Source organism: Carcharodon carcharias, chromosome 11 (assembly GCF_017639515.1).
Source record: "Carcharodon carcharias isolate sCarCar2 chromosome 11, sCarCar2.pri, whole genome shotgun sequence".
In the NCBI taxonomy this organism is placed as follows: domain Eukaryota; kingdom Metazoa; phylum Chordata; class Chondrichthyes; order Lamniformes; family Lamnidae; genus Carcharodon; species Carcharodon carcharias.
In genome coordinates this window covers 149,839,469-150,416,184 of record NC_054477.1, presented here as the reverse complement: position 1 = coordinate 150,416,184, position 576,716 = coordinate 149,839,469, and the positions used below count along the sequence as shown (strand labels likewise).

Here is a 576,716-nt window from a genome sequence, read left to right as displayed (position 1 = left end):
ATGTGACGCCCCTGTTCAAGAAGGGAGGGAGGCAAAAAGCAGGAAACTATAGGCCTAACAACTGTTGTTGGGAAAATGCTAGAGTCCATTTTTAAGGAAGAAGTAGCAGGACATTTAGAAAAGCTTAACGCAATCAAACAGAGTCAGCATGGTTTTGTGAAAGGGAAATCATGTTTGACAAATTTGCTAGAGTTCTTTGAATATATAACAAGCATAGTTGATAAAGGGGAACTGGTAGATGTAGTGGATTTGGATTTCCAGAAGGCATTCAATATGGTGCCACATAAAAGGTTATTGCACAAGATAGGAGCTCACGGTATTGGGGGTAATGTGTTAGCGTGGATTGAGGATTGGTCAACATACAGAAGACAGAGAGTCGGAATTAATGGGTCTTTTTCAGGTTTTTTTTTAAATTCATTCTCAGGATGTGGGATTTATTGCAGCATTTATTGCCCATCCCTAGTTGCCTTTGAGAAGGTGATGGTGAGCTGCCTTCTTGAGCAGCTGGTTGGAAAGACGTAATTAGTGGAGTGCCACAAGGATCAGTCCTAGGGCCTCAATTATTTACTATCTATATTAATGACACGGAGGAGGGGGCAGAGTGTGATGTATCCAAATTTACTGATGATACAAAAATAGGTGGGAAGGCATGTTGTGATGAAAACATAAGGAATCTGCAAGGGGATATAGACATGTTGAGTGATAGGGCAAAATCTTGGTAGATGGAGATTAATGTAGGAAAGTGTGAGGTCATGCACTTTGGTAGGAAAAATCAAAAGGCAGGCTATTATTTAAATAGAGAGAGACTCCAAAAAGTGCAGCACACAGAGATCTGGGTGTTCTTGTGCATGAAGCACAAAATGTTAGCATGCAGGTGCAGCTGGTAAATAGGAAGGCAAATGGAATTTTGGCCTGTATTATTAGTGGGTTGGAGTTTAAAAATAGGGAAGTCTTGATACAGAAGTGTTGGTGAGGCTGCACCGTATTTAAGAAAGGATATACTGGCATTGGAGGCAGTTCAAAAGAGAGTCATTAGGCTGATCCTGGGATGAAGGGGTTAACTCATCAAGAACGGCTAAACAGGTTAGGCTTTTACTTTACTAAGTTAGAGTTTAGAGGAATGAGGGGTGATCTTATTGAAACGTACAAGATCCTGAGGGCACTTGACAGGGTAGATGTTGTGGAGATGTTTCCACTAGTGGGGGAATCTCAAACTAGGGGACATAGTTACAGAATATGGGGACACTCATTTCAAACTGAGATGCGAAGGAATTTGTTCTCTCAGAGGGCAGTGAATGTCTGGAATTCTCTACCTCAGAGAGTTTTGGAGGCTAGATCAATGAAAGTATTTAAAGAGGAGGTAGATAGATTTTTAAAATATCGGGGAGTTGACGGCTGTGAGGAGCTGGCACGAAAGAGGAGATGAGGCCTGGGGCAGATCAGCCAAGACCTTATTGAATGGCGGGGCAGGCTTGAGGGGCCCAATGGCCTACTCCTGCTCCTATTTCTTATGTTCTTAACACCAGCCTCTGGAGAACTCCACTATAAACCTTTCTCCAGTCTGAGAAACAGTCATTCACCTCGACTTTTTGTTTCCTGTCACTCAGCCAATTTCCTAACCATGTTGCTAAGTGTCCCTCTTATTACATGAGCTCTAACTTTTCTCAGAAGTCTGTTTTATCAAACGGCTTTTTGGAAGTTCATGTATTCTATATCAACGGCATTATCCTCATCAATGCCCTATTATCTCATCAAGTTAGTTAAACACAATTTGCCCTCTACAAATCCATTCAGCCTTTCCTTTACTAACGTACATTTGTCGAAGTGAGTATTACGTTTGGCCCAAATTATCATTTTTAAAAGCTTCTCCACCACCAAGGTTAAACTAGCTAATGTAGCTGACTGGCCTGTTATTGCTGGGCTTACCTTTACATCCTTTTTTGAACAAGTGTGTAACATTTACAGCTCTCCAGTCTTCTGGCACCACTCCCTGAGTCTAAGGAAAACTGAAAAATTATGGCCAGTGCCTCCCCAATTTCCATTCACTTCTTCTGTATCCATGGATGCATCTGGTCCATATGTCCCGGTGACTTGTCGAGTACAGATAGCCAATCTAATGCCTCCACCTTATCAATTTTAGCCCTTCAAATGTCTGAACTACCTCCTCTTCTACCATGACCTGGGCAGCCTTGTCTTCCTTGGTAAAGACACATGCAAAATATCCATTTAATACCTCAGTCATGCCCCGTGCCTCAATGCGTTAAGTCCCTTTTTGGTGCACTGCGCACAACTTTTTCTGCTATACAGTGGGACCTATTAATTTCCAAACGTCTCTCTGCAGAACCCTAGGAAAGTGATGGCTCAAGCATTTTGATGTCATTCGCATAAGTTTCAGGTAGGATCTTCCTGTCCACACAGCCGATTGCCTAAATATTGTGCTCAAGCACAAAGGGAACAACGATCCAGTACAACAGCTCTCCACATTTTCTCTTCTGCCTATTACCATAGAATCAGGAGCAGTGTGACCCTAAGCAATATCCAGGCCAGCATCTGCAAATCATGTTTTTAGTATATTTGTGAGGCTTTATAATATTATTGTGAAGTACTGTACAACAAAAGCAGCAAAACCTTGCATTTGTATAGAACCTTCAGCATAATAAAACATCCCAAAGTGTTTCACAAGAGCATTAACAAATAGAATATGACACCAAGCCGCACTTGGAGATATTTTGACAGGTCAAAGTCTGCATGGTCAAAGAGGTAGGTTTTAAAGAGTGTCTTAAAGGAGAGAGGTAAAGAGGTGAAAAGGTTTAGGAGGGGAATTCTGGAGTTTAAAGCCCAGGCAGTCAATGGCGAAGGAATTAAAATCAGTGAGGTCAAAATTGGAGGACGCAGAGTTCTCGAAGGGTTGTGATGCTGAAGGGGATGACACAGTAAGGGAGGGGCAAGGCCGAGGTAGGATTTAGAAACAAGGATGAAAATATTAATACCAAGGCATTGCCAGACTGGGAGTCAGCATAAGACAGCAAACACAGGGGTGATGGGTGAACGGGACTTGGTGCAAGTCAGAATATGGACTGCAGAATTTTGGATGTGCATGAGATATTTGAGCCACTAAAGAAAATTTCAGTTCATGAGACTTTTTTTAAAGTAAGAAATTGGAATAAATGTCACTGTAGCTCTCAAAGTGTTAATGATAATCAGTCCATAAAGAACAAAATCATAGTTGAGATTAATGGATTATTCATAGAGCCTAATGCCACACAGTTGAATCCATTACATTAAAAGGGAATTTTACAATGCACGTTAAGAACTAATTAATAAAATAGACACATGTAACACATTAGTATGCATTGTTGAATCATAAATAACAGTTGTGTTTCATTCTTGACATGTTTGTCACCAAGAACATTGTTATCAACAGTAATTTAATTCAAAGGTTAATGAATAGGCAAATCTATGAATGATAATGTTCCTTTTTATTTGATTCCCAACATATGGAAGCATAGCATTTGGATCATCAATGAGTACGCCAGCAACCTTTGTGCTACTGTTTCCTTCTCAATCTGGCTTTACTCTCAGACAATAAAGGATGCATTACAAGGCCCCCACAGATCTTGCCTTCAATAGAAGGATGAGAAAAAGCATATTTATCTTTAGAACTTGGACTATGAAACTCCGACTGTTAACAATACATAGGGATGGGTAGCTAGAACAGCCCATAAAAGAAATCCCATTCATCAGCCTGGGACTGCACTATGAACATACGAACAATGACTGACAGGAGTAGACTGTCCTACACAATTGTGATGTTTTCTGCATTGTACTACGTATAATCCCTACCCTACCCGTCCTTCTGCCTAAAATCAAGAGGGTTTCAAGGTGCCTGTTACTTTTTGGATGGGACCTTATCCACAGTGGTTACATAAATTTAGGAATTTAGGGTCTCTTCCCAGAACGGAATCCAGTATTTTATCCTAGTTTTTCCAATCAGTGTTACCTCAGTGTTGGTGGTAATTCATTTCAAATAGATGGGGTGGTGCTGAGACAAAACTCTCGTCTTTTAAATTGACCACAGAAGGACTTAATTCAATGTAATGGGGCTAGCTCACAATGCTTCTAGTCAATGAAACACGTCAGAGCTACTTTACCTGATTTGTCAACTCTGTCAGCACCACCACTGCAGCTTGTTAAGCCTCTCATGAGGTTCTTATTGAAATAGAAAGAAAGAGCGATTGTTTGCTTAGGTAACTTGCCTGTCAGTCCGAGGTGAACTATTATTCCACCAACTAACAATAGCAGTCAGGGTCATAGAGCAACATAGCTCATTCACGTGATAATAAGGTTGTCTATGTAAAAAAATAGCATATCAGGCCAAGGATGCAATCATTTGGATTTCAGTTGCAAATTAAAATTGATTACAAAGCTGTAAGTACTTACTCAATATCTTTTCTCTTCATTTTCTAATTTTCTCCCCTCTCCTGCTGAAACCTGCAGGCATCTATTGTCCTTTATTATCTTGCGTAAGTGATTGCTCTTCAATATTACTGAAAAAAGAGACATGTTACTAAAGCTTTACGTCTTGCACTCATCGGGACAAATGCAAAAATACCAAATTTCAAACTATCACAACAATTTATACTACATGAGAAAAGGGTGCTGATTGTTTGGTAAGTCGACTCTGATTGGCCAAAGCTTTGCTATATAGAAAGCAATGGGGAAATAAATGTATCCCTAAGCTCCCAGGTAATTCAAGAAACGTACAAGGCTTGAAGGTATTTGTTTTGCCTGCAGACAACATGCCTCTATGTATGAGTGTATGACACTTGTAGCAAGCGTAAATGAGCCACATTGAGTTCGACTGGTTATCTTAAATTGGTTGTTAGTATAGCTATTAGCACACTCAGGATTGTTCGGCAAGTGCTGCCCAACCACAGAATCACATCTAACAACAGACATTTTGTTTTGAATTTTGGATTTTGCAAGTTTGTGCTGATTGAGCACTGTCTGAACTCTGCTTATTACAAACAACCAAAGGAAAATGCTGCTCTGTACTACCAAGCGAATAATTGCTCTTCATGTGTGAGCCCAGCATCAGCAGGCTTTCAGCAGCATTACTGCCAGCCCTGATTAGGTCCTCATACAATTCCTGTCTGTAAAGGCTATTGGGCAGCTATTAAGGGCAGAATCTCGGCAAACGTTTCTCCTTCCCAGCCTGCGAAATGAAAGCCAATTTCCCTCAACCTGACTGCCATACCAACTGAGATCAAGCAAGTTAATTCAGTTATTCAGGACTCTACAACAGTATTGCCAGTCACTGTGACCTGAATCTGCTTGAATTTTCCTAAAGTTCCCAATGTTGAGCTACAATGAGAGGTCCTATGAGAGTCACACCTCACCAGTTTTATCCAGATGAGGCTCGATTTGCAGTAAGCCTCAGGGAAAAATATTTGGGCTCGGGTTCCATTTGCAACGCCAATCTTGTGTCCATCTCATGCACATCTGATGACCATTTCACGCCCATCTCAAGCCTGCCTCGTGTTCCACATGCAACATACAGTTCACACCCATGTCACACCCATCTCGCATCCATCCTATGGCCATCCCTTGTTCCATGCTCAGTGCCCATTTTCCAATTTTCTCATGCCCAACTCACACCAATTTTCTGCCCATCTCACACCCAATGTGAACCCATCTCACATCCTTCTCATGCTCATTCCACATCCATCTAGTGCCCACATTGTGGTCCATGCAGAATGCCCACCTCATGTTCCATTGAGAGTATTCATCGCAGTATATATATGCTACAGAATTTTCTACAACATTGCTTCAGTGCCAGGATCTGGAAGCTGGGAGTGGGTAATTTTGGAGTGTTTGTGCAGGCTTTTACAGTGTGAGCATTATATCAAGTTATGGTTGCATAAAATAACAGCCACATGTCATATTGGTTTACATGATATGAATGGTAAAAGACAATTGGTGGAAATGTCCAAATACACACAGGCAGCGGAATCTTGCTTGTTGGGAGCATGATATCAAAACAATGCTGGTAAAAACACGGGTAGTGTGCAGTCAACAATGTGTTCTCTTCCAAAGGTTCTTCAGACACCTCCTGGTCTCCTTGTTTTGACTGGGTGACCTCCACAATGACATACCTTCATAGGGAAATGTTGTGGAATATGGACCTTTGCCACCTTTGCCAGGATGTATTGCAGGGTGCTCCAGGTAAATAAATTAAATGTTGCCTCATCGTACCAGCCGTGCGCTGTAATGTTGCCCAGGCTGTTACTTGTATTTCAATTTATCTGTTTTCAGCTAGCGGCTTCGGTTAGCGCTGAGCATACATGAATCAGGGTTCCAGAGTTCAGCTTTGATTGCCTAGGAACCCTGTGACACTTTGTTTTGTGGACCAAGTATTGCTGGCATCGTGGATTGGCTTAAAATGAAAGCATCATGACAGCTGCCTGGAAACAAGCATTGACCTGCATAATGTGCTGCTGATAATTGCAAACAAGCTGCACATTTATAAAGTAGAAGGCTTTCCAGTTCATACAGATAGTGGCACTGTGCAAAGGGAAGCATTAGGCTAGTTAGGTACAATCTATCACCACCTGGACCTTTGGGAATCCTGCCACTCCAATAAAATGCACAGCCTGCTCCTGCTGCTGCCAGTTTCACCATGGGGAAGGAGAAGAAATGTTTTGTTGAGCGAACAATACATCTATCAGCAGCAGATTGGCTTACACTGCTTATCTTCCCAGTTGCAGCTTGGAATGAGCCCGAAGCGTAAAAGCTAAGGGCATTTGTGACCTTGACAACTGCAGCAATGTTGTGTTGTAGAGAAATTTGCCCTCAAGTCACCTTGGAGCATTCAGCCCAACTCTGCTATGACACTACTTGCGATTCAGAATCTCCAGAGGCACTGGCCCTCTAACAATGATCTATCTACAGATGAGGGCACATATTGGCAGGTAGGTGCAGAGCCATTCAGATCTCGCCTGTTCTGCCTAGCATTCTAATTCCCTGTCTTCTTGCTTCAAAAGGATAATTACATGGGACAGCCCTGGAGGAATCCATTGCAAGGCTTCCATTATTATGGTTGTAGGTGTAAAAAGGCCCCTCACGCAGTGATAGATCCCTTGTGAATGCTAGCACTATTACAATGGAAGCCTTTATTCCAATCCTCATGAGGCTCTCTCCTCCACCTTCAACATGACAGGGAGCATATGGAGAGAACCCTTGAGCAAGACTTCACAGCCCTCATTGCCGAGGAGTTCAGATCAGTGTTTATGGTGAGGGAATGTCCTACAGCAAAGATATAGCTAAAGTAACCAGCAACAAAGCTGCTGCCTCTTCAGGATAACAGTGTTGCTGAAATGATAACACATTTAACTGGACAATCCATACAAATACTTGGCTACAAGAGCAGGTCAGAGGCTGGGAACTCTGAGGTGAGTAACTCATTTAAATGCACACTATGGTCTCCAGGGAGTTTCTTTCTACTAATGCAGAGTAAGATGGCAACAAAGACAAGATTGGACTCAGTGAAAGCTGACATACTAGCAGAAGAAACATTGGGGATGACACCAGGTGGAATTTAAAGCACCCCCCACCCCCAGAGAGGCAAGTTCAGAGGTGTGATCAGGCAGGAGGGTGTGGGGTGGAGATCTCACTGCCTTCATGCCTCCCTCTGATTAAATCAGGGGTGGGAAAGCTTGCAGGCGGCCTTCGCACCTGGAGGTGAATTGAGGCCCTTAAGTATCCACTTCAGGGCCTCATTCCGCTGCTGCTGTTATGCAAGGCACTCAGGCCCTCTGTGACCAATCAAGAGACCCAGTATGGGTAAGGGAGGTGCCTGCAGGAAGCGATCCCTCATCACCACTTGGTCAGCACCTTCCTCCCTGAAAAGTCCATCCTGTCCCACTTACCTCCCTCCGGTGGATCCATGACGAATCTCTGGATTGGCCCCAATGCAATACCAGCAGTGACCACCGGTCCCTGTGGCGCTGGCAGTGCTGAAGAGCTGCTAGCTTCTGATTGGCTGGCAGCTCTCGGGGGTGGGATATCCAGCCCAGACACAGCAGCCCAACAATTAAATGACCCCAGGGGAGACGAGTGCACTGGCGGCAGGATTCCCGCTGCCAATTTGGAACTTTACTCCATCAGGGCTCCCAGAGATCGAGTCAGCTGGGGTTGCCACCAGATTGGATAATGGGCCCCCTTAGCACCAACATTAAATTCTGCCCATTGAGCTTTTGCATAGTTCATCTGCAACACTAACAAACAATGTGTATTTTTATAGTGTCTTTCACGTAGCAAAATATCCCAGGGTGATTTCACAGAAGCATTTTCAGATGGAATTTGACACTGAGCCACATTAGGAGATATTAGGACAATGACCAAAAGCTTGTTAGAAGAGGTAAGTTTTAAGGGGTGTCTTAATGAAGGAGAGAGGAGTATAAAGGTGGTGAGATTTAGGGAAGGGAATTATAGCCTAGGTAGCTGAAAGCTTGGCTATCACTGGTTTGTTAGGGAGGCTCAAACACTTATAGGAATGTCTTACCAGTGCCTACTTTTCCTGACTGCAAAGGTGTTTCTGTGGTAAATGCTCAGGGTTGTTGCCAAGTGTTGTATTTCAATCCAGCCAGCAGATTGGCCTTCTGTTGCATTTACGCTGTGGTAACACATTTGTGGATGGTAAAGTGGTGAAGCATTGCATAGCATTGAGCTCAGAGAGCCAAGTGGAGCTGTACTGCAAGGTGCTTCTGAACTTTGAGACATTTATTTCAAGATATTAAGAATTTTCTCTATTGATTTGCCTGGTAGTCACATGCATCTCATACCTTCATTCCAAGGCAGCATTAGTTAGGGTGGTAGAGGGTAGAATTGGTCACCTTTTGAGACTTAAGTCTGGCTTCATTTTTGAATAGTCCAGACACAGATATTAATTAATAAGTGTAAAAGTCTCTTTGTCTTTTCAATTTCTCCTCCCCCTCTATTTCTATCAACCGACCTTTCCTTGTTTCACTGGTAACTGCTAACTAAAGATTATTGACTGATTTATGAGAAAGGGCACATGATAACTTCCAATCTACTATTAAGTTGTACTGTTTATGTACATTAAGGTGACATGGCCATTGAGAGTTGAAGATTATGCTGTTCAAGTACCTCTCTTATCTCTCTCTCATACACACACACACACACACACACACACATACACACACACACACACACACACTCACACACACAGAGTTAAGCACAGGTATCAACCTGATGTAGTTAAAACAATTACTTTTAATCAGCCACATCAGTGATTTCCTTGAGGTCAACCACAATATAAAATCAGCAAAGTGTCACAGTCAAATAAAATTCACATTTATCTCCTTTGTATTACAGAAGGACAGAAACCGGGACAATGTGGGAGCAAGGCTTGAATTTTACCCTTGGCAGCAGCACGCAATCGGTGAGCTCAGGAATGGTCGGGAAATGGACTGCCGACCACGATCGGCCCCTGACTACGATTTCACGCTGGTTGGCCAAATAACAGCCAACCAGCGTGAAACATGCACTGAAAAGCTCAGCACTGCCAGGGTCGTGGGGGGGGCGGGCGAGAAGAGGGCGGGTTATTGACGTCACTGTGGGCACGGTTGAACGCTGCGAGAGAGCTTCCTGAAGGCAGACAGCTGCCTCAGGGAGCGGCAGAGCTTCAAATGATGAAATAAAGGTTTAAAAAGCTGCCAAAAAATGTCCATGCATCACAATCAAGTGCCTGAAAAGATAGCCCATTAAAAATGCTGTCCACAGACATTTCTTTTTATTTTATTTCATAACAGAGTTTTTGAACTTCTAGAAAACTGCAAGACATAACAGTTCCCCCCATGATTAGATGTATAAAATGAAACGTTTTGAGCAAAAGTAATATAAATTCCTTTCTTCTTCAGAGCTGATTTGATTGAAGTATATAAGGTCCTGAGTGGTCTTGACAAGGTGGATGTGGAGAGGATGTTTCCTCTTGTGGGTGAGTCCAGAACCGGGGCGGGGGCACTGTTTTAAAATTAGGGGTCGCCCTTTTAGGACAGAAATGAGGAGAATGTTTTCTTCTCTCAGCGGGTTGTGCGACTTTGGAACTCTCTGCCTCAGAAGGTGGTGGAGGCGGAGTCACTGAGTACTTTTATAGTGGAGGTAGATAGATTTCTTGTAAGGCAAGGGAGTCAAAGGTTATCGGGGATAGATGGGAATTTGGGGGAAGAATTTTCGGCTCGTGTGAGGCGTAAAATGACGCGGGGCGACCTCGGGCGGGCATCACGATGTCACCGCACGTCATTTAGAGTTTCAGTTCAGCGGGCGTGCAGCCAAGTCATCTGCGCGCCCGCCGAACTGTCAAAGGCCTGTTCAGGTCATTCATTAACTAATTAAGCCCATTGAGAAAGCTGCCCACCCAACCTTAAGGCTGTCGGGCAGGCGAAGAGCCCAGGCGGCCTTCGGGCTTTTCATGGAACCTCATCCACGGCCCCCACCCGCACAGGGAGCGCTCAGCACTTCCGGGCGCGTGCCACGCTGAGTGGGCCTTAATTAGCCCACCCACGCAAAATGGAAGCGCGGACCCGATTGGGGGCACCAATCCGGTCTGTGCCCACCCATACCCACCCACACACAACACCCCAACCACTAGCCATGCTCCACACACCCCCACCCCCCCAACTCCCGCCCCCCCGATGGGGGGAAAATTCTATCCTTTGGGTTCAAATCACAAGCAGATAAGCCATGATCTTATTGAATGCCTGAGCAGGCTCAAGTGGTCGAATGGCCTACTCCTGCTCCTATATCATATGTTCGTATATATGAAAGGAGGGATGGGACTTGTGTACACCAAGTCTGGAATACTTTATGACTAGCCAGTTTTGTTGTCACTCATAACAAAACATCTTGGAGTTTTAGATGCAAATGCACACTGGGAGTTGTTCAATCTCTTCATCTGACAATAATGCCCAATGAACTCAAGCCTTAGGCTTCTCAGAAAGGCATAGCCTTCAATGTAAGGTTTTTCAACATATTAGAGGTCCAAGATAATGGCAATGTGGACTTTCAAAAAAAACTTTTAGGCTTCCATTCACCTTATGGAGCTTTTCCGACTAGCACTGTCAGATTCAGGTGTCCCCATTATACAGAATCTATTGATCCCAGGGTTTCAGACCCTATTCCACTCCCTTCCAAGGCTTTTTTTAATTATTTCACTGGACATGGCTTCACTGGCTAGGCCAGCATATTTATTGCCCATTCTGAATTGCCCTTGCGAAAGTGGTGGTGAGCCACCTTCTTGAACCGCTGCTGTCCATATGGCATAGGTACATCCACAATGCTGTTAGGTGTGTGCTTTGGAGGGGAGCTTGCAGGTGGTGGTGTTTCCATGCATCTGTTACCCTTGTCTTTCTAGGTGGTGGAGGTCACAGGTTTGGGAGGTGCTATCAAAGGAGCCTTGGTGATTTGCTACAATGCATCTTGTAGATGGTTCACACTGCTACCACTGTGCATCAGTGGTGGAGGGAGTGAGTGTTGAAGGTGGTGGATGGGGTGCTTTGTCATGGATGGCGTCAAGCTTCTTGAGTGTTTTTGGAACTGCACTCATCCAGGCAAGTGGAGAGTTCAGACAAGCTTTGCCCCCGAAATATCCTGCCAGCTCCCAGATTTAGGAACACCATCTATCAACGCTCCCCAATCCTCTTTGAACTCTTTTACCTTGCTATTTTGGTGTTGTCTTTGGCTCAGTGGTATTCTCACTGCTCAGTCAGAGCATCATGGCTTCAAGCACCACTTTGGTGAGTTTAGCTCATAATCTAGGCTAACACTCTAGTGCAGTAATGAGGGAGTGCTGCACTGTTGGAGGTGCTGACTTAAGGCATTAAATTGAGGATGAGGCATTAAATCGAAGCCCTGTCTGTTCAAGTTGGTGTAAAAGGTCCCATGACAGTTTTTGAAGGAGAGCAAGGGAGATCTCCCGGTGTCCTGGACAACAATGCAAAAGGCGTGCCCAGTGAATTTGTTCTTGAGAGAGGAGAGAAGGAGTTCATCCATTCAATAGAAGCTATGAGGGTAGTTGACTTTGGATTAAAAACCTGCACAAAGCATATGCGCTGCTCATCATGGGAACAATAACTGCCAGGAGTAGAAAGAGGAAGACGGCCAAGATAGAAAATAAATTGATTTCAGTTTATGAGTAGATTAAAGAAGAAAGCCATTAACTGATAATGAACCACAATAGTAGGAATTTACAAAAAAAAAGGGACAGACAATTAGAATTTATCAAATGACTCATGGATTGAGTTCAAAGAAAATACAGCCCATAAATGGAGGAGAGTTTCATAATTTCCACAATTGTGGACTATCAAATTTCAGCCAACATGCTAAGAATAAATTCTCAGACTCAGATCTGACAACATGCATCTCTTAACTGGTTTAATCATTTGGTTTCTTAAAAATGAAGTGAGAAATTCCAGCCAGAGACATCTGTCTGAAATACAACACTCAGACTGGATTTGAGAAAACTCAAGTCATAATACACCGAGGGTTTCTGTAATAGTGAAGAAAAGTTCCAGGCCTTCAGGTACCAATTATACTTCCCTCCTGCTCCCGCCCCAACCCAATTCCTACCCGGCATATGCTCCAGAAATGCACCCAAAGGAAATACACCTGAGCCTTCTCGCCTGGGTTTGTGTGATTTGCCTGAGGCGCGTTTCCCATCGGTCGGCAGGGAGCTAATTGTAATACATTAGCATATAATTAAAGGGCCATCCCGCCAGGCTCTTGGAACCCTGCCATATTGTCCATCCATGTCAGGGGGAAAGCACCCCAATATGTTTCACAACAGCACGCAGGCGACAGGCACTTGGCGACCTTCACTTTGGGGGAACTGAGGTGAGTGAGCAGCAGCGTTCTCCATAGCTTGACCATTGTTTACAGGCCTCAGTGGTGCCGGGGAGCGGGGGAAATTGATGCCTGGCCCTGCATGCAGCTGCTGAGGGGTTGGGGGTGTCATGGGTCAAGTGCTGGCCAGCCTCGGAGGCGAATGCTGGGGGGTGGGGGGGAGGGTGCCAAGCGCTGCCCTGGCACAGCATCCCATGTACAGGCAATCGAGGTGGGGGGCAGGGTAAGTGAGGGAAATGGCCAGCATTAGGGACACCCTGTATAAACTGACCACGCCTCTGCAACTGAGACAGATCAGGCGCAGCCACAGTGATATGATTGGGGTCGGGCTCCTAGCCTGCCCGTCCATGCAAGCATCGCGGAGGCACCAAAGGGCCACCAAGTGCTCCATAGCTTACCCCCGCCCCAACCACCCCCATCCCCCCAACCCAGCCACCCCCCCCAGCACAGATTGCGAGTCCTGCAACAATTTATTGGACCGTGGAGCAGTTGGACTGCACACGTTGTACAATCTCCTCGCCAACGTTGGCCATGTAGCAGTGACTGCTGGAAGCGCTCACAGCTCCTTACAATCTCAGAATCCTGGTTTAGACCAGTGTCCCCCATGTCACAGGCTGACAGGGCATCCATGCAGCGCATTCAGCTCTGGCCATCCTGGGGGTGACCAGCACTCTCCAAGGAGCATTAAGGGGTGGTCACACAGGGTCAGGAAAGGTGCTAAGTACAGTCATGATAACCATGTCTCTCTCTCTCTTTCATGCTGCAGGAGGACCATGTCAGGATCATGGATCCTGGTGACCTAGCTGTATGCCTGATGGCCTACAGAGACCATAGAAGATGGAGAAGAGAGTGACTGAGGCTCCTGGCTGCACAAAGGCAGGAGCAGCAACCTCATGAAGAAGGGGCAGCAGGGGCTCCTGCACACACTGCCCAGGAGTGACAGCGAGCTCTACCTGGTCAGCATCTAGCAACACCCAGGGTCTATAGACACAGCCTGCCATTCCTACAGATGACTGAGGACCAGTGTCACCAATGACTGCACATGTCTAAGAACCTGGTGGCTCACATCTGCCACTTACTGCAGGACTGGGACCAAGGGGACATGGAGGGCACCCACTGCCAGTGGCTGTGAAAGTGATCATGGCGCTCAATTTCTATGCCAGTGGCTCCTTTCAGGGCTCCACAGGTGACCTCTGTAGGATTTCACAATCCGCCACTCGCAAATGAGGTCACGGATGCCACCTTCTCCATGGCACACAACTTTGTGCATTTCGCCTGGGACTGGGACAGCCAGGATGCAAGGGCCATTGGATTCGCCCTGATCTCAGGATTCCCACAGGTGCAGGGTGCGATTGACTGCACTCATGTGGTGCTCAGGTCTCCATCGCTGCACTCGGTGGACTTCATCAACCGCAAAGGTTTCCACTCACTGAATGTGCAGCTGGTATGTGACCACCAGAAACACATCCTGCAGGTATGCGCACAATTTCTAGGCAGTGTAGATGATGCCTACATCCTGAGTCGCTTGCAGATCCCTACAGTTTTCCAGGGTCAACAGAGGCTGCAGTGTTGTCTCCTTGGGGACAAGGGCTACCCACCGAGGCCGTGGCTGATGACACCCGTGCAGCAGCCTCAGACTGCAGCAGAGCAACAAGAAAATGAGGCTCATTCAGCAGCTCGCAACTTGGTGCAGACCATCGGGATGCTGAAGATGTGGTTCCGGTGCCTGGAGCGGTCTGGTGGAGCCCTGCAATACAGTCCACAGAGGGTGTCACGCATCGTCATCTGCTGTGCCCTTTACAACCTGGCGCTGCAATGGGGTGAGGAGCTGGCTGAGGAGGAGATGGAGGAGCTCCACGTCTCCTCCGATGAGGAGGACATCGACAGGAATGAGGGTGAGGGGGTCCTCAGTGGTGATGATGGTGGGGTTGAGGCTCTCGCACTGGTTAGATGAGGTAGGCACACTCAGGAGGCCCACATAGCTGCCAGATTTGTGGAGGATGATGATGACATGCAGTGAGGTGCCCCCGTAGATCCTCACATCGCAGCTGTGAACGTTTGACTCCAGCCTAGCTTATGGCAGCGCCAAAACCCTCTGTGAGAATGCTCCTATCATGGAGATGCAGTGGACGCCCTAATAGTCACTCGATCACAGCAGGATGATGACAACATGCAGTGAGGATAATCCACAGATCTTCACACGGCGTCTGAGAACATTTGATTCGTGTCTGGCTGAGGGCAGCTCACTTGCACTCCATGACCAGGGCCATTTCAGAGACACAGCCATAAAACTTTAGATGCACCTGATGTTGTGTCAGCCTTCAGCACCTCAGCCCTTCAAGAGCTGGTGCACAGCATCACTGGTCACAGATGCTGGTGTGATAGGGGCCAGCCCCACCTTAGAAGTGCTGAGAGCACACAGAGAGTATGAGAGAACTCTCTGGCACCTGCTCACTACATTCTGGCGGCAATGACCAGCACTGCCGAGGTACAGGCATCAGTAATGTTTCCAGGGAGTGTGAGGCCGGACCATCACTTTGGTCTGAAGGCTGCACAGAGCACAGGGAAGAGGCCCTGGACTGAGACACCTGCCTTTTATCTTGTGCAGAAAGGTTTCACATCTGAGTGACAAGAACACTGTTCATCAGAACAAGGAGCAATAGGCAGGGAAATATTCTTGGGAATTTATTGATAATAGTAAAAATTATGTACAAGTGATTAACACCCATGACCAGGTTGTGCAACTAATTCTCCATAACAGTTCTTGGTGCTCCACGGACATCCACAGCAGAGGTGGAAGCAGCCTGCTGACTGTGACACCCTCTCTGTGATGACTTTGGCAAGCATCCTCTGTGGGCCCTGGCCTGCTTTCATGGTCCTGCTGAGTGGCAGTTGCTCCCTCTTTGGCCTGTGAAGCTGGATCTGTGGAGGTCACAGGATGCGGGGAGTCAGATGGGCCAGTCACTCCCAAAGTCACCTGGGTGAATGGCCCAAGAGCATGATCCACCTCCCTATGGATGCCCCAGGGCCCCTGGCTGACACTGTGATTGGAAGAGGTAGCTGGAGTGAGATCAAGCTGCCCACCACCCCTTTCACTTACAAACTGTTGGAGGCCAACTATGGCATCAGCGATGGAGTTCAGCCTGCGCTGCAGTGCAGTAGCGATATCCTGGACCAAGGTCTCCATGGCGGCCGCCATCGTGCTAGTGTTGACCTTGATGCATTGGCATACCGGCGCTATCACCTCAGACGGAAGACAGGCGGACTCCTCCATCATGCCTTGCAATCTGAGGAGTGCAGTGGACATCCCTTCCTGATGTTCCCAAGCTTGCCTTTGCAGCTCCAGCAACTGTGACATGACTGACTTCAGAGGCTCATCATTTGACTTGGATTCAGCAATGTTCTGGCCTCCAGCAGTCCTCTGAATGCTGGGGACCTGAGCACTCCCTGCCTCCAGCTGCTGTGAATCAGACAGTGCGATTTGCTCACAAGATTGTGATCCCAATGCTACTCTAAAGCTAGGTCCCACTGAGATATGTGTCTCTGTGCTGGTGGAGGGTGTGAGTGAACGCTGTGACTGGTCTTCAGGGAGGGTGCCTTCAGATTCATCTTCAGAGGTTTCTTCGGAGCTTGCTTGGAGGCCCTGGGTCATGGACTCTGTCAGCTGTTTCCCAGATGTGCCTGCGAAAGCAAGGGGAGATAATCAGTGCATGGCAGTGGCCTGTGAAAAAGGACACATCACTCAAGCCATGACTATCTGATGGATGTTGCATTGCTGGATCCTCACTTGGTAGAGCAGCGCCGACCCCACCATCAGCACAGGACTGGTCCCGGTCATCGCTGGCCAGCTGGATGGCTCTGTTTCCAAATTCTGTGAGAACTTTGAATCCTGGTATCCCTCCACCTGTCTGCGACCTTTCCCTCCAGTTGTGAGCCAGTTTGTCCAGTATAGGTAGAGATGGGCAGAGTGCATCAGGACCCCTGCCGGGCCAGGTGATGAGTGTGCCTGGCCTGTGTGAGTGGTCCCATGGACGGGATGAGGACAATGACGGTGAGTGTGAAAGAGTGAATGGTGATGTCTCTTGCACTGGCAGTGAGTGAAGGCCCCGTGGCTGTGTGATGGGTTTGCGAATGTGGTGAGTTGGGAGTGATGAAAAGAGTGACTTACCCTGGCAGAACGGAGGAGATCATTCATCCTTCTGTGGCACTGGGTGGCTGTGTTCTTCTGCAAGGCATTGGCGCTGATCACCGCTGCCACCGCCTCTCAAGCCGGGTTGTTGACATTGCCGCCCATCCTGGGGCAGAGCAGGGACAGAGCACATCCAGGTAGGCCTCCATGGCATCCAGCAGTCACTCGAGGGACCCGTCGTTGAGGTGGGGAGGGGCTGCAATCTTTTTACCTTTGCTGGCCATGTCTCCTGGACAGAGGTGGTGAGCTGGTGACAATGAGCGCTTTGCTGGCGACTGCCTTTTACAGATGGCGGCCGGCGTGATGCAACAGCGGGGTGATGGCGAACAGGCGAATGAGAGCCCATATTTTGTGGGTGTGAATATATATGACGCGGGCTCGGAAAGATACGGTGTGAAAACCCGCCAATTTTCATTGGCGGGCAGGACTCCATTTTGCCCGCCCGCTATCGCACTTAGTGCAATTCTGGAAAAATTCGACCCATGTTGTGGAACATGCTCAGATCTCAAGCACTGGCATAAAGCACAGTAGAGTGATTAAAAAAGGGTTGTGCATTCAGGGCTTGCTACCATTTTTGCTCTTCCTGCATCTGAAAGAAAGGAGGATTCTCAGAACAGGGCTTTACCCAACAGCTCACCTAGCCCACTGACACTCAGGGGTGGATTTTCAAACGCTGGCAGGGTTAGGACCTGGTGCACAAACAATTTGAAAATTGTGGTCAAGGTGTTAGTGTGGCGGAAGGGAACAGGGAAACCCACTTGCCACAAAATTAACAGCCCATGATGCTCCCTTAGAAACTTGTTAACAGGCCGAGGAGGGCAGGATTTTCAAAGAGCAAATCAAAGAAGCTGAACACCTTTCTGCCCAGTTGTCAGGTTCACTGCATTTTTTCATCAAAAAGTTTCTTCTTATTAGGGGAATGGCTTTGTTTCATCACCCGACTTGCACTGGGTGGAATGCTGTACCTTTATGCATCCTGCTCGTGAACTCAGTTGACCTTCTAAGGAGCTCTCTGCTCTATTTGGCAAAGCAGCAGCAGGCCCCAACATGGCTACTGCCCACCTTTGTTGCTGGCACCAAGCAGGTAGCTCCCACCTCCTTGAGATACTTGCCACCAATTTAGCCCCTGCCCAGTTAGGACATTTATATTTAAACGTAGCATCGCAAGAGCGACGCAGTTGAGCTGTGGAGCCAGGACCCAGAATTCATCCGGGTGTTGGGCTCGTGCTTTGAAAATCCGGCCCTCGATTTCACCTTTTGTAGCGGTGTGTTGGACATCCTGGAGAGGTGTATGTTGAACATCTTGGGCAGTTAAGGGTTAATATTTGATCGACTTTGCATTGTACCAACAAATTTCCGAAATAAATAAGATGAGTGCTATTTATGAAAAGTACTTGTGCACAAAATAAGTGAGAGCCATGGGCAATTAAGGTCTAACTTTAGGCACTAGAGTAATAAACATAGTTCGCAGGATCCAGGAACCACAACGTAGAAAGATAACCGTTATTAAAGTCTATTCTTTGAAGAGTTTAAAAACAGTTAAGTCAGGAAATATTGTTTGAGAGACGTAGCTTTAGAGTAAACTGTTACAATTATTTATATAAACAATCTGTCTTCAAAGGATTCAGGAATAGATATATCACAATAAATAAAGGAACATGGTTTTCAATAGATCTTCAGGGGACTTAAAAGATCAAACTAGAAGCCAATATTCCATTATCGGTATCCAGTCGATCATTGATAATAGGGATTAGTAAAGTCTCACATGGAAGTACCGCACACTCCAGCATAAATAGTCTCCTCACCCAAAACGTGTATAGAAGTAACATAGCACAGATCTTTTCACCTCAGGCTATTTAGAAAATTAGTTTGAATGCAGCAGACTGGGTGATCCATGGAGCACAAGTGAGCAGGAGTGGATGAGGGTGATTCTGGAGGAGCAGGAAGTGTGTGGCTAAATGGTGAAGTCATCTCCAGCCACAGGCGGTGAGGGTAAACATCCTGATTTCTGCAGGCCATCTTTGGAACGTATACTTTTGGGGCACAAGAGACCGTTAGGGCAAAATTTTACAGCAGCAGGATTTTACAGCCAAAGCCAATGGGATTTATAATTTTTTTTTTGAAAAGTATACTTTATTCATAAAATATCTGGAAGAACATTCCAAACCATTTCAAAATCACCATCACAAAAGTACAATCACGTTCAACTTGTACAACATGTATCACAAGTTGCATCAATACAATCAATGAATATTACAATCATTTGCAGACATTCATTTTGAGCTGTACAGCCCAAGGGGTTCTCAACAGTTCCCAATCCCTCGGTGCCCTACGGCAGAAAGTCTTAGGTAGCAACCCTTCCCCATTGCGCCTTTGCAGCAGCTGCCCCAAGCTTTAGTGCGTCCCTCAGCATGTAGTCCTGGACCTTGGAATGTGCCAGTCTGCAACACTCAGTCGGGGACAACTCTTTGCGCTGGAAGACCAACAAGTTTTGGGCAGATCAAAGAGCGTTCTTCACTGAGATGATGACCCTCAAGCTGCAGTTGATGTTTGTCTCGGTGTGTGTCCCTGGGAACAGCCCGTAGAGCACAGAGTCCTGTGTCACAGAACTGCTCAGGATAAACCTCAACAGAAACCATTGCATCTCTCTCCAGACCTTCTTTGCAAAGGCACAATCCACAAGGAGGTGAACAACGGTCTCGTCCCCACCACAGCCACCTCGAGGGCAACGTGCCAAGGGGGTGAGACTCCTGGCGTACTGGAAGGATCTGACAAGGAGGGCCTTTCTCACCACCAGCCAAGTTACACCTTGGTGCTTGTTGGAAAGTTCTGGCGATGAGGCATTCTGCCAAATGACTTTGACAGTCTGCTCAGGGAACCATCCCACAGGATCCACCCTCTCCTTTTTCCCAAGGCTTCTAAGATGTTACATGCTGACCAATGGGGTTTATAATGTCTTGCCGCATTTTACAGCACTGTCCCCACCGAAACGGGGCTGTAAAATTCTGTCCTTGGAGTCTGTGTGCCCAGCTAGCTTTTAACACATGGTGACTAAGTGTGGAGCATTCAGCCTTGGAACGAGTGGTAATTACAAGAGCATTGTGCAACTCTCTCGAACACCTGAACTTTTGCCAAACAATCCTTTGGCTACAATGTCATCTTTTCCTTGGACAAGAAAACTGATTAACATCTAAATAGTGAGCCCAATTAATTGGGGCTTTTAGTGATGTCTTTGTTGCAATGGACTTTACTCACTCACAGATCAATGGGCAAGGTGACACAGAGATTGTGGTAAAGGACAGGCCCAATCTGATAATGGATAATGTTGACTCCTCTCCAGACTACAGCATATTTACACCAGTCTGACACACCCCCTCCTTAACACTTAACGTGCTGAAAACTGGACAAGGCCAGACTGCCCCTGCAGTTTTGGAATGGTAGCAGGTCCATCTTGGGAACCACCTTGACCTTGGGAGACCCTTACAGACCTTAAGCCATCTCACTGGTTTATGCTAAAAAGAAGTAACAGTTTAGATTGTCGAGCCCACCATACATGAATTGATAAGGGAAGCATCAGGATAAGAGGCACTAGCTTGTACTTACATTTGTATGGCCCAAGAAACCTACTTAAATGAATGGTACAATTTCTGTTCTAATATATTTCTGTTTTGGCAATTAGCCCAGCTATTTCTATGACCTTAATATTTTAAAACTCACATTCTATCTCTAGTAATAAAAAATCCAAATGAAAAATTTAATACAGATGAAAATTTCATTTTACAGGCAGAGACATGATCTGGTACTAATGACTTGCTCTGTGTGTGTGTCTGGTGCTGTGTAATGCTGCCAACTGAACTGTGCTATGATATTGCAGAATACAGAGAGATTATCAACAACAACCCCAACCAAAGTAGCCAACTAAAAGGTCAAAAGCATATCTGCTTGGCTTCACTGAGGATGACTACATTAACAAGAATTAATGAATTGTTGCTGTAGACAATGGAAAATTTGAGGTAAGGATATACTCCACACATAGCTATGTGGTGAAGACACAAAGCTTGAACAGTAAATGTGTATGAAATGATGCCATTGCTAAAGTCCATCTTAGTGTCTGTGATTCTTGTGCTCATTGAAATAAAAGAGCTAAATGAAATCTGTATTCACATTAGCACTAGATGATTTTAGCGAGTACATCATATATTTGAAAGTCCTGACTTTACACTGACAAAACATGCATGCTTCACACCAAGGACTATTTCCATTACTGAGCTCTCTTCTTACAAACTGACATCTTGCACATTGGCACATGGGCTTTCCACAGAGGTTCTTCCCATCAAAACTTTGATGCAAAGTTGGGAAATATGTATTGTAGCTGGTTATGACAAAAGTGATAAGATAGTTATGAGCGAGGAAGACCAGTTGGCCCATCATAACCCGTTTATCCAGAAAGACCTTATGTTACCCCATTTGTTGCTAATTGTTTCTGAAATGATTTCAGGATTTTCCCTTTCCAACTCTATCTCAAAGTCTGTTCCATGGCCTGAATCTTCCGGTTGGCGTGCGAAGGTGGGCCCCACTCACCGACACGTAAAACGATGCACGGTGATGTCGGGCGTGCGTCCCGATGTCACCATGTGTCATCCTGATCTTCAGTTCAGTGGGCGCACACCGGGGCTGACTGCGCACCCGCCAAACTGTCAAAGGCCTATTAAGGCTATTTAAATATCAATTAAAAGAATTAACAGAGCTGCCTGTCCAACCTTAAGGTTGGCGGACAGGCAAAGAGCCCAGGCGGCCTTCGCATTTATCATGAAACCTCATCCACGGGCAGGATGAGGTTTCATGAAGGTTTTTAAACTTCAATAAAAAATTTTAATAAACTTCATAGACATGTCCCAGCTCATGTGACACTGTCACATGAGGGGACATGTCTTAAAATTTTTTTTTTCTTTATTTAAATCTTTCAAAGTCAAACTAATCTCCCTGAGGCAGCTCCGTGACTCAGGGAGATTTCTGTGCTCTTTCATGCACATGTGCGAAATTGCACAGGCCCCAACTCAGCCTCCTCCCCCCACCCGCATGGGGAGTGCTCAGCTCTTCTGGGTGCGTGTCACGCTGTCATGCTAAAATGGCGGCATGCAGCCAATCACGATTGGCGACCGGCTACATGCTCACTCCTGCTCAGACCCCCCCCCCCCCCCTAACAGGGAAAAAAATTCTCCCCCATGCGTTTATTACACCATACATGAAGAATTAAAAAGAAAAGAAAGACTTGCATTTATATAGTGCTTTTCAAGGCCACTGGATGTCTCAAATGCTTTACAGCCAATGGAGTAATTTTGAAGTGTAGCCAATGTTGTAATGTAGGAAACTCGGCATCCAATTTGTGCACAGCAAGCTCCCCCAAACAGCAATGTGATAATGACCAGATAATCTGATTTATTGTAATGTTGGCTGAATATTAAATATTGACCAGAACACCGGGGATAACGCTTTTCTTCAAAATAGTGCCATCGAATCTTTTACATCCACCCGAGCACACGGGTAGGGCTTCAGTTTAATGGCCCCTCCGAAATATGGCATCTCAGACAGTGTCTGTACTGCATTGGAGTATCTTCCTATTGGCAGTTCTAAAATGACCTTTTCCAAACTTCTTCCCAAATTCTTTTGCTTGACACCTCAGGTCCAATTGCAAATATGCCACAAGAAATTCTAGATGATTAATCACTGATGCCGTTCTTTACAAGGTTACAGGGATTTACTTAAAATTCAAAATACTTAAAACAAATAATAAAAGTTTTCCATCCTTTACATCTTCTAATGCCAGAAACGCAAATTCAATCAGTTCTTCAAGATTACAAAGTAATTGAAAGCTCCATGTTTAATAAACCAGTAAATTATTCCCCAGGAACATGTTACTTTGATGTATTAGCAAGAGCATTATTGTTACATTGCAATGTGCTTCATTGTTTTTCTACTCTAGCTTTACGTTGTAGCAGTCCATGTGCAAGTGTAGCAGCAAAAGAAAAATGTTGCTATACTTGTGACTGCTCCGGGTCAGAACCACACTCGTTCTCTACAACAGGCCTTTGACAGGATTTTCAGTCATGAATAGGTCCTTAAGCTTTGTTTCATACTCCATGTCACTTTTACGGATTCTGTGATCATGTATTTCATGAATAGATTTGGAAAGAGGCGGGATTTAAAGCAGGATTTTCAACTGTGATTAAATGTATTCTTGGAGCTTTCATCACATGACTTGCTCCCACACTTCAGCTATTGGTCGGCCAACACACTTCAGCTATTGGTCGGCCAACACACTCCAGCTATTGGTCGGCCAACACACTCCAGCTATTGGTCAGCCAACACACTTCAGCTATTGGTCGGCCAACACGCTCCAGCTATTGGTCGGCCAACACACTCCAGCTATTGGTTGGCCAACACACCCCAGCTATTGGTCGGCCAACACACCACAGCTATTGGTCGGCCAACACACCCCAGCTATTGGTTGGCCAACACACTCCAGCTATTGGTCGGCCAACTCACTCCAGCTATTGGTCGGCCAACACACCCATCCTTGTGATGCATTGCATTCCTATGCCAATTGGAAAGCAAAAAGACTCATTGCCCATTTGGATGATACTTGACTGTCAGCCAAACACCCTTTTTCCCCATTTTCAATATTTTTATGTCTGGCAAAGAGAAATCTTCAAAGAAAATGACAAAAGGAAAATCAATATTTTTCATGTGCTGATGCTTTTTCTCCAGGTTTGCACATAGCAGTGTCCTGGAGACCGACCTTCGATTCTTGGTGACTCCAGGCCAATCCTGGACGATTGGCAACTCTAGTTTAAAGTGTTAAGGGCAGAAGTTTGTCTGAAAGGAAGTAGTTTCCCAAAACAGCCCCATGCTGGGTCACCTGTTCATAGGCAAAAAAAGGTTATTTAAATGTGGAATGGCCAGTTGTTTTGCATTGATCTCAAACAATGGCCGATTCTTTGAGAGTGTCTGGTTAATCAGGGAGCACGGGTTTGCTGACAAATTTCTTTGACCTCTGCCAGCCTTTGAAGGTCAGCTTTTGAAGAACAATACAGACTCCCAAGATCGATCAGTAGGGTAACAGAAAGACTTCAGAAGCAGTGAGGCAGAAAACACTCCAAGAAAAGAAATGAGCTGTGCAGCAGGACAGATAGTCTGGTGAAGCTATTCTGGTAAGAATCCTCCCAGACTAATGCACATGAGTTCCTCACATTTATAACGGTGTGCGGAACCAGGCTGAACTGATGCGTCAAAGGACTTTCATCACGCTGAAGTATTCTGCATACTTAACATCTCTATTTGTGGCTGAGTCCAAAACTAGAAGAGAGACACAGCCGGCCGGACACACCTTGCCGCTCCGTCCTACCATCTGAAGGTGGCAGGGGCTCCCAGTGGAGTGCTCTCTTCTCCCATTGGGGATCTGGCGTAGAGGGTGCTGTATGCAGCATCCTGTGCAATAGAAATGGGTGGTTGCGGAAGCGTGGTGTGGTGGACGGAGTATCTCCTCATTAGCTTGCTCCTGGGCCTGGCCAAGGTGGCCATTAACAGGCGCAGGGAGCTGGCATTTGAGGGGGTCGTTCGACCTGAGTGTCAACCCCCTTTCTGCACCTGGGTGTCCTTGGAGAGGGAGCACATGGTGTTCACGAGTACACTTGAGGCCTTCTGTGACCATGAGCACCACAGGAGCTGGAGTGCATCATCCCCACCCAAAATGATATTTTAATCTAACTTGATAAGTTTCCTATAAAGTTTTGTATTTTTTTGTTAGTGTCCCTTTACGGGCTTGTTAATTAGTAAATAAGTTTATTTGTTTATTTGATTTACTCAAAAGACAACCACTAATAAATCAAATAAGGAATTTGGGAGAACATTCTTTACTCACAGGGTTGTGAGAATATAGAACTCACTATCACACTGGGTAGTTGATACAAACAGCAAAGGTGCAATTAAGGAAAAGCTGGATAAAATGAAACCATAGAGAAAGAAATAGAAGGATATATTGATATGATGAGATGAAGTAAGGTTAGAAGGGACTCTTGTGGAACAAAAACATCAAACAGAATTGTTGGGTCGAATGGCCTGTTTCTGTGTTGTAGAATACTTTGTACTATATAATTCTACGTAATAATGGAAGAAAATTCAATTACTGTTTTTGCATATTAGCTCTACTTTCCAACACCAAAAGTAAAACAGATCCACTTCTGAAAGGTATATTTTGCTATTTTTCTCTCCTTTTCTCTTGTAGACACCAGCACCTGCTCCCCAGTTCCCATCAACTCTCGAAAAACAATGAAACTTGATTAACTGTTCAAATGCCAGGTCCTTACAACCCAGTCCAATCATGTTCCTTGCCATTTCCAAATTTCCAAACAGAGGTCTCTGGATAGCAATCAGAGGTAGTGACCTGAGCTAATTTTCCACTAGTGGGAGTGAATTTTAACCTATATCACTCAGCATGGGTTTTAGCGAATTGGCAGCCCAGTTTACACTTGATATGATTTCCCAAGTGGGTAACAAAGTTGGGGACGGAATGAAAGAGACTGCTAACTCTCCATCAGCCATCTTTGCCTAGCAGTAGTGTTAAAATTAACTCCTTCCCTGCCCCCTAGGCCCTAACTCCAGAATATCTGAAACCCACTTTGAAGTCCCTATTGTGGGTACAGCTGATATCAGCTGACCAGACTTCATATTATCGATCTTCTCAATCTTCATGGTTTGATGCCACACTGGGCCACACAGTCACCCACTAACCAAGGCGGGTGGGGGGGGGGGGGGGGGGGGGGGGGGGGGGGGGGGGGGGTGGTGGGGGGCGGGGGTGGCGCTGGCTACTATTCTGATTATTATTTTATTCATAATATTATTATTATTAATGTGTACCAAAAGAATAGAACATTTTAAGTTACCCGTCTTATTTGCAATTTCTACTCACATAAATGTCAAATCTCTCAATTCGATTAATCTTATGCCACTCAAAAGTAAAGAAAATCATGTTGCCAAGTGCTGAATTGCTCTTGCTGTTTCCTGTTCTATATTTCGGAATATCAGGCAGTTCTTGATGGTATAAACACGTTGAGGCATCCTTGGGATTTACAAATGCCACATTTTTATCAGTTGATCTAGCCTCCATTGTTTGTCGAGATTTCGCCTGTTAGTCGCTCCACTGCAGGTTATGTTTCAAACAAAAAAAGATTTTTGCTAAACGTCATCGTAGTGGACTTGAACTTCTTGCAAACCTCCTAAGTTTCATGGAAAATCGCTCTCTGGAGTTCACTACAGAAGCAAAATCTTCCACCAGATAAAGCGACAGTTCTTTTGAAGATGTGCATGTCATTCAATAATCCAAACAATAATACAATTTCTGTATGAGAAATGTATTGATTATAAAACAAAGAGTGAGAATGCAATAAGCCTTTGTCTGTCAGAAGTGCATATTAAGAAATTGCCCACATGCTGCCCCCTATTTTCTGTCCATTAATTTTTAATATTACAAGGTATATCTCATTAGCTGGTAATGAGTAAATAATATATAGTGAGGCTAATGCCTTTGTTAAGATGGTAAAGAAGGATTTTATACAGATGCAAGCAAGTGCTTATTACTAATGCTGCCAAACTCAAATTAAGCACTATTAACCTTACATTCAGCTGGTTTTAAACTTTTAATCGGAGAATTAAACGCCTGCACTGATACCTATACAACTGCATTCAAATGCTTACTCAGTTGGGTGTTATTTACAATGCTCTCTGTGCTCTCAGAAAGGTAATGAGTAAGGTTATGCATCAATTAGATCTTAAGAGAAAATTTGATTACACTGAGAGTAATGACATGTGCATCATTTTAATTTTTGTCACGTTTCATTGATTTTAGAAAAATGGACCTAAGGTACACATGTTCTTCCTTTAGATTTACATTATTGCATGTGAGATCTTTGCCAGGGTTATGTCAGAAATGAATGTGCCAGGGGTATGCCAGTCTTGGCTATGGCTACTTTGCTGAGGTATGATTTGGATGACTCTAGCCTGTCAATGAGTTGACGATGAAACATGTGACAGTATATCTACGGTAATGGAGCTTATTGTTCAGTGTTCAATGTTGTTAAGGAAGTATTGGTCAGACCTTGCAGTCTCAATAGCAGCAAACGCTCAAAAGCACCCCTCTATTGAGGGTTGCCATGGTACCGCAACCTCCAGCAGTCTCACGCTGAAAGCTGGAAGTTATAATATGCCTGAATGGGCTCCAGAAGAGCCCACACAGAACATGTCATTCGGCAACATGACTTTTTACATAGACATTTTTTTAGGGCTGCTTTTAGCAGGAGCAGAGACTGCTAAAAGTAAATGCCTTTAAATCAACAAAGGTGCCAAAACACTTGCACTTCTCCAGCTAATCTCCCCTTAATGCACCTTTCCACCCATAACCCTCTCTTGGGCTCTGCTCCCTAGGTCCCCTGACCCCCTAATTGTCCCCGAACATTGTGATCGCTGTATAAACTGACTACTGTATACGAGGAGGCGATTGGTTGGGGCAGGGTGTGGGGCACAGGGAAAAAAAAACAATGTCACCAGAAGTTTTCAAAAGCATTGGTCATTGGTATGGTCTTGCTAGGCTTCCCTTGCCATGGTGCCAATCAGTGTTATGATCCCCAGCTGAGGTTACCACTGGACAAGCCTGATCCCAGGGCGGAACACAGCTAATTGATCCTAACTTTTATTTGTTTGTTTAAATATGTGGGGAGGAGCTACTGAACAGAGTCACAGGAGTCAGTTGATGAACTTTTAACAAAAGAATAAGAAATTTATTAAACAAGAAAAGATTAACTATATCACAATACTCTTTCACTCACAACTACCTTTACAGTTATATACAGATTTGTAAGGATAACACAAGTTACAAAAGCTATCTTATATTCTAATGTCCACAGTAAGTACACAGTCCATGTATCAATAAGCGCCCTGTGGTCAGACACACCACACTCTGAAGCCAAGTGACAGATGCCACCTCAGCCAGATGCTATGGATCTCTCCTCAACTCCCCCCAGAGGTTTGTCACACCGTGAGCCAATCAGTCTCACTGCACTCAATCTTTCACACAAGGGTTTCCAATCTCCACTCTCCAAGACCTCACCCAAACCGATGCTTTCTCACAGCCACATGGATTCAAGCTGTCTTCTCTCATTGACTCAGCCACCAGCAGTACCACTGCTTCACATGCCCATAGCTAAGAGTTACAGACCTTCAGCCATCTCTTTGGATCTTCTTGCCTCTTGCAAGCTGTTTTCACTTTAATCCTGTTTTATACAGCTTTTGCCTCTCTAAATCTGAAGCTTGGAGCCTTTTTCTCTGCCCCTCACTCTTAATTTCACTTAACAGGACCTTTTCCAGGTACCTGTCCTTCCTTTGACTAGAAGGTCTTCTTGGAGCTTTCTCTTGTTCCACTCCACTGGATTTTGGGGTCTTTTCTTTAGCTTGGCGCTGGCTACCTGCCCCCTTTCTAGGTTTCTGTTTGGCAGCTAACTTCCAAAACCAGCTGAACTCCAACTGCTTCCAAAAAAAACTGCTGTTTCTAGCTTTTCTGTGTGTCTGTGGGAGCGACCTGCCTCTCTGGACCCCCGTTGCTAGGCAACAGCCCAATTTCTCTACCCTTGTTTGTTTAACTTCTTAAGTCGTAAACTCTCATGAGAAATGGAATCGCCTTTTTAAAGTGAAACTAAAACTCCATTTGACCTTTCTTAACAGATACAGAAATACAAATCAAATTTAAACTTTAAAGCTAAACTCATTCCTAACACCCACGAATACCAATATAATTTACTTAAACTGTCTCTATTTCCTTATAAAGAGTTGGTGATGGGGTTAGATGATGAGGGCTAGGAGGAGGCTCATGTGGAGCATAAACACCAGCTGAATTTGGGGCTGGATTTTCTGTTTCTGTGCTGTAGGTACTTTGTAATTCTTTGTGGCTCCATTGCCTTTCACAATTAAGGTCAGTGGGGTTTTCTTTCTTAAAAGTGTTGCCAGATATCATAATAATTGTGTTGGGATATGAGAACTGAATGCCTGCCATGCCTTTTTGAAATGGTACTACTGTTAACTGATATGGTTAAATTATCTGGGTAACGTCTACTAATGCTGTGTTGCCAGCCTTGAATTGCAATTTTTCTGGCCAACCTGAGGGTCCCGATAACTGCTGAGGTAACAATGGGGAAGACAGTCAATGTGGAGAATTCGATGAAATATCATCAAACCTCTGGTTGGTGGTGATCACTTCCCTGAAGCCCACTTTCCGGAACACAGATGTTATGCAGAATGCAATCGCATCATGTACAGTTATCTAACTCTGGGGCTGCAGGCACTGGAAAATCCCACTTGCAACCAGGCTCAACTGGGTACTTTGCTCTGGCAATCGAGAGAATTGCCCTTGAACTGAGTGGCCATTTCACAGGGCAGTTAAGTGTCTGGAGTCACATGTAGGCCAGGTAAGGATTGCAGATTTCTTTTCCTGAAAGGGCAGTGTTCAGATGGATTTTTATGACAATCGATGAAAGTTTCATGGTCATCATTACTGAAACAAGCTTTCAATTCCAGGTTTTTAATTAGTTGAATTTATATCCTACCAGCTACCATGGTGGGATTTGAACCCATGCCCCCAGAGCATTAGCGCTAAACCTAGGGATTAATAGTCTAGTGACATTACCGCTATCTCCCCTCAAGTAAGGGTAGCAGAAAATAAATTGGGAAAGGAACAATGGGCAGAATGGTGCATTTCCAACCTATAAAAATGAGTGGGGTATGAAGCTACCATCAGACACTTGAGGCTGAAAGGAATAAGAGATGAAGTTGGAGGGAATGGCTAATACACACACACACTCTAGTATACTTCATTCAGATCTCCAATTTGTAATCACAAAGGGCAAATTGAAGAAACATTTGGGTGGACCTGAATTGGCTTAACCGCTAGAATAATTATTTCATAAGCTTCATGTGTGGACATCAATTGGATCAACTTCTGTAAAAGAGAAAAACATCAAAGAAGGCCTGAGGCTTTTATCAATGAATTTCTATTAGACTACAGGAAATATGTAGAACCAGCAAACCAGCAATAGGTTTCTGCAACTGAAACTACTCAACTCAATAATTGCTAAGCATTAAGATCAATGTTCTCCCATCAATCACTCAATATTATGACCCATACCATGAGCCAGTTTTATACAATTAATCACCATTAACTTCAACAAGAAGATATAGAATGGGCAACACTTAACCAAATTAATATCTTTGACATATTGGCACTTGTTATAAAAAATGAATTCTTTATTTGATATCATTTTTGTCAAATATTAATGTGTGTAATATATCTGGGAAGACCAAAGTGATGATACTATGAACAAGAAGTTTACATAGTTTGTAAAAGATGGGAAAATGTGAAATTGTGCATTTGGCAGGAAGAATAAAAGTGTATTGTCTAAAAGGTGAGAGATTGCAGAGCTCTGAGCTGCAGAGGGATCTGGATGTCCTAGTGTATGAATCACAAAAGGCTAGTATGCAAATACAGCAAGCTAATAGAATGTTATCATTTATTGAGAGGGGAATTGAATAAAAGAGTAGGGAGGTGATGCTTCAGATATACAGAGCACTAGTGGGATCACATTTGGAGTACTGTGTACAGTATTGGCCACCTTATTTAAGGAAGGATGTAAATGCATTGGAAGCAGTTTTTTTTTAAATTCAGTCACAGGATGTGGGCTTCACTGGCTGGGTCAGCATTTATTGTCAATCCCTAGTTGCCCTTGAGAAGGTGATGGTGATCTGCCTTCTTGAACCGCTGCAGTCCATGTGCTATAGGTACACCCACAGTGCTGGTAGGAAGGGAGTTCCAGGATTTTGACCCAGTGACAGTGAAGGAGTGGCAATATATTTCCAAGTCAGAATGCTGAGTGACTTGGAGGGGAACTTACAGTTGGTGCTATTCCCATCGATCTGCTGCCCTTGTCCTTCTAGATGGTAGTGGTCATGGGTTTGGAATGTGCTGTCTAGGGAGCAGTGGTGAATTCGTGCGGTGCATCTTGTAGATGGTACACACTGCTGCTACTGTGTGTCGGTGGTGGAGGGAGTGAATGTTTTTGGATGTCGTGCTAATCAAGCGAGATGCTTTGTCCTGGATGGTGTCAAGATTCTTGAGTGTTGTTGGAGCTGCAAGTGGAGAGTATTCCATCATTGTGCATTGTGGACGGTGAACAGGCTGTAGGGAGTCAGGAGGTGAGTTACTCAGCGCACGATTCCTAGCCTCTGACCTGCTCTTGTAGCCACAGTATTTATATGGCTTGCCCAGTTCAGTTTCTGGTCAATGGTAATCCCCAGGATGTTGATAGTCGGGGATTCAATGATAGCAATGCCATTGAACATCAAGGGGCAATGTTGGATTCTCTCTTGTTTGAGATGGTCATTGTCTGACACTTCTGTGGCATGAATGTTACTTGCCACTTGTCAGCCCAAGCCTAGATATTGTCCAGGTCTTGCTACATTTGGACATGGACTGCTTCAGTATCTAAGGAGTCGCAGATGGCGCTGAACATTGTGCAATCATCAGCGAACATCCCCACTTCTGACCTTACAATGGAAGGAAGGTCATTGATGAAGCAGCTGAAGATGGTTGGGCTGAGGACACTACCCTGAGGAACTCCTGCAGTGATGCCCTGGAGCTGAGATGACTGACCTCCAACAACCACAATCTTTGTGCTCGGTATGACTCCAACTAATTCAGAGTTTTCTCCCTGATTCCCATTGACTCCAGTTTTGCTAGGACTTCTTGATGCCACACTCGGTCAAATATGGCCTTGATGTCAGAGGCAGTCACTCTCAACTCACCTTGGAAGCTCAGGTCTTTTGTCCATTTTTGAACCAAGACTGTAATGAGGTCAGGAGCTTAGTGTCCCTAGCAAAACTCAAACTGGGCGTCAGTAAGTTATTGCAAAGCTAGTGCCATTTGATAGCACTGTTGATGACACCTTCCATTACTTTACTGATGATGGAGAGTAGACTGATGGAGCGATAATTGGCCGGGCTGGATTTGTCCTGCTTTTTGTGTACAGGACAGACCCGGGTAGATACCAGTGTTGTAGCTGTACTGGAACAGCTTGGCTAGGGGTGCAGCAAGTTCTGGAGCACAACTCTTCAGTACTATTGCTGGAATATTGTCAGGGCCCACAGCCTTTCTGTATTCAGTGCCTTCAGCCATTTCTTAATATCACATGGACTGCATCAAATTGGCTGAAGGCTGGCATCTGTGATGCTGGGGATCTCCGGAGGAGGCCGAGATGGATCACTCACTCGGCACTTCCGGCTGAAGATTGTAGCAAATGCTTCAACCTTATCATTTGCACTGATGTGCTGGCCTCCTCCATCATTGAGGATGGGGATATTTGTGGAACCTGCTCCTCCAGTGAGACGTTTAATTGTCCACTGCCATTCACGACTGGATGTGCCAGGACTGCAGAACTTAGATCTGCTCCTTGGCTGAGGGGTTGCTTAGCTCTGTCTATCAATTGCTGCTGTTTGACATGCAAGTAGTCCTGTGTTGTAGCTTCACCTGGTTGACACCTCATTTTTAGGTATGCCTGGTGCTGCTCCTGGCATGTCCTCCTGCACTCTTCATTGAACCAGGGTTGGTGGTCATGGTGGAGTGGGGGATATGCCAGGCCATGAGGTTACAAATTGTGTTCGAGTACAGTTCTGCTACTGCTGCTGGCCCACAGCGCCTCATGGATGCCCAGTCCTGAGTTGCTAAATCTGTTCGAAATCTATCCCATTTAGCACAGAGGTAGTGCCACACAATACAATGGAGGGTATCCACGATGTGAAGGTGGGACTTCATTTCCACAATGACTGTGTGGTGGTCACTCCTACCAATGCTGTCATGGACAGATGCAAATACAGCAGGCAGGTTGGTGAGGATGAGGTCAAGTATGTATTTCCCTCCTGTTGGTTCCCTCATTGCCAACCGCAGACCCAGTTTAGCAGCTATGTCATTTAGTACTCGGCCAGCTCAGTCAGTGGTGGCGCTACCGAGCCATCTTGGTGATGGACATTAGAGTCTCCCACCCAGAGTACATTCTGCACAAAAAATAGAAAATGCTGGAAAAACTCTGCAGGTCTGACAGCATCTGTGGAGAGAGAAAAAAACAAAGTTAATGTTTTGAGTCCTTATGAGCCCTTCTTCAGAGCTGAGGAGAAGTGGAAATGTGATAAAATTTAAGGGGGGGCGTGGGGCAGGTGGAGCTGGATAGAAGGCCAGTGATAGGTGAGGACAAGGGGGGGATTGACAAAGGTGTCATGAACAAGAGGACAAAGGGATTGTTAATGGTAATGGTTAGTGCTAAAAAAGGTGCTAATAGTGGCGTAAAGGTAAGGAAGCAAAATGTGATTATAGCAGAACAAAGACAGCATTGTGTGAAAGAACAACATGGGATAAGTGACAAATGGCCCTATAGGTGATGAGGTGGGGGGGAGGGGCCGGTGGTGTTGGTGGGGGGTGAAACAAAGGGTAGAAAATGGGGGAAAAGGGGATAAACGAATAAAAATAAAACAAGAGGGTTAAAAATGAATGTTGAAGAAAGAGGATGAATATAAGGGGGTGAGGATGGAGGAGAGAGTTCACGGTTTCAAGTTGTTGAACTCAATATTCAGTCCAGAAGGCTGTAAAGTGCCTAATCGGAAGATGAGGCGCTTTGCCTCCAGTTTGCGTTGGGCTTCACTGGAACAATGAAGCAGGCCAAGGATGGACATGTGGGCATGAGAGCAGGGTGGTGTGTTGAAATGGCAAGCAACAGGGAGGTCTGGGTCATGCTTGCGGATAGACCAAAGGTGTTCTGCAAAGCGGTCACCCAGTCTGCGTTTGGCCTCTCCAATGTAGAGGAGACTGCATTGGGAGCAGCGAATGCAGTAGACTAAATTGAAGGAGGTGCAAGTGAAGCGCTGCTTTACCTGAAAGGAGTGTTTGGGCCCTTAGGTGGTGAGGAAGGAAAGGGGCAGGCATTGCACCTGCTGCGATTGCATGGGAAGGTGCCGTGGGAAGGGGATGATGGAGGAGTGAACCAGGGTATCCCGGAGGGAATGGTCCCTATGGAATGCTGATGGCGGGGAGGATTAGAATATGTGTTTGGTGGTGGCATCATGCTGGGGTTGGTAGATTTGGTGCACGATGTTGTGGTGAAAGTGAGGACAAGGGGGACCCTATCGTGTTTCTGGGAGAGAGGGGAAGGTATGAGGGCAGAGGCGTGGGAGATGGGTCAGGCACGGCTGAGAGCCCTGTCAATTACAGCAGGGGTTTAGCACCCTTGTCATCCTCATTGCTTCCTCTAAGTGGTGTTCAACATGATTCAGTGCTGATTCAGATACATAGTAACCAGCAGGAGGTTTTCTTGCCCTTATTTGACCTGATGCCATGATGTCCAGAGTCAATGTTGAGGACTCCCAGGGCAACTCCCTCCTGACTGCATACCACTGTGCTGCCAGTGGGACATGACATCCCCAAGGGATGGTGATGGTGGTCTGTGAGACAACTCTCCCAATTTTGGCATGAGCCCCAGATGTTAGTAAGGAGGACTTTGTAGGGTTGATATTGCCATTGCTGGTGCCGGGTGGTCTGTCCAGTTTCATTCATTGTAGCGGTTTGATACAACTAAGTGGCTTTTTAGGCCACTGCTGTGGATCTGGAGGCCCAGACCCGGTAAGGGCAGCAAATTTCCTAAAGAGTATTAGAGAGTGAGATGGTTTTTTTTTTTTTACAACTATCGTTTCAATGTCATCTTTAGACTTTTAAGTCCAGATCTTTTTATTGAATTCAAATTCCACCATCTGCCATGGGATTCGAACACAGGTCCCCAGGGCATTACTCTGGGTCACTGGATTACTAGCTCTGGTGACAATACCACTATGCCATTGCCTTCCCTGCAGAGAAGGCTTACCAGACTAATACCTGGAATGGGTGGGTTGGTTTATGAGGAAAGGTTGGACAGAATGGCTTGAATCTGGTGGAGTTTAGAAGAGTAAGAGGCAGCTTGAATGAAACATATAAGATCCTGAGGGGCCTTGACATGGTGGACATGGAGAGGATGTTTCCTCTTGTGGGAGAACCTAGAACTGTTTAAATATAAGGGGTCGCCCATTTAAAACAGAGATGAGGTGAAATTTTTTCATTCAGAGGGTGGTGAGTCTTTGGATCACTCTTCCTGAAAAGGTGGTGGAAGCAGGGTCTTTGAATATTTCTAAGGTAGAAGTGGATAGATCCTTGGTAAGCAAGGGGGTGATAGGTTATCGGCAGTAGGTGAGATGCAGATTTCAGGTGACTATCATATCAGCCATGGTCTTATTAAATGGTGGAGCAGGCTGGATGGGCTGAATGGCCTACTCCTGCTCCTTGTTCATATGTTTGTGCAGTTATTTATTTTGTCATGCTAACATAGCAACAATGAAAAAGCTTCTTTAAATTCCTAAATTAGGAGATTAATTAACATTCCATAAGGCATGCTATTGAGATCTTCGTTTTTTTTTAAACTTTAACAATGGGCAGGATGGTTAGCTCAGCAGGTGGGCGTGTGCCTGATCTGACTGAGTGAGAAATGACGCGCCATGATGTCGGCCAAGAATGCCGACGTCAATGTGCAGTCGTGCGATAGTTTGGTCGGTGGGCGTGTCCCCGAGCCAGCAGCACACCCGCCAACAACGAAAAGACCTACTAAGGCCATTAAGTCAACAATTGTGCTTAAGTTTTCACTTTGCATTTTTTTGGAAACCTCATCCACCGGCGGGTTGAGGTTTCCAAAGTCAAATACAAATGAAATAAAAATTTTAAATTTTATTAAAAACATATCCCTGCTCATGTGACAGAGTCACGAGAGGACATGTTTGATTATAGTTTTCCACTCTATTTTTTTGAATATCTCTTCGTCTCCCTGAGGCAGCTCCGTGCTTCAGGGAGATTATTCTGCCCTCTCTCGTGCACATGGGTGAAGTTCACATCAGGCCTGCTTGCACTTCCCTCCAAACCCCGGCCTGCACAGGCAGCGCTGACACTCGCGTATCATTCTGGGAGGGCCTTAATTGGCTCGCCTGCATAAAACCACGGAGTGCTGCCAATCGCAGGTAGCGGTTGGCTTCCTGGCCCACCCACCCCACTGATTCCGCATGCCAAGGGCAAAATTCTGCCCATTGTGTTTGAGATACTCATCATCCCGACTTGGAAATATATCGACGTTCCTTCACTGTGGCTGGGTCAATATCCTGGAACTCCCTCCCTAACAGCACAGTGGGTGAACCTACACCACATGGACTGGAGCACTTCAAGAAGGCAGCTCACCACCACCTTCTCAAGGGCAATTTGAAATGGGCGATAAATGCCAGCGGAGCCAGCAATGCCTACATCCCATGAGAGAATCAAAAAGTCTTTCCTGAGTTGTGATGAAACTTGCTGCTTAAATTTTAAGTTAAATTTCCTTTCTCCACCTCTAGAATGACATAAAACTTTCAGCCAAGGCTCAGTTGGGAGCATTCTCACCACTGAGTCGGAACTTTGTGGATTGAAGTTCCACTCCAGGATTTCAACAAACAACACATCAAAGCCGACAGCCTAGTGCTTCATTGTAGGGGTTGCTGTCTTTCAGGTGAAATTTTAACTGAGGCCCTGTCTGCCCTCTCAGGCGTATATAAAAAATCCCATGACACTGTTTCAAAGAGGAGCAGGAGAGTTGTCCCTCAATCAATTTTACAAATGCAGATTATTTGGTCATTATCATACTCCTGTTCATGGGACCTTGCTGTGTGGAAATTCACTGAAACATTTCCTACATTACAAGAGCATCTACACTACAAAAGTACTTCATTGGCTATAAAGTGCTTTGGAACATTCTGTGGTCATGAAAGGCTCTATATAAATGCAAGTCTTTCTTTTGTCTTTATATCTAAACTGAGAATTTCATAATATGCTGTAAAGCAAATGTCAAGTATTGGATGTGTTTTAGTACGTAACAAATGCTGAGTTCATTTCTAATCCATGTATTTAAAGCTTCTAAATTTCCCTCACAGGTCATTTATTCCCACCCATTTAATCCATTTGTGATATGGAGAAAATATTGGACACACATGTAAATTTGTTCGAATTTGATCACGTGTCTCTCCTTTGAAACAAGCTTGATGTCCCCTGGTATCTATCTCAACCCAAGGTCTCAAACTCAAAGCAATTCAAAGCCAAATGTAAGGGATACAATCATGGTCCAAACCATATCCAAATCTCAGGCAGAAAACACACGCATTACTGTTGTGTGGAATGAGTAGAAGGTTTTATAAACAGGGCAGTTTCACAATGGAAAATGAGTTGCGATAATCGACAGATATGATCTGCATTAAAAATGCAATAGAGGTGAAAACAGGCCTGAGCTATTTTGATGCACATCTGCGGTTTGAAGTGAAAGAAGAAACTGAAATGTACAGTCAAGATGAAGCAAAAGAACGCTGAAGCAGAGGATGCAACATTAGAAAGACTGTACAGAGTGGGATGCTTTCCTCTAGAATAGAGGAGATTGAGAGGTGTTCGGTGGGCTAGATATCGATGAATTGTGGGGAGTCCAAAGCTGGAAGCCATAAATAGAAGATAATCACTAATAAATCCAATAGGGAATACAAGTGAGATTTCTTCACCCACAGAATGATTTAAACACAGAATTCACTACCACATGGGGCAAATGGTAGAGATGCATCTGAGGGGAACCTAGGTAAGTATGTGAGGGAAAAAGAATAGAAGGATATGCTAATAGTGTAAGATAAAGTAAATAGTGTGGGAGGAGGCTTAAGTGGATCAAAAGTAGACCATTTGGGTCAAATAATTTGGTTTTTGCACTTAAAAGGGAAGGTTGGATAAGCACATGAGGGTGAAAGGAGGGTGAGAGGGCACTCGTGTGGGCCATAAACACTGGCAGGAATCTGACCTGTTCCTATGCAGTAAATACTTTGAATTGCATTGTAATTGTATTTTCCCTCATCTATTAGGGTTTTGTTTTGCAGATATTACATTTAATATTCAACTTCAGCTCAAAACAGGTGCAAAATTGGTGGGTGTCTGTGATGCCTGTCGAAAGTCACTAATAGGAAGCCTGAATCAGTTTAAATTTAACTGGCGAGCTGCAGGTATCAAACGTACCCTCTACCACAATTCACAATTTGGAAGGCCTGAAAATTGGTCATTTTTGTGTGGCAGGCTAAGCTTGTTGTGGGCAGCTGATCAGTAGTGAGGGAGGGAGGTGAGAAAATGGGTGAGACAAACAGGAAGTGGGACGTGATAGTTTTGTAGAGACAGATTTACAGTTTGTCGCAGTGTGCATTGTAATAGTGCTGGACTAGCAATCTAGAGGCCCAGACTAATGCCCCAGAGACAGGTTCAAATTCCATCACAGCAGCTGGAGGAATTTAAATTCAATCGATTGCTTTTTTTTATTCTTTCACGGGCTGTGGGTGTCGCTGGCTAGGCCAGGATTAATTGCCCACACCTAATTGCCCTTGGGAAGGTGGTGGTGAGTCGCCTTTTGAACCACAACAGTCCATGTGGTGTAGGTACACCCACAGTGCTGTTAGAGAGGGAGTTCCAGGGTTTTGACCCAGCGACAGTGAAGGAATGTGATATATTTCAAATCAGTGTGGCTTTATGGGGTACTTGCAGATCGTGGTGTTTCCATGCACCTGCTCATCTTGTCCTTCTAGATGGGGGAGGTTGTGCGTTTGGAAGGTGCTGTCAAAGGAGCCTTGGTGAGTTAGCGCAGCGCATCTTGCAGATGGTGCACACACTGCTGACACTTTGTGATGGTGGTAGAGGGAGTGGATGTTGAAGATGGCGGATGGGGTGCCATTCAAGTGGGTTGCTTTGCCCTGGATGGTATCAAGCTGCTTGAGTGTTGTTGGAGCTGCACTCATCCAGGCAAGTGGAGAGTAATCCATCACACTCCTGACTTGTAGGTGGTGGACCGGCATTGGGGAGTCAGAAGGTGAGATACTCTCTGCAGAATTCCCAGCCTCTGACCTGCTCTTATAGCCACAGTCTTTACATGGCTGGTCTAGCTCAGCTTCTAGTCAGGATGTTGATGGTGGGGGATTCAGAGATGGTAATGCCATTGAATGTCAAGGGGAGATTGTTGGGCTTTTTTGTGCTTTGACCACCTGGCAGATGTTGTTCAGAGACTTTTTGAATTAAGCAGGTTTTGTGGAGTTAAGACTGCTTACCCAGCCTGGCTGCTGAAGTTCTGGCCATTTGATGTTAAAATAGCAACCTGGCTGTGAAGACCAGAGATGTAATATTAAACTGGGTGCCCCCTTGCCAGTGTCAGATTCTGGACAGCACAGCATGCAACCACTATCAGTGACACAAAATCTGGGAGGTACTGGAGTGCGCCCCCTGAGCGGTCCAGGCATCGGAAGCGCATCTTGAGAAGACTGATGGTTCTCCACCACAGCCCTTGTGGAGGCTCCTATTGTACCGCTGCTCAGCTTCTGTTCTTGGATGGCGGAGAGGCGTCATGAGCCACCTTCTGAGGGGATAGCCCTTGTCACCCAGCAGCCATCCATCCAGCCGGACTGCAGCACTGAAGAGCCTCAGCACCTGGGAGTGTCTGAGGATGTAGGCATCGTGGGAGCTGCCTGGGTACCTTGCACAGACTTGTAGAATCTGCATCCTGTGGTCACACACTATCTGCATGTTCATGGAGTGGAAGCTCTTCCTGTTGACGAAGACACCGGGCTCACCTGCTGGCGCCTTGATGGCCACATGTGTACAGTCTATAGCACCCTGGACACGGGGGATCCCAGCAATTGCTACAAAGCCTCCAGCTCACTTCTGCCCGGCTGGCCTCATCTGTGTGATAATGAATGAAAGTCAATGCACGTCTGAACAGAGCGTCTGTCACCAGCTTGACACAACTGTGGACAGCCGATTGTGAGACTCCACACAGATCCCCCACTGAGCCCTGGAAAGAGCCGGAGGCATAGGAGTTGAGGGCCACTGTGACCTTCAGCGCCACTGGCATGGGGTGTCCACCCACACAGTTGGAGCTGATCTCAGGCCCGATCCTCTGACAGATGGAGGTCACAGTCTCCCTTGAGAGGCAGAGCCTCCTTCGGCATTGCACCTCGGACATATTGAGGTAGCTGCATCGCCATCTGTAAACCCTGGTAGAGTGATAGTGGCATCTTCTGCGGTCCTTTCTGCCTTGGACTCCCTGCTGGCCCTGCACCCCTTATGCCTGCACCTCTCCTCCCACAGGTCCCTCCCCTGGAAGCTGCATTGGGACACGTGGCCTCCTCTCCCTTCTGCCCCTCCCTACCCGCTCAGAGCCTCCAGCGGACACCACAATCCCCATTACCACAGTAAGGGAAGGCTGTCTGATACCTGGAAGGGCCCACACAATCTGAATCCTCTAGGGGCCTGGAAGACACCAATGAGTCCTGAAATGAAGCCTAGAAATGCTCAGAATGCAGCTCTGAAGCGAGATGACGCTGTCCAGTTCACAGAAGCAACCAGCAGCAAGTTATATCCAAAACCCCTCACTACTCGCATTGAAAATGCCACTGACCCTTCTTATCGCACCTGCGGATGAGTCCTCGCTAATTGCTTCCTGCCCATCTGCCCGTTTTGTCCGTGCAGTGGCTGAAAAAAAATCGCACAGGCTACATAAACCCGGAGACAATTGGTGTGTCAAGGGCCTCAAATGTCCTCTTAATTAATGGAGGGCGCGCCTCCATCTCCATCACGCTCCCGCCTCGCGAAATAGCACCAGAGTGCGCCTTGAAGTCATCCGATATCATCGCACATTATTTCACGCTCGAGCAGGTCGGGTGCGCACCCGCCCACCGAGCAAAAAACTCTGCCCAACAGGACATAATTATTTCTTTCTTTTCTTTGCATAAAAATGTTCATTGACGTATTTAAGAGCAATAACCCAGTGCAGTCGTATAATAAGCTAAAAATAAGTTTATCCTGAAAAAAATAAGCATCTTAAATAAGGGTCTTCCAAATGGGTGTAGACTGATTTGAAATCACTGAAAATTATTTACAAACTGAACCATTTACTAGTTTCATCGTTTCGTTTTTGAATAAATTTAATATTATTTAACATGGGAAGGCTTTTAAAGTATGCCACTAGTGTCTGTGTGCCTCGGAGAACAAGCTCAATTTGAACGCATTTATCTAGCAGCAGAAACTCACCGTCCTTGTTAATAAAACCTGAGGGTGTGGCTAGTTTTGTTGTTCAGACCAGCTTTGTACAAACCAATCTTTAAACCAATGTTAAAGATCACAGTATCTTGATTTATGCTCACAGAACTTACGTTTATAATTCCCCAATCTTTTGCAACTGGGTCAGACTATTTCACCAAGATTGTGCTGATAAAACGAGCAGAAACCCTAACCCGCATTGCCTAGATTTTTTCCTCTCTTGATTTCCCAAAAAACAAAGCTGCTTGCCGAGGATTTTAATCCAAAAACATTCAATGGGACGATGTTCAATTGCTGCCCAAATATGTGTTTCATCTGAAAAAGTGGCAACCAACAGCAGAAAATGAACTCAGCACCTTGGAGAACCCTTTGACAGTCAAGGGCCTGCCTGAATCAGGTTTGGAGTTGGTGACTAATGTAGGAGAATGTGTGTATCATGGTATGGAGATAAAGACACAGGGGTGGGAGGGGATGTAGAGTAAAGGGTTAACTTTAATGATAACTACTGAGCATGTGCATAAGGAGGTATATCACGGTGATGTCACTCACTGAGAGGAGATGAGTGTGAAGCACCTCAGAGAGAAGCTCTAGCTATGTCTTGGTCTTAATTTAACCTTTGTAGATAGTTAGCAGGTAAGTAAATGTTTCTGAATAAAAGGCCGTTGCCTCCAACAAGATCTCTCCTCGAGCAAGAAGCTAACAAATCCCGACATAAACCCACAACAACTGAACTAGCACTTCATCCCAAAATAGGCTGTTTAAATGTGCAAATCAGGATACTTTTTTCCATTATAGAACTCCAAACACACAAATCCTTATTTGGAACTATATTTCCATTCACTGCTGTTGGGCCAAATGCTTGGAACTCCATCCCTAACTGCACTGTGAATGTACCTACACCACACAAGCAGTTCAAAGCCTTCCCAGGGGCAATTAGGGATGGACAAGAAATGTTGGCTTAGCCAGTGACGCCCACATCCATGAATGAATAAAAGAAAAGGCAGAGAGAGCACCATACATGCTCGGCTCTGTTGTACCCTAAACACATCACTGCAGGCCGTACCGAAACCTAGCCTGGGAACATTTTCTTCGGTGAACCTTGCTCCAAACTGCAGGCTGCTGCAGGATTTCGCAAGCCCTTCTGACATTAGCTCCCCAACTCCCAAACACCCCAACCTCCACGCCCATCATCCAGCCTGACTTTTTAACCATTGCCCTGCAGAGCTCCACTGAGATTAAATCATTTAACAAAGATTGGAATCCTACTTGGTCATTCTATACACAGTATTACTCACTGAGCCATCAAGAGAGTTACAACTTTTACAACATATTACTTCAATATTTCACTGATTTTCCTTGATGTAAGTAAAATATTTGAACAGTTTTTCTGACACAAGCAGACACGGTGAGATAGATTGCTGTGAGACCATTCAATTCTAACTACAAAAAAGTAATAGGAATATGGAACACAAAAATTGATCTAACAATTTCAAGATGAGGGAAACTCCAAAGAGAAGTACTTCCAATGTAAGTCATTTCCCCGTATGTCTCAAGGACATAACTCACCAGAAGACTGCTCTTTATTAGGAGGTATTATTTACAGCCTAGCACCACGTCCCCAGGGATACAACTCAGGTCAAACAGAGGCTGTTTCACCTTCAGATGACAGTCTTGGACACAGCCAGTGAGTTTTCACTGAAAGAATGAAGATTGTTAATTATTTTCGTTTATCGATGGCAATCATTTTCAAAATACATTGATTGGTGTTATGTACCTGGATGGTAGTAATTTAATGATTAATAGTTTCAGATAGGAATGGGAAGGAGGTTAATCCCTACTGTTTCAGGAGTTAGCTGTTGCTGATCTTCACTGGGTCTGAATCATGACCTCTCAATGACCTGATCTCTCAGGCCTCATTTGCAGTACTGTTTTAACATGCTTCTGAAGAGACTTTTGATAAATTGGAACAAAAAAAAGGAAGTTTACATGAACTACATTTCCCCATAGAATATCCTACCCCTTAAAATAACAAATCTTAGCAGTTAATTTAAGGTGTAAATAGCCATATATAGGCCTCTTTGTATTACTTCTTTATGGAAAAGAGCACTGACTTACATTTCACAATGAGTCATTAATACTCTACAGCTACACCCAATTAGCTGCTGCTGTGATGACAGAATATTAGAGTTATTCAAAATGGATTGTCCTACACTTGCATATTTCTACCTTCATAAGGTTTCAGGTAGACCTAACCGTTATCAAATCTGATGAATAAAATGTTTAGTTTGAAGGGTTGAACCAATTCCTTCATACTGTTTCAACAAGTATGAAACAAAGTGCCTGCAAAGCAACATGTTTTACGTATTGCTCCTATTTAAAGCTTGTTATAATGGCATTTACTATTGCACATCATCTCCCGCTTTGTTAAGAATAATTCCAACAGGCATGGATATATAACAATCTCCCTACCAGTGGTGTTTTGACACTGAGGTCCATCTGGGAGAATGATGTTGACATTCAATTCATCCAGCATCAGTGGAGAGGCATCTTGGGGTCTCACTAATTCAGAAAAGTAATCACTCAATATGATTGACGTTGCTTAATGTATCCCACAGGTTACCCAGGTAATGAACCAGACGGCAAGGAGACTATTGTTGAGGGGATGCATACTCACAGTGAGTTAGAGATGGCACTTCGGGCATAAACGGGAATTTGCGCCCAAAATGAGCTTTAAATTGCACTGGTTGTTTCACAGTTTGAGTTTCTGCTAAATTAATTTATATAATCACAAATGTAAAATCTTCCATAAAGCAGCACCATCAGGGGGCAGAACAGAAAAACAATCATTTTTTAAAAGTTTGGTTTAACAAATAATCATTATTGTATCAAAGAGTGGTAACCTGGTGCAGTTTTACCAGTATAGCTGAAAGTAAGTTTATCACCAAAAATAAGCCTTTTTAGTAAGGGCGACCAGTCTTCCCCCTATGAATTAACTGATTTAAGAGTACTGAAAATGACTTTAAAATAGCAAACCTAACAGCCTCATTGGCGTACACCAAATTAAATATTCCTTGATATGGAAATTCTTAGAAATGTGCCTATTCGTGCATTTAAGAAAATAAAGCAATTTAAAGAGCATTCCCAAGCCAGCAGTATCAATCGAATCTTGCAATTTCAATTGGGGGCGCACCCAGTTTTGTGAGCGGGAGGAGGGTGGGATGCGAGGCCTGGTACAGGTGACTTGGACCTTGAACTTGTGTAAAAGATCATGGGAAATAGGAACATAAGGGGTGTTGGTCATAAGTCATGTTGAAAATTCCTCAAACTCTTGCATTGGTTTGGCTGGTTACACTTGGATTGATGTGATATTACTAGCTCAAATGAGTGGAAACTCCAAATCTGAATATATATATATGTAATTATATATAATATATATAAAAACAAACATCTGAAATTGAGAATTGTTTCATTCACAAATTCAATTTATTGGCATCATTTGCTAAAATATGCAGCTTGATATTTTATTACCAATTGTGTGTGGTCATTAAGATGACATGGAGATGGCCAAATTGTTTTGCAGACTGTGAAACCAATCACTTCATTGATCGTAAAGCATTTGGGACATCCTGTGGTCATTGAAGGTGTTATATGAAGGCAAGTTCAAATCTTCTTTCTTTGCCTAGTCAAAAGAATAGGGTTTCACTAATGAATATGCCACTAATAAAACAATAAATTTCACAAGCACTTCAGCCAGGCATCCGTCAGATAATCCTACCAATGCTCACAGGGGAAATCCAATATATTAACAAATTGCAGCCTCTGATTGACTGTTTTCAAAAATAAACCACAGAAGCAGGACTCAATGGTTTATCATTCCCAATAAGGTGAGAGGTTGGGCTGGATGCTTTAATTTGATTTCTGGCATAAAGTCAATTGCACAATTAGTTTCCACTCAACAGGAAAACAGAATTGTCATTGCGAAACAAATAAATGATACAGATTGAAAATGACTGTTAGTTAAGATTTTTCATTGCTGACTTCATAATATGAACTATGGTTCAGATTGTAACATTGACTTATTTGGTTAAATATATTAGGCTTCCTACCATAACCATGATGTCTAGAAAGGGTTTGGCTATGTGCCCTGGTTCATAGGATTTGGGTTGAAATGTATGGCTTTCAGGCAAATCTAGATTAGAAATATATTGAATGAATATAAGTGCTTCTGTTCCATGTGGGAAGAATAATTTACACCCAAAAATTGCACACTGTTAGTGCTGAAGATGTCAACTGCTCACCTTGTGTGTTATCAGAAATTGTAAACTCAAAGGGGGTCAATGTGGCTACCAATGAGAAATACCAAGTAATTTATCAGGTGACTATCCCCCAGCTCAGGAGAATGCTCCCTGATATTAGTTTGGCAACAGAATTACAACAGCCACAATTAACTACATAGGGCTTCTACACCATCCCTGCATTGTCCATCCTCTGGACATCTGCTGATGCATAACTCACGACCATTCCTCCCTCAGTCAGAAACATTTCAAACACCAGCTCCAGCCACTCTTCCATTCCTATCGGAGATTGACCATAATTCAAATGGCTTGTTGCTCTTGCAAGTAGTAGTTGCATGTGCAACATGGAATCCTGATCATTTCCTTCAGGCTTTCTGCTTATATTGACTTGTATTTTTACCCTGATGTGAGCTAACATCAGCATTTATACGCCTCAGTCATTTTCCCCTTCACAACATATACATGACTAAATTTAGCCAAATTTTGGATGCATCCCTTGATTTTGGTTTTCCTGTTGCCACATCCAGCAAAACATCCAGGATTGTAATCCCTCCATCACAGTGACTTCAATCTCAAAGTTAGCCGAAGCTCACTCGATACATCTTCTCCCTATTTCTGCATTGTTGCTGCTGCAGATAAATTTCAAGCTGCATCAGGTTTTGAGACTTCTGATGTGAATCCCCTTCCCCTTTATTCCACCATGTCACTAATAAACACAATAATCTCAGTTTTCTATCAATTGTATTTTACACAGAAATAGCTATATAATTTTCATTAAGTCATTGTACAGAATATCAGAATTTCAATCCCATACATATCTAAGATCTGTCAACAAAAATTTTCCCCTGCAATGGTGCATTTAAGACCAGAATTTAGCCTGAAAGGCTTAGTGCTGAATTGAGTCTCTCAACTTCAGCGTTTTTAATCTGTTTTCATGACAACAGTCATCCCTGTCACTGCTGAGGATCAGATCAACCTCCTTCCTAAACCTCCTGTGTAGAAAGACACTAGGACTGCCACATCCCACCCTCTGCTGTCACCGTGATGTAAACAGGATAGATGAATCACCCAATTTTGACGTAAGCAGCAATTAAGTTTCTCTTCGTGTTAATCCTTGGAAGGCTTTCTTTCTGACAGATTTCATTCAGACACTTCATTAATATAATTGAGCTAGTGTGTTAACTGACATATTCTGATGTTTTTATTGGTTTCTTTTCAATGGTCCTAGAATAAACATGTGCTCATATACTCTATTAGCTCTACAAGCAAAGTAATTCTGCTCGCTAATGTAGTCAATCATTTCGTAGAGCAAAATTAGATTTGAATCAGTTGCCAACCATCCTGCAAGAACAGCAAAAACACAATACACTAGAGTACAAGAACACAAGAGATAGAAGCAGGATTAGACCATAAAACTCGTCGAGCCTGCTCCGCCATTCAATATGATCATGGCTGATCTTGGGCTCCAACTCCATTTTCCTGCCTGCTCCTCATATCCCTTGATCCCCTGATGAGATTCCAAAAATCTGTCTATCCCAGCCTTAAATATATTCAATGATGGAGTATCCACAACGCTCCAGCCTAGAGAATTCCAAAGATTCACAACTCTTTGATTGCATACGAACATACGAATTAGGAGCAGGAAGAGGCCACTCGGCCCCTCGAGCCTGCTCTCCCATTCAATAAGATCGTGGCTGATCTGCTTGTAATCTCAACCCCACATTCCTGCCTACTCCCAATAACCTTTCACCCCCATGTTAAACAAGCATCTATCTAGCTTTGCCTTAAAAATAATCAAAGAGTCTGCTTCCACTGCCTTTTGAGGAAGAGAATTCCAAAGACTCACAACCCTCTGAGAGAAAAAAATTCACCTCATCCCTGTCTTAAATGAGTGACCCCTTATTTTTAAATAGTGACCCCTAGTTCTTGATTCTCCCACAAGTGGAAACATCCTCTCCACATCCACCCTGTCAAGATCCCTCAAGATTTTAAAGGTTTCAATTAAGTTGCCTCCTACTCTTCTAAATTCCAGTGGATACAAGCCTAACCTGTCCAGCCTTTTCTCATAAGACAACCTGCCCATTCCTGGTATTAGCCTAGTTAATCTTCTCTGAACTGCCTCTAATGCACTTATATCTTTCTTTAGGTAAGGAGACCAGTACTGTACACAATACTCCAGATGTGGTCTCACCAATGCCCTATACAACTGAAGCATAAGCACCCTACTTTTGTAATCAACTCCCCTCACAATAAGTGATAACATTCTATTAGCTTTCCTAATTACCTGCTGTACCTGCATACTAACCTTTTGTGATTCATGTGCTAGGACACCTCTGAATCTCAGAGCTCTGCAACCTCTCACCATTTAAATAATAAACTAATTTTTTATTCTTCCTGCCAAAATGAATGATCTTGTGAAGTAATTTCTCCTCATCTCAGTTCTAAATGAGCAGCCCCTGTCATGAAGCTATTAATGTACATAATATTTTGGAAAATATTTTTCTTTTAAAATAGAGGTTTAGTCTGCGGGTGTGTCTTAATTGAATTAAAGCCAGCTAGTCTGGGTGCTTTGATGGGTACTAGTTTTGATATGTAAGTGAGATAGCATGCATTTGCATTTTTTGGATAGAGTATACAGGAAGTGGCGTGAAAACTGATGCCTTTCTAGCAGATTCCAAGCAATATGTTTATATTACTAATAAAGTTGATACTATGAAAGGGGTTTTATTGTTAGAGAAATTTAGTTCAGAGGTTGTTGATACAATGAGAATTAACATTCAATAGGGCTGGTAGGTATAATTTCAGTAGTTTTCGGATGTATTGAGCAGAGACAGTGTAAGATCAAAAGGCAGCTGCAAGCCTCCAACTGGCTCCATAGGAATCAAAGTAGCAGGAACCTCATTTTGAATTCATAAGGTAAAAATGCTTTGCCTGGTGTTTGGTTAAGTCTACGGGTTGCTGTTGCCTTAATGGAGATTAGTTTAGGAATTTGTTTAAAGTTATGATAGTAGTAATTTGTAGCCATTTGTACATATATTTTAACTTGTGTAAATTAATAAAATGTTTCCTTTAGTTTAATGTAAAACCTCGAGAGCTGGTGGTCTGATTCCTGAATTTAGAGTTGCATCTCAAATATAACACTTAAAATGATTGATTCTGACAGTTGTTTAAAGTTTCCCTCTGGGAATGTTAAATAATTCCACTTTACCAACTGCATCAGTCATAACTGGCCCCTTATCCTGAGACTGTGCTCCTGTGTTTTAGATTCGCTGACCAATGGAAACAACCCCTCAGCATCTATCCAGATTGCAAGTTTAATGAGATCTTCTGAATGCAGAGAATATAGGCCCAATTTACTCAGCCTCTCATTTTAGGACAACCCTCTCATTCCAAGGACCCACCTAGTGAACCTTCACTTAACCACCTCCAACGCAAGTATGGGATTAGCATCTTTACGACAACAAATTATATATTAACTTTTCGTTTCTTGCTTACAGGCAAAAAATGGTAATTATATCTAGTATAGTAGTATATCAAAAATGTGGCTAATGGATTTGAGCATCTGAAATGAACATATCATTATGTGCTAGAATTTTTATGGGAATAGGAGTGTTATGCCAGATTGTGTTATCAAGAACATTGAGGGTTAGCCCAGATAATGACAGTAATAGGTCCAGTTTTGAGATCTGGCAATACTTTTAAGGTCAAAGGGTTTGGAGTCTGGCCCAGTCCATTAGGAAGCCTAATAGAGGGGGTCCTTGGAAATTTGGGAGAATTGATGAGGGAGGCCCCAAAGCATTGGGGCCATCCTATAGGGTTGCCAACTGTGATTAAATTAATTCCTGGAGGTTTCATTGCATGACTTGCGCCCACACTCCAGCCATTAGCCATTTTTTTGATGTACCGTGTTCCTATGCTAGTTGGAAAGCAAAAAGATTAATTACCCAACTGGGTGATGTTTGACTGTCAGCCAAACAGCCTTTTCTTTTCCTATTTTCAATATTTTTTATAGCTGCTAATTGAAAAATTTTCACTAACAAAATGGCAAAAAAAACACCAACCTTTCTTAATGTCCCAATGACTTTTGTCCAGGGTTGCACACAACATTGTCCTGGAGATTGACCTTCAATTCCTGGAGACTCCAAGCCAATCCTGGAGGGTTGGCAAACCTACGTGGGATCATGGAGCACTGGGAATACAGTCCTGACGTTTCTGAGTCGGAAGGATCTGGGAATTGGAAGTCCTGAGGAAGGGGCAGTCCTGAAAAAAGGGGATCATGAGATCCTGTTGCAGCATCTGCAAGTACCACTCCAAGCCACACACCATCCTTACTTGGAACTAATTCACTGTTCCTTCACTGCCGCTGGGTCGAATTCCTGGAACTCCCTTGCTAAGAATACTGTGGGTGTATCTATAAGGACCATAGAGGTTCAAGAAGGCAGCTGACTACCACCTTTTCAAAGCAATTAGGGATGAGTAATAAATGCTGGCTTCGTCAGCGATACCCTCATCCCGTGAACATATTTAAGAAAAGCTAAATTGGCAAGGGGCTTGAAAGCTTTTTTGGGGTGAGGAAAGTATGGCAGAATTGGGGGCTGCTTTATCTGGTAATATTTATGTGGGCAAAGCCTGACAGCGTCATGAGGAGAAGGAGCAAGAAAAAGAGAGTCGAAGACCCTTAGCTCCCACCAGGCCATTCGGCCCAACAATCCCACTTCAGCCATGCCAGTTGGCAAATGCTGCAAAACAATCTCTTGTGCCGCCACCAAACACCTTCCCCACCCAATCTCAGACCCCTTTCCTAATCACTACCATTTCATATCTTTAAAGCAATACGTACCTTATTAGTGAGTTTGCTGACTTTGTCTTTAGTAAGTACAAGTTCCTATTAAAAGATCTTTCATGGGAAGCTCAAAAGATCATTATTTAAGCAGTTTTCTAATTTATATTTTTAATAAGCTTTTCTCTCCAAAAATTTCGAGCAGTTCAATTGAGGCATGCAAGAGGGCATTAGATGATTATTTAAATAGGAACAATGTACAAGGGTACGGGGAAAAGGCAGGGCAATGACACTAGGTCATAATGCTCATTCAGAGAGCTGGTGCAGACACGATGGGCCGAATGGCCTCTTTCTGTGCCGTTAAAAATCTGTGATTCTGTGAAAAGGTTTATGAATCAAATTTTCAATATTTTTAGTGAGGAAAAATAAATCCATTCTTATATTAAAAAATTATTTTGCGGTTAGCTCTGCTAATGCTCTATCTATTGCTGCCTCCAAAATGACTGCAGCTGGAGACCCGCCCATTTTTCTAATGTTACCATGGAGCTTCTGGTGGAGGGAAGTCACCAGGAAGAAGGAGATCCTGTTCCCCAGTGATGTGTTGGAGCCCCGGTGCACTGCTAAATAATGCCACAATAGCGGAAAAAGGTTGATGAGCTCACAGGTTCATATTATACTGAAGATTTTTTTTGCAACAGTGCAGGAAAAAATTCAATGACTTGCCAAGAACTATTTAGGCAAGACTACCATTCACAGCATTATTACTCTGCACAATTCTACTGTATGCATAGCACTAAGAAGCCCATTGTCCCTCACTTCCCATCTCTCTCTTCCATTCATTTGAACGTACCTCCTCCTGCTCACTCTGCACTCGCACAGTTACTGGGCTGTGCGGGTCCACTGTAAAACTGGCAAATAGCATGCTGCAGCAGTTAAAAATGGCACTTTTGTCCTGGAACAGCAGCAGGACACTAATTTATGTATGTTCAATAGGCGGTTGCTAGTTTCAGGCAAGCTTGCTGGAGGCCTAACAAGAGGGCCAGTCCAAAATGGAACCGGACAAACTTCTGGGGATAATCAAGCTAGTCAGCTGGTGGCTAAACTGTAAGGCCTTCAGTTTCAACAGGTGGATGCCCATTGAAAAATCACCCCATAAAACCATTCATTATAAATTGATTGCATTTTGTTATGATCCCCACCTGAGGTTATCACTGGACAAGCTTGATCCCAGAATGGAGCCCAGCTTGATAGATCCTGACTTTTAATTTGTTTGCTTGGGTACGTGGAGAGTAGCTACTGAACAGGAGCCAGCTGATGAACTTTTAACAAAAGCATAAAACATTTATTAAACAAGAAAAGATGAACTATATTACAATACTCCATCACCCACAACTATACCTTTACATATATACAGATTTGTAAGGAAGACACAAGTTACAAAAGCTATCTTATACTCTATTGTCCACAAAAAGTACACAGTCCACGTAACCAGGCACCCTGTAGTCAGACACACCACACTCTGAAACCAAGGGCAGAATCTTCAGGTCAGCGAGCAGGGGCACCAGAGTCGGCTGCTTGCCCGCCGAACTGTCAAAAGCCCATTAAGGGCATTTAAATTCTAAATGAAATACTTAACAGAACTGTCCATCCAACCTTGACATCGGCGGGCAGACAAAGAGCCCAGACAGCCTTTGCATTTATCATGAAACCTCAAACACAGGCGGGATGAGATTTCATGAAGGTTTTAAAACATTAATAGATTTTTTTTAATAAATTACATAGACACGTCCCAGCTCATGTGACACTGTCACATGAGGGGACATGTCTTTAAATTTTTTTTCCCTTTATTAAAATTTTTAAAAATCAAAGTAATCTCCCCAAGGCAGCTCTGTGCCTCAGGGAGATTTCTGCACTGTTTCGCACGCATGCACAAAAGAGCATAGGCCCCGAATCAGCCTACTCCCCCTGCCCTCACAGGGAGCGCTCAGCGCTTCCGGGTGCGCATCACGCCGGGAGGGCCTTAATTGGCCCGTGCACATAAAATAGTGGCGCGCAGCCGATCGCGGGCAGTGATCGGCTACGTACCCACCCCCGCCCGCTCCCACCCAACCCCCCCAACGGGGAGAAAATTCTCCCCCAAGTGGCAGATGCCATCTCAACCAGGTGCTATGGATCTCTCCTCAGCTCCCCCCAGATGCTTGTCAACCAGTCTCACTGCTCCCAAAATCAAACTGCTGTTTCTCTTCTTCTGTGTGTGTACCTATGGGAGGGACCTGCCTCTCTGGGCCCCTGTTGCTCAGCAAAGGAGAGTTTTTTTTTATATACTTTTGGTTGCTTAACTTAGTTTACAGCCATAAAACTCTCATTGGAAATGCAAGCACCTTTTCAAGTGAAACTAAAACTCAATTTGACCTTTCTTAACACACAGATACAGAAATACAAATCAAACAGAAACATTAAAGCTAAAACCCATTCCTAATGCCTACAAATACCAATATAACTTACTTAAACTGTCTCTATTTCCTAACAATTTGTTGGAGGAGTCTTACTGTGCTGGAGATTCTCTTTTGAAGCGTGATGTCACTGACAGAAAGAAAACCATCCATGGTGGCAGTTGTCATCATAACACTTCCTGTAATGTCTGCTTCTACATTTCAACTGTAAAGCCAAAAAGCTAATTTGATAAATTTCTAGGTTTAACTTAATTTCAGCTTGAGGCAGCTTGATAATTCTACTCATGAGGACGCCAACAATGGCCTAGGTTTAGAAATTCTGTTCTAGTTAAAAAGGTCTCTTGTCTTGGCAATGAAGTGTTCAAAAATAGCACACGCATTTAGAGTGCAAATGGCAAAGCTGAATTAATATACAGAAATTCCAGAAGTGGTAACAGCTTATGGCTCTATTGGCTGCCTCTTACCAACATCTACTGGGTGCATCTAGTGCTACAAAATTAGTCAAATAGGCAAATGTGTCCAAGGAATCATCAACTTCTACAAAGCATATAGGACTTTTTCTTCTTATTGAGGCACAGCTCAGTTTGTTACACTTGCAGTTTTGAGTAGTCCTTAAGCCATTGCCAAAGGATTTGTTTATGGTTCACAACTTCATGATGTAATGTTGTTTAAGTATTCTTATCTACTTCCTAATGCTATTGAAATCTGTTTCCTATTGCTATTTGAAAGGTCACTGAGAAGTGAACAGATCCCTTGATGCTGAAACAATTGATTTACGTCTCAAAAAAATACACACTTGGAGGTTCCAGTTACTGTGCCCATTTTTAATCCAGCCAGCGCTGCTGATTTGTGCTGAGCTGGCTGCTCTTCTGGTCATTTCGACAACCCTCTGGTTATACTCTGTGCGGAAGGGAAAATTGTCCTGCAGAAGAAAGAGTTCATCTCCAGGGGGAAATAGAAGTGTAGTTCCACCAAAATGCACTTCTCTTATTGGCAGAGTAACTGAAGGGATTATCGTCATCACCCAGGTCAAAGGCTTTGATGAGTGGGAGGAACAAATGCAATTTAGATTCATTTTTAGGCACCAACAGCCTTGCTGGAAGAGCTCTCTCCTGTTCTCCACGAACATCCTGGTGGTCATAGCTCACCAATTGAATCTCATCCCTTGGCGAGTATGTGGAAAGACAGGGGAGTGGAACTAGGTGAGCTGCTCTTGTGGAGAGGCAGCACGGACATGACAGGCCTGCCTCCTTTCAAATTGTAAACAACTTATTATTCCATGATTTTGTGAATTCTCAGTTTACAGGAAGTGCTCATGAATCACAAGCAGAAGTGGGGAGCTTTTGTCCCTTCCTGAAGTTCTGAGCTGGATAGATTTGTTTGCTGAGGGCGTGGTGGGCGGTGGAATGGTTGGCTGGAGCAGATGTAGCTATCTGTCCAGTTTACTGGAAACTGGGCACATACATGCTTGATGATCACTGGCAGTTTACATAGAGACTGAATGATAGATATCCTTTCTGTCGATAGAGGTTGCTAGCACATGTCGGGTGTCCCCGTGACTGAAATTGTGTGGTTTATGACCCACATGGGAAACTAACTAAATTCCATAGCCTTTGGCAAATTGGTGTAGCTGTTGACTGGCAAAGGAGGCATCAGTGAATTGCCTGATGCATTTGTAGACTGCAAATTGACTTACATAAGACATGTCACCTGCTGCTACCTGGAATGACCCAAAGGCAAAGAAGTTATGAACAGTGGTGGCATTCACTACCACAGATAAAGCATAGTCTCCTTCTCAATGTTCTGAGAGCACAGGAGACCACATAGGTCTTTGACAGCCACTGGCACAAGAATCCCCTCATAGCGTCCTCTTGTAGGTAAAGAAACATGCAAAAAGGAATGGCGTCACAAGGCACTTTTGATGAGTAATCAATTTTTTCCTAAAGGTCAGGCATTTAAGGTAAAGACCTTAAGCAGAGAAGCTGTGAACTCCTGGCCATCTGGTGACCCATTTACTTTTGACACCTGACTCCTCTGGTGTCAAAAGTTCACTTGGTGGTAAAGCTATTTGAGTTAAATGGTTGATCCTAACCTCAGGCTTCTGTGTCTTGATTGTTTTATGTATCAGTAATACCATAGCTCATCAGTAGTTGATTGTCCACCTTATACCTCCTCTTAATTAATCGTATTTTCTCCTGTGGCAAGGTGGCAAGAGCTTGAATTGCAGTGGTCGGAAGTGAATAATTCCAGGGTTTTGCTGGTAGCTGTGAATAAGCTACTAATTAATTAACACTGAATTATGCAATGATAATAATCGACAGCAAATTAATCAATTCATCAACAAACCAGGATACTTGCAATCAGAAAAACTATCTTTCTACTGTGATTAATTGATTCATAATTGTTGGCAATATGAAATGGACAGGATATGTAATTGTGTTTGCATGTCAGCATGGAAAGTTTATATGTCTGATAATCTATTTAAGGGTTCAGTTAAAAGCTGGCTTGTAAATAAAGCATAAATAAAGCAATTTGTGACCATTATCATTTCCTGAAATCCACAAATATAGATCCCAGTTAATTCTAAGACCAAATGATTACAGTAGTAGTTCACCAAATACATAACATTGATAGTGCCTATGACTATTCTCTGTATGAGATTAGTTGTTTTAGTACAAGGGAAAATTAAGTCAGAGCCTAATGTGTATCTTTCACAATATCGCATCATGAGCCACACCGCAGAAGGGAGTCAGTCCCAAGTGGGGATATAAAATTGGGGTATGATCAACAGAAATCCCGATGTAGGTGCTTCAAAATGAGGAATAACTTAGGCCATCACTGTGGTGGGTTTAAATGTTTTCATTGATGTTCAAGGTCTAATGTTTTTGTTACAGCTCATGCAGTTCTGATTCTAAATGTCTCTGCTTGAATATATAACTGTTTCAGTCCCAAGAATTTCACATCAGCCGGTTTTTGTAGCACCCTACCGTTCTTGCTGGGGCTGCTGGCCTGACCTAACGGCAAGCCCTCCAATTGGGCCTGGAGCTTTGGGAGCCCGACCACTGTCCTTAGTAGGGTGGTAAGTGCGGGGGTGGACATTAGGAGGCTGCCTCCCAGAGGGTTGCACCAGAGGGTGCGCTGACAAGACATGCAGGCTCGGGACCCCCATACGGGCCTGACATCAGAATCCCAATGCTCACTGGAAAATTTTGCCAAGTGGCGTTGACAATGCAGCACTCCCTCGTAATTGCCTTGGAGTGTCAGCCTATACTTTTGTGCACAGGTATTTGGAGTGGGACTTGAACTCACAACTTTCTCATCCAGAGTTGAGAGTGCTACTAATTCAGTTTCAATACAAGATTTCTATTCTAATTAATTACACAGTTAATTTCAATATTAAATATTGACATAAAAAGTAACCAAAAGTCTTTTCAACAGAAATGCAGAATTGAGTGCACACACAAGATTTCTTTAGTACATATAACTTTATTGGCAGTTACTCTATGACAAAATGCATGGCGTCAGTTTCAGTGTACTTTTCTGTTAATGCATCTCAAATTTTTGGTAATGCAATAGGTTCCGTAAGATCAAAACATACACAGAGAAGGTTCTAATCAGTGTCAGGAGTTGACGGTCTCCAATCACTTCTCCCTTGTTCTCCAGTCATTCCAGACTGAAGATCTGGCTCAACTTAATTCAGCCTCGAGCAATTCTTGCAGTTGATATTCTCCCACAGCTCTCCTGGTTGGTTCCATGCTTTGTTTTTTTTTCTCTGCACTTGGTGGTTTGCTTCACTGTAGGCAATTACTCTTTTAGTCAAGTTTCCAGCATTGTACTGCCATATAACCTGCTCTCAAGCTTCCCTCTTGGGAGTCCCTCTGGACTGCTGCCAATTCCAGACACTAAGAAAGTCCTGGCCATATCATCTGTAACAATCCAGTCCACTTGGCATTACATTATCCGGTTTCAGACATAGTGCAAATCTAGGATAATTCCGCCCTAAGTGTGGTAGCAGGCGGGAAAAACAATGTTTTACCCGTCGGCCGCAATGGCAGCTTCGCACATCGTATGGTTCCAGTCCTGCAACGTGAATTATGCGTTCCTGAGAAACATGCCACTTCCATGATGTGTGGGCTCTCATTCGCCCGCCGCACCATCACCTCGCTGCTCCATCACGCCAAGCACCATATTTAAACTCCAGCCGCGCGCACACCTCTCAGTGCTTCCAGCCCATGACGGCTGCACAGAAGACATGGCCCCAAAAGGCAAAAAAGACTACAGCCTCCAGGTTTAATGACGCATCCCTTGAGCACCTTTTGGATGCAGTGAAGGCTCACCCTACTGTCCTCTACCCCCCATTCTGGCCGCAGGACGGGCAGCAACATCACCAATCCAGCTTAGTGGTCAGTGCCAATGCCCTACAAAAGAGGACAGCCAGAAATTTGCTGAGTCCGAGTCAGATGACGAGCCTCTGGACTCAGTCATGTCTCAGTTGCTGGAGCTGCAAAGGTCAACTTGGGAACATCAGGAAGGGATGTCCGCTGCACTCCTCAGATTGCAAGACTTGGACTGAGAAGTCCATCCAACTTCAGGCTGAGGTGATAGCGCCAGCATGTCAACACACCGAGGTCAACACTGGGAGGATGGGGGCTGCCCTGGAGATATTGGTCTAGGACACTGCTCCTGCATTGCTGTGTGGGCTCAGCTCCATTGCTGATGCCATAGTTGGCCTTTAGCAGTGTGTACACAAGAGGTCTGCAGGGCAGATCAACCTCACTCCAGCTTCCCCTTTTCCTCAAGGGGTCAGCCGGAGGCTGTTGGGCACTCATAGGGAGGAGGATCAGCAGCTACATGCCCCAGGGCCATCCACCCAGGTGACTCCAGGAGTATCCGGCCATCCGAATCCCCTCTTCCTGTAACCCCAGCAGCTCCAGCTCCACAGGCCGAGGAGGGTGCCACTCCCATACAGCAGGACCCCGAAAGCAGGCCGGGGCCCTCCCAGGCCTTGGCCCTCCATGTGACACTCACCAAAGTCATCAGAGTCAGCAGGCTGCTTCCACCTCCGATGTGGATGTCTGGGGAGCACCAGGATGTACTGGCAGGGTTAGGAAGATTAAGAAGATGTAGTTGCACAGCCTGGGAATGGGTGTTAGCCACTTGTACATAATGTTCACTATTGTCAATAAACTCTCAACAATGTCTCCCTGCCCATGGCTCCTTGTTCTGGTGAGCAGTGTTCTTGTCACTCGGATGTGAAACCTTTCTGCACAAGGTAAAGGCAGGTGTCTCAGTCCAAGGCCTCCTCCCTGTGCTCTGTGCAGCCTTCAGACCAAAGTGATGGTCTGGCCTCATGCTCTCTGATCACGTTACTGATACCTGCACCTCGGCGGTGCTTGTCATTGCTGCCAGAATGTTGTGGGCAGGCATCACAGAGTCCCGTCATTCTCTCTGTGTTCTCTCAACACCTTTAAGGTGGGGCTGGCCCCCATCTCTTCAGCATCTGTGACCAGTGAAGCTGTGCTCCTGAAGGGGTCAGGTGCTGAAGACGGATAAAGGATCAGGTGCTTTTAAGGTTTCATGGCTGCGGCTCTATGATATGACCCTGATCACAGAGCTCAAGTGAGCTGCCCTCGGCCAGACAGGAGTCAGGCATTCTCAGAGGCTATGTGAAGATCTATGGAGTGTCCTCACTGCAGTTCCTCATCATCTTCCTGCAATTGAATGACTATTAAGGCCTCCACTGCATCTCCATGACAGGAGCATTATCACAGAGGGTATGTGCGCTACCATAAGCCAGACTGGAGTCAAGCATTCACAGATGCAATGTGAGGATCTATGGAGTGTCCTCACCACATGTCATCATCATTCTCAACAAATCCAGCAGCTATGAGGTCCTCCCCAGCACAGCTACCTCATCTGGCCATTGCGAGGGCCTCATTGGCGTCATTGTTGCCTTCGAGGACCTCCTCACCCTCATCCCTGTCAACATCTTCCTCATCGGAGGAGAGCTCCAGCTCCTCACCCCGTTGCAGTGCCAGGTTGTAAAGGGCGCAGCCTCTGTGGACTATATTGCAGGCTCCACCAGACCGGTCCGGGCACTGGAACCTCATTTTCAGCATCTTGCAGTTGACATAGTTGGCGGCTTATTGTGATGGAGATCTGAGGGCCACGTGTGTGCAGTCAATGACACCCTGCACCAATAGGAGACCCAAGATCTGGTCAAATCCCAGTGCTTCTGCATCCTGGTTTTCCTGGTCCCAGGCAAAATGCACAGAGTTTTGTCCCCTCGTGAAGATGGCATCCATGATCTCATGGATGCATTTGTGGGTGGAGACTTTTGATATCCCACAGAGATCACCTGTGGAGCCCTGAAAGGTGCCACTGGCGTAGAAATCGAGCGCCGCAGTCACTTTCATGGCCACTGGCAGTGGTTACCCTCCATGTCCCTGTCGCGCCAAATCCTGCAGAAGTGACCGACCAGTTTCCTAGACATGCAGTCTTTGGTGACACTGATTCTCGATCATCTGCAGGAATGAAAGGCAGTGTCTATAGACCCTGGGTCTACCTAGGTGCCAACCAGCAAAAGCTCACTGTGACTCTTCAGTGACGTGTGCGGGGGCCACGGTCACCCCATCTTCCAGAGGGTGCTGCTCCTGCGTCTGGGCAGCCAGGAGCCTCAGTCACTGTCTCCTCTGTCATCTTCACTCTCTGTACGCCGCGAGGCATATAGCTAGTTCACTAGGCTCCATGCTCCTGATGTACTCCTTCTGCAGGATGCGAGAGAGAGATGCGTGGGTTAGTTTGGGTGTTCTAAGAACCTCTCTTGGTTAAGTCTGAAGGCGCATTAATGCATCCCGGAGACTGCTGGCCACCATTTGGATGGCCAGAGGTTAGTGCGCTGCATGGCTGCCCGAAACCCCACCTTCCCACCCCCACCTCACTCCACCTGACCGATTGGTAGCAGCTTTGCCCATTGGACTGCATATTGTGCTCTCAGCTCAGGCACAGGCATTCTCCTAACCCGCACTGGAAGGCTGCACTGTTAGCTTGAACCATGGGGAAGACTGGTCTAAATCAGGATATGACATCACAAGGGGCTGTGAGCACCTCCAGCAGTGACAGCTCCATGGCCAGCTTTAGCAAGGAGATTGTACAACATTCCCAGTCTTCCAACTGTTCTGCTCATTCCACTAAAACGCTCATTAGTTTGCAGTCTGTGCCCAAAGGGTGAACAGCTCTTGAGCACTTGGTGGCACTTTCATGTCTCTGTGTTGCTTGAGTGGGCAGATAAGCTGGAGGCCCGACTCCACGCATATCAATGTGGCTGCACCTGAACTGACTCAGCTGCAGAGGAATGGTCACTTTATACAAGGTTCCCCTAATATGTGGCCGCTTACCTCTTCCCACCCCTCACATGCTTGTGCACTACCTTCAACTGCAGGGCAGCCCTTGCCCCTCCCCCAACAAGTCACCTCAACACCAGGCAGCCCTTGCCACTCCCCCACCCCCCCTCAAAAGCCTCAACCGCAGGGAAGCCATTGCCCCCCCACCCCCCGCCCCAAGTCACCTCAAGCTTGAAGTCCAACAGGCGACCCGAGTGTGTGCTGCACAACGTTACTGTGCACTCACCTAAAGTGCAGCCCACCAAGCGCACGTCTTATACATGCTGCTGTGAAACACGTCGGTGTATTTTCCCGCCGACATGGGTAGACGATCCAGCGAGGGGGTGGATGATTCCAGCGGGCTGGCCTTACAATGATATGCTGATGTATTACAATGCGGTTCCCCACGTCTGATGACAGGGACCGCAGCCCATCATCGACGGGCTGAGCAGGCGAACGCAACCTGGTTTCACAACGTCATGAAATCAACTTTTGGCCTCTCGCCAAGTTGTCCACTCACGCTGCTGAACACACCCGACGCCAGCGGGCACGGAAAATTCCGTCCAACGTTTCTGGATGTTGTTACTGCACATTGACTTACAAGAGACCAAGTAATTCAATTTCCTGTTTCTTTAGGGTATCATCTGTGATCTTGCAATTGCCTGTTAAGTGGATATATTCACATATCAAAGTATATGAGGATAATTTAGTCAAACACATAACCTTAACTAGATGTACTTCGTACAGCAAAGCCGACTAAATTGCTGTGTAACATTTTCCAGTTATGAAAATAGAGCCCCAGTAGATAAGCTTGCAATTCCACAGCAGAGATTTATCCTGCACTATCTTATATTGGGAATTTGAGCATAAAGGACACTGCACCACATTTGACTTTTCATCCGTGATTAGGCCATATTGACCTCTGCATTTCCTCAACGCATTCTCAATACATAAGCTCCACACTAGAGTACAAATGATATCCAATGTCTGTGTTTAGGGATGCACTAGGACCCATGTTATGGTATAGAAGAAACGGGTCTTGCAAATCTGCAGCAATAAGCATGTGTTTCCTCCTCTGCATGTAATTTATGATTTTAAAAAAAATTCATTTAGGGGATTTGAGTCCCCCTGTTAAGACCAGCATTTATTGTCCCCGCCCCTAATTGCCCCTTGAGAAGGCAGTGGTGAGCCATCGTCTTGAATCTCTGCAGTCCGTGTGAAGGCATTCCCATGCTGCTGGGAGGGAGGGGGCTCCAGGCTTTTGACCCAGTGAGGATGAAGACATAGTGATATAGTTCCAAATCAGGAAGGCATGTGGCTTGAAGGTGGCAGTATTCCCTGTTGCCCTAAACCTTTCTAGATGGTAGAAGTCATGGGTTTGGAAGTTGCTGTCTAGGAAACCTCAGTGAATTGCTGCAGTGCATCTTGCTGATGACACACACTCATGTGGAAGATACCTTTTGTCCATTACTTACTTTACAGTAGTTCCATGCAATATGTGTACAGTGCTGATGGGAATAGCATACACATTACATTTCTGACTAAAAGATTTGGAAAAGATTTTGTGAAAGTTCCTTAGAAATAATGGAGTGAGTGTTTTATGGCTAATTCCTGAGAGGCAAATGGTGTTTTTCTTACCCACTGTAGACAGTTAAATAAGTAAATTTATATCTCCCATATGCTAGACTTGATGCATACATCAATCTGTGCACTGTCGTGAAGGAGAACAACTTGGAACCAAATAGTTGCATAATTCCCCTATTCAGTAATATGCTGTAGGGATGCTTTCAATTGTTTATCAGGCTTAGAAAGAATGCAAGGGACCAGGGGCCCCAGTTACCTAAACCCTAGGCCTATACAGAGTAAAAACCAAAGCAGAGCCATATTTCTGAAAGCAAGTGAGGATAATTATTGGAAAAGCGCAAGAAGTTGTTCTGAAAGATTAAGTAAACATATGGCTGTGTTAATACACATAAACTATTTACAGTAGACACATTGGGTGGAATTTAACACTCCCAGGAGCAGGCTTGAGGGCTTCATGCCACGCCTGCTGGTAATCAACCAGTGGCAGGCAGAGGGAAATGCCATGTGGGCAAACCATGCCTGGGGCCTGGTGGTGGGGGGGGGAGGGGGGGTGCGGTGGTTGGGGGGTGGGTTAGGGTTCCCCCCTTCTGGGACACCCTGTAGGCTACCTGCCAGTATCATGGAATGAATCCAAGGGAAGATATCACCCCCCACCTTTCACAATGACCTCCATTGCCTCCCCTCTGACTGGCCTTAGTGATCCCACCCCACTCTTCTTGGCCCCGGGACTGCAGCCATGATCTTCATCATCAGGCCTCCTGCAGTACTAACTTTGGCCACCACTCTTGGTGGCGCTGCCAGTACTGAAAAACTGCCGGCTTCCGATTGGCCAGCTGCTCTTGGAGGCAGGACCTCTGTCCCATGCCAGAAAATGTGGCGGGAAATTTCCCCTGGTGGAGCCAAGAACCCTGATGGCAGCCAGCGGGCTGCCCAATTGGGACATAATCCCAATGGAGCTCCCAGAAATGGCCAGGGTGGGTTTGCAACCAGCTGTCTAGCCAGTGGATGAGCCCACTGCCACAAGCTTTAAATTATAAGCGTCATTTGCAGAATTCAAAAGCCAATACTTTTCATTGTGGTGTTGTTTTTGTACAGAAAATCATAAATAGCCTTCAGTGCTCCAAAATTGACTTGCTACTTCGGTGCTGTCAGTACTCTTTAATCTGGGATATGGGAGAGTTGGGGTTGTCAACACTGGTGGGGACATTTTCTTGGATTCATCAATGACTTCCTATCTCCAGCCTCACCTCCCCATCACTCCTGCCACTGGTCCCCCCACATATTCATTCTCATAGTCTTCCCACGGTTACTGGAAAGTAAATAGAGTCTTCATTAACCAATTGAATGACTGGTCAGTCAAAGACTCTTATCACCATGCCCAGTATTGTTTTTGTACATCCACTAAACAAAAGTATCCAATGTACATTTATTTTAAAACACAGTTTTTTTTATTGCCCATATAATTTTTCTCCTGGCTTGTTCAAAGCAGTGTTCTGGAGATTAAATATTAATTCCCTTGGACTCAGGACATCCTGGTGGGTTGATAACTCTTGACAGAGTGGGAGTGTAGGACTTGCAACCAGCAACTCCTGGCATGCACTGTGAATGACCAGTCTTAAAAGAAATCCTGATGTAATAAACATCCAACCCTCAAAACATGGTACTATTTTTATTCTTTCATGGGATGTGAGCCTTGCAGGCAAGAGCAGCATTTATTGCTCATCCCTAGTTGCCCTTGAGAAGGTGGTGGTGAGCGGCCTTCTTGAACCACTGCAGTCCATTTGATGTAGGTACATCGACAGAGGGAGCTCCAGGGTTTTGACTCAGTGACAGTGAAGGAACGCCAATATATTTCCAAGTCAGGATGGAGTGTGGCTTGGAGGCGATCTCTTGGGTGCTGGTGTTCCAATGCATCTGCTGCCCTTGCCCTTCTATGGGGTAGAGGTTGTGGGTTTGGAAGGTGCTGTGAAGGTGTGCTCTTACAGCCTACTTCCCTGGTTGCTGCCACAATGTACTTTCAGTTTTACACTGAATAGCTTCATTGGGCTGTTCCTGCAGGATTTCTCTCTCACCCCTTACAAAGACTGGATTTTGCCTTTGCTTTTTGGCCTGCCTAGCCAGTTGTAGAGCTTCACTTAGTGTCAAATCTTCCCGAGATTGTAGAAAGTCTGTCAGGGTTTCTTCTAAAACACTGACCACTGCTCTAGCTCTTATCAAGTCATCTTTTAATGTTCCATTCTCACAATTGTCAGCTAAACAGTAGAAATTATTTATGAATGAATCGATTCCTTCACCTGGTCTTTGGTTTTGTCGATTACATTTTCCCCTCGTTATTACAATGTTTTGACGGAGATTAAATTATGAGTCGAAGTGTCCAGTGACATCCTCATAGGAGGCTGTCTCATCATTCACCCCCTGTCTGGCCTGCACATCATCTGCAATGCCACAAACAGAGTATAACGAAGTGCTAACCTGGGCTTTGTTATTCTTGCTTGCAAGACCTGGAGCATTGTGAGATTGAATGAAGTGCTCTCTTCAGCTTTGCCATTACTCAGTCTGGCTGGGGCCCTCTATGTTCTGGAATGATTCTGGGAGAGATAGGGTGGAAGTCCCATTTCCTGTGCTGTTTTCCTTGCTAGTCGCTGGGCTATACTTACGGTTTTCCCCTCTGGTCTCACTAACAGATTGGCCTCAAGGTCCTTTGCCCACTGCTCTCTGCTGCTGCTGGGCTTCTCTTCAGGTTGTGTCCTTCCCCCTGTATTTTTTTAACTGTTTCTCCGTGGGTGTAGTCACTGCTGCCACCATCTGTTATTGTTGGCTTATCTCAGAAGATATTGGGTATCTTACTCTAGTAAGAGATCTGGCTGAAGATAAAGATCTTTCCTTAAAGGTACTTTTATTTGCCTAACTAACTTTATAAAAAATTACAGAATGTCAGGACAGCTATTGCTCCTCTCTTAGGTTCTTCTCACTCGTTATTCTCTGAGTGACATCATTATGACATAGCTCCTTACGAACATGCTCAGTAGCTATTGTGAGAGCAGTGTTAGGGTTAACTCTTTACTCTACAATATGCATGTATGCCACAGATGGGGAGTTATGGTATTATAGTTGTTTTTTAAGGACAATTGCTTGGAAAGCACATGTTTACTAAAAAAAAACTTTTAAAAGGCCTTTGTCCCAGAAAAGGGATGTATGGACAAACCACTTGGCTCTCTCTATTGGTTCCAAAACCTTACCAAACTGTTTATCTCAAGAAGGATCACAAAAGGCATTATTCAATGAGTTAAAAGCAAAAAACTGTGGATGCTGGAAATCCAAAACAAAAATAAAAATACCTGGAAAAACTCAGCAGGTCTGACAGCATCTGCGGAGAGGAACACAGTTAATGTTTCGAGTCCGTTTGACTCTTCAACAGAACTAAGGAAAAATGGAAGAGAGGTGAAATATAAACTGGTTTAACGGGGAAGGGGGGTAGGACAAGTAGAGCTGGATAAAGGGCCAGCGATAGGTGGAGATTGTCAAAAGATGTCATAGACAAAAGGACAAAGAGGTGTTGATGGTGGTGATATTATCTAAGAAATGTGCTAATAGGTGACATTAAGAGTAGAAAGCAGGACGAGCAAGGTACAGATAGCCCTAGTGGGGGTGGGGTGGGGGGAAGGGATCGAAATAGGCTAAAAGTTAGAGATAAAACAATGGATGGAAATACATTTAAAAATAATGGAAATAGGTGGGAAAAGAAAAATCTATTTAAATTATTGGAAAAAAGGGGGATTGGAAAGGGGGTGGGGATGGAGGAGAGAGTTCATGATCTGAAATTGTTGAACTCAATATTCAGTCCAGAAGGCTGTAAAGTGCCGAGTCGGAAGATGAGGTGCTGTTCCTCCAGTTTGCGTTGAGCTTTACTGGAACAATGCGGCAGGCCAAGGACGGACATGTGGGCAAGAGAGCAGGGTGGAGTGGTTATTTTTAAATTGAATCACTCAAATTAAAAGGGGGCTACATACACAGATACAAATTCTTAGCTCATGGACCACTTTAAGGAAATGCCTTCTCCGCGGCTGTGATATGTAGTAAACTAGCAATGACAGCACTATAAAGTCAGTTCTTCTTCCATACAGGTTGGGTAAATAAAGAAAAGGAGTTTTGCATATTTAAAAATAGAAACTAGAGCATGTGGCAGAAACAGAAAGTGCATAGTAACAGCAGGGAGTTGCAACAAATAAACTGGTGACGCCATTAACTCACATGTAGACTTATTATGCCACTCTGAATTGGTGCAAATTATGCCTTTGTTTTCTGTAGCTTACTCTTTCCCAGAAGTATCATCTACATTACCAAACCCAGTGATTGAAGCTCACTGTTGCTTCGTATACGTGGATAATTCCCCATTTAACTCAGCATGGTTATACAGTGAAGAGACTGAGTTACACAGATCTGGAAAGACTTATGTTTGATCCACAGTTTTTGATTGGTTATCAAATCTCAGCCAGAGCTTTACAATAAACCCTAGTGCACTTAATGTGGCCAGGATTCCTGCTCGTTAGAAGGCTCCTGCTGCAATTGTGTGTGCGCTGATAGCTTGTCACCATTAATTGCAACACTCACGCATAAGTAATAGCCACATCACAGTAATAACTGGCAAGAGGCCAGTGCCTGTGAAATGGTATCTCAGCAATTAGTCACATCTTCTAGATTGGAGGAAGAGGACAAGAATGATAAGGCTATTTTTAAATAAAAAGCACACAAAGTAGGTTAAAGAGAGATCTAACAGAGTTGTTGTAAATTATGAAGTGGTTTTGATAGAGGAGGTAGTGAGAGAATGTTTATACTGGCATGAGGTTCAGTAAATCCAGAGGACATCGATTTAAAATAATTGACAAAGTAAAGGAGAGATGGGAAAAGTTTTCTACACAGCGAGTTATTATAATCTGCAATGCACTGCCTGAAACGATAGTGTAAGCAGATTCAATAGTGAGTTGAACAGAGACCTGGGTGTTCTTGTTCATAAGTCACTGAAAGCTAACATGCAGGTGCAGCAAGCTGTTAGGGACGCAAATGGTATGTTAGCCTTTCTTGCAAGGGTTTTATGTACAGGAATAAGGAAGCTGTACTGCAGTTGCACAGGGCCTTGGTGAGACCACACCTGGAGAAGTGTGTGCAGTTTTTGTCTCCTTACCTAAGGAAGGATATACTGGCCATAGAAGGAAGGCAACAAACATCCCCAGACTGACTCCTGAGGTGGTAGGATTGACCTGGAGGAAACATCGAGGAGACTGGGCCTGTATTCTCCAGAGTTAAGAAGGATGAGGGGTGATCTCATTGAAGTGCACAAAACTCTTACAGGGCTCAGCAGGGTAGGTGCAGGAAGGATGTTTCCCCTGGGTGGGGGATTTAGAAACAGGGGAAACAGTCTCAGAATAAGAGGTAGGCCATTTAGGACTGAGGAGGAATTTCTTCAGTCAGAGGATGGTGAATCCCAGAAGGCTGTGGAGGCTAAGCCATTGAGTATGTTCAAAGCAGAGGTTCATAGATGCCAATGGAAACATTTTCTTGATACCTATGGCATTAAGGGATATAGGGACAGTGTGGGAAGATGGTGTTGAGGTAAGATCAGCCATGATCCAGTTAAATGGCGGAGCAGGTTCAAGACGCACAATGGTCTATTTCTGCTCCTATGTTCCTATGAATTTATACTTAAACAGGGATTACCTGCCGGGCTACAGGGAAAAAGCAAACAAGTGAAATCAATTGCATAGATCTATCAAAGAGACAACACAGGTAGGATGGGTCGAATAGCCTCCTTCTGGGCTGTATTATTCCATGATTCAATGATTGCAAAATTCAGCTATGTGACACCCAGTTCTCGGTGCTACAAATGCTGATTTGATCCAAGATGGTGTCTGACCACAAATTTCTGGTGTTCACTGTGCCGGATGCCATTTTGGTAAGGGCATTAGCGCATGTGCAGGGAGCATCGATCAGACATATAAGTTTGCAGATGGGGCAAATACTGGCATCAGGCGGTGCACAATGTTGACTCAGCAGCAATGCCATCGGTTTGGAGCTCAGCCTCTGTCGAACGTCCTCTTTTGAAGTCACATGGCTGAGCATGCATTCCACCACAGTTAAATGCATCACCAACGATTTACAGGTTAGTTGCTGCTTGGTTTCTACAGGCTTTTGCTGTAACTGTAGAAGGACTGTTCAAAGTTGATGAAACCTACAGGGACCTGCTGAAGGACTTCATCCTGATTTCACTGGTTTTGTATAAACCATTTGCTCGTAGGCATGGATGTAGTAACTTGCATTCCCATTGACCTATATGGTGTTTAGGAGGACGAGCAGAGGAGGCACGGAGCCGGACAAGCTGCTGGAAGAAGGAGCAGGAGAAGGGGAAGCTTGAATTCACACTGGCTTTTATGCTCCCTGCTACAGTCACACAGCAGCATGTTTAGCAATGGCTGCGTGCTGCAATCATTTAAATTAGCAGGCAGAACCAAGTCTGTATGCTGGCTACATCAGAATGGGCAGGGATGTAATCCTGCATTGCAATCCTTGCACTTATTTCCAGGCCCTGTCTGATTTCAGGGCTTCTAACCCAAATTCACTGAAAAAAGGGATTGACAACTTAATAAATAAAATGGAATTAGAATAAAGCAACAGTTAGACTGAGATCGTACACCCACACAGGAATCTGTGCACGCAGCTGCTTCAGAAACAGAAGAGTTATGAGACTTCAAGGACGATTGCGTTTCCTGAGCAACATTATGATTATCTGATCGTCACAAGGACATGGCCCTGTTTTAAAAATGAAAGATGATGACACAGTCACTGAGCAGCATTTCCATTTCTAAGACATAATTGATAATCGAGCTCTCAAGACCAAAGGCCCAAAATGAGCTGTTGCATTTATCTAAACCATGTTTTTGTTAAACATTTTATGCCCAACAAGAACAACGGTGTCAATGATGAGAAATGGAGTTCGTTTTCACTTTAAACATTCATGCCGATGTTACCCTACCAGCTGCAATATTTCAAATTCCACCCTGTTCTCCAACACCACTACAGCCCAGCAGAGTGCCATTCCGTGAGGCCTAGTCAGAGCCTGAGGCCTTCATAGTAAGGCAACTCGAAGACCAGAATGGAGGGAGAGGAGGCAGTTGCAATGATCTTCCACTGGGAAACACACATTTCTCAGGCTTACTGCTTCCTTTGTCTATGGCTGCCCTGGAAAGCTATGGTGCTGAGTGGAGCAGGACTGTTCGTCCCCAACCAGCACCATTCTCATGCAACAGGTGGTGACGGAGTGTCTAGCAGAAGCTTGAGGTGGTGATGAGGTAGTTTTTCTCTGTCATTCTCCACAAGCTACACAAATTTGGGAAGGCGAACCCCAGTCCCAGTATTGGCATCAAATGCTATTCGTTCAAATATTTCATGACCAGAGTTCCTATTCTCTATGTCAGCATTGTGCCTAGATCCTAAACTCTAAGAAGCATTATGTACTCCATGTTTCTATTTCCCATCTCTATACCAGACTCTGAGGAGCTTGGAGGCTGCTCAAACGCATTTTACATAGCATTGTTGTGGCTGGAAGGTGGGAACTGGAAATTTTCATCCCATCAGTTTAATTATTTCTGACCCTAGCCTCCATGTGTGGAAAAATGCTGAGTGGACCATTTTTTAAGAGAAAACAAAACTGTAGGATTAGGATTACTTCAGGTTTATCAATACTGTACAGGGCCATTTCTCTCTAACTTCATTGTTCAACATGACAGGTTAAGGGGTGGCCGTTTGAGGCAATTAAGATGATCAAAGGATTTGAGAGGGTCGATGGATAGAAAGTATATTCCAGTGGGGGTGGGAGTCTAGAACAAGGGGGCAAAACCTTAAAATTAGAACTAAACTGTTTAGGGTTCATGGCAGGTAATACTTCTTCACAGAAAGGGTGGTGGAAATTTGGAACACTCTCCCCCCAAAAGCTGCTGAGCTTATCATTCAACTGAAAATCTGAAAACCGAGATTGATAGGTTTTTGTAAGGCAAGGGTATTAATGGGTATGGAAGATACAAATTAGCCATGAACTAATTGAATGGTGGAACAGGCTTGAGGGGCTGAATGGTCTACTCCTGTTCACATATTCCTATTAGGACAGACATTCAGAAAGTCATTACGACACTAAGGAGGCCATTCAGCCCATCGAATCCATGCCAGCTCTCTGTACAACAGTCCTATCAGTCCAATTCTCCCGCTCTATCCTCATAGTCCTGCAAGTTTGTTTCTCTCAAATGCCCATCCAATTTCCTTTTGAAATCCTTGATAGTCTCTGCTTTCATCACCCTAGCAGGCAGTGAGTTCCAGATCATTGCCATAACTGCTGTGTAAAAAAGTTCTTCCTCCTATCCCACCTGTATCTCTAGCCCAAAACCATAAATCTGTGTCCCCCTAGCCCTTGTACCATCAGCTAATGGGAATGGCTTTTATTTATCTACCTTACCTAAATCATAATCTTGTACACCTCTATCAAATCTCCCCTCAACCGCCTTTGCTCCAAGGAGAACAATGCCAAATTCTCCAACCTAACCTTTGTAGCTAAAATTCCTCCATCCCTGGAACCATTCTGGTGAATCTCCCCTGCAGCCTCTCAAGGGCCCTCACATCCTTCCTAAAGGCTGATGTCCAGAACCGAACACAAGGCTTGAATCTGTAGTTCATAATTAGCGTTGTCAGTTCAGTGTATCAGTATTAATAAGTTAAGAAGGAAAAAATGACACTAAAGCCCAATTCTCTTTGATGTATATAAAAGCTTTGACACAATGTGATACTCTTAACTGATTATCTTAAATTGCGTCGATCAGCAGTGGCAACAATATTTCACCCTAGTTTTATACAGTCCAGACCCTACCCTTGTTTGGAAGGGGTGAATCTAAAATTGAGCTCCAAAGTGTTTTTCACAACTCAGCATAGTTACAGATATTTTATGCACCCACCATTATATTTGAGTGAAGTTCTAGTGACAATAACAATGTAACTGATTGTCAAACCTAACTGGACAACAAGGAGATAACACAGAAGGTGAGTGGGTTTTTTTTTGGAATTCATCATCCAGCTGTGCATAAGATGGATTTTTATCCATGAGCAGTCACATTATCTATACAGGTGCATAAATCAAGAAGCGTCTCAGGCTGTGACTATTCAGCTGTTGGCGACTGTGTAGGTGGATAACTGAGTGATAACATAGCTCAACTCAATGGACAGGTTGCTGCTTTATAAATTAAAAAATGTCTGTATCTGACCATTCTAGGGTGAAGTTGGCTGCAACGGAGGTTTTAGTTCAACTCCAGCTCCTTGATTTGTTTCATTACACAATTGCAAATTTGGACACAAATCTGATTCTGGCTGCACTGCAGTGGATACCCACCTTTCCCATTTTACACCAAGCTGGCAACATTGCTGGTTTAATAAATAGGCAAACTGCACATTGTCGTTCATTGAGAAATAGCTGCGGCATTTGTGGGTCGGGATTACATAGGGGCCCAATGGTAACATTTCAGCAAAACAGACAAAGACACACACGTTAGAACAATAGAACCATAGAAAAGTTACAGCACAGAAAGAGGCCATTTGGCCCATCTTGTCCATGCCAGCCCGAGGTCACCCAGGTGCCCTTTCTAATCCCACCTTCCTGCACCCGGCCCAATGATCCAGAGGAATCCCTCCCACCAGGAAGCACAAGGATACAGCCTACTTGGCTGTGTCTCACTCATCTCAGGACTGGTGTTGGCCACTGCAAGGGCCTATGCAGAACTGACGATACAGTCAAACAAATACTGTGACTGCGCAGAGACATCCCAAACAATGAAACATCTCCTAGAATGCCTTCTGCTACCATAAGACCATAAGACCATAAGACATAGGAGCAGAAATTAGGCCATTCGGCCCATCGAGTCTGCTCCGCCATTCAATCATGGCTGATAAGTTTCTCATGTAGAGCCATGTAGCCCAGTAGATCTGAAGGTCTTCAACTCTTAGCCTGAGCTTGTGTGGAACAGTGGTGAGAGAAGCTGTAGTGACATAACAAAAAGGGCAAAAATCAGAAAGAGACATTTGCAATGGCCAACAATAGAATTCTTTTTAAAACCTGTGGGTTAATTTTGTTGAACAGTTCTAAGTGGGTGCCGTGCTGAAAAGACAGGCCTATTTGAAAGCTTGGATTTACTACAAACATTTGGGACAAATTGATGATTACCATGATTTAACCTTCCACGGAGGCACTAAAATGGATACCTGCACTTTGAGCACTCAAGCACTGATTAGAAGCTATTTTAGAGCAATGCATGGAGCCTCCACGCACCCATTTCCATTGAAAGGATGGAGTGTGTAGAGTAAAGGGTCAACTCTCATAATAGCTACTGAGCATGTGCGTAAGGAGCTATGTCATAGTGATGTCACTCACGAAGAGAAGATGACCAAGAAGCACCTTAAAGAGGAGCTGTAGCTATGTCCTGATGTTTTATAACCTTGTAAATAGTTAGTGATGTAAATAAGGGTATTTTGAACAAAAGACCATTGCCTCCAGCAAGATCTTGCCTAGAGTAAGAAACCAAAGAACCCCGAGACAAACCCACAATCACAGAGAGCGCACTGGTTGGCAGATAAGCAAACATACGTATTAATAACATATAATGTATAATATAAAATAAAAACAGAAAATGCTGGAAAAACTCAGCAGCCCTGACAGCCTCTGTAAAGAGAGAAAAACGAAGTTAACGTTTCAAGTCCGTATGACTCTTCTTCAGAGTAAACATTGTAGGATGGCTCAGGGGCTGGGAGAGAGAGTGTGCAGGTTCTCACACATGGTCATGGAGGTCCTGCTGGAGGAGATCCCAAGGGGGAGGGATGTCCTGTACTCGCAGTGGGATGGGTGTGGGGGGTCCGGTGGTTGGAGGCCCCAGAGTCAACTAATATGAGGAAGAGATCAATCCGAAGGTGAAAGGCCAGGATTTCTGCCCATAAAATCCTGGCCTGTGTGGCAAAAGACAGTTAACTGTGATTGTCGGCTGGAATTAACTTGAATTTAAACCCTGATCATGAATTAATAACTTACATCACACAGACATGGTTTCCATTACATCATGTGTTCCAATTGGCATTACAGCACTTTAAACACACATTTAAAATTACTCAAGCCTCCTCTGCTCCTCTCCCTTCTCTCCACCTTCATTCCATCCTCTGCTACCCTTCCCCCTCTCTGCTTCCCCACCCACCCCCTCCTCTCCTCTCCTCTGCTGACTTTATTTTAGTTCTGTCATTTATCTATTTAAAACTTTGGTCTGGGCTTATGCATGGACTAGAACTATTGCCAATGATAGGAATAATTTAACCCATCCAGCTAAATAAACAGAATCGAATATAATCAAAGTGCCACAGGCTGAAGTTCAAAAACACTCTAAATTCAAGACATGCTCTCAGCACACAAAGTCTATTTTTACTGGTGTTCAGCAAAACAAGGATGTTGGTTCAATGCTAAAATCGAATGCTTCCAACTGTGCAGAATTAGGACTTTCATTTTCATTCATGAAGAAACAGGATGTGAATCATAAAGTGCAATTAAAGCAACATAAAGATTAAAAGAGGGGACAAGGGAATAAATCCTCTTGAGTTCTCTGCCCGAAAGGCAGGTCCAACCCACAGCGCCATGACCTCCACAATGGGTGGGGCACGGAGGTAGGTCCCGACTAAACCCCAGTCGGAACCAAGATCGAGCCCTGTGCTGTTCACACCAATCTGATCCACACCTGCCGTCCAGCCAACTGAGTCAACCGGCCTCCCAAGGAGCCCCCAAGCTGCTGCAGCAACACACACTTTTACTTGCATGCTGTAGCCTGGAGCTGTGGATAATGATGGCAAAGGCTTCAATTTCCTTCCATCGCATGTCTGACCAGGAATCTCTCCCCTTCTTACCGCCTGCCATTGGCGTATGTTGGAAGAATGTACAATTTGTTACTCAACTTTGGCCTCATTATGAATGCACCATCCTTGGCTTTCAAGTACTGGAGTGGGATTTCTGGGGCTTCTGGCTCAGAAGCAGGGATGCTACCACTGTACCACAAGAGGAAACATTGCCACTGATAATATGACATCAAATGATTCAAAAACCTGAGTAAGAAAATGGGAGGTACAGGAGAAAAGACGGAAACATATTTGGGAGTTAATCGCAGAGTGGGTGAACTGTTTACCTTTTAGCTAACACTGTAAGGAAGTATTTTACTCTTGACAAATTAGCCAAATGTTCGTTTAGAGAAATGTGCAGATGTTAGAAAGAAAAGACAACAGGGAGCTTCGAATGACTGACAACTAAGTGACTGGCAAGGCAATTCCATCTAAGGGGTTTTAATGATGTCAGAAGAATCTAATGATTATATTACAAAAGAAGTGTAACTGCTTGCATTCCCAGTTTAAAGCTTCCTTGCCCTGTAGGCACATTGAGAATTTGAGTGCAGAGATCGAGAGTGCTACGTTGGATTCACTGATATCCGCAGGTACAGTTGAAAATTCCAGATGGTATAAGTACTAAAATATCAATGTTTAATTTAAGGGAAAACTCCTAAATGGTGTTAACCTCTGTGTTAAAATACCTGCTTTCATTAGCATTGTTCACAATGTGGCATAGCCTGTCTGATGGCTTGTAATAAAGCAGATTTTTAGAAAGAAAATGAAGTTAGACTTGTGTCAAGTAAGAAAGAAATAATTTGGATTTATACCATGCTTTTCATGAGCTCAAGATATCCCAAAGCACTTTACAACCATTGAAGTACTTTTAAAGTGGAGTCATTGTTGTAATGTAGGAAACTAAGTTACATAACATTAGTGGATTAATCAAAAAAAATTTATTTGGCATATGCTACATATTTAGAGCAGTATTTTTCTATTTTCTTCCTCTCGCATACCCCCACATACTGACCCACTCCTACTATGCAGATGTCATCACTGATACTGCCAACAGCATATCTTGGTCAGTCAATCATGAGTTTTGCTTGCTGCAGGATAAGATCAGCCTGTCCACCAGTTTTCCATCTGCCTCTCATAGATAACTCTGGCAAGAAGGAAGATAAATCACTCCTTAATAGAAAGCTGAAGTGCAAACGCTAGCCAAGACAGAGATTTAACTTGATATCCTCAATTGAGAATCCACATCTTTGGGTTTAGTGACTCGGCCTTCCACAAATTCTGCTTTCCTGAAGGAAACAAAAACAAATAAGGAGTGATTTTTTTTTAATATTCAGACCACTAATAAAGTCCAAAACCCAGAAGAGGTAGAATTTTTTATTTCTATTCAGAGTCCAGTGTAATCAACCAAACCAGCACAAAAGGTCAGAGAATTTAAACCATAAATGAGTTGTGACGGGAGATTAAAACCTTGCATTTGTGCTTTGTGCAATCGTTTTGCCCAGTTCAGCCCTCATCTACAAAACCAGTTAAGCCAACCAAGTGGAAATTGCAAGATTTCGTCAATTCTGGATAGCTTTTCAAATGGTGCTCATTATTTTAAAAGTTTCTTTTATATAAAAAAAAACCTTTTGTCACTTTCATTCTCCTCCGCAATCAGCAGCAGTTCTTGGACGGTGTCTGGCAGACTATCCAGAAAATGTTGCCTGCTACTTATAAGAACATATGAACATAAGAAATAGGAACAGGAGTAGACCATTCAGCCCCTCGAGCCTGCTCCACCATCCAATAAGATCATGGCTGATCTTTTTGTGTTTCGATTTCCACATTCCCATCTAACCCCGATAACCTTTGATTCCTTTGCCTAACAAGAATCTGCCTTCAAAATGACCCCACCTCCGCCACCTTCTGAGGCAGAGAAGTCCAAAGTCGCATAACCCTCTGAGAGAAAAAATTTCTCCTCATCTCTGTCCTAAAAAGGTGACCCCTAATTTTAAAACAGTGCCCCCTAGTTCTGGACTCACCCACAAGAGGAAAACATCCTTTCGATGTCCACTGTGTCAAGGCCATTCAGGATCTTGTATACTTCAATCAAATCAGCCCTGGACTATGGTGACTCCACCCAGCGGTTTGTTGAGCTCTTTGTCATTGTGGATGGCAAGCTGAAGGTGGTGGAGGATGATGTGGGCCTTCTTGTTGTCCCAGGCCACATTGTCCGTCAGCTCCTGGATCTCAGCGATCAGGTTGTCTAGAACAGCAGCCAAGTAGGCAGGGGCTGTTAGGAAGGGAGTTTCAGGATTTTGACCCTGTGACAGTGAAGGAACAGCGGTATGGTTCCAAGTCAGCATGCTGTGTGACTTGGAGGGGAACTTGCAGGCTTTGGTGTTTCTGTGCATTTGCTACCCTGGCCCTTCTAAGTGATTGAGGTTGTAGATTTGGAAGGTGCCATTGAGGACCCTTGGTGAGCTGCTGGCTTTCTTATTTCGGTACACACTTTTAAATTTAATTCTGCTGCACTGTTATTTCTCAATGGTGCCACATTTACTTTATTACTTGCATTGTTGACTATTTCTTTACCTCTGCCACCCTCCCCCTGCCTCAGCGAAGGGTCCCTTGTTTTTCCCCTAAAGTTGGTGACCCTGGTGTAATCGCCACAGCAGAAGGAAAGGGTAACATGCCAGCTGAAATAGAACGGATGAGGGAAGTTCTTAGGAAAAAGTTTGAAAATAATTGGTAAGATTTGTTTTTTTTTTCATTTTAATGTGTAGGAAGCTGCACTGCTAACCTCCTGATCACTTTGTTGCCTCTTGATTGCACTTGATGCCTATCATGCCTAATGAGAGCTTTCAAACACGAGTGATCACTTCTACAAATTTAACAAGCCGTGATAGCTTTTGAACACTTTTAAGCTCATTGAAGACTCCTGGAGTATGAAGATCGGGCTATTAATTGAATGCTTAGTTGATGGCAATGAGCACTGTTTTTGCAATCAACACTCTGCCCGAGTTACACAGTTTGATGTGAAATCATACACTGACTATTAAGAGCGCAACTGAATGCAGAATCAATATCGGATTTTCTGGTAGGGCGAATTCAGAACAGGTCACATGACCCTCTACATTCCTCCATTTTACCCTCAATTAAAAACACAGCCCAAAAACATAACAATAATAAAACATTGCATTCGTGACAGTTCTCTCCCAAGCCAACATGACTAACATTGAGGCATTAATCTGTCAAAACTGCTGGGCTGGACATATCACTCGTATGTCCAGCACAAGACTCCTGAAGCAACACCTCTACTGAGAACTCCTAGGCTACTCCGAGGAGGATAGCAGAAATGCTTTAGGGATGTCCTCAAAGCATCCTTGAAGAGGTCAAACATCCCTACTGACTCACGGGAGTCCTTGGCCAATGGCTGACCAAACAGAGAAGGTTCATTCGGGAAGGCATCACCCAGATTGAGACACTTCATTGGGAACCCATCAGGCAGAATTTTTCCGTTGGCATGCGTGCCCGTCATTAATTAGTGAGCCACTTAAGGTCCTTGAGGCTCGAGTTGACCGGGATTTTGCGGTGCCAAGAGGTAGTCCAGGTTGGAAGGGTCCGCAGAAGACGCCACTATCCTGCTGCCAGGGTTTACAGGCGGCGAAGCAGCTACCTCGATATATCTGAGGTGCAGTGCTGAAGGACGCTCCATCTGTCGAGGGAGACGGTCAACACTATCTGCCAGATGATCGGTCCAGAGATCTCAGCTAAATGTGTGGGTGGACACTCCATGCCAGTAGCTCTAAAGGTCACAGTTGCCCTCAACTTCCAAGCCTCTGGCTCCTTCCAGGGCTCGTGGGTGATCTTTGCGGTGTCTCTCAATCAGCTGTCCACACTTGTGTCAAGCAGGTTACAGACGCTCTGTTTAGGTGTGCATTGAGCTTCATCCACTACCGCTGGGACAAGGCCAGACAGAGTGAGCCAGAGGCTTCACGGCCATTGCTGGCTTCCCCCATGTCCAGGGTGCTATAGATTGTACACATGTGGCCATCAAGGTGCCAGCAGGTGAGCCCGGTGCCTTCATCAACAGGAAGGGCTTCCACTCCATGAACGTGCAGATAGTGTGTGATCACAGGATGCTGATTCTACAAGTCTGTGCAAGGTACCCAGGCAGCTCCCATGACGCCTACATCCTCAGACACTCCCAGATGCAGGGGCTCTTCAGTGCTCCAGCCCAGCTTGACGGATGGCTGCTGGGTGACAAGGGCTATCCCCTCAGAAGGTGGCTCATGACGCCTCTCTGTTATCCAAGAACAGAAGCTGAGCAGCTGTACAGTAGGAGCCACAGCACCACAAGGGATGTGGTGGAGAGAGCCATTGGTCTTCTCAAGACATGCTTCCGATGCCTGGACCATTCAGGGGGTACACTGCAGCACCCCCCCAGATCGTGTGTCGCTGATAATGGTTGCATGCTGCAATCTCCACAATCTTGCACTGGAAAGGGGAGACGCAGTGGACGAGGAAGATGTAGACGCAGTGGTTGTGGCTGCACACGATGAGTCCAGCAGTGAGTCCGAGGATGAGCATGCACAGGGAAATGCTGAGGGGGCAGACGCTGACCCAGGCATACTCCAGGAAGGCAGGGACACCCAGGATGCTCTAATCCAAGGAACCTTCAGCTAGCACAGCACATATGGATCGCCAGGACAAGCCTGGGCTGCAGACTCCAGATCGGAGACATTAGTGCCAAATCTTTCAGGATAGGAGCATTGACGATGGGCCCAGTAAATAAATGTCAATGACACATAAATCACTCATAACATCTCAGGAATCCATCCACCTGCCCAAGAAAAGGAGCACCCCCAGCCATGTTAAACGATCTTGATTTAATGCCTTCACAAATGTCTCTTAACATAACACAAATAAAATGGTGTTGCACTGCAAACACAATCAGAAGGAACTCATAGGGGGGCCAATAAAAAACCACCAGTGATGAACCTGGGGTGTGCCTAAGATGCCTTAATTTTACATTTACGAGTGCTACATCTTTGTGGTGCCCCCTCTCTGGGCTTGGCATCTGAGACAGGCTGCTCACTCTGGTGTCCTGTTGGCCTCAATAACCTTGGCGGACGTCCTCTAGCCCGCAGAGCCTGTGCTTGCCCCACCTGGGAGGGAGCTGTCAGCTCCGCAACTGGCATCTCCCCAGCTGTCTCAGCCTCATTGGGTGCCGCGGCCACTGGCAGTGGGGCGGAGGAGCTGCCGGCCTCATCCAGAGCACCCTGAGAGGCACCAGCAGAGATGACAAACAGATGTCCACCGATGTGAGGTCCATTTGGCCCTCCCTGCTCACAGTAGATGGATGAACACCGAGGTGGGAGACCTGGTGCCAAAACCAGCGCCCACACGGGCACTGACCACCTGAGATCAATGCCGCTGTGAGGGATTGCAGGTCTGAGCGCAACCCCAGGAACTTCTGATCCTGTCTCTGGAGATGCTTCACCATGAGAGTCGCCATCTCTCCATGGAGGAAGCTTGGCACTCATGCATAAGGCTCATGCATTGGCTACGGTCCACATAGACTCTACCACTGATACCAAGCCAAGCACAGCCTCATGTACCTCCACCAGATGGTCCCATACACATGGCCGCATCTCATGAGTTGGCTGCATTGCAGACAACTCCAGAGGCTCATCATCAGCCACAGACTGAGCATGTGCCTGGTCCCCTGCAGTCCTCCGACTGCTGGCGCCATGGGCACTCTCTGTCTCCGCCAGCTCCTCTAACGACTGTGAAGTGCCCTCACTGCTGTGCCCCTGGGCACTAGCTGAATATCTGATGCCAACCAAGGTGCCTGTATCTGCACTGGTGCCTGCCTGGCAGAGATGGTATGACGTTGGTAATGTTGACACTTCATGGCCCTCAGGTGTCAGAGGGGGCCCTGCTGCTCTGGGTCCCGACCCTACACCTCTGATGCTGAAAGGAAGAGAAGGAAATTCGATCAGTTAGCCTGCGGCCAATGTCAATGTACATGCCTGTCCCCCGGATCGTCAAGCGCTCATCATTCCACAGGTAATGGGCAAGCCATGTTGGTAACATCAGTCACTGAACAATCAGCACTGCCATGGATGTTGGGAGACTACTGGTGACATGAGTGCTGGCCACACATACCTGCCCGTGGAACACCAACCTCTCCGGCTCCAGTGGACCTGGGCGCATGGCGCCTCTCCAGGTCGAGGGCCTCCTGCTCGAAGCGGCTAAGCAGCACTACCTGGGCTGGCCCACCGCCAGTCCTCACCCACTCGGCAATGTTGTGAGAATTCTTCTCCTGGGAATGAGAAAAGAGCATTGACAAGTGATACTTGTACCGTGAATCTTCTCACGGCCGGCCTACCCCAAGCCCAGTTGGCCATTGCAGGTGTCCAATGCATCCTTACCCCGCTGCTGCTGAGCACTCACACAAATATGCCAGGTGTGTCCTTCCCACCTCCCCCACCCCCCAACCTTGGCCACATGCTGCCTTCATCACACTTGGGAGGACACAGTTTAACCTGCCTTAGCAAGGAAGCACAATGATGTGGATCGCAGAGGGCATCAGATCAATCTGTTCCACGCCACCTTGAAGACCCCCTCCCACCATGTCATCATCCTGACTTCGACATGTCTTGGAGTTCGAGCACTGTGTCTGGGTGCAGATTCTCCAGGTTGCTCCCACCACAGTCATGTGGGTCTCAGTCCACCACATGCTGCGGGTGCAGAACCCATCTCATCACCACCCTCTCAGGCTGACCAACGCACAGGGAATATCTGCTGGCCCACCCAGCTAACGACACATGCCGTCAATGACTTATTGCACTCAGGCCACTCAGACATGGGTGGGGCGCCGGGGTGGGGGAGGGGGGGGCACGATGGTGGAGAAGGTTACATGATGGGTGAAGTGAAGGATGCCAACATGCCACTCACCCTTCCAGTGTGCAGCAGGTCATTGAAGAGCTTGCGGCATTAGGTCCATGAGCGCCGCACCACGTCATGGGAGATCACAACCTCCGCTACCTCCTCCCACACACACTTGGTCAAGGGGGGGTGGTGGGGGGGTGGGTGGGGGGGCCTCACCTCCTCCTCCTGTCCCGGGGGACAAGCATCTCCCGCCGTGCTGCCAACTCCTTGAGGAGGGCAGCAAGGCACTCGTCAGAAAACCTGGATGCACATGGACCACCCGCCCTACCCTCCTGCATGACCAGCCTGGGTATGCCTTGGCCCCAACCTCTGGCCATGTACAGCAGCCTTGGAGCGGCTGCAGCTTGGCCTTTAAACAGGCCACCGGGTCGCCATTGGACCCGGCAGCAATTGCTGCTCCGTCACCGCCCGCCCAGTCCTGCCGTCCCCAAGAGCCGGCAAACACACTGGGCGGGCCTTAATTGGCCCACCCGGTAAAATGGTGGCGCAGTCCAAATCGCCGGCAGCAATCAGGTCCGCGACTACTTGTGGCCACTCCCCCACAGCCCGCCCGATATGGGGAAAACTCTCCCCATAGAGGTGAAGTCAAGAATGCACAAGCCCTCAATCACTTCATCTAGCTAACCCTTCAAGCACCATCTGCCCCACATGCGTCGGAGCCCGCAGAACAAACACTGGACTTATCAGCCATCTTAGAACCCATCGATCCAGAGTGGAAGCTAGTCACCTTTGATCTCGAGGGATGGGCTAAGAAGAAGATTTCCAGCAATCCTGTACATTTTATGCTTCCTTTTGTTTGTTTCAATCTTTGCATACACTCTTTTCCCTTTGGGACAATAGTGGAGGAACGTTAGCAGGCTGATTATGAGCCTGGTTGAGCTACATCATGAAGACTCCTTCCACGGACAACAAGTCCTGGAGTGGGACTTGAATCCAGAGTTTCTGGTTCAAAGGTAGGGATGCTATCTACTGAGCTACAAAACCTTCTACCTTATGTATTATTGGGAACGCAACTGATTTTCTTAAAAATATTAGTCTGTGCAAAAAGAGGTCGTGGAGAAAACAGAGGCCAGTGAATTGTGCACCTTCTCTTCAAATGAAGCAGAGACTGCCTTACCAGAGTGGGGCTGCAGAACTTCACCAAGTGATGCTTAATACAGTTGCAGTGCGGTGGTCAACTCTGCCGTCTTACAGGACAGAAGGCTGCCTTCACCGATGTGAGTGTTGGTCTTTTTGTGATTGTTTGTTTCTGTCACAAAATTGTTGCTGACAATCTCCTTATTAAAGAAATCTCTGATTGAAATAAAAGGCTCCCCTTCTGTGAAAAATGGTGACGATTGCTGCTGGTGCTAATTCAGGCGTCACAATTTATTGTGTGCCCACCAGGGATTTAATGGAGCTTTTGGAGTACCAACTGGTCAGAAGTACTTAATCTCACATTTTGAGAAATCACAGTTTGCATCTTATTATGAAAAATGTCTCCCTCTTGTCAACATTATGCTCAAATCAACATGTTTCTTGTTGTTTTACTTAAAAGAGGCAATAAACCTTTTATATATCTGAACATGTTGGGTTTAGTAACTGTCGAAAATATGCTGCATTGATCATTTACCATCTGTAAGGATAAATGATCTGCCAAATTTGTTTAAATGAAAGAGCAATAGCACTGTAGAAGACATTTCATTTTGGTGAGCCATCATCATTTTTCAGAATGATTGAATATATCACAGAAGCTTTGTTTTACCAATCTTGAATGATTTCTACCTCAAAGACCTAAGAGAATGAAACTGGGAACTTCAATACCATTTCCATTTTGACAGGCATATCTAATTCAGTCCAACAGTGTCACAGTTTACTAACGTTAATGGAAACTAGCCTGACTGAACCAATTGACTGCCTTGCACAAGCTCAGCTTCCCGATTGCGATACATGAAGTTTATCCTACCTCAGCATTTCCATCCCTACTTCATAAACAGAAGCAAAGTGTTTGCCAGTCTACAACTATGGCTGCCAAAATAGGGACTTGGTACTGAAAAACAGTTGGTGCAATATGGTCATTTCTAACAGTTAAAATTGCCCCAATGGCCCTTGAGGAGCTATTGCAATAGTGACATATATTCTGTTAAGAGACTTGTGGAAATTTCTATAACTCAGTGCATGACAGAACATTGCATCTGTTTTTATCTTAAGTATATAGTCACAATTGAGATTCTTCCTCATGTGATCTCTCAAGGTTCCACACCCTCCAACAGTAATAAACTTGTATGAAAATTGCTTATTGTTACTTTAATCCAAAAGAGGCAATGGAAGGCTGCAAAATGATGGGATAATTACAACAGATTGTAGGGGCATTTTATCAGTTAAAACTGGTCAGCCTACGTACAGCACATTGCAGATATGGTGAGCTTCTCTATAATTGCCTCTCTAAATGATGGTGGTGTAGTGGTCATGTCACTAGACTAGTAATCCAGAGGCCCAGGCTAAGATTCTGGGGGATGAGAGTTCAAATTCCAACATGGCAGCTGGTGGAGTTCAAATTCAGTTAGCAATCTAGAATTGAAAAGCTTGTCTCAGCAATGGTGACCATGAAAGCATTGTCAATTGTAGTAAAAACCCGTCTGGTTCACTAGTGCCCATTAGAGAAGGTAAATCTGCCATCCTTACCTGGTCTGGCCTGCATGTGACTCCAGGCCCATGGCAATCTGGTTGACTCTTAATGCCCTTTGAAATGGTTGGCAAGCCACGCAGTTCAAGAGATGGTCAACAAATGCTGGCCTTGTCAGTGACACCCACATCCCAGGAAAGAATAACATTTAAAAATGAAATGAGATCCACCTTACTTAATGTCTGCCAGGAAGCCTATTCATCAGGCATCAGAAATCAATTATTGAAATAACAGCATACCCCATGAAGAAGAGATTAACTCAAACCTCAGCTGAAAATTTCACGAGGAAAACCATGTGCTGTAGAAAGTGTCGGATGATAAAGGGAGCAGATAGGGTGAGGCAAAAAAGAAAAGAAACATTTTGTTGGGTAGGGTGCCCCCAGGTCCCCAGGAATAAGGGAAACCTCCCGAATTCCATAATATACAGGGTTGCAATGGCATCGGCAGAAATTCCGAGACTCCACTGCCGATAGTCTCAGCCTGAATATGGGAGGCAGTATCAAAATGGCAGATACTAATATTGTAATAATAATGCCATCCAACTGTCAGCAATAGCTTTATTGCTGTAATGTTGGCATTCTATTACTAAAATAGACATGATAACGACCTCAGAAATGTTCATTTTTGCTCTGCCTCACTCTGACTTCCATGGTCCATTCTCTTATGTTTGCTGCTTCTTGTTTCCTTTGATTTATTACTTTTTTCTAAGTAAGATGTCTTATTCTAATAACTGTTATATCTCCAATAGTCTAAACACTATAGGGGTGAGTGTTAACCCCCTCCATGCAAGGGAAACCAAGGGGGTTAAATTCAAAGTAATGGACTTTGATGCTTCTGGGTGGCAGTAAAATCACAGAATTACAGGGCTGAGTTTTAGCATCTGATTGGGGTCCCCGATTTTGGGGCACAAAGTAGGCCTCCAGCCTGCACTTGTTGTCATTGGGGCCTGCTTGGCAATTTTACCACAGGCGGCCTCTTAATCAGCTGCCTGTAGGCACATTGTCAAACTAAGGACAGTGGGCAGGCTCCTGATATTGCTAGCCCAATCACAAGGCTGGCAGCCCTGAAGCCCTGAAGCTCCAGTGCCACTGGGAGGGCTGGTCACCGCTGAGGAATGTAGCAGACCTAGCAGATCAGGGACAGATGAGTTAAATTTAAAAAAAAAACTAAAAAAAACAAATCACAGGGCAGAGGATCAGAGGGGAAACACTTCCGGGAAGGTCGTTGGCGCTGAGGGAGCCACATCCCCTCCCCATGGCCCCGACTTTACCCCATGAGGCCTTCGACCCTGGGCTGCCGCTTTGGAGGCCACTCCAATTAGCTGGCGTCCTCCCCAGGCAGCAGGAAGCCACCCCACCATTGGAAAGATTCTGCCAAAAACGTAAAATAGCCCTTGGGGTGGGTAGCCTCTCCGCCTGATGGTGGGACAGTGCCTGGCAGCTAATCTGACCTGACTCCCTGCAATTTTACTGGCTACTGTGCCTCCCAGTCCATCTCCCAAGAGTCAGTAAAATTCAGCCCAAAGGATGGTTGGAACACAGAATGATGCCATTCGGTCCATTATGTCTGTGCTGGCTCTCTGCAAAAGCAACCTATCTAGTCCCTCTCCCCTGCCCTTTCCCTGTAGCCTTGCAAATTTCTTCTCTTCAGATAATTAACCAGTTCTCTTTTGAAGGCATCGATTGAATCTGCCTTCACCACACTCTTAGGCAGTGCATTCCGGATCATAAGAAATAGGAACAGGAGTAGACCCTTGAGCCTGCTCCGCCATTCAATAAGATCATGGCTGATGATCTTGTGTTTCGACTTCCAAATTCCCATCTAACCCCAATAAACCTTTGATTCCCTTGCCTAATAAGAATCAATCTACCTCTGCCTTAAAAATATTCAATGACCCCGCCTAATGATCCTAACCACTCTCTGAGTAAAAATGCTTTTCCTCGTGTCGACGGCTTCTTTTACCAATCACCTTGGACTTGTGACCTTTGGCCCTCAATCCTTCCACCAATGGGAATAATTTCTTCTGACCTACTCTGTCCAGACCCCTCATGGTTTTGGACGTTCAGCAGAAGCCATTTCAGCAAAGTTTAAAACATACTTGCAGAAGTGCCCCCCCCCCCCGAGGCTGACAAGGAAATTCATGCGGCCTGTGGGCCAAACCTCGACCCTGCAAATCCTCCTTTCCGCCAGCAATTTAACTCTGGGCTGCTCAATTTGGACAGGCTTACGAGCAAAGCGGACTGCATCTGGGCGCCAGCTTTGGGCAGGCAAGCCAAGAGATTATTTATGCAGCTGGCCAAGAGTCAAAAGTGAAAGGTTAAGACACTCATGCCACAGACGTAAGTCAATGATCGAAAAATCAGGCGCAGCGAGCACCTGAACTTTGAATTAGCACTTTCGGGAGGATAAGGCTTCCCGCTGGTAACGCAAATCTGGAAAATGACCCTTAATATACTGAGGTTAATCACTCTTAACCTACAACACTGGGAGTTCAACAATTTAAACATTACACAGGAAATCTGAAATATGCCATAACTGGTTCAAAATTAAAAACTATTTTATCCTATCAATTCACATTATAAAATCTTAATAGGAAACGATGGTTTAAATTAATAGAGGCTTACAATGGGTGCATGGACTGGGTGAAAATTTCTCCTCATTCAGAATGTATGGGAAAGAAGGATATCACATCTCACAGCTGCTCGGGCAGTTCAATGGGCTCGGAGAATTACACTGTAAGCTTTCTGTGTACATGGCTACAGCTTCAGTCGCTACTTGGTGCCACACTTTCTTTGGCAGCAGTTATTCCAGAAGTAAAAGGGACCTCTTTCTTATGCAAAATGCTTTTCGGGAGTTGTGTAGGGAGAGGGACCAAACAACAACTCTGTCCCTTCACTTGCTTGTGTGAGGGGAGCAGATTAGCTGTCTGCTAATGCTTCAGTCGTCACTGGTAGGAGTGTCATTTAAAAATATTCTGGTGATTAAACCCTCTCTGTCCAACAGGGCCACCTATATGACAGTTTCAAAATGGTTCACACAAACCAGACCCACCATCTCTAAGTAAACATTAAAATCCAGAAATCAATCAACAGTTCAACTAAAAATCGAATGTGTTCCTCACCCAAGATGGAATGAAAAAGATTGTTTTAAGTCACTCCACATTCTGAGCCTAAGGGTGTAACACAAATTGGCTTAGTGGTCTGGCAGTTAAAACATATTCTATAAATCTAGCTGGCTGCATTACCTCTCAAATTGCTGCATTAATTACCAATGACATTTTTAATAAGGGCCAAATAAAATAACATTTTTCTATACTTAAGTAATGACTATCATTGATTAATATATTGTTCATTAACAATACTTCAAAGTTTTCATAACTCCAAGGTGATGTTCTATATTTTCCCCTCACCACTTGTTTTATCAATGAAATTAATCATTCTTAAATGCAGCTGAAAATGATGAACCTAACAACAGGCCATTTGAGCCAGTTCAGCCTTTGATCAAGATCACAGCTGATCTTCTACCCCTTTCCTGCATTATTCCTGTCTTCCTTAGTTCCCTCAATACCCCAAAATCAATCAACTTCTCTCTTGCATATGCTCAACGACTGAGCATCCACAACTCTCTGGGACTGAGAATGTCAAAGATTCACGATCCTTTGAGTGAAGGAATTTCTCCTCATCTCAGGGAAAAATGGCCAACTCCTTATTCAGAGACTGTGAGCCCATGTTTTAGATTCCCCAGCCAAGGGAAACATTGGCTGGAATATCTTGTGGAGACGGTGTCCCCTGGCCCTCAACTGAAAAGTCGTGGGCAAACCAGCCTGCACAAGGCCAGGAAGCCATGATCTGATTTTATGACTATCAAGCTTTTAAGTGCCTAAGGCCGTGACTTCCACCCCCATCTGGGAGCATGTCCCGCCTCCCAGAGCTGGCCAGCAGCTGTCCAGAACCAACAGCACCATCGGAAGCAGCAGTCACTATTGTGACTGCAGCCAGTCCACTATGAGGAGCAGTGTAGTGATTATAAGCAAAACCTTTCATACTGTTTTGAGGATCATGTGACTGTACAGATGAATCAGCCCTAACCGCAAGTAATCTTAGGGGCGGCGCTTTCTAGCCTTGGTCTTAGTACAAGCATGTAGTTTCATCAGGAGCTCTAAATAAAGTTTACTGTTTCGAACAAGAAACCTGTCCATTACACCAAGTTTATTACAGTTAGCGACAAAGATAAATGGCTGGACCTCATCTTGCGAATGTCAGTATTTCAATTTTTAAGGGGAGAAAGAATATACTTACCAGTCATGCCACTCTTTGGAAGAATTAGCCCCATACGACTCAACCATTGAAGACTGGAGTAAGTACATAGAGCGCCTAGGTTTCTACTTTGTGACGAACGAAATAGCGGCAAAGGAGAAACAAAAAGCAGTTCTTCTAAGTGTCTATGGGAGCAAGATGTATGACCTAATCTGTAGTCTGGCAGCCCTGGACGCACCAAACTCCAGATCCTTTAACAAGCTAGTAGATCTCGTGAAGGCACATTTTCGGCCTAAATCATCGGTGATCGTGCAAAGATTCAAGACCAACTCTAGAGTAAGGGCCCTTGGTGAGTCCATCGCAACATACACCATGAAGTAATGGAGCACTGTGACGTCGGAGATACTCTAAATGACATGTTGCAAGATCGTTTGGTTTATAGCGTACATGATGACACCATTCAGCGCCGTTTACTTGCAGCAGTTAATATGGACCTGAAGCACATCATGGAGATAGCGCTAGCAATAGAGAGTACTGAGAGAGACTTGCAGGCTTTGCAGAGTGTGCAGCATGGTGCTGTTCTTCAGTTGGGACAGGAACCTACCACCAGGAATGGCATGAAAACCAGGGAGATAACCGCAAAGTGGGACACAGGCCCTGCCGCTCAAAAAACAAAAAGAAACACTGGAAGCAGCTCACCAGCGATTCAGAAATTAAGTTGTTACCAATGTGGGGGCAACCATGTATCTGAAACCTGCAGAATTAAAGAGGCAGATTGCCACTACTGTCACAATAAAGGGCGTGTAATAAAGCAATGCAGGGTGAAATCGAGACAGCCAATTAGACAGCAGACCAAGATGATTGAAGCACACAATATAAACGAACCAGAAGCTGCTGATACTGATATCTATTCCCTGTACAATCTTAAGGCAAGGAAAACTGAACCAATCACCATTACCCTTCAAGTAATTGGGAAGGCTCTAGTCATGGAGGTTGACACAGGAGCATCGACCACAGTGGTGGGAGAACACACCTTTAAATACCTAATTGAAGGTACCCAGCCACTGAATCTGGAGCAAACCATGGCTCAGCTGAATACATACACTGGAGAGGCATTACAGGCTAAAGGCACCGCCTCTGTACCTGTATCCTACAGGCAACAGACAGCCCAGCTGCCAGTGATTGTTGTAACAGGTGAAGGACCTAGCCATCTGGGCTGCGATTGGTTAAAAGAAATTAAGCTCAACTGGTCAGAAATTTTTCAAGTTAGAACAGGAGGAATTCCTGCGCTGTTAAAAAGTATGACAGCGTATTCCAAGATGAGTTGAGATAGATAAAGGATACAAGCTAAGATATACGTAGATTCGGAGGTAACACCCCGGTTCTTTAAGGCCAGACCAGTGCCTTACGGCCTAAAGGAGAATGTGGATACAGAATTGTACCATTTAGAGGAGTTAGGAATAATCCAGCCAGTCCAGTTTTCAGAATGGGCAGTATCCACAGTTCCTGCAATGAAACCAGATCTTACCATTTGCATTAGTGGAAGCTACAAATTAACTGTGAACAAGGCTGCTAAATTAGACAAATATCCAATCCCAAGAATTGAAGACCTATGCACTAAACTTGCAAGAGGAAGATCCTACACTAAACAAGACATGTGCCATGCATACCAACAGCTACAGCTGGACAGCACATATAGAGGGTATATAACCATCAGCATGCATAAGGGCCTGTACCAATATACATGCCTACCCTTCAGTGTGTCTTCTGCCTGTGCGATATTTCAAAGAACCATGGAAAGCCTACTGTAAGGACTTCCCCAAGTAGTGGTGTACCTGGATGACATCCTGATCACAGGATCAACGGAAGCCAAGCATTTGGCCAACCTAGAAGAGGTTTTAAGGAGATTTTTGGAGGCTGGTTTACGATTGAAAAAAGAGAAATGTACTTTCCAAGTGGCTGAAGTCACTTATTTGTGCCATCAAGTGGATGCCCAAGGGTTGCATCCAGTAGAGGAGAAAGTCAGGGCAATCAAGGAGGCGTCGTCTCCTACCAGTGTCACTGAACTTAAGGCTTTTTTGGACATGATAAGTTATTACAGTTGCTTCTTGCCTAATGTCTCTACAGTGCTAGCCCCTTTACACTTATCATTGAAGAAGAACCACAGATGGTCTTGGAAGGCACAGCAAGAAGAAGCCTTCATAAAAGTCAAGAAGCTTTTATACTCATTATGTCTGCCAGTAAACTATGATCCATCAAAGGAATTATACTAACTTGTGATGCATCTCCCTACGGAGTGGGAGCAGTATTGTCATACAAAATGGAGAATGGTTCTGAAAGGCCAATAGAATATGTCTCCAGAGTGTTACTCACAACTTGAAAAAGACTTAATATTTGGAGTAAAGAAGTTCCATCAATATTTCATGGTCGGCATTTCACCATAGTGTCAGATCACAAGACACTGTTGTGTTTATTTAGTGAAGACGAAGCAATTCCACTGATAGCCTCTGCTAGAATTCAAAGATGGGCTTTGATTTTGTTGGCATATGAGTACACCTTTATGCACCGTCCAGATGTGCACATTGCCAATGCAGACCCCCTCAGTCATCTTCCTTTGCCAGATAGCATTACACATGCTCCAGTGCCACAAGAAGTTGTACTTGTGTTGAATTTCCTGGACCCCTCAGCGGATTTTGCGAAGCAGATAAAGAATTGGACAAACCGGGAACCAATTTTATCAAGAGTCCAAGAACAGGTATTGCAAGAATGGTCAAGTGCCCAAGTCTCTGAACAGTTAAAACCATTCTATGCCTGTAAATCTGAATTAAGTTGTCAAGATGATATCTTGTTGTGGGGAGCAAGAGTCGCCATTCCTTTTCAAGAGAGAGAACCACTTTTGACAGAGCTTTATAGTGCGTATCCAGGCATTTCAAAAATGAAGATGCTCACATGAAGCTATATCTGATGGCCAGGTACAGACAGTGATATAGAAAAATGGTCAAACATTACCTCCAGTGTCAGCAACAGCAGAAGTTGCCAGCTTCAGCACCACTGAACAGTGGGAGTGGTCTGGTCACCATATGTAGGCCCATTTTTAGGTACCATGTTTTTAGTGATCATTGGCACACGTTCTAAGTGGATGGATGTGTATGAAGTGAGATCACCGACATCATGTGCAACTATTGAAAAACTGTGCCAATGTTTTAATGTGCATGGCCTACCAGAATTCATTGTTTCAGATAATGGTACTGCTTTCCCTGGTACAGAATTCCAGAGATTCATGAACCTAAATGGGATTAAACACGTCAAAACTGCACCGTGTCATCCCTCATCCAATGGGTTAGCGAAAAGAGCAGTACGAACTTTTAAAACAGGCATGCAGAAATTATCTGACGGAACATTAGAAACATTAATTTCAAGATTTCTTCTCAACTCCTCATGCAACTGCAGGTTCAGCACCATCTGAATTACTAATGAAACGGCGTCTTCATACAAGATTGAATCTAGTATTCCCTAACTTAGAGGGAAAGGTGGAGAAGAACCAGAGTAGTAAGAAAGTGAATCGTAATGGTCACAGTAAAGATTGAAAATTTACTGTGGGAGAGATTTTTTGTGTGAAATTTTGGAACTGGAGATGGGTTCCTGGTATAATCATCTCTGAAACAGGACCTTTGTCAGACCAAGTAGAAGTGGAAAACAGGATTGTTAGGAAACACATTGATCATCTAAGAAGTAGAGAGACACTCCAACAATCAGTTACTCCCCCTGAAATTGAGGTCGAACCTTTGATTCCTGAGGTGCCAGATCAACAAAGAATAGACATACCTGATGTCTCTGCTGAAGTGAATAATTCTGTGCTGCCATTGTCTAAGGATGTCCCCGATGCTGCAGTTCCTGGTCAAGTTGATCCAATGGAAGAATCTCAAGCCATAGAGTTGGGTCACTCTACTTGAATCAGAAAACCTCCTCAAAGACTAAATCTATAGTTGCATGAACTGTATATATTTGTATATGTTATGGATTAAGGTAACCTTGTAAATAAAAGATGTAAAATAAAATTAAAGGGGGAGGAATGTAGTGATTGTAAGTAAAACCTTTCATATGGTTTCTATACTGTTTTGGGCATCATGTGACTGTACAGACAAATCAGCCCTAAGCACGGGTAATCTTAGGGGTGGGGCTTTCTAGCCTTGGTCTTCGTACAAGCATGTAGCTTCATCAGGAGCTCTGTAAATAAAGTTTACTGTTTCTAATAAGAAACCTGTCCAGTACATCAAGATTATTACAAGCAGCATGGAGGGTAAATTCAAAGGTGAGTCGTGTCAGCCGGAGTCATTCAGGCAGTAAGGGCCCTGGCTCCGAGCCTACAGCCAGGCTGCCAGGGTTTTCCTGACAGTGTTGGCATGTGGAGTGGGCCCCACTCCCACCACTAGTAAAAATACCAGCGGCGCCAGAAGGAGACTCTTAAATGGCCATTAATTGGCTACTTAAGTGGCTCAATTGACCCAAGAGCAAGTGGGCTGCCTACCACCTGTCCTGCTGCAGATAAACTACCAACAGAGGTCGGTAGGCAATGGGTGCAGTTCTCCCCTCCCCCCCCCAGCTGCCAACAACCATTCCAACCGATATTACATTCCCCCATCAGTAAGCCTGCTCCTGGGGGTGGTGGGGTGGGCAGAGGGGCATAGAGTTCTGGTCCTTTTCTCAGCATTGACACTGTCAAGCCCCTTATGAATTTTATTTGATTCAGTTAGATCAGCTCTCATTCTTTTACACTCCAGGGAATATGGGCCTAGTCTACCAGATATTTGCAGGGTTGGTCATTTTTTAAAAAACAACATTTTGATGTGGTCGCCATCCACTTCTCACTAACTGTAGTCTGAAAACATAAATGCAAACAAAATCTTGCAAAGCTATAAAATAATGGCATTTTCCCATAGCCAAGCTACAGTCAAAATGGCATTCCTTTCCTTTCAAAAATTCTGTTTTCTTTTCCATTTCCCACTAAGTGTGAGCCACAGGGGAGGGACAGACAGATAGTTGGCACTCCACCCAGATCTTGATCTTCGCAGTATGCTACACATTTTTCCTGCATTTCCTGCCAACATTATTCATATGCCCCGACCCTAAGATTTGGGACAAAATCAGACGGAAAGACAATCATCGGATGGGTAGAAGTTCTGCTGAGTCTCAGATTCGCCCCAGATGTCCTCTTCCAGTTTTTAAGCCTCAGAAAGACCAGAGAGAAACACGCGAGAGAAACAATATTGTTTCTACTTTCTTTGAAAACCACAGGACAGAAGTAGTTACCCAGCTGTGCTGTATTACGAGCGGGCACTCCCTTCTCAAATGTAGTCAGCATTAAACAACAATATTAATGTTCATATTCTCTTGAGTCCGGGTCACTTTGCATTGCAATTTAGTGCCAAAGACATCACTCTTTATTTCTCTATCTCAGAGCACCAACCATGACTCAATGGGTGACCCACTTACCCCTGAATCACAAGGTTCCGGGATCAAGTCCTACACCAAGGCTTGAGCACAAAAATCAAGGCTGACACTCCAGCCTAGTACTGAGAGCACTCTGAACTGTTGGAGGTGCCATCTTTTGGCTGAGACATTAAACTGATGCCCCAACTCCTGGCTCAGGTGACTGTAAAATATCACATGATAACATTTCAAAGAAGAACAGTGGACTTATCCCTCATGTTCTGACTAATATTTATCCCTCAATTAACATCACAATAACAGATTATCTTGTTGTTATCACATTGCTGTTTGTGGGAGCTTGCTGTGTGTAAATTAACTGCCCTGTTTCCTCCATTAAAACATTGACTACCCTTCAAAAGTATTTCATTTGCAGTAAAGTGCTTTGAGATGTCCTGCAATCATGAAAAGTGCTATATAAATGCAAGTCTTTCTTTTTTTTTTATTCATTTACAGGATGTAGGCATCGCTGGCTTCAAAGAAGGGTTAGTTAAGCCTGTAAGTGATGTAAATCTTCAGTGGCATTGCTTTCATTCATTTAACTATGGCCTATTTCTTATGATCTTATGACCTAAGCCACAATCTAGTGAATGTTTCTGCTACTGAGTTCTGATGTCAAGATAGTTCATGCCAGGTCATATGATATAACCATTCAGTTAAAATACAGGAGGAGGACTCTCTGGACATTATAAATTATCCTGATGTAGGGGAGATTACAGTGCACTTCAGGCCACAGGCGGGCCAACGAGAGTGATCGGAGCAACTAAACTCAAAGAAACTACTTCAAGTAAAAATCCAAAAGCATATTAAGGCCTTTCAGTAGCTCTATAATATTCAATTTTACCACTTCCTATGGTAGTGAGTTCCACATTCTTGCTGCTCTTTGGCTGAAGGGGTTTCTTCTGAATTCCCTATTGTATTTCTTGCTGACAATCTTATGATGATGGCCTCTAGTTATGCTCTTCCCCACAAAAGGAAACATTCTCACTATATCCACTGTATCAAAGCCTTTCATAATTTTAAAGAGTGCCATTAAGAGAGATGAGGCCTAGCCTATCACTCCTTTCCTGATACATATGCCCAGGCATTTCAGGTATCCTCATTGTAAATCGTCTCTGCAGCCTCTCTAGTGCCTTTATATGTTTTATAATATGGCAACCAGAACTGCAAGCAGTACTCTTAAGTGTGATCTAACCAAGGTTTGATACAGGTAGCATAACTTCCCTACATTTCAAATCTATCTCTAGCAATAAAGCCTAATGCTTGGTTTGCTTTTAATTATGGCATAATAAACTGTGGCAGAACTTTTAGTGATGGAGAAATTGAGAGCTATACTCAACATTGCTGCTCTTGACAGGTCAATGAAACATCTGCTTTGAACAATGATCCTGGAGAGTGGTAAGGATAATGATTCTGGATTTGATGGTCTCAGCTTCCTCTCTCCAAGCCTCATGAAGTGCCATTTTTGGAATCTTCCTATCATTGATAGGAAAGAAGATTTTCCTCTTCAACGCCACAATTTAATCTAGTCTGAAAACTGGCAAGATCACGTGCACCACTGGCTTTACTCTCTGCCTTAATTTTACTCTCCGTTGAAGTCATTGAGTGGGGTGTATAATCAGCATATAACATAATTCCTAACGGTCTTCCTTCCCACCTAGCAAGTTAGGTTAAAATCACTCCCATTGATACTACATTCAGTGATGTGCAGCTTTTGTAACAGAGAGTTTGCCAGACTAAAAATGGTACCATGTGCAATACTCCCTCAACAAGGAGAACACCATTGTTGCAGCCCCTGAATGGTTGATGGCCAACAGGATACTGGCATCCAAGGGTAGTGAAGTGGCAAAACCCTCTGTTGCACCTATCCAGGCCTCGCTGGTTAGGGAATGGCCTCTCCAGAAAAAAAGTAAAGGGTATTCATTATGCAAACAAGCCACAGCACAGGCAATGGAAGAAACAGGTTGTTTCATGTGCTGCTAGGCATGATAGGAAAGAAGAAGAGACGTGAGCTACAGAAACATTTATTCAAATGTCTTCCACAGCTGTATGCAGAGTTGACTTCCTGAAGTGTTTCGGTTATGTATATCACAAAGGCTGCTTCCAACATAGCATATGGTCTGGCTTTACTGATTAATAATCTCCTTGTCTGCATCTCAGTGAACAGCTTTTGATTTATCAAATTGTATCCTGCACTCCACCTGAACTTGGAAACATAATGGAGCGAGAGTCAAGCCAGAGGGCAAAATTGCCTTTGTTAAAGTAGCATCCATGTTAATAATGATTATAAATTTATAACCAGTTTATCTTATTAAGATCAATCAATTGCTGTAGCTGATTCTGAACTAAGTGCTTCTGCCTCCAGTGAGCATTAGCTTGATTGAATAAAAATCATAGCCACTTGAGAAAACGCTCATTTAATCTTAAAAAGTGGTAATTTTGTGGTGCAGTGGCAATGTCACTGGACTAGTAATCCAGACGCCCAAACTAACGCTCTAGGGGCACAGGTTCAAATCCCACCACAGCAGCTGGTAGAATTTAAATTCAATTAATAAAACCTGGAATTAAAAGCTCATCCATGAAACCATTGTCGATTGTCATAAAATCCCATCTGGTTCACTAATGTCCTTCAAGGAAGGAAATTTGCCATCCTTCCCTGGTCTGACCGACATGTGACTCCAGATCCACGAAAATGTGGTTGACTCTGAAATGACCTAGGAAGCCACTCAGCTATCAAACCACTACAAAGTCTATAAAAAGAAATGAAACAGGAATACCTGGCATCAACCAAGGCACTGAAAATGACAATGGCAAACACAGGCTCTGCAAAGTCCTCCTTACTAACACCTGGGGACCTGTGCCAAAATTGGGAGAGCTGTCCCACAAACCAGTGAAGCAACAGCATGACATGTTCATACTCACGGAATCATACCTTACAGACAATGTCCCAGACACCACCATCGTCATCTACCCACCTACAGAAATGGTGGTGCACAATTAAAAAGCTTACTGGAGGAGGAGGTTCCACAAATATATCCATCTTCAATGATGGGGGAGCCCAGCGCATTGGTGCAAAACACAAGGCTGAAGCATTTGCAACCACCCTCAGCCAGAAGTGCCAAGTGGATGATCCATTTCAGCTTCCTCCTGAGGTACCCAGTATCCCAGGTGTCCGTCTTCACTCCATATGATATCAAGAAATAGCTGAAGGCAAAGGCTATGGGCCCTGACAACATTCCAGCAATAGCACTGAAGACTTGTGCTCCAGAACTAGCCACACTCTAAGGCAAGCTGTGCCAGTACAGTAGAATACTGGAATCTACCTGGCAATGTGGAAAATTGTCAAGGTATGTCCTGTCCATAAAAAGCAAGATCAATCCAACCTAGCCAATACCCCCCTCATCAGTTGATCATCAGCAAAGTGATGGAAGGGGTCATCAACAGTGCTATCAAGCAGCACTTGCTCAGCAATAACCTACTCACTGACAAGGTTTTGGTTCCTCCACAGCCACTCAGCTCCTGACTTCATTATAGCCTTGATCCAAACAAGGACAAGAGAGCTGAACTCAAGAGGTGAGAGTGACTGCCCTTGATATCAAGGCAGTGTGGCTTAAATGAGCCCTAGTAAGATTGGAATCAATGGGAATCGGGAGAAAACTCTCCACTGGTTGGAGTCATGCCGAGGACAAAGGAAGATGGCTGCGGTTGTTGGAGGTCAATCATCTCAGTTTCAGGACATCATTGTAGGGGTTCCTCAGGACAGTGTCCTAGACCCAAACATCTTCAGCTGCTTCATTAATGACCTTCCTTTCATCATAAAGTCAGAAGTGGGAATGGGGGGGGTGGTGGTGAGGTGGTTCGCTGATGATTGCACAATGTTCAATACCATCCAAGACTCCTCAAGTATAGGAGCAGTCCATGTCCATATGCAGCAAGACCTGGACAACTTTCAGGCTTGGGCTGATAAGTACAAGTAACATTTGCGCCACACAAGTGCAAGGCAATGACCATCTCCAACCAGAAAGATTCTAACCATTGCCCCTTGACATTCAATTTCATTGCCATCACTGAACCCACCAATATCATCATCCTGGAGGATTACCATTAACTAGAAACTGAACTGGACTAGCCATATAAGTACTATGACTACAAGGGCAGGTCAGATGCTGGGAATTCTGTGGTGAGTAACTCAATTACAGACTCCCCAAAGCTTGTTGACCAAGTGCAAGGCACAAATCAGGAGTGTGATGGAATACTCACCACTTGCCTCGATGAATGCAACTCTAACAACACTCAGGAAGCTTGACACCATTCAGGAAAAAGCAGCCCGCTTGATTGGCACCCCATCCAACCCCTTCAACATTCACTCCCTCCACCACCAATGCACAGTGGCATCAGTGTGTACCATCTAAAGATGCACTGCAGCAACTCACCAAGGTTCCTTCGACAGCACCTTCCAAACCCACAACTTCAACCACCTCGAAGGACAAGGGCAGCAGATGCACTGGAACACCAGCACCTGAGAAATCCCTTCCAAGCCACATTCCATCCTGAATTGGAAATATATCGCTGTTCCTTCACTGTCACTGGATCAAAATCCTGGAACTCCCCCTCCTAACAGCATCGTGGGTGTACCTACACCAAATGGACTACAGCAGTTCAAGAAGGCAGCTCACCACCACCTTCCCAAGGGCAATTAGGGATGGGCAATAAATGCTGGTCTAGCCAGCGACAGCCAGTGAAAGAAGGAAAAAGACTCAGTAATGGAAATGTTCTTTTTTTTAATATTATGCATTCCAAAATAACTCCACAGAAGCTCAGTGATTAAATGTTTATCTGAGCTGATGACACTGGATCATTAACTTCTGAGTATCAGTCCTTAGGAATACCCAGCACATTGGAAAGCAAATTCAGCATTTATGTAGCCTATTTCATGTGGATTTCAGCATTTTGAGACCCAACTAACATAAAGCAGAGGTAGACCCCTCTACACTGAGCTTTCCTCTTCTTGAATCTGCTGAATAAAGCATCCAAACAGGTCCAGGTCTGCTCTCAGTCTAACTCCCAGTGCTAAGGCCAGGGCTGTGAGCTCTGCATACTTCTCATGACCAAAATGTGCATGTCACTAATTTCAGCTAGAGGTGAACAGAGTGGGGTGAAGTGGATGATAACTGAAATGGGAGAGGAAAGAAGGAATGGTCATGGAAGGGATGGAGGAGAATAGATAGCAGAGAAAAGGGAGGGGAGAAAGGAGTGTCTTCAGCATTTTCTGTTTTTATTTCAGTTTTCCAGCATCCACAATGTTTTGTTTTTCTAAGACTGGGGGGCTGACATGATAGAGGTCTCCAAAATTATGTTTGGGAGATGTGGAACTGTTTAAAAATACGGGGTCTCCCATTTAAGATGGGGATGAAGAGAATTTATTTCACTTAGAGGATCATTAGTCTTTAGAATTCTCTTCCCTAGAGTGCAATGGAGGCTGGGTGATTGAACGTTTTAAAGGCTTAGTTAGATAGATTCTTAATTGACAAGAGAGTTAAAGGTTATGCGGGTTAACAGGAAAGTAGAGTTGAGGCCACAATCAGATCAGCCATGATCTTATCAATTGGCAGAGCAGGCTCAATCGGGCTGAATGGCCTACCCCCTGCTCCTAATTCGTATGTCCGTACCCATGTTTCCACTTGCAATCAAGACCAGAGCTAAAACCATAAATATCAAATCGTCACTAATAAATCAAATAGGGAATTTAGGAGAAACTCCTTTATTCAGAGAGTGGTTAGAATGTGGAACTCGCTACCATAAGGAATAATTGTGGCAAATAGATTTGATGATTTTAGGGGAAGCTAGATAAACACATGAGGGAAAAAGGATTGGAAGGATATGTTAATGTGTTTAGATGACTCGTGTGCAGCTGGAACTGTAGCATGGGCCTGTTGAGCCGTAGGCCTGTTTCTCTGTCATAAGTACTTTGTAAGTTTGATTCACTGAAATAGAAATAGAAAATGCGAAAAATACACAGTGGACAGAATTTTCTGCCTGTTGGGCAGGCCGGTCAGGAGCGGGCGTGGAGCCGAGCACCACCCACGATCAGCTGCGCGCCACCATTTTACGTTGGCGGGCCAATGAAGGCCCGCCCAGCATGTCAGCGCTACCTGTGCGGGCGGGGGGAGGAGGGAGAGTTGGGGCCTGCGTGAGAAAGAGCGCAGAAATCTCCCTGAGGCACAGAGCTGCCTCAGGGAGATTAAGTTCATATTGAAAGTTTGAAATAAAGAAAAATTAAAATTATTTAGACATGTCACCTCATGTGACAGTATCACACGAACTGGGACATGTTTATGAACTACGAAAAAATATTTACGTTTTAAATAAAAGCTTCAGGAAACCTCATCCCGCCCATGGATGAGGTTTCCTAAAAAACGCAAAGGCTGCTTGGGCTCTTCATCTGGACCGCCAACCTTAACTGGACAGGCAGCTTCAAGTATTATTTTAATTGGTTTATTAATGGCCTTAACAGGGCTTCGACAGTTTGGGGGGCATGCAGCCGCCTCCAGCGCACGCCTGCCGAACGGAAAATCTGAATGACGTGCGGTGACGCCGGGATGCACGCCCGCTGTCACCATATGGCATTTTATGCATCGGCATGTGGGCCACATGAAAATTCTGGCCAGCATTTCCAGTCGGTCAACACCTGGGAGGCAGACTCGGACATTTTGAGTGTGTGCTTCATATTCACTTGCACCTTCCAAATAATCATCAAAAACAGCTTGCCTTTACACAATGCTCATTGGACACCAACTAGTGGGGCCTATAGCAGGAGCGGACACAGGTTGTAATCCTCCAATATGCCATTCCACTGTGTGTGGCTAGGCTCAATCTGTCACACAAGTTCTCCAAGTTATTCTACTGAGGACCATTTTACAGGGCTGTGGATTGCACATAAACACCAATTAAGGGGCTAAGAGAGGGAAAATGTATGGTCAAAGAGAAGAGCCTAAGGGCTTTATAAAACAAGCAGGAAGGTGGGAAGGCAGAGAGTTCCTGAGGAACAGGCGAGGTAGTTGAAGGAACAATGACTAATGTTGGAGTTGAGGAAGCAGGGAACAAGAAATAAGCAATCCTAGAGGATCCTACGGTTCCTTTGAGTCAATCATCACTGTTTCAACAAGTAATGCAAACACGGACAATCAAATGTTATTTCCTTTGCAATGTAATAGTAATAAAAATCAAATCACATCCAGTACAGCTTGCTAACTCTGAAAAACAGAGCAAATGAATATCAAAGAATAATTTACAAATAGTTGCACAATTCTGTATTTCCAACCCCAAATATATAAATACAATGAATAATTTATATTGGGGAGAATAGGTTGATGATATAGTAACAATATAGGAGTTGACCATTGGGCCATCTAGCCTAACCTTCCAAACAGCCAGATCACTTTGTTTATTATAAATCTGGAACTAATAGCCTTGTATTGCTTTGAGGAATTGAACATAAAAGTAAGGACATTATGCTTCAGCTATACAGGGCATTGGTGAGACTGCATCTCGAATACTGTGTGCAGTTTTGGTTTCCTTATTTAAGGAAGGATGTAAATGCATTGGAGTTGGCTCAGAGGAGGTTTACTAGACTGATACCTGGAATGAGTGGGTTGTCTTATGAGGAAAGGTTGGACAAACTGGAGTTTCAAAGAGTGAGAGAGGCGATTTGATTGAAGTATATAAGATCCTGAATGGTCTTAACAAGGTGGACGTGGAAAAGATGTTTCCTCTTGTGTGTGAGTCCAGAAATAGGAGGGCCCTGTTTTAAAATTAGGGGGAGAATTTTCTCCCCGTCGGGTGAGCCAGTCGGGAGCGGGTGCGGAGCCTATCGCTGCCCGCGATGGGCTGGGCGCCGCCATTTTACATGGGCGGGCTAATTAAGGCCCACCCCAGCGTGACGTGCACCGGTGGCACTAAGCACTTCCTGTGCAGGCGGGGGCAAGAGGGAGAGTTGGGCCCTGCGCTCTTCCACACATGTGGGCGAAAGGGTTCAGAAATCTCCCTGAGGCACGGAGCTGCCTCAGGGAGATTAATTTCATCATGAAAAATTGAAAAAAAGAAATTAAAAAATTATTCAGACATGTCCCCTCATGTGACATTGTCACATGAGCTGAGAATTGTTTATGAATCTTCATGCAACATTTTATTGAATTAACAAACCCTTCATGAAATTTCATCCCGCCGGCGGATGAGGTTCCATGAAAAATGCAAAGGCCACCTGGGCTTTTCACATGCCCACCAACCTTAAGGTCGGACAGGCAGCCCAGGCAAGTACTTTAATTAGTTGATGAACGGCCTTAACATGCCTTTGACAGTTCAGCGGGCGCGCAGCCGACTCCAGTGCGGAATGATGCACGGTGACGTTGAGACATACGCCTGATGTCACCACCCATCATTATACACATCGGCAAGTGGGGGCGGGACCCGCACGCCGAACAGAAGATTCTGCCCTAGGTGTTGCCCTTTTAGGGCAGAGATGAGGAAAATTTTTTTCTCTCAGAGGGTTGTGTGACTTTGCAACTCCCTGCCTCCGAAATCGGTGGAGGCAGGGTCGTGGAATATTTTTAAAGCGGAGGTAGATAGATTCTTGTTAGGCAAGGGAATCAGAGGTTACTGAGGGTAGATGGGAATGTGGAATCCGAAACATAAGCAGATAACCCGTGATCTTATTGAATGGCGGAGCAGCCTGTTCCTATTTCTTATGTTTCTTATGTTATGCTTCCTGATAGGATAATAGGAATTTAACCAGTCACCTTTGAAATATACCATAACTTTCTCTTCCACCACTCCACTGCTACAACCTGGATATCTATTCTGCTCCCTCTTATTAAATTAAAACATTACTTACATTGCCTATATTCTTCTGACATCTTTAATTTTAAATTGTATCTCCCAAGTCGTCAAAACCTGCGCCTGACAGAAGGACCATTCTCAGATCTAAATTTTCCGCATCCGGGACCTCCTTGAATACCTTCAAATCCACATCAATCCTCCTCTTCTCCAGAGAATAATGTCCCAGAGTAAAAAACAATCGTTCCTCATAACGCAACTACGTAAGTTCAGGAACCAGCCTTGTGAACGTCCCTTTACTCTTTCAAATAGTTCCAGAATTTTCCTGTAATAAAGGGGAGCAAAACTGACCACAATCCTCCAAAAGCAGCCACACCAAAGTCAGTTATGATTTCAATGCACGATGTCCAGACTTATAAATTGCACCCTCAGCTATTCAACCAACAGCATTTGCTTTCTTCACCTCCTACGAGATCTGACTAAAGCTAATTTAATTGTTTCTGCCAGGCTTTGTCATCTCTTCATTAGTAAAAGTTTTAACTTTTATAGGGCCATGGGGAAAGCGCAGTGGAGCGGCACTAATTTATTCGCTCTTTCACAGATCGAGCACAGACACCATGTCCTCCGTCCACATGGTCTCATTCTATGATTCTTCAACCTAACTTCATACATTAAAGACTGAATATTTCCTCATGAGCTTTAATTGAGTGCATTTAAAATCTACTGTGAAAGAAGTGTTGAAAACATGGCAAGATTTTGGCAGATTGCAGGTTTGTAACCTCATTGTACTGTTCAGATCCTAAGTGGTAGGAAACACTGAGGTAATTAATCCAGACCAAGTGCATGGACTGCAGCACTGATGTGCTGTGAGTTTTGTGGTGTATCCAAATTAAAAATGGTTTATGCTGCTGAATCTTCAGGGGTCAGCACTTCTGGCCTAGATTAGGCCTCCCCCCACCCCCGCCGGCAACTCACCAATGTGGAATGGAACATCTGGCACAGCTGCAACTCTTAAAGGCCTACAGCTTCATTTAAAGGGGGTATTTTGTCTATAGCAAAAAAAAAAAGAGACGAGAAATAATTGGGAAACAATAGTGCAGTGTTTACAAAGAGCTCAGTTTTTTAGTGATTCAGCAGGGAAGCTTTTTTAACATAAAATATAGGGATACAGGAACAGGAGGAGGCCATTTTGTACCACAAGCCTGTTCTGCTGCCATTCAATTGGGATCATGGTTAATCAGTGATCTAATTCCATATGTCCATCTTTGCCCCATATCCCTTAATATCTTTGGTTAACAAAAGTCCACCAATCTCGGATTTGAAATTAACATATGACCTAGCATTAACTGCCATTTGCAGACAAGAGTTCCAAACTTAGATCTTGTGGGGGGAAGAGTTTTCTAACCACTCCTGAAAGGTTGGCTCAATTCTTTAGGCCATGTCCCTCAGTCCTAGACTTCTGACACAACAGAAATATATTCTCCCCATCTAGTCTATCTGCTCCTGTTATGCAACTTGAAAACATTGAGCAAATCACCCCCTTAACCCTCGGAAATACAAGCACTGAAGAGCACTCTCCCCATTGAGTCATTGTGCCTCAAAAGGGCCTAGTTCTCAGAGGACCCTGAAGAAGTTGCCAGCCTCAGGAACTCTGCCAAGCTAAGGCAAACCATCATTCCCCAATACCAAATAGAGGGAGAAAATATTCATACCATATAGAATAGATTTTCACTTCAGCTGGGCAGCACAATACAGTTAGTGGCAATTGGCTGCCCATCAAGCACTTTGCCAGATTTTCCTTTCAACTGAATTCAGGAAAATGGGACCGGGTGTACAACGGGGAGCTGACCCACTGAAAACGATTTGTCACCACAGGGAAAGGTTAAAATCAACCTTTGAGTTTCCTCTTAATGTGCTCAATTTGACCAAGGCCATATCTCCAAAGCACTCGAGTAACCTTACAGCAGAACTTTCCTGGCTTCACGTGGCCATACAGGCAGCAGAGTAATTTTTACAGCAATAGCTCCCGGAGCTGCTTGTCACACTTACATCCAGAAAGCTGTGGCCAGGAAACAAGCTTCCAACAAAACAAAGGAACTTGATGCATGTTCACTTGCGCACTGGGATGTAGGATGGTACTTGTGTATCACTAGATGCGTTCAGCAAATTTTTAACATTTCCATATTAACACAGCTTCAGCATGCATGGAAGCCTAGTGAATTGCATGGAGGCTGCTGTGTTCCTATCTACTGGATGCAGTGCAGCTACTCGCCATGGCTTCATGGATAGCACCTCCCAAATCAACAACTTCCACCATCAAGAAGTACAAAGGCAGGAGGTGCACATGGGGACACCACCATCTCAAGATGGCCCTCCCTTCCAAGTCACATGCCACTCTGACATGCACCTTTTTTAATTCATTCACAGGATGTGGGCATCGATGGCCAGGCCAGCGTTTATTGGCAATCCCAAATTGCCCATGAGAGGGTAGTGGTGAGCCACCTTCTTGAACCATTGATGACCAGTGTTGTAGGTACATCCACATTGCTGTTAGGAAGAGAGATCTAGGATTTTGACCCAGCGACAGTGAAGGAACGCTTGGAGGGGAACTTGTAGGTGGTGGTGTTCCCATTCTTCTGCTGCCTTCGTCCTTCAAGGTTTAGAGGTCACAAGTTTGGAAGTTGCTGTCAAAAGAACCTTAGCATGTTGATAAAGTGCATCTAGTAGATGGTACACACTGTGCATTGGAGGGAGTGAAGGTTTGAGGTGGTGGATGGGATGCCAATCAAACGGATTGCTTTGTCCTGGATGGTGCTGAGATTCCTGAGCCTTGTTATATCAGCAATCCTTCCTAATCGCTGGATCAAAATCCTGGAAGTCCCCAGGATTTGAGAAGCACCTTCACCACAAGACTGTTGCGGTTCAAGAAAGTGGCTCGGCACCACCTTCTCAAGGGCTATAAATGCTGGCCGCATCCCAAGAATTAATTGTTAAAAACTGACAAAGTTGACCAACAGCTTCAAAAATGCTACACAAGCCCCAAAAGTGCTGACAGATGAAAAACAGCCCTAAAGCCTTGAGAATAAGGAGCTCATTTGTCGTCATCTAAATTACACAACATTCAATCATTTTTACTGCAGCCGGAAAACCTAAAGTAGACAAAAGTGCAATTTACAGCAGTGGTGAGTTAGATATTATTGAAGGGAGTACTGAGTGCTCAAGAAATTACATTTATTTTCTAGTGACCTGGAAACGTCCTGGGAGCTATTTGATTTTGACACTGTATTGGGTACTTGCTGATATTTTGAAGCATTCAAGCCAAAAACAATTCTCCTGGAAGACCTACAAAATTATAAATTAAAAGTGAGAATCATGCAAGGTAGCTTATGTCTCCCAGAAGCTATTTCTTTCATTCTGGCGCCTTCTTCAAACAACACAAGGACAGAAATATACCTTAGTGTAAAGTATTTGTGACTGCTGCCTGGGAAGCAGACGTTCACTAATATGATCCAGTGTTTCTAGTTACAGTTCAGTTAGTCATTGATGCAGTGGAAGCTCTTGCAGTTTATGAATGTTGTATTGCACTGATCACCGAGGCCCACATGGCAGAATGAGTATTATTATAACGCCATGGATTTTTGAAAAATGCTTCAAAGCAAGAGGATAGCAGTGCCCCCTCATTCTGCTCCCAGAAGTGCTCTTGGTAGACAATGGGCGGAATTTTACGTCCCGCGCTCTCGCACGTTATTTCACTCGGCGGACGCACATAAAAGTCGGAAGATCAGCTGCCGACAATTAAGCAGGCAATTAAGCCCATTATTGGTGCAGTTGTCTTCAATTTCTCACGGCCCATCCAACCTTACGGTTGGCGGGTGGGCAAATCGGCTAAGTGGCCTTCACATTTTTCATCAAACCTCAACCAAGGGCGGGATGAAATTTCCGTTAGGAAGTAAAATAAAAATAAATATCTGGGGACACCGTTTTTATGGGGTATGCTTTCAGGTGCTTGACTGGGATGTACGGACATTATTTTGCAGCTTTTTAACGGCTTTATTTCATTAGTTGCAGGTCTGCCGCTCCCTGAGGCAGCTGCCTGCCTTCAGGGAGCTCTCTGGCAGTGCCCACCCGTGCCCGCGGTGACATCGTCCCCCACTGCCTTCCTGCCCCCCCCCCCCCACACTGGTAGCGCTGATCTTTTCAGCACCTGTTTCACACAGGCGTGTTGTTAATTGACCAACCAGCGTAAAATCACAGTCGGGGGCCAATCACGGTCGGGGGTCTGTTTCCCGGCCATTCCCAGTCCTGCCAATTGCACACACCCGATGAAAGAAAAATTCAGATCAATATATTAGTGTCATGTTTAATGCATCTGTATATTATGGATTGACTAATGTTGTAGCCTTCTTCTGATTAGCTTGAAGGACAAAGCAGCATAAAAGTTCTGCACCGTGGCCACCTTTATAGCAACTGGCAAAGTCATCCCTATTATTGACATCGGATGCAGGTTAGATTCCAACAGTTGCATGAGTTATTGCCTATCTGGATGGAGTCGATCCTGTGTCTGAACTTCAGAAGCCTTTTATGTGAATAATCTGGGCAGACTGCAAACCAAGAAAAAAATTTACATAGCGCTTTTCACAACCTTAGGACATTCCAAAGCACTTTACACCCAATGTAGTACTTTTGAAACATTGTAAGGTAGGAAGCAGCAGCCAGTGTACATACAGCAAGGTCCAACAAATAAAAATGGCATAACGATCAAAGAAAAAACGCAGAAAATGCTGGAAATACTCAGCAGGTCAGACAGTACCTATGGATAGAGAAACAAAGTTAACATTTCAGATCATAACCTTTGGTCAGAACTGGAAAATGTTAGAGATGTTAGAGGTTTTAACAAAGTACAGAACTAGGGGAAGGGGAGAAAGGTCTGGGGTAGGGTAAAAGACAGGAGAGATTAAATGACAAAAGAGATTAATTGTTACCAACTGCTGCCGTCCAAATAAACGGGGCACAGATTATGATCTGAAATTGTTGACTTCAAAATTGAGTCTGGAAGGATGTAACATTCCCATTTGAAAGATGAGATGCTGTTCCTCCAGTATATAACGAGGTGACATGAGAACAGAGAGGTCAGTGTGGGACCAGGACGGAGAATCAAAACGGCAAGTGACCAGGCACTCAGCGTCTCGCAAATTAAACAAAGGTTAGCCGCAAAGCGGTCACCCAGTCTACTTATAGTCTCCCCAGTGTACTGGAGGCGACATTGTGAGCAGTGATTGCAGTTAAAAGAAGTATAAGTAAATTGCTATTTCATGTGGTGGGAGTGTTGCCCGGAGAGTGGGAAGGGAGGGGATAAAAGGACAGTGCTCGAGATATTCTCTTCCAGTAATGACCAGTTAATCTGTTTTAGTGACATTGATTCAGAGATAAATATTGGCAGGACACTGGGAGAACACTCCTGCTCTTCTTCGATTAGAATCATGGGATTTTTTTTTAACCCGAGAAGGCAGACCAGACTTTGGTTTAACATCTCATCGGAAAGTTGGCACCTCTGATAGTGCAGAACTCCCTCAGTACTGCATTGCAGCCTGGATTATATGCTCAAATCTTTAGAGTGTGACTTGAACCTTTCTGACAAAAAGTGCTACCACTGAGCCAAGATTGACACCTTGATCCTAATGAGAAAATGCATTGGTCTTTCTTTATTTAAAAGACTACATGGCTTTATGTGAGCACGCAAAGTATGAGAGGGAATTGCAGGCTGCTCTATAAGGAGCATCATACCCTCCAATAATCAGGTAGTGATCCAACAGAAATGTTTTCCCACCTGATTTTGCAACACTTGCATACATTTTCCAAACTTATTATACCAATTCTGCCAGCCTCCCCTCACCATCCAAGTTCAACATTAAGTAAACTTTATTGCAATCTGGCATCATTTTATTGTATAAAATGGATCAGGTAAAGAAAATCAAGATAGCCACCTTAAATTCTCTTTCGTGAAACCAAGATATTTTACGAACCTTTTATGACTTGTAATTTTGGGGGATTTACAGTTGATTGAACTCACTCCAAGTTATTTTTCATTGCACGCTTTGTGGAAAGCAGTTGTTCTGCACAGCTGGTGGCTCCAAAGGAGGTACTTGAAAATACTTTGACTATGACAACACAATATAATTCACAGCCAGGCTAGACAAGCGGTTTCTGTGTTTTTCACAGTCAGGCCAAAGGGGCAAACAACATATGTACACAATGTGCTGCTAAGGAAATGAGGAACAGTATATATATTACTAGAAAATAAAGAAGATTGCAAGAGATTCATAATACAGCAAGTCCTTGCTTTAAGTCGCTCCTTTTTAAATCATTTTGATTTAACATTGTGTTTCTAATGGGACTGATATTCATGCTTAGCTCTGTGAATTCACATTAATGTGATTTCGTGCTGGGTGTGACGCAAGGTCATGTAACCCAATCGGCACCATTTTGGAGTGGCCCCTCTCACTCTCCCACTCTCCCAGTCACACTGACCATCCCACTGTCCACCTCTCCCGCAGGCCGACCCTCCCACTCCTCAATCCTGCTGCTCACTGTTGTGTTATTGTAATGATATGATACCTTGGGCTACTATACAAGACACAAGGCACCAATCGCTCGTAAGGGATTAGGTAAACACGTTGTGGGTTCATTTATTAAGACTAGACCAGTGAGAACAGTGAGACAAAGGTATAAAGCTTGGCAGCATCAGAGCTGTATGTGTATACTCTGCTCAAAGCAAAAGTAAAACTGGGACTGAATCACATGACACATTTTCCTTCTAGTGATGTCATGCTGATGTCCCTTAAAGGCATATTATAACAGTCTCCACCTCTCCAGCTTACGGCTTACCTCTGCGGCCCTGCTACTCGAAGCTGCTCTCACTCCATGGATTGTTTCCTGCATCTTGTCACTCATTTCCTGAGCCCTCGTTGACAGTGAGGGTTCAGGAGAGGGAAGCGGCGAGCAAGAGGGTCAGCCAGCAGGAGGGCCAGGGAGCACAATCGGCGATGAGCCGAAGTGTCAGGGGACCAGAGAGGTGACAAGTGGGAGAGACAGCAAGCTCAGGAAAGTAGAGAGAGTTGGCATATATCTTTTAAATGATTGAATTGATTGTATTTTAAAAGTTATTTTGTTTACAGATCTAGTAATACAGCAATGTACAGTATTTCAGCTTGCAGGGTATAATGTTTCAATGTTTATTTCTGATGGGAAATGTCCTATAGAACCTAATTAAAGCTTTTACATTGGCTATTATTGGAAAACCCTATTTGCTTACGGTTACTTCGTTTAAAGTTGCACTTTTCAGGATCGCAACTACAATGTATAAGTGAGGAATTACTGTATTGCAAAGTATAATGTAGCACAACAGAAATCTTCTTCTTAATTTTCAAATGTGAGGATCCACAGTGGGATCAACATTTTGGAAAAGTGCTTTGGTAAAATTCTTGGAAGATACTAGGGCTCAGAATTTCCTTGCAGCTGCTCCCACTAAGGTGCCATAACTTGGTTAGAAGTGTGGAAGAAACCACATTTAGGCACATCAACAGGAGACCCCGATTTTAACTTCATCTGGGTTTTGGTCAGGTGGATAGGGGGAAGAATTAGAAATTCACCCTTTGCTCCGGATTCCCATATGTGGATCGTACTCCAAACAGGTTATCGGAGCTGGGCTGCTATTTTAACTAGAGGCCTTTGTGATGAGGAAGCTGCTGGAAGTTTTGTCCTGAGGTCAACCAAGCAGCAAGAGCAGGGAACTTCATCACGGCGAGGTAGCCTTTTAATGAGCATGCATGGCTTGCTAACGCATGTAAAAGGGTTTCCCGGCATTCCTGGAATGTCGACCCACCTTTCAAGTCCCGAGAACATAATTGCTAAAGTTCATCCCACCACCGGGAAACCGATTTTTGGCCGCCCGTTAAATTAAGTTTCTCCTGCCCGCCAAGCTTCCCCGTTCATTCCACCAACAATTCCCATCTGTTTTAGAAATGCCAAATAAAATAAGCTTTTCAAATAAATCGATAAACAGCACAATTTCATGTTGGAGAGGCAGAATGTAAAATAACAAAATACTTTGAGGATTTGCCCATTAACTTATTAATCAGTCATGGCTTTCCTGAATCAATGCAAGTGACTGCAACTTTGCATGGAGGAGACTAAAGGGACATTGAAATGTATTGGCACAAATACAGTTTATGCCTAACACAAATGGAAACTGTGGCTGGCACAGACATAAGGAGGTGTTTGGTGCCAGGGTCAGAATTTTCTTCTTCCTTTCAATGACATCATGGCATGTGGGAGCGGGCGGGCCAATCAACAGTGGTTTCAAGTGTCCTGCCATTTGATTCCTCCCTCCTAGCTGGCGGCCAAAACAGCAGTGGAGGTAGGAATGAACAGAGTTGGTATTATCTTTACACAACGATACTAATGTTTACACAACTGCACTGCATTTCAATTTGAGCTGAGGCTCCAGGGAACAAAGAGAAAGATATTTGGATTAATAAATGCAAAAAAGAATCTGATCCAAAGCTTTCCAAGTTATTGTATTTATTTACCAAGATGCAAATGGCACTAATGGGAGGGATTTGTTTGGCAATCAAATTTAGTTTGTAATGTAACTTTTCTAAAGTGTAACATTAACAGAGAGAAAAGCAAAAAAAAAGTACTTTCAGTACACTGCACAAGGAATAGTTATAGAGACTCAGTGAAAGATTGGAACCAAAAAGATTCTCCAATTCAATAATTTATGATACAAGGCTCAGTTTTGCAAACTATATGGTATACTATAAACTTAATACCTGGCTTAATACCCAGAAAACTAGCATGCCAACTTTGTGCTGTCTGCTCATTATCATGAGCTTGTAGCCAGGGGGCCCAATATCTTGGATGGCATTACTTAAAGCTAGCCTGCACCTTTTTTCTTATTCATTCATGGGGTGAGGGTGTTGCTGGCTAAGCCAGCATCTACTGCCCTTCAGAGGGCATTTAAGAGTCAACCACATTGCTGTGGGTCTGGAGTCACATGTAGGCCAGGCCAAGTAAGAACAGCAGATTTCCTTCCCTAAAGGACATTAGTGAACCAGATGGGTTTTTAATGACAATCAGCAATGGTTTCATGGTCATCATCAGACTTTTAATTGTTTGATATTGATATTTATTAAATTCAAATTTCATCATCTGCCACAGGGGGATTCAAACCCAGGTCCCCAGAGCATTACTGTGGGTCTCTAGAATACTAGTCAGTGACAATGCCACTATGCCGCCACCTCCCCCTCTTAAAAGGGAGGTGCATTGTGGCTGGAGCAGGTGTTGACATCATTGTGGAAGCTTCGGCAGTAGAAGAGATCATGCACCAAGGATTTCCGACCCTGCGCTGAAAGTCTTGGTGGAGGAGGTAGAACAGAGAAGAGATGTCCTGCATCCTCAGGTGGGCAGAAGGTTCACCAAATGAGAAAACAGTGGGAACAGATTGACTCAATGTCAATGCCAAGAATGTAACCTAAAGGACTTAGATATAGTGTTGGAAGAAGTTTAATGCCCTCACACAAGTAGTCAAGGTCAGTGAAAACATCTTTAAATCCCATATCCTAAGTGAACTACTAGCCTCAGTTACTGCTTAGTTCACTAAACCCTATCATTTACTGACCAACATTCTATATCAACCCTAACATTCATAACTTCACCTCACCCTTACACATCTAGCACTGTTGCAAGCATCACACACACACACACAACTCAAAGCTTGCATGCACTGGAAACTATTCAACTATGAAAACCACATCACCCAAGCAGATTGCATGTTACCTACTGATACATGTCCCTTTCTCGTGCAGGTGTATGGCAGGCGACCAGAGGCACCGACCAGAGGGGGAGAGGCATGCCTGTGTTCTAGACACCATGGAGGAGGCAGTGCTAGCCATTATGGAAAGGGCACTGTTGAGGCTGTGGCCACTGGCAGGACTGATGCCATGAAGATTATAGTATTCTCTAAGCTAACCTTCCTTCCCACATCCTACTTCTTCCTCAACCCAAATTCTCCTCTAACTTACAAGGTGCAGGTGTGGTAAGTATGCACTTCATACTTTCTCCTTTCCCCTCATCACAAACCCAACCATTGACCTTTTCTCATTTCAGATACTCAAGAACTGTGACCTGTCCAGGCAGGGCGGAACAGCAAGAAGACGGTGAAAGTGAAGACACAACATAACTTCATTTCACTGTGACAGCCACAAGCTTGGGTACTAAAACTGTGCATGTACTAGAGGGTAAAACAGAGGCGGGGTCTGGATGTAGTGAGACATTGGGCAGAAGTGCACTGCAGCCTGGGCAGGAGAAAAGTATCACAGTGCACCAGCTTGCCAGAGGGCAAGGTTGCACATTTGTTCTGCGGCGCAGCACTCAGATGACGACTTTGATGGACCAGGATCCAAGAGAAAGCTAATAGGTGTGCCCACCCTAATGCTTCAGTTGAAGCACTAGGAAGCATGGGCTCAATGTCAAGAAGCATGGAGCAGTCTAGCACCAAGTTGGCACAGGGCTTGGAGCCCACCCTTTCCAAGCTGGGAATGCTGGCTACCTCCATCAGCAAAGTTGTGCATCCAACCATAATGGAGTTGTCTGATGCCAATGTCTCAGTTTCCACTGCAGCACAACCTCATGTAATCACAGTTTGTTGATGTGACGGGTCGACTGTTGCCAATATAGCTCTAGAAACCATGATTCAAAGGGGCTTCTAAAGCGTCAAAGCCATTTGGCAGTGGTTCCATAGAGTACAAATCTATTACCCTTGAGAGTTGCTCAAGGGCCTCCTGAAAGACATCTGTACTCTCTCCCAGTGAAAATCAACATCCTTCCGCCAGCCATACTGTAGCGAGTGGGGGTAGCACTAGGACATTAGACAAAGGTATATAGAGAAGGACAAACAGCAATCAATAGTCTGTTTTTGTGTATATTGTGGCATGATTTAATTTATAAATTTTAGGTGGAATGTGTATTTTTGTTGGCTTTTTTTGCATTGTGGACAAGAGGATTATGTGGTCAGTAACAAAGGTGTACAGAACTGTTGGTAAATGGGGAATTGGAATTGAGGTTATTGGTGTCGCTCATGAATTATTTGCTCATGTAGAGTCTGGGCAAAAAGAGGCTGCCTGGATGACAGTCGCTCTTCCTCTTCCTCTGCCTACCTCTTCTAGCAGCTAATCCTGCTCTGTGTGACCTCTGCTCCTTCTCCCAGTTTTGCTCAATGTTAAGAGGAAGCCCAACAAATCCATTCACAAGTAGAAGCAACTGGTTTGTCCACAATGTTTCCAGGACTGTCACTAATCTCATCTCCTCTGGAGATCTTTCCTCCACAGCCTCCAATCTCATAGCCCCCTACCCCATATGGCCCCCTCCCCCAAATCCACAAACAAAACTGTCCTGATAGAAACATCATTTCAGCCTGTTCCTGCCCCACTGAATGCATTTCTTCCTATCTCTACTCTATTTTTACTCCCCTTGTCTAGTCTCTTCCCATCTATATTTGTGATTCTTTTGATGCCCTACATAACTTCAAAAGTTTCCAGGTTCCTGGCCCCACCTGCCCCCACCATGGATGTCCAAGCCTTCCAACTCCCACCAGGAAAGTTTGAGGGGCTCTCTGCTTCTTCCTCAAATGGAGGCCCAAACAATCCTCATCCACCACCAACCTCCTCCGTCAGGCTGAATTTGTTCTCTCATTGAACAATTTCTCCTTTAACTTGTCTCACGTTCTCCAAATGAAAGGTATGGCCATGGGTTCCCACATGGACCCCTGAAATGCCTGTCTTTTTGTGGGGTATGTGAAACATTCTTTTTTGCAGTCCTACTCAGGCGTTCCCCCCACAACTCTTTTTCCGGTACATCAATAACTGTATCGGTGCCACATCCTGTCTCATCTGGAATTCATCAATTTTGTTTACAATTTCCACCCCTCTCTCACATTCACATGGCCCTTCTCAATTCCCTTCCCTTCCTTGACTTCTCTGTCTCCATTTCTGGGGATAGATTGCCTATTAATATTCTTAACAAGCCCACCAATTTCCATGGGTACCTCATCTACACACCCTGCACATCCTGCTTCCTGTAAGGACTTCATTCCATTCTCCCAGTTTCTCCATTTCTCTCACATCTGTTCTGATGATGCTATCTTCCACAACAACACTTCCAACAGCTCCTCCTTCTTCCTCAGCCAAGAACTCCACCCCCCCCCCAACTATGATTGACAGGGCCCTCAACCATGTCTGACCCATTTCCCACACTTCTCCCCTCACCCTTTCTCCTCTCTCCCAGAACCATGATAGGGTTCCCCTTGTCCTCACTTCCCACCCCACCAGCCTCTGCGTTCAAAGGATCGTCCTCTGCCATTTCCACCAGCTTCAGCATGATGTCACCACCAAACGTATCTTCCCCTCCCTTTCCCGTCAGCATTCCGAAAGGACTGTTCCCTCCGTGTACCCTGGCCCACTCCTCTATAGCCTCTAACACCTCACCCCCGTCTGAGGGCACCTTCCAGTCCAATTGCAGGAGGTTAACACCTGACCCTTTACCTCCTCACTGCCCAAGACCCCAAACATTCCTTCCAAGTGAAGCAGCAATTTACTTGTACTTTTTTCACTTTAGTCTACTGTATTCACTACTCACAATGTAGTGTCCTCTACACTGGGGAGATTAACACAGGCTGGGTGATCGCTTTGCGGAACACCTTCACTCAGTCCGAAAGCATGACCTTCCTGTCGCTTGCCATTTCAGTTCACTATCTTGCTCTCATGCTCACATTTCTATCCTTGGCCTGCTGCAATGTTCCAGTGAAGCCCAACGCAAACTGGTGGAACAACATGTCATCTTCCGATTTGGCAATTTACAGCCTTCTGGACTCAACATTGAGTTCAACAACTTCAGACCATGAACTCTGTCCTCCATTTTGAATTTTTCCCCCAAGTGCCAGTCTGTATCTTGTTCTCTTGTTTTTTGCTTTTGGACAGCATTGACCTTTATTCTGTTATTCACACCTACTCTGAATTCTATCATTACCATTCCTTTTGCCTTTGGTTCCAAGACATCTTTGTCATATGATTTTTCCTGCTCCATCCCTGACCTTCTCTTTTGCTCCACAACAAAAACAGAAATACCTGGAAAAACTCAGCAGATCTGGCAGCATCGGCGGAGAAGAATGAAGTTGACGTTTCGAGTCCTCATGACCCTTCAACAGAACTAAGTAAAAATAGGAGCAGGGTGAAATATAAGCTGGTTTAAGGTGGAGGGGTGGGGGGAGAAGTGGGGGAGGGGGGTGGTTGTAGGGACAAGCAAGCAGTGATTGGAGCAGATAACCAAAAGATGTCACAGACAAAAGAACAAAGAGGTGTTGAAGGTGGTGATATTATCTAAACAAATGTGCTAATTAAGAATGGATAGCAGGACACGCAAGGTACAGATAGCTCTAGTGGGGGTGGGGTGAAATAAGACTAAAAGGGCATACAAGGTATAGTTTTAAAAATAATGGAAATAGGTGGGAAAAAAAATCTATATAAATTATTGGAAAAAACAAAAGGGAGGGGGAAGAAACAGAAGGGGGTGGGGATGGAGGAGGGGGTTCAAGATCTAAAGTTGTTGAACTCAATATTCAGTCGGAAGGCTGTAACGTGCCGAGTCGGAAGATGAGGTGCTGTTCCTCCAGTTTGTGTTGAACTTCACTGGAACAATGCAGCAAGCCGAGGACAGACATGTGGGCAAGAGAGCAGGGTGGAGTGTTAAAATGGCAAGTGACAGGGAGGTCTGGGTAATGCTTGCGGACAGACCGAAGGTGTTCTGCAAAGCGGTCACCCAGTCTGCGTTTGGTCTCTCCAATGTAGAGGAAACCGCATGGGGAGCAACGAATGCAGTAGACTAAGTTGGGGGAAATGCAAGTGAAATGCTGCTTCACCTGAAAGGAGTGTTTGGGCCCTTGGATGGTGAGGAGAGAGGAAGTGACGGGGCAGGTGTTGTATATTTTGCGTATGCATGGGGAGGTGCCTTAGGTGGAGGTTGAGGAGTAGGGGGTGACGGAGGAGTGGACCAGAGTGTCACGGAGGGAACGGTCCCTACGGAATGCCACCAGGGAGGATGAAGGGAAGATGTGTTTGGTGGTGGTATCATGCTGGAGTTGGCGGAAATGGCGGAGGATGATCCTTTGAATGCGGAGGCTGGTGGGGTGATTAGTGAGGACAAGGAGGACCCTGTCATGTTACTGGGAGGGAGGAGAAGGCGTGAGGGTGGATGTGCGGGAGATGGGCCGGACACGGTTGAGGGCCCTGTCAACTACCGTGGGTGGAAAACCTCGGTTAAGAAAAAAGGAGGACATGTCAGAGGAACTGTTTTTGAAGGTAGCAGCATCAGAACAGATGCGACGGAGGGAATGGGATGGAGCCCCCAGTTTCATTTTATTCTTCGTCTCATCCGACTTTCTCAGTGACTTTCTCTTTAGCTCCACCTGACCTCCTCCCTTTCTCAACAGCATAAAACCCATCACATTCCTACCCACTTCAATTCCGAAGAAGCATCATATTGGACTCCAAACATTAACTTTGTTCCTCTCTCCACAGATGCTGCCAGACCTGCTGAGTTTTTCCAGCACTTTCTGATTTTATTTCAGATCTCCAGCATCTGCAGTATTGTACTTTTATTTTAGTTTGTCCACAAGCCTTGATGTAGGCATGAAAGTGCTTTTGCACCTTCCAAACCACAAGTGAAACTTTAAACAACCCTAAAAAATGTGTAAAATTACAGCAACAGCCAGAAGAAAGAAACTAGCAACAAATTAGACAATTTGATGAACGTTTTAAATAGTGCTGATGGGGTGTCTGTCATTCTGCTATGTTCAGCTGTGCAGGGTTAAGAGGCAATGTAGACTGGAGCAATTAGCAGCACTGGTGTTAAATCAGCATTGTACACCCAGTGATATTATGACCTGCCTGCTCCTTCCGCCAGCGGATGTTATGTGCATCAACCTCTTTACCAGTACAGTATCTGGTGAAAAGCACATCAGGATTGTGCACAGGCACAACGGATGTCATTTTGGAACCATAAGTGCCTCCAATGCACCAAAAAAAGGGCACTACCGAACCCAATTTCCCAGTAACACTAGATAACCAGAAACCACATCCGAGCATTCCAAAAGTTACTGGGGGAGAAACCCAAATATGTAAGCTGAGTTACACAGGCTAATGTTAATTCCTGGGGGCAGGCAGGACTGTGGACCATTATCTGTGCCGCCTGCACAGCATTTTGAAGAATACCACTCAGGTCGAGTAGATAGCAGTCTGCAGCGATGTCTGCCCTGAGGATCAATGTGAACCGTATTATGACACAGCTGATGGTAAAGGCTGAGTTTCTCAAATCCCAGAGGGAAACTTGAAACAACTGTTAAAACCCATTTTTGCATTTTGTATGTTTCGAGATTCAGGCTTTGAATTCAGTAGTAATAAGACCACCGAGTCTCCAGAGGTTTTTCATAAAACTAAATTAAACATTTATTAATACAAGAAAAATTGTAAGCACATACATACGTCTACAAAATTACAACTATAATAACTACAATAATCCCATAATTAATCTGACTCTCAGTTACACCCCTGTTAAGGCAAAGCACATTTGACCTTACAAATTCAAATTGAAGCTCCTTGCAAGTTGGTTCCTTGCAGACACAATTGGAGGTGTACAGGCTGGTTAGGTCTTAAATGCCTCTGCCTTACACACACAAATTCCTTTCTGTTTATGCCTAGCTTTCCTTTGAATGTAAATTTTCCATTGTATCACTAGGCTTTAAACATTACATCTTCTAACAGTAATTTCCTTTCTTCTACCAATTTTATTAGTAAGCTGAAAAAATATAAACACATTGCTTGGCGGCTTCTAGCTAAGTGCAAGCTATTACTCATTCTTTTGAATGGTTTATTCAACAAATGCAAATGTACACTTTACCTTTTAATTTCCTTACTGTTTCCCCAATTAACCTCTCAAAACTACTATACATCAAAGCACCCAGACTAGCTGGCTTTAATCCAATTAAGACACACACAGACACATACATAGGCACAGACACCACTAAACTCTATTTTAAAAGATAATTTGCAATAATATTATAGACATTAATCTCTTCATGACATTGGTGTAACTCCCAACAGAGACAGCGCCAAACAAATTCCTCTACCATTAAATAAACTTACGATCCAATGATTCTGAATAATTCGACAAAGAGGGTCCTGGGTTGGACCCCTGTATTTAGTGGGACAGAGGTTGAGGTACTGCAATTGGCTTCAATGTCACTGGGTGAAGCGAGGGAATGGAATCAGTGTGATTCCTCAGCAATCACTGTTCACTCATGCATTTGCTGATATCAGGTGTATGTTAGATCGAGGTTGGCTTTGATGTGCTTCCCAATCAAGTAGCTCATGGCATTTTCCCTCTAGGCTCACATTTAAAGATAGCACTCCGGGAAGATATAACAGGCGGTTTAATCCTTATAAAACAGGACCACAATCTGAGGCGAAAAGCAAGATCTGGACAAAACAATATGCACAGGGAAAGGAATGGTACTGGTTTCCTGTCAAGAGATTCTGCTTCAAAATGAATCACCCAGAGTAAAATATCTTTTGACAAATTTCTCAGAACAACCATCATTATGCCCCATTTTAACAAGCTATGCTGATTTATGGTTAATAAGTTATCTATCTAAATAACTCCCCCAGACATAAAATCAGATTAACTTCCATTGACATTTGAAAATGTAATTTTGTGCAGATCACTCCTTCAAGATCAAAACATGATCATTTTTACCAGTTCATTCTGAATCGGTGACATTCTGAAAACTGCACTGGAACAAATGATAAGCTGAACAAAAAACCTGTATCTGCTGAAATAATGCAGAGGAATTGCTGGAATCACTCAGCTTATCACTTGTCAACTCAGTTTGTCTGTTCCTCTCTCTTTCCCTCATTCTGGGGCGAGTTTTAATATGAGTGCACAGGTTGGATTGGGTGCAGGTGGGGTTCAATGGGCAAAATTCTATGAAGACATTGGAAAACTGGCTCTTACCACCACCGCCAACACCCTAACTTCCATCTTCTATTGAGGCCGGATTGGGGTGAGCGGCCAACCTGCTTCTAGGAGGTTAGTTGGCATTTTAAATATGTTTATGAGGCTAAAGACCCTGGCATTAAGTTACTTTGCAGTTTTAATTGTAGTCTAGCCACGTTTTCTGGTGCATGGGGTATCTGGCAGCTGCAGCGAGGACAGCTTCAGGGAGAAGGCAAGTGGCTTCACAGCACCCACTGTGGGCCAGGAGGAGAAGAAGAGTTTCCTCCCACACCCAATCCCCTGCATTCGCCCCCACCGTCACCCCACCCTGCATCACCCCCCTCACCCATCCCTCCACCATCCCCCCCACACCATCAACTCCCTGTCCCCCAACCACCACCCCCCACACCACCAAACCCTTGTACCGCGACCCCCACCCACTGCCCCACACCACCGCCCCCTCCACCGCCACCTCCCCCACACCAACCCCCTGCCCACCCCCCAGCCCCTCACCCCCACCACCACCGCCCCCCCCAACCCCACCCACGCCCCCCCCACCCCTCCCCCCACAACCACCCATACAAGCTTCCCCTTCTATTAGACTGCTGTACCCCCATGTCACAATTCCCAATTCCCAGGATCGGACATGCCCTGGGATTGGACCATTCACAACCTGGGGTGAGGATTTGGACCCTCCCAGAACCGCCCCTCCAACCCCATCCCCGCCCTATCACTCCCCGGGCTCGGTGATCAGATGGACCCAGTTCTGAGTCCAGCCACGCCTTTTCCCCACACACCGCCCCCCCCTCCCCCAATCCACTTGTACTGGAAACCAAGACAGTCATTCAGGCTAACTTCAAGCCAGGGAATCTTTTGGGGCCAAAAGGCGTGCAGTTGTGAGCTTGAAATCGCACAGCTTGTGAGGAAATCTGGAATTCTGGATTTTCCACGCTAACGGAATCCGCCCCCCAGCCAGCCACTCACCCACACCTTTTCCCAGAGCATCGATAAGTAAAAAGTATCTATACTAGGGCCATCTGTCACTTGTTTGTCCTGCTTTCTACCCTTAATGTCACCATTAGCACATCCTTTAGCTAATATCACCACCATCAACACCCCTTTGACCTTTTGTCTATGACATCTTTGGCAATCTCTTCTTTGCCTCCAACTATCACTGGCCCCCAATCCAGCTCTACCTGTCCCACCCCCCTCAAACAGCTTATATTTCACCTCATTTCTATTTTTCTTTCGTTCTGATGAGGAGTCATACGGACTCGAAATGTTAACTGTCTTCGTCTCCACAGATGCTGTCAGACCTATCTTTTCATGTCTCACTTCTTTGTTCTACAGTGAAAAGTCTCACAGGTAGATCAAAAGCGAGGAAATTATGAATATGAAAGGTATCAGGCCAAACAATTTTACCCCAAAAAATAGTCTCAAGGAATAAATTAACAGGCATCAAAGGTGCAAGCAGTATAAATAGATTGAAGAGCTAGTACTTTTCTGGAAGCAGAAGGGATTGAGTAGCATTACGAGGAGGCAAAAAGGGACAAGCTTACCTGGAACTTTTATCTTCCTAAAACTACTGTGTGTCCATTCTTACATAGCCTCATCATTTTCTTAGCACATTGTCAGCTAAATTTAACAACCCTACACTTCCAGAAGTGTACTCATAAGGTGAAAAAGGAGCACAGGTCAGAGAAAGTTCTGTAACCCAAGTGCACCAAATCTCCAACATTCACTCTCTTCAAACATGGGTCTCAAATGGATCTTTAAATTTAACCTTATTTAAGTTTCCTTGGCATTATGACAGCAGCAGTAATAAATAAGTCAGCTTCTTAAAGGATATTTCAAACTTATTTCCACTTTCTGGCTACAGGTCTAGTGGGAGACATTTGATCACTGGCCGTCAAAATCTGAAAAGGAGTTTATGGTCTGTTGGTGATGATGAGTCTACGTAATTACTAATTGTAAGAAGCAAGAAGGTGCCCTTCATGGTAATTTGCTGCAAACTCAAAATTGTGACATAAAGTAAGAAAGCATGAAATGAGAAAAGGCTATTCAGCCCTTTGAACTTGGTCCTCCCACAAACCCACGTACAATCGACGCTATCAATGTGTTTAGTCTCATGAGGAAAGTTCTGCATGAATATTCTCCAGCAGTCAGAATTAATCAAGTAAAGCTCTAGGAGCTTCATCTTTGCTCAACTCTGCTGTTTTCCATGATTAACCACCACCCAGGGATCACTGTGTCAATAGAATCTTTGATCATCACAAGTAAAGATTGATTCAAACCTACCTCAATTCAAAGGTCATTGTTCCCTGCAGAACATTGATAAATCAGGTGATTCCTGGCTTAATACACCAACACATTCAATCCTAAATTCCCAGCATCTCTCATGCACCAAGGAACTACTGGGCAACTATTGCAGCAGAAGTAGCATTGCCCCTCCAAGGGGACACAAACACCAATATTCTTTTTAACTACATTTTCTCATATCTTTGGTATCATATGGCCATATTTTCTTTCAGCAAAGTTTCTTCTATGTCAAAGAAGGGATTAGCTTAACATCCATGATGGGAAAGATACTGAAATCGATATTGGAACAAATGATAGGACAGCATCTGGAGGCAGAAATTGTAAGTTAGAAATAGTTAGCACGGATTCTGAAAGCTTGAATCATGCTTAAGTAGCCTGATAGAACTCTTTGAAAAGGTAATGAAAATTTACACAAAAGTAATTCAGTAGATGTCAGAAATTGAGATTTGCAAGTGGCCTGAGATAAAGTACCACATGGTAGGCTCAAGGGTTAGGGCAAGAGGACAAAAAGCTGAATGGATAACAAATTGAAAAAAAACAATAGTAACAGAGAAGAGGGTAAAGGGTAGTTATTCAGATTGGAGCAGGTTCGAAAGCAGTGTTCTGCAAGGATCAGTGCTGGGCTCACTGTTACTCGGTTTATATTAATGGTTTGGACTGAAGAACAAGTTACTCAGTATCAAAATTTGCAGATAATACAAAACTGGGGGCGGGTGTAGCTAACACGTTTGAAGAATGCAAAATAATTGAAAAAGACATTAGAAAACTTGTAGACGGTGCAGTTAAGTGGCAAATAGACTTTAACAGATAAACATGAAGTATTTCATAAGAAATATAGAAACTACACCTTAGAAAATAAGAAACTGAATGGAGTATAAGAGCAAAGGGATCTATGAATACAGGATAACAAATCATTAAAAACAGTATCACAGTTCAGTAACGCAATTTTTTAAAATAGCACAGAATTCAAAAGAAGCTACATAAAAATAAAACAGAAAATGCTGAAATTAGTCAATAGGTCAGGCAGCATTTGTGGAGAAAGGAACAGAGTTAACGTTTCCAATCATAGCAATTGGGAAAAGTTAAGAGAAGCAATAGGTTTTGAGACAAGGGCAAAAGTAAGGTCTGTGACAGGAAAACAGGAGAATTGAATGACAGAAGGGTTAATCTTACAGGGCCAAAGGGAATGGGTGATGATCTCCATACTGTAAACAGGACATAGACGCACTAGAGAGTGCAAAAAACTGATCTGGAACTGAGAAATTTCAGCTATCGGGAAAGGTTGAACAAGTTAAGACTGACCTGATAGAGGTCCTTAAAATTATGAACAGGTTGGACAAGTTAGATATGAAATGAAAGTTTCCATTTGTGGGAGAATTGAAAACTAGAGGCTATAATTACAAGATAATTACTAATAAATCCAATAGGACAATAATTTACTCAGTGGTTAGAATGTGGAAATTGCGAACACAGGAAGTCAGTGAGACTTCAAAAGGAAGGCAAATGAGTGCATGAGGGAAAGGAAATGGAAAATTTGCTGGAAGGCGGAAATGAGGTAGATGGAATGGGAGGAGACTCATGCAAAAGAACACACCACCACAGACTAGATGGCCGAATGGCCTGTTTCCATGCCGTATATTCTATGTAAATTTTTCTTAGTGCAAGATGAAATCGGTCTTTACATCACACTATTCTTGGCCTCAAGGTGTCCCAAAGCTCTTCACAGACAATGAAGTACTTTTGTTCACGTTCTACCCTCCATAAACTTGAGGTCATCTGAAACTCTGCTCCCCATGTTCATATGAGAACAAAAGAAATAGGAACAGGAGTAGACCATACAGACCACCGAGTATGCTCTGCCATTCAGTAAGATCATGGCTGATCTTCAGGCTCAAATTCACTTTCCCACCTGCTCCCCATGTCCCTTGATTCCCAAAAATCTGACTATTTCAGCCTTAAATATACTTAACGATGGAGTGTCCACAGTTCTCAAGTGGAGAATTTAAAACATTCACAGCCCTTTGGGTGAGGAAGTTTCTCCTCATATCTGTCCTAAATGATCCCAAGACTGTGGCCAAATATTCTAGATTCCCCAACCAGGGGAACAAGGTCCACCCCACCTCGAGCTCCTCAATGACAATATCTACCTTCAGTTCCTGTCATCCAATTGACTGAAAAAAAACAACTCAGAGCTAGGGTCCAGACTACCAAAGAAATGTTAGGACTGAGGAGCTGCAGTAGTGAAGACGGGTGGTGGTGGAGCCAGGCCAGGGTTGGGCGGGGGACGGTGGGGTTGTGAGCAAACCTGGGGATGCTGTGCTTCTCCGCAGGCTCTGCAGTTGCAGCCCTAAATATATCAACCTAAATACCAATGTAATATATGATCCTATATACCAGTGTATGTCCAGGGCAATCAACCCAAATTTTCACACTGACAGACCATCAGTGAGCGATCTACAGGAGCCCATTCAGATGCACTGCAACATCTGGATCTGAGTTTAAATGGGCTCCGTAGAAGTTATGATGCCATTGTGGCCTCTAACAGTGTCGAACTTCAGTGTTCACTGTTATTGAGACTGCAAAATCCAGTTAATATTCTCTGTCGCTTTGTTTAAGTCGTTAATATAGATCGTAAATAGCTGAGGCCCCAGCTCTGATCATTAGTCACAGCACTCCACAGTTTCGGTCCATTATCCAATCCTCTACCCATGCTAATATATGATCCCCAACTCCATGGGCCCTTATTTTCCCTGTTAATCTTTTGTGTGAAACCCTATAAAATGTTTTTTTGGAAATTCAAGTATACTACATCTATTGGTTCCCTTGATCTATGCTATTAGATACATTCTCAAAAAATTAAAATTTTTCAAACAGAATTTCCCTTGTCTGATCATCCTATGATTTTCTAAATGCATTGTTAAGACTTCCTTATTAACAGATTTCAGCATTTTCCCAAAGACTGATGTCTGACTAACTCGCCTGAAATTCCGTTTTCTCTCTCCCTCCTTTTTTGAATAGTGGAGTTACATTTGCTAATTTCCAATCTGCTGGGATCATTCTAGAATCTAGGGAAGTTTGGAAAATCATAACCAACGCATCCACAATCCTTGTAGAACTCTTAGAACCCTAGGATATCGACCATCAGGTCCTGGAGATTTGATGGATTTTCATCCCTTAAGTTTCTCCAATAAAGTAATTAATATCAGCAGGAAAAAAAATAAGTTCCTCACACTTTTTAGCCCCATGGTTAGCCGCTATTTCTAGTACGCAACTTGTTTCTTCTACTGTGAAGACATACACACAGTATTGTTCAATATCTCTGCCATTTCCTCATTCCCCATAATAGTTTCTCCAGTCTCTGCCCCTATGGGGCCAATGCTTACTTTAACTACTCTCCTCCTTTTTATACACTTGTAAAAGCTCTTACAATCTATTTTTATATTCCTGGCTCGTTTACTCTCATATTCTGTCTTTCCCTTATCAACATTTTGGTGGCCCCTTGCTGGTTAGTAAATCACTCCCAATCCTCAGGTTTACTACTATTCTTTACAAGTATTTTCCTTTAACTTAATAACATCTTTATCTTCCTTAGTAACCCTGGATAGATTGTTCTTGCTGAGTTTTTTTAATGAAATGTACTTTTGTTGAACATTTTGAATTACTTCTTTAAATGCTTCCTACTGTTTATTTACTACCATATCCTTTAGTCTATTTACTCAATCAGCCTTAACCAGTTCTCCCCTCATACCTAGATAATTGGCTTTAAGTTTAAGATTCTAGTTTGGAACTAGGATATGTCACTTTCAAATTTGATACAGAATTCAATTGTAATATGATCACTTTTTCCCCAATGGATCTTTTACTATGAGATTACTACTTAACCCTGCCTCATTGCATTAAATTAGATTAGATTATTAACTAACCCTGCATCATTGCATTATACTAGATCCAAAATAGCTTGCACCAAGTCCTATTTACCCATCATCTGTGTTTGCTGACCTACAATGATTCCCAGACTCGAAAGAGCTACAATGACTTCCAGTCAAAGAACTGAGGATGTGTAAAATTCACATCCTTAATTTCAAATCTATCCATGGCCTCACCCTCCCTCTATCTCTGTAATATCTACCACAGGCCTCAGATACCTGTGCTCATCTAATTCTGGGTTCTTGAACATCCCCTTTTTAATTGCTCCACCATTGATGACCATGTCTTTAGCTGCCTAGGCCCTAAACTCTGGAATTCCTTCCCTACACCTCTCTATCTTGCTTTCCTCCTTTAAGTCACTCCTTAAATCTACCTCTTTGAGCAAGCTTTTGGTCATCTGCACTAATAGCTCCTCATGTGGTTTAGTATGGTGCTTTGTTTTAGAATGGTCCTGCAAAGTGGCTTGGAATGTTTCATTACATTAAAAGGAGTTTTATACATACAAGTTGTAATGTAGGAAACACAGCAACAAAAGGACCTCTCAACAAGAACACTGAGAGAGGGGTTCATTGGCAATTCCACTGGACAATGATTTTGATCCCTCCACAAACCCCCACCCCCGTCAGGATAGATGAGATGAAGGAAGGGCTCATGGCAATGAAGAAAGCGAGTCGAGTGCGTGCACAGTGACAGGGCTATAGTGATAGGAGATTCAATAGTAAGGGGAACAGACAGGCGTTTCTGCGGCCGCAAAAGAGATTCAAGAATGGTATGTTGTCTCCCTGGTGCCAGGGTCAAGGAGGTCTCGGAGAGGCTGCAGGGAATTCTGAAGGGGGAGGGCAAACAGCCAGTGGTCATGGTATATTGGTACCGACATAGGTTAAAAAAAGGGATTAAGTCCTAAAAGCTGAATATAGAATCTTTGATCATCACAGTCCATATCTAGGCCTGTGATATCCAATCTGTGTCTATCTCTCAAAGAAATGGTTCATTCTGCTCCTGCTCAAGCAAAATATGACAAAAGGAAAACTAATTTACAACCTCTAGAACTAGCTCAATTAATACCAAAATGTACACCAACATACACTTTAGTTTGTGTTGGTGATGGCCTCAAATTGAGGGATCTGGATTTAATTTTGCAGCTGACTTTCGGATTCAGCTACAAATAACCTGAATTTCTGATCCATCCACACCAAGTTCAAATCCTGGACTCAAATGTCACCAATTCCCTGTTACATTAAATAATGAGAAAGAAAAGTCTTTAAAATGCTCACCAACCACACCTTTTGATTCCCAGAACCAAGAATAACAGAAGGCGATGAATTTTTGGGGGAACTTCTTCGGTGCACCCGCCCAGCTGGGTGGTGGTGGGTTTGCAGGTGGTGGGGACGATGGGTGCCTAGCCCACTGCCTTTCCGCTCAACCCCATGCTGTCTCCCAGAATAAAGTGGGCAGGAGGCATCAGCCAGCCCGCCCACCTTTAGCCCTATTGAGGCCCTTAACTGGCCAATTAATGGCCAGTTAAGGGCCTGTTTCTGCCCCGCAACAATAATATGGTGCACAGAGGAAGCTGGAACAAAGGAGGCAAGCCCACTTTTTCACCATCTTAGGTGGTAGGGTGGGAAATAAGGGGGAGTGCCTCCTGTGGGTGTTGCTTTGCAGAAGGAAAAACCTGTTAGGACCAGTATTCTTATTTCCCAATTTTACCAATGTTCCATTTTAAGGTATACAAGATCAGTTCAGGCCAGTACTCTTATTTCCCAGTTTTTACTGTTTTTACTTTCTGGGCCATCAGGGGCAAGCCCTCCCCTTCCTGTATTTCTTACTCCCCCCCCCACCCAGGCCTCCAAAGCCCAACCCTCTGACCCCAACACCCTCCACCCAGCCTCCACCCCTCACATGCCCAATCCCAGGACTTACCCAAGTCTGGTCACCGTGTTGTCTTCTCCTCGGGACTCCCTTGTCATGCCAGCAACAGGCACGGCGGTGTTGTGGGACTACTCAGCTTCTGGCCAACCAGATTGGCCTGCAGCTCTCAAGAACAGGGCTTCCTGTCCCTGAGGAGCAGCAGTCCCACAGTTATCTAGTTAAGGCTGCCCCCAGCATATTATCGTTGTGGGGCAGCCTTTTTTAAAGTTGGTCGGCTCGCGAAGGACATTTCTGCCGCCACCGATCGCACCCTGACCTTTGACCCTTAAGGGTCTCCTATTTAAGACTGAGAAAAGGAAATTTACCCTGACCTTTGACCCTAAGACTGAGAAAAGGAGAAAAGGAAATTTTTCTCTCTCAAGGGTTGGTCGTCTGTGGAACTCTCTTCCCCAGAGCAAGGCAGAGGCTGGGTCATTGGATATATTCAAGGTTGAGTGATATTTTTGATCAACAAGGGAGTCAAGGGTTACAGGGGGCAGACAGGAAAGTGGAGTAAAGGCCATAATCAGATCAGCTGTTGTTATGTCGGAGCAAGCTCAATGGGCCCAATAGCTTACTCCTGCTCATGATTCTTACATTCTTGTTCTTCAGTTAATCAGGCTCCACCAAATTTCATACAGACTTAAAGCTGCCAATATTTTCTTCTTTTCAAATGTCAGCACTGCAGTAAAATACTTGGCTCCGAATGGCAACTTAATTTCTTCTGATAAATCTGTAAAACTGCTTAGCTGATCAAAATCTCACTTCCCACCAAAAATGGCTCATTCTTGAATAAAATTTAAGATGGTCACCAATTGCCCTCCGGCAAACTTGAGGTCATCTAAAATTCTACTGCCCGTGTCCCGTTCACCCATTATCCCTGACCTCACTGACCTGCAATTGGCTCCTGATTAGGGCAGCACCTCAATTCTAAAATTCTCATCTTTGAAAAGCCCTCCATGGTCTCGCCCTGCCCCATTTTTGTAATCCCCTCCAGCCCTACAGCCCTCCAAGTTATCAGCCCACACATAAGTCTGGCCTTTTCAGCATCTCTGATTTTCATCTGTCCACCGCTTCCAGCTGCCAAGGCCCTAAGCTCTGTATTCCTTCCCTAAACATTTTGCTTCTCAACCTCTCTTTCCTCCTTTAACAGAATCCTTCTTGCCTATCCTTTTTTTATTCTTTCATGGGATGCGGGCATCGCTGGCTTGGCTAGCATTTATTGTCCGTCCATAATTGCCCTTGAGAAGGCGGTGGTGAGCTGCCTAACCTATCTCTTTGATCTGCCCTAATATCCCTCTATGTGACTCGGTGTCAAATTTTGTTTTACAATGTGCCTGTGAAGCACCTTGGAACGTTACTTAATAAGTTAAAGATGCTATGTAAATACAAGTAGTTACTGGAGCTTCTTGTGACAGAAGAGCAAATCTTATATTGCTGAGCCAGCTTCTTATGTTGTTCAAAATTCCTACATCCTTTTAGAATACATAGCGGACAATCATGTGTTTGTTTTTCTGAAGTCAGTGGAGCGCTGTGCCATTGTGTTTCACATCACACACAAAAAGCAAGACACGATATCCATCTTTTCAGAGTTTTGCGGTAGTTTCTATCCATAATGTAACATTTCACAGCTCCAGACATTTCCAATTAAACCATGATGCAAGTTAAATAGTCTTCTTAGTCTCAGTCAAGTTGGAGAAACCCTGCAGTCAAAACACAGTAGGCTGGAATGTCACTTCCAGTTCAAACTTTCAGTGTGGTTCCTCCCTGCCTATCCTGTTCCAATTAGCAATTTTCCTGCACCACCTCATTCCTTTCCTATGAAGTAGTTCCCATTTACTGGCAAAAAAGAAAACTTCATTGGTTGGCACAGAATTGTGAAGGAGAATGCTCAGGGAAGAAAAGTGAATTAACTCCTTTGATGCTATTTGTCATGAATATATTATACATATCTATATCAAGTGGATCCTCACCACTATATTCATAATTCAAATATAACTCTGATGCATTTTGACAGAATTCTAACGTGCCGAATAAACTTCCTGATCCAAAACACAAAATGTGCATTCTTGACACCCCTGTTTCCAAATCCATTAGTTTAAATGCTCAACAAAGTTCATTCAATCCACTGTCAGATTTCCCATTCATGTTAAATATTTAAGACCTTCAGTACTTTGGGAACTATGTGATACAGTGTGTTGATAAACTGCCCTTTCAGCTTTGAGAGCTGAGTTTACATCCAGCCCAGACTGATGATGGAGAACCTTCCCATTCTCTAATGACAGGAAAGGCCCCAGGTAAAATGAGTTTCTGGTGGGTGTTGTGCCAAAGCACACAATTTCCCATGGTTTTCCACCAAGAGATCACAAGGATAATGTGGAAAATGGAATTAATCCATGGTGATACACTATGTATGCCATTTTGGTCAGACAAATGATCAAGCAGCCTTTGCACACACTTTGCTTCAAATGCGTGTTATCTGTTTGGGTCAGAATATTGAATAATATTAAAATGTTTTACCACAGCATAGAGAAAAACTGGCACTGGCTACCTCATCAACATTACTAAGAAAATGTTGGAGACAATTCTCATTGCCTTCACCTACTATAATGGGAAGGTAACAGCCTCAAATGGGCATCAGTGCTTAACACCGCGATGCAGCTGCTCCATTTTGAAAGGGGCCTATTGCCAGTTGTCCAAAGCTTCTGCCTGTTTTGGCTGATTAAGCCCCTAATAACATCACACGCTGGGTCCTATGATGTCATTAGGACCCTGAATGCCATTTTTGATTGGAAGTGGTTGGAACCTGCATTCTGCGCACTCTGACCAATTTACCAGCGATGAAAGCAAGGACCCCCCATGAAAGGTAAGCGTTGAGGGTAGACTTATTCCTACTGCAGATCATGACAATAGTCTGAAGCCCACCCTCCATGATCACGACCTCCTCCCCTCGCATCTTAAACCTTCAGGAGCAGCCTCGGCCTGATCACCTGATCTCAATCTGGTCTTCTGCTTCGAGGGGTCCTAGTTAGCACACACAACCCGCCTGCCACTTAAATCTGGAGGCCGGGGCCTCAAAGTCACGGGGTCCTCTTCACCCCAAAATTAGCCAAGCAGCACATCCCACCAGTCCATCATCCAAAGTTCAAAATGAGCCGTAGAGTAACCACATAATTCTGGATCACCTCAAATCTAAAGAACGCAGCAGCTTTGAAGTAAGAACAAGGTAATCAAACTGGAGAGACAAACCAAAATATCATGTTCAGACATGATGGCAAGATTTTCTTTTTAAGGGAAGGCAGACTGAATTTATCCATTCTTGTTCTACCTTGTTGTGGACCAATTATAAAGTAACATGAACAAGGTTGCACTACTTGGTCCACCTATTTAGTTTTTTTTTCATTATTTATAGTCGATCGCCCACTAAAAGGGAAAATGGCATACTGTGGGGCAAAGATGTATTTCGTGTAAAAGCCACTGCTCTACATTTCCTGATGATGGTTAACATGGTAGATAGGCTGTCTTCCTGTGACTGTAGACACCAAATAAGGCAGCCAATAGGAGTGAATCACATTTACAGCATAATTGAATTTTTGAAATCATTAATTCCACCCATAATTCTCAATAGAAATTCTAATCTTTGTTTTCAAATCCCTTGCTGTCTCTATAGTCACATCCAGTCCCACAACTGTGGGGGAAGTAATGGCGTAGTGGTATTGTCACTAGACTAGTAATCCAGAGACCCAGGGTAATGGCCTGGGGACCTGGATTCAACATCCCACCACAGCAGATGGTGGAATTTGATTTCAATAAAAATCTGGACTTAAAAGTCTAATGATGACCATGAAACCATTGTTGTAAAAATCCATCAGATTCATTAATGCCCTTTAGGGAAGGAAATCTGTCATCCAGATCCACAGCATTGTGGTAACTCTGAAATGGTCTAGCAAGCCACTCAGTTGTATCAAGCTGCTACAAAGTCACAAAAAAGGAATGAAACCAGACAGACCACCCAGCATCAACCTAGGCATTGGGAAATGACAACAGCAAACTTAGCCCTGTCAATTCTGCAAAGTCCCCCTAACTAACATCTGGGCGCTTGTGCCAAAATTGGGAGAGCTGTCTCACAGGCAAGTCAAGCAATAGTCCGACATAGTCATCGTCATGGAATCATATCTTACAGATAATGTCCCAGACACCACTAGTATCGTCCCTGGATATGTCCTGTCCCACTGGCAGGACAGACCCAGCAGAGGTGGTGGTAGATGGGGGAGGGGGGGATTGGGGATACGAAGTCCCATCTTCACATACAGGATACCCTCCATCATGTCATGTGTCACTACCACTGTGTTAAATGGGATAGATTTTGAACAGATCTAGCAACTCAAGACTAGGCATCCATGAGGTGCCCTGGGTGACCAGCGGCAGCAGAATTGTACTCGAACACAATCTCACAATCTCGAACACAGTCTCATGTCCTGGCATATTCTCCATTCTACGATTACCACCAACCCTAGTTCAGTAAAGAGTGCAGGAGGGCATGCCAGGAGCAGCACCAGGCATACATAAAAGTGAGGTGAAGCTGCAACACAAGACTACTTGCATGTCAAACAGCATAAGCAGCAAGTGATAGACAGAGCTAAGTGATCCCACGGATCAGAACTAAGCTCTGCAGTCCTGCCACATCCAGTCGTGAATGGTGGTGGACAATTAAACAACTCACTGGAGGAGCAGCTCCAAAAAAGTCCCCAGAAGCATTAGTAATCTTTGGCTTCTTGGTGGTGCACATTTCAGGGACTTTTTAAGAATAGCTTCCAAAGGCTTATGATCAGATGCTACCTCTACATCTTTGCCATAGACAAACTGGTGAAAGATGTCCAGGCCAAACACAATTGCTAGCATTTCTTTCTCTATTTGGGCCCACCACTGCTGTGTTTCAGTCATTGCCTTTGAAACGTATGCCACTGGTGCCTCATTTTGCAAGAGGACAGCTCCCAGGCCAGTGCTGGAAGAATCCACTGAGATCTTGACTGGCTGACTGACATCGTAATATACTAACACTGCTGTCTGGATCAGTGTTCTCTTCAGACTGGCCAAAGCTTCCTGGTAACTTTGTTCCCAGTGCCATTCAATATCATTTTGTAGAAGTTCTCTGAGAGGTGCTGTCAGCTCTGACATGTTCGGAATGAATTTCCCAAGATAGGTCACCAGTCCCAAAAACCTCTCCAAGTCCCTTACATTCTGCGGGTGTGGCATGTTCATGACTGCTTCAATTTTACTTGGGTTCGCCTTCAGTCCCGAACTTGTTAGTGTTGTCCCAAGTACTTGATTTCATGGAGACCTATTTTTTACCCTTTTCCTTCTTCAACTCGAGCTCTAGCTAGCACCTGCTTCAGTCAGTGGTCATGTTCTTCTCATGAGGCCCCCCCCTAGACCAGCATATCATCGATATAGGTTTCCACGCCCTCTAACTCTTCAAACAGCTGCTTCAATGTTCTGTGGAACACCTCTAGAACTGAATTAAAACAAACCTGTATCACCCGTACGGTGTGTTGAAGGTACGGAGATAGGAGCTGCGGTCATCCAGCTCGACCTGTCAGAAGCCTGAACTCACAACCTCAACTGAGTAGTATTCAGCACTGGCCAGCTTATACGTGAACTCTTTGACTGTGGGCAGCTGGTAATGCTCTCTTTGTACTGCCTGGTTTAGGTTTCTGGGATCCAGGCAGACTCGCAGATTCCCATCTGATTTTTCTACAATTTCAATTGGATTAATCCACTTTGTCAGTTCTTCAATTTTCTTGATGATGTGAAGTTTCTCCATTCTGTCCAACTCTGCGTTCAGTCACTCTCTCAGTATTTTCCTGGGCTGGTGTATTTTGGATGTCACAGTTTCGTCAAACTTGATGGTGTGTTCTCCTTTTAGGCAGCCAATCGCCTGGAACACATCTTTATACTCGCTCAGGATGTCATCAGTGGCGAAACACATTATCCTCTTGATTAGCTTCAGATTTTCACAAGCTCTGATCCTAAGAATGGGTTTTGCATCAGTTTTCACTGCTATGAATAGAAGTGCTTGAGACTGTCTTTTGTAGTTCATTTTAAGAGTGCACTTGCCTTCTACTGCAATTTTTACACCTGTAGAAGTAGACAGCTTCACTTTTGTTTTGGCTGTTTTTCTTTGCTTATCTTATGGTACAGGCTTAAGGGAATGACATTTGCTTGTGCACCTGTGTCAAGTTTGAAATTCACCATCACGTTGGCAATTTGTAAATCAACCTTCCATTCGTCTTTTTTGGACTTTGTTGTTACTGTACCAATGAAAAGCTCAGTTACAGTGTCTGTGTCAATCGTGTGCACTTTCTTCGATTTACAATCTTAGCAAAGTGATTTCGTTTATCACAGTTCTTACACTGCTTTCCGTAGGCTGGACAACTACATGGTAAATGCTCTGTTCCACATCGGCTGCACTTAAATGTTTTAATAACAGTGTTGTTATTTTTACATTCAGACTGTCTATTTGTTCATTCCCGGGGCTGTTTCTGCTTAACTACATCTAACTGCTTGACCGTGTGCAATTTATTATCTTCTGTCATCTGTTTAATCTGGCATTTTTAAATTTGCCTCTGTCGCTCTGCAGATATTTATTGCTTTCTCCAGCGTGAGATCAACCTTTCTCAAAAGCCATTCTCTCAGAGTGTCATTTGCAATTCCACAAATTAGTCTACCTTGGTTGAGTGATCCTTCAAGATCTCCAAATTCACATGATTTAGCTCGTTTTCTCAACGCAATTATGTACTGACTAATGTTGTCACTGCCTTGTGTGCACATAAAAAGTCAATATCTTTCATACATGATATTTTTCTTAGCGCTGCATTAGGCTTTGAATTTTACCATTATTTCTTTCAAGTCATTTCATTTCTCACCACTTTCAAACGTGAATGTGTTGTAGACTTCTAGGGCTGCTTCCCCTGCTGCATGAAGAAAGATGGAAGGCTGTACTTGAGGGGATTTTTCATCACTGTCCGTCGCTGTGAGGTTCTGCTCAAAGCACTGCCGGAACCTCCTCCAGTTTTCGGAGAGATTTCCCTCCAAACTGTCGATGGTTTCGGAACCTCCATTTTGCATTTAGTTTACTTCTGACACCATGGGGCAGGATTTTTCAGTCGGCATGCGGGGGCGGGCCTAACATGCTGACACGTAAAATGATGTGCGATGACATCGGACGTGCGTCCTGACATCATCGTGCTGTCTCGTAATGTTTCGCTCAGCAGACACACACCAGAGTCAGCTGCGTGCCCGCCGATATTTAAACAGCCTCTAAAGGCCATTAAGGAAGTAATTAATGTAATTGTTAACGTTGCCCGTCCAACCTTAAGGTTGGCAGGCAGGCGAAAAGTCCAAGAGGCCTTCATGTTTTTAGGAAACCTCATCCACGAGCTGGATGAGGTTTCCTAAAGCTTTTATGAATTAAATTTTTAAAATTTCTGAAATATAGCAACATATCCCGAGGGGACATCTTTAAATAAATTTTTAATCCATTTATTTAATAATTTCAATAGTGATTCGATCTCCCTGAGTCAGCTCCATGTGCATCATGTGCATGCGTGAAAAAGGGCTGGCCCGACCCGCTCTCCTCCACGTCCCCCCCACCGCCCGCAAAGGTAGCGCTGAGCACTGCGGCTCGCATCTTATGCTGGGCGGGCCTTAATTGGTCCGCCCACATAAAATGGCAGCGCAGAGCCAATCGTGGGCGGTGATCAGCTCCACGACCGCCCCTGCCCACTCCCGCCGAGCTCGCCCGCTGACTGAAAAATTCAGGCCCATGTCTTGTTTTTTGTTTCAATGATGCACACAGGCCCTCGACATTGTAGCTGAGTTAGCTTTATTGATAACACATTTTCCTAACATTAACACATATCTGCAGTAGCTGAATTCTATCAAGATAGATTCCAACATGTGCAATCTGACCTTCAAACCCCAGATCAGGTGACTCCCTTCCTAGTAACTAGTACAGAGTACCATATAGCATCTAATACTGGAATCCACTATCACAATCAACTATTATCATGAAGGGTCCTCTGGAATTCCCTCTCGCAGTCTCTCTGACTTGATCTCTACCTCACTATCTTCCTTAAAGACACTCTTTAAAACCTGCTTCTTCAACCAAGCTTTTGGCCATCTGCCCTAATATCTCTTTATGTAGCTCAATGTCAGATGTTGTTTTATGATGCCTTGAAACATTTTATTGTGCTGAAGGTGCTATATAAATACAGTTGTAATATATAAATTCAGTGAGCCAGCTCTCCTAGACCACAAACTCTTACCTGCAGATTGGAGCATCAGGCTTTAGTGTTCTAGATTTATCTTAATTCACACTTGTGCCTAGTGAGACTCCACTCTGGGTGTGCAGTTTCACTGAATTTCCTTATTCACCTTTTTTTTTAAACTTTATAATACAACCTTAGTCAAAACACATTTTTGATATTTTGCATTATACATTATTATTAATTATCATACAAGCAAAATGAAGTTTCTCCACATTTCTGCATGGCAGAATAGATATATGTATAATGTGTGTCAGAAACCTATTACTGTTATGATAATAGAAAACATCATTAATCATTACATTGTCATCATCAAGCACTGGGAAGAGTTTTAACACAAAAATATTTCAATTGGTTTGAGCTAAGATACCTTTAACCTGAATACAATAATTGAAGTATGAATAGAAAGGGCACAGAGGAATGTGTGTGCACACTCTAGGATACCATCTCAAAATGGTGATGGACAATCTACATAGAGGGACAGTGGACATCGAAGTGATTAAAACTAGGCAAATTTTTCCATAAAAATTGTTAAAGGTAATTAAGCATGTTTCAAACGTTGTCAAATTAAAGTGCAATTAACTTTAACACAATCCTTCCTCTAAGTAAACTGCAATTTATCAGGTAGTGCAAATAGGCATTAGTGTATATGAGTATACTCAATATTGTACATAAGTATGTACAAATATTAATTATGAAGTATTCCTTTTGAGGAACAGAATGTGTTTTAAAAGTAATTGTTTATTAATACTATTTGAAAGTTACCTATTTATAGCATTTATAAATAATTGCCTCCAAAGCTTTGGAAGGGTCCATTCCTTGATACAGTCTTCACAATTTGGAAGAATTGCCACATTAGCTGCAGTGGAGTCAGATATATGCTGCTAATCAATGAAGCCTAGACTTGAGAGTGTTTGAAAAGGCTTGGAAATCTACACCTTGAAACTGCAAGCAGAAGGCTTGTCAACGAGACAACCTGTTCTGCCATCTCTGCATTATGCAATGCAAAAGCGTCATCAGTGCACAGACGGTTGGAAACAGGCTGCACGGCTTCAGACATTCTGAGTTTTTTAAACAGTAGTCCAGTGCAATTCTTAATCCTGCTCTTAGTATGGAATTATGAAATGAAAAGGCAGGAAATATCCACCATATTCCATCTGTCACCTTATGTTTCTGGGGACTGTCCACCAATTTGTATTGTTATAGAGTGGCCTTGCTCCTTCCAAAAGAGCAATATCATCCCATTATTCAACAGCAAAGGTTCAAAAATTCCCTTTAGAACCATAGAACCATAGAACACTACAGCACAGAAAACAGGCCATTCTGCCCTTCTAGTCTGTGCCAAAATATTATTCCGCTAGTCCCATTGACCTGCACCTAGTCCATAACCCTCCAGATCTCTCCCATCCATGTATCTATCCAATTTATTCTTAAAACTTAAGAGTGAGCCCGCATTTACCACGTCAGATGGTAGCTCATTCCATACTCTCAACACTCTCTGAGTGAAGAAGTTCCCCCTAATGTTCCCCCTAAACCTTTCCCCTTTCACCCTAAAGCCATGTCCTCTCATGTTTATCTTTCCTAATCTAAGTGGAAAGAGCCTACTCACATTTACTCTGTCTATACCCCTCATAATTTTGTAAACTTCTATCATATCTCCCCTCATTCTTCTACGCTCCAAGGAATAAAGTCCTAACTTGTTTAATCTTTCCCTGTAACTCAACTCCTTAAGACTTGGCAGCATCCTAGTAAATCTTCTCTGCACTCTCTCAATCTTACTGATATCCTTCCTGTAGTTAGGCGACCAGAACTGCACACAATACTCCAAAGTTGGCCTCACCAATGTCTTATACAACCTCACCATAACATCCCAACTCCTATACTCAATACTTTGATTTATGAAGGCCAGTTTGCCAAAAGCTTTCTTTACAACGCTATCTACCTGTGACGCCACTTTCAGGGAATTATGTATCTGAACTCCCAGATCCCTTTATTCCTCCGCACTCTTCAGTGCCCTACCATTTACTGTGTATGTCCTACCTTGGTTTGACCTTACAAAATGCAACACCTCACACTTTTCCGCATTAAATTCCATCTGCCATTTTCTGGCCCATTTTTCCAGTTGGTCCAGATCTCTCTTCAAGCTTTGAAAGCCTTCCTCGCTGTCCACAATGCCTCCAATCTTAGTGTCATCAGCAAACTTGCTGAACCAATTCACCACATTATCATCCAAATCATTGATATAGACAACAAACAACAATGGTCCCAGCACAGATCCCTGAGGCACACCACTAGTCACAGACCTCCCATGTGGGACCTTGTCAAAGGCCTTACTAAAGTCCATGTAGACAACGTCCACAGTCTTTCCTTCATCTACTTTCTTGGTAACCTCCTCGAAAATCTCTACAAGATTTGTTAAACACAACCTACCACGCACAAAGCCATGTGGACTATCCTTAATCAGCCCTTGGCTGTCCAAATAATTATATATCCAATCTCCTAGAACACCTTCCAATAATTTACCTACTACTGACGTCAGGCTCACTGGCCTGTAATTACCTGGTTTACTTTTGGAGCCTTTTTTAAACAACGTAACAACATGAGCTACTCTCCAATCCTCCGGCACCTCACTTGTGGCTTAGGACATTTTAAATATTTCTGCCAGGGCCCCTGCAATTTCTACACTAGTCTCCCTCAAGGTCCGAGGGAATATCATGTCAGGCCCGGGGGATTTATCTACCTTTATTCATTGTAAGGCAGCAAGCACCTCTTCCTCTTTAATCTCTATTTATGTTCCATGAAACTACTGCTTGTTTCCTTTCCTTCCTTATACACTGTGCCAGTTTCCAGAGTAAATACTGATGCAAAAAAACTGTTTAAGATCTCTCCCATCTCGTGAGGCTCCAATATAGACGACCACTTTGATCTTCAAGGGGACCAATTGTGTCCCTTACTATCCTTTTACTCTTAATATACTTGTAGAAACCCTTCGGGTTTACCTTCACACTATCTGCCAAAGCAACCTCATGTCTTCTTTTTGCCTTCCTGATTTCCTTTTTTAGTATTTTCTTACATTTTCTATACTCTACAAGTACCTCATTTGCTCCTTGTTGCCTATACCTGCTATACACCTCTCTCTTCCTCTTAACTAGATTGCCAATATCCCTTGAAAACCAAGATTCCCTATGCCTGTTAACTTTGCCTTTAATCCTGACAGGAACATGCAAACTCAGCATTCTCAAAATTTCGCCTTTGAATGCCTTCTACCTATTGAACACATCCTTGCCAGAAAACAATTTTTCCCAATCCACTCTTCCTAGACCCTTTCTCGCTTCCACAAAATTGGCCTTTCTCCAATTTAGAATCTCAACTTGAGGACCAGACCTATCCTTATCCATAGTTAGCTTAAAACTAATGACTTTGTGGTCACTGGACCCAAAACGCTCGCCTACACATACTTCTGTCACCTGACCTGTCTGGTTCTCTAATAGGAGATAAAGTATTGCATCCTCTCTCTCTATATATTGATTTAGAAAACTTTCCTGAACACATTTGACAAAATCCAAGCCATCCAGCCCTTTTACAGTGTGGGAGTGCCAGTCAATATGTGGAAAGTTAAAATCTCCTACTATCACAACTTTCTGTTTCTTACATCGGTCTGCTATCTCTCTACAGATTTGCTCTTCCAATTCTCTCTATTGAGCGGTCTATAATACAACCCTATTAGTGTGGTCACACCTTTCCCTTTCCTCAGCTCCACCCATATGGCCTCTGTAACTCTTTTTGAGTTAAAACAATTAAACTAAATTAACAAAATAAGGGATAAATCAAGCACAGCCCCTAATTCAGGTCAACTGTAAAACCAAGGACAAAGTTTAAAGGAAACTTACAAACATTAAACCAAAATGTGATTAAAGGGGTCAATAAAACACCTCAGTCCCCGCGGTGCCCACTGAGCACGGAAGGCCTCGAGGGCACCGGCAGACACCGCTGCTCCCTCTCCAGGGACACCCGGCCGCGAACGTAGCCACGGAAGAGGGACAAACAATCGGGCGGGACTCCCCCCTCGATCGCCCGCTGCCTGGACTTGTTAATAGCCAACTTGGCCAGGCCCAGGAGCAGGTTCACGAGGAGGTCCTCCTCCTTCCCGACCCCCTTCCGCACCGGGTGTCCGTAGATCAGGAGAGTGGGGCTGAAGTGCAAACAAAACATTAATAAAAGGTTTTTTAAATAACTGAAAAGGGAGTGCAGCCTACCACACCCTATATAAGCGTGGTCCCATATGGCCTCTGTAGACAAACCCTCTGGGCTGTCCTGCTTATGCACAGCTGTGATATTTTCCCTGACTAGTAATTGGATGTTATGACCTGAGATGGCAGGGAGAGGGCATGTTGCCCAGCAGAAAACAGTAAGCCATAGATGAATTATGAAGATATAAGAGTGGTTGAACATTTGGTTTCTTACAATCTGTAGGCATCAAGGAATATTTATGCAGAACTTACACTCAGATGAACAAAATGGAATAGAACTCATGATAGCATAGGTTCTACAGGGTCTGTGCGAAGATGCAGGCCAAGTTGTCTATTCACATACAAAGAGGATGATACAGTTGAACATTGTTCTCTTACATTCTTATGATGCTCTTCTCTTGGGTTTTGTGAGGTATTTCCCCTTCCTGCTATTGTGGTCATTGTCAATGACTTCTTCCTTGGGGAAACTGATGAGATCGTCTGCTAACAAGTTCAATAATGGGAGGCTGATATGTGTTAAAAAATGCAAATGTAAATGACCTGCAAAGAACTCTAAAGTGGTCCTCCTGGGCCTTGTGCTGTTATCCTTTTTTCTATAGATGATATTAACACATTTCACTCTTAACTTGTGGTGCATTCTGGATCTTACCTATCATTAAATGCAGTAAGACATTTTTGGCTGAGTGCTCAATGAAAATTAATTGTTATAGCAAACTTATCAGATTGGTTCCAATATAGTTGAAAGTGTGAAGCTATAAATTGCTCTATCATGAATACAGTGCAGACTGTTGGAAATATTGTAAAATTTCTGATGATTCACTGCAGCTAAGCGACTAAAAATTGATGCTATGTGCAAACCCAGGCCTAGATTTTTGTTTCCAGGTTGGGTGCACAGAGACAGGAGCATTCCTGGCTCTGAGGAGCCAACCTTTAAAAATGGCAGCCCAGACATCGGATTTTCAGTCCAGGGTGGGGGGAGGAGGACAGACTGGATTAGGAGTCTGGACGGGCGACTCGGGAAGAACTGAGTAGGCTGCTGGGTTTGGAGGCAGGCTGGGTGAAGACCTGCCTTGGGGCTCTGGAACTGTGTCCAAAATATTCTTTTAAAACTTGAAATGTTCCTCCAACCCTCACCACACCTCCCCACCCCTCACCCCCCACCCCCCACACCCTCACACACTTACCATACCCCGTCCAAGACAACCCATGCCACTTCATCACCCCAGCCAAAAATGGCCCCAAATAACCTGTGCCCCTTCATGCCCCCAATACAAAATTATGCCCCCACGCAGCCTCTATAGCTTCTCAAGCCCTTCATGTAAACCTATACCCCATCACCCCTCATAACTCTTATACCCCTGATGCCAAACTATGCCCCTCCACTCACACCATGTCCCCTTATAGTCCCTATGCCAACTTAGTGCCAACCCATTCCCCCACCCACCACCTCTGCCCTTACACCTACCATGACAGCTCACCTAGTATCCACCATGGGCAGACTTCAGGACTCATGCAGAGATGAGATGAAATAAAATTATATAAAATAAACCTTTAAGTGTCTATTGCAGGCTTCATTATATTGAAAAAAAACTCATTCATATTTACTATATTTGCCTGACAGATGTCAATGTGTTCACAAGTAAATGTATGAATTTAGATTTCTGACTACATTTTTCAGTTTATCAGGCTACTGGAGTAAAAATTGGCACAAAACTGATTCCAACTTCATCAATATGGACAATAAAAAAATACTAATTATGATAATCAACAACATGTACACATAACTTATTAAGATGTACTGGATCCTATTCCAAAATCATCAGTGCACTATAGTCATTAACTTCTAATTGACTTCACACTCCAACAGACTATAAATACACTGCTTCACAAGGCACCTTTTGTTTCTATTATTACACTGTCTAAAACCTAAAGGCAGCTAATGATCTGTTTTTCTCTCCCTATTGAAGCTGAAATGGAGCAAGAAAATCATAAATGAAGCTATAATAAGAAACTAATGCATCCAAGGACACCACCATTTTGATCAGTTCATCTCTGAACTCTTTAAACACTTGTCCCTTATCAGGTTTATTCTACGCCCAACCATAAGCATGTGTTCCCATCTTTGATTTTAGCCTTGATACACGTTTGACAAGAAGGAACATTTACAAGTAAAACTGGATAATAGATATGAATAGGAATGAAATATTCCAAATGGTATTGATATAATGGGTAGCCCACACCATCAAATCCCACATAGCGATGCATGAATCGAGTTCACTATCAGGAATGATGGAAACCACAGCCATACAAAATTTTAAGCAAAGGTAAATGAACAGCGAGCTATTATCTAGAAAATCTTGACAAAAAAAATATAAAACATGCATTGAAGATCCAAAAAAGAACATGCATTGAAGATCCAGCAATCAGGAAACTTAAGATGTTGTGTTTCTTCTCTGTAACGTCAGAATTAAGTTGCGTTTTTAAATAGTTTAGTTGCCTTGTTAAAAGGATTCCATTCCAATTATTTTTGTACTATTATTGCGCGGCACATTTTTGAGTACAACTGAAAATTTTGCTGAATATTTCTAGTATTATTGTAACTGTAGCATGTGTGGCTTGAAGCAATAATGAAACTGAGGGGAACAGGAGTCTATCTATCTAAAGATAAAGGAAGTGGTATTCACTTTTAAGTAACAGTGAGATTTAGCAGCCCACCCTGGCTTCAAAGAAGATGGTAACTGGAGGGTTGCTTTCAACCTTTCTGTGCAAAATAAGAGGCAGAGATGTTCACTTGCAATTCTTCTTTACTGACCCATTCAAGTTAAAACAAAAAAACATGAATTAACAGGACTAAAAAAAACCCAAATTCAACAAAGGAGTGAACAGTTCATGAAATAATTGCACCATCTTCACTGTGGGGGAAAAGTTAAAGTGCCACAAGATATTCAGTTATGAATATACCATTACACTAGCAACAAAAGTGATTAGATCTCTTCCGGTCCCTTCCTTTTCCCTCCTCACATGGGGGGCACAACTCCGCCATGAATTTTGCTTTAGGTTCGTGATGAGCGAGTGGTGAGAAGTATATGAGTACATATTTGATCTCAATACAATTTTAAGCTACATGGCCTTGTATACAATTTGCGCTTGTACATGTGTTTCTTCTTTTTGTAGTCTGCTGCCCATTAGTTATGCCTCATTAAACTTGGTTTATCTGATTAACTCACAAGAGCTGCGCCTCCAATGACCATATGGGCTGAAAATTGTTTATTTGCCTGGTGATGTATGTTTATGCCTGAAGGAGAATGTGCGTATCCCTCCCTGCTAGGCTTTGTGCACAGTGTAACTGCTCAAATACATCATTCTTAAAGCCGCACTACATGTACAATGCTACGCAGAAACACATCCTGTCTAAGGCATTATTTCTTATGTAGTACTTCTGGTGTAGATGCACAGATGTTGATATTATTTAAAGGAAAGAAAAGGCTTGCATTCATATAGCGCCTTTCATGAGTTCCTGATGCCCTAATGTGCTTTACAGCAAGCTTTTTTTGAACTGTTCCAATATAGCGAACACAACTGCATTGGCAATAATTAAATAAACAACCAGATCATCTTTTTGAGGTGTCGGTGATAGGATAAATGTTGTCCAGGACAACTTTCAGTCTCAGAAGTAGGAGTGCTACCAGTGAACCAAGGCTGATACCTGAATAATGCTTTGTAAGCAATGATGCATTCTCTGGAGAATGAGCTCAGGGCATTCAGAAAATGAAACTGAAATAGTATACTGCATCTCAAAAGATTACATACATGTTATTATTGAAAATGCATGATGTTGCAGAATGCAGTGCATCCCAAAATAATATGATGGGTTTTATTCTGTTTAGATTAGTTTCCTGACCCCACATTCAGAAAACATGGGTTGCTGTCTGCTACAGCTTCCATAACACCTCCCCCACCACCAATTTCCACCTCCCCCAGACCCACTGCTAACCTCTGATAGGATCACTCCCACTTCCCAGTCAACTCCCTCTTGCTGATCATTTTCCTTTCACGCTCCCCTTTAATAACTGATCTGAGGACCACTGTTGCTGACACAGTGGCCTGGTGTGCACTCCCACCTCACCAGGTAATTGCCTGTTACTCAATGGTAATAAGGACAGAGTCTCTAAGATCTGTCTATCGTAATGGACTGCTGAAACCAGCACAGAGAGCTGTCGCGGTTCCAAACTTTTATCAGCAGCTGTATCATCTTGGAGCTACTTTGATCCCAAAAGCCCATTGTCTATCTACCCTTTCTTCCAAAAAGGGTAGTCACCAGTTGTCTAACTGACAACTGACAGCCACAGCTTCACGATCTCATTCGATGAGCAGCGAGTGGCAAATGAAGGATGCTTTAAGTGTTGAAAAAATGATTGAAGGTATGTCATAACATTCAGCTTGCACCAGAGCCAAACAATCCACATTTTCATGCTACCCACCATATTTTGCAGACGGTAACTGTCCTAGCAGGTCCTAAAACTATGCCTGTTGCCATATAAGGATATCAGCTGACCATGTGGTGCAATGGCAGTTGAGGTTTAATTCATTTAAAATTCATTCATAGAGGATGTGGGCGTCACTGGTTAGGCCAGAATTTATTGCCCAGCCCTAAATGCCCTTGCTCAGAGGGCATTTAAGAGTCAATGACATTGTTTTGGGTCTGGAGTCACATGAAGGCCAGACCAGGTAAGGATGGCAGATTTCCTTCCCTAAGAGGCATTATTGAACTAATTTTTTTATGACAACCATTTCATGGTCATCATTAGACTTTTAATTCCAGGTTTTCATTGAATTCAAATTCCACCATCTGCCATGGCAGAATTTGAACGCAGACCCCCAGAGCATTACCCTGGGTCCCTGGATTACTAGTCCAGCAACAATACCACTACACCATCACCTACCCACAAACTGGAGATAGATAGACCCCTTTAAGTCTCACAAGACCCCAGAAGCCCCACCCCAACCCTCCACCCTCACCCAATCTTCCCCCAATTCCTGTCAGCCCCCAGCCTCCTGATGCTTCCATGAATCTAGCATGCTATACTACATTTACATCCAGAGAATCCTAACTGTTTGAGAACATGGAGAAGGAGCCAAGTACAGGGCAGAACACTGACAGTGACCTGAAGATATTTCCATTGAATATCTATCCAGGCAGCGAGGACTGTAGGCATATTATTGCAGATTAGACCTTCACCTAAAGCAGAAACTTTCAATTTTCACCTAACAGCCAATCTGTAGTGTGACTGAATGAAAATAAGCTGACCACACCAAGTTCTATTAGGTTAGCTGTGCACGCTAGTTATGTGGAATGTGTGTGATCACACTGGCACTATAAAAGAACTGTACAATATAATAGCATACTTTTCTCTTTAACTCCAGATCATTGGGCTTTCTTCGAAATGTTGGCAAAACTCTTCATGATTGATCAAGGTAAGTTTTCACAAATATTTTAATTGGTAGAAAATTATGTGGTCTGTGCACCTAGGTGAAACTTAGTGCTAAAATTGAAGGTTTGCCCTATTGTGACTAAGAAGGTGACTAAGAGCTTTCTGAAGACCATACAAGTTTAGTTTACCTACCATGGCCATAGATCCCCACAAAGTAAAGACACCATAGCATGCAAGCATTGTCTATTATAAAACATACAGGTTTGAAATACTCAGCCTTGGTTCCTCTTGTGAGAAGAATCAAAGCATTTGACTTCTTTAGGGAAAGAATGAAGTGGGTTCGATGTGTGTGAGCTCTTAGTTAAACCTTTGTGGGAAAAAGTGCTTTACCTAGTTCCTAAAGAATGAAAGAAAATGAATACCAGGTGGTCAGGAAGATGGAAAAAAGTAATATAAACTTGAAGTTAACCTAATGTGCATATCACCTCGAGGATATGAAGTAAAAATGGACAGAATCTGCTAATGCATTCATTAGAAATATCTTTATCCACTATTATAAGGAAAAGGTTAAGCCATTAATTTTAAATGCCAAGGCCAAGGCTCTGGGGGCACAGGTTCGAATCTCACCATGGCCGCTAATGGAATTTAAATTCAATCAATAAATTCAATTAAATAATCAAAAAAAAAGGAATTGAAAGCTACAGTCTCAGTAATAGTGACTATGAAACTATCATTGACTGTCATAGAAACCCACATGATTCACTAATGTCCTTCAGGGAAGGAAAGCTGCCAACTTTGACCTACATGTGACTCCAGACCCATAGTAATGTGGTTGACTCGTAACTGTCCTCAAAGGGCAGTTAGGGAAGGACAACAATGTTGGCATCTCCAATGACACCCACATGCCATGAAAGAATAATTTTTAAAAACGGATTAATTTCTTTACAAAAATTGTGAGTCAAAGAATTTCATACACACATATTAATTTTCTTTATTAATATGCAATCCAACCCCAATAGAGGTTAACAATATCAATAGAAGTTTATGAGTTGTTTGGCTTATCGAGTATCAAGGCAAGAAAATTACATTTCTTCAATTCTAACATGATCTGCATACAGCAGTCCCCCACAACAGAGTAAGATAATGTCAAGTCCTTAATCATAAACCTCCCTCCTTCACTCTCTATGGGCTCCCTTAACTGCTAGTTTCCTTCCCAAGAAGGCATTAGTCACAGCCCCTCTAACTGGTGTCATTGGTTCCACATGGAAGTTACTCTGTGCCTGCACCCTCTTGATATTTAACACTTATCAGCGTTAGGTCGATTAATAAAAGATGAAATAAGCTGATCACAACATTTGAGCTTGTACTCTGGACTTTGGGATACAAAAACTACTATTTGTATATCACCTTTAGCATAGTAAAACATTTCAAGGCACTTCACAGTAATAGTGTTTAGCAAAATTTGACACTAAACCGTCTGGTCTTATACCACAGACAATGGGAAATCAGTAATGACGTGCTTGAAAAATCATTGTAAGAATATTTGTAGGTGCATCGTCTGTCCCACATTCCAGATTTTTTAATTTAAAATTACCTCCTTCTTCTTGAGTTCTCTGCCCGCAGGTAGGTCCAACCTACGGCACCATGATCTCCCTCACGGGCAGGGCAAAGTAGCGAGCCCAGAATCCATCCCAGTTGAAATGGGAATCAAAACCCTGAATTGATGGCATCACTCTGATTGACACCAGCCATCCAGGCCTCCAAGGAGCTTGAGCCGCTGTGGTAACACACACTTTTACTTGGACAGTGATGGCAAAACCTCCAATTTCTTTCCATCACATGGCTATCCAGGAATCTCTCCTGCTCCTAACACCTGCCATTGGAGTAGGTTGGAAAGATTTACAAGCTGATACTCAGCCTGTTTGACCACATTATGAACACACCTTCCTTGGCCATCAAGTCCTAGAGCAGGACTTGAACCCAGAGCTTCTAGCTCAGAGGCAGGGACGCTACCCACTGCACCACAAGACCTCCTCCATTTTGCTCTCCTCAGAACACACATCAACTTTGAGGAGAGGGAGGAATTTCAGGAGGAGGCACCAGGCAGAATTGTGAGGTGAGGAATGGAGAGGGGTGGGAGAGGGGAGGGGAATATCAGGAAACTTGCTTGCTTGTCTCTGTCAACACCATTTGAGGCTGGTCACGAGGTGATGGATGAGACATTTTTGCCTCCAGATTTCTCTGCTCCCACGGAGTTTGCTTCACTGCTTCCTCCTCTCAAAACTGGCAATTCCTTTATTTACATGGCTCGTGACCAAACCACATGGTGCATTTACTCACGTTTGATGCCATCATTAAATGTTAGCTGAAACCACCATGCACGCATAATATGCTGTGCTAGGCAGTTCAGTAAGTCACCCTAGCAAAGAATGGTGTAAAAGTAACAAGAGAGGCACAAAGAAAGAGACACTGTTGGCAACAGAATTTGATGCAAGTGAACAATTAGTAGGAGCTCAGCTGTAGAACATAAATATGAATATTAACAAGTCTTAAAAATGATGCATGAAGAGATCAGTCATTTGAAATGGTCAAGGTTTGTGACTTGCTACAATAAAATTATGCCTGGTATGTCTTGTGATGTACAAAAATAAAGTGTGCAGGAGAATGTTTTTTTAAAATCGGCAATTAATGGTTTCAGAATTTTTGTCTAAAATGTATTTTTTCAGAGCAAATTATGCTGGTGAATAAATTATTTGAAAAGTTCTTATGGACTGAAGGGTGCTCTTTCAATGCATTTGTGGTCAGGCAGAGTTGCTGTCAGCTGGATAAGATATAGAAGACATAAGGTAGGGGTTTCCCACCCCGCTATCTGTAGAGTAAGTGAGGAACGCAACCAGAAGTTCTGTCGGTCCTAGAAGAACCGGTGGCCAGGACTGGGGCTACAAGCAGTTACCAAATTCTATGTCTCAGAGACCAGGACCTAGGTAAGTGCCGGGTGCTGGGTGGGGAGGGCTTACAGCAGAGAGGGAATTTGAGTCCAGGAACGTGGCGAGAAGGGTTTGGGGATCTTTATGGAGAGGCCGGGGCGGGGGGGTGGATGGTGGTGTTGGAGAGGGATAAGGAAGAACCTGAGGGAGGGGAGGGGAGGGGAGGGGAGGGGTGCCCAATGTGGAAAGGGCCCTTGGGGGAGGCACCCCTCCCTCTCCACCCGCCCTGCATGAGACCCGAGCGGGGTTACATGCCGGGCTTGTCCCCTGCCCCTGAACTCCTCCCGACAGCCTCATAATTAAGGGCAGGAAGCGGCCCTTAAGTGGCCAATAATTAGCCACTTAAGGGCCTCAATTGGGTCAGGGTGGGTGAGCCACTCTAGGCCTCACTTGCCCCATGTAAAGTTGTGGATGGGTTGGAGGCAGTTGGGAGGGCAGTGGGAAGGCGACCAGGGGAATTTTACTGGCCTGCGCACCTGCAAACCTGTTGGTGGGGAAACATAAAATTCTGCCCTTAAGTATCGTGAAGGTGGGAAAGGGCACTAAAGAAAGATCAACTGAGCTTCCCTAATGGGGTAATGGGTAAAAACATTGACAAGTGCAGTTGAGTCATAAAGACCAGAATGATCAAATTACAAATTCTGATTATGTACTGAATTATTTGTTCTCAATTAGCATCTATTGCTTCTGTGGGAGAGAGTTCTACACATAACCACACTTATGTAAAGAAACGTTTCCTTACTTATCTGCGGAATAGTCTGGCTCTGATTTTAAGATTATGCCCTCATGTGCTGGACTGTCTTGTGTTTTATGCTGCAGAGATGATACACCAACTTCTGTGTGTAACAGGAATTTTGTTCAATGGTTTAAAATGTCTGATTTCTAATGCTTATAGCAGTTTACCTCAGCTTTGTTTCTTTTCCTAAGTGAGTACATCCAGGCTTAATTAATCCCACATATTGCAGAGTCAACAGACACACATAATCAAACATCAAACAGCTGAACAGTTGAATACTACAGCTTTACTTTGGCCTGAAGTACTTTTCGAGAAGTACTTACTGCAGAATCAAACATAGACATGTCATCTGTGAACTGCTCACATATTCACTGGCCTTCTCCTCTGAGAGGACATACAAGCATTGCCTACTTGCAGATTACTGCTAAATCTGGACAGTCCATCCCCGGAGCTGGCAAAGAGATCTTAAACCCTGAAATCCAACAATCCCATGGCATGGGTGGATCTCCCAGTGAAGAAAGGAAAGGTACAGGAGCCAGTAAATTTAAACCACTCTCCATCATCCTCATTATCTTTTGTTGTTTTTACTGCCTCAGAAATATGCAGCAATGACACACCAGCTTTTATGTGCGTAGCAGGAGTTTTATTCAATGCTTTAAAATGTCTGCTCTCTCATGCTTAACAGCAACTTACCCCAGTTTTGTTTCTTTTCCTAAGTGACCACACTTAGGCTTAACTAATCACATACAGGCAGGGAACTGTCAACAGACACACATAATCAAACATCGAATAATTGATCAATTGAATACTAAATTCACAACCAGCAGAAAACATTTCTTTCTATCTGCCCTTTCGTTTCTTATTTAAATCCTAAAGACAGCGATAAAATCACAGGTTAACCTTCTATTACACATGAAATACAAGCCTGGTTTATGTAATCTCTCCTCATAATCTAACCCTTCGAGAATTGGTAACATTCTGATGAATCTGCACTAAACTCCATCCCAGACCAATATATATTTTCTAAGATGTGGTGCCCAGAACTATACACAATACTCCAGATGTGGTCCAACCAGGGCTTTATATAACTATATCCAAACTTCCTCGCCTTTATATTCTAGTCCTGTATTTATAAAGTCTGTAATTCCATTAGCCTTTTTGATTATTTTTTGTGCATCTTTTTTGTACTATAGATTAGTAATCTATATAAATGGACCCCTAGGTCTCTTTACCACTGTTCCTAGCTTTTCACTTTTCAAATAATACTCAAATCTATCCTTTTTTTGGTTCAAAATGGATGACCTCACACTTGTCTGAATTGAAATTCATCAGCCACAGATTTACCCATTCATGTAATCCTTGTAATTTTATGCTCCTGTCTAAACTGCTTACCATGTCACCAATCATCAGTAGAAAGTTCTCCAATTTCTGACCGTAACTTCAATGGAACATCAATGGAAGCCCCAGAGAAATGGTATAAGCGGCTGTTATGGGAGGAGTTGGGAAGAAAGTTAATGAACGTTCCAGGTGCATGTCTCTAATTAAAAGGGACCTAAAAATCTTCCCTTTTACTTGGCCACTGAATTATTTCCATAAAACCATAAGACATAGGAGCAGAAATTAGACCATTTGGCCCATCGAGTCTGCTCTGCCATTCAATCATGGCTGATAAGTTTCTCAACCCCGTTCTCCCGCCTTTTCCCCGTAACCTTTGATCCCCTTACCAATCAAGAACCTATCTATCTCGGTCTTAAATACACTCAATGATCTGGCCTCCACAGCCTTCTGTGGCATAGATTCACCACTCTCTGGCTAAAGAAGTTTCTCCTCATCTCTGTTCTAAAAGGTCTTTACTCTGAGGCTGTGCCCTCGGGTCCTAGTCTCTCCTACTAATGGAAACATCTTCCCCACATCCACTCTATCCAGGCCTCTCAGTTTTCTGTAAGTTTCAATTAGATCCTCCCTCATCCTTCTAAACTCCATCGAGTATAGACCCAGAGTCCTCAAACGTTCCTCATATGTTAAGCCTTTCATTCCTGGGATCATTCTCGTGAACCTCCTCTGGACCCTCTCCAGGGCCAGCACATCCTTCTTGAGATATTGCTTACAATATTCTAAATGTGGTCTGACCAGAGCCTTATAAAGCCTCAGCAGCACATCCCTGCTTTTATATTCTAGTCCTCTTGAAATAAATGCCAACATTGCATTTGCCTTCCTAACTACAGACTCAACTTGCAAGTTAATCTTAAGAGAATCCTGGACTAGGACTCCCAAGTCCCTTTGCACTCCAGACATCTGAATTCTCTCCCCATTTAGAAAATAGTCTATGCCTCTATTCTTCCTACCAAAGTGCATGACCTCACACTTCCCCACGTTGTATTCTATTTGCCAATTCTTTGCCCATTCTCCTAACCTGTCCAAATCCTTCTGCAGCCTCCCTGCCTCCTCAATACTACCTGTCCCTCCGCCTATCTTTGTATCATCTGCAAACCCATCAGAAACAAATTAAAAACAACTTCCCACCCCAGATTGAGCAGCCAATAAGCACACTGTAGGGAAAATGACCTGGTTAGAGCCATAATTCTTGCTAACCAACCTGCTGTGAAGTGAGTGCAAAAACCAATTTATTATTGATGAAAAGCAAGAAATGAAAATATAAGGTTGCATCTCACAGGGAATTACCCCAAGAAAAAAGGCCGAGGTTTCCTCTCCTGACATTGAACGAACCTGTGTTAGGAGACCCAGAATGGAGGCATGTGAGGCACAATTTCACACTTACCAGTCAATTCCTAACAGATACCATTTTCTCCAAAGTGGGAAATAATGGTTCGATATCAGGTCAGCCATATTCAAAAATTCTATTGTATTGAGCACTACAAGGCCCATTTATTCAGCTGTGTAATGCAATGTCAAAATGAATGCAAGGCTGTGCTCCAAACCCCATTAATGGATCCAGCTGAGCAGGAGTTGTTTAAACAGCTGTGTGCTTGATTTGATTGACCGTTTTATGAGCATCAAATAGGATTAAATGTTTTGAAGAAGCTTTGAACAGCTGTTTGTTTATTTTAACAGATTGATGACCCCAGAAAATAGTTGAATCATTACTTTAAGTCAACCTGTTAAAGGGATGTGCTAATGTCAATGATTTCTCAGGAATTAAACTGCTTTATAAAAATAATGATTTTCAGAGAAATGGTGAAATGCTATTGAACAAAAAAAAACCTGGGCAAGCATATGATAGATCTTGAGTTCACATCCGCAATTCTGCACATTTTCTGTTTCACACACAAGCTGTGTTACAATGCAGCCAAGCATTTTCCTAACAGAGAAGGAAGGAGATACAGGCAGCCAGTCAACTCGGGCCATAGCTGTGTGCCTCTTAACAGAAACTATAAAACAGCATTAATGGAGGATTGGGAGTAGATCTCTATTCTGCCATCATTACCAGGAAAATTGTGTGACATCGGAGGGTGGAAAAGGCAAATAATTCAAACGAGTTGTCACAGCAAGGGTCATAATAATTTGGGCAGTCTAGTTCATTAATAAGACCCTGTGGTAGTGCGTCCTCTAGATAAATCTGTTTCTGATCAACTATTGATCTCTTTCTCTTTCCCTCTCTTATATAACCATCTTCTCTCTGGGCATTTCTAATGCCCACCAGCATTTTTAAGTGTGTTGCAATGTCTGATTAGTGTGATACGCCCTATTAAATAGCAAGGAAAATCTGGATGAAATCAAATGTTAGGTGCTAAATAATTAACAGCAGCAGACCAGCAGCACTATGTTGTAATCCTTCCTGTAGTGCTGGTACAAAGTCCTGGCTGAGCAGATAGGTGCATCCAAACCTGAATGAGCATAACATGACAGACACTTGAAAATGTGATTTTCAGTTCTGTTCAGTGCAATGCCACTTTAGGGCCGAATATCCAAATACAGTTTGAGCAGGAACCTGGCAAGGAAAAGATAAAGGTTTCACAAATTTAGCCCAACTTGTGCCCATATTGTCGATTGCTCTCAAACAGGAAACTGTACCCTGCCATGCCTAATGTAATGAATAATAAATCCAACACATGAAACTTTAGTTCTTCCTTATTAAAGACTGAAGTTTTTTCTCCCTTCTGAGAACCTTATCTGTATCCATACTGTATACTTGATTGCAAGCTGAGCGGCTGGATTAGAATCCCTGTGCCTTAATTGCATTTCATACACAAGCAAAGTGACTATTGTGAATGTTACATCTGGAATGAAAGGTTATCTCGACAAAGTAAGATATTCTGGTGGGGACCTGGTGATCCCTGTGTAAGTGGTATGGATAATACAAAAGCAACCTCCAAAAACCGGGAAGAGACAAGCAAGTTTAATCGCAAAAAAAAGAGACACCAGACATTAAGATTGTTTATTCCTATCTCATTGTGACTGGCAGCTTTAAAGCAACAAAACTCTCGTTGGAGCAAATTAGATATCACATTCTGCATGGCACTCTCATAACATAACATCTCAGCACAGCCACACCCGTGTGCCACATTACACCCTCGGCAGTCCCCAGGTTACCAAAGCTACAGACATCCCTCCCATTAGCTGCATGAAGTCAGAGTATCCATGGTAACCAGCTTCTGACCCTAGGGAGTGAAGCAGAGGCGCTGAAAAGCTACTTTCTATTTCCACGCACACAACGCCTTGCAAACTGGCAGCTCTTCCCGCAGCTTCGTTAGGGTGGGACACTTAAAGCTGAAAGGAGGCTTATAACTGAAGTGCGGCGGGCGCAATCCAATGAAACCTCCATTCCCCTTTATTAGCAAAATCTTCCATTGTCATTTGCAGCTTTCTAGAGAAGAGAGCGCACAATAAAACCAGGAGAAGATCTGTTGTGTTGCTTTGAATCCCAACGAAGAACCTTAACAGTGTGTAAGAAAATGAATTGGTCCGTATCTAGATATTGTTATTTTAATCCAGAAAGTAATATTAACTTCCTCACACCCTACAATCATTAAACATTGTTTTGAAACATCCGTCCTCTCGATCTTGATCATTGTGTAGAATTGCATAAATTCTGAGCTGGCAAAGGTGGAAAATAATTTTGACGAGCCTTTATTTTCCTCTCAAGTTTTTTTTCCCCCATTCTCCTCCCTGCATTGAAGCGTGATTTTATTTATTTTTGCTGAATTTCAATTTTCCGGTCAGCTGCCAGTAACATGCCAAAGTGGCTATTAATCTTGTGCAGGCTGTTGTGACAGTGAGTGTGGGGTCCGGAGCCCGTCCTACCAAGAACAGGCGGGGGGTGGGGGGCGGGGGGGATCAAGACCCCTGCTGTCCACATCTGACATCCACCGAAGTGCATTTTCAACAGGAGCTGCTCAAAACAAGGAGGGAAGGAGATTCCAGGCAATTCTTTCCTCCCTAAGGTTAATTGTGGCCATCGGGTGAGATCAGCTCACTATATGTGTACACTGGGGGGGGGGGGGGGGGGGTCAAACCGAGGACTGTCCTGATCCATAAACCTTCAGTCGCTGACTGGATCAACCACTTTTTCTTTTAATTATAGGGTATGCATAGGGAAGTATGGTTGCGTTATGCAAAATCCCAAGTTCACTTCAAATGGAACCTGGACCTCACGAAATGTGGCAATGCAGCCGTGCGCAGACAAAGTGATTTCTCCGACGCAAGGCCTGCTGAAACCTAACGTCCCCAGCCTCAAAAGCGGTTAGCCTGTTAGTGGAAGCCGCGGTAGAAATAACGAGGGGCTGTGAAATGGAAGCGAGCCTGGGGGTTGGTAGGAAAGCGCATCAGCTGCGAAGAGATGGATTGAGTGCGCACCGCATGTACCCAACCCTGAACAAACAAGAGCTTTGGAATATCCAGTGTCTGGCTGCATGAGCAGACGGCCATCTGCTGGCTCCAGGCGTGAAACTACAGCGCAGCTTCAGGCCAACCTGAATGCAATGTCAAGCTCAATCTCCGGAGCGGCGTGTGATGTTCTGTTTAAACACCCACCGAGTTTTAACGAGCTTGAAACTCACCATTAACGCCGTTGAATCAAAATCAGAATCTGTATACATGTAACATGTCGTACAATATTTGAACAACCCTGCAAAAAAGTAATTCGTTTTCGGTACCAATGGAAAATGGTTAATCACGTCTGAAGTGTCGATGAGTGTTGTCTTGCTACAAAGTATGTTGTTATCAGATAGAGGGCAAAATAGATCTTTCTTTACAGCATGTTGTGACTTGACTTAATTGCAAAATCATTCTGCTTTTCCAGCTTGATCACCCAATTAGGATAATGGAATAATTTAATAAGCCAGCAGGAAAAAGGACAGTTGGGATCAGTGCTCTTATTTCCGAGTTTTTACTGGTGTTCCATTTTAAGGTGCATAAGACCAGTTCGGATCAATATTCCTATTTCCCAGATTTTACTGGTGTCCCATTTTAAGGTATATACAAGACCAGTTGGGACCAGTACTCCTATTTTCCAGTTTTTACTGTTTTCTTCTTCTGGGAATGTACAGAAGTCCAGCAGTTAAAAAAAAACATAGCTGTTTATTGGGCATACCTTTTACCCATTAAGACAAAGGATTCACATTACAGCAAAGAAAGTGTTCAACCCACCCTAGCAGTACTGGTACCAGCTTCTCAGCTAGAACAATCAAATCTAACCCCATACCTGGGCCTTTCTCCATATCCTTTTGCATTATCCCTTTCATTTACAGATCCAGTTTTGAGTTAGGGCTGGACTTTTCCTCTGGGAGTCAGAAACAGGAGTTGTACCCCAGCCTACCCTGGGGTGAGATGGAGTTTGGAACAGTCGCTCTTTGGGATTTGCACAGAAGTGACACTTTAATTGGCCTGGAGACATGTTCCCTTCCCTGTCCAACTAAGGGCTGAGGGCATACTCAAGAAAGTCAGAGTGGAAGAACATAACAAAACTAGGAGATAAAAGCATTGATCTTTAGTGGCAGGGGTATCAGCATAAAAGACCATTGGCTGGATTTTACACCCCCCCCACCACCCCCACCCTCCGTCACCTACACTGCCCTCCACAGCCCGCACTATTTGGTTTTGGCAGCAGGGGGCATGTATGATGAATGGCAAGCCCACCACCTTCCTGCGCACCCCAACCCAGCCCCCATGGCTCCCAGCCGAGTTCCTGAAATTGGCAGCCCACCCACCAATTTTTAAATAAATAACTAGCAGGCAACTGAGCTTGTTACCAAGCCAATTGACCCTACGCCATAAAAAGACTGGCTTGGGCACGCAGGCGGGAATGAGGAGATCGCTTTTGAAAAAAAAAAGATTTTGCAAAGGCAGAAAGGAAGGTTGGGGCATAGCATTTGGGGGAATGTCCTTTGTGCGTTGGGGGAGCCCTTCCCTCAAGATGTTATCCCCCTTTTGTTCCCCCTTACCTGACCTTCAGATCCCACATCCAACACTCCCCCCTCCCACCCCTCACCACAACCCCCCACCAGCCCCTGGCCCCCTTCCTAGCCTGCTCGATCGTTCCAAAAAGGTTCAATTTATCTGACTCTGGCGTCCATCTTCTCTTCTTCACGGGCCTGCTTGCAGCCCCAGCAGCTCTCTTTGCTGGCTTCTGGCACCTCTGGGACTGCTAGAGTTTCCCAGCCAATCTGATCAGCCGACAGCTCTCGAGGATGGGGCTTCCTCCAACTGAGGGGTGGAAGTTCCACTCTCTGCCTGTTTCCATCCTCAGCAGAATGTTATTGCCACAGGGCGGGCTCCTTCTGGGTCCGCTGGCTGCCGGCCAATTTTTGCAATGGTTGGGGGGTGGGGGGCGGGGGGGGGGGCAAGCAATATGCTGCTCCCCGCCCTGTGAAATTCAGCCCCCCAAAAAAAGCAAAATAGGATTTAGAGTTTTATGTATATAGATATTGACCATAAAAGGATTTTAAGTTTGCACAAAGCCAGGCTTAGGCCGTGGAGGTTTACTAGATTGACACTTGGAATGACCGGATGGTCTTATGAGGATAAGTAGGACAGGCTAGGCGAACTTCCACTGGAGTTTAGAAGAGTGAGAAGTGATATGATTCAATTAAATAAGATTCTGAACGGCATTGACAACTTGGACTTGGAAAGGATGTTTCCACTTGTGGGTGAGGCCAGAACTAGGGGCAGTTTTAAAATTAGGTGTAGTCCTTTTAGGACAGAGATGAGGAGAATTTTTTTCTCTCAGAGGGCCGTGCAACTTTGGAACTCTTTGCCTCAGGAGGCAGTAGAGCCAGGGTCATTGAATATTTTTAGGTAGATTCTTGTTAGGCAAAGGAATCAAAGGTTATCAGGAGTAGATGGGAATGTGGAATTCGAAACATAAACTGATCAGCCATGATCTTATTGAATAGCGGAGCAGGCTTGAGGGGCCAAATGGCCTACTCCTGCTCCTATTTTGCATGTTCGTATTTTTTTTTAATCTGGTCACCCAAATCCAGGAAGGATATTAGAAGCATGGAAAAGGTAAGGAAAGGGCCACTTGAATTATACATGGATCGAGAGGTTATAACAAATGAAAGAATTTGGATTTACAAAGCATCTTTCACGACCTCAGGACATCTCAAAGTGCTTTAGAATGTACAAAATACCTGGCAGTCAATTTACTCACAACAAGATCCCAAAAACAGCAATGTGATAAACAACCAGCTCAACAGCTTGTTTAATGGTGTTGGGTAAGTACTAAATATTGGCCAGAAGCCAGGGAGCACTCCCCTGCTCTTCTTCAAAACTATGCCATGGAATCTTCTCTGTCCAACTGAGGGGGCAGACGTGGCCCCACTTTGATGTCTCACCTGAAGGACTGCGCCTCCAATGGTAGCATTCCCTCAGTACTGCGTCAGAGTGTCAGTCTAGATTTTGTGCACGAGTGCCTGGAGTGGGACTTGAACCCAAAACCTTCTGACTCACAGGAAAAAGTGCTACCCACTGATTCATAGCTAACACCTGTGTCATTAATTATGAAAAAGGATTTTAAAAAATAGAGCTTTTGTCATCAGATCAGAGAAAGTATTGGAATTTGAGGAAGTTATGATAGGTTTTGAGAGACAAATGGTGAAACATTAGGCTGAATTTTACAGCTGGACCCATAAATTAGGGCGCCAGTTGCAGGCATGCCAGACTCCGCACCAGCCATGATTTAATGAGCAGTGGGGGAGCATCAGGTGAGTCGCCTGCCCGTGGCCCAATTAAATGGAAATTAATGCCTAATTAAGGGCCTCAAACCAGTGCAGCTCTGATTTAAAGGGTGGCAGGAGAGACCAGCACTCAATGGGAAGGTAGGGTGGGGGGTGGGGATGCATCTTGCCAGCACCCGGTGCCCATTGGAGGCCCCTCCCCACAGATTTGCCTCCCTACATCCACCCTCCACCCCTACTCACTGGGGCCTGTCAGCTTGGCCCCAGCAAGATTTTGGACTTACCTGAATGTACAGGTTCATTACTGAACACCACTTCCTTGGCTACCTGCAGTACCAGCAGTGGCCACCACTCCTGCTGGTGTGCAGAGCTGCTGGCCGCCAATTGGCTGACAGCTGTAGGAGGTGGGCCTTCTTCCTGGAGATGGACGGAAGTCCTGCCTCATACTAAGGGCCATTGCCCAGAAAATTAAAACAGGGCGAGCTAGGTAAGTAGAGGCGGGCTCGCCTCTGACATTTGGGGTGGGGTCCGGGTAGCCCACCCACAGTTTACAATCCAGCACATTGTTTCCATTGGTTGACAAATTATTAACTAGGAAGTACAAATTCAGAATTATTACTAGGAAATTCAAGGGAAAGTTATAAGTTATATTTCTCAGGAAGGATCATTAGAACGATGAACAATGCTGGCCTAGCCAATGAAGCCCACATCCCTTGAATGAGTTAAAAAAAAATTACCATACATGGCAAATCTAGCCTAGTCAACACATGGTAAATCACTAGTCAAAGACTAGACTAGATTTTCGGGCCCCACCCAAAAAGGCGTTGGCCATTTTAGGGGAGTCGAGTTGGCGGCTGCCAGGGCTACCTTCCTCCAGACAGCAGGTAGCCAATCAGACTCATTAAGAGCCTCGTTAAGACCAACTAAAGGAGGCCAATTATTTCATTGAATATTTTTTTCATTTAAAAATTTCCAGTATTTCCAGCTTCCTAAGAACAACTTGTAGGTTTATGAAATACAAACTGTTCCTTCTTCCCTGAATTAGGGAAATAATTGTGGGGAACTTTGTTTTGCGCGATGGTTTATGGTTTCAAGTGATAAATTCCATCGGGCCATGAAGAATAGAAACTTATTATTATTGTTGTGAATTTTGTTGCAGGAGGTAAAAGCTTAATTATGTACCCAACCCCCCAAAATTTAATTCCTGGCACTAACATTGTCTCAATGGCAAACATTAATGCCAAACGAATCCTAAACTTGCAATAAGAAATCACTTTCCCTATTCTAGACAAATTCTTTGAATGTATTTTTTCTCAGAGCCTTTTAGTTAGAATATGTTATAGATCACACAATAACATCACTCTCATTTTAATCGCTTTACCACTTTGTGGTATATTCATAAAAGTGAGTTTTATCACATAAGTGCAAGAGGGAAGCAGGAATGAGAAAAGACGATGATTTTGGAGCCATTTATAGCCTGAAAATGGATGTAAATGAGACATGATTGATTGTGAAATTGGGTGGAAGTCAGTAACATCTGATTTTCGATCATCATGCTCTCAGCTAGATGTGGGGCAAGGCTATGGTGGTTGATATTCAAAGCAAGTGGAAGCCTAATGATGAAATTCAAAAGAGAGAAACGTGACACAACTTGGACATTGATGTAATTTTATAACACCGGTTTCCATGAATATTCTGAATCCTTGGGACAGTTGAGTCAGGTTACCTTTACAGATAGTAACCACTCAAAGGGGAGAAAGTGATCTATTGATATTTTGAAGGGTGTGGGGCAGTTTTACAGGAGGGAATTTGCTCTGATCAATTTTTCTAACCTGACTAACCCTTTGTAAGACGGGGGGTCCCTCTGGCAATCCCATTTTATTTGGTGGATGACCAGAAGATACTGGATGTCAGGCAAGATTAACTCAGACCTATCCTTACCTACCCAACTGCGTACCCGGGCTAGGGAAAGCATCCTGCATTTAACTGAGGACCAGTGCGTGTGAAGTCTATGCCTCACTAGGGAGACAGTGACAAACTTGGATAACCAGGGCAAGTACAGCAAGATATGATGCAGCAAAGGGCACTGCAATCCTTGAACAATTTTGCTTGTAGCTCATTCCAGGCTGTCACAGTAAGGTCACCAACCAGTCTGCAGTCCATAACCAGCTGAGAAGTACATGTTTGCCAGAATGAGATCTTCACTTTCTCCATAGAGATCCAGGCATGGTCAGAGAGGGCTCATGCACTTTAGCACAGATTTTAGGAATTCATAAAGTCCAAATCTTCATATCTGGTTTACATGTTACCCCCACTCACAATACCGAAGCCTACAATAATTTCCTTCCCATCTTTGTGCAGCTAACCTATGTCTGTCAATAATATAAGTCAATGTTCACATTCCCCTCGCTATCATGGTGCTTCTATCTTATGCCAGTTCTCCATTCTTCCATTGTTTAACCTGGACATCTAGGACAAGGTTGGTTCCTATGGCAAGCCAGGTTTATGATGCTTTTGCATCATCCACATACAGCTGTTGAAGTCAGGTTTTTAATGCAATCTGTGCTTTTATGAAAACCATCAGTGTGATGGGATCAGAATCGGAAAGCGAAGATTCCAATGCTTGGACTGGACACTGGTCTGGAATCTCCTCCACTACAGCTCAGGGCATCATTATGGTTTTTTCAACACTGTACAACCTAGCCTTGCAAGGTGAGGTATGCAGAGCTGTTGGGGAGAGTAACTCTCGGAGCTAATGGGACAGGTCGTGCAACTTATTGAAGAGGAAGACACGTGTAACATTGAGGAAACAGATCGCTCCTGGTGACCAACAGTTGACAGGCTGCCCAGCAAGATCTGATTAATAATTGCTTCACAAAATGATTGTGTGGCCTAGCAAGTACTTACCCCAGTCACTGGAAAGATGTGGTCACCACAATAACAACTAACTCACACATTCCAAGCAGGCCATTCATCTCAACTCGCATTCCCATCTAAAATATTATTACAGGAACACTCTGGAGATACAATGCCAATGAAATGTCATCACATTACATCGTTTTACATTTTTAGTTCCAAATGTTTTGTACCCTGGTGTTTTCTGTCTTATTGCTGTGCTTGAGTGCTTAAACTGTTTACAAGATATTTACTGCCTTCCACACCCACAGGGTGATTTATTGCATTCTACAGCCAATTAAGGATTTTTATAGAAGTGTAGTTACTGTTGTAATGTAGGAGACACAGCAACTAATTGGCACACAGCTAGCTCCCACAAACACCAGAGTAATGATGATCAGATTTTGTTTACGTGATATTAGTTGAGAGTTAAGTATTAGGAGAATTCTCCTACTCTTCCTCAAAATTGCCCTATGTATGTGTTGCCATTCATCTCAGAAGGCACAATGGGCCTCATTTAACATCTTGTCCAAAAGACAGCTCCTCCGACGGTGCAGCACTCTCTCAGTACTGCACTGGAGTGTCAGTCTGGAATTCGTGCTCGAGTCACAAGACTGCGATTGGAACCCACAACCTTCTGATTCAGAAGGGAGAATGCTACCCACTGCTGGCAATTTGCTCTCCCTATGGCTGGAGTGATACTGGTTGGTGGCTGCTCTGCCTGTGCCATAGTGGTAGTCATCAGTCTCTGAGAGTACAGGCTGCAGGTTGCTCCATGTGGAACTAGCAGAGCAGCTTGATCTGGCCACTTTCCATCATCCGTGCAGGCATTGGTTGAAGAGGGCACAAGGGTACACAGGAGTTGTAATCCAAAGAGATATCACCTTTTGGGTCCAAAATTTCCATCCTAACAGTATTGTGGGTGTACGTGTTCCACAAAGACAGCAACAGTTCAAAAAGGCAGTTCAGTACCACCATCTCTGGCCTAGCCAGTGATACCCACATCCTGAGAAAGAATAAAAAACAAGTCAACTGCATATGGGTGCATTTCTGGATGATGTAGTCTGCCCTTGGCCATACTCTTGCCCCTGGTGCAGGTGCCAGGCCACTGAAGGACTACAGAGTTGCTCTCATTTCTAGATGAAAAAGTGGTCCGGGGAACTCAGGAGAAGAGGTGCCTGTGGCAGCAGTAAGGCCCAGGACAGCTGGAGTGGAGTGTTAGACAGGATGGGATAAAGAGAAGCTTGCCGCCTTCACTGTCGTCCTGAACTCCTCTTCAGTGATATTAATCTCTAAACCAACCCCCATCCCGGGCCCAGGGACAGAGGCGGGGTTGGGGGGGGGGGCGCGGGAAGTGAGTGTGCGGAAGTGAATGTGTGTGGGATTGAATGAGTGGGGGAGTGTGAGAGTGAGTGAGGTGGTGTGAGGGAGAGTGAGAGTGAGTGAGGGAGTGAGTGAGTGCATGTGAGTGTGTGACTGTGGGTGAGAATGAGTGACTGAGAGTGTGAGGGGGCGTGAGAATGAATGAGGGAGTGTGAGAGTGAGGGAAGGACTGAGGGAGGAAGTGAGTGTTGAGAGTGAGTAAATGAACCTATGAGAATGAATGAGTATATGAGAGTGAGGGAGTGAGAGAGGGAATGTGAATGTGTGGGAGTGTGTGAGGGTGAGAGGGAACATGAGAGTGAATGTGAGTGAGTGAGTATGAGAGTATGGGAGTGAGGGGGAGTGTGAGAGTGAGGGGTGAGTGGGGGAAGTGTGAGTGGGGCAGTGTGAATGTGAGTGGGGGAGTGTGTGAGTGAGTGTCAGTGGGGGACAGTGAGTGTGGTCCTAGACCCAATCATCTTCAGCTGCTTCATCAATGACCTTCCTTCCATCATAAGGTCAGAAGTGGGGGTGTTCGCTGATGATTGCACAATGTTCAGCACCATTCACGACTCCTCAGCTACTGAAGCAGTCCATGTCCAAATGCAGCAAGACCTGGACAATACCCAGACTTGGGCTGACAAGTCGCAAGTAACATTCGCACCACACAAATGCCAAGGAATGACCGTCTCCAACAAGAGAGAATCTAATCATCACCCCTTGACATTCAATGGCATCACCATCCCTGAATCCCCCACTATCAACATCCTGGAGATTACTATTGACCAGAAACTGAACTGGAACACACACATAAGTACTGTGGTTACAGAAGCAGGTCAGGGGCTAGGAATCCTCCTGACTCCCCAAAGCCTGTCCACCATCTACAAGTCAGAAGTTAGGAGTGTGATGGAATATTCTTCACTTGCCTGATGAGTACAGCTACAAAAACACTCAAGTAGCTTGACACCATCCAGGACAAAGCAACCTGCTTGATTGGCACCCCAACCACAAACATTCAATTCCTCCACCACTGGTACACAGTAGCAGTAGTGTGTACCATCTACAAGATGCACTGTAGGATCTCACCAAGCCTCCTCAGACAGCACCTTCCAAACCCATGACAATAACCATCTAGAAAAACAAGGGCAACACACACATGGGGACACCAACAAAGGGCAATTAGAGATGGGCAATAAGTGCTGGCCAAGCCAGTGATGTCCATATCCAATGAATGAGTTAAGAAATAGTGTGTGAGAGTGAGTGAGCCAGAGAAAGAGTGAGTGGTAGCATGAGAGTGATTGAATGTGAGGGAGTCAGAGAGTCAGTGTATGTGAGAGTGAGTGATTGTGTGTGAGAGTAAGTGTGACAGCGACTGAGAGTTTGTGTGGGAGTAAGTGAGTGTGTGTTAGAGTTAGTGTGTGAGTAAGTGTGACAGCAAGTGTGAGTGAGTGTAAGTGTGACAGTGAGTATGTGTGAGAGTGAGTAAATGTGACAGCAAGTGCATGAGTCTGTGAGAGAGTAAGTGAGTGTGTGTGGGAGTGAGTGAATGTGTGTGAGAGTATGTGAGTGAGTGTATGTGAGTGAATCAGAGAGTGAGTGTGTGTGAGCATGAGAGTGATTGAGTGTGTGAGTGAGTGTGAAGCAGTCAGAGTGAGTGAGTGTGTGAATGTGTGTGACAGTGAGTGATTGAGTGTGAGAGTGAGTAAATGTGACAGCAAATGCATGAGTGTGTGTGAGAGAGTAAATGAGTATATGTGAGTGAGTGAGTGAGTCAGAGTGAGCATGTGTGAGCATGAAAGTGATTAAGTGTCAGAGTGAGTGAGTGTGAGGGAGTCAGAGAGTGAGTGAGTGTGTGTGTGTGTGTGAGTATATGAGCAAGTGTTTGTGAGAGTAAGTGTGACAGTGAGTATGAGAGTAAATGAGTGTGTGTGTGAGAGTTAGTGTATGTGAGTAAGTGTGATAGCAATCATGAGTGAATGTGAGTGAGTTTAAGTGTGACAGTGGTTGAGTGAGTGAGTGTGACAGTGAGTGTGACATAGAGTGTGGGAGTGTGTGTGTGAGAATGAGTTTGAGAGTGAATGTCTGTGTGACAGTGAGTGTGTGTGAGTGAGTGAGTATGTGTCAGTGACTGAGTGTGTATGAGAGTGAGTAAGTGTGACAGCAAATGCATGAGTCTGTGTGAGAGAGTAAGTGAATGTGCATGGGAATGAGTAAGTGTGTGAGACCGAGTAAGTGTCTGAGTGAGTGAACGAGCATAAGAGTGTAAGTAAATGTCAGTGTGTGAGTGTGTGTGAGAGTGAGTGAGCCTGAGAGAGTGTGTATGTGTGAATGAGTGAGTGTGTGTAAGTGTGACAGTGAGAGTGAGTGTGTGTGAGTGAGTGTGTGTAGGAGTAAGTGTGACAGAGAGTGTGGGAGTGTGTATGAGAGTGAGTCCAAGAGTGAGTGTTTGAGTGAGAGTGAGTGCATGTGAGTGAGTGAGTGTACGTGAGTGTGAGAGTGAGTGAGTGTGTGTGAGTAAGTGTGACAGCAAGTGGGTTTGTGCGTGAGTGTGAGTAAGTGTGACAGTGAGTGTGTGAATGAGTGAATGTGTGGGAGAGTAAGTGTGACAATGAGTGTGTGAATGAGTGAGATGTGTGTGAGTGAGTCCGAGGGTGAGTGTGTGTGACAGTGTGTCTGTGTGTGTGATTGTGAGTGATTGTGAGAGTATGAGTGTGTGAGAATGAATAAGTGAGTGTGTGTGAGAGTAAATGTGACAGCAAGTGTGTGTGTGAGTGACTGTGAGAGTGAGTATGTGAGTTAGTGTGTGTGAGTAAGTGTGCCTGCTAGTGTGAGAGCATGTGTGTGAGTGAGATGTGTGTGAGAGTGAGTCCCATAATTTGTGTTTGTAAGGTGTGTGTGTGTGAGTGAGTGTGAGAGTGAGTGAGTGTGTGAGAGTAAGTGTGGCAGCAAGAGTGTGAGCCTGTGTGAGAGTGAGTGAGTATGTGTGGGAGTGAGTGTGAGTGAAAGTAAATGAGTGTGCTTGAGAGTGTGCATGAGAGAGAGTAAGTTGACAGTGTGAGTGTATGTTTGAGTAAGTGTGACAGCTAGTGTGAGAGTATGCGTGTGAGTGAGATGTGTGTGAGAGTGAGTCCCAGAGTTTGTGTGTGCGAGAGTGAGTGTGTGTGTGTGTGAGTGAGAGTGAGTGAGTGAGTGTGACAGGAAGTGTGTGTGTGTGAGAGAGAGAGTGAGTGTGTGTGGGAGTGAGTGAGTGTGTGTGAGAGTGAATGAGTGAGTGTGAGTGAGTGTATGAGAGAGTAAGTGTGACAGCAAGTGTGTGAGCCTGTGTGTGAGAGTGAGAGCATTTGTGAGTGAGCGTGTGAGAGTAAATGTGTAAATGAGTGTGTGTCAGAGTGAGTGAGTGTGAGTAAGTGTGACACAAGCATGTGAGCGTGAATGTGGCCGCAAGTATGTGTGTGTGTAAGTGTGACAATGAGTGTGTGAGTGTGTGTGAGAATAAATGTGACAGTGAGTGAGTGAGTGAGTGTGACAGTAAGTGTGAGAGAGTGTGTGAGTGAAAAAATTGTGTGTGTGTGTGTGTGTGTGTGTGATTGAGTGGGTGAGAGTAAGTGTGACAGCAAGTGCCTGAGTGTGAGTGAATGAGTGTGCGCAAGACTGAGTGTGTATGAGAGTAAGTGTGACAGCGAGTGTGAGTGAATTTGTGTGATGGTGAGTGAGTGTAAGTGTGATAGTATGGGAGTGTGAGTGAGTGAGTGTGTGAAGTAAGTGTGAGAGTGTGCATGTGAGAGTGAGTGAGTGTGTGTGAGACTGTGAGTGTGTGTGATTGTGTGTGGGAGTAAGTGTGACCAGCAAGTTTTTTGTGTGTGTGTGAGTGTGTGTAAGAGTAAATGTGACAGCGAGTGTGAGAGTGTGTATGAGAGTGAGTGAGTGTCAGTCAGAGAATGAGTGAGTATGTGTAAGTGTGACAGTGAGTGTGAGAATGTGTGTGTGAGAGTGAATGTGTGTGAGAGTAAGTGAACGTGCTTGTGAGAGTGATTAAGTGTGTGAGAGTGTGTGTCACCGAGTGTGTGTGTGAGAGGGAGTGAGTTTGTGTGAGTGAGTGTGTGTGTAAGTGACAGTGAGTGTGTGTGAGTGTGTGTGTGAGAGAGAGTAAGTGTGACAGCGAGTGTGTGTGTGTGAGTGAGAGAGTAAGTGTATGTGAAAGTGAGTGAGTGTGTGTGTGTGAGTGAATAATTCAGAGTGAGTGAGTGTGGGTGAGAGAGTGAGTGATTGTGAGTGCGAGTGAGTCTGTGTGAGAGAGAGTGAGTGTGTGTAAGAGAGTGAGTATGTGTGTGAGAGAGAGACAGAGAAGCCTGAGACTTGGGGTGAGTCAGACACACACATACACATACACACACACTCACAGAGGCTTTTTGGTGCAGGAACACACACACACACACACACACAGGCTGCTCGGTACAGGAACAAACATACACCCTTACTCCCCCACCCTAAAAAGCTATGCGCACACCAAGCCGGGAGACAAGGAAAACCCAGACTGAAAGGCAACCTGTTTCTGACTACCACTTTTGTATGAACCCTGCCAAGGCCATCTCGGAATGCACGTCATCAGAGGCGAAAGCAAGGTCAGTGTTAGTTAAACCCAACTTCTTAGCTTGGCCACAGCTCCCTCCCACTTCCCTGGTGGCCAAAACTCGGGGCCTAGTCTGTCTCTCTCCAGGCTCTGTTTCTGAAGCAAAAAGGCAAAAAAAATGTTTTATGAGTGGCACGTTTTATTGGTCATTTTTATTAATTACTCATTTCTAAAATTTCAATTTATTGATTTGACATTGGTGTTTTATTTGCTCAGTAGGTTGTTTATGTTTTCTTCATACCTTAACATCGTTTTGAAATTTATCTTTAATGTTGTGCCAAACCAGATCTCAGGCAGCTGCTGCTGGCCTTCTTGCTGAAGGGGAACGAGAGGCTCTCAAGAGTATGATTGCTTTCAGGGGGTGCTGGTAATAGGAATTCCTTCTGCTCCAATAGAAATGGGAAGTTTTGGAAATGCGCAGCATGCCTGGCAGCATCTGTGCAGAGAGAAACAGAGGTCAGCGGCCCTTCGTCAGAACTAGTGAAAATGGTGGACCTGAAGCGTTGACTCTGTTTCTCTGGCCTGCTGAGCATTTCCAGCATTTTGTGTTTATATTTCAGATTTCAGCACCTTCAGTACTTTGCTCTCCTATTATATGCTCCATGCTGGGCATTTGTAAGCATGCTTAGTTTCAATTTAAAAGGAGAAAATATTTATCACGCAATGCAAAAAGTGTATTTTTTTCTGTTAACAAAGCCCACTTGTGTGGATAGAAATAGCATGTTATTGCAGGTCAATTGGTTGGTGCTGACTTACTGGAAGGTTCTGTCATTTTTAAACTTGGAATTGAAACCAGGAGCATTGTGCCAATAGAATATGTCACTGTTAGCTCAAAATATTTGTATTTGTACATGGGATTGTTGTTTGCCATGCTTGTGAGACTCAAGTCTTTTGGATGTTGCTGTCCGGGTATTGCATAAGGCCAAGTTCAAAGCAGCAGAGCTGGTTGCATAATATGAATGACCAAGTTGTGTGTATTTGTCTGACAAAGCCATGGTTGTGGAGTGTATCATACTGAAACCTGAGCTTTCAATGGGTTTATAAATAGAGGCATGGAGAACAAAAGCCAAGACCTATAGACCTAAATAAAAGAGTTCAATGCCTATGCGACAATGGTTCCCAAATCTAGGCAGCCAAAGGGGAAGAGTTAAAGATGGGGAATAAGGGCCCGGAAACAGGAGAAGCACCATGGCACATGATTTCTCTCCTTTGTCCCGTCCTGCATCCCTACCCATTTCAGCAGAGAAAAAGCACGGGCTGGGCTTCCTCTTTCTTCTTTGCCAATGCCACCTGGGATTGATAGGGTAAAAATAAGTGATGCTGAATCTTCAGGAAGTCCTTTCCCATCCATTGTTCTTGATCCAACTCCAAGCTTTTTGTCAGCCTTAAGGAAAGAGAGCAGGGTATGCTGCTAATTCCAGGTGCTAAGTATACCTGCAACTCAACCCCAATGTGAAAAACTAGCCCAACTGGGAACATTTCAGCCTTTCCGTGACCTTCTGTAAGCTTATCATGACTTCGTACCATGACCACCTGCACGTGGACGGCTAAAATTGGGGATGCGCAAGAGGCCAGAAATGGAGGTGCATAGGAATCTTAAAAAGTTGTGTGCTTGCAGGAGGGTAAACAGAGAGGGAGGGGCAAGGCAACAGATGGATTTGAAAACAGGATGGGAATTTCAAAATCAAGGCATTGCTGGACCAGGGAGCCTAAGTAGATCCGCGAGCTCAGTGATGATGGCTGAACAGGACTTGGTGTGGAGTTGGATGCAGGTAACAGAGTCTCAGATGAGCTCAAGTAGACAAAGGGTGCAAGATTGGAGGCCAGCCCAGAGACCATACTGGGCATTCATGTTACACCACAACAGTAGGCAGTAGGTTTCTATCTTTGAAGCTGTTCAAAAGATTATTATGAAAATTACACCAGGCATATTTATTATCAGTATTGTGCGTGTAAATTCAGTATAAAGTAAAGGAAGCATTTTAACTCTCCCCAATTAAAGGGTGAGGCTGAGGTGTATGTTTAAAATTTTACCAGCTTTCATTTTTGTACAGGTATTTTCAGGTAAATGTTAGTTTGGTCCAAGTGAGGTCAAATTCATTCACTCTTTCAAAACCATCTCAGTGAATGTCAAGAGATGATCATCTGCTGATGGATGAGGTAGTGGCAATCTGGGACAATATCAACATGTAGAGCTCAATGAGATATTTGGTACATTGATAAAAACAAAAACAAAAAACTGCGGATGCTGGAAATACAAAACAAAACAAAAACAGAATTACCCGGAAAAACTCAGCAGGTCTGGCAGCATCGGTGGAGAAGAAAAGAGTTGACGTTTCGAGTCCTCATGACCCTTCAACAGAACTTTTGAACCTAGTTCTGTCGAAGGGTCATGAGGACTCAAAACGTCAATTCTTTTCTTCTCCGCCGATGCTGCCAGACCTGCTGAGTTTTTCCAGGTAATTCTGTTTTTGTTTTGTTTTAATTGGTACATTACCTGTCTCCCAGTAGTCTACTCACCAGCTTTGTCAAGCGCTGTGGAATCAGAGCCATCAATCACACCAAAGGCATTTTTCTCTAAACATCTGCAAGCTGTTGAGGCTGATGATTCCCATTACTCAGCATTTTTCAAAGCTACAAGTTTGTCTTAAGTTTCAAGTTGGCAGGCTTGGCAATCACCTAGAGAATTTAGGCAAATGGCAACCAATGAACTTAACAAAGGTGCCTTTTCATCTGATGATGTTAACAAACACTCTGAGGCCAAGTGCCCTTGTCCCAGCATTGCTGTGTGGGTCATGCCCCTCTGCCTAATATCTGTCATTGTTCACCTCTGAAAGAAATATCCAGCCACTGTTATAATGTTGTCAAAGATGTCACAGGCATCAGAATATCGCAAATCTTTTTATGGTTGTACTGGAATTGACCTTGCCCCGTCACCTGTTGAAGAGAAATAATGCACATCCCGAATAAATAGACTGACACAGCCATCTAATGCATCTTCCATTAGTCAGACTTGTCTCTGCACCTTTCACCTCAAAACATTTCTGCCTACTAAGTTGCTGAAAGTGAGCTGTTAACCAGGCAGCAAGGTAAACAGAGCATCTGGACCCTGAGTGAACAGGGAAACCAAGAGGGGATCTCCTTAATCCATTAGAGTTAATGATTGGGAAATAAACACAGGAAGAACTGATAAGAAGGCAGAATATAAAGGAGGTGAATCCAACATCAAATTAGGTACAGAAGGAAAATGAGGAGAGGGAAACAATCGATTTGAGGGAGATATAACAAAAGACAGAAAGGTTAGTTAACATTTTTAAAACCTTGTTGAAAATTTTAAAACCTGAAGAAATGAAACTCTGCATTTGTAATGTTTGATTTTCAGCGCCAGAGAGGTTGAGTACCAGTCAGTAACACTTAACACATCATTAAAATGATACTTACATTTCCATTGCCAATACTTTACTTTCTGTGACAGGTTTAGTAGGCATTTAGAGACAGTTCTTCAAAAAAGCTGGGAGACTAAGAGCAAGATGCTTTTTGTATGAAGTCAATCACAATGTGGGCAGTGACATTTTGGTAGCAGCAGTAAACCAATTGCCTGATTCTCACCTGAAGTTACTACATCATTTGCCCATAAATAATGCAAGCACAATTAACCTCACTATTTTTTTAGATGACAGCTTCTGTGCAAGATTTTAATAAAATATTCTTTCCAGGTGAAAAATTGTAAAGTTATGTAGGTTTTGTTGGATAATGGCAAACATATCTGCGATTACATATCTAAAGAATACATCATTGAAATAAAGATATGAGGTAGGTCCATCCAGAACATGTATGATAATCTATTGCAAGGTCACCAGCCTGAAACATCAACTCTGTCTCTTGCACCACAGATGCTACTTGACCTGCTGAGTATTTCAGACAGGCAGTGAAATGACAAGTAAGAGATGGAAATAGAGAATATGAGAAGAGACTAGCAGCTAACATAAAAAGTAATCCAGAAGTCTTCTATGGGCATATAAATAGTACAGGGAGGTGAAAGGAGGAGTGAGGCCAATTAGTTGCCTAAAAGGGAATTTACGCCTAGAGGGAGGATGCTGAAGTATTTTTTTTTATTCTTTTATAGGATGTGGGTATCACTGGCTAGGCTAGCATTTGTTGCCCATCCTTAATTTTCCCTGAGAAGGTGGTGGTGAGTTACCTTCTTGAAAGCTGCAGTCCATGTGGTGTAGGTACACCCACAGTGCTGTTAGGAAAGGAGCTCCAGGATTTTGATGCAATGACAGTGAAGGAATGGTGAGTAATTTGCATATGTCTTTACCAAGCAAGAAATGTTTTTTACATTGGATATACAGCACAGAAACAGGCCATTTGAACCAACAAACCCGTTCAGGTGTTTATGCTCTATACGAGTCTCCTCGCTTCCTTCCTCATCTAAATCTATCATCGTAACCCTCTCTTCATTTCTCCCTTAAATGCTTGCCTAGCTTCTCCTTAAATGCACCTATACTATTCACTTCAGCCACTCCCTGTCGTAGGGAGTTTGACATTCTCATCACTCTTTGGGTGAAGTCAGTTCTTTTGAATTCCCTATTGGATTTCTTGGTAACTAACTTATATCGGTGGCCAGTGTTATGCTCTCCCCAAGAGGAAACATTCTCTCTAGATCCACTCTATCAAAACCTTTCATAATTTTAAATACATCTATTAGGCTGCCTCCCAGCCTTATTTATTCAAGAGAAAAGAGATGCAGCCTGTCAATCCTTTCCTAAAATGTACACCCAGGTGTTTCTGGTATCCTCCATGTAAATCTTTTCTGCACCCAGTGCCTCTATATCCCTTTTATAATATGGTGATCAGAGCTGCATGCAGTACTCTAAGTGTGGTCTAACCAAGTTTCAATACAGGTTTCGCATAACTTCCCTACTTTTCAATACTATCCCTCTAGAAATAAAGCTTTGTGCTTGATTCTTTGCTTACCTGTAGTGCAGCTTTTAGCGATTGGTGTATTTGTGTTCTGAGATCCCTTTGTTCCTCTACCCCCACATAAACTTGCAGCTTCCAAGTAATAAGTGACCTCACTATTCTTCCTATCAATATGTCCTACCTCACATTTATCTGTGTTGAACTTCATTTGCCAATTATTTGGCCATTTTGCAAGTTTATTAAGGTCCTCCTGGAATTTGTTGTGGTCCTCCTCAGTATTGATGATTCCCCCAGTTTGGTGTCATCCACAAATTTGGAAATTGCATCTTTGATTCGAAAGTCCAAATCGTTAATGCACGTTGTGAACAGTGAACAGTGAATATACACATTGGGATTCCTACAGCTTCACGTGTGATAAGATTGGTCTCATCTGCAACCTCATAAATGGGGCCTGAGCCATTTGCTCACCATTCAAGCTTAACAATGAAATAAGATGTATCAAAGCTATCCTGTGGGATAATGGCTACCCTGATGAGATCATTCCTTGCTGCATATCGCACAAACTCACAAAGGGCCACCCCTTTCAGACCTGAAGAGCACCCAGTCTACCTCAGATTACCCTGGAAGGGCAAGGTGTCTCAAAAGTTTGAGCAACAGGTGAAGTTGGCCGTTTCACATTACCAGTAGGCAGTAGCAACACGAGTGGTATTTTCCACTAACAGGATGCTGTCATCAAGTTAAAAGTTTTGCCTATGAGTCAAATGAGTAATGTGATATATGAATTTCAGTGCCAGTGTGATGCCAGGTACATAGGCCATATGTCCTAACAATTGGCAGGACGTATCAAACAGCATGTCCCTTCAGCTGTCCACAACAAGCAGACCACTGACTGTTGTTACAGACAGGTTCGGGGGTGAACTGAAACCCTTGTACCCTTTCCCTTACTGTTTGTAATCAATGTGGTATTTAGAGAGGAAGATGTGTGTGTTTCTTAGTGCGTGTGTGTGGTCAATTCAAATAACAGCAGCAAGTTTTGTGGGCTTAAATAAAGAGGATTATGTATTCACGCGTTAACCCTGAATGTCTAAATGCTACATCAATCACTCAGCACTCACACTCATACACACACACACACACACACACACACACACACATACACACACAGTTGAGAAAAAATGCAGTTGGACAGAGTATTTTTACAAGTTGTAACCCAAAGAATAGTTCATAGTTCGTGTGTCTGGCTTGTCGTAGGACAATAGTCACTACAGGCCCGGTAAAGAAGGGAGTTTTTTCCACTCCTGAATTGTAGGTTAGAAGAGTTCAAATAGCTGAAGTTGGAGATGAGGATTATTGCAGGATTCCCTCAAAGAGATGACTGTTTTTGTAACTGGAGGTCCAATTTCTTTACAAGCGGAATTGGATTTAGGAATCAGGCTGGGAGGCTTTTTAAGATATAGCACCCTCTAAGTTTAAAAAGGCTTCAGTGTTACTGCCCTAGTTTGTTGGTTATGTTCCTTACAGACTGACCAGGTCTCTCTGGATCTTCAGATAATAAAGGATTTTTGTGTCAGAAGCCACTTTCACTCACATAATTAACATATTATCCATGCAGAATGGCTTAAAGCTCAAAGCCATTGCCATACAATAGAGATAGATGATGACTCTTCACAATCAGTTGTGGATAATGAGTTTTCTGAAGTTCTCCTTTTGTTGAATTGCAAACCTGGAAACATGGATTCTAGAAGTCCATGATTCTGAGTTTGGAGTAACCTACCAAGAATGACAGGCATGAATTCCCCAGAGGGTGCTGTCTGGGCTTGAATCACGCTGGACAGGGGATTCCCCAGAGGGTGCTGTCTGGGCTTGAATCACGCTGGACAAGGGATTCCCCAGAGGGTGCTGTCTGGGAATCCTCTGTCCAGGATGATTCAATTAGGAATTTTCTGGAAGCTTAATGTAGTCATTATTGAATTTGCAAAAGTCACCTAACCCTTGGCAGCCATCTTAGCTAGCTGGTTAGTGTCCATTTTAAAAATTAAAAGACAGTCCCAGAAGCTTCCATATGAACAAAGTCCATTCTGAAAGTGATGACTAGGACATAATTTCAATAGACATGACACTGTACCCAACCAGACCATGCTTGCAAAATTGAGAAATAATGTCTCATGACAGATGTGATTCTGCCATTGGACAGCACTTGCTGAACAATCCTAAGTGTGCTAAAAATTACACCAAGAACCAATTTAAGATTATTAGTCAGGCTGGCAACATGGCTCACTTATGCATGCTAGAAGCTACATTTGTAGGAACCTGTCCTCTGTAAGGAGAAAGAACATGTCCAGACATTGTGGTTTTTTGAATTAAACAAAACCAGTTGGGACAATAACTCCCTGGTGCATTCTCCAGGTATTGCCTTGACCAAGGAGAGTCTACTTGCCAATAATCAGCACCCTTTTCTCATATGTTCTCTGGCATTCTTGCATCTGTTCTGATGACTGTAAGACTAAAACTTTCAACAACATTTCTCTTTTTTCAGCAACACTCAATTTCTGTACAATCAAGCAATTATTTCTATAAGTTCATCCATTCTCTCCTTTAGTAAGGATTCCATCATTTTTCCTACAATCGTTAAGCTGACTGGTCTATAATTCCCTGGATATGTTCCATCCCCCCTTGTTAATACAAGAGTTACATTAGCTATCCATCAGTCTTCTGGCACAACATCTTTTTCTAATAAGTTATTGAATATGTATAGAATTACCTCTGATAGCTCTCCCATAGATTCTTTTAAAATATGTGGATACAATGCACCTGGACCAGGTGCATTATCCCCTTTGAATTTATTTAGTTTATTCAATACATCTCTTTTTATATGTTAAATGCTCTTATTTCATTACTCATCTCATCATTCAATATCATATCTATCTGTTCTATCTTCTTGGTAAATACTGAAATGAAACAATTATTTAATATTCCTGCCATTTCTCTATCATTACCTGTGGTATTATCCTGTCTATTCCTTAATGGTCCTATTCCTAACACAGCCTTCCTTTTTTAAATTGGTGTGCCTGTAAAATATTTTACTATTTGTTTTATGTTCCTTGATAATTTAATTTTTTGGTTCCTCTTTGTTTTACGTATTGTCTTTTGTGACTTCTCTCATAATCTCTCCGTATTCTCTTATAATGCACTCCTCTGCTCTTTATGTACTTATTGGATGCTTCTTTCCTAACTATCTATTGTTCCCTTATGTCTTTATTCTTCCATGGCGTCTCACTATTTTTAGTTTGTTCTTCCCTAATCATAATGAAAGAAGAGGTAGTTGAGGCATTGGATTGGCTAAAAATTTCTAGAGGATCTATTAGAGAAGCTGCTTGTACTTAAAGTTGATAAGTCACCAGGACTGGATGAGATGCATCTGAGGACTCTTATAGCCAATTAAGTACTTTTTGAAATGTAGTTACTGTTGCAATGTAAAAATTGCAACAACCAACTTAGGCAAAGCAAACTCCCACAAACAACAATTCAATAACAACTAGATAATGTTTGTGTGATGTTGATTGAGAGTTAAATATTGGCTAGGACACCAGGGATAACTCCCCTGCTCTGCTTCAAAATAGTGCCATGAGATCTCTTATATCCACCCGAGCAGGCAGATGGGGTTTCATAACTCATCCGAAAGATGGCACATGCGACAATGCAGCACTCCCTCAATGCTGCATTGGAGTGTCAGCATAATTGTTTGTGATCAAGTCCTTGGTGGGACTTGAACCTGGAATCTTGTGACTCGCTGGATAACAAAATGAAGTACTTGTGGGGCGCAAAGTCAGAATGATACAAAAGATTAGTATGGTGAAAGCAATTACTGTAAGAAACCATTATGACACAAACATGGGGACAAACCTTATTTCCACTGAGAGCTCTTTCGAGTACAAACCCGTTTCCATCTGTTTCAGATGAAGTTACATTGTTCCATAGTTTGCCATTGTGAGATTTGAACTCTTGACCTTACAAACCCAGTACCATAACCACTTGGCTATTAGAGCCTGTAATGTGTCAGTAACATAATTACAGACTTTTGGAAACTGGTAATATTCAGCACTGCAAACAATTTTTTTTTTTCGCATTTGTCTTAAATTATTCTGAAGTGCCAATTATCAGAATATTTATATATTCTGTCTGGAAAAATAGCAACAGAAAAGGCTAAAAGGTACTAAAAAATTCCAAAAAGTTCATCTATCATTAAACTGGCATTTCTAGATCTTCCACTGCTGATCTCCTGATGGAGGCTGTCAGGCGGGTCACAATTGGCCCTTGGCACCGAAAATGATTGACAGTTGCAACCTTGTACTGCATGTAGTGAAAGTGCCATTCTTTAGAGTCTTATTAGCCTTGACTTGTTAAATTAATTCATCTGAGTGGTCACAGGAATTATAAATATTAAGGGTAATGTGCAGAACATGCTACCTCTATTGAAATAAAAGTCAATTAAATGACAAGACATGACAGATTGAATTGATGGCATGCCCACAAGGTCAACGTGTAATTCATTTCCCATGTGTGCGTATCTCATAACTTTTATCCACAAGGAAAATAAGTGGCAGATACAAATTTGAACAGTTTTAAAATTAAGTACATTTCTACATAACGCACCCGTAATATCTTATCACTGAATGTAATGCTGAAATCAACAGTGTATAGATGAATATAGCTCAATTGTGCCTCAAGATAAAACTGATTTTGTTGGACAGCCCTGGCAAATAAAAGCTACTGGTATGAACTTGCCTGTGATGCGTGCTAACCAAAAGCAGACATCTTCAGTGTAACTGTGTATTAACTGTTCACACAAAGGAAAACAATTGCTGCAAAGTCTGTAGGAAAAGTCAGAGCAAATACAACAGCATAAAGTTACCACTGCAAGTCATGAACAGCTTTGTTTGGTATTCAGCCACTGATCATCCATGTTGAGCCTCATGAAGCTGCAATTAACAATGAATTCAATCAGTGTCCTTTGCCTATGTTTGGTTGGTTACTAATGTGTGATTCTACCCAAGAAGGATGTGGCCTGGAACAGCTTTCTCAACAACTACAACACGCAGGGATCTTTGTGAATTTATGCAAATTGAGGTCCTATTATGTTAACAGGATCGTATTTGGGGCCTGAGTGGGGAAGCTACTGCTTCAACCAGCCTAAAGCAGGTTCTGTCAGAAGAGGTTCTCCAAGTGTAAGGCTTTGTTCTGTGAAATCAGATGGAGCAGGAGTAATTCTCTGAGCCTCACAAGGAAAGTTGTGGCCTCCCCTGTAGAGTAATGGGTTAATGGTTGTGTTAATGAGACCATGATGATATGAATGATGTAAGCGTGACATCAAGTGTCAGAGTTAGGCAAAGAATAGTCAGTGTCCTGGAAACCATGTGCTTACCCTGAGGCCTTTGTAAATTGTTCTTAAGAAATAGTTTCAAGAAGAACTATATATCAACTATCTCAAGTATATCATAGAATATGCAAAGTCTCATCAGGGTACAGTAAGACAATAAGACATGGTAACAGTTAAATCTCACCAAAACATGGTGACAACACAAAACACCCATACCCCAGTCTCCTCTTGTCATTCCCGTGAACCCCTCCTGAAACCACCCCCCTCCTCACCATTTAACTCTTTGGAAGCAAGTGGCCAAGAGCTACCCAATCTTTTGTTTCAGGAGACTGCTCTCTGCCCTCTTCCAATCTACCAGGAATGCACCCCTGATTTCTATCACCTCACCGCTAGTGGCTGTGCCTTTGGCTACTCAGATGCTGAGCACTGGAATTCTCTCATGTAACATTGCTGGCTCTTTCTTCCCCACTTATAAGCTGCTCCTTAAAACCTATCTCTTTGACCTCTTTTGGTCACCTGTCCTAATGTCGCTTTATGTGGTTCTGCATCAAACCTGGCCTAATAATGCTCGTGTGAAGCATCCTGGGACATTTTACTACCTTAAAGGTGCTATATAAATGCAAGTTGCTGTTGATGCTCAAAAAAGACCCTAACTGTTCCTTAACATGATTTGTTTAATTTGCAACGAACAGAAGGAGTTTCAACTTTTCAAATAATCAATTCATATTAACTTTGAGAAACTAGTTAGAAATCTATGCCTTACATTTGATAACACATTTTGTTACAACTGCTTATGGATTTTGTGGTGTGGTTGTCTGGCTTTTTAAACTGACATTTATAAGCAAGGTTGACCCAAGTATGTGTGAAAAATATCATTGAAACTTCATCCTGCAATGAAGGTAAAATGATTTATACCAGTGTGGTTACTAGATTACACAAACGCAAGAAAGAGCAGCCTCACAGACCTTATTTGAATCAACAAATTACAATCTCGAAGATATTAGACATTTAATATAAATTAAATTAATCTGAGTCACTTCAAAGATGAATTGACAACCATAATGAATTCCATAATTAGAGCTCAATTAAAATTATTTTTCATTAATGAAATTGTTACAAAGCACCTGCTGGTCTGTAACTAAGTAATAAGTTGAAGCCTATTCTTTACACAACATGCAGCACCTTCTACTGTTTTAAGTGATTCAAACTGCAAGGCCATCTGATTCTATATTCAGGAAGGTGAATAGCTTTCCTGCAGCAAGTGGCATGGGATGGGGAGGGGCGGGGGAGGTGGGGGGGGGGGGGGGGGGGGGGGGGGTGTGGGGGGGGGGCGCGGGGTGGTGGTTTGGCGGGGTAAGTGGAGGAGGAAGCTACGAAGTTTAGGCTAGAGTGGATACAGAGTGAGAGGTTTCCTTTTGTGGGGAAGAGCATTAGTATAGAGGCCATCAATATAAGATAGTGTCCAAGGGATCCAACAGGGAATTCAGAAGAGACTTCCTTATCCAGAGAGTGTTGAGAAGGTGGAGCTTGTGACCATACAGTTGATGCGAGTACTTTGGGTGCATTTGGCTGGACAAGCGTCTGACGGAGAAGGGAATAAAGGGTTATGATGATAAATGAGGAAAGATGGGATGAGGTTTGATTGGAGCGTAAACACTGACATGGACTGATTGGGTCGAATGGCCTGTTTCTGTGCTGTATATCCCATAAGTACTTTAACATGCAATTCAAGGTCCTCTCCCAGTTATACCTTAATTTTCTAGTGCAAATGGGTGGCTGTGCAAGGTCTGCCAATCAGCACGGCTGAACCAACCGCTCTTAAGTCCACCACACAAGGTCACTCAAGAGCAGCCCCCAGGAAACTTGTATGTTTTGTTTTAGCCGCCCCTTGAGGAGTGAGGGAGACCTCTAAAAACACAAGCCCTTTGCTAGCCTGTTTGTCCCCCAGGTTTGAAGAAGGGCCATTGACTTAACGCGTCAGCTCTGCCTTTCTTCTGCAGAAGTTGCCAGACCAGCTGAGCATTTCCAGCATTTTCTTCATTCCAGGTCTAACCTGTTGATCGGCTCAGTGATAGATGCCTCCAGAATTATTTAGATGCAGCAGAGTGCGGGATAGGTGTTAGTGTCATGCTAATGAGATCCGGGCCTCAAATTGGCTTTGACCTCACTCCGGCACCAGTGGGCTTGGGAGAGGCTGCCCCACCGACTTTGCACCTGTTCTGGGCGCAATTTTTAAAATGCAGAAACTTATTAGGCAACAAATATGAACAGCGTGCAATAAGTGCCAATTATGAATTTGAATGGATGAGTACGAGGAAGAGCTGCAAACACCAGAGATGAGAGAGTGGGAACCTGGAATTGTGGGATGAATAAAGGTTAGGAAGGAAATGCGTAAAACCTGTAGCATAATAAAGTGAGGTGGACACTGAATCAGCGAGTATAGTGAAGATAGCTAAAGTGTGACATGGAAAGGGAATGGAACAAACATACATATGAATGTATGAACAAGGAGCAGAAGTCAGCCATTTGGTCCCTCGAGCTTGCTCCGCCATTTAATAAGATCATGGCTGATCTGATAGTAACCTCGAATCTGCCTCTTGCCTGCCCCTAATAAACTATCACCCCCCTTGCTTACCAGGAATCTATCGACTTTTGCCTTAAAAATGTTCAAAGACTCTGCGTACATCACCTTTTCAGGAAGAGAGTTCCAAAGAGCCACGACCCTCTGAGGGAAAATATTTCTCCTCATCTCTGTTTTAAATGGCGATCCCACATTTCTAAACAGTGATCCCTAGTCCTTGGGGGGAATGGCTAAATACAGGGCAGAATAAGGAAACAGGTAAAACTATAATGCAAAAGATAGTCTGAATTCACAGGGACATAAAGATGGAGATTCACTAGGAGTTCAATGGTTGAAGAAAGTAGAGTTGATGGCTGCAATGAGGAAGGAACTATAGAGCTTGCAGAATAGAATGAAGAGATGTCTGAAGAGAAATTTGAAGGAAAACTAAGTAGAGAGTTAATAGGCAATTATAATATAAACCGGCTGGATTGGATATCGGAAATAAATGGAGTGAGATTAATTAATGATTTACAAAGAGAGGTACTTGGGGTTAGTGACTTATTAAGCAATCATTTACTTATTCATTCACTGAGAGAACATAATTCACGTATTAATGATTTATCGACTAATTTAAAGTAGTGTTTAGCACAGCATATTTATTCATTACTCTGTAGTGAGGAGATTGTGCAGAGAAGAATTGATCAATGGGCTAACTTCCTTAATATTTTAAAGAGAGATGAATGGCTGACTCAAAGTATTGATGCATTTATTCTTGAAAAGACGTTAAGGAAAAGTACATGGCCAGGTACCGTAGGGCAGCAAGCATGTTATAAATCATGTAAATATAAAGGTATGAGATGAATGAGCACAGAGCTGGAAAGGCAGCAGTTAAGTGCAAGGAATGGTCCATGTGGCATGAAGTTGAGAGAGTGCCAGTGCTAACCAGGTACAAAATGGACTATTGTGGTAGAACCACGTGTAAGACCCTCCACCTGATCTAAAAGTTCTAGCCTTTACTCTGGGTATCAATGGCACACAACTTGGATATTGTTCCACTAAATGTGATACACCTTTATTAAACCACTAAGCAATAGTAGGGATTCATGATAATACTGGTTGCTTAGATTCTATGAGAGCCAGAGTCCATCTTGGCGGTCAAGCTGCCAAAGAGCACTCTGTGCATAACTTCTGAGTGACTGACCAGGTCACCATAGCCACTGCAGCAGCGATGTCTTTTTGTGCTCTTTCTTTATACTGTTTTTGGCTCTGACCTTGTGCCATATAGGGTAAAACCTGTTTTTAACTCATTCAACTGGTCTGTAATTATCTCACAGCCCTTTCCAATACAAGTCAGTGGGTTCATAGTTACTTCTCCAGATGTCCTCTGTCCTGGACCTCTCACAGGAATCCCAAAGTCATGCCTGAAGTAACAAAGCCAGATTGTCTTGGTTATCTCTAACACTGTTATCAATCTCCAAAGCTGAGAGAAGATGACACGTTTCCCTTAATGAGGGAAATTCTACATCTTTTACCTGATGCAAGCACTTTTGCAGTTTAATTTATTTGCAGAACTTGCTAATTCTTTGTCTTGGCTAAATTAACCATTCTGCCTTGCATCTTCAAGCCCACAATACAGTTCGTTAGATGTCCTCAGTCTCGGGTTCATCTTTCACTCGATGTTCCATCTTAACTCCATGAGGTAAACTCCGCATGCAGGGCTATACCACAACCGGTTTACACACATAATTATAAAGGTAGTTACATAGTTAAAAAGAGAAGTAGTTAATAACGTGTTCTCTGAAACATTGGCTTACACATGGAATTGGAAAGTTCCTCGATGAGGGAAAATCAGTGTCATTAGCAGCCGTTCAGAACTACCATTAAAGGAACGTTTGAGATTCAGAAAGCAAGCAACAACTGACAGAGGCAACACAGTTTATAATGGGCAAGTTGAAATAGATGCACAAGGCCAATGTGAAAAAAACAAGGCAGAATGTCCTGATAGGCAAATGATGCACTCACATTTAATATTTTTAGGAAGGCTAGAGAGGGGTGCCAATGCTAGGAAAGGAGGAAATGCATGCTGTAGGGAGGACTGATGTACATGAGGAAGAAGTTCAGACAGCATCAATATGGTTACAGTTGAAAGATAAAACCAAGGTTTGTTACATTTGTTTGGCTGTAATCCAGAGCCCCTGAGTACTGGAGAGAAATGGATGAGAAAATGTATAGACAGAGCGGAGAGATGAGTAGAAATGACAAAATGACCACTCAAGGGCATTTCAATTTTCCTTTCATTGATTGGGACAGGGAGGGAGTAAACTGAGGCAAAGGAAGTGTTCCTAAAGACCGAGAGACCCATGCCTGCCTGGATGCTGCAAGCTGCCTTGGAGAAGGGTTCCAGCTCCCTTCCCCAGCACAGTGGTGGCCTCGCTGCAAAATAACATTCATTTTAAACTAAAACAGAATTACCTGGAAAAACTCAGCAGGTCTGGCAGCATCGGCGGAGAAGAAAAGAGTTGACGTTTCGAGTCCTCATGACCCTTCGACAGAACTTGCGTTCGAGTCCAAGAAAGAGTTGAAATATAAGCTGGTTTAAGGTGTGTGTGTGGGGGGCAGAGAGATAGAGAGACAAAGAGGTGGGGGGGGGGGGGGGGGGGGGGGGGGGGGGGGGTGGGGGGGTGTGGTTGTAGGGACAAACAAGCAGTGATAGAAGCAGATCATCAAAAGATGTCAACGACAATAGTACAATAGAACACATAGGTGTTAAAATTAAAGTTGGTGATATTATCTAAACGAATGTGCTAATTAAGAATGGATGGTAGGGCACTCAAGGTATAGCTCTAGTGGGTTTTTATCTCTGTTTTTATTCATTTTAAACTACCTTTCATGCTTCAATCGAGCAACCTGCCATCTTTCCTCATCTAAATGGATATCTTATAGCCAGCTATTCCTTTCTGCCTCATGTGCTTACCTAGCTTCCACTTAAGCGCATCCATAATATTCACTTCAACCACTCCCTGTGGCAGCGAGTTCCACATTCTCACCACTCTTTGGGTAAACAAGTTTCTTCTGAATTCCCTATTGGATTTCTTGGTGACCATATAATGTTGATGGCCTCTCGTTATCCTGTTCCCCACAAGAAGAAACATTCTCTCGGTGCACGGTGAGCAGGCCTTTCGGTTTTGCCGGGACAGGTTTTCCATTAAGCGGCCTGCTGTCCTGGGCAATTTGCTCAAGATAGCTCAATCGTGCCACTTTGCAGCTTTTCCCTCGGTAAATGAACCAGGTCAGAGATTTCCGTCAGCACTTCACCTTTTTTCACACGGCATTAACGGCCAGGATTTTCCGTGCCCGCCGGCATCGGGTGTGTTTGGTGGTGCGAGCAGATATGGCGAGAGCACCAAAAATCGTGAAACCAGTTTGCGATCGTCCACTCCACCAGCCAATGGCGCGCCACGTTCCCCACCATCGTCGGTAATCTCATTGTAATACGGTAGGAGTATATCATTATAAGCCCAGCCCGCTGGACTTGTACCGCACACCCCCACCCCCCCCTTACTGGATCGTCCAGCCATGTTGGCAGGAAAACACGCCATGTTTTTTACAACAGCACCTATAAGGTGTGCTCTTGGCATGCTGCACTTTGCTCAATGTTTGTTTGCCCACCTTGCTTCGACCAACACTCACAGCCATCAGCGCCAGGCCTTACAGACAGCACCACATCACTTTTAGGGGGGTTCACGGGCAGATCTCTACCTACCAGATCAGCCATATGTGGGTGGCTTTACAACGGCTGCAGGACAAAAGGGCTTGCTTGGCGAAGGGGGAAAAGTGGCCTCAGGCAGGGGATGAGGCTGCAGGACGAGGGCTGTACTGGGGAAGGAGGGTATCCCAGGGGGTGTGTGGGGTCACATGTTGATCTGTGCAAGTGGCCTCAAGATGGTGAGGGCTGAGGAGGCAGTCTCCAGAGGAGATGAGGCCAGATGGACATGTGCCGGTATGTGTGTGGGAATGGGTGGTGACGTCCCTTGAGCTGGCAGTGAGTGAGATGCCAGTGAATGTGTGATGGGCTTGAGTGTGTGAGTTTAGAGTGATGTGATGGTTGCCTTACCCTGGCTGCATGGATGAGATCATTCATCCTCTTTCTGCATTGGATGGCCGATCTCCTCTGTGCAGCATTGGCACTGATCACTGCTGCCATCGCTTACGAAGTCAGAGTGGTAAAGTAGCTGCCCCTTCTGGGGCCAGAGGACATCACAGCGGGCCTCCACGGCATCTAAAAGGGGTTCGAGGGCAAGAGTTTTCTTGCCTTTTGGGGTCATGTCTTCTTTGCTGCAGTCCTGGGCTGGAAGCACTGAGTGCGGCTGAACATTAAACGTGGTACCTGGCTGATGAAGAGGCGAGATGATGGTGTGGGAGGCAGGTCACCCGCCATCTAAACAGCGTGTTTCCTGGGAACGCATAAGTAATGTAGCGAGCTTGGGATGATGTGGTGTGAAAACCCATCACGGCGGCTGGCAGGTAAAATACCCGCCCGCTACAGCACTAAGTGCAAATCTCGGACGATTCACCCAATGTCTCTTCTCCTCATTTGCTCTCCTATCCTCTTTACCCTGCACTCCATTTACTGTTGGCAAACACCAAAAAAGCCCTCCCACACCCTGCCAATTGGAATACGACCCCGGTCATTGACCATTAAGCGGCAGCGCCAGGATGCTCCTGCATGCACATAAATCCTTCTCACTGGCATCCAGAGCCAGGAATGTTTTTTCCCAAATTGGTCCTCAGTGGCACAGCTGCACTAATAGGCATTCTTCTGGCACTGTCTTCAGCTGAATTAACTTTATTTACACCTCTGCCTCTTATGTCTGCCCCCATAACAAAAAAACAAATTCTCAAATTGTTTCCTCTCCTCCCAAAAACTACGCCCTGCTACCATCACCCCTGGTTCTGATTGGTCAGTTGGAGTCCGCCAGAGCGTCCTGTGTGGCCCTGCGACCTGTCAATCACTCACCAGAAGCAATAGGAGCAGTTGAACGTGTTAATCAAAGTAGGTCTATTGTGGTCTCCTTCCATTCCCATCCAATTTAATAGGCAGTGATGACAGGTCTGGAATGTTTTTTCAGTGCATTAATCAATAGATGCCACATTGTCTCCTCGAGGAGGTGAGTGGCTATGAGGGTGATTGACTGTGTTAACAGCCAATCACAAAGGCCCAAATGGAGCATAGTGCCATTGCAGACATTCAGGCAACCAATGAGATCCAAGACTCAAGAGGCACATTCAACCAATGTCCTAACAGAGTTGCCAACGCTGGCTGGACATATCCCAGAAGATGTCATCACATGATCACCCACCTTCAACTGCCCTTCCCCCAGCTCCTGCCATTTGTTGCCCACCATATGCATCATCATGGAGTCTTGCCTTCCCAGGCTTTTCAATGTTCCCCGGTTTTGACTTTTGAAAATCTGGTCACCCTATCTCTGCATCCAATCTATCAAATCCTTTCAGAATCATAAAACACTCTATTAGGTCAGCACACAGCCTTCTTTTTCCAAGAGAAAAGAGACCCAACCTTTTGGCCTGATATGGATACCCACAGATTTCTGCTATCCTCCTTGCAAATCTTCTCTGTTTTCTCTCCAGTGCCTCTATATCCTTTTAATAACATGGTTAACTGAGCAGCATACAGTACTCGAACTTTGGTCTGCTTGACACAACAGCCATTGAGTTATGTGATGTCAAAGTGGTGAAACCTTGTAGGTCCCACCGTTTAACTTCCTGGCAAGGAACTGACTCCAGCTAAACCCTCAGCACATCAATTATCTCTGAGACCTGGTCCCAAAGTTCTCTGCCTCGTCTTGTAAAGATGACTTCTATGAAAAGAGCAGCTGCACAGGAAGAGCTAGGATGTTTGGTCTGACAGGAGTGTGAAGACTTTGAGCAGCAAGCTGTGATGCTAGTCATGGGGCAAGCACTTGGACATTAGTCCTGCGATTTGATAGCACTTTTCAAAGAAGACTGATACATCAGGGTTCACTAGTTGTTCTCAGAGTGTTTTCAGAACCCCTAGTTGATCCAGACTGGCACCTTCAGCTGGGCTGGATGGCATAAACAGGGTCCAGGGCCATCTGTCATACTGGAAGCAAATAGTCTGCACACTGTGGGATCAGTCCTCCAAGCAGAGTGTAATGGATGGGGAGGAATGCAGCATAATTTCCCCATTTTCTCACTGCAACAAGATCATTTTTTGAGAAGTGTTTTAACCCTTTTGAATAATGTGACATTAAAGAACAGACACAAACAGGCTTTTTTGTAAGTTTAAATAAAAAACAGGATAAATGCTTTTTTTCACAACGCCTGAAACATATGTGACTAACACACATTCCCCAAACATGCAGACACACACACACACACACTTAGATTACTAACAGAATAACAAGAAACAAATCAATTGTTTAACTGGTCCTTAAATGGAGGTTGAAAAAGTGTTGCAGGCCCTGGAGGATTCCCTTTTGATTCCTTGACGACCGATGGGAGGTTGGAAGTTTCTGGCTGTTTCAGATGAAACTATGGCCAAGGTCCTGTTGCGAAGATTTATAATCTTGCAGATAAAACAAATTATCCCCTTTTGACTGCCTGAGCTGACTGCTTTTAGCTGGGTGATCTCTCCATTTGAGGCGTTGGTCCCAGACTGTCTTGCTGGCTCCCTTCAGGATTAAGAAGATATTGATCTCTCTCCAGTCAGTTTCGGTCATGTGATGTCTTACATTGTCCATACATGAGTTGAAGCCGATGTGATTGATGCACAATGGGGAATGACTGATACCCATCAACATTCCAGTTATGATTAGTTCACTGAAAGATTTTATCTGACATCCCACCGTCATGGGGCCAACAGATCTTGCAGACATTGTCCTTTAATTCTCTTTCATTGAAATGGTGAGTGGCAGTCAATTAGCATCTGGGAAACACATTTTCATTTAAAGCAGCTTCCCAGAAATGCCTGTCCAACACAAGTCACTTGGAATCCATTTTGTGAGGGTACAGTGTCCACTATTCCATGTTGCTTTCTTTTTAAAAAATGTACAGTATCTGCTGCCCAATTATCCTTACTGGCATGACATGACCTTCACAAGAGTCCCCTTGATATTTCCAGGGATTCCCTTGCTGACAATATGCTTTGTCGAGTCAACTTCCAGCAACTCTTAAGGTGGTATGTGTAACTCTCTGTCACTCATTGTCTTCACTTGAAGTCAACTCATCTTCTATCTGACAGATGGTTTTTGACTTCCTCAGACTCAGCAATTATTTTCTTCATGGCAGCTAAAAATAAATTCAAAATAGGGTCCAGTATTTCCATCTATTTAAAGGTCGAGCTTATGGATCCTCTGCTAAACTATTCTTAATTTTACTATATATTCTAATACTCTAAATAAATCTTTGAACTAAGTCATTCCTATGGATAATGACATCTCTCCCATGTCTTTCTCTGGATCAGTGTGATCTGTAACGAAAGACATAATCAGACGGTTATGTTTTAAACTGTCTCCTTTGATTCAAGGTAAAATGGAGCAATTTGGAGAAGGCAATGTGATCTTCCTATGGGATCTGCCTGGAGGCAAGCACACATGACCTCACACCAAGTCTGCCCAGAGACAAACCCATGTGACCTGCCTGTTATGGAGAGAGAAACTTAAATTGAAACTTATTCAAAGTCAGGTGCAAATTTTAACAATTTCCAAACTATCTTAAATCTGTGTCCTCTGACTGCTGTACTTCCTGCCAATGGAAACAACTCATCCCCATGTCCTCTAACAAAACAAAAATAATGTTGAATTCAGAGAACAGGATAATCTTTGATCAAAAGACCTGTGAAGCAATGGTTAAAATGGTTTATTTTACAGTGATATGCAGTCCGCACTCCAGTGAAAATGCATCATTCATAGATAGAGGAGTTGTGTTCTTGTTGACCCCTGTGACTTTAGGTTTGATCTTCACTATCTGAACTGAAGCAGCCTGCATTGTGTCCGAGTAATTTCACTCTTTTCCAACATTCTTCGATACTCCGACAAGAGGGTTTTTACACCAAGAGGCATGCTCGCAAATTTATGTGCTGTGCAAATTAGGCATTAAAGAGGTTTCAGCGTATGTGGAAAAAGCTGGTGTGTGCGGCTAAATTGGGCAGCTGTCTCAAAGAGCTGCCACAGGAACCATGGGCCGAATAGCCTCCCTGCTGTAAGATTCTATGATTCTGGAAACTCCAGACTGACTGAGGAAATGTCTAGCTACGAACATGTGTAGTACTGTCCACACTGGTTTATTCAGTTATACCATGAGCACTCATTGCGCAATAAAACATACACCTGTTTTTGGTGTGCACCAAGCTGAAAAACAAAGACCATTCTACGCACGTTCATTCATTGCAATCAGCCATTTGAAGTTCCTTTCATTTTATTTGAACTTGTTTGAGTTAGCCTGTTGGAAGACGTTTCAAAACCAACATCAGAAGCCACAAAGGAGAAAATAGGCTTTTTTTGTTTTATAGAACCTACATCGTATACAGGCATAATTTTATATGATTTGGTAATATGTATAACAAACACACAGACACCGTGCAGAATTAACCACTGTGGAACTCAATGAAGAAACAGCAATTCCAATTGAAGAAATGGCAGTTCCGATTTTTTTGATTTCCTCTCTGAACATTCTCGTTCTTTGGACTTTAGCCAGTTGCGTTCCATAAGGAAGAGGTTCCGATTCACCGGCGCACGGCAGCATCAGCTGACGTGAAAGCGGTGGGATTTGGCACTTTGCAAGTACTGGTGTTTAAAGAGGAGCTGGTTAAATGCCACACCGTCCCATTATTCAACAGCAGGCCACCATTTGTAGACTTGAAGAAATGAACTGCTTTGATTATTTTTAATTCAGCAGAGTTAAAACAGGTTTCATATTAGAAACACACCGTTCCTTGAAGAGAAAATACATTCTTTTTTATTATTTTTACATTTACCACATGATTTTTCGACAAGTTGATTACCATCCTCACCCCAGCAACTAAATATGGCAGGAAAAGAACAATTGTCATAGAACCGTCACCTTGTTCTTTCGTCTTAATGATCAAGTAGCTCCTCTTGCTGAAGTACAACAAAAAGTATTCCACAACATAAGCTGTAGCTGTTGTGCAGTTTCCAACTGTGATGCTAAACGTACTAAACACCGAATAACTCAGCTGAAGGAGTGTTAAAGTTGAGTTTTTTTTTAGGTAAAGGGCATTTTGGGAACAACACTTTCTAAATTCGCCATTCTTACATTACAGAGGCCTCTGAGCCACATGTGTAACGTGGTGACTGAGAAGCCTAGTAAAGCATGCACTTTCTCTCATCAGAATGGCTATTGAGCTCCTATAGCTGCGCTCCCCTTGATATTGTTCTTGACCTCCTCATGGCTTATTATTTCCTATCTTCACTTTGCTACTGTCCAGTTCCTCATCCATCACTTCGGGCTTTCTTGAGGAGAAAAGCCCCGAGTTCTTCCTTGGCAGAAGCTCCCCGTCAGAAAGGGCATCCGGGGGCAAATATTTGCGCATGTGTTCTATAGTCTTTAAGTGTGTCTGCTTCTCCTGCTCCATTGTACGGATCAGGAGCTTCATTTTATTTTCTCGGCTCAAGATGCTTTCAATGCTGGCTTCCAGGTTCTGTATCTTGAAGCGAGTGGCCTGTGGAATGAAGGAGAAAGCACCACTTAGTGATTTATTAATGAGACACCATGGTAACAGAGGAGGCAGTAGAGCAGCAGCCCATTTACCAGTGTATAGAGGCCTGTGGGCCTCCAAGTCAAAGTCCAGTGCTTGCACCTTCTTCACCCATTATTGTTTGTCCTTCAATCTGCATCCATTTCCCTGCTGAAGTGCAGCACCCCTTTGCACCTTCCCTAAGTTGCCATTCTTCAAATGCGGCTTTACCTTGTTGGTTGTCAGGCTTTTTGACCATGGGGGGAATGGCACCACAATCCAACCTGATCCAGTCTTCACCGGATTTCCATATGTCCACTATTTAGCAAGGCACACTGAAGCAGGATCAAAAGATGGAAAACTGACTGATATTACCTCCCTCCCTCCATCTTACCCCACAAGCCCAGGGTCACCTGCAATCAGCCATTATCAGCACAAATCAATGCTCCATATGGGACCTTATTGTATGGAGCACCCAGCAGTGGTCTGAATCATAGAATGACACTGTATAGAAGGATGTCATTCAGCCTATCATGCCTATGCTGGTCCTTTGAAAGAGCTATCCAATTAAGTGTCCCACTTCTATTCTTTCCCAATAACCGAGCAATTTTTTTCCCCTTTATCCCATTTTGAAAGTTATTGCTGAATCTGTTTCTACAATCCTATCAAGCAGCGAATTCCAGATAATAATAGCTTGCTATGTGAAAAAAATCTCCTTTCTCACCTCTGGTTCTTTTGCCAATAACCTTAAATCTTTGCTCTCTGTTTACCCCTCTTCTGCTATTGTAAACAATTTCTCTTTGGGCCAAATCCTCTGGTCCTCAGATTGTGGGACATCGGAACAAAGATATGTCCGCATGATCCTGGCACACTGACCTACTTGGGAACTGCCCAGGAAGTTTGAACTTCCAATGGGCAATGCCCTTGCTTCCCGGAGTCTCCGCAAATGTCTCCAACTCTGAGTTAGAAACTTCGGACAGCTCCGCAATACTTAGCTGGATGGTTAATTAGGAAATGTTAGACAGATTTAAACTTACTCTAATTGCTGGGCAACTCCAGAGCTCACCCCCCAATCACTCACACTGACCTTCTGGCTAACGTGCCCCTCCACCGGCCCTCAACCACACCTCCCAATCACCCAACTGTAAAGTGGGTAGTTTGGATCGGTGGGTGGGTGGGTAGGATGGTAGGTGAGTGAGCGGGGTGGGTAGGTGGGTGGGTGACTGAATTGATAGGTGAATGAGATGGGTAGGTGAGTGAGGTGGGTAGGTGTATAGGTCAGTGAGGTGGGTAGGTGTATAGGTGTTTGAGGTGGATAAGGTGGCTAGATGGGTAGGTGTGTAGATCAGTGAAGTGGGTAGGTGTACAGGTGACTGAGGTGGGCAGGTGGGTAAGGTGGCTAGGTGGGTGAGTGGACAGGTGAGTGAGGTGGGTAGGTGAGTGAGGTGGGTAAATGGGTACTATCACCCAACTAATCCCTGACCTCTACCCCTAATTACCCTCCTGATCCCACGCACCTACCCAAATACCCCCGGACCTGACTATCCCCGGCCTGACTACCCCCCCAACCACGTGAATGTGCCTCCGTCCCAACCTGACTATCCCTCCTGACCTACCCTTCCAACCCAACCCAAGTACCCTCTGACTACCCGACTAAATCCCGGACCCAACCCGACTACCCCCTGACCACCGGACTACCCCCACTGACTAGACCTGCCTAGCCCTGACCTGACCAACACTCCCAATCTGACCTAACTACACCCTGACCCACCTACCCACCTCACCAACCTACCTGCTCTACCCACTTGCCCATTCACTGATCTATTTGGTAACATTCAAAGACTGGACTTTTAAACTTACCATACGGCATCTAGGTGCCAGAAAAAGGGGATTGGTCCTATCATTCCCAGACTCTACTCCACTTTGACAAAGTTCCCTGATGAATGCTGCATCCGCATTTCTGGAAAAGCTGAGGTTGGAAGGTCCCAGGAGAAATGCGGAGTAATGTCGCATCCGGAATTTTCAAGCAGAGCGGCTATCTGACAGTGACTGCCTCTCCAAAGAAGATCTGGCCCTTTATTACTCAAGATTCTCAAAATGTTCAACACCTCTACTGAATCTCCCCAATATCTTCTCTGCTCTCGGGAGAACAATCCTAACTTCTCCAGTATCTCCATGTTACTGACGTCCTGCATCCCTCATACCACAAATTCAGAAAAATCGTTGGGAAGCTGATCTACTTCATAGAAATAATGCAGCAGTGAAATTAAGACGGAGGCAGACCTTGTTTTCCAGCTTCACTTGCTGGCCGCACATATTGGAAATTCACGGGCACACTGCTTTCCATTTTCCCACAGGGGCTGCAGGTGACCAAGCCTCAAAATACATGTGCTTGGAGCTCATTTTAACTTAATCCAAAACACTCATATAAATCAAGCCAGAAGATTTAAATTTCAAGTGCCATTGGGCAAGATCTTTCCCATTGGGCATATGGTTACCACCTCATAGGGTAATTTATACATGTCATTACCCACTTCCAGGACATATCGGATCTCCTGCGATTTCCCAGTCAGCCAAGCTACTTTGCCATTGGCTGTGGACTCAGAAAATCATCCCTCATAATTCTGTTTTTGTTCCTGGTAGCAAACAGTAATTCTAGCCTAAGCTTAGCTTGGTTGGTAGCACCCTCAACTCCTGGGTAGGAAGAATGTACATGAAAATCCCCGTTCTACATCTTAAATGCTTAACCTGAGCTGCCACTTCAGCGCAGTACTGAGAGAGGGCTGCACTATTGGAGCTGCCGTCTTTTGGGTGAGATCTTAAACCAATGTTCCTTCTGCCTTTTCAGACTATTAAAAGGATTCTGCGATGCTATTGATGAAGAGGAAGGAGTTTACCCCATGTCCCCATATTTACCCCATATTTATCTTTTACCCACCATTATCAAAGCAAACTAAGCTGTCATTAAACTCAGTTTTTTTTGTGTGATTTTGCCATGTACAAATTGACTGCTACATTGGTCCACAGAAGGCCCACTACACTTCACAAGGAATTCATTGACTGTGAGGCTTTTTGGATTCCTGAGGGCAAAATGCACTGCAAGTAGGCAAATGCTTTCTTTCCTTCTCTTTCTTTTTTGGAGTTGCCTCCAGCACCTGCCACTGATGGAAACTTAGTGGAGGATTTCTAAAGAGCATTGAGTAATGAGCAGGCTTTTTCAAACAAGGTGCTCAGCATGGAACTGGACATTACTGGCCTAAAACGAATACGTAGGAATATAGGACTTCGGGGCAGAAATAGGCCACACGGCCCTTTGAGCCTGCTCTGCCATTCAGTAAGATCATGGCTGATCTGGTTGCGTCTCAACTCCACTTTGATCTCCGCATAACTCCCTTGTCTATCAAAAATCTGTCTAACTCTGTCTTGAGTAAATTTAATGATCCAGCCTCCATTGCTTTCTGGAGAACAGAATTCCACATACTAACCACCCTTTGAGAGAAAACAATTCTCCTCATCTCCATCTTAAACGGTAAATCCCTTATTATTAAACATTCTATCAATCCCCTATCTACCTTATCACATCCCCTCAAGATCTTATATGTTTCAAGGAGAAATACTAATTGAACTATATGCCACTATAAGTATAATATCTTGTCCTTCCCTAAAAATTAAGGTATAAAAGAAACTATTAAAGAAACATCGATATCACAACCATGGGGAAGGAGTAACTTGATCAGTCACTGGAGAACCACATTTAAGGATAAGTTAACCATTCGCAGGTGATTATAGCTATTTCTCTGGCTTCATATTTTGAACAGTTTATTGCTAGTCCCAAGACACCTATATAGCAGGGTATAGGCATGTTCTGATATATTTTGAGTGAAATTAATAAAGTTGGATAATTAATCCAAAAGTTTGAGTGTACTTCATTATTTCCTGTAATTCTCATGTCTGAACCAGAATAAGTTGGCAAAATGTTCTACTTCTTCTAATATGCGGAAATCAGCCCAGTGATATTAGGCTTGCTGAGGATCAGACTACATTCATGTCTTACAGATTAATCCTCTGTACAAAAAATAACTTTGATAGTACGGATGAATGGGAACCTCAGCCAAACAACTGAATGACAAACAGTAATTGCCACTTTATATTGAGCAGCAACTGCCACAGCAAGATTAATATTTATTTTCATAGAAAAATAAGATATGAAAGTCTGATGGTATGCTACCTGTACAGTAGAAAATATAGCATGACTATCTCACTCTGAGACACCATCATTCCGTCCTTTTTACGTTTACAGTTATACGACTGAAGCCATTGTTACCTGAAGTTTCTCCAGTAGCTCCATGTTCTGTCTCTTGAGCTGACAATTTGCTCTCTCCAGTTTCTCCAGACGGTCCACATCATCACAGGGCGATGAACCCTCCACCATCTCATCTTGTAAGACATGGTATTCTACCTCATAGGCATGGAGCTGTTTGGAAATGTCCATCTCAAATACCTGCAATACACCCAGAAATGATTCATTGAAAACAGTGAATAAGGGAGTCACTTCTTTTAAAATTCCCATTAGGAGAAACGAGTTTTGCCCCAGTTTTAAATCTAAAATGGGATGCGACTTTGCCGCTAGAACTTTGAGACAGCTGATCATAGAATGATCGCTATAGCTGATCAAAAAGTGAAGATTAATTTTGTGCATTCATCACAATGAGGTAATATTGGACAGAATGATGGAAAAATAACAGTGAGCTCATAAAATTCTATCATAATCAGTGTGGGGAGAAAAGCACCAAGTTGTGGTGAAGGAGAGATTTGTCATGAGTCGCAAATCGCCACAAACTGCTGAAGGATTTGTGGCGTTAGCTTGGTGAAAACAGCAGCTCAGTACAAACTTCAGGATCTGCATCATAAATAGGGACTGATCTCTACGCTGACATTTAGGACTGGTGCCTAATATCTTAAGGACCCTGTTAATGATGCGATTTATGGTCCTGACATGAAACTCAAGTTTGAAGTCCCTGACAGGGAACAACTGAAACTGTGGAGTTGCACAGAAGGAAGCCATTCAGCCCAACCTGCTGCACCAGTTGTTGGGGGTTACAGAGATAGGGAAGGGCAGGGCTATGAAAGGATTTGAAAACTGGGATGAGAATTATCAAATTGAGGCATTGCCTGAAACCAGACTGGAGATGGGAGGAACGGCTTTTCTTAACTGCTCTGGAGATCTTGTACAGGCAGATAATGCCTGGAGGGAGATGGGATGGGAAGATGTTGTGATGCACGGAGATGTTTGTGTGTCTCATGCAGGATACAAGTACAGGTTTTGCGGGTATGACATTTCTGGGACATTGGGATTTAGTAACCCTTCCTGGCTAAATTATCTAAGCTATAAAAAAAAACTAATTATAATAGGTTAGGGTAAATGAAAGAGAACATCTTTTTCATACAATGGCTCTTTTGGTTTGGGTTGAATTAGTTAATTTATGGAACACAGTTTGACGTGGTTGCTCACATTCTGTGCCACTGACAATAATGTGCCCTGGGCTGGATTGACAGTCAGGCTCTCCCTTGGGAAATGTGGATCATGAACAACCTGCTCAAATATCAGTCAATTGCAAAATTGTTATAACCCTACAGAATCCTGAATAACAGCTTTGTTTCTAAATGTTAGCTATTAGGCTGGACAGCCGCACCAGGAAAAAGAAGTCTCTCAAGTGGAGCACAGCTGTGGGTATATAAATGTTGTGTAGAAAGCTGAAATTGACATGTATTAAACAAGCAGTAAAACATACTGAGTAAAAATACTAACCACTGTTGAGAACTACTGTGCTAACAGCATTACTTCGAAGTGATCAACAATGTCATAAACCTTAGTCTCTTTCTGTAACTTGAGGTCAAACACTTTAAGACTAGTCTGTAAATTACAAGTAACATTAGCTTTACGGCTCCCTTGGACAAAGACATGACTATTAACGGCCTTGTATTATCCTACAGAATGATTTACAGAAGCGCATACAATAGATCAGGCTGCACTTATGGCCACAGTATCTTTATTATATCAGAGGCAGACAATGTGCTGATAAAACACTAAATTGCTATGAACATTAGGAATGGTATTAAGTTTAAAACTAGTACCCCGCTTGGAGATATTTCAGCAGTTTGGAGTTTGTTGGTTTAAAAAAATCCAAAATATTTTATTTTCATTACATCATAAACTTCGGTATTCTGTTTTGTCTAACGCAAAGGACAGTTTAACTCATTGATTAGTAAATAATTTTTATGTGTCAAATAATATACAGCTAGTGGAAAGAAAGGAAATAAAAAGAATACTTTTTTCAGGTGGAAGGCAGCTGCAATGTGTGACTTGCATAAAACAGGTTGGCAGATAATAGAGATCACAGTGATGGATGTATTTGAACTGGACTAACTATGAAATATCCTCTCTATGCCTGACCCTCTACAAAACCTCAGAAGTGCCTCAAAAATGCAAATCCAAGCAATGGCATTAAAAGTTTCACAGTAATGACTTGAGTACCTGAACAATAGTTTTTTCCATTTGCGTGTGACTCAGATTCGGAATGGTGGATTTGATGAAATCTACAATGGTCTCAAAGCTGTCACACTGCAGAATTAATGCCTCATGACTGCTCAGCAGGCTGAGGGCCACTTTGAATACCACATCAGTCCCTTGGAGAAACATTATATCTTTTTTTTGGAAAAGGAAAGAGAATACATGTTAGTCTGAACATTTCATTTCTCAAGTCAAAATTCTCAGCTATTCGCTGGTAAGCGTAAAGTTTAAAAAGAAACAGTATTGTGCTCTTGGGTCTTTGAAATAATTCAATAATGTATGATATTGTTGTGACACGTTCGGACCCCTGAGAGGCCAGTTCCCCCAAGGAGGTCCCAAAGGAGACACTTCTTCAAGCAGCTTACCTATGGAAAAACTGCATGCTGCACAGTTGTGACGGCTTTCCAACAGTATTATTCATCAACTCTGTCAAGCGCTACAATCCGGTATGCTGTACAGCTCATGGACTGTTCTTAAGAATTCTCCAACACTGCCCCACAGAGGGGTCGGCTATGGGCCTGCGCTCATAATTGTCCATGTGGCGAATTCTGTTTAAATCTGTTCCCTTGGGCAATTGCTAGGCGGAGGCAGGACACATTCTCACACTTCCCAAATACATTCAGGTCTCTGAGTTTATCATAAAGTTTATAATATTCCAGCACTCATTGTATAGAGTGAAGCCTGCCTGATAACTCCAACCAAACTTCATTGCCTAGCCACTCTTGGTGGGAGGAGATACTGCTTCTATTACCATGGTTACCACTGTCCCATTCCCATTTCCCTCCACAAGCCTCCACCATGGCACGGATACATATAAGCAATGCAGGACAGAGTAAAAACCTCAATTATGTGTACATTTTGCTGTTCAGCATGTTATGTTTAGTCTCATTACTGGTATCTGTGAGGAAGAAAAATGTCTGTCATAGCAGTGGTCCTTCCACATTTGTGCTTTAGTCACATTGTTCTGACAAAGTGATGGGACATGGTCCTGGATTGATCAAGAGTTGAGTCAAATTGAATCAAATATTAAAACTGAAATGGACTCTTCTTAAAATTTCGCCCCCCTCCCTTTTTTGTGTACGCTGTGCTTAACAGAGGTTCAGGGTCTAGAACGGCAACAACTTTCATTTTCAGCTCCCACTATCAGATTTCGTGTTGTGAGGTCAAATAAAATAAAGGCCAATCCAGGACAATGTCCCATCACTTTGTCAGAACAATGTGACTAAAGCACAAATCTGGAAGGACCACTGCTATGACAGACATTTTGCTTCCTCACACATACCAGTAATAAGACTAAACATCGGTGTGTCTCAGCAAGAACATTCTCGCCTCGGAGGCTGTGCGTTCAAGTCCCACCCCACAGACTTTTTTTAAACATTTATTTGTGGGATGTGGGTGTCACTGGCTAGGCCAGTATTTACTGCCCATCCCTAATTGCCCTTGAGAAGGTGGTGGTGTGATGCCTACTTGAACCTCTGCAGTCCATGTGTTGTAGAAACACCCATAGTGCTATTAGGGAGGGAGTTCCAGGATTTTGACCAGGTGACAGTGAAGAAACAATGATATAGTTCCAAGTCAGGACGGCATGTAGCTTGGAGGAGAATTTTCAGGTGGTGGGGGTCCCCATTTATCTTTGCCTTTGTTCTTCCAGGTGGTAGAGGTTGCAGGTTTGAAAGGTGTTGTCGAAGGAGCCTTAGTGAGTTGCAGCAGTATATCTTGTAGATGGTACACACTGCTACACCGTGCGTCAGTGATGGCAGCAGTGGATGTTGAAGGTGATGGACAGGGTGCCAATCAAGCAGGCTGCTTTGCTCTGGATGGTGTCGAGCTTCTTGAGTGTTGTTGGAGCTACATTCAACCAAGCAAGTGGAGAATATTCCATCACACTCATGGCATGTGAGTTGTAGATATGAACAGGCTTTGGAGAGTCAGGAGGTGAGTTACTCTGCACAGAATACCCAGCCTCTTACCTGCTCTTGTAGCCACAGTATTTATACAGTTGGTCCAGTTTAGTTTCTGGTCAATGATAATCCCTGTGATGTTGATAGTGGGGAATTCAGTGTTAGTAATGTTCTTGACTATCAAGGGGAGATGGTTAGGTTCTCTTTTATTAGAGATGGTCATTGCCTGGCACTTGTGTGGCGTGAATGTAACTTGCCACTGATCATCCCAAGCCTGAATATTGTCCAGGTTTCGCTGCATATGGACATGGACTGCTTCAGTATTTGAGGAGTCGCAAATGGTGATGAACATTCTGCAATCGCCCGTGAACATACGAAATAGGAGCAGAAGTAGGCCATTAGGCCCTTCGAGTTTGCTCCACCATTCAATAAGATCATGATTGATCTGTCTGTGTTTTCAATTCCACATTCCCACCTACCCCCAATAATCTTTGATTCCCTTGCCTAACAAGAATCTATCCACCTCTATCTTAAAAATATTCATTGACCCCGCCTCTGCTGCCTTCTGAAGCAGACTGTTCCAAAGTCGCACAACTTTCTGAGATAAAAATTTTCTCCTCATGTCTGCCCTAAAGGGGCGACCCCTAACTTTAAAACAGCGCCCCCTAGTTCTGGACTTAACCACAAGACGAAACCTCCTTTCGACGTCCACCTTTCTAGGTTCTTATATACTTCAATCAAATCACCCCTCACTCTTCTAAACTCCACTGGAAACAAGCCCAGTCTGTCCAACTTTCCTCATACGACAACACACTCATTCCAGACATCAATCTAGTAAACCTCCTCTGATCTGCCTCCAATGCATTTGCACCCTTTCTTAAATTAGGGGACCAAAACTGCACACAATATTCAAGATGTGGTCTCACTAATGCCCTATATAACTGAAGCATAACATCATTACTTTTATGTTCAATTCCTCTCGTAATAAAGGATAGCATTCCATTAGCCTTCTTAATTACTTGCTGTGTCTGCATACTAACTTTTTGTGACTCGTACTAGAACACCCAGATCCCTCTGCACCTTGGAATTCTGCAGTCATTGTCCATTTAAATAATACTCTGCTCTTTTATTCTTCCTACCAAAGTGAACAACTTCACATTTTCCCACATTATGCTCCATCTGCCAGTTTTTGACCACTCATTCAACCAATCAATATCTGGGTGTCTGCAACATCCTTATGTCCCCTTCACAACATACTTTCCTACCTATCTTTGTGTCATCTGAACATTTAGCTACCAGGCCTTCACTCCCCTCATCTAAGTCATTGATATGCATTGTAAAATGTTGAGGCCCCAGCACAGACTCCTGCAGGACTCCACTTGTCACATCCTGCCAATCAGAAAAAGACCTATTTATGCATACTCTCTGTTTTCTGCCAGCCAACCAATCTTCCATCCAGGCTAATATGTTATCCTCTACACCATGAGTCTTTATTTTCTGTAATAACCTTTGATATGCCACCTTATTAAATGCCTCCTGGAAATCCAAGTATAGTATAAGCTTCCCTTTATCTGCAACACATGTTACTTCTTCAAAGAACTCCAATAAATTGGTTAAACATGATTTCCCTTTCACAAAACCATGTTGACTCTTCCCAATTACCCCGAGCTTTTCTAAGTGCCCAGCTGTAACCTCCTTAATGATCGATTTTAACAACTTTCCACGACGGACATCAAGCTAACTGGTCTATAGTTCCCTGTTTTCTGCCTCCCTCCCTTCTTGAATGGTGCAAATTATATTTGGTACTTTCCAGTCTGTTGGAACCTTTCCAGAATTTAGCTAATTTTGGAAAATAAACACCGAAGCATCTACCACCTCATTAGCCACCTCCTTTAAGACCATAAGATGAAGTCCATCAGGACCCGGAGACTTGACAGCCCGCAGCTCCATCAGTTTGCTCTGTACCATTTCCCTAGTGATTGTAATTTCACCAACTTCCTCTATCCCTTCCACCTATTAATTTATAGTTATTACTGAAATGTTTTTTGTATCCTGTTTTGTGAAGACAGAAGCAAAATATTTGTTCATTTCATCGGCCTTTTCCTTATTATCTACTATTAACTCCCCATTCTCACTCTCTAAAGGACTGACATTCACTTTACTTGCTCTTTTCCTTTTTAAATATCTGCAGAAATTCTTTCTATCCATTTTTATATTTCTAGCTAGCTTCTTCTAGTACTCTAATTTCTTTCTCCTGATTAAACTTTTAGTCATTCTCTGCCGTTCTTTATATTCTGACCAATCATCTGACCTGCCACTCATCTTTGCGCAGTTGTATGCTTTTTCCTTAAGTTTGATGCTTTCATTAACTTCTTCCATTAACCACGGATGGTGGGTCCTCCCCTTAGAATTTTTCTTTGGAGTAGGAGTATACTTATTCTGAGTATTTTGAAATATTTTAAATATTTGAAGTATTTTAAATGTCTGTCACTGCTTCTCTATTGATCTATCCTCTAGCCTAGTATCCCAGTTCACTTCAGCTAGCTCAGCTTTCATGCCCACATAGTTGTCCTTATTTAAGTTTAAAATACTAGTCTTAGACCCACTCTTCTCCCTTTAAAACTGGATGTAAAATTCAATCATATTGTGGTCACTGCTACCTAGGGGTACCTTTACTCTGAGGTCATTAATGAATCTTGTCACATTACACAATGCCAAGTCTAATATAACTTGCTCTCTGGTTAGCTCCATTATGAGCTATTCTAAGAAACTACCTCGAAAGCATTCTATAAACTCCTCATCCAAGATATTACTGCCAATCTGATTTTCTAGTTTATATGCAGATTAAAATCACCTATGATTATTGCTGTCCCTTGATCACAAGCACCCAATATCTCTTCCTGTATACTTTGTCCTACATTGCGGTTGCTGTTGGGGGCATGTAGACCACTCCCACTGTGACTTATTCCCCCTACTATTCCTCATCTCCACCCAAACTGATTCTACATCCTGATCTCTAGAACCAAGGTCATCTTTAACTATTGCACCAATGCCACACTTTATTAACAATGCTATCCTTCCACCTTTACCTAGCTTCCTATTCTTCATGACTGTCATATACTCATCAATATTCAGGACCCAATCCTTGTCATCCTACAGTCACGTCTCCATAATGGTTATCAGATTATATCTATTTACTTCAAAGTGCGCTATCAATTCATTTACTTTGTTATGAATGCTACATGCATTCAGATACAGAGCCTTCAGTTTTATCTTTTTGCTATCTTTGTAATATCTTGTCTTTGACTGTTGGTGCATTCTTAGAGTTTTTTCTCTCTGTCCCTTCCTGCCATTCTGACCCTCATTTCCCATACTACAATTTTGCTCTCCTGCCTTGACTCTACCCCTTGATTTGCTATATTTACCTAAGCTTGATCCCTCACCACCCCCTCACCTTGATTAATAGTTTAAAGCCCTCTCTACTCTCCTAGTATGCAGCTCACTAAACACAGGTCCTAGCATGGTTCAGTTATAGACCATCCCAACGGCACAGCCCCGACTTTCCCCAGCACTGATGCCAGTGCCCCACGCACTGGAACCCACTTCTCCCACACCAGTCTTTAAGCCATGCATTTGTTTCTCTAAATGTATTTGCCCTATGCCAATATGCATGTGGTTCAGGTAATAATCGAGAGATTATTTTTGAGCTTCTACTTATTAATTTGCTATCTATTGCCTCATACCGACTATGCAGAACCTCTTTCCTTGTCTTGCCTATGTCGTTGGTACCTACATGGACCATGACAACTGGATCCTCCCCTTTCCTCTGCAAGTTCCTCTCCATCCCTGAGCATATGTCCCAAACGCTGGCACCAGGCAGGCAACATAGCCGTCTGGACGCTCGCTCTTTGTCGCAGAGAACAGTGTCAATCCTCCTCACTATACTGTCCCCTGCTACATCTACTTTCCTGTTTGCCCCCCCTGCTTGAATAGCTTCCTGCACCATGGTGCCATTGCCAGTCTGCTCATCCACCTTGCAGGCCTCACTTCTATCCACACAGGTTGTGAACACCTCAAACCTGTTTGACAGTTGCAAAGTCTGAGGCTCCTCCACTACTCTCTGCTCAGTCCCTTTACTGCCTCACTCATGGTCACATCCTCCTGTCCCTCAATGCTGATCACAACGTAGGATCCTAATCTATGGGGTGTGACTGTCTTCTGGAACAAAGTGTCCAGGTATTTCTCACCCTCCCTTATGTTGTGCAGAGTCTGCAGTTCGGCTTCCAGATCAATAACCCTGATCTGGAATTCCTCTAGCTGCTTACACTTTCCGCGAACGTGTTTGTCATGGATCATCTTGGCATCCAAAAGCTTCCACATTCCACAGCTGCAACATAACACCTACCCTGCCATTGTTACTTATGTCATTTAGTTAACTTCTTAACTTCTTAATTAACTTAGAATAACCCCTATGTATCCCATACCTTTTCTCCCCATGCACTGAATTCCCGTGTGAACCTAATTTACTACTCAATTGGTGTCCATCTCACTCAGGCTTAGTCTCCTATCTCCTCGCGTCCACCTTACTGATTGTGTGATTTGAAAAACCTGGATCTTCTATAGACTCTCTGATGAGTAGCTAGCTGGTTTAGCTGCCTGCTATATAGTAATTAACACCAATTAAACCAACTGCTTTCAGTTGATTGATAGAATCAACTACCAGGCACTTCCCTGTTTAACAAGCTATTCTAACTTACTTGAAGGTTGTTAGTTCTATCTCAGCACTTGATTCTTAATCTATATTTAAACCTGAAAAAGACTTACCAGAACTTACCACGTGAACCTAATTCGCTACTCGCTTGGTCTCCGTCTCAATCAGATGTAGTCTCCTGTCTCCTTGTGTGCCCCTTGCTCCCCACATCCCCACACCTGACCTTATAATGGAGGGAAGGTCATTGATGAAACAGCTGAAAATGGTTGGGCCTAGGACACTACCCTGAAGAACTTGAGTACATATTTACAGGCTGACACGCTAGTGCAGAACTGTGGTAGGTGTTGTCTTCCAGATGAAACATTAAACCGAGGCCCTGCTGCTTGCTTAAATAGGTGTAAAAGGGCCCAAGGCACTGTTTTAAAGAGCAGCAGAGGAATACTACCTAGTGCCCTGGTCAATATTTATAATTTAACCAAAATCACTACAGCAGATTATCTGATCACTATCACTTTGCTGATTCTGAGACCTTGCTATGTACAAATCGGCTGCTGCATTATAAAAGTGGTGGAACATCAAAAGTACCACTGATTGTAAAACACTTCAGGAGGGTCTGAGGTTGTGAAAGGTGTTATATAAATTCAAATTCTTTCTTTCTTCGCCAATTTAGTGTAATTTATGTTAAGTTAGGAGCTGTTAGAGATCATTCAAACATTGTTGCCTGTGTTCTAAGTCGCACCAAGTCCTGCTCATCCATCTTTCCTGTGCTCGCTGATCCACAATGGCACCTGCTCAGACAACATCTTGATTTTAAAATTCTCATCCTTGTTTTTAAAGTCCTCCATGGCCTCGCTCCTTCCTATCTCTGTAATCTCCTCCAGCCCCACAACCTTCTGAGATATCTCCACTCTAATTCTGGCCTTTGGAGCCTCCCTGATTTTAAACACTCCTTGGTGATCGTGACTTCAGCTGCCAAGAAGCTTATCTTGGGAACTCCTTCCCTCAACTACTCCACCTCTCTACATCACTTTCCTCTTTCAAGAAGCTCTTTAAAGCCGACGTATTTGACCAAGTTTTTGGCCATTTGTCCTAATATCATCTTATGCAGCTCGGTGTCAAATTTTGCTTTATAATGGTCCTGTGAAGCACCTTGGGATGTTTTATTATGTTAAAGCCACAATATAAATATGAGTTGTTGCTGGAAAGGGTGGGGCTGTTTCACCATTTTCCATTGTGGGAATAGACTGTGTTGCATGCAGGGTTCAGATCCAACCTTTGTACAGTTACAGGTCTGACAGTTTCAAACTGAGCTGTTAGCAAGTTCCACTTGCTACAGGAGGCAAGGAATGGGTATGGAGAAATGGATACATTTTTGTATGGAATTCAGCTAGGTGGGGTAGGAGAATGGGGATTTGAGGAGAATACTTATTCAGTGGTTCGCTATTGGATTAAGGGCATTTATAATAAATTTCCCACAGAAGATTAGGTAGTTGTAATGGAGTCCATGCTTAGAGTGATGGCACACGGCCTCTGGAAAGACTGAGCTCGATGAGCTGACTAGCCTTTTCTTGATCCAAGCCTGCTTGTGCTGAAGGAAAGCATCACCCAAATTCTTGTCCCAATGTCAGCTATAAAATTCTGAGCATGAAGACCATACTTACCAAAGACCCTGGCTACAAATCCCAAGGGGAATTGGGAGGCGAAAAAGGTGAGAAACCATGGGGCTGCATATAGGCTGGGGCTGACCTCATTGTCTTCCAGGTGGTTGTACAAATCCCGGTGATAGTCATGCAGAAGTCTTGACAGCTGGTACATCTGAATCTGCCCAAAGCACAAAGTGTTTTCAGTATGATTTCAGCAGTCAGCACACACATCTTCCTGCAATTCTGTGCTGAGCGGAGTTACAGGCTCACAAAGCTGAACACACCCATAATGTGAACTAAAATACCTCCCGCTGGCATTTCTGTATTTATATGGATATTGATGCATAGAATTTAGAAGTTTTAACTTTTACACCATTACTGGCAAACCAAAGGGATTGGATTGGCTGAAACGTTTCACACTAACATGAAAGAGTGGGTTAATAATTACAATGATCACTATGCACAATATATTCTAGAAATTTCCATTGCTGCCTACGCTTTCGGTATTCACAGTTTTGCTCAGGCATACAAGATCACAGCTGTCCCAGTTTGTTAGTGCCAGCGCTACATTGGCCTCAGTGCCCCCAAGGTCATCCAAACAAGGGATCCCATGGCTGGTCAGCACCCGGTGACCATTGCTGAAAGCGCACAAGGGCAGCATTGGGCTCGGCTCTGGAACCAAACCCTCTCCTTCCCTCCCCCTTCTCCCACTCACCCCTGCCCACCCCAAGGAGTATAATCTACCAACACTCTAAGATGGCTCTACACAGCAAGGATGACCACTCTAGCAGAGTACTGGAGGACAGCCCGTGATAATGATGACTCTACACCAGAAACATATCAACAACCTCAGGAGGGAGAAACACAAATAGTCGAGGAGAAACACCCCCAGGTAAACAGATATGAAGGGTGAACCACAGAGCAGGGCATAGGAGGGCTCATTATGCAAATGAATCAGATTCTTTTGTTAAAAAGTTATTTAAAATGCATTTCAGTTTAAAAGTTTCGGTGGGCTCTATTAACAGTACATCTAATATAGAACGTAAGTACAAATGGCTGTAAGTGAGACTGGAAAATCATGTAGAGGGGTCCAAATCTGGGTTTGGAAAGCCTGAAGATTGTAGGAGCAAGAGGAAGGCTGAGAGGGCTAAAAACTCCCACACTTTCGACATCGTGGGAATGTACTGGTAGGAGACAGGGCACTCAGTCTTCATTTCAGCATAACAGTGATGTACAGAAGAGGTGGCCGCACATCAGGAAATCGAGGCTGCTTTACAGCTGAAGGGGATCTAAGTGCTTCTGGCAAAAAAAAAATGACAAGGCTGCCTTCTACCCAGGCCAAAGCCTTGCCATTGAGTGTGGAACACCTGGAGACAGATGTCTCTGATGGCCATGGTTCCAATGAGGTCTCAGCCGCACTCTTGAATATGATGGTAGCTCCAGTGCTTCCCCGTTGCTCCCACTGTCTGGGGATCAGCATTGCTCCCGCTGTTCACACAGTGAGGTCTGCAGGGTCCTGAGCTCTCGCCTCCAAAACTCCCCTGCCCTCCCTAATTGAACGGCAAACCGCGATCTACTGTAAATTGCAGCACTGACATATGAGAGATTGAGTCGGTTGGGATTATATTCGCTGGAGTTCAGGAGAATGAGGGGGGATCTCATAGAAACCTATAAAATTCTAACAGGACTAGGCAGGGTAGATGCAGGAAGGATGTTCCTGATGGTGGGGGATCTAGAACCAGGGGTCGCAGTCTGAGGATACGGGCAGACCATTTAGGACGGAGATGAGGTGAAATTTCTTCACCCAGAGAGTGGTGAGCCTGTGGAATTCGCTACCACAGAAAGTAGTTGAAGCCAAAACATTGTATGTTTTCAAGAAGGAGTTAGATATAGCCCTTGGGGCGAAAGGGATCAAAGGATATCGGGAGAAAGTGGGAGCAGGCTACTGAGTTGGATGATCAGCCATGATCATAATGAATGGTGGAGCAGGCTCGAAGGGCTGAATGGCCTACTCCTGCTCCTAGTTTCTATGTAAAATTCAGCTGGAAGTGGCGCTGTCACCTCGAGCAGGCTCACAACTCAGAAATGACCCTGACGTAAGGTTCCCGACACTTGTGGCAAAATTCAGTCCTCTCTATCTGTGGCACTGAAGATAAATGAGATATGGGAGAGAGAGGCAGGACAAACACAGAGCAGCTAATCCCTAACAAAAACAAAAATACCTGGAAAAACTCAGCAGGTCTGACAGCATCTGTGGAGAGGAACACAGTTAACGTTTCGAGTCCGTACAACTCTTCACCAGAACTAAGAAAAAATAGAAAAGAGGTGAAATATAAGCTGGTTTAAGGGGGTGGTGGAACAGGTAGAGCTTGATAGAGGGCCAGTGATAGATGGAGATAACCAAAAGATGTCATAGACAAAAGGACAAAGAGATGTTGATGGTGGTGATATTAGCTAAGAAATGTGCTAATGGTGACATTAAGAATAGAAAGCAGGACTAGCAAGGTACAGATAGCCCTAGTGGGGGTGGGGTGGGGGGAAGGGATCAAAATAGGCTAAAAGGTAGAGATAAAACAATTTTTGGAAATACATTTAAAAATAATGGAAATAGGTGGGAAAAGAAAAATATATATAAATTATTGGAAAAAGGGGGAACAGAAAGGGGTGGGGATGGAGGAGAGAGTTCATGATCTAAAGTCGTTGAACTCAATATTCAGTCCGGAAGGCTGTAAAGTGCCGAGTCGGAAGATGAGGTGCTGTTCCTCCAGTTTGCGTTGAGCTTCACTGGAACATTGCAGCAGGCCAAGGACGGACATGTGGGCATGAGAGCAGGGTGGTGTGTTGAAATGGCAAGTGACAGGGAGGTCTGGGTCATGGTTGCGGACAGACTGAAGGTGTTCTGCAAAGCAGTCACCCAGTCTGCGTTTGGTCTCTCCAATGTAGAGCTAATCCCTCTTGTTTTCGGATTCCTGCCCAATGTGAAAGTGCTTTCATGACTAGTAGAAATTAATAATTTTGCTGAGGTTTTCTGGCTGGACAGATGTTTCAAGAGGAATCAAACCACAAAGCATCATTTACAATATAAACCTTTCCTTGGCCACAATAAAAATTGTTCCAAGGCGGAAGGTGACAGTGAAATGTTTTCTAAACTCTGTTTATTGCTTTTGGTAGGTCAGAACAAATAAAGACGCCTGCTAGAATGTTCCTAATCTTACAGTATTATTCTTCTAACACCTGAAAGTCATTGATTCATTCAAAATCGAAAATGTTGAAAATAACAGGATTGGCCGAGGTCTTTTAGATGGGAAGTGTATAAGTAGAAAACCCTCCTACAGTGAAATTTGCCCCAATCTTTAAATTTTAATAAAGTACCCAACATATTTGAAATCTTGTTTTAAGTCAGGCTCCCAAGATTAAAGAAGTCACTTACTCTGTTGCAAAGGCATTAACTATTGCAGCTTTAAACATTATTACTTTCAGTTGAACATATCCCACAGTACCGACGCTGAATTTATTTTTGCCCACTACAGTTACAATGAATTGTGAAGACCCAAGTATAATTCTACTATATATAGAGTATTCTGCCCACCTATGCAGCTCAAGCAAAGCCATTTAGCCTCATGCATACACTTATTGTGACTAAGTTCCTCGCCAGGAAGCATGAGAGGGTCCTTGAGAGGATGCAATGGAGATTCGCTAAAATGGTTCCAGGGATGAGGGACTTAAGCTACAAGGTTGGATTATAGAAGCTGGAGTTGTTTTCCTTGGAGAAAAAGAGGTTAAGGGGAGAATTGATAGAGGTGTAGAAAATAACGACAGGTTTATATTAGGCAGACGTTGGCTGCAAAGCACTTTGGGGCATCCTGAGGCTATGAAAGATGCTATAAAAATACAAGTCTGTCTTTCTTTCTATTGAAGGGACTGTCTCAGATTTTTCTGACGACACTAAATCAGGAAGGGGGGATTAGAGGGGATAATGAATTCTGACAAGTATTGTGACAGGCTGCAGATGGGCATAAATAAGCTAATAGGATGGGTGGTTAGGTGGAAGATGCAGTTCTGTGTAGAGAAGTGTGATAGAGACATTCATGACACAGGAGGTCGACGTTTGGCCCACTGAGTTCATGCCAGCTCCCCATGGGTCAATCCACAGTCAGTCCCACTTCCCCACTTGAGCCCTACCGACCTGTGAGTTTATTTCCTTCAAGAGCCTAACAGCGCTTTCCAGGTCTTTATCACTCACTGCGTAAAATAGTTCTTCCTCACATTCCCTCTGCATAGCTGGCCCAAAATCTTAAATGCGTGTCCCCCTAGCCTTTGTACCATCAGCTTATGGGAAGAGCTTCTCCTTGTCTACTTTATCTAAGCCTGCCATGATCTTGTGTACCTTTACCAAATATTCCCTCAATTTCCTTTGCTCCAAGGAGAACAACCACAGTCTTTCTAACTTAACCTTGTAACTAAGCCACCACCCCCTCCCCCGGAACCATTCTGCAAATTTTTTTTTGAAAACATTTTTGAAGTAAAAATATATCTTAAACGGTAAGACTGAATATGGAATAGTGGAGACCTTGGTATGCAAATACAGAGATTATGAAAGGCAATAAACTAGCATTCATAAAATACAAAGACAAGGAGATAAATTGAATGCATACAGCACTGTACGTTGCAACTATAGCACTGTGTACAGTTTGGGCTCCATTATAGAAAGGATATAAATGCATTATTAAAGGTGCAGTGCAGATTCACCATTATGCTAACAAGGATGAGAGGTCCCAGTTATGAAGGAAAGTTTTGAAAAATTTGTGCTTTTCTGCAGTGAAAGTGGAAAGGGTTACGAAATGACCTGATAGAGGTCCTCATTATTACAAGGGGTTACAATAAGGTCCTGTTCCCAAATCCATGTAAACCAACTACTGTGGATGGTCTGCGAGCCTCAGACACATGCATAAACATCAAGGGGGGGGGGGTACAGTTGGGCAGCCTGTTTCATACTACATCCGAAGTGTCTGGAAAATCTGGGAGGTTTTGATAACGGGCTCCCAAACCACTGCGGAATGGACTCAGACCAATCACACTGTGCCCTTACCGGTATGATATGCAGCAGGGTGAAGTTCTAAAGCACAAGGGTAAATTTGAAAGGCCGAGCTGACAGGATTCCCCGAGGTAGATCTGAAAAGCTGCACTGCAGACAGGCAACAGGCTGGCTGTAAAATCTGCTTCGGCAGCAGCTTCTCTTCAGCCCTTACCCAGCCATCGTTTCAGGAAAATGATGGAAGAGCTGAACCAAAGCCGGCAGCAATAATCAGAGGTAAAAAGATCAGCCTACAGCTGTGAAATTATTTACGCTCATGCAATCCATCAAGAGGAACGGGTCCCAAAATGTAAAATACTGTGGGTCACGGATGGTCCTATTCAAATCTCACACTGGATCTGAAGCACAAACATATGTCTCCTTTATATCTCCAGGCCAGTTAATCCTGTTGAACAGTATTTCACAAAATGTGCCTAATAAATAACCCCATGGCTTCACCTAATGGACTCTGTCTTTTAAAAATGTTAGCCCCATGTATCACCCCGTGGCATTGCTCATCATAAGGCAGACCTTCATTTTAACCCCATCCAGGCAGAGGGCACGTTTAACTACTGGACCTTATTATTCTGGCAAACTGCCGGGAGGTCAGCAGGAAGCAGCTGCTCAGCCATTAAAATCGGGCTGGTCAAGGGAACGTTCTCCAGTTCTAAGTTAAGCAGATACATTAGCCAGTCAGGGTCTGGGAACTTTGTGGCAAGTAACCCACCTCCTGACGACCCAAAGCCTGTCCACCATCTACAAGGCACAAATCAGGAGTGTGATGGGATAACCCCCACTTACCTGGATGAGTGCAGCACCAACAACATTCAAGAAGCTCAACACCATCCAGGATAAAGCAGCCCACTTGATGCCCCACCACCCCAGCCATCCACAACCTGAAAGATTCCACCAGTGACACACAGTGACAACAGTGTGTACCATCTACAAAAGGCACTGCAGCAACTCACCAAGGCTCCTTTGACACCACCTTCCAACCTCCGACCTCTACAACCTAGAAGGGCATAGGGTCCAAACTCATGGGAATACCACCATCTGTAAGTTTCCCTCCAAGCCACTCACCATCCTGAATTGGAAGGACATTGTTATTCCTTCGCTGTTGCTGGGTCAAATCCTGGAACTCCCTTCCTAACAGCACTGTGGGTGTACCTATGGCACATGGACTGCAGCGGTTCATGAAGGCAGCTCACCACCACCTTGTCAAGGGCAAGTAGGATTGGGCAATAAATGCCAGCTTAGCCAACGATGTCTACATCCCAAGAATGAATAAAAGAAAATAATCTGGGGGTAAGGGGTTAGGGGGCAGAGTCGGGATTATTTCTAAACAAGGGCAGGTGCATCGTTTTCAATGTATAATCTAACCAGTTTGAGTGTGTTTTATGTCAATGGACAACAAGCAGGCAAAAGATGAGTGTTACTTGTTTTAAGCTATGCCTTTCGCTGTCTTAACACAAGGTTCATGTGCACTGCCTGAACTTTGATCATAGATATCAGAACTGTTCAATTGGCCATCTGCTCCTGAAGTTAACTTTTGGAAAATAAATGACTAAATTGCAAAACAGTTTGAAAATAAACATGCCATTATAAACCAGGAGCCTTTTGTTTTATATTGTAAACTTTATTGCCAATAAATTGGTGCTCGAGTTTGGGGAGATTTCATCGAGGTGTTCCAAATTATGAGGGATTTTGATAAGGTAGGTGAGTGAGGTGAAGCCACAGGTAAGAGGTCAGTGTCCAGAGGATACAGATTTAAGATAATCAGCAAGATAGTCAGGACGAGGAGAATATTTATTTTACACAACAAACTGCTATGATCTGGATTGCACTGCCTGAAAGGGTGGTGGATTCAATCAATAACTTCCAATAGGGACATTGGATATGTACATGAAAAGGAAACTGTAGGCCAAGGGGTAAGAGCAGTGGGACTAATTGGATAGCTCTTTCAGAGAGCTGGCATAGACACGAAGGGCTGAATGGCCTCCTTCTAAACCAGTACGAACTTCATCATGACTGCAGATGATCACGGCTGAATAGATGATAGAATTTTACTGTGGCTCAGCCTGAGACTGAGTGCTGCCAGTCAGCTTTATACGTCTTGTTCAGACCCCTCTGAGTCTTATAGAAAATGACAGTAATCTTTTTTGAAATCCTTCCATAGTTTTACGTCTCCTATTTCTGTAACTGCTTCCAGCCCTACAACACACCCAAACACCTTGTTCCTTTGACTCCATCCTCTTGTGCATTCCCCTCTTCCTCTACCATTGGCAGTCAGGCCATCAGCTATTCATGTCCTAAAGGCTGGAACTTGGCCTCAATTCTTTCACCTCCCTGTTCTCCATTATGACGCTCCTTAAATCCAAGCCATTTGACCAAGCTTTTTGTTTCTCCATACCCCCTTCTCGATCTCTCAGCCAGAATCCATTTCCCGTGTGCCTTAGTGAAGCACCTTGGGACTTTTTTTAGGTTAAAGGCACTATCTAATTTCGCACTCTGGCTGTAGAAGTGTAAAGGGAATCCATTAAACTGAGAAAAACGCAAGATTCAGTGTTCTTCCACTGACCCGAACAGAGTAAATGTAGCTGCTGAGAATTTCCTCATGGGGGTGGGGGGAGTGGCCATTGAGTTCTTCCAAACGGCCTTCATCACTTGAGTGGAATATTGGCAGAAAGTCGATTTACCCAGTTTATTCATCAGCCACCGAGGCAATTCCAGGAGAGAGAATTCCTGTCAAAGACCTTTAACATATAATCCAGTGAACCTACTCCTCATTAGCCAAAGGCAACCTCAGCAATAGAGTAACCTTCAAACAAATTGCTATTTCCCTCTAAGCTGCAGTGAAATGAGAAACCATAATACGATAGGATTAGTCATGTGGTGCAGCACTGCCACACATGGTTCAGCCAGGGTGTCTGAAATTCAGGAAGTCATTATTAAATTAATCTTCCTGAAACTGAAAACACTCCTGTACATATGCACTACTTAAACCTTCACATCAAAATAACATTGGACCCCTCGCTGCTTATCACCTGAGCAATGAAGCCATTCCTGTATCAGGCTTGTATGCTTCTGATAAAGGCTCCAGATTTGTTGCAAGCTGACATAACACAAATGGAGGAGCTCTCTGCCCAGTGGCACATCAGAAAATCAAGGTGATGCTGATGAACTGCACAAGCTTCACCCTCACAGCTGCCACCTGAACCCTGCAACATGGCAGTCCTTCACATCACACTGCCATCTGGGAGCTATCGTGTTGGTAACATTCTCGGAAAGAGGCAGCCGACGTCTGCTGCCCTCCCTCTGCATCACCCTCTGCTGCAGTAAGTGAAATAGAATCAATTTCACTGGGTTGCCAAGTTCACAATGTGGATTACTCTGAATAATGGATGTCCTCCTTTTATTATCTCGCTCATTTATAATCTCCAGAGCCACAGTGAGCACAGTCACTTTGCTCCTGACAGTCTCATTATGTGCTGCTGCTGATAACCGCATGTGCCTGCCAGGGTGACACTGAGTCACAAGGCTGTGCTCACATTACCAGATCAATTTTTCATCTCATGCTGCTTTTCTCCTTGGCTGAATTTCACGTTAGAGAAAAGAAAGCTGAGGAGCGTCCAAAGGAAACTGCGATTTCGGATTGTCTAAAGGTAATTGAGTTAGTGCAACTGTAGCCCACTGCTTTTGCCATTTTATATATCCTTCCAAAATTCCTGCAGATCATTACTGCCCAGGCTTATTCCAGTAGCTATTTTCTCCTTATTCTTAGGCAGTTCCTAGGGATCAAGGATGACTTGGTTCCGTTCCGGTTCCATGGGTTCTGAGATGGCTCATAAGTCCCCAACGTGTGATCTCCAGACACAGCCACATGTGGGACAGGTGGTGCTTGGAGGGTCCGGTAGTTGAGTTTTTTGGAGTTTTGTGCTTAAGTTTTAACTTTGCCATTTTGGCCAGTGTCTCCCATGAGTTGGGGGGGGGGGCGGATGTTTGATCTCTGCAGGGATGCTTTGAGAACATTCCTGGAGCATTTCCACTGAGATCCAGAGAGTCTCCTGCTATGAGATGAGTTCTGAGTAGAGCAGTTGCTTCAAGAGTCTGGGGTCAGGCATGTGAATGACATGCCCTGCCCGGAGGAGCCAGTTTTGAGTAATTAGTAGCTTGATGCTAGGCAGGTTGGCTTGAGAGGACACTGCTATTGGACCTGCCTTTCTTGCCACAGGATTTGGAGGATCTTGATGGTACTTCACCAAGCTTTGAGGTGCCTGTTGTGGGTTGTCCAAGTCTCTGAAGCATTTTGGAGGGCGGGGATCACTGCTGCCCGGTAAACCATGACCTTAAAAATCAGGTTTGACACCCTGTCCTCAAAATACTCTTTTCCTCAGTCAGCTGAAGGCTGCACTGGTACATTGGAGGCAATGATGAATTGTCTCGTCTGAGTCTGCTTTCATTGAGAGGAGGCTCCCAAGACACAGAAAATGGTCCACATTTCCCAGGATCTCGTCATTGATTTTAATTGGCGGGGGCAGTGTTGTACTGTGGGAGCTGGCTTGAAGAGGACCTTAGTTTTTCTAATGTTTAGTGAAAGGCCCATTATCTCATATACTTCAGAGAAAGAGTCAACAATGATAATGTAACTTCCTTAGTGATGGAGTGTCTGCAGATTTGATCGCTCTTGCCTTTGTGGTGCTTTAGTGCAACATGTATCAGTTTTTTAATAAGTAGTGAACAACAATTCACGTCCAATTCGAACGCAGAGCCACCTCTTTGTACTGACTGAACTGAGAAGCACACTTGCCACATTTTGAATTCATTTTTCTTCCTTTCCTTTTTTCCCCATTGCATCGCTCCTCAGTTAAAGGTGTAGGTGGGTGATTAGATCCTGGGACCGGGTGCAAACTGTTCTGCAGCTGTCAATGGGGGACGAGCTGCAGCAGCATCCAGTTGATGTGCCATCTCTCAAGGCTCTGCTCACTTCCTGCAGCAGAGGGTGATGCAGGATGAGGCTGCCTCTTCCCACGAATGTTACCAACACTTCCTCTGACACAAGATGTCAAGATGTTTAGAGGTCATGGGGCCCAACTTGAACCATTTGTCCAGAGCAACCCAGCACACATTTCACTACGAGAGTTAGCCGTTTCTGAAATGATTCCAGGCTTTTTGGCTCCACCTGAAATGCTGGTGGCTGTCAGTGTGAAGACGCGCATGTTTTGTGAAGAAACGTAGCTATGATTCTGCATTCGCACTTCATCGCTACTCCATTTACATCTCTCTGCCACTACATTCATTCTCCTCTCTATCAAAAAGCTCAAAACGAGTGTCTGTCTTCTGTACATTCATCCAGAGCCGTAAGTTTTCTATTTGCCTCAGTGTACATTCGCTCTTGTTTGATTTTACTTTGGTATCTATTCTGTAATTATCTGACTGATTCAGTCACAAAAATGATGAAGGACATTCCACCGTGAACCAACGTACCCTGTGTCACGGCCGCTGTGAGATTTCCATGCAGCACTGCTGACCTTAACGAAGTTCGGCTATTTTTCAATGCCAAAGTTGTGCCGAACTATTACTTTAAAAAAGACAAACTGCACACGGAAATGAATAGATCTCATTTTTCAACTGGTGTTCTCACCTCACCATTGCCTGGGCTGTGTCCACATGGGACTGGAATCCCACATTGTCCTTCGATGACAAGCCTGTCGCAAGGCCTTGACGAGGGAGCAATGGGGATTCACTGGGATGGTACCAGGGACATGGGGCTTCAGTTATGGGTGAGACTGGAGAAGCTGGGACTGTTCATCTTGGAGCAAAGAGAGTTAAGAGGAAATCTGATAGAGGTGTTCAAAGTCATGAACAATTTTGACAGCGTAAAAGTAAAGCCCTTTCTGACTTGGCTGGAAAACTCTTGAATCCCACCTTCCATTGCCACTATCTCTTGCCACAACCACATGGAAAGTAAATGGGATTTTGGAATTAAGGAGAAAAGACAGACGAGGAAACTCTGTCACTGGAAGAGTTCAAAATTGACAAGGAGGAAGCGTTGAATAGACTTGTCAGTACGTAAAGTTGACAAGGCACTGGAACTGGATGAGATACATCCAAGGATATTGAAGGAAGTGAGAATAGAAATGGCAGGGGCACTGGCCATAATCTTTCAGTCTTCCCTAAACTCTGGGGAGGTACCAGAGGACAGGAGAATTGCAAACATTACGCCCTTGTTCAAAAAAAGTTGTAAAGATAAGCCCAGCAATTACAGAGCAGTCAGTTTAATTTCAGTGGTGGGCAAGATTCTAGAAACAATTATTTGGGATAGAATTAGTAGTCACATGGAAAAATATGGGTTGGTAAGGAAGAGCCAGCATGGATTTCTAAAGGGGAAATCGTGTTTATCTAACTTGCTGAAGTTTTTTGAAGAGGTAACAGAGAAGGCCGATGAGGGTAACACTGTTGATGGTGTACATGGACTTTCAAAAGGCATTTGATACAGTGCAACACAATAGGCTGTGAGAAAAGTTATTGCTCATGGAATAAAAGGGACAATAGCAACATGGATACAAAATTGGCTGAGAAATCGGAAGCAGAGAGTAATGGTCAATGGATATTTTTCAGGCTGCAGGAAGGTTTGTCTGGGATTGGCACTGGGACCCTTGCTTTTCCTGATACATATTTAATGATCTAGATCTTGGTGTGGAGAGGGCAATTTCAAAGTTTGTGGATGATACCCAGCTTGCGAATGTTGTGAACTGCAAGCAGGGTGGTGTGGAACTTCAAGAGGACATAGACAGATTGGTGGAGTGGGCAGATAGATAGTAGATGAAGTTCAATGCAGAGAATTATGAAGTGGTGCATTTTGGTAGGAAGAACACGGACAGACAATATAAAATAAGGGGTGAAATTTTGAAAGGGATTCAGGAGCACAAGGATCTGGTGTATACGTGCATAGATCATTGAAGGTGGCAGGACAGGTAGAGAGAGCAGTTAATAAAACATATAGTATCCTGGGCTTTATTAATCGGGGCATAGTGTGCAAGAGCAGGGAGGTTGAATTTATATAAAACACTTGTTAGACCTCAGCTGGAGTATTGTGTACAGTTCTGGGTACCACATTATAGGAAGGATGTGAACATATTGGAGAGAATGCAGAAGAGGTTTAAAAAATGGTCCCAGGGATGAGAAACTACAGCTCTGAGGTTAGATTAGAGAGACTCAGCTTTCTTCTCTCCAAGGAGAGAACAGCCCAAGAGGAGATTTGATAGAAATGTTCAAAATCATGAGGGGGCTGGACAGAGTAGATAGGGAGAAACTGTTCCCACTCATAAAAGGATCAAAAACGAGAGGGCACACGATTAAAATGATTTGCAAAAGAAGCAAATGTGACGCGAGGAAAAACTGTTTCACACAGAAAGGTGGTTTGGGTCTGGAATGCAGTGCCTGGAAGTGTGGTGGAGGCAAAATTAATCGAGGCATTCAAAAGGGCATTAGATGATTATTTGAATAGAAACAATGTGCAGGGGTACAGGGAAAAGGCAGGGCAATGGCACTAGGTCATAATGCTCATTTGGAGAGCTGGTGTAGACACAATGGGCTGAATGGCCTCCTGTGCCATTAAAATTCTGTGATGCTGTGACACTATTACACAAATAAAAGCTACATAATGAATAGACTGCCCAATGCCCAACTTTATAAAACTCATATCTATATAGTATGCAAATGATTGAGTTTGTAATGAACTCAAGCTGACAACAGGATCTACAAGCTTTAGTAGACCTTCCATTTTTATTCTGTAAATTAAGGAGCCCTGCATTTTGCAATGTATTGCAATTATTTGTGCACTGAAATGTTCATAATTGTGCAATCCTTTTATTATATTGTACTTAATTTTAATGATTGTTATGAATTATGATTACTTGTTTTATTACATCATGATAATTTGGCCCTTGCCCTCAGGGTTGTTTCTCAATAAACAAATCGTCCGCCTGTCCATTCATCCATCCGGCCCTCCATCTATCTATCTATCTATCTATGGAGAAACTGTTTCCTGTGGTAGAGGGGTTGGTAGCTGGAGGACACGGATTGAAGGTGATTGCCAAAAGAGTCAGCGGAGACATGAGAAAACTTGTTTTATCAGGCAGCAATTTGTTGTGATCTGGAATGCAGCAGCTGAAATGGCAGATTTAATATGGACACTTGAAAGATAATGGGATAAATTCTTGAAGAAAAACATTTACAGGGAAGAGGCATGGGAGTGGAATTAATTGGATAGCTCTGTCGCCCCCACAGACGTGATGGACCAAATGGCCTCCTCTGTGCTGAATCGCTCTTTGATTCTAATTTGTCGTTGCTCACCCTCCACTCCCCCGCTGATTCCTCCAGGGCTGCCTCACTGCCCCTTATTAGGGTATTTGTGCTCTCTTGCTGCTGAGCCAGCCACAGAAGGTGTATCATTGTACACTGCTGTGCTGCCCTTCCACTCCCCACACCAACTGTACAATGCAACATCACTGCCAGAGTATTCTCTAGACACACGCAATGCTGCAGGACATTCATCACCACTGAGAATAAATAATAAGCTGTTGATCCAGGTACAACTAGAGAGTGAGAATAGGCCACTGGCAAAAAAATTCATAGGCAGCATCTCGGATTAATTCATCAACGTTAATATAATAAAAACATCAGTGTGTCAAAGCCAATCACATCGTCAGATGGCTAGGAAACATATTTCTGGGGGGGAAAAAAAACTTAAAGGGAGGTAAGTCACATAGGCCCGGATTTTCGGTTGACTCGGGAGCCCTTTAAAAATGACGGGTGGGACCCAGCATTCCCGGCCACATTCCTGCTCTGGTCATTTTTGCCAGCGCAGGATAATTGTGTGGCTATAGCCCACTCCCAGGCAGCATTCCTGCCCTTGTCGGCTCCATTATGGGGGTGGCTCGTTTAAGCACCATCCCTCCCCCCACCACCCTTCCCCTCCCCCACCCCTCCCTTCTCCGACCCCTTCCCCACCGCTGCGACTTTTGTGGATTTGGGCCCCTTCGGTAAGTATTTGTGGTTCATGGCATCTCATGCCCATAGCACGATTGGGTGAGTGGCTATGGAGGATACATGAGGGCATGGTGGGGGCATTGGATCTATGAGGAGGCATAGGGCAATGAGGGGGCATGGGGTATGAGTGGGAATGGGGAATGGTTGGTGTGTGGGGAGGAGCAAAGGTTGAGGATTTGAGGGCTTTACATTCATCACTGAAATCAGGCCGACATCCCAAAAAACAGGTGAGCATTCTACCCTGCCTGCCTTGCCAAACGTCCACCTCCCCTGCCGCCCCAGGCCTGCCTCTGGAGGCAGATCCAACTCTGCCTCGTCCCCTCCCCCAGCTCCTCACAGGAGACACGTTTGCCACATCAGGAATTTTCCCGTCTCAACCTTCCCATCTCTTCCACGAAAATCCAGCCCATTGTCTCTCCAATACACATCTTCCGACAGCACAGGGATATTGTGCTAGTTATTCTTTGGGAGCAACTAGACTGAAGAACAGAAGGAATAGGGGCAGAATTTGGCCACACAGCCCCTGAAGTCTGCTCTGCCATTAAATAGGACCATGGCTAATCTTCCATCTCAGCTACACCTCCCTGCCCGACTCCCATATTCCTTGACTCCCTTAGTGTCCAGAAATCTATCGATCTCAGTCTCGAATATACTCAACAACTGAGAGAATCCACATCTGCAGTAGAGAATTCCAAAGATCCCCAACCCTTTGAGTGAAGAAATTTCTCCTCGTCTTCAGTTCTAAATAGCCAAACCTTTTTTCCGTGGTGTACGTGCTATGTAATTCTCTGTAATCCTTTTCCTGAGGCCATGCTTCCAGCTCGGGAAAATAGTCTCTCAGCATCTAAGACATCCCTCTGTGTAAGGCTGCAATGTGATGCTGCAACGGGGGAGCCCTCCTGAGTGGCTCCATTCCAGGCAATGCACACGACAACTTCCAACAAGACCCTGCAGCTGCTTCAGATCCTGGGAAAGCACACTAATAGCTGGGATGCAGCGTATCCAGCCTCCAGCACAGTTTTCCCAGGGTTCCCATGAGGCAGAATGGTGTTCAGGCCATCGAGAATTCCACTGCTGTCAAAACACCCTTTCAGGAGCGGTCTTAATTGACAACGGAATGCAACAGTTGTATAGATAGATGGAAACTCAAGATTATTTTCTTTGGAGAACAGGAGGCTGAGAGGAGAGTTGATAGAGGTATTAGAAATCCTGATGGACCTGGACAAAGTGGATAGGGAAAAGCGTGAATGGAATGAGAACCAGAGGGCGCAGATTTAAGGTGATTGGCAAAAGGAGTAATGGCCACATGAGAAAAAACTTTTTCACGCAGTGAGTGGTTAGGATCTGGAAGGTACTGCCTGAGAGTGTGGTGGAGACAGGTTCAAAGGGGGCCAACTGGGAATTAGATTGTTATCTGAAAAGGAGGAATTTGCAGGGTTACAGGGAGAAGGTGGGGGAATGGCACGAGGTGAATTGCTCATTCAGAGAGCCAGTGCAGACGCGATAGGCTGAATGGTCTCTTTCTGTGCTGTAACAATTCCGTGGCTCTGTCAGGGACAGTGGGTCAATCTCAAGTGGTTTTCGAAAGCTGAGATAATCAGTGGTTTTCTTTTGAACAAAGCTTTGGTATTTCTATTAGTTTCCCCCCAAAAATTTGACCAGTACAGTAGACCTGTCAGCCCCTTTAAGTTAGTTAAATGAGGATGCATTATTATTATAGCTTTATATAAAACCTCATATATATACTCTGCAGTAAAAAACATTTAATTGAGTACTTCAATTGTTGAAATCACCTCTGGAATAAAATAAATTTTGATTCTCAAACTGTAGACACTAAAGTTGTGTAGGGCAAGGATCAGGTCACTTTGCATAATGATTCATCCGGTGAACGATGACAATTTTGGATAATGTGTAGCAATGGTCTCTCTAAACTGTGCAGCCACCCAGTAACCCAAAAGTCTCCACGTTGACCTGTTTAAGTTACCATGTGTGCACTGCCATGCAACAAGATTTAAAACTGTCGCACACACTTAAATAAATCACTCCCGCACTCCAAAACAAATTAGAGGGAATTTTGCTGTGGAGTAGGTTTTCTGGTTGAAATTCTATGTTGAGCATCCAAGCTGGGAAAAGGTGATTGTTACAGGTCAACAGGTCTTGGGAATAGACTGACTGCATTGTAATTCCAAAAAAAAATACGTTGCTTATTAGAAACTAAACAACTCTCAATACCTGCAATGACATCATGTCGGGCCTGTACTGCTTCCGGAAGCCTAGGTCGTACATCAGGAACTTCAGCATTTCGAAGGCCTGCTCCTCACTCGTGTGCAAAAGGAGGACCCCGGCAACAAAGCTAATGCCCTGGCAGTAGCCCACTTCCTTGTCCAGCAATGAGTAGGCTTTAAGGAGATTAAACAGTGAGAGTTGGCCAGCTCCCAACTGTGCCGAGAAATATGCATGGGTGGGAAATGTTCTTCCTGTAAGAACATAAGAAAGAAGCAGGGTTATTTTTCTTTCCTGCTGTCTGAGCTGCTGAGTTTTACAGCATAATCTGTTCGTATTTTACTCTTGTTGTAATGGGGAAAGAATCAATTGCATGTCATACTTCTCACTGTAAATGGACGGTGATTATTATTGAGTGCCCCCTGGCAGTTGAAGGTGATATTAATTACTGGCAGAAGGTGACTTTTTTGCGTTGCCACAAGCAGAGGGGATTGAACTGGCACCAGGATATCCAAGGAGATAGGTAGCAGCACCCCCCCACCCCCCCCGCCCTTTTAATTAAAGCAGCAGAGTGGTGCCTTTAGGAATGTTCTCTTTGTGGAATTCAGCAGATTCCTGACACTGGAGACTATAATACTGTCAGCTCCCACTGCCTCCGAAACCTCACCCTCTGAAAATTAGGCTGAATGCCTCTTGCTTTATTCAACAGGTAATAGATCCCAATCTCTTGCTCTGATGCCAGAGGATTGTACACAAATGCTGCGGTTGAAGGGGAGTCATCGGAACATTAGGGAGGCTATTCGGCTCCTCGGGCCTGCTCCATTTTTCAATTAGCTCATGGGACGATCTTAACTCCATTTACCCACCTTTCCTCCCTACCCTTCAGTCCCCTCATCTAATGCAAACCTATTGCGCTCAGTCTTGGAAGCTACAAGTATTCACAGCACTCATAGCCTTCTGGGGGAAGAGAATTCCAGATTTCCATTATCTTCTGTGCAAAAATGTGCTTCCTGATTTTGCTCCTGAATTGCCGAATTCAACTTTTACAATAATGTAGCCAAAACTCCCGACAAGTCTGGTGGTGAAAGATAGAATACTAGAGCCCAGTCTACATTCACGTATAAGCTTTTGTTTGCAGAGGCACACATTGTATATGGTGCACACTGCCTACTTCTATGAGCACAGTTGAGTTCCAATTAATACTCACAATCTGAAGGTCCCATGCACAATTGATATATGATGAACAAATGTCCCCCTGTCCTTGATTTCCTTGCCAGAGGAAATTGTATCTCTGTATCTATGCTATTAAATCTTTTTAACATTTTATACCCCTTAATCAGTTCATCCCTCATTCTCATGTAATCGAGAGAATCTAAGCCAAATGCATGAAACCCACCACCAGAACTTAAAGGTCTAAGTCGCTCTGAATCAGCAGTACATGTCCTGGCAGTCTGGCCCACAGCTGCCGAGACCCATCAGAGTAGAACTGGAGGCATCAAACTGGCATAAGATTGATTGTGTGAGCATTTGTTGCGAGCAGTGATTCTTACATGGTACCACTGCCACTATACTGCAACCGTGGATCAGGCTGAAGGCTGTGGGTTCAAGCCCAAAGACCTGAGCACAAAGTCTTAACTGGCACTTCAATGCAGTACTGGGGGAGTGCTGCACTGTCAGAGGTTAAACCAGGGCCCCGCCTTTCCCTCAGGTGATCAGAAAGGGAACTCTTGGCACTACTTCAAAGCAAAGCAAAGCAGGGGAGTTCTTCCCGGTGTCCTGGTCAATAGTCATCCCTCAGCCAACATTGCTAAAACACATTACCTGGTCACGTATCTCACTGCCCTCTGTGGGAGTTTGCTGTGCACAAATTGGTTGACACATTTTCTACATTACAGTAGTGGCTACGCTTCGGACTACACTATGGGATGTAGTACGGTCATGAACAACTTTCTCTCCTTTTTAGTAAAGCAGCGGGGTAGTAAAGGTCCCATGACTGAACTCAAGGATGCACGGCATATGAATATAACTTGCCTTTATATAGTGCCTTCAATGCAGTAAAACAACCCAAGGTGCTTCACAGGGGTGTTATCTTATCAAAATTCGGTACCGAGCCACATAAGGAGTTATTAGGGCAGATGACTAAAAGCTTGGTCAAAGAGTTGAGTTTCAAGGAGTGTTTTAAAGGAGAAGGCAAGGTAGAGAGGAGAGGTTTAGGAAGGGAATTTCAGAGCTTGGGGCCTAGACAATGAAGGCAAGGCTGCCATTGGTGGAGCGGAGATGCTCAAGGGACCAGGATTTGAGGAGCGCAGATATCTCAGGGCTAGAGGGGATTACAGAGGTAGGGAGGGGCAAGGCCATGGAGGGACTTGAAAACAAAGATGAGGGTTTTTTTTCACATGTCCACAAGGGAATGTGCTGGGACAGTCCAGCAGTAAGAAAAGGCAGTAGCAATGAAGAGAATGTTATATATTATCTAGGAAGATGGAATAAGACAAACAAAAGCCAGAAGTGTGAAAATGTACACTTAAAGTGACACAGGAGAAAGAAACTTAAAAGCACATTAGTCTGAGAAAAAGAAATGGGAGACAAAAAATAGCTGGGATAAAAAAGCCAGTATAAAATAATTACACTGGGGAAGAAAGATACAAGAGCCAGAGACAAGATAAGTAAAGTGAAAGCAAGAGGGAACTGAGGGAATTAACCAAGAGGACAAGTTTGCAACTGCAGTTGTTCCAGACTGTTACAAAATTAGAGTAGAATGTGCAACATCACCATCTGCTGGCTACAAAATCCTACTACATAGGGAAAAAAATCTTTGCCTAAATTACGCTTTATTTTACCAAAGAAATAGAGTCAATTAATGAGCAGGGTAAACTAATCGATTATATTTTTTTCAACCTATCTTCTCCTTTAAAACGTTCCTTAAAATCTATCTCTTTGACCAGGTTTCGATCATTAGTCTCATGATTTCCTTGTGACTCGGTGTCAAATATTGATTGATAATGCCCATGAGAAGCACCTTGGGGCATTAATTACTTTAAAAGTGCTGTACAAATGTAAGTTATTGTTGTTCTGATCCCTAAGTGATAAACCTACAAATCCTACCACTACGTAATGCACGGTTAAGGGCCACAGTTCTTTTGACTTTTATATACTCAAAGTAACTTAAAAAGTACTCTTACCAAGATCCACCAGGATAGCGTGTTGCTGAGTGGTTAGCTGTTTCAATAGTTCTTTGTATGAAATGTCGGCCGGTTGCTGTTTCTCCGGTAACCGGTGTCTCAAGCGGTACTGCTCGGCTAGGAATTGCCAGATCTCTCCTCTCCGAGCCTTTGGTACACCTGTCACACATAGGCAACCTCTTTAAAAGCAGATCATAGCACGCACTACAACGTGCTCTTCCAACTCTGCGCCGCCAATTTATCTAATTACAAATAACATGAAGTCTCTTTTTCATGACAGAAGAATTAATAAAAGGGAAACACTTGCATTTATGTAGCACCTTTCATGACCACTGGACATCCCAAACTGCTTTACAGCCAATAAAGCACTTTGGAAGTGCAGTCACTGGTGCAACGTAGAAGACAACTTGCCCACGGCAAGAAATTTGATACTGACCAGATAATTATTTCTTATTTTAATTAAGAGATAAATATTGGCCAGGACACCAGGGTTAACTTCCCTATTCTCCCTTGAGCTAGCACCATGGCATCTTTTATGACCACCTGAGAAGGCAGACAGGGTTTTGGCTTAGCATCTTATCAGAAAGACAGCCCCTCTGACAGCATTGTACACCCTCAGTGCAGAATGGCAGCATTGAGCTTCATACCCAAATCCTGGAGTGGGACTTACCTACAACCTTCTGAATCAAGGACAAGAGGTGCTATCTACTGAGCCACAGCTGGATGCAGCGATAGGGTGGGATGAAGGCTCATATGGAGCATGAACCCTTTAGGCCGAATGGCTTATTTTTGTGCTGCACATTCCTTTTGACATTCTGGATTTCAACATAAAGTTGGGGGGTGATCTTATTGATTCTGAGAGTTCTTGACAGGGTGGATGCTGAAAGGATGTTTGGCCTGTGTGTGAGAGACCAGAACTAGGGGACCGTTTAAAAATAAGGGGTCTCCCGTTTAAGACAGAGATGAGAAGAATTTTTTTTCTCTCAGTGGGTCTTGGATCTTTGGAACTCTTCCCCAGAGAGCAAGAGAGGCAAGGTCAATGAATATTTTTAAGGCAGAGTTATATAGATCCGTAACAAGGGAGTCAAAGGTTAACAGGGGTGGGCGGAATGTGGAGTTGAGGTCACAATCAGATCAGTTATGATCTTATTGAATGGTGCAGCAGGCTCAAGGGGCCAAATGGCCTACTCCAAATTCGAATGTTTGTATAGGAAAAACCTTCCAGGGCTTAATTCTTCAAATTACATTAAATCAATTTTAATTTTTGTTTTCTTTTTTAATTAAGCATTTTTTCCACTAATTTCCTCCCTTTACAATTCCACGAATATTTTCACATTAATGCCGATAGCTGAGGGGAGGCAGGGGAGTTAGGATGAGTCCGATGCTGAGGAGGACCAAGTTAATACTGTAATCAAGCACTAACCTTGACTGAGAGCAGTGTGAACCTTCTCCATGTCAACTTTCACCTTTGCTCGTCCTGGAGTGGTCAGCATCTTATCCCAAACTGCCGAAACTTCCTTTTGGCAAAGCACAAATTCTTCATAGTCCAGTTTCACTTTTCTGGTCTGAAGCTCGTCCCTGCTTGCTGCAAATTTATATCCAGAAAATCCCTCTGGTTAATAATTCTGGGACCATATATCAGCACAATATTCAGACAGGGCGAGGGAGAGAGGGGCAATTCTAACCTCACCCTTTGTCTGGGAAACACGCGCGATCGGATAGGACATTGATGTTCCAACTCGCCCATTATTACTTCCGGACTTCAATGGAGAGTAAAATCAGGTGGCCATAAAGCTGACACTGCACCCAACTCTGTCAGTTTCCCATTTGGCAGCATAGGTTAAATTCTACCCCATTGGGCAGGGTGTAAAATCAGTGTCCTGTCTGATCACATGGGTTTCCCAACAGTACACTGTGGTAAGACTTTTCCCTGATTGTCTCGTCCTCTCTCTCTCTCGTGCAATGACAACAGAGCCAGACCTGATCAGGTATGCTCACTTGGTAAACATAAGGCTCCCACCGCCTGCCTTCTATCCTTTATGCCTGCTTAATCCCAATCGCAGCTCACCACATGGCCAGTCTTCCTGCAAGGACCTGGGCAATGATCGGCAGCCAACTTTTGACCTGTTTTTCTCTCCCTCACTTCTCTTTCTTCTGGCTGGTGTAGATGGGGAACGACAGCCACAACTTCACATTCAGATGGTTAAGCCAGACAATTGGGTCAGGAGTAACGGGGTGGATTAGTGTGCAGCAGTGAAACAAGCATTGAGTTGTTAAAGACTTGCATTTATACAGTGCCTTTCAGGACCACCTGACAGCTCAATGCGTTTTATAGCCAGTGAAGTACTTTTGAAGTGTAGTCACTGTTGTAATGTAGGAAACACAGGAGTCAATTTGTGCACAGCAAACTCCCACAAACAGCAATGGATAATGACCAAAAAACCTATTTTGAGAATAAATATTGGCCAACACACCATGGATAACTCCCTTTCTCTTTGAAATAGTGCCACTGGATCTTTTATGTCCACCTGAAAGGGCAGACGGGGCCTCAGTTCATCTGAAAGACTGTTTTGAATATGAAGTTTATAAAATTGTTATATTTTGGGGCTCCCTTTAATTTGAGACAAAATATGGAGTAGTGAAGGGGATCATGTGACTTGCTCCAAATTCTACCTGACAATAAGTCTGGGTGGCTTGGTTGCTATGGAGGTAAGGGGAGCCCAGGCTGACTTACTAGGAAGGTGCTAGATGTCAATGCCTGTACGCAATGGCAAGAGCAGCTGTGCTCATTGTGGAAGACTGTAGTCTCGAAGGCTCATAGTGAGATGTTAGGAATGTCAGACTTTCTATATGGGTTATACTTTAAAATACCTGCTTAATTCCAAGATAAAATGGAGTTGGGGGTCTAGAAGATAGCTAATTAGCATTTCTACCCAGATACAAGGTTCATGTGATTCACATTGCCATAAAGACAGGCTTCAGGAAGGGAAAAGGCACTGTGGTATTGAGCTGCAGTTTTTCTAGTTGTATCACTATAACTCACAGACATAAATTAGTCTGCAGCCATCTGACAGCGAGCAGGACTTAGAGGCAGCCAGTCCTGCAGCTGAAGCAGAGAAAATGCAGAGTTTATTGTTCACCACATGAAATACAAGTGGAAGCTTGTGCTCAGATTGAAGATTCTGAGTTTCTGAGGATTAAAAGGAGGCTGGAAGATTCGCCTAGCTTGGACTAGAGGGAAGGAATCTCCCAATGTAACCCTCATCATGAAAGTCAGTTTTGGGATTAGAAGTTTTCTGGCTGAGAAAGGCAAAAGGAAGCAAACCATTGGGAGTTGGGAATAATTTAGGATTGTATCCTGGAGAATGAAGTGTCCACTTAAGGACAGAATAAAGTATAGCCAGAGCAGAACTTTTTCAGTTGTGTTAAAAGCTAAATGGGGTATTCCTTGCATTATAGACAGGAGGGGATCCATTCAAACAGCACCCAGAAAGGCATCTTGATTTGTTTCCTTTTTTTAATAAGCAGTCGCATATTTCCCAACCCTTCAGTGTTTTGTGTGATCCAATTCCTACTAATATCCCCGCTGCAAACTCAAAGTTGGATGAAGGCAACACAGTTAGTTTATTGCACACATTCAAAAACCACTAAAAGGAAGATACACAAACTCCCCCTCCACATGCATACATTACAGGGAGGGATAGGGGAAAAAAAGGGTTTACAGTACTGAGAACACAGAAAAAATGAATATTGTTTCAAGTAAGGTCCAGAGTCCAGAGTCAAAGTCCCATAAGGAATTCCTCTATGGAGATTGGCAAGCTGAATACCAGCGACATAAGATTTGTTTTTCTGGTGGTGTTGACTTCAGCAGATGAAATAGGCACTCAAGGATGAATCAGTTTGTCGGTGCTGGTACAGAACTTTCAGCAGAGGCAGGATAGGTGTGCCCACTTGTCCAGTCTGGCCAGAGCTCCTACTGTGTGGCCTGCAAGTCAGATGTTAAAGCAGCAAACTGGCTTGCAGCTCAGAAAGACAATATTAATGTGTTCAACATGCCAGAGTCTTAGGTCATACGACCGTACCTCTCCACAAGGTCTTCAACAAAGGATGTTTACCCAGTTTTTTTTGAAATTCAGCTTGGAATTCAGGATTACTAACGTCCCCGCCATTATGGGTTAAAAGGAACCACTGAGAAGCCATTGTCTTAGTAGACTTTCTGACTCTGCTGGCTAAGCCTAGTCTATCAAATGCCAATGGCCTTCATGTAGCTCCCTTTGGAGTTGGGGTGTGCAGTCCCCAGGTGGTCTGTAAGTAAATCCTCAGAAATAATGAGATGTGACATTTTTGACACTGCATGGTAGCTTCTTTTGTCCTGGTGAGTGACAGACAATAACTCACAGACATAGGGTCAGCCAGCTTATTGGTCTTTGTCAGCCAAAAGGTTGGTGAAAATTAAGAAATAGCCACGAGGATATATTTCATGAAAAAATATACAGTTTTAGGTTCTGTTCCATCACACTTGTTGGTAGTTTACAGCATAAATTACCTAGTGAATAGCGTTTAGAAAGTGTTGCTTTTAGTTTGTTTGTTACAGTAAATGTCTTAAAACTTAAAATCATGTCGAGTGATCCTTTCAGTCAGTCACTGGAAATTCAAATATTGTGGAAGCGTGTCTCGAGAGAGAGGACCTTCCCTTGATTGCCTTGTAACAGTTAACAAAGATTAATTTGAAGGTAATAGCAGAGAAGCTGGAAATAGATTAAAAGTGGGTGCTAGAAAGGCAGAAATTGTTGAAATAATGACTCAACATCTAAACCTTGAGGAAGAAAAGAGTAATCTCAATAGTACACGGGTTGAGTTTGCTACTAGTCAGTTGCAAATAAAACAACTTTAATTGGAAAAAGAAATTAAAAAAAACTTGAACTCGAAAGAGAATAATAAAGAGAAATGTGAAACTTGAATTAGAATTCCGAAGGGATAAAAAGAAACAGGCAGCGAGTTTCAAGGATAAAAGAAAAGGAAAGACATTAATTGCAGAGAAAGAAGCCAGGAAACTTGACAAAGACTTCGATTATGTGAACAGGGAGTAACTGGGAGATTTGATGAATATTCGCAAGGAATATTCGCTTAGTGCCTAAATTGATTGAGGAAGCATTGAGAACGGTATAACAGTCATCAATGCACATGATGCCAGGTTACTTGAGTTTAGGTTACAATAAACCAACATTACGTGATGACAGCCTGAGGAGACATGATTACTTTACTGCTCGGAACAACAAAATCCATGCAGGGGTTATTATATACTTGGATCATGATGGCTTGAACTGTCTACCTGTCCCTCAGGTCCTAGCATAAGAATTAGACAGAGCATCCCATATCATATAAATATAGCATTTATATATTCCAGCAGTCCATTTGCCACACACCAAATCCAGGAAAGGCTATCAGGGCAGATTGAAAGGCTGGGCCTCTTTTGTCTAGGAAAGAGACTGGGGATGACCTGTAGGGGGTCTTGAAAATTATGAAGGAGTTTGATAGGGTTGATGCAGAGAAAATGTTTCTGTTTTTAGGGGATTCCGAAACTAGGGTCTGTATTTCACTAACTTGCTTCGGATCCTCGACATCTGGATGAAACCCACGTCCTGAGCTCGCACTTGCTGGCAGTAGGACTGCTAAGGTGGTTTTACCATCCATGGCCTTCTAATTGGCCACAACTAGGCCTACTGTTCAATTAAAGACATTGGGCCAGCTCCTAATTCTGCCAGTCCAGTCAGAAAGCTAGCAGCTGTGAAACCCCAGCAGTGTCAGTGGGAGAGGTGGGTGCTGCTGAAGCAGGTAGGAGACCTCAGGATGCCACAAAAATAAAGTTCCCTTGGACAGGCACTTACACTTTAAAATCCAGGGGTCTGAGGTTGACAGGATGGAGGGGCAACTCCTATGGGCGGGGCATCGTCAGGGTCGTGGGGGGGCTGCCTTTCATGCCTGTGGGCCACCTCTTTGAGTCATGGAGACTCCAGCTTTGGTGGACTCCGGGCTGCTGCAGGAGGGCCACGTCCATGGTGCTGGCAGTTCCCTCAGGCTGGAGGGTCTGTTTCGCTGTTGGCAAAATGCTGACGGTCCCATAAAATTGTAGCAGCCTGCCTCCTTGGAGCAGGGAGCCACTCTGGCTCAAAGGCTCGACTGGGAAACCTCCCTGGTGATGGGATGCCGGGAGAAGCCTTCCCAACACGGCTCCTGCTATTTTACCACCCCCTCCACCTCTGTTCCCACCTCCATGGAGCCAGTAAAATTCTGCCCTGAGAGTTAGAAATATAAGCTAGCCGCTAATAATTCCACTAAGGAATTCAGGAGAAACGTCTTTAACCAGAGAGTGGTGAGAACGTGGAACTTGCTACCTCAAGGAGTAGTATAGATGCATTTCAGAGGCAGCTGCCTAGGTACATGAAGGAGAAAGGAATAAAGAGTAATGCTGAAAGGGTTAGATGAGGCAAGGTGGGAAGAGATTTGTGTAGAGCATAAAAACCAGCTGTTGGGCTGAAAGGCCTGGTTCTGTGCTGTAAATTCTATGTAAAGTCACATCTTCCCAAAAATGATCAAGCTATCTAAAGTAGAGGGTCATTAACTGCATCATTCTTGACTTCAGTTTGACTTCACAAGTCTGATATTGGATTCCAAAGAGTTAGACCTGGAAATCTGAATGGACTCTTGGTTTCAGAATGCCGATTAACTCGTGTTACTTTTAAAAAACATATTTTCTTTTAAAATTTAGAAGGGTGCTGCATTATCTGACACTTCAAAGCTGGCCTGGTTTTTTTTAAAAAGGTCATAAATTCACCTTTGTACAGGGAGCAACAATGTATTTTCCAGGAAATCATCTGGTCAGCACGGTGCTTGAGGGGGAAGAGCTGTTTGCCTGTTTGTACTTCAATTACTTTAATTGATGCAGAAAGAAACTGGTCTAAAGGCAAAGGCTGGTGGTTGACTGGAAATCACCTGACAGAGGAGCTTTAATTTTTGAACCTGTTGTTTTGGGTAATAAGCCGAGAAGGAAAGCTGCCCTAACTCACTCTCTCTCTGCCTTGCCTGTAATTTGTGTGTGGTTATCAACCTGCAGCCAGAGAATCCTCATCTGAGTACAACGTGTCTGAATTTGGAAACCGGCAAAGCTGAGACAAGGAGAATTGATCCAGCTCTATATTCTCCTCCATGCCAAAGCTCTGTTGGTGAGAGCCTCCAGACATCTACTGGAACCAGTGGCCTGTCTTCACACGAGGGAGCTCCAGATCAACAGCGTCAAATCTCTGCAGAGACCCTATCTGCTTGTCTTTTGTCTGTTTGTGTGGGTGTGGGTATGGGTGTGTGTGCTGGGGTATTTTTAAAAGCGATAGGTAGCTATACTTCCAGATTATACCTGTATATAAACCAGTTCTTGCAACCTGTTTAAAAAAAAGTTTTGTTTTGTAATAAATTGATCATTCTGAGTTTATTGAAAGAAGCCTGGTTAAAATCTCTTTATTCTGGGTCTAGCAGTAGCGAAGGTAAATAAGCGGCCATTTTGGTGAGTGAATTAAACTCATAAACTAATGGTGTGACCTGTGGAACAGTGGGGCTAGATAAACTGCCCATTCCAGTTGTAACACTATTAATGAAGTGTTGTCCAACATACTTTGTATGGGCGATGAAACCTATGCAGAAGAAAAATCTCCACCTTTGTGTCCAGAGAAGCCAAGCTGAGTATATCACTGTCTATTTCCATCAGTTAAAGAGCAAGAGTTTCAATTATTTTCTCCAGATTTCAAAACAGGGCAGGTAGTGACTTAATCCAGGTGTACAATAAAAGGAATGTAACAGCCCCAGTAATGACTCTTCATTGTCAAACTGAGATACATGCACTTGAAAAGCAGGATCGCATGCAAAAGCAGTATACCTGCGTCACTCCATTCTATTATGGAATATTATTGTTGGGGGTCAATCTACGCCAATGCATCAAACAGCTGCATGGGAGCACTTGCTTGCTCACAAAGCTGAATCGTAGCTGTATTCCATGAGACACGATGGACCCCCACCCCCGAGGTTCAAGATGAAATCATATCCTTGATTAAGCCCCAGCTATATATGTCACTGTTGAAATGGTGAATGGCGTGTACTCAAGGTTATATTCTGCACATCATGATTTCTCTGATGGAATCACAGCAGATAGCAGATAGATGAAGTGTCAGCATTGGCTAGGGCATGATAGACAGCATCCATCTGTACTGACATTTCTATCCATCAACAGGAAGGAGCCATGGCCCACTGATTTGTCGCTGTTGACAACAGTAGCAATGTATTCTAATTTTTGCACCGACCATCAGCCTGGGAAATGTATATGTACCCTGTATATATAATGTGGTTTTTGGGTGGTCAAACTGATGGGCAGAATGTAGATGAGACCCAGAGGTTAAAATACCTCAGACCTCACCTGTAAATTGCAAGAACTGGTTAACAGACAATTGTAATCTGGAAGTATAACTATCTATCACATTTAAAATTACCCCAGCACACACACAAACAGACAGACAAAGGATAAGCAGATAGGGTCTCTGCAGTGACTCATATTTGTCCCAATCTGAGATTCCTCCTGAGGTTCCAGCAGGAATATGCCGCAAACACGCCATCTATTTGGTGTTGTGTTTTACCTGCCACAAGAAAACACTTCCCTATTTTTCAGAGACAGCAAACAATGTTGTGCTCAGACCTTGGGAAATACCAGCAGGGTGGCTGTCTCTAGCAGTCGAAAGTGAGTCATTCCATCACCTAGAGTCATTACGACACAGAAGGAGGCCATCCGGCCCATCGAGTTCATGCCGACCCTGTAGAGGAATCTAGCCAGTTCCTTTACCCAACTCTATCCCTGTAGACCTGCTGGTTTACTTCCCTCAAATGCCATTCAAACTCCCTTTTGAAATAATTAATTATCTCCACTTCCACCACTCTCATAGGCAGTGAGTTCCACATCATTATCACTAACTATGTAACATTCTTCCTCATAATCCATTTTAGAGGCAGGCATTTGTAGAGAGACATTTTATTGGGATTCCTCAGATATAATGCCAAGATTATGGCTTAATACATTATTTATGAACTTTATACCCATGTATTACGTTATATCAATTGAACTGGAAAAAGCATTTAGCCTTGGCCACTGAGACTGGAAATCTAATTGGTTGGAAATCTAATTGGTTGGAAATCTAATTGGTTGGCTGTGCAGCACTTAGTAGTTTACCACTGGTAGCTGCAATTGCTGGGGATTGGTGCTGGTTACTTGGTCCTGATTGGTGCTACCTCATGCACAACTGGATCAATTCATTCACTACATCTGGAGTTTGATTAGCTTAGAGAGTCACTACTGGTTACTAATCACAAGCCAAAGTGATGATTCCCTTACAGTGTGAGGATCGCCAAGTCCCACACTCCAAGTTATGATGCCTTCATAAGGACGTGATGTGCATACGATGCTGAAGATGCAAAAGTTTTTAATTACAGATACATTAAGTCCTTAAGACCCAGCCGAGGCCATTACAGCGTGCGCATGCACTGTACGTTTAGTGAACAGCAGCTCAACATCATGCCCACCGACAGCCTGACATGTTTCCAAGGCAACATGCAGTATGGCGATCGACTCGAAAAGGCTTCGGTCACTGCAACCAACTCCGGGCCAGGATGAGGAGGCACAAGATTCCCTAATTGTTCATTTACTTTATAACTCAACACCATTTTAAAAATTATAAAACTGTACCCTTATGAGGACAATCATCACATAAATTTTAGAGAGGATTCACTCCCAACTCAAAGACTCACATCAATAGGAACTTATGATTAGTGTATCTGAATCACAGCATTTTTGACTTTTTTGATGATGGTGGCGTAGTGGTAATGTCACTGGACTAGTAATCTGGTAGGCCCAGGTTAATGCTCGGGGGTCGTAGGTTCAAAGCCCACCTCGGCATCTGGTGGAGTTTAAATGCAATGAATAAAGCCTGGAATTAAAATCTGGTCTCTATAGTATTGACCATGAAACTGTTGTTGATTGTTGTAAAAACCCATCTGGTTTTGAGGAAGGAAATTTGCTGTCCTTACCAGGACTGGCCTACATGTGACTCCAGACCCACAGCAATGTGGATGACTCTTAACCGCCCTCTGAAATGGCTGAGAAAGCCTCTCAGTTCAAGGGCAATTAGAGGTGAGCAACAAATGCTGGTCTTGCCACATCCCATGAAAGAATATTTGAAATCAATTTTCCAACAATGGAGCAGAGGCCTGCAAATTTTACTTTTATACATTGCTTAAAAAACAGAAGGCAAGCAGTACTCTTCATCACAAACACATGTGAAGGGATTCATCAGAATGAGGCTGGGCTGCTGAAATCTATACCAACATGTAAAGTCAGCGGCGTAAAGATTCTTCACTGAATTAAACATTCATTTGGTTTACCATTTCAGGCTTAATAGTTATTTTTAAATTTATTCATGGGATTTGAGCAATACTAACAAGGCTATCATTTATTGCCCATTCCTAATTGCCTTTGAGAAGGTGGTAGTGAGCTACCTTGTTGAACCGCTGCAGTCCATCTGTTGTAAGTGCATCCATAGGGAGGGAGTTCCAGCATTTTGACCCAGCGACAGTGACGCAACGGTGATGTATCTCCAAGTCAGGATGGCGTGTGAGGTGGAGGAGAGCTGGGTGGCAGTGGTAGTGTTCCAACGTGAATGCTGTCCTCGTTCTTCGAGGTGGTAAAGATCGCAGGTTTGGAAGGTGCAGTTGAAGGAGCATCGTCGAGTTGTTGCAGTGCATCTTGTAGATGGTGCATACTGCTGCCACTGTGCACTGGTGGTGAAGGGAGTGAATGTGTGAAGTGGTGGAGGGGGGTGAGGAGCAAGTGGGTGGCTTTGTCCTGGGTGGTGTCAAGCTTCTTGAGTGTTTTTGAAACTTCACTCATTCATCAAGTGATGAGTATTCTATCATAACCACGACTTGTGCCTTGTAAATGATGGAAAGGCTTTGGGGAGTGGGAGGGTGAGTCACTCCGTTCAGAATTCCCAAAGAACTATGGTATGCTTTGTGATTTAACGGTTCTGTCCTCAGATTTAGTTGAAAGAGCAAAATGTGGTGACTAATCATACAAAATTCTGGACAGATCTGCAGATTACTTTGTGGTTAAACACAATGGACAGAATTTTCCGTGCCTGTTTGAGTGGACAATATGGCGAGAAGGCCAAAAATTGGATTCACAAGGTCGTCCACTCAGCCCGTCGATGGTGGGCTGCGTTTTCCGCCATTGGACATCAGGAACCTCATTGTAATGCATCTGCATCCCATTCTAAAGCCACCCCGCCAGACTCATTCCCCCACCCCATGCTGGATCGTCCGCCCACCTCGGGGTGATTGCTTGCCAACGTGTTTCACGTCGTTGTGTTTCACAACTGCACATAAGTGACGTCCACCTGACGAGCTGCCCTTCACTCGGGACTTCGAGGTTTGTTCGCCTATCCTGCTTAGGGCAGTACTCGCAGTCATCAGTGCCAGGCTTCTCAGGCAGCACCACAGCACTTTTAGGCAGGCTCATGGGCAGGTCTCTACCTACCAGGCCAGCCACAAGGCGGGGGTGGCTTTGTATGGTTGCAGGGCTAGGACTTGCTTGGGGAAGGGGGAGAAGTAGCCTCAGGCAGGGGAAGAGGCTGCAGGGCGAGGGCTGTACTGGGGGAGGAGGGTAACCCAGGGTGTGTGTGGGCACAAGTTGATCTGTGCAAGTGGCCTCAAGAGGGTGAGGGCAGAGGAGTAAGTCTCCAGAGGAGATGAGGCCAGATGGAGACATGAGGGTGTGTGTGAGAGAGTGAGTGGTGATGTCCCTTGGGCTGGCAGTGAGTGAGATGCCAGTGAATGTGTGATGGGCTTGATAGTGTGAGTTTAGAGTGATGAATGATTGCCTTACCCTGGCGGCATTGAGATCATTCTTCCTCTATCTGCATTGGATGGCCAATCTCTTCTGTGCAGCATTGGTACTGACCACCACTGCCACCGCCCACCAAGCTGGAGTGGTAATGTTGCTGCCCCTTCTGCAGCCGGAGCGGGGCTAGAGGACATCACGGCAGGTCTCCACAGTGTCCAAAAGGTGCTCGAGGGATGCATCACTAAACCTGGGGGCTGCAGTTTTCATGGGGCCATGTCTTATCTGCAGCACCCTGGGCTGGAAGCACTGAGAGATTGTGCGTGGCTGTACTGTAAATGTGGTGCCCGGTGTGATGAAGCGGTGAGGTGATGGCATCAGGCGAATCAGAGCCACCATCGAAACAACGTGTTTCCTGGGAATACATAATTAATGTGGCAGGTTTGGGATGATACGGTGTGAGAAGCCGCCATTGCGGGCGGCGGGTTTCCGCTATCGCATTTAGTGCAAATCTGGGACGATTCCGCTCAATATCATTCTAGCATTCAGTGCATCCAGAGGTCCCCAGCAACACAGATGCCATTCTTCAGCCAATTTGATTCACTCCTGCAATATCAAGACACAGCTGAAGGCACTGGGTACTGCAAAGGTTATGGGCCCTGACAACATTCCAGCAATAGTGCTGAAGACTTGTGCTCCAGAACTTGTCGCGCCCCTAGCCAAGTTGTTCCAGTACAGCTACAACACTGGCATCCACCAAGCAATGTGGAAAATTGCTCAAGTATGTCCTGTACACAAAAAGGACAAATCCAACCCGACCAATTACTGCCCCATCAGCCTACTCTCGATCATCAGTAAAGTGATGGAAGGGGTCATCAACAGTGCTATCAAGCCACACTTGTTTAGCAACAGCCTGTTCACTGACACTCAGTTTGGGTTCCACCAGGGTCACTCAGCTTCTGGCCTCATTACAGCCATGGTTCAAACATGGACAAAAGAGCTGAATTCCAGAGGTGAGGTGAGCGTGACTGCCCATCAAGGCAGCATTTGACCGAATGTGGCATCAAGGAGCCCGAACAAAACTGGAGTCAATGGGAATCAACAGGAAAACTCTCTACCGGTCAGAGTCATACCTAGTACGAAGGAAGATGGTTGTGGTTGTTGGAGGTTAGTCATTTCAGCTGCAGGACATCATTGTAGGAGTTCCTCAGGGTAGTGTCTTAGGCCCAACCATTTTCAGCTACTTCATCAATGACCGACCTTCCTCCCTCCCTCTCCCCCCCCCCCCCACACACACACACACACACACAGTGGCCTCAAAGTTGGATCGCACCTGAATTCAGCCTGAACCCAGGGCAGATACAATCACCATGTTCAGGCTGATGCAAGACATTCAGGAGAATGGACTGTCAGCAGTCATCAGGATGCAACCAGCTGAGTGAGGGAAGGTCAACTCGCATCTAACAACAGTCCACAGTTTCAACATGGAGTCACAGCAGAATTCCTGTTCACCCTGGCTCCACGTTCTGCTAAGTCCAATTTTTTTAACTATCAACTTATCCTATAGGTGGCAATCCCCAGCAGCTCCTTTAAGGATTGTTAATTCACCTGTGTTAGACCTGAGAAAACGGACAAGATCAATCGGCTCTGATCGATTATTGAAAATGGGCCTCACGCAAGCATTAGGCCCCCTTTCTTATGAAAACCTAGGACCCAACATTGGTGTCAGTCATGTGCCTGAGAGTTCCCCAGCGAATCCTAGTGCAGGTTGAGCACATGCACACCACATTGCACACTGAACCCATCGGCACCTGTTTCTTTACCAGATGTCTTTTGACATCCTCTGATACAATGTTGAAGCTCAAATGTGTTATTATATCCACGGCAGGTATTGTAACAGGCTTTATCAATATATTTCACATTCCTGTGAGAACTAACCTTCCAGTCTTTGATTTTCCTTCTCCATCCGAAGCAAAAGGACCTGCTGACAGATGGCTTTTCTCCACATGATCCGCAGCTCCTCCGAAGAGTGTTTCTTCTTTTCTTCAGCTGGGGTGTCATCTGCCATCAACAGAGAGGCCAAGGGGTCCTCCTCCACAGCTGGGGTGAGCGGAGAAAGAGGTGGCAGCTCAATGCTGTCAAGGTGATCTGCGGAAACAGAAAGCCCAACTTTGTTATGAGAACCATCTGGCTTGAAAGAAGCAGAACACAGAGCCCTGTCTCCAAGATCATCTTTAGACAAGGGCACAAGAAATCGAGAATGCAAACAGGCCATTTTTCAAGCCGGTTTCATATCTTCCACAGTACCAAATGCAACTTACCCTGCCATGGGCTCTGCCCCAGTTATGTCAAATGTGGACAATGATGTACAAAATTCTTCCCTGATCCCCAGAAAGATAATCAAGCAAAACCCTTGGCCCAGATTTTGCAGTTGGCATGACAGTGAAACTAGGAGCATTCGCTGTCATTACTCTGTGTAACTAACAGGGATGTCTCTGGCCACACTTGCTCAGGTAAAGGCAGAAATCCAGAAGTTGCTGTCAGGGAAACCTTGCTCCTCCACAGTGTAGGCTGTTGCATTTCCGCAGATGTAATCAGTACCAAAATCAGGGATTTGACATGAATTTCAACTACTCACGCACAATTCTCACTGTAAACACCATGAAGAACGTTACGTCCTGTTGAGTGAGGTGTAACTAAATTTTAAATGATGTAGTAAGTCCCTCCAAGGCTAATCTGCCCCTCCGAAGATGTGGTGCCCAGCAATGCTCACTAAGTGCACTAAGTCTGGTCTGGCCAGGGCTTTGTATAACTGAAGCATGACTTCTAATCCCTTGCATTTTATTCCTCTAGATATAAAGGTCAACATTCAACAAGCCTTTATGATTAGTTTCTGTACCTGTTCATGATATTTCAAAGATATGTGTACCTGGATCATCCAAGTCTCTTTGGATGGGCAGGTTGTCCTATGGGGAAAGGCTGCGCAGGTTAAGCTTGTATCCACTGGAACTCAGAAGAGTACGAGGTAACTTACTTGAAATCTTTAAGACCCTGAGGAGTCTTTGCAGCATGGATGTGGAAAGGATGTTTCCTCATGTGGGAGAATCTAGAACTAGGCTCACTGTTTAAAAATAAGGGGTCATTCATTTAAAACAGAGATGAGGAGAATTTTTTTTCTCTCAGGGTTGTGAGTCTTTGGAACTCTTTTCCTCAAAAGGCGGTGGAAGCAGAGTATTTGAATATTTTTAAGGCAAAGCTAGATAGATTCCTGATTAACAAGGAGGTGAAAGGTTATCGGGTATAGGCAGGAATGTGGGGTTGGGGTTATATTCAGATCAGCCATGATCTTATTGAATAGCAGAGCAGGCTCGAGGGGCCGAGTGGCCTTCTCTTGCTCCTAATTCGTACGCTCGTATTACCTCCACTGTTTCTAGCTTTTCACCACTTACAAAGTATTCTGTTCTGTCCTTTTTAAATTGAATGTGGATGACTTCACATTTGTCCACATTGAAATCCAATTGCCACAGTTTTGTCCATTCACTTGATCTACCAATATCTCTTTGTAATTTCACATTTCCAGCTACACAGCTTACAATGCCACCTATCTTTGTGTCATCGGCAGATTTGGTTATGTGGCTTTCTATCCCATCATCTAAGTCGTTAATGAATAAATACAGAAAATATTTGAGGCTCCACACAGATCCTTGCGTGACATGGCCAGTTACATTCTGCCATTTAGAATACCTGCCCATTATCCCTTCTCTCTGCCTCTTTCCGTTCAGCCAATTTCTGAACCAGGTCAATAATTTGCCTTTGGTTCCAAGAACTTCAAGTTTGGCTGACAGTCTCTTATGAGGGACTTCATCAAATGCCTTCTGGGAGTCCATATACATGACATCCATTGACATTACCTGTCCATTGCTTTAGTCGCCTCTTGGAAACAATTCGATCAGATTCATCAGGCATGACTTACCATTTACAAATCCATGCTGGCCCTCTCTGATCAGCTGAAAATTGTCAAGGTGTTCAGTCACTCTATCTTTATTTATAGACTCTAGCAATTTCCCAACAACAGATGAAAGACTAACCAGTTAATATTTCCTCTATTTCCCTCTGTCACCTTTCCAAATTTTGTTTTATTGCCCTTCAAACCCATTTCTTATAGTTATCACCAGTTAGTGATAACTCTTCAATGTCAAGTGCTTAATTTGTACTCCACCCATTATTAAAGATCAAGGGATAAATTTCCCCCTTCACCGCCAGTGGTCACCTAGTGGAGCAAATTACCCACTCACGGTGGATCCCACCTGAATTCATGTCCTGTCAGGCTACTACCCCCATGTTTATGTTGGCCGTTTTAGATTGGCGTTATGGTGGCCCTCCTATTACAAACCACGTCTGCTCACAACTCTCGGTGCACTGTACCTTCCAACGCTCCTTTCTGCTGCATGGCTGCAGAGGACTTGTTCATGGGCGAGGCGACGCGTAGGAAGATCCGCTGACGCCACGAGATCCGACGAGGAGTGGGGACAACTCCTCCCCCGCTCACTGACTCCGTGCTGCAGCCAGAGAAGGCCCTCCTCCTGCTTTCACCATCACTAAAGCAGACAAGGGAAAGCATTCACAGAGACAAATACCAAAACTCAAAAATGTTGAACTCTCTCTTGTCTCTCGAGCGTTGGGTGCTTCCGGGTCAAGAAATAAACAATTCAATGGCATTAAATGGTTTAGTAAAAAGTGACCACATGCCATGTGGCATTAAGGTGCGGACAAGAAGGATGCACATTTATCCAACAGTCTGGCGAAGCAGGAAGTTCAGCCTATTTGTGTGAACGCATAGATTAGTGAGCGCAAAGGGTAAACAAAAAGACAAGACAGATTATCTTACAAAGCAACAACCAATGCTTTTTTGGGGGGTAACAGGTACACATGTTAAAGAATAGGTGTGAGCCTACAGCTGAACAGCTGACTTCTTGAAACTATACTTACCAACTCATTGTTTTCAGCACTGCCCTCGCAAACCGATTCACCCTCAAGTATTGTATACATGCTTTTCTTTCAACAGCTGAGGCCACATGGAAGATAAACTATTCATTATTTGTAGAACTATTGTAAATGTGTGAGCATCTAATTTCATTACCAATGGTGAACTGCAGAAATCTTCTTCCAGCAAGTAGTGCAATAAGATTGCACAATCCCACAGCATGAGGTATTTATCTTTCCACTGATCCACTATTGCAAATGATTTACCTAGTTTGTACCATCACGCTTTCCCTTTCTAATACACTGAATCTTTGGGATTTATTTGAAAACAAATTATAGAGTGGTTACAGCGCAGGAGGCCATTCAGCTCGTGTGTCTGTGCTAGCGTTCTGCTACAGCAAATCAGCTAGAACCACTCCCAGTAGTACCTTTCCCTGTAGTCCTGCAAATTTTCTCTCTTCAAGTGCTTATCCAATTTCATTTTGAAAGCCACAAATCAATCTGCCTCCAGCATCCCCTCAGGCCATGCATTCCAGATCCTAACCACTCACTGTGTCAAAGCGTTTTTCCTCTTGTTGCTGTTGGTTCTTTTGCAAGTCACCACAAATCGGTGTCCTCTGGTTCTCCACTATTCCACCAATGTGAATAGGTTTTCCCCTGTCCACTGTAGATTCCTCATGCTTCTGAATACCTTTATCAAATCTCCTCTCAACCTTGTCTTCACCAGGGAGAACAGCCCCAGCATCTCCAATCTATCCTCATAACTGAAGTTCTTTCAAGGGATTTCCAAGTTTCTTTAAAACCTAATCCCACAATTTGTTGCCCCCTAAAAGTGAAACAGAACTACATTGCACTTTTAATTGTACTTCACGGTTACTCATCTTCTACTCTTCTTGATTAAGAGGATACAAACTTACAGTTCATATGTTTGGACAATCAAGGAAGAAAGGAAGTAAATGCTCATTTGAAAGTTCTTTTTCCCTCCCCTGGTTTACTCATTGATGTCACTGTACCTTTTTGTTTTCACTATTTATAAGAGCACATATGGATAAAACAATCTGTCGGCAGATTTGTACCCATCAGCACAGCGGTGTTATATGCCTTGGAACTGCTGTGTCTTGTTTTTGATCTTCAAGCTGTAGACAGATGGGCAATGCTGCAAAGAAACCAAACTACTTCAAATGGGTGTGTCGTTGAGTTGGGCTTAGAGCCCTTGAGACACTGCCAATTCTGGACTCTCTCGCACATTCTCTTTGGCCCCAAGCTCCCTTCTTAGCAGAAGAGCCTGGTGTTAAACAGTAAAGTAAGCAGCTGACTTAAAATACATTGCGATCAAATTATATTATGCATCTTCATATTGTGCTGGATTGAGGGTCAAACAAGATTAGAACGAGTCACTGCCATTGTTCAACTGGTAATAATCTGTCCCTCCACCTGACTGATATGGGAGCATTTTGTGATAAAGCAGCAACTGGCATTTACATAACACCTTTAACATTGTAAAATATCCCAACGCACTTTTAAGGGCTTAATGGAACAAAATATGATACCGAGCTACATAAGGAGATACTTAGCCGGAATACCATAAGCTTTGTCAAAGAGACCTGTTTTAAAGAGCATCTTATGCAAGGAAAGGGAGGGAGAAAGATGGAGAGATTCAAGGAGGAAATTCCAGAGCTTAGGCCCTTGGCAGCTGAAGGCCCTTGCCAAGATGCTCAACAGGCCAGAGTTTGTGAATTTAGATGTGTTGCAGGGTTGAAGGAACGTACAGGAATAGGGAGGAGCAAGGCCATGGAGCGACTTGAAAACAAGGATGAGAATTTCCAAATTAATTGTTTGACTGAGAGCCTGTGTAGATGAGCAAGTACAGGAGTAATGGATGAGCAGGGCTGGTGTGTGTTAGGAACATGGGCAACAGAGTTTTGGATGACCTTAGGCGTATGGAGGTCAGAATGTGAGAAACCAGCCAGGAGTGTGTTGGAATGGTCAAGTCTAGAGATAACGAAGGCATGGATGAGGGTTTCAACAGCAGATGAGCTGAGGCAGGTTCGAAGTCAGATAATGATGTGGAGGTGGAAATGGAATTCTTAGTAATGGTGTGTATATGTGATAAGAAGCTCATCTCAGGGTCGAATTGGAACCTAGATTGTAAGCAGTTTGACTCCACCTCAGGCATTTGGACAGTCAGTGATGAGGGAACAGAGTAGATATATAGATTATATAAGGCAGATGTTTGGAATTGTGCAGTCCAGCAGCATGGACAATACATGGTGAACTTCGCTTCCACACATATTGCAAGACCCCTGCTCTAACCTTCCTATTTAGAGACTTCATTATGGGGCCTTGGTGAACTCCCAGTTCAGATATTCAGCATTATAGCAGCTATTCCAAAGACTGTGGCCCCTTTTGAAAGGAAAGGGAGGCTTTCAGCCAGTGAAGAACAGGATCATTGCAGATAACTCTTTGTCTGATATAATGGAGCAGTACAAAGCAGAGTTGCTGCTACACCAATTGGTAAAAAAGTTGCTCTTTTTTGCACACCAGGAGACCACCCTTTCCCTTACACACAAAAGAGTGTTTTTGACACCAGGCATTAGGAGGTGTAAAGCTAGATGTTATATTGACTTGCCAGGATAAGAGAAACAAGTTTGCATGCTTCAAAAAGAAACTCAGCGGTGACAAGGTTACTCGCCAATACTTTACGCCAAGAAGACTGGGCAAGTGGATCACCAAGTATCTCCTCACACCCTATTGTTCAGGGATTGGTGCCCTGTACAAAGTGGAAGGCTCACCGACAGCTTCTCAAGGGCAACTAGGGATGAGCTGTAAGTCTTGCCAGCAACATGCAGAGAATGAATAAACAAAGGTCAGACTGCCTTATAGCCTTTGGGATGATCCCTTTGCCTGCCTGTTGGGCATCAGGCAGTGATTTCAGCTGCAATTTATAACTGAAACTCTTTCAGTCCCTGTCATCTTAAAAGAGCTTCACCCAAGAGGTTGCTGCCATCAGGCCATGTGCACCCAATGTCTGTTACTCTCCTTGCAATAAAATCATTAATGCTGCAAATCCATCCACGCATATCCATGATGGGCTGACTGACAATTTGGCAACACTTTATGTGGTCTTGACACTAGTTCCCTGCTTGTAAGACAGGGTTACTCACAACAAAAGGGAGCAGATATACACAGTAAAGCAACGCTCCATAACCATAAACCTTCGGACAAAAACAAAATACTGCTGATGCCTGAAATCTGAAATAAAAACATAAAATTCCAGAATTCCAGAAATGGTCGGCAGTTCAATTCAGTCAGAATTTGTGGAGAGAGAAACAGAGTTGACAGTGGGCATCTTCCATTCTGGAGTCTAAGTTCGGTGGCAGGTACAAAATTGGGAGTGATTTCCACTGTGGGTGGTGGGGAGTTCAGCTCGTTACATATGCATCTGTGAGGAGTTCGCCGATTCTCACGGCAGGTTTCCTGCCATTAGCTCATGGGGGTCAAAGGTGCAGGCGCCATATTTAAAGGGCACCCGGACAGCCTGCACTATCCTTTCCACCTTTGCCCGGCCAGTGCTCCACCCTTCCCCGCTAACCCTTCCTCCCTTCCGTGGTCATCCTCCACACAACTTGCACTGGCCCCGAGCACAGGCTGGCATTTACAGACACTCCCCCCAAAGAGGACACTGCAGCAGCAACTCACCGTAATCATGGGAGGCGCCGATCTCGCCAGGTGCCCACCACTTACGTGCAGTCGTGAATGTGAATGTTCTAATTTCTTGATGGCGGGGAACTAAACTTAGAGGGACAACTTCATTCTGGTGACCTTTTAATGAGGAAACATGACATGCTAATGCATGCAAAATGGCTTCCCAACATTGTTCGTCAGGAAGCATGGCCCACCTCTAACCCACCTTTAAAGTCCTGAGAACATAATTGCCAAAGCTCACCCTGCCGTCAGGAAGCTGATTCTTGGCCCTGCACCAAATTAAGTCCCCCGCCTGTCAAGCTTCTGCAGCTGGTGGGACCGAGAGATTCTACCCAAGGTTTCAGGTTGATCATTTCAGGTTGACCTGAGACCTTTCTCTCTTCACAGATGCTGCCTGACCTGTTCAGTACTTCCAGCAATTTATATTTATTAACCTTTGTATCTACCTTGTACAAGGAGGGCAACCATGCTTCAGCTGCCAAGGCCCTCAGCTCCAGAATTCTCTCCCTAAATCTTTTTCTCTCCTTTAAGAGGCTCCTGAAAATCTATCTCACTGATTAAGCTTTTAGTAAACTGTCCCAATATTCCCCAAGCGTGATTGATAATGCATTTGTGAAGGGTCTTGGGACATTTTACTATGTTCAAGGTGCTGTATGAATGCAGGTTGTTGTTGGTATCTGTTAGAAGAGTCCCTCATGGAAACCTTTGTTAAGCCACAATCATGGCACCCTTCCACAAGCACCAACTGCCAACTACACTGTCTGCAAATACAACCTATGCCACGCCAGGGGCCTGTACTCTGGCCCAATCTGTCTCCCCATTAAGCGCCCCACCCTGAAAGAATGGTTTCTGTGGTTAAGGTTAAGGAGAGAGACAGGCTTCAATGGTATTCCAGCTAATGAGTTCCCCTGCAATGCTAAAGCAGATTTTTTTGTTTAAGTGTTTCTTGGAGTTGGAACACACTCTCCTCTGCAAATGTGACATCTCAACGATCAGCTATACAAATAACCCTGGTCAGAAGGAAAGAAAGATTGCACTTACATAGGGCCTTTCACAACCTCAGGCCTTCCAAAGAGCATCACAGTCAAAAGACACTTTTGCAATGTAGACAATGTGAAAGTCACACAGCAGGGCTCCACAAACAGCAATGTGATAATGATCATATCACCTGTCTTTGTGATGTTGTTTGAGGGATAAATATTGACCAGAACACAGGGGATAACTCCCCTGCTCTTCTGAGAAACAGTGCCACAGGATCATTTGCTTCCACCTGAGAGAGCAAAGAGTTTACCATCTCATCAGAAAGAATCAAATCACACAGCACTCCCTTGGTACTGTGCCAGGGTGTCAACTTAGATTGCATGCTCATGGGATGAGGGGTCTGTCCTATGATGAGCAGCTGAACAAGTTAGCTTTATTTCCTCTGGTAGGGTAGCAGCTGAGAGATTGTTTCCGCTGGTTGGGGAATCTAAGACACAAGACACAGTCTCAGGATAAGAGGCCAATCAGTTAGGACTGAGATGAGGAGAAATTATTTCACTCAAAGGTTTGTGAATCTTTGGAATTCTCTGCCCCAGAGGGTTGTGGATGGTCTATCGTTGAGTATATTTAAGGCTGGGATAGGCAGACTTTGGTCTCTCAGGGAATCAAGAGATATAGGGAATGGGCAGGGAAGTAGAGTTGAAGCCCAAGATCAACCACGATCGTACTGAATAGTGGAGAGCGCTCGACAGGCCATACGGTCTACTCCTGCTCCTATTTCTTGTGTTTTGTGTTCTCATCAAGACTAGGCGTGCAACTCATAACCCACAAATTTCTGACTCGGAGATGAGAGTGCCACCAACAGAGCCACAGCTGACCCTGGTGATCACTGTAGCACAGTACAAACCAACAAAGACTATAATTCAAGAAGAGTACTTGAGGTTTAAAATACAGTAGCAATCTTCACATTGCTCATAGTTGGAATCCAGTACTAGCTTGCGCAGGTGATGGTTCATCGCTGTGGTCACCTGTGTCTTATTTTCAAGGTGTGGTCCAGAGTCCCTCTCTGCCTCTCTAATGAAATCATTATTAACTCACTTCTGCACAATCCACTTCAAAACACCCAGGTTTGGTCATAGCAAAGACAGTGAAAGTGTCAGAATTAATTGGCATTACTCCTCTGAAATGGATAGCAAGTCCTGGAGTCCGCACATGCACAGTTAAATGTGGAAATGCAGAAGTTGCTGTCAGCTTTCCCTTGGGTCCGCTGTTAAAGACCCCCCAGACTGTAATCAAGTAGAAATCATTGAACTGATGAGATCTTGCTCCTTTCTACTATTAGTCTTGTTGTAAGGGTTGGTTGGTGTCTCACGAAGAGGTCGGAAGGCTTGTATTAAGTGTTTATTAACAACTCATAACTATATATATCTCCAAGGTACAGCCACGAATGGGTGCTGTGCTGTCTCCATGCTTGCTTCTTCCACGCTCTTCTATTGCATACAGTCTACTATCATGTGACTCTCTTTACATCACTATGTGGGCACTATGTGTTTCCCCAGTCCCAGAATGAATGAATAAAAAATTAACACTTAGTCTACCGAAAACCCTTCTACTACACTATAAAAACCCTTGAGAAAGTCGATGAATGAGGGAAAAAAGTTAACCCTTGGTCTGCCGAACACCATTACATTGCAATGTAAAGCAAAACCCTTGAGAAAGTTGATAAATGAGGTGTAACTAGGTTTTTAAGAATTCATAACTATTGCTGAACAGCCTTACCAAACTCTGCCAATAACACTTGAAATCTTAGCATGTAGCCAATTTCAGCTGAAAGTAGGATTTAAATTCAGGCTCTTAGAATTGGAGAAATAAATCATACTTATTGTGAAGTGGCAATCAGTAGTTTTGCTTTGTTTAAATAAGGCCTTATATTATCCCCCCAAAAATATGAACATAATTTGCAAATAGAAATTCATGTTGACAGTAAGCAAATGCAATCTGCCCTCACTTTGCTTCTACTTCTTTTTTTGCTTCAATTGTGTCAGCATCACAGACTAATATCCATATTCCACCAACATTTATATGGGTAGCGCTGGCTAAACCAGGCATGGCCTGCTGAGTCTCATTTGTTTCCATTAGATTCCATGGAGCAACAGCATTTATCATATGACCTTGGGACTACTTGGGAACACCCCTTCTTCCCACCTGCCACTCTCAATAGGCCTGCTGCTACTCCTGCCTATGGCCAAAATTTAGACCCTGCCATCAGTTTGTGTGAGAGGCAGGGAGAACGTCCAGTGTAAAAGTTTATTTGCTTTATAGTGGGTCTGTGAGGAAGCCCATCAGAAAAGTCTGTGCTCGCAACTGTGGTCCTTAATACCACAGTAGTTGCTTATCCCTGAATAGAATCATAGAAACTGACAATGCAGAAGGAGGTCACTCGGGCTTTGTACTTGTGCTGGTTCTTTGAAGGAACAGTCATGCTTAATCCCACTCTCCCCATATTTTGTCTGTCGCCCTGTAAGTTCCTTGTTCTCTGGTACCCATTCAACTCCCTTTTAAAATTATTTATGGAATCAGCTTGCACCACATGTTCAGGTAGAGCTTTCCAGAACAACAACAAAAACACCTGGAAAAACTCAGCAGGTCTGGCAGCATCTGCGGAGAGGGACACAGTTAACGTTTCGAGTCCGAATGACCATTCAACAGAACTAAGTAAAAATTGAAGAGAGGTGGAATATGAGCTGGTTTAAGGGGAGGGTGGGACAAGTAGAGCTGGATAGAGGGCCAGTGATAGGTGGAGATAAGCAAAAGATGTCACAGACAAAAGGACAAAGGGGTGTTGAAGGTGATGATATTATCTAAAGAATGTGCTAATTAAGGGTAGAAAGCAAGACCAAGCAAGGTATAGGTAGCCCTAGTGGGGGTGGGGTGGGGTGAAGGAATCGGATAAAGGCTAAAAGGTAGAGATAAAACAATGGATGGAAATACATTTAAAAATAATGGAAATAGGTGGGAAAAGAAAAATCTACATAAACTATTGGAAAAAAGGCGGGGGGGAGAATCGGAAAGGAGGTGGGGATGGAGGAGAGAGTTCATGATTTAAAATTGTTGAACTCAATATTCAGTCCAGAAGGCTGTAAAGTGCCTCGTCGGAAGATGAGGTGCAGTTCCTTTTGTGTTGAGCTTCACTGGAACAATGCAGCAGGCCAAGGACGGACATGTGGGCATGAGAACAGGGTGGAGTGTTGAAATGACAAGCGACAAGGAGGTCTAGGTAATGCTTGCGGACAGACCGAAGGTGTTCTGCAAAGCGGTCACCCAGTCTGAGTTTGGTCTCTCCACCTGACAACTCTCCTCATTTATGATCTCTGGTTACAGACCCAGAGGGAACAGTTTTTATCTATTCTTATCAAAACCCTTTGTCATCTTGTGACTCTCACTTAGATCACCTCTTAATTTTCTATGTTTCAAGGAGAATGGTCCTAACTTTTCCAACCACACAACTGAAGATTGTTTTCTCCAGACAAATATGGCCTCTGAAGGTGGGTGGGGCTTTGTCTATATTGGAGAGACCAAACGCAGACTGGGTGACCGCTTTGTAGAACACCTTCGGTCTGTCCGTAAGCATGACCCAGGCCTGCTTGTTGCTTGCCATTTCAACACTCCATCCTGCTCTCATGCCCACATGTCCATCCTTGGCCTGCTGCATTGTTCCAGTGAAGCTCAACGCAAACTGGAGGAACAGCACCTCATCTTCCAACTAGGCACCTTACAGCCTTCTGGACTGAATATTGAGTTCAACAATTTGAGATCATGAACTCTTTCCTCCATCCCCACCCCCTTTCTGATCCCCCTTTTTACCCAATAATTTACATAGATTTTTCTTTTCCCACCTATTTCCATTATTTTTAAATGTATTTCCATCCATTGTTTTATCTCTACCTTTTAGCCTGTTTCGATCCCTTCCCTTCACCCCACCCCCACTAGGGCTATCTGTACCTTGCTTGTTCTGCTTTCTACCCTTAATTAGCACATTCCTTAGATAGCATCACCACCTTCAACACCTCTTCGTCCTTTTGTCTATGACATCTTTTGGCTATCTCCATCTATCACTGGCCCTCTATCCTGCTCTACCCTCCCCCCACCGCCTTAAACCAGCTTATATTTCACCTCTTTTCTATTTTTACTTAGTTCTGTCATACGGACTCGAAACGTTAACTGTGTTCCTCTCCGCAGATGCTGCCAGACCTACTGATTTTTTCCAGGCATTTTTATTTTTGTTCAGTTACGCCCATCCTTGCAGAAGCACACCTGCTATTGGCTGAAATATTTGCATGCGAAGCTCTAGATATGCTCGGTTAACAGTCCTGCTGAACAGTCGCTACACCAAAAGACAACAGATGGGTATGAACCACAGAATTGGCTTAATTACAAAAAGGAATCACTGGTACTTGCTAATTTGAGAACAGCATTGTTTTCTCAAAAAACAAAAACAGAATTACCTGGAAAAACTCAGCAGGTCTGGCAGCATCGGCGGAGAAGAAAAGAGTTGACGTTTCGAGTCCTCATGACCCTTCGACAGAACTGTCTGTCGAAGGGTCATGAGGACTCGAAACATCAACTCTTTTCTTCTCCGCCGATGCTGCCAGACCTGCTGAGTTTTTCCAGGTAATTCTGTTTTTGTATTGTTTTCTCAAAGTTGTAATGCACAGAAACACACCACCTCCCTCAAACTTATAGAAAAATACAAATTCGCTACTCTGTCTCTCATACAGCGAACAACGGAAAGAATTACCTTTAAATGAAAAGTTGGGTACGGCTGTCTGTGTCCAGGTGTCTGCTGCACATTCTTGACAATAGTGAAGCATACCACAGTTTCCACCTTTGCAGGCCCCAGCTGCACACCATACAAATCTCCATTAAATGAGTCACTTCAACTTCCTTTGTGAGCATTAGAAACGCATTCCACAAGATCAGACTGGCCAGACTCTTCGATAGCAGTAATGACAGATCACTGTAATCAGCACGCAGGTTTTCAGTGTCTTTCGTAATCATTCACCCTTTAGAGGGAGAACCCGCAAATCCTTTCAGCCAAGGGCAGAGCAAGCTGAAACTTGCTGCACTTTTCATAGTTCCTTATTACCTTCAGATTGTACTTTGCCTCAAACTGATTGGCACTGGGGAGAATAAACCTACCCAAAATCACCAAATCAATGATCCTTTTCATCTGCAACTGCAGAGACAACCAAAACAACTTGCATTATGTAAACAGGAGAACATCGGGTGTTATGTTAAGTAATATCCAGGCCAGCAACTTCAAAACCTTCTCTTTAGTAGAATTAAATACAATAACTGTATTGAGTTAGCACCTTTAATATAGTAAAATAGTGTGCCACAGGGGCAAAATCAAATTGATGCTAAGCCACGTACTCAAGGAGATAACAGGGCAGGTGTTCAAAAGCATGACCAGAGTTGGTTTTATGGAGCTTCTTGAAAGGAGAAGTAGAGAGCTGGAGAGGTTTAGGGAGGGAATTCCAGAGCTTAGGGCCCAGGCAGCTGAAGGCACAAGAGCCAATGGTTGAGTGATTAAATTTGGGGATGTGCAAGAGGCCATCAAAACCAACCTGGTAGCGAAGAAAAGGTTCTGGAGCATGGTTTTTAGTCATTTGCAAGCTTTTCTTTGCAAAGACACACCTTATATATTGTGTAGCTCCAAACAACAACCCTTCTTTCAAAAACAAAAATACCTGGAAAAACTCAGCAGGTCTGACAGCATCTGCAGAGAGGAAATCTTCGCAGATGCTGTCAGACCTGCTGAGTTTTTCCAGTTATTTTTGTTTTTTTTCTAGATTTTCCAGCATCCACAGTATTTTGCTTTAATCCTTCTTTCAACCTGTCCCTTTATATGTGAGTCCAGGTGAGTTCCCAACTAATACCCACCACCTAAATATAACTGACACCCAACCGATTTAGACTTAACCAAGGCCAGAATTAGAGGAGTGCGGATATCTCAGAGGGTTGTGGGGCTGGAGGAGGTGACAGGAATAGGGAGCAGCGAGACCATGGAGGAATTTGAAAACAAGGATGTGAACGTAAAAATTTGAACTGTCATTGGACAAGGAGAAAACGTGGGTAAGCGAGCACATGGGTGATGGGCGAATGGAGCTTGGTGCAAGTAAGGACACAGGCAACAGAGTTTTGGATGAGCTCAACTTTATGGAGGGTGGAAGATGAGAGGCCAGCCAGGAGCACATTGAAACCAAAACAGAAAATGCAAGAAAAAATCAGCAGGTCTATCATCATCTGTGGAGAGAGAAACAGAGTTAATGTTTCGACTCTGTTTCTCGCTCCACGGATGTTGCTAGACCTGCTGAGTTTTTCCAGCATTTTCTGTTTTTGTTTCAGGTTTCCAGCATCCGCAGTATTTTGCTTTTATTTTATTATATAGGAGTGCACTGAAATGGTCAAGTCTAAAGGTAACTAAGACAACACCGAGATGAAATTACCTCACAGATTCAGAGTGGGAAACAGAATTTGTGCAGTGCAGCTTCAAACATGAGTCTTATCACATCAAATATAGACAAGATGCAAAGGCAATTAAGGTGTGTCAATGGACGCAACATCAGGTAGGTGATCATATGGTCCATCTGCATTATAGTCAGATACAGGGAATTCTACTTGTGTGACACAGGCAAAATATTCTGCTGTCATCAACTGCTGGAGAGCAAACCATGTCAGACTTGAACTTATAAATTTCCTACAAGACAAATAAGGAATATTAAGCGGCTTTCCTTAATTTTATTTTAAAAGGGCTAGAACATCGACAGAAAGGAATTGAAAATGAGAAGAGGGGAAAAACCGTAAGTCAAAGAGTCGGAGATTATAGAGAAGCACTGCAAATATATGTAAGCAAAGATTAAGAGAAAGCTCAAAGGTCAGTGCGAGACATGTGCGAATATACGCAAGTGTGCTTGCTATTAACCTCAGGCTTTCTCACATGACCTCAGAACTTGTGCAAGCATGTTTCTGTGTTTACATCTTACATTCTGTGCAGTTGGAGCTGCTTCAACCTTGAGGAATGTTTAAGCAAGATAAATGATATTAAAATAAGAACACATGCTTCATAAACAGATTGTATGGTGGCCTGGAAATTATACTTTATCAAACAAATATTTAACTTACTTATTTGAAATTCCTGACTGCTGTTGTAACAGAGGTGTGAGATTAAAGGAGTGTGATAAAAGCTCATTAGGTAGTTGTGAAATATTAGTTTAATTTCCAGCTCCATATGGATTACATTGTTGCAAAGATCTACTTTATTTTAAAGAGATAATTAACAAACCAGAACTGAAATGTTCCTGCTGGTTAGTCTCAAAAAGAGTGAAGGGAACAGTTTGGATTGGGACAAACAGAAAGATCATAGAGAATACGTGACAAGACAAGAACAATAGCAAGGAAAGTAGAAACAGAAAGAACTGCGAAAAGTGGAAAAAATCAGAAAGAAGTCAAAAACAGCAGAGAAAAATAGCAAATAGGGAGAGAAAACATGAGGATGAAAACAAGTGCGAGGAAAAATAGATCAGAGAGAAAGAAACAGGACCATGGAACAATGGCAAGATCAGGGAAAAAACGAAGTGCAAAGGGAAGACAAAGTAGGGAAAAAAATGAGCCAAGAAAGATGACAATGACAACTTATTTTTATATAGCAGCTTTAACATAATAACATGTCCCAAGGCACTTCACAGGAGCATTATCAAATAAAATTTGACGCCGAGTCACATAGGGAGATATTAGGGAAGATGGTCACAAACTTGGTCAAAGAGGTAGCTTTTTGAGAGCTTCTTAAAGGAGGAAAATGAGGTCGAGAGGCAGAGAAATGTTGGGAGGGTATTCTAGATATTAAGCTCACGGCAGCTGAAGGCACAACCACCTATGGTGGAGTGATTAAAATTGGGGGGTACTCAAGGGGCCAAATGTGGGGAATTGCAGATATCTTGGAGGGTTGTAGGACTGGAGAAGTTTACAGAGAAAGAGAGGAGCGAGGACATGGAGGGATTTTAAACCAAGGATGGAAATTTTAAAATCATGGGGTTGCTTAACTGGGAGTCATTGTAGGTCAGGGGGCACATGGGTGAACTGTACTTTGTGGAAATGAGGACATGGGCAGCAGAGTTTTGGATGACCTCAAGTTTATCGAGGGTAGAATGTGGGAGACCAGCCAGGAGTGCATGGGAATAGTCAAGTTTAGAGGAAACAAATGCATTGGTGGAGGTTTCAGCAGCAAATGAACTGAGGCAAGGGTGGAATGGACAATGGCACAGAGTCAGAAATAGGTGTTCTCAATGTTGGCACAGATATGTGGTCTGAAGCTTATCTCGAGCACAAATATGACACCAAGGTTGCAAACACTCTGCTTCACTTACAACAGCACTTTCAGAATCCCAACTGTCCAGCTCTCATCTCTCTCCTTTAAGTCCAAGGAAATCCCTTCTTAAACCTCTCCACCCGTCTCCCCTCCTAATGTACTTCCTTGGCCAATCCTTTGGTCACCTGGTCTAATATTTCCTTATCAGACCAGCATCAAGTTTCGTTCTACAAAACTCCTGTAAAGCACCTTGTGATGCTTTATTGTGTTAAAGGCACTATATAAATGCGACGTATTGTTATTGGTCCAATGGTAAATAATACATTTGCGTGCAGTTTCTGCAAAGTGGGAAACTGCCCCAAAATTCAAGTTGCTGCTCAAAGGTATATTACAACTGCAGCTTAATACCCAGCCTTCCCTTTCACCTCCCCATCAACCACTGCCAGTACAGGCAGCTGATGTCTTTCACAGTATAAATAGCTCAGATTGTGGACACTCAGGCAAAAACACCAATGAACGGTAACAAGGAAAGTACAAGCTGATAAGACAGGAACTGCCGCAGATTTTGGAAGGGTAAATACTTATCTTGGCAACATGAGTTTTCTGTAAGATAAGGTCATTGACACAACAAGCTCAGCAAGTGACAGAAGCACCATCTTGTCACAAAATGTTTCCATAGTCACTGCTGAGTAGCTCTGTCTGGAATGATCTAGCTTCAGCTGAGTCAAGCAGCAGCTGGCATAATGTTCTACATCTCATTGGCACAGTGCTGCTGAACATAAAGACAAATCATTCTGAGCAGATGGGTCGGGAGAGGGTTGGGAAAGCATTGTAAATTAACTTGGTGGAGAGTCCTGGGAGCCATGATGGATTATCCATACAGCGAGTACACCATTGCCATGGCCACCTGCCAAGCTTAGCATGGGGTCTGACATGGGCAATTCCTGCCACCTGCTAGCTATGTACCACAAGTCCTTGATATTGTTAAATTGTACACCGTGTGCTAGAAATTCTGTTCAGTTTGAGCATTGCCTGAGAGAGGTTCATCAGCAATACTGGGGTAGTTCAAAGCGATGGGAGTGATAGAATATGTCTGCCTTAATATGGGTATTATTCATGAAACATTTCTTATGATTCATTGGTGCTTATCACAGCTGGATAATGGGCACTGATATCTTCATTACACTGCACAATGCCACATTATCTTTTTTATATTCATTGGATGTGGACGTCGCTGGCTAGGCCAGCATTTATTGCCCATCCCTAATTGCCCTTGTTCAGGGGGCATAAAGAGCATTGCTGTGGGTCTGGAGTCACACATAGGCCAGACCAGGTAAGGACAGCAGAGTTCCTTCCCTAAAGGAAGGAATAAGAACAAAGCGAACAAGATGGGTTTTGGTAATAATTGACAATGGTTTCCACAGTCATCATTGGACTTGTAACTCCAGGTTTTTCCTTGGATTCAAGTTTCACCACCTGCCTTGGGATTGGAACCCGGGTCCCCAGAGCATTACCCTGGGTCTCTGGTCCAGTGACAATACTACTATACCACCTCCGCCTCCCTTTTCTAAAAGGGGAGAAACAGGGGATGGATTGAAAAACAAGGTTCTCTATCCATCCAAGATTGCAGGCCCAAGTCAGAAAGCAGAAGAGGATCTCTGTCAGGAAACCTCAGCAGTGGGCTGCTGTTCCTAGGATCTTCTCTCAGCTGCTGCTTCCCTTTTCAAGGGCACCAATACAACTTTGGCAGAATGAGAGGCAAAATGAAAACAGTGATCGTTGTGTCCAATGTTTCAAGTGGTGCCCTAGAAGGTGCGCGAGTTGCCAGCTGAGTTTCACCCATATTAGATAGGCCCTAGCAAAAAAAGGTGTGCAAATAAAGGACACAGTCACCTTTGTCTTGTTTCTCAAAGGTTCAGTTCCTTGGTTACAGCTGAGTATAAGAGAGTTGGGGGCTCCACTGGCAGGGGCTACAACGTCTATCTAGTTGGCACCTGTACATTTACTGGAAGATGGCATCTTCTACTAGAGGACCTTCAGCGCTTCAGCCTCAAAGGGAGACGTTTTGCTCTCAGCGCCATTCCGAGCAATTTGTTCACTCCCCTGTCTCCACAGGTTTCCAGTTTAAGAGTTGTTTCGGCTCTGGAGTTTGTGATTCCCCGTAAGGAGTTGCTCGCCGACCGATGAACGAGCGGAGCAGGCCAAAGAACTGCCCTAGGCCCACAGGCTGGGGATCAAATCATGAAATCCTGAACATGTAAGCAAAAGGAATCGCTCCAAATAATTCCCATTCAGCCCTGGCCCTCATCATTCAATGCAGCAAGACAGAGTTGGGTGGCAGCCAGTCAATTCTCAACATCATATGTTTTTAACTCCAGCCTCAGAAAAACAGGCTGTATTCTATCAGTGTGACTTTTTTTCAGCATCTGACATAATAAGCAGTCGCTCAGCTTCTCAGAAACAGAAACTGGCCCATTAGTCTTGAATGATGGATGGTGCGGATCCCGTAACCAGGGATGGACAGGCTTACACAGATAATGGTGCATCTGGTAGGTCTACCAGAAGACATGTGCCTCTGGTCCTTCATGGGCTACAGCTCCCTAGCATTACCAGTCCGATCCAAAAATAAAACATTGCTCTCGCACAGCTTTGGACTCTTCTCAAATTTGTTGTGCCTGCACCAATCAAGTCATCACCACCAATAAATAACTAGTCAGTTTTAGTGAAAAATTCTCCAGTCCATGCAGACAACAGAAAACCTTCCATAGTTGTCATTGCAAGGATTGACAAAAGTATGTGAAATTCAAAACACACCCAGAAGACCCAAGCACACCTGCAGAGCACATGTAGCAAGCTGTGGAACGTTCTCATTCAGTTCAAACATAACTATCTTAAGTTACCTTTTACCGTTCTTGGTAATCTAAGCTCACAATCTTCACATTATTTTCGTAGTTATCCTTACATTTTTTTTTCAATCAAGGTGAGGCAAACTCTTATTTATTTTTCTCCCTTGAACCTTCTTAGTCCTCACAGTCTCTGTTGAGGAAGCAGTTTGCCCATAGCCTCCAGCAATGCTCATCATAAACTGACCTTTCAGAAGTGTGCAGCAGTGTGATCCTCCCTCCACTCAGGGAGATGTTTGCATTTAATTTGCCACCAACTTATAATGGCACAGTCAAGACTGTCAAATTTTGAAGACAGTTATCATTGAAAAAAAATTGCCTTTTATGTATGTTCTGCAGTAAAATGCTTCATCTTCCTGACTGAGGGACAGTAAATTAACCTCTCCTGCAAAAGCCCAGTCTACAGCCAGTGGTTAGGACATGGTTGGCTCCATTTCCCTCAGAACAGAGGAGGTGGTTTATCTCCATTCAATGCCTTCCACTGGTTGAGGTTGGGAATTCGCAATGCGTGGATAACCCAAACATCAGTTTGCCCTGTCATGAGGCTTCTGTTTACAAGAAGTTAATTTTTCAGGGGAAAAAAGAAAGCTGTTGATTTGTATATTGCCTTTTAAGAATTCAGATTATCCCAAGTGTTACACAGCTGATGAAATACTTTGAAGTACTATTTTAATGTAGGAAGTGTGGCAGTCAATATACACACAGCAAACTCCTCCAAACAGTAATATTATAATGGCCAGATGATCTGTTTGTGTGATGTTGATTGAGGGATAAATATTGGCCAGGACACTAGGAATAACTCCCCTTCTTTGAAATAATACCAAGGGATCTTTTATGTCCACCTGAGAGGGCAAATGAGGTTTTGCTTTAATGTCTCATTGAAAAGATGGCCCTTTTGCCAGTGCAGGTCTCCCTCTGTTTTGCACTGGAGTGTCAAACCAGATCACAAGAGGCTATTAAAGGATTGGCTTTCTTTGATATGACCACTGAATAGAAGTTTGTTTGTTTTAAAAACTTTGAATGGCTTTTATGAATGGAATCTTTTTCACCATCAAGCGTGTAGGGGTGAGAGTTGTATTAGATTGTTAGAAGTTTATTTTTTCATTTCCACATGGCTCCTGAGGTCCACCCATAATGAATAGTGTGTGATTAGCTATGAGGTTGGCATGCAGGGCATGAGGAGCCGTGGGGAATGGATGGGGAACATGAGTTGGCTTTGAGTTGGTATGGAGGGTAAGAGGGACTATGAGGGGTGGGTGGCAGGTTTAGGGGCTATGAGGGGTGAGGGCTAGAGGGCCTAACAACTTCTAAAACTGGGACTCTCTTGAGGATATACATCATAGGCAAAGTCCCATGGAACACAGGTGGGCCTTCTAACCAGCCCACCTCGGAACTCACCTGCCCCTGTGGCCACCTACACTCTGCTTCTGGGATCGACAGGCCCTGTGAACTTTGGCAGCCAAAATCCAGCCCAGTGTTTCCATTTGTGATGAAGAACAAAACGAGAGGCCTTTGATTGTCACCAAGAAATCCAATCGGAATTCAGAAGAAACTTCATTACCCAGAGAGTGGAATAAATATGGATTTCGCTACCACTGGGAGTGGTTGCGGTGAATCATATAGATGCATTTAAGGAGAAGCTAAGCAAGGCAAAGAGAGACAAGGGAATAGAGGGTTATGATGATAAAGGTAGATGAGGAAAAAAGGGAGGAGGCTTAAGTGGAGCATAAAAGCAGGGCTGAAAGGACTGTTTTTGCGCTATGCAGATGTACTTTATTGTAATTTTGGATGAATGAATTAAGATGGGACAAACACCTTCTTCATTCTAATCATCTTGAGATTGAACAAAATAGGAACAAGAGTAGGCCATTCAGCCCTTTGAGCTTGTTCCACCACTCAGTCAGGTCACAGTAACTCGCCTCCACCTACCTGCTTTGGTTTCCATAACCCTTAATAAGCTTGTCCAACAAAAACCAAACTACAATTCTTTGCAAGTGATTTTTCAAAGGAATTAAACAGTGAAATTTTCTCCTTAAATCATACTGACAGTCTTATTAATATTAAGTCACATTTTCTGACCACTTGTGCTGTGCTCATTAAAGCTAAAGCGAATTACACAGTGTAAGCTGACTGCAAAGATTCAAAATACTTATTCGCTGCAACTCACAGAAAACAAAAGCACCACTGAAACAGTGACAAATATCTGACAGGACCACAGGCACACCAATTAGTCACACAGACCAGACAAAAGGTGCAGTATTAGGGCAGGAGTCGCAAGCAGGCTGCAGGCCGCTCTCACCTCTTGGAGGTTCCACTCTCCGACTGCTGTAGCAGCCTGCTTGTATTGGTGTAAAAGGGCTTCAGGAAAGTCGGGACGGACAGGGATGAGGGGAGGCTGCTGTAAGTAGGTTCGTTCTCTGAGCTACTGCGATTGCATCTCACGATATTGATGGGGCTGAGCAGACGGGACCAAAGGCAAAACACAGGAAAACAAAACAGTCGTCAAATGATAATGTAAGGAGCAACATTCTGCCAAGTGAGAAGTCTTTCTTTATTCGTTCGTGGGATGGGGTCATTGCTGGCTAGGCCAGCATTTATTCCCCATCCCCTTATTGCCCTTGAGAACTGAGTAGCTTGATAGACCATTTCAGAGTCAACCACATTGCTGTGGGCCCAGGGTCACATGTAGACTAGACGAGGTAAGGACAGCAGATTTCCTTCCCTAAAGGACATTAGTGAACCAGATGGGTTTTTACAACAATCGACAATGGCTTCATCGTCATCATTACTTTTAATTCCAGATTTTTAAAAAAATTCAAACTTCATCATCTGCCATGGGTAGGATGTGAACCCAGGTCCCCAAAGCATTACCCTGGCTCTTGGGATTATTAGTTTAGTGAGAACATTATTACTCCACTGCCTCCCACAAAGTATTCCCTCTATAAGTGGAACACTGGAGAAGCTCTGCAAGAGATAGAGTTTTTAAAAATGGAAAATATTGGAAATGCAAACATATCTAGAAAAACAGATTATAATTTTGGGTGAAAGTCCTGAATTCTCATGCGGGCTCTCTATCTGAAACATTAACCTGCCTTTTCTGCTTACAGATGCTGCCACCCTTTAAACAATAGTAACTCAGTGCAGCTTGTAAATTATATTACTGAACATTTGGGAGCAGAGACAACCTAACAATTAGCATGCTACCCGGAACTGATATGTGAAGCTGCTTATATGAAATGTATTTGATGATGCATTTATTGGCATTTATTTTGACAACTTTTAACTTTTCAAATGAAATATGCAGTGTATAATTTATTCAGTGTATTACGATATTTACTCTCTTGAGAATGAATTTCACAGAGAATTCAATCTCACATTTAGGCTTTGATTCCTCACAGTGTTCTCAAACTCAGGAGGAGGAAGCATAGAGAACAGATGATTTAAAAAAAGTTAAGTTTATATGTTTATGTGAAGCAGTGAAGAAGCATTTTGCAATGTTAACATGAAGAGTTATATGACTTTAGATGAAAAGAGATAGGAAACAGTTAATCTCTGGAAAAACTAGAAATATTGTGTGTTTTTTAAAAGGAAGTTGTGATACATTGATTCAAATGTTCCTGTCTGGGAAAATCTTCCATCTTTGCTGCTCCCATGTATTGGAAATTTGCAGTCACCAGCTCCCCTCCCACCTCCCCACCCCCATAATGTTTCAACACAAGTTACAGTTTCACTATGTGCCTGATTCTGGCCCACAAGGCTCTTCACTGGAATCACAAAGGCTAAAAAATTACTTTTAATTCTTTCTCTCCGGGTCTCCCCCATGTGAACAACTTGCTGTCTGAGAGGCCAGGTAACCAAGCTGTTTCGGAAGTTATGTCAATTCAGACACTCAGGTGTCATGCCACGAGATTCCCTTCCTCTAGAAAATCATCTGTTCTCTAGTGTGTGTGTATGTGTCTGTCTGTCTGTGTGTTTGTGTGTATGTATTCAAGGCCTAAATGGAAGACTGAATTATCTGTGATATATATTCTCTAGTCTATGTGTAAACAAAAATTCAAATTTGAAAAAAAATTCAAATTAGGTCATCCAAAATTGGTCATGTACATTTTGTTTTAAGATTTTCGTGTTGAGAACTGAAGAGATTTGGAATTATTTACTGGATCTCTCTTCAGGAAGCACTTAGAAGCTCTCACAACTAAGGGTGGACACCGGGCAACCACACCAGATCATGGTACAAACCTTCACCTCAACTGGCATTCGGATCTGGGCATGAAGTCAAGTTAATTGACCAGCAGAAACGAAAGAAAACTTAAAGTGTGAAGTCTACATACCAGCTTGCACCTCAGAGTCTCCATCCACTCTCAGAATGTGGTACTGACAGAAGCTATGAAATGACCACTCAGCTATCTCTATCCCTTAAACAGAGTCCAAAGTCTGTGGTACAAAGACCACATTGAAAAGAAAAGAGATAATAAAAGTACAAAACAATGGAGACTGTTTAAATGGAAAACATTACTGTACAATTAAACCTAAGATGGACTTAAGAGGTATTTAGCACAACAAACTCCAAAATTCAGTTTTTTTTAACTTGCTGTTTAGTGATTCAGCCCCAATTAAAAGAAAACTATAGTTTATTTAATAAAATGAATGTAGGTGTGAACGTAAAAAAAAACTGAGATTATTTTTAAACTTTCAAAAAAAGAAGGAACTGATAAACGCAATTCAATTTCTAAGAAAAGTCCTGCAATCATAATTCTGCTTAATTCAGGAGTTCCACAAACTTTAGACTAAAAAAAGTTGCCAATCAGTAAATTTATACCTTGTCTGTTAGGCCATGGAGAAAACCACTCTGAACAGGCATGACAGGCAAACAGTTTGAATCAAGTGACAGAATTGCAATATTGCAATTTTTCTTCAGTCTGCTTGTTTACTTAACATTTTTGGCACTTAGCAAACAGTTCAATAAATACTCGCTGATTTCCTGTGGATTCTTAAGCCTGGAGCATTAAGGTTACTCCCTCTAAACAAGCAAATCTAGGTAGCGTCTTCTAAGCTGCTGAGGTCAATCACAGCCTAGTTGTAATTGTTGGTAAAGGTCAGACCCCAGGTCAATGATGGGCTTTCTTTCCCTATTCTCAAATGATCGTTCTGCACCATTGCAAAGTGTGATAGGCATAAGGCTTTTATATAGATATTTATATTATTGATAAATTAAAGGGTTGCTGAATAAAGGTGGATTTTTTGATATTTTCTGAAAGTCGTGCAAGAAAGACTCTGCATAATTAACACAAACAGCGTCAATGAGGATGTGTGAATAAGATTTAGATTGTCAACGAGATCTATGTTTGGATCATTCTGTCTGGAATCAACTATATTGTACCTTACCAGGATTATAACAGTCATTGTAACATCAGAATTTTTTTAAATATAGGTATCGTTCCTATATGATTTGAACCCATTGTTTTCCTCACTAAACAGTTGATTTTTTTCCCTAAAGGTAACTTGATTGTGAATAAAAGATTTGGTTGAATTGAAATGAGATCTTGTGATCCTATGTAGACTGGAAAAAGAATATCATCAGTGAAGCTTTATATTCTCATAGAACGGTGAGCACAGATAGAAGCCATTCAGCCTGTCTTGTTGATGCTGGCTCTCTGCAAGAGCGACTCAGCTAGACCCACTCGCCGCCCTTTCCCGTAATCCTGCAATTTTTTTTTTCTTCAGATAATTATCCAATTCTCATTTGAAGGCCTAGGTTGAATCTGCCTCCATCACACTCTCAGAAAATACATTCCAGAACCTATCCACTTGCTGCGTAAAAAGGTTTTCCTCATGTCACCAGTGGTTCTTTTGCCAATCGCTTTAAATCAGTGCCCCCTGATTCTTGACCTTCCCGCCAATGGGCCACAGGATCTCCCTATCTACTCTGTCCAGACCCATGATTTTGAATACCTCTATCAAATCTCCTCTCAACCATCTCTTTGCCAAGAAGAGCAGCCCCAGCTTCTCTGATCTATCCATGTAACTAAAATCCCTCATCACTGGAACCATTCTCATGAATCTTTTCTGTATCCTCTCTAATGCCTCCGTATCCTTCTTACAATTGGACACATTATTCCAGCCTTTTATAAGGATTCCACTTGCTTTGAAAAGCTTTGCCTCGATGAGACAATCAGCTCCACCATCCAAAGACAGAGAGACATGATTAAAGACTTTGTGTGGAACAGGTATTAAAAACATCCTCATTGTCAGATAATGATGCTCCTCTTTCCCCCACCCCGCATACACAAGCTATTTACCTGCTCCGAAGAATCTCCGACTGCTGGCGAAAGATGGGAGACTTGCCGTGGTGCAGCTTCTCATTGGGAAAACTGATCCTCCGCTTGCTGCTGGACGGTGGGTGGCTGAAAGTGTGAGCCCGTCTCCGGAACTGTGGCGAGTCGGGGTCTTCCTCTGCATAGAGCTGGCCCAGCGAGAAGATGGGGGAGGCCCGGGGGCTGACGGGTGGAGAATTGGGAGGGGACTCCCCTGGAGAACCGTCCTGTGCCAGAACCACCGCAATGGTCAGAAAACCAAAAGCAATGACATTGCTCACTCTAAAAAGCTGACAGCAGAGCGAAAATCCTGCAAATCTGCCAACACACTCTCAGATACCCATTGTATGCTAATTTGTGCTCTCTCACCAACTCCCATATCCTGCTGTGCTTAATCCAGTGAAGACTTACAAATACTACTGCACAGTGCTGATAAGTAAGCCAGATTTCCAAGTTTTCTATGTAAAAAGAAGTGCAGGGGACCAGCCTTTTCACTTCTCTTTTGCTGACGAAACTATATTCGGTGTTTTTAAAGTGCTCCTCAAAGGCTGGAACTGCTATCACAAGCACTTCCTCTGGATTTCACCAGCTGACTTCCTGCTCCATGGAAAGTATCTGAGCAAAACAAGTCTATTAATTGAAAAGTGTCGCTGCTCAACTCAATCAGGTTACTGTCGAGAGAGAGGGAGGTTGCGGGGGGGGGGGGTGCGAGAAGCTAAAAAGGGGCCACTGACCCCAGGACTCACCCTGGATGCATCCGACGCCAGGCTGTTGCAACGTTCAAAGCTGTCCATACTTCCCAACCGACCCCGCATTTTGGCACCCTAAGACAAGACACGGAGACATAAGGAGCAAAGTCAGGTATGATGCTAACAAGGTAGATCAGTTCTCGAATAGAAGGGAGGTGGCGCTGCATCAGGCAGGGAAATAACCAGATAGAGTGCACTGTCATTGTTATCACAACACTGTCACATTTTTGGCAATGAGGATCATACTTTGGTGACGTGGCCAAGTCACCAAGTTGTAAATAGACAAAGGAAGAAAGATTTCAATTTATATAGCGCATTTCACAACCTCAGGACTTCTTTGGGAGGAGATGTGCGTCAGGGAAGTGCTTTTGAAGTATAATCAGTGTATGTAGGAAGCGTAGCAACCAATTTGCACACAGCAAGCTCCCACAAAGAGCAATGTGATAATGACCAGGTAATCTGTTTGAGCGACATCTGAAAAAAGAGGAATAACATATTCTAACAATTGTCATGAGGGAGAACAAATCAACAACAACCTGAATTTACACAGCATCTATAAGGTAGTCACTTCACAGGATTATCAACAAAAACAATTGACATCAAGCTAAATAGGGCAAGAGTAGGACAAGTGATCAAAGGATTTGTTAAAGAGGTAGCTTTTAAGGAACATCTGAGGAGGAAAGGTAGAGAGGCAGAAAGGTTCATGGAGGTAATTCCAGAGCTTAGGGCCTAGGCAGCTGAAAGTATGGCCACCAATGATGAAGGAATAAAAATAGGGAATGTGCAAGAGGCCGGAACGGGATGAGAGATCTCGAGGCTTGTGGGTCTGAGGGAATTGCAGAGATAAGTGGGAGTGAAATCATAGATTTTAACATCAAGGCACTGCCAGACTGGGAGCCAATACAGATCAGTATGCATAGGAGGGGTGATAGGTGAAGGGGACTTGGTGCAAGTTACAGGCAGCTGAGTTCATCTGCAAGAAGGTGACATATTTTCTTCTGTACTGGGTGCAGTCTGTAGCTAACTAAATGGTTTCTTTCCCAGGACAGCCAAACTCTGTTTCATGCAGTGATGCCCATTAGCTGATGTCCCAGCACATGCTCAAATTTCACACCCTTAAACCAGAAACAATGCAACAATTAGAACCATGGGGCTTCTGCAGAAGACAACCAGCTTTGAAACAGCAGTCTACTGCTGCTGAACTGCTATGGAAGTCAAGACTGGTCGGAGGCAGGTTTTCCGCCTGTGTCACCTCCCCCAAGGAGAATGCAGAGTATCAGCCACAAAGTTGGAAGGATGGAAAGTAAAGGCTTTGCACTTTCTTAAAGGGAGCCAGTGTTTGTAAGATGGATAAGTACATAGCGCTGCATGATAGGCAACCTATAGCCAATGTTAAAAAACAGTCTTGTTAGAAACACTCCGCACAACATATCTGGGTGTACGGCAGCCAACAGCGCATATTCACTCTAAACAACATCAACTTATATTTACATGGTGCCTCTAATGCACTAAAACGTCCTATAAACATCCATTATCAAACAAGGTACAACATAGCCACATATGCGACATTAGGTCAGATGACCGAAAGTTTGATCAAAGAGATAGGTGTTAAAGCGTGTCTTAAAGATGGAACGTGAGAAGAATCAGGGAGGAAATTCTAAAGCTTACAGTCTGGCAATTGAAGGCACGGACACCAATGGTAGTGATTAAAATCAGGTTTTCAGCTTGTTCTCACCAAGTTTCTCTCCTTACCTTCTCCCGTCTCCATTTTAATCATCAATTCAATGGACAACGGAATCTTTCCCAAACTCCCTTTCTTTGACATACAATGTATAAACAAGACCAAAGCACATGACTCAGCTGAGCAGTGATCTCTCATCGCTCCCTCACTTAACACTGCAGTCAGAGACTTTGGAGAGGGGAAAAACACTTTCCAATTCCTCAACGAGCCTAATAAGGAGCACAGTGATCGGACACAACGCTTCACAAATTCCTGACTGCATTAGCCGCAAGTTTACAATCCCTTGCAAATTTGCTTCAGCAGCACAGTGTCTGCCAAGTCTGTCACAGGAAGCTGGGGGAGATCCAGACTGATAACTCGGAAGGCTAGAACAACGTGCAACATGGACAAGGAATAAATGACTGCAGGGTCACGGTTCAAGGTGATCCCAGGGTGAAAAACACTCAAGTCTTACAAAATTTCTATTCATAGGTCATTTGTTGGGAGCTAACGCTAAATAATTTTACTGTTGTTGCAATAATTGTCAAAATTGATCAGATTTTCTTGTGATTATCAAACATGGAATGCACGGACAATGATGACAATGTAACAAGCAAAACGATTGGACGGGCAGAGCACAAACACTGGGTATTTTCCCCTTTGCTAAGCATTAGATATGGTAACATTTGAATCAAACACAATGTAACCAACACAACAGATGTGAATAGCCAGAAACTTTACCTTACAGTGAATCATTAGCCAAGGAAACATGATAAGTGAAACCACAAACCCACTCCTGACGCTACAGTGCTGTCAATGTTCAATTTTCCAACTTCCTAATTCAGCCTGACAGGGCACTGAAGAAAACAAACTGGTTAAATGAAGGAATCATTTGCAACACAGGTTTAGAACTGGCCGGGAAAATGTGATTATGGTGATTCATGTGTTTAAGGTGGCTCAGTGTTGCTGTATAATAACCAGGTGTTCAGTTCAACCAAGTGTTTCTAATTGGTTTATATAGATCCAATATCAATAATCATCTGCACTGTGATGAAGACTTATGCTCCAGTCCTAAGTCCCACTTTAACTGACTAAACCTACTCGAATACTGCATCAGAAATTCTGCCTGGTAACACACCTGTGCAATTCCTCGGGACGTTTTGCTGTGCTAAAAGGTCTTGTGACTCAGTAGGTAGCAAGCTGCCTGAGCCAGACGCTCTGGGTACAAATCCCACTCCAGCACTTATTGACCATGGCAACATATGAATTTTTACACAGAATTTACAGCACAGAAACAGATCATTGGGCCCAATTGGTCCATGCTGGTATTTATGCTCCACTAAATCCTCCTCGCATCCTTCTTCATTTCAGCCTATCATCATATCCCTCATGTATTTATCTAGCCTCACTTTAACAGCCCAAAATGTATTGTAACAAATGGTTGCTTCATCTCCGAGAATCTGACAAAGTTTTCATTTTCAAAGTGATGACTTATGCTTATTATTCTCTTCTGTATATTCCTCATAACCATTTCAGTCATTTTATTGTAAAGCATTAGGCAGAATGTTGCCCAACACGCCGACGCGTAAAATGATGCATGATGACATCATCACGCGTCATATCGATATTTCGTTTGGCGGGCATGTGCTGAGTCGGCTGTGCGCCCGCCAAATCATCAACGGCCTATTGAGGCCATTAAAAAAGTAATTTAACTTATTAACAACGCTGCCAGGTTAGAGGGCAGGCAAAGAGTCCACGCAGCCTTGGCGTTTTTCAGGAAGCTTCATCCACAGGCGGGGTGAGATTTCCTGAAGGTTTCATAAAATAATTAAATAAATTTTGTCAACTTCACAAACATGGCCCAGCTCATGTGAAACTGTCACATGAGGGAACCTGATTAAATGATTTTTTTACTTTACTTTTTAAAAGCTTTATTATCTACTCAATCTCCCTGAGGCAGCTCCATGCCTCGGGGAGATTGCTGCACTCTTTCGTGCGCTTGCGCAAAAAGAGCACAGACCCCGACTCTCCATTCCTCCCCCACTGCCCACACAGGTAGTGACCGGGCACACCTTACGTTGGGCGGGCCTTAATTGGCCCGCCTACGCAAAATGGCGGTGATCGCCTCCACCCCCGCCCGCTCCTGCCCAGCCCACCTGCCTGCCATAGTAAAAATTCTCCCCATTGTGTTTTTTCTTCTAACGCCTTTAACACAGCACAAATGTGAATATTTCATACAGAATAAATTACAATTTATTAGTTATTTTTGCCATAAATCTGAACCTTCTATCTTCACTGAGAAGAGTCGGCCATTAACCCACTCCATTTCCATTTTACTTTTTACCACTGCAATCTGCTACAAAAATAAATCTAAATTATAAAAACATGTCCAACTGGTAACATGATGAGTAATAAAGAATCTGTAATAGTTTAAGAAACAAAAATGAAAAATTCCGGCAGGTTTATTAGCATATGTAAATAATAATATGAATCAACTCTGTCAGCACAATTTCCATATCTAAAGAGGATTGAAAAAACATGATAATGGCTTCTGCTATTCCTCCTGGGCTTTCTTCAACAATTTTTTTTGTACTCATTCACGGGATATGGGCTTCACTGGCTGGGCCAGCATTTATTGCCCATCCCTAGTTGCCCTTGAGAAGGTGGTGGTGAGCTGCCTTCTTGAACCGCTGCAGTCCATGTGGTGTAGGTACATCCACATGCTCCACTCAAGCCTCCTCACAACCTACTTCATTTCAGCCTATCATCACATCTTCGTGCCTTTCTCTCTCATGTATTTATCTAGCTTTACTTTAAGAGCCTGACGATACTGCAGCCCGATTCGGTTGAACACTGAGGCAGAACTTTGGATCTCAAAAATTCACCAAGATGACATATCTTTCACGTATGGCATGTAGCAGTGTTTGATCCACTGATCTGCAGCAGGGAGCTGGGAATGGTGTTAACAGGCAAGTCAGAGACAATCTTTGTGTGTCCTGTGACGAAAATGCAGCAAAGATGTTCCGCTGGCATCGCCCATCGCAAAGAAGGTATTGCGTCTGTTATATATTGCTGTATTATCTGTAAAGAGCTAGGAACTAATTAGGTAGGAACTAATTGTTATGTGTAAGCGGATAGGATTTAGGGGATGAGTGGTTCAGAGGTTGGCGGGCTTCACAGGACGGGGTCAGAGGCCAGCGGTTCAGAGGTCAAAGGTCAGATGTCTGAGTGGGGTCTAAGGTCAGGGGATATAGGGTTTTCAGGCAGGATAGAGAGGGGCCTAAAAAAGGTGGGTGTAGCATTATTGGTTAAACAATCAATTATAGCTGTTAGGAGGGATGATATACTAAATGAATTATCAAATGAGGCCATATGGGTTGAGCTCACGAATAAAAAAGTGGCAGCCACACTACGAGGAGTGTACTATAGACCCCCAAATTGTGAGAGGGAGATAGAAGAGCAAATATGTGGGCAAACTCCTGAGTGCATAAACAATAGGACAATTGGGCACTTCAACTACCCTAATATCAATTGGGATACGAATAGTGTAATAGGCACAGAGGGCACAAAATTCTTGAACTGCATTGGGGAGGACCTTTTTAGCCAAGCGCATAACAAGCTCAGCGAGAGGGGGTGCAATTCTAGATTTGTTACTAGAAATGAAGCTGGGCAAATGGATGAAATAGCAGTGGGTGACCATTTTGGAGACAGTGACCATAATACAGTTAGATTTAATTTAATTATGGAAAAGGATAAAGATAGAACAGGAGTAAAAGTTCTAAATTAGGGAAAGGCAAAATTTACGAAGCTGAGAGGTTAGCTGGTGAAAGTGGACTGGTTACAGCTACTTGATGGGAAATCAGTGACAGACCAATGAGAGGCATTCAAAAGCAAAATTCTACAGGCACAGTGTAGACATGTGCCCACAAAGGAAAAGGATGGTAGTACCAAATCTAGAGTCCCCTCGTTATCTAGAAGTATATAAGGTAAGATAAAGCAAAAACAGTGACAAAAAAATTAATACTGGAGAAAGCCTAGAGGAGTATAGGAAGTACAGGGGTGAAGTAAAAAGGTTAACTAGGAAAGCAAAGAGAGGATATGAAAAAATATTGACAGGTAAAATCAAAGAAAACTCAAAGTTGTTTCACCGGTACATTAAGAGCAAAAGAATAAGTAAGGAGAAGGTAGGGCCGAACAGAGATGTGTGTGGTAACTTGTGCGCTGATGCTGAAGATGTGGGCAGGGTTCTCAATGAGTACTTTGTCTCCGTCTTCACTCAGGAGAGGGATGAAGCAGATATTCTAGTTAAAGAGGAGGAGTGTGAAATATTAGATGCAATAAGCATAGTGTACTGCAGGGTGACATCCTTGAAGGTGGATAAGTCACCAAGGCCAGATAGATTGTAGTCCAGGCTGTTAAAGGAAGCCAGGGAGGAAATAGCGGATGCTCTGAGGATCATTTTCAAATCCTCACTAGACACAGGTGAAGCACCAGAGGATTGGAGGTCTGTGAACATTGTATCAATGTTTAAAAGGGGTGCGAGGGATAGACCAAATAATTATAGGCTGGTCAGTCTGACTTTTGTGGTGGTCAAATTATTAAAATCAACTCTAAGAGACAGGATAAACTGTCACTTAAAAAGCAATGGATTAATTAGCGATAGCATGGTTTGTTAGGGGAAGGTCGTGTCTTATTAATTTAAGCAAATTTTTTGAGTAAGTAACAAGGAGGATTGGTGAGGGTAGTGCCGTGGATGTTGTCTACATGGATTTTAGTAAGGCTTTCGACAAAGTCCCACATGGCGGACTGGTCAGAAAATTAAACGCCCATGGGATTCCGGGGAATGTGGTGAGTTGGATTCAAAATTGACTCAGCCACAGGAAACAAAGGGTAATGATTGATAGATGTTTTAACAAATGGAAAATCGTTTCCCGTGGCATTCCACAGAGCTCAGTGTTGGGGCCCTTGCTATTTGTTGTATATTTTCATGATTTGGGAGGTATGATTGGGAAATTTGCAGGTGACACAAAAATTAGCCCTGTAGTTAATGATAAAGAGAATAGGTGTTGTCTCCAGAATGATATCAATGGTTTGGTTGAGTGAATGGAAAAGTAGCAGATGGAATTCAATCCAGAGAAGTGTGAGGTAATGCATTTGGGGAAGTCAAACAAAGCTAGGGAACGCACAATAAATGGGAGGATATTGGGAGGGATAGAGGAAGTGAGAGACCTTGGTGTGCATGTCCACATGCCCCTGAAGGTGGCAAGATAGGTGGATAAGGCGGTAAAGAAAGCATATGAAATGCTCTCCTTTATTGGACGAGGTATAGAATACAAAAGCAGGGGTGTAATGTTGGAACTGTACAAAATGCTGGTTAGGCCACAGCTGGAATTTTGTGTACAGTTCTGGTCGCCACATTACAGGAAGGACATAATTGCTCTGGAGAGAGTACAGAGGAGATTTACAAGAATGTTGCCAGGGCTTGAAAATTGTAGCTATGAGGAAATATTGGATAGGCTGGAGTTGTTTTCCTTAGAACAGAGCAAGCTGAGGGGTGACCTGATTGAAGTATACAAGATTATGAGGGGTCTGGATAGAGTAGACAGGGATACTCTGATTCCCCTAGCAGAGAGGTCAATTACCAGGGGATTTAGGGTATTGTTTGAAGAATTAGAGGGGACATGAGGAAAAACTTCACCCAGAGGGTGGTGGGTGTCTGGAATTCGCTACCTGGTTTAGTAGTGGAGGCAGAAACCCTCAACTCATTTAAAACGTACCTGGAACTGTACCTAAATGCTGGAACCTGCAAGGTACAGACCAGATGCTGGAAGGTGGGATTAAAATGGGCAGCTAGCTTGTTTACTTTTTCTTTTTTGGCTGGCACAGACATGATGGGCTGAATGGCCTCTTTCTGTGCTGTAACAGTCAGGCCCACTGAAGAGAGGGTGAAGGAGTCCCATGTGGTTGGGTGGAATCCAGTTGGGCAGGGGAGAGGTTGTCAGGGATTGGGGGAGATCTCTGGGAATGTGTGGAGGGAGTCCGCTTGGGGGGGTTGCTCTGGGTCTGTACAATAGTTACCCAGAAGTTAGAAGTGATTTTAATTCTTCTAGCCTTTTTTGGGTAACTACTGGGGTAACCCAGTAGGGACCATCCGAATTTGCAATTTAAATCGCATTTTTGGATGGTTCCCAGTGCAGGGCCATTTGCCAAGGGAAGTGAGCACTTCTGGGCAATTGTTGTGCAAACCTTCCCCCCCCCCGCCCTGGCATTGACACTGGGAAGCTCAGAAGCCACGGTCCATGGTGATTTGCAATTCAAGGGTTACCTCTTCCTCAGATGCTCTGTGATTTGGACATTAATAGCCCTGTGTATCAATCAAACTTTTTTTTCAGCAAATTTTGGACCATGTTGTTAAACAAAGGCCCGAATTTTTGAGGAGTGGTTGGAGCTTTCAAAATGGCGAGGGGGACCCGGATGTGCACAACAATAACTAGCAGCAGTCACTGGATAGCGATCAGGAGTGACAGACCTAGCTCTCTTTCCTTTGCCCAGGGATAGTGAGATTTCTAGCTCCTCTACCTCAGCTGAGATCAGCTAACTCAGCGCAAACTCAAGACTTAGCCACCATTTCTGACAGGTCCAATTTCTGCTGGTAGAGGAAAGGGGGGGGGGGGGGGTGTTGAGGCATGACTCACATGTCAGGGAAGCAGGGCCATTTGAACTCAGTGCTGAGATCAACTTGATAGCATTTAGGATGTTGCAAGGCATTAACCCGCAATGTGGAAGTCACGTATAAATGGAGTAGACGTGAATGCTCTTAGGGTGTGGATAAAGTCTGTACAACTGTCATGATGTGAAGGTATTTAAATCCCCAGCCCTTTAAAAATGAAAAACAGGCCACCAGTGTGAGTGAGAGTTTAAAAAAAATACTCTCTTCTGGCAGCTTCCAGAGTTTTTGTTGACATTTCCCTAAGGGGTCTTTTTGAATACATAGCTGATTTCCAAATGCTATAAAAATCTCAGTGGGTCGGTGGGGGAGGAGGGATGTTCTGAGTTCAGTTTGACAGTTCAAAACCTATTAAAGGACCAGCTGCCTTTGATGTGGGGTTATAAATATAAGTTTGTTTTTTTTTATAAGAGATTAAGCACTTGAGGTTTCAAAGGTTTGAATGGGCTTTCATGAATGGGAGTTTTTAAAAAATATAGTGAAGGCCGTAACACATTTTTAGAACTTTATTTTATTTCATCTCAAAATGGCTCCTGCCCATGGTGGATACTGGGTGAGTTGGCATGGAGGGTATAGGTGGTGGCTGGCATCTGGCATTAGTCTGCATGGGATCAAAAGAGTTGGCATGGAGCTGTAAGGGGCCATGGTGGCGGGTGGAGGGCATGAGTTGGCATGGGGACAAGAAGGTGGCATGAGGAAGGGGTGGGGTGTGACAGGGTGTGGGGGTGTGGGGAGAACCAGAGAGCCTAAAAGGTAACCAAACAATTGGAATAAAGTCCCAGAGAATGGAGACCGGCATTTTACCAGCCCAGCTCGGCAGTCGGTCATTCCTGTGCCCGCCCCCAATTTGCTTCTGGGACAGCGGGCCCGACTCTATCTCACAATCCCACCCACACAGGAGAGAAGATCCCACCATTCGGGTGCCTTTCTACCAAAGTAGGTGCGGCAAGCCGGGAAATTTCCCAACTGGAGCTACCTGCTTCGGTAATGAAAATCCAGACTAAAATCATTCCTACTCAGAAGTGTTTGAAAATATTTTTAACTTTAGCTAAGATAATAGTGTTTATTGTGAAAGCACGTCCACCTCTATTTCTCCCAGTTAAAACCTCTCTAAGTAAAAATACCCATTCTCCAATCTAACTGAATTTTTTTCAGGAGCAGGAAATTCATAGGATTCGGTACTGCAGAAAGAGGCCATTTTATCCCAAGATTGGCATTTACTTTCTCAACTTGTTTTCAAATCTCCCCAAAGCATCACCTCTCCCTATCTCTGCAATCTCCTCCAGCCCCACAACTCTGCAAGATATCCATGCTCCTCCAAACCTTGTATCTTGTGCATCCCAATTTCTATCGTCCCATCCATTTGTGCCCTGCCCTTAGCTGCCTAAGCCTTAATCTCTGGAATTCCCTCCCTAAACCTCTCTGCCTCTTTCTCCTCCTTAAAAACGCTCCTGAAAGCCTTCCACTTTGAACAAGCTTTTGATCACCTACCCTTATATCTCCTTATGTGGCTCTTCGTCAGTTTGTTTTGATAACGCTCCTGTGAAACATCTTGGTACACTTTACATTGCTAAAGGGGCTATGTGAATGTAGGTTATTGTTGTTAAGTGTGGGTCGTAGAGTCGGCCCAACCAAATTAAGTTATTTGACTGAGGAGGACAGTATTGCTGGATTTACCCTATAATGCACACAATCTGAACTGGCGGATATTTCATTAAAAATGAGCTAAAAAGTCCGAATGGAAAGATAAAGAGATCAGGAAGTTAGTACTTCCCTCTCCACAACCATAGCTCAAAACTGCAATTCATCAACAATTCTAAAATAACAAACAAAAACAGAAAATTAATTCTATTTGTTCTATTGATGTATTTGAACTTTTTCCAGACTAATGGGTTATTACCTAAACAAGGGTCTGAGCTGGGCCCGTGGAGAGTACATACTTCCAGAAAAGGTTAAAAATTCTCGCGTGTGTCCTGGGTTTTGTTTTTAGCACGGGTCATTGTGATGAGTTGGACAACCATCCCTCTGGCTCCTGGCTTGTGGCCTGTTATTGCTCCCCTACCCATTGTGAACCATACCATGCTACTCCCCTCTCTCTGGTTCCAGTTCCCAGGCCCCTCGCTTATTCACAACATTAATGGTGCACACAGCAGGCAGCCATGTCAAAATCAAATGTCCTGCTTTCCCCGCAACTATGGGATAGTCTTACAGTTTTTTTTATTCTTTCACAGGACATGGACTTTGAGGCCAGCAATTGCTACCCATCCATTGTTGCCCTTGAGAAGTCATTCATTTCACCAGTTTTCTTTAAGTTAAAAAATATTGGAGGCATGTTATACACAGGTACATACACTATGACACAGCAGAGTGCCTCCAGTGAGAGACATTGGCCGGAATCTTCCATTCCGAAATCTAAGTTTAGTGCAGGTATGGAAGTGGGAGTGATTCTGCTGTTGTGTTGGCGGGGGTGGGGGGGAGGAATGTGACCATTGACCATGTGCGATCTTGCGCTGTTCAGCTCATTAAAAATGAATCCAGGAAGAGCTCGCAGTGGGAGTAGGCAGGAAGTTGCTCTCCCCGCCAGTACCTCATGGGGTCGAAGGTCCAGGCACCATATTTAAAGGGCACCCAGACAGCCTGCACTACCCCTTCCACCTTTGCCTAGCCATTGCTCCACCCCTCCCCGCTAACCCTTCCTTGGTCATCCTCCACGCAACTTGCACTGCCACCACCTGGCCTCGGGCACAGGCTGGCATCTGCAGACACCACCCCCCCCACCAAAGAGGACAATGCAGCGGCAACTCACCGTTAATTATGGGAGAAGTCTACCTTGTTAGGTACACACCACTTATGTGCAGTCGGAAAAGTGAACATTCTAATTTCCCACTGGCGGGGAACTAAATTTGGCGGGGAAGCTTAATTCCGGTGAGCTAGCCTTTTAATGAGCATGCATGACTTGCTAAAGCCATGCGAAAAGGGCTTCCCGACATTGTTCGTCAGAAAGCTCGACCCACTGTAGGAATTAGCGAGCTCCTCCTGGATTCATATTGAATGAGCTGAACAGTGCAAGATCACGTGTGGTCAGCCATCACTTCACCCCCAGCACCCCCAACTCCCCCACCAGCAGAAATCACTCCCACTTCCACAACTCCCACTGAACTTAGACTCCAGAATGGAAGAATCCGGCCAACGTCTCTTACTTGAGGCATACTTTAACCCGCCTTTACAGTCCCAAGAACATAATTACTAAAGTTCATCCTATCGTCGAGGAACTGATTTTTGGCCCTGCACCAAATTAAGCTCCCTTGCCAGCCAAGCTTCCCTCCACTGCCCAGAGGTGCCAAAATTATTAATATTAAGGACTTAGTGCATTTGTCTGAAATCTGTTTTGTTTTAGCAGGAACACCTCTGTAAGGATGACAGAGATAGATACACTGAAGCTTCATCAGCTAAGTATTCTACAGTGTAATTTTAAGGCTGGAATGTCACGGCATCTCCAGAGAAGCTTTGTGAACCCAGCAAAGTTCAAGTACTTCTCTCAGAGGCTTGTCTCTCATATCCTGACATCTCGGAGAGGCAGTGATGGCCAGGGAACTGGTCAACAATCTGTCTCTTCCACTGCAATTAGTGTGGGGTCAAGTAGATCAATAAATGGGAAGACAAATTAAAACCCATGAGTCATAGCCCAAAATTACTTTGCACGTTTCCAGTGCACTCTGCTCTAAGTCCAGTTCCAGCCCAGTAACCAAGGTCAGGAATTTCCTGCATATTTGGTGGAAACGCTGCTTACACGCGTACACTTCCATTGAAGTTACGGTGACACGTGAGCAGCTCTCAGAAACTCCCAGGCAAAACTGCAATGGGAGTGTGGATGAATATTTAACGGGTGGTTCGGTATGGCATCTTCTGCTAACAGGTGGGATAACTGAAACATCACTGACAGGTGAGTCAGTGTTAAGCTAAAAAGAAATCGAGTTTGGCTTCAGTTGTGCTAATACCCATTGGGCTTTTCTTCCCACCACACCAAGGAGCAGTCAATTTTCTGACAGATATTTCAGCACCGTTTTCTTTCCTTTCTTCCGTCAACAGGTCCTGCAACATTGCAAAATAATTCCTGTTCCCTTTTTATTGATTGGCACTGCACTGTGAATATTCATTTATATATGACGCTTATCACATCTCCCAGGACAACCAAGCACACTTCACATCTTATGGATTGCTTCTGGAAGAGAAGAAAGAATTTGGATTTATCTAGTCCCTTTCATGTCTTCAGGGTATCCCAAAGTGCTTCATAGCTAATGAATTATTTTCAAAGTACAGTCACTGTTGTTATACAGGCAAACATGGTGGACAAATTGAACAGAGTAAGCAGAAATGAAATGCGGCGATGGTGTGTTACACTTCACTTAAGGAGTCTGAGTTGCTGTGGCAATATGCATTTTTACATTCATGTTGTGATCTGGAGTGATGAATAGTGATGGCAGAAACTCCAACTTTATTCCATCACATGGCTGACCAGGACTTTCTCCGACTCTTACCACCTGCCATTGGTGCATGTTGGAAGGATTTGCAGGTTGATACTCAACCTGTTTGGCCACATTATGAACTCAACTTCCTTGGCCACCAAGTCCAGGGGTGGGACTTGCACCCACAGTTTCTTTCTCAGAGGCAGGGATGCTACCTACTGTTCCACAAGACCAGCATAAATGAAGTGTGGGAGCAGCTAGTTTTGTGGCGCTGGACATTCTCCCTTGCCATGAAATCATTTACATTCACCTGAACTAGCAGGTGGAGGTTTGCCTGAATTTCTAACCTGAAAGTCAGCACGTGAGCCACAGCAGCACAATTAAGTGTCAGGCTGGATTATGTATTTAAGTTCTGGAGTTGGGCTTGAATCCATGAGCTTTTGACTCACATGTGAATGTGTTACTTAAATTGCTGTTGCTATGTGGTACATTTTGCTCAAAACAAGGTCTCACAACCGCAAACGAGATGATCGGTTAATTTGAATCATGGGGAGGTAGGGGTGGGTGGATTTTGACCAGGACACATGTTTGCTTACAGGAAGAAACATCATTTGTCTTTGATTAGTGCCATGGGGTCTTTCTCACCCATCTGAACCATGGGAGAGTGCAGACCCGAGCTCCATTTAGCATTTGGACCCAAGAAGCAGAACCTTCACAAGTGCAGTATTCCCTCAATGACAGTGTTCTGAAGTGTCAACCCAGATCATTATGATGTGGGGCTTCAATGTCTAGCCTTCTGACTCGGAGCAAGGGTATTATCCACAGAGGAGTTTTCAGTTATTACAGGAGTTGAACAATTTCCCTCCATATATTTGAGGTCATCCAAAACTCTGCTGCCTGCCCTAACTCCCATTCACCCATCATCCCTGTGCTCACTAATAATCCATTATGTCCCGGCCTGGCAATGCCTCAATTTTCAAATTTAGATCCTTGTTTTGAAATTCCTCCATGCTCTCGCCCATCCCTATCTCTGTAATCTTCTCTAGCCCTACAACCCTCTGAGATATCTGCCCTCCTCCAATTCTGGCCTCTCGATTATCCGGGATTTTAATCATTCCATCTCTGATAGGCGTGCCTTCAGCTGCCTGGACCCTAAGTTCTGGAATTTCCTCTTTACACCTCTGTACCTTTCTACCACACTTTCCTCCTTTAAGACACTTCTTAAAACCTACCTCTTTGGCCACACTATTGGTCAGCTGCCCTAATATCTCCACATACGGCTTGTTTTTGTTTGGTAAAGCTCCTGTGAAGCATGTTGGAATGTTTTACCATTTTAAAGGTGCTATATAAATGCAATTTGCTGCTGTTGAAAGTGAGTCAAGGTCACTAAACATTTCCAGGTTTTCAGTCTGTTTTTCACTTTGACCCTTGAAGATAATTACCATCTGCTTCACTGTTGTAATATCATTTCATCAGGATTATATTGTGATTAGCATGGTGTACCAGACATTGATTTCATACTGTTGTAGGGTTTCTTAGGCCAGCAGAATGAAGCTCTTCAATAATGCAACATAATGCTAAGACAGTAGGTGGCACTGTCACTAAAGAACTGCAGGTTTTCCTTATGATGCATGTCTCTATTTAGCTGGGAGTCAGTAAGGTCCTTGCTGAGAACTCAGAAATCTCCAAGTTTACATTCCCAATCTGTGTTAAGGGATCTGTTTATAGCCAGTGTCAACTGACCTCAGAGCTAGTGAAGGTGATAGGGCTCGGCACCTGATCACCAGCCAATTGGGAAATGCCTGTATGCAAACATTAATTGAGGACAGGTTAAGGCTCAAATAAGGCTGCTTAAACTACTAGTCTCAGCAATCGGGTGAGGCAACAGTGAGTGTCCGACCGCCAGTGAACTAGAAGCAGTGCCTTCTGAAGAGACGGTGGGGGGGATGGGATATAATGGGAAGACTTTTGTGAAGCCTATGCTTGTTGCACGTGTGTTGTATGTCCAGGATTAATCGTAGTGCCACCAGCAGCTCTGAAAAGTGGTTGTGAATGAGGAAGGTTTTCTTTGTTAACAGAGCTGATCGTTTTAGCTCACAGCAGATGGACACAGGGCTCCTGAGTTTAGAGAGATCCCACATTCTGATTAATGCACACCGCACTTCCCACAAGTAGTGTCCTAGAAATATTCATGAGCCTAATCGCACCAAGAAAAAGTTATGGAATGTTTCCATATCTTTGTCAGTGTGTTTTCCCCTTACCTCTGTACAATTTGTAAAACATGCATGCTGTTTGACTCCTTTAAGCACTGTTTTCTTGGCTCCTCTCTATTTCCTCTTGGTGTTATTTCTGTTTCCATTATCTCGCAACACCCCATTCTTAGTTTTCTTTTTGCTTATCTCGCTTCTCTTGCTGTCCCCCTCCCTCCCACTCCTTTCTGCATTATTTCTCTCTGTCTCTTCCTGCTCACTGTGAAGCATGGAGCTCACAGATTGCCAGCCTGCTGATTCACATCCTTTCTGCTACCTGCCAAGTGCGAGTTATCTGACGTCGCTGCCACATTCAGTCTAGTGAAGCATGTTCTGAAGAACAATCAGCGTTGGGCCTGAATACAGTACAATTTCCCCTTGCTGCCATGTCAAATGCCCAAGTCAAATCCACTAAAATAATGAATGTTGAGAACATCTGCATTTTCATTGAGAATCCCCATATTAAATGTGGAAATCTTCCTCTAAATTACAGGACTCAAAACACAATGCCCTAGCATCTCCTTTACAGTGAGGGTCACTTGCTAAGTTCCAGGAACAAAGGGCAGGATTTTCCCTTAGGACTTAAGGTCCCTTCTTGTCAGAGTCAAATGGAGATCAGAAGCCGGCACTGTGTGGGGATCAAGCTACGATTTTCCCCAAAAGGGCCAATTAATGGCCAGAGGGTGAGCTCGCTGTTCAATTAAAGGTGGAAAGTGGGCTCCTAAGGGTGGAGGGCCAATAGGAAGTCCTGCAGCACTGAAGAAATAGTAGGCTGCCTTTACAGGTAAGAGAGAGGGGGAGAGAGGGCATTCCCAAGATGGAGGCGCCCTATCTTCAACCATTTTAATTTTAAAATTTAAAAAAACACCTTGAGCAGCTGAGCCACCATTGTGCCCTCCACAGGTCAGCCTTTGGCTGCAACTTAATTAAACCAGGCCAGCGGGGAGGGCCTCAAAGAGAGGACTATTGCCCAATGCTTCAGGAGGCCTGGGGTTCCAATCACACTCAGACAATGGGCCTTAATAGACCTTTAACTCGCTCAATTGGCTACAACCCACTTGCGTCCCGCCGCCTCCAAGCTCGTCCCCACCGGGGGCTAAGAATCCTCCCCAAAATATCAGCGCAGGGAGATAGACCAAAACCTCAAAGCCCGCTCATAATTATCACTAACTCGCGTTCAGGACGAGGGTCAGCATTACAAAGCATCTGTTCCCCAAAATGTCTGCCTGTGCGGCAGTCACCCTGTCTCTGCTGTCTTCCTCATTTCATCCAGTGCATCTCTGTCCAAAAATACATTCCATGCTGCATGCTTGACTGCAAGATTAAAGAAGGTTTAGGAATAAAATGGGAGAACACCACAAAAATAGTACAGTTACCACAGTGAGTACAATTTGATTAAATGGAACAAGAGTCTAGTGAGGTCTGAATAATGGCTCTGTGCTTCCCTGCACGTTATGGAGAAAATTTAAACACATCAATAATATATACACTTACTGAGTTACTCTCCCATTTATGCTCCGCTCACTATACAATGATTAATGTATTTTGATGGGCAGTTTAATGGAATGGCAGGCCTTATATGTGACACACAACCAGCAAATGTAACTTCATGTACAAAACTCGCTGAATCAATCTCATATTTCTGCCTCGCGTACAAGTAAAAGAAATGCTGGCAATGACCTATTCTTTTCCAGCAAATGTCCAAGAATTGACAATGATGTGCTGTCCAGCTAGGCCCAAGTTCTTGCTGTCACATAGAAATGCAGGTAACCAGCCTTGCAGCAATGTTGGGGTTTGACATTTGCAGCCGCACATCAATTCAAACTAAACAATCCGCTGCTGCTGCAGGTCATACAGCACCGAGTTAAGGGTTAATTTTGGGGTTAAGCACAGCAATGTAAATAAACTTCATGCTGCTAAATTTCAGCTCAGGCGCTTTTCAATTCATGATAAGCCACCTAGTATTACAGAGCTGATATCTACAGCTTTACGCCAACAGCGTTACATCCCACTAACCCATCTCAATGTGTGAATGCTGATTACAACCTCTGATAGTTGGTAGCACACTGTCCCATTTCCATCTTTCTTCATTTCATCTGCATGTTAGATGCTCAAGTATGATTTATTCAGATGGAATGCCTACAACTATAAGCAAGACACAGGCAGATTGCTTCTGGGCGTTGCGCAAGAAATAGTCCACCTAGTCTTTATTAATAAGAACGATATGATTAAATATGTAGTACTTCTTTTTTCCTGTTCTTACACTTATTCCCTCTTATTTTGGCACTTAGAACACAGCAGAGAAAATGATTGAGAATTCTATGGCACAAGGAACTCAATCTTAATAAGCTGGACAATCTGATCTCTAAACGCTACAGAATAATGATCAGTTAGAGCACTGTACCTAGAGTGATACAAGTGAAATTTTCCTCTACAATTATCCATTGATGATGCATTTCTAATTTCAGTCAGAACATCATAGGAAAGGGTAGAGGAGACATAATTTGAAGGTAGCAATGAGTAAAAGAGGTACGGCAGAGAGGAACTTGCTATATATTTTATATGTCTGATTAGCCTCAAGGCAATGACACTAAGTTCTAAGTGTGCAGGATCTTTATTTATAGAGGGCGGATTTTTCTGTGTGCGCTGATGTTGGGTGTGATCGGTGGCATGAGCGGACAATTCGGCGCAATTGGTTTCACGACGGCATGAAACCAGTTTGCGATAGTCCGCTCAGCCCGCCAGCAGCGGGACATGTTTCCCACCATCGGACATCGGGAACCTCATTGTCATACATCAGCATATCATTATCAGGCCAGCCCACCGGAATCGTCACCCCGCCCTCCCACCCTGCTGGATTGTCCGTCCACCTCGGCAGGAAAGCACTCGGACATATTCCACAACAGCACATAAGCAACATGCACTTGTTACTCTGCACTTTGAGGGGAACTTGGAGGAGAGTGCACAGTAACTTTGCACAGTGCCTCCCAGAGTCGCCTGTTGGACTTCAAGCTTGAGGGGCACCTGGGGTTCGGGGTTAAGGGCAGCCCTGCCATTGAGGTGACTTGTGGGGGGAGTGGTGACGGAAGCAGTCACGCGTTAGGGAAACCTGTATACAGTGACCATTCCTCATAACTGAGACAGTTCAGGCGCAGCCACATTGATGTGATTGGAGTCGGGCCTCTAGCTTATCTGTGCAATCAAGCAACACAGAGGCATCAAAGTGCCACCAAGTGCTCCAAAGCTTTTCACATCCCCGCTCCGGCACAGACTGCAAAGTCATAAGCATTTTAGTTAGCTGCGGAACAGTTGAACGATCGGGTACATTGTACAATCTCCTTGCTAAAGCTGGCCATGGAGCAGTCACTGGTGGAGATGCTCACAGCCCCTTGCAATGTCACCATCCCAGTTTGGACCAGTCTCCCCCATGGTTCAAGCTAACAGTGCAGCCTTGCAATGTGGGTTAGAAGAATGCCTGCTCCTGAGCTGAGAGCACAGCATGCAATCTAATGGGCAAAGCTGCTGCCAATTGGTTGGGTAGAGTGGGGTGAAAGTGGTGGAGTTTAAGGCAACCATGCAGCGCACTAATCTCTGGCCATCCAAATGGTGACAAGCCCTCTCCGGCAATCGTTAAGGCGCCTGCGTACTTAAACAGGACAGGTTCTTAGTACACCCATTCTAAATTTGTGTCTCTCTCTTTCATCCTGCAGGCGTACAACATCAGGATCATGGAGCCTGGAGAACTAGCTGTATGCTTGATGACCTACAGAGCGTGAAGATGATGGAGGAGAGTGACTGAGTGGCTGTGCAGAGGCAGGAGCAGCAATCTCAGGGAGAAGGGGTGACTGGGGCTCTCACACACGCCGCCCAGGAGCCACAGTGAGCCATCGCTGGTCGCTGCCTAGCAACACTCAGAGTCTATAGACGCCGCCTTTCATTCCTGCAGATGACCGAGAACCAGTGTTGCCAGAGACAGCGTATGTCTAGGGAAGTGGTCAATCACATCTGCCACCTGCTGCAGGATTTAGCGCCACGGGGACATGGAGGGCATCCACTGTTAGTGGCTATGAAAGTGACAGCGGCGCTCAATTTCTATGCAAGTGGCTCCTTTCAGGGCTCCACAGGAGACCTCTGTGGGTTCTCACCCACAGATGCATCCATGAGGTCACGGATGCCACTTTGCAAATGCATTTTGCTCGGGACCAGGACAGCCAGGATGCAAGAGCGATTGGATTCACTCAGATCTTGAGTTTCCCACAGGTGCAGGGTGCCATCGACCATATTCACATGGCGCTTAGATCATGTCACAACATATGGTGAACTATATCAATCGCCAGGAGTTCCATTCGCTGAATGTGCAGCTGGTGTGCGACCACCAGAAACGCATCCTGCAGGTCTGTGCACGGTTTCATGGGAATGTGCACGACGTCTACATCCTCAGTCAGTCACAGTTCCCTGGAGTCTTCCAGGATCCACAGAAGCTGCAGGGATGGCTTCTCAAGGACAAAGGATACCATTAGAACCCACGGCTGATGACACCCATGCGGCGGCCTCAGACTCCAACAGAGCGGCACTACAATGAGGCTCATGCTGCATCTCGCAACTTGGTGGAGCAAACCATCGGGATGCTGAAGATAAGGTTCCGGTGCCTGGACCGGTCTGGTGGAGCCCTGCAATACAGTCCGCAGAGGGTGTCATGCATCATCTTCATCTGCTGCATCCTTTACAACTTGGCATTGCAACAGGGAGAGGAGCTGACTGAGGAGGAGATGGAGGAGCTGGAGGCCTCATCTGATGAGGAGGACACCAATGGGGATGAGGGTGAGGAGGTCCTCAGAGGGGATGATGATGGGGATGAGGCGCTTGCACTGGCCAGATGAAGACGGCGCGTTCAGGAGAGAGAATGAGAGAACTCTATCGGGCCTGCCCACAACATTCTGGCAGCAACTACAAGCGCTGCCGAGGTGCAGGCATCAGTAATGCTTCCAGGGAGTGGGAGGCTGGACCATCACTTTGGTCCGGAGGCTGCACAGAGCACAGGGAGGAGGCCCTGGACTGAGACACCTGCCTTTTATCTTGTGCAGAAAGGTTTCATGTCTGAGTGACAAGAACATTGCTCATCAGAACAAGGAGCCATAGACAGGGAGACTTTCTTGGGAGTTTATTGACAATAGTGAACAGTATGTACAAGTTATTAACACCCGTGCTCAGGCTGTGCATCTAATTCTCCTTAACTTTACTAACCCTGCTATGTCTTTGTGCTCCCCAGACATACACAGCAGAGGTGGAGGCAGCCTGCTGACTGCGGCGCCCTGTCTGTGATGACCTTGACGGGTGTACTCTGGAGGACCGAGATTGGAGGGCCCCAGCCTGCTTTCGGGGTCCTGCTGTGTGGCAGTGGCAACCTCCTTGGCCTGTGGAGCTGGAGCTGCTGAGGTCACAGGAAGAGGGGAGTCGGATGAATGGGCCCAGAGTGTGCACCTGCTGATCCTCCTCTCTATGGGTGCCAAGGGGCCCCAGGCTGACTCCTTGAGGAGCAGAGGTAGCTGGCGTGAGATCGAGCTGACTCACCATGGAAACAGCGTGTTTGCCAGAAGTGCATAAATAACGTGGCGGGTTTGGGATGATACGGTATGACAGGTAAGATGTTGTTTTATGCCCCCACTACCGCACATAGTGCAAATCTGGAAAAATTCCACCCAGAGTCTTATACAATGCTTTAAAATATCTACCCTATGCTTCTAGCTTAGCTTCTATGCATCTGTATACTTTACTCAGGCTTGACCAATCAAGTACAGTAGATCAGTTACCAGACTCATAATCAAACACAGAACAATTGAACCATTGAATGCTACAGAAACATGGCATGGAGGAGGCATAGTTCAGAGTAAGCAATGCTCAGAAGAAACACGGCATGCAGGAGGACTATGGGAGGAGGCAAGGTCATGGGTGAAGCATAGTGAAGAGGAATTATAGTTTAAAGGAAGTATGATGTGAAGACTGGCATAGCATAGAGGAGACGCCATTTGGTAGAGACACAGTTAGGATGATACATGAATGGAAGAGACACAGTTTGGAGGAGGTACGGGTGGAGGAGAGACAGCTTGGAGTAGGTATGGATTGAATATGCTTAGATTGGAAGACAAGAGCTTTATGAGTGAGGGGAAAATGGAAACAATTCAATCTATGCTACTCCCAAACAGCTCCTATTCACAGGATCATGCAAATTACAACACAGGAGGTGTGTCTCACTGTTGACTCTTCAACAGGAACTATCTCCTCTAATCCCATTTCATAACTCTTACTCTGTATCCTTTCATATTCCTCCATCTAAAAAATCATAATGGCTTGAGAACAGCAATCAAAGAACCGAAATGAAAGCAAAAAACAGTAGAAATACTCAGCGGCAGAACTGGCGAGAGGTCAGCAAGCGGAAATGTTGACTCTGTTTCTCTCTCTCCACAGACCTGCTGAGCAGTTCCAGCAATTTCTCTTTTGATTTCAGATTTTATTTGCGATTTCCAGCACCCATGGCATTTTGTTCTCGAACCAGAGAATTGCGTGAGCAACTGATTAAAGACGAGCAGAAAAATCTCTAAATGGATTTGGACTGATACATTTGAAGAACAGCAGTTAGATTTTATAAAAGTGTTGTCACGGGGGCACCAGCATTGTTTGTTAGACACTTTCCCTGAGCCTGAAGCACATAGTGGGCATCAGGAATTGAGTCCAAGTTTCAGCACATCAACAGATGCCTCACGAGAAACCGGTCACTAGGAAAGGTTGTCTCTTCAGGTTTGCTGCCTATTTTACTGTACACACATTCTATTCCAGGAACTAACCCCCCTGTCTATTGAGTGCAGCCTCTGTGTGTGGTATTCGGTAGATCAGCAGTCTTTAGAAAATGCTGGCATAGGAAGTGCTGTGAAATGCAGGGGAGCTACATGCTCATCGGGGCTGATCCCAAGGTAAAGCAACAAAAACATTTATTCTCAACTGTGTCGGATGAAACAATGAGGAGCGTTTCCCAGGCTGAAGCAGAGGGGGAACTTCAGGGGTAACCAAAGACAATTTTAACGGAGGGTGCAAGTTAATTGTGCAGTCTTGCAAACTGTCTCAAGAAGGTAGAAGCCACACTAGTATGGTGAAGCTCAACAGGCCATGGGGTAGATGTTCAACTTGCTGCTGAAAGTGGCATTGCAGTTTGGCCTTGCAGTATAATATCTGGCCAATTTTTCACTCCACTCCTTTCAATAATGGGCAGGCAATTCTCAAGTTTGATGACCTGGGCACCAAGATGAAAACTGGCCTCAATATTCAGATTACAGAGTCTGCAGTCAAACCAATAGACAGGCAGTGAGCTGTGGACATTTTTGTTCATTCCTCCTGTCATACCAGTTGTTTAAGATGGTATTGTATAAATGTTAAATATGCCAGCTGTAAGTGGGGATACCTTGCTTAGCATTTGCTTGTATGTTGTGGGACAGGATACATGCGGGCCAGAGACAACATGCGGAGACATGCATTTCAACATTTAAAAAGGTACCACATATTGACCTCTCAAGTAAAGCCTGTCAATGAATCATGCTAATATTCAAAACCCATGCATCTTACCCGGGAGAAGATATTTTCCAGAGAGCTGGTTAAAGACTTCTTGGCCTTGTTTTTCAGTACGTCGAGTTTAAACCTCCCTGTGCTTGCGGAGTGCTCTGGAATCATGTTGTTTGGCACAGGCTTTGAAGAGAAGAGACAAGAATTGTTTTACGGGTGACATGAGGCGGGCAAGACTTTTAGTAGATTCACTGAACGAGGCAATATAAACGAAATCAGACTAATGATTCGAAACACTGTTTGGAAATCCTGGTGAAAATGTTAGAATGTGCTTCTCATCTGTCGTAAGTATGGTAGACATGGAAGAAAAATGTAGCTTGCGTTTATTTAGCAAGCTCATGATCTCACCATTTATGAAGATTTTCTGAGGTCGGGACTGAAAGAGGGTCTCGATCCTGTTGGTGATGTCTGGCCGCCCACTTGCGCAGTCTTACCGGAGACAACCAATTAAGAGGCCGCCTCCGAGAGCACCGTCCAATTAAGGGTGGCACAATGGCAGGGTCTGCAGCAATATCTTGTCGGCAGCCCCACTAGCAAAGGTGGACGCTGCTGCAGCAGGTAGAAGAATGTGAGGGCAATTCAAGAGAGGACCCTCTCCACAGGCCGGCCTACGAGTAGCTGAAGTGGTTCCAGGGCTGAGGGGGAAAGGTGGAGGTAAATAACGGAGGCCTCACTAGTCTCCTGACCTGCCTCCAGAAGCCACTTCCAGGGGCCTGCCGGGCTCTGCCAGAGCATGGGGCCCATCTCAATTGATAATATTTCGACACTGTTCCCAAATGACCCCAAGTGGCCAGTTAGGTGTCAGTAATTGGCTACCAACTGCTGCCAGGCAGGTAGTAGCTTCTGTTGCTCACCTGTCTCTGGCCAGATCATCCAGAGGTGGGAAAATGTCAGCCCACAGGCCATCATTTGGATTTACTTTCCACTCCGGCCTCTAACCTGCCTTTATGGGTCTCATAATACATCATCCCAGGTTTCTCAAGGCATCTCAAAAGGCTTCTAAAACAATCAATTACCTTGAAGCATAGTTATTATGGTGGTGGCAAATGTCCTTGAACTAATTCCCTACATGGTTACATCTGAAATTTAAGCAGCTATGGCATTTGGCTGGTAGAAGCCATCTTATGATCTGAACAGAACATTACATTGAAAAATAATGGGTCACAGCCATCCATGCATAACTCCACTGTCACAAATTCAAGCCCTTTACTTTTCCAAAGTGATTGAAGAAAGTGTTTACCATTGGGGTCTCGCCAATATGAGCATGGGTCTTCTGTTTGGTCTCACATATCTGCCGCAGAATGAGGATCACTAGCTCATTCTCGTCTTGGTCATCAGACGGCTTCATTTTCTGTTGATACAGCTAATTCATTAATATTGCTCATGGATAAGATCCCCAGCTGTTCTGTACTTACTTTCTGGTTATTCTTACACTCTAAAGGATTTCTGCTAATAATTGCGGAAGGTTTTAGTTACAGTGTATTGCCCTATGTTACAATCACAGTGTGCATGCTATGAAAGACATGGCTCATGATGACAATGAGCGAGTTCCAAAGAGTGGCTTCAATAATGGACAACCTTAAAAACAATTCCAGGAAATTAGTAGCTGCTGATATTTTTTTTTTATTCATTCATGGGAAGCGGGCATCACTGGCTAGGCCAGCATTCATTGCCCATCCCTAATTGTCCTTGTTCAGAGGGCATTTAAGAGCCTACCACATTGCTGTGGGTTTGGAGTCACATGTAGGTCAGATGAGGTAAGGACAGCAGATTTTCTTCCCTAAAGGACATTAGTGAACCAGATGGGTTTTTACAACAATCGGCAATAGTTTCATGGTCATCATTAGACTTTTAATTCCAGATTTTTATTAAATTCAAATTCCACCGTGACAGGATTCAAACCCAGGTCCCCAGAACATTGCCCTGGGTCTCTGGATCATTAGTCCAGTGAAAATACTACACCATCGCCTCCCCCAGGAACCTATTGCAATGGGAATATATATCAGAGGATCAAATGCATATTACATAAATGTAAAACAGGTCAGCCCCGTTGTGGTACTCATGAGGAGAAAGTATAGTTCCACTGGGCCTCACCTTCCACTTTGAGAGCCTTCCAACGTTATCTGAATGCATAAATTCTCGTGCTCTATTCATTCAACCATTTGATTCGGACTACCCTCATTTTCCAGGCAGCAAGTGTCACACCACAACCTGGGCTCTGTCTCAGAGCAGTGTGAGGGCAATTGCCAAGTGTGTTCATATTCAGAATAGTCCGTTAGCTTCTCACACAGGTAGAGAAGAAAGCTGCAACCCTGAGAAGGGAGAGGTGTTCAATTGCCAGCAGTGGTGGAATGAAGAATGTCCCTTGTCTCTACTAAGGTCATCTCCAGTTTTGGAATGAAGAACTAACTGATTGTGGAATAGCAAATGTGAAGTCTGAAACAAAAGGTGACATGATGTCTTTTGGGTTTCATCTTTTGGCATAAGACTGGTCCCCTGTTCTTTACATTGTTTTGTGAGAGTCTTCACAATCACACTTAGGGGGAGGTGGTGGTCTAGCGGTAATGTCACTAAATTAACAACTCAGAGGCCCAGGCTAAAGCTTTGGGGTCGTGGGTTCAAATCCCACCATAGCAGCTGCTTGAATTTCAATTCTTAATCTTTGAATAAATAAGTTAATAAATCTGGAATATGAAGCCAGTCTCAGTAAAGGTGACCATGACAGCTATCATTGATTGTTGTAAAAACCCATCCGGTTCACCAGCGTCCTTTAGGGAAAAGAATCTGCCATCTTTACCCGGTCTGGCCTACATGTGACTCCAGGCCCACAGCAATGTGGCTAACTCTGAACTGCCCTGTGAAATGGCCGAGCAAGCCACCCAGTTCAAGGGCAATTAGGGATGGGCAACAAATACTGGCCTTGCCAGTGACACCCACATCTGTGAAAGTTTAAAATAAAATTTGAAGCAATGCTGACATTAGTGTTTATCTGGCTGTGGGCCCAGTACACAATCCCCATTAATAATCATACTAGTGTAAGGCAGAGTTAGGATGGCATCAGAAGGCATCTGTAATGAGGATGTTTACATTAAGAAGAAATACTTCCAAATCCTCAATGAATCTTTACAAGCAAGCAATGGACTTACAAACTGAGGCAAAATTGGAACAAATATTATCATAATTATTTTAGATTATAGTCACAAATTCATGATCACATTGGAAATTTCAGTTTGATCTTTTGTTAAGAATTAAAGTAATTGTAATAACATATAAATAATCTGTAACCCTTATTTACCATGACAGCTTCCAATAATCAATATATAATTTTAGTGAACTCTTTTCGAACAGCCCCTGTATTGTTACCTGAACACGTTCAAAAATATCAGCTTGCTCATTGTCACTCAAAAGAGAAACATGCCTCTGTATGACAAGCTTGGCTCTTGGTGGGTAGAGACCTGGAAAGTCAGAGGAGTGCTGGTCAATGCGTCACTTAATTGTTCTGTTTTCTTAAACAACTGACAATTCTTTCTATTGCAAAATTCAAGCACCTGCTTTATACTGCCAGCAATATTATGATATCAAAGCGATTGTGCAACATCTATCTCTGTTACAGGTGTTTTGAGGTATAACCAGTTATTATGATGCAGTGTGTACCACATACAAGTTGCACTGCAGCAACTCGCCAAGGCTTCTTTGACAGCACCTCTCAGACCTGCAACCTCCCATGCCTAGAAGGACAAGGGCGGCAGGTGCATGGGAACACCATTGCCTCCAAGTTCCCCTTAAGTCTTCCACCATCCTAACATGAATATATATCGCCGTCCCTTCACTGCCACTGGGTCAAAAAGCCTGGAATTTCTCATCCAACAGTAGATTGGGAGTACCTTCACCACACGGACTGACATGGTTCAGGAAGGCACCTCTCCACCACCTACTCAAGGGCAACTAGGGATGGGTAATAAATGCTGCTATTGTCACCGATTCCTGCATCCCAAAAATGAATAATTGTTTTTTTAAAAGATCTTGGAGATACCTTCACAGCGCTTGCAGGTAGTGTAAACCTTGAAATCTTATCTCATCAAAACAACTGATTCTGAAATCAGTTGCAGGTTTCACACCATTTTCACACTTTAGAAGCTCAGAAAATGAAGCACAGATGAAATGCTGAAATATTTCATGTTCAATAGTCTACACTTGTCTTTAGCAATCTCCTCGTAACTTGCATCTCATAAATTTCATGAAGAGTGTCATCTTTTTGCTCCAATTTTCTCTCCTCCTCTGCTGAAGGCTCATTTTAAACTGACTCCAAGGATTGGGAGTAGATAATGCTGGTCCCTCAAGCCAGTTCCGTCATTCTATTAGCTCATGGTTGACCTGTATCCCGATGCCATTTATCTATCCTTGATCTATATCCCTCAATACATTTACCTAATAAAAGTCTATTCGGATGCAATCTAACCAGAGCCTCGTATAACTATAGCATTAATTCCAAAGGTTTATATTCCAGCCCCCTTGTGATAAAGGCTAACATTCTATTATATTTTTAAATTATTTTTGCTAAATTGTGACATTGACAGTAAAGATGTGAGATCTATCCAGAGCCTATATTAATAGCAAACAGCGAGCATTAGGCTAAAAGATAGACAATCAGACATGTTTCAAGTGAAGAGAGGAGTATGATAAGGCTGTGTAATGTCACTAAAACTATTCAATCTGTGCACAGAACAAATATTCAGAGAATTATATGTACTTCCAGGGGTTAAAATTAGAGGCAAGGACATAAAAGATTTACAGTATGCTGGAGATACAGGACTACTTGCAGAACCCAAAAAGGCCCTACAAAATATCGCGAATCAAGTAAAATCTAGAAGTTTAGAAAATGGATTGAGTATGAACACCAAAAAGACAAAAACAATGGTAGTTAGAAGGAATACATTAGAAGAAATTAGAGTGAAGATTGAAGTGGATGGTGTCACACTGGAAATAAGTAGGTTAACGGAAGATGGCAGATATGATGCTGAAGCCAGAAGCAGGATAGAGATAGAGAAGAATAGAGATAGCCAGAAGTAATTTTGTGAAGATGAAGGTTGTGTTAACAACAAGAAAACTCAAGCTTGCAACAAGGAAAAAAAACTCATAAGATGCTGCATTCTATCCACTTTCCTGTATGCCTGAGAAAAAGTGAAAGAAAATAGAGGCCTTTGAAATGTGGATGCTAAGACGTCTGCTTAAAATCCCACAGACAAACTGTAAGATAAATGAAGAGGTGCTTGAAATAGCCAGAGCAAAAAGATCCCTATAGAGTGACAACCAAAAGGAAAATGTCAGTACTTGGCCATTTGATCAGAGGTGAAAAGCTACAGAGATCTCTGCTAGAGGGCAAAGCGAGCTACAATGAATGTATGAGAACAGCACAAAACAGATGAGTGTGACAGCAGATCTCCTGGCAGAAGTAGCTACAAGCAGCAGCCGTATACATGAACTGTTAAATCTCTCTGCACCCCTACGGTTCCTAGCTTTTTTATATTCAGAAAACACTCTCACCTACCTTTCTTAGGTCTAAAGTAGATGACCTAACACTGTTCTGCATTGAACTCTCCCTGCCACAATTTGGCCCACGTCACTTTATCTATCAATGTTCCTTTGCAACTTTTTACTCCCATTTATTTTATTAACTCTGCCACCTAAATCATTTTGATTTGGCAATGGAGTGCACCCTGTCCCAGTGCCCATTCTTTACGTATGAAGCCAGACATTAAGGCTGGGATTTCCTGGTCCCACCCGTGGCGGGAGTAGTGGGCATAAATCCGATGGACCAGCCAAAGGTCCATGGGCTTTGGCTGGGAATTTCTGGTCCCGCAGCGGGCAGGACCTGGCCTAAGTGTTGGCGTACTCTGTTCAAAGGCCTTAAAGAGTGAAAAGTGGCCATCACTGCTCAGCGCTTTCCTGTTGTCAGTCGTGGTGAGCAGGGGCAGAAGCCCTGGCTGATTTTCAGGCATTCCTAGTCTTGGATCACAAGAGACTTCACCAGTGTCTCTGTACGGATCAGCCAATCGAGTGAAGTTCAAGAATCAACAACATGAGCTTTTGAATCTGTAAGGCCTAAATTCATGTATGGTGACTTTATCCAAAAGTCAATAGCAAAGCTCTTTTTTTTTTATTCATTCGTTCACAGGACGTGGGCTTCCCTGGCTGGGCCAGCATTTATTGCCCACCCCTAATTACCCTTGAGAAGGTGGTGATGAGCTGCCTTCTTGAACCGCTGCAGTCCATGTGGTGTAGGTGCACCCTCAGTGCTGTTAGGGAGGGCTTTCCAGGATTTTGACCCAGCGACAGTGAAGGAACAGTGATATATTTCCAAGTCAGGATGGTGAGTGGCTTGGGGGGGGGAGCTTCCAGGTGGTGGTGTTCCTATGCCACTGCTACCTTTGTCTTTCTAGATGGAAGTGGTCGTGAGTTTGGACGGTGCTGCCTAAGGAGGTTTGTTGAGTTCCTGCAGTGCATCTTGTAGATGGTACACACTGCTGCCACTGTGCGTCGGTAGTGGAGGGAGTGAATGTTTAAGATGATGGATGGGGTGCCAATGAAGCAGTAGCTTTATCCTGGATGGTGTTAAACTTTGTGTTCACATTGCATTTTAATATTGTCTATAACCTTTAACAATGAGTATCAGATTTTTGCTTATCCCAAAAAGAATTAGAGTTGATATGGTGCCTTTCACATTCTCAAGACTTCAAAGATATTAATCTGTCAAATCAACTTTACATTTGAATATATAAGCAGCCATTTTATGCCCAACAGGTTTGAACAAATAACAAAGGCATGAAATCACCATCGAGGTGTTGGGAGAGGGAAGAATGTTGGTCAGGACAATGGGCAAATCCATTGCTCTTGTTTGAACAGTAACATGGGAAATATTATGTCCAGTGAAGCAGAGCACCTGAGCTTTTGTTTTACACCCCATTTGAATGATGGCACCAGGGACAATGCAGCACTCCCTCAGTCCTGCACTTCCACCGGCCGACCTCTGCATTGCCGGCTGGGAACATTCAAAGCAATTTGGCCTAGGCGTTCCCTCTTCGGTGGTAATTCTGCAAGGCAGATTTTGTGCTACTTGTGTCCCCTGACACCGACCCAGGTGGAAATCCAGGATTAACTCAAATTGGTAGGATCCGGGTGGGATTATCAGCAACGCCTGGAATCCCTCCTCTGGATCGTGAGGCGGGGAAGGGAGTGGACTATTGCAGCTGCAAGTCTCAGCCGCCTGCAGCAATGGAGGATTGACTGCTTCCAGGGCAGCTGGGGAAGTGTCCAAATATTCTTCAACAGATTGAGAAAGATTCTGCTGGGCCAGTGTGATTGATCCCTCCGTGATTTGCTGCACCCGAGCGGTAGAGGGTGGGGAATAATTTAAAATTTAAACCGCACCTCCTTAGCAATGCTGGATGCCAGAACACATTAGAGGCTTCTTGACAATGACACATTGCCAGGGTTAATGAAGGAAAATAAGCAGGTATCCTATTTAATATCCACCCAGTATATAATGTCTATGATCATTTCTAAAAGGAAATCCAGAAGTGGCAGTGACCAATGGGCAGACGGGAGATTGGCTTCCTAGCTGATTTCCCGCCGCCATTTTGGAACTGACTGAAAATGGGCGGAAAAAGCGTGGAGAACCTCACTCAGTACGACTTGAAAGCAGAGAGAATACTCTACAATGCCTTTTGCAGCGTTCAGAATCCTATGGCTGCAGTGGTCTGATGCCTTATATCGATTTACCTTCAATCCGTTCACAGAGTTTATGCAAGTAATGCATGGGACACGCCTCGCACAGTTTGATCTGAGTCTTAGCGTTCTGTAGGGCAGCAGCAGTGCTAAAGGCCTGCTTCAAGGTCAGCATGACTTCATCCACCTGTCAAAAGTTACAATTCAAATGAGTCACTGCACAAAGCAAGTATATGCTGCTCGAGAAAGAGCAAAAGCAATTCAACAGTCAGAAGAATTATTTTTACTATAACAAGAACTTGCATTAATATAGCACCTTGAACATGGCAAAAGTGTTTCAGAGAAGCAGTGCCAAACAAATCTGACTCAGTGTTGACTCCCAAAAGGCATTTGATTAGATGCCGTACAACAGAATTCTGAGCAAAGTTAGAGCTGGAGAAAGGTATATAGGGATCGGTGTTAGGGTCCCTGCTCCTCCTTACATATTAATAACTTAGACCCTGGTGTACAGGACCACAATTTCAAAATTTGTGGATAGTAGGAAACTTGAAAGGATTGTGAATTGTGAGGAGGATAGTGTAGAAGTCCAGAAGGACATAGACAGGTTGGTGGAATGGGCAGATAAATAGCAGATGAAGATTAACGCAGACAAGGATGAAGTGATTCATTTTGCTGGGAAGAATATGGAGGGCCAATATTCTTTAAAATGGGCACAATTCTAAAGGGGGTGCAGGAGCTGGGTGCATATGTGCAGGAAAGGCTGAGAGGGTGGTTAATAAAGCATACAGCATCCTGAGCTTTATCAATAGGGCATAGAGTACAAAACCAAAGACATTATGAGGGGCCATAGGGGTTGTTTGGGGGGCATACCTTGGCATGGAGGGCTATAGGGTGTGGATGGTGGTATACTGTGGTGTTGGGGTATGAGAAGGACCTTTGAACTTAACTTTTAAAAGGCCCTCTTGTGCAGACAATGGTTCACAACACCTCAGAGGTGCCGTGAATCACGACACATTGAAAGCCTGGCCCAACTCCATGAAAATTGCGGAGGACTAGGATATGCCTACCCCCACAACAGAGCTGACCAGGCTAGGAGCACAGGACACAGGCTTTTGACTCAAACTAGCCGGCACACTTAAAAGGCAATCCTTAAAATCAGAAACCCTGGGAATGGGGTCGGGAGTCCCAGAATCGGGTTCCAGCTGCCATTTTTAAAGGGCCCCTGAGTCATCCCAACATGATGCAAATCCAGCCCTATGTCTGCAAACTTGAATTTAACAAAAGAAAGCTGACGAGACCAGTTAGCTACCAGTTAAGTATGAAAGACCACCATCTATATCCTATTGCATAATGATGTCTTTGGGCTTCCAAACCATTCTGGTTAAACAATACCAGTATTGGGCACGCGAATGAAACCGGCCAGATATGACAAGTTTTGATTTAAAGACCCAGAAAAGACCAGGGTGGTCAGCAAGCAGCAGCTGCAAAAAGCAGCCTCGCCTTTGCCTTTTAGGAAACAAGAGGCAGTGACCTCTTTTAAAAAGCCTCCCAGCCTGAGTCCAACACTCCAAGTCCAGCTGTAAATAAATTGACAATGGTTTCAGGGTCACCGTTACTAAGGTTAGCTTTTCAATTCCAGATTATTCATTGAATTTAAATTCCACCCAGCTATGATGGTGGGATTTTACCCCTAGCTGGGGCCTCCAGATTACGAGTCCAACGACTTTGCCATTATGCCCCCATCTCCCCCCTTCTGCAAAAAGGCAGTTCATTAACTGCACTATTCAACTTGGAATGTTTCATATGTGAGTAACCAAGTGGTAACACAATAACAGAGCTTTCTGAGACAATAGCCCTACATTCGTTAGGCAAAGAAACAAGAAGGATGAGGTAAAACACGCAGGACCCTATGCCTATAAGGGATATTAATTCCGATAGGCCACAGCCTTATTGTTAATATGTTTTTAAAAAAAACACATTCATTTAAATTACAAAAGAAAATGGGAAAATGCCAAATTTGGAGGGAGCTTTTATTTATTTATCATTCAAAATGTGTCATCTGTGAAATATTTCTTCCTGGATAATTATCACACGGTCAGCAAAAAATCCAATAAAGAGTTCTGGAGAAAGCAATTACAATACTGAAGGCGCTACCACAGGGAGTAGTTGAGTAGGGGAATAGCATAAATGCACTCAAAGGGAAACTAGATTGTTACTTGAGGGAGAATGTAACCAAACAATATGAAGAGAGGGTTAGAGGAAGTGGATTAGGAGGAGGCTCATGTGCAGATTGGATACCAACACAGACCTATTGGGCTGAATAGTCTGTTTCGGTGCTGTAAATTTTGTGCAACACATCATGTAAACAAATACCAAATTCATCACTGCTAACTGCATTCTGAGTACAAGTGTATCTTCTGTGGCTTTGCTCATGGCTGGGATCTGGAATGTGTTTTCGATGTTTACTGTAGTCACACTGCAGCTTAAACACAACTGTGGGTCATCTATCATTGCACTACAGCAAGCTTATCAAAACAATATAAAACATGTGACTAAGTAAAACATGACCCTCCCTATTGATATTAAAAGATGCAAACCTAAGCTTTAATGCTTGTTCCACTATTTACTAACCACTTCACAAAGCTTATCTAATCTGCAACATTATTCTCTCCGCCCTTCGATGTACCAGGCAGTTTGCTTAAGATGTAAGTACTTTGTTGGTTTATTCTTCTCCCCACCTTCCACTAAACTTTATTTTCTGTTGCCCCATTCTGTATTACAGGCCTATAAATGTTTGCTACAATTCGCAATTTCCACCTCCGTCCCAGCAAACTTTCTTTCACGGCAGAAGGGCAATTTCCAGCTTGATCCTGTGTGCTGGGTATAAACCCACTTATAAAACCTTTTTTTTGATCATTTGACACACACACAACACAGAGAGGTCATCTTTGCAAGTGGCTGTGGTCCTATGAACCATGACCTTGCTCTTTTCAAGGTCACTATGCCGAACAGTGAGCTTCCATATGACAGGAGGAGTCTGCATGGCTTGTGGGACACTGCCCCAAAGTTGTGGACCAGTCCCGCTTACTTTGGGTGCCTTTTGCTTCCAGGTTATACACTGTAGCCTTCTCAAGCAGCTGCTTTTGCAAAATCTAAACAAATTACCCTAAACAGCCAGACTCTGTCTGAAACTTTGAGCCTTGTGCTAACGTTATATAGGATGGCTTGCCTCAAGACCATCAGTCATCCATTTACCATGGTTACCACAGGTAACACGGCCCACTCCAAAAGATGAAAAAAAATCACAATGTCAGACTGTAGCGTTCAGACAGCTGAACTTACCTGTATTTCTAATTGTTTTGACACAGAAGTACCATTACAAGTACACAAGTACATAAGTAGCATTACAATGCTTAATTGATTCATTAAGTTAAACTGCCTTGAAAATGAGCACAGATTTTGGGCCTCATGCAAATGTCCCAATCAGCAGCTTTTAACATAAAAGCAAAATACTGCGGATGCCCCGAAGAAGAGTCATACCCACTCGAAACGTTAACTCTGTTTATCTCTCTGCCGATGCTGCCAGACCTGCTGAGCTTTTCCAGCAGCTTTTAACAGCTGTGTTTCACAAACATTACATGGGCGCTTTCGTTCTGTCGAGCCTCTCCCGCTACTACAATGTCAAAAGGGGTAGGTTGACAGGAAACTTAACATCCTGGGACCATTGCCCAGAAATCATAACATCCAATTATGGGGCTAACTGGGTAACACTTCAGCACAGAGAAGATGTGCTGAATGGCCTCTTTATGTGCTCTATTACTCTACGATTCCATGACGGATTCTTGCAAGGATTTCTAGCATTAAAGTAATTGTTTTTATTTCAGTACTCCGTATTTTATTAAGTTTGTTATGAACATAATGCTAACAACACTTTGCTTCAGGCATTCAATCTGTCTGAAGAAGGCAGCTTTAAACAGCGCACAGAAATCATTTGATTAGCCAGTTTCATTAAAGCTGGTTCATGAACTTGGCGTTGAAAAAAATATTAACATGGGGGAAGTGATAATTCTGTAATCCTCCGCTGGTTACATGCTCATCTCTTGTAGTTATTTCTTTGGTTTAGGCTTGAAGTTTTGACTGGATTCCTTTATTGACTCCCATATTTGACCAGACTACAGACCCTGGCATCATGCACCTACCCTAAGTCTTGGTGTGGCATCAATGCTGGCAGATGGACAGTTGATATGATTTTTTCATTTTGGCAGTCACAGTGTCATGAACAGTGCAGACCACTCTACATTGCTTTCATAAACCCCACCCAGGCCTTCGACCTTATCAGCAATATGGGCTCTATCAACTGCTGTGGAAATAGGCTGCCTGCCTGGATTCTTAGGCATCATTTCTTCTTTCCACAAGAACATGCACAGTTTCGCAGTTACAATGGAGCATCATCAGAGGCTTTCAAGATCAGCAGCGGGGTAAAGCAGGGCTGTGCCCTGGCGTCAACTCTCTTTGGCATATTCTTCTCCGTGCTGCGATTATACGCTTTCAGTGACTCAAATGAAGGTGTCACTGAGAGTGCCAGCATTCGCGAGCCAATGGCAGGCTGGTCAACTTGGCAAGACTGCACACCTAGACCAAAGCACGTAATGTCCCAGTTCGTGAGCAGCTGTTTGTTGATGGCACCGCACTGGCAGCCCATATTGAAGCTCACTTGCTTCAGCTTGTAGATCTGGGCCTGCAAGGAGTCTGCACTGATATTCAGCGTCAGGAAGACCAAAGGCATGGGCCAGGACATAGAGAACTCTTCCATCGTCATTGATAACCTCACTCTGGAGGTTGTCAACAGCTTCACATACCTTGGGTGAACAATTACCAGCAACCTGTCCCTTGATGCTGAAATCAGCACCAGGATTGCCAAGGCCGCAGCTGTCATATCAAAGTTGAGAAGTCAAGTGTGGACCAACTAATCAAACTAATTAAACCAAAAATACAAAGCTCCATGTATACCAGGCTTGTGTTCTCAGCAGCCTCCTTTATAGTAGCCAGGCATGGATAACTTATGCAAACCCAAGAAAAGTGGCTGAACAGTTTCCACCTCCACTGCCTCAGATGAATATTGGGCATCCCCTGGCAAGACAGAGTGCCAAATATGGAAGTACACCAGTGTGCAGGAATCCCCAGCATGTTTGCCCTTTTGAGTCAGTGCTGACTCCATTGACTTGGTCATGTGAGCCAAGGATCATGTGAGCCAAATAGATGATGGCCACATCCCCAAAGACATGCTCTATGGCGATCTTGCTATTGGCATGAGACCAACAGGTCGCCCACATGTGCAAGCGAGGCGTCAGATTGACCAGGATCACGGTCAATGCATGGGAAGTCCTCTCTGCTGACCGGAGAGCCTGGAGACAAGCAGTCAGGAAGGGCATGAAAAAAACAGAAGACAGAAGAAATGACCTTATGGCAGAAAAGAGAGCCTGCCAGCAGGAGAAAGCATCAGTTGACCCCGGACCAATGCTATTCATCTGTGCCAGCTGTAGAAAGGGCTGCCACTCATGAATCGGCCTCTACAGCCACAACAGATGATGTCCAATTCCAGAAGTGACATAGTGACATCCACACTGGGTGCAGTATCCCGACATGGACGGATGTCAATAAATAATATGATTTCTAATTGAACAAACCATTTGAGACAATCTTTTTTTTTGGAGCATGCACTCCCTCTATACTGTTGACTTTCAATACAAAATGCAGAGTGCAGCAGACTGTAGAATAAGGGTTTCTGGCATAGCAAGGGTTAATGTGGGACTGGGAAACAGTACACTCCACAGTGTAATGTAAAGAGACACATGACCTGAGGCTAGAGTCAATTATGGACCGGACAGAGACCTGTGTAGAAGCAAGCATGGAGTATATATATATATATATATATATAATATATGTACATAGTTATGTGTTATCAATAAATGCTTAATTTTAAACTATACAAGACTCAGAACCTCTTTTTGAGACCTATTGAAAATACAACATATATCACAGACCTTTCATTTTTATTCTGTAAATTAAGGAGACCAGCCTTTTGCAATGTATTGTAATTATGTCTATACTGAAATATTCATAATTGTGCAATCCTTTTATTATTTGAGACTTTATTGTTATTTTAATGATTGACTCTAACTATGTTATGAAGTATGATTACTTATTTAATTTGTATCATCATCACAATTCAGTGCTGCCGCCATGAAGGATTTTCAATAAACCAGTTCTATCTATCTAACTGACATGGTGATCATATTCAACGCAGAAGCCAAATAACTTGCCCCAAGACAATGTTCCCTAGTTCCCAAGTGCAGCACTTCCATTATCACTGCTCTTCGTTTCTCTGAATGACACTGCCCAACCTGTGCAATGGGAACTGAATTCAACGACACTTGTAACTCACCATTTCTGCTGCCTGGCAAGAGCTAGTTTGAAACTGCCCAACCTCTCACTCTACAATCCCTTTGCAAACATCAGAAAAATCTCAATGCAATCTACCAAGGAACAGGGATAAACAGGAGACCCACTCGGGAGGCACAATTCGACTCCAGTGGTTTTAGAGGTTATTTGGACCCCGACATTGACTTTGATTTTCCTACAAAGTCTCGAGCATTAGAAAAGATCTTCAATCATTCCAATAAAAAACCTATCCCTACACTGAACTGTGCATTGGCAATATTCCATCACAATGTTATCGTGATGTGGAATAATGCTGACATGTTTTTTCCCCCAAAATTAATGAAAATATAGTAAAATCACACATTTTAATACTGCATCACATTGGCATGTCACTGAAACTGGAATCTAACATTCCCCATCTTTGCTAAATGAGTAACTTCACCCCATACACTCTTTGTGTACAACATAAATGATCCCTAGCCCAAGTGTTTTTCCATAAGGATCACAATCAGCTTCTTAAAGAAGCACTACGCAGTCACTAAGCAGATTCTATTAAATATGTGCACCTGGTCTGTTTTGTTGCAATACAAAACTGTCGCTACGGTAAGTCGCGATGTATAAGTCAACTTAGCATATATGGAGTCCCCAATTCTCCAGCCCCAAAGATCAAGTTTTTGCACATACTCAGTATATAAGTCGGCCTCCTTTTTTCAGCCATGACATGTTATACGCTAATTAGCAGTGAGCTTCATTTTTTTTACCCTATAAATGCCTGTTCTACTTACCAGTACCTTATAACTGGGCATAAGGGATCAAGCAGAAGACACAGGCTTTGTTATAAAGATGTGGGAGTTTAAGACACATCCACTCCTTCCATCGGATGCTGATGTGACATTTCATAATGGTTACCACCCACACCCACACAGGCAGTTCACTTTTATACTCAGTGTATAAGTTGACTTTGTTTTTTTTGGAGGGATTTTTCGAGGCCATTTATAAGCCAACATCTATGATAAATAAACCAGCTAGTACTGGACATTATTCTTCACTGAGAAGCCTACTGCACTTTATATCAAGTAGTTACCCAGCTCTATCCAGTCCTACATTCAAAATTAAATAAATTTCTCATCAAAACAAATCTCACAGCCTGGCCCATTAGCTGATGTCACCGGGCTCTTGGCTCTCAAAATGAAGGTGAAAGGCCAACTCTCTCACTGAAGTAAAATTCTGTTCATCCGAAATTTTTAACCACTGTTTTGCAGATTATATTCCTCAAGTGAGCCTGTTTGTAATTAAATTTGTTGGTTAATGTTGGCTGACTTAGTGCGATTCTATTGTTAAGTGTGAGTTAGGGGTTTCATTATGTAGTTTTGCCCAGTTTTCCATGAAAAGTGCAGCTTTTATCATCTGTTCCTGTTTTCCAAGTCTGTTTATTTCTGCTGTGCTAGCCACCTCAATGAGGAGAAAGATTTTATCTGCATGCTAGGTATAAACCCACTTATAAAACCTTGCATGACACAGAGAGGACATCTTTGTGAGTGGTTGTGGTGCTATGAACCATGCCCCCTTGATCTTTTCAAGGTCATTGTGCTGAACAGTGAGCTTCCTTAGGACAGGAAGAGTTTGCATGGCTTGCGGGATACTGGCCCAAAATTCAGCTGAACAGGTCCCGCTTATTTTGGGTGCCTTTTGCTTCCAGGTTACACACTGTAGCTTCCTCAAGCAGCTGCTTTTGCAAAATCTAAACAGGTTACCCTAAACAGCCAGAGGAGAGACGAAAATGGCCCAGTAAGTACATTGCGTACAACAGCCTGGGAATTTAGGCATATTCGTGCCAAATTTATTCCACCTCAAAGAGAACCTGATCACAATAGTCCTGATATCAGTTGCCTAATTGGCAAGAGGCCAACAGGCACTTTTATGCCCAACCATGCACTATTTTCATATTGTGGTCTAATTTCTGATAAAGCCTTATTCTGGAAGATTAGATATGCAATTGCCAGAGTACAGAAAGGGACTTACCAGTGATTCATTGGCACACTGAAACACATAGCACACATAATGATTCAGACCTTGTTCAACACTTTCTCGACAAATGAACCCAAAATGGTCCACGTGTTTAATACCCTGGAATGATACAGTTAAAAGACGCCAATTAGATACAAGGGAGTAAAAAGGGCAGAATTAAGCAACTTCACAAATTCTTCCAGTGATCAGCAAGATTAAATTGGCAAAGTAGCAGATTTTCATCTTAAGGTTGCCTCTGGTTAAGCCCCATCATTTGACCAACTAACCAAGGGATGCTATCACTTATAGACTGCCAACCAATCTTGTTGACTTTGGAAAAGCAAACTACTGCAGATGCTGGAGAACCGAAATATGAACAGAAAATGCTGGAAATGCTCAGCAGGTCAGACAGCATCTGGGCAGAGAGAAACAGGATTATGAATATCCCTTCATCAGAACTGCAAAACATTAGCAATATACCAGGTTTTAAGCAAGTACACAGAATAGGAAAGGGGGGCGGGGAGAACAAAAGGGAAGGTCTATGATAGTGTGAAAGGCCAGAGAGATTAAATTTCAAAAGGAATGCTGGTGGAAGGCTAAAGAGGATGCTATTAAGTAAAGAAACAAAAAGTGGGTGTAGAGGGGGTGTACATGGTAAATTTAGCCTTGCACTATTATCTGTTTTGTCACTTAATCTCTTCTGTCTTCCACCTGATCATATGAACATACAAACATATCAATTAGAAATAGGAGTAGGCCATTAGGCCCCTCAAGTCTGCTCTACCATTTGTTGAGCTCATGGCTGATTTGATTGTGGTCTCTACTCCAATTTCCTGTACCCCCAGTACCCTTCGATTCCCTTGTCAAGAATCTATCTAACTCTGCAATAAACATATTCAATGACACTGCCTCTACCACTCTCTGGGGAAGAGAGTTCCACGGACACAGGACCCTTTCGAGAAAAATTTTCTCCTCACTTGCATCTTAAACAGGAGACCCCTTATTTTTAGTTCTGGTCTCTCCCACAAGGGGGAAACATTCTTTCAGCACACCCTGTCAAGTCCCCTCAGACCTTCCACTTTGTTCACCCTCTCATCTCACGCTCCACCTTCCCTGCCTCTGTACTTGCTTAAAACCTAGTGTGTTGCTAATTTTTTCCAGTTCTGATGAAAGGTCATTGACCTGAAACGTTAATTCCGTTGCTCTCTCCACAGTTGCTGACTGACCTGCTGAATATTACCAGCAATTTCTGTTTTGCTTATTAATATTGGATTTGAACAAAATGACTAATTGCAATCCCCTACCAGCACAACTCGCACCTTACTGACTGGCTCAAACAAAGCCAAAGAGCTAAGCAATTTAATATAGGTGAAAAATGTCTTCCAAATGACACCATAAGGGTTAAACCAGTTTATGCTCTGCAGTCATGAACTCAAATTCGCCGACAAATTATTTATAAAATAGCTCGTTGTCAAGTTTGTTTTCAGGTTTTCAAAGGAATTTATTATATTGATTGCAATTGGCCGCAATGAGAGAAGCCAATTTTTAAACAGAATGAGGCAAGCTAGAGTCAAAAGCAGTTTCGAAGCAGAATTTACAGTTGGCCCAGGGAAGGTCTTATGAACAGGGCTGAGGAGATTCAATGCAATTTACATCATCGCGTTATGTGTTTGTGGGATTGCCTGTTCCATTTGATGCATTCCTGGCAGTTTTGATGCATGCGATCCCACTTCCAATCACTCCACCCCGACTTGCATCTACACTCCACACTATCCAAGCCAATTAGAAAATAATAGACTCTTCATTACTTGATGGAATGATTCTTGAGTGCCAAGCAAACAGCATTTTTCCCATCTCCACTATTTTTATAACTAATTAACAAAAGTGTTCAATTTATTTTTCCTGGGTTTCAAACAGCAATGGGAATTCCAGGATAATCCAGAAGGGTTGGCAACCATAGGAGGTTGCAAAGTTTGTCAAATGATCTTTCGCAAACAAAGAGGCTCTTCATTTTGCCATGCCAACCTCATGATCCAGGAAGCCATTTTTCCAAAGGGTAACTGTCCACTCTGGAGGTCACAGCACTTAATTGTTAATTGTATATTAATTGTGTTTAATTATAGGCAGTTGGCCAACATTAACTCGGGAGTTAATTATACCCCTATAAATAGACACAGACTGAAACTGTGGCTGCTGTGTTAGGAGGCGCTTGCTTGTAATCTGTAGCTGCGTAAATAAATGCTTATAAATGTGTGTAAACATTGGTACCAGTTACATCCTTCACCAACTGGCTTTATGGGATATAATATTAACAACCTTTCAGAGATAAGCATCAGACAATACTGGGAACCAGAACTGAGCAATTGACTATCATGAATCTAGACCCATGCCGCAAACAAGATTGCAGCCTTGTCAAGGAGATCGGTGAATTTGAGATGATTTTTTTTTAATGTTTAAATAAAATGTAAAATAACTAACTGGTTATAGCTGAGCTGAAAAACTTAAGACCAACAAGGGAGAGAATACTGGAACATAATATTACTTTAACCACTCCTTGTTGTAAAACAATAAACTGTGGGCAGTGTCCAATTGTACCACTTGCAGTAACAAAATAAAAAGTGACCAGAAAAGCCAGATGAACACAAACCTGAGAACATGAGGAAATATTTTTGAAATTCTTTTCAAGTACAACTGTTTTGGTATCGGGGCTGATGAGGTTAACTTCAAACCGACCAACCTACAAAGGAGAAAAGAAGGCAGAAATGATTCCTTTTGAAAATAAAACAAATAGCCCTGTGTTTCACTCAGTGAAGCCACGGAACCATAGGCTGAATGTTGCTGAGATCCACGTTGTGCTGTGAGCATATGACACTGCCTTGAGCTATGGACATTTACAGCTCTGTTCCGTGACCACCACGTGCTGATGAAAGAATGAAGACTTCTTTGTGACATGAACATACACAGAGACAACTGTAGCTGGCTTTCAGTCCTCTTTCATTTAAAGAGACACCGACAAAATGGGCATAATTATCACCAAATTGTTAAATCCCAGATTTTACTTTTTTTTTTTGCTTTGTTCTTTCTCTTCTTCATGATCCCTTTATCCTCGTGTGAGACCTAATCTATGGCCCAGCAGGCAACGTACTCCCGGAACTTCCATCTACTCAAAGCAGTACAAGAATCCAAAATGAAAACAACTGTTTGTGTTAATAATCACAGCATAAGGCCAAGACAACTTAAAGCACCCAGGGTCAGAAGCGTTGGAGGGTGTCACAAAAGCCAACCTACCTTCTCATTGAGAGCAGAGGTCAGGAACTCAAGTCCCCGCAGACCTCGGAGTTTCCTCGCAGGCGCGGACTGGGTGCGGGCAGCCCATGCGCAAAGCAGCGTTTTAACTTCTTCAGGCCGAGGACGCCCCCCGTGTGCACCTTGCAGAGATGGAAAACGGCGCAAAAAACCATGTTATGTGACTCGGAGCGGCATGCCAGTGAAGATAAGAGTCCCAGGCAGGGCACAGCGAGAGGAGGCAGGGAGGTGTCCCAAAAGAAGCGTCGCAGGCAGGGGACAGAGACCTTGGCCCAGTTAAAAGTTCAGGAAAAAAGGGAGGAGCAGAGAAACAGACTCCAAGCAAGAGAAGGGCTACATCAGCAGACTATAAGTGCTGAGGGCTCAGGAGAAGCCCTGGAGTGCTAAGAAGGAAGCAGAAGGTTGGTGACTCCCTGCTTTTGGGAGCAGTAGCGTTCTGTTTGGTGGCTGAAGAGATGAAGTTTGTGAGCTGGCGCTTGAGTACAGAAATCCAGGAATCCAGGGGAATGGAGTCTTGGGAGGCGAGGGTGAAAAGCTGCGAGGTGGGCCGTATTGAGGCCGTCTGTGTTGGAGCGATTTTTGGAAAGAATTCCCAGGTTAGATCTTCAAAGGTGAAGACTGGAATTGCTCATGACAGAGACAGAGTTTCAGTGAGATTGGCTGACTCACAGTGTTTGCTGATGTCCGGGTGGGTTGTTGAGAAATCCGTGGACTCTTGTCTTGGTCTCATCTGCCACTAATTGTGCAGTTGGTGTGTTCGACCACAGTCTGCTTGTTAATTCACATGTACCTCATATTAACCCTGAGTTTTAGAATATAAGATGGATATTGTAAATTGTTTTATCTTTCTGGCCTTGTATAGTAAAATTTAGTTTGTTTGTTCAAAAGATGTGGAATCTTGAGGCTTTAATCACTGAGCAAGTGCCTTGAATCTCAAACTTTGTCTACTTTAAACAAAATATTATGGGTCCCTAACTGGATCTTACCAAAAACTTAGGGGCCTAGACTAGGATCATAACAAGGAGAAGAGTTAAAATAATCATGCATCTCCTGCACTGCAGTGACACAGTGATGTAAGCAATTATGTTTTTTTCTACCTGATTGGAATGACCACACCAGCTCAATCAGCAAAGAATAGGAAACATTTTCTCTGAATACATTTTGTAACAAGAGTGCTTCAGTGGAGTAGTTAAATCAGGAAGCTAAGCTGTCCGAGCTCTGCTAGGTTAAACAGTGAATGGACCTAATTAGATGCATGACTAATGGATTAATTTGTATTAATGCATTTGCACAGCAATGAATCTGCTGGTTGGGTACATGGTAGGCATGAATGAGCTGCAAAGCTAGCAGCCTGAAATCAATTACTCCTATTAGAAAGATTACCATCAATACTATAAAAATGAAAGCGGGAGAATCCTAAGACTTGTAAAGGGCGCACCTAAAACTGTGTGAAAAGAACGGAAAACAGACTTCCACTTATATAGTACTGTTCACAACCACCTGATGTCTCAAAGCACCTTGCAGCCAGTGAAGTACTTTTGAAAGTGTAACGTAGCAAATGTGGCAGCCAATTTGCTCACAGCAAGCTCCCACAAACAGCAATGTGATAATGACCTGATAATCTCTTTTTACGATATGGATTGAGAGATAATTATTGGCCAGGACAACAGGGAGAACTCCCCTGCTCTTCTTCACAATAGTGCGATGGGCCAGGATTTTACATTCAGCGTGTGGGGGTGGGCCCGACACACCGGAATGTAAAATGATGGGTGAGGACGTCAGGCCCGCTAATAATTAAAAGGCCTACTAAGGCCATTAGCAACCTCACTGACCTGAAATTTATGCACAGTCACATGAGATGGGACACGTTTCATTAAATTTTTAATGTTTTTAATAATTTCTTCAAAAAGCGCTTCGAGCTCTCTAAGGCTGCTCCATGCATCAGGAAGATTGAAGCGCTCTTTCTCGCGTATGCCCGAACTGCCCGCGAGGCCCAGCTCTCCCTCCTCCCACCCACCCGCACAGGTAGCGCTCGCTACCGCTCACAATCCACACTGGGCGGGCCTCAATTGGCCCGCCTGCGTGAAATGGCGGTGCGGAACCGATTGCAGGTAGCGGTTGGCTCCACAACATGCCCCTGCCTGCTCCTGTCGAACCCGTCCGACGTGGGAAAAATTCAGGCCATGGGATCTTTTACATCCACCCGAGAGGGCAGGCAGTGTCTCGGTTTAAACATTTTATCTGAAAGATTGCACCTCTGCCACTGCAGCTCTCCTGTACTGCACTGGAGTTCCAGCCTTGATTTTTGTGCTCAGGTCCTGGGGCAGAATCATCCCAGATTTGCACTAGGTGAGGTAGCAAGCAGGAAAAAGGGCTTTTTACCCATTGGCCACAATGGCGGGTTTTTGCACCGTATCGTCCCAAACCCGCCTCATTAACCATTCATTCCCAGGAAACACGCCGTTTCGATGGTGGGTGGGCTCTCATTCACCCGCCATGCTATTACCTCACTCCTTCCTCACGCCGGGCACCATATTTAAAGTGCAGCCATGCACACACCTCTCAGTGTTCCCAGCCCAGGACTGTAGCACAGAAGACATGGCCCCAATAGGCATGAAGACTGCAGCCCCCCATTCAGTGACGCATCCCTGGGGACGCCACCTGGACACCACTGGATCTGGCCGCAACGGTCTCTACCCCCTCGCTGACCGCAGGAGGCCCAACTGTGTTGCCACTCCGGCTTGGGGGGGGGCGGTGGCAGTGGTGGTCAGTGCCAACGCTGCACAGAAGAGATTCGCCATCCAGTACAGAAAGAGGATGAATGATTTCATCTGTGCCACCAGGGTAAGGCAGCCATCTCATCATTCTAAACTCACACACTCACAATCCCATCGCACATTCACTGGCATCTCATTCACTGCCAGCACAAGGGACATCACCACTTGCTCTCTCACACACACCCTCACATCTCCATCTGGACTCATCTCCTCTGGAGACAGCCTCCTCAGCCCTCACTCTCTTGAGGCCACTGCACAGATCAACATGTGTCCCCACACACACCTTGGGATACCCCCTTTCCCCAGTAATGCCCTAACCCTGCAGCCTCTTCCCTTGCCTGAGTCCATTTCTCCCCCTTCCCCAAATAAGCCATAGCCCTACAGCCGTTGAAAAACCACCCCTGCCTCGTGGCTGGTCTGGTAGGTAGAGACCTGCCCGTGAGCCCCCCCTAAAAGTGATGTGGTGCTGCCTGCGAAGCCTGGAGCTGATGACCACCAGTGCTGCCCAAAGCCAGGTAGGCAGACAAACCTCAAACTCTCGAACAGAGTACTGCTCGCCAACTTACGATCAGTTGTGAAACACGTCAGCCTGCAATCTCGCTGAAGTGCTTGGATGATCCAGTGTGGGGGCAGGGGTATGGTTCCAATGAGCTGAGCTTAGAATAATATGTAGACATACTACAATGAAGTTCTCAATGTGCGGTGACAGAAAACATGGCCCACCACTGACAGGCAGAGCGGGTGTTTGCAAACTGGCTTCACAACAGATATTTAGCCTTCCTGCCATTTTGTCTGCTCACGCCCGCCATGACACCCAATGCCAGCGGGCACAGAAAATTCTGCCCCTGCAGTGGGACTTGAACCCAAAACTTTCCAACTCAGAAGCAACAGTACTGCCAACTGAGCCACAGCTGGCTGTCAGGCTCCTTCCCACAAGGAAGGAAGAACCTGTTTCCACTGCAGGGTCAGTAACCAGAGTTCAGATTTAAGAGAACTGGCAAAAAAAATCCAGGAGAACTTGTTTGAGCTGTTGACCTGGAATGCCCAGCCTGCAAGGGCGGAGGAAGCAGATTCGGCCGTATCTTTCTAAAGGGAATTGGAAAAACTTGGAAAGGAGAAATTCGCAGGTCTACAGGGGAGGAATGGAGGAGTGAGACTAATTGCAGTGGTCTTTCAAATAGCTGATATGAATACAAACACAATGGACTGAATGGCCTTCTGTGCTGTATGACACCTGCAGGATGAGTTAGCAGAAGCCTGAGAGCAGCTTAGAGTGCATGTCTATAAAGCCAGGGGAGTGAGGCGTCGCAGGGGAGGCTGGATAACTAGGGAATGGGCTAAATACACATAAATGCAAGGAGATCTTGTGGTGCAGTGGGGAGAGTCCCTACCTCTGAATGCTATTCTAAAGGGTGTGCAGGAGCAGAGAGACCTGCGTGTATATGTACATAGGTCATTAAAGGTGTCAGGCCAGGTAGAGAGGGTTGTTTCTAAAGCATAAAGTATTCTAGGCTTCATTAATAGGGCCATGGAGTAAATGAGCAGAGAGGTTATGATGAACTTATATAAGACAGTGGTAGGCCTCAGCTGGAGTATCGTGTACAGTTCTGGGTACCACACTATAGGAAGCATGGGAACGCATTGGAGAGAGTGCAGAGGAGGTTTACAAGAATGGTTCCAGGGATGAGACACTTCAGTTATGAGGAAAGATTGGAGAAGATGGGTCTGTTTTCCTTGGAGAGGAGAAGGCTAAGATGAGACTTGATAGAAGTTTTCAAAATCATGAGGGGTCTGGACAGAGTAGGTAGGGAGAAACTTCCTGCTCGTAACCAGATCGAGAACCAGAGGGCGAAGTGTTTCGCAAAAGAAGCAAATGCGAGGTGAGAAAAAAACTTTTTCACGCAGCGAGTAGTTAGGGTTTGGAATGCGCTGCCTGGAAGTGTGGCAGAGGCAGGTTTAACTGAGGCATTCAAGAGGGCATTGGATGATTATTTAAATAGAAACAATGTGCAGGGTTACAGGGAAAAGGCAGGAGATTGGCACTCAGTTAAAATGCTCAGAGAGCCGGTGCAGACACAATGGGCCGAATGGCCTCCTTCTGCACCATAGCAATTCTGGGCAGAATTTTGCCCTTGGCGGTTGGGCTTGGCGAGGGCCGGCGGGGGTGGTCGGGAAGCTGACCGCCATCCACCGTCGGCACCGCACCGAGATTTCACACCGGCGGCTCCTGAGGTTCCATGGGAAGCAGTCACTGGTATTTCTGTTTTCTCACCCTGTGACAGGCTGATCCTTTTCCCTATTGGAAAATCTACCGCCACCCGCACAAGGGAGCTGGATGGGGGAAAAGTGGCATCTCCACCCCGCCCTCGCCCCCCCCGTGAGTCAGCAGCCTTCCCCAGCCCTGCCCCAGCTTGCTGGGAGACATTCCCTCGGCACGTCTCAAAGTGGCTGTGGGAAGCAATGCGGATTCCTGCCTCACCAGCATGTTGAAGATGGACAGCCAGGCACGAGGGGCAGCGAGAGTAATCACGAGAGCAGAGCCTCGTGTTGCACTGTGCTTAGGACCTGTGCCTCTGTAAATGTTCAGGAGCCAGCCACACCACCTGTGGTTAACACTGTAATTCGGCAAGGTTTCCCAGAATCTCCGCACTCCTGTGGTGTGTTAGACTGTTGCAAGTGACGCCTGTCAGTCCTCCTGCTCAGGTTGCAGCCATCTTTTCCAAGCAGGCCTTGTTGCGTTCAAATATCAGGCGCTGGAGGAGGAAGTTTCTGGGGGAAAATACTTAACACAACAACAACGTGCACTTATATAGCACCTGTAGCATAGGGGTTATCTCGAGGTGCTTCAAAGGACTGTTATCTCAAAAACAACATTGGCAAAACATGTCAAGAATTCATCTGAAATACTGGATGCAGCAAGTTTTCATGAGTGTCTTTAAAATATATCAGTATTAACAACCCCAGGATTCCTTAACTAGATGTATAAGGATTCAGAAGTTCCAGCTCTTTTTTTTCAAAAAAGTCTATAGCAACAATAGGAGAAATGAACTAGTTAAGAGCCTTAGTGAAATGTTCATTCAATGTTTGTATGCTACTCAAATCATAGAATGAAACAAAACGCAATAAGGCCTTTCAGCTCATCATGGCTGTGCCGGCTTTTTGGAAGAGTTGTTCAATTCCCCCCCACCCCACCCCACCCCCCTCTTTCTCCATATCCCTGCAATGTTTTCCCCTTCAAGCGTTTTTCCAATTCCCTTTTGAAAGTTACTGTTGAATCTGCTTCTGGCAACCTTTCAGGCAGTGCATTCCAGATCAAAGCAACTTGTGTAATAAAAAAAAGTCTCCTCACCTCTCCCCAATGTACACATCACATGAATAAAGTAGCAACACTGTAAAAGTAACCTCTTAGAGCACATTATCACCGCAAAAGGCAAATTGTCAAATTAGTGTTAAAAAGCTTTAAACTCCAGTGTGCCCAATAATGCCGAAATCAGTTTGAATTGTGTTACGAATCCTCCAAGTCACTGTAAAGTCCAATAAAAACAAAGCAGCAGTTTAAAATCACATGGTAATTCTGTGCATGTGTAGATATGTCAATACGTCAATACACAATGATCCCCACCTCTAGATTTGCTATGCATCAATCTCAGTAGTGGAGGCTTTGATACCTCTTCACCCTGCACCAATTGAGCTCACTATATTTACTGATTCCAGTGTTTTTACCTTTTTTTACTTCAATGGCACGTATTTCTTCACAAAAATTAACAAACATGCATACCTGGAACAACATTGTCCTATTTTTCTCTGTGTCAGAGGGCTGGACGTGACTTGGAGCACTGGCATGACGCCTTCGGGCTGGCAATTTGGTGCCCAGGTCGGGAACCCTCTTGAGCCGGATGCTGGCAACGCTGTTACACCGAGAGCGGAACTCGGCTTGCTCTTCTGCGAGCGGCATGTCCTCTAGACTGGCCTCAGTCAGAGGGGAACGCAAGCCCAAGCCTGGCAGGTCGCTCTGACTGCCGCTGGCCAACGGCATGTTGGTGCTGACTGTTGCCTCATCGGCCACCTCATGGGGCAGTGCTGAATCCCCCCCGGCATCTTCCTCTTCCTGGCCAGCAATGACGTCGGCCAGGGGCTTCTCATTCAGCAGCCGCAGCCTCTCCTTTTCCAGCTGATGCTGGGCAAACTTCTCGATGCAGTCGTCGATAAGGGTGGACGGAGCCTTCTTGTGTGTCACCACCACCTTACCGCAGTACAGCACCTCGTACTTCTGAGAGTTGTAAAAGGCATCCTCACTGATTTGCCAGGATTTTGTGTCCCCCTTTAAGGTGGCCTTGGATACTTGCCGAATGCTACTGATAACATCAGGAACCTGAAAGGACAAAAAGAAAAGCATGAGAGACCAAAGATCTCCTTTTGAAAACATAGAAACATAGAAACTAGGAGCAGGAGTAGGCCATTCGGCCCTTCGAGCCTGCTCTGCCATTCATTATGATCATGGCTGATCATCCAACTCAATAGCCTGCTGCCGCTTTCTCCCCATACCCTTTAATCCCTTTCACCACAAGAGCTATATCTAACACAAAAACAGAATTACCTGGAAAAACTCAGCAGGTCTGGCAGCATCGGCGGAGAAGAAAAGAGTCGATGTTTCGAATCCTCATGACCCTTCAACTCCGTTCTGTCGAAGGGTCATGAGGACTCGAAACGTCAACTCTTTTCTTCTCCACCGATGCTTCCAGACCTGCTGAGTTTTTCCCAGGTAATTCTGTTTTTGTTTTGGATTTCCAGCATCCGCAGTTTTTTGTTTTTATAGCTATATCTAACTCTTCTTGAAAACATACAATGTTTTGGTCTCAACTACTTTCTATGGTAATGAATTCCACAGACTCACCACTCTCTGGGTGAAGAAGTTTCTCCTCATCTCAGTCCTATATGGTCTTCCCCATATCCTCAGACTGTGACCCCTGTTTCTAGACTCCCCACCACTGGGAACATCCTTCCTGCATCTAGCCTGTCTAGTCCTGTTAGAATTTTATAGTTTCCATGAGATCCCCCCTCGTTCTTCTGAACTTCAGCGAACATAATCCTAACCACCTCAATTTCTCCTCATATGTCAGTCCTGCTATCCCAGGACTCAGTCGGGTAAACCTTCGCTGCACTCCCTCTATAGCAAGTACATCCTTCTTCAGATAAGGAGACCAAAACTGCACACAATATTCCAGGTGTGGTCTCACCAAGGCCCAGTACAATTGCAGCAATACATCCCTGTTCCTGTACTCGAATCCTCTGGACATGAAGGCCAACATACCATTTGCCTTCTTTATCCCCTGATGCACCTGCATGCTTACCTTCAGCAACTGGTGAACAAGGACACCCAAGTCTCATTGCACATTCACCTCTCTCAATTTATAGCCATTCAGATAATAATCTGCCTTCCTGTTTTTGCTACCAAAATTGATAACCTCACACTTATCCACATCATACTGCATCTGCTATGCATTTGCCCAATCACTCAGCTTGTCACCTGTAATCTAAAAAAGAAAAAGATGGACTTATTGTGGCTCAAGATGCTCAAACTCGTAGAGGCACACTGAAATCAAACATGTCCAGCTGACCCCAGCACATTACTAACACCTCAAACTCCAAACTACTGCTTACTAACAGACCTGAGAGCCCTGGCTCAGTGGCAACACTCATATTTCTAAATCAGATGGTTGAGAATTCAAATCCCACCAACAGAGGTTTGATCACAAAATCAAAGGCTGATACTTCCAGTGCAGTGCTGAGAGAGTCCTGCACTGTCAAGGGGTACTGTGTCTTGCATGAGACATTAGCCAGAACATTTCCCTCGTCGGGTGGGCTCAACGGGAGCGGGCAGGGGTGGTTGGGAAGCCGGCCGCTGCCCGCAATCGGCTCCGCTCCGCGATTTCACGCAGGCCGGCCAGTTAAGGCACACTCTGCATGGATCACGAGCAGCTGCGCTAAGCATTGCCTGTGCGGCCGGAGGGAGAGATGGCCTGGTGCGCAGTTTGTGCATGCGCGCGAAAGAACGAATTAAAAAAACTAATGAAGACACTAAAAACTTAATAAAACATGTCCCCTCATGTGACTATGTCTCATGGCATGGGGCATGTTTTTAATATCAAAACAAAGTTTTTATTTAATGCGTATTTGCTTTAGGAAACCTCATCCTGCTCGTGGATGAGGCTTCCTAAAAAATGTAAATGCCGCTTGGCCTTTTCGCCTGCCCACCAACCATTAAGTTGGACGGCCAGCATAAATTTCAAGTTAATTACCTTGTTAATGGTCTGAATAGGCCTTTCAATTATCGGCGGCTGCGCAGCCGTCTCTGGCGCACTTCCACTGATGATACCAGGACACATGCCTGACATCATCGCACGTCATGTTCCGCTCAGGCGTGTTGGGTGGGTGCCGGCCGAAGGTAAAGTTCTGGCCATTAATTGGCAAGAAGAGACGGTCACTAACCAGAAAGATGAATAAACAACTCAAAAAGGGACTCATAAAGAGCTTGATTTGGAGTGTTGCTTTGCATGAATGTGAGACTTGGACCTTAGGAAAGAGGAGACCAACCTGCTAAACAGCATTGAAATGAGGGTTTGGCGGAGAATGGCAAGGATCAGCTGAACAGAAAGAGCAACAAATGAAGAACTGCTGCAGAGCATGAACGAACAAAGAAATTTGTTGAACATAATTAGTCAAAGGCTGAGAAATGAATAGGACACATCTTAAGAGGAAGTGGACTTGTATGGAATTTTAAGGAAAAATAAGAAGAGAATATCAGTGTTAGATGGCTTGAAAAGTGAAAAAGGTTATTGGCAAATGAAAAGACTGGCACAGGATTGAGAGACATGGAAAGACTATGAGCCAAGGACCTGCCTTCAGGCACAGCACACATGATGACGATGATGATGATGATGATTAAACTGAGGCCCCTTTCAGGTGGGAGTAAAAGAAGTCACGGCACTATTTTGAAGAAGAGGAGGGGGGGAGTTCTCTCTGCTGTCCTGGACAATATTCATCCCTCAATCAACAGCACAAAAACAGGTTATCAATCATTAGGAGCAGTTCAAAGAAGGTTTACTAGATTAATGCCTAGCAAGGGCAGATTATTTTATGAGGAAAGGCTGGACAGGCTAGGCTTGCATCCGCTGGAGCTTAGAAGAGCAAGAGGCTACTTGACTCAAAAAAGTAAGATTCTAAGGGGATTTGACAGGGTGAATGTGGATAGAGTGTTTCCTCTTGTGGGAGAATCTAGAACTTGGAGTCACAGTTTCAAAATAAGGGGTTGCCCATTTAGGACAGAGACAAACTTTTTCTCTCAGAGGGCTATGAGACTTTGGAATTCTCTTCCTCAAAAGGTGGTTGAGGCAGACTCATTGAATATCCTTAAGGCAGCGGTAGATAGATTCTTGATAAGCAAGGGGGTGAAAGGTTATCAGCGGTAGGCGGGAATACGAGGTTAAAATCAGATCAGCCATGATCTGATTGAATGGCAGAGCAAACTTGAGGGGCCGAGTGGCCTCCTCCTGCTCCTAATTTGTGTGCTCGTATCACACTGCTCTGTGTGGGAGCTTGCTGTGCACAAATTGGCTGCCATATTTCCTACGTTAGAACAGCGTCTACATTTTGAAATAAAGTACTTAATTGGTCGTAAAGCACTGCGAGGCGCCTAGGGCACTTTATGAATACCAGTCTTTCCTTTTTCTTTCTTGTGCACTAACAGCCTCTGAATAAAAAGCGAATGGAGAATTTATGAAAAGGAAAGGATATTAAACTGCCTCCAGACATAACCTGAATAAATATAACTTGTTCATGATTTAAAAGAGAAATTAACAGCAAAAGAAAAACGCGCTAAAATCTTCACATGGCTATTTTGCAAGCTGCACTTATCAAATTAGCTGGTACCTTTTTAATCCAGATTGAGAGAGGGGCCATTAATAACTCCCAGAGGCAGCACCCAGCTGAACCACCATGCAGTGGAATCCCTCGGTGTGAAAACACCGCAACCTCAATCGAAATGATTTGCTCTCTGCAGTTCCCAGGTTGGAAATGCAGTTGTCGGAGGGGTTGTGACAGTTGCAAATTTGAAAAAGGGAAAACATGTTCCAGATGTTATCTGTTTAATTATGATGTCATTCAGCTGTACTTCCAAACCATTACGCTGAATAACATAACTCTGCATGGCCTCAATACTGGAAACCAGTTTAATTGTTCTACTGGTTTCCTGTTCAAGACAGTCAGCCCACATTTCTGGCTCTGTGTATACTTAGAGCAAAATCATGTCTTACTGAGATGCTGCAAAGACATTCAAATCTTTGGCTTAATTTAACGAAAAACCTATCGAGGGTTGCAAAGAACTTGCACTTATAAAGTGACTGTCACAGCTGCAAGACAATCTCAACCACCTCACTACCAATTAGTTACTTTTGAAGCATGGATGTAGCTGTAGATGCAGCAGTCAATTTGCACACAGCAAGATCCCATAATCTATTTAAGTGGTGTTGGTTGGCTGGCCAAGCCAATTAGCACCACAGGGCCGTATATCTATCGGAGAAGGGATACATTCGTAGACGCTTACAGCACAGAAGCAGACCAATCGGCCCATCCAGCTTGACCCTGCTCTTTGAAATGGGAGGTGCCTGCAGCCCAGCTTTCTCCCCATAATCCTATAATTAATCCTCTTCATGTATATAGCCTATTGTGTTTTTCAAGTTTCTTCGTGTCACATTCAATCCTGAGATGAGCTTCTGATCTCATATTCATGCCAACACTAGGATTGCCTATTTCCACTTCCATAACATCACCCAACTTCGCCCCTGCATTTAATACATCTAAACTTGTCTATTCCAACACACTCTTGGCTGGTCTCTCACATTCTATCCTCCATAAACCTAAGGTCCAAATCTCATGTCTTAATTCACAGTAGGTCCCATTTCCTCATCACCTCTGTGGTCATTGACCTACATCGCCTCTCAGTCAAGCAATGTTACGTCTTGCTTTCAAAATTCTCATCCGTGTTTTAAAATCCCTCCATGGCCTCGCCCCACTCTACCTCTGAAATCTCCTCCAACCCTACCACCCTCCAGGATATCTGTGCTCCTCTAATTCTGGCCTCTTGTGCATATGAACATACCAACAATCAAACAAGGAGCAAGAGTAGGTCACCCTCAATTTTAATCCACACTTTCAGTTGCTCAGGCCCTAATCTCTGCAACACCCTCTTTCCACCTCTCTGCCTCTCCACTTTGCTTTTGTCCTTTAAGACATCCCTTTAAAGCTACCTCTTTGACCAAGCTTTTGGTCACTTGGCATGTTATCTCCTTATGTGGCTTGGTGCTATATTTTGTTTTATATGATTCCTGGGAAACACTTTGGGACATTTCATTATGTTAAAAAGGTGCCATTTAAATATAAGTTGTTGTTATTTTGCGGAATCTGATTTCAGATAGTGCATTCTCGATCTTAACAATCCACTGTGCGAAAACATTTCTCCTCAACTTCTTTTGCCAATTATTTTAGACTTTATAACCTCTGGGCCAAATCTTCGGGTCGGCGAGCACACCATTTAGATCTTGACTTCGGCTGAGCGCCCGCCGGACTGTCAAAGGCCTATTAAGGCCATTTATATAGTAATTAAACTAATTAACTGAGCTGTCCATCCAACCTTAAGGCTGTCAAGGCAGGCGAAGAGCCCAGGCGGCCTTAGCAATTTTCATGAAACCTCATCCACGGGCGGGATGAGGGTTCATGAAGGTTTTTAAAGTTTAATAAAAAAAATTTTAATAGAAGTCATAGACATGTCCCAGCTCATGTGTCACTGACACATGAGGGGACATGTCTTAAATTTTTTTTGTTTTATTAAAATTTTGAAAAATCAAACTGATCTCCCTGAGGCAGCTCCGTGCCTCAGGGAGATTTCTGCGCTCTTTCACGCGCAAGCGCAAAAGAGTGCAGGCCCCGACTCAGCCTCCTCCCCTCCCCCCCACCCGCACAGGGAGGGCACAGTGTTTCCGGCTGCACGTCATGCAGGGCGGGCCTTATTGACCCGCCCACATAAAACGGCCAGGGGCGCAGCCGAGTAGGGGCGCCAATCGACTGCGTGTCCACCGGCTCCTGCTCCCGCCCAACACCCCCTCCCCCCCCCGGGCGGGGAGAAAATTCACCCCCTGGTTTCCAACACGTGCCGACTTGCTCTATCAAGCCCCTCAGAATTTTGAATCTCTCTATCCCTCTCCACAACCTTCTCTGCTTTGAGGAGAGCACTCCCAGCTTCTCCAATGTGGCCAACAGGTGAAATACAAATTCTCGTTCTCACTGCAGGGAAGTGAAACATACTACAGATTATCGCTTAAGTGTTTTTGTTTTACTGTTGCTTCGTATTCCCAAACACTGCAGCCAGCAAATAAACTTCACTTTCACAATGTACGATTAGTGCTAGATTTTTGCTGCCCATTGTGTTTACGCATCTTTGGGCACCGAGATTATACTTTTAATTTTGGAAAGCAGTTTACAAGCAAAGATTCTAATCTCCTCACTCTGGTCCACACACGCAACTCATGCAGAGGAAGGAAGAGTGGATTTCAGAAGGCAACCGAACTGCCAGATGCACTTTCAGTGCTAATATGTTGACTCAAGTGTGTAAATTGATTTGACTTCTATCCAGCAGACTGTCCGGTCAGGAAGTCTCAATTTTCAGGCATCAGGCAAGTGCTTCCAATCGGAACATTGCATGAAAATTCATTTTGCCAACTACCCAGCCATTATGCCAATTGTGCGATGTCACGAAGAGATTAATATATATAATGTTACTGGAAATGATGTTTTTTTAAAAATAGAGTTCTAGCGGTGTCTATGTGTGTGCCTGTGTGTGTCATAATTGGATTAAAGCCAGCTGGTCTAGAGGCTTTGATGTATAGAAAGAAGTAGGTTTGAAATGGTATTTAGAGAAACATGGGCAAGTTTAGAAATATAGGTGTCAAGAGGGCAATTTGCATTTTTAAATAAAGCATTCAAAAGAATAGGTAGAATCTTGCACCTAGCTAGAAGACGCCAAGCAATGTGTTTAATTTTTTCAGCTTACTAATGAAATTGGTGGAATGAATGTAACTTGTTTGAATGTAAATTTTCCAATATCACTAGGCTTTAAATGTTACATCTTTTAAGGAAAAGCTAGGCATAAACAGAAAGGAGTTTGTGTGTGTAAGGCAGAGGCATTTAAGATCTAACCAGCCTACAATTTATGTCTGCAAGGAACCTCATTTTGAATTTGTAAGGTCAGGTGTGCTTTGCCTGGGGTCTTTTTAAATTTGAGTTTTATTGTTGCCTGAACAAGGGTATAACTGAGAGTCAGATTAATTAAGGAAGTTTTGTAGTTATTATAGTAGTAATTTTGTGGACATAAGTATGTGCTTACAATTTTTCTTGTATTAATAAACATTTAATTTAGCTTTATAAAAAAAAACTCTTGAGACTTGGCAGTCTTATTATTCCTGAATTTAAAGCCTGCATCTCGAAACATACAAATTGCAAAAAATGGGTTTTGAGAGTTGTTTCAAGTTTCCCTCTGGGATTTGAACAACTCAGCCTTTACCATTGGCTGTGTCATATTAGCGAACATGATTTTAACAGGAAGCACTTACTGAGCGTCACCCGTGGTTCAGCTGGCAGCCCTGGTGCCTCTCAACCAGATGATTGTGGGTTCAAGTCCCACTCTGCAGACTTGAGCATAATCTAGACTGCCATTTGAGTGCAATACTGAAGGAGTGCTGCACTGTCTAAGATGCATCTCCCAAATGGGATATCAAACTGTGGCCCTGTCTACCACAGATTATCTGGTCATTATCACATTGCTGTCTGTGGGAGCTTGCTGGGCACAAATTGGCTGCTGTGTTTCCTACATTATGACAGTGACTACACATCAAAAGTACTTCAACTGCTGACTCATGGTCAGTACAGGTAAGCAGCCTAAACACCACATGTAGATTATATAGTCAAGTTGCTCTATAAAGTGAGGACTGAGTTATTTAATGAGTGAATATTGGATTGACCGCCAGCAAAGTAAAGGATGTTGATTCCCTTTTGCTCATTGTGTGAACCGGCTGAATTATCCGATTGCAGACCGTGGATCAGAATCTCCACCAAGTTACACCTCGTCTGTCCTTTCAATTGGTGCAAATTGTTTCAACAGTACCAGACGTAGCATTCAACATCATATTTATGTTCTAGAAAAGTTAATGTTCCTCCTCCGTTTATAGAATATGAATGATTTTGATTTACTCTCATTAATGCTCTCATGGATGTTGCAAAGACCATCACAACTTTACATCTCCGAGCTCTGTTAGGAAGCTAGCAGAGGTTTAACATTGCCTATTCACACATGCCACTCTCATTATTCTTCCCCCCAGTTTAGGGGTTGCATCACTTTGTCTGTCCTCACATTCCTGTGTCCTCCATCTCTCCTTCAATATCTGCAGTGTGGTTTTCATGATCAATCACCCCAGAAATATGGGCAGCTGAATCAGATCTCATTCTTCATGCGCCGTAGTGTGTGTTAAAAGAAACTTTCCTTCATGTTCAAATCCCTCCATGGCCTCGCCCCTCCCTATCTCTGTCACCTCTTCCAGCCTTACAACCGTCCACGACCTGGGCATTCCTCCAGCTCAGGCCCCTTGCCCATCCCCAATTTCCTTTGCCCCACCAATGACAGCCATGCCTTCAGCTGTCAAGGCCCTGAGCTATGGAGCTCCCTCTCGAAACCTCTCCCTGCTCCCTTAAGAGGCTCCTTAATGCCACCATTTGCTATCAATTCCCATAGGAGGTGCAGTGATCAGCTTTAGGGACATTGTCAGCAGAGATGTAAACATTAGCGAGGCTGTGCGTAAACATTGCATTCAATAATAAAAATGAATTTACCAAAGCACCAAATTATGGGAAATAGTCAACAAACATAAACAGGAGACAAGATTGGATGACACTGAAATAGATCTTTGAGGGTACCGTTAATTTAAGAGTACAGCCATATTACAAAGAGTACGTGGATATTGTTTCGATCCTTGCTTCATTTGAGGATTTATAGTCCTTTGCTGTTGGATTTGCTGAGGACTTCTGCGCATCGAGTAACTTTTAGATCTTCAGATATATTCCCAAGCCACTGATTTCCCCTTAAAACATGAGTACACTTGGCCCTTGCCTTCAGTCTTAATCAGTCTCCAACAAATCAACCTGTCTCCCTACTTTCAACAAACTCCTATAAGCTGATTAAAAGTAAAGGATATGGTGGTGTCATGGTAATGTCACTGGCCTAGTAATCCAGAGGCCCAGGCTAATCTCTGGGGACAGGTTTCAAATGCCACCATGGCAATTAATACAATCTGGATCTGAAAGCTAATCTCAGTAATGGTGACGCCCCCACCCCCCCCACAAATAAACCTATCTGATTCATCAATGCCCCTTTAGGGAAGGAAATCTGCTTTCCTTACCCAGTCCAGCAACCTCTATGTGACTCCAGACCCACAGCAATGTGGTCGATTCTTAACTACGCTTTGAAATGGCCGAGCAAGCCGCTCTGTTCCAGGGCAAGGGATGGGCAACAAATGCTGGGCTCGCCAGCAACGCCCACATCCCATGAAGGAATAATAAAAAGACAGGGGGGTGCTGGAAATCCAAAATAACAATGGTTTGGGCGTGTCCAGTGGTGTGGGTGCAGATTATGGCGCAATCAGTTTCATGATGGCGTGAAATCAGTTTGCGATCGTCTGCTCAGCCTGTTGATGGTGGGCCGCATTTCCCGCCAACAGATGTTGGGAACCTCATTGTAATACATCTGCATATCATTATTAGGCCAGCCCACTGGAATCATTACCCTCCCCACCCCCCGCCCCGCTGGATTGTCCGCCCACATCGGCAGTAAAACAAGCCGACTTGTTTCGCAGCACCACGTAAGTGACTTGCACTTGGCGGCCTGCATCTGGCTCAGGACTTCAAGGTTTGTTTGCCTGCCTTGCTTTGGACAGCACTCACAGTCATCAGTGCCAGGCTTCACAAACAGCACCGCATCACTTTTAGGGGGGTTCACGGGTAGGTCTCTACCGACCAGATCAGCCATATGTGGGTGACTTTTCAATGGCTGCAGGGCTAGGGCTTGCTTGGGGAAAGGGGAGGAGTGGCCTCAGGCAAGGGAAGAGGCTGCAGGCGGGTAACCCGGGATGGGTAGGCGGGGTATATGTTGATCTGTGCAAGTGGCCTCGATGGTGAGGGCTGAGGAGGCAGCCTCCAGAGGAGATGAGTCCAGATGGAGATGTGAAGGTATGTGTGTGGGAATGGGTGGTGATGTCCCTCGAGCTGGCAGTGAGTGAGATGCCAGTGAAAGGGTGATGGGTTTGAGTGTGTGAGTTTAGAGTGATGAGATGGTTGCCATACCCTGGCTGCATGGATGAGATCATTCATCCTCTATCTGCATTGGATGGTCAACCTCTTCTGTGCAGCATTGGCACTGATCACTACTGTCACTATCTTCCAAGCCTGGTTGGTCATGCCGCTGCCTATCCTGCAGCCAGAGCTGGGGTAGAGGACATCACAGCAAGCCTCAATAGCATCCAAAGGCATTCCAGAGCCATGTCACTATGCCTGGGGGCTGCAGTCTCTTTGCCTTTCATGGACATTTAGCCTGCAGTAGTCCTGGGCTGGACGCACTGAGATGCGTGCATGCTTCTGGACTTTAAATATAGCATCCAACATGATGAAGCGGCAAAGTGATGGCATGGCGGGCGAATGAGAGTCCTCCCACCATCTAAACAGTGTGTTTCCTGGGAATGCATAACTAATGCGGTGTGTTTGGGATGATACGGCGTGAAAACCTGCCATTGCAGCCGGCAGGTAAAACGTTGTTTTATCCACCCGCTACTGCACTAAGTGTAAATCTGGGACGATTCTGCCCATCGACTCTGTTTCTCTCTCTCCTCGGAGGCTGGCCTGCTGAGTGTTTCCAGCATTTTCTGTTATTAATCCCACACCTTACTGCTGTTCTGAATATGTACAACTTGTGTCACTTGAGGTCAACATTGTGACCTCAATCACATCACTGCAATTTCCATTTATTGGAACTTTGCCATTAGAATCAGAAAATCCATCCCCTTTAAATCTGACCGGAATGGGAATCTTCCCAGGTTATGGATGGAGAAGCTTAGCCTTGGGCTTAAACTATGACTTAAGGGTAAATTTCCAGGTAAAAGTGTGTGTTATGATGACAGTGTGATTTAGAATAGGGATTAGGATTTGATTTGGAATTAAGTACGGGACTGTTGTTCATCTGAGGTTTAAAGGTGGGTTTAAAGTTTGGAGTTGGTTTTTCTCAATAGGGCAGATTTTCCAGTTCTGCCTTTGCAGCTGAAGAACAAGCAAAGTCGGATAGGATTGTGTAACTCCTCATACAATTTTACTTCTTACACTAACCTGGATGTTTATCTACAGCCAACACAAAAGAGGAAATTCTGTCTTGATATTCAGTAAGTGCATTTATTAGAACTGTGCAAACACACAGAAAGAAGGCCCACAATTTGTTAGTAAATGCATCTGATCTTAACAGGTGTGTTCCATTTACTCATAGCAATGTTTTAATAGAAAGCACCCTCCAGCTCTTCTGAAAGCCAAATGCCAAACTGAAAGCACATTTCAGCACACGATCACTTGCAATCTACCTCAATTCCATGATTCACAATTCCAATTTCTACCATTGTTGTGGTGCCTTCTAAGAATCGACCACAGGAAACTCAGATACAGGTTAATTCTTTTTATTTTAAATCGTTTTATTCAAGCGAACGCAGGGAGAGTCTGCCTTAGACTAGCTAAAATAGGACTCAACCGACTATAGGGAAACCATCTTTTTTGTACATAACTAGTCACGTACACATTGCATTATTCAAATTCTAATCTTGGCAGTACATGATAAGCAGATGTCTCCAGTCTTTGGCACTATTTGTCTTTACCCTTATCTGTTTATCTTCACCCCCCTTTCTGTCTCCTAACCAGTTAATCCTTTATGATCCCCAAGGCCTTTCTGGAGAGTTCTGCTAATATTGGCCCTATGGTGTACAAGGTTCACCTGAGCAATTCTGCTGGCCTTTGGTTTTATTAATAGAAGTCCCTGTTTAACTCTCACACCATCAAATTTCCTCCAGACAATCTAGGTTCCAGACTGTCTAGGCTATGAAAGAATTGCCCAGATTACTCTTTTAAACATTTTTATACATAAACCAGATCTCAGAAGCCTGACTTGCTCTCCATACAGAAATCCACAGGGTTAAAATTGATACACGCCGCTCTAATTAATGGTCTGGGCACAAAATGGGTGTGACCCTCCTACAATAGGAGGGTCTGCATCAAATTTGCTTGTGAGCTTGGGCTCCCTGCTGAGTTCACTGGGCCCATGGTTCAGGCCTGCTTAAAACAGTCACTAAAGCCTTTACATATGTTAATGAGGGGTCTCTCGCTCATTTAAGGACCTCCTGTATATCGTGAATATATTTGAAGAAATATTTCTGTACAGCCAGGAGGCGCAGGCTTGCTCCATCACTCCCTCAACCCTATAGTAAACCGAAGGACCCCACACTATCCCAGGAACCATCTTTGGACCATTGCCAGCAAGGAACGTGCTCCGATATTCATTGTGTTCAAATGGGCAATCTGTTTGTGGAGGTCCAAGCTACTTGCCTAATTAATATTATTTCTGAAAAAAGGCATGAAGCTGAAACTTTTTGTCTTATACTCATCAGGACAAACACAAGGATGCCAAATTTCAAATGATCACAACTTATACTATAAGAGAAAAGGGTGCTGATTGGTTGGCAAGTTAACTCTGATTGGCCGAGGCATTGCCATGAAGAAAGCAACAGGAAACTATAGGCTCCCCAAGCTCCCAGGTAATTCAAAAAAAGTGCACAGCTTGAACATATTCCTTTTGTTGGCAGAGAAAGGCACCCTGCGTATGAATATATATCACTTCTAGAAAGTGAAAATGAGCCACATTAGAAACATAACTGGTGTCTAAAATTGGTTGCTCGTACACAGCGGCCCATTCTGTGCAAGCAAAAGGAATAGGTTCAAGCCTTGTGCCTTTTTTTTAGATTGCCTGGAAGTTTGGGAAGCCTTTAGTTTCCCCATTGCTTTTTCCATGGCGATGCCTTAGGCAATCAGAGTTGACTTGCCAGACAATCAACACCTTTTTTTCCTGTAAAATACATTGTTTTAATCGTTTGAAATTTGGCATTCTTGTATTTGTCCTAATGAGTGCAAGACAAAAAGCTTTGGCAACATGTCTCACTTTTCAGCTAATTAAATATGACCAAGGCCCAATTTCAGGTCATCCTCGGGCCTCCTGGCTCAAGCATGAGCTGTGGCCTTACTCTTTCCCTTGCACCTGAATTAATTTTGTTAGCCTAAAGTGGTTAGAGAATGGAATTTGTTACCACGCAGAGTAATTACAGCAAATTAAAGGGAAGCTAGAGAAATACATGAGGGAGAAAGGGATAGAAGGATACGTTAAAGGGGTTAAATGAGGTAAAACAGGAGGAAGCTCGAGAGAAGCATAAACACCAACACAAACGAGTTGAGCCGAATGGCCTGTTTATTTACTGTAAATGCTATGTGAATTACTGCACCCATGTGTATTATGACATGGAAGTTGTCACTAAGGTTACCCAGCAAATCAAAGCATGATTCTTTCCCCTCCCCCCATGGCTGGTTTCTAGTTTCAGATGTTTCACAACAACAGCTTGCATTTATACGGCACCTTCAACATGGCAAAGCATCCCAAGGCATTTCACAGGATCATCACCAAACAACATTCAACACTGAACCGCGTAAGGAGGTGTGAGGCCAGATGGCCAAAAGCTTGGTCAAAGCAGTAGGTTTTAAGGAGCATCTTAAAGGAGGAGAGAGAAGAGAGGTGGAGAGACTGAGGGAGGGAATTCCAGAACCTGGGGCCTTGACAACAGGGCTGCAAATGGCAGACCGATTAAAATTGGGGATGATCAAGAGGCCAGAATTGGACAAACATTAGCAAACCGATCTTCATTCTTCATTCTTAGTCAGTCAGAGAAGAATCGTAAGTGACTTATTTCTAAGTTATATATTTTTTGAAGTCTATCCTTTTAATAAAGAGCTGCTTATGATGAACACCCAACTAATGATTGCCTTGCTCTCATGCATAACTGCAATTTCCACCATAAACAGATGTTAAAATGCAATGCTAAGAAATGAGGCCATGCCTGTAGCTGCAGAGAGGCAGATCATATTATGCATGGATGTAATAAAGCTTTGCACATTTTGTTTCAGTTTGAAGCATTTTGCAAGGGATATGAAACTCAAACTCACGCCATGCATATGAGTTTAATGATCTAGAATATTCTAATGGCGTGCCAGATGCTGTCAAAATTGGTTTTGCTTATTAGTTGAAGGGATAAGGAATTTTGAAGTGGGTGGGGAATGTTTTTTAGTGGGTTCTGAGGACTGTTGTGACAACAGGGCACACTGTTCCTGGGAACTATGCTGTTGGCAAATCAAAGGACATTTGAGCCAGTTCTCCATTTAAGCTGTTTCGCAAAACAGCGTCACTCAAATTGCAATGAGGCTGGCTGATGAGTTCCCTAAGGTTTCCAGGAATCAGAGTTTCAAATTAGAGGGCCAAAATAAAAGTGGAGAAAAATGAGAGGAGCATTGAAAAAACTTCCCTATTTTCTTTGAATATTTCATATTTTGATTTTTTTTGTTGCTAAAAAGATTGGAAATGGGGACTGACAGGCAGGATTCATCCAATTGGGTATCAAAGACATTGTTGCTTTCCAATCGGTTCAGGAAGACAGGGTAACGGGAGGATGGACCAATGGCAGGAGGGTATGGGGCAGAAGGGTGTCAGACAGGTGGTCATGTGATCAAGCCTCCAGGAATTTACCAAACCAGGGTTGGCAACTCTGCCTGCGGCCTGCATGCATCATTTGACTTTGTGCATATTAGTTGGTCTGCTGTTCCCAGCCAACACTCACTGGAGTCCCACTTTTTATCAGGAGCCAGAGCACTGCACAAGTCTGCGATTTCCATGCCTGAGTATGCTCAAGCAAGGAAGGGGGGGGGACAATAATTCCATCAAATGTTATTTTGCTTCCTCTTTGTTCATGAGTCCCTGTTCACACAGCAGAAGGCAGGACCTAGGAAGTGAAATCCAGTCATTCATACATAGGGTTGCATATTTTACATATCTCAGAGCGCTGCTGAGATGACTCTCATTTCTAAATGTGAAACAGGTTTATTCACAACAGTTCTAAAATATCTCTGCAATCACAAAATATATTGGCACTTCACTTATCCTAGCTCTCGCTTCCAGTACCTTCTGTGATGCCTGTTTACTTTGCTCTGAGTCCACTCCCCAGGCCCAACCAATCAAACAGTGAGCGCAGACCAGTTTCGGGGTTCACATAATAAAACACAGATTAATTAAGACATTGAACACGACACACAAGTCCTCCTCTTACGCCTTTGTTTAACTTTGTTGCAAGCAAGCTCGATGATGCAGGAACCATTTCTGTTTTCAGTACCTCAGAACAGGAGGTAACAATCTGACAGCACATCACAAAAGGCATTAAAATCTGAGTTTGCAATGCAGTTAGAACACTGGAAGTCAAATCATTTATATCTGCTAGCAGCACTGGGAAGCCTGCCATCAATAGCACTCTTTGAAAGTGAAGGGCCTTTTACAGTGCCCTTTAACAATGTAAAATAGTACTGTCGATCCCTCAAAAGCCATGAAATTTCACCAAGTAGGATCACTGTGACTTAAAATGTGCTCTGCTTGCAGCCAGCAATTAGTGCGCGACAGGAATGAAATATTATAGTATGCTGTGCTGCCTAAATAAAAGGCAACATAAACTCCATCTGTCCTTCAAATTCACACTGCTGTGCATTTGGCACTTCAAACAGCACAGCCACGTCAGCTGGTGTGTGTGCGCCTCCTGCAATTACTCTGCTGACCTTCCAGAGGGTGCTGTTGTCTCCCGGACTGGATCACACCTCGGCTGCAGCACTGACGGCAGAGGCAAAAATCATCCTTCGATTCCTTTCACTCCCATTGGCCTGGGAGTGCGCGGCTAGACCAGGGAAGCAGAGGCAGGACAGCGGAGCACCCTCTGTTTTGGAATTAAGGGCTGACAAGGCGCCTGTGTTGGTATTTTAAGGAAACAAACTTCCCAGAGCACGTGGAAGAATTTGCTGCAGATGGAAGATGTGGAAGGCTGAGTGGGGTGATTTGTGTCTCACTACCCAATCCCGTTTTCCAGAGCGAAAGGAGCAGGATGAAAGTATAAACTTGTGTCAAGTTTCCACTCCAGGCCTGCCCGTTGCGATTTTCAAGCAATCCTCAATTTAGGCAGCCAACCCCCAAGCCACACTCCCACCCCTCCAACACCCACCCACCCCCGCCCCCTCCGGCCCTGCCACCCCCCAGCCAGAAACGAACAGGACCCTCACACATATATTTCGATAAGGTTCCTATGGTGTACTTAGGGCTCTGGTGTGATTCTGAGTTTCCACTGGCCGCAGTGCATAGTGCACCAGTCCCGGCGTATCTGAACCTAGAGTGGCCAAACCAGAGTCTACTGGGAACAAACATGACAAGAAGTGTTTATTTTCAAACCAGTTCATGCTGGGGCCAGGAGGAGCATAACCTTGTCCACGGCTGTGTGCTCCATGCATCCACTGACCCTCCCCCCCATTCCCTTTATGGTCGCTCTGCCAGCGCAGCTCCATGAAGAAGCCACCGGATTTCCCTGAGCAAAGAATTGCTCTGTGACTGTCTGTTTAGCGGTAGCTGCTGACCGATTTTATTCAAGTGAGGCCCAATTGCCAAAATCAACCAGGCCACTCCCTGGTGACATGGGATGGGCAGAGGGAGGGAGGTGGGAGAAGAGAACACTCAACTTCAGCTGCCTGACATACCTCAGAAATGAAGAGTGGTCCACACCACACCAACAGGTCCTGTTCCAGACCCTATTATAAGACACGAATAGCGTACAAGGGTGTAAATATAATAGTGATAAAGGCTTGTGAGGGAGGGAGATGTAGAGTAAAGGGTTAACACCAGGAGTACATATGTGTGTCAGATCACATGGCTGAGAAGTGGGAGAGATCTGGAAGGAGGAGAAGCTCCAACCTTGTGTAGAGGTCCAAATGTGTAAATACTTGCTGTAAATAAAGAACCATGGTTTTAAGAAACTACAGGCTCAAGCAGCATACTTTGGGAGAACAAACAATCCCCCAAACCCCTCTCCAGACCCCAGCCACACAACGAAACAGATAGTGAGGGGCTGCAGTGCAAATGTGTGTTTGTGTAACAGGTCCCTACTATCAGTGACATTTTCAACCTGCTGTACGGTTTTCATTAACTGAGTATGAGTTGGCTTCCAATATTTATCCAAGCTTGATTTTTCACACCCAAAGGAGACTTAATTGACTGCAACTCCGAAGGAAGTCCTCATTCTCCCCAGCTTAACTGCAAAAGTCCAATAATTTTCTCTCGCAGGCTTGCGGACTTGATAATTGCTGAATATGAATATGAAACGTGAATCCACGCACATGGTTACAGGCAGCTATTATTAACGCTTTCCAGGTGATTACTCATTTGCGCAGCTCGCACCCTCTGCTCATCCAACTATCTTTCTGCTTTTGTGAGGCACTTACCATACTGCTGGTGGTTATTTCACTGATCTTTCAATGCAAGAGTTTGGAAGGCATTGCTCAAGAGCTGGGCCACTCTCCCAAGCCTAATCGTTTATAACAAACGCCAACAATCCTGGAAGAAAAGTGTGATGCTACAGAAAGCCATTTCCTGATCTGTCCCCTGGCCTTGAGGTGACCCGGAGAGGCTGCTGAGAAAAGGAGGCGTAAATCAGCTATGGGAAATTTCAAAACAGTTAGTCTTTAATTGATGCAAGATCTGTTTTGGGTTCCCACAAGCAATGCCCACACACTGACCTCAAAGGTACAGGTCAGGTTAGTAGCTGCGTTAGAGCAATACTCTAGGATCAGGGCTGCCAACAAACACACTACAGGTTTCATCATGTGGCCTCCCACCTCCAACCTCCCAGCTCTGTCAAGCAGCCATACTCCTCATCTCTGTAACTTTAATAACTAAACAACCAACAGTGTCCAAAGACCATGAAAAAAAACCACCTTTTCTTCAATGCCCCGAGGATTTTTCTTACTGGGCACAGTAGCATAGTGGTAATGTTTTTTTTACTCATTTACGGGATGTGGGCATCCCTAGTTGCCCTTGAGAAGGTGGTGGTGAGCTGCCTTCTTGAACTGCTGCAGTCTATGTGGTGTAGGTACACTCACAGTGCTGTTAGGGAGGGAGTCCCAGGATTTTGACCCAGCGACAGTGAAGGGACTGCGAGATATTTCCAAGTCAGGATAGTGATTGTCTTGGATGGGGACTTCCAGGTGGTGGTGTTCCTATGTATCAGCTGCTCTTGTCCTTCTAGATGGTAGCAGCCATGGGTTTGGAAGATGCTGCCTAAGGAGGACGAGTAATCCAGAAACCTGGACTAATGCACCTGAAACATGCGTTCAAATCCCACCATGGCAACGGGGCGGGAGGGTGGTGGGGGGCGGGGGGGGCCTTTAACTTCAATCATTCAATAATTCTGGAATAAAACATGAGTGGTGAGTCTCATTAATAATGATCATGAAACTACCAGACTGTCATAAAACCTCATCTGGTTCACAGATGTCCTTCAGAGGAGGAAATCTGCCAACCTAACCTGGTCTGACCTACATGTGGCTCCAGTCCCAAAGCAAAGTCATTGACTCCTAGTTGCCCTCTGGTGGGGTCAATATTTCAGTCACTCAGTTGTATCAAACCGCAAGCACTGTGGGTGTGCTGACAGCATATAAGCTGCAGCAGCTCAAGAAGATGGCTCACCACCACCTTCTCAAGCACAACTAAGGATAGGTAATAAGTTCTAAGAATGGGTAAATTAAAAATATCCTGGGGATTACTCCTGAAGTTCTGGAGAATTCAGGAGGGTTAGTACATGCCAGCCATCAACTATTCCAACTGGCCATTAGGATGGCAATTGACTGTCGTCTAAAACAGGAGTTAATGAATACATTTAAGGGAATTTGTTGCATGCGGTTTGAGCATTTGCTGAAAAAAGAGACATGTCGAAGCTTTTCATTTTGCACTCACCAGGACACTTTGCAAGAATACCAATATAAAGAGGAAACAACTATTTTTACTGTATGAGAATTTGAACAATGCTTAGAGGTCACCATCACTGGTGACGCGCCTCCACCAATCAGAGTCCACTTGCCAACCAATGTGCACTCTTCTCATACAGTATAAATTGTTACTCCCCCTTATATTGGCATTCTTGAGAAGTGTCCTGATGAGTGCAAGACAAAAAGGTTCAACATGTCTCTTTTTTCAGCAATACTCAGGTCGCAGCTTCTTTATGGTTAGAAGTGCTACAGCTGAACAGCCAACCACAATGGGCTTGAAGTAATGCAGCTGACTCACACAGTAACGATCCAAATAGACATGGAACTGCTAACAGTATTAACATATGATGCATAAACCAGCTGTGGATTGTGCAAATTTGAATGTTCGAAGAGAGAACTGAGTGGTCCCGTAAAAACTACCGAGGCCCCTTAAAATTCTCGTGATGACAAGACGGTTGCCAAGAGAACAATCAGGGTGGGCCCTGTAGCATGGGGGTGTCCGACTCAATGGCCCAAAATTTGCTGGCAAAATAACTGCGAGTTTAATGATGCTTGCTATTATTTGAGTAAATCGTCCAGTAACTTGTACCCAGGAAGAGATTGCCTGTAACTTGTGGATTATTTGCGCTGCTTTGCCATTAGTCTCATAAAAATGACAGCTCACCCTCACCCTGACCCCCCACCATGTGTTTCAAGAAATTGCTGCATTTTGCGCATGAGTTACAAGTTAAACTTGCCCAAGAAGGTTAGGTGTGAAACTTAATGGCGTAAGGACAAGATTTATGTGCCTGCAATTACACTCAACCTCTCTAGCCCAGAAAAGGAACAACTGAAATTCTGGTGTCTTGTTCCTTGTTCCCATGCTGTTATTCTTTCTTTTGGTCTTTTTATCTCTCTCTCTGTTTCTTAATCAGCAATGATTTGTATGCTATTATATTTCACTATGTATAATATATATATTATATATATATATATATATATATATATATGTATAATAGAGGAGCAAAAAAGCCACTTCCCTTATACAGGCAGAAAAGGCTCTGACATAAAGGTGAGGCATTTTCTTAAACAAGATATCAGGTAATGATTTTTCTTTCTATCCATCATGGCCCGTTTGAGATTAAAATCTATATAAACTGACATAATTTATTTAGATGCAGAAGCCACAGACAAGAGTAGAAACAAAGGAACAGGAGGAAGGGGGCCATTTAGCCCCTGTGACCCATTCTGCTGCCAATCAATGAGATCATGGCTGCTCAGTGAACTAACTGCAGATACCCGCCTTTGGAAAACAAAAAATTAATGACACATTCAAAAACTAATCATTGATCTGGCATCAATTGGTCTTTGCGGAAGAGAGTTCCAAACATCTGTCAGTGTAGAAGTTTTTCCTCATTTCACTCCTGAAAGGCCTGGCTCCAATTTTTAGACGATGCTGTCTGGTTCTAGACTGCCCAACCAGCAGAAATTGTTTCTCTCTACTTACCCTATCAGTTACGCCTAACAACTTGAAACTGTCGATCAAATTGCCCCTTAACCTTCTACATTCCAAGAAATACAACCCCAGTTTGTGGAATCTCGCCTTGTAATTTAACCCACAAGAGTTCAGATGTTATTCTGGTAAACCTATGCTGCATTCCCTCTGAAGGCCAACGTCTCCTTCAGAAGCTTTAGTGTCCAGCACTGGTCTTATGGCTCCAGCAGTGGTCTAACCAGGGCATTGGCTAAAAATTGGAAATGGCCCATTTGCGAAGGCAGGGGCCACACCAAATGATTAGCCCGTGCCCGATCGAGGTGATGCACGCAAGCTTTAAACTGCCTTCTCATCTCGCTGATTGTAGCATACAGCCCAGGACTAAACGCACCCAGGCTCATGCAAGGCCAGCACAAATTAAAGCCAGCCTGTAGTTCTTAAAGGTATGGTGTATTTTGGCTACAGAATGTGTTGAACTATCTCTGTAAATTTTTTCCTTCATTCCTTCATGAGGTGTGGACGTCACTGGCAAACCAGCATATGATGCCCATCCCAAATTGCCCTTGAGAACAATTAAGAGTCAACCACATGAGCCCATTCCCGTTCTCCCGGCGTGTACAGTTTCTCCTTTCAGCTGTCTGTGTTCCATCTCCCTTCCATACCTCCTCATAACTTGGAAGCATCAATCAAATTACTGAAACTAGAGCCCCCAAGACTGTGAGCCAGTGTCTTGCGCCGAGGCCTTTGAAAATCCATTCAACTCCTCATAAAGGTCTGGCACTGTCCCCTGACAACTCCGACAACCTGCGACAATTCCTCCAACAACATTCCAAATGCTTCCGTTAATTCTGCAGCCCCAGAAGTCAAAGGCACCTCATCCGACAGTCCCAAGCTGATTCCCTTTAAACAGTGACCGTGGAGAGGGGGAGGGGGAGGGGGGTCCCTCAGACGTTCAGTTGTGTGCATTTAAGGGAGGGTATGAACACGAGCTGTGAGGTCTAAAATGGTAGGGCAAATCAACATTTGGCATCGAGTGGCATCACTATCTACCCACTTTACATGCTTCCAGTGCCTGTGCGGAGCACTGCACCAGACACTGCAGCACTACAGAGCCAAGGGCAGCGGCCTTCAGCTCCCGAAATCTTGGCGCCTGCTCGCCTGCCAGACTTTGACGTCCTGCCCTGCCACAAAGTGTCCAAGTTTGGAGTTGAGGTTGGGTCAGCGCATGTAAATATTTTCAGCTGGAGTTAGTGTCAGTATTGTTGCATCTTACAGCCTCCCCAGACTGAGAGGCGGTGGAGGATGCAGCCACCCACCCCTCAACCCGCACTCCCACCCGTACCCATACGAGGTACTGTTGGCCGACTGTTCCCCCTCCCCCTCCCCCACCCCACAAAAGTTGCGACCCTCCAGCCCGATGCCCCCTCAGTACGAGGGCTAACGTTAAACGATTTATAAAGAAAATTCTGAAGTGTTCTAAGCTATAAACGTTGCCTGGAGACCCTGGGCGGGCTCTACTTAAACCACACCCAGGGTCTGGCACGCCAGTTGCGCCCGGATACCCAGATCCTGGGCCGCAAAAGAAGATGTGAAGTTCAAGCGAGGGGGACCTCTCCTACCAACTCCACCTTTGCTACGTCATGGGTCACGCATGGATGAGCAGGAACCTCCCTATAACCCAGGTCCCAGTAGCTCCTCTTCTGGGTGGAAATCAGGCACTTTGGTCGTACTCTTCCTCCACTGTACACCCTTAGGCAACTTGTAGCAGGAGCCTGTCTCAAGCCCTGTGGAAATTCAGGGTCTTTATTTCCTTAGGTAACAGGAAGGGTGAGTCAAGCCATTTAATTCAAATGCAAACTCAAAGGCTCTGGCTGTCAATCCTTGATTGACGGCTCTTTTTGGGTTTTAAGGAACACATATTTCAGTTCCGTTACCCCGTCCTCCATTTTTGAAAAGGGTCTCCCAGCCTGGCAATGAATGTGACAATTGCTTTGTCCATCAGAGAGCGATAGGGCTTGGAGAGATTCCGTGGATGGCCAACTGCAGCTGACCATCTCCACGTTACTGCAGGTATTGGAAATGTGAAAGAAAAACAGGGGGTGCTGGCAAACCCTCAGCAGGTCAGGCAGCATCTGCGGAGAGAGAAACAGGGTTAATGCTTCAGACCTGATGACAGGTCACTGACCTCGCCCCCCCCAACATTATGTAAGTGTTACTATTCAAGGAATCAGTATCTAGTCTCCCTGACAAAGCAGCTTAATAAAACAGATGGGAATTATTTTTCTATTTTCCAAGGAGGGATGCAGCGAAACCTGAAGTGCTGTAAATCTACAGCATTATTGCCTCTGTTCACAGCATAAGTCATAAATCTGTTTGGCCTAAAACGCAGCCGACTGCAGCTTTTAATCTCATCAATTTCAAACGGGAGGAAGAAAGGAATAGTTTGAGGAGCTGAATCCGAGAAGGTATCTAGAAAAGGCCTGAGTTTTACTGCGGGTGTCAGGACCCAGACGTTGGGGCAAAAGTTGAGCCCTAATTGGCCACCTGTAGGCCCACAGTCCAGAGGATCCTGAGGCCCTCAGCCAGATCAGAGACTGGGCAACTCTGAAGCCTCAGCCACACCACCGGGAGAGGTAGTCACTGCTGGGGCAGGCAGGAGAACGCAGTAGCTTGGACAAGTAATTTAGAAAAAAAACTTAAAAAATCTGGGGGTGGGGGTGCGTGAGTGTCAGAGGGGAAACCCCTCCATAGGCTGTCTTCTCTGCTCATGACACCCCCCCCTCTTTGGGCCACTGAAACTAGCACACCGACCACCCCCCCCCGCCGCCAAATACCACGTGGGGTCACCCCACCATCGGCCAAATGCCAGCGGCCCTTTAAAAAAGCCTCTAATCGGGCCTTTGATTATGCTGATCGGTTCCCTGGCTCCTTGAAGCGAGCAGTCTCTCCGCAGACGTTCTCACCGTTGGTAAAATGCCCTGGTAGAGGGATCAGGGTGGGGGAGCCCTCCCGACATGACACCCCATGATTTTACCAAGCTCTGCCCCCACCCCACCTGCCACCTTGCCTCTCAGCCTATCATCGGTTGGGCGGGGGGGGGGGGGGGGGGGGGTGCAGGGGGTGTGGTGGGACAGTAAAATTCTGCCCAGAAATCCAAAAATAAGGATTATGGTAAGAGGATACAGCTGTCAGATGTGTGGGATGACACTAGTGGCTGGTGTTAGTGCGAATCAGCCACTCGATTGCCACCTTGCCTAGTTTCCATTTCCATTAACTTCAACAGCTATACAGGTGTGGGGGTCAATCAGGCCTCCAGTTCACCATCGCTTGATTTATGCTACTATTTCACCTCCAATGCCTCGATAGTTCAACCTATTATCCCAAATTTACGCAATTATGAGGCTATTTCATGAGTACAACAACAGGCTATAAAAGGCAAACAGGTAAACTTGAAATAAAGTTGTTCTGAAGAAGAGTCATATTCAACTTGAAACATTAACTCCTTTTCTCCCTCCACAGATGCTGCCAGGCCTGGTTTTATTTTACTTTTCCAGCATCGGCCGCACTTTGTTTTTATTTCAGGTAAAGTTGGAAGTTTTGTGCAAAACATACTTATTAAGACACAGCAGATGGTAAATGCTGAGCTGTTCAAATTCCAGGGGGAAACTTGAAACAACTATCACAACTAATTTTCAATCTGTATGTTTCGAGATGAGGGTGTAAAGTTCAGTAATAATAAGACCGAGTCTTAAGAGGTTTCTATAAAAGTAAATTAAACATTTATTAATAAAAGAAAAGATTATAAGCACATACATATGTCTACAAATTACTTCTATAATAAATCCTCTAATTAATTTAACTCCTAGTTACGCTTTTGTTAAAGCAATAGTAAAACACATAGATTTTAAAAGGCACAGGCAGAGAAACATGAAACCCTGAACCAGTTGAATTCAAAGTGAGTTTTCTTAACTTCAGTCCCTGGAGGCCGCATTTTGGTACACACAGGCTGAAGGCGTTTCACACTAGTTGAATCTTAGACCGCCTACCCTTACACACAGCTCCTTGGTACGTATTTTCGCCTTTGAATGCAAATACCCATTGTGTCACTATGTCTTTGGACTTTACCTTCTTGATAATAAAAATCTCTCACAGCACTAAGTTTTATCAGTAATCTTTGGGAAAAATAAACACACTGTTTCTAAACGTCACCTGGCTAGGTGATACATTTCACCTCTCTTTTGAAAACAATCTAGTCTGGTTCATTGAAAAATGCAAATATCCTTTCACACCTTACATTCTAAACTTCCCTCATATTTAACATGTTTACCTCAAAGCCTTCAGACCAGCTGTCTTTAATCCAATTAAGTATCTCTCTCTCTCTTACGCACACACACACCCACACAGATACCACTATTTTGCAATAAATTCCAATAACATTATGGGAATTATTATATCTTCCTGACATAATGAAATACAAATAGGAAAGCACCGTGCAACTAACATCGTGACAGGACCCAGCAACTCTGAAATAAAATTAAAATCAGAATCCTGTCCTCCTGTTTGCAGGAAGAGCCAGCCTATAGGGTTCCGAGGAGAGAGAAGAAATATCAATGTCTGTCTCATCTGTATTGCTCTGAAAACTGGCTGCGATACTGTTGAGGGGAGCCAATGTTCTTTCTCATTCTCTTCTTGAACCATGACTTATTGCAATGCTATTTTAACCTCTCAGGGAGAGTGCTATGGATTCTGGGAACCACTGCAGGTGATTCAGCAGGGAGGGCATCGGCAGGTCAGCCCCGACATCTGATCCATTGCTTTAACAGACTAAAGCCCTGCTCTATTTCATTTCTGCCTTGGGAACATCCATTGCCACAGGCTCTCCTTATATGACCTGGGATTCTTCAGACCTGTCATCAATCACATAATCATGTCCTTTCAGAGTCAGTCCTGCATTCTGTTCCGACTGCCCCGAATGCTCCATGAATTGTTGGGAATCCCCTCCAGTTACTGCTGACTTGCACGTCTTTATATTTAAAGAGAGGGTATCCCTATGTTGATTAAAAAAGGGGAAACCAGCTACAGGTGCATTAATAGTGAAATGAATGTAATCGATGGCACCCCTATACTCAAGAAACGTCACAGAGCTGAAAGAGCTGGATCTGCCTCTGCAGCTGGCATCAGATGCTGAGCTTGCTCTGTGCAAAGACGTGAAAACAGCATCAGATTCCACTGTGAAACAGCAATGAACTGCAAACAGATCGATTCCACTGATAACCTCCTGCTGAAGACAGGAAAACCCAGTTGATCACTTTACTGCCAATGTGAGTGACGTGTGGAGGCAATGTCTCAAACTGTAAATTCTCTGCTTGTGTTTATATCCCTCCATGGCCTCATTCCTCCCCATCTCTGCAACCTCCTCTGGAAAGCTTTGTATTCCTCTAATTCTGTCCTCTTGCACATCTCCAGTTTCCATTGCCTGTGACGACCTTTGTCCAGGAACTAGTACAGTAAGGAAAATTTGTAATTTCTTTAAAAGGTCTGCGGAATCTGTAATAGTTTTTAAGAATGTTTAAGAAGGACTTGTAAGACTGCATCAATTGCAAAGGGATCAATTGAAATTTTCTTGGATAATAAGAAATACTGGTCCATGTGACCTGGTGACTCTTGACCTGGAAGCAGTACCAACAGGGAGTTATAGAAGCCGTGCAGCCAGTAACAAAGGAGACCTACAAGTAGGGGAGCTGGTGGGTGAAGACACAGGTGAAGAGACAAACAAAAAGCAGACAGAGACAGAAAGGGCAGCACAGAGAAGGCTTGTGAGGGAAAGAAGAAAACAACTCTCAGGAAGAAGTCATTTTTTTTTCTGTCCAGGCAGAAAAAGAGACAGGAGTTCTTAGAGGCAATGTGTGAGCTGGCTAAAAAGGCCGAAAACCCGGACAGCTGTGTGAGTAGCTCAGCGACGCTAAATGGCTGCGTGTTTTCCTCGAAGTGACCAACCCATGAACTGAGATGTTATTGGTTGGTCGGTTGAAAAGGAACTCTGCACAGTTGCACCAAAGGATTGCCATGACTCAAGAGGAGAGTTCATAGAAGTGTGCTTTGCTAATGGTAATCATAGCTGTGGAGCTAAGGGTGAAAGCTTTGTTCAAAAGGAATCCTGACCTACCCTGCATAAATAAAGAACAGCATATTGTGGAACTGTATAACTATGCAGTGCCACATTTGTATGGGGAGTGAAGCAAATGATGTACCTTTGTTGCATCGACTGGTTAAAAGTGAAATTTACCTTTTTATTTGACATATCGTTTGCCTGTTAATTCATATGTAATTTGTATTTGATTCTTGTTAAAAGTAAAAGCTACGAAATCGTACCGGTAATTTCTTCAAAGGGGATCATTCAGTAAACTTGGTTATTTTGGTTTACGGTTCCAAAACTCCATCTCGTAAAATGCTAGGCCTCTTGCTCGCATAAACATCTGACAACTTATTCTCCAACAGAGCTCACAGCGAGCAGATATCACAGAGAGAGGGCCATGTAACGCACCAGACAGTGGTGTCAAATGCACTTTGCCACTGTCCCATAAATAAAATAATCTCTCATAAATCAGTCACTAAAAGCTATTGGCTGCTCTTAAGAGTCACCAGCTCTGGTGGTTGGACATACTCTTACACATTTTATCATGCGGTGTCTGCATGAATAAACAGCCTTTTCTTCCACTGCAGGAGGTTTATATCTAACAGACAAATGAGTCCCAAGTAAATCAAAAAGAACTCACAACTTTTCTTCATGCAGCTATGATTTTTTTTTTGTTCCTGGGTTGCTCACAAGAGTTCCCAGCAGGCGATTTTTGGGCACAATCAACTCTTTAGGGTGAATTTTACAGGGTGGGGGCATTATATTGCACGTTCCACCCAGTAGAAAGGTCATTCAGCAGCCCACCAACTTTAAAACAGGGTGCCCCACAGCGATAATAGGCTGGGGAAGGCCTCAACAACCTGAGAGGGACAGGAAGCCCCACCTTACAGAGCTGCCAGCCAATCAGATTAGCCAGCAGCTGAGTAGTCCCAGCAGTGCTGGAATGCAGTAGTGGCCACTGCTGGGATTACGAGGGAGTCCTAAGAGGAAGACGACATGCTTATCTAATAGGTAAGTTGAGGGTTTTGCTCAGGGAGCGACCAGGGTTCCCAGGGAGGGGGTTCGGTGACAGGTTTTGGAGGCCAGGGGAAGGAGGCACAAAGTGGGGGTACAGATTTGGGGAGGGTGAGGTGGTGCCCCCAATGGGCACAGGGACTCTCCACACCCCACCCCACCCCCACAAAAGGAGGTACCGCCTTTCACAGCCACACATATTATTGCAGTGGAGGCGGAATGAGGCGATTAATTGGCCAGTTAAGGGCTTCAGCGTAGGCCTAAGGGTGGGTAGGCTGGCTGACACCTTACCCGCACCCCCATAAAATGGCAGACAACTCGGGGGTGGGCGAGAAGGTAAGCTAGCCACTCATTCTATTTTACATGCCCCCCCACCCCCCCCACCCCGGCCTGGAAATAGGCTGGTGGGGGCGGGCCGTAATATCCCCCCATTTGTCTGCTACAAAACAAATTAATGATCAACAACAACTTGCAGATATTAAGCACTTTTAACATGTAAAAACATTCCAATTAGACACTTCACCGAAGTGTTATCAAATAAAATTTGACACTGAGACACGTAAGGAGACTTCAGAACATGTGGCCAACAGCTTGGTCAAAGAGATGGGTTTAAAAGGTGAGGTGGGGAGATTGAGGGAGAGAAGCTCACAGCTTAGGGCCTAGGCAGCAGAAGACACAACTGCCAATGATGGGGTGGTTAAAGGTCGGTGGTGGACATGAAGCCAGAATTGGATCAGCACTGAGATTTCAGAGGGTTGTGAGGCTCCAGGAGGTTACAGAGATACAGAGGAGCAAGGCCAGAGAGGAATTTGAAAACAAGGATGAGAATTTGAAAATGGAGGCATTGTCAAGCAAAGAGTTGCCAGTGAGCATAGGGATAATGGGTAAACTGGACTTAGTGCAAGTTAGAACATGGACAACACAAAGTTTTGGATGACTTCAAGTTTATAGAGGATGCAATGGGGAGCCCAGACATGACAGTATCATGTTAGTCTGCCCGAGGGTATCAGACGTCCTGAGTGAGGGGTAGGGACAAGCGATTTTAGCGAGGTGGTGGTTTTAGTGATTGAGGGGATCTGGGGTCTGGAGCTCCTCTCAGCATCAAATAGGACACCATGATCTGCTTCAGCCGCAGATAACGATGAGCGAGAGGGATGATGTTGCTGGATGGGGAACAGAGTTTGTGGTGGGAGACAGAGTTTTTGGCTGGGACAGTCTTCTCTATATTTAAATGGAGGAAATTTCTGCTCATCCAAAACTAGACATCGGGCAAACAGTGCGACAAAGCAGGGGCAGTGGCAAAGCTGAGGGACTTTGTGATAAGGAAGAATTGGGCATTTTCAGCATACATGTGGAGTCCATTGTTTTGTTTTCAGATGATGTCGCTGAGGAGCAGCATGTAGATAAGAAAGAAGAGGGCACCAATTTGGATCTTTGGGTGGCTCAAGACTTAATGGTGCAGGAGCAGGAGGAGAAGCCATTGCAGGTTAAAATGTTTTAAAAATTGGACAGTTCTTCTGAAGACTCTTAGGGTGACAAGTTAGGTTTGGCCACATCCATATTTTGTATCCCTTATGTTTTGCTAAAATGGTGCCTGCGGCACACACACTCACTCCTGATGTGAAGCGAGCTGGATCACCTTGGCAACGGTGTTAGTGCGCATCAACACTGGCCAGAAATACACAGAGCAGGCAGATCATGGCACTCGGTGTGCAACACTGAATTGACATCAACATGGCCACTTTGCAATGGTCAACCCTTCAGCTGATGCCCTCTCCTGAGCTGAACAGGTGTTAAGCATGAGGAAGGGAGCAGTACCTGTGCTGTTTAAAGGGATCATAACCACTTACAGGTTAATTGCTGGTTAATTTATTTTGGTTGTTGCTACAAATGTACACATTCTTGATGTTTTCCATACCTGTTTCAAGTTTCGAAAGTCTACAGGGAGTGGCTTTTGGCAGGGGCTGAAGGAATTTTTGCTGACTTCAATGCTTCTGCATGTACCAGCTGCTCCCAGACATGGGTGCACTGGCATTCCTTTTGGAATAGGGAATAACAGGAGAATGATCAGAGCCACGCAGAGCAGAACAAGCTGCTAAAAGAGGGAAGGGGAGGAGGAGCAGAGCTCTCAGCAGGAGGTCATATCCACTCAGCGTATTTAGCGGGCAATTTTCCTACTCGAAACTCAGCAAGGAACAAGGTGTGAAACACATTACTACAGTAAGAATGTCTTCACTGAAATATACCACCTGCTGCAGCCACAACTGCATCCTCACAGAATTGTACATACTGACTGCCATTGACTATGAAAGTGATTATGGCAATGATCTTTTACGTATCCAACTCCTGCCAGGCTAGCACTGGAGATATTTACAACACCTCGCACTTGGACATCCACGCTTGCATCAGGGAGGTCCCAATTCTGGGAGAAGTAACTTTGTTTCTTTCCCTCTTGCCAGAGAGATCGAAGCAAATGGAGCGATCACAAGGACTGCAGAAGTCCCCATACAGGGTGCCACTGACTGCAAACACATTGCTTTGTGGGTGCAGCATGTCGGCTATTCCACATATGGAAGCGAAAGGGATTCCGCTCCTCCAACATCCAATTAACCTGTGACCATAGACAGCGCACCATACAGATCAATGTCTGGTCACCTGGCAGCAGTCATAATGCCTTCCTTCTGTAACAGTCTGTGGAGCTAGCTGTGTTGGATATTTAATATATCTCAGAGCAATGCAGATGTGACACCAGTTTCTAAGTGTGCAACAGGTTTATTTACAAGAATTTAAAAATATCTCTGCAATCACATAGTGTCTGCACTCATGCTTACAGCTCAGTTTCTAGCAGCTTCTGGAGTGTCTGTTTACTTTGGTCTGAGTCCACGCCCAATCAAGTACAGTGAGCATAGATCAGTTACCAGACTCGCATAATCAAACACAGAAAAACTGAAGACTACAAGTCACTGCATTTAAGTCACCACAGCAAAAAGAGGGTGGAAGCTGGGCAATAGGACTAACAGCATGGCTCATGACTCCAGTTCACAACCAGAGCACACACACATACCAGAGATAGTGACAAGAACAAAGCTGCCTCACCAAGTGCAATGTAGCAGACCATTGGGCACTTAAATAATGATTCCACTGTCTGGACTGTTCTGATAGCAGCCCTGCAGTACTCAGCTGAGTGGGTCTCAGAGTCTGTTGTAGTCTGCTGCATGCTGCACAACCTCAGAGGCAAGCAGCCAAGGAGGAGGGAGAGCCAGGGAGGAGGCAACCTAGACAACCATGTGGAACTAATTTCAGTGTGATAACCACAAGCCCAATCCCTCAGTCACCAACAGTCCCACAATCCTAATCTTCCCTCTGTCACTGACCATCACTTCATACTCTGGGCCATAATGCAAAAATAAAAGCCAACACTAAATAAACATCTGAAACAAAATGTATCAATGCTATAAAGCTGCATTGCATACAAGTTCAAACTAATCACCCTTGTGCATTCCATTAGTGCTTGTCTTCTGTGTTCCTTTGCCTTTTGCAGTGCTAGCCTGTGGCTATAGCATGGCTGGTGGAACGCTATCGTCATTCACTGGGGGAGAAGGCAGATGGGCTTGCAGGATGACCTCAAGTCGCTCTGGTCCAGAAAGCCCAGCTTCAGACTGTACCACCTCGGCATGGGTGACTCTGTTAGCTAATGGACAGCAGCAAAGGACACTGGTCGAATGACAGATATGGGAATATGAACGCTGTCATCCTTCACCTGAGCCATGTTAGGACCAATGTTCTGGTGAGTCATGTAACTAGGGCGGTACAGAGGGCTTTATAGTAAATAGTAAGAGGTAAGGGTACACATGAGGGAAGATGCGATAAGTGAAAAGGAAAGGACAAGGCAATAGAGTAAGATAGCAATAAGGGTAATGATAATCAGAGTGTGGCAGAAAGGAACAGAGCGTACACATTTAAGAATGTGGCAACAGACAAGCCCAGAGTTTGCAAAAATACAAAAAGACAGAACTGAGGGCTCTGTATCTGGATGCAGGTAGCATGTGTAACAAATTAGATGAATTGTCAGCACAACAGAAATAAATATATATGACCTGATAGCCATTACAGAGGTGTGGGTGCAAGGTGATCAAGGCTGGGACCTGAATAATCAATGGTACCTGACATTTCGGAAGGACAGGAGGCTAGGTGATGGGGTTGCTCTGTTAATTAAGGATGTCAATAGCACAATCGTGAGAGAACCTTAATTCTAAATATCAAGTTGTCAAATAAGTTTGGGTAGAGATAAGAAATAGCAAAGGTGAAGGTACACTTGTGGGAGTAACTTATAGGTCCCTAACAGGAATGACACTGTAGGACAGGGTATACAGGAAGAAATAATAGGGGCTTGTAAGAAAGGCATGGTGATATTCATGGGTGTTTTTAATCTACATATAGATTGGATGAATCAGATTGGCAAAGAAAGCCTGGGAGATTAATTCATGGAGTATTTTCAGGACAGTTTCTTAGAGCAGCAGATTCTAGAGCCAACCAGAGAGCAGGTTATTCTAGACAAGATAATATGCATTAAGACAGGATTAATTAATGACATCAAAGTAAAGGGGCCTCTCGGCAGCAATGGTCACAACAAGATTGAATTTCACTTTAAGTTTGAGGGAGAGAAGAATGGGTCTAACACAAATGTTTTAAACTTAAAAGAAAAGCAATTACAAGAGTATAAAGACAGATCTGTCTAAAGTGAACTGGGAAAGTAGGTTAAGGGTTAGTTCAATAGAGATGCAGCGGCAGATATTTAAGGAGATATTTCCTAACACTCAGCAAAGATACATTCCAGTGAGAAAGAGACTCTAGTAGGAGGATGCACTGTCTGTCACTAACTAAGGAAGTTAAAGATAGCATCAAATTGAAAGAAAATGCATACAATTCTGCGAAGACCAGTGGTAGGACAGAAGATTGGACAGAATTTAAAAAGCAGCAAATAATGAGTAAAAAAATGGAAAAAAATAGAGTATGAGAGAAAACTAGCTAGAAATATAAGAACAGGTATAAGTACAAAATAAGACAGAGTTCCTACAATTATTTAAAAAGGAGTGAATCTGGGGAATTAATAATATAAAATAAAGGAAATGGTGAAAGCATTGATCAGATATTTTATGTCTGTCTTCACTGTAGAAGACACAAATAACATCCCAAAAATACCTGTAAATCAAGAGGTGAAAGGGAGGGAGGAGCTTAAAACAATTACAATCACCAGGGAAAGTGTACTGAAAAAACTGTTAGAACTAAAGGCTGACAAGTCCCCAGGATCCAATTGCCTACATCATAAGTTTTAAAAGAAGTGACTGCTGAGATATGAAATGCATTGCATGTAATTTTGCAAAGTTCCCTAGAGATCTCTCAATTCGAGAAAGGAGGGAGACAGAAAGCAGGAAATTACAGGCCAGTTAGCCTAACATCTGTCATAGGGAAAATACTAGAAGCTATTATTAAGGATGATATAGTAGGGTGCTTAGAAAACCTTAATGCAATCAGGCAGAGTCAACATGGTTTTCTGAAAGGGAAATCATGTTTGACTAATTTATTAGCTTTCTGCCTAAAAAAGAGACTTATTTGTCAAAGTTTTATATCCTGCACTCATCAGGACAGTTTATATTGTATGAGAAGAGAGTGTTAATTAGTTGGCTCAGTGGACTCTGGTTGGTAGAGGCATTGCCATGGAGAATGCACCAGATGATGGTGACTGCTAGTTAACTACCAAGCATTGTTTGAAATTTAAACCAGGCAGCTTGACTCTGATTGGTCAAGGCATTGCCCTGAGGGATGAACCAATGAATGGCTGTCACTTATTTTGGTTAGCTGAAACAGGCACAATATATGTTCATGTTCTTTCTGCCTGCAAAAAACAGGACCCTGTGTATAAATATATGTAGCTTATAGTACACATAAATGCACCAGACTGCAAGCTTGACTGACAATCTTAATTTGGTTATCTGCATAATCCTTAGCATACTGAGGATTATTTAGCAAATGTTGTCCAATCGGAGTGTCACATCTAATAATGGAGAGAGATTACAGAATTCTGTGGCAGAAGCAGATCTGGGGTCCGGGTACATGAAACACAAAAATGTACAGCAAGTGATTAGGGAGGCGAATGGAATGTTGTCGCTATTGCAAGGGGAAAGGCATATAAAAGGGAAGTTTTGCTACAGTTGTAAAGGCATTATTGAGACCATATCTGGAGTACTGTATATGGTTTAGTCACCGTATTTAAGAAAGGACATTTTAGAATAAAGGGTTAATGTTAAAAATGTAAATATATAGTCTACATCATCAGTGATATAAGATCATACAACAGAGCATATAGAGAGCATGTAGAGCCTCGTGCTGATCCTGTATTGTACATAGTTAGTATACTATTCAACAAAAGGTAGAGTTTACCAGCATCATGAACAACCCCACCTAAGACCCACAAAGATGATAACAGAGATAGAATTGCATTAAAAGCACTTCAGAGAAGGTCCTCGACTGATTCTTGGGGTGAAGATGTTTTCTTATGAGGAAAGGTTGGATAGTTTTGGCTTATATCCATTGGAGTTTAGAAGAATGAGAGGTGACCTTATTGAAACATATAAGATAGTGAGTCCCCTCACGGAAGAGACCAGAACTAGGGGACACGGTTTGAAAATAAGGGGTCTCCCATTTAAGACAGAGATGAGGAGAATTTTTTTCTCTCAGAAGGTCATTCTCTTCCTCAGGGAGCAGTGGAGGTTGGGTCATTAAATATTTTTAAGACTGAGTTAAATACATTATTATTGACAAGGGAGTCAAAGGGTATAGAGGGGTAGACAGGAAAGTAGAGTTAAGACCACAATCACATCAGCCATGATCTCATAGAATTGCGGAGCAGGCTCAAGGGACTGAATGACCTACTCCTGCTCCTGCTCCTAACTCGTATGTATGTTTAAGTAGTGTGAATGGTGCTTTTTTTTAATCCCACTGCTGACGCATGTGTAGTTAGTGCTTGCTGCACATAGAAATCATGCCAATAAGCAGGCAGAACAAAGATGCCACGCTGTCTGTATTACTTCAAACATGTATGAGGTATTTGCTCACTGCAGTCCCTGCACCTATTTTCAGAGGCTATTCCCCAAAAGATATAAAGTTTTCATGTTTCTTTCTAATTCAACCCATCGAAAGAAGCAACAGACCTAAACTTATGCAGCTCTTACATGAGAAAAGCAACAAATAATATTCAATGTTTCCTGAGTTAATGTGGCAGTTTAGGGAGCCAGCATTAAACCAGGCAGTGTTAGCTTTATAAGAACAAAGATAAGCTATTTGACTTTCCACTGTTTTCATAGTCATCCCTTCACATTTATCACTGTTATAACTTGTGGTAACATCAAGGCACAGTGCCAGCATAATAACATAAGTAACTGAAACGCAAAACTCCCAGGGTTAGCAAAGGCTGGAAAATTAAGAGATTGAACTGATGAACGCTCAGTGCATGGCCTTCATTCAGAGGCAATCAGGCTGCTATGTATGGACAGGGTTTCACTGGACCTCTCAAGACTTCTCAGCTTCAAACCAACTGTGTCACAGTTTAAGATGGATATCACAAGGGCCCACCTGCTCTCTCAACTGAAAGCCAGTTTAAAGTGCAGCTCAACTCGGCTGTAAGGGTATAGGGCAACTATTAAGTTGGATGACCAGCCATGATCATAATGAATGGCGGAGCAGGCTCGAAGAGCCGAATAGCCTACTCCTGCTCCTATTTTCTATGTTTCTATAACTGTAGAGAGATTAGAACAGCACCAGCATGCTGAGGGAGGCAGTTTTTCCTGACGGCTGTGGGTCTTCTTATGACTGGTTTTACAGCTGCAGCATCGACAAAGAACTGATTTTTGCATTCTAATCTTCACCTGTCAAGCCATGTGGGAATGAATGTATGTTAACTTTTATTCCAAAATATTATACTTTTAGTGCTTTTGTTTGGGCTTGACACAATGATGAATATCAGTGGAACAGATTTAAAGAGTCATTCTAACGAGTTTGACTCCCAGCAGAAGAATCAGCATTCCATAGTGCATATCAAATTTTGATGTACAACAGCCTATGACTTTCCAAACATTTTAATTACTTATGGGAAGGGCATAAGCAGCAAGCGTCCAAAATTCTGCTACAAAAGGATAGAACTTGTGTTTATATAGCACCTTTCACAACCTGTTGATGTTCCAAAGTGCTTTACAACCACTTTGGTGCTTTTCAAAAGTCGTCACTGTTGTATTGTAGGAAATACAATGGCCAATTTATAATAGCAAAGAGAAAATGACCAGAGAATCTGTTTCTGTGATGTTGGTTGTTGGATAAATATTGGCCAAGACATCAGAGAGAAGACTCTGCTCTTCTTTGAAGTAATGTCATGGAATCTTTTACATCCACCTGAGAGGGCAAATAAGGCCTCAGTTTTACACTTCACCTGAAAGACAGTACCTCCAACAGCGCAGCATTCTCTTAGTACTGCGCTAGGGTGTGTGCACAAGTCCTTGAAGTAGGACTTGAGCCCAAAATCTTCTGCCCCAGAAGCAGAAGCACTGCCAGTGGAGGAACAGCTGGCAACTAGGAACCAATCTGCAAACTGCAGTTTCCCAGAGGTTATATTTGCCAACTCACCTATGCATGTTTTTAAGTTTCCCAATTTCAATATGAATCCTAATTTTGAGCATCTCACTGCTAGTGGAGCAGGTTTCTCACAATCGGTTGGTCATGCAACAAATTTCTGGAATTCGCCAATTCTAGTGTGATCGATAAAGTGAACAGTGCATTGCAATGCCAATTAGAGTCTGTATTCCTTTGATCCCAATCATTGTCATCAAAATGCAACACAAGGAACAATGCTGGGACATTGCACACTTTCAGGAAACTGAACTACTACATTAGTCTGAACACAATTTGCCACCAAGTTAACGTATTTCATCTTGCTATAGCTCATTCCCAAGGTACTGCATACTACCACTGCCCAGAGAATATACATCAGGATACAGCACACTCTGGGATTATCGAGCTTTATTAAGATCTTACCTTACCAAAATGATTACAAAAGGCTTTCTAAATAAAAAAAATAGCTAAATTATATAAAAGCTGGAATCTTCAGCAAAAGGTTCTGGATTAAAAAATCTAAAAAGTGCTTGGAAAAGGAACTTCATTAATCCATGCTATATCAAAAAAGACAATGATCCCTTGTAGCAGGAACTGAATTTTACCTGCAGCAACTTAAAAGTGATCTTCTTTAATCTATGTTAGGTGAGATTGTCTGTTCCCACATTGTTGATACAACAGCCACAATCAGCATGAATAAAAACCAGAACAGTTTTGTACTCAAATCAATTCTTTAATTTTCAACAAGAGGAATTTCATCCCACCCTCATCAGTTAATAAGCAATTCCTAAGATCACTAAGTTTCTATTTTCAAGAGAAAAGGGAAGGGGAAAACGAAGGCCAGTTGCAAATTGTGGTTTATGTTGCAACCAATAATTAGGAAAAATAAGAAGCAGGTCTTGGAGAAGGAGTTTGGACATGGATTAAAAAGTAGAAACTCACAATTAGCAATTCCAGAACATTAACAGTGCCATCCACTAACCAGCACAGAAGCAGATTAGGAAGGTAAGCTTCCAACACTGGAAGCATAAAGCAAATCGGCCTTAAAAGCAAAAATATGGGAAGGAAATGCAGCTTGGAAGATTTTAAATTGAGTTAAGGAGCGGATAAACAGACTATTTGTAATAGCACCCTCTTGTGGCCATTTGTGTATGTATGTATTTAAACAAACCAGAATAAACCAGTTTTCAGTGGGTACTTGACTTTCCATTTGGCACACTGTCTCTTTTCTGTCCTGCAAAAATTATTGTTAAGGGTTGAAACAAAGGTAGATAAAGTCACAAAAAAGTAATAAAATCTTTTGTATTTTATCAAAAGGCATAGAATACAAAACAAGGAGATAATATTGAATCTGTACCAGACTTTAGTTAGATCTACTCAGAGTAATGTGAGCCCATTATAAGAAGGATATAGAAATATATAAAGCAGGTGCAGCATAGATTCACTGAGATGTTGCCAGAGATGTCGGAGCATAAGAATAGATTTCAGGAGTTAGGAATCAGGCTATTTTTCATTAGAACTGAAAAAGGTTAAGGGATGACCTGATAAAGATCTCCAAGAGTTTAAAGGGTTATAAGAAAAGATACATTGTCATAGATTGCACCCAGTGATCAGTTAGACTGTAACAGGAAGATGCAAATTTATTACAAGAAGAATTGAGGAGGTTAGCATTGGAATTCTATGTCACAAACAATGGTTTAAGGAAAGTCCGTGATTTCTTAAAGAGATTAGGTAGTCCCTTGAAAAGAGGTATAATTAGAGTTTGAGCAACAAGCAGAAAAGTGGGATTAGGCTGGGTGACTCACATGGAGAAAAAGACATAATTAATGGGCTGAATGGCCTTCACTGTGCACTGACATCCTATTGTTCTATGATTGCACAGTGTGCAACGTTTGGGTAATGACTTGAGATGAAACAAAACAAATTGTTGCAAGGGCTTGTATGGAGTTTGAGAAGCTTGTGCTAAGTACAGGCCTTAGATTGGAGGGCAGGAATGTTTCTAATTGACTGGCTTTCCTCTTTTTGTACTTGATCAGTAATGGCCCACATGCAACAAGCCACATACTGCAAACACACATTTCCAAATAGAAAGTGGCTGAAGGCCAGCACCAATCTCCAGTGAGTATGTCCAAGACACGCGAGCAACTTATGTTCAGGCACAGCTTCATAAACAAACTCCTGTTCAACATTCCAACCCATAAGATTCATGCAAGGACAAACGTATTCAGCTGTTGCTTTATGGCTCCTGGTTACTGACTGGTACGGGCAAGCCTTTCCCATGTTACAGAACAGGCTGTTCTTGTACAAGGGTTCAATGAAAGTTAGCATATGAGCTTTAGAATTTAGACAGTACTGTATTTTGTTTCAATGTTTTTTTAACATTCACCATCCTAAGAAGGTATGGGAAGAGGTTAAAATGTTATGATATTTTATGATATTCCAAATTATTTTTGCAGGATTCTTTTATTTTAAATCAGCAATAGATAATGGAATTATTTTATTTTACATACTGGACAACATTGGCCTCTTCTAGGTCAGGCACACCAGCACTGGCCAGGTGCAGGGTATAAGGCTCTCTCCAAAACACAAGAAGGTGTTATTACATCATCTCAGCCTAACTCTCTCTGCTGGACCAGTGTGCATTTTGACCCACATCTTACTCCAGCCATCTTTAAAGCCTCATTAAGGGAGCTGGTTCATTTAGTGCCAATATGGGCTGTGTTATGGGACACTTTGTACAGTGACGCACAGCCATTAGAAAATGGGCCGAGACTAGCCAAATTAATTCTATCGGACCCTTACATGAGACAAAGAGAAACCTCCACCTGCCCACCTCCCCCCACCACCCTCATTTGCTTCAAATGAATGCTTTCAGATGCAGATCCCCCAGGATAAAAAGGAATGCCTAATTAATTCCTGACAAAATTTTTTTTGGACACTAAAGAAATCAAGGGATATGGGGATAGTGTGGGAAAAGGAAGTTGACATAGATGATCAGTCATGATCTTATTGAATGACAGAACAGGCTCGCAAGGCTGTATGGCCTATCCATGCTCCTGATCATATTCTTAATGTGATTTTTATACATGTTATAGCTTCTAGAAGCAAATTGTCATGATCAATCTCTTCAAAAATGATGTAAGTAGTGGTGATGATCCTGACACTTGGCTGAATATAAGCATGCCTGTTGTGTATTTGCCAGTTTTTTGTAAATGTCTCAGGGCAATACAGAGATGACACTAGTTGCTAAGTGTGCAACAGGTTTATTTACAGTGCTTTAAAAATATCTCTGTAATCACAAAATATCTGCACTATGCTTATCCCGGGTCTAGCTTCTCATCGCTTCTGTGGTGTCTGCTTACTTTGCTCTGAATCAACACCCAGGCTCAACAAATCAAGCACAGTGAGCATAAATCAGCTACCAGACCTATATGACCAAACACAGAACAATTGAACACTACAATGCCATTTGTTCACATCAAGATATTTAGCTTGTGCAAACAAAACATTTTCAATGATCCTATGCATATCACTCAAAAGCACGGCACCTCAAACAAAAATACTTTTCTTTCCAAATACTACTTTGTGTTCATCATGGTGCAAGGTGAAAGGGCCAAATTTCCTCAACAGTAAGAATAACCTCATGCTAATTCCTTCACATGGTGATAGGCACAGCTCCAGGTTGTGCTGATAAGGTTAGACGAAGAGGGGTGGGAAGAAGCTCGTGTGTGAAGTACAAACACTTGCATGGACCAGGTGGGCTGAATGGCCTGTTCCTGTGCTGTGAATGCTTTGTAACAGTTGAATTAATTGTATTTGTTACATTTTCTTTCCCTGGTGATGGAAGAATTAGGAAACAGCAGGGACATGCTATTATTTCAGTCACTCCACCATTTATCAATCCCTATCCTGACTTCTGGTTGAAATTTTACCGACAAACTGGAATTAGTTTAAGGCAGGACTGCAAGAAAAAAGCTTCAGTGTTTTAAGACTGAACAAAAGCTGTAGTACACTTTGAAAAAAAATTACTCATGTCCTGACACTAATGCATTTTAACTAGTAACAGAATAATTTATAGGAAAAATTATCCAAAGACTCCCGTGGCTATCCCTGAACTCGAAAAAACTCCGGAGCAATGCTAGTGAACACAGGACTACTGCAGTAGAATTTGGCTCGGCTTTATCAACTTTACGTTAAAGGCAAAACACTGCTATTTTAATTCAGACATCAAGTGCAGCTACCTAAAAAACTTTGTATTAACACAAAACACACTGAAAAAAAAATTGTTCAGGACAACTGTCAGATCTCAGGTTGCTAAGTAACAAAAAATAATCTTTTGATCTTTATTTTTGAGAATGAGAATGCTTGTGAAGGAGGATTATATGTCTTAGGTAAATGCGTTCATTGGTCAGCCGAAATCTAACTGCATGCCTTACTATGTCTTCCTCAATAACGGGGAGAGACTGATGTAAGAATAAACAGTGAAGGTTTATTGAGACATAGGGCAGAGCACCAGATCATACGTGTTCACTCAGAAACCTCCAGAGCTAGACTTACAGTTCCTAGTTGCCTGTGCTGTACAGTGATTCATCAGTGCTGTCACATGATCAGTACACTTGCATTTTCTTAAAGGGACAGGGTACCTCACTTTACCACAGTGGAGCATTGTGATTTTTGGTTTTGCACTACTTTCCCCTGGTTCTAGTTTACTGCAAGAGAAGGGACATATATTTACACTTCAAATTAATGTTTAGCTGCCTCCTGATTGAGCATCCCCCTCTCCCATGTGGCTGACACATTTTGGCACAAGGCTAAAGTTTCCTTGGAAATGCTTAAAAAAAAAAGCAAAATAAAAGCAGTAGGATATCTGCATGATAATTTACCGAGAAGCAACCCAATTCAATTACCACACACTGTATACTTGTACTATTTTTGTGTAAAAAATAAATTGCTTGCTTTGTATTTGTGTCCCTCAAGAAAAGGCTCAAATTTAGATAGGGCAGAATTTTGCCGTCAGCGAACAGGAGGCCCGCTCGCCGACGCGTAAAATGACGCAGGATGACGTTGGGCAGAACCCCCGACATCATCCCACCCCATTTAAATTTTCAGGAAGGCAAAATCAGCTGCGCGCCCGCCAACCTGTCAATGGCCAACTGAGGCCATTGACAGGATCATTTAATCAAGTAAAGGACCTGCCCGTCCAACCTTAAGATTAGTGGGCTGGCCAGGAGCCCCGGCTGCAAATAGAAAAAACAAGAAACCTCATCCAAAGGCGGGATGAGGTTTCATGCAGGGTTTTAAAAACTGTAATAAAGTTATTCTGTAAATTATGAACGTTCCAACTCATGTGACATTGTCACAAGAGGGGACATGTAAAGGATTTTTCTCTTCTCAATGTTTAATAGTTTTAAAAGTGGAAGCGATCACCCTGAGGCTGCACTTAGCCTCAGGGAGATGTTCGCTCTTCCGTGCGCATGCGCAAAAGAGCGCACTCTCGCTTTTGGGGAATCCCCCCCACCCGCACAGGAAGTGCATAGCGCTTCCCGCCGGACGTCACACTGGGTGGGCCTTAATTGGCGCGCCCACATAAAATGGCGGCGGGGCCCGCTTCACTGGTGGCTATCGGCTCCCCACCCGCCGGAGATTGGGTCGGGCCCACCCGCCCGACAGGCAGAAAATTCTGCCCCTAGAGTTTTTCCCAACCTCAGGATATCCCAAACCTCTTTACAAGCAATGAAGTACTTTTTGAAGTGTGGTTACTGTTTGAATGTGGGAAACATGGCAGTTAATTTGCACATTGAAAAGTCTTACTATCAGCAATGTGACATCCTTTTTTAAGTGTTGTATTAGGGATAAATAATGTTCAGGACACCAGGGCAATTCCCTCCTTTTCTTTGAAATAAGAACATAAGAAAGAGAAGCAGGAGTAGACCATTTAGCCCTCTGTACATGCTTCACGATTCACTAAGGTCATGGTTGCTCTTCTACCTCAACTCCACCATTTCGTACTATTCCCATAACCCTCAATTCAGTTCAGTATCCAAAAATGTTCAACCACTGTCTTGAACATTTTCAACGACTGAGCATCCACAGCTCTCTGGGGTAGAGAAATCCAAGGATCCACAGCCCTTTGAGTCAAGAAATTTCTGCTCATCACAGTTCTAAATGGCTGACTTTTTATTCTGAGACAGTAACCCCTAGTTCTAGACTCCCTAACCAGGTGAAACATCTTCCCAGCATCTACCCTGTCAGGTCCCTTAAAAATTTCATATGTTCCCATGAGATTAACTCTCATTCTTCTAAACTCGAGGGAATACAGACCCGTCCGACAGAATTTCTCCTCATATGTTAATCCCCTCATCCAGGAATCAGCCTAGGAAACCTTTGTTACACTCCATCTAGGGCAAGTATGTTCTTTGTTAGTAAGGTAACCAAAACTATAAACAGTACATCAACTGTGGTCTCACCAAGGTCTTACATAATTGTAGCAAGACTTCTTTAGTCTTATATTCTAGTTGCTTTGTAATAAAGGCTAACATACTATTTGCTTTCCTAATTTCTTGCTGTACCTGCACCTTAACTTTCTGTGAATCACATACAAGTGGTAACTGTAAATCAATTGTGTTTATATACAGGCAGGGAGGGCATTAATTGGGATTTTACTTGAGCACGTACAACGAGACACTTACTGAAACTGTGGGACTGGGGAAGGAGGTATATGCTTGTAATGTTTCACTCTGTAAATAAATATAAGTTCTCCATCACCAACTAGATTTCTAGGGTATAACAAAGATATCCAGGTCCCTCTGAATACCAATATCTCCCAGTCTGTCAATATTTTAAAAATATTCTGCTTTATTATTTTCCTTCCAAAGTCGATAGCTTCACATTTCCCCACATTATATTCTACCTGCCAAGTTCCTGTTCACTCGCTTAACCTGCCTTTTATCACTTTTTAGCCTCTTTCCACCCTCCCCATAGCTTACTCTCCCACCTAACTTTGCATCATTGGAAAACTTGGAAACATTCAAATCTATCCCCTCATCTAGCTCATTGATGAAGGTTGTAAGTAGCCGAGGTCCAAACACTAATCCTTGCTCCACTAGTTATGGCATAGCAACACAAAAATAACCTGTTTATTCCTATTCTCTGTTCATTATCTAATCCTTGATTCACCCTAATATATTACCGCCAATACCACAAGCCCTTTGAGCCCTGAGAGGGCAGATGAGGCCTTAGTTTGAAGTCTCATCTAAGAGATGGCACCTCTAACAGAGCAGCATTCCCTCAGTGCTCTACTCAACTGTTGCCAACATTTTGTGCAGAAATCTTCAAAGTGAGACTTGAATCCACAACAATCTGACTTAAAAAGCCACTGAGTCACAGATGACGCCACTGTTCTTCTGTGGTGGAAGTATTGATACAAAGTCTATAGACAAGATAGTCAGGGTTAAGAGTGCCGTAACACACTGTAATTTTTTGATATACTGCAAAACAAATAGCAAATGAACACAATGTGAAGAAATTAATGAGTTGCTTTCGTGCCAAGTACAGTTGCAATCCCCACACCTTTCTCACCCCTGTCTGCCCAACAGGCACATAGCCAAGCCAATCACTAAACAATATAGACATGGAAGCAGATCTTATCAATGTGCTAAACCAAAAGCAGGTCAGCCAGCTCTATGGAGAAATCTTACCTATTGACATCCATCCAGTTTTTATTTCAGAATTCCAGGATTCTGTGGAACTTGCTTTTTCACTTATAAATGTACTTTCATTTTTTTTTTTTAAAAGGCCATTGTATTTAATTAAATTATTTGTTCCTTTATTTCAACAAACACAAGTTTCCAATGTTGACCCTAATGACTGCTGTTTTTGGTTATCTATCCACAGAATGTTCTGAACAATGCTCTCATTTTATGATGAAGGGCTCAACAAGCTTTGATTCTCTTATTCAATCTGTGCAATGGAAAATCAGCACCAAGCTGATGCACTGGCACTGTACTACTCAAACAACAATGAAAAAGGGCCAAGCTTTCAATCCATCTATTTCAGTGCTGCCTATTGTACATATTGACTTTATGTCCCCCCACCAAAAAAATCACACCCAGGCCACAAAGATATATGTGCCTAGTAAACCTCAGTCACAACAGATTACATGACAAGTAATTAAATAAAGCGATGTTTACTTCAGGAGCAAGTCTCTCAGCACAAGTTGATCTACCAAAGAGTATCATTTACTAAGGTTACATTTCAGTTCCAAGAGAGACCACCATAATTCCATGCAAATCCAAATAAAAATTTACAAACACCGATCAGCCTTATGCAGCCTGTCATATATTACCAAGCATAATTGGCCCATAAAAGGACTCTTTCTACCCAACAGAACCTATGGACCCACAAGCTAATAGCAAAGCTATCAAAGGCCTTATCTTTTTGCCAGTTCAGTAATAAAGAGGCAAGGTAGAGTCTACAAACCAAGTAACAATGTTATTCGTCAACAAACTGTCAGCTCATTGGCTGACTCGAGGTGAGTGCCATGCAAGTTTTAGACTGGAGTCACGTATGTTAAATTTTATTTATAATACGCTTCCTGAAAAGACACCCCAGTTTGTTTAGTCACATCTTGCACTATTGCCTAACCAAATGGCAGGTAGCCAGTTCCCAACTATCCCACAGGATCATTCTGATTTTTAAGTATTCTAGTGCACTTTCCAAAGTCGAGCAACAAACTCTCCCAGTGGCCAAGTTAACATTCCTTCCTCAGCCAATTCCAAACAAACAGACTAATGAATCAATCATCTCAGTCCTGCCCACAAGATCTTCCAATGCCTAAAATGGCTGCCATGCTTAAAAGTGATTCACTGTACCGGGAAGCACTTTTTGAGATGTTTCTGTAAGGTATGACAATGAATGGGTGGAAAGTCTAGGTGTGAATGCAAGCATCTCAAGCACTCCTCAATTAACCTATGAGGTATCGGAGTTGCAGTGCAAGTCCACCAACTATTCGATCTTCTCCTGCGAGGCTGAGCCTTGACTCAAGCTTATATTTTGTTGGAACATCCACCACCCAACCCCCATCCCCAAAGATCAGGAATTTGCAGAGTGGAGCACTGTTGTTAGAATCTCATTCTGTGCTCAAACCAACATGGAACTCAGAGATGTAGCTTCCTATTAGTATAAGGGCAGTAAAACTACAGGATAGAGAAACATCTACAAACAAAATGATTTGATTAATTGTTGTGAACAGAGATGTATGACTGAGAAACATATAAAGGAGGTAGAGAAGGAAAGAGAGAGGAGATAAAGGAAGAGGAAAGAGCTATGATGAGAAGTAAGATGCGGTGGAATTATTTGGGAGCTGTGCCGCAGCACACAGGTAGGGATTTGACTGATCCATTAAGTTTGGAATTTTGGAAATAATGTGCCCATATTTACATAGAATTTGCAATTAGCTGAAAACAGCTCTTCTGGGAATACAGTATGCCCTGAATAAAAACAGATGGATTCCAAGAGAACTTTCCCAGCCTTTAACAGAAGTCAGATCAAACTGCTGGGCTTATTAACCCACAGAGCTCTCCATGGTATCATGTTTCAATTAAACTGTCATGTGAAACACAAGGCTTGGGCCACAGTGGTCTATTTCACAGCATTAAAGTGCAGATAAATTAACGAAAATATGCTGAAGTATTCATACACTAAACATTTCACTTCAGATACTGGAAGTCATCCAAGCATCAGTGTAATGTGGCCTTTCAAAGAAAAATGTTAAAGGCTGACTGTTTTCACAAATTCCTAAACAAAAGCCCCAGTGTTTAACAATTGTTGCTGCAACTTGCCTTATATGACCATGGAAAGTAATGAGAAATATTATCCAGGACTCAGGATTATCAACTGCCTTCTTCCTGCCGCGGACATGTTTTGTTTTATTACTGAGAAACAAAGGTTAAGCAGAGAATTTACACTTCTTGCTCAAGCTCGCCCAACATTACAGAGTCTACAAAATGATCTCGCCACGGCCTCCCTATGTCTCTAACCTCCTCCAGCTCTGCAACCCTCTGAGGTCTCTGCACTCTCCCAACTCTGGTTGGTTGAGCAGCCCAACTTTAATCCCTCCAAAATTGGTGGCCGAGCCTTCAGCTGCCATGGCGCTAAGCTCTGGGATTCCCTCCTAGACCTCTCTGCCACTCTCTCCTCCTTTAAGATGGCCCTTAAAACTTGCATCTTCGATCAAGCATTTGGTCACTTGTCCTAGTATCTCCTTGTGTGGCTGGGGGTCAAATTTTGTCTGAATACGCTCCTGTGAAGCGTCGTGGAACATTTTACTATATTAAAGGCTATATAAATGCAATTGTCCTTACAACTAGTTCAAATGTCTGTACTAAGGTAGTGTAGCTAACCTCGATTGCATGCTTTCACTTAATTTGCAACCTACCGATGTTGCTGGGACAGAGGCCTGTCATATAATATATTTATTTTGAAGGATGATTTCCGTGAATGTCAAACAACCTTTAAATTGGAGGCTGGATAGTATTAAGCTGCAACCTATCATCTTTGAAATGTGGGCCTAAATTCAAGCTCCAGCGGATCTGATATGCATCTCTGCGCTTTGGCAACTGCTGATGCACGCTGCATTTGTCGAACTGATATTTTGGAGCAGAGAAATTTCTAATTGAACTTCAATACCTGTCTCTAAAAAAGTGATCTACGTGATTTCAAGAAGATATCAGCCAGCAATCCCGCTACTGATTTTTATGTAGTGACCACTGCCAGGAAGTATGTACCACTGAAATTCGAATAGGCTCAAAGACAATGACCTCTTGGTTATAATCGCAAGTGAAGAATGTCTTTTGGTGCATATGTTGTGGGTGCAGTGCGTACAGTAAATTCCAGCCTTCGTTCCTTCAGAGGAAAATCATTCAAGATTCCCGTTCTTGGCTTTTATTACAAAGTATTTACAGCACAGGTACAGGCCATATATTCTAACAGGTCCAGGCTGATGTTCATGCTCCACACAGCCCTCTTCCCACCTGACTTCATCCAACCCGTTCTGCATACCCTTCTATTCCTTTCTTCCTTAGGTGCTTATCCAACTTCCTTTTAAAAGCATCTATACTATTCGCCACAGCCAATCCTCATGGTAGTGAGTTCCACATTCTAGCCACTCTCTGGTAAAGAAGTTTCCTCTGGATTCTGAATTGGATTTATTAAAGACTATCTTATAGTCATGGGCCTAGTTTTAGTTTAGAGGTCTTGTGGCACAGTCCCTACCTCTAAGCTAGAACAGCTCCAGGTTCAAGTCATACTCCTGGAGTTAATGATCAAGGGAGGTGCAGCCATAACATGTCCAAACAGGTTAAGTATCAACTTGTAAACCATTCCAACACACGTCAATGGCAGCTGGTAAGAGCAGGAGAGATTCCTGGCCATCCATGTGATGGAAAGAAATTGGAGCCTCTAGCATCACTATCCATGGCCCTGTGTAAAAGTGCATGTTGCCACAGCAACTCAAATGGGGTGGGGTGGGGGAAGATCACCATATCAAGCTCCTTTATCATTTTAAACAACGTCATCAGGTCATCTCTCTGTCTTTTCTGGGGAAAAGAGCCCCGACCTGCTCAACATTTCCTGATAGGTAGAACCCCTCAGTTCCAGTCTCATCCTTATTTTTCAGCTTCTTCAGTGCCTCTATGCAATATTTATAATATGGAGACAAGAACTTTCCACAGTATTCCAAGTGTGGTCCAACCAAGGTTCTCTACAGGTTTAACATAACTTCTCTGCTTGCCGATCCTCCACCTCTAGAAATAAACCCCAGTACTGTGTTTGCTTTCTCTATAGCCTTACTAAGCTGCATTGCTTTCTGTAGCCCCCCGACCCCAGATCCCTCTGTTGCTCCATCCCATTTGGATACTTATTTTCCAGGGTCCCATTATTATTTATTCTTCCAACCACAATGTACTGCTTCACACTTGGCCCATGTTGAAGTTCATTTGCCAGAGCACACACCTTTGGCAAGTTTATTAGTTCCTTCCTGTATTTTTGTTTGCAGTCCTCCTCTGTTTTAACTAAAACCACCCTCCTCAATGTAGTGCCATCCACAAATTTTTAACTTGTACTTCCGATTCCCAAGTCCGAATTATTTATGTAAATGTGAACAGTGGTGCCAGCAACAATCCTTGTAGAAAACCACTTCCCAATTTCATGCAGCAACAGCTGGAGAGAGGCATCGGGTGCTTAGTCATGAGTAAATAGTCTGACAACACTATCAAAACTCAAACATGAATATTTCAAATGTAAAGAGTGGAAACCAGGCAGGTTCTATATAAAGAGTGTGCAATTTGTCCCAGCAAATTTCAAACTAGGCAGTGAAAACAAAAATCTTTCCTAGTAAATATCCGATTGAAAGTACATTGTGTGCTGGTTAAAACTAACAGTCAGATTTATTTGGAAGCAAAATAATTACACAGGTCTAGAAGTATACTGCAAATACTTAACAGTGCAATACTAGGTTTACATAATACCAATAAAATACATATTCTGTCCTAACAACCATCTATTCAACCATTCCTTTCAGGCATTATTCAGACAATATTTTTAAATCCCTGCAAATATGTAAACCAAAAGACTTATCTATAGTTGGCATACAGTTCCACCTTGGTCTTTGTTATTTCCAGAAAAAATAATCTACCTTTAGCCATAAAAAAAATACATGTTTTTGAGATTTGACAGTACTTCTTCATACTGAGAAATATGTGACTAAAGGACCACAGTCAATTGTGTCAAACACTTGCCAGCCCCAGATTCACCTTGTGATAAAATAATGTTACTATAGGTAAAGTGTTTCTGCTTCAAAGATTCTCCCAGTACAAGCAGGAATAAATAATCCTACAGTAGCAACTGTAAAGAGCTATGCTGGGCAACCATGTTTCAACAATAGGTAGGCTACTTGTCTCGTGCTTACAAGATAAACAGTGTTGAGAACACAGTCTGTTAACAGTCATTGGGACTTTTACTATTAATCCTTTCTTGGGGTAAATTATTACATTATGCCGACCAGACTGCAATTGAAAAACATTGACATATGGGCTAAGTCAGCATAATGTGCTTGAAAGCATGTTCACAAAGTGCTTCTTACTGCAGTGCCACTCCAAGATAGCTTGCAACATGGGAAAAAAAACTGCCTTCACATCCCTAACTGGCAAAACTTCTGTTTATTGTTTATTTTACACTAAGGTTTTGATACTGGTGCAGTTGGATTCCAGGAAGTGCTCATGTCAGCACTGTAACACTGAATTAAATATGCATTGTTTTCTTTGCTATCAGGAAAGAAATGGTTTTGCAATATGCTGGGCGGCAGAATAGGCACAATTCATGAGTTCAAAAGTCCACGTGCCATCCATCCCAGGGTACCTGCCGGAATGCCCCTTGTGGCAACCATCCCACCAGACCTTGCAGGGTTTGGGGGGAAGGCAATCTCTTTGCACAATCTGGGCAGGTGCCCACATCACTAAGGATGTATGTATGGTACCCAAAGGAGGAAGGATAGCAGATGCATCTCAAAGAAGAGCTGCTCATTTAGGCATGTTTTAATGAGATGATTCTGGGAGCAACAACTCCAGATGTGTTGCTCCAGATGGCCCTGCATTTGTGCTGATCAGATAAATTGGTGCCGTAAGGTCACAGAATGCCAGATGTATTGGTGGCTCATTTGTATTTCCACCACAAGTAACTGAAGTACTTTTACTGGATTTTATATTACTGCTTATTACAGCACTGAAGGAATATCCAGGTTTGGGCTGACAAGTGGCAAGTAACATTCGTACCACACAAATGCCAGGCAATGACCATCTCCAACAAGAGAGAATCTAACCATCACCCCTTGACATTCAATGGCATTACCATTGCTGAATCCCCCACTATCAACATCCTGGGGGGTTACCATTGATCAAAAAGTAAAGTGGACTAGCTACATAAATACTGTGGCTACAAGAGCAGGTCAGAGGCTAGGAATCCTGTGGCAAGTAACTCACCTCCTAACTCCCCAAAAGCCTGTTCACCATCCACAAGGCACAATTCAGGTGTGTGATGGATTACTCTCCGCTAGCCTGGATGAGCGCAGCTCCAACGACACTCAAGAAGCTTGACACCATTCAGGGCAAGGCAGCCCACTTGATTGACACCACACTCACAAACATTCACTCCCTCCACCACTGATGCACAGTGGCAGCAGTGTGTATCATCTACAAGATGCACTGTGGAAACTCACCAAGGCTCCTTAGGCAGCACCTTCCAAACCTACGGCTGGAATCTAGAAGGACAAGGACAGCAAATACATGGGAACACCTCCACTTGAAGGTCCCCGCTAAGTCACTCACCATCCTGACTTGGAAACATATCGGCCGTCCCTTCACTGTCGCTGGGTCAAAATCCTGGAACTCCCTCCCTAACAGCACTGTGGGTGTATCTACACCACAGGGACTGCAGCAGTTCAAGAAGGCAGCTCACCATCACCTTCTCAAGTGCAAGTAGAGATGGGCAATAAATGCTGGCCTAGCCAGCGAAGCTCACATCCTTTAAGTGAATTTTTTAAAAAACATTTTTCCTTTTAAGTATATGTCCAATTTCCTTTTAAAAGTTATTTTTGAAACTGTGGCCACCACCCTTTCTGACAATCCATTCTAGATTATAACAACTTACTGCCTTTTAAAAGTTCTAATCACTTTTCTGGTGCCATTGCCAGTTGTCTTAACTCTATATCCTCTGGTTAGCAAACCTCTCGCCAGTGGAACTAGTTTCTCTACATTTGTTCAATCAAAACCCTTCATAATTCTGAACACCTCAATTAAATCTCTCTTTGACCTTCTTTGCTTAAAGAGGAACAGTCTAGGCTCTCCATATAAATTAAATCCCGCATCCTTTTGTTTATAATGGTGCTTCATGGTCGACAGCGCAGAGTCAGCCAAGCAGCAGTCAAACGATTTGACCACTGTAGGGCTCCCAGGATAAGGTGCAATGCAGCAAAGTGCTCTGCAAGCAATCACACTGCTGCACAGCTAATAGACCACTGTGACCAGCATACTGATTAGTGGCATTGTCAAGAAACCAGGTAATACGAATTCAGATGAAGAACACAAACAAAAACTCATCGACCTTTGCTCCTCTTCTCTCAGAGGCAGTAACCCAGGAAGGAAGGACAGTTATGCAGGTGGCAGGAGGGAGCAGAAATTCCTTGTGCATTGAACAATTCTGTCTGCGTTATCCTACACTCAGGAGGCTACTGCATGGCTGAGTCTAATACCACTCCTTGTCTGGCATTGTATACAGGCAACTCCAATGGGGGTTAAGGTGGGGAGGGGGTTCACTAGTAAGAGATGAGGAGCGGGAACCCCAGGTAATTTAGATTGTCCCTTCCCAAACCAGAGGGCATTGAGGCTAATCATTAGCATCACTATAGGTATAAACTTGGAAAGTCTGACCCTTCTGATCTGTACCACAAAAATGCAACAGAAGCTGCAGTTACCCTCTGATCCGTCAAGAATATAAGGCAACAATTTTAATTGCATATCTTTTTAAATCTGAAAATATGACCCACTATAGTAAATAAAAATAGAATTTACTTAGGAAACTGTGACCAACTATGACAAGCTATCTCTCAACCCGAACCCATTACCCATCCCAGACCATGATGATTGTGAACCGAGTCCTGTCCATCCATCATTCCTGCGCTCGCTGATCTACACTGGCTCCCAGTCCAGCAACATATCAATTTTAAATAAAGGCAAAATACTGCAGATGCTGGAAATATGAAACAAAAACCAAAAAATGTTGGAAAAACTCAGCAGGTCTGACAGCACCTGCGGAGAGAATGACAGAGTTAACGTTTCAAGTACATATGACTCAGATGAAGAACCATACGGACTCGAAATGTTGACTCTGTCTTTCTCTCCACAGATGCTGTCAGACCTACTGAGTTTTTCCAGCATTTTTTGTTTTTATATCAATTTTAGAATTCGCATCATTCAACTCCCTCATAGCTTCACCCCTCCTTATCTCTGTAACCTTCTCCAACCCTATAATTTTTTGAGATCTCTGCGCTCCTCCAGTTCTGGCCTCCTGTGCATCCCCAATTTTCATTGCTCTGATACCCGACCTTTCAGCTGTTTCAGCCCCATGATTTGCAACTCCCTCCATAAACCTCTTTGCCTCTCTACCTCTCTCTCTGTCCTCCCTCAGCGAAATCTCCCAAGGGGATTCACAGAACTGTTGCTGAACAAAATTTGACACCAAGCCACCTAAGGAGGTTTTAGGGAGTTGACCAAAGGTTTGATGAAAGAGAAAGGTTATGAGGAGTGTCTTAAAGGAGAGAGGTGTATTCATAATCCTATTGTTGTTAGTGTAAACCTGCTGTGTGCTAAATGGGTGCCTTGTCTGCCTATATAACAAAGGCAACTGCTTTTCCAAGTAAGACATGGGGCAGATTTTATATGGTTGCAGGCGGGGATAGGAGCATCTGTAAAATTCCCCCAGTGGCCATCCCACCACCTCCCACCTATCCCCAACCTCTCCACAATTTTACAGGGGTTGGGGGGTCGGGGTGAGACCTAGGACAGCCTCCCGTCCCCTCACCTCAACTGAAGGGGTGGGGGGGGGGTGCCCAGCACATCACTCTGCTTGGGCCTTGGATGGGAAAGGGGAGAGGGTGGGGGAACACCTCCACTACTGGTTTCCTTTCTGATACCCGACCCTTTAGCTGCCTAGGCCCCAACGTTTACAATTCCCTCCCTAAACCTCTCTGCCTCTCTCTCTCTCTCTCTCTGTCCTCCCTCAGTGAAATCTCCCAAGGTGATTCACAGAAACATTGTCAGAAAAAATTTCAAACCAAGCCACCTAAGGAAATATTAGGGAATTGACCGAAAGAGATAAGTTATGAGGAGTGTCTTGAAGAAGGAGAGAGATGTTTGTCTGGCCTTGCCATCACCCTCTCCCGACAACTCCAGGGCCTCCCCTCCAATTCCCGAGAGATGCCTCCCCACATACCTCCATCCTGGGCTTCAGGACTTAGAATCTGAGGACTGCTTGTAATCCCAGCAGTGGCCACTGGGGCGCTGTTGGGCCTATGGAGCTGCCAGCCTTTCTGATTGTCTGGCAGATTTCGGAGGCGCGATGTCCTCCCTAATGAGGAGGCAGAAATCCAACCTGCAGCCAACTAACGCTCATCGGAACAGGGCAGCCAATATCAGTGGGGATACGGTGCCTGCCGACTCCTCAGGTGGCAGGACTAGAAACCCCATGACACACAAAATTCCACACCAGATGAGTGTTGAGAGCTTTTCCAGAGATTTGATCACATGCGGTATGAATGCAGCCATCGTGTTGCCAGCTGTCCTGCCCTATGTTCTTCAGTTTTTGTTTTGCTTGGATGGATATCAATAAAACAAGTTTGGAAACCATGAGCATAACCTGAGAGGTTGCTGAATAATAACAATGTATTTGAGGCCCACATCTTTCTGGGGCCTGGAGTGTCAGCGCTCAGTGATACATTACATGATGTGATGCTCAAAAAGTATCTGGCAGATAGTTTTGGATGTCAGAAGAGGTTGTAAAATTGCAAGAAGCGAGCCAAAACCTTTCTCAGTTAAATTCTGAGCCCATTAAAGCAAGTGAAGTTGAAAATGCAATAGTTTTCCATTATGTGCATTCAGGAGATGCAATTCAACTTTGGCAGGGATGCACAACAGGCAGGAGAAAACTGGCTGCCATTCCACACCCCACACAATTAGCCATCGGCTTCAATGAAAAGCAAAATCTAGTGGCAAGTGTTACAGGTCACTCACTGCCACCCGTTTAGTGCATCTGGCGATGTTGAATTTCAGCCACTCAATGTCACCATCAATAGCTCCTGGGCCAGGTATACCAAAGCCAGCTGTGGAGTAAAGTCTTGCGTACTCTCACCTAACAATGAGCCAAAGAATCAGAAAGCACTGAAGGATCTTGTTTGGCCAATTTTGTCTGTGTTGGCTCTTCAAAGTTATCCAATTACTCGCAAAGCCCTCCCTGCTCTTTCCCCATGGCCTTGCAAATTCCTCCTTCTCAAGAATATCCACTCCCTTTTTGGAAGTTACAGCTGCATCTCCTTCCACCAGGTAATGCGCTCCAGATCGTAACACACTGCACTCAAAAAAGTTTCCTCCCCATCCCCTATTTTTATTGCCAGTTAAAATCTGTGTCCTCTTGTTACTGACTCTTTCGTTGGTGGAAGCAGTTCCTCCCTATCTAATCTGAGCGAAACCATAGTTTTGGATAAATCTAGTAAAGCTCCCCTTAACCTTCTCTGCTCTAAGGAGAACAGTCCTAGCTTCTGTAGTCTCTCTGCATTTTTGTGGTCCCTAACCCCTGGTACCATTCTGCTAAATCTCCTCAGCATCCTCTCTGAGGTCACAATCCCAGGTCTCACAACGGTCCCGCCTACTGTGTTTGTAATCCGATGGCTTAAACAAAAAAACACAGAGCCATCAAGCCTGAAGTGAAAAAATGGCTTCAAGAGCCATTTGAACCTTCTGGCCAAGCAAAGGTTTATTTCTGTAAACAAACGAGCACAGTACAATAAACATGCTGGAAATGTTCATGCTCTCTGGAGCTCCAACCCGTCAACACGCAGGAGTCAGTTTAATTATCAAACCCATGCTGAACCGCATATTGTCACTGAAATTCAAAAAAGAAACATGAAATTTGATTTCAACCATCACCCTATGGATCAGCATTAATTCCCTTCATGGTGATGCATCATCACATTTGTAGAGCACTGGCAATCAATCATACAGAATGTTAGACCCTACAAGGACAACTTTGTTTGCAATTGACAGTTGCAATGGACCAGGCACTAGAAAAACCTCTGCATCAGAATTACTGAAATATTAATGCTGGCTTTAAGTAATGCAGAAAAGCCCAGAACAGATGTTGAGTGCACTATGAATGCTTTTAGAGAAAATTAATACTCCAGCCTGCAGGAATGAATAATGACAGAGAACTGAGAACTTTTTCAGATATGTTTCTACTGGATTAGATGCCAAATATTTAAAGGCTGTGAGTCACCATCAATTTAGACAGAAATCCCTTTTCGCTGAATCTCTCTCTCTCTTCAGGTATCATGCCCTCAGAGGGCACTGGCAACCATGGACCTCCATGTTAACCTTGCACTGGAGGCATTAGTGATACATTCATCCAGTTTATGAGGCTCTTTAGAAAGATCGTTCTTTGTCTACCTCAATCTTTAGAGAGAAATCCCTTTTTGCAGAATCTATCTCTCTCTCTCTCTATCTTCAGGTACCATGCCCTCAGAGAGCATTGGTGACCATGGACCTCCATGTTACTCTTGCACTGGTACATTCATCCAGTTTGAGGCTCTTTAGAAAGATTGTTCTTTGTCTACTTCAATCTCTTTTACCATCAATCTTTCCCATCAGCATCAGACTTTCTAAAGCATGATTTCTTATTACGCGCCAAAGAAATTCTCTTCCGTATCTTGGTCAGCAGAGTTCCTCTGGTCTCAGATTTTACTAGGACCTCTTCATTGATAATGTGACTTGCCCAAGATATCTTCATTAGTCTCCTCAAAAACCACAGCTCTCCAGCCTCAACTCTTCTCTGCATTGTTTCACTGATGGTCTAACACATGTTTTGAATGTCAAAACTGGTGTGATGTAGCCTTCCAGGATTCTCAGCTTTGTTTTCATGGCTAATTTTGAGTTGATCATAAACTTTCTTTTTTTTTTTGAAATGCACCTTTGATCACTACAATCCTTTGTCTTACTTCTTGCTTGCACTTTCCATCCGACGTTAACATGCCTCCTAGGTAATGGAATTTGTCTACCTGTGTGACCTTACATTCTGGTGGGACTTTCTTTTAGGACATTACTAGACATTTTTTTTTACAAGTTATGCTCTGCCCTTTCTTCCCACTTTCACTCGCCACTCTATCCAAAATCTTTGCAGAATATACATTTTCATTAACATGCTGAAGGAACAGCAACTCCCACAGCCGCCATCATACAGGATCTTGGATGAGGAAAGGGAATAGAGGAAAAAGCATCTGGCGTGAAACACAATGTCTGACCATCCAAAACCCAGGGCAGCAACAATGAACAGGCCAAAGGTAGGACAATTGCAGGAGCTTCGTCCATATTTACAATACATTTACTCTAAATGTTAGCATAAAAGTCAACCTTTGAAGCCTCGAAAAATCCCTCCAAAATCTGGGGTAGCCTTTTACACTGAGTATAAAAGCGAAACACCGATATGGATGTGAGCAGTTGCTATCTTGAAATGTCATCAATATCCGGCACAAAGGGTGGAATCACCTGGTCCCGTTGGAGGCAGGTGTCATGGCGGGCGGGAGGGGGGGCCAATATGGCAAGAAGGCCAAAAATCGTTTCACGTGGCTGTGAAACCAATTTGCGATCGTCCGCTCCACCCGTCAACGGCGGGCCGCGTTTCCCGCTGCCACAGGTCAGAAACCTGATTTCAACACTTTAGCATCTTATTATAAGCCGTGCTCACCGGAATCACGCCCCCACATCAAAATTGCCGCACACATCGGCATGACTTCAGAACCGCGTGCTTCGTGAGCACTTTAAAAGGCGTGCTCCTGGCGAGCTGAAATTTGAGGGGAACTTGGAGGTGAGCGCACACAACCTTGCGCAGTGCTCACGAGCATCGCCTGTAGGACATCGAGGAAGAGGTGCGTGCATTCCGGGGGGGGTGAGGGGTTTGTGGGGTGGCGGGGGGGAGGGGACAGCAAGTTACTTTCTCCTGACTTTCAGTGCAGTGCCAGGGCAAGGGCTCCAAGGCAAGTCAGGCCAGTGTGGTGGGGGGCAAGGCATGCACAGAATGAAGGAGGCACACAAGCACATGCCGGGGGGGATGCGGGGAAGGGGGATGTGGAAAGCGGCCATGCACTTGGAACTTGTCAAGAGTGAGCATTCTTCCGCAGCTGCAGCTCTATTGACCTGCTTGGAGTTGGGCCTCTGAAACTTTTCTGCCCACTGGAGCAACACAAAAGCTTGAAAGTGCCACCAAATGCTCGAGAACTTTTCAGCCCTCGGGCACAGACTGCAAAGTAATGTACGTTTTAGGGAGCAGCTGAACAATTGGCCGACTGGGCAAGTTGTACAATCCCCTTGCGAAAGGTAGCCATTGCGCGGTCATTGGTGGGGGTGCTCAGAGCCTCTTGCAGTGTCTTTATTAAGGTTTACACCAGTATCCTTTATGGTTCAAGCTAACAGCACAGACTTGTTGTGCGGCTTAGGAGAATGCCTGACCCTGAGCTGAGAGCACAGCATGCAGTCCAATGGTCGAAGCTGCCGCCAATCGGTCAAGTGGAGTGGATGGTGGGTAGGAGGTGTGTGAGGTTTCGGAAAGCCATGAAGTGCACTACACACTCTCCATCCAAGTGGTGGCAAGCACTCTCCGGCATGCATGAAGGGGCCTTCAAGAGAGGTGCTTAGGACACATATGCTAACTTGTGCGTCTCTTTTTTTGATCCTGCAGGAGGAAAACATCAGGATCGTGAAGCCTGGTGACTTGGTGGTGTGCCTCATGGCTTCCAGGGAACAAGAGTAGAAGAAGAATAGTGGGGCAGAGGTGCCTGGCTCAGCAAAGGGAGGAGCACCTCCCTCAAGATGTAGGTGTGGCAGGGTCTGCTGCTCACACAGCTGAAGATCCACAGTGAGCCATCGCTTGTAGACACCTCGCCAGACCCAGGGGCTATACACGGCACTTGTCATTCCTGCAGATGACAGAACTAATGTCGCTGAAGACTGCGCATGTCCAGGGAACTGGTCGGTCACATATGCCACTTGCTGCAGGATTTGGCACCACGGGTACATGGAGGGCATCCACTGCCAGTGGCCGTGAAAATGACCTGGGTGCTCAATTGGTACACCAGTGGCACCTCCCAGGGCTCCACAAGTTATTTGTGGGGGTTCTTTCAAGCCTCCACGCACAAGTGTATGCCATCTTCGCAAAGGCTCAGAGCTTCATGCATTTCAACCGGGATCAGGAAAGCCAAGAAGCAAGAGTGCTGGGATTGGCACAGATCTCTGGTTTCCCACAGGTATAGGGTGCTATCGACTACACTCATGCGGCGCTTAGATCTCCTTGGCAACCAGCAGTTGCCGCAAAGGTTCCCACTCACTGAATGTTCAGCTGGTGCATGACCACCACCACCACAAGTGTGCGCACAATTCCCAGGGAGCATCCATGACTCCTATATCCTTAGCAGGTGTCAGATCCCTAACATCTTCCAGGGTCCAGAGAGGCTGCAGGGTTGTCTTTTTGGGGACAAGGGCTACCCAACAAGGACGTAGCTGATGACACCCATGCGACGGCCTCAGACTGCAGCAGAGTGATAGTATAACGAGGCTCATGTCACAACCCAGACTTTGATGGAGCAAACAATAGGCATCTTAAAAATGAGGTCCTAGTGCCTCAGCATGTCTAGGGAGCACTGCAATACAGTCCACCAAGGGTGTTACACATTATCATTGTTTGCTGTGCACTACACAACCTAATGCTGTAAAGTGGGGAGGACCTGGCTGAGGAGAAGATGGAAGAGCTGCACATCTCCTCCGTTAGGAAGGACGTCAATGGGGATGAAGGTAATGAGGTTCTCGAAGGCGAGCATTTCAGCGATGAGGCCATTGCACTGGCCAAATGAGGCAGGCACTCGGGAGGCCCTCAGCCACAAGATTCATGGAGCGTGATGACGAGATGCAACGAGGACAGTCCTGACATCCTCACCTTGCAGCTGTGAACGTTAGACTCTTGTGTGGCTGATGGCAGCACACATACCCTCAGTGCTCAGGCTCATATCATGGAGTTGCAGCGGAGGCCCTAATAGTCACTAGGTTCCAGGAGGATGATGATAACATGCAGTGAGGACACTAGCCCCTAACCCCAATAACCTATCACCCCCTTGCTTACCAAGAATCTATCTACCTCTGCCTTAAAAATATTCAAAGACTCTGCTACCACCACCTTTGCAAGGAGAGTTCCAAAGACTCATAACCTTCTGAGTGAAACAATTTCACCTCATCTCTTTTTTAAATGGACGACTCCTTATTTTTAAACAGTGACTCCTCCATTGTGCCTTGCAATCTGAGGAGTGCAGCGGACATCCCTTCCTGATGTTCCCGAGCTTGTCTTTGCAGCTGCAGCAACTGAGACATGACCGAGGCCAAAGGTTCTTCATCTGACTCGGACAGGATAGATTTCTGTCTTAAGGCAAGTTTACTTATTTCTTTCTTCTATTGACTATCATTCAATTCCATACCGTGTTAGCTTACACCGTCAATATCAGCACATTAACTATAACAAGTTTCAAGGAAAATCTTCACTATTCTCTCCTAAACACAGACACACAATCTCTACTGGGGTGTCTATTTAATCAGCCACGTAAATCCTTGATGGACTTGCCTTTCCATAATCCAGACGCTATGGTCGATTTTAATATTCCAGTGCCACCTCAGCTGAAATCAGCTACTTTAACACGGAAAACGTATCAAAACTGAGACTTTCTTGATGGCGGAGTACCGTGTCACAAAGTCCATTTAGCTACTGAGACATGAGAGAAGCCTTCAGAACTTATGTATATTAGAAATACATACGTGCATCCCAGATTATTTACTGTCCATTTGCATGCGATACAATTAGAAGTTGAAGTCCAAGATCCTCGAATCTTAATGAATAAAACCACTGCTGGTTTTCGCTACTGTTGCCTTTGAGCATTTCATTAACCTTTTGCTGATTCATTAAAAGTACTGAGTATGATTAATCATCAGAGCAAAACTCTGCTGTTAATGAGAGGTTCTGCACCAAAACTGGAAACAAGCTATTAAAGCGCTGAGGTAAAAGCATAAAGATCGACTGTGTTTCTCTTATTCTTTGGAATTTTAAACAAATTTAATCGGAATTAAAATGAAGTCTCCGCAAATTTCAGTTTAACAAGGGTGAGAGAAAATAAGACTTTTAAAATTTGTGACGAGTAGCTTGCTGTCTTTTGAGTTTCATTTTGAGTTTCTTGTGTCTCACCAACACCACCTCCAGTTGGTTAAGTTCCTCAGCAACTTTCTCCAAGGGCTCTGTCCAAGCTCAGATGAGTTAACTTTCCACACAAAGGAGCATTTCACGCCCCACACTATTGAGGATTTGAAGATGGTGTACATTAAGCAATGCTCTGACATTCGTGATGCACTGTGTTCAGGCTACGTCTTCCATCAACATGACTGAGAAGAATCTGATAGGTACGTGCATATTGTTACCTGAACTCTGAACTCATCCAAAACCTTGCTGCCCACATCCTAACCTGCAACAAATCCTGTTCACCCAGCCCCACCCCTCCTGCTTGCTGACAAACATTGACTCTAATGGCCCCAAATCATAATTCTCATCCTTGTGTTCAAACTCCTTCCCCCGTTCCCCACCCTGCAATCTCTCTAACCTCCTCCAGCCTTAGGGCTCTCTGACAAATTTATGTTCCCATAACTCTGGACTCTTGAGCATTCCCAACTTTCTCCGTCCCATTACTCGCTTCCCACCTTTAGCTGTCTCGGTCCTAAACACTGGAATTTTGTCCATGAAACTTCAATTCTCTTCCTCCCTCTTCTCCATTGAGTCACGTTTTAAAACCTAGTTAAAACCGTTTTACTGCCAGTCCTAGGAATGCCTTCTTTGTCTCGCTGTAAATTTCTTTGTACGATTATACTCCTATAATGCACCTTGGGACATTTTATTACTTGAAGGTTGCTAAATAAATGCAAGTTATTAGTAGATGCTGCTGTTGTTGCACATGTGCGGGTGCTTTGATGGCAGTAAGCACATTGTTGAAATTACTTTTCTCTTCTATTGGTTTCTTACTCTTTTAACAGGAGTGTTTTATAGCAAGCAGGCTTTGTAAACATGAATTGCCATGATGGCCAGTATAAAGAAAGGCTTACATTTATATAGTCCCTTTCATAAGCTCAGAACATCCCAAAGCACCGAGTGAAGTATTTCTGAAGTGCAGTCACTGTTGCAATGTAGGGAACTTTTGACAGCCTTTATGGCAGCTGAGCACAACTTTCAATAAGATTTGCAGAGCATGCTGTCAATTAGCAAAGACATTTCTCTTAATCTTTGATTTCTGATCTTACTGGCTAGGAAGCAAATAACTGTCAGGGCTGGCACAATTTTCGAAACAAAACCTTTTGTTTGCTTTTCCTGGAGAGCATCAGCATCATCCTTGTTTTTCTTGCTAAGCCCAGTCTAAGCAATCGAGGATTCCTCTCATTCAGGATATTTATGGGTTTTGTGTTAGCTTGTGTTGAGTGTTTTGATGTTGGGAACAGATGCTGAACACATCAGGGAAGATCTTTTTGCTGATACAACTTCTTAATTAGTATTACTGCTACAATATGGGGATGTTCGCTTTATTTTAACATTCAGAGGTTTGGACGAGTGAGCACACATATGTTTCTGCTGAAAGTAAATTTACCATCCTATAATTGCAAATTTCAAAATGACATTAATGCAAAGAGATAATGGTGGTCACTTTCATGGGCTATATGAACGATCGCCTGTTTTAAACATGAACGTTTTTGGACTGCGTTTCCAACAATTGGTGTGTTTATTCATACGTAATGGGGCTTATGATTATTTGATGATGAAACACAGTCAGGATTTGCATGTTAACAGAGGAAGCGACATGGACTGCAGCACGGCCCCACAACCTTCAAATTTCTTCAAATTAAAAACAACCTATTTTGGTCAGCTCCTGAAATAGGTAATGTCTGTTACATCTGTTTATCCCTCGCATTAATCAGCCAGATTCCAATCTAGTCCAGCCTGTACGAGTCATGGCAGCACAACTGACGAACAACTCAGAAAGGAAAACAAGTAGAGCAAACTGTAACAACTACCTGGCGTGGGCACTAAGAGCACCACAGTCTTGTTCTATGTAGTAACTCTACCCAGCATTAATCTTATGTGGCTACATTTCAAAAAGTATTTCATTGGCTGGAAAGCGCTTTGGGACCTCCTGTGGTCATGTGAGATATGATCTAAAGGGCAGCAATCGCAGTTCAATATTCCTGGTTACAGGGTTTTCCGGGCCTCAATATTGGTTAAGGAAGCAATCGCATCCGTGAGGAGGGATATTATTCCAGAACAGTCATCAAATGAGGCCACACGTTGGTTGAACTGAGGAATGGAAAAGGGGCAATCACACCGGTGGGAAAATAATATCGACCCCTGAACAGTCAGAGGGAGGTAGAAGAGCAAATAAGTGGGCAAATTACTCAGAAATGCAAAAACAACAAGGTATCTCAATACCTTAATATTAACTGGGATAAATTCAGTGTAAAGGGGATGTAGAACTCTTAAAATGCTTTTGAATACTTTTTAAGCCAGCTTGTAGTGAGCCAAACATGAGAAGAGGCAGTGCTGGACAATGCATCCTCCAATTGGGGCGCACGAGCATATTAAGTGTGTGGCCCCTTTAAATTTTTTGTGCAGCCGCGTTAGAGACGGTAACTTGAAGGGATTGACTTGTGCGCAGCCTTTGAGCAACTTTGATGAGTTGCAGCACAGCCACCCAGCTCAGAGGGATTTTTGGGTTGTGACTTAAGTTTCAGGAAATGAAGCTGGGCGGGTGGACAGGGTATCAGTGGGAGAGCATTTGGGTGGTAATGCTCATAATTTAGTAAGATTTTGAGCAGTTATGGAAAAGGAAGGAGATCTTGTGGTGCAGTGGGTAGCATCCCTGCTTCAAAGCCAGAAGCTCCAGATTCAAGTCCCACTCCAGGACTTGATGGTAAAAGAAGGTGTTCATAACACAGCCAAGCTAGTTGAGTATGAACTTGTGAATACTTTCAACAGAAGTTGTGGGAGAGATTCCTGGTCAGCCATGCGATGGGATGAAAATTGGAGCCTCTACCATCACTACTCATAGCTCTGGGCTACAACATACACATAAAAGCGCTTGTTGCCACAGCAATTAGGTGACCGGCTAGCTCAGTCGGCTGGTGTGGATCAGGTTGGTGTCAACAGCATGAGGTTCAATCCCCATTTGGGCTGGGGTGGATTTAGGACCAGCATCATTGCCCTATCTATGATGGAGATCATGATGCTGTGGGCCAGATCTGCCTTTTGTTCCGAGAACTGAGGATGGAAAAGAACAAAGACGCGCTAAGAGTAAACATTTTAAATTGGGGGAAGGCCTAAGACACGATTTGCCAAACTTGCACTGGAAACAGCTACATAAATGTAAATGAGTGTCAGGGCAGTGGGAAGCATTTCAGGAGAAAGCAGACAGCAGAACAAATATGGTCCCAGCAAGAAAGACAGGGCTCCCTATTCTAGGTCCTGGATAATAAACTGCATACAGAGGAGGTTAAGGCATAAAAAGGAAGCTTATGTCAGATACTGAGAGTTCAATGTTGCAGAATGCCTGGAGGATCATTGAAAATTCAGAGGTGAAATTAAAAAAGAAATTAGGCAACCAAAGAGAGAGCATGAAAAAATATTGGCAAGTAAAATCAAGAAAAGCCCAAAGATGTTCTATCAATACATAAAGAGCAAGACTATAATGAAGGAGAGTCAGGCCAATTAGAGACCAAAAAGGTAACTTGTGTGTGGATGTGGAACTCTTGGACATGGCTGTTTATGAATTCTTTGAGTTTGTCTCTAAAGAAAAGGTGGAACGATGTAGACATTGTATGGAAGGAGGAAATATTGGATGGTATAAGCATTGTGCAAGAGGAAATATTAAGGAGTTTAGCATTTTGATGGATAAATCACAGGCCTGATGAAATATATACCAGGCTGCTACGGCAAGAAATAGCAAAGACTCTGACCATCATTTACCAATCATCTCTGGCTACAGGGATGGTGCCAGAGGACTGGAAGACTATTAACATTGTACTGTTGCGAAAAGAGGAGGAAGGGAAGACTGACTAATTACAGGCCAGTCAGTCTAACCTCAGTGGTGGAAATAATTCTCAGGGGCAGGATAAATCGTCATTTAGAAAAGCAGGAATTAATGAATGAGTCAGCGTGAATTTGTTATGGGAAAGTCACATCTGACTAACTTGATGGAACTTTTTGATGAGCTAACAAGAAGGTCAATGATGGTAGCCCATTTGAAGTAGTCTACCTGGATTTTAGCAAGTCTTTTGACAAGGTTCTGCACAAGGCTTAATGGTCAGAAAAGTGAGAGCCCATGGGATTCAAAGGCAACTGACAAGTTGGATCCAAAATTGGCTCAGTGGCAGGAACCAAGAGTAATGGCTGATGGGTGTTTTTGTGACTGGAAGGCTGTTTCCGGGGTTTCACAATAGGTGCCTTGCTTTTCATAGTATATATATCGATGATGTAGACTTAAATGTAGGGGGCATTTTTAATATGTTTGCAGCGGATACAAAAATTGGCCACTCGGTTGATATTGAGGAAGAAAGCTGTAGACTGCAGGAAGATATCAATGGACTGGTCAGGTGGGCAGAAAAGCAGTAAATGGAATTCAATCTGGAGAAGTGTATTTGGGGAGGGCAAACAAAGCTGTGGAATACACAAGAAATGGTAAGATACTAGAACTGCAGGGGAACAGAGAGACTTTGGTATTCAGAGATCCCTGAAGGTAGCAGGACAGTTCAATAAGGTTATTAAGGTGACACACAGGATACCATTTTTTTATTGCCTAAAGCACTGGGTATGAGGCCATGCACATTATGCTAGATCTGTATAAAACGCTGGTTAGGCCATAGCTAGAGAACTGAGGTCACCACATTACAGGAAGGATGTAAGTGCATTAGAGAGGGTACAGAGGAGATTTAAACGGATGTTGCCAGGAATGGAGGATTTTAACTGTGAGGAAAGATTGGATAGCCTGCGGTTGCTTTCTTTGGAACAGAGGAGGCTTGAGGGAAGATATAATTGAGGTATATAAAATTATGAGCAGTCTAGATAGAACAGGCATATTTCTCTATGCAGGAGAAATCAATAACCATGGGGAATAGATTTAATTTGTCATAGATCACGACGTATAAGTTGACCTTTAAAGTTTTGAAAAATCCTTCCAAAAATGGAAGCCAAATGATACGTCGAGTATAAAGTGTGAACTGTCGGTGTTAGTGTAAGTGGTTGCCATTTTGAAATGTGAAAAAAAACACCAGCAATTCAAATTAAATCTATGTCACGTCTTCTTTCATGAAATAATTTGACAAGGATAATTTGAATCACAATCATAACATCCTAAAAATCACCAAATTCATCACCTTCGGCATCTGGCGCAGAGTTCGTCAAATTCATCGTGACTCACTTTGGCTATGGCATTTTCGTAAGGATCCCACTCTCGATCAGATGTGGCAGTTTTGGTTTCATTATCATCCCTCCACAGCAAACAATCTTCCTCCCCATGCACTGAACTGGAGATCCCGCCTTTTGAACGATCTGAATGTTCGTTTGCCTGGCAAATCGCAATTCAAAGGTTTTTCATTCATATTGCCGATGTGACATAATGGATACTCATGTTTTTGCCGCTGTCTGAATGATGGATCACAGGAAACTGGTAATTTTAGCTGAGATGTTTTGGTAGTCTGTGAGTGCTCTTGATCTTCTGCCACAATACTAGACAGAAAGTGGCTACACCAACTAGTTGTTCCTCTGAAATCTTTGCAGAATTCAGGGTTTGACTTGGCTCACCTAAGGGTTTTATTACAAATGAGAGGTTTTATATGATTATATTTTTGGCTGCCTCTTGTAGTTCCATGTAAAGGAAATTCCTTCGAATTACCTTGTAAAGGTAAAATGGAGCACGTGGTCTCCAACTACTTCTAGCCGGTGATAAGACAATATGACCTGGTTGCCATGGGGACTGGGGCCCAGATCAAGTCCTACTGAAACCCAAGAGGCAGCTTTCACACCTGAACACAAAGAGCAGCTGTTCTTGCTGATTGCAGACTGTCAGAGACCCTGGACAGTAAGAAAGAGTCCTAGAGAGAAAGAGAGAGAGAGAGAGAGAGAGAGGGGGGGGTGGAGGAGGAGTGGGAAATAGCAGCTGCTGTAAACAGAAGGAGAAAAAGTTGTTCTCTATTAGTCACCATTCAGAATGCAGGTGGAAGCACATATTCTGCTCCAAGAGAAATTAAATGTGGACATTGAAGGATACTGGGAGATTCACCCTGGTGTGATCGAGTGAAGGAGTCGCCAGAGGAGCCTTGCTGCTAGAAATCAGTTCCAGGATTCTCAGAAGGCTAAGGGAGACAGCTTTTGCTGGACTCTGGATGTTATGACTCAACAAAACAGGGAGAAGTGAACCAATTGGAAGCTAGGAGTAACTTTGGATTGGCTCCTGTAAAGGCTACAATTCTGCGGAGAGTGTGATATAACGTATAAATGGACATGGGGTTTTCGGGTGTGTTAGGAAGTTAACATAAGGACACAAGAAATAGGAGTAGGACTAGATCAGGTGGCCCGTTGAGCCTGCTCTGCCATTTAATGCCATCATGGCTGATCTTGGGCCTCAGCTCCACTTCCCTGCCTGTTTTCTTCTGACTCTTCATCTAAGTCATTAACATAGATTGTAAATAGCTGAGGCCCCAGCAGTGATCCTTGTGTACTCCACTATTCACTATCTACCAACTTGAAAAAGTCCCCAACTCTCTGCCTTCTGTATGTTAACTAATCCTCTATCCATGATAATATATTACCTCCAACTACATGCACACTTTAGCATTTAATCGATGTTGATTTCCGTTGTTTGTTACAGTAAAGGTCATAAAACTTGACATCTTGTCGTGCAATTCTTTGAGTCGGTCATTGGGAATTCAAATCTCTTTTTCCAAGTTATTGGTCTCTCCGGGCATCGTAACAACGTACATATGTATTACATTTCTGGTGACGATGTAACCACTCTTACTGATTTTTGCGGACCCATTTCAACATATGCTTCTCAGGATCAGGCCAGTAGCTGGTCCCTGTTCTCACGGTGCATTTGGTCTTGGGTATTTTCTTCTGGGCAAATCCCTTCTTCTTCTATTCTCACACACTAGTTTTTCCACCAAAACCGAATTCCCTCACCGCAGCACAGATATTTGAGAAGTTAGCAAATGTCACAACTTTTAGCTTGAAACCAGCTTCATAATTCTTGCAGGACGACCTATTTCTGTTTGTCGGTCTGCTCAGTGAGGGCGCATCTTAAACTACTGGCAATCTCCTTGGCAACTTGGTTCCCATGGGTCAACATAAAAGGCTAGTATAACCCTAAACACGTAATTCTGAGCTGAAAAGTTCACATCAACTCCTAATGCGAGTTTAGAAGTAAACATGCATTTACTAGCTGAAAAATGGGGGGTAGACTTATACAACGAGTATATGCCCAACCATGCAATTTGGTGCCAAAAAATAGGTCATCGTACAAGCCACAATCTATGATAGTTGGCAAAAGGACTAGAGAGGAGTCGAGAAATTTTTTCACCCTGAGGCTGACGGGGTTCAGGTAGTTCCCACTGTCTGAAAGGTGATGGAGGCAGAAACCCTCATCACATTGATAAAAATTATTGAATATGCCTGTGGAGTGCCGTAAACTACTATAGACCTAGAGCGGGAAAAGAGAATCAGGCTGGATAGCTCTTCTGCATCTGGAGCAGACATGATGGACCAAATGGCCTCCTTCTCTGTTATAAATTTTCTATGTTTCAAAATACGAGTCTCTTTCTTTCTTTATTGAAAGTGTTACGAACAGGAGGGGAATTAATTTAAACAATCTTGATTTCTCCTCTCACTACCCGTCCATAAACAGAAAGGTGTTTTTGATTTCTGACTTCCCCCTTTATAAGTGGTGGTGTGTTTCCCCCAGCCCTTCAGTTTAGAGTGATCCAATCCTCTATTAATAACCCCATAGCAAACTCGAGATAAGGTAGAATAAGAGGGTTGGTTTATTTTTACACACATGCAAAATGCGGGAAGGGGTTTCAAACATCCACCCCTGTTTGCACTCATACAATAAAAGAGGGATAAGGAGAAAGGGAAAGAATGGGGTATAGGATGGTTTCATGTGAGTCCAGAATCGAAAGTTAAATGGTGTATTCCTTCAGGGGGTAGCAGGCTGACTGTCACAGGATGATCCATATTTCCCAGAAGTGAGGACAGCCATGATGGGAGAAGGCAGGTAGAGATGAAGTAATCTTGAAGGTACAGACACAGAAGATCCAAAGTTCCAGCAGTTCACAGTGTAGATGAGGGCCAGACACTTTTATGTGGACAGAGCTCTTTCTGCTCCTATTAGATGGTAAAATGATAGACTCTCTGGGTTCAGATCCACACGGCAATATTACAAGTTCTAGCAGCTTGGGGGAGATCATGTGACATTCCTCCCACCACTTCTCCAGGGTGTTGGACAAAGCATGTATTTCCCCAGGTCTGAATTCTTGAGGTATTTAATAAAGGAGTCAGGGTCCCTTTTGTCCTTTGCAAACATGCCGTCTCCATTGGCCACAGCCTTACCTTAGGAATGAAAAGGAGGTTGGTGCATTTCTTTGGAATTTGATTATCGCAGTCACAAAAGACATTGGCACATCTTTAAAGATAACAACGTCCCTGCTGATTTCTGAAGATTAGAAATTCCCCTGACATGAGTCATGGCTAGTCAGGGTAAAGCCATGTCCATTTTTAAAATAAAAATAATAATTTTATAAAGTAGCCAGGTTAACGTCGATATATATATATATATATATAATATATATGTACACATATATAATATATCCCTGTCTTCTGGCTGGGACAAAAGAGAGAATCTTTAAGAGTTCTGGTAACCCCAGAAGGCACATGAATGAAAGTAAGACAGGTGGTATGTTGACAATTTTAGGTTGCAAGGCAAATATAGTAGAAGTATTTTCATAACATAGCCATTAGGTTTCAATGTCTTGTGAAGTCTCAACTAGTAGCACCCTCACCAAAGACAACAGACTCCAGGAGTAGAACACAAGTGTGAACACAAGAATTAGAAGCAGGAGTAGACCATATGGCCCATTGAGCCTGTTCCACCTTTCAACACGATCATGACACGGGCAGGATGTGGTTTCAAAAGCAAATAATGATAATATAAAAACTTTATTTTTTAATTAATAACATGTCCCGGTTGTGTGACAGAATCACATGAGTGAGGATATGTTTTATAACATTTATAAAATCTTAAATTTTTTTTAAAAATTCTGTTCATCTCCCTGAGGCAGCTCTGTGCCTCAGGGAGATTTGCAAATGGCACTCGCACGCATGCACGAAGTTCGTGCTCACTCCACTCACACACCCACGCCCCCCCCACCCCTCACCCGCACAGGCAGTGCTGAGCGCTGCCGCTCGCATTTCACGCTGGGCTGGCCTTAACTGGCCCACCAGCGTGAAATCGCCTTCCAACCCCAATCGTGGGCAGTGGTCAGCCTCCAGATCGCCTCTGCCTGCCTGCGCCGAGCACGCCCAACATGGGTGAAATTCTGCCCATGGCCTCTGCAGACCCTTACATTCATTCAGTCCGTTAAACTGTGTTACTATATACTCAGGTTACTTTGGAACGCCACCTGAAGCAGTTCAGAGAAGGTTCACTCGACTGATACCTGGGATGCAGGGGGGTTGTCATCTTGTGATGCAAGGTTGCACAGGCTGGGACTGTATCCATTGGAGTTTAGAAGAGTGAGAGTAAATCTTATTGAAACATAATAAGGGTACTTGACAGGGTGGACGCTGAAAGGACGTTTCACCTTGTGGGAGAGACTAGAACTAGGGGACACTGTTTAAAAAAAGGCATTTCCCATTTAAGGTTGAGAAGAGTTTTTTTCTCAGAGGGTCGTTAGCCTTTGGAACTCTCTTCTCCATAGAACGAGCGAGAAATATTTTTAAGGTAGAGGTAGATACATTCTTAACTAACAAAGCAGTCAAAGGTTATTGGGGTTAGGCGGAATGAGGAGTTGAGGCCACAGTTAGATCAGCTATGATCTTACTGAATGGCGAAGCAGGCTTCAGGGGCTGAACGTTCGTACGTACATTCTCATGAACAAAGTCTCATTCCTATCACTGTTATCAATGGTTCAGGTTTCATAAAATTGTGAATCATCCTTTTGCCCCTCACTCTCTTCTAAACTGTAAATGTTTTAGCAGAAGGTGAGAGAAACAAGAAACAGAAATTGAAAATCCCTACAAGGAGCAGTGCAGCAGGAGCTGTCAGACCTCGCACAGGCTTTAGGGCTTCTGCACAAACCAGTTGCACCCAGGCCTGCAGTAGCAGTGGACAATGAGCACAGAGACATGCAGAACAGGACAATCTGCTAGAAGAGGGAGGAGTAGGAGGCCATATCAGCCTAGCGTGTTCAGGAAGCCGATCTCCGCCCATGATTGGCTGCACGCCGCCATTTTACATGAGAGGGCCAATTAAGATCCGGCCAGCGTGACGTGCACCCAGAAGCGCTGAACGCTCCCTGTGCGGGCAGGGGGAGGAGGGAGAGTCGGGGTATGCACTCTTTCATGCGTGCATGCAAAAGAGCGCAGAAATCTCCCCGAGGCAAAGCGCTGCCTCAGGGAGATTACTTTGCTTATGAAAATTGAAATAAAGAAAAAAAAATATTCAGGCATGTCCCCTCATGTGACAGTGTTTTAATAAAAAAATTTATTCCATTTATAAACCCTTCATGAAACCTCATCCCGCCTGTGGATGAGGTTCCATGAAAAATGCAAAGGCCGCCTGTGCTCTTCGCCTGCCCCCCAACAACCTTAAGGGCTGAACGGGCAGCCCTGTTAATTATTTCAATTGCTATTTAAATGGCCTTAATAGGCCCCTGGCAGTTCAGCGGGCACACAGCCAACACCGGTGCACGCCCTCTGAAACAAAGGTCGGAATGGCGCACAGTGAGGTCAGGAAGCACGCCCGACGTCACCGCACGTCATTTTACATGTCAGCGAGTCCCCCACGCCGACCAGAAGATTCAGGCCCATGTATCAACTTCACCATCTATCAAGTTGGAGGCAATGCCATCCTTACCCTCTGTCCAGGTTGCAGCATGCTTACCCTCTGTCCTGTCACATGCAGATCCCACTTCTATGCTTGTCTTCTAACATCCAATCTGAGAAGCTTGTCTTAGGCCTGTGCCAGATTTGTGAATGATTAGTGCAGGGTCAAACATGCCAGGACTCTATTATTGAATAGTGAAGTCCTGGCTTAAACTCAATTCCATTTTGCAGCCTCGTTTCCAAATTGATTTTTCTCTTGCTTTTTTTTTTAAGATTCTTTGTAATACTGGATTGAAAATTACTCTTGGGCTTTTCCCAGTGGTGTAGGGTTCTTATTTTAAACTAGTTTTTGGATTCAACAACATCCAGTTTTGGACAAGAAGTGAATTGCACTCTAATGGCTCAGTCATTAATCAGGTGGTCCAGGACAATCAGGGCTGGTTATAGTGAAATCTTTTTAACTCAACTGCTACCTAACTACAGCACCTAATGGTGTTTTCTCTCTCTTCTTCTCCCCCCACCACCTCTTCCCATCCCAAATGAGCCCCTTTACAAGCTGAACAAAATGAGAAAGAACGGCAAGTAACAAGTCATTTTCAGCTGACTCCTACCATAAATAAACTTTAGTGAGTTTAATATTCATGATTCATTTGCTCCCGGTCAAGCAACATTTTGATCTTAAAATTCTCATCCTTGTTTTCAAATCCGACTGTGGCCTTGGTCCTCCCTATACTTCTGTAATCTCCTCCAGCCCAACAACTCTCCGAGATTCTGCACTCTTCTAATTCTGCCCTCTTGCGCATTCGCAATGATAATCGCTCACCCTTAGTGGCTGTGCCTTCAGTTGCCTACACCCCAAAGCTCTGGAATTCCCTCCCTAAACCTCTCCACCTTGAGCGAACTTCTTAATACATGCCTCTTTGACCAAGCTTTCAGTCATCTGGCCCATTATCGCCTTATCTGGCTCAGTGTCACACCTTGTTTTATAATGTTCCTGTGAATTGCCTTGGGACTTTTCATTACATTAATGCTGCTATATAAGTTGTTGTTGACAGTTTAATAGCAACTGAACATTTACGTTAGCACAATCAGGCCTTAATTGCCCTCACCATCTTTCTACTCATTTCTCAATCTAATTTCTCTTCCATTTCTTACATGGACTTTATCCCAGTCTAAGTCCCAGTCTTCTTATCTAAAGTCCTTTGGCTGTTTCACTTGTACGTCATCCAACACTTCACCTCTTTATCGCTTCTTAAAAAATAAGAAATAAAATAAAATAAGCCTACTAGAAAGAAATGCTGCCTCTTGACCATGGCCTGTTGTTTTCCCTCCCCCAAGTAAATCCTTAAAAAGGCTCATCTTTCAATTTCCAGTTCTAACAAAGGGTGCTACATTTGAAATGATCTATTTTTATTTCAGATTTCCAGCAGTTTCAGCTTTTAATTTAATCGCAACAGTGTACTTGGAGCTTAGCAAGACCAGGAGAAGAAAGCTGAGAGCTATCACAGTTTTGGCGAACACAGATGGACAAGGACGGGGAGAAGATGTGAGAGAGGGATCGCCTGTCAGAAGAGAACATATTTTTTTGTACATCCAAGTTGCAGAAGTTTGAGCACTGACTCCCTATACACAGGAAAGATAATGAAAATCTGCTCAGGCTTGAATTTATATCAATTTGAGAAATGCTGTGCTTGGCACAAAAGAGATAATCACATTTCTTGAAGTCTACTTCAGCAATAGAGGGAGTGCTACGAGTTCCCAATGAAGGCGTTCTTCATGGAACATCCATGAAGAAGCACCTAAGGTGCTGCCATCAAAATTAGCAGCTGTAGTTTCAACTTGCAAGGTCCATGAGAGAAACATAATTTTTAGAAGAATTTTAGAAGAATTGAAAGGAGCCAGATTTTTGCTGAAGGGGATGAAGAATGAAGGTGCGGTGATTCAGCCATTGCACTGCAGGGGGACCGGAGGCTGTGCTTGATGAGCGAGTTTCATCTGAGGAAGTTAATGAGCATCTACTAACACATACACCACAGCCAGATGGAAGAGAGGTGGCAAGGAAGATTCCAAAAAGCTACAAGACACAACCTTGGCAAGGAACCATAAACAACAGCTGCTGGAAAGGCAGGAAGGTAAGTTAGTAATTCCTATTATTGATATACAGAAATTAAAAGAAAATGCTAAGCTGCACGTGGATGTCTCTGACTGAACAAGATGGCAGATCCAATCAGTAGAATTTTTATGAGACAGCTGCAAAGTGGCAGGCCAACTGAAGTAAATGGGAAATTGGAAGACGGGAAAATGAAAAAGGTAAAAGTTGAGTAAAGTGAAAAGAAACAGCAAACATGGCAGCTAGGATGTGAATACTTACATTATTTGTGTATTTTGCATAGCATTGATCTGTACAAGAAAAGGATAAAGGGCTGATCGTTCTAATGTATAAGTAGATCCCATGTGGCCTATCAATGGTCTTAAGAGTGACTCCCATATACAAACACATGGGCCAGAATTTTACACTCCCACCCATCGTGTGGGTTCTGGGGCGGGCGGAGCATGAAATTGGACAGGTGGGATTCCCTCCGCGTTCCTACCCGCCTCGACCTCGGAGCGGTTTTACGCTGGGGCAGGCAGGGCCTCAGATAGGAAGCCTGCCCTTGCCCCAGTTAAGTCCCTGAAGTGGCCACTTTATGGCCAGTTAAGGGCCGCTTTCTGCCCAGCCTCAATTTTTAGGCTGGCGCAGATGACAGCTCAAGGAGCGGAAGGCCAGAAATGAATGGAGCTAGATATCTCGGGCTGGAAGGTGAGGGGTCAGGGGGCTGGGAGGGGGCACCTCCATCAGAAGCCCCCTTCTGACTAGGAATGCCCTCCCCTTAAGGTACGGTGAACTGCAGACCTCCCTCCTCCCCTGGCATATCTCCCAAGACCCCGATCGCCCATTCTGTGACCACCCAGGCCTTCCCAACCCTCCTGGACCCCTGACATTTACCTTTGTCTCCGGTTCCCTGGACTTAGGCTTGGGAAGCTTCTTGCAGTGCCTCTTCTGGCCATTGCAGCACTGTTCCCGGAGGGACTGGAGAGATGCCAGCCAATCTGATTGGCCAGCAACTCTCCAAGGCAGGACTTCCTCCCAAGTGAGGGGCAGAGCCCATGCCATCCTAAACTTGCTGGCCATGGTGAAGATATCCATCTGGTCTATGAACTACACCTGCTCCAAGAACACCATCCCAAAGTGAATCCACATGTTCAGGCTCCTCATGATCAGTTGGGTGTGCCATTGGACTACATGTGACCACAATATCCTCCAACGCCTTATATCATAACGAAGTGATAAGCAAGAAAGAAAGCGGAGGGAAGAACAGTGAAACTCAAGGGAACGATCAAAGGAAGAGAGAAAAAGAGAGAAAAAAGGGTCTTTTTGATCTCCTTAGGACATTTTAACACGCTTCTGAAACCTGGAGTTTGTAGAGGTTGTAGCAGTACTATTCCATGTAATCCCAAAATCTCCTACAAAAAATCTGTCCTAAGCAGGCTGCTAAACACCCTTGAGCTCTCTCCTTCAACCTTGCTTAATCACTCAGTTGAACTTCACTGTGTTTTCCCAGCTATTGATTCTTCGATTATTCATCCAGCTTTCTTCCCTGTGCTTCATGGCCAATGTTTTGGAGGCTCAATTTAAAAAACTTTCGTCCTCTTTTTTCCAATCCTTACCCTTCAACGGCCTTAACCGTCTCCCTCCCTCTGTAACCTCCAAAACCCGCTCTGCACCCCTCCAATTCTGGCCTCTCATAAAACCCCAATTTCCTTCGCTCCACTGCTGTGCTCAGCTGCCTCATCCCTGGGCTTTGGAACTTCCTCTCTAAACCTCTCCACTTCTCCACCTCTTTTTCCTCCTTTAAGATGCTCCTTAAAACCATCTGCCTTTGGTTACATTTCCTAATGTCCCTCCTTATGCCGCTTGATGGTGAATTTTGTTTCACAACAGCCCTGTGAGACATTGAAGTGCATTTTACTACATTAAAGGCTCTAGCACTATTATTGTTGCTCCTGTTCAAGGATATTGTAATAAACTGCAGTTTGACAACTGTTCTACGTCAATACATCTCATTCTGTGCAGCAATTAATGTTTGCAACCCTTCAAACACTTTGAGGTGATTACACAATATATTGGCAGGCTGCTAAATTGTTGGGTAGTCAGCAATTCTGTTACAATGAACTTAAAAAACACCTTGAACCTTAATGCCTGGGAACAGTGCATGCAAGTAAAAGGCAGTAGCCTGTGAATTTTGGAGGAACCTATTTCTCAGCAACTTAATCCCGATTCACCTGCGTGGATTTAAGGTGATACAGAATTAGATTATTGTCTTCCAAAATGCATTTTGTTCAGTCACACTGCGTGTGGATTTGTGCTGCTGAAGTAGCCTGTGTGATAAAAGGGAGATTCTGCTTCTTTACATGTATGTTTACACTTGAGAGCGCAGGAGCTACCCATAAAATGTCAAACACACTTAAACATTAATTATGTGACCTTCAGAATGGAATGTTTGATATACTCTAACAACCAAGCAACCAGAAAACTCTTCAACACAGGCTTTTATTCCTTCCAAGTCCTCACATCCACAGTCAGTATTTTTTTTAATTAAAAAGATCTGCTTAGCAGCAGAGCCATCTAATTCAGCTTCAACCTTCAGTTATTACAAACAAACATTGCTATTTGCTTGTCAGGCATCCAAGGGCGACTTCATTTTTTTTAATGGATTCAGAGACGAATAGGCTAGAATGAGTGAGACCGCTATTGAAATTGCTGAGGAGAGAAGGCATCTCTTATTTGCACCATCAATAATCAATGCACATTGTACGTACTATTTTCCCAGCTCAGTCTTGCCCTTTACTCCTGAAAATGAAAAGGCCCCAAAGTCTACATTGTTGAAATAGCTGCTCACCAATGTCAACAAAACACTATTTAAAGCACTGATGTCCATTCAATCAGCAAGAAGAAAAGACATCGAGACATAGCAAATGCAAAGATGTTACTACTTGGGATTCAGGCCTTGGGTTACCACCCCTGTTGTATATATTCCAGAAGGTTTCTGACCATGTGGTGTCTAACCACTTGACACTGGATCACTTAACTTCTACAAATTATTGGATTTCCCTTGTTGGGTCCCCTGTAGTTGAGAATCTTTATTCATGGCACCAAAGCTATTGTGCCACAAGTTTCAAGAACCAGCTGGCCACCCATGAATAGAGGGGAGGGGGAATCAAGGGAGAGGAAACCATTCTCTCCATTTTCCCCCACAAGCCCACGAACCCCCATTCCCCAGTCTCCATCACTCCCTCCCTAAGTCCTCATTTCTCATCACTCCACCAAGACCCCATTCTCTAGTCTTCTTCTCCCCAGTTCTCATCCCCTCCTTTCGGAGCCATACCCTCAATTATTGACTCCATCCCTGATTTCAGAGTGCCACCATCCCAACACCTTTCCCTCCCCACACCCCTGACTCCCCGATTTCAGAGTGCCCCTCATCACCATTCCAACGCCACCCCCTTGCCTGCCCATCAGCCAATCATGGCTCTGGCTCTCTGCAGGTGACAGCTCCAAGCTGTGCCCAGTAAAAAGGCAGGGAAATTATTCTGCTTAAAATGAGTGCACTTTAACCTCATTCTGACTCCCAGTACCAGGCTAACAATTAGGAATTATTGACAGCACCTCACAGAGTGTTTGTTGCTCATGTGAGTGCGATTTGGTAGAAAATTTAAATTGCTTATCTCCAGGGCTGTTGAAGCTACGCTTGGGATAAGAACCTTCATTTCTCTGAAACTACCAGTCATCCCGATAGGTTTGGGAACTCGACGCATGCCTGAAATACTGACTGCAGTGTATCAAAATTCTACAGAGGCAAATCAAAATTTCAGTGTGATTTAAAAATAGTCAGCTATTCTATGACAACTGGTACTGACTGTACTCTTGCTATGAATCTCAACGTTGGGATACATGATTGGACTCAAATTTCATCAGTCTTTATTACTTTAGCTTCTTAGCCCAGTTCAGGCCATTCTATCAATGCTAAGGTCTAGCTTCACATATAATAAGGAGCATTCATTGCACCAGTACAAACAGCAACTGCAATCATCCTTTTCCCTTGCCATAGATGCAACTAGGGAGAGACAGTGGTGCAATGTTAATGTGTACTCCAGAGGACCAGGCCAATGCTCTGGAGACATGAGTTCAAATCCCACCATGGCAGCTGGAGAAAGTTAAATTCAATTAATAAAATCTGGAATTGAAAGCTAGCATCAGCAGTGGTGACCATGTCAGTTGTTATAAAAACCCATCTGGTCCACTAATGCTCTTTAAGGAAGGTAATCTGTCATCCTTACCTGGTCTGGCCTACATGCAACTCCAGATCCACATGTGGTTGACTCTTACTTGTACTTTGAAATAGCACTCACCTCAAGGGCAATTAGGAATGGGCAAAAATGCTGACCTTGCCAGTGATGCCCACATCCCATGAAAGAATAAAGAAAAAAAGCTGCTCTACCAGGTACATTGGCCACAAAGGACTATGTTGAGATAATCCAACTTAGCATGGATTTAGCGCACAGACAAGATCATAAACCAGTGCCCATGGAGGAATAAAGTCAGAGGGAGAAATTACGTTGTTACATTTTGGTTCTGTGAAAGTCATAAAAAGCTCTGAAAATCAAATGACATTGTTATAGTCTGTATTAAGAAAACCTTTTGACAAAAGTGCCAGAATTGGAAAAGCTTTCAGATTCCTTCTTTCAGGTTGATGCCTGTGCAGCACAATAAAATATCACTTCAACTCATGAGATTTATTAAGCCAACTGATGCCTTTGGCAATAGTTCTTCAACATGACACCTGTAAGTACCAGTATGCAATTCTTATTTTCTTCTACCTCATCAATCTAGCAATGGCTATCAGTCTGAGAATAGTATTGTATTATTTCTAAAGGTACAATATCCAAATCTGGAAAGTTATCAAACTTGAGTAAATAGGTTCTGTGGATCAGCGTGCTACACAGAAGAGGTTTATTGCAAAGACTGAAACCTGTGATATTAAAGATAAAGTAGCACTGTGGACAGAGGAAATTAGAAGGATCACAAAGAGAAAGCAGCAGTAAATATATGTTCCTAGGTCTGCTAAGTTGCCATTCGGATGTCCCATGGACTTGTGTTGAAATCGTTCTTACTCTTCTGTTCTCTGCAATGGTAAGTCCTGTCACTGATGCAATAGTCCTTTCAGATCTCATGTTTTAAGTTGTGTTTTTCTTCGTGGTATATTTTTAAAATTAATTTCAGTCTTTACGTCTGTTGTCTGCCCTTTATGCTTTATAGTATAGAACTCTAATACTGCTGACAAGAGAGATATGTCACTGAAGCTTTTCATCTCACACCCAACAGGGCAAATGTAAGAATGCCAAGTTTCAAATGATTTCACTTGTAGGATAAATTGTTGTGATCGTTTGAAATTTGGCATTCTTGCATTTGTCCTGATGAGTGCAAGATGAAAATCTTCAGTGACATATCTCTCTTTTCAGCAATATTCTTTGTGCTTTGTTCTTTGTAATATTTTTCTCTCAAGCCATTCACTCTCCCTGATATGTGACACTGCTTATTCAGCACCCAGTATTGGATGAGCAGAGATTTCTTCCAGCTGAATACTGGGTAAGATTAAAGCCATTGCCTTCAGTCCCCACCACAAACCCTGTTCCCTAACCACCAACTCCATTCTTCTTCCTGATTACTGTCTTGATGCTGAATCAGGATTTTCACAACCGTGGTGTCATATTTGATTTGAGCTGAACTTTCAACACCAAATCGCTAACAACAACTTGCATTTATATAGCATGTCCTCTCCATTACCAAGTCCACCTACTTCCAACCTCTTCAACATAATCCTCCATCTGCCCCCTGCCTCAGCTCATCCACCAGTGAAACCCTCATCCATGCCTTTATTATCTCTGAAATGGACATTTCCAATGCTCTCCTGGCTGGCCTTACACTTTGCACCTTTCATAATCTTAAGCTCTTCCAAAACTCTGCTACCTGTATCGAAACTCACACCAAGTTCCATTCACCAATTACTCCTGTGCTTACTAACCTACACAGGCTCCAGGTTCAGCAATGTCTTGCTTTTCAAATTGTTATCCTGGTTTTCAAAATCCTTCATGGCCTTGTTCTCCTTATCTCTAACTTCCCTCTTAGCCCCTACAACCCTCCAAGGTGTCTGTGCTCTGCCGAATCTGGCCTCTGGTGCATCCACAATGTTAATGGTTCCAACCCATTGGCAGTTGTGCCTTCAACTGTATAGGCTCTAAATTCTGGAACTCCCTCTGTTAACATCTCCACCTCACTTTCTCCATAAAGTGCCTTAACCCCAAGTTCGAGGATCCCAGAGGTAGGAGAACACTGTTCCCAACCACTATGCAACCTCCAGTCTCCTCTTTTCAGCTCTTTATAAGTGACACAAACACAATTCTATGACCAGCAATGTAAGTGTATGGTTGTGTTTCTTCCCACCACCTTTTTCCCAGTGGCTAGGCAGTAAATGAACAAGATGGTACAGCATACAGCCATAAACTAAAGGTTCAATCCCTGGCCTGTACTTGGATTTCCAACTTCAGTTATCGATGCACTCCAATTGCTCATGGCGTCCCTGAGCTTTTGGGAGAGGATCCCGTTCGGATTCCTGCTTTCTGAACCCACCTCGGAGTGCTTGTGCGTAAACAAGAATGGGCTTGCCTGGGTTGCACCTGTGGAAGATTGATTCATTTTCATGGTGGTTGCAAGAATGAGAGAAAGAAGTCAGCATGTGAGTTCAATACATACCACACAGGAGCAGCATTACATATCACAGATCAGAATCTGGCCTAGATACCAAGGAGGAACTCAGCTGTATCTTGTCTGTTAACAATAGAAACGGCTATGCAATTCACCGTAACACCACGGGGTGCTTGCTGTGGATGCAGGCCTGTGGACTTCCTTGCACGCTCCAAAGAAACTCAGCATTCAGCATCACTGGCATCCCCTGAGCAGGCACAATCCCAGCCTATCAGCAAGAACCCCTTCATACTCACACACGGAATAATATAATCAAAGTAAACAACAACAACCTGCATTTATACAGCACATGTAACATAGCAAAGAGCTTCAGCAAACCAAGTTTGTCACCAACCCACATAAAGAGACATTGGGGTAGCAGAGAAAAAACATGGGGCCAGGTTTTTACCATCAGAGACAGGAACTGGAAGGCGGGGACAACGCTGCCTTCATCGCCAGGCTGCAGGGAAATGGGATTTTCCCAGTGGAAGGCCCCACTTTGTGCCGGAGGCAGGACTGACGCTCAATCCTTTTCAAGAGTTCCAATGATCCCTTATAAGTGTTGGCAACAGGTCTGAGCCTCCATGGCCGGCACTTAAAAATGCAAGCATGAGCCTTCCGGACCCCCTGAGAAAGGGATCATCAAAGTCGATGCCCGTCCAAACTTTGGCCCCTCTATGCAGTCATCCCCCTACCTCCTCCCTTACGAACCTCCCCCAACATTAACTTGCCTCCAATGCCACCCTTAGGCCCCTAAAAGATCTGTAGCTTAACTTTCAGGAGGTTTCCTGGCCTTGTGCTCCATCTCCGTGACCACTCCCTCCTCTTCTCACGGCCAGAAAATTCGGCTGCACGTCTCTATTTATAAATCCATCGAAAGCTAAGGCTTCAGTATGATGCACGTTACAAAACCATGGCTTTGTCAGACAATTACACACAATTTGGTCATTTATATTATGCAACCAACTCCACTTTTTTGAACCTGGCCCAATGCAGTGTCCAGATAGCAGCATTCAAAAGACTTGAACCTCACCAGCACGGCAAACAACAACCCTCTACACAAACGAGAATATCTTGAACCAACAGTAACATATCCCACTTCTCCTGGTTTCACTTTCAAGTTTTAAAACGGCCAAATCTTCCAGTAAATTAGTGTCGACCAATTCACCTGCAATAATGTGCTATTTCTATCCACACAAGTAGACATTGTTAACAGAAAAATTACACTTTCCATTGAGCGATAAATAGTTTCTCATCTTAAATTGAAACTAACCACACTTACAAATAGCTAGCATGGGGCATATAGTAGGACAGCAAAGTGCTCCAGATGCTGAAAATCTGAAATATAAACAGAAAATGCGAGAAATACTCAACAGCTCAGGAAGCATCTGTGGAGAGAGAAAAACAGTCAATGTCTGAGGTCCACAATCTGCTTTAGTTCTAATGAAGGATCACTGACCTCGGTTTCTCTCTACGCAGGTGCCACCAGGCATGGTGAGCATTTCCAACACTTGCTATTTCTATTGGAGCAAAGAGAACCCCTTTCGCCAGTCCTCCCAAAATCAATCAGACTCTTGTGAACCTCTCTTTCCCCTTCAGCAAGAAACCCAGCAGCAGCTGCCTGAGATCTGGTTTGGCACAACAATAAACATGAGCTTCAAAAAAAAAAATACGTTATGAAGAAAACATAAACAGCTTGCTGAACAAAAAGAAATTGCCAAAGCAATACACTGATAATTTTTAAAAAAATAATAAAAATGACCATTAAGAAGCGCCAAGTAGTAAATAAAACCTTTTTTACGTTTTCACTTAAGAAGCAGAGATAGAGAGATACAGGCTAGGCCGCAAGTCTTTGTCACCAGGGAAGGGGGAGGGGGACAAGGGGAATGAAAGGTTCCCAAGGGTCTGATTGCTTTTTGGGAGCAAAAGGGGTTCTTTTTGCTCCAATAGAAACAGGAAGTGTTGGAGATGCTCCGCACATCTGGCGGCATCTGTGCAGAGAGAAACAGAGGTCAGTGACCCTTCGTCAGAACTGATGCAGATTGTGGACTTGAAACATTGGAGAGAATTTCCTCCCCCGTCAGGAGGGTTATGCAGGGGCAGACGGGGGTGGGCGCAGACCCGACTGGCACTCCCGATTGGGTCCATGCTGCCATTTTAGGTGGGGCTGGCCAATTAAGGCCTGCCCAGCGTCGCGCCCAGAAGCACTGTCCGTTCCCTGTGCCGGCGGGGGATGGGGTTTCCTGGCACAGAGCTGCCTCAGATAGATAAGTTTTAAGTTTTAAAAATTTTAATAAAGAAAATAAAATTTAAGACATGTCCCCTCTTGTGACAGTGTCACACGAGCTGGGACATGGCAATGAACTTTAATGGAAGCATTTATTTAACTTATAAACCCTTCATGAAACCTCATCCCGCCCGTGGATGAGGTTCCACGAAAAATGCGAAGGCCGCCTTAAGGTTGGGCGGGCAGCTTTCTCAATAGGCTTAATTAGGTCATTATTGACCTTAACGGGTGCTTGACAGTCGGCTGTGTGCCCCTGAGCTGAAAATCTAAATGACGCGCGGTGACATCAGGTCGCAAGCCCACTGTCACCCCATGTCATTTTAGGCCTCAGCGAGCAGACCCCACCCCTGCTCGCCGAAGATTCAGCCCACTGACTGTTTCTCTCTCCACAGATGCTCTCTGGCCTGTTGAGTATTTCTAGCATTTTCTCATTATATCTCAGATTTTAAGCATCTGTAGCATTTTGCCCTACTATTATATGCTCCATGCTAGCTATTTGTAACTATGGTTAGTTTCAATTTAAAATCAGAAAATATTTATCACTCAATGGAAAGTGTAACTTTTCTGTTAACAAAGCCCACTTGTGTGGGTAGAAATAGCACGTTATTGCAGGTGAAAAAGGAGTTGGGTTTAACTAACACCGGCTTTGCATTTACCGTGTGTGTGTGTGTGTGTGTGTGTGTGTATGTATGTATGTGTGTGCGCCCTTGTTCTGTCCAGTCTCTAACTGTGCATGTTGTACCTCCAGCTCACTCCCAGTTTCAAGGTTCACACGGTCTCACACTCACATGCTCTCACACTCTCACTACCTCCATTTTTTCAGAGTGAACTCAAGGACCACAGTTCCTGTGGCCCCAACAAGAGTTTTCTGTAGCTGCAGCTTCCCTCTTTTTTTTTCTGGCCTGTCATTTAAGCACAATGTTTCCGTGTTTCCTTGAAACCATGAAACTGTTTACTGAATTGAGTATCAAACTGATCTCCCCTTGACCATTTTTTACTGGATTGGGAGCAATGGGGGAGGAAGGGAACACATTCTCATGCTGAAGACTACCACCCACCTCACCAATGATGTCTACCTCCAAAAACCTTTCCTCCCTGGTCCTCTGAAAGATAAGTTGGAGATTTTCCAATCAGCATGGCTGTATTACTGCCTATCTGTCTGGGTGACCGTACCCACATTTTCTAAACTGGATCCGGGAGCACACAGCTCAAAACTCATCCACATCACCCGAGGACATGCAGCACGCTCTGGGACATCCACACGCATCAGATCCAATCGCCTGTGTTAATCTTCTTAGTGTTTACGAGCAGCCTCATTACTCGGACATTGTGGCTCCGAGGTCAGTTGTTCTGGACCATCTAGAGATTCAGTAAATGGGGTTGGGGATATGAGGGGTGGGGAGCATGCACACTGTTGAGGGTTGGGGAGGGATGCCAGCAATTGGAGTCAGGGAGGGCCCGACCCAGGGCCATACACCATCGAGTGGGAGAAGGTCGGGAAGGGCTTTCTGGGGGTAAAGGTGAGCATTAAGCACTTTGCTTTACCTAATCTCGTGCTCCACCCATGTCTGAAGTTAAGGCAGCTTCATTTGCAGTCCTCGAATGAGTCCCCACATAGCGTAAGAAAGGAAGGACTGGGGAAACTGGCACGTCCTACTCAGCCAATGATTGCTATTTTTCAGAGAGTTAGCAATCATTGGCCAAGTAACCTGTCAATTGGGATGCTCTACATGCTGAACCGACTGCTTTGTATGCTGAGCATTCTGATTGACAGGCTCCTTGGTCGATGAGCCCGGGTCCCTGGAAGTCACGGGCCCCAGTGATTAGCATTGTCTGCACCCCTCTCTCCCAGGCCCTGCCGACAGGCATTATAAAACATGTACAACACCTTGAAACCTTGCCCTAGGGGGCATCTAAGCTCTTTACAAAATATAAATTATCTGTAAGGAAAAATTTGTTATAAGCAGTTTATACTGTATGTAATGTCACTGTGGCCAGGACCATTATCAGTTTGCGTGCGTGATTTTTATTAACTCGGGTTTACCATGCTTTCTATTATGTGACAACAACGCCTCCATAGCAATAATCTGACACTGCTGCATGTGTGTGTCCCAGTGACTGGAACAATCACCAGCAGATGTGCTTTAAACATACATTCCCTTCACAGGACCTTCAGCTAAGCTTTCAACAGGCAATCATCCCGATCTGACAACAGCTGGAGTTTACTATGCCAGACATGAAAGTGCCCTTGAGACGTGCCAACTGGTCTGTAATGGGCGAAATTTCATCTTAACTTGTTTTGTTTTATGAGATTATTTTCTTCCTGGTCTAATAGAGAAAAAAATTTGACCTGTGAAAATTACTCAGTTAAAAGGGGTTTTCTTGTAGAAATCAATTTTCCAGTAAATGGTTTGGACCCTATTCTGTTTAAATATCAAATATCACTTGTGCTGGAAAGCACTTGTATTATTTTGCCCTTGCCTAGTTCAATTTGGAAGCAGATGTACCTTATGAAAAGACTGCTTTGAAAGAGGAGGTTTAATAGTGGGCTTCATAGTGCAGCATTGTGATGTGCCTGCCTTTCAGATCGTAAACATGCAGTATGCACCAGCACACGCTTGCTCTCCAGCACTACAATTCAGCCCTACAATTAACACTTGGCTGCAATGAGAAGCTGTGTGCAGACCTGAAGCACACATCGCGATCCCTCATTGTGCTGCGCCATCCAACAGTAGCCATGGAAAATGCTTTAACCTTCCAATGACAGACAGAAAGGAGCTCACATCTTTCAAACTACGTGCCTCCTTCATGTTACTTTATCCCCCATGATCTATTACATCACCTCTCACAAACCTTGTGAGGTCTGCAACAATTAAAAACAATATGTCAATCAGTCAAGGTACAGAGTCGTGGAAAATCTGCCACTCTTCTGCTTGAAACTTTGCTCCAAAGCAGAGGATGTAGTTTACTTAACAAGGAATATTTTAAGGCTTGCCAACCATTTGCTTGGTATTTCTGCTCTTTTAATTCTTTCATGGTTGCCCATCCTTAAATTCCCTTGAATTGAATGGCTTAAGTTAAGAGTCAACCACATTGCTGTAGGTCAGGCATCACGTGTAGGCCAGACCAGAAAAGGATAGCAGATCTCCTTCCTTAAAGGGTATTAGTGAAGCAGGTGGGTTTTTTTTACAACAATTGATGATAGTTTCATGGTCACTATTACTATTCAAATTCCACCAGCTGCCATGGTGAGATTTGAACTCATCCCCCAAAACATCAGCCTGAAGTCTCTGGATTACTAGTTCAACAAAATTACCACTACTCCACCATCTCTGTGGGCCATTCCTATACAGTATTCCATCAGATCATCCTTTTTAATATTATTGTTGACTGGAATGGAGAATGGAAATTTAGTTTTTTTTATATATACATAGTCCTCCCTAGAAGAATCTGGTTAAAGAATGATCAACACAGTACAGAAATCAGGAAAGTTTTGTATTTCAAGAAGTATTCCGTTCTAACCAAGGCCCCACCTCCCTCCCAGGCGGATATAAAATGGTTCTATGGCACTATTTTAATATCCTACCCGGAGTGCTCTCTAATACTTTTTGGAGTGTGTGGGCGATTTGTTTAAGTGTCCCCTTAAATCTATTTTGTATGCTGGCACACCTGCAGTGACTTAAAGAGGCCTTCCCTACCCTTCCCGCACTGGATCCCCTTAAACTTACCTTGTCCTTGTGGATAGTATACACTGCTACCATTGTGCGTCATATGGTGGAGGGAGTGAATGTTTGCAGATGTGGTGCCAATCAAGTGGGCTGTTTTGTCCTAGATAGTGACAAGCTTCTTGAGTGTTGTGGGAGCTGCAATCATCCAAGCAAGTGGGGAGTATTCCATCACATTCCTGACTTGTGCCTTGTAGATGGTGGACAGGCTTTGGGGAGTCAGGAGGTGAGTTCGTCATCACACGATTCCTAGCCTCTGACTTGCTCTTGTAGCCACAGTATTTATATGGGCAGTCCAGTTCAGTTTCTGGTCCATGGTAACCCCCAGGATGTTGATAGTGGGGGCTTCAGCGATGGTAATGCCACTGAATGTCAAGGGGATGGTTAGATTCTCTCTTGTTGGAGATGGTCATTGCCGAGCACTTGTGTGGCATGAATGTTACTTGCCACTTGTCCAAGCCTTGCTACATTTGGACATGGGCTTCAGTATCTGAGCAGTTGCAAATGGTCTGAGCATTGAGCAATCATCAGTGAACATCCCCACTTCTGACCTTATGACAGAAGGAAGGTCATTGATGAGCAGCTGAAGATGGTTGATCTGAGGACATTACCTTGAGGAACTCCTGCAGTGATGTCCTGGAGCTGAGATGACTGACCTCCAACAACCACAACCATCTTCCTTTGTGCTAGGTATGACTCCAACCAGTGGAGAGTTTTCCCCCTGAGGGGTGGAAGTCTCACCTCATTTGAGCGTGAAGTGGCTGCGGGGCACTCGGAGTTGACATGGATGTGTTCCCTGCCGACTCTTCAGATGGCAAGGATGGAATACCCCACAATTCGAAAAATTCAGGTCTATGTTTCTATGGAGTGCAGGGAGGGGTTGTGCTTGTTTTCCACTGAGAGAGTCCAGAGGGACAGTAATGGGTGGGGTAAGGAAAAAGGTTAGGCCCCCAGAGGGCACACCAAGTGGGAAGGTCAAGGGACCAGGAGGAGGCAATGACAATAGCCTAGACTGACCTTTCAGAGAAGGCCACAAGAGACTAGAGCATAAGCTGGAGGGTGTCCATTGCTCTCAATGACACAAAACCTTCAGAGTGCAACAGCTACCAGCTCTGTTACCAGCATTCTTAGAATAAGCTTTCTTTTTTAATGAACATCTGTGAGTTTAGGGAACTACTTACATTTAATGTTCTTACCCAGCCCGCCCACCCAAGTTTGGAAACTGCATTATTCTTCACTGCATGTTCAACAAAGAATAAGTGAAGGCCTGTGGAGCATTATATTACATGCACTTGGGCTCTGTTTGGTTAACTTTGATCCAGTCCTGCTGACTAAACCCTACAAAATATAATCAAATGCAATTTATAATTTTTTAAAAATCTAGTGTTGTGGAAGAAGCCCTTTCCAAGTACCTATTTTAATGTCCCTCCTTAACTCCTCGAGTCTGTACTGTTCTCGGTTTCATGCCTCTGGTTTTCACGACTGCCGCAGATGGTTTTCTGAAAACAATGCATGATCCTGAAAGTTGCAAAACACATCGAGCACAAGGATCAAATTACTTTATAAAATATTCAAAGCACTGTTGTGAATGAGACTCACCGTGCTGCCAAGGGGCATCTATGTGGGCGGATGATATCACACACTGAAGTATAAACCCTATCTCTATTTCTAACAAAGGGACCCAGGTGTCTGGGTAACAGAGTTTCAAGGGAAGTTCCCCTTCTGCCCCAATGAAGATACATTCTTCATGGCAAAAATTCCAAAATCTTTATACATAACTTTTTTTGTATTTATCAAGTGCTGGGCGATGGAAGATTGCTCCACCTTGAGCACTTTCAGAGAGGTAAAGGGGAGATTTCTGTTCACTATTGGTGGCAAAATTTTCAAGGGTGCAGACAAAAAATGCTGACTTATCCACAAATAGCCAGTGAAGGAAATCTAAGTGTCAACACTGAACAATCCCAGGTAAAATACAAGTTTCCTCTGCTCTCCTTTGCGGCCCCACTCCCAGCCTCAAAACTAATTTCATCCATTTCCCATTCTGCTGTCCTAATGATTTTTCCGAGTGAAGCTGCCAATTTACTGCAATCCCTGCCAAACGTCAGCCAGTTTTGTCCTGTGAGCTCACATCCACTAGGAATAATGTTTGAATCATCCAAATTCATTTAACTTGGGAAACTTACATCTGCAGGGCAGAGTAGGCTTTCATTATCAGTATTCCCCAGTGAAGGTGTATTCACCGCTCCCCTTAAAACCACTTCCAATCTCTACATTCTCACTAACAGCTGCTCCTCGCCAAGATCATTGAGCATGTTTTTGATCTCAAATTCATACTCATCCTGTAACTCCCTGTCTGAATACCTCCAATGCGATTTGCAACCCTCCCACAGTACTGAAACAATGCTAATCAAAGTTACAGTCTCTGAGACTGTGATGTATTATCACTCCTTGTAATCCTCCTTGAAGCTTTTGACACAGTTTGACTGTGTAGTCCACCTCGCGGACACATCTACTCCACTGTGCAGCTCCAAGGGGCTGCCCTTGCTTCGTTCCACTCTCCTACTGAACTGAAGCCAGGGCGTCTCTAACCAATGGTTTCTCTTCACATGCCCACACCTTCACTTCTGTAATTCTCCAAGTCCTATCCCTTTCTTTTCCTCAAGTACATGCAGCACTTTGACAACATAATCCACAATTAGGACGTCAGCTTCCACAGCTATGCTGATGACCGCATCTCTTTACTCATGCACTTGCTTTGTCTGACCACGTGTCTTGTCTAACAGAGAACTGAACAACCCACAGTTTTCTCTTTATAAACTGTGAAGACCAAATCCATTATTTTCAACCCCCTGCCACAAACTCCATATCCTGTTCAGGAACACCATCCCCCCTCCCTGTCTGCCATTTCAAGCTGAAACAGGCTATCAGCTACTTTGCTGTCCTGTTCCACTTCTGATTCAATAATGATGCTTACTTCCACATCATCCACCGCCATCCCCTACCTCTGCTACTGAAACTGTCATTTCCACCTTTGCCAGATCCAGACACAATTACTCCAATGCTCTCTTGGCCATCGTCCCATGCTGCACATATAACTGTTAGGTCATCCAAAACTCTGCTGTTCTCATCTTTTTCCACACCAAGTCCAGGTCAGCCATAACCTATCCCCCACTAAAATACATTGGCTCCCAGTCCCCAATGCCACATGTTGACAATTCTCAACCATGTCTTCAAATCTCTTCATGGCCTCATCTCTCCCAATATCTGTATCTTCCTCCAGCCCTAAATCACCCCCAGAACAGTCCATTCCTCTGACTCTGGTCTCCTATGCTTTACTTTCCTTAAATTCTATCACATAAAAGTCATGTCTTCAGTGCCTAGGTTCCATTCTCTAGAATTTCCCCCCTCAACCCCTCAACCTGTATCCCTCCCTGTCCTCCTTCAAAACCCTCTTTCAAATCCACCCCCCTGCCAACCTTTAGGTCAGCTCCCTTGGTCTCTCCTTGGCTCGAAGTGCTTTTTTACTCACATCTCTGTAGAACATCTTGAAGTGTCTTTCCTTCTAAAAGGTGCAACATACATTCAAGTTATTGTTGCTACAGAGTGCAAGTTAACTTATAAGGTTGCACTGATGTGCCTATTTGGTTAGATTTTGTATTCATCCTGGAAATGCCATCGGCTTCTTATTTCATCAATAAAATCATCAAAAGCCACCATAAAAATCCTGAGTGGATGACATGTTCTACCAGAGAATGGAAACTTGGAATACTCATAAGATTTTTCTTCAGGTAAAACTTTATGACAGTTCCTGAGGCATTCTGAGAGTAAACCAGTTCACAACCTTGGTCATATTTGACCACAAAATGAGTTTCTGCCCATATACTATGACCGCCCATTTCTACTTCCGTAACATGACCTGACTTTGCCCCTGTGCCGGCTCACCTAATGCAAGGAACTCTCATTCATGCCTTTATTACCTCTAGACTTGGCTCGTCCAAGACACAGCTGGCTGGTCTCCCACATTCTAGCCTTCGTAACCTTGAGATCATCCAAAACACTGCTGCCTTAACTTGCATCAAGTCCCATTCATCGATCACAGCTGTACTTTCTAACTTACAATGGCTGCCAGTCAATGCCCCCACCATTGGTGGCCCTGCCTTCAGATGCCTAGGCCCTAAGCTCTGGAATTCCCTCCCTACACCTCTCCACCTCTCTATCTTGCATTCTGCCTTTAAGGCACTCCTTAAAATGTACCTTTTTAACCGAGCTTTTGGTCACCTGACTTAATATCTCCTAATGTGGCTCGGCATCATACTTATGTTTTATAATGCTCCTGTGAAGTTGCCTTGGAGTGCTTTATTACATTAAAGGTGCTACATAAATACAAGTTGATGTTGCAGCTAATATGCATTCTCATCGAAAAATGTACCTATTATTGTGCAGCTTCATTGCAGGCCAGAAGGTGTCAAGTCAAACAGTCTTACAAGGAATCAAAGCAATGCTAGACAAGCTCTGTGATATTCCGACAGCTGCCATTAGTCTTTACAATTCCAACCTCCTCTGCTCCTCCCTGCTACGACAACAAGTAATGCTGGGAAATTGCCAACAGTGTTTGGTATACAAATAGGCAGGAGTTCTGTGCCCTCGCCTGGTTAAGTTTCTTTTTTGTATTTTATAAGACAGAACTCTTTAAGGATCAGAGCATCATAGGTTTGCATGCCAAACCGAATCGACCTCTTCACAATCTCAACCTAGGCAACAAGTGCTTTGTATGATTCTTTTAAAAATGGCATTTTCTTTGCGAGAAACTCCGGATAGTGACTCTGGAGATCTCCTGTCTACTTTGTAGAATCCTGTTTAACATCCGCAGCAGAAAGGTACAGGCTGCCTGTATCAGATGGCTCTGAATTCTTGGTGCTCTGCCTAATACCCAGAGTATAAGGAAATAGAAGCTGGCTTTTACAGTCCCGACATTTATACCAAACACTACTAGCTCTATTTATATCAAACTTGGAATATTAACAGTTCTGCTGTTAACCTTTACCGTGCCTACCACACATGGACACCATGAGGCTCCTAATATACCTCTAGGTTCCTGGTGCAAGAGGGTGACCGAGCAGCCTCTTGAAAGAAATAGACCATGAGCATATCCGTACTAGGTGGTCTTAAATGTCATTCGAAGACATGACAGCTTTCTCAAGTCTGAACAAGTGGCCCTGTGCAAGGCACCAGTTCCAACCTGTGGAGACCAGCATCAGAATTCACTCTCGCACAAAAGAGAACTGCACCCTACATTTCATGAACTGTAGATTCTGCAACTCAGCAGCCTCATGCATGACCTGACAATGAGGGCTGTGCCCAACAGTGAATTCAAGGAAGTAGGGATCATTTTAAATTCACAGCCAAAAATGGATCAATGCCTTTCCAGCACAATTGAGCTGTGTATCATTTATCAAGGCAAACTAACAAATAGCTTACTTCTTTCGAGAAGGAGGGGGGAATAATCTCTAAATTGCATACGAACCACCTTTGCTCTTTAGCTACTTTTTTAAGTACAAAGCACACATTTAGGTTTAAAAATCCAAACTAACTCTTCTTTTAAATCTTTCCTGTGCAAAAAAAATGGAACATTCACAATTCCTCACTACACCCAATCCAGAAATACAGCACAGGAGTAGATCATTTAGCCCTTCAAGCCAGTTTCGCCATTCACTGAGATGTTTACTGAGTTGTGCAGAAGTTGAGCGCCTCATCAAAGGTTGGAAGGATAAATTAACAGACTCTTATTCACTCCTTCTACATTTTTAAGGCTAGTTACATAGAAAACAGCAAAGCTTGAAAAACAGTGGTGGAAATAAATAGCCACACAAGGCCTGGTTTGAACCATGTTGTACAAGACATTTATTCTGAACTAAAGTCTAATGTATGAAAATGTAGGCTTCCCACAGGCTGGCTGTATTTCAAATAACCTTCTAAAATTGTGACGGATTACTAAGGAACTAGAAAGATGGGTGAGGTGTGAGCAGCGTGGTACTGAATGCTCTTCTGAGGTAGAGATCAGTGAGACACAGTAACCAGGAGGGCTTAGGATTGATCTGGGCCTTAAGCCTTTCTTAATATAGGTGTCCCTTATCACAAGCAAGAAAAAAATGAAAATAGAGACGTCGTAGGAAATAGCAAACAGAGAGATGGGAGTTATTCAGTGACTTAGAGAAACCTAGTAATTATTGAAAGTGTTCTGCTTCCTGAGTGTGCAGTCTTGAGACATCTATGGGCAGAATTTTATGGCCCCATTTGGCGGGGATGTAAAATGTGGCGAGACATTTTAAACCTCATTGGCATCGGCGGGAACATAAAATCCCACTGCCGTAAAAGTTGGCCCTATATGTGTGGAGCCCAACTATGTCAAGACAACCAAGCAGCTGAGAACACTTTGACCAATACATTTCTATTTGACTGAACACATTGCTTAACAAATGAAGTCACACAGCAGGTCAAAGGTTTAACACAATTCCTTGTGCTGTTTCTGATTTCTAATTTGTAGAACGGTGACAGAAGCTGACAAAAGAGTCATGCCAGACTGCACATATACTCCTCCTAAGGGCATTTTTAGACCAGCATTAGCAGTCACTTACCTGCCTTTGCAGTGTAGAAGCGGTTCAAGGCTTGGGGGAGATGAAAAAAGGCGTGGCTGACATACTGTGCTAAACCTATCCAAAGTATGCACACCCAATTCTGTTCTGGCTCCAACAAAATCTACTTAAATCAATTAGATCATAAACTCCAGTACTTGACAGTGGGATACAAATTCAAAAGCATTTTCTAATTGTTGCAATTAGATTTGTTCCTTGAACGCTCTTGGAATTCAATTTGTACCAAGTTAAACGCCTTCAGCTATTCTGAAGATGAACCGCTTCCAGTTGAATCACAGAATCAGGCAGCGTCATAACCTATTTGAGTGCCTGAAGATCTTCCATTATAAAATTACAGAATTCTTAAAGCACAAAAGGAGGACATTCGGCTTGTCATATTTGAGACAGTTCTTTACAAGAGCAATTCAATTAGTCCCACTTGCCTGCCATTTTCCCCATAGCCCTGTAAATCCTTTCTTCAGATAAATATCCAAATCCCTTTAGAAAACACCATTGAATCTGCCTCCACCACATGCTCAGACCATGCAATCCAGATCCTAACCACTCCCTGCATAAAAATGTTTTTCCTCATGTCTCAAGAAAAAACACAAAAATAAAAGACTATCAAGAAGTTAACAGTGTAGCCTGAAACGTAGCGACTGATGGCAGCCTTCAATTGGTGACAAAACAACAACGTAAATGAGGTAACACTAGCATTAGCAGAGGCAGTGCACACAAATAAAAAAGGTGGCGTTAGCCATTGGCACCATGTTTGACAGCAACATAAATGTACAGGGGCTAGTGGCGGACACAGAGGCAGCCACACTTTTTTGCTTTAGCAGGGCAAGCAGTTGAGACGCTCAGGCCTCGTTTTTCAATTATTCATGGGATGTGGGCATCGTTGGCTAAGCCACAGCATTTGCTGGCCGCTCCTAATTGCCCCTGAGAAGGTCTCCTACAAGCCAGTGAAGCACCTCCAATGTCACAAAGAGCCTTTAGAAAGTAATAAAGGAAAGCGGAAAGCTCTAAACAGCAACATTAAAACCATTCAACACGCTTTTGGACCAATGTCCTTCCCCCTTCACTCTCTTTTGCAACACAGTTTGTTGGGCAGCAGCAGCAGATTTCCGGTGTCCTACCAGAAACTGGCCACGAGTCAGCCTGGACAATGATTGTTGCCAGCTTATTCGATTGTGAAGCTGAGTTTGAACCTACCCTCTCCAAGCTCCACACTCACACACTGCCCAGCAGTATACAGGACAAAGATCAGGAATAGGAACTCTGGCTGATATTTAACATTTCCTGGTACCAAGACCAACTGTAATGAACTGGCAAAGGTCAGACAGGATCATAACCAACCTGGGACTTTCAAATGGTTGTATAACTTAATGGTATGCCAGGCAGTGTTTTTTCCCGCTAGGCCTTTATCTACACATTTTTTTTAATATTAGAGCTGAATATGGGTCAGAAAATGGGTCTACAAATTTACAGCATAATCATCAAAATGCATGAGTTAGACAACAAAGGGATTGGTTATGAAGTTGACTAGTTACATTATTCCATTTCATAAAGCCTTTATGTACTTGTCAGACCAACCATCTCAACACATAGCAACTGTGTAATTTCATTGTGCTTTTGGCAGGTGTATAACGAATCAGTGATGGCTCAGTTGGTAGCTCTCTGAGTTAGAAGGACCCAAACACTCCTTTCAAGTGAAGCAGCATTTCACTTGCATTTCCCCCAACTTAGTCTACTGCATTCATTGCTCCCAATGTGGTCTCCTCTACATTAGAGAGACCAAACGTAAACTGGGCGACCGCTTTGCAGAACACCTGCGGTCTGTCCACAAGAATGACCCAAACCTCCCTGTCGCTTGCCATTTCAACACTCCACCCTGCTCTCTTGCCCACATGTCTGTCCTTGGCTTGCTGCATTGTTCCAGTGAAGCCCAACGCAAACTGGAGGAACAACACCTCATCTTCCGACTAGGCACTTTACAGCCTTCCGGACTGAATATTGAATTCAACAACTTCAGGTTGTGAGCTCCCTCCCCCATCCCCACCCCCTTTCTGTTTCCCCCTTCCTTTTTTTTCCAATAAATTATAAAGATTGTCCTTTTCCCACCATTTCCATTAATTAAAAAAAAAACACCCCCACTAGAGCTATACCTTGAGTGCCCTACCATCCATTCTTAATTAGCACATTCGTTTAGATAATATCACCAACTTTAACTTTAACACCTATGTGTTCTTTTGTACTATTGTTGTTGACATCTTTTGATGATCTGCTTCTATCACTGCTTGTTTGTCCCTACAACCACACCCCCCCCCCCACCTCTCTTTCTCTCTCTCTCCGCCCCCCACACACACACACCTTAAACCAGCTTATATTTCAACTCTTTCTTGGACTCGAACTCAAGTTCTGTCGAAGGCTCATGAGGACTCTTTTCTTCTCTGCCGATGCTGCCAGACCTGCTGAGTTTTTCCAGGTAATTCTGTTTTTGTTTTTGTTTTGGATTTCCAGCATCCGCAGTTTTTTTGTTTTTATGCAAGTTCAAGTCCTACTTCAGAGACTTGGACACAAAATCTAAGCTGATGCTTCAGTGCAGTACTGAGAGAGTGCAGCACTGTCAGGCAGATGAGACAATAAAACAAGGCCCCATCTGCCGTCCCTAGTAACTGTACTACTTTGAACAACAGTAGGCGAGTTCTCCCCGGTGTTCTTGCCAACATTTAACCTTCAAACAACCTCACTATAACAGATTATCTGCTCATTAATACATTGCTGTTTGTGGGGCCTTGCTGTGTGCAAATTGGTTGTTGCATTTCCTACATTACAAAGGGGTTACATTTCAAAAAGCACTGTGCTGACTTGTAAAATGTTTTGGGATATCTAGAGATGTGCTTTAGAAATGCTAGTCTTTTTTTCTCTCCATATTTTAGTACAAGAACACACTTTCCTAAAGGAAACACACTCTTAAGCGTGAATACCCAGGATTTTCTCCCTTGCTTCATCCTTCATAGTTTTCGCTTCCTAGACAGTTGCAGCTGTATCATATGGAACTCGTCAATTTCCTTCTTCCAACAATGCCCAAATCATCAAGTTGCTCGTTCTTATTCACTATTTGTAAGATACAAGCACTGCACTTTTTTTTCTGCTTACTCTGTTATATTTGATTTTAAGTGGCGAATCAGACTCTAAGCTCTTGCGATGAACTCACTCAACTCCAGATACCAGATCTGATAATCATTTCAGAAATCTGTGTTCATCTCCCCGTTCAGTTAATAAGTGAAGAAACAATTAACAGGTGAAGTTATTTTCACAGGATAAATAATTACTGTACCCATTCTACAGTTCAAAGAAAAGCAGCACTTTTTTTTTATTTTCAAAGGATAGCAAGGCCAGCATTTGTTGCCCACCCCTAACTGCTACAATGGAGTGCCTTGCTCAGCCATTTCAGAGAGCAATTGAGAGTCAACTACATTGCTATGGATCTGAAGTCACATGTAGGCCAGACTAGGTAAGGTTGGCAGGTTTCCTTCCCTAAAGGGCATTAGTGAACCAGATGGGTTTTTAATGACAAAAAAAAGATAGTTTTGTGGACAGCATTACTGATTTTTAGAAATTAATCAAATGAGTTTGAATTCCACCAGCTGCCATGGTGGGATTTGAACCCATGTCCCCAGAGCATTAGCTTGGACCTCTATATTACTAGCCCAGTGACATTATGTTAACATCTCGTCATGAGCACTACTAATCACTAATTCTGCTTGTGGATAATGTCCCTACCTCTACCAGACATAGCCAGTGTTACGCAATGGTACATAAAACACCAAAAAAACAGAATCCATCACGCAGAGTGTGCTACCATAGAACTTCCCACTATGTAGACTAATAAACTTGCAATTCAGACACAGCTATCATTCAATTTTTGAGTGTGATTGTCATTGTTACATATAGGTGAGCTGAAGGATATGAAAAGAATGAACTTGCACTGATACAGTGCCTTTCACATCCTCGTAACATACCAAAATGTTGTGCATCAATGAATTATTTTGAAATGTAGTCACTGTTGCTATGCAAATAATCATGGCAGCTAGTTTGTCCACACTACGGTCACACAAATTGTAAATGGCCAGTTAAATAGAAGGAAAGCTCGGGATTTATGGTGGATTGATTAACCTAGATGACGTAATTCATGATTGGGGGGCATAGAGTGAGCAGAAGAGAGCAGAGAGCAAGGGGAATCTCAGATATGGAACTGTTAAGGATTTGACTCAGTCTATGAAAGGGTTAAAAATTTAACTCAGCTAAAGGCACAGCTAGAAATCCTTCGCAAAAGAGCAGAGAGAGAGAGTCAGCATTAATTTCACACACATATACACACATGCAAAGGCCCCCAGAACAGGTTTTTCTAGGCAGGGAGTAATGATTAAGATGATAACATTGCACCTACTTTTTAGAGAAACATGTTGTTTTGCTTCTCAAGAATTGCCCAGGACAAAGAGGTCGAACAGTAATATAGACAACAGTCATGTTCTTCAAATGTAACAGAGTTTCTTTATAGCATAAACTTAAGTAAACAAATCAGTCAGATTTTGTGGGAACATCGAGTCGAGACCTTAAGAAAGGTTTCCTCACGGCTAAGACAAAGACAGCACAAACAACACTTTATAATTTTGATTGTAAATATACAACTTGTTTGTTAATTGTTTGAATATCCTACCTACTTTTATTCTTTAAGTGGATTTGGAGTTTGCATTTACTATATTTAGATAAATTAGTTTATCATGTATTTACACACTGTAATATTCAAAACATTATGTAATCCAAGATTTAAACTTATAATAAAGTATATGGTAACAACTATAAAGGGTTGTAGACAGTCTGTAAACCTCATGGGCCCTAACTCTTTAGGTTCTTAATTATAAGATCCTACGTTCGCTAATAGGAGAAATAGTTCTGCTATAAAGTACCTTGTATTTTAAAAATTCTTTCATGGGATGCGTGCTTCGCTGCAAGACTAGCATTTGTTGCCCATCCCTAATTTCACCTGAACTGAGTGTCTGGCTTAGCTATTTCAGGGGGCAGTTAAGAGTCAACCATATTGCTGTGGGTATGGAGTCACATGTAGGCTAGACCAGGTAAGGATGGCAGACCTCCTTCCAGAAAGGGCATTAGTGAACCAGATGGGTTTTTACAACAATCAATGATAGCTTCATGGTCAACATCACTGAGGCTAGCTTTCAATTCCAGATTTATTAATTGAATTAAAATTCCACCAGCTGCCACTGAACCCATGTCTCCAGAGCATTAGCGCAGGCCTCTGAATTACTAGTTCAGCAACAATTACCACAACACCATCATCGCCCCCTACATATATTATATTCTGAGATATCTTTGTTTAGTCTGAATACTCCTTGAAGAAAGGATTTCTTATCTTCGGACCATATTAATAGCTGGTACAGCTGATTAAGTTCTTAGTATGATTTAAAATTTCTTTCAGTTGAGCATTTAAGCTAGCAATAAGTTCAACTGAATGAATTTAACATGCTGAGGGGGCAAATAGAGGGAAAAGTCCCAGGTGCAGGGAAAAGATTTTTCAACATTAAAAAAAAGCGATCAACACTCAGAAGAATAACCAAGAAATTCAGAAAGGAACCAAAAGCATTCCAAGAGAGAAACAAAGTGAAAGAAAAGCAAATCAAAAGTACACAGGGGTGAATTGTCTTGCCTATTGGAATGGGCATCGATGAATCATGTGTAAAACACATACACACAGGCATATGGGAGAAGTGCTAAATAGCTTTCTCAACAATGTTGCCATTGTGCAGTGGTTTTTCAGTCATAGTGTTGCATTTATTCTTACACTGCTTCTCTGATTTACTAATTAATGCCTCTCCGAGTCTCTGATATGCTAATCAATGACTGGAAATTCAGGAGCCCACCGAATCGGATGGACTGATCACCAATCTCTCATCGAATGTGATTCAGTGTTGGAAGCAGAATCTGTGGAAAATTATCTCATAGAGTGGCAAGCAGGGGCAACATCAGAAGTCTGGAGGGAAGAGAAGCTTCAGAACACAGGGTAGATGTTAAAATGGACATTTACCACCTATCAAAATATTTGTTTAAAGTATTCATCAAAATAGGTCACATTGTTAATGACAAACTGGCTGATTTTCATTGTTAATGAGTTTCACTGAGCAGCTTTGGAAGATGGGCTGGCACGTTCCCACAAGGGAAACAAAATAAATTTCTGCCAGCTCGTACTTCTCCTGGTATTTGGCAAAGATTCACAATGGCGCCTTCACCTTGATCTCCGAAGGCCCAGGGCTCAGATGGTGAATTCATGAGGGGAGGAAACAAGAAGAAGAAATTAGATGCGTATCATCTTTGTTTACAATTCTAAAGTGCCTTAGGGTGTATATCCTATGGTAAAGATGTGATGTAAATGCAAGTTATTATTGTATTAATAATGTGCACATTTAGCATAATTATATTTTTGTAACACCATAAACTTTCAAGCACATGAATGATGTATTCACAACAAAATGTTTTGCAACACACGAGATAATGACTTGTAAAAACCCAGCCAGTGAGACTGGGTCCAGTGCATACAGGATGGATCAGGTCTCAACACTGGGATCATACAGGTGAGCTAAATGCATTGTGATACAATAAAAATTAAGCTTTATGTCCAGGTCTTTAATGATCCAACTCCAATGCATATATATAATGGCACAGCTAGTAGCGCTCTTGCCTCTGAGTCAGATGGTTGTGGGTTTAAGTCCCACTCCAGGGCTTGAGTATAACAATCTAGCCTAACACTCCTGTCCAGTACTAGGGGGTGCTCTGCTGTCAAGATAAGATGTTAAACCAAAGTCCCATCTGCCCTCTCAGGTGGAAGTGAAAGATCCCATCCTATTTTGAAGAAGAGTAGGAGAGTTACTCCCAATGTCCTGGCTAATATTTACCCCTTAATCAGCATCACTGTAATAGATTATCTGGTCATTATGAATGGTTATTTGTGGGAGTTTGCTGTGCACAAATTGGCTGCCGCGTTCCCTACATTACAACAGTGAATACACTTCAGTAAAGTACCTCATTGGCTGTGAAGCACTTTGCGATAACCAGCGGTTGAGAAGGGCAATATATAAATGCAAGTCTTTCTTCTTACATGGATATATATATACATATAATATATATATAGCCCCTTTAACAATGGTGAGCAATTGCACAGAGGTTGTTAAGCCTTGTTTCTGAATCTATGACGTACTGCCATTTGTCTATATAGCGTGTAGTCTACAAGCTCTCAGTAAAAAAAGGCAATCCTGCTTGTGCTGTAAGGTATTGATCAAAGAGGCTTGGATATATCCCAACTGACAAAAGCAAGAAGGGCTTGCTGGAATACAGCAGAACACCGGGTTGATTTGTAGCTTTTAAGCATGATGTCACCCGGGTCCCCATGGCTCTCAGGAATCTGTATTAATTTAAAAGTTATTGTACTGTCTCTGACTAATGCCCAGGAAACCTGAGCTTTGATTAACTCTCATACCGGACTAGAAAAACACTCTAAAAATAAGCATGAAATCATCAGCAAGATGACACTGAATACAGCCAGCCCCACAGACCTCCAAATCTTAAACACGGCTGCTGCAAATACTACCACATCTGCACGCCTTCACGTATTTATCCATTGCTGGTGGATTGAATACACAAACTCTTTCCCTAGAGCAAAAGAGGGCAGAGGGTCGACATTTAAAATGTGTACCACTTTTGAACGGTAAAAGGGGATCATAATGCTTTGACCCATTACCCAATTTACAAATGCCTCAATTTACTTTATACGTTCTGGTTAGGTGAAGTTCCAGATAAAGTACGTGATGTTCTGATGTGTGGTGTTAGTGGGGGAGGGGGGTGAGAGGTGGCAGGGAAAGCAGATAAGAAGAACTACAAGGGAATTGGGTGGAGAAGATTCTCTTACCCTCCACTGGGTCAGGCAGTTAGTTGTCCCCCTACCCTGACAAATGAAATATCGGACAGCATTCTTATTCAGTAAGGTGCCTGGATAGTTAGCCTGTCCTCTCTGCTAGTTTCTTGCTGTGACTCCCAAAGACAGGTCTTACGTTAGGTTCAATGCACAATAGTAAATGCTGAACCATCTGCTGCAATTGTTTATAAACAAAACACATTTTAAAATTTCTAATGTATTTTTGCTCAATTTCCACCAGGCAGTGACTAACATTCACTTTGACTTGCTTTGTTTCAAATGTGTTTTCAAAGGATTTAGACTGCAATGATAACAGGTCTTAGCTCCTGTTTCATGGACTTAGACAAATCTGGTGTTTGCACTAAAGGAACAGAGAAGATCAAGGGCAATGATTCCAAGAGAAAGGAGATGATCTATTGCATTGTGCCTACAGCACTGAAAGAGGCCATTTGGTCCATCTGGTCAATAACAATGTTCATGCACCACATGAGCATCCTCCCATCCTACTTGAAATGTTGGCATTTATTGCAGGAGGAAGCAAGTATAAATGTAGGAAAGTGTTTCTGCAGCTGCACAGGGCCTTAGTGAGACTGAATCTGGAGTACTTTGTACTGTTTTTGGCCTCCTTTTTTAAAAAAAAGGATTTTATTGCATTAGAAGGAGCTCCATTCGACTGATTCCTGCAATGAACGGATTATCTTATGAGGAAAGGTTGAATAGATTGGGCCTGTACCTGTGGGAGTTTAGAAGTATGAGAGATGACCTCCCTGAAACATTTAAGGTCCTGAGGGGACTTGACAGGGTGCTGAGAGGATGTTGCCAGTGTGGGGGAGATTAGAACAAGGGGGCATAGTCAAGAAATTAGGGGTCCTCCCATTTATGACTGAGATGAGGAGAATTTTTTTTCTCTCAGCGGGTCTTTAGTCTGTAGAATTCTCTTCCCAAGAGAGACTGGAGGCTAGGTCATTGAATATGTTCAAGGCCGAGTTAGATTTCTGATTGACAAGAGAGTCAAGGGTTATTGGGGACAGACAAGAAAAGGGAGTTGAGACCACAATCAGATCAGTGGTGATCTTATCTAGTAATGGAGCAGGCTTGAGGGGTCGAATGGTCTACTCCTGCTCATAATTCTTGTGTTCTTGCGCTTCATCTAACCTTAGCAACTTAGCCTTCGATTCCTTTATCCATCACAGGTTTATCTATCTCCCCCTTAAATTCATCAATGCTATTCACCTCAACTACTTTTTGTGGTATTGAACCCCATGTTCAAACCACTCTGGGTAAATGTGTTTCTCCTACATTCCACATTGGATTTAGTAATGACTATCTATATCATTATGGCCCCTCCTTTTGGATTCCTCCACAAGTGGAAACATCTCTTCCGATTTCTGTTGGGTGGATTAGGGAAGTTCACAGTCGATAATATGAAAAGAAGGCAGTGAAGTGAAGGCCTTGACACAGAGGAAACTTCAGGTGATTTTAAGAAAAAGTGAGCCCAGATCATAAATAAGTGAAAAGTAAATTTAAAAGGTATACACTAAGAATTTCATAATTCAAAAACTGAAAAATGAGCGGAATAATCCGCCAAGCCGATTACAGGGGTGAAAGGAAACAATTCAAACTTGCGTTGCCATGGCAACTTTAACAAACTCAGGATGTCCCAAAGCGTTTTACAGCCAATGAAATACTTTTTGAAGTGGAGTCACTTTTGAAAGGTGCAAACCGCAGCAGCCAATTTGCACACAGCAAGCTCCCACAAACAGCAGTGAGATAGGTGACCGGATAATCTGTTTTACTGATGTGGTTTGAGGGATAAATATTGGCCAAGCCTTTGGGGGAAAACTCGCCTGATCTTCTCCAGAATATGGAATCGTTTACACTCAACCATGAGTGCCGATGAGAGTCAGTTTACTGTCTTTTCGAAAGGCAGTCCCTCAGACAGTGCAGCACTCCTTCAGTGCTGCATTGAAGTACCAACCTGGATGATGTCACTGAAGCTGTCAAATTCCTGACCCCGAATTAGAATGTAATGCTTATGGCACAAGGCCCTAATTACAAGGGAGAAAAATAGAGTTGACGTTTCGAGTCCATATGACCCTTCTTCAGAGCTACAGAGATGTAGAAATGTGATGAAACTTTGCCCTAATTACAAGAATTACTTCACATAATTGATTTCCTTTTATCTATATTTATTCCCTTGTCTTATAAAGTATTTCTCCTCCCCATCTTTCGATGCCCTCTATGCATCATCACCAATGTCACTACTGAAACAGTTGGCTAGAACCTTACCAAACCACCATCTAGGAGCTGTGGCTCAGTTGGTAGCACTCTTACTGATAAGACACAGGGTTTTAGGTTCACGTCCCACTCCTGGGTTTAAGCACATAATCCAGACTCTCCAATGCAGTACTAAGGGATCTTCCAGGCAAGACATTAGACCACAGCTGTCTGCCCACTTGGGCGGATGCAATAGATCCTATGGCACTGCTTTGCAGGAGAGTTATCCCTGGTGTACTGGCCAATATTTATCCCTCAATCAACATCACAAAACAAAAAAAAAATCTGGTCATTATCACACTGCTGTTTGTGGGAGCTTGCTGTGTGCGAATTGATTTCATTGGCTATAATACCCTTTGAGACACCTGGTGGTCATGAAGGTGCTCTATAAGTGCAAGTCTTTCTTTCTTGGTTACTAATTTTCTCAACTCATTAGTTCATGGCACAGTGCAACACAATACTGCCAGGATACACTGAAAGGCTGGATTCAGAAAATTACTAGCATAACCGCATGGTACATACAAATGACAAAGGTAATTCGCTGTAAGGTCATAGAGAAAGACCTGCCACGGCTACCAGCAACTAATCTCATTAAATGCAGCCTATGTTAACTGAACACAGCCAGAATATATTGGTGTATAATTACTTTTCATCAGGCCAAAACTCCTCTGGAGGCGCAGAATAATGTACAATACAGCTGGAATTCATCTGTGCTCTTTCTACAACCATAATGTGACCATCCAATGGATCTAAATGAGCAACAAAATGGCTTTCACATCATGTCAGTGAATTTCTTCAGCACTATAAATATTTTGAGATAATGTCCCTTTAAAGTCTGCAATTGTATTAATGTGAAAAGTTGACATTTGGGCAGGGCACCTCTCTTTAACTTGCCTATCGCAGGTCTCAGTACCCCGATACAAGGATTGTTGACATATTCTGATCATATTTATATAGCATACCACTCCTAACCAGGATTTTATCTATGGGTAGCAGCCAGAGGCTTGGCTGTTTTTTCTAAAGTCTTTTTGTCTTAGTTTCCTTAATGCAGTTCTTCAAATCCTCCTATTTTGCCACTAAAGTTAGTGATCTTTCCATCAATGAAATTAGAATATGTTCCTTTCAGTTGCTCGTAATAGGTAAAGTAAACTGTACTCAACCAACCCATGCTTGTCAAACCCAAAACATCTACTGTTATATGTGGTTCTGCGATTGGACAGCACTTGCTGATCAACCCTGAGTGTGCTAATAGCTACACTAACAACCAATTTAAGATAATCAGTCAAGTTTGTAATGTGACTCAAATATGCTTGCTAGAAGTGACATGCATTCACATACAGGGGCCCATTCTCTGCAAACAAAAGGAATATGTTGCGCCTTCACTAATTACCCTGGAGGCTTGGGGAGCCTCTAGTTCCCCTTTGCATTCTCCACAGCAACACCTCAGCCAATCGGAGTTGACTTCCCAACCAATCAGCGCTCTTTTCTCCTGCAATATAAATTGTTGTGATCATTTGGAGTTTGGCGTTCTAGTATTTGTCCTGAGTGCAAGATGAAAAGCTTTGGTGACATGTCTCTCTTTTTAGCAATATTCGAATTGGAATATCACAAATACTATAGAACTCTTATTATTGTGAACAGGTGCCCAGCAGTTCTTTCCAGATTGTGCTGACTCTGGTGGGGCAAAATGGTACTAGAAGTCACCACACTTCTTTACACAGTACCCCGTCCGCAGATTAGTCTTCTTTTGGCCAGACAGTTTGACACATTTTGTCACTTTATAATCTTAAAATATATTCACTTTCACTGAATAACGTGTAGTGTTGTCTTTCAGCTTCATTAACAGGCTTCACAAGTCTTCCTCCTGCACTGCACCCTTCCACCACCAACCCCCCCCCCACCCCCCCAGCCCAACTAGCAGCTCAGCTGCACGCATCCTGGACCACAAGAAATTCTGGAGAGAGAAGTGCATGTGTGGCAGGGCCTATTGTAGCCTCACGCAAGCACTCTTTCATCCATCACACTCACCTCACTGTCCTGAGCATTTTCAATGCTGCCTGCTGGGGTTCCCTTTCAGTTGTCCATCTGAGCTAACCTGATCTTTGCCCACCCATTGACTGCACTCCCACACAGCACCTGTGCCCATCCAACACGAGGTTCCACTCAATTTCGATTTGAAAACCATAGCCATCGTAAAGTTTCTTCTCAATTCCCCCGGTCACCCATGTCCTATCCCCCATCACAATGGACTCCCCTGGCATCACCCTCCATGTCCCCACTGTCACCTTGTCATTCCAGGATGTCCAGGTGAGCATACACATTCTCTACCTCCCGGAGCACCCCACCCCAGTCCATGTTGACCTCTCCCTTCCCACACCTAAGGTCCATGTCTGCCTCCGTGTCCCCCCCAACCACCCTCCCCGCCTCTTCTACAATTACCGATGCAACCTCACCCTCCCACCCTACTGGCAGCTTCTGCCCCCTCTCACACTCACCATTCCCTCCTACCACATCCACCCTCATATCGTTCTCCAGGAGGCAGTCATCGATTCCGCAGACCCCTCCCTTGAACATTCACCAGGACATCACTCCTTTACTTCCTCCTCTCCTGGACACATTCCCCTGTCTCTGAACACCCTCCTCATCCCTGACACCTTCCCCTCTGTGAACTCCCTCCTCCCCCCAGACACCTTCCCCTCTCGTAACTCCCTCCTCCCCCCAGACACCTTCCCCTCTCCAAACTCCCTCCTCCTCTTGGACATGTTTCCCCCCACCCTCCGAACTCTCTCCCTTACACCTTCCCTACCTACCATCTTGCAGCATTCTCTCCTGTTACACACTCTTCCCCTAATATGTCCTCCTCCCCCGACACCTTCGCCACCCCCCCAACCTCCCCCCACCCCTCCCCCGACACCTTTGTTCCCCCTCCCAACCTCACCACCACCCCAGCACCCCCCACCCCCCCAAAAATCTTTGTTTTCCCCTCCCAACCTCACTGCCCCCCACCCCCCCACCTCTGCCCGATACACCTTCCTCCCCCACTCACAGCTAGATTTTCATCTCCCCGCCCCTCCTTTGCCGATCATCCCTTGCATCCCATGGCCAAGAGTCAATGTTCCGAGGCAGGCCTGAAGCCTTAACGGAGACCATGGAAGATGGTGCAAGCCCATGGCCAAGACCATGATGTTCTGAAGCAGGCCTAAAGCATCAATGAAAGCTTCCCACTTTCCAAGAGCGGCAGAGCCATGTGCATGAGGATCCACCCAGCATGCAATGTACATGTTCCTCCAAGGTCCGATAGCTGTAAGGCTCCAGCGCCGCCTTCTCCTTGGATGTCCATGATCTGGGCAAGGCCCTAAAGGTAAGTCTCAACTTCTGTACGTCACACTTGTCCAGACGTGCTCCGGGCCGGCGTGTTTTCCCACCAATGTAACGGTAAATCACGCATCGTAGGACTATTCCGTGGGCCTTACTTTGCATGCCATTAGCGGTCTCCATTAGGATTCTGGACACCATCGGGTGATTCCGCTGTGTTTTCATACCGGCATGAAACCGATTTGTAGCCCTCACGCCGAATTGTCACCCCCTGCCCGCCTGACACCCACCGCTAAGGGGACTGGACGATTCCGCCCAAGGTCTCAGCAAGTGATGCACTTCCGCACACTGACGTATTGCGGGGCGGTTGAAACAATTATTGATCTTTAATCGCACCATGGTACGGTTTTGCTGCCATTCACTGCAATGGTAAAAGGCATTGGTACGAAGCTTCAAACATTTTCGGGAAGATTCAATGTATTGTCGTTACTAATCACCCTGCCCAGTGAAGAGTGACTGATCAGCAGCCACTGGTGAAAAAGCAGTGCAGCCCTGATCACTATTTTAGAAAGATCTGTTAGCTGATGTGCCATGTACGCACAGTGTGCAGAAATTGTCCATAGCCAAATGTAAAACCATCTGAGGTAGCAAATCGGCTGAATGTCAGTGTCTTGGTAAACATGCTTAATTTACACAGCGTGACAGCTACACTAAGCAATCGTTTTTTGATCTTGATTACGCTTCTTCTCAAGTACCAGATGTGCTGACTTTCATTTTCTGTAGCCGTTGGCCACGTATCGGGCACAAGAACCCTGCATGCTGCTACTCACAGCCACTCTTTAAACTGTATCTGCCACTTGACTGCCTGCCCCTATCATGTTGTTTTATTTCCCAGTAAAATTTCTGCCTTTCACAAAATGCTTTCCAAATCTTTTTACCTACTTTGCATACTCCTCTTAGACCCCTAGCGCCAAGAGCCACAGGGCCAGGAGTTTTTGTTTTGAAGATAATCGAATTATCGGCTCTTTGAAGACCGAGAGGTCCTTTGCCCATGAAAGAAAGGGGTTAAAATCTGGATCACAAACAGCTGATCTTATTCTTGCTGAACGAAGAGATCCCTGTTCAGTTGGTCCAAGGAACGCTACTTCTGTAAGGGATAGAATTATCTACAAAATGTGCATAAGCAAAGAGTAGAATACAATCAAATGTAACCATCCCACCAAGTATTGTTTTAAGAAAAACATTATATTTATCTAGCAGGATGGGAACTTTCAAGTGTGACACTTTGGGGTCAAATGGACGTGCACTATATAAAGCTTTACATTATGTAGTATAGATACAGCTTTCCCCACCAACACCTTTTCTCTGGGTTCAATGCCATAGTTGCTTTCAGTAGGCCAGGGTCCTTCCGAGCCAAGACATGCATCTTCTTCATCACTGTGTATGGACTAGCAGGCCCAAGTTTAACCATTATCTCCTTAAACACAGTGAATTGTTCACTGGAGAATACCCGTGAGGTTCAACATATTCTCCCATCACTTGAAAGATGGGAGGTAGCAAAATCGCCAAGCCAAAGGGTACACACTTTAGCCACCGAGTCAAATTTATTTACATGTGGAACAATACAAGGGGCACAATGGGACACTAAACATATAATAACTACACAATACCTAGGCAGGGGGTGAGCCCGCATACACTGGGCAGCTTATCAGAAAGTTACCTACGCATTGTTATCTGACAGGCTGCTCATCACCTGGGATCTTTGCCCATACGCTGTTTAAATATGCAAAAAATAAAGAGAACGTATGAAATCCCTGCAGACCATTTGAACAATTTGAGTTCCAAAACATGCTGACAGTTGCCTGGAGGGGGATTCTAATGGTGTCTCACTGCTTCTCTGACATGCAGGTACAAGGTGAAGCAGAGGAACTGACAACCCCATGAAAGCCTACTAACTGTAAAAATTGATTATCCAACGATTTTCCTCTCAATCGCCTAATCATTCAAACCGTGGCAATCTTTAAACAGTTAGACACACTGTTTGTGAAGGCATCCTGGATCTCCAGAAGATTAAATAATCTGTATTTGACATCTGACAAGAACTATCCACACAACCTCATCCGAATCGTTGAAATGGATTCTGCATATTTCAACGACCTCTCGCTCTTCAAAGAGCCGATAATTTAATTATCTTCAAAACAAAAACTCCTGGTCCTGTGACTCATGGTGCCAGGGGTCTAAGTGGAGTATGCAAAGTGGGTAAAAAGATTTGCAAAGCATTTTGCGAAAGACAGGCATAGAGCCAGTGAAGTAAGCGCTGTTTTTCATTTTCTAGAAGATACAAGCCAAGTAGGATTTTTTTTTGCCTAACAGAGACTTCACTGATCCAATCGGCTCATGTCCAATGCAACATTTTTTTGTACGTGTATCTGTATCTATACGTCATAATGTAGAGCTTTGTGTAGTGCACATCCACTTCACCTCAAAGTGTCACACTTGCAAGTGTACATCAAATTTACACCCTATTAGATAAAGATAACATTTTTCTTAGAATACCAAGAAATCATTACTGTCAAGGTATATTATAGAAAGTGTTGACATCTGAATTGAGCTAGATAGAGACAGACATTTTTGGCAGCTCCACTCCCTGAAAATGTACCACATGTAGACAGGGAGATATTCAGTTGCATTGGTATAACAGCATACATTTTACTGTATCAGCCATGGCTCAGTAAGTAGCACTTTCTAATCTCTGCATCAGAAGTTCTTGAGTTCAAATCCCACTCCAAGACTTGAGAACAAAATCAAGGCTGACACTCTGGTACAATGCTGAGGGAGTGCTGCACTGTTGGAGGTACTACATTTCAGAAGATACATTAAACCCAGGCTCTATCAGGTGGATATAAAAGAACCCATAGCACTATTTTAAAGAAGAGCAGGGGAGTTATCCCCAGTGTCCTGGCCAATATTTATCCCTCAATCGACATTACTAGAGCAAATTATCTGATTGTTATCATATCGCTGCTTGTGGGAGCTTTCTGTGCACAAATTGGCTGCCACATTTCCAAGAGTGACAACGCTTCAAGGCTATGGGCCTAGTGCTGGAAAATGGGAATAGAATAGTTAGGTACTTGTTTGACTGGCGCAGACTCGATGGACCGAAGGGCCTTTTTCTGTGCTGTAGACCTCTATAACTAGTATTGGCTGTAAAGCAGTGATCAGGAAAGACACTTATGTAGGTAGAAGTCTTTCTTTAACGGCCGAGTGCAGCAAAGGAAATCTGAAACGAATATAATAGTTAACCCTCAGAGTCACTGGAAAGCCAGAAACACTTGGGAGAAATTACAGAGATATCGCAGACAGTGGATTTGCCACAGCTGCAACAACCTGAGTCCAACAAATAATGATTATCCGCACATTTCTTCCATCCATTTCCCTAGTCATTTAATCACTGTTAATTGAATGCTCTTGTTCTATTTGAATAATCAATACTTAAGGATTTATTTATTTCAAAGGTTTTGCCAAATTCCTGGTAGGGCAACATAGTGAATTTGTTTTGCCTTACTCTGCAGCTGCTTGCTAGAGGATCCAAGCAATTCCTATTTGTCCTGCATCATTTTAAAAACAAGTTCCTGTGAAACAATTTGCTTTTCAAGAACCAGAGATGATGTATAGACTAGAATCTGCATTCCCAAATGCATATTATGGTCCTGAGACTTTGGAATTCATCGAATTCTACAGCACAGTTGGAGGCCATTTGGCCCATCATGCCTCTTACAGCTATTTGAAAGAGCTATCCAATTAGGTCTACTCTTCCCCTGGCACATTCGCGTGTACTGGAGGCTACATATAGTAATACACAGGGCCCTGTTCTTTGCAGACAGAAAGAACGTGCACACACATTGCGTCTGTTTCAGCTAAACAAAATAAGTGACAGCCATTCACTGGTTCATTCCGCAGGGCAATGCCTTGAAAATCAGAGTCAAGCTACCTGGCTTAAATTTCAAACGATACCTGGCAGTTAACTGTCAGTCGCCATTAACTGGTGCATTATCCATGGCAATGCCTCGACCAGTAAGAGTCCACTTGCCAACCAATCAGCACTCTCTTCTCATACAGTATAAAGTTATTGCTTCCCCTGACATTGGAATTCTTGTGATTGTCCTGATGAGTGCAAGACAAAAAGCTTTGACAAATTGTCTTTTTTCAGCAATACACTAGTTCTGTACTACCAAACGACTATTTGTATACTCTAATCTTTATACATTTACAGGGCTTCTGCAAGCCCTGCACCCATTAAGCCAATGAATTTAATGGTCCATGACTCTAATATGTCATTAAACAAAAGGAGGGTGACCCCCAACAGTCTGTCCAAGCATAGGAAAGCAGTACACAGAGAACTATCCAGTCAAGTACAGCTGGAACTGACAGTATCCCAAACATGCAAGTCTTGACATTTAAACGCTGCTATAATTGGACCTTTGTAAAGCTCAAACCAACTTCTGCTGAAGAGAAATCCTTAATAACAACAGTCCTTCACTGAAACATTGTCTGCTCAAATACACAGCTTTGTTCATATAAAAACAAACTCTCACTCTAGGGGCAGGATTTTACATTCTGATTCGGGACCCCGATGTCGGGGTCAAATGCAGTTCCCAAGCATGCACCAGATCGGGAGCGGTCACCCAACATCAATTTTGCCCGGATAGGCCAATTAGTGGCCAGAGTGCGCGCTCACTATTCAATTAATTAATAGGAGGCACACTCCAACACTGAAGCAGCTGCAGCCTGCCATTACAGATAAGGAAGAGAGAATTGGCGCCTCCATCATGAGATGCTCTCTCAGCACCTGTAAAAGTTTTGAAATTAAAAAATGGCTTCAACTGCCAGGGCATCATTGTGCAGGGAAAATAGACTTGACTGGCTTGTTAACTACCTTAACAAGCTACCTGCCACTTGCGTGCTGTTAGCTGTTCCATGCCCAATTTAGCCTTCCTAAATGGCTCTGGCACGGGATCTAAGCCACATAAGTGCCTGCCCACCTTCATTCCTGCCCCCATCAGCCCATGAAAATCCTGCCCCTTTTTTTTGCTGCCAGGAACACTTTTCGTATAGCATGAATGTTACTACAAGTCAATCTGTTGACAACAATTTCCACTTAAAGGGCACCTGTAATGCAGTAAGACATCTGAAGGCATGATCACTCTATGATACCGAGTTACCAAAGGAGATATTAGGGTAGCGACTGAAAGCTTGGTCAAAAAGGTATGTTTTAAGAGGTGTCTTAGTCAGCGGTGGAGCAAAGGGAATCGGCGACACACAAGAGGCCAGAATTGGACGAACACAAAGCTCTCAGAGTGCATTGTAGGGCTGGAGGAGGTTACAGAGGTAGGGGCATCTGAAATAAAATCTGTGGTAACTATGGTTTTATCTAATGCATTGTACACCTTTAAGAAGAATAGTATAAAGGAAGATCACATGATCTTACGTAACCAATAGTGGCGTAGCATTGGCTAACTCTGCGGTTAGTAGTTAGTTTGAAATTAGTAGTCTGCAAGTGAGCAGAAGTATGTAGATAGAGCTTGATGTTGAAGCACACACGTGTAGCTGCTGAGCACCTTGTAAATAAGCAGAATGTGTTCCACCTAAGGAGTGTCTGCAGAACTACTCTGTCTAAAGTGCCAACTCGGTCACGCGCAACAAGCGTGCAATGGTGATTCACGAGTCACCGTAAACAGGCAACTTAGTGACAACAAAGTCAAAAACATTCAAAATGTTGAGAACGCACTAGATGCGAGACTGCGCAAGTTGGTGTAGGAAATGGCTGAGCTCCAAAAGGCTGTACGATCTTTTCTCTTACATTCTTCAGCGGGCACTAATGCCTGTTAAGTTTTATCATGCAGTTTTGCTGTCTTGTCGTACATACGTGGGATGTGGAAACTATCCTGTACCTGTGCAACAACAACCTAACCAAAAAATTGACAGCCAACTGCACACAGCAAAACTGACTTCTACCAACACTGGAGGACATTCACTATAACCTCGGTGACTCTCATTCTCATAGCTGGCTCGCTCTTCATAAAGTACCGAATGAAGAAACTCCTGCTGGCCTTCACGTGGAGCTCACTGAATCAAAATCAAATCAAGTATTATAAACATCCACAGCAACCAGCTGGTGGAGGGGGGGTCACCTCACTGCCAATTTGTGCACACAGCAAGATCCCACAAACAGCACAGCTGACCGAAAGTTCAATAGAAAACGTTGGCATCTGAATTGTGACTGATGCTTCTCAAAGCTTTTTTATGGACAGAAGATAATTTTGATTGCTCCACTCTCTGAATATGTACCATATAAAGACATAGCAAGATGTTAGGTGGTACGAGTAACTTAGTCTCTGCTTTGGCTGCAATCGGCAAAAATTTGAGCCCATTTGGAAAATTGTGTTCTTCCCCTCGCTGAAAATAATTTGCAGATTGCTGAACACAAAACTTTCGCTGAGCCAGTTAATCGGACAATGTTTTAAAACCTAATTCTTTTACAAAATAAGTGGTAACCTGGTGCAGTTTGATTAACGCAATTGAAAATCAGACCAAGAAAAAGGCAGTTTTAATCACAGTGTAATCTGACTTTAAATGACTTTTAAAACAAAATATACAGAGCTATTGGCTTGTTACTGTGGGATGCAACAGCCTCTTCCTCTGTAAATGTTTTCTGAACAATTGCATTTAAATGCTTTTAAAACCCTTTAAATCCTATTTGTGTCCCAGCTTAATTTTTCAAGCCTCTTCAAAGATCCACAAAGAAGCACAATTAGTGGCTACTCCCAATGGTGATTAATTCCACAAACACTTGCACTGTTTTTTGCAATTCTGGCTGAATTATGCCACAAAGCCAGCACTGTCAAGCAAAAACTCTAGGCCAGTAATCTTGGCAAGGAAGGCTTTGGGCTTCTAATGTCTGAACTTCAGGAGTCCAACTTAAGTTTTAATAAGAAAGGTTAACAAAGCTTTGACCCTGGCTGTTGGACTTGTACACATGCAAATGCATCCTGTTGATGGAGAGGTCAGAAGTTTTAAGGCTGTAGTGAAGCATATAAATGGGCAATGTGCCAGTGAAACTGTTCCCCATTACGAGTGTGCATCTAGTAAACCATTAAACCACACAGTCCATAAAGAACCCAGATCCCACGGCTGGTTTGTGTCCAGTTCTCTGGGTGGCAGCAAGAAATGGGTCAGAGGGGAGAAATGTCAACCAGGATGATCATCTTGTTATGCCTGGTAAACATGTCATATTCATGATTTTAAATACGGACTCTGTGTTTATACACAAGTTTCTGGAACTGTCCTTTATTTAAAATGGACACTCATGAACTGCTAAGATGGCTGCCAAGGGTACGGTGGCATTTGCAACTTCAACACAGCTATCTGAAGCTTCCAGAAAGTTCCTAATTGAATCACCCTGGATGGAGACCTCCACCTGGAATGGACAAATCAAGACAAACACTATCTATGAAATTCACACTTGCTATTGCTTGGGAATTTACCCAAAACACAAGTCCAGATTCCAAAACTCCAGTTGGAACCCTAACAACGAGAATTGGGCAGAAACTAATTCATTCTGAGTAAGTGTGAAGGACTCCTCCCTTATCTCCACTGCAGAGTAATGGTTTTCAGCTAAGCCACTCTGGGCGGACAATACAAGTATTGACCATGTGACCGAAACTAGCTAGAGATAATGAGTTTTATCTGAAGACCCAGAGAGACCTGTGCAGCCTACGGAAAACACTGAATGAGTTAGCAGTTGCAGCCAAAGGCTGTGTCAACCTTGCGTTTGAGAACCTGAAAGCTATACATCTTAAAAGAGCCTCCAAGCTTGACTCCAAAACTTCAAGTCCATCTGTAAAGGAATTTGACTCCCTGATACAAAAAAAAACAAGTACCTAGTTTCGTGACCTGCTGGACATTAATCTCTTTGACGGAATCCCATAACAATCTGAATATCTGATTTCAGCTGTTTGCATCTATCTAAATTACAATTCAAGGGTGGAAATAGACCCCTCCCTTTACTGGCCCACAGCAACTGTTCTTCTACTATAAACCCAACATGTAAGCTATGAACTATTCTTTTGATTTACAACTAGTAGCATACCATTTTTTTTAACTGTATCATGTGTGCTGAGTGATTGATGTGGTGTTTAGACTTTCAGGGTGAATGTGTGAATAAATAATCCTCTTTATTTAAACCATTAAAGCTTGCTGCTATTATTCAAATTGACTACTTACTCAAGAGATGCGCATAATATACCTTCCTTTCCAAAACCACACAGATTATGGGCAGTAAGGGTAAGAAATTGGGGGTTTCAGCTTATATCTCCTCCGCTGTTTGAAACACACTTGATGGCAACTCAGTGATCCCTAGCTGCAGCCTGAAGGGAGGATTGTGCCCCTACTCTCAAACAGCCTGTCGACACCTAATTGTTAACGTTCTCTCACAAATAATTACCAGAAAAAACAGGAGGTAAACCAGTGAATAAACAATACCATCAGACTCAACCTCTGTAACAACCCCACAGCGTCAATGTTGTGTTGTCTCAAATACTACTTACCGAGATTTATTCTCAATGCGCTGAAGACATGCCTACTATTTTACCAACCCAGGCTAACATTAGGGAGTCCTTCCACACAATCCCCACTATTTTATCAAAAACTTGAATCACCTGAGAGTACAGATCAATTTATTTCCAAAATTTACCAAAGAGCAACTTGGTTTTGATTGCCTAACATAGAATGATATAGCACGCAGCAGCAAGAAGATGTCAGGTCACGGTAAAACTGGAGACAAAGGGTGCGCCAAGACAAAGACTCGCTCCTCAAACCAGTTCCCTGCTGGCCACATCTGCCGGCTGCTGCACAAGGGTCACTATGCTGAGCGTGTTGGGGCCAGGGCCACTGTCTACCTGGCTGCCATCCTGGAGAGCCTGAGTAGTGAGATCCTGAAGCTGGCCAGTCACATGGCCCAGGACAAGAAGACATCTCCCACCACCTCCGCAATGACAAGGAGCTCAATAAGCTGCTGGGAGGAGTCACCATAGCCCAAGGAGGAGTCCTGCTCAAGATCCAGGCTGTGCTACTGCCCAAGTAAACTAAGCACCCCAGCAAGGTTTAGGCTTGAAGAGGTGAGATGAGAAAAAGATCAAAATGAGGCCGTTTGGCCCGTTGTGTCTGTCCCGGCTCTTAGAAAGAGTAATCCAACGAATCTCACTCTTCTACTGTTCCCCCTTAGTCCTGTAATTTTTCTTCCCCTTTCAACAGTGCCACCCGAAAGGCGGCATCGCCGACAGTGCAGCACTCCCTCAGGACCACACTGGATTGTCAGCCTCGATGTTTGTGCTCAAGTCCTGGAGTGGGATTTGAACCCACCACCTTCTAACTCAGAGATGAGAGGGCTACTAATGGATTACTGAAAGCTGCAGCTTTATTACATTGTGGTCCCCAAAAAGACATGTTGGGTCCTGGGTTCTTAAAAAGTAGACTACGAAAGAGAAAATCCAGGGTGCCAACTGAATGTGCAACATTTTGGCAAGCAAAGTGTAAAACTGGTAAAATATTCAAATGCTTCACCATTGGTAGGTTGTATTGTGAGGAACACTGCAGTTATAATAATGAGGCTGCCTCTGCATCAGGGCAAAACTGAAAATCATACAAAATAGAGCAGAACACTCACCATGGATGCTCCACAGTGTATAGTTTTGAGAATTGCGGTCTCTGCTTTACTTTTTATCCCTTTGTTGGACTCGTCATGGGGGAAAAAAAAAACCTTCAACTGCAAAAAGTCACTCTCCATATTGACTCTGATCAGATCTCGTGAATGTTGGGTCCAGCACTCCGTGTTGTGCATTTACATTTTACTTGAGTACTCAGCATTGATTGTATACATGCAAGCTCAGCATGAACCAGGAAAACACTCAGGAAATCAAATCATTTAGAGGGAGAGAAGGAAAATATTTATCTTCTCAAAATGGGTCTCAAAATTGAAGGAAAAATAAATAACATTTGAAGTGACTGCATAATGCTGTCAGCGATTTTCCCAGGGCTGCTCTGGAGACATTAAAGAGAGAACCTTGCAATTGGAACCTCTTTTTAAATTCACTTTCAACAATTCTTCTTAATATCTTTGTTTTTCTGTGTTTAAAAAAAATTGTCATGGAATTCCTCTCGCCTTAAATAGTGTATGACATCATTAACCTGTATGACAGGATCTCCTAATCCAAAGTATTAAAGGAGAGAGAGACATACTGACGTCAATAGGAGTTAATTCAGTAATTCAGACCACTTCAGCACGTGTATCATTTAAAGTCAGTTTGACTAATGCAGCTCCTTGGCATCAGTCTTACTTATTAACTCCAAGAAATCAGTTATACCAGGCAGTGCTGCTTTCCATTGGGCTTTCAATGTGTTTCAACAGCAAAATAAACAAAAGAGTGTTAATTATGTCTCCTTCAATAGTTTGGTTTCTAAAATACTGGCAAAGGACTTTAACCTTTAAGAACAAGTTGCACTACATCTCAAGTAGCAAGGCAAGTGGACTTGGCTCACATCGACGAGACTCCAGATCTGCCAATGGTTCAGGTTCAGCTCAGTTGTTCTCTCGATCTTTGTATGATCTCTAGAAGGAAGATGAAGGAGATGACCACACAGATACAGACCAAAATGGCCACTCAACTCTTCCAATGCTCTCCTGACCAGCCTCCCACCTTGAACCCTTCATGAAGTTGATCTCATCCAAAACTCTGCTGTAAGTATCCTAACTCTCTCCCTCTCTCTCGTTTCCTCTCTCTCTCTAAGATATTTTTTCAATTCTATCTCTTAGGTCAAGCTTTTGGTTACCTGACCTAAATTCACCCTATGTGACTCAGTGTCAAACATTTATTTGATAATCTATCCTGCGAAATGCCTTAGTGTTTTAGTATGTTAGAGGCACCATATGAATGCAATTGTTATGTAACTCTCTTGCAGAGAGGTGCTATGGGCTATCAATCCTGCCATACAAATCAATGCTGGTGCGGAATGATCTGTCATTTCAATACAGTAGCCATTTTGGGCTGTATCAGTGTTGTCACCCCCTTCACCAAGATGTGGTGTGTTCCTTCCAAGCAGACAAAGATATACAGAACCATTGAACCTTAGACAACACTGGAGTCTAACAGGACTGAGCCATGCATGCTTGCCCTGGCATTCGAGATGAAGTGCGTATGCTCTCCTAAAAGCCTCCCATCTTTAGCCCTACTTGAACCCATCCCAAACTCTGCTGCCCATATCCTAATTCGCACTAAGTTTGACCCGCTTATCACCTCTGAACTCGGTGACCTACAGTAGCTTTCTGTGGGGCAATGCATCAATGTTGAAATTCTGGTCCTCATTTTCAAATCGCTTCATGGTCTTGCCTCTCCCTATCTCTGTAATCTCCTCCAGCCCTACAACCCTTAAAAATTGCCACACTCCTCTAATTCTGGCCTCTTCTGTATCTCCAATTTGAATTGTTCCAAGATTGGCAGCCATGCCTTCAGTTACCTGAGCCCCAAACTCTGGAATTCCCTCTCTCCCCCACTCCGCCTCACTTTCTTACTTGGAGACACTTCTTAAAACCTACCCCATCGACCAAACGTTTCATCATCTGTCCAAATATCTCCTTACATAGCTTAACGTCACATTTTGCTCGATAGTGCCTCTGTGAAGCACCTTGGTATAGTTTAATCCATTAAAGACCCTATATTGTTGCTACCATATTAACTTTTTAATGATCTAATTATCTGGTGTGCATTCACCATTGACGTTCAGACCTTAGGTGGACCATTTGGAAATGGCACCCGAGGACAGCCACAAGTCAGCACCTACAAGAGGAGAGGAGAAAGTAGAGGAAAAGAAGTGTCTGGCTGCATCCCTCCAAAGATCAACTAAATATACGCACAGCAATCCAATGTTGTTCCAGTCTTGTTTACAACGTTGCCATGGTTCCACACAGTGATAACTTAAATAAACTAATCATTCGAGAAGTGAAAAAGATGGGTTTACCACAACCACATAATGTGACACAGCTACGGTATAGAGCTAGAAAATAGCTTTGGCACCAAGTAATTTCAGCATGCACTTTAGACCACCAAATGCCAAATTAAGATCGTATGGCCATTAGACCACAGGACCCACAACTGGAAAATCACTCTTTGGCACGCATCAGAGTCTCTCCAGCTGCACAAGGACAGTGGACACATGTTTGATCACAGTGCCACCAATGCAGTAGTTATACTGCCACGATCGGGTCATACCCACTCAACATGGACCAAACAGCCACTGTCAGTGACATGTTGCTAAGTCTGATGACTAGTTTGCATCTTCCAGGTCAACCATCAGTTCAAGGCCAGATCAATTTGACTGATTTCTGTTGTGTTGATGCTGAGAAGTTCCAATAGCTTATCGATAGGCTGTGCTGGAAACTTCTAGAATATAATTCATTATGGAACAAATTATACATGGTCAGCAGAGGGAATAGTTTAATTTGGTAAATTTATTTTATTTAAATTAATATATTTTATTCTGAGTTTTTCCACCTCTCCAGGGCACAGTAAATACAAACAAGGTCAAAATTTATGTCAACTTCACCTTATCAAAACTGAAGTTTAGTTTAACAATCTTACTGCAAAGATCATTATGGTTAACAGATCCACTCACTAATCATCATGAAAGACTTGCATTTATATAGCATCTTTCAGAATGTCAGAATGTCCCAAAGTGCTCGACAGCTGACTAAGTGCTTTTGTTAAGAGTATTGACTGTTGTAATGTTGGAAATGTGGCAGCCAATTTGTACACAGCAAGCTCCCACAAGCATAATGATAACGACCAGATAAAGCGTCTCTAGTGATGGTGGTTGTCGGATAAATATTGACCAGGACACTGGGGAAAAGAGTAAACCAATTTGCTGTGGGTCTGGAGTCACATGTAGACCAAACCAGATCAGGATGGCAGACTTCCTTCCCTAAAGGATATTAGTAAACCAGATGGGTTTTTACAACAATTGACGATAGTTGTCATGGTTCCTGTTACTAGCTTTGTATTCCAGAATTATTAATTGAAATTAAATTCCACGAGCTACCATGATGGGACTCAACCCATCAACAAATCCTAGAATTAGCCTTGGCCTTTGGATTACCAGGGCAATGACATTTCCTTTATGCCACAATCTCCCCTCTTCCCCAGTCCTGCTGGGGAAGATGCCATTTTAATGCTAAAGAGAGGTGACAGGGATCCCAGAAACAGAAAGGAAAAGCATAGTGTTGGTAGAAAAGCCCTTTATGTGTTTATCATATGATTTCCACCATTTTGACTGTGAGGTTCATTCTCAAAATGAGTATTGAATCCACTTTCATCAATCTCTCCAATAATAGCAAATCATTACGTTTAAAAAAGATTCTCATTTTGTCTCTGGTTCTTTTGACAATTTTTTTCACTATTTGTCCTCTGGTTGCCCACTCTTTGGGAAAAGACAAAAGTCTTTGACAAATGGAGCAGAATTATCCCAGAAAACAACAGGGAGCTATAGGCTCCCCAAGCTCCCAGGTAATTCAAAAAAGGTGCAAGGCTTGAACAATTTCCTTTAGTTTGCGGAGAATGGGTTCCTGTGTATGAATGCATGTCACTTCTAACAAGTGCAAATGAGCCGCGTTACGAGCTCAACTGATTATTTTAAATCGGTGGTTAATGTAGCTATTAGCGCACTCAGGATTGTTCAGTGAGTGCTGTCCAATTGCGCAATCACATCTAACAGTAGACATTTTGTTTTGGATTTTGCAAGCATGGGCTGATTGAGTATACTCTGTACTCGGCTTATGACAAACAGTTCTTGCTTTTTCTTGTCAGTCTCACTCTGAAGGTAACTCTTTCAGAATGATTTTTATATGACTTCTCTTCAGATACTTGAGGCCTGACTGGCTCTGCTCCCAGTGACTTGTCACACATGCCTGTTCACTTTGCTCCAGTGCACTGATTCACAGGAAAACTTGTGTTCGCCAAAATGCAAATGAGTCTGGGGGAGGACTTGACCCCAGTGATTACTTCCGAAAAATAACACAGGTGCAAATGCATTTTGTGCTCTGTTTCCCCGGTTGCACCAAAAACAGAAACTCTACCCCTATGTGTTGTGGTACATGGCAGAGGGCCAAGGGGGACAGTGAATGAGTAGGAAAGGATGAAGAGGGTTGGGAAGGATGGTACTAGAGTCAAGCTGGGGGAGGATTTTAATTTCATCTTCTTTTCCCCTCTCTTTCTACACTCCATGGCAGTCTTTTCATGCTGTCAAACCCTCAACCCTTCTACTGTGTGCTGTCTTTTCCTGCAAGCACAGACACATTGCTGTGGTATCGTGATCAGAGAGAGGCATACAATTGGCTTGCTTTTCCAAAGCCACCTCTTTAACTGAGAACATTTTCCACAAAAATAATGAAGTTATTAATTTAACTCTTGTTTTCTGAAGGTTTCTTTTCCATTGATTACAACAATGGTTTGCATTTATATAGTACCTTTAACTAAAAAAAACCAAGACCCTCCATAAGAGTGAAAAAAAAATGGACGGGGCAAACCAAAGAGGGTGAAATCATGAGGTGTGTCCTAAGCTTGGTCAAAAAGTTGGGCTGCAAAGTGGAGAGAAAGGTGAAAGTAATGGAAGGATTTAAACAGAAAATTTGTGAGTGAGACCAAGATGATTGAAGGTGTGGTCTCCATGATGTGGTCAAGTGAAGGGGTGATACACAAGAGAATGGGTCAGAGGGCTGGGAACCTACGTATCAGCAAGGATGATTATTGTGTGGGGTAGGGTATGGGTGGTAGAGTTTTGGGTGAGTTGATGTTATGGAGGTGGAGGTGAGAGAGCTTTAGAGTAAGTAGAGTCTGGGGTTGACCTAGGAATGAATGAGGGCTTTAGAGGTAGATGGGCTGAAATAGTTTGACAGTACACAATGTTACATGGATGGGAATAGAAGGTGTTTGGAGATGATAATGGAGTTGGAAGCGCAGCTCAAGATCCAACTGGATGCTGAGGCGTGAACAGTCTGGTTCAGAATGTAAATGTTATCCATTTGGCTCTGTATCAATTCTGTTTCGGCTAGTTGATTTTCATCAGCACACACACGATTTACCTACTCATCAAATTTAATAACATCAGTTATGAGATTTGGTAAGCTAATTAGAGTGACAATCCAGAGATTGATCACCAATAAAATGAATAGACATTTTGGTTCTTGTTTCACGTGGTCAACGATTTGAGGCAGGTGTTTACCAGTGACTATCTCTAAACACTCAAGGGACTGGGAATAAATAAAAAGAAAATCAACTGTAATTGAATATTTGACAGATCGAGTTGCCGTACATGAATGAGGTATTCGTGCAAGTTGCCAGACAATTTGACCACTTTGATGGCTGTCATGTTTCTTGACAGAATTATAGCTGCAGAGGTCTGTTCTTATAGGAGTGTATCTATTTCCTCTTTAATACCTTAGGAAAGGAGTGCTTCCTAAACCCACATCCTAGTGAATGGCATCTTTGACTAGGCAGCCAGTTGAGGCACCACGTGGCTCATTTTCCCAGTTCAATCAGTCACGCTGCAGTCAAAGGCTTCTTTCTGTACTTTATCATTGGGGAGTCGATATTTCTCAGTATATGGCATAAATATCTCTCGAGGTTTGAATCATTAAGCACAAGTACATTTTTGACTGTGAGGTTCCATGGAATCCTCTGCTTCTCATTTATATCCAATATCCAAATATGGTACTTGCTGTCCGCTTTTATTCCGCTTATGTGCTTTTTTGGAAAGCAGTTTGGAAAGCCTGTTGTGTGCTTATGTGCAGCACCCACCCTGTGCTTTACATGCATCATGCCCCTTTCGTGCCCTCTGTACCTTTCTGCCACTCACTATGTACACTTGAATCCGGTTGTTGTCATTTGTATGGAAGCGCCACCTTTGACTGCAGTGACTGTATTTTGCACATTTTTAATGCCATTACCCGCCCCTCGTGTTTATTTATTCAGAATTTTGTGCAGTTTCTGGTGTCTGAGGCCAGAGATTTGCTTTTTTCACCCGCTGCCATTTGGACACTGCAAAAGTAACATAGCTTTCATCTTTCAACTTCTCTTGCTGCTGCAAGATTGGTGGGTTCAGTGAGATTTATTTATATGCTTTCCCTTTGGGAGTGCAAATAAGGAACTAAAACGTGAAGAAAATGTTTTAAAAAGCAATATGAACTGCAAATAAAGAGCCTGTCAGAGATAAATCCTACTTAAGGATGTAGGTGGTGTAGAAATAATAATCGGAGACGAAATACAGGAGGGCCTCCATTTTTTTGCTCTAAATATTTTACCAGTCTGGCAGTTCAGTAACTGAAATGCTACAGTTTGTGCATTTATTTTTCTTTTTAAGAAAGAGAGACCAAAATTGTGTTTCTGGGGCCACAATGATATAAAGGCCCTTGGTTCGCAGTTATCAAGCATCCTTTTTAATTTTGTGTGTGGAATTTTCCGTGCCCGCTGAGGTCGGGCGTGGTTGGCAGCGTGAGTGGACAATCTGGCGAGGGGGCCAGAAATCTGTTCCACGACATAGTGAAACCCGTTTGCATTTGTCCGCTCAGGCTGTCGATGGCGGGAAATACAGCCCGCCTTCAGATGTCGGGAGCCTCATTGTTAATACACCTGCACATCATTATAAGGCCAGCCTGCCGGAATCATGCCCACCCACCCCCTTCCCCCCCGCCTCCTCCCCACCCCCACCCACATCGGCACATGGGGGCTGCATTTTGAGGGGAACTCGGAGGTGAGTGCACAGTAATGTTGCGCAGCGCTCGCCTGGGTTGCCCGTTGGACTTCAAGGTCGAGGCACATTGTGGGGTGCGGGGGTGCAAGGGCTGCCTTGCAGTTGAAGGTAGTGCACAAGCACATGCATGGTTGGGGGTGGGGGGAGGGAAGTGGCCATGCATGAGGGAAACCTTGTATAAAATGACCATTCGTTTGCAGCTGAGACAGTTCAGACGCAGCCACATTGATTTGCTTGGAGTCGGGCCTCTGCTTATTTGCCCACTCAAGCAACACAGAGGCATGAAAATGCCACCATGTGTTCCAGAGGTTTTCATCCCTCCAGCACAGACTGAAAACTAATGAGCGTTTTAGTGGACTGCAGAACAGTTGGACGACTGGGCATGTTGTACATTCTCCTTGCTGAAGCTGGCCATGGAGCAGCCAGTGTCGCCGAAGACTGAACGTTTCTAGGGAACTGGTCAGTCACATCTGCCACCTGCTGCAGGATTTGGCACCATGGGGACATGAAGGGCATCCACTGCCAGTGGCCGTGAGTGATCACGGTGCTCAATTTCTACGCCAGTGGCTCCTTTCAGGGCTCCACAGGTGACCTCTGTGGGATATCACAAGTCTCCACCCACAAATGCATCCATGAGGTCACAGATGCCATCTTCACGGGGGCACACAACTTTGTGCATTTCGCCCGGGACCAAGAGAGCCAGGATGCAAGAGTGATTGGATTCACCCAGATCTCAGTTTCCCCACAGATGGAGGATGCCATCAACTGCACTCATGTGGCGCTCAGATCTCCGTCGCAATATGCAGTCAACTATGTCAGCCGCAAGGGATTCCATTCGCTGAATGTGCAGCTGGTGTGCGACCACCACAAACACATCCTGCAGGTCTGTGCACGATTTCCAGGGAGTGTCCTCGACTCCTACATTCTCAGTCAGTCACAGATCCCTGACATCTTCCAGGGTCCACAGAAGCTGGAGGGTTGGCTCCTCGGGGACAAGGGCTACCCACAGAGGACGTGGCTGATGACACCCGTGCGGCGGCCTCAGACTGCAGCAGAGCGAAGGTATCACAAGGGTCATGCAGCAGCTCTCAACTTGGTGGAACAAACCATTGGGATGCTGAAAATAAGGTTCCAGTGCCTGGACCGGTCTGGTGAAGCCCTGCAATATGGTCCACATCATCATCATCATCTGCTGTGCCCTTTACAACCTGGTGCTGCAATGGGGAGAGGAACTGGCTGAGGAGGAGAAGTAGGAGCTGGAGATCTCCTCTGATGAGAAGAACATTGACGGTGATGAGGGTAAGGAGGTCCTCGAAGGCGATGATGATGGCAATGAAGCCATCGCACCGGCCAGATGAGGCAGGCACACTTGACAGGCCCTCATAGTTGCTAGATTTGTCGAGGATGATGACTACATGCAATGAGGAGACCCCATTGATCCTCACATTGCATCTGTAAATGGTTGACTCCAATCTGGCTTATGGCAGTGCAAATACCCTCTGTGATAATATTCCTGTCATGGAGACGCAGTGGAGGCCCTAACAGTCACTTGATTGCAAGAGGATGATGAGGACACGCAGTAAGAACACTCCATAGATCTTCAGATAGCCCCTGAGAATGTCAGACTCCTGTCTGTCTGAGGGCAGCTCGCTCGAGCTCTGTGATCAGGGTCATATAATGGAGACACAGCCATGAAACATTAAAAGCACCTGATCCTTTATCTGCCTTCAGCACCTGACCCCTTCAGGAGCACAGTGTCACTGGTCACAGATGCTGAAGAGATGGGGGCCAGCCCCACCTTAAGAGGTACTGAGAGCACACAGAGAGAATGACGGGACTCTGTGACGCCTGTCCACTACATTCTGGAAGCAATGACAAGCACCGTCAAGATGCAGGCATCAGTAACGTGTCCAGGGAGTGTGAGGCTGGACCATCCCTTTCGTCTGAGGGCTGCACAAAGCACAGGGAAGAGGCCCTGGACTGAGACACCTGCCGTTATCTTGTGCAGAAAGGTTTCACATCTGAGTGACATGAACACTGCTCATCAGAACAAGGAGCTATAGGCAGGGAGACATTCTTAGGAGTTTATTTACAATAGCGAACAGCATGTACAAGTGATTAAAACCCGTGCCCCCCTGTGCAACTACATCTTCTTAATTTTCCTAATCCTGCTACTACGTCTTAGTGCTCCCAAGACATCCAGAGCCTGCTGGACTTCAACGCCCTGTCTGTGATGACCTTGGCGGGTGTCCTCTAAAGGGCCGAGACCTGGAGGGCCCCGGCCTGCTTTCAGGGTCCTGCTGTGTGGCAGTGGCTCCCTCCTCAGCCTGTGGAGCTGGAGCTGATGAGGTGATGAGAAGAGAGGATTCGGATGGGCTGACACTGCCAGAGTCACCTGGGTGGATGGCCCAGGAGGGTACACCTGTTGCTCCTCCTCCCAGTGGGTGCCTTAAGGCCCCTGGCTGACTCCTTCAGAAGAAGGGGTAGCTGGAGTGAGAGCGAGCTGCCCCGCACACCTCTCACGTACACATTGTTGGAGACCAGCTATGGCATCAACGATGGAGTTGAGCCCACGCAGCAGTGCAGGTGCAACATTCTACACCAAGGTCTCCATGACAACCGCCATCCTACCAGTGTTGACCTCAGTGCGTTGGCATGCTGGCGCTATCACCTCAGCCTGAAGGCAGACAGACTCCTCCATCATGCCTTGCAATCTGAGGAGTGCAGCAGACATCCCTTCCTGATGTTCCCTCGCTTGCCTTTGCAGCTCCAGCAACTGTGACATGACCGAATCCCTGTTGCTTTCTCCACAGCTACAACTCAGCCAATCAGAATCCACTTGCCTACAAATCAATTTGCTTCCAAAGAATTCGCCATTCCCCCCAACCCTACCCATCACCATTCCCCCTCCCTGCCACCAAACCCTCACTGGCTCCACCCATTAGAGCATTTAGGGGCAAAAGCAAAATGCTACAGATGTTGGAAATCTGAAATAAAAACAAGAAATGCTGGAATTACTCAGCAGGTTAGTCAGCATCTGATGAAAGGTCATCGACCTGAAACATTGGGACGGAACCTTCCGCACTATAGTGTAAGTTCAGTGGTGGGCGCGGAAGTGCACGTGATTCCCGCTGGCGGGTGGGACAGCTGAACATGCACTAACCTTGCGCTGTTCAGCTCAGTAGTTATGCATCCATATGCAGCACAGCGAATCTCGTGGCGGGGGCGAGCGGGAAGTCGTCCACCCGCCATCACCTCATGGGCTCAGAGGTCAGCACGTCACATTTAAAGGAGACCCGGACAGCCTCCCTACCTTCCCCCATTACGCCGCTCATATACAGTCATAAAAGTGAAGGTTCTAATTGGGAACTTAATTTGGAGGGGGAACTTAATTCCAGCGAGGTGTCCTTTTAATGAGCATGCATGACATGCCAATACACGCTAAAGGGCTTCCCGATATTGTTCGCTGGGAAACTCGACCCGCCCAGAATTCCGACAATTCATTTCGACATTGGGAAACTGATTTTTGTTCTCGTGCCAAATTAGGTTCCCCCACCCGCCAAGCTCCCCAGTGCTGGCGAGACTGGAAGATTCCCCCCGTTAACGCTGTTTCTCTCTCCACAGACGCTGCCTGAGTGTTTCGAGCACTTCCTGTTCTTGTTAGGATGTTCAGGTAGTCAGTTGGAGGATTGCGTACTGAGTGTGAATCACAGGGCATAAGCCAACAGAAACTCCAGCTAATGGCAATGGAACTTAGCAGGTGGAAGACCAACTTGGACCCTTCCGTCAGGTCAGGGGAATCCCAAGGATTTACCCCACAGGGATTTGGTTTTTAATGGGAGATTGTATCTGAGCTTAAGCGTTCATGCTATTAACCTGATGTGTGTGTCATTACTGATGATGTAACAGAACTGCAGCATTATTGAACACACGACAACTCAAGGGAATCATTTTTAGCAGAGCTCCCAGTGTAAAATCAGACAGAGTGAAGCTATTTCTCTAATGGTTCTGCATTTTATTCTCTAATCAGATTCTCTTGTGTGGCTTCAACATGCTGGAAGATCAGATTAAACATAAATTATATTTATTGCTACTGCAGAGAGGGCAGACTCCTATATAAAACTGTTTCACTATAAAACCGATTACAAATTAAATATTAAAGCTTGCTTTAGTGTTGCCGTTATCAGAGGGAACACTTGACAATGGAGATGCATTTGAAAGGATCCAGGAGATTAATAGCGTGGCAACCAGACCTGGAGAGGAAATAATCGTGCAGAGGAAAAGGTAATATTCCAAAGGGGTCGAGTTTCTCCTTTCTTGGATGACTGGTACAGTGCGGTAGAATGAACAGAGCCCTCGTGATTGGCTGTACACCTTAACAAAACAAACCACAGAAAGCGAGGATGTAGCAAAGAATGACAGACTGGCATCAAATTGAATCTCTATCCAGGTGTGCCATGCTGTGCATGGAGTCTCAGACATTGCATCAAGCAAAGTAGCAAGGAAATGTATCCATGGTCAGGAAGATCATTTGAGTGGGTACAGTGAAGTCATTGAACAGCTTAGTGAGAATAAGGATCTTGAAGTCTCTTTGCTTGGAAGCATAAATTCATTGGAACCTGGCAAGGGCAGCTTGATGATAGTATTTAGAAATTTTGATAGTCATAGAAGGAACCCATGCAGCATACTGTGTTCCCGAAAGAGCTATTCAATTAGTCCCATTCCCCTATTCTTACCCCATGGTCCAGAATCTTATTCAATAATTTTTCTAAGTCCCTTTTGAAAGGTACTACTGAATCTGCTTCCTCTACCCTTTCAGGCAGCGCATTCCAGATCATAACCCGCTGTGTAAAAAACTGTCTCCTCATTTCCCCCCTCTGGTTTTTCCACCATTCACCTTAAATGTGTGTCTTCTGGTTACCAACTCTTCCACCCCTGGATACGGTTTCTCATTATGTACTCTATCGAAACCCTTCAGGGTTTTGAACATCACTTTTCAAATCTCCTCTTAACCTTCATTCTTCATTGCTCTAACCGCAGCCCTAGACTCTCCACTTAACTGCAAGTCCCTCATCCCTGGAACCATTCTGGTAAATCTCCCTCAGAAAAGCTTATATGTCCTTCCTAAAGTGTTGTGCCCAGAAATTGGACACAAATGAGGCCTAACCAATGTTTTATAAAACTTAACATAACCTCCTCACTTTTGTACTCTATGCTTATGTCTATAAAGCCAAAGATCCCACGTGATTTTTTAAAAAGCTTTCTCAACTTGTCCTACCATCTTCAAGGACTTGTGTGCGTACACCCCCAGTTCCTGCACCCCCTTTAAAAATTCTACCATTTAGTTTACATTGCCTCTCCTGATTTTTTTCGACCCAAATGAATCACTTCACGCTTCTCCACGTTAAATTCCAGCTGCCACATCTGCCCATTTCACCTGCCTGTCTACATCCTCCTGAAGCCTGTAGCTACCCTCCCTCCCGTCCACTACATTTCTGTCTTCTCTGAGGTCTCCGAATTTTGATGTCACAGTTCCATGTAAATTAGAGCTTGTGAAAGGTGAAAGCAAGAAAGTGATAAGAGAGAGCGCGAGAAAAGTCAACTGTGAGGTAATGAAGAATCAGATTAACCTTTAAACAACAGTGAGAAAAAGAAGGATGAATAAAAAGGTCATGTCCTGGGGATAATCATGCCTCAAGAAACTAGTGATGAAGGGATAAGTACAACCTGATCAAAGTTAAAGTATGTAATGAAGGCATGAACTCAGGCCAACCCCTCAGCCCCACCTACATTCCCCCACCCCCAACACTATTTATAATGGTAAAGGAGCGAGTTTTATATCGTTGTTTCCATTTTTCAGTAATTCCTGACCATTCCTGGATTATTTTCAGGAATCTTGGGAGCCTCGTCTCCACAAAGGCAGACACGGACCACAAAATTCATCATCGCCTCCAATGTGCCAGCTCAGCCTTTGGTTAACTGAGGAAAAGAGTATTTGAGGACCAGGATCTCAAACCCAAGACCGAGTTCACGGTTTACCGGGCAGCAAGTTCCCCACACTCCTATATGCTTTGGAGGCTTGGACAATCTACGGCAGGCACCTCAAAGCATTGGAGACATGTCACCAGCAGTGTCTTCGCAACATCCTCCAAATCCAATGGCAAGAAAGGTGGTCCAACAGCAGTGTCCTCTCACAAACCCGCCTGCCCAGCGTCGAGGCACTGAATTACTGAAAACCAGCTCTGCTGGGCAGGAAATGTCATTCATGTGCCTGACGCCAGGCTCCTAGAGCAACTGCTCTACTCGGAACATGGTGGCAGCAGGAGGCTCCCAGGCGGATAGAGGAAACGCTTTAGGGGTGTCCACAAAACATCCCTGAAGAGATCAAAAGTCCAGGCTGACTCATAGGAATCCCCGGCTCGTGACTGACCAAAATGGAGATGCTTCGCTCAGGAAGTCAGCAAACGTATCGAGAGACTTTGGTTGGAAACACACAGAGGCGAAGTCGAGGCATTGGACAGAGTACACAATCCTCCAAACCCATCTACCCAACCCTTCAAGCATCACCTGCTCCACACACACGGCTTAGTCTGCGGATCACACTTTGGACTAATCGGCCATCTCAGAACCCATCGGACCGGAGTGGAAGCAAGTCACCCTCGGTCCCGAAGGACTGCTTAGGAAGAAGAATTCATTTCTGAGTTTTAAACACTCCGAGAATACCACTGATTATTAAATAAGTTCATTTGTAATCAGGAGCGATACCAAAACATCCCAGAGTCCCAGAAATCAAACACATCTGGGTGAAATTTTCGAAAACGGATGCGTTGGGCCGGTTTACTGACCTTGTTCCTGCCTTGGGCAGCTCTTCCCAAGCACAGGCTGAATGTGATGTTGGGGAACATGCACAGAAGCAGCAGGAAGGCAGTTGAGGACTAATGAGACAAAGGTAAAATACTGCGGATGCTGGAAATCTGAAACAAAAACAAAAAATGCTGGAAAAACTCAGCCGGAAAAGCTCTGAAGATGAGTCATACGGACCCGAAATGTTAACTCTGCCTTTCCCTCCACAGGTGCTGTCAGACCTGCTGAGTCCTAATGAGGTCTTTTTACCAGGCGTTTAGATTTTCCTGAAGGCGGATGGAATCCTTGCAGCTCCCAGGAGGAGAGTGCACAAGAGGGAGGTTCAAGTGGCTAGACAGTTACAGTCAATCTGATCTTTACAAGGGAAAACCGGCAGGGCAGCGATCATCCATGGGCAAGGGTCTGCTCTTGCAGCAGTCCTCCTCATGGAAACTGCTGTCAGTTAGAGTAGTTGGATAAAAGGGAAGCCTTCTGGTGCCATCTCTCTCTCAATGCATCACTCCCTCTTCTGCCCCAAGCTCCTCAGCAGCGCTCTCACTGCCGCCAGAGTGACAGCTGTCAGCCATGACATCACAGGTGCTCCACCTCCTCAGCCCACCCGTCATCCCTAATTGGACAAAGATCCCAGAGGCGGGTTCTTAGTTGGCTGTGAAATTGCACTAGTGCCCTGCCTGCTACTGTGAACAAGGTTGGGATCCGAAAATGGTCCCGCCACCCGAAAACTTTCAGACTCTTTCAAGGTTCAGCCCATGGTGTGAAGTGGTACTGGTTAATATTACTCTGTCGCATTCTCACTACTGTGGGTGCGTGACTTACAGAACATGTACTTCAATGCCTGTTGTGCACCAGAATTTACTTACTGTGTGCAATACAACAGTGCTGACTTTGTAGAATTCAGACCCAAGTGGCCCACGCTGTAAGCTCATGGCACTTAATTTGCCCAGTCAAATTAATTATTAAAAAAAAACTAAGATAAAAAATTTGTGGCTGTGCCCGGTGAACTAAATGTTGTTCACATTTCAAACCCTTGACCTCTACCACCTCAAAGGACAAGGGCAACAGACACGTGTCGACACCACCACCTGGAAGTTCCCCTCCAAGCGGTCTGGACCATTCTGGTCTGGAACTGTATGGCCGTTCCTTCGCTGTCACTGGGTAAAAATCCTGGAACTCCCTCCCTAACAGCAGTGGGTGTACCTACAACGCATGGGCTGCAGCGGTTCAAGAAGGCAATTCGTCACCAACTTCTCAAGGGCAATTAGGGATGGGCAACAATGCTGGCCTAGCCAGCAGCACCCACAACCCTTGAATAAATAAAGAGGAAAATATGTTTCCTGGAATTACACTAAAGCAGATACTGCATGAGGGCTTGACTTGTGTTTTCCAAGAATTAATGTCTAAGTATTGATTGGCTGTAGAAAATTAATTCCGCAAATTGCAGATGAACCCAGACAGACAGCCAAATCTACAAGTCGAGATCCTATTACTTTGTCCATTTGTTTACTCTCATCTTCATGCAATGCTCTCCCCCATCTCCCCCCAACCACCCCACCTTGCCTCATTTGCATTTGTCCTCACCTCATTTGCATTTGTCCTTGGGTAGTGCAACCCCGGGCATGCTGGGTTGCCTGGCCAGATCGGAAACCCAATTGTTGAAGACTGCAAACGCTGAAATTTGTGTAGCTTGCTGGAAGGGGAGATATATACCTCCAAAGCAGGTTTGAAGGCAGGCATTTTTCACCAATCTGTGGTGCAACTAGTTTTTAGCAAGTCTGGCTGTTTACTTGGATCCCACAGCATTGAAGGAGGCCATTCAGCCCACTGTATCTGGTCCAGCTCTCTGTAAGCACTGGCAGATCCAGCACGAAAAGATTCATATCTATACCCTGTTTGGTACTATAAGGCAAGCTGCTACGCAAATTTAATTTAAGCCATGGAGAGAGGAGTAAAGTGGTGAGAACAAATAAAGATTTTATTCTACCCTAGCTAACGATATTAGGAATTGGATAAGTTTATTAATTACAGCCTTTACCACAATAAAGTTTTATTCAGTTAACGAAGGTATAGCTTTGAAGTACCTGCAGATCAATGAGACAATGGGTGCTGTACGCTTTAACTGAGACCTTACCAATGACCCTAGCATTATAGAATTCAGACAGACACAAGGCCCTTCGTTGTTCCGGTACCTCTAAGTCACAAATGGAAACACCAAAGATTTCGGGATAAATTGAGAATAGCACATACCTTATTAACACACATATTATTAACTTTTAATTACTTGGATGTGTGCACAATTTTAATGGTGTTGTTAATCTTAGAGTCATAACGGTACAGAAGGAGGTCAATTGACCTTCCGGGTCTGAATGGAAAAGGATTGACTGGCCAGGCTACCTGATGTAATGCCATAAACCTGGCCAGTAGAAGTACTTTGAGGAGAAGTTTAGGATCTTTTAACTTCAAGGATGAAAGTTGAGCAGGAGAACAAACTAGGAGGGAACAAAAGCAGAAAGAGAGTATTGTAATTATTCTTAAGAATAGTTCTAAGCGTTGAATATTTAAATTGAATGAAAATTTAACAGTGACCTCAAGTATTATTACCTGGAAAAACTCAGCAGGTCTGGCAGCATCGGCGGAGAAGAAAAGAGTTGACGTTTCGAGTCCTCATGACCCTTCGACAGAACTATGTCTTCTCCGCCGATGCTGCCAGACCTGCTGAGTTTTTCCAGGTAATTCTGTTTTTGTTTTGGATTTCCAGCATCCGCAGTTTTTTTGTTTTTACCTCAAGTATTATGTTGAAGCTGGCAGAATAAGGCACGCAATGAACATGAGATGGAGCCAGAGGAATTCTGAGATGTTTATTATTCAGGCTTGAAAAGTCCAACTTTAAGAAGTGCACGCTGTAATTCTCAAAACTGACATGTTCTGCTAGGTTGAATGGAAGATAAAAGAGAGGTACTGTAATCCTGAAAGTGGGTCTGATTAATTAAAGTCCAAAGCACTAAATTTTTTTGCTTTTGAAATTCGGAAATTAAGAAAGCGTCTTCCTCGTGATGATTATGCCGATAATTGTCTTCACTTTAGCTGTGCAGAAGGAGCAAAATTAAGTAGCTGTTAGTAATATATCGCAGGAGAGAAATCAGATTGTGCCAGCCAGTTGACACAAACCGGGCACAGGGAATGATAAGCTTCACCAGAACAGGGAGCAGGAAGCCCATGCAAATTGGGATCCCAGACTTTATTTAAAATTAGGCGGGCGAGACAGTGAAGCTGGCATCAATCTCAAGCCATGGAAACAGCAGGTTGGGGGAGAGTGGCGGGGTCAGGAATGAAAGCAAGCCAAAGTCAGTCAAGCAGAGACCAATGACAGTCTTTGGCACTGCTGCAGAGCTAGGAGGCACACTCAGGTAAAATTTGTTTTGCAAAACTTAACTTTTTTGGTGGCCAACTCCACCATAGAACATGAAAGGGTCATATATGAGGCCACACTGGATATTGATAAGGCGTAGCAGGTTCAACGCAGGCTGCATTCAAGGCAGCCCAATTTTGGAAAGGAATCCCGGAGTTTTTGTAATAGGTAGAGCTCCTGTCTCAGGCACAGGCCCTGGACGCCTGTACTGTACCCTTTATCAATATGGCGGAATCTACCCATGCAAACCACCTGGCAAATTGGTGCTTAGATGCCAGCTTTACATCAGTGAAATGGGTGAAATGCCAATGGCTATTTGACCCTTGTGTTGTGTCCAGTATTTGACATTTTAGAACCATAGCAGAATGTGACTAGAAAGCTGAGACTTGAGACCAGGTGACATGGCTTTGTGGAAGGAAGGTACAATAGAGTGGGACAGGAACTGCAAAAGGTGGCAATTAAGATGAAATAAAAACAGAAAATTCTGGAAAATGTCAGCAGGGTCTGGCAGCATCTGTAGAGAGAACTTTCCAATCCCTCACACGGGCTGGATCTTCCAGTCGCGCCAACTCACTGAGGCTCCTTCGACAGCAACTTCCAAACCCATAACCACGACCATCTAGAAGGACAAGGGCAGCAGCTACATGGGAACACCACCACCTGGAAGTTCCCCTCCAAGCCACTCACCATCCCGATTTGGAAATATATCGCTATTCCTTCACTGTTGCTGGGTCAAAATCCTAGAACTTCCTCCCTAACAGCACTGTGGGCGTACCTACAACACACAGACTGCAGTGGTTTAAGAAGGCAGCTCACCACCACCTTCTTGAGGGCAACTAGGGGTGAGCAGTAAACGCTGGCCCAGCCAGTGAAACCCGTGAATGAATTAGAAAAATGCAAACGGAGATTTCAAAAGCTAGCCGGCCCTGCCACGGGAAATCCACCGCTGGGGAGGGCTATAAAAATTCCGGACAGTGTTTTTTTTTAACTTCAATTCTCAATGCATGTTAAACAGCCCGATGTAGATGAAGTGATCACTCTTCCCTCGGTTAATTTAATTGAATTCTTGGGGTAGCAGAATTATGACAGAGCCTTTCAGAACATGCTATTGGAAATTCAAAGTCCCAGATTGTAATCGCATTTTGTGCCAATTTTTATACTGATATTAAAGAGGAACTTTGCTCTCAATGTATTTGAATTTTGTGCTACTTAGGATATTTTACTATGATAAAGGACCAAAGAAATACACATTGTTGTTGGACTGATTTGTAGTCTGTTCACTGTTGATTTTGTTCCATGAATTGTGAAGAAAATGTTGACATAAACATGAATGCACCAAGTATACGTTGAAATTAGGTAAATTAAAATACACAGCTCAACATTGCAATTATTGCATTTAGGATTATTCACCTAACTGGTACTTAAGGTATTGGGACATATCTTATCATTGTGCCTCACATTTCTGTCCCTCATTTGTACTGTAACCTTACCACAAAATATGTTTAGATTGGTCTTGTTTATTCCCCCATAGACAATACATTTTTTTTTGTTATTCATTCATGGATGTGGGCTTTGCTGGCTGGGCCAGCATTTATTGCCCACCCCTTACCGCCCTTGAGAAGGTGGTGGTGAGCTGCCTTCTTGAACCATTGCAGTCCATGTGGTGTAGATACATCCACAGTGCTAATAGGGAGGGAGTTCCGGGATCTTGACCCAGCGGCAGCAAAGGGACATCTGATATATTTCCAAATCACGATGGTGTGATTGGAGTGGAACATCCAGGTGGTGCTGTTCCCATATGTCTTCTATTTTTGACCTTCTAGATGGTAGTGGTCATCAGTTTGGAAGGTGCTGTCTAAGGAGCCTTGGCGAGTTGCTGCAGAGCATCTTGTAGATGGTACACATTGCTGCTACCGTGCATCGGTGGTGGAGGAAGTGAATGTTTGTGGGTGTGGTGACAATCAAGTGGGCTGCTTTGTCCTGGATGGTGTCCAGCTTCTTGAGTGTTGTTGGAGCTGCACTCATCTAGGCAAGTGGAGATTATTCCATCACACTCCTGACTTGTGCCTTGTAGATGGTGGACAGGCTTTGAGGGGTCAGGAGCTAAGTTACTCACTGCAGGATTCCTCTCCTCTGACCTGCTCTTGAAGCCACAGTATTTATATGGCTAGTCCAGTTCAGTTTCTGGTCAATGGTAACCTCCAGATTAGATCACAGTCATTTAAACAAAGATTTAACGTTGCTTCAATCCTCATTTTAAGTGGCTGGAAACTGGAAGAGTAAAATAATCTTGCAACAACCAAGAAATTGGAACAATAATGACAGTGAGGATTTGCTGGAATTTAGCCAAGAGAAGGCAATATTCTGAAGTGTCCATATTTAACCAATAGCTCTGAGAGCCTATAGCACAGTATATTTCCCACCGTATATACTGTTTAACACAAGAGCTATTAGAATCAGTGGTCTGCAGGTCACTACATTGTCCCCAGCTCCACTGTAAAGTAGCGTAGACTTTCTGGCCTTCAGGAATCAGCATTCCTAATTGAACATTTGGTGGTAACCCCATTTTGCCAAATGTTCCGGCCATTATCCTAATTTTCTAATCAAGATTTTAATTGGAGCAGGAAACGCCAACACAGTGGTGGCTGTGGGTAGCACTCTCCCATCTGTGCCATAATGCCATGGGTTCAAATCCCACCAGAGACTTGAGCATATAACCGAGCCTGACACTTCAGTGCAGTACTGAGGGAACCCTGCATTGTCAGCGGTACCATCCTTTGGATGATACTTTAAAGCCGACACCCTGGCTGCCCTCTCAGGCAGACATAAATGATCCCCTGATATTATTTCAAAGAAAAACAGGGTCATTCTCCCTGGCTTCTTAGCAATATTCAGCTCTCAACCAGAATCAATAAAATTATCTGGCTATTATTACATGGCTGTTTGCGGAAGTTTGCTCCACAACATCACAACAGTGAGTACACATCAAAAGTACTTTGTTGGCTGTAAAGCACTTTTTGACGTCCTGGGGTTGTGAAAGGCGTTATGTAAATGCAAGTTCCTTCTTTTAGAGAGCTCAAGAAATAGGAGCAAGAGTCGGCCATTTGTTACCCACTCTCCGTATCCCTTGATTCCCTGAGAGACCAGGCTGATTCTACCAGTGTCACTCTGAAACCTAAGATCAGCAATGCTGGCTAATCCTTTGACTTCTCCCTCCACATCTGTAGCCCTGCTCAAGGCCTCCTGAGAGCAGCACAGCTAAATGATAGGGCTTGATGATGATGGATTATAAGTATGAACTTGTATCCATACTCTTCATTCCCCTCCAATTCCATTTGCTGCTTATTTTTGTTAAACCATGTGCTTTAGATACGAACCTTACTTATATCTGGGGGTTCCTTTCATTAATCATAAATGATTAATTTAGCTACTCAATAACAACTGAATCCAGTATTTTTTATTTATTTATTCTTTCATGGGATGGCTGGGCCAGCATTTATTGCCAACCCTAACTGCCCTTGGGAAGGTGGTGGTGAGCTGCCTTCTTGAACCTCTGCAGTTCATGTGGTGTAGGTACACCCACAGTGCTGTCAGGGAGAGAGTTCCAGGATTTTTACCCATCGACAGTGAATGAATGGCAATATATTTCCAAGTCAGGATGGTGTGTGACTCGGAGGGGAACTTCCAGGCGGTGGTGTTCCCATGTGTCTGCTGCCCTTGTCCTTCTCGGTGGTAGTGGTCGTGGGTTTGGAAGGTACTGTCGAAGGAGGCTTGATGAGTTGCTGCAGTGCGTCTTGTAGATGGTACACACTGCTGCCACTGTGCATCAGTGGTGGTGGAGGGATGCACCACCAATGCACAATGGAGGTGGATGGTGTGTCAATTAAGCAGGCTGCTTTTTCCTGGATGGCGTTGAGTTTCTTGAGTGTTTTTGGAGCTGCAAGTAAAGAGTATTCCATAACACTCGTGACTTGTGCCTTGTAGATGGTGGACAGGCTTTGGGAAGTCGGGAGGTGATGTGTTACCACACATTAAGTGATACCAATTCACCACGGAATTTGATGGGCAGTGGAATGGAATAATTGCACACCCAACGTGCACTGAACCTCTAACCAGGTTGTTGAACCACTTGATTATTCCAATGCACTCCTGGCTAGCCTCCATCATTCTACCCCCCCATAAACTAGAGGTCATTCAAAACCTCACTACCCGTGCACTCATTCGCACCAAATCCCATTCATTCGTTTTTCCTGTGCTCACTGACCTACATTGCCTGTCGGTCAAGCAACACCTTGATTTTAAAATTCTTATTTCTTGATTCCAGGTCCCTCCACAGCTGGACCCCTCCATATCTCTGTAATCTCCTTCAGTCCCACAACACATGAAGACCACTGCACTCATCTAATTCCGGAGAGTATCCTCGATTTTAATTGTTTCACCAGCGGTGGCTGCACCTTCAGCTGCCTAGACCGCAATCTCTGGAATTCTATCCCTAAATCTCTCCAACTCTTTACTATTCTCTCTTCCATTAAGACCATCCTTGAAGCTGACCTCTTTGACCAAGCTTTTGGCCATCTGTCTTCATGTCTCCATACGTGCATTGACGTCTAACTTCGTTTTAGGATGATCCTGTGAAACACCTTGAGATTTCCAAGACAAGGTCAAAGGAGGGAAAAACCAAAATTCTTAAAACTTGGCTGAATAACAATGCCAACCTAGTGAGCACACACTGGTAAAATAGAGTTTCGCTTCAACCTGACACAGCAGTATAATTATTGGCTGCTGCAAAAGATCCTGTATAATTATACACGAGGACTTTGCTTTTTAGCTAAAAGGACATTTCTGAACAATATGCGGTTTTCCTTTTTTAACCCAATGAATCTTGAACAGCCGTTCTCAAACTGGGGTCCGTGGAGACTTTTCCAGATGCGTGAGATGACGCGTGAGTGCTTAGTGAGCAGGGATGGCGTTGAGGGTGGGTGATCACCCAGGGCCTCGTGGTCAGGTGGTCGGGGGTGGGGGGAGTCTCCATGGTCAAGAGTAAGTGCATGAACGGCAGCAAGAGGCAAGCTAGGTACAACTGCCACATGCAGTGTAGAGGGGGCTGACTGTCTCACCAAGGAGGGAAGAGCACAAAGGTGGATAGACTCTGCACTGAGAAGAGGTACGCCCATTTCAATGATACCTACAAGTGAATAGTTGCTTTTCTAAACAGCATTATAAAACCCTCTTTACATGCAGCATTTTCATATTACGAGTATTGCAATTTATATGGAGGGTGTCCATGATTCCTAATCCAACCAGTAAAGTTTGGGCACTTGATCACAAGAAAGAAAGCAAGGAAGGGCACCAAGCCCATCCAACCATTTATCAAGCCAAGGTTGCAGGCAAAAGGACGAGAAATAGGCTGAAAATCTGAAATAAAAGCAGAAAGCCTACCAACTCTCAACTCCCAACCCCCAGTCTCAACATTGAACAGGCTCAGGAATGAGCCTAAGGATTTCACCTCCAATACTTCCCTGGACAAAATTCTAAATTCTGCTATTGACACAAGGATAATGTTTTTCTTACATCAGTCGTAAATTTACACTTCGCCGTTTGGAACTTACGCCCAGTTTAACCATTTGCCTTGAGGTGGTGCTCAATATTTTAATCTTCGTTAGATGATAAAATAGATGCCCCTCCCTTCTTCAAATAAATTTGAATGAAGATATGCTCCTGCATATTTGTATTGTGTGATATTTATGTGGGAACAGTTTTAATCACTTACAGTATATCCCATAATTGGCATCAATAATTGAAAATAAACATACAGAAGAAGCGGGAATCATGCTGCACATTATGAAGCAGAACACTGCGGATGGAAGGCCACAGATTTGATTCTCCACTCTACTGAGCCCTCGACCTCAGATGTATCACTAAGGAAGTGTTAAGTGGAGCCTAAGAGCTTCTCCACAGGGAAAAGGGAACATTAGAGGGAACATCAATACCAGGCAGCTCTAAGAAACCTCCTGGTAGCCAGATTAAGCACAACGTACATGAAAACCCGAGTCAGGTCTTTCACTCACCCTCTCCGGAACAGGAGCAAGAAGGCCCAGAGAGAATACAAAAAGAGAATTAAAAATTAAAAGGACAACATGGTCGGAAAAATGAACAATACGCAGCCAGTAAATGGACAAAACTCACCAGGGCACAGAGAAATTAACAGTGGGATCAAAATAATAAAAGGTAGAAGCTTCATTCCAAATGCGCTAGGGTGCAACTTTTTCCAAGCACAGTAATTATTCTGTACATTGCTCATGTGGCTATTTCTTTTATTTGCATTTTTGGACAATAAGCGCCAGCAGTGTTTTATTACGAAGAGTATCATATTCAGTCCTGTCATCTTCCAAGATGCGCAAGAATGCATTTTCTTTTTTGTTTACGATAACCCTCCTTACATAACTTCCAAGAAAAGGCAATCGGAGCATTCCCTCACCAACCCAAAAGCACACTACACCATGCAACTCCCATTAAGATTGTCTTGGCACAGAACAGTGGTTTGTCCTGCTGAATCTGGACCAGTATCAGACCACTCACTGCATTTACCTATCAAGGAAGCCCAAAAACTGATGTCTGTCCTTCAACAGTCTTTCACAAAAACAATGAGGTGTATCTTAGAAGGTTCAGGATTGATTCTGGTCTCAAGTTAGGAACTTAAGATGGCGTCCAGGTTTATCAGTCACCCAAAAATCAAGCTGGAGGTTATAGAAAAATACACCTAGCGAAAGATTTCCTCAGTGGCTTGGATGAAACGATGGCAAATTGCACATTTTCTTCCAAAGAGTAAGGATACAGGACACAGAAAACTACTTTGAGACAATCCTTGTTGCAGACAGGATATTGAAAGACGGATGTTTCATCTTTTCACACTTGGATTGTGCTTCATCCTTTCCTCCCTCTGCCCATTGGGACAAGATTAAGCTGTGTGTCAATCTATATTCTATGAGGCTGAGCATTACACCTTTATGGGCTTAGTTAATAAGTAATGACTACTGGGACTGTCCTCCTCAATTGTGTATGGACAGTTACTGATTTCACTGTATAAAATGTTGCTGCACTGCCTAAATTGTATATATGTCAGAATTCAATAAGTCAAACATACAGTAAGCTTAAATGTGAGAATTTCATAGTTATTACAGTGTTGCATGACTGGAACTTTAGTGTCTCAAACATATTATTATTTAATAAGACAGTATCTCGAGGGTAACAAATGTTGGCCTTGACAGTAACGTTCACGTCCCATGAAAGAATTTAAAAAATTATGTCCTGGATTTATTTTTAATGTCAGTGTTATTACAACACCTTTCAACTCTAATTGAAAACATGAATACTGCAGATGCTAGGGAAATCTGAAATAAAAACAGAAAATGCTGGAAATACTCAGCGGGTATTTATTTATCTAATCGGGGAGACTAGAACTAAGGGGCACAGTTAAATGAGAGGTTCCCCCTTTTAAGACGGAGATGAGGAGAAGCTTTGTCTCTCAGAGGGTCACTAGTTCGTGGAATTCTCCTCCCCGGAAATCAATGGAGGCTGGGACATTGAATTTATTCAAGGCAGGTTAGACAGATTTTTGATAGACAAGGGAGTCAAGGCTTTTGGGGGGTGAGGGGGGCATTTCAGACCGGAAAGTGGAGTTGAGAAAACAACCAGATTAGCCATGATCTTATTGAATGGTGGAGCAGGCTTGAAGGGCTGAAGGCCCACTCCTGCTCCTAAGTCCTATATTCCTAGGTCAGTTAGCATCTATGGACAGAGAACTAACTACCATTTTGGGTCAATGACCTGACATTCTGATGAAAGGTCATCGACGTGAAATATTAACACCTTTCAACTCTAGCAATTTTGCACATTTTATTTTTTAAAAACTGTGTATAAACTGTGTCAGGTACTTTGCAATGGACATGCATTTTGATTAGAATGAATGCCTTGCACTGAAGTCCCATTATTAATCTGCTATCAGGAACACTTAGTGGTCTTGATCTGTGTTAATTCCAAACCTTTTGACTACGTCCTCCCAGTAACACTGTATTCCAGATGTAGTCAGCTGAAGCGTGGATCCTTCACACTCACAGAAGAACTCCTGAAGATCACAAACACTGGTGAGATCTTTCTACATTAAAAGGATAAACGTGCTAAGATATTGCATTCAAAATGCACATGACTGAGGAAGGTGCATTAAATGTTCACGGGATACGGATGCGCAAGCAAACTAAGTGAATGCTGATTAAAACATACAATTGCGGAAAGCTTTTTGGCTGCTCCTCAGGCAGTGCTAATGGGATCCAATTCCAAACCTAGATGGGAACTCCAATTTGACACATTGCTGCTACTGATAGATCCTAATTTTAGATACAAAATGAGTCATTAATTAACAGAGCTAAAGTCAAGTAACCTCACTGTGTTCCTTTTACATTAACTGTTATTTGACCCTTCAAAGAAACAAAGGAATTGGCAGCAGACAATGGCTCACAGAGTTGGAATTAGTATTTTTCAAAAATCAATTGTAGACAACACCTCTCTCAAATGTTCCAGGGGAGAAGAATATCTCAGTGTGCATTGCCCCCAAGTGCACCCAGTCTCATCTGAATGTCACACAGCCAGTTATGGTATGCCCATTCACCCTGCTGCTTACTTGCAATAAAGTCAAGTATTATACATTCACACAGAAAGCCAAATGCTTACTGTTCACTTGTTTGTGCACATTAAACAGCGGGTCGAAACCCTAAGTGCCCTGGATAACAGAATTATTTTATCCCAAGTTATTTAGCGGAAATAATTTCAATGCAAAGACTAGTCAGAGAAGCCAAGAAAATCTCTTTACAAAATACCAGATTTTTACTGAGATTTTATACCCACCATGAAACATTTGATCCTGCTTCTTCTAGTGAATGAAAAATATCTATGATTATCAAGATGCAGCCCCAGCAAATCTTAACAGCATTTGCTAAAAGTAATATAGATATGGGCTTTGGCCTGGCTGCTTGCAGAAGACAATTCACAACAACACTGCAGCTACAGATTTTTAAAAACTGTAAACTCCTTTGCTCATTTGACATAGAGTGACAGCATATTATCATAGAAAAGAATCAGTGTTGTTTTAAGTGTAAGATTTGCATATACAAAGCATACACACACTGTACAATTCTTAAAGGGGGCACTGGGTTTCATCTAGAAAAGCTTTACAGAATTTTTTTTAAAAGGATCTATTTGTTTGCTAACATAGCAATGGAGCACAAACAATCCAGTGTTGTAAAAATATGCCTCCGATCTAACAAACGTGATTTACCACTGTTCTTGCTCCCAATCAAGGAGGAAGGCCCTTTAAGATACAAACATGGATCTGCTGTTTGTGTTGACAAGGTAGACAGCCAGGGCAACAGTCAAAATCAAATGAAATGGGTTTTTTTTTGCACCTAGGTCTTCTCAGATATAAAATGTTTCTTTTCTATCACCAACTTCCAGTTCTCATCCCATTTATTATCCTACATAAGCCGGTGATTATTTGATTACACTTATATTTCCATTAAGAGTTACACTGAAACCTTTGCTTCAGCTTACGTGCCCAAAACAGGTTTCCAGCCAACATTTTGTTTTGTATCAACTTCAGATTGGCAGCCCTGTGTAGCTCAGTTTGGACGATGGTTAAAATTACATTGGGAACTGGGTGCATTGTGATCGGGCCACTCCATCAAGGTGCACGTGACACACACCCAGTGCTGTGTGCTCAACGACCGTGATCTGGGTTTCATACCCGCGTGCTCTGCCCATCTAACCAATCACCTACCTGGTTCGGGTCAGTGGCTCTGAAAACGTGGCAGGCCATCTCCGACTCGGGGTTGTCAGGCTGGGTCCTGATGAGGTAGGCGAAGTAGGTGAGGTCATGGCTGTTGTGGATGAACCTGGTGACGTGCTGCGCCTTGTGCTCGAAGATGAAGACCGAGGCGTTACTGCTGGTGGCCTGGGGAACGCACCTGATGAGAGGGGGGGCCAGGGTGAGCTGGACTTCCCGCGCCGCCAGGGACGACCCTGCCTCTTGCTTCTCGCAGCGCCTGCGGATCTCAGCCGTCAGCCAGGGTAACATGGGCAGGGTGGTCCTGTGGTCCAGGGTGGAGCAGCCCATGTACCACAAGGTGAACCTCTTCTCGGGTTTGCTCTTTTCCTCCTGCTGGGCCGGGTTGCTGTTGCCGCTGTCCTCCTCCATTCTTACTGACTGGCGGGCTCAGGGGTTGCTAAGATGCAGCTTATTTCTTCCTTATCCTGGGTTCAGTTGGTGCTTCAGCTGCTCAAGAATGACACGTGGGAGGATCTCGTCACTAATAGCCTCCCAGCTCCCTGAGCCATTTGTTTATTTGAAATGCTGGCAAGTTTGATGACTGTCAGAGCAGACAAGCCAACTTTAAGGTGGTGTAGCTTCACTGGCCAAGACTCCGCGGTGCTATGTGAGCGCCAGGCGCTTTATTATCAATACTTGCTATCTTTTTAGCCAAGCACTTCGTGCATTATTGTTTCCGATTACATAACGATCCACGAACGTCAACAGCCTCCCGATTTTTGACCCAATTAAATGATTTGACCTCCGCACGAAATAAAATCCCAGCCAAGGATCTCTCCTGCGTCCTCCAAGGGCTGAAATTACGGTGATAATGAAAGCAGAGGCTGGGGACAGAGCGAGGGAGTCCTGCTCACACAGCACGTTCACTGAACATTGATGGTGCTTGCGATCCTTTTTTTTTTCCTCTTTCCCCCCCCCCACCCCCACTGTGTTTGAGAAACAAAACAAAAAGGACAAATAATGACGATTTTTACAAAACGACCGGGCGGCAGAGGCACTCAAAGGGTGGCCCTCCCTACAACCACTGTACAACAACAGCAATAAAACTCTCTTTTTCTCTCTCCAGCTGCCTGGGGATAAGTCAGCCCATCCCTCTGCCTCAGAGTTAGGGCAGGGCGGGTTGGGGGTGGAGGAAAGGGGGTTTCCCTGCACAGTGCAGGTTGGTGCCGGTGCCGGTGCCTGTGCCTGTACCTTTCCTTGGCGCGGCTCGATTCCCAGCTACCGCTGCCTCTAGCTGCTGCTGCTACCGCTGCCTCTAGCTGCTGCTGCTACCGCTGCCTCTCGCTGCCAGTTGCGAGTGAGCGGCCAGCCCCCCCACCCCCCACAGCCAGAGTCAGCTGCACTTTGGCTTGCCTCGTCTCTCCTGGCGTCCCCGGCTGCTGCCTCGGCTTCGGCTCGGGCTTGCCCACAAGTGGAAAGGAGGAGGAGGAGGAGGAGGGAGAGAAAGGCCTTTTGTTTCACATTGACTGGGAAAGTGATTTGCCTGGCCCACGTGAACTGAAGGGGAGGGAAAAAGCGACAAAGCAACAGTGACAACATGCAAGAGGGAGGGAGGGGGACGAGGGAGAGAGGGGCAGGTAGATCCTCCGGCAGTGTCACTCCGCTCATTGTACACCCCTGCTGCGCTCGTTGCGCACCAGCACTTCACCGGTGAAGCTACAGCAATCTATCGGATGAGTCTGGATTCACTGGTACAACTAGTTCAACAAGGAGAAGTCGAAAGGGCAAATTGGTTTCACACAGTAAAAGGACGACTTGCTATTTAAATAAAAGCAAGAGTCCACTGCATACATTACACACCAACACTGAACCAGACAACACCGCTCAAAGAGTGCGAACTCTTGGGCAAATCTGGATACATCGGCACACGGGTTAGACAAGGAGAAGTCGGAAGGCTAAACCAGTGATTGCTTTTAACAGTAAAAGGACGGCATGCTCTTCATGTGAAAGTAGAAAACGCTGTAACTGCACAGCTGGCCAGGCAGCATCTGGGGAGAGAAAAACAGGTCAATAATCTTTCATCAATTCAGATAAAAAGTCATCCGTCTGAAATGTTAAATCTGTTTCTCCCTCGACGGTAAAGGTGGGGGGGAGGGGGGGGGGGGGTGGGGAATGACTTGTATTTACATAACACTTCTCACAACGGCCGGACGTCTCAAAGAGCTTTGCAACCAACTGAAGCATAGTCACCGTTGAACGTAGCACGCAGGGCAGCCAATTTGCACACAGCAAGCTCCCACCATCAGCAGTGTGATAATGACCATTAATTCTGTTTTTTTTGTGTGTGTGATAAGAACATTAGAAACAGGAGCAGGAGTTGGCCATTTGGCCTCTGGAGCCTGCTCTGACGTTGATTGAGGGATAAATGTTAACCAGGACACTGAGGATAACTCCCCCGCTCTTCTTCAAAATCATGCCACTGGATCTTTGATGTCCACTTGTGTGGGCAGATGGGGCCCTCAGTCATCCAAAAGACAGCATCCCCAACAGTGCAGTATTCCCTCAGTATTGCACTAGTGTCAACCTTAATCTTTATGTTCAGGTCCTGGGGTGATTCTTACGTCCAGAACCTTGCAACTCAGAGGCAAAAGTGCTACCACCTGAGCCACAATTGATGCAAGTGCTGTCTGCCCGGTTGGGTATTTACAGCATATTCTGCTTTTATTTCAGATTTCCAGCTTCTGCAGTATTTTGCTGGAGCTATTTATATAGCGCCTTTCATGACCTCAGGATTTAACAAAACACTTTACAACCAATGCAATGCTTTCAAAGTGTAGTCACTGTCACAATGTGGATGTCAATTAGCACACAGCAAGGTCGTGGATATGGCTTATTAACTCAGAGGCCCGGCCTGATGATCTGGAGATAGAAGTTCAAATCCCATCGGGGAACTGAGTAATTTAAATTCAGTTACTAAATCAATTTGGAATAAAAAGCTAGTATCAGTTAATTGTAACCATGTAACTAACAGACTGTCACAAAAACCCATTTGGTTCACTAACGACCTTTAGGCAAATAAATCTGCTGGCATTATTTGGTCTGACCTGTAAATGATTCATAGCAATATGACTTTTAATTGCTGACTGAAATGAACTAACAAGCCTCTTAGGGATGGGCAATAAATACTGGCAATGAACACAAAATGTCAGAAAATAATTTGCAGTAAATTTGGATTATAGATACATCCTGAATAATGCAAGAGCATTCTTACAAATTGCATATCCATTTCCTCTAATCCGACATTCTGTTTTCAGTGTCAGAACAAATCTGGCATTTACACAAATCCAGCTTTTCAAATTTAGGTTTTTGCAGAGGTTTTGTGTTCATCAAGGTACAAAATGACAATGCTGGGGACAAATCCCTTACCCGTATCTCTGTTTGCAATCCCAGGCAAATCCCTGTCAATTCCTCCAGCTTTAGAAGAGCGCCCTCTAGCTGCACCAGTGAAATATCTCCATTTCCCACAACGGCCATGCTTGTGGGCTTTATTGAATGAGATTCACAATTTATTGCAATTGATAATGAGAGAAAGCTTTATCTTTGTGCCTGCTAGAAACAAAGTCCAAAATCTTTTCATTCTTATTCTTATAATTGATAGGGAGGCACTTGCATCCCAGCAGCCTGAATTGGATTCGAGTCAAAGTTTACAGGTGAAAGGACAGTATTAATCTGAGGAGTCTCACCACTTTGCCCATCAGTAGCACCAGTCAGAAAGTTATGCCGCTATTGCATCCTTGGTCTGGAAGTGGTTAATGCTAAGGCTCAATGTAAAATCAATTTTCTAAAACCATTAATAACAAAAATATTAATAGTGATTGGTACCTACTGACAGGTTGTTTAAATTTATTCTTTCCCAGGATGTGGGTGTCACTGACAAGGCCAGCATTTGTTACCCGTCCCTAATTGCCCTTGAACTGAGTGGCTTGCTCGGCCATTTCAGAGGGCAGTTAAGAGTCAACCACATTGCTGTGGATCCGAAGTCACATGTCGGCCAGGCCAGGTAAAGATGGCATATTTCCTTCCCTAAAGGACATTAGTTAACACACTGAATTTTTACAACAACCAGTGATAGTTTCATGGTCACTATTAACAGAAAGTAGCTTTACATTCCAGATTTTACTAACTGAATTCAAATTCCACCAGCTGCCGTGGTGAGATTCAAACCAGTACGCAGAGCATTCACCTCCCCCTCTGAATTACTGATTCCCTGACATTACACCACGCCACCATCTCCCCTGTTTTCCAACTGCCTTGATGTAGACATGTGAACATTTAGCATTTAGGGCACATCATGAGAACACTGTTATATTTTGCATATATGTTATTTTGATGGCGATGACAAAAAAATCCATATTGAAAGAAGAGAAAGCACTTAACATTTACATAATGCCTTTCACAACCGCAGGATATACCCCCACCCCACAATGAGCTTTAAACTAATGAAGAACTTTTGAACTGTAGAAACTGTTCTAACATGGGAAGTGTGACAGCCAGTTTGTGCACTGCAAGCTTCCACAGACAGCAATGTGACATTGGCCAGATAATCTGTTTTAGTGATGTTGGCCAAGGCATCAATATTGGCCAGAACATGAGCGAGAAACCCCCCCTGCTGAATATTTCCAAAATGTTCCATTTTTATTTCAGGTTTTCCAGCATTCGCAGAATTTTGCTTTTGTGAGAAAGTGAAAAGCCCGTTTGCGTTTGCGTAATCGTGTTTGGTAATTCCCACAAAACCTTTTAAGTATGAACAATTAGTAGTTATCATCATTTAATACTCTGTTAGATGATTAGCTGATTTTTCTTCTCTTTTAAAAAAACAAACTTTATATGTTTGAATCGGTCAGCAGTTGTTGATGGATAACTGGGTGTAGTTGCCGTTTTTCTAAAGGAAGTCTACATACAGGTCTGAACGCAAACTGGCAATTAGCTAGTTACAACATGAAAAAAAAGGTGTTGATAATAGCAGTGACATTTTTCACTAGTTCTGTTGTAAGTTCTCTCACAAAGATTATAATTCAGACCTTGTTAGGGTAAAAATTAGGAAAGGTGAGGAACCACAGAATGACTAGAAAGAGGATTATGATAAAATAAACTTTAGGTTCTTTTGAGCCACAGAAGTCATGAACACCACGCTGCCTGAGAATTCTACTGGCCAGTCTTGCACAATGGTTTATTTTCCCTGATTCACAACTGAACTGCTCCGTGCTATATTTAAACAACATACATTGTGTAATCACCTTGAAAGCTATGGATCTGACAGTGATAAATGCTGCCTGTAAACTACGACTGAATGTTCCATATGTGTTATATAAATAATGTATTTTTTGTTTGTATTCAAAGACTCATCAAATACCTGAAAGAAAGGTCAGTGCTACACTAATTTCAAAATGCTGCTTGAGAATTAACCATTTCAATGAACATTTTTAAATTCATTTAAACAAACCAAACTGTTTAAGAGTTTAAAAGTGTAACGCACCAACATTTCAAACAAAATAGTGTGACTGGTTACAACTTGTTTGCCTATTCAACATCAGCCTCATACAATATAAACTCATGTTCATTTCCAATCCTGCCCTGGAGCACTCAGCTTCAGACCTCATCACAGCCTTAAGCCAGACATGACCACAAAAGCTGAATGCCAAAGAGGTGAAGGTAGAATTCCTCTGTACCTGGTTTTGGTGCGTGTAAGTGAGAGAGAGGGATTTTTTTTTTAAATATTCATTTACAGGATGCAAGCATCGCTGACTAGGCCAACATTTATTGACCATTCCTGATGGCCCTTGAGAAGGTGGTGGTGAGCTGCCTTCTTGAACCGCTGCAGTCCATGTGGTGTAGGTACACCCACTGTGCTGTTAGGGAGGGAGTTCCAGGATTTTGCCCCAGCGACAGTGAAGAAATGGCGATATTTACAAGTCAGGATGGTGAGTGACTTGGAGAGGAACTTCCAGGTGGTGGTGTTCCCATGTACCTGCTGCCCTTGCCCTTCTAGATGGTAGTGGTCATGAGTTTGGAAGGTGCTACCTAAAGAATATTGGTGAGTTTCTGCATTGCATCTTGTAGATGGTACACATTGTTCGTCGGTGGTGGAGGGAGTGACTGTTTGTTGGAGGGGTGCTAATCAAGTGAGCTGTTTAGTCCTGGATGGTGTCAAGCTTCTTGAGTGTTGTTGGAGCATCACTCATCCAGGCAAGTGGGGAGTATTCCATCACACTCCTGACTTCTGCCTTGCGGATGGTGGACAGGCTTTGGGGAATCAGGAGGTGAGTTATTCACTGCAGGAATCCTAGCTTCTGGCCTGCTCTTGTAGCCACGAATTTATTTGGCTAGTCCAGTTCAGTTTCTGCTCAATGGTAACCCCTAGGATGTTGATGGTGGGGGATTCAGCGATGGAAATGTCATTGAATGTTGATAGAAATTTCTTAATTTGGAGATCAAGTGAAATATAAAACAAGGGCTGGTGAGTAGATGGAAACCTTCTACTGCGCAAAATGTCAAATGTAAACAGTGAGTAACATAAACTTCCAGCTATCCAAAACATCTTTTTATTATCAAAACATAGTCATAAATTACTGCTGTGAGCTGTGAGGAGGCTTACAATGCTGACGTTACTTTGCTTACGGTTCCCTGTTTTGTGCTTTCAATGAAGTTGCACATTACCTGGCCTATCGTACAATGCTGGAGGCTATGGCCACAAGACTGAAGCTAAATTCAAGCAAAGAGAGGTTGTTTGCCTTGTAGAGTGAATGTTATTGTGTACCCTTGGAAGTTCATAATATTTGTAATTACTTCAGCAAACCAGAAAATGATTCCTTCATTTTCAGTTAGCATCACCTCCATTTCACAGACCTTACTTGAGTGCAGGTGAGAAACATATTTAAGAGTCAGAGTTTGTGGACAGCCAATCATATGAGCTTTTACTTTTTCTCGACAGTAATTGGTTTAAAATTGCCTTCAGTTAACAGTTAAATCTTTGTGAGGAAGCAGCTGCTTCTGTATGTGGAGACACAGGGCTATAGTTTAACTTGCAATTGTGAAGGACTGTGTGCTTGCACATGATTGCTATAAATACAATTCATAAATTTGTATGGATACATACTGGGATAAAGTTGCTGTGGTAAATTGTGTATTATGTAAGATATCCTCTTCAATCCCGCAAGCCTAGACCAAACTAAACAATTAAAATAATCCTTAAAGACAGAACCCATATTTTCTTTTCATTGTCCTGTGGAAAGGTTTTTCTTGATTCATTCATGGGATGTGGGCTTCAGTGGCTGGGCCAGCATTTATTGCCTATCCCTAGTTGCCCTTGAGAAGGTGGTGGTGAGCTACCTTCCTGAACCGCTGCAGTCCATGTGGTGTCGGTACACCCACAGTGCTGTTAGGAAGGGAGTTCCAGCATTTTGACCCAATGACGGTGAAGGAATGGTGATATATTTCCAAGTCAGGATATTATCTGGCTTGGAGGGGAACTTGCAGGTGGTAGTGTTCCCAGGTATCTGCTGCCCTTGGTCCTCTTGGTGGTAGCGGACACAAGTTTGGAAGATGCTGCCGAAGGAGCTTTGGTGATTTGCTGCTGTACATCTTGTAAATGGTACACACACTGCTGCTACTGTGCATCAGTGGTGAAGGGAATGAATGTTGAAGGTGGTAGATGTGGTGCCAATCAAGCAGGCTGCTCTGTCCTGGATGGTGTCAGGCTTCTTGAGTGCTGTTGGAACTGCACTCATCCAGGTAATTAAGTGGAGAATATTCCATCATACTCCTGACTTGTGCTTTGTAGATGGTGGACAGGCATTGGGGAGTCAGGAGTTGAGTTACCCGTTGCAGAATTTCAAGCCTTTAACCTGCTTTTGTAGCCACAGTATTTATATGGCTAGTCCATTTCAGTTCCTGGTGAATGGTACCCCTCAGGATGTTGATTATGGATTCAGCAATGGCAATACCATTGAATGTCAAGGGGAGATAGTTAGATTCTATCTTGTTGGAGATGATCATTGCCTGGCATGTATGTAGCACGAATTTAACTTGCCACTGATCAGCCCAAGCTTGGAATATACATATGGGCATGGACTGCTTCAGTAACTGAGGAGTCGCGAATGGTGCTGAACATCGCACAATCATCAGCGAGCATCTCCATTTCTGACCTTATGATGGAAGGAAGGTCATTGACAAAGCAGTCAAACTTTGGACCTAGGACACGGCCCTGAGGAACTCTTGCAGTGATGTGCAGGGGCTGAGATCATTGACCTCCAACAACCACAACCATCTTCCTTTGTGCTAGGTATGACTCCAACCAGCAGAGAGTTTTCACGGTTGTATCAGTCATGACATCATTGCGTGTTACAATACTTTACTCAAAGCTGGTTTTGCCTTAACTGTGTTCCAATTTTTGAGATGATTTTTTATGCCTAATTTCTTCCCTCTCTTTGCTGAAGAGCCAGATCTTCTGAGACATTGCCTTCCCTATATTTCTATGCCGAAGACTCTGGAGTGGGACTTGAACCCATAACTTTGACCCAGAGAGTACTACCACCTGAGTCACAGGTAGCCTAGTTAGTGGACGCAAAGCTTTTGCGTTGTAGTTTTGTTAAACTTCATTTTGGAAAGGTGAGAAAGCTGAAGTTAGCTCACTGTTCCCACCTCTTGGTGAGAACAAAAACTGCAGGTGCTTTGCACCATTTTAGCCAAAGTAATCACTTGCAAAATGACTGGTACAGAACGTTCACCGAAACATTATGCATCAGGAACATTTGCTGTGGTCCCAAGCTTACTTACTGTAGCTGGGATAAAGGATTTGAAACCGATTCTCAAGTGAATGGAATTAACGGGTTAAACACGTTTGTATGAATAAAGGCTTGTCAGAATATTCATTGCCGCCTTCACAGCTCGCCATCTGTTCTCACCCATTAAAAGCGTTAACACAGATCACCGACTATCTTTCCATTTCTAGCTTTGTCACATATAGCATTTTTTTTTTGTTAAAACAGAAAATGCTGGAAATGCTCAGCAGGTCAGGCAGCAGCTGTGGAGAGGGAAACAAGTTAAATTTCAGGTCAATGACCTTTCATCAAAACTGGCCTTATCACTAGAGGACTAGAAAACAAAGGGATAGAAGTCACGTTTCAGCTGTACATAGCCCAAGTTAAACCACACCCGGAGTAACGCGAGCAAATCTGGACACTTCATGAAGACTGAATGATTATAATAAGACCAATAAAAGTCTTCAAACTAGTGAAATTGAAGTAGGACTACAGGACTACAGAAGATCTTTTTGCTGCTATAATATCACGTTGACCAGGTTACCTTGGCCCAGAGTTATCTGCATCCGGGCATATCACAGCATGTCCAATTTGTGAGATTTGGGACATGCTACTACATTAAAGGCACTATCTATATATAAGTTGTTGTTATTTCCTGCGCCCTTCAACTCACAAAAAATTTCCCCTTTAAGTTGCTGAATGTGTGAGCTGACAATGGAGCAGCAAGGGAATGAGGGCACCTGGGACCTCGGTGACGAACAGGAACAATTGTATGTGTCCTTCATCATTGAGGTAAAAGGATTGCGAAAAAGAAGAATGGAAGAACTGAGAAGGACGGCGAACTAAAGAGGATAAATTCAATGTTAAGTCAGCAGAAAGAGAAATAGTAGAAATTAAAGATTGGATTAGAGAGGAAGGAAAAGAGAAAAAATGTTTTATATTCAAAAATTGCTGTTTTTAAATCCCCAACAACAATTCAAAACATGTAGGAATTAATTGTTCACTTTCTGGACCAAAGAGGTTGATTATTAGTCATTAACAGTTATAACAATGTTAAAAGTTTTTTTACTCTATTAATTATTAGACTTAATAAAACATTTTGTGGCAAATTTAATGGGCAATTAATGTGCAAATGCAGCATATTCATGAAAATCACTTGGGACATTAAGTATGAGATGTCACTTCTGTAAGGTTAATGTTTGGGTGGCACAGACTGTCCAGAAGCTAGTAACTATTTGCACCTCACTGAGTGTCTCTTCTTTGTCACAAGGTGCTGGCCGATTTGCGCATTTTTAAATTCATGTATGGGATGTGAGTGTTGCTGGGCAAGGCTACCATTTATTTCCCATCTCTAACTGCCCTTGAGAAGGTGGTGGTGAGCCATTTTCCTGAACCATGTCATGTAGGTACATCCAGAGAGCTATCAGGGAGGGAGTTCCATGATCTTGACCCAGCAACAGTGAAGGAATAGTGATGTATTTTAAGTCAGGATGATGTCAGCTTGGAGGGGAACTTGCAAGTAATAGTGGCCTGAAATTTGGGCTGGGTCTTACTGTGGCAGGAACACACCTTCGCCAATTCCAAGTGCCCCGCAGCCATTTCATGCTTGAATGAGCGTTAAGCAGCTGCAGGTGAGACTTCCACCCTTCAGGAGGAAGCAGCGCCTTAGAGAGCAGATGTCCAATCTGATTGGCCAGCAGCTGTCCAGTCCCTGCAGCAACAGCACTGCAGTGGAGAAGAAGAAATGCAGAAGAAAGCCTGAGACTAAGTCTGGGCTTCAGAGGCCCAGGTAAGTTCAAGGGGTCCCAGGGTGGGAGGGTAGGGACCACCTGGGGGAGGCATGAAGAGGGTGATCTGGGTCTTGGGAGAATGCCGGAGGTAGGGTGGGGAAGGGATGTCCAGAGGCCATCGGACCTTAAGTGGGGTGCACCCACTTTTGAAGGAGGCTTCTGATGGTGGGACCCAACCGTCCCTTCCCACCCAAGGAGTGACTTTGTTGATCTTTGGCCTTCCCCCATGCAATTTCAATCCTCCCTACAGCCTAGAAATTGAGGCTGGACAGGAAACGGCCTTTAAGTGGCCAATAGTTTGCCACTTAAGGGCCTCAACTGGGGCAACGGCGGGCTTCCCACCTGAGTCTTTGCCCGCCCCAGCGTAAAATTCCTGTGTGGTCGGAGCGGGTGGGAACCTGGATGGAATCCCATCACTTCAATTTCACGCTCCTCCCATCCCCCCATCCCCACCCCCAACTGCCTAAAAACCAGCAGGGGGAGCATAGAATTCGGGCCCATGTGTCTGCTGCCCTTGTCCTCTAGACAGTCAAGGGAGTGGGTTTGAGAGGTGCTGTTGAAGGCTTTGTTTTGTCCCGGTTGCTGTTGAGCTTCTTGAGTGTTGTTGGATTGAGCTGCACTCATCCAGGCAAGTGGAGAATATTCCATCACACTCCTGACTTGTGCTTGCAGATGGTGGACAGGCTTTGGGGAGTCAGAAGGTGAGTCACTCATTGCAGAATACCCAGGCCCTGATCTGCTCTTGTAGCCATAGTATTTATGTGGCAGGTCCAGTTAGGCTTCTGGTCAATGCTAACCCCAGGAGGTTGATGATGGGGGATTCAGTGATGGTAATGCTGTTGAATGTTATGTGGAAGTCATTAGATGCCCTCTTGTTGGAGATTGTCATTAACTGGCACTTGTGTGGCGTGAATATTACTTCCCAATTATCAGCCCAATCTATTAAGAAGAATGTGCATCAGTGTTATTTTCCCAGAAAATTCTCTTAAGATAGTTTGTAGAACTTTAAGTGGTCTAGAAAGAGATAGAAATAGACAAATAAAAGCAGAGCAGGCTCCAAATAAAGCAGATCAATCATTCACTGTATTTTGACAGTGTTTACAGAATCACACGACTATTACATGTAATTCTTGCAGTGGAATTAGAATTGGTCTGTCACTTGCTAAAAATATTCAAGATAAATCAGAATAAATATTCAACACCTTTCACTATGACAAGTGCCTCTCTAAAGGAAATGAAAAACTAAAGATTAGCTGAAATTCAGAGGGGTATCATTGTGCCCAATAATTTTTTTTTTATTTATCAATGGGATGTGGCCATCACTGGCTAGGCCAGCATTTAATACCCATCCCTAATTGCCCTTGTTCAGAGGGCATTTAAGAGTCAACCACATTGCTGTGGATCTGGAGTCACATGTAGGCCAGACTAGGTAAGGACAGCAGATTTCCTTCTCTAAAGGACGTTAGTGAACCAGGTGAGATTTTATGATGATTGGCAATGATTTCATGGTCATTATTAGATTTTTTAATTCCAGATTTCTTATTTGAATTCAAATTCCACCATCTGCCATGGTTGGATTTGAACCCATGTCCCCAAAGCATTAGCTTGTGTCTCTAGATTACCAGTCTAGTGACAGTACCACTACACCACCTCCACCCCCAAAGCTGGCTTTAGACCAAATATAGCTAATCTTTCATAAAATAATTAAAAATGTTATGCACATGTATTGTAGAATCTATGTAGTGTTATTATTTCAACATTTATTTAATAAAAAATACACAGAATGGAAAATTTAGAAGATAGCAGAACATCTAAGCAACTAATTCATCTTAGCCCTTTTTTTTACCCCCTTTCTTTATCCTTTTTCCCCAACCACTGCAATCTCCCACCATATCCACAAAAGGGCCATCTGTCACTTGTTCTGTGTTGTTCTTTCACAGAGTGCTGACCCATGTTCTGCTATTAACACAGTCTGCTCTCTTACCTTTATGCCACTTAAGCATCTTCTTTAGTCTTCACCTCTACCATTAACACTCCCTTTGTCTTGTGTCCATGACATCTTTGTCAATCTCTCCTTAGCGCCCACCTATAGCTGAACTTCTATCCTGCTTTACCTGCTCCATCCCCCCTTAAACAGTATAAATTCAATCACATTTCTACTTCTTTTTGGCTCTGAACAACAGTCATGTGGACTTGAAGCATTAACTCTGTTTTTCTCTTCACAGATGTTGTCAGACCTGCTGAGTTTTTCCAGCAATTTCTGTTTATTTTAGCCCAGAGCTTGACTAGTTTATTTTTTATAAATCTGTTCTTCAGCTGTATAGAATGCTGGTGAGACTGCACTGAACTTCCTTCCCTAAAGACCCTGTAGCAATTTTTTCATTCAACTGAGTGGTTTGCTAGGTCACTTCAGAGGGCAATAAGCATTGACCATATCTTTCTGACTGAAATTGAAGTTGAAAATGTCCTAGCAGCTCTCAAGGACCATTAATCCATCAATATCCACAAGGTGATGAAGGGGGTTCACCATGATGTCAGCATTTCTTCCAAGGCCATAAGCATCATGAACTCCGTTATGAACAATATGTCTGAATGGGTCATGGGCGAGGCTTCCTGTGAGGTCCATTACAAGTAGTGCCACATGAGTGAGTTTCAGCCATGGCTCAGATGGTAGCCCTCTCACCTCTGAGTTAGAAGGTTCTCAGGACTTGAGCATAAAAATTAAGACGGACACTCCAGCGCAGTACTGAAGGAGTGCTGCATTGTCGGAATTGTCATCTTACAGATGTTGCAACAAACCGAGAACCTGTCTGCTCTATATTATCTAAACGAATGTGCTAATTAAGAATGGATGGCACGGCACTCAAGATACAGCTCTAGTGGGGGTGGGGTGGAAAGACTAGCAGGGCATAAAAGATAAAGATATAAAAATAATGGAAATAGGTGGGAAAAGAAAAATCTATATAAATTATTGGAAAAAACAAAAGGAAGAGGGAAGAAACGGAAAGGGGTGGGATGGAGGAGGGAGATCAAGATCTAAAGTTGTTTTTTCCAATAATTTATATAGATTTTTCTTTTCCCACCTATTTCCATTATTTTTAAATCTTTTATGCCCTGCTAGTCTTTCCACCCCACCCCCACTAGAGCTGTACCTTGAGTTCCCTGCCATCCATTCTTAATAAGCACATTCATTTAGATAATATCACCACCTTCAACAGCTCTGTGTTCTTTTGTCTGTGACATCTTTTGATTATCTGCTCCTATCACTTCTTGCTTGTCTCTACAATCACATCACCACCCCCCACCCCCCACTTAAGACAGCTTATATTTCATCCCTCTCCTAATATTCACTCAGTTCTATTGAAGGATCATGAGGACTCGAAACATCAACTCTTTTCTTCTCCACCGATGCTGCCAGACCTGCTGAGTTTTTCCAGGTAATTCTGTTTTTGTAAAGAAAATCTGTTCCCATTAGCTTATGCTACAAAAACTAGAGGACACAGATTTAAGGTTTTAGGCAAGAGATGCAGTAGGGTTGTGAGGAAGAACTTTTTTTTATGTGGTTATCAGTGGTTATGATCTGGAATTCTGCCCACGAGGGTGATGGAAGCAGAGACGGTGAATGATTTCAAAAGTAAATTGGATGTGTATTTGAAGGAAATACACTTGTAGGGCGGTGGAATGGGACTGATTGGATTGCTCTGCAGAGAGGCGACATGGATTCGATGGGTCAAATAGCTTCATTCTGCTGTGTAATGACTATAATCCTGTTCTACTTGAGCTGAGATGACTCGCTGTGTTTTGGTAATTGTGCAAAAAATGCATTAGCGCATCTAGACTGATAACCCCTGATTATCCCTCTCACAATATGAAAAAGTGCTTAACCTCTACTCAGTCTCTGTGTACAGGACCCACTGCACACTCATGGGAAATCAAGGGCACAAACTTTTGTCCAACCACTATGTTATCCACATAGCACAAAGATGGTCAAGGGAGATTTAATAGAGATGTTCAAAATTGTAAGGGAATTTGGTAGAATGCATAAGGAGAAACTGTTTCCACTGGCAGGAGGGCCAGGAACTAGAAAACACAGATTTAAGATAATTGAAAACAAAGCCAAAAGTGGTGGAGGAGAATTTCTTTTAATTGGTGAGTTTTTATGATCCAGCATGCACTGCCTGAAAAGGTGATGGAAGCAGGTTCAGTAGTAAGTGCTGAAAGAAAATTGGATCTCTACTTGAGAAGGAAACACGTGCCTGGTTATGGGGAAGGAACAGTGGGGTGGATGGGTCCAACTGGGACTAATTAGATAGCTCTTTCAAAGAGATGACACAGGCATAATGGTCTCCATCCATCCTGCATTATTCTATATTTAAAATAAGGAGAGCAACAAGTTTTCAAAGAACTATCCCTGATTAGCTGATGATGTGTTAATTGAGTGCAGTAAAAATAGACTTATTCTGATAAAGAAGACCATGTTCTTTTATTCTGCTGTAATAGTATAGTATGAGTCATCAACCATCGGCACTTTGAAAGCATTTCAGTTAACACCACCAACGTTTGAGTACAATATTGCAACTGATCAAAGAGGTGTAATAGGGCACTAGCTTCCTTTGTCCTCCTCATTATGGGCTTCTTTGACAGAATGTGACAAAAGCTCCTGAAAAGATTGAATTTCACTCAGAGTCAGATGATTTTACTTTCAAGCTGTGATCTGTTGTCTTTAAACAGTATAAAAATTATACCACCAACCAGAGCTATTTTGCCATTAGTCGTCACTCAATGGCCGGGATTTTCCGGCCCTGCTGCGATGGGTTTACCCTCAGTGGACGCGGTGAGCCATTCAAATCTCAATTGACTTCAGGACGACCGGAAGATCCTGCCCAATGAGTGAGAAGGTTGTGGGTTCTAGTCCCACTCTGGACACATGAGCACATCAATCAGGCTGACTCTGAAGTGTAGTAATGAGGAAGTGCCGAAATGTTGGATATGCTGCCTTGAGGAACCTGTCCATTAAACCCAGACCCTGTCCATTAAACCTAGACCCTGTCCAACCTCACTCATGGATGTAAAAAATCCTATGGCACTATTTGAAGAGCAGGGGTCCAGTCCAACATTTATCACTCAGCCAACATTACTACAACAGATTATCTGGTCATCATCAAATAGCTGTAGGAGCTTGCTGTGTGCAAATTGGCTGCCACATTTCTTAGCTTACAACTGTGACCACAATTCAGAAATGCTTCACTGCCTGTGAAGCAGTTCTCCAGAGGTCACGTAAAGTGATATATAAATATAAGTACTTTCATTCCTTGTTCGGTCATATTGGCAAACTAATTAAAATATAGCTTCTGCTGCTGTTCAGACACTAAAATATACATTTTATGAATAGCTTAAGTGCTCATAACATCCAGCAAGATGAATTAGAGAATCATTGACAGAGGTGGACCAATTTTGGACCAATACAGTCAAAAACTGAAAATGCTGGAAAAACTCAGATCTAGTAGCATCTGTGGAGAGAGAAACAGAGTTAACGTTTTGAGTCCATATGACCCTTCTTCAGACCCTTCTCCAGTACAGTCAATCCTTACACCTGTGATTCACCTTTAACTCTGAGTTACATTGTGATCAACAATTGACGGTTTTTTTTTTGAGGAGTGCAGGGAGAGGGAGAGATTTTAGCATCAATCCATCAGTTTAGCAGAGGGTATGCCCTACAGCTTCTGATTTTGAACTTCTGCTCCTGGTAAGAGTTTTGGACACAGTAAAATATTTTCAACGGTTGGAACTGTGAGATTGCAAGAATCATACTCGCCACAATTCAGGATGGGGCAAAGAGAGAATCCCTTCTCTTGCAACTTGCAACATTTCCGTTCTGACAGCTTCAAACTGTCATAAGGAAATGTCATAAGTCCTGATGAGGCTCATGTTTGCTTTTTAAAAATTGTAATCAGAGATGAGGATCCACATTGGGATCCAAAATCTATTCTCACCCATTTTTAATCCCTTTTTTCTACATTCATTTGTATTTTTATCCACTTATTTTTGTTTATTTATATCTATATTTATTCATTGTTTTATCCCCTTTTTCTCCCCTCTTTCATCCCATTTTCTACCCTTTTTTCCCCACCCCACCCCTACAAGGGCCACCTGTTACTTGTTCCATGTTGTTCTTTACAGAGCGCTCACCCTCGTTCTGTTATTATCACATTCTGCTTTCATACCTAATATGACTACCAGCACCTTTTTTGGCCCTTACCACCACCATTAACATTCCCTTTGTCCTTTTGTTCATGACATCTTAATCAATCTCTCCTTTATCCCCACCTATTGCTGGCCTTCTATCCAGCTTCACCTGCTCCAACCCCCTTACACAGTATAAATTTAATCGCATTGCCACTTCTCTTTAGCTCTGAAGAAGGGTGACATGCACTCGGAATGTTAACTCTGTTTCTCTCTCCACAGATGCTGCTAGACCTGCTGAGTTTTTCCAGCATTTTCTGTTTTTGTTCCACAATCTCAAGCTGACAGACTATACATTCTACAATGAACCAACCACTTGAAACAGATCCAAGCAGCTTTGCTTTCAACAGGGACATATAAATCTGAACCACAAGGTGAGAACAACCTCTCTGTTAGGAAATATAGATAGTTTAAGTATATTATTTGTAGGTGTTAGGAATGAGTTTTAGCTTTAAAAGTTTTGATTTGTATTTTGGTATTTGTGTGTTGAGGAAAGGTCAAATTGAGTTCTAGTTTCACTTCAAAAAGGTGTCTGCATTTCTAACAAGATGTTTTACAACTGTTCAGCTTGGCTAAACAAACAAGAGTAGAAGAATTGGGCAGTTGCCTAGTAATAGGGGTCCAGAGAGGCAGGTTCCTCCCATAGACACACACAGAAAAACTAAAGAAACAGTAGTTTTAAGTTCAGTTTGAAGCCAAGGCCCCAGAGAGACTGGACACTGGGAGAGGGAGCTGCAGATTTCCCAAAAGGTCCTAAGGCCAAAAGAGTAAGATGGAAACAGTGTCCCAAGCAGACATTTTAGTCAAAGAAAGGACAGGAACCTGGAAAAGGTCCTGTTAATGAAGTTAAGAGTGAGGGGTAGAGAGAAAGGTTCCAAGCTTCAGATTTAAAGAGCCAAAAGCTGCACAAAGCAGATTTAAAGCAAGGACAGCTTGCAAGAAACAAGAAGGTCCAAAGAGATGGCTGAAGGTCTGTAATTCTTTGCTATGGGCATGTGAAGCAGTAGTACTGTTGTCAGCTGAATCAGCGAGATAAAGTGCGTGGAAGACAGCTTGAATGCATGTGGTGACACAGAGGAGAGGAACTTCACAAGGGGAGTTCGAAACTCTGGAGTTGAACCCTTGCGGAAGGTGTCTGAGAGAAAGCATCAGTTTGAGAGAAGATTCCACAGTAGGTTCTTGGAGAGTGGAGATTGGAAACCTCATGTGAAAAATGGAGTTCAGTGAGGCCGGTTGGCTCATGGTCGGAAAGGGTCTGAGGGGACTGATGAGAGATCCATAGCATCTGTTTGAGGTGGCATCTGTCACTTGGTTTCAGAGTATGGTATGCCTGACCACAGGTCACCTTTTGGTTTACATGGACTGTGTACTTACTGTGGACATTAGAGTATAAGGTAGCTTTATAACTTGTGTTTTCCTTACAAATCTGTATATATTTGTAAAAAGTACAGTTGTGGGTGAAGGAGTATTGTAATATAGTTCATCTTTTATTGTTTAACAAAAGAATAAAACATTTAGCTGGCTCTGGTGACTGTTCAGTAGCCACTTTCCATGTACCTAAACAAACAAATAAAAGTTAGGACCTATCAAGCTGGGTTCCCTGCCTGGGATCAGGCTTGTCCAGGGGTAATCTCAGCTGGGGATCATAACACTCTCTCTCATTTGCAAAAAGTATGTCCAATTTCAGGTTCTAGCACTACATGTTTGTAACTTTATCTCCAGTCCTACAGCCCTAGTTCCAAGATATCTGCACTCCTTCGATTCCAACCTCCTGCGCATCCCTGACATGCACCACTCCATCACTGGCAGATGTGCCTTCAGCTGCCTAGGCTCCAAGTTCTTGAATTCCCTCACTAAACCCCTCCCTCCTCCTTTAAGATACACCTCAAAACTTACCTCTTCAATCAAGATTTTGTTCAATTATGTTATGTGGCTTGGTGTCAAATTTTGTTTGGTGATGCTCCTGTGAAGGCATTTTGAGAGGCCTTACTATGCTAAAAGTGTCTCAATTTTAAAATTCCCATCCATGTTTTCAAATCCACCCATGGCTCCTCTGCACTTCTGTAATCTCCACCCGCTCTACAACCCTCTGAGATTGCTGCACACCTCCAATTCCAGTCCCTGGCACATCCCCAATTTTCATCACTCTGCCATTGAAAGTTGTTGTTCCTATTTGTTGTTGCACAGGGAAATGAAAATGAAGAGATGAAGAGTAAAATTGTAGAGGAAAATTAACAAGAACAGGGTCATTGGTAACATCAAATACTTTCCAGATCTCAAAGAAGTTGAATATGACACAAAGAAAATCCTTATTGAAAATTTTGGTTTTCCATTGCACACCTGCAGCATGTAGGAACCAAGAAATATTTACCATCTTTTCATAAATATGTGACATGAGGGCTAGATGGGACAGTGAGTCAATACACTGTCTTTTTACTTTGGTAGTACAGAACTTGAGTATTGCTGAAAAAAAAGACATGGTGAAGCTTTTCATTCTGCACTCATCAGGACACCACATGATTACAAATATAAGGGGAAAACAACAATTTATACTGTATGTGAAGACAGTGCTGATTGATTGGCAAGTCAACTCTGATTGGTAAAGATGTTACTCTCCACTCTCTTCACATACAGTAAAAATTGTTTTCCCCTAATATTGGCATTCTTATGAAGTGTCTGATGAGTGCAAGACAAAAAGCTTCAACGTCTCTTTTTTCAAGCAATACTCAAGTCCTTTTCCTTCTAAAGTCAATTGAAACTGGAGGATGAAAATATCTTCCTAATTCTGGCAGTCAGTACTTCATATTAGATGGGTTTGAGCAGTCTCACTTTAGTTCATGATAACTTAGCACAAGAACCGCCATGAATTTGATATTCTTCAGTTCTAACCATTAGCTTAGTTCAGCTGGGAGCACTTATACCTGTGGCAGAAGGCTATGGGTTCAAGCCTCACTCCTGGAGTCGAGCATAGCCACAGATGACCTACATGAGTGATGACCACCACATAAACACCCAGGCTATCTCAAATATGAACGGATCAGTTCCACTTAGGAAGAACGTAGCAACAGATGAATGGAGGGTAAATTGCTTGGGTTTTCCAACTCTGCTTAGGTGTATCCCTGGTTGCTTCATAATGTGACCTTCTAACTCAGACCGCCCCACCACCAAACTTCCACCTTTGGTCCATCCTCTAGGCACACTGCCTTCCCATGGCCCGCTGGAAAGGGAATGGATTCTGTAACCCAAATTAAATACAGAAAGATGGTAAACATTTCCTGGCATTACCATCGCTGAATCCCCCACTATCAACATCCTAGGGGCTACCATTGACCAGAATCTGAACTGGATTAGCCACAGGGCAAGTGAGAGGCTAGAATCCTGTTGTGAGTAACTCACCTCCTGACTCACCAAAGCCTGTTCACCATCTGCAAGGGACAATTTGGGAATATGATGGAACACTCTCCACTTCCCTGGATGAGTGCAGCTCCAACAGCACCCAAGAAGCTTAACACCATCCAAGACAAAGCAGCCCACTTGATTGGCAGCCCATCAACATACATTCACTCCCTCCACCACTGACACAGTGGCAGCAGTATGTACCATCTACAAGATGCACTGCAGAAACTCACTAAGCCTCCTTAGACAGCACCTTCCAAACCCACAACCACTACCATCTCAAAGGACAAGGGCAGCAGACACAGGGGAACACCACCACTTGGAAGATCCCCCCCAAGTCATTCACCATCCTGACTTGGAAATATATCGCCATTCCTTGAATGCCACTGGGTCAAAATCCTGGAACTCCCTCCCTAACAGCACCGTGGGTGTCCCCACACCACATGGACTGCAGTGGTTCAAGAAGACAACCCACCACCATCTTCTCAAGGGCAATAAATGCTGGCCCAGCCAGCGAAACCCACATCCCATGATAAATAAAAAAACTCAGCAAGTCTAATGGCATCTGTGGGGGAAGAGCAGAGTTAATATCGAGTCAAATATGACTTCTTCAGAAGAGGGGTAATATTCAACGCAAAACGTTAACTTTATTTCTCTTCCCACAAATACTGCCAGGCCCACTGAGTTTTTCCAGCACTTCTCGTTTTTATTTCAGATTTCCAGCAATATTTTTGCTGATATTTTAGGACTGGGTTGCCCAATTGTATTAAACTTGGTTGTTTGTAAAACCGCCTTGTTCCCCCATTGCCAATATTTTTATGACTAATAAATGAAAATGTTCATAGAAAATGTTTTAAAAATACAGTTTGCTTTGTGCTATTACATTTCTCCCGGGTTGCTTGTGTAGTGTCCTGGAGATTGACCTTCAATAACTTTTGAAGACTTCGGAACAATCCTGGAGGATTGACAATCTGAAGATTGCTCCAAGTTGGCAGGTTGACACGAGTAGGGCAGCCGGTTCAGCTTTAAAACACACAATAATTTGGAGATCAACCATCAGAGAAAGGTTATTAAAATAATTGTCAGGGATGGACAACATAATCAGATGTTATGGTCCTCTAAATATACCATCTTGTGTATCAGTCTTTGAAATATTTCAACATCATGATTTAGAGGTAAAAGCATTTAAAATTATAGGGGTAACTGGAAGTATTTGCACAGCATAACACAAATGAATTGTTGTCAGTTCCCCTGGTCATTGCATGTCCTTCATTAGTTGGGGCCAAAACAAGCTTCCATTTCTCGCTACACCACTGCTCAGGACTTGAGCAGATAGCAGTGCAGTGCTGAGTGGATTCTGCATTTTTCAGAGGTTCAACCACAAGTGAAATAGGAGGTCATCAAGATTTCCACAACATTATCGCATTGGGGGGAGATACAAACATACGAACGAGGAACAGAAGTAGGCCATTCGGCCCCTCGAGCCTGGTCCACCATTTAATAAGATCATGGCTGATCTGATAGTAACCTCAAACCTGCATCCTGCCTACTGCCAATGACCTATCACCCCCTTGCTTACCAAGAACCTATCCACCTCTGCCTTAAAAATATTCAAAGACTCGGCTTCCACCACCTTTTCAGGAAGAGAGGTCCAAAGACTCACGACCCTCTGAGTGAAAATATTTTGCCTCATCTCTGCTTTAAATGGACGACCCCTTATTTTTAAACAGTGACCCCTAGTTCTAGCTTCTCCCACAAGAGAAAACATCGTCTCCACATCCGCCCTGACAAGACCCCTCAGGATCTTGTATGTTTCAATCAAGTCACCTCTTACTCTTCTAAACTCCAGTGGATACAAGTCTAGTCTGTCTAATCTTTCCATATAAGACAACTCACCCATTCCAGGTATTAGTCTGGTAAACCTTCTCTGAACTGCTTCCAACGCATTTAAATTCTTCCTTAAATGAAGTGACTAATACTGTACAAGTACTCCAAGTGTGGTCACACTAGTGCCCTGTACAATTGAAGAATAACCTCCCTATTTTTGTATTCAATTCCCCTCGCAATAAATGATAACATTCCATTAGCTTTCCTCATTACTTGCTGCATTTGCATACTAACCTTTTGTGGTTCATGCACTAAGACACCCAGATCTCTCTGCACCTCAGAATTCTGCAATCTTTCACCATTCAAATCTGCTTCTCTTTTATTCTTCATGCCCAAATGGACAATTTCACATTTTCCAACATTACACTCCAATTTGCCGGATCTTTGCCTTCTCACAACCTATCTATATCTTTTTTGCAGCCTCCTGATGTCCTCTTCACAACTTACTTTCCTACCTATCTTCGTGTCAACAGCAAATTTGACAACCATCCCTTCATCCAAATCATTTATATAAATTGTAAACAGTGGAAGTCCCAGCACTGATCCTTGTGACACACCACTCATTACATCTTGCCAACCTGAAAAAGACCCATTTATGCCTACTCTCTGCTTCCTGTTAGCTAGCCAATCTTCTATCCATGCCAATATGTTACCCCCCCATACCATGAGCTTTTATTTTCTGCAATAACCTTTGCTGTAGCACTTTATAAAATGCCTTCTGGAAATCTAAATACAATACATCCATCTTTTACCCACAACACATGTTACTTCCTCAAAGAACTCTAATAAGTTGTTTAAACCGATTTCCCTTTCACAAAACCAGTTGACTCTGCCCAATTACCTTGAGCTTATCCAGATGCCCTGCTATAACTTCTTTAATAATAGCTTCTAGCAACTTCCCTATGACAGATGTTAAGTTAACTGGCCTGTAGTTTCCCACTTTGTCTCCCTCCCTTTTTGAATAATGGAATTAGATTTGTTATCTTCCAATCTAATGGGACCTTCCCTGAATCTATGGAGTTTTGGAAAATTAAAACCAATGCATCAACTGCTTCACTACCCGCTTCTTTTAAGACCCTGGGATGAAGTCCATCGGGACCTGGGCTCCTGTCAGCCCAGAGCTCCAACAACTTACTCAGCGCCGCTGCTCTGGTGACTGTAATTTTCCTGACTTCCTTCCCCACTTCTATTTCCTGGTTTATAGCTGTTTTTGGTACGTTACTTGTATCCTCTATAGTGAAAACTGATGCAAAATACCTGTTCAATTCATCAGCCATCTCCTTGTTTTTCATGATCAATTCTCCAGACTCACTTTCTATAGGACCAATGCTCACATAGTAAGAATTTTTATAATTTTTTTTAAAAAAGTTAACAATCTCTTTTTATATTTCTGGCTAGCTTTCTCCAAATTTTTCCTCCTTATTAGTCTTTTAGTCATTCTTTGCTGTTCCTTATCTTCTGTCTAATGTTCTGGCCTGCCACCTAGCTTTGCACAATTACATGCTTTTTCTTTAAGTTTGATACTTTCTTTAATCTTTCTAGTTAATCACGGATGTTGCGTCCGTCCCTTGGACTTTTTCCTTACTCATTCAGAACATGCATGCTGAAATATCCCCATAAATATTAGCCACTGCATCTCTATTGACTTATCCCTTAACTTAATTTGCCAATTCACTTTAACCAGCTCAGCTTTCATGCCCTAATTGCCCTTATTTAAGTTTTAAAAGCCTAGGGCAGAATTGGCGGGCACAATAGGTGGCATGCGCAGGAAATATGGTGCCGCCTGCTCCACGACAGTGTGAATTCCACACTTCCACACAGTGTTCCAGCTGTATCTTTTTATTCTATTTAGATTGGATAATCAATGCCCATCACCTGCCCAACACCTGTTTAACTAACAATTGTCTTTAACAAGGTGGTTGCTATGCAGTGAGATTATTTATACATCGATAACTGCTGGAGGTGCTCACAGCCTCTTGCAATCTCAGCCCCCTCGATTGGACCACTGTTCCCCATGTCGCGGGTTGACGGGGCAGCCACACAGCGCACTCATCTCTGGCCGTCCGAGGGGTGACCAGCGCTCTCTGGGAAGCATTAAGGGGTGGTCACACAGGGCCAGGAAAGGTGCTAAGTACAGCCATGATAACCATGTCTCTCTCTCTCTCTCCCATGCTGCAGGTGGATCATGTCAGAATCATGGATCCTGGTGACCTAGCTGTGTGCCTGATGGCCCAGAAAGACCGAGAAGACGGAGGAGAGTGTGACAGAGGCACCTGGTCACGCAAAGGCAGCAGCAACAGCTTCATGAAGAAGGGGCAGCTGGGGCTCCTGCACACACTGCCCAGGAGCAACAGCGAGCCATGGCTGGTCGGTGACTAGTGACACACAGGTTCTATAGACGCCACCTGCCATTCCCACAGATGACCGAGAACCAGTGTCACCGACAACTGTGCATTATCTAGAGACCTGGTGGCTCACATCTGCCACTTACTGCAGGACCTGGCACCGAGGGGACATGGAGGGCACCCACTGCCAGTGGCTGTGAAAGTGACTACAGCACTCAATTTCTATGCCAGTGGCTTTCAGGGTTCTGCAGGTGACCTCTGTGGGATTTCACAATCCGCACCCACAAATGCATCCATGAGATCAGAGATGCCATCTTCTCCATGGCACCCAACTTTGTGCATTTTGCCCGGGACCGGGACAGCCAGGATGCAAGAGCCATTGGATTTGCCCTGATGTCAGGATTCCCACAGGTGCAGGGTGCGATTGACTGCACTCATGTCACGCTCAGGTCTCCATCGCTACACTCGGTGGATGTCATCAACTTACTGAACGTGCAGCTGGTATGCAACCGCCAGAAACACATCCTGCAAGTATGCACACGGTTTCCAGGGAGTGTGCACGATGCCGACATCCTGAGTCGCTCACAGATCCCTGCAGTCTTCCAGGGTCTGCTCCTCAGGGAGGCCGTGGTTGATGACACCCATGCGGCAGCCTCAGACTGCAGCAGAGCGACGCTATAATGAGGTTCATGCAGCAGCTCGCAGCTTGGTGGTGCAGACCATCGGGATACTGAAGATGCGGTTCCAGTGCCTGGACCGGTCTGGTGGAGCCCTGCAATATAGTCCACAGAGGGTGTTACGCATCGTTGTTTGCTGCGCCCTTTACAACCTGGCGCTGCACTGGGGGTGAGGAACTGGCTGAGGAGGAGATGGAGGAACTGGAAGTCTCCTCCGATGAGGACGTCGCCAACAGGGATGAGGGTGAGGGGATCCTCTGTAGTGACGATGATGGGGATGATGCTCTCACGCTGGTTAGACGAGGCAGGCACACTCGGGAGGCCCTCATAGCTGCCAGATTTGTGGAGGATGATGACGAAATGTAGTGAGGTGTCCCCATAGATCCTCACATTGCAGTTGTGAATATTTGACTCCAGTCTGGCTTATGGCAGTGCCAATACCCTCTGAGAATGCTCCTGTCATTGGAGATGCAGTGGAGGCCTACTAGTCGCTCGATCACAGGAGGAGGATGACAACAGGCAGTGAGGACACTCCATAGATTATCACATAGCCTCTGAGAATATCTGACTCCTGTCTGAACGAGGGCAGCTCGCTTGTGCTCCATGATCAGGGCCATCTCAAGAGACGTAGCCATGAAACTTTAGACACATCTGATGCTGTGTCCACCTTCAGCACCTCAGCCCTTCAGGTGCTCTTGCACAGCATCACTGGTCACAGATGCTGGTGTGATGGGGGCCAGCCCCACCTTAAAAAGGTGCTGAGAGCAAACAGAGAATGAGAGAACTCTGTGATGCCTGCCCACTACATTCTGGCAGTAATGACCAGCACTGCCGAGGTACAGGCATCAGTAATGTTTCCAGGGAGTGTGAGGCTGGACCAGCACTGTTGGCTGAAGGCTGCACAGGGAAGAGTTTATTTCCAATAGTGAACAGTATGTACAAGTCACCAACACCCGTGGCCAGGTTGTGCAACTACTTTTATCTATCTTTCCTAACCCTGGCATTACATCTTGGTGCTCCCCAGACATCCACAGCAGAAGTGGAGGCAGCCCGCTGACGGTGACGCCCTGTCTGAGATTACTTTGGCGAGCGTCCTCTGGAGGGCCGAGACTTGGAAGTCCCCAGCCTGCTTTCGGGGTCCTGCTGTGTGGCAGTGGCTCTCTCCTCAGCCTGTGAAGCTGGAGCTGCGGAGGTCACAGGAAGAGGGGATTTGGATGGGCCAGTCACTCCCAGAATCACCTGGGTGGATGGCCCCGGAGCGTGTACCTGCTGATCCTCCTCCCTATGGGTGCCGGAGGGTCCCTGGCTGACTCCGTGAGCAGAAGGGGTAGCTGGAGTGAGATCGTGCTGCCCCACACTCCTATCGCGTACACACTGTTGGAGACCAACTATGGCGTCAGCGATGGATTTCAGCGCAGCAGTGCGGGAGTGATGTCCTGGATCAAAGTCCCCATGGCGGCCACCATCCTGCTAGTGTTGACCTTGATGCATTGGCATGCCGGTGCTATCACCTCAGCCTGAAGATGAACGGTATCCTCTATCATGCCTTGCAATCTGAGGACTGCAGCGGACATCCCTTCCTGATGTTCCTGAGCTTGCCTTTGCAGCTCCAGCAACTGTGACATGACCGAGTCCAGAGGCTCGTCATTTGACTCAGAATCAGCAACGTTCTGTCCTCCAGCAATCCTCCAAGTGCTGGGGACCTGGGAAGTCCTTGCCTCTGCCTGCTGTGGATCAGAAAGTGTGATGTGCTCATCAGATTGTGATCTTGAGGCTACTCTAAAGCTAGGTCCCAGCGAGATGTGTGTCTCTGCGCTAGTGGAGGGTGTGGGCGAGCACTGACAGGACTGCAGGAAGGGTGTCTTTGGATTCTTCTTCAGAGGTTTCTTCAGAGCTTGATTGGAGGCCCTGGGTCATGGACTCTGTCGGCTGTTTGGCAGACGTGCCTGTGAAAGCAAGGGGAGATCATTAGTGCATGGCAGTGGTCTGTGAAAGAGGACACATCACTCACAGCATGGTTGTCTGATGGATGTTGCACAGCTGGCTCCTCACTTGGTAGAGCAGCGCCGACCTCACCGTCCGCACAGGACCGCTCCCGGTCATCGTCGGCCAGCTGGATGGCTCTGTTTTTGAATTCTGTGGGAACTTCGATTTCTGGCATTCCCTCCACCTGTCTGCAACCTTTCCCTCCTGTTGTGAGCCAGTCTGTCCTGCGTGGATCGAGATGGAGGGCGTATCAGCACTCCTGCTGGGCCAGGTAATAAGTATGCCTGGTCTGTGTGGGTGGTGAGTGGTCCCATGTACTGGATGAGGACAATGATGGTGTGTGTGAAAGAGTGAATTGTGACGTCCCTTGCAATGGCAGCGATTGGGGGACCTGCGGATGTTTGATGGGTTTCTGAGTGAGAGAGTTAGGAATGATGAAGAGTGACTTACCCTGGTGAACGGAGATCATTCATCCTGGGTGGCTGTCCTCCTCTGCAGGGCATTCGTGCTGACCACCACTGCCACCACCTCCCAAGCCGGGTTGGTGACATTACTACCCATGTTGCGGCCAGAGCGGGGGTAGAGCAAATCCCATCGGGCCTCCACTCGAGGGAACCATCATTGAAGCGGTGGGGGCGGGGGGGGGGGGGGGGCTGCAGTCTTTTTGCCTTTGCTGGCCATGTCTCCTGGACAGTGGTGGTGAGCTGGTGGCGATGAGTGTTTGCTGGCAGCTGCCTTTTAAAGATGGCGGCCAGCGTGACGCAACAGCAGAATGATGACAAGCGAGCAAAAGAGAGCTCGCCCACCATAAAAATGGCACGTTTCCCGGGAATGCGTAAATGATGAGGTGGGCTCGGGAAGATATGGCGTGAAAACCCACCATTTTCGTCGGCTGGTAGGACTCCATTTTACTTGCCCGCTACCGTACTTAGTGCAATTCTGGGAAAATTCCATCCTTAGTCTTAGACCCACTCCTCTCTCCCTCAAACTGAATGTAAAATTCAATCATATTATGGTGGCTGTTACCGTGGGCCACCTTCATTATGAGATCATTAATTACTCCCATCTCATTGCATAATACCAGGTCTAGTATAACCTGAACTCTAGTTGGCTCCAGAACCTGCTGTTCTAAGAAACTATTCTGAAAACATTCAATGTAATCCTCATCGAGCCTACCTTTGCCAATCTGACTTTTCCAGTCTACATGTAAGTTAAAATCTCCCTTGGTTATCGCTGTGCCTTTCTGACAAGCTCCAATTATTTTTTCCTTTATGCTCATCCCTACCATGTGGTTACTGTTAAGGGGCCTGTACACAACTCCCACAAGTTACTTCCTGCCTCTACCATTTCTCATCTCTACCCAAACCACATCCTGGTTTCCTGAACTTAGGTCATCCCTCTGTATTGTGCTAATACCATCATTAACTAACAGAGCCGCCCCTCCACCTTTTCCTCACTTCTTGTCCTTCCTAAATATCCTGTACCCTTCAATATTCAGGTCCCAATCCATGTCCTCCTACAGCCATGTCTCCATAATGGCTATCAAATTGTAATTATTTATTTCTCTGCATGCTCTCAGTTCCTGTCCCGGTCTGTTTATCATTTTCCATAATACCGTTTTCATGTGTCTTGTCTCTGCTCTTTAATTTACCACATCTTCCCAAATTTGATCCCTTGCCCCCACTATTTAGTTTAAAACCCTCTCTGCTTCCCTAGTTAAGCGGCTCACAAGAACACCGGACCCAGCTCGGTTCAGGTGTAGACCGTCCCAAGGGTACAGATCCCACTTTCCCCAGTATTGGTGTCAGTGCCCCATGAACCGGAACCCACTTCTTCCACACCAGGCTTTGAGCCACACATTCATCTCCCTAATCTGATTTGTCCTATGCCAGTTTGCACGTGGCTCAGGTAATAATCAGGTAATTATAACCTTTGAGGTTCTGCTTCTTAACTTGGTGCCTAGGTCCTCATACTGACCTCATACTAACTGTGCAGAACCTCCTTCTTTGTCCTGTCTATGTTATTGATACCTACATGGACCACAATGACTGGGTCCTCCCTCATCCCACTGCAAGTTCCTCTCCAGCCCCGAGCAGCACCCTTGCACTGGGCAGGCAATACAGCCATATAGACTCATGCTCTTTGCTACAGAGAGCAGTGTCAAGCCCTCTGACTATATTATTACCTACCACCGCTACATTCCTTTTTGCTCCCCCCACTTGAATGGCTTCCTGTACCACGGTGTCATGGCCAGTTAGCTCATCTATCCTGCAGACCCCACTCTCATCCAAACAAGCTGAAAAAACCTCAAACCTGTTGGACAATTGTAAAGGCTGGGGACCGACCCTGCACTCGTCCCCTCTGAGTCCCCTTACCTGCCTCACTCGCAGTCACGTCCTCCTGTCTCTGACCACTGACCAAATCAGAAGACCCTGTCCTAAGAAGAGTGACTGCCTCCTGCTACAAAGAATCCAAGTAACTTCCCCCCTCCCTAATGTGTCGCAGTGTCTGTAGTTCAGCCTCCAGCTCATAAACTGAGCTCAAGCTGCTCAAACTTCAAACACTTCCTGCAGACGTGTTTGCTCTGGATCAAACTGGCATGCAGGAGCTCCCACATGCTGCAGCTGTGATACATCACCTGTCCTGATATCCGTAATGTGTTCTAATTAGCTACTTAATTATTTTATTCAATTATATATTATACTTTTGTTTTTATATATTTTAAAAACCTTGCCACCAGTTGCTAGACTATTTTGAACCTTAGGAATAGAATAAACCTTAGTCACTTACCAGATACTTACCAGATAACTAGCTTCTTCTCCTGTGGCATAGTACGACCACTAAAGGTGGAGAAAGTTAGAAAGCAGAAAGCAAATGAGCCCCTCTTTCCCTTCCTTTCCGCAGCTCCCTTAACTGCCCAACTCCCTGCACTCTATTCTAAGTCATACTTCTTGCAGTAAACCTTAGCTAAAGCACCTCTATCCCCCTAGGGACCAAATTCCCACTTTGAACCAAATTCCCAAATATACTCACCTCGGTCTCTTTCTCACTCAGGCCAAAAGTCTCCCCTCGCTGATCGTGCGCCTCTTACTGATGGTGGCGTAGCGCTAATGTCACACTGGATTAGTAATCCAGAGACTGATGCTAATGCTTTCTGGGCACATGGGTTCAAATCCCACCATGACAACTGGTGGAACTTAAATTCAATTAATAAAGTCTGGAATCGAAAATCAGTCTCAGTAATGATGACAGTGCAAAAATTGTTAGTTGTCGAGAAAACCCATCTGGGGTCACTGATGTCCTTTAGGGGGGGGGAAATCTGCCATCCTTACCCGGTCTGGCCTACATGCAACTCCAGACTCACAACAGGTTGACTCTCAACTGTCCATTGAAATGGCCTAGCCACTCCGTTTTAGGGCAATTAGGGATGGCCGTCCCAGCAATGCCCACATCCTATGAAAGAATCTAAGAACACAAAAGAGCAAGGAATTCTCTGAAAGCCACGCTCAATATTTCTCTCACAACCAATAATATTGAAAATCAAATTAACTACTCACTCGTCTTATTTGTGGGACTTTTCCATGAGCAAATGGATTGCTGCATTTCTTCATCGATAACAGCAATAGCTGCACTTCAAAAAATAATTCACTGATTCCCAAGGCCTTTGAGATGTTCCTGGGATGCAATAATGCTCTGTATAAAAGCAGAGAGTCTTATTCAATTACCAAAACAGCTTGTCTAGTGCAATAGGCGGCTTTTCCCATAGTGAAACTGCATACGCAATTGCAGGGCTGCACCCATGATGATCATGAATTCATCAAAAGAAAGAGGAACAGTCATTTCAAATCATAATTATTTAGCCAGGCAGATTTTCTGTACGTTAGCACACATACACAAACCAACTTCCCCTCCCCCTCATGTTACCTTGCTCCATAAAAATGATTATTGTGATCGGTTACACAGGAACCTAAGAACAGGAATAGGCCATTCAGCCCCTTTGACCTGTTCCATCATTCAGTTAGATCAAAGAAAGACTTGCATTTATATAGCACCTATCACAACCTCAGGATTTCCAAAATACAATAGGGCCAATGAGGTAAGCTTTGAAGAGTAATCACTGTTCTATTGTAGGAAACGTTGCAGCCAATTTGTGCACAGCAAACTGCTACAAACAGAAATATGATAACAACCAAATAACCTGCTTTCACGATGTTAATTAAGGGATAAGTATAGACTATGAATTTAGGATAACTTCCCTGAAATAGTACCAATGGGATCTTTCATATCCACCTGAAGGAGTAGATAGTGCTTTGGTTTAACATCTCACCTGAGACAGAGCACCACATTCCATCAGTGCTACACAGGAGCATCAGCTTAAGCTTTTGTTTGCAACTCTCTGGAGTAGGGCCTGAACTCATAATCTATCTCAGAGACAAGTGTGCTAATCAACTGAGCTACAGCCGACAGTTAACCCAGGGCTAATCAGTATCTTAACTCCATCTACACTCGTTGGCTCCATGACCCTTCATAACCTTGACTAATGAAATCTTATCAACTTCAATACTGAAATTGTCAACTGCCCATCCAGCTTCATTTTTTTTGCAGGGAAAAAGTTCCAGATTTTAATTACCCTTTGGGATAAAACATACCTCTGGCGTTTCATATATTATGCATTAATAGCAAATTTGAAATGGGTTTTAGAATGTAACATTCCCAGATTTAGCTGTCAACTATCAAAAAGTGACCACATAAACTGTACATATAACTTACCCATCGCAGAAAATTGCCTCATTGACAGCTTAGATCAGAAACAGGAAAAGTGTCTTGTTATTTTAGTGTTAGGTTGGAGTTGACCATTTTCCCTCACCAGAGGTATAATCCCTCAGCTCAGAGATCATGGGCAGCTGGTTAGCAAATAAACTAAGAAAACCCCAGGTTTGATTTCCCAGTCTGTGAGAAGGTAATTGATCTCAGAAGATCTACTTGTAGGAGGTAGCTGCGATGCTATAATTAGCTGCAGCACATAGTGAGGGAACAGACGGATAGCTAGGGCCCCCTGATGGGAGCACAGAATATGCAACTCACACACACTCTACCAGGGCAGGCTATTGAGCTTTCAGGCTGTAAACAACACTTCATCTCTCAGGTAGAATGATTTCCTGCTGCTCATCGAGGCTCATAAGTAAATAATACGCTCTTAAGCAGGATAGTGGAGTCCCATGAAACTGTACCCCAGGAAAAAGTTCATGCCTTCAGGAAAGAAAGGAAGAAAATTGGTGAGAATTTCCCCAAACCCTAAGTTTAAAGATGTCTGAACACTTTCAAACTTCACCTTTCTTCACACTTGAGTTACTTGTATTTCTTTACTCTCTTTGCATCTTCCATTATCGGTACCATTCTGAGAGATGAAGCAGCTAACCCACCAAGTCTCTTGTAACGGGACATTTGGTGTGGGTGGGGGGGGTGCGGGTTAGGACAGATTGATTCTTTAAATTTCCCTCCCAGTCAGAAGTGCCCCCACCCCCCCATAATCAGAGTGCTTCTTATCGTGGGGCAGCTCAAATTGAGGGCTCATTATACAGTCTCCCTCTGTGCTGTGATGACTCGATTCAGCCCATCAATTCTATGCCAACTCTCTGTAGAGCAATCCAGTCAGTCCCACTCCCCCGTTCTATCCCTGTCGCACTGCAAGTTTATCACACTCAAGTACCCATCCAATTTGCTTTTGAAATCATTGATCGTCTCCACTTCCAGCACCCTCATTGGCAGCATGTTCCAGGTCATTACCACTTGTTGCGTTAAATAGTTCTTCCTCCCATCACCCTGTATCTTGGATCCAAAACCTTAAATCCATGTCCTCTAGTCCATGTACCATCCTCAGCTTTTCTTTGCCTACCTACTTTATTTAAGCCTGTAATTATCTTGTATTCCTTTATCCCCATATAGGGAATTGAAACGCATCCATAATCTGCTGCAGCACCTTGGAGCATTAGCAGTGCTGTACCTACCCGTTGTTGCTGGCAACATCAATTCTGAAGCAGAAGATCTGACCTGACCAAGCTGCAATCCCATTGTTTTCAACAGTAAGGGGGGGAAGTGGAGTGCAGCCCACAGTTAGATTAGTGTCAGCCCTGGCTCGGTGAGCACCTTCTGACTTGGAGGCGAGAGTGCTAAAGTGCAAGAGGGAACTATGCAGTGAGGTACCCCAAAGATAAGTTGACATCAATGATTCGGTGGACCCAGCTGACAAAATACAAAACAAATTGGACAAAATAACAGAGCGCAGGAACAGTGATAGATTAAATGTTACGCAACTACGTATAAAGTACTATACAGAAGATGGAAAAATGGGTAACACAATCTGTAAACAGTGTTGAAAAAGTAGAGGATGAGGTTGGAAAGAACCTAGAAGTCTTAATAGACCAGACACTTCACTTGTCCAACCAACAAAAGGGCAGAAATCAACAAAACCTGTAGAGTGCAGGATTATAAACCCCAATCAGTCAAGGACAATTCAGAGGAGGTCATAATTAAAACATAGCTTGAATAACATGTCCAGTTCTGGTCACCCAAACACAAGTGAAAGAATGAAGTATTACAGGCAGTTTGGAGAAGAGGCACGAGGCCTACAGTTGGAAGTCTAAATTATTAGAAAACATGAACTTTCAAAGGTGGTGTCAGCGAGGCAGTCAACTGGAAATACATAAAAGACAGCAAATGGTGTGCAAGGTTGCAAGAGTAGGAAACAGAAGGGACTGAAATATAGTAAAATATAGGTTCAATATAGTCAAAAGGATATTTAAGAAATTCTTCCACTCAAAAGATCAATCTACATTGTGCCCAAATTGGTCATCACATTTTCTGTACTACAAAAAAGTGACTACACTTCAGAAGTACTTCATTGGCTGTAAAGCACTTTACACAACCACCAGGATGTCCCAAATTGCTGTATAAATGCAAGTTCTTTTTAAAAAAAAACAGCACAAAACAATTAAACGGATGATTAACTATATTTTCCCCAAATCAATACTTCATCCAGAGTAATTAAAAATGAATGTGGCAGCAGTAGCACAATTGTTTTTAATCTTTCTTGATTTCATAATCAAATATACCGAAATGAAATACAACTTCTGTACTTTGTTTCCAAAACTCTTTCTGAAATTCTGAAGGAGTCATACGGACCTCGAAACGTTAAATCTGTTTCTCTCTCCACTGCCAGAGTTTTTCCAGGATTCTTCGTCCTTATTTCTGAAATGCCTGGGCAAGCGCTGACAGAGGTGATCACCCTGGACAGCTGCATGCTTTCACGTGTCTGTGGAATCAAACAGGTGGGGAATAAGAACCGAAAGCACTAGAAATACTCAGCGGGTCTGGCAACATCTGCAGAGAAACAGAGTTAACATTTCAAGTCGAATAGGACTTCTCCAGAACTGATGAGAGAGGTCCAAATGGGATGAATTTATGCTGTTGAAAAGTGTGGGGGAAGGGGGAGGAATAAGAGGGGGAAGAAGGACAAAAGGGAAGGACTAGGATAGGGTTGTGGGCAGAAGAGATTAAATAACAAAAGATGTCATGGGAACAACAGGCAAAGGCATTGGTAATGGTTGTAATAAAGAAAATAAGTATTGATCCAGAGTGAGTGTAAATACAAGAATAATGAACAGGTCTGTCAGAAAGCAAAAACTTGAAATCAAGATACAGATTGGCACTTGGCAAAAAAGAAAACAAAAAGAATCAAAATGAAGGACAGAGTCAGTGGTCTGAAGTTCTTAAATTTAACATTGAGTCCTGAAGGCTGCAAAGTGCCTAATCAGAAGATGAAGTGTAGTTCCTCAAGCTGGGGAACAGTGGCTGTGACGCACTGTGACAGGAATATTCTTCACTGATGGCGCATATTCTTTTCATTAGTCCTATGTAGGTTACAGAATCACAATATAGAACAGATAAGTCATTGCATCCCAAAACATTGCTCTTTTTAGACGACCAATCTTTTAGCACTATCCTGCTAGAATGATTACTATTATCTTGATTAGCTCCATGCTAACTAGTTGATACTGAACAGCCAAAGCTTACATCCAATTCGGCAGTGGGAGTGGGAGGGGGTGGGGGGCGCAGTGTGGAAAGACATGTGCTTCCTAAATCCAAGAAGAATAATCGACGTTACTACAATCCTACAGCTAATCTGACATTATCTTCCAGAATTTATCATTTATTCCATGGCTTGCTTTAAAAGGTTTTATATGGATTTTCTACTTTCCTACTCTTTCTAGTCAGAGTTAGCATAAATATAACATGACTCCAGGCATATACATTTTATTTTGAGTGCATTGGCACCTGTGCCAATTTCACATAGGAGCAGAAGGCCATTTGGCCCCTCAAGCCTGCTCCACTATTCAATAAGATCATGGCTGATCTGGTTGCAGTCTCAACTACACTTTCTCCTGTCTGCCCCCATAACCCTTGGCCCCTTACCTGACAAAAATCTGTCTAACTTTGCCTTGAATACATTCAAAGACCCAGCCTCCACCACTTTCTGGGGGAGAGAATTCCACACACCAACACCACTTTGGGAGTGGAAGTTTCTCATCAATGGAGACCTCGTATTTTTAAACTATGTCCCTAGTTTTAGTCTTCCCCACAAGAGGAAGCCCATGGGATGTGGGCTTTTCAGGCTGGTCCAGCATTTATTGTCCATCCCTAATTGGCCTTGAGAAGGTGGTGGTGAGCTGCCTTCTTGAACTGCTGCAGTCTATGTGGTGTAGGTACACCCACAGTGCTGTTACAAAAGAAGTTTCAGGATTTTGGCCCAGCGACAGTGAAGGAACGGCGATATATTTCCAAGTCAGGATGACAAGTGACTTGGAGGGGAACTTTCAGATGGTGGTGTTTCCATCTATCTGCTACCCTTGTCCTTCTAGAAGGTAGCGGTCGTGGGTTTGGAAGGTGCTGTCTAAGGACCCTTGGTGAATTCCTGCAATGCATTTTGTAGATGGTACACACTGCTGCCACTGTGCGTCGGTGGAAGAGGGAGTAAATGTTTGTGGATGTGGTGCCAATGTGCTGCTTTGTCCTAGATGGTGTCAAGCTTCAAGTGTTGTGGGAGCGGCACTCATCCATGCAAGTGGGGAGTATTCCATCATACTCCTGACTTGTGTCTTGTAGATGGTGGACAGGTTTTGGGGAGTCAGGAGGTGGGTTACTCATCAGACTATTCTTAGCCTCTGACCTACTTTTGTAGTATTTATATGGCTAGTCCAGTTCAGTTTCTGGTCAATGGTAACCCCCAGGATGTTGATAGTGGGGATTCAGTGATGGTAATGCCCATTGAACATCAAGGACCGATGGTTGGATTCTCTCTTGTTGGAGATAGTCATTGCCTGACACTTGTGACGTGAATGTTACTTGCCACTTGTCAGCCCAAGCCTGGATATTGTCCAGGTCTTGCTGCATTTGGACATGGACTGCTTCAGTATCTGGAATTGCAAATGCTGAACATTGTGCAATTTTCAGTGAACATCCCCACTTCTGACCGTATGATGGAAGAAAGGTCATTGAAGAAGCAGCTGAAGATGGTTGGGCCGAGGACACTACCACAAGGAACTCCTGTGGTGATGTCCTGCAGCTGGAATGACTGACCTCCAATAACCACCATTTTCCTTTGTGCTAGGTATCCACCCTATCAAGTCCCCTCAGGGTCATGGTGGTGTGTTGTGATTTGTGAAGTGACTTGTAGTTCGTGAGATTGATTTCAAACAGTTGTACATCTTTATCATTTTCCTGGTGGCAAGGATAACTCAATGGGCAGATTTAATCTGTATATTCACACAGCATTGCCCCAGTCCAATCAATCATTCAGAATAAAGCCCATGATGGCTTCATGAGATAAAATGGAGTTTAAAATCACAAAATTGATTAAGACAAAATTGGCAAGTACTGATATTTAATGGCTGGCTGTATGTGAAACGTAAGCTTCATTTTCACAAGACAGCAACACAATACAAATACCTTTGCAGTTTACACTGCATTGAGCTAATTGAAAAGAGAAATCAATTTAGTTCCTCCATTAATATAGATCACTGTACCCAGTAATGTTCATTTTTGGATGCAAAATACCACTATCCTATTCACCACCGCAATAAAGCCTCCACATTAACAGATTCAAATTGGTAAAAAAATAAGTTAAGAGTTACATTGAGGGACAATACACTTGTGGATTGGTTTACTTGCTTCATTTGTACTCAACCGTAACTAAGCAAATTAATAACTGGTCCAAACTACACTTTCCCCACCTTTATAAAATAACAGCCACATTTTTCATTGGAGTTGCAAAACCACATGCAATTGTTCACCTACTCAACAGCTCCAGCGGTATCTCTTTAATTATTATAGCTAATAAACCCATTCATTCTTTTCATTTCTTGTTAATTCCCAATCAAGAATGTTCTCCTCCTCCTCCTCCCACCACCCCCACCACCCCCAACCACCTTCTTGGTACATTTTGCTCTCATTACTGCACATTAAAATATATTACAGACAGCAAGTTAGTAGATATTCATACTGTGCTCTAGGATAATAACACGGATTGGGTCTGCAATTATAGTAGCAAGCTCCAAATCACAAGTATGTGCGGGCAGCAAGAAGTGGAGTCAGATCATCAAGCTGTTCTTTAAATGATTCTCCAAGCAGCATAGCCACAGCCTTGGAATAAGAACTTGTCATTGTCTTCGCCATCTTGTGTTCTGAAGCAGGGCTTGCAAGTTAAAATGCAAACAACTTGAAAAACCTAACCCAGTAAAAGGTCCTAGCAGTAGTTTTTAAGGTTATGCACCTTTGAAATGTTAACCTTCCAGGGGATATGCTGTGACTTTTCTTTGTGATTTAATCTGGAATAAGTGAGAGAAATAAATGCAACAATTTGATCAATTTTGTTTCAAAATAAAATGCACTGGAATGTTGGTACTTTTCTATTTAACACAGGCCAATTCATGTTTTATCATTACATCTTAAAATTAGTAAAACCAAATATACCCCTTAGATTAGGCCTGCGTTGTATTAACGAGTCAAATTGTTGAATGTTGAAATGCATTTCTGTAAACTTAAATATGAATACTGAAGATGGAAATCTCAAATATTAACGGAAAATGCTGGAAATACTCAGCAGGTGAGGCCAAATCTTTGAAGCAAGAACCAGGAAACAACTGTCTCTCCACAGATGACTTGCTGAGTATTTCTCAATGTTTTGGAGCAGGTTGGGGTTGGGGAAATTTCAGATTCACTTTCCCTCAAATATTCAACTCCTAGCTAATGCACCCACATTTCTCAATTCAACAATTGACCATTGCAAGCCCAGTACTATAACCACTTGGCTACCATACCTGGTTTACTGATCACTGATGAACCACAGTATAGGCTGGGAATAATCTGGGGCTTTGTTGACTGCTGGATGGTATGACTCAAGTCACTGCTCAGTTGAATCTGTATTTTTTTTAAAAACTTGTTCATGGGATGTGAGCACCACTGACAATGCCAGCATTTATTGTGCATTGTCCTTGAGAAGGGGGCGGTGAGCTGCCTTCTTGAACCGTTGCAGTCTGTGTTGTCCAAGTACACCCAGAGCGATGTTAGGAAGGAAGGTCTATGATTTTGACCTAGTGACAGTGAAGGAACAGACGTATAATTCCAAGTCAGGGTGGTGTTTGGCTTGTAGGGCAATGCGCAGGTTGTGGTGTTTCCATGCACTCACTCCATCTAGCTAGTAGGGATCATAGGTTTGGAAGATGCTGTCGAATGCTGTATGTAGTGCAGAGGTGTAAGAAAATTAATGTTGAATTCTGAATTGATGTTACTGCCGCTGCGCAAGCAACCCTTGTCATTAGAAATGGAGGCTAATTTCTATAAATAATAAATATTAAAATACAACTCAGTACATGGCTAAGTGTGAAAGTAAGTTTGAAAATGGACTGCCTGTAAACACGCATCACTTAACATGGCAGGATAATTATAAACACAAGTTTTCTGAAACTAGAACACAATAATATTCTCCTCCTTGAATAAAAAGCAAGAAATTACCCAAAGTAATTGTTAAGTAGGAATCAAATCAAAAAATTACAAAAGTAGACTCAAAGTTCCATGAATGACATGTACAACTAAAAGAAAAAGGACTATTCAGCCTCCAAACACAGGCAATAGTGACTGAAATAAACTTGTGCAGATATATACCAGAACAAGAGACATGTCAATTTTAGTCATTAGCAAATATGAGCATCTCATTTGACATTGCAGCAAATGGAAGACAAAGCTCCTTATAACCAAACATTGCAGACATAAAGTAGAGCTAGAATTGCAGAAGAGCTAGCAACTTTTAAATTTATTATTCATTTCATTTTGTAATGATATTCATTCAAAAGAATGAGATCCCCTGTCCAAAAGTGCAGATGATGTTCAACATAGGATCAGAGTTAACAAAGCAGTTTCATTTTATTGTAGCAAAGTATAGTAATGGTAAGTAGCTGCAGTCCACAAAGGACGATAGACATCTCTCTCCATTAGAGAGATAGGCACATCGCTCAAATCCACCTGATCTCATTATCACTGGTACAATACCAAAAATGAACTCATCTGCAGTATTTCCAAAAATTAAAAATTGGACAAATATTTTATTATTTTATCCACCCAGTATATGAGCATAATCATCTTCCTGAATTGTATGAGATTAAACAGGACTGAGAGACATCCCCAACAAGCAAATGCTAGTCACTTGGAGCCACTTGGTACATGAGCATCAATGAGCATTGAAGTGCAGTATTGACTGCTTCTGATAACAATGACAGGTATTTACCCACTGTGGACAGCTTCCAGTAACAGCCCAGCATAACACAGATTGAATACCTGAACGAAATGAAGTCTGAAAAGACTGACTATAAGACATCTTTCTTTTTCCAAAGTTGAAACCTCACTCATACGAACTTATAAATTAGGAGCAGGAGTAGGCCACTCAGCCCCTTGAGCCTGCTCCGCCATTCAATAAGATCATGGCTGATCTGAATGTAACTTCAATCCCACCGTCCTGCCTACCACCGATAATGTTTTACCCCCTTGTTAATCAAGAATCAAAGATCAAAAAGACCCTGCCCACTCCTCTCGGCTTCTATAAACAACCAGCTAGGTGCAACCTCTGACATGATATATCTGACACATTACATACATACAAATGTATATGACCCATCAATTTAATCCTTGCATCCCTTTCCATCTGTTAATTTTGTCAAGGAAGAGACATTAGGACAAAGAACCAGAGCATCAACTCAAGATAAGTAAATGAGGGAGAAATGAATGGACTGCCTGGGAGGGTGGTGGAGGCAGGTTGACTCACATCCTTTAAAAAGTACCTGGATGACAACTTGGCATGTCATAACATTCAAGGCTATAAGCTAAGTGCTGGTTAATGGGATTAGGGAAGGTAGGTCAGGTGTTTCTTATGTGTCCGTGCAGACTTGATGGGCCGAAGGGCCTCTTCTGCACTGAGATTCAGTGATATGCAGCCAGGGTTCAATGAAGTAGGATGGGAGGAGACTTGTGTGGAACTTAAGTACTGGCACATACCAGTTGGGCTAAATGGCCTGTTTCAATGCAGGAAACACTGCAATTTTATGATACATTCCCGCAAATCTATTACAACATTCAAGGTGCTATATAAATGCAAGTGGGTTTTGTCGTTAGACTGCATGTAAAGGCAATGCAGCACCATGTTAGACCAGTTCCTTCAGCTTGCAAGGGTTGGGGGCTGTTGACAGCGATCCTATCAGTGGTCACCGTCACTACCTCTGAAATGAACCCCAACTTCTGGATGGTGGGAACATGCAGATTAATGTGGAAATTCTGAAGTTGCGGTCCGTCCCTCAGAGCTCTGAAACATGGTGCTATGGAATGCCACTTATCAGCCCAAACCTGGATATTATCCAGGTCTTGCAGCATTTGAACATGGGCTGCTTGAGTGTCTAAGGAATCGCAAATGGTGCTGAACATTGGGTAATCATCAGCAAAACCTTCCCCTCCCTCCCTCAACTGGATCCAACAGTTAATTAGACCAGCGAGAACTTCAATTCTCTTTTCCGCTTCCATTCGAAGCCCCTGCACCAGCCATGGCTCAGTTGGCGTCATTCTCACCTCTGAGCTACAAGTTTGTTACTTTCACTCCCACCCCCAGGACTTGAGCACAGCAGTCGAGAGCGACACTGCCAGTGCAGTACTGAGAGTATATTGCACATTCAGAGCTGCCATTTTTCAGGCAAGACGTTGCACTCAGGTCCTGTCTGCTCTCTCATGTAGATGCAAAAGATCCCATGGCTTTATTTCAAAGAGCTGGGGAGTTATCCCCGGTGTCGTGGCCGATGTTTGCCCCTGAATCAACATCAACAAATAGATTATCTACATTGGCGGTTGTGGGAGCTTGCTGTACGCAAATTAACTGTTGCGTTTTTGTCATTACAACAGTGACTACACTCCAAAAGTAGTTTGGTATCTGTGAAGCACTTTGGGACATGCGATGGTCTTGAAAGGCGCTATATAAATGTAAGTCTTCCTTTTCAATCCCAAAAACCTTAACAGTTTGACACTTATGGAACATGGCCCAATTAGTTGCAGAAATAAAGCTCCTCCTTACTGCCAATTTACTTAATTTCAGAATATGATGTTGCCACATCAATCACCCTTGTGACTGATCCTCGAATAGAACTGACAATATGGGGTGCCAGTTAGCAAAGATTTTTATTGTATGGACCAGTGCTCATCCAGGCTTATTTCATAAGACACTGGCAGCTGGCACATTGAAATGTCGATCCAAGGCGAGACAGATTCAAATACATGTCGGAGGTAAAACAAGGCTTTGAAGGCACTGCACAAACCAGTGCCCCTCCTTCAACATTTCTACAAATGCACTTACTTCAACCTATTTTACTGACCTGCTCGAATATAGGTTGCAGCATTGTTTTTATATAACCTCCCACTCCCCAATCGTCATCCAAGCTGCAAATGAGGATGCCACAATTTTTTTCAGGCAACACACGGTTATGCTTCCCACTCCTCCCAGAGCTTCTTCATTTTATAATAAAATGAGTGCATTTATTAATATCCAACAATTGGAAAATAATAGGTATGTAATCCAAGTACATAGATCAAAACTGAGTGTGGGTGCTTTCTCTTCTCTTATGGAACTACCTCCTCCTCCTCTGTGGAATGGAAGTAGAAATAAGGCTTGCTGAGGGGGTTCAGGTTACACACAGGCATCACACCATTTCAAGGACAGCAGCCACTTCCCGGAACTGCTTCGAAAAATTCTGTAAAAAGACAAATAAAATTTATCTGGAGGACAACTCTACACAGGATCCAGTAAAGTTTCTTGTCCAACAAGGTCAGTTGGTCTGGTTATAATTGAGACATGTTGCTGGGGTCAATTTGCTGCAGTGTCTGGTCATTCAGGAAGAAATTCCCCACCTCCTCTGTCTAATATTGAAAAACTTTACAAAATTTACAGCACATTTGGCTTAACTCATCTATGTTATTTATGCTCTACACAAGCCTCCTCCTACTTTACTTATTCTTCCATGGGACGTGGGTGCCACTGGTAAGGCCTGCGTGTGTTACCCACCCTTAATTGCCTTTGGGAGCAGTTAAAAAGTCAACCACATTGCTCTGGGTTTGGAGTCACATATAGGGCAAGGCCAGGTAATGACAGCAGATTTCCTTCCTCAAAAGGATATTAGTGAACCAGATATGTTTTTACAGCAACGGCAGCTGTCACTGAGTTGAGACAAATTCAAAAAAATATAAAGTTTAAGTTCCAGCAAGTGACTGCCCTTGACTTCAAGGCAGTGTTTGACCAAGTGTGGCATCAAGGAGTACTAGCAAAACTGGAGTCAATGGGAATCAGGGGGAAAACTCTCTGCTGGTTGGAGTCACACCTAGCACAAAGGAAGATGGTTGTGGTTGTTGGAGGTCAATTATCTCAGTTCCAGGACATCACTGCAGGAGTCCCTCAGGGCAGTGTCCTAGTCACAACCATCTTCAGCTGCTTCATCTATGACCTTGCTTGCATCATAAGGTCAGAAGTGGAGATGTTTGCTGATGATTACACAATGTTCAGCACCATTCACAACTCCTCAGATACTGAAGCAGTCCATGACCAAATGCAGCAAGACCTGGACAATATCCAGGCTTGGACTGACAAGTGGCAAGTAACATTTGCTCCACAAAAGTGCCAGGCAATGACCATCTCCAACAAGATAGAACCTAACCATGGCCCCTTGACAGTCAATGGCATTACCGCTGAATCCCTCACTATCAACAGCACCGTGGGTGTACCTACACCACATGGACTGCAACGGTTCAAGGTGGTGGCTGACCACCACCTTCTCAAGAGCAAATAGAGATGGACAATAAATGTTGGCTTAGCCAACAGCACCCAAATTCCGTGAATGAATTTTAAAAAAAAACCGCCATAGTGGGATTTGAACCCAGGTCCCCAGAGCATTAGCCTGGGCCTCTGGATTACTAGCCCAGTGACATTACCACAATGCTACCCTCTTCCCCTTAATCTAACCATATCATCTATTCCTTTCTCCTCATGTTTTTATCTCCCATTAATGTTTCCCATTAAATCTTCTTCTTACTCCACCATTTTGTCAATGCATAGTGCTAAACCTTGAAAAAAATCTTGACTCTGGGTAAAACCTCCTAGGTTTCTCCACTCACTTAGCTTGTTCTTCTTTGTTTGGAGGCTTATAAATGGGAGCAGCAGCAGCATTGTGGTTATGCTACGGAACTAGTAATCCAGAGGCCTGAACTAATAACCCCATTAGACAAGAGTTCAAATTCTAAAAATCTGGAATTAGAAGATAGTTTCAGTAATAGTGACCTTGGAGCTGGTGGCTTTTAAAAACCCATCTGGCTCACTTATGCTCTTTAAGGAAGGAAATCTGCCATCCTGACCCAGTCTGGCCTACATGTGATCCCATGACCACATCAATGTGGTTCATACATAACTGCCCTGTGAAGAGGCCTAAGTAAACCACAAACGGATCACCAGCATCTTCTCAAAGGCAATTAGGGGTGGGCAATAAGTGCTGACCTAGCCAGTGATGTCCAGATCCTGTGAATGATTGAATAATTAAAAAGAGCTGGACATTGAGGAACAAAATGTGTAAGACTTTTGTCTCCTTCAACAGTGACTCAGCTCCTTTTGTCAGCTCACTGAAACAGCAAAGACATGCAGGGGACTCAAGGAGTACCTCCATCATTATTCCTTCATCTTCTGCCTCCTTTTATTAAAGTTTACAACAACAGCAACTTATATTTATGTAGGACCTTTAACATAAAACATCCCAAGGTGTTCCCATGAGCATTATAAAGCAAAATCTAATGTTGAGCAATGTAAAGAGATACTAGGTTAGATGACCAAAAGCTACTAGGTTAGATGTAGGTTTTAAGGTGTGTCAAGGGCAGAAAGGAGAGGTAGAGATTTAGGGAGGAAATTCCAGAGCTTAGGGCCTAGGTAGCTGAAGGCACGGCCACCAAAGGTGAAGCAATTAAAAGAGAGACACTCAAAAAAGGCCAGAATTAGATGAGCGCAGATTTCTGGGAGGGTGGTGGGGCTGGTGGAGAATACAGAGGTAGGAAGGGGCAAAACCATGGAGGGATTTGTAAACAAGGATGATAACTTTAAAATCAAAGTGCTGCTTATTCAGAAGCCAATAGGAGCCATTGAGCAGAGGGGTAAATGGGACTTGGTGTGAACAAGGACACGGGTATCAGCTTTGGATGACCTCAAGTTTATGGAGAGTAGAACGTGGGAGACTATGTAGGAGTGCGTTGGAATAGTCGAACCTAGGGGAGGTAACAAAGGCATGGATGAAGGTTTCAGCAGCAGGTTAGCTGAGGCAGGAGTGGGGTTATGGGGGTGAGAATAGGCGATCTTAGTGAAGACGTGGATGTGTGGTCAGAAGCTCATCTTGGGGTCAAATATCGTGAACAGGTTTACGAGATTATTTCCTTGCAACAAAATGGAACCCACTTTCATAAGGCGAAACAGAACGCCTTAGTGCAATCTTCTTTAGAAAAAAATAGTTGGGTTACTGACCTGAAACTGAGGGATGGTCATTTCGAACGATCTGCTGATTATTTCTCCTGTGGGGTCAGCTACTTTCAGCATCATGGTTACATAAGGGTGGTTTAGGGATCTGCAGCTATCTGAACTGACTGCCATTCCCAGCTTCCACTGTAAGTCCACGAGCTTGGAGGGAAGAGGAAAAAGAGGAAGCATTACATTTTTATAAAGAGCTTTTGCAAACACCAAGGCGTCTTGTACATATTGAACATCTTGATACAATGCGGTTTAGGCTTGGTCTCCTCATATTAAATGGCTAATCCATAGAAGGAATTTTGTTGCTCAGTTGAGCCTCCTACTCTCAGTAACCTTCTAATACACCTCTACAGTATTTTAAATCAGCCAGACACAAGAGTAACTGTAGGAACAACAGATGATGTTCTCCTTGGAGAAAGGGAGGTAGTTAACATTTCAGTCCAATGGCCTTTTATCAGAAATGGAAGAAGTCAGCTACGCTTCAAAAAGTACTTTCTTGGCTGTAAAGCACTTTGAGATATCCGGGAGCTTGTGAAAAGTTCCATATAAAGCCAATTGTTTCTTTTCCTCAAGAGATTTAGAAGTAATTCTGATGTTGTCCCCCAAATAGAAATGGCATTGCCTTGCTCTCTCCTTCTGGGTATAACAGAAGCGTCTGCTCTGAACTTTGTACGAAATACAAAAGCCAAAGCACAGTACGATACGCCTTTGAAGTAACAAGAACAGGTCAAATAGCAAGACAACAGAATGCAGGTTTATCCAAAAACACCTACTCACATTGAAGCTTCAAAAAGCCTGTACACACTGGGCCATCTCACCTGTCCAACGGTGAGCATGTGCTTGGCATCTCCTGGTGTCACAATTAGTTTGCCCTGTTCAGTCCACACATGACGAATAACTTGAAGTGCATGCTTGGACCACTTACTGCTGCTGTCTGCTAGCTTCACAACAAATTCTTCAGCTGACATATTACTCTGTGCAGCTGACCTGCCGAGAGAGAAGCAGGAAAGTTGGCAGGTGCTGCACGTTTTCTTTCTGTGCTCATTAGGCATTGTTAAAAAAATCAAACAGACAACGGTCACTAGCTTGATCAACAGATGTGTTAAAAGTTGAACAGCACTCCTCCCTAGCTTGATAAGATAGTCACTAATAAATGCAAAAGGGAATTCAAGAGTAACATCTTTACCCAGACCGGGGTTAGAATATGGAGCTTGCTACCACAGGAAGTAGTTGAGCTTATTAACATAGGTGTATTCAAGGAGAAGCTAGTAAGCACATGGGTGTGGGAAGGGGAACAGAAGCATCTATTAATGGGGTTAGGTAAGTGGTGGTGGTGTGGGGGGAGGGAGGGGGGTAAGAGGAGGTTTGTGTGGAGCATGAACCCGGCATGGATCTGTTGTGCTGAGTGGTGTGTTTCTGTGCTGTAAGTACTTATATGAAAGAGGCAAAACAGTACAATAAAAATCACTTTTTGTAGGATATTCCCACATTGAAGAATTACCTTCTAACTGCTGGTCAATACCTTTTGCTGCTGTGCATCTTGGATGGAAATTCCCAGCCACACTATTCTGAAGAAGCAGGGAGGAGCTGGAACTGGGACCAGAGCTGGTGTTGGGAAGGGAAATGAGAGAGGACAACATGCAGTTGCATGGAAGCAGGAGACATCTAGAATAGCAGTAAGGCAGGGGTGGCGGGGGGAAGGAGCCAATAGTGAGGTTGCAAGCAAGCAGAATGGATCGAAACAGGTTGTGGGTTGGTAAACTGATCCACCATGACAGCTTTATTCTGGTTAGCTCACTGGGATGGATTCTGTTGTTCGAGTCAATGTTTACAACTGGGACTTTCTAGTCTACATAGCTTAGTTGCACATTCCGCATTTCCCCAATGGAGCTAGCAATTTTGTTATATTCCTTGCACCGAATCTTTGCTCAAAAGAACAAGAGACTTGGGCTGGATTTTGTTGGAGTGAGGCATCCCGCAGTGTGCCCTGTTAGGCTCATTTGTGCATATTTTAGGTTTTAAAATTTTTTGGCCACAAAGTTGCTGAAAGTCTAAGGCATAAATGGTGCAAAACAGGCCACAGGGCACCTTGGTCAACAACTGGACAAATGATGGAACTAGGATGAGGGCACTCAGCAAGAGGGGTGCTGCTCCATTCTAACTGCACTCCTGCTGCTGTTCTACCAACTGGGGAGATGGTTAAAAAGTTCACCCAGTGTCTTGTATTTTAACCATACTGCATCAGTCAAGTTCCACCTGTTAAGTGCAGGATCCTAGAACAGATACTTTGCAACAACTGTGTCCAGGCAGCCACACTTCAGTAACTCATATCACTTCTGTGGCAGTTGCACTTAGAGCAGCAGAAGTCAACTTGTCTGATAAAATGCCTTTAAAATAAAAACAGTGGGCCTTTTCCACAGTCTGAATCAATTACACGACTTATTTTGTCTCCACTTAACTTTTATTATTAAATTTCATGTTTGACATTTCCAATCAAATAATTATTGGGCATAACATCATTTTTACTTTCACATCTTCAAAACCAAAATTAAAAAAACCATTTGGTTTAGTAACGTCCTTTAGTGAAGAAAATCTGCCATCCTTACCTGGTCTGGCCTACATGCATCTCCAGAGCCACAGCAATCTGGTTGACTCCTAACTGTCCTCTGACATGGCCTAGCAAGCCAAGTTGACTCTAAGATGATGGCTGCTTCACAAGGGTAATCAGGGATGGACAATAAACGCAGTGACCCCACCCCCACCACATCCCATGAACAAATATTTTAAAAATGACAGTATTGAATGACAATATTATTGAAAACTAAATCAAAGTTCAAAACATTTGCTTCTAATCCACATAACTACTACCTGGGCAATATTAATTGGGACTCTTGGGCAGGATACTTTCACTCGATTGGTTTCAGTAGGAAAATAATCCTCAGCAACAGAGCAAAATAACTTGCAAAGAAAAATCAATTCTAAAAAAATAAAGTGACAAGCTGCAAGGTTACATTTTTGACTAGCTGGAGAAACTCAGTTTTAAAAAAACAGCAGCTTTTTTTATTCTTTCATGGGACGTGGGTGCTGCTGGCTAGGCCAGCACTTATTGCCCATCCCTAATTGCCCTTGAGAAACTGGCAGTGAGCTGCCTTCCAGAACTGCTGCATCCATGTGGTGTAGGAACACCCATAGTGCTGTTAGGGAGGGCATTCCAGTATTTTGACCCAGTGACAGTGAAGGAACAGCAATATAGTTCCAAGTCAAGGATGATGTGTGGCTTGGAGGGGATCTTGCAGGTGGTGGTGTTCCCATGTTTCTGCTAAGCTTAGATTGGTCAGAAAAAAAAAATTGTTTACTGCTACTTCCTGAGGGAGTAAAGTCCAGAAAATTAATTTGCTTGCTCAAAAAAGCAATGGCAGAACAAAATTAAATAGACAAACCCTGGTTTGATCTGAAAGCTGTGGTGCATTAAAGTTAAATCACCAGCCAGAGAGGCAAATTACAATTACATCCATTGCAAATGATCTTGAATTTTACTTTTTGAATATTTAAACCAGCTGTTCCAGTTGCTAACCCCTTTTCCCAGAATCGTAGTAGCAGTTTTTGATCATCGAATCCAGGTAAGATGCATTGTTCACTATTTTGAAATGGTGTCATTATAAAAGTTTATAATCCAAATATTCAAACATGACAAAGATTAATTTCAAAATTCACATTATATAAAAATCACACACAGGATTTTTGAAACTTCAGACATATTTAAATCACTTGCTACCTGAAAAACAAAGAGATAACATGGACCAGCTCCTTCGTAGCTTCTAAATCCAGTTCAACGCCAGCAGTTTGAAGTCTCTGTTGCACAAGGTTTAAACAAAACAATAAAGATGTTTGAGCAGGGACAAAAAAAAACAAAGCAAGTGAAGGCGGTGAGCTGGCATTTAAATTAAATGTCATGAATTCAACAACTTACTTCAGCCAATTCAAGCGTATTCACACCAGGGGTTTTGCATTGTAGGTGTAACATGATCTGCTGGCACTGTTGTGAATTTGACAAACATATTACATACATAAAATACACAAACTTACACAGAAATACAAAATTGTTGTTATCCATGCTGCACTGATTATAGTCAATTGATCAAAAATAAAACAAGCCTTAATTACTTTTTTGATTTAAAAAAAAACAGATTTTCCTTCCTACAATTTGAATCTAATTTGTTCATTTGTTTAAGTTCCTTCAGTGACTGTATTTTTATATATAAAATTGTAATTGTTCAGTTGTTAGGTCTGCAACCTCTTCCTTAATGTTTTCAGCAAAAAAAGGGGATTAAAATGAGTTGAAGGCCGCCACTGTTGTGGAATGAATGTTTTTTCCACCTTTAGCACATGACACAGAAACTTAACTCTGCACTTTGTTTTCATATGTGTGCAAGATTCCAGTGGAAGAGATTTCATTTCCATAACTAATAACTGAACATACATTCAGTAGGGAAACTATGGGCAAGCTCGTGTACTAAGACGACATCCTGAAAGTCACCAGACAGTTCTTGTTGAAGCAGGTAGATTTAACTAAGCTTATCATCATCCGTATCGCCCCTCTGCAAAGTAAAAATGATTTCACAAGGAATTGCGCCCTTACATCAAATCACTTAGCACCTCGTCCCAACAGCAAGTTGTCATTTTAACTCTCAAATTCACTTACCACCTCTGCAAACAAATCCTGGGGTAGTTTGCTAATGCTTTCGACAGTGCTGTCAAAACCTGTAAGAAAAATGATAAAACGTCTTGAGCGTTGCATCCCCGCAAAAAAAAAATGACCCGGCATTTACAGCTGTGGATCCATTGTCTGACGTAAACCTCTACTGGATCAAAAACAAAAACAGAATTACCTGGAAAAACTCAGCAGGTCTGGCAGCACTGGCGGAGAAGAAAAGAGTTGACGTTTCGAGTCCTCATGACCCTTCAACAGAACTGGGTGAATCCAAGGAAAGGGGTGAAATATAAGCTGGTTTAAGGTTGGTGGGGGGGGGGGGGGGGGGGGGGGGGGAGAGAAGTGGATGGGGGGTGTGGTTGTAGGGACAAGCAAGCAGTGATAGGAGCAGATAATCAAAAGATGTCACAGACAAAAGAACAAAAGAACACAGAGGTGTTGAAGTTGGTGATACTTTGTTTTGGATTTCCAGCATCAGCAGTTTGTTGTTTTTATCTCTACTGGATCAATCCTGGCATAATCGAAGCAATAACGCACAGGCAACAAAACACAAAAAGGAGGCAAAATACTGCGGGAAAATACTGCAAATCTGAAACGAAAACAAAAGAAATGCTGGAAGAACTCAGCAGGTCTGACAGCATCTGTGGAAAGAGAGACAGAGGAAACATTTCGAGTCTTGGTAGAAGAGTCCTACGGACTCGAAACATTACCTCCCCCCCCCCTCTCTCTCTCTCTCTCTCTCCGGCATATTTTTTTTTGTTTTCAACACAAAAAGGACTTCGTTTCGAGTTTACTCTCGCTTTAGAAACGGGAGTAACCGGGTCGCAGATCATCATGGTCACTAAGAATCAAGTCAAGGCACATCCTCTGTACTGCACGCCTAGCTGTGCGGAACTTAAACTGTGCCGTCTACACTCACCAGCCCACCCTGCACCTAGATAGACCGGGGCTCCTGCCATGTCCGACAGCGACAGCGCTTCCGCCTTGCCAGGCCGAGGCCCCGCCCTCTCAATGTATCCGCGTTCCAAATGAAAGTTGCTACGTTCCATTGGTCAACGTGGGATTCCCCCCCACCCCACGGGGCCGTCTGCTCCCAGTGATTGGCTGCTCCCTTTTCAACCCTGCCCTCTGACCGCATATACCATCATCACTTGTGAGGGAATTGCACGTTTTATATCAAGTCCCAGATTTTCCTTTAGTGAGGAAAAACGTGCCATTTGTGTCTTTTTCCTCCTTCTGACATAACGTTGCCAAATTGCTGAATTTAGCATTGCTAAGCTGGTGAACTGTGTTTCACCTCCTGCTAGACATTTATTTTCTCCCCCACCTCCTTCCAAGTCGCAAGGACTGTCTTCGAAAAGGTCGATTTTCCCCCGCACCCACCCCTCTGGGCGGAAGCGTGGTTTGGTGGAAGAGGAGAGACAGAGGCAGAGTAAAGGTTTTTTTTTATCAAACTGGAGAGAGCCATGGACTGTCAGCGCTGGTTACCACTGGAGGCCAATCCTGATGTATGCATTTTGTTTAAACAGAAAAGCTGGGCAGTCGAAGCTATTGCACCTTTTGAAATAAGTGCTGTGAATTGCGTGGGCCACTTCTCTGCAATGCTGAATGATCTATTGTTGCTTTGATTTTGTTTTCTAGGTAATGAACCAGGTGAGTTACAGAGGCTGCAGAGGGAGACAGTGATGCTGTTCGACTGCTAGCGATCGGTTCGGGAGCACTTCCACTGGAGACGTTTTGTAAATGTTTTTTTTTCATCTTCGGTGTATAATGGTGGGATGGTTGTTGATTTCCAATAACTAGCAAAATGGGCGTCAGCGAAATAACAAACAGCTTTTTGATGTCTTACTTTGCATTGCAGCAATGTCCACATAGCCCAGGATTTGAGTCGCACTTTCTTCGCGACAGCTGCCATTTCTACCATTGGAAAACTTCACCCTAGTGAAAAATGCCGACAGCCTCCTTTCGCTTCTGATTTGCTGCAGTAACAGTGCTGCTTGGTGTTGCTGTGCTGCCCATTCAGCAAATTTCTGCCTTAACTCCATGGGATGGGACGTTTACCATTCGGTTTAAGCCACTTACAATATTTAGACAGAAATCAAATTTTGGTCCCCCTTATCTAAGGAAAGATATACTGGCTCTGGAGGCTGTCTAGAGAAGGGTTATTCTGTTGATCCTGGGGATGGAGGGATTTTCTTATGAGGAGAGGTTGAGTAAGTTGGGCATGTACTCACTGGAGTTTAGAAGAATGAGAGGTGACCTTATTGAAACATTGTTAGGGGGCTTGACAGGGTCAATGCTGAGAGGTTGTTTTCCCTTGTGGAAGACTCTGAGACCAGAGGGCATAATCTCAGAGTGAGGGGATGCGCATTTAAAACAGAGATGAGGAGGAATATCTTCTCTGAGGGTAGTGAATCTGTGGAATTCTTTATCGCAGAGGCCTGGAGAGCCTGGGTTGTTAAATATATTTCAAGGTGGAGATAGACAGATTTTTAATCAGTGAAGGAATCAAGAGTTATGGGGAAAAGGTAGGAAAGTGGAGTTGAGGATTATCAGATCAGCCATGATCTCTGAATGGCAGAGCAGACTCGATAGGCCGAATGGCCTACTTCTGCTCCTACATCTTATGGTCTTATGTAGGGCGTTGTCCTCATGGGGAAAAGGTAACAGCTGAGTGGGAAAGAGATGGGTTACATTTCATTTCTGTCAGTGAAGTATCCTATCTATATTTCTGTCAGTGAAGTATCCTATCTATATATATATATATATATAGGCCAGGCAATTGAGAAGATTTCACAAATCTTTCATGAAGGTGATGTTTTAAAATTTCTACACACACATAAGAACATAGAACTTGGAGCAGGAGTAGGCCATTTGGCCCTTAGAGCCTGCACAGCCATTTGATAAGATCATGGCTTATGCTTTATGATTGTGGTCTCACCCTACTTCCATTTCTTCTCTTGAATCTCTCGCTTATCAAAAAATCTACCTAACGCAGCCTCGAATAAATTCAATGACCTAGCCTCCACTGCTTTCTGGGGAAGAGAATTCCATAGACTAACAAACCTCAGGGAGAGCAAAATCTACTCATCTCTGTTTTAAAAGGGAGATGCCTTATTTTTTAACTGCGTGCCCTAGTTCGAGTCTCCCCCAGAAAGGAAACATCCTCCCGGTATCCAGCTTACCACGTCCCATCAGAATCTTAGATGTTTCAATAAGATCAACAGTCATCCTACTAAACTCCAATGGGTGTAGGCCCAACCTGTTCAACCTTTATTTGACATTGTACAATGATTTTCCTACACTGACATTTCCCTTTATCTTTTGAAATAGAATGACCAATGGCAGCTCCTAGTGTTGTTTTTGCATTACATGTATAATATACCAGCATTGTTGTTAACAACTTGAAAGAGTTTATGCAACACCATTGGTATTTTCCTGACTCGACCCAAAGGACTGTTTTGTAGCGTTGCCATTAAGGAAGCAAAAAAATGGATGATTCATCCTTTTTATTCACCAGAGGGTACAGTTGAACCTAAGCCTCACCTGTATCTACCAGCCTCCCCTTGGACCAAACAGGGATGTGAACAGGTGTCCTATTGCTTTTCTGTTTAATGGTTTCTTTTTGCTAAGCCTTATCACACTATTATCTAAGTGTATCTGAGAATTGTAATCCCTTTTTTGAAAAAAAAATATATCTTTTAATTTTGAGAAATTGGGGATATAACTTAAGGTAGATTAAAATTTACTTACACTAAATCATTTACACTTTTTGAGTTCACATTGGACATCAGGCACTCATTTTGCTTTCTTGCATTCTCACCTAAAGTAAAAAAAATACTGGAGGGGGTTATTCCTCCAGAATGTCTACATCTTGGCGGTTACCATTGATCAGAAACTGAACTGGACTAGCCATATATATGCACTGAGTAGCTCACCTCCTGACTCCCCAAAACATGTCCACACCTCCAAGGCACAAGTCAGGAGTGTGATGGAACAGTCTCCACTTTCTGGATGAGTGTAGCTCTAACAACACTCAAGAAGCTTGACACCATCCAGGACAAAGCAGCCTACTTGATTGGCACCCCATCTACAAACATTCACTCCCCCTACCACCGACACACAGTAGCAGAATTGTGTACCATCTACAAGATACACTGCAGAAACTCACCAAGGCTCCTTACTCAGCACCTTTCAAACCCATGACTGCTACCATCTAGAAGGACAAGGGCAACAGATACATGGGGACACCATCACCTGGACATTCCCCTCAACGCCAGCCACCATCCTGACTTGGAAATATATCACTGTCGCTGGGTCAAAATTCTGGAACTCCCTAAAAGCATGTGGGTGCACCCATACCACATGGACTGCAACAGTTCAAGCAGGAGGCTCACTGCCAACTTCTCAAGGGCAATTAGGGATGGGCAATAAATGCTGGCCCATCCAGTGACACCCACATCCCAAAAATGAATATTTTTTAAAAATATACCTGCACTAGACACTTTGACAGTCAAAGATTACCTATCTAGAACACAATTTGAAATCACTGGACCACAACGTTAACTCTGTTTCTCCCTTCACAGATGCTGTCTGACCTGCTGAGTATTTATAGAACTTTCTGTTCTTATTTCAGCTTTCTAGCATCTGCAGCATTGGAGTATTTTTCTAGACATTTTGTTTTGAAATTTATTTTCTTCTCTCCTAATGACACTGACTCCTTCTTGAGTTGTGCTTTGTGCCAATCACTTCAGGTTTGACATTCACGTGATCAATGATCATACGTGAACCTTGACAGTGATCGTTGGCAGACTATTTGCCACAGGAGAAGGAAATACAGTTTGTCCCCTGGTCTCCACACACACACACACACACACACACCCCCACACACACATATATCTGGCATGCATCCCTGGAAAGCACTCAGGAGTGGGAATTTTATGTTCCTTCACCCAGAGACTTTGAAGTCAATTGTTGTGACCCTATTGCTTCCACTTGGTGAGATCAGCTAACCCAATGCAGCCCCTAATTCAAATCTGGGACTATGTGGCTCAACTACTAACTGGAACAAGAGTGCAAGAAATAGGAGCAGGAATATACCATACTGCCATTTGAGCTTGCTCCGATCAAAAATCTGTCTAACCCTGCCTTAAATCTATTCAATGATGGAGCATCCACCACCTTCTGAAGTAGAGAATTTCAAAGAGTCACAACCCTCTGAATGAAGCATTTTATCCTCACCTCAGTCCTGAATGATTAGCCCTTATCTTGAGACTGTGCCCCCGTGTTTTAGATTCCCTGACCAGCGGAAATGACCTCTGTGTCCACCTATCAAGCCCCTTCAGCAATTTGTAGGTTTCAGAGATTGCCTGTCATTCTTCTGAACTCCAGAGAATACAGGTTGAATTTACTCAGCCTCTCATCATAGGACAGCCCCCTCATACCAGGGACCAACCTAGTGAACCTTCACTGTACGGCATTATTTTTATTATTGGAATGTTGCTGATCTCTAGAGGGAAGCCATAGCGCAGTATCTGGGCAGTTTTGTCTTGCAGATCTTTGGAGGAAGCCTACTTTAATCTACAGTTGCATTTTCTGCTTTCAGTGTTTCTTGTGCTGCAATTTTTTTGCATTTCTTTTTAAATCCCCCCAAAATTTATAATTTGACTAATGCTATGCAAGTTTAGCAATTGATAATGATTGGTCCCACAATGATGAATGTTGACAGGATCAGCGTATATTGAGTACTCTGACAATCAGCTCTTGCCAAAACTCCTATCATTAGATTGGGAGAGGGAAACAGGAGAATCAGAATGGAATTGACCTGCTCCTTAAGCTACAGAAAATAATGCACAAAAAGTTCAATTTCAAGGTTGAAATTTCACCTTGAAGTTCCCTTGACTTGAGCTTTCTCTTCTGGTCTTTTCCTGTTAATACTTTAAATGTATTTTATTTTCTACCTTCCCAGAGATCTCCCTGTGAACCTCCCCTCACTTACAAGTTATTCTAGCCATGTAAAGTCGCCCTCTCCATCTTTTTGCCATTGGTATCCTAACCATCTGTACCCTCTAATGTTGAATTTGTTCAGATTTTCTGTGATGAACCACCTCAGTAATCTCTATCATGACCCCCTGCCGCTAAGGATGTTGCCAATTCAAAACATCTTTTCTGAATGTTTTGGCATTCCAGTGCATTATTTACATTTACCCTATTTGTTTTGCTTCATATTAATTGATTTAATTATACTAATAAATCCACTTTGGCAATTGCACATATGGAGTCAAGATTAAATGTGGTCTTCAGCTGGGAATAATTCAATAAGTAATTCCCCATTTTAAAGTTACTCCTTCTGTCCTTATATTTAAATTTCCATTGTAAATTCCTGCATCCTATTTATAATGGGAACTGCTTATGTAAACATATAGTAATACACCCTCCTGCCAAGCGTGGCAGTGCACTGAGTATGACTTCTTTCGTTCAACTTGGGCTTGGCTTCTTCCTATCCTCATCTTGTGCCCTACGCAAATATCAGAGATTTAGGGATACATGTTTGCTGAAAGCATCTCTCTGCAAAATAGTCTTAATTCTAACGTGTCAGCGTGGTGTCCAGCTGTCTATCTGACATCGAAATCCTGAATGAGACAGCATTTCTTGACATGAATACCTGGAAGAGCAGAGAGCATTTGCTCTTCAGCTACTCGCTGAGTGAACTTGATGTTGTGTAGTTTTGCTGCTGCCTTGACCATGAATGAGCTCCAAGCCCCATACTTAACCCATAATCTAGATAGTTTACTTCCAACTGTGCCCTGTTGCCTTTCACCACTGAAATCCTCATTCATCCTTTGCTACTTCAGGGCCTGGTTTCTAAAAATGATTTCTTTGGCTGTCCCTCTAGTTCTACGCAACACAAACTCCAATTCATTTGTAACTCCGCAGCTCTACTCCTCCCTTGCACTGACTCTGCCAATTGCCTGTCTAAACCACCTGGATATCTATAGCTCAACTTCGATACTTCCATTGCCTTGCTTCATCTTCTGCTATCCTAAATGCCACTGTTCCTGCTCTGCTTTTTAATGCTGGTTTATTGCATGTTACTTCTACTGCTAGTTCTCCCATGACACCCCCTGCTCTCTACCAAAGGTGGTAGAGCCTTCAATCTACCCTTGCATTCTTGGACTCTTTCCGCCTCTCTCCTGTCCTTCAAAAGTCTGCACAAGATTCACAGACACGCCTCCAAACCACCTTGAAAGGCAATCTGACAAACATATAGTAAGAACAGAAAGTGCTGGAAATACTCAGCAGATCTGGCAGCACCTGTGGAGAGACACACTGAGTTAACGTTTCTAGTCGAATATGACTCTTCGGAACATTTAGTAAAACAAGGTTAGATATGAATAGTTGCCTGCTTCATTTTACAGACAACAACTGAAACTACAGAGCAACTGTTATAACAGTTTAAATTATTTCAGTCAATCTCTTTTTTTAATTCTTTCATGGGATGTGGGTGTCATTGGCAAGGGCAGCACTTGTTGCCCATCCCTAATTGCCCTTAAACTGGGTGGTTTGCTCAGCCATTTCAGAGCGTAGTTAAGAGTCGACTGCATTGCTGGAGTCACACGTAGGCCAGACAGGGTAAGAAAGGTAGATTTCCCTCTCGAAAGGACATTAGTGAACCAGTTGGGGTTTTTTCAACAATTGAGAGTTATGGTCACCCTTACTGAGACCAGCTTTATGTTCCAGATTTACTAATAGAATTTAAATTCCACCAGCTGTCTTGGTGTGATTTTTAACCCATGTCCCAGAGGGATTAGCCTTTGTCTCTGGATTACCAGTGGAGTGCCGTTACTGCTATGCTACCATTTCCCCCCTCCAAGCAATGGAGAGAAATAAATAATAAACCTTCCAGATGCTAACTTAATCCTTTTTGGTGTTGGTACCTGTCCTGCTCCGCCCCACCCAGGGATTCATCCAAAAGCCTCTCAATCAAACGGACTACCACCTCTTCCAAGAGTGTATTCTCAGGAACCACTTCATGCTGTACCGGCTTGAATAGATTCATCCTTGTGGCAATGGTCATGATTGTTGGTTGGCTATCTGAGATAGGTGCTTGGAGTGTCCACTCGATTTGTGCTGGTTTTGTCAGTGTAATTTTCTCCCACCCTTCTCTCCCGCCCCCTCCCATTATCACCATAACTACAGCCAAATATTGCAGGAATTTTAAGTGCAAGTTACATTTAACGGCCTGAATTTCTTGCTCATCAGCCGTGCGTGATCGGCAGGCCCAGGAGCAGACAGGAAAAGGGCCTCCGACCACGATCGGTCCCTGACCACGATGTCATGCTGGCTGGCCAATTAACAGCCAGCCAGGATGAAATGCGGGCTGAAAAACCCTCGGCACTGGAGGTGGGGGCGGGAAGAGGGTGGGTGCCGATGTTGCCGTGGGTGCTGGTGAGCGCTTCCACTGAGCTCCCTGAAGGCAGCCAGCTGCCTCGGGGAGCTGTGGACCGCCACAGAATAAACAAAGCAACGACAATGTTGTAAAATATGCCCTTGCTGCACAATCAAGCACCTGAAAGCATACCCCATTTTCAAAAAAAAAACCCCAGATATCTCTCACCTCCCCATAGAGATTTCATCCTGCCCTGGATCAAGGTTTGAGCAAAAACGCAAAGGCCGATTGGCCCGTCCGCCAACTGTAAAAGTGGGCGGGCCACGAAAAACCGCTTTCAGTTGCCTTCTTAATGAGCTTAATTGTTGGCGGGCGCACGTCCAACTGCTGTGCACACCCACTGAGTGAGAATGAAATTGGCACACTCACCTGATGTCATCTCGCGTTATTTTGCGGCTGGACGCATCGGGTGCACACCCGCCCACAGGGCATAAAATTCTGGCTAACGTTTCTGGTTTCAGAGCTCTTTTGCGCTGGTTTTAGAAACGTCGTGCCGTTCGCATGCTCCAAGCTCCACAAAACTGACCACAGCCCGAGGCTGAATTAATCGCCATTGGGCATTTCTACTAATGCCCCTCTTTGCATGCCTCGTGGACGCTCTAAACATTAAACTGGGTTCAAAGATGAACAGAAGAGTTTGACTCCAGAGGTGAGGTGAGAGTGACTGCCCCTTACACCAAGGTCGTATTTAACCGAGTGTGGCGTCAAGGAGCCCTAGCAAAACTGGAGTCAATGGGAATAGGTGGGGGTGGGGGGAAACTGTCTGCTGGTTAGAGTCATACTGAGCACAAAGGGAGATGGTTGTGGTTGTTGGAAGTCAATCATCTAAGTTCCAGGACATCACTGCAGGAGTTCCTCAGGGTAGGGTCCTAGGCCCGACCACCTTCAGCTGCTTCATCAATGACCTTCCTTCCATCATAAGATCAGAAGTGGGGATGTTTGCTGATGATTGCACAATGATCAGCACCGTTCACGATTCCTCAGATACCAAAGCAGTCCATGTCCAAATGCAGCAAGACCTGGACAATTCCAAGGCTTGGACTGACAAATGACAAGTAACATTCATGCCACACAAGTGCCAGGCAATGACCATCTCCAACAAGAGAGAATCTAGCCATCGCCCTTGACATCAAAGGTCTTTACCTTCACTGACTCCCCCACTATCAACATCCTCGGGGTTCCATTGACCAGAAACTGAACTGGACTAGCCATATATATACTGACACTACAAGAGCAGGTCAGAGGCTAGGAATCCTGCAACGAGTAACTTACCTCTTAACTCCCCAAAGCCTGTCCAGCATCTACAAGGCACTAGTCAGGAGTGTAATGGAACATTCCCCACTTGCCTGGATTAGTGCAGTTCCAACAACACGAGCTTGACACCATCCAAGACAAAGCAGCTGGCTTGATTGGCACCCCTTCCACAAACATTCACTCCCTCCATCACCAACGAACAGTGGCAGCAGTGCGTACCAAGGTTCATTAGGCAACACCTTCCAAACCCATGACTGCTACCATCTAGAGGAAGAAGGGCAGCAGATACATGGGGACATCACCACCTGCAGGTTCCCCTCCAAGCCAGTCACCATCCTGACTTGGAAATATCTCGCTGTCCCTTCACTGTCACTGGGTTAATATCCTGGAACTCCCTCCCTAACAGTACCCTGAGTGTATCTACACCACATGGACTGCAGCAGTTCAAGAAGGCAGCTCGCTACCACCTTCTCAAGGGTAAATAGCGATCGAAAATAAATGCTGGCCTAGCCAGTGATGCTTGCATCATGGAAACGAGTTTTAAAAAAAAAAGTGGAGTAATGGGCCTGGAAATGTTGGGTGGGGGAGAACTTCTCAAAATGGCAACAAGGTCTGCTGGAATTGCCAGCCATGCCCATAGCAGAAACGGGGGTGGGGGGCAAGGCAATGGCGTAGTGGTATTGTCTCTGGATTAGTAATCCAGCAACCCCAGGTAACACTCTGGGGACCTGGGTTCGAATCCTGCCACAGGAGCTCAAAAAAAAAAAAATCTGGAATTAAAAATCTAATGGTCATCATGAAACCGTTGTCAATTGTTGTAAAAACCCATCTGGTTCACTAATGTCCTTTTAGGGAAGGAAATCTGCCGAACTTACCTGGTCTGGCCTACATGTGACTCCAGACCCACAACAATGTGGTTAACTCTTAAATGCCCTCTGAACAAGGGCAATTCAGGATGGGCAATAAATGGGCAATGCCCTCTGAACAAGGGCAGTTCAGGATGGGCATTAAATGGGCAATGCCCTCTGAACAAGGGCAGTTCAGGATGGGCATTAAATGGGCAATGCCCTCTGAACAAGGGCATTTCAGGATGAACAAGGGCATTTCAGGATGGGCAATAAATGCTGGCCTAGCCAGCGATGCCCACATCCAATGAATAAAAAAAAAAAGCTAGGCCCAGGTGATTGACAATCACCTCTCTCGCTCTTGGCCTGCTTACATCTGAAACTCCCTTCTACATCAGGGCCACAGCCTGCTGCTTTTAAAACCGTTGTTTTTTTTATTTTTAAAAAAATCTTAAACCGCGACTGTATCACAAACCCTTTCTGCGAAAGAAAAAAAAAACCCTGAAATCCTGAAAATCATACGAAAAGCACAATGATTTCCCAGCTGATAGCAGAAAAGAATGGGAATATTAATTTGCAACAAATTCCCCCGAGTCTGTGGCTTTCTGCAAGGTCTGTAAACTCAGCACATTCCTGTGAATGTAGCACATCGGGTCAAGTGTATATGGAGAACCCTCGCCTGAGATGTTTTCGACTCAGCAAATTCCTGACTCTCAATGTGGTCTGAAAAAGATACAGGAGAAGATTTAATCCATCTTTATGCTCCCTGAATCCCGCTGTACATAAAATACTATTAAGTTCGTTTGATTTTTGGCTATGGTTCTTCGTTAAGTTGAGTTGCTGATGAGAATCCTATTCAAATTGTTAGAACCCATCGATTTACATCACACAATCATTTTCTTTATACTTTGAGAAAATGTCTATCTAACTAATGTGCTGTAAACCTCACTGGGGATAGAGGAGACTGTTCTGGCCTGACTGAGTGGGAATCAGTTGACTTCAGCTTGGCTTTTTCCATTAATCCTCAGTGTTAAACTTTTATTCAGGAGAAGAAACCATACATATTAATAAGTCTTAACAGTTGACAGTACATTGGGACTTGTGATATGGTTGTGCACATGATGGAGTCTGTAATTTTGTGGGGGAGCGTGGAGACAAGTAGTTGAATCGAGTCAATGGACCATTATAGTTCCTTTGTAGATTGCGACCTTGTAGAATGGGTTCAATGCTTTTTGAAAAAAAATCGTTCCTTTCAACTTTGAACTCCAGTCTTTTTGTGGTGGGCTGACTTTAGAGAAGGGGGGGGAAGGAAAGAAAACAGTTGACTCATTTTTTAACTGACTGCAGTGTATTTATTATCTACTAGGAAACATGTTTTTGATCTATTTATCCTGCGTTGAATAAGATTATATTTGGAGAGCTTAGAATGAAGTCTGAGATTTTAAATTACCTATATTCCTTTTGAAAACTCCGTCAAATTGGTTGGGATTGCAGACCCACAGTAGTTGTATAATCCTTTCAAAATTGCCTTCCTGTTCTAGATGTTAATTGGCATTGATAGGGTTGAGAATTCCTGGATTTCCATCTTTTTCATTGACCACCAGAGACTGAGATCTAAACAATTTTCAAAAATCAGTAGGAGAGAAATACATTGGGGCCTGAACTTCCACGGAATGTCAGTCGGAATCGGTTTGTCACTCCGTTCCTGTTTTTTATGCCTCGATATTCAGCAGATCCTTTCTCGCCTGACCTTCAAACTCTGGCTGGGCGAATATTGTGTAGGGCAGTGCGCTCCCGAGGCCTTCAGTTGAGGGCTGCAAAGTTGGAGGTAAGGTAGCCACACCCCTTTTGCTGCTGTAAAGCAGGGAAGTTTCAAGGTCCAATCACTTTCAGAAGCCAGGGAGAAGGTTTGTAAGATAAGTAGGTAGAATTGTTTTTGGGGGGGGGGGGTGGGTGGAGAAGAGAGACACATTGCGGCAGTAATCTGAATTGGTCAGGTGTTCGGTGAGGGGGTCAGTCGGGTGGGGGCTTGGTCTGGCAGTTGGGAGGGGTTGTGTGGACAATGGTGGGGGGGGTTGTTGGTTGGGGGAGCGGGAGGTGGGGGGGTCAGGTGGTCAGTGGTGGGGAGGGTGGTCAGTCTGGGGGAGTTATTCATGGGGAGGGATGGTCAGGGGGGGTGGGGGATGTCCGTTTGGGGGATGTGGTCAGGGCAGTGTCAGGTTGTCAATGGGGTGTTGCCAGTTGGGGTGGTGGGGGGAGGGGAGGGGTTCTGGTGGTCAGTAAGGGTTTTGGTCGGGGGGTGGGATTGGGTGGTCGGAGGGGGGCCCTATTGGGGTTTGGGGGGCTCCTATCGGGGATCGGGTGGGGTATGGGAAGAGTCCCATGGGGTGTTTGGGGGGAGATTGAGGAGAGCCCCTTGTGGTGTCAGGGAGTCAGGGGGTTACCCAAGACTTAGAAGTGGTTTTAATTCTTCTAACTTCCCCTGGGTAGCTATTACTGCAACACAGCTGGAACTGACCAAAGTTTGCAATTGTTGAATGGCTCTGATTGCATGGCAATAGCCCAACAGAAGTTTGAACTTCTTGGGCAATTGCTGTGCAATCCTTACCTTGGGACTTCTGAGGGGGGGTGAGGTGGGAGGCTCAGGGTGTTCCCCAGTGCATCTTTGGGGAACCCTTTCCACCACCACTAATGACACCCTGAAGCCTGGAAGTTATGGGTCATTGTTTTAAAATGGATACCAATGAAGGCGGTGGCACAGTGGTATTGTCACTGGACTAGTAATCCAGATACCAGGGTAATGCTGAGGGGACCTGGGTTCAAATTCCGCCACAGCAGTTGGTAGAATTTGAATTCGATAAAATCCGAATGATGACTATGAAACCATTGTCGTAAAAACCCATCTGGTTCACTAATGCCCTTTAGGGAAGGCAATCTGCCGTCCTTACCTGCTCCGGTCTGTGTGTGACTCCGGGCCCTCAGCAGTGTGGTTGACTCTTCACATGCCCTCTGAACAAGGGCAACTAGAGGATGGGCAATAAATGCTGGCCTAGCCAGCGATGCCCACGTCCCTTAAACACATTTTTTTTTAAAAAAATTGTGTTTTTATCGCAAATTAAAAATTGTGTAGTCATGCAGTCAGCATCTCAAATGCTTCTTTTATGAAGGGAATAAGACAGCTCTTCTTTCACACTAGGTGGCGATGTTAGCCTGTGATAGCATAAGGGCTTCGTGCCTAGGTGAGGTGTAATCGCGTTAACTGCAAAGAGGTTTTTGCCAAAGGCACTGAAAGAGACGAGAGAATAAGGCCGGGTTGCTTAAAAGAAATATTCCTTCAGCACCAATCACAAAAAATATTGGCAGAAGTGCTTCCTTTTGAACAATTTTGTCTGTAGTTTAAAATGAGGGAACGCTGGAACCAAAGATAAGTAATGATTGGTTATATTACCTTAGGCTATAAATGGCAGGAGATTGATGGTGACTTTTTTTAGAAAGGAAGTATCATTACTTGTCCGTTTGGGGGATGTGGCCTGGGCAGTGTCGGACAAACGTCTGAGAAATAATAAGATGCTATCCGTAGCTCAGGCGGTATCACCCTCACCTCTTGAGTCAGAAGACTACGGGCAGGATTTTCCAGTTGGAATGTGGCGGGGGGGGGGGGGGGGGGGGGGGGGGGGGGGGGGGTGTGCGGTGGGGAGGGGGGGGTCCAATGGCATTGCGCTGAGTTGCAATGTTTCACTCAGTGGGCGCGAGCCGGAGTCGGCTGCGCGCCCCCGCCGATATTTAAACAGCCTATCAAGGCCATTAAGGATCCTAATGGAGGTTATTGTAAACGCAGCCCATTCAACCTTAAGGTTGCCGGGCAGGCGAAAGGGCCAAGCGGCCTTCGTGTAATTTAGTAAAACCTCGTCCACGAGCGGGATGAGGTTTCCCAAAGCTTTTATTAAATAAATAAAATTTCATAAATATAAAAACACGTCCCATTTCGTGTGACAAACGGTCACACGAGCGGACATGTTTTAATAAATTTCTAAACCTTTCGTGCCTCGGGGGGATTGAAGCACGCATGCGCGGAAGAGCACTGGCCCTGACTCTCCCTCCTTCTCTCCTCCACCACCCCCCCTGCCCGCACAGGCAGCGCTGATGGCTACTGTTTGCATCTTACACTGGGCGGGCCTTAATTGGCCCACCCGCTTAAAATGGCGATGCGGAGCTGATCACAGGTGCCGATCGGCTCCGTGACCAAAGCCCGCCTGCCACTTGAAAAATTCAGGCCTATGGATTCCACTACAGAGATTTTAGCACAAAATCTAGGCTGACGCGCTCAGTGAAGGACCGAGAGAGTGCTGCACTGTCGGAGGTGCCGTCTTTCAGATGGGATGTCAAACCGGGGCATTATCTGCACTCTTGGGTGGGTGTAAAAGACTTCACGTCACGTTTTTGAAGAAGAGCGAGGGAGTTATCCTGGGTGCCTTGACCAATGTTTGCCCCTCTATCAACTTTGCAAAAACAGATTATCTGGTCACCATCCCGTTGAGGTTTGTGGAAGCTTACTGTGTGCAAATTGGCTGCTGCTTTTCCTAAATAGCAATGACTACACTTCAAAGTACTTCAGTGGCTGTGAAGCGCTTAGGGACCGGCGTTCATAAAAGCGCCATATAAATGCAGGTCTTTACTTTTGCTTGTTGGAATGCCAGGGGTCTTCAGTGGCACTGTATGAGAGTCTTTGTTTTCCAGTGCAATAACAGGATGTTTGTCTAATTCTGCTCCCTGCGGGTTTCAGTCTATTCAGTGAATTTGATTGTGTGTGTGATGAATACGTAAAGAAGAGATTACCTGTTGAATTGACTTGAGGTGTTTTTCCACTAGTTCATGCAACAACTGGGATTGCTGCCGAGCTGGCAATTTGGTGACGTTTTTGGAATGGATCCGGAGCTCCTGAGTTTGGTGCCAAGACCTGTCTGTTCAATTCTTCTACTCTTCCCAGTTACAGAAAAGGTACTTGTTTCTCTTTTATAATGTCTGGTAACCACTTTAACCAAAAGCTGCTGTAAATATGGGAGTCTCAAGATGAGACACATCACGTGTTATATATTCCTTCCAAGTGCAGGCCTACGGTTTTTCCACTTATGCTGTTAATTACTGCTTTTGTTTTGTAAGTAACGGTGTGTTTTATATTGGAAGTAATCATTCCAGGAAAGGTTCCCAGAAAAGTGCTTGTGAATATTAAACTGGCAATTGACAGTTTCTAAGGATATGCATTAAACTCTGCTGAATGACCTGTTTTATCCTTTTCTTCTTCCTCTTAACCCCTTCCCTCTTAATTGTGGCAATTCATGTAAAGATAGATCTGGATGGGGATTATGGACATGACAGCAATTAGAGCAGCAGTTCTCAAACAGGGGTCCATGGAGACTTTCCACAGGGTCCACGATGTTGGATGAGTAGTGCTGGTCAGGCAGGGCCGGCCTTGCATCCGGTTGATCACCTAGGTAGCGTGGGCAGCGAGGCTTCGTGGTCAAGAGTGAACGAATGAGCGGGGGCTTGGTGACAGGCAGGTGTGGGCTGCAGCCATCCCACTGCATATTGCAGAGTGGGCTGGCTGTCTCAGCTCGGGGAACGCTGAGAGTGGTACAAAGGTCGCCAGGTAGACCATCAGTTACCGAGGCTACTGGTGGGCGCCATGTGAGTTCAGCCCCCTTTGAGACAGGAGGTTTTTTTTAATATAATATTTAAGTAAACTGAAAAGACAGCAAAGTACAAGTTTGCCCAGGGCGCTTTTCTTTGCCTATTTTGCATTCATATTTGGTCTATAGTATACTTTAGATTGAGGACAGAGGCTCTGTGATTACTAATGCATTTAACAAGAGGTCCTTAAAAAGTTTGAGAACCACTGATCTGGAGGAGAGTTTGACAATGACTCATCTGCTCTCATAGCTGCTTGTAGGGCCTCTCCTGAGCTCAGCTAGGTTAACACAAAGCAAGGGTCAAACTGGGACATCCTTGATCTGTTTGTCTCCAGCACTCACTGAACGGTTTAGCAAGCATGTGTCTTATTTTCCAATTCCCTAGCAGACACGCTGTGTGACTGGAAGAATGCAGCCAGTATATTTACAGGTGCATGTTTTGAGAGTGTTCGTGTGTTCCAAATCTTGGTGCTGGACATTAAGTCTGTGCAGTCCCAGCTTCCGTGCTCAGCTGTAACAGTAAAGCGATATTACTGATTGACAGCCCATGCAGTGGGCTAAAGTTTTTGCACGTGGGCCTGAGACCTTGCTGGTTCTGAATTCCTTTCCTCGAGTCTTGAGTTCAACTTTTAAGAGCAGGAAAGCTCCTGTTCTTTCCATGCTGGCTGCTTATAGCAAAGTCTCCTGGCCAGGAAGGAACCAATTAGATCACTGCTTCCCAAAATGTTTTCTATCGTGACCCCATTGTAACATTTCACACTTGGTGTGACCCCCCCCCCCCCAGAGTGAAAATTGAGGGGATCGGGAGAAGAGTTGTTGAACGGTTTGTAGTTTCAAACTGCAGGGCGACAGGCACCCCCCCCAAAAAAAACAACCAAGACACCTACTGTTTTGCAGGCTCTGATGGTGTCAGTGATCAGGCCTCAGGGCTCATTGGATTAGGCCGCACCCACAGGCATAGAAAAAAATCCCGCACGCTTAAAAGGGCCTTGCATGCGATCCCGGGACTGTCGAACCTGAGTCTCTGCTCCACAGCCATTGTTACCTCTGAGCTTGCAACCCCAGTTTCTCATCCTGTGACCCCCAATGGGGATCGCGACCCATAGTTTAGGAACCCTTGAGTTAGATGGACGGCCTGACCTCCTCCACGAAATTGTCTGTTAGCCTTCGTAGCGACGCTTTTGACTGAAACACGGTTGACTTTTTTTTTAAAAAAAATGAACGGCACCACAGGAGGGATCGTCTTTTTTTCCGAGGGCGCTTCTTCCCCTCCCTCTTCTCCTTCCCACCCACCGGTGACATTCCCTTTTTAATAAAGTTGCTGGTGCTTTCACACTCTGTTCATTGGAGCCATCTCGGTCTTTTTCTCACGGTGTGTCACTGCTTTATAACACTCGTCTTGGCACTCACTGTTCAGGCTGGCGCGTAAAGAGCACTCACTTGGGTGAGGTACTGGACGACCAACATCACCTTTGAGAATGTACCTTATAAAGCCTCACCACGTTCGGAAGAGAAGGGGTTAGAAAGGGAAAGGAAGGAATTAAGACCACACAGGGAAATGCTAGATAGAGTGTTACTTTCTACGCAACATGTGTTTCATAGCTGAAGGCCCTAAAAAAAATTACAGCCAGAGATTTAAATATTTTTATCCACAATTCTGACATTTAAACAAAAAAAGCTGTACTAAATGTCAGTAACTGGAGATTCTCTGAGAAAAGGAATGCTTACTTCAAGATGGTCATTCTATTAACTTGTCAAACACTTTCCAGTGGAAGACAGGAATCACTCCGTGTTGCTCTGCACCCTCTCCGCTTCTTCCCTGCGACCTGGGTTTTGAACCCATCTCAGGCTGACTGGGCCCCCATCTCCTGGCCGTGTGGACTCGAGAGAGAGAGAGTCTCGACTCGGTTCCTAGCGGTGCAGGCTTGTTGCAAAAGATTTCAACCCTAAATTGACACTAAATTTGAAATGTCTTCCAAAAATTGCTGCCCTGGAAACCTGTCACTCAGGGCAGAATTCCCCCCACCCCCAGTCGGGATGGGGAGTTCAGAAGTGGGGCCCGTCAATGCCCACCTCCAATCAGCGCCCCAGACCATTTTACGTGGGCGGGCCAATTAAAGCCCGCCTAGCGTGCCGTCCGCCAGGAAGTGCTATGCGATCCCTGTATGGGGGAGGGTGGGGGGGGAGATTCCCTCAGCCGGGAGTGTGCTCTTTTGCGCACGCGCACGGAAGAGCGCGCTCATCTCCCTGAGGCTAAGTGCAGCCTCAGGGAGATTGGCTCCATGTTAAAAAATGTTAAAAATAAAAAAATAACATTTCCCTGACATGTCCCCTCACGTGACACTGTCCCATGAGTTGGGACATGTCCATCGCTTTTAGTTAACGCTTTTATTAAATTTTTTAAAGCCCTCATGAAACCTCACCCCGCCCATGGATGAGGTTCCATGCTTTCTCTGAAGCCCGCCAGGGCTCCCAGCCTGCCCGCCAACCTTACATTAAGTATTATGTCAATGGCCTCAATTGACCATTGACACATCGGCGGGTGCACATCTGATTCGGCTAAGCCCTGCTGACCTGAAAAGTTAGATGGGGCGCGGTGACATTGGGAGTTCCACCCCGCGTCGGCGAGCGGGCCCCGCCTCCCTCTCACCGACCGGGAAATCCTACCCTTAGTAAAGTTAGTGCTTTTCTTATAACGCCACGGTTGAAATATGGATCCTGAACTTCCTGGAAAGTTATGGCATAAAGTGCCATTGCGCTTCCCTCCCACCCGCAGCTCCTCTTGCTCTCTCATTTGCTTCCTCCTTCTCTTCTCCCCACCCCGCACCAAACATTCTTATCATTCTATACAATTTGCTGCAAAGCTATACAAAAAAAAACCTCCCAACTTTTAAAACCAATGATGTCCTCACCTTCCTTGCGACCTGCAAGCCCATTTGTTGCTCTGCGTAGATTAGAAAAGGCTCCTTGCAACTTGAATACAGCACTCAGTGAGGTAGGGCAGGAGGGTCAGCAAGCGGGTGAAAGAGTTAATAGAAAGAGTTAGCATATTTCTGTTGTATTTTTACGTTTATTTTGTTTTGGTTATTTACGAATATAGGAATTTGGAACCCTACAGTACTTCATCTTACCGGGCATAATGCTGTAACGTTTTTTTCTGACAGGTCAAGCTTTTACATTGGGCATAATGGGAAAATCTAATTCACTGAATATTGTTTCACTTCAAGTTGCACATTTCAGAAATGCAACTACAATGTTAAGTGAAGAATTCCTGAATATTTTTTAATAAGTTAAATATAATTTGTTAAAAAGAATGTAATTTTAATCAATTGTTCCCTCATCTTCTGGACATCTGGCCCTTCTCACCTCTCTAGCCATTGACTGCCATTAATTCACCACATGACCTGAATTAAACTCCTTTATTGTTCTGAACTGTCTTTGAGTAAAGTTTAACGAAATTTGAAATATGTTTTCGCTATGATGTACCATTAATTATAAATGAGAGACGAATGCACCCTTTTTGAAACCTATCAAAACATTTCCTTGCGCAAACGTGTTTGCACTCCTGTTTCTTTGAACACAATGCCATGTAATGTTTAGTCACGGAGCTGATGCGATGGTTTGTCTTCAGTTTAAAATTGTAGGTTTAAGCCAGAACTGAACCTGTAATTTTTAACCTCTTGTCTGTTGTGTCATGTGCAGGATGTCTTCCGAACCTTGGGCTTGCTCCAAAGATGTTTATTAAGGGTGTGGGGAAAATGACAGGTTTGGGAGGCCTCTCATTTGTGGAGCCGAGCATTTAAATCTTGTGATGTCCCTGGGCCTTGTTCTAGATGTATGCCTGCTTTTAAGTATGTCTGATTCTACACCCCTTAGATCCACATGAAAAGACGGCACTTTCACAGGTCTAGAACCTGTCAACCCAGACTGTTTAAATTCTGTGCGTTTTTATAAATGTCTGCACCTGTTTAATGAGGCTCATTTTATCAACCCAGACTGTTTAAATTCTGTGCGTTTTTATAAATGTCTGCACCTGTTTAATGAGGCTCATTTTATTAACCCATCCATTTCGGGCAATCTATCCTCAACCAGACTGATAGTATAGGACTTACAGACTTGTGATGTGAACAAACTTCTTGGCAATTTTGGCATCTTTTTCTTTTCCTTAAAAGCCTGTGCCACACTTTCCTGACTTGCAGCTGCAATAACTTATATTTATATAGCACTTTCAACGTGATAAAAATTTCCAAGGCACTTTCACAAGAGCATTATCAAATGCAGTTATGAACTGAGCTGCAAAAGGAGATATTAGGTCAGATATCCAGAAGCTTGGTCAAAGAGGTAGACTTTAAGGAGTGTCTTAAAGGAGGAAAGAGAGGTGGAGAGGTGCAAGAAGATCACTCCAGAGCATAGGGTTTAGGCAACTGAAGGTGTCTTAATTGTGGTGGCAATTAAAATCGGGGGTGCACAGGAGGCCAGAATTAGAGGAGTCCAGATATCTGAGTGTTGTGGGAGTGGAGGAGATTAAAGCGATATCTGTCAAGTATTCCTGATTTCTCAATATCTGCATCTTTTAATTTTATATATCATCAATTTGAAGTTCAGAGCCTTGGTTAGGTCAGATGATGAAACTGGTCCAAATCTTATAGCCTCTTTCAACTTTCCAGCATTTTGAATGCCCACACTCTGTCAATCAGACTTCTTACTTCTAATTGTAGCAATCACAACAAAGTTTGTACTACTCGTGTTGATGATTTTGGCTCAATAGCCTAAATGTCCTGAGCCTGTACTGGTGTAACATCTTGCCTTCGGGCAGTGTGTGTGTATCAGAAAATTACAGGCGTGTTGTCCACAATTATTACCCCCACTGACTTTCCAAGGATGCAACTTTCCACTATGCGCTGGTGCTAGGTGGAATGCCTAGTTGTCAGTATGGACTCAAGAAACTGAAACCAATGAACAGTCATCTCCAGAACTCAGAGTATTTAATGTGTTACGGTTCACTCGGGGATGCTATCGATAGTGATGATAGAAGCATCTCTCCGGCTCTTACTGCCTGTCATTGGCGTGTGTTGGAGGGATTTACAGGTTGATACTAGATCTGTTTGGCCACGTTATGAACGCACTTTCCTTGGCCTAACCATCAGGTCCTGAGTGGGACTCGAACCCAGAGCTTCAGGCTCGGAGGCAGTGACTCTACCCACTGCAAAACAAGACCCCCACCCCCACCCCCACCCCCACCTCAGGTCATGTAGATCTGTAAATACTGAGGTTTCTTGGTGGTTCTGTGCAACTTAGGTAGCTGATGATTCCAGACTATTGTGTATACTAAAAAATAATTAAAGTTTTTGATTTAATTAAAAGTTTGGAATTTGTGGGCATGACTTGTGAGTTACAGGGTCTCTATTTTGTTTAGTCTTGTGCTTCTGTGAGGTGCTTTGGGATATTTTTCTGCATTAAGGATGCTTTTATGAATGCAAGTTGTTTCACTTAGATGTGTTTTTTTATTCATTCACTGGATGTTGACATCACTGTCAAGACCAGCATTTAGTGTCCATCCCTAACTGCACCAGAGAAGGTAGAAGTCAACTGCCTTTATGAACTGCGTCCATGATTTTATTCTTGTAAAGATTTTTTTGTGTAGCAGTTTGGCACAACTGTGTGACTTGCTGGACCATTTCAGAGTCACCTGCATTGCTGTGGGTCTGAATCACATAATAGGCCAGATCAGGTAAGGATGGGAAATATCCTTCCCGTGTAAACCAGATGGGTTTTATGACAATTACTGGTCACCATTACTGATACTAGCTTTTTATTCCATATATGTATAATTGACGGCATTTTCTGAAGCCAGCGTGGTGAGATTTGAACCCCGATCTCCAGATTGTTAGTCTAAATCTCTGGATTGCTGGTCCAGTAACATAACCACAATGCTACCGTGCCCGCTTATTGATTGTGTTTCTGGACAGGATTACCACCTCACCTCAGCTTTAGTCAGCTCAACACTTCCAAAGCCATTGTTAATTCAGAGGCTCCACACTTAAGGTGCGCAGGCTAATAGAATGGTTAGAGCCCTTTCCCCATTGCCCTGCCATTTTTTTTTCTTTTCAGGTACTTATCCAATTCCCTTTTGAAAGCCACGACTCGATCTGCCTTTACCACACTTTCAGGCAGTGCATTCCAGATCCTAATGACTCGCTGTATGGACACGTTTTCCTTACGTCACCGTTGACCCTTTTGCCATTCACCTTTAATCAGTGCCCTCTGGCTCTCAACCTGTCTGCCAATGGGAACAGTTTCTCTACATCTACTCTGTCTGGACTCCTAATGATTTTGGTTGCCTTTATGGCATTGTGTGCAGAGAAATCTTACTGTAAGATACAATATGACTTTAGTTTCTTCACAATATTTTTATTCGCGCTTATTACACATTGCTGCTTCCAGAGAGAAGCCTGCTGTTACAGTGAACTGAGACTTGACCTTGTGAAATCTGAAATAAAACTGCCAGAGGACTAACGGTGAATTCTTTGGCAACTGAGGTGTGCAAGTGCAGTATTTTGGTCTTCCCACCAAGTGTTTCAATAACTTTCAGTTTGGGTGTCAGCCCATGGCTAAGTTGGCAGCACGCTCACCTCTGAGTCACAAGGTTGTGGATTCAGGTCCCATTCCAGGACTTGAGCACAAAAATGTAGTCAGACACTCCAGTGCAGTATTGAGGGAATGCTGCACTGTTGGAGTGTTGTCTTTTGGATGAAACTTAAATTGAGGCTCGCCTGCCTTCTCAGGTGGGTGTTAAAGATCCCACAACACTATTTGGAAGAAGAGCTGGAGAGTTATCCCAGTGGCCTGGGATATCCCTCAATAAGGTCACAAAATTATTTGGTTATTATCACATTACTATATGTGGGAGCTTGCTGTGTGCAAATTGGCTGCTGCATTTCCTACGTTACAACAGTGACCACAATTCAAAAGTACTCCATTGGCTCTAAAGCACTTTGGAACGTCTGGTGGTTGTGAAAGGTTCAATATAAATGCAAGTACTTTTTTTTCAATTAGCAGAAAATGCAACACTAAAAGGCAATGGAGCTCAAACTGAAGTTTTTTTTTAAATAGTTCATTAAAACAAACCTTGTAGTAACTCAGCACCTTTAATATAGTAAAACATCCTATGATCCTTCACAAAAGCGTTATCAGGCAAAATTTGACACAGGCACACCCTCCTTCTCCCCCTTCCATTAAAACAAGTAAAGCTTAGTCAAAGAGGTAGGTTTTAAAGAGCGACTTAAAGGAGAAAAAAAATAAAAAACTGCGGATGCTGGAAATCCAAAACAAAAACAGAATTACCTGGAAAAACTCAGCAGGTCTGGCAGCATCGGCGGAGAAGAAAAGAGTTGACGTTTCGAGTCCTCGTGACCCTTCGACAGAACCGTTCTGTCGAAGGGTCACGAGGACTCGAAACGTCAACTCTTTTCTTTGCCGCCGATGCTGCCAGACCTGCTGAGTTATTCCAGGTAATTCTGTTTTTGACTTAAAGGAGAAGACAGGTGATAATGTGGAGAGATTTAGGGCGGGAATTCCAAGGTTTAGGGCCCAGGCAGCTAAAGGCATGGCCACCAATGGTGGACCGATGGAAGTTGGGGATGTACCAAAGGTCAGGATTGAAGGAATGCAGCAATCTTTCCTTCCTCTTGAGGGTTGTTGGGCTGAACCGGATTTGGTGCAAGTTATGATGTAGGTGGCAGAGTTCTGAATGAGCTCAATAAGAATCTAATATGTTCTCGACAAGTCTCCCTCATTCTACCTCTATAAGCTTGAGGTTATCCAAAACTCTGCTGCCTGTGTTCCTACTTGCACAAATCCTATTCACCCGTCATCCCTGTGCTCACTGACCTACGTCGGCTCCCAGTCAAGATTTTGAAGTTCTCATCCTTGTTTTCAAACCCTCCTAGGACCTCATCCCTCCATATCTCTGTAATTTCTTCTAGCCCCATAACCTCTGTATTCATGCTTCTTGATTTTAATCACTGCAGTATTTGTGGCCCCATGCCTTCGGTTGCCTTGGCCCTGAGCTCTGGATTGCCCTCTCTACTCCACTAAGATACTCCTTAAAACCAATAACTCTGTGACCAGGTTTTGATCACATGTCCCAGTATCTCCTTATGTGGCACAGTGTCACATTTTTGTCCAATAATGTCCCTGTAAGGTGCCTAGGGATGTTTCTTATGATAAAGGTGCCATATAAACACCGTATATACAGTAGAATTAAGATTAAATTGTCAATTTGCAAACACTCTTTCTCAAACTAGTATCCCTAGTAACAGCTTGCTCATTTCCAAATAGTCATATTTGAGGCATTTTTAGAGTTAAAACTTAGAGACCAGTTGGAGAAAGGCTTTGTGGCTGAAATATCAGCAGATTCATGTTTTCTCGACAGATACTGCCTGAATGCTTCTAGTGTTTTCTGTTTTTGTTCCAGACTTGCAGGATCTGCAGTATTTTTAAATTTGTTCGTATTTGTACTTTACATTTATAATTCTAAAACTGCAGCTGCAGCAAACTAAAATGAGACAATAAACAGCCTGGCAATCCTTGTTAACTGCTATCACATACTGGGTTTGCACATCCTTTTATTATTGAGCATTACAGATTGTGTGTGAATACACACTTTTGGATTTGGTCTCTTTATCTGAGGAAGGATATACTGGCCATAGAAGGAGTGCAATGAGGGTTCACCAGACCAATCCCTGGGATGGTGTGAATGTCCTATGAGGAGAGATTAAGGAAAGTGGGCCTGTATTCTCTTGAGTTTAGAAGAATGAGAGGTGATCTCACTGAAGTGTACAAAATTCTCAAAGGGCTCGACAGGGTAGATGCAGGAAGGATGTTTCCCCTGGTTGGTGGGGGAGGATCTAGAAACAGGGAACACGGTCTAGTTAGGCCATGTAAGACAGATGAGGAGGAATTTCTTCAGTCAGAGGGGGGTGAATCTTTGGAATTCTCTAGCCCAGAGAGCTGTGGAGGCTCAGTCGTTGAGTATGCTCAAAGCAGAGGTTGCTAGATTTCTAGATTAGGGGATTCAAGACATTAGGGGATGCTGAGATGGTGTGGGAAGATGACATTGAGGTAGAAGATCAACCATGATCCAGTTAAATGGTGGAAGAGGCTCAAGAGTAGGCCATTCGACTCCCTGTTCCTAAGTTCCTACATGCGTCTGATAGGAAACTACCAAATAACTTGAATATTGTTCTGCATAGGATCTATTACTTGATTAGCTGTTGCTGAAAGAGTACTGAGACAATGCAGTGTTTTCACAGCCATGCGTAAATTCCTGATGTACTTTGACATTGCATTGGTTCTAGGCCACGTGGCATGTTGTTTAAACACGCTCAGGAAGACAGTACCAAACCCGTTCAACTGGCAATTTACAGAAACCAACTTGGATTACCTATTCTGGACAGGAGTACGTTTGTCATGTGACGTAAGAAACCCAGCCAAATTTCTCGAATGATTCATAATTAGCTGCTGTGACTTTTTTGCACAGCATGTTATACCCACTCGAGTACAATCCCCTCCTGCCATCCGTTACTCAGCCAGAAGAATTGACATATGATTAAAAAGTAGAATTTCTTATTAATTGAAATGGCTTGGACTTCTGACGCATTCACATGTCCTGTGATACTTGGGGTACGCCTTGATGAAGGGAAGGAGCATAGCTCACCTTTGAGTCGAGGTAAACGTTATACGGCTACTTAAACCCTGCATCCAGGAAGCTCAGGACCGGACGTGTGCTGGATTTGGGGATTTAACGGATTTTGGGTCCTAGGCCTAGCGTGTACTTGTGATACTTAAAACAAAGAATGAAGAATAAAGAATTAAAGGGCTTTATTCGGATTGCTACCGAAGGCGCCAGCTTCAGACGTAGCTAGTTTTCGGGTCCTTCCAGAGTTTGGGACGCCGGATGTGGGGTATGATACCCGTAGGTAATAAATGAACAGAATTACTCGACGTGATCTGAGAAGCGTTATTGGGACTTCTGTAATTGCAAGTTCTAAAATGTTTTGGGGTTTGTTCAGTCATCAGAAGCCACTGGTGCTGCTGATGAGGTACAAGGCACGTGGCTGATTGGGATCTTATAGCTGAGTGATTGAGCTCCATGGCAGCAAGGTTACTACCAATTGAACAAGCAAAATAAAAACACTGCCCCTGTCCAAAAATGGACTTTTGTCAATGCTACAATTTCTTAAGACATTTGCATGTCGATGATTTTTCTGGAGCGCTGCTAGATTGATGGGGGCTGTCTGTTTGGTAAGTATTCTTAAGTGACTGGGAGGGGTATGTGGTTGTAGAATTAATTTATGGATGTCCCAGTTATTTTTCTGCAGTGCCCAGCTGGAGCTCGGTCTTGCGAGGATCGATGTCATTACTGCAGCAGCGCACTGTGGTAGGATTAGACCACACCTGGCACCAATATGCGGAAAGATGAGCTGAGACAGTGTGAAGTCGGGCAAAGTTACCAAGGTGGAAATAAACAGCCTTGGAGATGGGGTAGATATTTGGGGTTGAAAGCTCAAAGGTTGCAAAGAGTCGATCCAGCCTCAGACAGGTGTCAGAACGGAATGGAATTTGTGATGAGGGCTGAGGCAATGGCTTCAGTTTTCCCAATATTAAACTGAGAAAATTTCTGCTGATCCAGTACAGTCAGACAGTCTGATCATTTAGAGACTGTGGAGGGGGTCAAGAGAAGCGGAGTTGAGGTGGAGCTGGGTGTCCACATCGAATGTGACGCTGTCTTTACGGGTGATATCGCCGAGGGGCAGCATGTAGATGAGAATCCCTTGTAGACCAACATAGGCACTCCAAGTCTTCCCAGTACTTAAGAATAAGGGGGGAGCTGGTAGTTTTAAAGGAAAGTGGAATTGGACCTGTAGATAATATGCTTCCAGTCACCAGGGCTATTGCGGAACTGAGAATTGGATGAATAGGCATTTTTATATCTTATGCAAAGGTGTCGACGTTAAGAGTAGTCGCATCTTTCAAAGTTGATTTGAAAGTCATGTAACACAATGCCATGTTCAAAAATATGGTACAAAAACAACAATAGCTGGAAAAACTCAACAGGTCTGACAGCATCTGCGGAGAGGAACACAGTTAACATTTCGAGTCTGTATGACTCTTCATCAGAAAAAATATGGTGTTGGACGCAGACAGTTAAGAGTTATTTGATGATAATCCTAGGCTTTCTAGATGTTTCCCACAATCTACCTTCCATAAACATGAGGTCATCCAAAACTCTGCTGTCCATGGGTGGGATTTTACGGCATCGTCGTGGCAAGGATGAGACTGTAAAATGTGGCGAGCCGTTTAAAAATCCATTGACTTCAGAGGGACTGTGAAGTCCTGCCAGTGTAAAATGCCGCCCCATACCTTAACTCACAGCAAGTCTTGCTCTGTTCTCACCCATGTGCTTTCTGACCTATTTGGGCTCCTGGTCAAGCAATGTCTTGATTTTAAAATTCTCATTCTTACTTTGAAATCCTTCCATAGCCTTGCCCCTCACTATCCTTGATCTTCTACAACACTGCAACCTTCCGAGGTATCTGTGTTCCTCTAATACTGGCCTCTTGTGAATTCCCGATTTTAATCGCTTCGCCATCGTTGGCAATGCCTTTGGTTACCTAGGCCCCAAGCTCTGGAATTCCCTCCCTATACCTTGCCACCTCTCTAGCATGCATCCTGCTGGAAGACACTCTTTAAACCCTACATCGTTCACCAAGGTTTTAGTCATCTGCCCTAATATCTGCTTATGTGGCTTGATGTCACACTTTGTTTTATAATACCCCTGTGTAGCGCTTTAGGATGTTTTGTTACATTAAGAGTGCTATATAAATATAGGTTGTTGTGTTTAGTATTGGAAAATGAACATGACATTCTTCAATGAATCATCCTCATTCAGTCTCTTCGTGTGTCCTGCACTAACAGAGGCTCTATCTGAGCACGTATGCTCAAACCATTATAATGTCCCTACTTACAAAGGCAGCAAGCGACAGATTATGTCCACTGTGACTTTTATGTGGTATATCTCAGCAGCTTGCATCAGGATATTCTTCTAAGATCTGAACTGCCAGCATCTTTGGCCACCTGATTCTGTGGAAAGAGTGTCTTGACTTGCCTCTCTTTTTAATTTCGAGTGAAGTAGATAATTAAACCTTCGCCAAATAGAAAACGTGACTGAAGACTGTTGCTGGATGAGGTTAAACAAAGAATTGTTTGTCTTGTGTGGTGAGACGCAAAGCAATGATTGGGATGCAAGTCTGTTCATTATGTGCTGTAAAAACTGCAGGTGGGTTTCTGATTGAAATGACTCATAGCCACCTGCTATGACCTTTGCACATATACTTAGTAAACTGCGGTTCAAACAAATGACCGCTTCTTTCCAACTCCTGCCCAACCTTTCAGTCAATGCCTGAAAACTCTCTCATAGAATCCTGGAATGATGCAGCACAAAAGGAGGCCATTCGGCCCACTGTGTCCATGCTGGCTCTTTGGTAAACTGATCCAATTAATCCCAATCTCCTTGATCCACAAGTGAGATCAGCATCAACAATCTACACATCACTGGCTGAGTTTAACTGGGATTCTCCTTTGGTGCGCAGCTCTGGGAGTTGGTCACAAAATCAGCTGTTCCACTGGTATGGAGCTTGTCCTGAAGCCAAGCATAACTCGCTCACGCTCCTCCTCCTTTCTGGAAGTGGAGTCTGGGCAGTTTGGGGTTCCACCTGTCTTGGGTGGGGGGAGTTTGGATCAGATATTACTTGTGATAGTAGGATCTGGTTGGGGTTGGGTTCTAGTTAATGGCATAGCCTGGTCAGGTCAAATTCTAGTTGACACTGGAGTTAGGTGGATTCTGCATGATAATGAGTTAGTTGAATGACACTGGTGTTTTTAGTGGTACTACAGCATCTACCACATTGACTTGTGGGGTACCCCTTCCCCACTTTCAGCCCCAAAGAGAAATTACTAGGCTCATTTTGAAATTAGATGCAGTGTATTTAAGTTACTTACTTGCGCAGGGGAAAACTGACGCAAATTGTTAAATCAACCCTTAAAAACTGGTTAAAGGACCTGCAAGTGGAACGTGTGCAGTAGCAGAAGATACTGGAAACCCCTCGACACCATGTAGTGAATCAGATAGTCTTGCTCACAGAGATGATTGGATACAGGAGCCCAAAATGAGGATCCTGGATCCTTGCATCAGTAGACTAGACTTGGTAATTTGGAATTAGATCTGATAGAACCCACTTAGTTAACGCACATGTCTTGAGGGTACCTACAGGAGAAAAGGAGTGTAGAGCAAAAAGAGCTGAAAATTACTGTGCTTTTAATCTTACAAGTGTTAATGCCAGTAAATGTAAACAGACCAGAAGGTGGAGTGTAAATATTCCTCTGGCTCTAATTAGTATACATCTCTGAACGTGAACTAGACAAAGATGTCCCTTTTTAATTCAGCCAAGTGTTTGTGCTTAAGACAATACAAGGAGTTTGATCCCCTGCGTATTGACTCCTTGTAACATTGTGGGAACAAGTTGTGTGGAATTAACTGTGCCTGAAAGAGGGAGTTAAGTTGAAAATAGTTAAATGTGGAGGGAGAGGAGCAATTTTCAATTCGATTTTTTTTTTTAATTCCTAACTCAACACCATCATTCTTCCTTCAGATGAGACGTTAAACAGAGGATCCCTCTGTCCTCTCAGGTGGACATCAGGGATCCCATGGCACTATTTTCAAGAAGAGCCGGGGAATTAGCCCCGGAGTCCTGGTCAATATTTATCCCTCAATCAACGTCACAAAAACAGATTATCTGGTCATTATCACATTACCATTTATGTGTTTCCTACATTCCAGCAGTGATTATGCTTCAACAAGTACACCATTGGCTGTAAAGCACTTTGGGATATTCTTGGGTAGCAAAGGGCGCTATATAAATACAGGTATTTGCTTTTTTTAAAAAAACACTTTGTGAAACTTTTATAGAATCTGATGTTTTTATGTCAGTACAGGGCCTCATCTAATGCCAGCCTTGAACTCCATTCATTGAGCATCCACCCAAGTGAGAATCAGTCTCTCTCTCTCTCTCTCTATCTTTTGCTGGAACCTTCTTAAACGAGTTGGTTACTAGAGGCTGCAAATCAGTCTTGGTTCCGAAAATCTGAGCGTTATGATAATGGATCCAAAACCCACTCACGGGTTCCAAACCCCATTTGGAATAAAGGGGACCTTTCAGTGCTTAATATGACCCAAGAAAAATATGTTACAACCTTGTTTTCCGTTGGTAAAGGCAAGAGGTGAACAGAAATGCACAATATTTTCACTGAATTTGCAAATGGAAGAGCTTATCTGGAAGCAAGCAGTTATTGTGATGTCTTTTTTCCTTCAGTATGAAGCCTTCAAGCAAGAGGAGGAAGCAAAAATAAAAGCTGAAGGGCAGAAAGTCGATCCACAAGTTTATTTCATGAAACAAACCATCAGTAATGCCTGTGGAACCATTGGTCTTATACATGCACTAGCTAACAATCGAGATAAACTGGAATTTGGTGAGTATTTGTTTATTGAAATCAAAATTATGTTGGGAAGTTTTGAGAGCAATGTAAGCCTAGTGTGTCAGGCATCTCGCTCTTGCACTTGTTGATGCACATTGTGCCATTGCACCTTTACACACAGATTTTTGGTGTCAGCTATAAATAGAACTGGACAGATCGGGTCCATGTCAGTCAAACGCCCATCTGCTAAAGAGACGATCAGTAAAGAACTAAGGACACGTATGATCAGTGAACCAAAGTATCAATATAAAATGCAAGTGAACCAATAAAATCTATCCAGATTTTAAAGAGAATTCTTTTAGCTTCCATGTTGGTTTTCCCATTAAGCTGGGGATGTGCAACTGGAAATGGGTTCAGAACAAAATTGTCAAATTACAGGAAGAAAATAGACTTGCATATTCAGTGACGTTTCCTGTGACGATATACATGCCAACTTGGAAAAGCTGCCCATCAGCTTCAAAAACAAAAAGTTAGCAGCCTAACATATACACCAATGACATGCAAAGTCAAAGACTTAACACTGAGCGTGCAGTGGGACATGATTTTTTTCATAGACTAAACTGCAACATTCCATAACTTCTGCATTACACAAAAACACTCTTAACAGCAGTGGTGATTTAGAAAGGGGTTGTGAATGCTGAAGATGATGAACATTATATTTGTGGTTTTCACACCCAGTGTGATATATTTGTTGTCATTTATTTGAGCCTGCTGTAATTGCATTTTTTTTAAATGGATGGGTCATCTACTCCAACCTTTCTATCTCTTGTCCAACCTTGACCATTCCACAGTCTAGTAAAGCCAGCCTGGTTAATGCATTTGTACCAGGAAATATCCAACTTCTCTCAAGAAAAGAGCTGCAGTGTATACTGAAGAAAACATACCATGACACAGAAATATCTGGGCATGCACCAGGAAGCTCCTTGGAGGGAAAGTTTCGAGAAGTCATTTATTTGTTTTGAGGGTAAACCCTAAATATGCCCTCCCGTTTGTTTTTGAGAATCCCAGTTACAGATTATTTCAAATTCTTCAGCCTCAAGTTTATGGGCAATGAACAAAAGGAACCAAATTATTCCAGTCCTGTCCTCCAACTTGCTTCTAACCGCCTTTAGTCCCACTTCCCAAATGATACTGATGTGCTGATTCCTATCCTTGTCTTTAAGTCTCCATGTTTTCACTGCTTTGTCTAATTCTGTAAGCTTTTGCAGCCCTAGAACCAATTCCCCCTCTGGCCTCTTTTGACTTCCTCCTGCTTTGGCAGCAACCCCCTTAGCCAGCTTGGCCCAAACTCTCTAGAATTCTGTACTTAAACCCTGTCATTTTTCCACCACCGCTCTGATCCCTTAATATCCTGCTTAACCCCCACCTCTCTGACAAAGCCTTTGGTCACCTCTCCTAACATCTCTGTCATTGGCTTCATATCCATGCATCTGATTATACCTACATGTGTCACTTTGGGACAATTTGTTCTGTAATAGGAGTTGCTTCTGTTTTGAAGGTAACCCGTTATTCTTTTATTAACCTGTAGTTGGCAAGGAAAATGTTATCTATGGTAAGCAGTCAAATGCTTCGCTCTCTTAACACCTCAACCTTCTTTTCCAAATTGATTTTCATGAATCCCCTTTCCACCTCCTTGAAGCAGGATAACCTTTGACCTGCTGTGAACAACATGGAAGAGATTAACCCCGGTTGTATAAAACAGCTGTGAATGAGTAATTTAGCGATTTGATGGGATCTAAATATGCTGGGAAGTTGAAGAGATTCAATCCCAGTTCTGTGATATTTAGTTGATCTCAGATCAGGCCATGTGCAAGGCAGAACAGTTTGTTTCGGTGCACCCTGTACAAGGCAGGGAGAAGCAAGTTGAGTTCCTGTTCACCGTCCAGTAGCTCTGCTGGGTGAACGTGCGCATGGACCAAATCAAGTTCCGCTCTAGTTTTAGACACACGTGTAGGAATTGGCTACTTCCCTAAGGTACTGGCAGATAATTAGTGCCTGGCACTCTGTTTCCCAGCAAGAAGTCAGTATCTTCTGCCGGGAAAAAGAAACATAAACCATTTCTTAAGTTTTTTTTATTGGACTCTTTGTTCCCAGGAGAGAGATACCCGCAAATAAGCTTGATGTGCCTGGGACAGTTTGGATGAAGGCCAGTTTGTAAGTCATTCCACGTAGCAAAGCTGATAACATTGTGGGAACCAGTTGGGTGGAGTTAACTCTGACAGTGCAATAGAACTGAATCATCCAAGGTGCAGCAAGTCGTAACTGTGCCAAGAATAAATCCTGTTTGATAGGGCTGAATGAATAATGACCACATTCTGAGAACGTCCCAGCAGACCTTATTCCATGTTCAGTTGCAGCAATGTAGGGTGGAGACAGAAAACTTTAAAAAAAAAATCAACCACAGAAACTCACAGCGTGACTGGAGGCCATTCAGTCCATCATGGTCGTGTCAGCTCTTGGCTACAGCAGTCTAAAACTAATCCTGCTCCCTCCTTTCGTCTCTCAGCCCTGTATCATCATTTGCCAATAATGCTGTTCCGCCTATCGTTTAAAATGCTACACAGTCTCTGCTTCAACCGCTCCCTGTGGTAAAACATTACAGGCTTCAACTGTCTCCTAACCTTTTTTCTCACTCTGCTAGTAAAGATTTTCAATTGATACCCCCCTGTCACTGACTCCCAGCTGGAAAAATGCATTTTTTTTTCCCCTTATGTACCCTATTAAAACTCCTTGTAGTTTTAAAACCTGTTATTAAATTTCCTCTTGGCTTTCTGTGCTCCAGGGTGGAAAAAAAGTCCCAGGATGTCAAACCTGACCTCCGAGATGTAGGCCGGGATTTTCCACCCTTCCTGCTGCGGAGGTTGCAGCAGACCGGCCAAAAGCCCATTGACTTTCGGCAGGACCAGACGATCCTGGTGTTGGACGGGCCCAGAAAACCTCGCCCATAGTTTCTGACCCCAGTGAATCTATGCTGCGTTGCTTTAATGTTCTTTCTATAATTGGGCATCCAGAGCTGTATATAGTACCCCAATGGTGTTCAGACTATTATCTTGTACAGTACAAATTTATCATTGCCTTTTCACTCTTGTGCTCTCTGCCTCAAACCGAAAATGCTGCTGGCCTTTTTAAATATCTACGCTCTCGAGCAATAATGTATTTGAACCTCAAGATCTTTCCATCAATCCACAACCTCAGCATCTTTCCATTGGGTGCATTGTCCCAATCCCCATTTCCTCCCCAATTTATGAGAAGCTGAAAAGTGCTGTACTAGAATCATTGGACCAGGTGCTGAGAGATCTCAACAACTGCCATAAATCTGCAGAAGTGATTGGTTTTGCCGGCTGGGAGCAAGTGCATCTACCAATGTTTTCTGCTTTTCTACAAAAAGTGACTGTGCTTTTGAAGAACACTCCGGGATAAGGCTACACTAATTAATGCAGCTTCCCACTCATATAGTCAGTAACAAAAGCTTGCTGAATTTATTTTAAAAATCGCAAATAAAATACATTTTCTCTCAAAGCACAACACAAGCAATCTGAATCCAAGCTGATTTATGACTTAAGTAACTAAGTTTGAGAATACTTGTCAAGTTAGCACCCTTACCAATGTTTAGAATTCTGATAACACAAATCTAGCATTGGTCCCAATTCTGAATTTGTGACCCAGTATCTAATCAATAATGTTGTATCTATCTTCCCCACACTAATTGTATGCCACATCATTTTTGCTAACGGCAAAGAGATGGGACGCACCTGCTGATGCATAAAAGCTGCCTGTGCTGATTTTTATTTCTTACTAGAAGTCTCTTCATATTTGATTCTGAAATCAGCCATAAGCAGAGGATCAAATGTTAAAGCTTTTTTTTTTTCTTAATCATTCTCTGGATGTGGGCATCGCTGACAAAACCAACATTTTGATGCCCATCCCTAATTAGCCTTTATAAGATGGTGATGAGCTGCCTTCTTGAACCACTGCAGTCCATGTGGTGTCATTACACCCGCAGTGCTGTTAGGGAGGGAGTTCCAGGATTTTGAGCCAGCAACAATGAAGGAACAGCGATATAGTTCCATTCCGAGATAGCATGTGATTTGGAGGGGAACTTGCAGGTAGTGGTATAACTATGCAACTGCTGCCCTTTTCTAGGTGGTGGAGGTCATGGGTTTGGAAGGTGCTGCCAAAGGAGTCTTGGCAAGTTACTGCAGTGCATCTTGTAGATGGTACACACTGCTGCCACTGTGCTCTGCTGGTGAAGGGAGTGAATGTTTAAGGTGCCAACCAAGCAGGCTGTTTTGTCTTGGATGGTATTGAGCTTCTTGAGTCTCAAAGCCGCATTCATCCAAGTGATTTGGAGAGTATTCCATCACTCTCCTGATTTGTGCCTGTCAGGAAGATATAATAATTTCCATAATGTTATTGGAATTTATTGTAAAATAGAGTAATAGTGTGTGGGGGGGGTGTCTTAATTGAATTAGAGGCAACTAGTCTAGGTTTGATTTAAGAGGAGAAGTTAGGTTTGAAAAGTTAGTTAGGTAAACATGGGGAAGTTTTAGAATGGAAAGTGTAATGGGGAATGTTTGCATTTTTAAACAAACTATAGTTTGAATTTAAAGGAGGGGTATAATGTACACCTAGCCAGGAGAAGTAGTAAGAAATAGTGTGTTTATTTATTTTTCCCCAAAGATTACCAGTGGAATTGGTACTATGATAGATTTTTTTTTAGTAGAGAGGTAAAATTCAAAAAACATAGTGAAACAATGGGAATTTGCATTCAAATAGGAAAATATGTATAAAGGAGAGATGGCTGTTTGTAAGGGAGGCAGATTAAGATCCAACAAGTGTGAAAGGCCTGCAACCTGTATGTATCAAATTGCTGCCTCCAGGGACTGAAGTTAAGAGAACTCATTTTGAATCCGACTGTTAAGGGTATCATTTACTTTGCCTGGGTCTTTTAAAATCTACGTGTCTTACTGTTGCCTTAATGAAAGTGTAACTGGGAGTTAAATTAATTCAGGGATTTGGAAATTATTATAGTAGCAACTTGTAGACATAGGTATGTGCTTACAATCTTTTTTATTAATAAATGTTTAATTTAGTTTTATAAAAACCTCTTAAGACTCGGTGGTCTTGTTACTGAATTCAAAACCTACATCTCGCAACATACGAATTGAAAATTAGTTAAGTTTCCCTCTGGGATTTGAACAGCTCAGCATTTACCAATTGCTGTGTCATAACAGCCTTGTAGATGGTGGTCAGACTTTGGGGAGTCAGGAGGTGAGTTATTCCCAGAGAATTCCCAATCTCTGATCTGCTCTTGTAGCCACAGTATTTATATGGCTGGTCCATTGTGGGCAAGCATGAATGTTATGACCAAGCAATTGGTAAAGCTGAGTGATTTAAAAATCCCAGAGGGAAATTTTAAACAATTGTCATTACCTACGTTTTTAAGTGCTATGATAAAAACACAAAACTGCGGATGCTGGAAATCCAAAACAAAAACAAAAATACCTAGAAAAACTCAGCAGATCTGGCAGTATCTATGGAGAGGAGTAAAGGGGTGTCCCACCTCCCCCTTAAACCAGCTTATCTTTCACCCCTTTTCTATTTTTCCTTAGTTCTGTTGAAGGGTCATTTGGACTCGAAACGTTAACTGTGTTCCTCTCCGCAGATGCTGCCAGACCTGCTGAGTTTTTTCAGGTATTTTTGTTTTTGTTTTTAAGTGCTATGTTTGAGATGCAACTTTACATTCAGGAATCAGACCACCAATTCTCGAGAGGTTTTATATTAAAATAAATGAAACATTTTATTAATTTACACAAGTTAAATATATACACAAGGCTACAAATTACTACAATTTTAACTTTTAACGAATTCCCAAATTAATCTCCGTAAAGGCAACAGCACCCATAGACTTAACCAGACACCAGGCAAAGCATTTTCATGTTACAAATTCAAAATGAGGTTCTTTTCACTTTGGTTCCTGTTGGAGGCTTACAGCTGCTTTGATCTTACAATGTCTCTGCCCTGCACACACACAAACTGCTATCGGTTATATCCAGCGCTTCTTATTGAATGTAAATTCTCATTGTATCACCAGCCTCTTTGAACTCCACCTCATCTAATAATAAAACCCCTTTAATAGTACCAATTTTATTAGTAATATAAACATATTGCTTGGTTTCTGCTAGCTAGGTGCCAGATTTCACCCCATTTCTTGAATGCTCTATTCAAAAAATGCAAATGCACTCTGCCTCTCTTACACCTCAAAACTAGTACACATCAAAGCACCCAGGCGAGCTGGCTTTAATCCAATTAAGCCACACCCACATACTAAACCTCTATCTTAAAAGAAAAATATTTTCCGATAATATATACATTAATAACTTCATAATGGATAATGAGTGCCAGCAGAGCACTCAGTTTTAGGAACTATTGGCACTGAGCAAAATCCTTGCTACAGAAGGGCACTTCAAGCAGAGGTTGCTGTGATCAAGTGGAGACCATTTCTTTATTTCCCTTGTTTGGGAATGTTAATCCAAAATGTAAGTCCCGTCTGAGATTTAGCAAACTTCTGATAGGTCAGTGGCTGAACCTGGCCTGACCTGCATGGCTCACAAGTATCACCCTGCATGAGGTTGTACGTTTACTCACATAGAAAACTTAAGAAGCGGGACTGCTCTTGTCAATCAATTATGCACTCTTTCCTTATCTTTCGTAACCTACTGCTACTGAAGAAAGATTTTCCAGGAGGCTGATGATGCTTCCATGCAAAATATTCTCATTTTATTTGTACAGCAATGCCATTATTAATGTAATTAATTTCTTTGCACTCTATTTTTGATAGAAACAAATTCAGTTATGAAAAAGTTTTTGGACGAATCGACCCCACTTAGTCCTGAAGAGAAAGCAAAATATCTAGAAAAAGATGAGGTGACTTTTCATGTTTCTTTTTCATAATATAAACGAGCGTATATTCCTTTAAGGATGTAACTTTGCAACATGTGATTTTTAATAAATGATTATATGAAGTAAGATTGAATTTTAAGATTATTGAAACAAATGTACTCACTAAAAAAACAAGTTACAGGCACTTGCGTCAAATAATCTGATTGGATATACTGCCTCCACTAAATTTGAAGTTGGGATTAAAATGCCGTTTTCATCTGTGAACAGGAAAGTAACGAAATGAAAGTGCTTACTTACTAGTGCTTGTTTTCTTTTCAGAGTATCCGTGTTACACATGAATTCAGTGCACAGGAAGGACAAACTGAGGTATGTTTATTTATTTCACCATTGATACACATTGATTCGTCTGCTTTTTCACAAACCTGTTTACAATTCCCATGGTGACCTTTCACACAAGGATGCACCCTGAGACAAGGTGGTGCCAGTATTTGTGAGAATGCAGTTTGAGTGGTTGAGGTTTGTAAGTTTTAAGCTTCTATCAAAAAGGATTGCTTTCGAGTTGAATTTTATTGAAATTTGAAATGGTTATCAGTAATGCCACATAACGAGATATTATGTCAGATGATCAAAATTTTGGTCAAAGACATAGGTTTTAAGTCTTAAAGGAGGAATGCAAGCTAGAGAGGTGGAGAGGTGTAGGGAGGTTATTCTAGAGCTTGGGGCCTAGGCAACTGAAGGCATGGCCACTAATGGGGGAGCAAGGGATGTTCAAGAGACCAGAATTAGAGGAAAACAGGTATCTCAGAGGATTGTGTGGTTGGAGGAGATGACAGAGGTAGGGAGGGGTGAGGCCTTGGAGAGCTTTGAAAACGAGGATGCAAATTTTAAAATTTAAGGCTTTGCTTGACAGAACCAGTGTGGTCAGCGAGCACAAGGATGTTAGGGGAACAGGACTTGCTGCACGTCAAGACATGGGCAATCAAGTTTATGGAGGACAGAATATGGGTGGCCAGCCAGATGTACACTGAGAATAGTCGAGTCTAGAGATAATGGGGTATAAAAAGCAGATGTTTGTTGTATAGTATTCTGAAACAGTTAAGAATGGGATACAGAGTAGTTTTTGTTCAAAATGCACATCCTGTCTATTAATAATGAAGCAGTGGGTGGGGGTTTGAATCACTTTCAAAATCTTGCTTATGGTTTTTTTTTGGACCTGACATTTAAGCAAATCCACCAAGTTGGTACTCCTTTGGTGCACAGCTAGCGCATGATATTACTAGCTGGAGCTTAACCCTGTGTTCAGGAGCACCCTTTTTTGGGCAATCTGTGGGGGGGCCGTTGTAAATAACCTGCATGAGAACAGCATGAGCTGAAGCTATCCCAGTTGTTTGACGCTCGGGCCTCAGTGTCATAGAACCAGCATGGTGCTGCAACCCACTAGAAGGGAGGAATGGGTTCCATCAGACAGTGGATGGAGGGTGCAGGAGACTGTGGACCTGTGCAGCAGGGTTGCAAGTCTGGATTGAATTTGGGTGGGTGGGGGGTGCCTAAATGTCAAGGAGGGGGGAAAATTGGGTGTTGTGAGGAGGGATGAGAGGGGATTGCTTGGGGAGTGGGAGATCAGGGATTTTGAGGCCAGCAATTGCAGAGATGGTGAGAGTACTTTTCATGTGGGATCTGGGAGAGCCCTCTTCCTCCCCTCCGGTCCACATTCCGTCCATACGGCGGGCTTCCCCACTCGCTGCCCACGCCGACTTTGGCCGCTTCGAGGTAAATAAGTGGTGAAGCATGGACCTTGAGTGTTAGTAACAAAGGAGCAACAGTAGGCCAATCAGCCCCTCAAGGCTTCTGCACCATTTAACTAGATCGTGGCTGACCTACCACAACACCATTTTCCTGTGTTATCCCCATACCCATTGATGTCATTAGTATCTAGAAATCTGTCAATCTCTGTCTTGAGCATACTCCGTGACTCAGTTTCCACAGCCCTCTGGGGTGGAGAACTCCAAAGATTCACCATCGTCTCCGTGAAGAAATTCTTCCTCATCTCAGTCCTAAATAGCGTGCCCTTTATTCTGAGATTGTGTCCGCTGGTTCTAGGCTCCCAGCCAGAGGAAACATCCTTTCTATATCTACCTTGTCCAATCCCTTAGAACTTTAAGTTTCAATGAGATCAGTGCTCATTCTTCTAAACATTAGAGACTATGGGCCCAATTTCCTCAATCTCTTCTCATATGACAGTCCTGCCATCCAAAGAAGTAGTCAGGTGAACCTCTGCTGCACCCCCTCTATAGCAAGTGTCTCCCTCCTTGGGTAAGGGGACCAAAACTGTACATAATTCTTCAGGTACGTTTGCACCACGCAAGTGCCAGGCAATAACCATCTCCAACAAGAGAGAGTCTAACCATCACCCCATGACATTCAACGGCATGACCATCACTGAAACCCCACTATCAACATCCTGGGGGTTACTGTTGACCAGAAAGTGAACTAGACTAGCCATATAAATACTGTGGCTACAAGAGCAGGCTAGAGGCTAGGAATTGTGCGATGAGTAACTCACCTCCTGACTCCCCACAGCCTGTCCACCATCTACAAGGCACAAGTCAGGAGTGTGATGGAATACTTCCCACCTGCCTGGAAGAGTGCAACTCCCACAACACTCAAGAAGCTTGACACCATCCTGGACGAAGCAGCCTGTTTGATTGGTACGACATCCACAAACATTCACTCCCTCCACCACCGATGCACAGTGACAGCAGTGTGTACCATCTACAAGACGCACTGCAGGACTTCACCAAGGGTCCTTGGACAGCACCTTCCAAACCCATGACCACTACCATCTAGAAGGACAAGGACAGCAGATATTTGGGAACACCACCACCTGGAAGTTCCCCTCCAAGTAACTCATCATCCTTACTTAGAAATATATTGCCGTTCCTTCACAGTTGCTGGGTCAAAATCCTGGAATTCCCTCCCTAACAGCACTGTGGGTGTACCTACACCACATGGACTGCAGCGGTTCAAGAAGGCAGCTCACCACCACCTTCTCAAAGACAGCTAGGGTTGGGCAATAAATGCTGGTCCAGCCAATGATGCCAACATCCCATAAATTAATTTCATTAAAAAAAAGAGTTCTATACAATTGAAGCAAGATATCTTTACCCCTGTGTACAAATCATCTTGCACTAAAAGGCCAACATACCATTTGCCTTCCTAATTGCTTGCCGCACCTGCATGTTATGCTTTCAGTGACGTGGAAGCAAGGACTCCCAGGTCCCTTTGGACATTAGCACTTCCCAATCTCTCACCATTTAAGAAATGCTCTGCATCTCTGTTCCTCCTGCCAAAGTGGACAACCTCACACTTATCCACATTATATTCTATCTGCCACGTTCTTACCCACACAGTAACCCTGTCCAAATCCCTTGAAGCCTCCTTGCACCAACCTCACAACACTCACCGCCACCTCGTTTTGTCATCTGCAAACTTGGAAATGTTCTTTGCATGTGCAGATAAAGGCCTTGATACTTGCATCGGCCATGAATAAGGATTGCCTCTTTTTTGTTCTTATCCAATGTTTTTTATTCTTTCCAGGATGTGGGTATCACTGGCTGGGTCAGATTTATTGCCCACCTAATTGTCCTTGAGAAGGTAGTGGTGAGCTGCCTTCTTGAACCACTAGTCCATGTGGTTTAGGTACACCCACAGTGCTGTTAGGGAGGGAGTTCCAGGACAGTCGAGGAACAGTGACATGGTTCCAAGTCAAAATTTTGCCTGACTTGAAAGGGAACTTGCAGGTGGTGGCATTCCCATGTGCCTGCTGCCCTTGTCCTTTTAGGTGATAGAGGTTGCGAGTTTGAGAGGTATTGTTGAAGGAGATTTAGCGATTCACTGCAGTGCATTTTGTAGATGGTGTACACTATGCTTCAGCAGTAGATGGAGTGAATGTTTAAGTTAGTGAATGGGTTGACGGTCAAGCGGGCTGCTTTGTCCTGGTTACTGACGCACTTCCTGTCACCCTCTTGGGGCCTAGGTAGGCCACTACGCTGCTCGATTTTAAGGCCCAGGACTTTGAATTTGCCTGTGATCTGGAGCTGTTCAACCCAAGGAACCGTACTGTCAACTTCATATGCTCCACCCTGGATTAATAACATGCATTACTACAATAGTTGGCTACAAATTGGCTCTCAAGCAAGCAGTGTGGCCTCCACAGCAGTCAGCTGCACTGCTGTGTACCTCTGCTCATAGCTAACATCACAACAAAGTTGAGCTGAGAACGAGACAACCTGGCAGGTCTCCAGGCAAGTAAGAAAATTGGTGTTTATAAAAAATTAAGTCTAAAAATGTTTTTTTAAGTGTGTAGATGTTTTCATAATAAGATGTGGGAGAGTGCTTTGAGCTAAAAGTACTTTCCCTTTAATTTAACTGGATAATTACAAACTCTGATTTTAAAACTCCTTCGGTATTTTTTCATGTTCTCTTTAAATATCAAATCGCATGTGAGTGATGAGCAAAATGATGAGTGCACGCAAATAGGTACTCTCTTTGTTAACAATTGTTCACACTTGATTTTTTTTCCTTTTTATATGTAAAACAGTTTGACTTTTTATAAAGCCTGTTTGGCTGTTAATGAAGTTATTTTGATTTGTAACAGTTATTCTTTTTTTTTTTTGCCCCTTCTGCCTGTTTAAAGAAACCATGGCCAGGATTTTTTAAGATGGCGACAGCCAAAGAGTTGGTGGGAAACACAGCACTTCCAACACTGCCCGTCTCACTGCCCTTTCACACTCCAACGAGCGTTAATTGGCTGCAGGCGGGATTTCCACCCCTTACTCGGGAGGAAGTCCCGCCTTAGAGAGCTGCCGGCCAGTCTTATTGGCCGCCAGCTCTCTAGTCCCTGGTGCGCCAGAAGCTGTAGTGGACAGGACATGCAGTCCCCGGAGCCAAAGACCTGGCATTCCAGAAAGGGTTAAGTATTTGGGAGGGCCCCTCAGGGCAGAGAGGGTAGGAGAGGGCTGGGTGGATGGTGGGGAATTGCATGTCAGGAGAGAGGCTGGGGATGGGCTGGGGGATGGAGGTCCTGCAGTTACTGGACCTTTAAGTTAAAAGGGGGCTGCTGATAGAGGCACCCCCCCCCCCACCTCTTTCCCTCATTTCCTACCTGAGGCCTGAACACGATTTGTTTTTGTGTCCCCCATAACCGGGAACCCCTCCAGCCAGCCTAAAAACTGAGGCTGGGCGGGGAACCGGCCCTTAAGTGGTCAATAATTGGCCGTCAGAGGTCTCACCCACCCCAGAGTAAAATTGCAGAGAGGTCGGAGTGGACGGGAACCGTGCAGGAAGCCCATCCTAAGGAATTTTACAACCTCCACCCTCTTCCCCCCCATCCCCCCCGCCTACAAACCTGCCAGCGGAGAAGTGTAAAATTCAGGCCCATTCTGTTGACTCTGTGTTCTGTTCTTCAGGCTTGACCAGTACAGTTTTAATCTAGGAATGAATGTCCAATCATGCCCAAAGTCTGTTCCGCCCATCCAAATCTTGCTTCAGAACTTGTTGTCACCACTTTGTCTTTTTGATGCTGAAACCTCAGCCCACGCTGTCTCTTGGACTGGGAGACATCGAATTCCCCTCTGAATGCATCATTTGAATCAGAATCGCCGAACCCACTGTTGATATCGGATAGAGCATCCTGGTCAGTGGTGATGTCCCAGTGTAACAATGTTCATTATGTTGGTGTATGATGTATATTATGAACTAAGTTACCATTTTAAAAACACTCACCTCTGTTCCCATTCACTCTGTGCCTGCTCAGTGGGATATGCTGCAGGCTCTTGGAAACAAAGTGGGTCTTGTTCTTATACATGTATTGCAAGTTGAACTTTAATTATTTCCAGCTTTGGCTAGAGAGCACTTGCTTCTCGCTACCCGCACCCCCCACCCACCCAATTTTCTCCCCTAACCACTTACGAGGGGAAACTTTCACAGTTGCTGCTTTCTGGAACCTCATCCAGTGGAGCTGTGTCTGAACAGCAGCATGTGTCTTGCTGTGTGGGTGACGCCACAATCGGGCCTGGTTCCAGCCTCAGCCTTATTTGATGTCCATGCCAGGCACCCTTCCGCAGGGCTTACTACATAGCTGACCAGAGTGGGTAATACTGTTTCTACCCTACTCCTTGCCTGTGCAGTCAACTTCTGTGTTCTCCCTATCACCCTGGTTGAAATCCGCTAACTCATTGCAGACTGTGGCTTGAACAGATCCTGGTCAGTTTGGATAGTTACAGACTTGAAACACCTACTGAGCCATTAGAAGGACCTTACTACATGCTATTGTTAGTGACAGAAATGCCCGAGGGATTTATTATACCTAAAATTAGTCAAAGATTTTTCCATACATATGAAAGCAGAAATGAGATCATTATTTCAGCAGCCCTTAAATCCAAAACCAGGAGAGCACTGCTGTTGCAACCAGTTTGAATCTGCTTTCAACAAGAGCTATTCTGATGATCTCCTATTCAGTTTTGTATTGTGTTGCGAATCTGGCCCAATAGCACCCAATTTAACAAGGTGTCTATGACTGAAGAAGACTTTGAGACTATGTATCCCACTTAACCCGCCCAGACAGACCCAAACTCAGTCTTATTCCCCGACACCCACCCCTCCAAGAATGTACCTTTCCCGTCTGCAAATCGCAGCATCCACTTTTTCTTAAACGATTTCAGAGTGTGCTTTTCTCTACGGCCATGCACAGAGGTCCAGAGCACTCCGTGTGAAGAACTAATTCCATGATGGCCCTGGATTTTCTTTTTGCTAGGTTAAACCCATGTGCCAACGACCTGCTTTAATTTCAAATGGCCTTCCAAATATACATTTCGATGTTATTTGCTCCCTCAATTACCTGTGCTCAGACACTGTCTTTCAAGGCTGCAGAGCCTAAGTTTTGACTTTTTTTTTAAATGGAGGTTTTGTCCTGTGATGCTAGGGACTAGTGTTCTGCCACTTCTCTATATTGCACCCAAAGCTTTAATGTTTGCCTGGTGCCTTCATGACCAGAATTGGACATGATATTCAATACTTGGCCTGGCCAGCACATTGTACCATTTAAGCATAAATTCTTCTGATTTGCACTCCTTTTTAGATGCACTCCTCCTATTTGTGCAGCAATTGGAAGCATTGAACACTGAGCCTGTTAATGCTCCTAGATCTCTCAACATCACTCAAAGCTACTTCAGAACTTATATCACCCACTTTTCTTCATATGTCTAATACTTTGCACTTGTCCACAATTAATTTCATGTGCCACTCCTTTGCCAACTGCTTAACGTTCTCAGTTTCCTATACTCACGCTGTTTGTTTTTTTTGTCCTTCTCTGCTTCCCATCCTTTCCCACCATTGCTGTTGTAGCACATGATCTTTTCTCGCTTGCCAGGAGATACTCTAATCCTCCAGGAATCTTACTGCCTGGGAGGGTGCAGTAAAGAGTTAGAAAGGAGATAATCTGAGGTCGAACTGTCAGGAAGGGAATGGTAGGTCAGTGACAGTATTGTGAAGCAGCACTTTTTTCATCTTTTCAACAGACATCCAGCACATCATTATAGCACCAAAGGTAGCCTGTAACAAAAAGTTTCAAACAAAAAAAAACAAAAATTCCAAACAGTCGCTTGGCAGGACAGAACCTCAGTATTGCTGAGGAAAGAGACACGTTGCCAAAGCTTTTCATCTCTCACGCATCAGGACAGATGTAAGAATACCACATTTCAAAGGGAGCAACAATTTATGCTGCATGAGAAAAGAGTGCTGATTAGTTAGCAAATTGACTTTGTTGATTAGTTGAGGCATTGCCAAGGACAATGCACCAGAAAACCATTGTCTTCCATGCTTTTACTCGAGTAGGCTAAGAATTACACCATCAATTGTTATGATCCTTGGCCAGACCCCCAAATTGTTGGTAAGATCCGGTTATGCACCAGTAACATTTTGTGTAAAGTAGACAAAGTTTGAGATTCAAGACACTTGCTCAGTGAAGAGCACAGTGAAGAATACCACACAATTCCACAGGCTTTGAACAAACAAAAATAAAATTTACTGTACAAAGTCAGAAAGATAAAACAATTTACAATACCTATCTTATACTCCAGCATTCAGGATAAGTATGAGGTACGTGTGAATTAACAAGCCATGCTATAAAATATACCATGCTATACAATAAATGGCCGGTGCAACCAAGACAGAATCTATGGATTTCTCAACAACCCACCCAGACTGTGAGTCAACCAATCTCATTGAAACTTCGTCTTCCTCGCAAAGGTTTCCAATCTTCAGCTTCAAACATCTTTCCTTGGCATTCTCTCCAAAAGTCACTCCAACCCTGACAGCTTCAACAATGGCCCCCCTTTCTGTGTTTCAGTCTTGTCTCCAGAGATTCCGTTCCCTTGGATTCCCCAGTACGCTGGAGCAGCAACTCACAAGCTCTTCAGCCTCGCCAAGCAAGAAACCACTGCTCCAAAGGGGTACCTTTGCCCCGCTGAACCGCAGAACAGAGGCATCAACCTTTGGCTGCCTTCTCGGATCTTCCAGGGTTCCCCTGAGTCCTCTTAAATATTGGACTCCAACGGCATCAACAACGGCCCACCTCCGGAGTTTTAGTCTCGTCTTTGAGATTCCCTTCCCCTGGCATTCTCCATGGCAATGCCTCAACCAATCGGAGTTGGCTTGCCAAACAATCAGTACCCTTTTCTCATACAGTATAAATTGTTGCTCCCTTTGAAATTTGGCATTCTTGTATCTGTCCTGATGGGTGCAAGATGAAAACCTTTGACAGCACATCTCTTTTTTCAGCAATACAAAAGTTATTCTGTATTTGTAATCTTGATTTTTGTCAATAGTTCCATTGGGTATAGGAGGAGACCATTTAGCAAACTTCAGTGTGTTTCACCATTCGATGAGAGCATGACTGATCTGTGACCTGACTCCATTGTAACTGCCTTTGCCCCACAACCCTTAATATCTTTGGTTAATCCAAACCTGTATCAATCCGAGATACAAAATTGACAATTGATTTAGCGTCAACCGCTGCTTGCAGAAGAAAATTCCAGACTTCTACCATCCCTTGCTTGTCGAAGTGTTTCCTAAGTTCACTCCTCAAAGTTCTGGCTCTAATTTTTAAGTTAGGTCCCCTAGTCTTAGACTCTCAACCCATAGAAATAGTTTTCCTCTAACTCGGTGCAGTGTGGAATTGAACCAACAGCCCAGCAAGATCTACGTTTGATTTTCCGGTCTATATTAAGTTAATTGTTTGGCCAATGTGTCAGCAGCACTAGAGTTGAGTTCAATCCCTTTGAACGAGGAGGGAGGAAATAAGTCAAGGTCCCAGCCTCTGATTGCTACCTATTGGCCTCTGCTGAAAAATGGGGATATTTGGGGAGAAGAGTGTGCTGCCCTCACAGCCAAATAGGATGGCAACACTCGCTGGCTAGATTCATGATGAGGAATAACCCTGTACCTACTCTCTACCTCCCTTCCCTCCTTTTAAGACACTCCTTAAAACCTACCCCTTTGACATTCTGCCCCCTTATCAATTTATGTGGTTTAGTGTCAAATTTAGTTTTATTAGGAGCCTTGGATCTTTTTATTATGTTAAAGGTGATTTGGTGGAGAACAGCCAGAGAGTCCAGAACTGCATGTGTGGTGAGACAGGGGCATAGTGTCACTGGACTACTAATCCAGATACCCAGCCCTAATGCTCTGGGGACGTGGGTTCAAATCCTACCATGGCAGATGGTGGAATTTAAATTCATAGGCTGGGGCCCACATTCCCATGAAAGAATAAAGAAAAAAATATACGTAGAGAGAATGAGGAAAATGATTGGAAAGGAACCTTTTTCATTGTTCACAATGAGGCTAAATTGGAGGCACACACAAAAATTGACAGAAACCTTTCATGGTTCCTGCTTGTAATGTAGAGTGGCATTTAAAACAGGCCAAATCAGTGCGTTCAAAAGAAAAATGGACACTTTACCAGAGGAGGAGATGTTAGGCGTAGTGGCTGAAAATGTGGAATTTATGGGCTAGGTAGGTTTTAAGGAGCATCTGAAGGGAGGAGAGGTCAGTGGAGGTGCTTCATAGGAGGAATTTCAGGGCTGGATCCCTGGCCACTGAAGACATAACTTCCAATAGCTGGGTGAAGAGAGGAGTGGATATACAAGATGCTGGAGTCAGATGAATGGAGAATTTGGAAGTGATTGTACTGTTCCAGAAGGTTACAGAAATGGGGGCTTGGTGATACCATGGAGAAATTTAAAACACAGGGATGAGAATTTTAAACTCAAGATGCTGGGAGTGCTGGAAACCCGTGTGCAGTTACGAGGAATAGGGTAAATGGGACTTGATGGGTGATGGAATAAAGGCAGATGAGTTCTGGATTCACTGAAGCTGGTGGAGAGTGAGATTCTGGCCTGGAAAGCTTTGGAATAGCTGAGCGTAGAGATGACGAAGTGGGATGCAGAGCAGCTGACAAGCTGAGGTAGGAGCAGAGGCAAGCAATGGGATGAAGGTACGATTAGGTAGTCTTTGTGACTCAGAGGGTCTTGGATGTGTCTGCCTACGAATGCCAGTGAGGCTACCAAAGCAACCACTTAAACGTTGAAGGAATGTTGTGGTCTAGCCTAGGTCTCAGACATGAAGACTGTGGTCTAACTTGCAAGGCATTCCAGTGAAATGTCTCCTTTCAACACTTAAGTTAGGAAACCCTTTCTTTCAATTCTTTAACCTTCTAGATGCAGATACAATAAAAGAAACAAAAACATTAGCATACATAAGGAATGTTATCTATGTAAGTGCAATAGGTTCTTAAATTAAGGTTTAAGGGTCACTGCTGTCACTTTACAGTGTAAGTGTGACCTGTCTATGCTGAATTGCCCAGGGCAGCAGATGGAGCATTCCATTGGGTCTCTGCATTCCTAGACTGGAATTTCCTCGGAGCGTATGTACGTTAAGGGGACTTCCACCTGACTTGAAGCAGAACGGGAGCAGCCCAAGGAAATTCCCAGGCCAACTCCAGGGAACAGAAGAATCTGTACTCCTCCATGACTGCTGTCTAGGGATCCTCCTACTGAAAAATCCATATGGATGTAGCAGCTGAGAAGGAGAAATGTGTTCTGTGGTGATGTGCCTACCTCGAGGTTGAATAAGCCACGGGATGGGAAAAGGCACGTTTTAAGCAATCTCTCTCTGAAAAGCGTTGTCTGGTAACACAGGATTTTTGAAGTGACCTGTATCCTCATAGTAAGATGTTAAACCAGCAAGTAAAAAAGAAAAACTTACATTTAAATAGCACCTTTCGCTACCAGAGGACCCCCCCCCCCAAAAAAAATCCTTTACAACCAGTCAAATACTTTTGAAGATGAAAGCACTTTACAGCCTGCCGGACTTAACATTGAGTTCAACAACTTCAGATCATGAACTCTCTCCTCCACCCCTACCCCCTTTCCGGTCCCCCTTTTCCAATCATTTATATTTTTAAAATATATTTTTCTTTTCCCACCTATTTCCATTATTTTAAATGTATTTCCATCCATTATTTCATCTTCACCTTGTAGCCTATTTCATTCCCTTCCCTCCACCCCCACTAGGGCTATCTGTCACTTGCTCGTCCTGCTTTCTACCCTTAATGTCATCATTAGCACATTTCTTAGCTAATATCACCACCGTCAACATCTCTTTGTCCTTTTGTCTATGACATCTTTGGCAATCTCTCTTTTGCCTCCACCTATCACTGGTCCTCTATCCAGCTCTACCTGTCCCACTCCCCCCTCAAACAGCTTATATTTCACCTCATTTCAATTTTTCCTCAGTTCTGATGAAGAGTCATATGGACTCAAAACGTTAACTGTATTCCTCTCCGCAGATGCTGTCAGACTTGCTGAGTTTTTCCAGCTATTTTTGTTTTTGTTTCAAATACTTTTGAAGTGTAATTACTGTTGTAATGTAGGAAACGTGACAACTAATTTGTGCACAGCAAGCTCCCACAGATTCCTCTTCCCCGATCCACATACATAAGAGTTTTTTCAAGTATCCTATATACTTCTTTGAAAGCTTAATATTTTGGGGGCCTGTTATGAGCAGTGTTCATGGCTGAAGTAGCTTGAGCAGATGTGTTTCCCTTTTTCTGTACTGTCCAGTCAGCCTCAAACCATGCGAAAGGCTTTCCCCTGTTAGCTAATTCAGTGACGTTGCTAGTCATGGGTTTTGGGCTCAATATGCATTTCTTTCTCTGGGTAGCAGGCATGTCTGTTTTGGAATGATGCCAGTTATTGCTTTCATACCACTGATTTGTCAATAAAGGCCCCCCCACCCCCCCCCCCCACCGAGCAAAAAGGTGTGCGCCCGCAATAGTTGCATGTTCTTTGCCAAATCAGAAATAATGCTTAATATGTTTGATATGCTGCTTTTGAAATATTAATGCATTTGCATGAAGAAAAATAGATTGCATCAGGTTACGAATACTGTATTCCTGTAACGGTTGCAAGGCATTTTCCACGAGAGCACTTCTAAGTGTTGCTGCTTTTTTGGGGGGAAAGAAAAGAGTTCCCTGGTAATCACTTTTGGTTCAAAGTGCAGTCCCATCATTGCACCGAAGTTTACAGCACAAACAGGCAGTTGGGCTCATCGTGGCCACTTCACAGAGGGCCTCCTCCCACTTTACTTCATCTCACCCTATTAATATATCCTTTTATTCCTTAATACAAAAGCAGGGTGCTATGCATGATGAAAATCCGAAATGAAAACATAAAATGCTGCAAACGCTCAGCCAGTCAAGTCGTATTGGTGGAGGAAAACTTAGAATTAACATTTCAGATCAGGTGACCTTCATCAGCATTGGAAAAAGTTAGAGGCTCGTTTCTCCCACATATGCTTAAGGGAAAGCTAGATAAGCACATGCTATTTGTCTCAACTACTCCCAATGGTAGCTAGTATCACATTCGCATCACTCTTGAGTCTTTTTAAAGGCTTGTTGTACCATTCTGTCTTCTGGCTAAAGGAATTTGAGACTTTGTTCTTTGGCTAGCCTGTGAGATGTACGCTACTGTAGGACAGGGCAGGATAGGGTTCTGTGAATGAGTACTGTACAGCTGCACTGCTGTTTGACATTACTGAGAATCATAAAAAATTGTTGATGGGAGCTGGTCATCCTAGGATTTGACATGTTTGTTTGCTCGGGTGTGAAGAGTTCTGTGCTGGAGTGGAGCATTCTGCTTTTGCAGACTTTTGGTTCAAGCTAGGTTTTGTATCTTTTTTGATGCTTGTTTTCAACAATGCCCTGTTTATGCAGTGGAGCACCGTGGCTTCCAAGTGTGGTGCAACTTGTGGTGATTTGCTAATCTCTAGATTGCTGACAGGCAGAGATAGTGCTTCTCCCCCAGGGCGTGTGGAGAAAAACCTTAAGGTGAATCAACCCACAGTGCTCTCATACGCCTCCCATGTGACTGATTACAGAATGGCATCAGCAGACGCCTAATGCAAAATGTGTAAAATTCCATGTTCCAGATTTGCAAATGTTGCTTGCAGCAACTGAAAAGGAGCTTCCTAACAAATGGAGGAGCTAAAAGGATGGTCTTCCCAAATCCAGACATAATATTATTGTCTGATAAGAATTTATTAAGGTTCTGCATAAGAACTGAAATTGATCTTTACATTTCAAAACATTGGGCCAGAGTTTACTGTAAAAATTGCAGTGAGGCTAATGGCACTCCCCCGTATCTATGCGCAGCTACTTTGGTGAGACCAGATGCTCAGGTAAATGCAAAAACCCAGAAGTCGCTGTCTGCCATTTACTGTTCTACCACTAGCTCCCTGAAAATGATGATATCTCAGCACCTAGCTCCCCTTTAAGATGCACTAAGTATCGTGAAGTTCACGTGCTCGCATTCTTTCTGTGACTAAGCTCGCCACAGAATGTTAATGTTGTCTACTTTTGCCTAAATACCCTTTTAACAATGTGGCAAGTCTTAGTTACTGCCAGATAGCCTCTCTGGCATTGAAAATTAACTTTTACAAGCGTCACATCCCATTCCTTTAGCTTTTAATTGTTGGAGATATATAAGTAAAATTTAAAATTTTTTTAACTTCTGCCTCTTTATTTTTCTCTGTCTTAATATAACCCTTCTTTCCCCTTTATTGCGATTTCTGTACCTGATTTAACATTAAGTTCAATATTCTGATGTACGCTCCTACTTCAGACTCTGTGCTGTTCATTAGGTTTTATTGGTTAATGAAACATTCGGTTCAAGTGGATCCCAGACACCCTGTGAGGGTACTGCGCTGTTTTGATCTCCCATTTGCAAGAAGTTGCCAGTCACTGCCTGCCAATCAGAAAAAACCTGTATTATCCCAACTCAGTCTCTGTCCTCTCAGCAAGCTTCTATCTATGCCACAATGTTGCCTCCAATTCCATGCGTCTCAATTTTAACTAGTAATCTCATACATAAAAGTATAATAGACTAGCAGGACTAGGTCCCTTGAGTCTGTTTTGCTGTTCAATAAGACCATGACTGAACTTCTACCACAGTACTTTCCATCTAATCCTCAAATCTTCTTGATTCCCTTTGCCCAAAAATCTGTTGATCTCAGTCTTGAATACTCAATGACTGAGCATCCACAGCTCTCTAGGGTACAAAATTCCAAAGATTCATAACCCTCTTGACTGAAGAAATTTCCCTTCATCTTAGCCCTAAAGGGTCGACCCCTTATCTGGAGACTGTGACCAACAAGTTCCAGACCCTCCAGCCCGAGGAAACGACCTCTCCGCATCTACCTTGTCAGGCACTCCAATGATTTTAACCATTTCAATGAGATCTCCTCTCATCATTCTAGACTCCAGAGTTTATAGGCCCATTCTATTGAATCTCTCCTCATAAGGTAGCCCTCCCATCCCAGGAATTGATTTATTGAACCTTTGTTGCATTCACTCGAAAGCAAGTATATTCTTCCTTAGGTAGAGACCAAAACTGTACACAGTACTCTAGGTATAATCTCACTAAATCCCTATAATCCTGTTAAAATTCTTTCATGGGACATTGTTCAGTATCCCTAATTGCCCTTGAGATGGTGGTGGTGACCCACCTTCTTGAACCACTGAAGGCCTCTTTTGAGTCAAACAATTAAACTAAATTAACAAAATCAGGGATAAAGTAAAAGCAGCCCCTTAAAGGGAAACTGCAAAAAGAAAGACAAAATTGAAAGGAAACTTTACCAACATGAAATCAGAATGTTACCAAAAGGATCTATAAGGTACCCCAGTCCCCATGCTGCGCTGTCTCATAGATGGATATGCACCGAAAAGGTGCTTCCTGATGGGACTTATAAAGCTAAAGCCAGGTTAGCGGCACGAGGGTTTGAAGAAAAATTAGGTGACCGAGATATAAGAGTAGATTTACCTACAGCATGGAAAGTCATGCTGAAGATCTTTTTTAGCTCTATTAGCTACAAATGCTTGGGAATGTAAGTCCATTGATATTAAAGCTGCTTTTTTCTAGGGACACTAACTTCAGAGGGAAGTTTGTCTCTGTCCGCCGACATATAAATGATGCCTTCAGAGTTTGGTATTTCTCATTGAAGTCAGTTTTGTTAAAGCTGGGCTGTCTTCAGTTGGAAGCAGACCCAGCGATGTCTTATTGGCACCACGGAGAGAAACTTGCAGGCATCTTTGCGATGCACGTAGATGATTTTTTTGTGGGGTGGTAGTAGCAAATTTGAAATGGTTGTCATTAATGGGCTCAGGACTGAGTTTAAAATTAGAAGTCAGGCTTCTGGTGCATTTAAGTACATTGGATTGGATATCAGGCAGTGTACATCACACGTCCTTTTACATCCGCAATCCTATTTAAAGAACGTCAATCCCATTGCAATTAGCCATGGCAGGACCTCCCAGAAAGATACAGTGGCTTCTGAAAGGGAAAAAGAGGAGCTCGGTCGTCTAATTGGGCAACTCAATTGGCTAGGCAAACAAACGAGGCCGGATGTCCTTTTTGACGTTTTGGAATTGAGCACTGAAATGAACGATCCCAAGGTTGAAGAAATAATTTGGGCAAACAACATGTTGACAAAATTAAAAATGGAGCAGCGTGTTTTGTAATTCCCATCGCTGGGTGATTTTAGAAAAATGAAACTGATTGTGTTCAGTGATGCATCTTATGCAAATCGATGTGATGGATTTTCAAGCACAGGAGGATTTATAATATTTCTCATGGGGTAAAATGCTGCTCCTTTGGCATGGGAATCTGAAATGATACAAAGAGTTGTAAAAAGTACTTTGTCAGCAGAGACTCCTGCCTTTGCTGAGCGGTAGATATGGCATTCTTTTATATCAAAGATACTGGCAGAAGTTTTAAATGGAAAAACGTATTCAGGAATGGTACCTATCGAATGTCTTATGGACAACAAGTCACTTTGGGAGAATGTCACTCTACGAAATGCGTTAACGAGAAGGGATTGCGAATGACATTGCGAGCTTAAAACAGAGGCTTGAGAATAAGGAGATGGCCAAGATCAAATGAATTGATAGCAGCTACCAATTATCTGACTACTTCGCCAAAAAGGAGCAAGCTCCAAATAGTTACTGGAGATCCTCAAAGCGGGATGTCTTTTTCTTTAAGAAAAATACATCTTTTGTGTGACATATCTATATGTGTTTTTTTTAAAAGAGGGGAATGAGGTCCGTGAAAAAATATATTGATGTTTGTTATTGCCATTAATTTTTTTTGTGTGGTTATAGAAACTTAAGAGTAACTTTTTTTTGAGGGGAAACTGTGAGGAAAGGAAACAGTTAAAGAAGTTCAATTGCTAATTATTAGGTTTCTAACTAAGTACCCATTTGGTTGTATCAAAGTGATAACAGCTGAGACTAGTGCTGTCAGTGGAGAGTTCAGTGACGCGCAATAAAACTCTGTCTGAAAGAGTCTGTCTTGGTTTCGGTCTTCGTTTCTTAAGCAAATATTGGGACTTAACAACACCCACAGTGCTGATAGGAAGGGAGTTGTGGCAAGACTGGCAACTCATACTCTTTATGGAACCTTATCAGATGCCTTCTGAAAATCCATGTACTTGACGTCTGTTGATTCACATCTATTCACTTGACTCTAATCAAAGAACTCTGCTGGGACACTTGCACCTTTCTTTCTCTTTAAGACTCAGAGCTGCCTTTGATGCTGTTTCCTCTTTCATCTCTGATTTTTGTCATACTTCTGATGGAATAAATATTTTGAAAGCAAAAGCGTACTCTGTCTTTGTGTTGTGCAGAACATTAAGATCATTTTGACAAAGAAGTCATGAAGATTATAATAATTAAAGTTTTGTACCAATGTTGTCTCTTTCAGGCACCAAGTTTAGATGAGAAAGTAGACTTGCATTTTATAACCTTTGTAAACATTGATGGATACCTGTATGAACTGGGTAAGTAAATCTTGTTTATTTTTATTTTGTCATGGGATGTGGGCATCACTGGAGTTTTGTTGCCCATATCTAATTGCCCTTGAACTGAATGGCTTGCTAGGCCATTTTCAGAGGGCACTTCAGATTCAACAACATTGATGTGGTTCTGAAGTCACATGTCGGCCAGACTGGGTAATGACAGCTGATTTCCTTCCCTAGAGCATTAGTGAACCAGATGAGTTTTTATGACCAAAAATGATTAGTTGCAGTAATGAAACTGTTTTCAATTCCAGATTTTATTATTTGAATTTAAATTCCACCAGTTGCCAAGGTGGGATTTGAACCTATGTCCCAGAATATTAGCCTAGGCATCTGGATTATTAGTACCGTGACATTACCACTGCACCACCATCTCCTCCTATGGTTTGGGTGGGTGGAAAATAAATGCAAGATTGTAATGTTTTGTAAATCATTCATACAAGTACTTCTCTATAAATAGCCTTTATAATTCCTGCCCCATCACATTAAAGACCTAGGAACATATTTCTACATTAAAGGAATTGTTTAAAAGCAACTTCTAGTTGCTTGCCAGAAGTCTAGGTTATGGCAGTAAATACTTAGAAAGTTGCGTTTCAGTGCATTGAAGTTCATGGATTATGTACTGTTCATTTGTTTCAAATAGACGCACTTTAGGAATGTCCAAGGTGCAGAGGAAATTTACTAGAATACTACCAAGGATGAGGGACTTCAGTTATGTGGAGAGACTGGGAAAAACTGGTGTTGCTTTCCTTCAAGCAGAGAAGGTTGGGGGAAGGTTTAATAAAGCTGTTCGAAATCCTGAAGGGCTTTTGATCGCATAAATGGAGAGAAATTATTTGCAGTGGCACTGAAGTTGATAACCAGAGGCCACAGGTTTAAGCTAATTGACAAAAGAACCAGAGGCAATTTTTTTAAAAATGCCGTGAATAACGGTGACCTGGAATGTGCTGCCTGAAAGGCTGGTGGGAACCGATTCAATAATAACTTTCAAAAGGCAATTTGATAAATGCTTGAAGTGGAAAAATATTCTGGGCTACGGGGATAGAGCAGGAAAGTGGGACTAATTAGTCAGTTCTTTCAAAGAGCCGCTACAGGCACAATGGACTGAATGGCCTCCCTCTATGCAGTATCGCTTTATGAGCAGATTTCTTCTTTGTTCCGTTATCCACTCCCTCCTGAAAAGTTGGAAAATCTGCAAAGGCCAATTTATACAACACATTTACAATTTACAACAGCGTTAATAAGGATGAGTTTATAGAGTCAAATTAATTTAATTCGAGGTATCTGGATGTAGGATTGCCAACCCTCGGATTGTCCTGGAACCACCCCAAATGAAAGATTAATCTCCCTGTCACTGCTGCTAGCTGTGCATGAGAAATGTAGAGTTCACAGTGGTGTCTGTGCTTTGTACCTATCTACTTTATTCGCCTGCTTGTGGGTAGTGCCCTGTTCTCGGAGATTCTCACCTGATAGCTGCCCATGTGAGCCCACAAGCCAAGGTTCTCAACTCCCAGGGACCCAACCTTTACAAGGTGAATGCAACAGCATTTGCAAACTGTGTGATCAAGCATCAAGTGGCCAGGGGATTAACCTCCAGTATACCTCACGAGTTAGTAATCCTATTGGAAACATAACCCAAGAACTCTGTTCACATTTTGCATCGATTCTACAGAAGGACCTAGTCAGGTTTGCAAGATACTGGGAAAAAAAAGCTCCTTGAGCTAATTGTTGGAAGGGTTCACGTACCAAATGATGAATGTGTTTAAAGATGATAGTGGCCACAAAAGTTGGACTTTTATAAATTCTTCCTTTCCATTGGGAGCCAAGCCTTGGGAATAGGAATGTGGTGGGACTCAGCCTTCTTAATTAGCTTGTGTTTTGGCAGCCTATCCTGTTTGAACAGGTTAAGTAAATTAGTCAGGTCCTTTTCTACTGACCAAAATTGTTAATTTTCAAGCTTGGTCAAACAAAGCAGTCATTCCACATCTTCAACCTATTTCTGATGAGTCTGTTCAATAGAATTCACTATTTTTTACCTTCACCAATTTTTTTTTACTGTATTACAATGTTAAATGGGTTTGGTTATAAGGCATGGAAAGAGCATTTTTAATTTCCTCAATTTATTTATTTTTTTCTGTGTCATCTTTCACGTTCCCTCTTCCACCTCCCTCTTTTCTCTCTCTCCCTCCCGCATTCTTTCCTTTCTTGCCTCCACCTCTTTTCTTTCCCTCTCACCCGCTCTTCTCCTTTCCTTCCTTTTCTGTTACTCTTGTCTCCTTCTCTCCTTTCCTGGTTCCTTTTCTCTCCCACCAGCTCCCCGCCCCCCCTTCTCATCGGCCTTTCCTTTCCCACTTTTTTTTCCTTTCCTCTTTCCCCTACCTTTCTTTTTCTCCCTCTCCTTTTCCCCTCTCTCCTCTCTTCCCCATTTTGATTTGCTATCTTCCCTTCCCACTAATGGAGATAACATGCTCCCAGAAGTGAATGGGTATGATGCACCCGGTTTATATTTCATGGCCTTGTAAACTGATGGCCTGTTTTGTCCAGTCTTCAGCTATTTACAAGCTCCTGAGTTTATGCATCGCTAACAATTACATCACAAGTATGACACATTTTACAATTTGTCACATCATATGACTTTTGTTTCAATTACTGAACTTTAGCATAGTATCTTTGTTTAGTTAGATAAGGCTTGAATTCCTTGCTAGGTCATTGAAATCTTTGTCATATCTGTGCCAACAGAAGTTGTTTGCTTGGTTTTACTGCCTTGTTTTAAAATGAGCCTGTAATACAAATTTCTGAGCAACTTGGAAAGATGTTGTTGAGTTGCTGTTCCAAAAGAATCATCGCCTTTTGGCCTTTTTCTTTTGGATAAAAGAGCTAACCTCCTGAGGTGAGGTGACATCAAGGCCGCATTTGACCAAGTGTGGCATCAAGGAGCCCTAGCAAAACTGGAGTCAGTAGGATTCGGGGAAAACTCTCCACTGGTTGGAAGACATACCTAGCACGAAGGAAGATGGTTATGATTGTTAGAGGTCAGTCCCCTCAGCTCTTGGACCTCACTGCAGGAGTTCCTCAGGGTAGTGTCCTCGGCCCAACCATCTTCAGCTGCTTCATCAATGACTTTCCTTCCATCATAAGGTCGGAAGTGGGGATGTTTGCTGATGATTGTACGACATTCACCATTCGCAACTCTTCAGATATTGAAGCAGTCCATGTCCAAATGCAGCAAGACCTGGACAATATCCAGCTTGGGCTGACAAGTGGCAAGTAAAATTCATGCCACACTAGCGACAGGCAATGACCTTCTCCAACAAGGGAGAATCTAAGCATCGTCCCTTGATGTTCATTACCATAGCATTATCGTCGCTGAATCCCCGACTATCAACGTCCCCCGACTGTCAACATCCTGGTGGTTACCGTTGACCAGAAACTGAACTGGGCTAGCTATTTAAACACTGTGACTACAAGAGCAGGTCAGAAGCTAGGAATCATGTGACGAGTAACTCACCTCCTTACTCCCCAATGCCTGTCCACCATCTACAAGGCACAAGTCTGGAGTGTGATGGAACACTTTCCACTTGCCTGGATGAGTGCAGTTCCCACAACACTCAAGAAGCTTTACATCGTCCAGGACAAAGCAGTCCGCTTGATTGGCACGACATCCACAAACATTCATTCCCTTCACCGCCAATGCACAGTAGCAGCAGTGTGTACCATCTACAAGATGCATTGCAGGAATTCACCAAGGCTCCTTAGACTTCCAAACCCATGACAACTACCATCTAGAAGGACAAGGGCAGCAGATAGATGGGAACAATCTGGAAGTTTCCCTCCAAGTCACTCACCATCCTGACTTGGAAATATATTGCCATTCCTTCACTGTGGCCGGGTCAAAATCCTGGAACTCCCTCCCTCACAGTACTGTGGGTGTACCTACGCCACATGGACTGCAGCAGTTCAAGAAGGCAGCTCACCACCACCTTCTCGAGGGCAATTAGGGATGGGCAATAAATGCTGGCCCAGCCAGCGAAGCCCACGTCCCATGAACGAATAAAAGAAAAGGTAGCAGCCCAGAATCTCATTATCTATGAAAGCTGGCTGCTTGGCTGTTCATTGTAAGCAATTTCTCCACAGCTGATTATGTTTTTGGGGTTTGTTGAATGTTCCCCCTTCATTTTCTCTAACTGTAGTTGCTGGCTCTTGAAGTATGGTTCATGGCTGCTGACTGCCCATCATCCAGGAGAGCACCCAGGTGGTCCATTTTTATGTCTTAGCTCAATTGGGAATGTCTGCAAACCACTGGAATGGGTGGAGAGGATATGTATCGAAGAAAAATGTGACCTCCCGACAGAGCAGTCATTTGATAAGGAGCAATGTGATGCTTTTTCCCTTTTGCAAAATCAGGATTCCTAAAGCCAATTTTAGTTGTGTTAATGCAATCCTAGTTGAGGACAGCTGACCCGAGAATATAGGAACAGGAGTAGGCAAATAGCCTCAAACAAAAACAAAAAATGCTGAAAAATCTCAGCAGGTCTGATAGCATCTATGGAGAGAAAGACAGAGTTAACGTTTCGAGTCCGTATGACCCTTCTTCAGAGCTGGGTGGCAGAGTGGATGGTCAGAATATAAAGAACAGGAAGACTGACTTAAAGGTTTAATCTGGAGAAAGAAATTAGGGTATGAGAGAAAGCTAGAAATGCAAAAACAGATAGCAAGAGTTTCTACGGGTATTTAAAAAGGAAAAGAAGAAGTTAAGTGAGTGTTGGCCCTCTAGAAAATGACAGTGGGGTATTAATAGTAGGTAATAAGGAAATGGCCAATGAAATGAATAAATATTTTGTTTCTGTCTTCCTTATAGAGGATACAAAAAACATTCCATTAATAGCTGTAAATCAGGAGGCAAAAGGGAGAGGGAAATTTAGTGAAATTACAATCACTAGGGGAACAATACTAAGTGAACTGATGGAGCTGCGGACTGACAAGTTTCTGGGTCCTGATGGACTTCTTCCTAGGGTCTTAAAAGAAGTCGCTAATGAGGTAGTAGATGTGCTGGTGTTAATTTTACAAAATGCGCTAGATTCTGGAAAGGTTCCATCAGACTGGAAAGTAGCAAATTTAACCCCTCTATTCAAGAAGGGAGGGAGGCAGAAAACTATAGGCCAGTTAGCTTCACTTCTATTGTGAGGAAGGTGTTAGAATCGATCATAAAAGAGGTTATAACTGGGCACGTAGAAAAAGTCAAAGTAATCGGGAAGAATCAGCATGGTTTTGTGAAAAGGAAATCATGTCTAACCAATTTATTGAAGTTCTTTGAAGGAATAACATGTGCTGTAGATAAAGGGGAGCCTGTAGGCATACTGTACTTGGATCTCCAGAAGGTATTTGATAAGATACCACATCAAAGGTTATTGTGGAAAATAAAAGCTCATGGTGTAGTGGGTAACATGTTAGCATTGATAGAAGATTGGCTGGCTGGCAGAAAACAGAATATGCACGAATGCATCTTTGTCTGATTTGTAGGATGTGACGAGTGGAGTCCCGCAAGGGTCTGTGCTGGGGCCTCAACTTTTTACAACTTACATCAATGACTTAGATGAGGGGAGTGAAGGCATAGTAGCTAAATTTGCAGGCAGCACAATGACAGGTAGGAAAGTAGACAAAAACAGAAAATGCTTTAAAAACTCAGCAGGTCTAACAGCATCTGTGGAGAAAAAAAAAGTTAAAGTTTCGAGTCCGTATGATTCTTCAGGTCTAAAAAAGAAGTAAAAATGTGATGAAATTTATACTGTTTAGGGGTTAGCGGTTGGGGGGAGGGGTGGGTGGAGCAGGTGAAGCTGGATAGAAGGCCATTGATAGTTGAGGGCAAAGGAGAGATTGACAAAGATGTCATGAACATAAGGACAAAGGGGGTGTTAATGGCAGTGGTTTAGCAGAAGAGTTACCTCTGTTTTTCTCTCCACAGATGCTGTTAGACCAGCTGAGTTTTTCCAGCATTTTCTGTTTTTGTTTCAGATTTTCAGCATCTGCAGTATTTTGCTTTTATCGTAGGTAAGAAAAGTATGTTGTGAAGAGGACGTAGGAGGTTGCGAATGGATATAAGTAGGTTGAGTGAGTGTGCAAAAATCTGGCAGATGGAGTATAATGTAGGAAAATGTGAAGTTGTTCACTTTGGCAGGAAGAATAAAAAAGCAGAGTATTATTTAAATGGAGAATAACTGCAGAATTCTTAGGCGCAGAGGGATCTAGATGTTCTAGTGCATGTCACAAAAAGTTAGTATTCAGACACAGCAAGTAATTAAGAAGGTTAATGGAATGCTAGCCTTTATTACGAGAAGAAGTGAACATCAAAGTAAAGATGTAATGCTTCAGTTATACAGGGTGTTGGTGAGACCACATCTCGAATATTGTGTGCAGTTTTGGTCCCCTTGTTTAAAGAAGTATGTAAATATGTTGGAGGCAATTCAGAGGTGGTTTACTAGATTGATACCTGGAACAAGTCAGTTGTCTTATTAGGAAAGGTTAGATAGACTGTGCTTGTTTCCACTGGAGTTTAGCAGAGTGAGGGGTGACTTGATTGAAGTATATAGGATCCTAAATGGTCTTGACAAGGTGAATGTGGAAAGGATGTTTCCTCTTGTAGGTGATTCCAAACTAGGGAGGCACTGTTTTAAAATTAGGGGTCACCCTTTTAGGACAGAAATGAGGAGAAATTCTTTCTCTGAGGGTTGTGCGACTTTGGAACTCTCTGACTCAGGCAGTGGAAGTGAGGTCACTGAGTATTTTTCGGGCTGAGGTAGGTAGATTCTTGTTAGGCAAGGGAATCAAAGGTTTTCGCAGAGTGGGGGAGGAATAGGAATGTGGAATTCGAAACACAAACAGATCAGTTGTAATCTTATTGAATGGTGGAGTGGGCTCGATGGATTGAAAGACCTCCTGCTCCTATTTCGTATGTTTGCATGTTCGGTATATATTTATTAGTTTGGATTATAGAGACTGAGAGTACATCTCTTAAAGTTCTTTGTAAGGCTGGCACAAGTTTTCGTTATCCAGATGTGACTGTTTACTGGCACCATCTCACCATCTTCCAATGTGCCAAACAACAAATACTGATTTAATAAAGTAATCAGAATTGCATTATTTGGCACGAATAAGACCTGACGTCATTCAGGCGCTGAATTGAATACAAGAATTACAACAAGCTGTTATTTGGTGTGTTAGTATGTTGTCCCATAAAACATGTAAAAGACATCAGCAATCTCTTTGCTTAATGTGCAGTGACCCTGCTATCTGGAAACACTGTTTTTTGTTTACTTGGGACATGTGTACAACTTGGTTCCTTTCCTTTCTAAAGAAAGAATGTACATTTATATAGTAATCTATTACATCAGAATGTCCCAAAGCTCTTCAGAACAATGAATTTTGTTACATGCGATTCATGTTCCCCATCACACCGTACCTTTTTTTTTCCTGAGGATATATGCAGTTGGCCCATTGTGAGGCCTCAGCCTATATTGCTCTGAAATGGATCAAAGCTTGGGTGGTCTTTGTTTCCTTCCCACTCACTCACTGTGTGGAAGTCCTTTCTTGATTGAGTAAATCGCACCCCTCTGTGCTGTAGAGCAGCACATTAGTTTAATGCTACAGATCACCAAAATTTAAAGATACTTTCTAGAGGTATGATCCTTTGAGCTTTCCCCTCTGGTTGTCTGAATTTATTCAGTGAATAGATATGTCATACAATGGTATGAGATTTGTCCCTCCCCAAGTATGTGCTGAGTTTGCTGATTGTAGCTAGGAAATTATTCCACAGATACATTATTCAATTGGCCATTATTCACGTGTGAATCGTGGGACGTCACATCCAAGCTGCTCTTGCCGTTCCTTTCCGATTAATTTTAATTGTATTTAATCTTGGGAAGTGAGTCATGGATACTGGATTCCTCAGAGAAACATCACTGGAATGCTGCTGACTTAACCAAACAATACCAATTCGAGATCCACGAGTGAAGCTGCGGTGTTTGATGTGTCGCTCATGTTGAAACCATTTGCTGACCTTTTAATACTTCTAGTCGGTTGCATACCTTGTTTTGCAGGCAGACACACTGTATGGGGTACGTTCCAAGGCAATAATTCACTGAGGGGTTGGGATGATACAGTTGCTGACATGAACATAAAGGTTGAGCATTTTATTGTTCTCTCACTCTCACCTTATGTTGCTGTTTCAAGGAACTCCTTTCCTCGTCATCCAGTACAATGATCTTTCAGGGTGGACAGCTATCGATCCTCCGTTCTTGTCGGCTTGAGCTGAAAATTACCGTTGGTTTTACTTTACTTGCTGCCCCTGGGGGTAGAATAGTTATATATTGTGTTTTTATACATAAAAGGTGCACTGATTTAGTATTTGTTTTTTAAAGTAGCATTATTTATTATAAATTACATTTTGTTTGGTTTCTCCTACACAGATGGGCGCAAACCATTCCCGATAAATCATGGATCCACCACTGCCGATAACTTTCTTGAGGTAAGAGTGGGGGTCACGGGTTAATGCTGTTGAAGAAGGTAGCCCTAAATAAGGGAAACAGTTTACACGGATGTTCTAATCAACTGAAAATTGTGTCTTGATGAACGAATGCTGAAGACATTAACTCTAAAGTAAATGATGATTTGCTTTGGAGTATGCTGGCTGCAAAAAAGTGAACTTAATTCAAAGCCATCCCACAAAATCAGCATTTTTTTCCTCTAAGCACATTGAGTGAGCTATCTAACATCGAGTTTGATAGACAATTATAAATGCTAATCACTTCCCTTGGGTAATAGTTCCATTTGGCACTTGATTAAATAAATCTCTTTTGAGCTCTCTTCTCTCATTTAATATTTAAATGCTGCTCATTGCATTTAGATGTGCAACAGGACAAGCTCAGCTGGCTGAGAAGAGTCCAGAGAAAACGGCGGCAAGCAAATCCTGCACCTTCTCAGCCCACTGTCTTCATCTGTATCAAATGCGGCAGAGACTGCCATGACAGAGTGGAGCTCCTGAGCTACACCAGGCGATGCTTAACAGAGATTAGACCACCAAGGCGCAAACCATCGTCTCCTCAGACGGAAGGCTGTCAAAGAGGGGAAAAGTTGCAAGAATTGTATTTTGTTGAAAACTTCATTCCTGAACACTTCCATTTTCCTTTCTCCCCTTGTCACCATATCTTTCCCAGTCAGAAGGAAGGCAGATGGATTTGACCAAAGCCACCTCATTATGCAGGGTCAGCTTGGCTGAGTTTTTAGCATTGTTGCTTGGTAGTCAGAATGATGTGAGTTCACGCATCACTCCAGGCTGATAATCTAATGGCGTGCAGGGAGGCACGGGGGGGGGATTCCTGCATTGTCAGGCATGTTATTCTGCAGGTGAGACTTTAAACTAAGACTCTCTCGGCCCGTTAAGAAAAAATCCACTACATACTCTGAAGAGTAAAGCATTCTCTTGTCTTCCTGACCAACCTTTCCAAGCCAGTGCTACCAAATGGTGGATCAAAAGGTCTGGTTCGACATTCTTAACCAGGTCAAAGGTGCTTTGGATGACACAATGTGCCCTAGTAACGGTTTGAGTTTGTGACGTTCTCCCCAGATTGGCTTGTGTGTCTTTTAATGCATGGCTTGAAACCAGTCACCTTCCTCTTTCAACTTGTAACTTCATTTTGTTTTTAAAAACCCGAGTCAAACACGAGCCGATCCCAAAATTCTTCTTGTTTTTTAAAAAAAAATATACAAACCTTTAAAATGTCAAGTGCCTTACATGTAGGAAAGATCACCAGGTTAATGGAAAGAATATGAAAGAAATTAACAAAGAGGAATGACCATTTTAGTTATAAGGAGAGACTGAAACGTTTGGTTGCGTTCTAAAGTGAGGTTTGATACTGAACTGCATAAGGAGATTTTAGGACAGATGACTAAAAGCTTCGTCAAAGCTGTAGGTTTTAAGGAGTATCTTAAAAGATAAATGAAAAGCGAAGAGATTTGGATGAAGAATTCCAGAGTTAGGGCTTAGGCAGATGTATTGCATGGCCACCAGTGGTGAAGCAATTAAGATCAAGAGACCAGAATTAGACGACTGCAGATATCTTGGAGGGTTGATAGGGCTGGAGGAGATCACAGAGATAGGGTGGGGGCGAGGTGATAGTTAAGCAATGCTTCAAATTTTAAAACTGGGAGCCAGTGTAGGTCACAGGGATTATGAGTGAATGGGACTTCATGTGAGTTAAGACAAGGGCAGCAGAGTTTTGGATGATCTCAAGCATATGGAGGATAGAAAATGGGTGGTTGACCAGAAGAGCATGGGAATATTTTCGTCTTCCCTATATTTAATTAGAAGAGATTAGGAGAACTGATTTTTATCCAGAAGTTTGTTAAGACATGGAATGCCCTACCAGAAAGAGTGAAGGACACACAATCTCTATTTGTTTTTAAAGGGAATTGGATAGATATTTGGAAAAGGAATGAATAATAATTTATGGAGAAGGGATATGGTAAGGGTACTAAGCAGTTAATGGATAGCTGTCTGAGAGAATTAGCACAGGTGCTATGAGTTTGCTGGAAAATCCTAAAATTCTGGCAAGGGAGAAGCCCGAGAGGGTTAAAGGCCACTCAATCTATTCAATGGTTGCTCTCTGAGCATTGTGACTGTAATTAATAGCACCCAAAAGGTACCACATGGAGTGCTTATTATACTTACAAATTCACCAGTTTAACTACAGTGCTTTCAGTTCACCAGATCAGTCCTGACCATGGCTCCCTACGCAAGAATTTGTACCATGTTGATGGGCTTCTCAAGTACGTGGAGGATGTCAAAAGCAAAAGTAGATTATTATCTTGAAGGTTCTCCAATTTTGGAATGATGTGCATCCCTTTGTGAGGCTGTCATCCCTTCTGTTCATCCCTGCAGGTCTAAGGGTGGGGGTGGGGAGGGGGGTGTGAGGTGGTGGGTGGTGTTTGGGAGATGAGCACCAAGTGTTGAATTAGTTTTAGCTTCAGAACAAACTGATTTAGATCCTCAGCCCTTGGTACAGTGTGGAAATTGGAAAGCATGTAGCACATTGAACATGTGACTTCCTGAAAATGTGCCAAGCTAGACCAGACTTCAAGACTCAGACGATTTTTGGTTGTCTGTTTTCGATTCCAGTATTATCACTCACTCACTCCTTCATAATGTTTCCAAAAAAATATTGAGTGCAATGGCTGCTGTTGCAACTTATACTGTCAAATGGCCAAGACACAACAGAATATTTAATAGCATCAACACTAGCAATGGGATATTAATGAGTTAGTTTTTCACAATAATAAACTGTTAAATGACCGTCAGGACCCTGAATTATATTTTTCTTTAAGTCAATCAGTCCCCAGTCAACAAGATGGAGTGCACAAACCAAATTAAAACAGAATCACTCAAGGCCATTTATATCACGGTATATTTAAACAAAGCTGTGGAACAAATTACTGCTGCAGTTTAATTTTGGAGCCAGGGTGTAATCTGAAATCCTGCTCTCTTAGCGCCTAGTAACCAATTTGATCAAAGCAGCTGTTCGTTTACTGCACTGAGCCCGCTGTGGTTTTATTCTTTCTATACGAGATTTCAAATTTCTTCCTTTGGTGATTTTCGATTTGCCTTCTCTAGGATGCAGTAGAAGTTTGTAAGAAGTTTATGCAGCGAGACCCTGATGAATTACGGTTTACAGTGGTGGCTCTCCACAAGCCGTAGAGTGCGTCAAATTGGAAGGATAAACAGGAGCTGCAAAACCTAAACTTCAATTGGCTTCCAGCGATGTTGCTTTACTCCAGTCCCCGAGCTTGTGATAGTCTTGATCTGTTTTAACTCATGCAAAAACTTGATTTGATACCTTTCTGGAATATGTCCAATTGTCCCTGACTCCAGAAGTCTGATAGCAAAGTGTACATTGGTGTGTACTTTTTGTCTTATCATCTATAACAGCAGTCCTCGGTTTCTGAAACCTATCCCAGCCTACATTCCCAGTGACTAACCGAAAGCAGTAAAAATTCATCTGAGGGAAGGAGTTGCGAGATTCTTGCTGTCATGTTATCCCCCAGCTGTACTTTAATTATTGACTAGCAAACAGATGGACATCTTGCAATAGCTGGAAAGTTGTACGCAAGAGCAGGTAAAAATCTGATGCTCCTTGCTTTCTAAATGTGCTCAATAAATTAATTATTGGTATCAGTGCGTTCTGGTGATTTTTCTTTCGTCTGGAAAATTATTTTTTCAGAAAGAACAAGACTAAAATATTCTGTGCCTATTCAATCCAGCAAGTTGCTCAAATGTTCCAATGCTCTCCCAACTATCTTGCAAAACAGCTAAGACTGCATTTTTCCAAAACGACATGTTGATTATCCACAGGCTTTCTGGGAAGAGCAGGGATCAGTATTTTTCCACTGATTTGGAGGAGAAGCAAAACGAAAGACTTGCATTTATATAGCACCTTTCATGACCTCAGGATGTTCCCAGCCAATGATGCTTTGAAGTGTAGTCACCATTGTAACGTAGAATACACAACAACTAATTTGCACATCGCAAGTTCCCACAAACAGCAATGCGATAATGACAAGGTAATCTGCCCTTTGTGATGTTGATTGAGGGATAAATATTGGCCAGGACACCAGGGCGAACCCGCCTACCCTTCCTCAAAATCATGCCATGGGATCTTTTGCATCCACCTGAGAGAGAGCAGACAGGGCCTTGTTTTAACATCTCATCGGAAAGGCAGCACTCCCTCACTACAGCACTGTAGTGTCAGCCTAGAATGGTTATTTCTTTAGATTAATGAATTTAACATAATTGCCCCTATTTTCTAACTGTTAAAACTATGTGGGGAAATTAACACATGCTTTTTTTTAAAAGAGAAAAAACAAAATTGTATAACCAGATGCGAATGATAGTAATTTTTATTAATTGTACCTTAGGGATTTCCAAACACGCGATTAGTGTGCTTTCTGCTTCAGTATCTTGGCTAGTGTTCCAGTTGTGCAACAAAGGGCTGTTATAAAGACTGGTATGTTCTGTATAGTCATAACTTGCTCCTTACAAAAAAACATCACAGTTCCCACTAATCTTGTGTACAGATGTTTAACTTCTGTTTTAACAGTAAAGCTTCCATTAACTCTTTCCCAGGCTGAAAATGCTTAAAGCTGCTCTCACAGCACCATAAGTCATTGCAAATGGCATCCAAGTTATTATATTCCAACCTGCTACTTAGCAATTTAAAATTCAATTATAAATGGTGCCTTTGTTGCAGAATGTTTCATGAGAGACATAGCAGTTTTATTTACTTGACACTATCTACAATGCAATTGCTGAAGTAATGTAAAATTGGGGAACTCCTGATGGAAAAGCTAAATATGACTGAGGATTAACCCACTGAACTGCAATTGTGTAAACTGAGCAAAAATGGATGTATAGGAATGGAGTAAATTCAAGGACCAAGTTCGATTTAAATATTCCAGCTATAGAACAAGTCTTCACAATGTGCCCAGTTGGAACTGACAGTATTGCTGTCATTATTGTGATTCAATGATATGTGCTATTGTGTGTGAATTGGGGTATATGGGAGATGTTCGTGAGGGCTAGTACACTTGACCCCCTGCCAAGCTGCACACCCATATCAAAAGGAATGTGGGCAAGGGAACTTGCATCCAACAACTCTCCATCTCTCACTTATGAGTCCAAGGAGCTAGTACACACCAATGTCCGTACCCTGGGATCCTGACTCAGCCGTCGTTCAAGGGCCCTTCAGCTTCAGCTGCTGTGGTTTGTGGAGGTCACCCCTTGGAAGTACAGGAAGACTGGGAACAGTGGATAAGGCAGAAAATCCTAACAGGTTAGTAGGCCAATGTCTTAGAAGGTAGAGACCAGCAAGATGTATGACACATCTGGGACACTGTCATGATATTTAGGAAGGCAAATGGCCAGTCACTTGTGAAGAATCTGAGAGCTCAGTATAAGCCCCATAGTTAGTCGTGTTTATGTCTTTATTTAAAGTTTGCATAGTCACAGAACCAAGCAAAAGCCTTGCCAATGACTAGGTGGAGTTCTTTAACCCCGCCTTCAAATTTAGTCATCGCACACCCCTTGACAACGTGAGCCAAAGTTTGGACTGCACCACAGCTGCAACCTGAATGGTCCTGGTGTCCCAACTCATGTTAAGTGGCTGCACAGTGGCCTTGGCCAGTCGGAAATGGTTTAAGAGGGCCCACATGCTGTGGGAGGTCAAAGCTGGGTTGCCAAGCAGTGGGGTCTACAATGAGAGTGGTTTCTGCTGGATGTTTTCTCCCACCATTCCTCCTGCCATAGGTCCTCAGCTCCTACTCCTCCATATGGTGTGGTGTGAGGAAAGGTCTACTAGTGGGTTGAGGAGGTCATTGACTAAGGGCAGGCTTGGGTTGGAGTAGAACCTCTCCATAATTTACTTGTTGCAAGCCTGTTGGGTGGGGGGAGGGGGGGTATCAATTTTGCTCAGGATTGGGAGCCAGGGGAGGTGAGTGGGTCAAAGAGTACCTGTGATGATGTGCATTGTTGAGTTGCACATTGATAAGTTTGGTGTGGGCAGATTGGAACCATTGCACAGTATTCTGCAGTTGAGTACTTGATAGCAAGAGCAGAGGTCCTTAGGGTCTTGGCCTGTGACCCCCCATGAGATTCTGGCCAGCTTACAGAGGAGGTTGTTTCGGGTTTTAATTTTTTTCTGCAGTTTTGAAGAGGTGATTTCTGTACAAGAGGGTTCTGTCGAGTGATGTCCAGATAAACAGGGTGGGGATCATGCTTCAGTCTCTGGCCTCCCAGGAAGCATAAAGTAGAACAAAAGCTGAACATTTATGAACCTCATCACAACCCTGTCCCTAATTATGTGCTTATTTTAGTATCACAGACTATGGCCGGGATTTTCTGGCCCTGTCATGGTAGGACC

At 43.7% G+C, this 576,716-nt stretch overlaps 3 protein-coding genes across 7 annotated transcripts; 1 reads left to right on the top strand and 2 right to left on the bottom strand.

Moving 5' to 3' along the window:
• Positions 1-188,341: 188,341 nt before the first annotated feature.
• tbc1d4 (TBC1 domain family, member 4) lies at positions 188,342-458,130 on the bottom strand. 3 transcript variants are annotated; one of them, XM_041198949.1, is made up of 20 exons: positions 456,577-458,130; positions 312,729-313,322; positions 305,515-305,604; positions 302,883-302,987; positions 294,474-294,606; positions 290,058-290,149; positions 287,935-288,045; positions 286,698-286,817; positions 263,919-263,996; positions 263,158-263,399; positions 259,158-259,313; positions 240,344-240,516; positions 237,857-238,066; positions 225,416-225,577; positions 223,993-224,151; positions 220,820-221,064; positions 204,481-204,640; positions 196,172-196,341; positions 193,961-194,137; positions 188,342-189,621 (listed from the first exon to the last, which is right to left on the bottom strand). In XM_041198949.1, the coding sequence occupies exons 1-20, from the start codon at positions 456,991-456,993 to the stop codon at positions 189,346-189,348; spliced, it is 3,870 nt and encodes a 1,289-aa protein (XP_041054883.1). In that variant the 5' UTR covers positions 456,994-458,130; the 3' UTR covers positions 188,342-189,345. The 3 variants fall into 3 exon arrangements, with proteins under 3 accessions (XP_041054883.1, XP_041054885.1, XP_041054884.1); XM_041198951.1 differs by lacking the exon at positions 456,577-458,130 and adding an exon at positions 316,880-316,948; XM_041198950.1 differs by lacking the exon at positions 259,158-259,313 and having other exon boundaries at positions 456,577-458,121.
• Positions 458,131-496,059: 37,929 nt separating this feature from the next.
• On the bottom strand, positions 496,060-507,628 carry commd6 (COMM domain containing 6). Of its 2 annotated transcripts, XM_041199500.1 has the most exons (7): positions 507,474-507,628; positions 506,546-506,604; positions 505,814-505,879; positions 505,619-505,695; positions 502,662-502,830; positions 501,841-501,993; positions 496,060-499,042 (listed from the first exon to the last, which is right to left on the bottom strand). In XM_041199500.1, exons 1-7 carry the CDS (start codon positions 507,601-507,603, stop codon positions 498,992-498,994), a joined length of 705 nt encoding a protein of 234 aa, XP_041055434.1. In that variant the 5' UTR covers positions 507,604-507,628; the 3' UTR covers positions 496,060-498,991. The 2 variants fall into 2 exon arrangements, with proteins under 2 accessions (XP_041055434.1, XP_041055435.1); XM_041199501.1 differs by lacking the exons at positions 505,619-505,695; positions 507,474-507,628.
• An 83-nt stretch (positions 507,629-507,711) lies between these two features.
• uchl3 (ubiquitin carboxyl-terminal esterase L3 (ubiquitin thiolesterase)) lies at positions 507,712-573,973 on the top strand. Of its 2 annotated transcripts, none has more exons than XM_041199988.1 (9): positions 507,712-508,062; positions 508,196-508,207; positions 521,972-522,100; positions 537,222-537,378; positions 544,226-544,311; positions 544,606-544,653; positions 561,660-561,735; positions 570,216-570,274; positions 573,416-573,973. In XM_041199988.1, exons 1-9 carry the CDS (start codon positions 508,021-508,023, stop codon positions 573,497-573,499), a joined length of 693 nt encoding a protein of 230 aa, XP_041055922.1. In that variant the 5' UTR covers positions 507,712-508,020; the 3' UTR covers positions 573,500-573,973. The 2 variants fall into 2 exon arrangements, with proteins under 2 accessions (XP_041055922.1, XP_041055923.1); XM_041199989.1 differs by having other exon boundaries at positions 508,033-508,062; positions 508,196-508,293.
• Positions 573,974-576,716: the final 2,743 nt, after the last annotated feature.

Bases quoted from the DNA above. Each gene is read 5' to 3' on its own strand.
- tbc1d4 (XM_041198949.1), bottom strand. From the start codon at position 456,993: ATGGAGGAGGACAGCGGCAACAGCAACCCGGCCCAGCAGGAGGAAAAG. The intron at 290,150-294,473 runs GTAAATCGATAT...CTGACTTTCCAG, and splicing joins ACTCTGTGAACGGATTGAAG to GTCTCTACCCACCAAGAGCC. The intron at 221,065-223,992 runs GTAAGAGTACTT...ATGTTCTTACAG, and splicing joins CGCTATCCTGGTGGATCTTG to GAAGAACATTTCCCACCCAT.
- commd6 (XM_041199500.1), bottom strand. From the start codon at position 507,603: ATGGAACGTAGCAACTTTCATTTGGAACGCGGATACATTGAGAGGGCG. The intron at 506,605-507,473 runs GTGAGTGTAGAC...TTTTTCTTACAG, and splicing joins TCTAGGTGCAGGGTGGGCTG to GTTTTGACAGCACTGTCGAA. The intron at 499,043-501,840 runs GTCAGTAACCCA...GTCTTTTTACAG, and splicing joins TGACCATCCCTCAGTTTCAG to AATTTTTCGAAGCAGTTCCG.
- uchl3 (XM_041199988.1), top strand. From the start codon at position 508,021: ATGGACTGTCAGCGCTGGTTACCACTGGAGGCCAATCCTGAT. The intron at 544,312-544,605 runs GTGACTTTTCAT...TTTTCTTTTCAG, and splicing joins AATATCTAGAAAAAGATGAG to AGTATCCGTGTTACACATGA. The intron at 544,654-561,659 runs GTATGTTTATTT...TGTCTCTTTCAG, and splicing joins CACAGGAAGGACAAACTGAG to GCACCAAGTTTAGATGAGAA.